General features: G+C 53.1%; 4 protein-coding genes and 2 long non-coding RNA genes across 22 annotated transcripts; 2 read left to right on the forward strand and 4 right to left on the reverse strand.

Moving 5' to 3' along the window:
* Positions 1–19,588: 19,588 nt before the first annotated feature.
* PLCG2 (phospholipase C gamma 2) lies at positions 19,589–172,069 on the reverse strand. Of its 8 annotated transcripts, XM_030297197.1 has the most exons (33): positions 172,001–172,069; positions 166,877–167,111; positions 113,668–113,811; positions 111,352–111,445; positions 110,308–110,355; positions 99,591–99,675; positions 97,817–97,900; positions 88,452–88,495; positions 85,778–85,850; positions 81,209–81,310; positions 79,827–79,945; positions 78,091–78,176; positions 75,865–75,985; positions 75,369–75,537; positions 72,168–72,272; positions 71,125–71,214; positions 70,372–70,547; positions 68,846–69,046; positions 67,751–67,870; positions 62,942–63,122; positions 61,501–61,572; positions 59,098–59,207; positions 55,123–55,219; positions 53,701–53,767; positions 52,446–52,603; positions 49,022–49,124; positions 47,496–47,705; positions 45,804–45,949; positions 45,108–45,222; positions 44,110–44,277; positions 40,505–40,593; positions 20,974–21,158; positions 19,589–19,923 (listed from the first exon to the last, which is right to left on the reverse strand). In XM_030297197.1, exons 2-33 carry the CDS (start codon positions 167,067–167,069, stop codon positions 19,881–19,883), a joined length of 3,798 nt encoding a protein of 1,265 aa, XP_030153057.1. In that variant the 5' UTR covers positions 167,070–167,111; positions 172,001–172,069; the 3' UTR covers positions 19,589–19,880. The 8 variants fall into 8 exon arrangements, with proteins under 8 accessions (XP_030153057.1, XP_030153058.1, XP_030153054.1 ...); XM_030297198.1 differs by lacking the exons at positions 19,589–19,923; positions 20,974–21,158 and adding an exon at positions 21,165–21,452; XM_030297194.1 differs by lacking the exons at positions 19,589–19,923; positions 20,974–21,158 and adding an exon at positions 34,753–35,627.
* LOC115502043 (40S ribosomal protein S12-like) lies at positions 74,132–87,736 on the forward strand. Its single transcript, XM_032591510.1, is given in 3 exon segments — positions 74,132–74,143; positions 87,233–87,342; positions 87,345–87,736. Coding segments are annotated over 2 exon segments (396 nt in total). The 5' UTR covers positions 74,132–74,143; positions 87,233–87,320; the 3' UTR covers positions 87,719–87,736.
* A 27,068-nt stretch (positions 172,070–199,137) lies between the features above and the next one.
* Positions 199,138–208,784, reverse strand: LOC115503511. 3 transcript variants are annotated; one of them, XR_004342975.1, is made up of 5 exons: positions 208,176–208,784; positions 207,710–207,932; positions 206,230–206,298; positions 202,991–203,154; positions 199,138–202,183 (listed from the first exon to the last, which is right to left on the reverse strand). It is a non-coding gene; the product is annotated as an uncharacterized LOC115503511 (long non-coding RNA). The 3 variants fall into 3 exon arrangements; XR_003965391.1 differs by having other exon boundaries at positions 199,138–200,253; positions 201,969–202,183; positions 207,710–208,784; XR_004342974.1 differs by having other exon boundaries at positions 207,710–208,784.
* Positions 208,785–212,745: 3,961 nt separating this feature from the next.
* LOC115503508 lies at positions 212,746–231,956 on the reverse strand. Of its 8 annotated transcripts, none has more exons than XM_030299765.2 (3): positions 231,944–231,956; positions 226,037–226,041; positions 212,746–216,908 (listed from the first exon to the last, which is right to left on the reverse strand). In XM_030299765.2, exon 3 carries the CDS (start codon positions 214,947–214,949, stop codon positions 213,822–213,824), a length of 1,128 nt encoding a protein of 375 aa, XP_030155625.1. In that variant the 5' UTR covers positions 214,950–216,908; positions 226,037–226,041; positions 231,944–231,956; the 3' UTR covers positions 212,746–213,821. The 8 variants fall into 8 exon arrangements, with proteins under 8 accessions (XP_030155625.1, XP_030155621.1, XP_030155628.1 ...); XM_030299761.2 differs by having other exon boundaries at positions 212,746–216,917; XM_030299768.2 differs by lacking the exon at positions 226,037–226,041 and adding an exon at positions 226,893–226,895.
* On the reverse strand, positions 216,943–449,963 carry LOC115503507 (c-Maf inducing protein). Its single transcript, XM_030299759.1, has 21 exons — positions 449,601–449,963; positions 307,897–308,022; positions 296,070–296,120; positions 269,627–269,788; positions 264,813–264,854; positions 257,552–257,614; positions 255,063–255,143; positions 249,889–249,992; positions 248,273–248,377; positions 241,638–241,991; positions 232,223–232,288; positions 230,967–230,993; positions 230,692–230,740; positions 228,039–228,146; positions 225,812–225,928; positions 224,172–224,312; positions 223,370–223,417; positions 222,154–222,300; positions 221,155–221,260; positions 219,743–219,813; positions 216,943–217,146 (listed from the first exon to the last, which is right to left on the reverse strand). Exons 1-21 carry the CDS (start codon positions 449,898–449,900, stop codon positions 217,093–217,095), a joined length of 2,322 nt encoding a protein of 773 aa, XP_030155619.1. The 5' UTR covers positions 449,901–449,963; the 3' UTR covers positions 216,943–217,092.
* Positions 449,964–451,673: 1,710 nt separating this feature from the next.
* On the forward strand, positions 451,674–455,072 carry LOC115503512. The gene is made up of 3 exons (XR_003965393.1): positions 451,674–452,936; positions 453,688–453,862; positions 454,560–455,072. It is a non-coding gene; the product is annotated as an uncharacterized LOC115503512 (long non-coding RNA).
* Positions 455,073–485,228: the final 30,156 nt, after the last annotated feature.

The raw sequence follows: 485,228 nt of genomic DNA on the forward strand, positions 1-485,228 counted from the left end.
GCCCCGATATGTAGGATTTTAATCCTGGCAAATATTCTAGATGTCTCTTCCTCCATTCTTCCAGGGGAGTCTTATTACAGACCTAAAAGTGAAATCTTTACTTACTAATACATATTTTTAAATTTTGTTCAGAGAATGAGTCATTGCCTGCCCTTAACCATCCCTTGCGTGCTGGTGTCCTGAGCAGCTAATAGAGGTTTAAAGTGCTGCTGAGCTTTGAAGAGGAGTTGTTAGCTGTGTTGCTGGGGCAGTTACAACACCCCCGCTGAGTTGTGGTCAAGTAACTTCCATAGGGGATTGTGCTTTTAGGTGTGTCCAACACTGGGGAAATGATGGATATTAACCTGCCACCCTTGTTAACTAAGTTACTCAAAGACAGTCATTCTTAATAGTTCATTGTGATTACTGTTGACCATTTACCTCCTGTAAGGCTCTCTGTATTTAACCTCATTTCGTTTTCTCAATGACTTTTGAAAGGAGGTGCATTTATTAGCTCCCATTCACACGTGGGGTAACGGAGGTTTAGAGAGATGGCGTCTCTCGCCCAAGATCATCCAAAGCCATTCATCCTGGAAGTGGCAAGGCTGGGATTTGAAACAGGTCCACTTGAATCTGGATACCAAAGTCTTGACTGCCATGTCTGCAGTGGCTTTATTTCAGCATGGCATGTATTCAGGGCTAAGCAGCACGCAGACACTATATGCAATTAAAATATGAATTTAGTTGTTGCAAAACCCACTTCACTGTACATAGGGATTTGTGCTGCACCAACTTGTAGTAAGTTACATCAACAAGCAAAGCATTATTTTACCCTATTAATGCAAGTGTGGTGGGGCTGGGTGTATATGTGTGTGGGAGGGTAAGTTAAGGAGGATGGCAAATTACAGCTGTAATAACTTTTATAGAACATCTTCCAAGGATAGTTGATTTGTTTTTGCACCTAATCGTATCCTGGCATGGGTACTCCTGCAATGTGCTAATCTCCTCCCCCCGAATCGATGTCTTGGGAGCAGAGCCCAAGTATTACCCTCTGCTGACGGACATTTGCCTCGCCTGCAGTCTCTTACATCATTCTGGGTACAGAGCAGGAGCCAAATAACAACCTGCCAAAGTTAGGAAAATGCAAAGTCCAACTTGTTGAGCTACCCTTTGGCGTTTAAATTCTCCCAAAGAAAGGTGAACTGTTTTCACAGCCCTTCGGAGTGGAGGTTTCTCTAAGCCCTGGGAAGATGTTAGACCGTTGGCCCAAGCGGAAAATAATTATCTGGTGGTGGATGTTCATGGTCCCTCAATGCTCAAGGGACCTGTGCGTTCATGTGCTCTGCCTTAGGCGGGATCAGCCTTTCATTCGCAGCGTGACTTCGAACCGATGTGCCGCTCCTCTGCAAAGCGGAGAGAAAGCCTTCCCTACTCACAGAGCAGCTTGTGTCCATGAAGTGGCACGGAGGCACTTGTGTAACCTGCAAAGCACTGTGCACATAGATGCTTAATTAATAGCTATTCTGCTGGGGGAGGCAGCTGGTGGTGTGCAGGAACAGATACAAAGTGCTGGTTGAGTCGGAGGCATTCACGAGGAATGCTCAGTAAGTAATTAGCCAGGCAGGACCGGGGTGTGAATGAAAGCTGCATGTTCAGATAAGGAAGGTAGGAGTGAAAATGTTTCATTGATTCCCGCCTAATTAACCTGTGCTAGTTTGTTTACTGTGGCTTTAAACGCCTCAATCCAGTGACCTTTTGAGCTCTAACGTTTGGAGGCTTTTTTTTTTTGAAGCTGGAGAGGAGTTTACACTATGCTAGAGAAAAAAATGGTAGTCTGTTGCCTGTCTGCTTTACATTTCGTTTTATTTATTTATTTATTTATTTATTTATTTATTTATTTATGTGTTCATTTATTTATTTCTCAAGTTAATTAACCTTTTGTTGTATTTAAACAGACACAATGGTGTCTGCAGGCCGAAAAGCCAACTCACAATGGGTATCGATCAACCTCTTTATACCCTCGGAATACATTCACTTTTTAGTTTTAAACGTAACTGTACAAATAATGCATCAATACATTTTTCTTGTAAAAATTCAAAACACTGCAGGTAAAGGCAAAGAACCCTTTTACCAACGTAGCCCAGATTCTGTATGTGTGTAGGTTGGTGTAGGAAATAGGGCTCTAGTATTCATTTTTCTCCGTACTGTGGTCTTGTAGCCGGATGGTCGCACAGAGAGTCCTGACACCGAGGCTTTTACTTCCAGGAAGTAACTTCATCTGTGCCGGCCCTGCTCAGTTGGGTTCGTACCCAAAGAACGGAGCCTTGAACACCATGTGGCATAGTTTTTTTTTATATATATATCTGTTTTCTATTTCTTTGTCTCCCATATATGGTAACACACAAACATGCAGTCTGATTAAGTGGTCTCATGTTGCAAGGTCGTGAGAGATGCCGTCATGTACAAGTATAGCCAGGCTGCCTTGAGGTGGGGTTTTCCCCCTCCCCCCCTCGTTAGGGAGGGGACCCTACCACAGTCTCATGCCCCAGATTTCCTTCGGTTATTTGTGTTTCTTATGAAACAGTATACATTCCTTATTTCCTGACACAGGTGTGCTGGCATATTATGTGATAACTACATGTCACAGTGTGGCCAGGACAGCTCCAAGTTTATGCCTGTAGTCTTAGCCTCATTTTTAATAGTGCCCTCTTTCACTTTCAAATACATCCCATTTTGTACAATAAATGAAAAGGTCACTCTGTATATGATATTAAAATCATAAAGGATTAAGTATTTCCCCCATAATATAGGTATTAGAAGTTATTATGAAGTGGTTTTAAAGGGAAAAAAATCATTTTGCACACATATAGTAGAATCTGGTCAGAAATCCTAAATTCTGAGTATGCAGCAATATTCTGCCAATCTTGAGAAATTCTAGTATAAAATTACCTGGCTGGAGGAAATTTTATGTATATGTGTTTGTCAGTGATCCTTTGATATAGCTAGCTGCAAAACACATATACTGGTGGAAGAGAAGGTAATCTGACATGTGGGAGTATAAAAGCGAACACCGGCACTGTATTTCACTGAGTACTGGGAATTTAAAAAGACAGCCATGATGTAAAGTCTATTTGAAGGAATTCCTCTACACTACAGGCAAAATAAAGCGCATCTCAGTAAAAATTGGTCAAGTCAGGGGGCGCCTGGGTGGCTCATTTGGTTGAGCGTCGAACTTTAGCTCAGGTCATGATCTCGCGGTTTGTGAGTTGGAGCCCCGCGTCGGGCTCTGTGCTGACAGCTCAGAGCCTAGAGCCTGCTTCGGATTCTGTGTCTCTCTTTCTCTCTCTGCCCCTTCCCCACTCTCTTTCTGTCTTTCTCTGTCTCAAAAATAAATAAACGTTAAAAATATTTTTAAAAATTGGTCATGTAGCAAACCATAATACGTTTGAAAAAATTCCTTTGCCAGTAGCCTTTGTGCATGTAGAAAAATAAGTATTTCAGTAAATATTGGTACAAATTATGCAGCCCAGTGATACACTTGAAAAAATTCCAGTATCAATCTTGGGAATGCAGTAAAACAAACTATTTTGCAAAATACTCTAGGATTCAAGCAACAAAGAAAACATTTCAGTGAATTCAACTGGAACTTGGTATTTCAGTAAATAGACCAACATGATTCCAAAAACGTTTGTGAAATGTATTGTTTTACTATTCATTTTCTCAAAACCTGAAAAGCCATCTGCACTGCCTGAGTATAGGTAATTCTCATTGTTGGCCCATCACTACATTAGTAGCAGGGGCAATAATACCTTCAAACGATGCATTGTCCTTCTTGATATGATGGTTATTACATCAGTGATTCCACCATCGCAGACTCGGGAAATAAGCCAAGTCCTGCTCGGGCCAGTGCCGTAGGGATGGAAGTGTTCAGAGCAGATGGAAAGGCTGCCCCAGCCTCTCCCCAGGTGTGGGAAGGGCTCTTGGTCTCTATCTCATCAGAACTTCACTCCCTACCTGTGCTTGTGCTATATCTACCTCTCCCACCTCCCTGCCGAAGTCGCAAGCATGACTCATAGGGAGAGGTATGGGAGCTGGGAGGTCAAACACCGAATTGCCTTTCTGCGCCCCACCCTGGGCACACACTTTGGGGTGTAAACAGGCTCCAAGGGAGAGGCTTCAGCATATCAGCTTGTCTTTGTTTTCCAGACCATTGACATCGATGTAGATTTCTGGATACCATGGTGGCATGGAATGGGTCTTATTTATGACCATCAAATGAAAACGCTATACCTGATTGTTTTTAGGACTGGCATAGCATTCATGGTGCACAAACACTACCCTGCTGCCATAGCCATGGCCTTAGTGATACTTACTCAGTTTTCCACGTGGCCAGTTTATCAAACCGCACAGCTGTGAATGCTCTTAGACACATCTCCAAATGAGTCTCGACGGTAGACACCCAGAAGTGCAACTGGTAATGTTAATACATTCTACTGTGTCAGACGTGCACTTAGCTGCTCATTTCAAAAATTACTTCAGGGGCACCTGGGTGGCTTAGTCAGTTGAATGTCCGACTTTGGCTCGGGTCATGGATCTCACGGTTCATGGGTTCAAGACTGCTTCGGATTCTCTGTCTTCCTCTGTCTCTGACCTTCCCCTGCTCCCCTCTGTGTGTCTCTTTCTCAAAAATAAACATAAAAAAATTTTTTTTAATTCAACTCTTCATTTAGGCTCAGGTCATGATCTTGGAGTTCATGAGTTCGAGCCCCAGGCTCCTGCACTGACAGCACGGAGTCTGCTTGGGATTCTCTGTCTTCCTCTGTCTCTGACCTTCCCCTGCTCCCCTCTGTGTGTCTCTTTCTCAAAAATAAACATAAAAAAATTTTTTTTAATTCAACTCTTCATTTAGGCTCAGGTCATGATCTTGGAGTTCATGAGTTCGAGCCCCAGGCTCCTGCACTGACAGCACGGAGCCTGCTTGGGATTCTCTGTCTTCCTCTGTCTCTGACCTTCCCCTGCTCCCCTCTGTGTGTCTCTTTCTCAAAAATAAACATAAAAAAATTTTTTTTAATTCAACTCTTCATTTAGGCTCAGGTCATGATCTTGGAGTTCATGAGTTCGAGCCCCAGGCTCCTGCACCGACAGCACGGAGCCTGCTTGGGATTCTCTCCTGCATGCGCTCGCTTTCTCTCTCTCTCTCTCTCTCTCTCTCTCTCTCTCTCTCTCTCTCTCTGCCTCTCCCCTACTCACATGTGCTCTCTCTCTTAAATAAATAATCTTAAAAACCTCAGAGTAGCTGAAAAAACGGGTTTGTTCTCCTGTTGCAGAGTCCAGAAGTCAGCAGGTCTAAGGCGTGACATCAGGGACCAGGTGCCATCTTTCCACGCTGTTAGGCCTTCGTTCTGACAATTCTTGCTGAGAAGGTGCAGTATTTCTAGGTGTCCTTACAGGCAAGAAGAGGGAAATAAGCGAGGTCAAAGGGAACGCCAGGTGCTTCCGTTCCTCAAAGCCTATGCTGTGGCTTCTTCTCACACCTGCCGGCCAGAACAGAGATCCGTAGCTACGCCTGGACTGACACTGGCAGGTGTGGGAGGCAGGGGGCGGGGATGGCCGGCCCTGAAGTTCATTTGTTTCCTGAAGTGGCTGCACAAATTAACCCTGCCACCAGAGTCCCTAGCTTCCTGACACCATTGCCAGAATTTTCTCACGTCTCAATTTTTGCCACTCTGAGGAGTAAAGAAAAATGGCTCATCACTTTTTTGATTTTACACTTCTGTGATGACTGTTAAAGATAGCATCTTGTCAGGGATTTGTTAGATGGTTGGGTTTTCCAGGGGAATTGCATGGTCCTAGTTTTTCCTCACTTCTCTGTCAGGTTGCTCATTGTTGTATGGATTTGTGGGATGCATTGGGGGATCTGTTTGACCAGATGAACACGGACAGGTTCTTGAACACTTGTCTTTTTCTTTCCTTTGTCTTCCTTTTGTCCATAGTATTTTTCTTTCTTTTTTAAAAAGTTTATTTATTTTGAGAGAGAGAGAGAACACAGGAGGGGCAGAGAGAGAGAGAGAAAGAGAGAGAGAGAGAGAAATCCCAAGCAGGCTCTGCACTGTCAGCATGGAGCCTGATGTAGGGCTCGAACTCATGAACTGTGTGAGGTTGAACTAGGGAAGAGGTGAACAACATTAGGGAGAGATCAGGAACTTTCAGGGAGGCAGCCTGCAGCTGCAAGTAGAGGCAGAAGAAGCTTTGAGGTTTGGAGGGAAAAAAAAAAAAAAAAAAAGGATAATCACATCCCACACCTGCCTGGGCTATGTTGCATGCATGGAGTCTCACAAACTTTGTGATAAGGTCCCAATAAAAAGTCAGGGACAAAATTCCTCAGTGGCTACCCAGTCAGGACGCCCCCTCACTCTTGAGAGCTTTATACTTTCCCTCAGTAAACTCTATGGCTGTACTCTCTGTTGTCCACAAGATTCATTCTTCGTCTCCGTGAAGGACCAGCGTCCTCCCACCTTCCTGTAACAAGATCATGACCTTAGCCAAAATCAGGAGTCAGACGCTTAATGGACTGCGTGACCCAGGCGTTCCAGTTACATAGTACTTTTAATTTTGATGTTAAAATAATCCATCTTTTTGGCTGGTTTTTTTTTTTTTTTTTGATAAGTGTTTGTGAAACTCCCAATGTGGAGGGAAAAAAAATTATTAAATTTTTTAAATGTTTATTTTTGAGAGAGAGAGCAAGGGGGGGGGCAGGAGAGAGGGAAACACAGAATCCATAGCAGGTTCCAGGCTCTGAGCTGTCAGCACAGAGCCCGACATGGGGCTCAAACTCATGAACCATGAGATCATGACCTGAGCTGAAGTCGGAGGCTTAACCGACTCAGCCACCCAGGCGCCCCTCCATGTGACTTTTGAAAGAAGCTTATGAAGTTCTGTGAAAATGCTCCCTTCAGCTTTGTCTTCTCCCACAAACATAGGTGCTCCACTTGGAGGCACCTGCAGCCCTGCCCCGACCCAGGGTCCTTAGGGGCTGCTGACATATATCCTCCCTTCCTGGGTACTCAGAGGGCAGCGGGTGTACCTTCCATTAGATCCGTGAAGACTGGAGTGGGCAGTTGTAAATAAATGCCTGTGGCTTTTGATGTGAACCCTTAAAAAAATCCCAAGTACAAGTGGACCCCTAGGGTTCAAACTCAGGTTGTTCAAGGGTCAACTGTAGTTCTCTGAACGTCCCCCCAGCCCCCGCTCCACCCCCCATGGCTTGGTCAATATTTGTAAATGTGCTTAAACAAAAGCTGTATTCTCTGGGTGCAAAGTTCAGAGTGTGTTTGTAGGAGCATATGTGTGCACTTGATCAACCCTGTGAACTTGTGTTCAGATCCTCTTTGTCCTTTGCTACCTTGAGCTATAGTTTTCTCAAGAGAGGACTTTTTCTCCCCAACGATAACTGTGAACTTGTTTTTCCTCCCCTAATCTGCTTTACACTTTTCAGAGCTATGTTGTGAGAAGCATCAAAGTTTTTGTCTATAGCAGTTTGTTGGGGTAGTATTGTTACCATATACAATGTTACTGTTAGTGGTCCCTACCTTGCCCTGTAATTTATCTGATACTAACAAGGCTACTCCAGCAGTGTTTTTTATGAGAATTTGCCTGGTACATCTTTTTATATAACCTTGTTTTTCTTTTCTTGTTTTTGAAAATAAAATTGAAAAGAAATGAGAGAATAATATATGTTGATGCACAATAAACAAACCTTTTAAAAATTTTTTTAAAGAGTGGGGAAGAGTTTTATTCGAGCCCAAGTTAGGACAGCTTCCTGGGATACACAGTCTTCACAAAGAGTATGCTCCAGGGAACATTTGGTGTAGGGTTCTATATGTTTTGTTTGGTTTTACACAAAGAGTTACAAATCATCATGAGGAAGGACATTTCCGAAAGTTACAGACTTTATCTTAGGTTTTCAGTATGTGAAAGGCTGTACCACTTTAATCTTATGGGAACCAGGGAGGTTCGTGTGGGTGGTTTTTTAGCTTTATATTTGGAATGCTTTATTTTTGTTTATTATTATTCTTTAAGGAAGCAGATCTACAACCTGTGCTCTGAGCAGAAATAGAGCCCATGCTTTGAGGTTTTGCTGAGTCATTTGGACTCTGGTAATAGAGCACAGCTTCCTTGGGCCCAGGAGCTGGGCTCACAAACGTTAAAAGTTGAAAATTTCCTTTTTCATATAATGGTGTTTTCCCACTACCCAGAATTATTAGCTGCTAACATTCTGTACTACTGCTTTTAGTTTTCATCTCCCTTGGTCTCCCTCCCTCCCTCCCTCCCTCCCTCGGATTCCTCTCCCCTCCCCCACCCCATCCTTTTCCTGGCTCTCTCCCTTATTTTTCATCATTAGTTATTCTTCTATTTAAGTGGTTAGCCATGTATCCAGTTTTGGTAGAGCAAGCGCACTTTTACATTTGTGCCAAACAGAGCAACACTTTCAGTGTTTCAAAGAGAAATAAAATATATAACAGAGCTAAAACTTTGCCTGTCGCTGTCCTATCACCTTTGCCTTCCCCACTAACTCCATCTTCATTTTGACTGAAAAAATTGTTTTAATTTAATGTTTATTTCGAGAGAGAGACAGAGCATGAGCAGGGGAGGCACAGAAAGAGAGAGGGAGACACAGAATCTGAAGCAGGCTCCAGCCTCTGGTAGGTCAGCACAGAGCCTCATGCGGGGCTCGAACTCATGAACCGTCAAATTATGACCTGAGCCAAAATCAGACACTCAAGTGACTGAGCCACCCAGGCACCCTGTGGTGGGATTCTCGCACAGACAGTCAGGACACGGAGGCTTTTCTTGCCAGAAAGCAACTTTATTCGTGCTGGCACTGCTCCTTGGCTTCGTACCCAAAGAACTGAGCTCCAAAGGCCACGTGGTGTAGGTTTTTTTTTTTTTTTTTTAAATATATTTTCTACTTCTTTGTCTCCCGTGTGTGCTAATACATACAAACATGCGGTCCGATTAAGTAGTCTCATGTTACAAGGTCGTGAAGGAAGTTGTCGCGTAGGCGCATAGCCAGTCAGAGGTTTGTTTTTTTTTTTCTTTTTCTTTCCTTGGGGAGGGGACCCTACCACAGCCCCTTGTCTTGACTTTAGATGTTCCTTTCAGTCCATTTTTGTGCTTTTACCTATCCATCTGTACGTCTGCTACAATCAGTGAAGAATCCTGTTCTGTGTGTAGTTTTAAAACTTCATTTAAATGGTATCAGTGGATGTGCTTTGCTCTGCATTCTGCTTTCTTCAAACAATAGTGTTCAAATGTGTCCATGTTCTGTTTGTGTGTTATACCCCATTCTGTTTCATCCGCTTATTCTAGCCCATCTTACAAATATCCTACGGTTTCCTGTGTGTCCTTCTACTAATTTCTGTTATTCCATTTTGTTCCTTGGCTACATTTGTGTTTCTAGCTTCTTTCACTCAACTTGTGGTTGTGTGATCCACCCGTGTTGCTACTCGTTGTCATAGCTCAGTCATTTGTCACCACTGTATGCGCTCCATGTGTAAACACACACAGCTCGCCAATTCTGCAGCAGATGGGCAGTGGGACTCATCTGTTTTTGACTCTTGGGACTGACAGCACTGTGGACGCTCTGGAACGTGTTTAGGAGTAGAGTTGCTGGGTCATCGGGTATGCGTGTGGTTAACGTGGCAGAGAGGGTCAGATGTCTTCATAATGTGATTTTGTCTCACGCAACAAGCACTGTACCATTTGCTCTATGTTCTTGCCAACAGTTGGTAGTGTTGGTAGCTTTTTAAATTTTTGCCACTCTAATAATTGTTCTATGGTGGTTTTAATTTATATGTTCTTATGAATAATGAGTGCGTGTCTTTTTATATACTTACCAGTCATTTGATTTTTTTTTTTAATGTTTATTTTTGAGGGGCAGGGGTGGAGAGAGAGAGAGAGGGAGCGCATAAGCGGGGAAAAGCAGAGGGACAGAGACACAGAATCTGAAGCAGGCTCCAGGCTGTCAGCACAGAGCCCAACGTAGGCCTCGAACTCACAGTTAGGAGCCGTGAGATCGTGACGTGAGCTGAAGTCAGACGCCTAATCCACTGAGCCACCCAGGCGCTCCTGCTTATCAGCCATTTCGTTATACTCTTGTAAGTTGCTCATTCATGAAACCTGCCAATTGTTTTTTTTCCTAATGAATTATCTTTTTCTTACTGGTTTGGAGGGATGGAATCCTCTTGTGACTGAGGTTCTTTGTCAGTTGTGTTATTGCAAATACCGTCTTCTGTCCTGTGGCTGCCCTTTCTGCTTTCCTGATTGCATCTCCGGATGAACACTGGTTGTCAACTTCAATGGAGACTAATTCAGTGGTCTTCCTTGAGGGTTGGTGCTTTGGCTGCTTTGCCAAAGCAGCTTTTCCCTCTCCAAGGCTGTGAATACCTTCTAGAAATGTTATTGTTTTATCTTGTACCTTTTTTTTTAAGTTTATTTACTTAGAGAGAGAGAGAGCACTCAAGCAGGGGAAGGGCAGAGAGAAGGAGAGAGAGAATCCCACGTAGGCCCTGCACTGTCAGTGCAGAGCCCGATTCGGGGCTCCATCCCATGAACTGTGAGATCAGGACCTGAGCTGAAATCGAGAGTCCGATGCTCAACCAAACAAGCCACCCGGGCTCCTCTTAAGCTTCACATTTTCATCTATCGTCTTAATTAGACTTGATTTTTGTGTGTGGTATAAGGTGGGCGGGTCAGGTTTCATGTCCAATGGTGGTGCTAAATAAACTTGCTTAATTGATACAAACCTGGAAAAACTGGTTGATATCCATAGGCAGTGAGCACTTGAATCTCCACTGGACGTAATTTGCACGGCTGTGGACAACATTCATCTGAGCTGCAGTGCAAAGTGTGGAGTCAGGTGACCTGGCCATCTGATAGCCTATGTCTGTATCGTTCTTTGAATTCTTAGAATCGGTAGCAACACTGGTTTCCTTGTTAATTTATGAGTTAGATAGATTTTTGTCATGTGTTCATTTTATATTTTTATGAGAGTTCTATCAACAAAAGATACGTTAGCAGTTTTTTGACTTTGCTTTTTGCTACTCCTTGTTCATCTTCTAAAGACTTTTTTTAATGTTTATTTATTTTTGAGACAATGCGAGACACAGAGTGCAAGCAGTGGAGGGGCAGACAGAGGGAGGCACAGAATCCAAAGCGGGCTCCGGGCTCTGAGCTGTTGGCACAGAGCCCGACGCGGGGCTCGAACTCACGCACTGTGAGATCATGACCTGAGCTGAAGTCGGACGCTTAACCAACCGAGCCACTCAGGCGCCCCTCCTTGTTCATCTTCTAAGTGCAGTGGAGGGGAGGAGTCATCACAGTGGAGAAGGAGGGGGCCTGAAGTTCCCTCGTCCCTCAAACACAGCAATATTGAGTATTAGAATTCCAGGAATCTGGGCTGCAGAGTGACAGAAACATCTCCAGGGGCCCACGGGGACAACTTGGTGGGCCATAGGTGTGGGATTGCAAACTGGGAGAGATAAAATGTGTGGCATAGGCTCTGGGGGGGGGGGGTCCTCTTCTGTGGAGAGACAAAAGGAAGAGAAAGAGAGGCTGTGGAAGTGTAGCACTGTTTTTGTACAAGAGAAAAACCTCTCTGGGCCACAGATCTGAGAACAGAAAAAATGGAGACAGAACCAATTTCTAGCTTGTTTAACGGCCTCAGGAGTGATGAATCAGGGTTGTGGGACTTACTCTGGACTGGGGCCCAGTAAAATCATGCCATCAAAGTCTTGCCATGCTGATGTTACCTTATCTACTTATTAGTTTGTTTGATGTCTTCCTCCACTAGAATTAAGATTCACGAGGGCAGAGACCTTGTCTGTCCTTATGGCCCCTTGTTTCTCAAGTGTGCCAATACCAGGAGGCACAGAGAACTCCCTTCACAGTCAACACAAACAGGCCAACACCATGACATATCATAGTGAAACTGGCAAAATACAAAGGTAAAGAGAGAATTGTGAAAGCAGCTAGGGACAAACGGGCCTTAACCTACAAGGGAGACACATAAGGGTAGTAGCAGACCTGTCCACTGAAAGTTGGCAGTCCAGAAGGGAGTGGCAAGAAATAGTCAATGTGCTGAACAGGAAAAATACGCAGCCAAGAATCCCTTATCCAGCAAGGCTGTCATTCAGAATAGAAGGAGAGAGAAGGGTTTTCCCAGACAAACAAAAAGTCAAGGAGTTCATGACCACTAAACCAGCCCTGCAGGAGATCCTAAGGGGGACTCTGTGAGTGGAACCCTGCAAGGGACCAGAGACATCACCATAAGCACGAGAAAGAATGAAACCTACAGATAACACAATGACCCTAAATCCGTATCGTTCAATAATCACTCTGAATGAAAATGGACTAAATGCTCCAACCAAAAGACACAGGGTATCAGAATGGATAGAAAACCAAGATCCATCTATATGCTGTCAACAAGAGACTCATGTTAGACCTGAGAACCCCTGCAGATTGAAAGTGAGGGGATGCAGAACCATCTACCATGCTACTAGATGTCAAAAGAAAGCTGGAGCAGCCATACTTATATCAAATGAGATTTTAAACCAAAGACTATAACAAGAGATGAAGAAGGGCATTATATCATAATTAAGGGGTCTATCTATCAAGAAGAAGTAACAGTTGTAAATGTTTATGCCCCGACTTGAAAGAACCCAAATATATAAATCAACTAATCACAAACATAAGCAATCTTACTGATAACAATACAGTAATTGTAGGAGAATTTAATACTCACAGCAATGGACAGATCATCTAGGCAGAAAATCAATAAAGAAACAATGGCCTTGAATGATACACCGGACCAGATGGACTTGACAGATATATTCAGAACTTTTCATCCAAAAGGAGCAGAATACACATTCTTCTCGAGTGCACATGGAACAATCTCAAAAATAGATCACATAACTGAGTTGCAAAACAGCCCTCAATAAATATAAAAGAATTAAGGTCATACCATGCATATTTTCAGATCACAATGCTGTGAAACTTGAAACCAACCAGAAATCAAGAAAAATTTTGTAAAGCCTCCAAATGCATGGAGGTTAAAGAACATCCTGCTAAAGAATGAATGGGTCAACCAGGCAATTAAAGAAGAAATTAAAAAACATATGGAAGCAAATGACAATGAAAACACAACAGCCTAAACCAGCATTTGATCCTGTCAATAGATGCAGAAAAAGCCCAAACCCTTTGGGACGCAACAAAAGAAAAACCAACAAATAATCCATTGAAGAAATGGGCAGAAGACATGAATAGACCCTTTTCCAAAGAAGACATCCAGATGGCCAACAGGCACATGAAATGATGCTCAACGTCACTCCTCATCGAGGAAATACAAATCAAAACCACACTGAGATACCACCTCACGCCGGTCAGAGTAGCTAAATCAGGAGACTGTAGATGTTGGAGAGGATGTGGAGAAACGGGAACCCTTTTGGACTGTGGGTGGGAATGCAAACTGGTGTAGCCGCTCTGGAAAACAGTATGGAGGTTCCTCAAAAAATTAAAAATAGTGCTCGTAGTGGGTCATAGGGTAATTCTAGGAAATTATCCAAAGGATACAGGAGTTCTGATTCCTAGGGGCACATGTACCCCAATGTTTCTAGCAGCACTTTCAACAATAGCCAAATTATGGGAAGAGCCCACATGTCCATCACCTGATGAATGGATGAAGAAGATGTGGTTTATATATACAATGGAATACTACTTGGCAATGAGAAAGAATGAAATCTTGCCATTTGCAACAATGTGGATGGAACTGGAGGGTATTATGCTAAGTGAAATAAGTCAGAGAAAGACAGATATTGTATGTGTCACTCATATGGAATCTGAGAAAGTTAACAGCAGACAGGGAAGGGAAAGGAAAAAAATAGTTTCAAACAGAGAGGGAAGCAAACCATAAGAGATTCTTTACACAGAACAAACAGGGTTGATGGGGGGCGGGGAGAGGGGGACATGGGTGATGGGCATTGAGGAGGGCCCTTGTTGGGATGAGCACTGGGTGTTGTCTGTAAGCAATGAATCATGGGAATCTAGTCCCCAAACCAAGAGCACATTGTATACATTGTACGTTAGCTAGCTTAGCAATAAATTATATTTTAAAAATAAATAAAGTAGGCCAAATCAAAAGTTCTTTTAAAAAGAAAAAAAATGCAGGGGTTTGTCATAGGCTGTTCTTAAGTTTTTGGATGAGTGTGACTAATGAAATCAATGGCTAAGGGTGGGGAGTAGGACAATCTTAGGATATACAACATGGTGTCCTATGCACCATGCATCCTTGGCAAGAAAATAGAATGACTGATAATTCTAACGTGCCCTGTCACTTAGTTTAGAAGTACAGGTGCTTATACAGGTGCTCATTGTCCCTTTAACACCAAATATTCTTCCAAAAATTGACAAATTAAAGACTGGTCATGTATTGTATAAACTTGGGTTTTTACATGGAGTGATTTTTTGCTGTAAGGAAGATAGATCAGTAACCTAGAGAAAAGTGTAACAGGTTAGAAAAACACATTTTAAAAAATGATCATTGTACCTATCTCATGGCTGAAGTGTTTGCTGTATTATAGGGGAGGAGAAAAGTGAATAGAATTAAGAAAAAAAAAAAAAAAGAAAAGGTCCTGAGCAGATTGCTGTATTCACTTAGACCAAATTTTTATTTTTTAAAAATGCAATATAGCCATTTAATTTTCACATTAACAATAGCCAGTATTTGCATGACTCATTCACATGATTTTTTATGTACACACAAGCACACCCTGTTTATATAAAAAATAAATTAAGCTTTAATAATGAAAAGCAAGTTTACAAATGTAGCTTTTAAAAGCCTACTGGAAAATAAGAAATGTGGAAATTTCTGAGAGACAGGGTCACTGAAGCAGGGTCTCTTTGAGCAGAAAATATTTCAGAAAGGAAAGGGCCTGAGACAAATCTTTAAATGTTTTTCAAATGCCAGTTTTGTCATTCTGCATATTTCTTAATCTATTTAACTTTCCGTTGGCCAGGGTGTGGCTTTTTAGGATTGTCTGAAAAAAGTTAGCGGTCACCCAAGTTGAAAGTTAACTTCATTCATTTAAAAGTTAAAAGTACTTAGGCCCCCTTTAGCCATCCTTCTTCGTTCTGAGTGCAATGTGTCATTTAGTGGCCTTAGATCAAGCATCTTAAAATTGATGGCTCAGAGACCTCTCCAGTGAATTTTGTCAATCTGAGTATCCCCCTGCACATTTCTACACTGTTGGCTAAAATTGTCCATCATAAATAGTTGGAAAGGATCTGAGTTGCCAATGGATTGTAGATACTGCATCTTTACATAAAATGGTTACATTCCTCTAAGTTTAGAGGCTCTAAATATAGTAGTTGATAGGTACTGTCGCCCGTTCAAAAAAATCACATGAATAAGGCAATTTTTAACGGTAGGAAACACCATACTTTTTCCTTTTACTCCTTGAATTTGCATTTTTATTCTATTTCCCTTCAACATTAAAAAAAATTTTTTTTTAATGTTTTTTTTTTTTGAACTTATTTTTGAGACAGACAGAGACAGAGTATGAACAGGGGAGGGGCAGAGAGAGAGGGAGACACAGAATGGGAAGCAGGCCCCAGGCTCTGAGCCATCAGCCCAGAGCCCGACACGGGGCTTGAACCCACGGACAGCGAGATGGTGACCTGAGCTGAAGTTGGATGCTTAAGTGACTGAGCCACCCAGGTGCCCCTCAACATTTTAGCCTAATGAGATATACACGTAAACATACGTATACTTTTTTTTAAAGTAGGCTTCATGCCCAGCACAGAACCTAATGCGGGCTTGAACTTGTGACCCTGATGATATCAAGACCTGAGCTGAGATCAAGAGTTGGATGCTTAACCGACTGAGCACCTGGGCTCCCCTAATGATTTCTGTCTTTTATGTTGGTTGTTTGCATATTTGTAACAAAGTTAGATAATATCCTATAGTCATAAGGCTCTGTGTATTTGAAACTTTCTTCTGGATTGAACTTGATCAATACACAACGTACAAATTTTAGTAAATTATTACACTTAGTAAAATTTCATTGGCAATGTATCACTTAATGTTGAAAGCTTTGCCCCCCACCCAAGTCATTTCGTTCCCGCATAGATGAGTGTTACCTTTGTTAGAATGGCCACAATATCCATTCTGTTCCCCCTTACCAATTTTATATATGGAAGTCGTGGCGATCCTTTTTTGCATAGATAAGGAGACAGGGAACAGAAGGGGATTTGTGGTAGCATGATAACTGAATTCTTCCAAGTCCTTTGGAATTACATGCGAAAATACCCAAGAAATCTTGGGTGTTCCTTTAAATTTATTGAAATTAAAGAATTGAGAGCCACCCGAATCACAGAAGGATTTGTACCCTATTGTTAACAGGCTTTCACTTTCCGAACACTCGTATTTTGAATTTTCTACCTTGAGTCATGCTCTACCGTTTAAGACTGTGGGGAAAGAGAGGTTTTCTTTTGTGAGGAGAGAAAAAGACATCTTCTGAGTCAGATGAGTCATAAGAAAGAGCAGAATAGGAAGGTAAGGATCTGAAAATTGATCCCCTAAAACTACTTGAGCCTGTGTATGTCTTGGAAAGCTTGGTAGACATTTGGGGGGTAAGGCCAGCCCAGTGTCAAGACCATTGGCCTTGGGAGCTTAAATTTCGATTTTATTTCACTAAGTCTTTAAAGTACATCAATTATTAGATTCTGTCGCTGGCTGCCTTCTAGATGGCCCTCAAATGTGTTGCACTGTGCACTAGCTCCCATGAGATATCCCTTCGCAAAAGGGCTCGGAGATCTAATTTGGGAAGTGTGATATTCTACACCCCTCTTAACTGTGCACGCTAGAATATCCAGGTTTCGCAGCAGAGAAGTGATTTAACTTCGTACCGCCTGAGCGTCCCCAGCTCTAATGATGTAGCCAGCATATCCCCCCTTTATCTTTCCATGCAACAGAACTGCCCCTCTAAGTAAACGATAAACCCAGAGACATGGTCAGACAGCCAGCACACGTGCGCACTCGTGGTTCGGGTCCGTCCTGCTGCCGCTGTCTCTCCGGATGCCCCTGTCGCTGCTCTGCTCAGCCTGCACTGGCTGTACTGACTCCATGACCGGCCAGCCCCAGTCTCGGCTGGATAATTTATACTTAGATTATGTGGCATCTGGGCAGACGAGGGGAAGAGCAGTGATGTCACCTGTGCCCTTCCCTTCTCTGTGTCTTTCCTGTGAGAATCCTAGTATCGCCTCTCTCAGTGAGATTTATGTGTTACTCTGTTAAGGAAGGAATGGGGAAGCCAAAGCAAATGCTCTCTAACGGTGCATCCAAGTCACGGTAGTGCCTAGGAGGAGACGGTTTGAGGGAAAGAGTTCTTCCCAGCATCGTTTATAGCATATCCCTCACTTCACGTGGCTGCTTTCTCTCTCTGGGTGTGGCTGGGTACGGATTTTACGCGGCAGCAGCTGAAAAGATGCTTTGTTTCTTCCTTCTGGGCCGCCCGGTCTTCATTTCTTTGACACTAGCAGAAAAGCCATTTTATTTTTTTTTTAAATTTTTTTTTTTCAACGTTTATTTATTTTTGGGACAGAGAGAGACAGAGCATGAACGGGGGAGGGGCAGAGAGAGAGGGAGACACAGAATCGGAAACAGGCTCCAGGCTCTGAGCCATCAGCCCAGAGCCCGACGCGGGGCTCGAACTCACGGACCGCGAGATCGTGACCTGGCTGAAGTCGGAGGCTTAACCGACTGCGCCACCCAGGCGCCCCAGAAAAGCCATTTTAAGCAGAAAGGGGATCTAGACTTTAAACTGGAGTGAAGTGGAAAGGTTTATGTCTTTTACTCACCCCCGGGCTACATGATGGAGGCACAAGGGACCTGGAGGTAGGGGTAGGGGTGCGATAATTAGGCTCCAGTGGCCACCTGGCCAATGGCTAACGGAGAAAGGTTACAGAGTCTGAAAATTCCTTCCCTGTAGCACTGAGCTCAGTGCCTTTGCAACTCACCTTTATTCAGCGTTGCTTGGACCATTTGCCACCATCAGGAATATTCTCCGCCCAGTTGCTGACTGCCAAATAATTCGGCAACTCCGGTTGGAGGAATCACAGGGTCATGTTGCAAGATAACCGCCCCACCCCTTCAGACTGCTGTCACCTATGCTCCTGGCTTCGGGGAAGGTACAACGTATGTCTTTGAGGAGCTCACGGAGATGTTCCATGCGAGCAGTCACCATGGCTTTCCCCCCACCTCTAGAAAATTTTTTTTTTACATTGTAGCCCTGACCTTGGGGACAGTGCCTGGTATACTGAAGTGCTGAAAAGCTTTCGTGGGATGAAGGCATAGGGTCTTTTGATGAGACAGAGCCTGGCTACTTTTTTTTTTTTTTATTTTTTTTTTATTTTTAAAAATTTTTTTTTTTTCAACGTTTATTTATTTTTGGGACAGAGAGAGACAGAGCATGAACGGGGGAGGGGCAGAGAGAGAGGGAGACACAGAATCGGAAGCAGGCTCCAGGCTCTGAGCCATCAGCCCAGAGCCTGACGCGGGGCTCGAACTCACGGACCGAGATCGTGACCTGGCTGAAGTCGGACGCTTAACCGACTGCGCCACCCAGGCGCCCCAGAGCCTGGCTACTTTTAATGTACTTCCCAGCAAGAATACGTGCCTGCTGAGCCTGAATGGGCTTCAAGGACCCAGCTCCAACCTGTAAATCCACCAGGCTCACTGCTTCTGTGTCCTCTCCTGACACATTATTCTTTCTTGCAATTACCTTTCGCCCCAGTCTGACCAAGTTGTGACTTGACTGAGTCATACTGTCCACCTCGACACTATCTTTGTCTTTAAAATGCCGTATTAAATCATCACACTGTACAAATCATTCGATTGTCTATCAAGATGTAGAGGAGTGTCCTTGTGTCCCAGGTGGGTCTGCCTCTTTGGGGATGACTGTAGGATTTTCTGTAGTTTCCTACAGCTTAAGATTTAGCTCGTGGCTCCACAAAGCGGAACAACACAGAGAGCTGAATTCTGATCACCTGTTAAAATCCGTAGCCCATGGAGAGCTGCAACCAGCTGGTGAGTGGGCAGAGCAGGGGTGAGTAAGAAGCCGGCCGAGCCTACAGTGGGTCTCTGGTCTCTCCATCAGACTTTCTAAATCAAAGGGGCCCCCACCCCGGTAACGCCAGTACCAAAGCAAGTTTCCACCACGGACTGGAGCTCGTTCTAACGAACAGAGACCGCACGCCCCAGCCACCTCTCCGGTACGGCAGCGGGCCTGTCGCGAGCACTGCGGCTTTGGTGCTGAGCTGACTCAGCTGACCTGGGGCAGAGAGGCCGGGCAGAGGTGCAGCGGGGCGAGGGCCACTTGTGGGGCCCAGGGGAAGGCCGAACAGTTTGCCTTTTAGTTACAATCCTTTTCCGAATCTAATGAATTCGTTCCTTACGTATCGGGCTCATCTTCCTCGGAAGTCAATTACTTGGGTCCTTAGAGGCTGGACAAGGGTCCTGCTCATTGTACACGTTGAGCACAGAAGGTCTAACGGATCAAGATTTTCACCGCTTTTATTCAAGGAGGTTGGGAACACGAGAGGCCAAAAAACGAGGAAACACGTTTTTAAGATCCTCTATAGAAAATATAAGTTAAGAAATTGTCCAAGATGAAGAAAGGAGCAGGAAGTCACCCCAGCTCATGCCAGGTGGGTCTTCAAAAGTGTCCTCTTGACTCCAGGCTTGACGAGACATCACAGATTAGCAAATCCCCGGGGTCTGAAGAGAGGACATTCTCCTACATGTGAGCACACGCGGGCACGACACCCTTACACGAGTGCCCCAGGGTCTATGAGTAAAACCTACTGTTGCTAACTCTCTTCTCTCTTAACCTGAAACAAAACAGATTTCACAGTCATCTGTTAGGCTCAGATACAGGCCACGTGTGGAACAGTGTAACCTTTGTCCATGCCCTGCAGGGCATCCGTGGCCTGATGGAACAGGGCTGAGAGGGGGAGTAGGGGGAGAGAGGGAGAGGGGGGAGAGGGGAGGGGGGACTGGGGGGAGAGAGGGAGAGGGGGCAGAGGGGGGACTGGGGGGAGACAGGGAGAGGGGAGAGAGGGAGGAGGGGGAGAGGGGCCTCCCGGCAAGACAGGAACGTCTCTGAAACTGGCCTTCCTCACTAGCATTGCGCTGGGGCCGCAGTGCTGGTGGAGTAACAAATATGGGGAAGGAGTCTGTGCGCTGGTTCCCCTTAGAGGCTGTTCCTGGCACTTGCTTCTGGATGGTTCTCTGTTGAGCAGGACTGTCAGGCACACTGCAGGACACTAGGCACACCTGGCTGCCTCCCAGCCCATCTGTAGCACAACCCGAAGCCTCCCCTGGGGATGGGGGTGGGATTCTGCCCCAGTGCAGAACCAGTGGACGGTGCGAACTTCATAAGGTTCTTTATTTAGAAGGTAGTGGTCATAGTTAATTTTCACTATTAGAGCGACGTCTCCTCCTAGTGGTGACAATTTGACTTAGGGAAGGTGCAGAGGCATAAGATAATTACTATAAGTGAATTTATATGGCAAAGATCCGGAGGGTCGAGGGACCAAAGGATTTCTTTCTTCCTTTCTTTCTTTTTTTGAATGTCTATTTATTTTATGAGAGCATGTGAGCGGGAGAGGGGCGGAGAGAGAGGGAGACACAGCATCTGAAGCAGGTTCCAGGATCCCCCGAGCTGTCAGCACAGAGCCCGACACGGGGCTCGAAGGAACCGTGAGATCATGATCTGAGCTGAAGTGGGACGCTTCACCACTTAACTGCTTAACCACTTAACTGACTGAGCCACCCAGGCACCCCCAAAGGGATTTCTAAAGGTGGGGGTGGGAGGGGGCTTTCCTGAAGCCTGACCCCCCCGCCCCGGGGATTTGCGGGTGGGGGAGCAGCTGGCCTACCTCCGGTTGCACTTCTCCTGGTACAGCTGGAGCTGGTTCTCGTTGACATTGAACTCTTTCACGAGGGCATCCCTGTTGGCATTGCGCAGATTCTGGTGTGTGTCGTACAGGAACAGCTGGTTGTTCAGCTCTTCCTGCCGCCTTCGCAGCTGGCGGCAGGAGGAGTAGAGTTCCTCTTCACTCTCCTGGAGGGAAGGAGCACACAGCGCTGGGGTGGGGCTCCGCATCTTAACCGAGGGCCAAGAGGGAGCAGGAGGCACAGAAGGTTTGCAGCTGGGATTATCCCAGAACCACACAGGGCCCATTTTCACCAAAGATAAAACTCACAATCATTTATTCCAGTGGAAGCAAGCAGTTTGAAAAACACTTGTTCACGATGAAGGGTGGCTTTGCTGTGAAACTCGGAGCAGTAACTTACACTGGCCTCCGATCCCAGGGCAGGTACGTCTGTGCATTCTGCATGGGCTCCTGGTCCCTACCTGAACGCAAAGGGTCTGAGTCGCTGCGTGCCTGACATGGAACACAGCAGGGAAGGGGGAGAGCCGCCTAAGGGAAGCGGGAGCCAGCACATCACTGAAGCCCTTAAAAAGCAAGGTCATGGGGCGCCTGGGTGGCGCAGTCGGTTGGGCGTCCGACTTCAGCCAGGTCACGATCTCGCGGTCCGGGAGTTCGAGCCCCGCGTCGGGCTCTGGGCTGATGGCTCGGAGCCTGGAGCCTGTTTCCGATTCTGTGTCTCCCTCTCTCTCTGCCCCTCCCCCGTTCATGCTCTGTCTCTCTCTGTCCCAAAAATAAATAAACGTTGAAAAAAAAAAAAAAAAAGCAAGGTCACACACTACAACACGGAGGAACCCTGAAAACGTTAAAGAAGCCGGTTCCAAAAGACCACAGCCCTTGATTCCATTTATATGAAGTGTCCAGAATGGGTAAATTCATAGAGACAGAAAAAGGGTGGTTGCCTGGGGTGGGGGTGGAGTCAGTGGAGATAGGTAATGAGCAGGAGTTTCTTTTTGGGGGTGATGACAGTGTTCTAAAGTTGATCGTGGTGATGGTTGCACAACTCTGTGAATATAGCAAAAATCAGGGAATTGTCCATCTTAAATGGGTGAATTATATGGTATATGAATCATACCTCAAAGCTGTTATCCTTGCCCCCCACCCCCAGAAAACCAAGATAGAACGTAGGTTATGCACCCCCCTCCCCCGCCCCGGGGATGGCATGTGACTCAGGTCTAGCCAGTAACAATGTCTCATTCCCTCTGCCCACCACCTGTGAGCATGTGACCCAAGCCAGGCCAATTAGAAGCATCCATGGGACTGTGGTTGGTGCTCTTGGTAAAAAACAAAACAAAAACATAAATAAATAAACCAAAAACCAAAACTTTCTCTTCTTGGGGATCAGCTGAAAGAGTGGTGAATGTTTCCAGTGGCTACTGACTCCTTTGCTATGACGTAGAGAAAGTTGGGAATGAAGTCAAAAGAGAGGGGAACAGAGCTATTGCATGAGCACCTGGATCCAGCCATGACTGAAGCAAGGTCTTCCCTTAAACTCTGCAGTTTTCTCACCCAAAACGTCCCCTCCATTATGCTAAGAAAAAAACTCGTAACAGGAAGGAGTTTGGATTTCAGCATGGGAGAAAGACGATGTTTTACTTCACTGATTTTTAATTTAAAATTTTAATTTAAGTATATATTTGACCTACAATATTATATTAGTTTCAGTTGTACAACATAGTGATTTGGCAAATATATGCATTAGGAAATGCTTACCACAGTAAGTGTAGTTACCATCTGTCACCATACAAAGTTAGTTCAATATTGACTACATTTACTATGCTGTTCTTTTCATCCCCATGACTTTTAACTGGAAACGCGTACTCTTAATCTTCCGCTGTTCTGCGCATTCTCCGACTCCCTCCCCACCCCCCACCTTCTGGCAGCTACCAGTTCTGTATACTCGAGTCTATTTCTATTCTGTTTGGTTGGTTTGGTTTTTTAGACTCTACATCTAAGTGACCTCACAAAGTATTTGCCATTCTCTAACTTATTTCATGTAACATGATACCCTCTAGGTCCAGCCATGTTGCTGCAAATGGCAAGATGTCATTCTTTTTTATGGCTCAATACTATTCCATTCTATATATACCATATTTTCTTTATCCATTCATCTATCCGTAGATGATACTTAGGCTGCATAGATCTTTTTCAATTAGTGTTTTCATTTTCTTTGGATGAATACCAAGAAGTGGGATTACTGGATTGTATGGTTTTTTTTTTTTTTTAATTTTTTGAGGAACGTCTATACTGTTTCCACAGTGGCTGCACCAGTTTGCATTCCTACCGACACGGCCTGAGGCTTTCTTCTTCTCCAAACTCTTGCCAACATGTGCTCCTTCTGTTTTTTGATACTAGTCATTCATTCTGACAGGTGTGAGGCGGTATCTCGTTACGGTGTTGACTTGCATTTCCCTGGTTAGCAATGTTGGGCATCTTTTCATGTGTCTGTTGGCCCTCTGCATGTCTTCTTCACAAAAGTGTCTGTACAGGTCCTCTGCCCATTTTTTAATCAGACTGTTTTTTGCCGTTGAGTTGTATGAATCCAGGGGTTGCCTTCCGAGTTTTTTAATTTCCTTGGCTGTGCAAAAGCTTTTTAGTTTGATGTAGTCCCGCTTGTTTATTTTTGCTTTTGTTTTCCTTGCCTGAGTAGACAGATCCAGAAAAAATAGCGCTAAGGCCCACGACCAAAGAGTTTACTGCCTGGAGTTTAGGGGTTTTACGGTTTCAAGTCTTATATTTAGGTCTTTAATTCATTTTCAGTTTATTTTTGTGTATCGTGTAAGGAAGTAGGCCAGTTTCATTCTTTTCCACGTAGCTGTCCAGTTTTAACACGTTTACTGAAAAGATTTTATCTTCCCCATTGTATATCATTGCCTACTGTGTCATAGGTTAATTGACCATAAAAGTGTGGTTTTATTTCTGGTTTCTCCATTCTGTTCTGTTGATCTTTGTGTCTGCTTTTGTGCCAGTATCATACTGTTTTGGTTATTGTAGCTTTGTGGTAGATCTTGAAATCTGGGATTGTGGTACCTTCACCTTCGTTCTTTCTCAGGACTGCTTTCGCTATTCAGGTCCTTTGTGGTTCCATACAACTTTCTAGTTTCTGTGAAAACTGTTGGCATTTTGATAGGGATTGCACTGAATATGTATATTGCCTTGGGTAGTATGGCCATTTTAACAACATTCTTCCAATCTGAGTGTGGTGTAACTGTCCATCTAATTGTGTCATCTTCAGTTTCTTTCATCATTGTCTTACTGTTTCAGCATAGAGGTCTTTCACCCCCTTGGTTACATTTATTTCTGGATATTTTATTCTTTATGATGTAATTGCAAATAGGATGTTTTCTTAATTTCCCTTTTTGTTAGTTTGCTATTGGTATATAGAAACACAACAGATTTCTATATATTAATTTTGTGTCTTACAACTTATTTATTCTGATGGGTTTTCTTTTGGTGGAGTTTCTAGGATTTTCTCTATATATAGTATCATGCCATCTGCAAAGCTGTACTCCCTTCGCAATCTGGATGCCTTTTCTTTTTTTTTTAAGAGAGAGCAAGAACAAGCAGGGGAGAGGGGTAGAGGGAGAAAGAGACAGAATCCCAAGCAGGCTCCATGCTCAGTGTGGAGCCTGATATGGGGCTTGATCCCCTGACCCCAGGGTCAGGACCCAGGACCCAGGCACCCCTAACATGGACGCCTTTTATTTTCTTGTCTCATTGCTGTGGCTAGGAATTCCAGTACTGTGTTGTGTAACAGTCAACACCCTTGTCTTATTCCTGATCTTAGAGGAAAAGCTTTTAGCTTTTCACTGTGGAGTATGATGTTAGTTGTGGGTTTGTATAGATGGGTTTTATTATGTTGAGGTATGTATGTTCCCTCTAGACCCACTTGGTTGAGAGTTTTTGTAATTAATGGGTGTTGAATTTTGTCAAATACTTTTTCTGTATCAAGATAATATGATTTTTATCCTTCATTTTATTAATGTGATGTATTACTTTGATTTGTGGATAATTTGTGAACTACCTTGCATCGCTGAAATAAATCCCACTTGGTGGTGAATGGTGCTTTTAATGTATTGTTGAATTCAGTTTTATAATATTTTGTTGAAGATTTTGCATCTATGTTCCTCAGGGATATTGGTGTGTAATTTCCTTTGTGTGTGTGTGTGTGTGTGTGTCTGGTTTTGGTATCAGGATAATTAATGCTGGCTTCCTAGAAGGAATTTTGAAGCATTACTTCCTCTTCTATTTTTGGAATAGTTTGAGAAGCATAGGTTACTACTCTTTTTTAAATGTTTGGTAGAATTCACCTATGAAGCCATCTGGTCCTGAGCTTTTGTTTGTTGTGAGTTTTTGGATTGTTGATTCAACTTCATTACAAGGAATCAGTCTATTGTCTATTGTTTTCTCATTCAGTCTCGGAAGATTGTATGTTTCTAGGAATTTATTCGTTTCTTCTAGGTTGTCCAATTTGTTGGTGTATAATTTTTGGTAGTAGCCTTTTATAATCCTTTATCTCTCTGTGGTGTCCATTAGAACATTCCGTCTCTGATTTTGAGTCTTCTTTTATTCTTGAGGTATCTGGCTAAAGGCTTATCAATTTTATCTTTTCAAAGAAACAGGCCTTAGTTTCACTGATCAATTTTTGTAGTCTTTATTTCTTACTCTGATCTTTATTATTTCTTTCTTTCTATCAACTTTGGGCTTTGTGTTTTGTTCTTTTTCTAGTTCCTTTAGGTATAAGTTTAGACTGAGATTTTTGTGTTTCATGAGGTAGAGGCTTGTATTGCCATAAACTTCCCTCTTAGAACTGCTTTTGCTAAATCCCAAAGATTTTGAACTGTTGTTGTTTCCGTCTTCATTTGTCTCAAGGTGTTGTCGGATTTCCTCTTTGATTTCTTTGTTGACCCATTGGTTAGTTTCCATGTGGTTGTGTTTATTCCAATTTTTTTTTCTTATAACTGATTTCTAGTTTCATACTATTGTGGTCAGAAAAGATGTTGGGGGGATGCATGGGTGGCTTAGTTGGTTGAGCATTCAACTTCAATAAATTACTTTTTTTTAAGAGTTTTTTTTTAGGTTTTTATTTTTGAGTCAGAGAGACACAGAGCATGAGCAGGGGAGGGGCAGAGATAGGGACACAGAATCTGAAGCGGGCTCCAGGCTTTCTGAGCTGTCAGCACAGAGCCCGACATGGGGCTCGAACTCACGGAGTGTGAGATCAGGACCTGAGCTGAAGTTGGACACTTAACCGACCACCCAGGCGCCCCGAGCATTCAACTTCAGCTCAGGTCCTGGTCTCACAGCTCATGGGTTCGAGCCCTGCATTGGGGATTCTGTATCTCCCTCCCTCTTCTCTGCCCCTCCCCTGCTCATGCTCTGTCTCCCAAAAATAAACCAAAAGAAAGAGAGAGAGAAAAGAACAAATGTTGGATATGATTTCAGTTTTCTTAAATTTATTGAGACTTGTTTTATGGCGCAAAATGTGATGTATCCTGAAGATTGTTCCATGCCCCTGAAATGAATGTGTATTCTGCTGGTTGTGGATGGAGTGTTCTGTATACGTCTGTTAAGTCCATCTGGTCTAATGTGTCACTCAAAGCCACTGTTTCCTCTCTCTTTTTATGTCTGGATAATCCGTTGATTTAGGTGGTGTTTTAAAGTTCTTTACTGTTATTTTATTGTTCATTTCTCCTTTTATGTCTTTTAATACCTGCTTTATGTATTGAGGTTGTCCAATGTTCGATGCATAGGTGTTTATAACTGTTATGTCCTCTTGTTGGATTGATCCCCTTATCATTATATAATGCCCTTCTTTGTCTTGTTAGTCTATTTTTTTTTTTAGAAGTATTGCTATTGCAGTTTTTTTTTTTTTTTCACTTCCATTTGCGTGGAATATCTTTTTCATTCCCTTAACTTTGTGTGTGTCAGTACATCTGAAGTGAGTCTTCTATAGGCAGCATAAAAGATGTATCTTTTTTGGGGGTGACTGGGTGGCTGGGTCGGTTAAGCATCTGACTTCAGCTCAGGTCATGACTTGATGGTTTATAAGTTCCAGCCCCAGGTCGAGCTCTGTGCTGACAGCTCAGAGCCTGGAGCCTGCTTCGGATTCTGTGGCTCCTCCTCTCTCTGCCCCTCCCATGCTCATGCTCTGTCTCTGAATAATAAATAAATGTTAAAAAAAATTTTTTAAGATCTTTTTTTTTAAATCAACTCATTCACCCTATATCTTTTTAAAAATTTTTTGTTTTTATTTTGGGAGAGAGAAAGAGACAGAGAATCCCAAGGAGGCTCCACTCTGTCAGCACAGAACCTGACATAGGGCTCAGTTTCATGAACTGTGAGATTATGACCTATAGGGCTCAATTTCATGAACTGTGAGATTATGACCTATAGGGCTCAATTTCATGAACTGTGAGATTATGACCTGAGCCAAAATCAAGAGTTGGAAGCCTAACAGACTTAGTCCCACAGGCACCCCTCCTATGTCTTTTGATTAGAACATTTAGTCCATTTACATTTAAAGTAATTATTGATAAGTACTTATTGCCATCTTGTTAATTGTTTTCTGATTGTTTTTAGAATTCTTCTCGTTTCTTCTTTTCTTGCTCTCTGTGTAATTTGATGACTTTCTTTAGTATTATGCTTGAATTCCTTTCTTTTTTGTGTATGTGATAGGTTTTTGATTTGTGATTACCATGAGGTTCACATATGCATCCTGTCTATATAGCAGTCTGTATTAAATTGGTGATCTGTTAAGTTCAAACCAAAGTTTGAACAGTCTAAAACTCCACATCTTATGTATATGACATCATATTTTACATTTTTTTTTAATGTTTATTTTGAGAGAGTGTGTGTGAGTAGGGGAGAGGACTACAGGGAGGGAGGGAAGGATGGCTGCGGGGGGCAGTGGCGGGGGGGAGAGAAAGAATCTTAAACAGGCTTCATGCTGTCAGCACAGAGCCCAACACAGGGTTCAATCTTACAAATGTGAGATTATGACCTATGCCAAAATCCAGAGTTGGATGCTTAACCAGCTGAGCCACCCAGGTGCCACCATTTTACATCTTTTTATTTTGTGTGTCCCTTAACTAATTTTTTTTTATATATAATTGATTTTCCTACTTTGTCTTTTAACCTCTGTACTAGCTTTATAAGTGACTGATCTCCTGTCTTTACTACAGGTTTGCTTTTACCAGTGAAGTTTTTCCTTGAATAATTTTCTTCTAGTTATGGGCTGGCTTTTCTTTTCCACGTAAAGAAGTCCCTTGAGGGGCACCTACATGGTTGAGTCAGTTGAGCGTCCTACTTCTGCTCAGGTCATGATTTCACAGTTTGTGAGATTGAGCCCTGCATCGGGCTCACTGTGTCAGCACAAAGCCTGCTTCAGATCCTCGGTCCCTCACTGTCTGCCCCTCCCCCGCTGGCTCTGTCTCTCTCAAAAGTGAATGTTAAAAAAAAAAAAAAAAGTCCCTTAAACGTTTCTTAGAAAGCTGATTTAGTGTTGATGAACTCCTTTAGCTTCTGTCTAGAAAACTCTGTCTCTCCTTCCATTCTGAATAACTTGCCAGGTAGAGTGTTCTTGGTTGTAGGGTTTTTTTCCTTTTAGCACTTTGAATATATCTCGGAACCACTCCCTCTGACCTACAGAGTTGCTGCTGAAAAACTCAGCTGACAGCCATATTATAGGGTTTCCCTTGATTGTAACTTGCTGCTTTTCTCGTGCTGATTTTAAAATTCTCTTTTTATCATTAACCTTTGACATTTTAATTACTGTATGTCTAGACATGGACTTCCTTGGGCTCATCTCATCTGGGGCTCTCTGTGCATCTTGCGCCTGGATGTGTTTCCTTCCGCACCTTAGCAAGGTTTTCAGCTGTTATTTCGTCAAGTTTTCTGCGCTTCTCTCTCTGGGACCCGTATCGTGTGGATGTTAGGGTACCTGATGTTTCCCAAAGGTCCCTTCACCTATCCTCGTTGTTTTCTATTCTTTTTTCTATGTAGCCTGGATGCTTTCCATTACCCTGCCTTCCACATCACCGATGTCTTGTACATCCTTCAGTCTGCGTTTGAGTCCTGCTAGTAGACTTTTCATTTCAGTTATTGTATTCTTCTATTTTGGTTGGTTTTTACATTTTCTGTCTTTGTTAAAATTCTCCTGGAGGTCGCCCAAACCTGATGAGCATCTTTATGACCATTACTTGAAACTCTTTACCAGGGAGACTGCTAATCTCCATTCCATTGAGTTCTTTTTCTAAGATTTTATCTTGTTCTCTCATTTGGAATATATTTCTCTGTCTCATTTTGTCTGACTCTCCGTGTTTGTTTCTATGTATTTACGTAAGTCAGCTACATCTCCTGGTCTTGAAAGCAGCGGCTTGACGTAGGTATATCGTGGGGCAATGGCCCCTGGTCACAAGAACCAGGAGCTCCAGGGGTGTCTCCTGTGTGGGTCTGCATACGCCTTCCTGTTGTGACTGGGCCTGCCTCCCCCTCCCCAGGAGTCAATTTGGAGGGCCTCTGCCCCCTGCATGTGGCAGGGTGGTACTTGCGGGGGGTCGGGGGCACCTGCTGGCGTGGGTGCGGTGGGTCTGCAGGGCAATGCCTAGGTGGGGTGAATGGTGTTAGCAAAGTAGATGGAGAGTGTCACAAGTGGCTCCCACCAGCATCCTGCCAGCTGGGCTGCAAGTAAACTGGCATCTACCGGCACTTTGATTCCTAGAGACAAGTCCAGATCCTTGGTCTTCCTGCACATGCCCTAAAATTAAGAACTCTCTCGTGTGTCACCCAGGTGCTTTCCAGCTGCTGCCTGCGTGCTGGGCCTCTGACAGTAATACGGCACCATGGCCCTGGAAGAACGGAGTCTGCTTCCTATAGCCCTCTGGCTCTCTTCAAGTTGAGCTGCACTGATGTTCCGAGCCAGGTGGGGGGTGGGGGGCTCATCTTCCCAGTGCCGGTCCCCAGGAGTTCCTGACGTGGGGCCCGATTCCCTTGCTCCTCAGGGATCACCTCTGTGCCTGTGATCTCCCCTCCTGCTTCTGGGCCGCTGCACTGGGGGTCTGGTTCCCAGCCTTGTCTCTGTCCCTCTCACCCTTCTTGCTGTGACATTTCCTTAAGTATTTGGCTGCGGACAATCCTCTCTGCCAGGCTTCGGGTCATTTTCCGAGTGTTTCATCGTATATAGTTGTTGTCCCAGTGTGTGCATGGGAGGGGGTGAGCTCACGATCCTCCTCCATCATCTTCTGACTGTTGTAAAAGCCTGGCTACTCAGGAGGTCAGGCTGTTGTTGGCTGCTACTACTGATGGAGTAGCTCAAGTGAGACCCTCTGGTGCTAGAAAAACATGCGTCAGTATGCACGAATGGGTTTTTCTTGTCATTTGTACAAAACACGGACTCAGGCCATACCTTGCTCTGCAGATAGTTTCCCCAGCCTAACAACCTAACAAAACATCACGGATATCCCCAAGGATAACAGGTACAAGTCTGACTTTGGAGAGTGGGGAGAGCAATGGCGAAGGTTATTCTGGCCCCCTGGGAAAGTACAGAGGAGAAAAACAGGACGGTCTTTCCACGGGGAGCGGAGGAGAGGAGGACAATGCTCGTGACTATCCGAGGCATCATGTGAGGCCCTGGGAAGAGTCACTAATGACCCTACTTAAATTTATGCCTTTCCCCAAGGAGACCTGCTTTCCTTCCTGTTAAGAATAAAGCAGAAAAGAAATTGCACTAAAGTCTTAACTGAGCTCTCTTCACCTTGTCTCTACCCAGAATAAAACAATTTCTCTTGCTTTCATGTATATAATGACTTTTGTTCAGGTGAAGTTCAAAATGCACGTTTTCTACTAATACTGCTATGCTCACAGACCCTGATCTCGTTTCCTGAATCCCAAAGCATTGATAGCTATGTTCTATCTATATACATATACATATATATGTACATATACATATATACATATATATACACACACGTATGTATATATGGAGCACTGGGCACTGAATTATACAACATTCAGAAAAGTATGTAAAACATCTATACTGTTTAATGAATAACTATAAACAGCTGTGGAGATGCCGAATAGGAAATAGAGCGTTGCCTGCCCCGTGTGCCCTTCCTGATAGAGAGTCCCTCCTTCCCTCTCAGAACTTTGGGGTTATTATTTCCTGGATTTATCTGAGTCTGAGTTTTCACACAAAAATTTAGTCTTTGAAGACTATATAGTTTTTTCTGTTTTCTAAGGTAGTTGACGGATTTCATGGGCCACTAATGCTTCTTGCTTTGTATTCCTTCTGGCTTAAGGACGTCGGTAGTTCTTTTAGCAAAGGTTTATTAGTACTCAGTTGGCTGTCTTGGTAGCTCTGAAAAATACCTTCATGTTGCCCTCACTCTTGAATGGTAATTATCAGGATACAGGACATCTAGAGCTGCAGCTGTGTGTTTTAAGCGTTTTCAAGAGATCCCTTAGTCTTTACGTTGCTGTTGCTATAGAGGGGAATGCTAGTATGGTCTGTCAATCCTTTACAGAATCCTTTATAGGGAACCTGTCTTTCCATTTTTATAATTTTCCCTTTACTCTGGTATTCTGCCTGTAAGAGTCTATATGTGCATCTCTATCTATACTGCTGTTTATTGCTGGAGGACCTTTGCCTCTTCAATGGTGGGAGATTTTCAATCATCAACATTTAAAAAAAATTTTTTTTAGTGTTTATTTTTGAGAGAGAGAGGATGATCAGGGGAGGGGCAGAGAGAGAGAGAGGGAGACGCAGCATCCAAAGCAAGCTCCAGGCTCCGAGCTGGTAGCAATGTGGGGCTTGAACCCACAAACCGCGAGATCATGACCTGAGCCGAAGTTGGACGCTTAACCAACTGAGCCACCCAGGCGCATCATCATTTCAGATATTTTATGCTGGAGCTTTTCATTTTGTATTTTTATTTTTCACCCTTTTTGTACTTTCATCTTGTCTTGCAGTTTGAAAGCAAATTCCCCAACACGGTCTTCATATCTGCAAATTCTTTCCCTAATGGTATCCATTCCAGAACTTCCCGCTTAATAAGCTTTAAAAATTTTTTCTCAAGATTTTTCCAACTGTATTTCCAGGATTTCTAATTGGCCCTCCCATTCCCACATGAGCTTAATTAATAGTGAAAAGGATAGTTCTTTTTTAAATGCATGTACCCATTGGGTTCTCGCTTTAAAAAATTTTTTTTTTCGAAGCTATTTTCAGATTCATTGGGTGAATCCTTTTGCTTTTACAATTGTCAGATTTTCCTCAAGTGCTCTAAAAAAATTTTTTTAAGTAGGCTCTGTGCCCAGTGTGGGGCTTGAACTCATGACCCTGTGATCAAGACCTGAGCTAGGAGGCGGACTCCTTGATTTCAGCTCAGGTCATGATCTCACAGTTCGTGGGTTCAAGCCATGTGTCATGCTCCACACTGTCAGCAGAGTCTGCCTGGGATTCTCACATTTATTTCTGTATTTACCTCTCTGTATATATTTTTAAAAGTGATTTTATATTGATAACTCTGGTTCCCATGAGACAATTTTGGAAGGGTCTGTGTATATTTCTACTTGGTCAAGTGGTGGTTATAAGCTGTACACCTTTCTTATTTAAATGTCATTAACGTGTTACAGTTTTTGTCGATACCATGAATGAGATTACCTATCTGTCCCCATCTCACACCACGCATTTCCAACTGTTCTTTCTAGAATAAAGTGGCTAGGTACTAAATACAAAACTCAGTGACCTAAATTGGAGTCTTTGTTTAGATGTACAGCCATATTTGTGAATGGAGATAATGAGTATAAATTGTGGTAAAGAGGTAAAATCATTTGGTGACATGTGGGGCATTTAGTGACTTACGCTTTTCTCACTAAATGTGTTGCCAAACCATCCTTGCATTATTGGGATAAACTATTCATTTGTAACATATTGTTCGTCCAGTAAATATCTGGAAATGACTTGCTAATTTTTTAAAGAATTTACCTATGACTCTGAGGGGAAGAGGAGGGAACGGTGTACCATCTTTCTCCAGTTTCTTCAGGAAATTAATTGGAGCATTTCTCTTTGTCTGTTGACCTCTGTGGATTAACATTAGAATTATGTTCTTGGGACACCTGGGTAGCTCGGTCAGTTAAGCTTCCGACTCTTGATTTGTGAGCTTGACCCCCACATCAGGCTCTGTGCTGACAGTGCAGAGCCTGCCTGGGATTCTCTCTCTGTCCCTCCCTAGCTCGTGCTCTCTTCCTCAAAAATAAGTATTTTTAGAAAATTTAAAAAAAATTATGGTCTTGAACTTCATGTAGAACTTGGCTTTAAAACCATCTGAATGTAATTCCTGTTTTACCTGAGAGCTGTTTCAGTGCTCTGGGACTTTGTGAATATTGTATTGCTTCTTGAAACAATTTTAGGCTGTTTACATTCTTCAAGGCAGTCACCCATTTGCCCTAGTTTACAAATGTATCTTCTCAGTTGGGGGGTCATTCTCCCTTTCAGTATTTTCTCTGGTATTGTCTTTGTTCTTACTTCCCTCCTTTATTAAGCAGGCCAGGAGTTTATGTACTTGATCTCTTCAGTGAATCAACATCTGTTTTTTCTTTTATATTTTGCTCAGTTGGCTTTTATCTTTATTTTGTTCCTATTTTGTTGGTATTCAAAACTTTTTTGAGACGAACAGTGCATGCATTTTCAGTCTTCCCTGTGGTTTGAGGGCAAGCGTGTTCCTTTTCAGAATATAGTTACGGCATAGTTTACTGCTGTTCTCACCAACTCATGAACTCGTTCTTTCTTTGTGACCAGGTATGAAATCAAGTTTGCAAAGCTTCTGAGAAACAGAAGGATAAACAGTGTCTGTTATCTGCTGCAGTAGGACAGAGTCGTGTATCTCTGAAATCAAGCTGGTTGGGGTTAGCTTGATCATCTGTCCTTGATTTTTTTGTTTTAATCAAGTAATCTGTGTAGGAGCCTTTGGTTGGTATGTGGAGGTACTGTCCCCGTTTCCTAATTAAACCCCCAGGACTCTCCCGTCCAGTTGTAAACCAACTATCATTCCACACCGCTCCTCTTAATGCTCGTTGATACTTCTGTGTATGTGCTGCCCCAGCAAGCACATCTTTGGCACTTTTGATTGTAAATTGTACTGTGAGATTAATTATTTCTTGCAGTAACTTTTCCATTCCTGGGGGGGGTAATTTTTGGGTAACCCTTCTTTCCTCATGCAATACCCTGTTGGTTTTAGGCTTATTTCCTGTAGACAAGCAGTTAGATTTTTTTTTTCTTTTATAATAGGATTGAGCCCATTCACTGAATCAAATATGTTCTACCCTTCCCTTTTGAATACTATACATTTTTACTCTTGGTCACGTTTCTGTTTTTCTAATGATCCTAATTAATTCTGATATTTCAAGGTAAAAAAAATTGAACGCCCCTCTTAAAAGATGTTTTATGTGCCTACTGAACCCCCAGGCATCAAAGTCAAAACTTTTCAGGACCCCTTTTTTTTTGGTTTCGTTTTAATGTTTGCTTATTTTTGAGAGAGAGAGAGAGTGTGAGCAGCAGAGGGGCAGAGAGAGGAGACACAGAATCCAAAGCAGGGTCCAAGCTGTCAGCACAGAGGCTGTGGGGCTCGAACTCACGAACCGTGAAATCATGACCTGAGCCGAAGCCGGACGCTCAACTGACTGAGCCACCCAGCCTCCCCAGGACACCTTGATTTTAACTCTCAGCTCCAGGGTTTTCATATGTTTATTATTTTCAATTCCAGACTGGCACAAAATTGTTCATAGTGTTATTTGATTCAGGGACCCTGGTACTTAAAGAGACTTACACTCTAAAGTGTAACTGTGTTGCGGAATTAATTCCTTTTCTTCATCTATCTATCTAGAACATCGATTCAGGTGCTCTCCTGAGGTTTCTAAGACCTTGCATATCCACAAATACATTTCTGTTGCCTTGACATGCTGGTGGCCGTTTGCCGAGTTCTTCAGTCCTCCTAGTGCCGAAGACAAGTCTGATGTTAGCTTTATTTGATTTTCTTAGTAGATAACTTGGTATGTTGGCAAATCTTTTTATTTTTCCTTGGAATTGACACGTTTTATAGGCAAACCTTGGATATCATGGGTGTGGCTCCAGGCCACCACAATGAAGCAAATATTGCACTAAAGCAAATCACATTATTTTTTTGGTTTCCCGGTACGTATAAAAGTTATGCTTGTAGTCTAGTAAGGGTGTGATAACGCGTATGCATCTTAATGGGGTTTTTTGGCAACAAAATTTTTAAATTATCTGAGATTTCAGTGACTCACAGTCTTCTGGCTGGTGGAGGGTCTTGCCCGGATGCCGGCAGCTGCTGGCCGAGGGGGGTGGTGGTGGCTGAGAGTCGGGGTGGCTGGGGCAGTTTCCGAAGACAGCGATGAAGTCTGCTGCACTGACGGACTCTGCGTTTCACTGGATCACGTGGAGGCCACTGTAGGGTCATCAGCTGGCTTGGTTTCAGTGTTGTTACTCCACCTGTCAGCCACCTTCTGTCTGTCTCCCTGAGACACAAGGACGCACGCAACCTTGCCGTCCTTCTAAGCTTGTGGTTCAGGCGGCTCCGAAACAACTAAAATAGTAACATCCATCAAAGAAGTTTGAAATATGAACCAAAACGTGGCAGAGACAGGAAGTGAGCAAATGCCTTTTGGAAAAAGGGTTCCACTAGCCTTGCCTGACACAGGGTTGCCACAAACCTTCGATTGGTTAAAAAAAACAAAAATGCGGTATCTGCAAAGCACAATAAAACAAGGTGTGCCTGTGCTAGAACCCAGCACAGTGTGCTTTCGATTTGTCCCTTTGGGAATCAAGGAAACCTTCTCAAGCAGCAAAGAAGAGAAAGTTCCGTCTGTTCACTTTCATTGATAGCTCCCTACCCATCTGTTCCGCTTTGTTCGTGGGGACATGCTTGCCTGTAGGTGTTTTGCATCCGTTCTCTGAGGCTGTCATGGTGGCATTGTTCTGGATTGCGAGACTTTTCTTTAAATTGTTTTTTTGTTTTTGAGACCGTGTGAGCGGGGGAGAGAGAATTTTATGCAGGAGCTCAGCATGGGGCCTGAGGCAGGGCTCGAACCCACAACCCTGGGATCATAACCTGAGCTGAAATCAAGAGTCGGACGCTCAACCGACTGAGCCCCCCAGGCGCACTTGGATTGTGAGGCATTTCCTCCGTGTTATGTCTCCAGTCACTAACGCAGATCTCTGTTATATGCTGAATATCTAAATTCAGGAAATGAGGTTTTAATTTCAAATTCCAGGAAGTCTTTTTCAGCGCTCTATGTAGATACCCTCGAAAGCTCTCAGGACTCGGATGTTGGGCTCCTCTTTGGATACTTCCGATGGCTCTACTTGAACTGCCAGCCACCTGTACCATGTGTCCACCTGGGTCCGTCTTCCTCTTACTGCCGGGCAGTGGCTTTGTCTTTTTCACTTCACACTCATGGTTTTGTCGTTCACATCGCATCCAGCTGTTGGGCCTTCCTGATAGGCACAGAAGTCTCTGCTCTTTGGGGTCAGACTGGCACACGTTAGCTGTTGAGGCCCAAGGAGGGCCTTCCCAAGTGTAAGGAAATCTTGCCCATCCTCAGACACCGTGACTGGCTTAGCTGCAGGGTGCAGCTCCCGGTCCGGGGTCTCTCGCGTGTGTGCTGAGCTCTTCCGCATATTCACACCTCTCTTCCTGCCGAGCCCTCGCTGGGAACCGTGGCCTCCTGGTCGTTCCAGCCCAACACCTGCACCCCTACCCAGCCCCATCCACCCCAGGATCAGTCATCAGAGACCCCAGGTCCTCCCAGCCTGCCCACCGATGGCGACTAGGAGCAATACTCAAGCTTTCATACTTCCTCCCGTCCTATTCGGAATCTCACGAGTTTAAATCATTTGAGTGGAAGCCCTTCTCAGTTAGTGGCACAATGGATAGGATACATCAACTGAAAAGAAACTACTTTGAGAGAACAATTCAACATGCATCCAAAATGTGGTTTTTTTCCCCTTTCTGATCTAGTATTCCATTATTAAATGTCTAGCCCCAGGAAATAATTGGTAATCAAAAAAGGTTATATGAAGACCTTCATTATTTATAACGTAAAAAGCTGCAAACCACCTCATTGTCCATCAGTGGGAGAATGGCTAAGCGAATGAGAAACCCATACCTGATCAAACAGGCATTAATGGCTTTGAAAATCCTAACAACATTGAAAAATGCTCCTGTGAAGTCGATAAAGGGCACGTGTTCATGCGTATTACATGAATGCAACGATGGCTATATCAAATCTGCCAAAATGCTACCTGTGGTTATGGACAGGTTGCTTAATGGAATTTTTCCAACCTCCCTTCCTTTGTTTTACTACTTTTCAAGTGTAATAAAATAGTGTTGAAAACACATCTTATAAACCATATATATAGCTAACAGGGCAAAGGACTGAGGATTGATCAAGCAATTGTGATGTGTAAATGGCTTCTTCAGAAGAAGCTTCAAGTGCTCACCGACTATTTTCTGGAGCTTTAAACTCCATCAAGCCCTCACCGGATCAATCACTGGCTCAGAGAAGTCTTCTGCAAAGCTATTTACCAGAGTCTCTCCCTGGCAGGACAGAGGATATGGTGATAAATAGAACAAGGTTTGACCTTGAACAACGAGAAAGCCCAGGTCTACCAAACAACCCAGCTCAGCTCCCCAGAGACTCCTCGTCACCGTGTGATTCCGCATCACCGAATGGCACCTGTGAGCGCCTCAGAACCAGGTGACAGATGTGGAATTCAATAAAAGCTCAAAAACCAGCAGCTAAAATGAGGTTTGCACATACTCTGACAACTTCTCTGCCAAAACTCCTTCAGAGAGCAGATCTCTGCAAGTTACCATTCCCCTTGGTGCCCCACTCCTCCGCCGCATCCCTAACAGCACCCACGTGGGAGGCTTCCCCCATAGAGAAAGTAAATCTAGAGGAGGGCATTGTCTTTTAAATGTACTAAGTTTCTCTGGTGTTGGTATTACCAAATGATTTATAATGTTTCCAAGTTGTTTATAACAGCTTTGCGGAGCATGGTCTAGACCAACGTGGCCCTACCATCATCTGAAACCCAGTTTATCACATCGTTTGTCCATGAAATGTCTGCAGATGGCCTTTTATGCACATGGGTTCCCGTTCCCCAGGCAACAGAATCCCAGATCCTTCTGTGGGCTGGGGAAGGTAAGCCTGACTAAGCCAGGGGTCTTCATGCTTATTTATTCCAGGTTTTATATTTCTACCATCCTGCTTCAATAAACTGATCCCATATCTGGCAATAAGTCCTAAGAAAATAACACTGAATTAAAGGAGGAAAAGTATAGGCACATAAAGAATTTCATGAAAGCCTCACTTGCAAGTGGACTCCATGTAAACGACCAATTTGGTAATCTATGGTCCATCCACTCAGTGGAAAAATGCTGTTAAAGATTAGGTAATAGTATGAAAAGTGTTTAGAATTTCGCTTAGAGCTGTTCTCAACAAGGACAGTTTTGCCAACCCGGGGACATGTTGGGTGGTTACACAAGGGGCAGGGATGCTGCTGAACTTTCTAAATACAGAGGACAATTTCCTCCACAAACCTCTGGCCCCAAAGTTAAGAAACCTGCTTTAAAAAAGAAATACACATGGACGCACGGATTTGTAGTAGTATCATTTACATAAAGGCGGCATTGACCCAGGAAGTGAAGGAGTCAAACAGACCAAATGCCAACATTATCTACTCCTCTTCCCCCAGATTATAAAACTACAGTTTCCACAATCTGGGCTCGGCTCTGTGTGTGTTTAGGTAAACAAAATCATGTATTCTGGTTGAGGTCTTTTAATGGACTTAAAGAACTCAGTCTTATTGGTGATAAATTGACAAATGCATAATTCATTCTAAAAGAAGAGCTATTAAATTAAGTCTTGGGTATTCTCAACAAGGACCTGACGACCGACTCAGGTGCCCTTTCGGGACCCAGCCTTGCAATCACAGTAACAATCATGAAAGGTGATTTTCTGATCCATAACCGAAGGGTCAAGTGAAAACGACAGTTCGTGTCAATGTTTACTTTGACAGAGTCTGAAGCACTGTCATTTAAACTTTGTTTGAAAATGGGAAACTTTGCACCATCCATCACCTTACCCTTTCCAGGCACAATTCTGTCATCGTGAGCTTATTTTACACCAACACAAGTGATGTCTTTGGCTGTCAGGGAGGTTCTCTGGCCCCCAACTACTGTGCCTGTTAAGTGTCCGCTTCCTGCTTTTAGTGCTTCCTGTCTGTCTTTCCTTATGTTTGCATCCTGTTCCATTTCCATGTTTATAAAATGCTCTGAAGTGGAAAACTATCAAGGTTGCAGAAACTGAACGTTAAGGCAGACAGCTATGCAGAAAAGCCTAACGTTCTCTCCTCTGAGTCGCATTCATGAATTTTTACTGCATGGACTATGGCTACAGCTGTTAAAAGGCATCTCCACCCCTGCCATCCTCCCTTCCCCATTGGATGGTTGGTTCTCAGCTTTATTCTGGAGGTTGCCTAATAAGCAACTTCCAAAACAACAAATTAGAGGCTGTGATTTCTGTACCCAGAGAACAACCAGGATGAGAAATCAAGATGAAAATCCTGGGGCGATGACCAAGTCCACGTCAGCCTGCTGGGGTCCAGAACCAGGGTTGTTCTAGGCTATCCGAAGAGGAGTGGGGTGACCACACACTCAACCCGTTCATGCTGGGTTTTGTGGTAGGGAGAGGGAAAGATCTTGTGAGATTGGGTTGGCCACATCGTGGGTTCTCACAAAAACACATGCCAAGTGGCTTTCATTCTGTGGGAGAGGCTGTCAAGACGATTTTAAAGCTCCAAAATCACACATCCAGATATTCTCTAACCATCGAGGGAGACATAAACTATCACACACTGGTGCTGCATCCGGTGAGGCCAAGCCCTTCCCACCAAACCTCCCTAAACTGGTTCATCAAAGGAGAGGCTAAGGATCTTCAAGGTCTTGGCAAAAGGACCAGGAAGGCAGGCTCCTCCAGCAGCAAAGAGAATGACAAAAGTAGTGCCTATCACTGTGAACTCCTCTCCCCAGCACTGGCCACGACAAGGCCTCGGTGGATGCCGTCAGACCTTCTGAAGGGACTCCCAAGGACCCAACAGGTGGGGAAAGGCCCCCAGAAAGGATGAGCTTCTCTAGAAGAGCATTGTCTTGCCTGACTCTACTGGCTGAAACATAACTATAAGGAACTTCCAACGAGCTTCACCCTTTCCAACTACAAGACCTACTCAAAGAACCGTACTGCATTCTCCAAGAGGGAAGGTTGGTGGAAGGAAAAACCTGGGGTGGCTGCGGGATTCTTGTGTGATGGGCGTGTCTGGCTGGATAATGCCCAACGGGTTTAAGTCCCCTCTGCCAGCCGTAGGCACAGGCCATTTCCACCCCACCCAGTGTTCACTCACCAGGACTGGCTGCATCTCACAGAACACCAGGAGGGAAGCCAGCTCGATATCTTCACTGTACCCGTTCTTCAGAGGAACAGATCTGAATCCTGCGGAAGGGAAAGATCATGCAAAGGGAGGCCATTCATATCAGACCTTGGCGTTCTCGGGCGTAGCCAGGGCTAGGGTGTCCAAGGAGCAGACAGGGGAGTGTCCCAAGCTGGGGGCTGACTTATGGAAACCAGAGGTCCCACCCTGATGGTTAGGGACGTGGGCTCTGGAACGCAGCCCTCACGGACAGGCCCACACAGAGAAGGGGGTTAAAGATTCATGCAGAAATGGAAATGAATCACTCAAGAGAAATCAAAACCTCCAGAACATCACACACTGAATGTAGAGTGACTGCACACTCCTGAGGCCAAAAGACTCAAAGGAGTAAAGCTTCCTTCACAACCCCTCCCTTCATGTCTGCTGCCAGGAGGGGGAGGGGGCAGTGTTTTATCTTTAAAGATTTCCAGTAGGAGGAAATCTGTCCCTTGGCCATCCCGAGCAGTATTGATCCTCTGAAAGCCTTTCTCTATTTATAATTAGGACAGTCATTTATTTTCAACGTTTTTATTTATTTTTGGGACAGAGAGAGACAGAGCATGAACGGGGGAGGGGCAGAGAGAGAGGGAGACACAGAATCGGAAACAGGCTCCAGGCTCCGAGCCATCAGCCCAGGGCCTGACGCGGGCCTCGAACTCACCGACCGCGAGATCGTGACCTGAACTGAAGTCGGACACTTTACCGACTGCGCCACCCAGGCGCCCCAGGACAGTCATTTAAACGTTTCTTAGTATTTAGGGGATGGTTGAGGTAGAGCTGACTTTTTCCCCTATTAGGTAATGTTTAAGACAACACATCTCAAAAAAAAAAAAAAAAAAAGACAACACATCTCAAAGGTTGATCTGTTGGCTTGTTTTAGTAAGAACAAATACATACTAAAAATTAAACTCTCATTCCTACCCCCCCGCATAACCCCTTATTCTAGAAGGCGCACTTTTTTAAGTAGGTTTCATGCCCCATGTGGAGCCCAACGTGGGGCTTGAACTCAACCCTAAGATCAAGACCTGAGCTGAGATCGAGTCAGACACTTAACCAACTGAGCCACCCAGCTGCCCCCGGAAGAAACCACTCTGAACGGTATCTTCCAGACAAAGTCTATGGTCTTGAGTTGCTTTAAAATCACTACTGATCATACCCTAACCTGAGCAGTTCTGAACCTTACAGTTTCCATTTACGCTACCTTGGAGGTTCACAATATGGTCCTGGTTTGCCTGGAAAGCTTTTATTTGCACTCTACCTGATTCTCCAGGACAAGCAATGCCTACATTGGGGCACTCCCTCTTCTTCCTCTTCCACCATTCAGGTTTTTGGCGTGTGTGATTATTATTATTTCTCTTGGAGAATGTTTAAAGGTACCATAGGATTCCTCTCTCTCTCGCTTCCCACTGTTGATGAGGTCATGCAAGCCTATACCTTCCCTCTCCTTCGTCCCCCCAATTTTATCATCTTTACAGGACAAGCGTCTAAATAATATAGATGACCCCTGAACAACGTGGGTTCGAGCTGCAAGGGTCCACTTATATGCAGGTTTTTTTCAAGATGTACAGTACTGTAAATGTATTTTCTTATAACTTTATTTTTTTTAATGTTTGTTTTTGAGAGAGAGACAGAGTTTAAAAAAAATAATAGGGGCGCCTGGGTGGCTCAGTTGGTTAAGCGGCCGACTTCGGCTCAGGTCACGATCTCGCGGTCCGTGAGTTCGAGCCCCGCGTCGGGCTCTGGGCTGATGGCTCAGAGCCTGGAGCCTGTTTCCGATTCTGTGTCTCCCTCTCTCTGACCCTCCCCCGTTCATGCACTGTCTCTGTCTCAAAAAGAAATAAACATTAAAAACAAAAAATTTAAACCTCCAGGCTAAGTCATAGAATTTTCTAGATTAATTGATACTATTTACTGGCTGGGAAGGGAAGGTTCACTAACTCTGACCTCTCTCCATGACATCACACCCCTGTCTGTGCAGGATGGGTCCAGGGGGAGGTGGGTTAGGAACAAGCAAACGGTTACTGTAAAAAGAAGTCCATCCTAACCCTTACGTAAAAGGGCACGTTACAAAATTGCACCTTCACTGCCGGGTTTAAAGTAGTTTACAGTGTGTTCTCGCTAAGCAAGAGGGGCTGTCGAATATCAGATGCTAGGGACCTAGAGGAAACTATGAAGATGTGGTTTCTAAGTTCGGATTTGATTACTCCTTTGCTTAGGAATTTGTTTCCTGGGTGATAAGATAGGCAGCCACGCTCAGTCCTTTCCAAGTGCCACCTGAGGAGCTGCCTGAACGTGCAACTTCGGGGCCCCACCCCAGGGGAGTCGGAGCACCCTGGGATGGGCCCGGGAACCTGCATTTTCCAACCATATGCCCAGCTGGGCAAGGGCGCCAAGCCAGAAATGATCCGATTTATGATGCTAAGAAAGGTAGAAACTGAGGGAATATCTGATATGTTTCAAGTTTGGAAACCTTGAAACCTTGGGATCCTTGGGGAACCGTGACCTCATGAGGACTCCAGAAGGATCTAGGGTCTTCTGTCTCATGCCTCAGAAATACTGAGGAAGGGGGAAAAGGGAATTCCACATGGAACGAGGGACTATTTGTCAAACATTACATATCAAGTCCAGCAGGAGAGGAGAGAAACTGTCTACAAGAATAGCCACCTTTACAGAGCAGCATGAAGCTCTGAACCCCCTCCCCAGGTTGGGGAGGGGGGGCTATATTGCTGCTTTGGGGGGGCAGTAATGGGACTCCATTTCCTAGGTCTTAAGAGCTGGTCACATGTCCCAGCTTGGCGTGGTCACAGGCAGACCCAATAAGACCCTTCAAGCAGCACGAAGGAGTTTGGCTCAGCATAGAAGAAAGTGGTAGCAGTGCAAGAAGTCTGTCTCCTGGGGACTCTCTAGGCCTCAGGAAGAGGCAGAGCTCAGATCGGAGCTCACAGCTGCTCAGGGGCTTTTTCTTCCCCCCAGAGTGCAGTGCGAGGCTGGGGGAGGGTCGGAGCTGCCCTCACCCTAAGCCCCTAGCCTTTCAGAATGAAATCAAACTATACTACCAGATGGGCAATTCCCTAATAATCCAACTTTGCACACATGCCTGACCGTGAAGGGGCCCAGCCTCCCCACCTTCCCTGGTCTCTGTGCCAAATGGAGGCTGTCCCCATGGTAACAGCCGCATGGTCAGCGGTCCGAGCCACCCAATCAGTTTTGCAACAATTTAATACAAACCAGGAGGCGTGCTTTTTGGTTCTTTCTAAAGCCAGCAGCACAGACCAAAAACGATGCTAGCCCAAACCGACCATCTCAACTAAAACATCTTCAGGGCGCCTGGGTGGCTCAGTCGGTTGAGCATCTGACTTTGGCTCAGGACATGATCTCACGGTTCATGGGTTCGAGCCCTGCGTTGGGCTCTATGTTCACAGCTCAGAGCCTGGAGCCTGCTTCGGATGCTGTGTCTCCCTCTCTCTCTGCCCCTCCCCGGCTCTTGCTCCCTCTCTCTCTCAAACATTAAAAAAAAAATTTTTTTTTAAACGTCTTACCTGATTTGATTCCTTTGATGGGGTAAGTGGCATGAGCCAGGAAGTTGGGATCACTGAACATATCTTCCTCGTAGACCACAAAGCGCAGAAACGCAAGGTTTGGGTCATAAATTTCAAAGGTCACCTTCTCCTGTGTCGGAGCCCAAACGGGGCTTAGGCCATTGTCATCTGGAAGGAGATCAAGGTTCAGCTGAGGCCCCATTCATCCTGCCCCCTCCTGGTAAAACTGACTATCTGTCAGCTCTGAATCTCCTTGGCACCCTGTAAACACATATCTATGCCAAGATCTAAGAAACACTTTCTTCCCGGAAGCAGTTCCGGTAAAGCTGCTCTCATAGGTCTGGTACTTGGAGAGCAGAGAGAAGAGACCACACCCCCTTGCTACAGCAACCATCTCCATTCCCCCGGGTATGGAAGGGGCAGGACAGCAGGAACAGGTGCATGTGGAAGAGATCACAGAGGGAAGAGTCACACTCCGCATCTGGTGAGGGAGGGGGGTCTGGAGTCGTGTGAACCAGCCTCCTGGCTGTCACCCCCTGAGAAATGCCAATGTCACGGGTACACACGTGAGTTCATCAGGCTTTTACCAGGGCCAGTGAGCCCAGGCCTTAGAAAATTGACAGTTCCTGGCTTCCACTGGAAGAGCAAGCAAGCATTTCTCTGGGCCTCCCTTCCCTCTGAAGGATAAAATCACCCATGTTAGGCTGCAGCCTCTGGGTTAGCCACACCCTCTGTGTCTCTGTCCCTTAGCCTTGGACACAAGCCTGACTGTGTAGATAAAGTGGGCGGGGGGGGGGTATTGCCCAAAGGGGAGCACCCCGGCATCATTGCATAGGGGGCTGGCCCAGGACTCCCAACACAAAGAAACACGGCACTGGGTGCCAGCCCACCTAGTTAATCACGGTGCCCTGTGTTTCCCCACCTCCCCGAGCTGAACTGTAGCGGGCACAGAGGGTGAAAGAGAAGATGTGGACAATAGGACACGTGATGCAACTTACTCACAACTGTGGTCTTAAACTTGTTGTTGTCATATTCAGCCCCGCAGATTTCCACCTCGACAAAGGGACATGCGATGCTTCGGCCAAGTTTGGGGAGATGGCGAGCCCCGAGAACCTAGGGCACCAAAGGTAAAAGCTGCAGTTCTCCCCGATCCATCTTGGGAAGCACGGACAAGTTTTATATGGGTGGCATCACACGGGGCTCAGTCTGGGTTCTACAGTCAGACCAGATGAGGTCCAAGCCAGCCGCAGTTTCTTCACTGAAGCCCTAACAAGCCTCTGCAGTGGTCGGGGAAATGGGGCTGGAGAACAGGTGTTAAGGAGAAGCCAGGATCGGAGCCCCCAGGCCATCATTCTCATGAACCTCCTGAGCACAGAAACACATCGTCCCTGTGCCCAGGGAGAATCTACGGAGACATCCCAGGAAAGGAGAGGGGTGAAAGTGGTATTCTTTAAAAAAAAAAAAAAAAAAAGACTTTTTCATTACATATACTTCATTTTTTTCTTTCTTATGAGACCACCTGCTGAGCCCAGTAAGAGATGGACCTCCTACCTCACCCCCAGGAGACCTGGGGTGGTGACCAAGTCCCCTCCCTACAACCCGTGGGTGTGCCGTAATTTAGATCCTGAAACAGTGACTGGGTGTTGGTGGTTTACACAAGATGACAGGTGTCACTGGGCAGAGGCCTGAGTTACCTTGACTGTCAGAGTCATCAGAATCTTCCGCTGGGATTCGGGCGGCATGGGGTCGTACTTCTCCGTCCTCATGCTCTCGGGCTGCAAGACGTAGCCTGTCCGCCCGTTGAGTGAGAACAAGGCTTGATTCATCTGCATGTACTTGTCTGGGAAAGCAAGGGAAGGGCAGCTGTGAGTGAGGCAGGACGAGGCCGCCTCTTGGGCCCGAGGAGCTGGGTGGGGCGTCATTTTAGCTGTCTCCAAAAATAATTTCAGGCAGTGGTTAAATTATGCGTTTCAAAAAAAGTCCCCACTGGTGAACACCATCCTAAGTATGACAGTAAAACCTACTCAACGCTGAAGATTTCTTAGAAAAGAATTGGGGTTAATTTTAAAATTTCACTTAAGGGGCGCCTGGGTGGCTCAGTCGGTTAAGCGTCTGACTTCGGCTCAGGTCATGATCTCACGGTCCATGAGTTCGAGCCCCGCGTCGGGCTCTGTGCTGACCGCCCAGAGCCTGGAGCCTGTTTCAGATTCTGTGTCTCCCTCTCTCTCTCTGACCTTCCCCCATTCATGCTCTGTCTCTGTCTCAAAAATAAATAAACGTTAAAAAAAATTAAAAAAAAAAAAATTTCACTTAAGACCTGTTGCAGAAAGAGAAATCGTTCTAACTCAAATGACAGGGGAAGATCCACACATGAAAGCGATCTGATAATGCGTACTATAAATACCCACGCCCTGTTCGAGAAACAGGGACAGTTCGCAAAAAGAAAACGCTTCGTAAAAACATGGTTCACGTTATGCCTAAGGGAAGCCCTAAGTACAACGTGACCATCGTACTGGCAAAGATTGACAAGTGGGATAAAACTGAGCTCAAGTTTCACTGAAAAGGTGTATTCAAACGTTTTCTCAATTTGCGATCCCACCCAGTCCCTCTGGAGGGCGGCCTGGTGAGGTGTCTGAGCTCAGGCGTTGCTGGACTTGGGTGTTCACTGGGTTTCCTCAGGAAAGGTTGGTCCACATGCCAATGCTGTAGGACCTAGCCTGTACTTCTGAGAATTCCGTGCCACCGAAGGGCTCCGCCATCTGGGAAGTGGTGCTCACGGAAGGTTACAGAAGTCAAGGCTGTCTGTAATAGCCAATGAGGGAGAGGACCTCAGTGCGCCTCCATGGGGGCACCAGTTGAGTAGATGAGGGATCCATTCAATGGAACGCCCCTACGCAGGCATAAAAACAACATAAAGGAGACTCCTGGTGAATAGCTCTGTCAATAAAAGAGCACAGCACTGTGATTTCTGCTACCATTTGTGGAAAAAAGTTGAGCATGTGGGTTTCTCTCAGCAGGGAGTATCTCTGTAAGAGTCTGAGCATGAAACGCTCAACGAAGGATGGGCCAGAGAAGAGTTCACTAAAGACAGCCACAGAGCACCTGTATGCAGCTGTGCCTGAAGCTGTCTCAACGCCTGGACCTTTTCATTACATGAGCTCAAGTATTTCCTTTCTCACTTAAGCCTCCCTGCTCAGCTTCTGTCTCTGCAATGGCAAGTGTCCACTGCCCCTGTCAAGGCTCCATTCAGCTGATGGGCCTCACGCTAGCGTGCTGGTTGAACCTTGACAGTTCCTGGGACCAGTCGTGCCTTCTAGGGTAGCATGTCACACTGGTGGCCCCAGCGGACCAAACCTGGAATGATGCGACCATCTCTGCTCCTTTACCTGGAGTCTGGAAATTGAGTGCCACCATCTGGGAGCCACACAGCCAGAGGCGAAAGGGGTCGTAGTTGGAGGAGTCCACCCTCTGTCCCTTCGGGTAAACACGGGTCAGGCCCTTCTGATTGTACTTGAGGAGGTCGACGGGTTTCTGTCTGACGACACTGTCAGCCTTCGTCTCCACGAAGGAGCGGATTTCTCGGAAGTCGGGGTTTTCTGCAGACAGAGAGGGAGTCCCCGTTTATTCTGTGCCTCGTGCATTTTCTTAACGTTTGGTACAACGGCTGGACACACAGGATGTAAACCAAAACCAGGAACCTCAAGGCCAAGACAGTCAAGTGGTTATGATGCGATTTCCATAACCAGTACTGCTATGGGTCCCAGCGCTCCCCCCTGCCTTCTAGTCTCGATTGGTGTAACTTACTTCTTGTTTAAAGCCACCAGCACCCTTGTACAAGAAAACACAAAGGTGGTATGGTTACAGAAAGGGGGGCAGTAGGGAGTGGCCGCAGTGATCAACGGTAGGACGACATCTGAGGATGTGGTCTCCTCAGCCAAGAGGTCGTGGACCCAAGACGAGTGAACCAGGCACCGTGGAGGAGGGAGAGTCAGCTGCCTGCAGGCAGGGAGGTGCTAGGAGGGGGTGCCCGGAAGGGGAGAAGGAACAGGACAGAAACGGGCAACTACGGTGGTGGCCAGCCCATCAACACGCGGAGTCTGGCCGAGTCTGGTTCTGAGCTCCGCTACCCTTCCCTGCAGGTGGAGGTGCCCAGGGACCCTCCTGGGGAGCAAGTTCTTAGACCAGTTAACTGGGGTTAGTGCTGTTCCTCTGGTCCTCGGTCCTGGACTCAGATTCTTGAGATCAAAGAAAGGGGGAAGATAAAATGAACAGGATTTTACTAGGTCAGAGAACTTGCTCCCTTGGCGACTGTGAGAAGATTGATACCTGAATCCTTCTGTGGCCAGCTGAATGGCCCCCAAAGGCATCCAGGTCCTTATCCCTGGGGCCTGTGACTTTGTAATTTATCTGGCAAAGGGACTTTGTGGGTGTGATTCAATTACAGAGCTTCAAAGTGGGGGGATCATCAGGCCCCTCAATATAGTCCATATAATAGGGAGATTGGGGGAGGTTTGGCCACAAGCCCAGGAATGCTAGCAGCCACCACAAGAGGCAATTCCCGAATTCTCCCCTTGAACTTCTGGACGAACAGGGCCCTGCTGGCACCGGGACTTCAGCCCAGTTGACACTGATGTTGGACCTCTGACCTCCAGGACTGTGAGTTAACAAACAGGTATTGCTTTTAACCACCAAGTCTGTCCTAACTTGTTAGACCAACAGTGGGAGACGAATCCACCCTCAGAGAGGGTTTTCCTCCTGAAGGTACCGGAAGGGCCTCTTTTGGCTGCATGCTCTGAGAGCACTTGAGAAGGAGCAACGAACCTCTCTCACTTTGTCTTCTGACAGCACCTGACTTAAAAAGGAAACCAGGGTGTTCAGCCAAGGGAGGAGGCAGGGTCAGAGGAGACGGTACCTAAATTGTCCTTGGTCTTGCTGGTCGGCTTGCAGTAGACTACCAGGTCCGAGAGCTCGATGGCGATGGACTGGTTCTTCTCCCAGTACTTCATGTTGTTCTCCTGTCGGAGCCAGCACCTGGCGTCAGCCCGGAAGCTTCCCCACTGCCCTGGGCCCCCTTGTCCTCCCGGGCGCCCCTCCACACTCAGATCTTTAGTACAGTTGGATGCTTTCCTTTGCCCTGCCCTCCAACGTTCCCAAGTTGTTTCCACCCAGGATTGGGGTCCAGCTCAGTCTCCGGGCACAGGACGGGGTGGGAGGGGGGCTCCCTTTTGTCGGCACTCTCCTCCACCCTCTGCTCTCAGGCTCCTGCCCCATCCATTCCCCTAAAGCCACCCCAGCAAAGCTCTCCAAGCCCGCGTTCGCATGGGCGCAGCACATCCTGGTTAGAACTTGCCGTCCTCACACCCTCGTCCCTGCGACGTGCCCCTCCCCGTGCCATTGTCCCCCTGGAGGCCACACCGTCCAGTCCGTCTCCACGTGCACAAGGATGAGTGCCTGCCTCCCCCCACACCAGCCAACTCTCTCCCGTCTCACCAAATTCTGACCCTTTCTTGCACTGACAAAGGGGGAGCCTTGGGAGAAAATTACATGCAGGTGAAAACTCGGGCTTCGCACACTAAGTGCAGGAGGGCAATTGCTGAGGGTAACCTCCATCTGCCCCAAGAGGGGGAGTGGTGTCCATTTTGCAAAGAAACCGAAGTATACAGAGGTTGAGTGGCCTCCACGGCAGGGCGGTGACAAGACCAGATGCTTATGCACCAGGCCTCACCGCGTCCCTTCTCTGTCATCTTTTTTAAAGGGCCCCAGAGTTCGCCTCCCCAGTCCCTCTGAACCATAGCACAGACCTCCTGCTCCTCACCCTGCACCTCCCCCCATCCTTCCTCTGTCACTCCATGAGATCTCTCCTTCCACACTCCACCTCAAGCATGCCTGCTCCGGGAAGTCTTCCTGGATAACTCCAGCCAGGATGAGGACAGGGATGGTGCCATTCACCAGCAGTGCCCACCCCTGTCCCCACAGACACATGTGTGGGTAGCAAGTATTCAGGTGACCGGGGGTGACGTGGTGAGAGAGGCTGAAAAGCACCTGGTGTAACAGCAGGAACTGGAACCAGACACTGGTTCAAAAGTTGGCCCTCCGTTGACTGGCTGTGGCCACTGAGCACATCGTATAGTCTCTCTGTGCCTCAGTCTCCACGACGATAAAAGGAGGCTAACCAGAGGAGTCCCCTTCTAGAGTACTGAGACTTAAGCAAAGAACCCTTTGCACCCCACCAGGGGCGTGGGAAACAACCAGTGGGGCCAGAGTGCCCCCCAACACCGCCTCCCCAGTGGCCACAGAATCGCATCAGACGGGTGGGTGAAGCATGCCACACGTGTCTCGAATTACAGAAACTGCCTCACAAAGCACAGAGCGATGACAAGCCATGGGTGTCACTTTTTCCCAGCCTCAGCAGAAAACGATGTCCATTCAAGACCAAAGACCCACTGCTGCATCAAAATTGTGTAACAATTACTCTCCAGACCTGTAGGCTGCACCCACTGGGCTCTCCCAGAACCTGAAGGCACAGCTTCCCGAGTCAGGCTTTGGAAACTCACTAACCAGACAGATCTTAGTGCCTGGTCTCTTGCCCTCCACCGTGAAATCGTGAAATCGCAGAACTCTGAGCAGGGTGTCAGGGACAGACATGACAGTAGGGCTGTGGCAAGGAGCCCCCCGCAGTGAGCTGAGCATTCATGTGTTGGTTTCCCCAGCGCCGCCGGGCAGCTGGGGAGAAGGGAGGGATGCAGTGGTTTCTGCTGACTGCTGTTTTCTTAACCTTCCCACATAATAATGAGAATTAGCAGACGTAAAAACCAATTAAGGAGGAATGTAGATCAAAGGCAGACAACAGGAGCCTTGAAGAGCCAGGCTTGATTTCAGAAACCTTCATGTGAGGACAGAAGCCTTCAAGTAACTCTGCATTTTTCTCCACTAAAAGCAGCAGAGAGTGCCAGGATGTACCCCACACTCCATCCATGTCGTAGGTGGCTCGGGGGCCTGAGGTCTGCAGGGCACAGCTGCTCACCGTCTCCCACTAGTGTTTTCTTCACTCCTGGCCAGGCTGGGGGTGGGGAGGGACCCAAATACTAGAAGATGCTCAGGACGCCAACATCACATACTAACGGTGCCATACGATCACGGTGACCACCATTTACCCAGGATGGGGGACAGCTGTACAAGATCGGAAGAACTCATCTTCCAAATGAACCCCAGGATCATGATGCCCCCCTGTGCCACATCAGAGGCACCGAAGGGCAGAAGGGATGCACCCCAGCACCAAGAGCAGGAGCAGCCGTGTTGGCCACAAGCTCGGGGCTCATCCCAAGTGCCTGGGGATGGAGTGACAAGCCTCTAGTCCCTGACTAGACTCGAGCACAAGGAAAGACCGGGCCACTAGGGGGGTGACGCTCCCAGTACACGGGAGAGGGAGACTCATCAACTGTAACCAGGCATCACAGGGACCCACAGAGTCCTGGCAAAGCTTAGAAATCGGTCCTTTGGGTCAATATCTGCCTTAGAAACAACTGGGCACGTGGGAAACCCTACAATTTCTTCCCAGGTCTGTGGCCACAAGAAAGGATGGATGGTACTTGCTCCATCCTCCAAGATACAGCAAGCGTCCCATGTCTTCGTGGTAGGACAGAGTGACGCTGAAGGACTGTTCCCTGAGGTCTGCCGTGTGTCAACCCCGGGACCCACTGCTCTTCATGCATCGTCTCATTTCATCCCTCCCTCATCTTGTGACTTAGGGACTGGGCTCATCTGACAGATAAGAAAACTAAGGCCTAGAGAAATGTGGGTCCAGCCCTGCCTAATTCTCAACCTCCTGTTCTCACTCAGAACATCGCCCTTCTGAAAACACCTCCAGCCTAACAAGAGGACTCCAGTTATGACAAACGCTGAAAGGTCCACTTCCATCTGGAGCCCAGGTTCCTCCACAAGAAAACAAACTTGCAGAGGGACAGAAGAGGGTCGTGTTGAGCACAAGGGGCCACTATGGGTCCAGGGGCCTGAGCTCAGGAAATGCCTCCTATGGGGGAGGATCCAGGCTGTGCCGAACGATATTGACAAACAAGAGAACATTCAAAGTGAGGAACACCGTACTTTCTCGTTGAGATAGGGCCAGCACGGCCCCAAATATCGAGTTATGGCTCCACACACGCCCAGCCTGCTGAGGGTTCGAACTAGACCCAGCTTTCCCGGAGACCACCAAAGGCCCTTTCCCCTCCATGATGGTGGGCACTCGTATGGCCCAAACCACACCCGGCAAGTCTTCCCTCAAAGGGAAGACCTGACCCCGCCTCCGCAGAGGGAGCCCAGATGAGCCAAGCACCTACCTTGGTGTCCATCTTCCAGGTGATCTCCCGGATACTCTGAAACCACTCAAAGAGCTCCTCGACCCTGTCTGTGGCAAACTCCACCGGAGGGTCACCTGGCTTCTTGGGCTCCAGGATGAACACGAACGCCTTCTGGTTTTTCCCCTGCGGGGCTTTCACTTTGGGAGAGAATAACGAAGTCTTGAGCAGCCTCCCGGAAGGCCAGACGGCACGCGGCCCAAGCCGCCTCTCTCACGAACCCAGCCAAAGTGCCACTGCCCCAGCCGTGGTCAGTGTGGACCGGGGCATCTGCCTTAGGGCGGGCGGGGTCTGGCCTCTTCACCTACATCATGGCCTGGGATACACAGCGGGCCGAGCGGCGTTCTCCCAGGAGTTCTGTCTGCACCCTAAGCCCCCGTACCTGCGAATGTGACCTGACTCGAAATAAAGGATCTTCGCAGATGTACTTAAGGATTCTGAGAGGAAATCACTCTGGAGTTAGGATTTCTAAATACAACAACTAACGTCCTTACCAGAGGAAGGAGAGGGAAATTTGAGACACAGACACAGGAAAGACGGCCCCTGAAGACAGAGGCAGACATTGGAATGGTGCAGCCACAAGCCAAGGGGCGCCAAAGATCTCCAGGAGCCACCAGAAGCTAGGAGACAGGCATGCGATAGACGCTCTCTGCAGAGAAAGTATTTTCTAGAAAGAAAATTAAGGCCATGAGAGGAGAAATTATCTGCTCAGTAACCTCACTGGCTGAGATGTCTGAGGTCTTCTGTGCCAGGTAACATCCTAAAGCACATTACATGTGCCGTCTCTTAATCCTCATCCCACCGTTTTGGGGTTATCACTCTTCTATGTATGTGGCAGGAGAGGACACAGAGGCATTGGTGGGGAAGTAATGCGTGGAGGGGCACAGAGCTGGTAACGGCAGAGCTGAGGCCCAAAGCAGACCCGGCTCCAAGCTCCCTCTGGATAACCCCGGGCCATCCCCCTGTGCTCTGCAAACGTAAGGCAGATGGCCTAACGGCAGTGTAGGTGAGGGCCCTGCCCCGCCTCATCTCTTAGCTGGCCACAGGACCTCAGCCGGGTCCCACGGTCGGTGATGGCCGTGGGCTCCTCCTCTGGGAGTAGGAACACGGACTCCGTGTCCTGTGCCCAGGCTAACGGCTGGATGGACTGCAGCCGCCTCCCCGCCTGGGGCGCTTCCGAGGCGGGGCCGTGGGGGACCTGGGTGGCGATCCACGCTGAGACCGTGTGTGCACCTACCGACGTTATAGGTGTTGAGATCCAGTATTCCTCTGCAAAGAGACCCTAAGGGATTGTCTTCAATAATCTGTGAGGAAACAAGACATAACTCAAGTTAGTCTTAACGGGAATAATAAAAAGACAACCATTTCCAAAGCGCACCGTTTAGCAGAGACACCGCCTGCAGAACTGTTTAAAATGCATTTTCATTACAGGATCCACCCGTGGGGAGAGCGCTAAATAATGAAGCATGCTGTTGACGGGGACCCAGCCGTGAGCGGGTGCCAGCAGGTCCGCCAGTTCATTTTCCAATCTGTAAAAACAAGCCGTCTGAATTCCGGAACGGGTCTGGAAGCGTCGCGCTGGGTCTGGTTCCAAGACAACGTCCTAGACGCGCATTCAGGCGTGGCTGTGAGAGGGGACCGTCCGGCCTCCCGGAGCCCAGCTCGAGAGCCTCCTGTAGCTTCTCAGGTCCTCGGGGAGCAATGGCCGCACTGTGAGATCTGCCTGAAGGGCCCCCGCCAGCCTTCCAGCTCCCCCTCCCACCACACGTTCGCTGCATCCCAGGGTCCACGGGCGACAGAGAACGTCTGGGTCTCAGGACAGCTAGCAGACCTGCGTCTGCCCCCTGCTTGTAAGGCCCGCCCCCACCTCACCAGGCCAAGGCCGACTGGGGGGTAAGGGCCACACGGGACAGACGCGGTGAGGGGTCACGTCCCTGCCACAGGCCCGGCGTGCCGGACACAGCCACGTTCCCACCACCACACCTTCCGTGAGGCTGTGCCTCCCACCTGGTTTCCCTTCTGCCAGTCCTGCTACTGGTCTCCAACGGGACTTCTAAGACTCGAACGCACATTACTCTGTGCAGCCCTCCCAGATTGCCCCAACTCCCTGAGGTAGTTCCTTGGGCTTGGAAAGGCCTTAAGGTGCTCATTACGACAAGTCTGTCCTCGGCCCAGTGTCGTCACCTGACAGCGGATGTTCTTTAGGCCTTCGGGGCAAGAGGAGGCTGGGGGACAGACACCAGGTTGGCAGTGTCACCACGAGGGCCTCAATTCACTGCCACTCAAGCCCACCTGCTTACTCACACCAAGCACGTCCCGAATGTCTGGCGGCCAAACTAAATGTGTTTCATTTGCAAGCTGCTTTAAGCAAAGGACAAATTCCCCGTTTGGCCATTTTCGCTCCGGAGGGACCTGTCCTGCATATGCAAAGCCTTCCAGCCCGGCACAACCTGATTAAAACATGACAGGCTTGTCACAGTGACTTTCACCCCCAACCACTCAGGGGACAATCCCGACTTCCCTGTCACCCCGTCGTCCCTGTTCCGGTGCTCCACAGGGACCACGCAGCAGCATGTGTGACGGGAACCCACGGAGCCGGCTCCCCGGATTGCTGAGAAGCCGGGTCCGCAGGGGTCCCCGTGTGACAGTCCACACTCACCTGCTTTTCCAGTTCTTCCACATCTACCGTTGAAATGTCCTCAACGTAGTTGGATGGGAAGTATTGCTGGATCCTGGTCCCATAGTCTCCTTTCCACCTGGGGAAAAACAGAGGGCATCAGAGGGCCTTCGTGGGGCAGAGTTAATAATCCATCACTGTTCGTCAGATCCCAGCTGCCGGCTGGGGAGAGGCAGCAGGTGGCGAAGCGACCAGAGGCCGTGGTCATTATCTGTGACAACAGAGCATTTCAAAGGGGTCATCGGCTTTTTTTAAATCAGCAGTGAGTGAGCACAGGGTCAGCGCCCTGCCTACAATAGAATTCTAACGTTTGGTCAAAGACACCAGAAGTTTCGGTGCTTTACGGGGACATCAGAGGCCATGTGGGACAAAAGCTCAAGTCTAGAGCATTCCCAACCCCACTTCAGGGAGGGCTGTGAACTTAGGGATAAGGACGGGGTAAGGAAGGTTCTGGAGCCCTACAGGCTGGCATCACATTCCGGCTCCACCGCCAACTACATAGGCGCTCTGTGCCCCAGACTCTCCATCTGTAAAATGGGGATAATCCAAGTGCCTCCCTCAGAGCATTTTTTTTTTAATGTTTATTTTTGAGAGACAGAGAGAGAGAACATGAGCAGGGGAGGGGGAGAGAGGGAGGGAGACACAGAATCCGCAGCAGGCTCCAGGGTCTGAGCTGTCAGCACAGAGCCCGACAAGGGTCTCGAACTCACAGACAGCGAGATCATGACCTGAGCCGAAGTCGGGCACTCAACCAACTGAGCCACACAGGCGCCCCTCATATATGTTTTTTAAAAGTTTATTTATTTTTTAGAGAGAGAGGGGAGGGGGAGACACAGAACCCGAAGCAGCTCCAGGCTCCGAGCTGACAGCACAGAGCCCGACGTGGGGCTCCAACTCACAAACCTTGAGATAGTGACCTGAGCCGAAGTCGGGGGCTTAACCCACTGAGCCACCCAGCCGCCCCCTCCCCTCAGAGGATTTTATTGGAACCACAGGGCCTAGCACATGCTGAGCAGTTTTAACAGCATCCAGTATACAGTAAGTGCTCAAATAACGTTCTTGTTACTCAGCTAAAATACCGCCCTCCCTCAACCTTCTTGCCTCCTCTGACGGCACTGATAACAAGGAACATAACCGATCTCTGTATGGGTCTCAACTCCACCAAACTGTGGTCACCTCCAAGATTCTCCCCCGAAGCACTGCCCAGGCACGCAGGGCTACTCCCTCCAAGTGTCCTCCTGTAGGCACACTCTGCAGCCAGGAGGCTCTTTCCAGAACCCATCTCTGACCTCACCACACCCACAGCTTCCAAAGTCTTCAGAATCAAGCCCAGACTCTTTCACCTGACCCCAGGCACTCTCGGACCTTAACTCCTGTCTGTGACTCAAACTTGACCCTCATCCCAGACCACCTGTCACCCCCACCCTTCTGTCCCTGCCATGCCGCCTAGCTTCCGTGCCTCAGTCCACGCCCTTCGTATCCAGCTTGTGCCTAATAACCATTTAAGACTCAGCTCAGGAATGCCTCTTCCAGGGAGCCTTCCCTGACTGCCACCTAGGCTGAGTGTTCTTCCTCTGTGCTCCGTGGCATCTGTCCCCACAGCTGTGGAGGCAGTGTGCACCTTTCGTATAACGTCTATCTCTGTCTTCCCCACTATGTGAGACCTTTCTCCATCTTACCAAATCAGTACTCGGGGGTGGTGGGAAGCATTTAGTAAATGCTGACCTGAATCCAAGCAGAGGGAGGACCGATCGTCCCATGGCCTGGTGGAAATACAGGTTTGCCAGCCACCCACCTCACCTCCATTTCTCCAGACCCATTTCAGGCAAACACTGGCTGTATTCAGGGTGACTATAAATACTGTTTGCCCCAAACTAGGCAGGTCATACCTGTGGTCGAGGTACAATTATTTAAAAAAAAAAAAAAAAAAAAAAAAAAAACTTTTTAAAAAATTATTTATTTATTTTAAGAGAGAGACCATCCCAAGCAGGCTCCACACTTCCGGCACAGAGCCCAACACGGGGCTTGATTTTGCAAACCGTGAGATCATGACCTGAGCTGAAATCAAGAGTGGGATGCTTAATCAACTGAGCCAGCCAGGCACCCCCAGGGGTCATTATTAACAATCCCATTCCCTTCATTCTCAAAGGCATCCCAGTTTGGACAAAACCCCCACCATTTTGGAACTAGGCTGGGAGGATGCACAGGAGAGTGGCACGGTGACAACACCCCACTAGGTGGTGCCATTGCCACCAGACAGAAAGGAGGGGACCTCTGCAGGGCAGTTGACCCCCAGCCCCTTGCCAACGCCACTTACACCAGCACCTCAGTTCACCTCAGGAGCCCTGGAAATGACAAGCACCCCACCTCGGACGTGTGCAAAGGCAGGAGGGCTGTGCCACGCATGGAAAAGTGTGTGATTTAAAGAGATCACCTGGGGTCTACCTGCTACTTGGTCCAAGTCACCCACACAAACGGAACGGGGAGCTCAACAGAGGCAGGGTGCAGAGAGGGGCATCGTGGGCCCAGGGGAGACCCGGGTTCTGGCTGTGCCCCTCAGGGAGAGGCGGGTACACAACATGGCTGGCAAGCTGCGGCTGGGAGCCTCACAGAGGAGCTCCAGGGTCTCCGTGGGGAGGCCACATGGGAGAGCTGAGCCCCAACCCCAGCTTCAGCAGATCGCTCTGTTGTTAACTTTTTTTTGACGCTGGGGATCCAGGGAAGATTTGGATTAGAAAGAGGGCATCTCGAGGCTCCTGGGTGGCTCAGTCGGTTAAGCGTCAGACTTTGGCTCAGGTCATGAGCATGCCGTTTGTGAATTTGAGCCCCGCGTTGGGCGGGTTCTGTTGCGACAGCTCAGAGCCTGGAGCCTGTTTCAGATTCTGTGTCTCCCTCTCTCAAAAATAAAAAAAAATTTAAAGGAGGGCATTCTCAAAAAGCAAAACAAAACAACAACACGAAACAACTTTGAAAACCCCTGAACTTAGTACATGAGTCAAGTCAGGAGTAGGGGCTCTGGAGTCAGAAGGCCTGGCTTCAGAGCTCAGCCTGCTGTGCGGCCCTGGACTAATTACTGTACTTATCTGTGCCTCACAGTTTCCTCACGTGTCCAATGCAGGTAACACCAGAACCTCTCAGGGCCACTGTGCGGGTTTATAGGAGTTACTTCAGATGAAGTGCTCACGATGGTTCCTGACGTAAAGAGGCACTCCTATCAAGCTGCTGTTCAGATTTCGCCGTCAGGTCCAGCTATCTCGCGGGACAAAAGGATGCTGCGCTTGTGAATTGAATCCCTGGGGGTGCTCATGGTTACCAACAAGTTCTTATCGCTTATAGGGAAAAATACTCCTGCAAAAACACCCATCTGGGGACTTATGGATGGGCAGCACAACTTTTTTCGATTTTTGCCCCAGGTGAAAAGAGAGAAAAGGTCACTGAGCCCCAGCATACCCAGGTATCTGTGACCTAAAAACGTCCCTGCTTCCGTCCGGGGTAGGGCCACTGCACAGGACTAGGCATCAGCGTAAGAATCTGAACTCAGAAGAATACACAGGCTCGTGTCGTGGGAAGGACCTGCACTATTTAATAGCTGTACAACCTTGGAAAGCCTCATTTGCCATCTCTGTAAAGTGGGGAGACCCACAGTCAACTCCGAGGGTTGTAATGAGAATCTGGTTAGACCACGTATGAAAGCAAGTGACACAGAGGAAGGGCTCGGTAAGTGGCCGCTGCTGTTATAACTAAAATAATATTTAATATGATGTGAAATATGGTGGTTTATCTGCTTTTCTGAATACAGCATGTATCAAACCACCTTCCCAGGGAGGGTACAAGAGTCAAAGCCAGCCCGGAACAGCAGAGAAAGGGCGTCAGAGCTCAGCCGGGACCCGAGTCTCACTGGCAAGAAGGGACAAGTCAAGTTCATCCAGCAAGCAGCCCAGCCCCCCTCAGCCTTACCAGCCCCAGGGCTCCTTGGAGACGTTGTGAATGAGGGCCCCACGGCAGAAACTCAGCTCATCGTTTCGCTTGGCTTTGTAGTCATACAGAGCTTTGACGGTCCTCTGAGGCTTTGAGGGAAAACAAGAAGGAGAAGGTCAGGCTGGGCGACACAAGCAGAGAGAGGGGTCTGCGTTGGTTCCTCTCTTTAGGGAACAGGGAGCTTCAGTCCAAGGTTACAGCACCATCTGCTGGCAAAGAGCTAGTAATGCATTGCCAAGGAGCTCCCAAAGTCACCAGGGAATGTGGATGAGGACCGGCCCCCTAAGGTCAACCAGCGGCTAAGTGGCTGAGCTCAGAAATAAATCAGTTACGGCCATAGTTCACGCTGGTCTTCTGTAAGAAGCAACGTGGGTTCTAGGCGGACGTAAGGACACATTTTCCCCCATCAACCTCCCAGGCCACTGCCAGGCTCCAAGGCTGTAAGGTGCAGCCAGTGGCAAAGGGAGGTGCCATAGAGTGGCTTCCACGAGGAGCGAGTCTCCAGCCTGACAGAGGGCAGGAGGAGGCCTCATGGCAGGCCCCCCACGAACGAGAGAAATGAGCTGTCCATCAGGTGACCAGGTTGGCAGACGGCACAACAAAATGACTAAGAGCAAATGCCCCCGAGCCAGACCGCCTGGGGCCACGTTCCAGCTCTGTACCTTGCTAGCTATGCCGAGGGCACAGAAACTGTACCCGATGCACGGGATTAATGGGCTGTCAAGTGCTTAGAACAAGGCTTGATATGTGGCCATCCAGCCAGACGCGTCCCCTGTTATGACTGATATAGTCTTTCCAGTTCCAAGAACTCCTCCCAAGGAAACGATGCAAAGAGATGCCCAAAGCCTCACAGGTGATGTTCCTTTTACTGTTAACTAGAAGGACAAAGACTAGAGATGACGTACACGGCCACTGACGGGGACATAGCTAAACCGGCACAGCCACCCAGAACATTCTGCAGCATTAAAAACCCATTCTTTTTTTTTTTTTTTTTTTTAAGTCAAAACCGCAAGCCATGTATTTTCCCTCAATTACCTGGCCTACCAGTTTGAGCCAGAATAGTCACGAGGCAAATCAGCAAAGGAGAAATCCACACAGGACAAGCAGCAAGTGAACAGAGCAGAATAGAAATGGCCAGTGTGGGTGGTGGGGATTGTAAAATACGTCTCCGTGAAGGCAGAGACCCAGGAATGCAGACAGCGACCGGGTTAGGAGGGTGAGACCAGGGCTAATTATTTTCCTCATCTTGAGAGTGGGTTTTTTTTTTAATTGTTCAACCGTTTTCCATCATAATAACAGCGGTAATTTTCTTTTGAGGCGCTCGCCATAGTCTGGCAGTCGGCGATCAAATGCAGCCACAGTCGTGTTTTACTTGCCTCACTTATAGGATGATTTTCTCTGCAACTTGGGTTAAAATTTAAAAATGGGGCAAATTCACATCAAGCACCTGGATGATTGGTGTGCCTTGACAAATCAGAAAAGCTGGCCTGCTCTCTGGAAAGGCAGCCATCAAGCGCCAACGGGCACAGCTGCCTTCGAGATGGGGTGTGAGTTCCTCAGTTTACCACAGTCTCCACCATCCCCTGACACCTGGCTGACACGAGGTCATGTCATTCTCATTACCAAAGCCTTCTTCCCAATAAAAGTCCTCTAATAATTTCACACACAGCCCACGTGTCCACATCCTTCCAAGCCTTCGTTTCTTGCTGAAAGGGATTTGCATTGGCCAAGGATTATAAATTTAAAAAAAAAAAGAAAGAAAGAAAAGAAGTTCGTCTCTGGATTTCTACAGAGCCCATCATCGGGGCCCTTTCCTTAGCAAGACATGAACTGCGTGCCGTATCCAACCCTGCCCCGAAAGAAAATTCGCCATCATTCTTCCTCTGCGGCTCAAACTCTATGTGAGATGGAACCAGAACGAGGAGGGGCTGGGGGCCAAGAGTAAAAACCCGCCCTCCCCTCCCCCCTACACCGAGTGAAATCACAAAGCAGCCAGGGTGGGAAGAGGAGATAACGTGCACGCTGCAAAGGGGTCGGTGAACCAAATGGAATTCATAAACACCACGGGCTCAGTCAGTGAGCAAGAAACATTTGAAAGATTTTTAATTAGAAGCTGTTTGGCCCAAAGGTGGTTCATCAAACCTCAGAATTTTAGCAAGGCGCGGTTGCGTTTGGGTAGAATTCTATTAACCTCTTCCCGGAAACCAGATTTCACATTGTCAATCATCATTTCTTCTCAAAAAAAAAAAAAAAAAAAAAAAAAGGGTGGGGAGGGGAAGCCAAGTTTGCCCAAATGTTCCCTTGCCCTGTTGTAGCTAGGAGGGGACCCCATGCCATTCCAGGGACCTGGTAATGGCGTGAATTGCAAGGCTGGCTCCATACCATGGACGGGTTGATTTCACTGGGATCCACATACATCCTGCTGACGTCATAGAGGGAGTTGATATCTCGTTCCTGGAAAAGAACAGAGCGGAATAAATGGAAGCATCCAAGTTCCTGGGGCAGCCCGACACAGAACATGGGTTCCAGGCAGCTCTCTGGCACAAGGGTTGAAACCTCACAGTTCAACTCCTGCCTCCTGGCAGAGATGGTGAGAAGCCCGAACTCGGAAACTTGCCCCCCACATGACAGAGGGCCCTAGGCCGGCCTACCGTGTGCCAGGCCCTACACTCCTTTGTGAAAACACAAACCCTGGGACCCGGAGGCGTGCTGCCACTACCTCATGGCCCACGAGAGCCCGGCGTCCACGTCTCCCTGACCCACGTTCCGAGTCGGCAGCTGTAGACCGGCCCCCGTGGAACCATTTAGACGATGGGAACTGGCAAATGCCATGAACCCAGACAGGTCACATTTACCAGCACACCAGACCCTGCCTGCCCTCTGATGTCGGTCACTGTCCCTCAGGGTCACCCCAGGGCTTGTGCCGTGGCTGCTCCCTCGACCTAGAACTGGCTTCCTCCGTAGCTCCCCATGGCCCAATCACTCCCTATCAGGTTTGGGCTCGTATATTAAGCCTCTCAAGGAGACCTTTTCTGAGCTCTCCGGCTCAACCCGAAGCAGCACCCAACCTCACTGTATCTGCGTCACTGCAATCCATGCTGCCGGGGACATTTTCTTCACGTGACTGCAGGCCTGTCCTGAACCTCAATCTCCCGAGGCAGACTTTTGTTCCTCACACTCCCAGTAGCTTGGACCAGTCCTGGCTCATGGTGGCTGTATCCTAAATCTCTCCTCAATACATTACTGAATCCATGTGACAAGAACAGAGACATGGTCATCTAATCAGGTCTGTTCTCCACTCAGAACAAAAGCCAATGTCTCACAGGGGCCAACCCAGCCCCGCACCACGCAGTCCCCCGTAAGCCCCATCCTTCCTTAATTCTCGTCCCACTCTCACTCACTCAATTCCGGCCACACTGGCTTGCCTCCAGTCACGCCCTCACCTCAGGACCTTTGCACTCGCACAGGTCCTTCCCATAGCTGCACGGCTCACTCCTTCACCAACTCTGGCGTCTGCTCAAATGACTCCTTCTCAATGACCTCTTTCCAGGGCACCCTTTTAGCACCGCAGCACCTTCCCCGTCACTCTGTATCCAATTCTCCACCTGCCCAGTTTTTCTCTACAGCACTGGTGGCCACCTGATACGTGATGCGTCTTCTTCATCTCACTTATTATCTGGTTCCCGCCCCACTAGACCGTACGCAGCATGCGGGCAGGGTCTCTGTCCCCAGGACCTAGAGCGGTTACTGGACACGTGAGAAACGCTCAGCAAGGGTCTGCTGAATGACACAGCGCCACATCACGGGGGAGTTGGGCGCCTACCATATTGTAGCGCTCCAGCAGCTCAGGCGTCACAGGATAGCGCAGCCGCATCTTCCGGTACAGCGCGTGCTTCTCGTAGTAACTGACCAGCTCGACGAGGCTCTCGAAGTAGGCAGAGGTCCCCAGCACAAAGTGCCGGCCGTCCCGATGGATGCGGCAATGCTTTACTTTGCCCCTGGCCCTGGAGAGGGAAGACGGCAGGGAGCTGAGGCGCCGAAATCCGCCACACCAGACAATTGTTACACAGCCCTGCTAACTAGCAACAACCTGCGTATCCGTCCTCAGGGAACCAGAGAAATAAACAGGGTACGGCAGTCCTGTGAAGCACACGGATCTTTTCAAGACAGAAACACAAGAAGAATCTGTGCCTTACAAGAGATACTGCTAGTTCCTCTCGTCTGCCCCCTCCTCCCCAATTACAGGACTTGACTTTGGGAAGGTACTGGTGTCTAGAGCAGGGTTAGCAAACAATGGCCCCAAGGCCAAATCTGGCCCACATACCACACCCACCTGCCCCACTGCTGCCCTCACTTTTGTAAATAAAGTTTTATTGAAACACGGCCCCCATTCATCCTGTTTACATACGGCCTGGAGCTGTTTTCACTCTACAGTGGCCGAGCTGACAGGAGCTGGGGTAGAGACGACAGGCTCACATGGCCTAAAATCCTCTCGTCCTTTACAGGAAATGTTTGCTGATCTCTACTCTAGAACTCTGGGATTTGAGGCCCAAATCCTTCAATCTTATCTTCAGTGCTCCAACTACTGGAACAATGAAGTGTTTTGTTTCGTTTTGTTTTTCCCCAAAAGGTAAACAAGTCTTTTATCGCCTCACCCAGTTGAAACATGAGGTCAGAAAAATCCAAAATGGAAAACAATCTTCGGTCTTAACCAGCTTTTATCAGCAAGAACAGAAGCCTTTAGGACAGTAAGTTCTGATCTCAACTTTACAACCCAAAGCACCTTGTTAAAACGGTTTAAAGGCATAACTACTATGGGCACGCTACTTATCCTTTAAGATTTTGCACCTTATATTTTTATTGTTTCAAAAAAACACATCCTGGGAAGCCACTTCTTCAGTAAGTCCTGTAAAAAAAAATGCTATAAGACTTCTGCCTCATTGGCAGAATAGTTGCAGGAATATTTTATTAAAAAGTTGCAAGATGAAGCTATACTATGACCCCATTTGTATTTTTTAAAAATGGAAGGGAATACGATGTATTTTCCATAGGTACTTGTTCATGGAGCAAATTTTTTTTTGAAGTCCACACATGACACCAGTTAAGAAAGTGTGTTTTCTTACAGGACAAGGACCCAGATGAGAAGGACCACAGGGGGTTTAGCCTTCACTGCAATGTCTTAATTTTTTATTATTTTTTTAATATTTATTTTTGAGAAAGAGTGCAAGTAGGGGAGGGGCGGAGCGAGAGAGGGACACAGAATCTGAAGCAGACTTCAGGCTCTGAGCTGTCAGCACAGGGCCCGATGTGGGGCTCAAACTTGTGAACTGCATGAGCATGACCTGAGCTGAAGTCAGACACTCAACCAACTGAGCCACCCAGGCACCCCTTAATTTTTTTTAAAGAATATATTTATACAGAGGCGCCTGGGTGGCTCAGTTGGTTGAGCATCCGACTTCAGCTCACGTCATGATCTCACAGTGTGTGAGTTTGAGCCCTGCAACGGGCTCTGTGCTGACAGCTCAGAGCCTGGAGCCTGCTTCCGATTCTGTCTCCCTGTCTCTCTGCCCCTCCCCCACTTGTTCGTTTCCTATCTCAAAAATAAAATGAAAACATAAATAAATAAATAAATAAGAATATATTTATTTAATAAAAAATTTTAAACTTTTGGGGTTGCCTGGGAGGGTCAGTCAGTTAAGCGTCTGACTTCGGCTCAGGTCATGATCTCACGGTGTGTGGGTTCGAGCCCCACGTTGGGCTTTAGGCTGACAGCTCAGAGCCTGGAGCCTGCCTCAGATTCTGTGTCCCTCTCTTACTCTGCCCCTCCCCTGCTTGTGCTCTTTCTCAAAAATAAGTATTAAGAGCAAATTTTTTTTTAACTTTTTACAAAAGCCCCCTAGGGCAGGAAGGCTCCAGGATGCTGAGGTTAAGAGTATGGGTCAGGTTCTGGTTCCTTCCTCAGGTAACCTGTCTGAACCTCAGTTTCATCCTCCACGGTGCTGGGGACCCACAGTTCCTGTGTCACGGCACGTGTCAGGACCACGTCTGACAGATAACCCAGGGTGAGCCCTTTGCAATGTGCCCAGCGCTCCGAGGGTACTCAATCAGTGAGCGGTTAGGAAAATATAACCAAAGTCAAGTCAAAATGAGCTTCTCCAGCAAGAGAAGAATCAAAAGGGGAGACAGGAACAGGGCTGAGTGTGAACTGCACTTTCCAGTCACCTGGTTGCTACAAACCAGGGGTCACCGTGGCCTGAGGTCTTAGCTCCGCCAAGAAGCCCCCGCTCCCATGTCCCACAGAGGTGCACCTGCCCCGATCACACCTAGACAGCAGTACCATCTCTCTGTGAGGACGCGCATCCTCTCCTGTAGAGATCTAGCCCCAAGTTCAGCCTGGGTTCTCAGAGCTCAGACCAGCACCAGACCCAGGAGAGGCATTCTGCAGATATTGGGCAGAGGGGAGAGGGAAGGAAATTTGCTCCAGCCCTCTGTTCTCCCTCTGCATGGAGCACATCCCCCTTTGGTCCTCCAAGAGCTCCTGCTTGCCCTGGGCCACCTGCCTGACCACCGTCTGTGACAGCACACAGTACGACAGCAACGCGTTTCTGTGCCCGATTCTCCTGCTGCAGGCGACACTTGCCAATGAGAAACAGTGACACCCACCCCGCAGCCTGACCAGAGTGAGTTTCGAAGAGTCTGGGTGGTGGGGGGAGGTCATTTTTGACTACTGCAGTGACGGAGCGTCCCCCACAGGCACGCGGTGGGTGGAGACCAGGGACGTTCACCATTCCAGCATGATGGAAACAGCCTTCCCTTCCTCTCCTCTTTGAGACACAAAGCCCTCATCACCGGCTCACTCAGCCGGCACGCACTGACCACCACTACTGGCAAGGCAATGCTAAATAAGAGGGAATCGCTCAAAAGAAAGAAACACTTGTGACCGACAGGAGGTCGCTCATTCGCCGCAGACCGCTAGGCTCATGAGAGCAAGGACCGTGCGGTTTTTATCACTTCTGTATTCTTGCAGCCCCGCACACAGCCTGGCACGTAGTAGGTGCTCACAGAACCTGTGCTAATCCCTAAAACTTCCAAACTCCAGCTTTCAGGGTACCGCCCTGGTACCACCAGCCCACCTTCATCCAATCAAGTGACTCCAACCTCACCCCTCCCCCCCCCCGGGCCAGCTTGAAGGTGCCCAATCAGAGAACCATGACACCCAGCTCAAGCAGGGGCCAGGGGGACTGTCTACATCACAGGACTCGTCTTTTCTGCTGGACACCATCCTGGCAACCAACGTGAAGCCAAGAGATAGTATCCCAAGAACTGCAGGGGAGACGTAGACCCAGGCCTGTTGGCAGCCAGCTTCGCCTCTCGAGCATCTCCACTAGTCGCCAATTAACCCCACTTCTTGTGTTGGCACAAAGCATAGGAGAGTCACTCTGGCCGGAGCAGGCACGCGGTACATCCTCGGCAAATGGCCACGATAATGACCCCCGCTACCACCGCCATCCGCTCACCCAAGAAGGCATCAGTGACGGGGGAGAAGGAGGCAGCTCCAAATACCCAGGGGGCAGCCTGGCAGGGCAACCGCGGCACAGGGCCCAGGGCAACAGGAATGGAAGGAACAGAAGCAGCCTGGCCACACCAGGGCCCCTCCGTGCAGCTGGAAACCAGCGTCGCCCCGTGGCAACAGCTACCACTGCCTCCCGCTTTTCCCACGAAGGAACCTAAATCTTCAAGTGAAATTTCTCAGTATTTCACGTAACCGTGTAGGCGGAGAAAAACATCCATAGGCCCAGTGTGGGCCACGAGCCTCTTGCTTCAGACCTCGCAGCGAAAACAGCAGGCCGTGGACACGGAGGGGCCCAAGTCTGAAATTCTGCCTCAGCCCAGGACTAGGCTGTGTGGCTCTAGACAGGTTGCTCAACCTCTCTGGGCCTCCCATTTTCTTATTTGAAGTCAGGGACCTACCCCTCATGGGCTACAGCGAAAGACTCAATCAGAGGAAGTGCTCATGGCAGCCCAGTGTCTGGAACGTTAGTTAGGCCCTACGCTGAGAATACATCGTGGCAGGGGAGATGGAAGGACGGTATGAAATGGGTCTGAAACCCTCCCAACGCTGTCACTGGTGGAAACTGGAGGAATCCGGCGTCTTGGGGTGGAATTCAAGCAGAGAACCACCGTCCTATGGATGCTTGGTCCCTAAGGTCTTTCCACCGGCAGCGCTGGGTGGCGAGTGCAGATGGGAGGAAATCCTGTCTACACCATCACCGATCTGAGCCTGCCAGGGCTGTCTGGGTTCAAATCCCAGCTCCACCACCCTTCCTGCCTGCACGTTTCTGCAAGTTACTTATTCACCTCTCTGTGCCTCAGCGTCCTCCCGTGAAAAATAACGACCATAGTCCTCAAACTGCCGGAAGATGAAGTGAGTTAACGTAACACGTGCTACTCTCAAGAACACAGACCTGTGCCAGCACGCTGCAAGCTCCTGTGAGCACAGGCCGCTTTTGCTATCACTGCTGTCCTCCCCGCTGACCCTCTGGGAGCAGACGCAGAGGTAAACCGCCAGCCGCAGCACCCCCTTCGCTCTCCGCTCCTGTCCCTCCCGGAAGGCTGCAGCCCGCCCACTCACCTGAAGGTGATGGCGTAGGAGTCGGTACCTTCCCGCCTCCGGATCAGGAAGGCCCCGTCCCGGGGAACTCTCATCAGCATGTCCTCTGCTTCCCCGCGGCTCAGGCCATCATAGTACCACCTGTGGCACAGGAAGGGGACCAAGTGAGAGGGCCACGCACAGCGGAGGACGCAATGAGCTGTGAGGAGGCCTGGGATACGGCCCCAGAAGTCACGGTGGAAATTACACAGTGGGCCTCCCCGCCCCAAAACATCACTCAAAACAGCAATTTTTTCAAAGACCACCAACGTGTAGCTTGGGTAAAACATTCATAACGTAGGTCTGCTTGGAGCATGAGAGAATAAATGAACTGTACCCCCTCGCCCCCCACCCCCCATCAGCCTGACTCAGTGCCAGCATCAGTCACAGCAGAGAATCTCAGAAAAGTGGAGGCGGAGAACACAGGGAATTGAGTTTTCAAAAGGTCTGTTTGGTTGGTTGGTCTTTGGATGCTTTTAAAGATAAGAAAAAGCCAATTTGAATAGGCAATCTATATGAATATAGACCAAAGAAAGCAAGCTGCTGTAAGTTACAAGGCTTCTCAGAAATGTACATTTTAGCAGCCTTCTGCTTAAAAATATTTTTCTGGTTTTCAAAATTGGTTAACCCTTCAGAAAGCATAACTCCTATTCATTTTACTAGATTAAGAAAAAAAATGAAGGGAAAATCTTTACAATTACTTTTTTCTTGTGCACTTTCACAATGAACGGGAATGAGCTTTGACAAGCAAAGATTATCACCGGGCCAAAATTCACCTCTGAAAATCCAAGTCCAAGAGCTCAGGACTGTGAAGATAGTGGTATGGAGGCAGGGAAAGAGGCAGAGGGACGGAGAGAACAGGGCAAAAGTAAGGTGGAGTGGGGGTCTGCAACTGTGGCCATCCCGGGGAGATCCCGGGCACCCTGGTGAGGGGCCTCGTGGGAATTTGGGCCCCCGGCACGCCCACGAGCCTGGCTAATCTGATTCGCGAACATAACCCACAAGGGTGTCTGCACCCACTAAACCTGTGGGTGGACGCCTGAGCTCTACTGTCCCGACAGCATTGAGCACACATACGGCTTTGACTCGTGGGGGTTGGGGTTGGGCACGGGGTCGGTGAGCCGGAGCTCGAACTCGGCACAGCGCAGGTGCGTCTCACGGTAGTGCTGGATGAGGTCATAGATGCTGGTGAACATGATGTTGTCAGTCAGGAAGTACTTCATGGTCCCGCCCTCCATGACGGAGCGGATCCGGCAGTGCTGGACCCGGCCGGACCGCCTGCAAGGAGAAGGACAACTTCAGGGCCGAGGCCAGACTGACTGGCCGTTCCAGCACCCCGGGCGGCAACGAACACGGGGGGTGGAGGGGGTAGGGCCAGAACTGCGGCCAGGGACACTGAGGGGTAGACCCTGCATGTGGCCACTCAGGTCTCCCTGTGCTCTTAGGACATGCTTGGGCTTTAGCGCAGACTGGTCTTTTAGCCTGGATTCCAGAACATTCTACCTACTTCCTCTACCACTTTTACCTATAAGACTCCCACTCTGGAGCCAGATGGCCTAGGTATAAACCCTGATGCTGTCACTTATGTGCTAAGTGACCTTGAACAAGAGCCTTGTCCTCTCTGGGCCTCCACATTCTCCTCCTTATATGCTCAGTCCTCACTGAGCCATCCCGAGGACTGAATAAGCTCACGGACAAAATGTGCCTGGAATGCCGCCTGGCGTGCAGGTGTTAGCTATTGCTATTGTCAATACATTGTAATCATCTGTCCCCTTTGGGTCTCCGTTTACACAGTCCTTCTTTCAGGAAGTCTTCCCTGATTGTTCCCATGCCCAACATTACATCAGGTCCCTCTTGTACAGACTGTGGTAACATCTTGCCTTTTTCTCATTGCAGTTATCACAGTTATAGACCATCGATTCCTTTTTCATCGTGCATCTCCCCAACCAGACTCTAATCTCCATCAGGACAGGGACCCCCCCCCCCCCGGTCTGTCTGATGGCTGCACCTAGCAGGAAGCAAGCACTCCAGTGAGTGAGTTAATGAATGAAGTGAGTGAGTGAATGAGAAAGCTCATGACGGCACCATAAACCGCCTTTCGGGTCTCTATTTTAGGGACAAGGCAACAGAGACTCCAGGAGGCTGAGTGATGTGCCTAAAGCCACCTGCTTTAGGACCGGGAGTGGGGTGGGTGGGGGTGGCGTGAGTGAGACCACATCGTCTTAAGTGTCTTAAAATGTTGACGATATTTTGTTCATCGCGGATTTTTCATTACTTCAGATTTTTAAAAAACATTGCATTGAAATACTACTAATCTTTTTAAAAAGATTTTATTCTTAAATCATCTCTACGCCCGATGTGGGGCTCGAACTCACAACCCTGGGATCAAGAGTCACATTCTCCACTGACTGAGCCAACCGGGTGCCCCGAAATACCACTAATCTTGATTGCTAAGTTTTTTGGGCCTCACCTGCCTTGGCCCACCCCTGCCCTGCACAGCTCCCTAAGAGACGTCTGGGCTTCCAGGCCCTGCCTGAGCTCACACAGCAACCCACATGGCCCCCCATCTGGCCAGCTGTGAGGGGAAGGCGGTATGCACCTACCAGAAGGACAGGGTGTAGTCGTTGGGGAAGGTCTTGCTCTCCCGCACCAAGAAGGTCCCATCTTTGCCCCCCGTCTCGGCACAGTATTCCTGCAGCAGCTTCTCGGCATTTGTTCTCTTCTCCACCTTCTTGTGGAACCACTCCTCCCCAAAATGCAGCTCCGTGGGGGGTATATCCTGGGCCACAAAGGGAGGAGGAGTTTCTGAAAACTTGGACCCGAAAGACCCCCGGCATGGCCAGACTGGTCCCTCTGCACATGCTGACTCAGGGGACTGGCGAGCAGACAGGCTGGCATCAGCTTGCCCACCGCCCAAGAGGTCTGGGGAAATGGCTCTCATTGCCTTCCCTCTCCTGTCACCACTGGTGGTGGCTGCCTGGAGTCCTGAGACATGGGCTAAGGGGACCCCAGTACAGGTTTCAACTCTATTGCACAAGAAATCTGAAAGCCATAATGCCCTGGGAGCACCAAGGATGGCCAGCAGCCCAAGGACAGAGGGCAGGGAAGCTAGGAACCAGGCTGGGGGTGGGGCTGGACAGAACATCCCAATATCCTCCTGCCAAGAACACAGACAGGCCAATCAGGCCCTTCTGAGAGCAGGAAAAACCCTTGAACCTCATTGGTTGAGAACCTGGGCCAGCCAGCCAATCAGAGAAGAGCCAGGCAGCCTTGGTACCCAAAGAGGAAGCTGGTTAGGCTGAGGATGTCCAGGCCTGTGGGCCAGGGGAGAAGACCAGTTGGGGGGTCTCCCCTACCTGGGGCAGCTCCTCCTCTGCAGTCTGCTCAATGTCATCGCTGAACGACAGCTTGGCATCAGCGATGGCACAGTAGTGCCGGGTCCATTTCTAGAAGGGAAAACCAGCATTAGCTCTCGCCCTCGTTCTTGGCCCCATCCACTCTGGGGCCCAGAGCCCCTGCCCTGGGATGCGCCGTTCCCACTTTCATAGACGTTTGTGGTGGTTTCATGGAATTTGATCCCCTTCGAGACATTTCTTTTAAAACATCTATTGATTTTGGGGTTCCGTTGGCACTTTCAGGACTTTTTTATTCAGTGCGTCTAAGGGTAAGTACAACTTGGCATCAGATTTCTAGTTCGTATTTAATTTGAAGGCCATTACGAATGATGGGATTGTCTTTTGGGTCTCATGACTGTTTTTTTCCATTACACCCACTTTTTACGACTTTCAGGATTTCTCAGCCAGTTTGTCTAGAGGCTCTTCCACATCTGTGACTTAATTATTTTAACGTTAACAATTTTTAATATTTCTAGGATGTGAGAAGAGACATATCAAAACATACTCAAGTGCATTCGCATGTTAGGTTATGGGATGTGGGAAGTGGCCTTACACTCAAAATGCATTACTCTCACCAAAATAAGGTTTCCAGTGGGAGTGTCCCAGACGGAAGGATACTAAGGAGTTAGGACAAGTAAATGCACTGTTGCATCCTGCACTGAACCCTGGACCACAGAAAGGATGTCAGTGGGCAAACCGGTAAAACTGGAATAAGGTCCATGAATTAATTATTATTGTACCAATGTCCATTTCCTGCTTCCAATAATTATCCTCTAAGTTATGGAGAATGTTAGTATTTGGGGAAGCTAAGTGAAGAGTATGTAAAACATCCTTGTATATGTGTGTGTGTAAATACCCAGTACGTTAGGTGGAATATAAAATTATTTTGAAGTAAACCATTAAAAAAATAGGTCAAAATGCAAATAAGACAGGAATACTCTCAGAGTTCTCTAGTAGACCTCAGATGCACTCAAGGCTCTGAGAAGGAGTGCAAGGACACCCACCTGGTCAATGGAATCCCACATGTACAGTTCACCCTGTTGCTTGTGCTCATCTTTCTTATCTTCCACGTTGACATCCACGTCGCCTCGGGGGCCCAGCTTCTTATGCTGAGGGGAAAAAATACACATAGCCTATCTGCCTCGAGACCCAGGTTTGGAATCTCTGAGCCAATGAGCGTTCATTCACATCAGCCGGCCAGGAAGCATCTAGCTGCAGCATGCGCCTCAGGGCCTTTGCACTGCCTGGTCTCTCTGCCTGGCTCGTCTCTCACTTTAGCTCTGAGCTCAGTGTCACCTCCTCAGGTGCGCTTTCCTGGACCGTGTGGTCTACGCAGAGCCCCCGCTCTCCTTCCCCTCCCTGTCACCATCTGACCACTGGGAATTATTTTCCATACTCTTGGCCCTTTGTGTATCTTTATGCCTATCTTTGTCTTCTGTCTTTCCTGCTAAAATACAGGTCCCGTGAGGGCGGGACTTGGTTTTGAATCTCCTGTGGTAGCTCAGCAGGTACTAAGTGCTGGATAAACATTCAGTAGATCGGCGACACCACGTGCACCCCCCACCTTCTCCGGCACACAGAAGGAAGGCAGCAACAGCCAGTCCAGGGCCCGGGCTGTGCAGGGCAGAGGAGTGCACACTGGAGATGCAGATTTAAGACCTAAGCGCACACAGCACTCCTGCTGCTTTATCAGCTGTGTGACCCTGGGCAGGTGGCTGCACTTCTCTGAGCCAGTGCTCTCTGAAGACAGTGACTACAACCACCTTCATCCAGGTAAGTACTGATGCCCACCCAGGCAGGTACTTGGAAATCCCAGATTCTGGAGGAAGCTCAGGGCTGGGAACCAGACAGGGGCTTGAATTCAGAGCCTTACTAGCTGCGTGACCTCGGCTGTGTGACAACCTGTCTCGGTCTCAGTAACGTCCCCTGTGAAATGGGGATAATGACAGCCCCTGCTGGGTCCTGTAAGCCAGTGGGTGCGAAAGATACTTCTAAAAAGGTGAAACTTTTCAAAGTACCATAATCTCAGCTAAGCCACCTTTTCAACCTCAGTGTCCCCATCTGGAAAGTGACCCTGGGGCCTGGGATCACAGGGCTGTAGGAGACTGAAGAGTATTTCATGCCATGCCTCGCCCAGTACGTGACATACCAGGAACGCCTCACAAATGCTATTCCTCCCTCTTTCCTGAAACAGAAAGGAGTGAGCCACCAAGTCCCACGGGTAGGCAATGTGTGCTCTGAAAGGGGCCTTCAGGGCTCCACATCAGAAAACAAGAGCCAGGAAATCCCTGGGGACACACAGAGAGTGGTCCCAAGAAAGTGAAGCTATATAGAAATGCAGACTCGCAGACGGAGGCCTGAGAAGCCGTGGACCCTTCCCAGCCGAGCTCCCTTGGCCTCTAGTCCTGCCTTCCCTATGCTGGAAGCTTCCTTAAGTATCTCAGTGAAAAGCGCCCCAGGTCTTAGCCAGATCCTCTCAGATGCTGCTGCTTTTACACCGAGGGCACGGACATCCCTTCCTCTGCACGAACCTCGGCGAAAGCCCCCTCACACTGTTTGGTACCCCTCTGTTAACGCTTCTGTCTTCCCACTAGACTGCGACCTCCTGGCACACAGGCATCGTTCCCAGTTCCCAGTACATCTTGGTGGTCCAGCGACGATCTAGGAAATGTGCCACGTGTTTATGGAGGTTACTCCCACAACCTGAGGGCACGGCCTTCTCTCCGCCTGGTGAACACCTGTCCATCCTTCCATACGAACCTGCTGCTTGTCAACAAAATCCATCCCCCTCCTTCTGCCAAGGGCCATCCAGGTAGAGACCTCACATCCAGCATCCTTGGCAGGAGGTGTGGACATGTGACTAAATCCTCACACAGAGGACAGAACAGGCCGGACATACCTAACGGACATTCTGCTTGTTTGGCCGGAGTCGCGGACCCTGGACGTGCTCACACTGCCCCTCGTATGAGCTGGAGCTCAGGTAGGCCTACAACCCAGCACCAACCACACACAAGGACAGCACCCCAGGGCATAGCCTTCACCATTTCTGTGCCAGGGACCTCCTTCGAAGCCCGGGAAAGACTCTGAATCCCTTTCTCAGAATAGACATTTATAATACGTACAATTGCAAGAGACACTATACTGAAATACAGTTAAGATACTGAATATTTGTAATATAAATAGATGTACTTCTTTATTAATATCTTAAGATCTAGAGTCAAATCTATTAACTACCACAATTTCAAAGTAGTGATGAGCACAGCATTATTTTCAGATGTTTGCGACAACAGTAAACACGATATGAAAACATCTGTGATTTCTGCTGGTGACAAAGCCCCAAGTGGCTTGTTGGCAATATTTGTAATGAAAGGAAACCTTCTGTTTTACTTACAGGTTAATAAAAATAAAGAGGCAACATTTTTCCCCGAAGTTCACATGCTACCCCAACCCTAATTCTAACTGCAGATTCGCTGGGGGTCGATAGAACCCCAGCTGAAAACCAGTTTTCCCTGGGAGACTGGAGAACAAAAAGAGAATGCTGGGTCCCTGGAAAGCCTTCTGGGCCAGAGCTCAACCTTCTAGGACACTCTCCCTCAGCTTAGGAAGAAATGGTCCCTCCCGTGCTTTAAGCCGCTGTGTATCTGGTTTCTTTGTCCGAGGAATACAGATCCCCAAACATCACCCCTCTCCCCGGCACCCCTGCACTCTCAGACAAGGCTGGTCCCTCGTCTCTCCCCACAGCACTTGGCAAACCACCCTCTTCATCCCGTTAGCGCACGCAGCCTTTTGGGGCAACTGTCCACCTCCAGTCCATCTCACATGCTGGAATGGGAGCTCCCGAAGTCAAGAAGGGAGTCTGGGTCACTGCAACACCCCCGGCACAGAGACCTGACTCCGCCACGGGCGCGGTGGAGGTGTGCCCCAAGAACGAACGAACCACAGTTAATACTTACGTGGCACCTGCTACGGCCCAGGGGGCCAGTCCTAAGGACTGTGCGCACGTTTTCTCAGAGGATGCTCACCGCCAGCGCGGTAGGTTCTCTTACGAACCTCCCGAGACTGGTGAGGACACAGTGGCATCGAGAGGTTAAATGGCTTTGCCCAGCGTCACTCACAGAGACAGTAAGGGGAGCTGGTGGGAGCAGGAGCCTGTGCTCTGAGCCACGGGCTCTCCTGAGTGCACGACAGCAGCCGAGGTCACCTGCCTTGATGATGATCTTCTCCCGCAGCTGGCTGGGCGAGGGCAGCTGGTCAGCACCGGCCTCCGTGGGCTTCGTCAACAGCAGGTCGCCAAACACCTCCTTGAACACCCTGGCCATGTGGCGCTGTTGCTCCACACAGCAGTGCTCTTCGATGGACAGGATCACCGGGAAGCTGCGGGAGGCAGGAGCCAGCTCAGCTCAACAGGCTGGCGGGGAGTGGGGGGGCAGCAGAGGTCACTGGAGTCCCGGCCCTAGCCTCCTCCAGGCGCTAGAACCAGGGAGGGACTTGCACTTTGGGCCCGCAGGGGGCGCCAACACCCAGGTGAAGACACTGGCAGCGACCAGCCAGGATGGAGACCGGGCTGGCGGATGTGTATCTGTGCGCGTGTGTCGGGTGTGGGAGGGCGGGGGGGGGGGGGGGGGGGGGGGGGAGGGCAGGAAGGGGCGTCTGTCCACCTGTCCCTTAAAGATGAACCACCGGCAAATCAAGCCCACAAACCTTGAGGTGACAAAGGCATGGTCTTTGATGGCCTGCACGACGTCATCAAACTTGATCTTGGTGGTCCGCGTCCAGCCGTGGTAGATGATGGGCTTCCCATCGGGCCCGTCCCAGCAGTCCACTGAGGGAACAGACAGGCAGCCTCAACACCTGCCCGTCACTCTCCGCCTCGAGAGTCCACTGACGGCAGGCACGCTGCGGGGGGGGGGGGCAGCTGTGAGGTTGGCCGCGGCCCCCACGTGGCTCAGATCCTACGACACGGGGGGCCACACCCAAAAATTCCCTTCGGGGACCGGCAACGTGAGGACCCATGTTACCTGTGTGCATGCATTACCCGTGCAGTTACAGGAAGATCTGGGTGCAGTTACAGGAAGATTAAGGGTCTCTTTGTAGGGGTTTTGGGGTGGTTCAGTTGGTTAAGCACCTGACCCTTGATTTAGGCCAGGTCATGATCTCACGGTACCTGAGTTCAAGCCCTGCATCAGGCTCTGCACTGACAGGGCAGACCCTGATTGGGATTCTCTCTCTCCCAATCTCTCTCTTTCTTTTTTTATTTTTTATTTAAAAAAAATTTTTTTAATGTTTTTATTTATTTTTGAAGGATAGAGAGACTGAGCATGAGCAGGGGAGGAGCAGAGAGAGAGGGAGACACAGAATTTGAAGCAGGCTCCAGGCTCCGAGCTGTCAGCCCAGAGCCCGACGCGGGGCTCGAACCCACGAACTGGGAGATCATGACCTGAGCCGAAGTCGGACGCTCAGCCGACTGAGCCACCCACCAGGCGTCCCTCTCTCTCTCTCTTTCAAAGTAAATAAACTTCACTGGGACGCCTGGGTGGATGAATCGATTAAGCACGAGACTCTTGCTTTCGGCCCAGGTCACGATCTCCCAGTTTGTGGGACTGGGACTGTTCAGGTTCTGTGCTGACAGTGCAGACCTGCTTGGGATTCTCTCTCTACCCGCCCCCCCCCCCCGCCCCTCCCCCAGTAACGCTGTGTGTTTGTTTCTCTCTCAAAATAAAGTTAAACAAATGAACTTAAAAAAATAAATAAAGGTCCCTTTGTAATGCGACACATTTGTCCAAAAGAAACTAGTTTAAATGTTTCTTTTTAAAGAAGATATTTATAACGTGGGATTTTTTTTTTCTTATTTCACTTGGCTTGCTTTTTCTGCTAGTGGAAGTAATACTGGAGGAGACATTTATTTTTTTAAAGTTCTGGTAAAACATCCCAACAGAAAAGGTGAACAGCCCCTCTATTTTCAACCCCCAGAGGAAGTAGGAGCTGATAGTTTTTTTCACATTTGCTTTTTCCTGGAAGGCAGGGTGGTGTACACTTAGGCAACTGTCTACAGGAACAACTGCCATTAAAGTCTGATGCCACGGTGAGCGTCTGTGATAAAATCGGAGCCTAAGTCAGTTCTCTGTGCCCTTTCTCAGCCCAATGCACCTGCGGCCCAGTGGTGGTACAGTCAGGCCAGGGGGGTGAGGACTGAGAAAGGAGAAGCGGCTGGACGTCTCTAAGGGCCTGGATCATCTATGTCGGGGTGTCTGTGAGCAGCTATGAAAAGAACATCCAGGGTGGTACCCATGGCTGGGCCAGCTGCGAAACACAGAGGGCTCTAGCCTTCCTCCAAAAGCAGCTCAGAAGAGGGGGCGGGGCACCTGGGTGGCTCAGTCAGTTGAGCGTTCAACTTGGGCTCAGGTCATGATCTCATGGTTCGTGGGTTCAAGCCCCGCGTCGGGCTCCATACTGACAGCTCAGAGCCTGGAGCCTGCTTCCGATTCGGTGTCTCCCTCTCTCTCTGCCCCTCCCCAGCTCTGTCTCTCTCTCTCAAAAATAAATAATTGTTATAAAAATGAATTAAATAAAAAATAAAACAGCCCAGAAGGAAGCTGGAGGAGGAGAGGAGCATTAACAAAGCTTAGGTCCTGGCCTCCCCCAGCCCTGCCGCTGCATCAGATGCCCAAATCTGTTGCCCGAGGGTTTCTGACTCCAACCCAGCCAGGCTCAACACCACCCCTTGCCCTGGGGGGAAACCCTCTGGGGAAAGGTCCCTCCCTGGCTGTTGGAGGCCACATCCCCCACCCAGATGCTACGAGCACCTGGGCTCTCCCTTGGCCCGCCCCACTCATCCCCACGACTCAGGCTTTTCGGACAAGAAAGGCGACGAGCAGCCCCACGGCAGTTCAGCAGCAGCATCACCTGCACCAGGAAAAGGGCACTCACGCTCGATGCAGCGACAGCCCATGCGCAGGCAGCGGATGTATGCCTCCGTGGACGACTCACTCCGCAGCTGGTCACCGGTGAGGTACCTGAGGGACGGGAGGCGGCGGCCGGGTGGGGGCAGGCCCGCACCTCGGGGAGTCCTGGGGAACTTCTCAGCCCAGGTGCCCAACATCCTCAACTCTGTCTAGAAAGATCGGCGGTCGGGATCCGGGCCGGACACACGCAATCGTGTGGCCACACCAGTCACGAGCCTTAGACTCAGGCCACAATAGCAGGATGTGGACAGCAGCCACCTTGGCGATCCAAGGGAGGGGGCGAGGCTGTGTGTTCTTTGGAGAAGCACTCGGTCAAAGTGCATCAGGAATGAATCGCACATATGGCCGTCGATTCATACCCGCCCCCGCTATGGTGTCCACTAGGCCCTCAGTCCAATGCTGGGCCACTGTTTTCGTTTCAGGGCTCCAGGCCAAGCACAGATCTTCAACAACCACTGCTAGAACTCAGTAGACTTTGAATTATGTCCACCAAAAATGCCTATTTTGGGGTGCCTGGGTGGCTCAGTTGGTTAAGTGTCCAACTCCAGCTCAGGGTATGATCTCGTGGTTTGTGGGTTCATGCCCCATGTTGGGCTCTGTGCTGACAGCTCAGAACCTGGAACCTGCTTTGGATTCTGTGTCTCCCTCTCTGTCTCTGCCCCTCCCCCACCCATTTTTTTCTCTCTCTCTCTCTCTCTCAAAAACAAAATAAACATTTAAAAAATTTTAATAAAAAGCAGAGTTTTACGCACTGTCCTTCTCACCACACATCCACCCCCCACCCTTTTAAGAGTTCACGTTCCTTAACTATCCTCTGGATTTGGTAGAATTCAACACTCTAAGCCAATGGACATGGTGGGAAAGAGAGAACCATGCAATCATTTTGCCCCTGAAAAAGACTTTACCTTCCCAAAATGCCTTCTCTCTGACTCCTGTCTGCCACGACCCTTGGAAAGGTACCAACCTGTAGCTCTCATGATGCCCAGGCCCCAAGACTTTCACCTTCTCACCTTACAAGGCAGATTAAATATTGGAACTTCGGTGCAACATCCATTTCTTTCTTCCAGTCTACCCTCTCTTGCAATCAGGATAATCTTGCAAACATTGGAACGTGTTGCTCTCTGGCAGATTCCACTCAAACACAACTGCTGTCCTGCTCTCTTATCATTCACCCTCCTGGATTCTAGAGTCTCGTCTTAACAAACCCCGCTCCGTTCCTCCTGCCCCTGGACCTTTGAACATGCTGTTCCTCCTTGCCTCACCACCTCTTCGTCTCTCACCAACTCCTGTACATCCTTAAATCAAAGGAGGCCTTTTCCCCCTCCAAGGACATGAGGAGAGGGCTCCCTCTCTCTTCACTGCTGTATCCCCAGTGCCCAGCACAGGGTATAGACCCAGTCAGGACCAGTTCAATAACTAATTCAGTTGCTCTGCTGTGGCTACTAGGAGATGTCCAAACCGTGAAAACCAGCTTTGCCAACCTGCTTCTTAGGGCCACAGAGAAAACACGATTATTGCAAATATCAACTGGGAAACGGGGGGTGTGTTCCCATGTCCCTTCCAGAAGCTTGTGTATATTCCAGTCTGAGCAATGTGGCCCTGCACCCTGCCCGCTCCCACGCACTTCCAAGAGCAGGGCACCGGCACCCCACCATGCTGCCTTTGGCTGCGGGCCCACCACAGGCTCACCAAGAAACTCACGTGTTATGTGAGGAGGAGATCCAGTAATGGGACAAGGGGTTGTTCATGTCCTGTATGTCCACGACGTCGTACTTCTCGTCCCAGATGCTGTTCTCCCGCGAAAACAGGTACGTGAGGAACTAGGAGAGTCACAGAGACAAGATCATCACCCCGATGAGGGGGACCAACGGTGCCTGGATCTTTCCCGTCTATGCCAACAACAGAGAAATGGCGGCTCTGATACATCAACTCAGAGAAGATGGTCTCCAGGCCTCAGGTACCCAAGTATTGTTTTGTTTTTTTTTGTTTTCTTTATTAACTTTGAGAGGGAGAGAGGAAAAGACAGAGAGCAGAGGAGGGGCACAGTGGGAGGGAGAGAAGCCCAAGCAGGCTTTGTGCTGTCAGTGCAGAGCCTGACGTGGGGCTCAAACTCACGAACGAGTTCATGACCTGAGCCAAAATCAAGAGTCGGGACACTTAACTGACTGAGTCACCCAGACGCCCCTACCCAAGTTTGTAACGCAGGACGCTCAGACTTCGGCAGGATATATGGACACAGGTTTTCACTGACCTGTGTGGTATTTTCCTTTTTAATGTGTATCCTAAAATAGTTGATACGAAAAGAGTATATAGGCTTCCCACACAGAAGTTTTAAGGCATAATAATACCATGAACTTTTGTGAACCCAGCACCCAACCAGAGCCAAAAAACATCACCAGTATCCTAACATCTAGCAGGCAGGAAGTTTCCTCACCCCTTAAAAAAAAATCAGACTGGGGGTTAGTCAGTTGAGCGTCTGACTTCGGCTCAGGTCATGATCTCACAGTCCGTCAGTTCGAGCTCCGCGTCGGGCTCTGTGCGGACAGCTCAGAGCCTGGGGCCTGTTTCAGATTCTGTGTCTCCCTCTCTCTCTGCCCCTCCCCCGTTCATGCTGTGTCTCTCTCTGTCTCAAAAAATAAATAAACGTTAAAAAATAATTACAAACAAAATCAGATTGAGGGACATGGGTGCTACACTGTGCTGCCTGGGCACAAGCTTACACGAGGCAGGAGCGCCCCCCCCCTCCCCGTCCCACCCTCCTCTCCGTCCATCCCCTGCTGCTTCACACGGGGCAGGGGGCCGGTGCAGAAGCCCCATCGACCTTCGAATCTCCTGGCCGTGCTTAGGTTGTTAGCCACAGGCCGGCGGCAGATGCCCTCTAGCGGAAGAAGCAAAGAACCCACCCAAGCTCCACAGCCAAATGGACGAGGATGAGCACAACAGAAGGCTAGAATTCAGAACCTAGAAGAAAAGCAGCTCTCACAGCCAAGCCCTTCAAGGGAAGAGAACCGGAAAAAAGGAACATCGGACGTCACAGACATCAATCGAAGAGGCCCAGCCACATTGACGGGAAGCCCACTCACCTCATCAACAAACAAGAAGGGCTCGGCGGTCTCCCTCAGGGTGTCATCGATAAACTTTGTCATCCGCTCGCGGACTTTGTTCAGATCCTGAGCCCAAACCTCCTTGGAATGAGAACGAGAGCAAGAAGTCGTCAGAAAGGGGAATGGCAAAATTCTTCATCTCTCAGGATCCAGTTTCCATCAGAGACCAAAACACCAACCTGTTCTGAACACGTATGCGATCAACGCCTGCATATCACACGTTACTCTGTGCCTGGCCAGCATTCTTTGTAAAGGACCAGAGGGTAAATTTTAGGCTTTGGGTCACAACCACTCAAGTCTGCTACTGTACTGAAAAAGGAGCCATAGACAATACATACATAAATGGCCATGGCTGCGTTCCAATAAAACTTTATTTACAAAAACGAGTGGTGGGCCAGATGTGGCCCATGGGCCATACTTTGCCGACTCCTGCCCTGTGCTAGCCCTTTACATTTATTAGCCTGAAGAGGCTGGGAGCATAGTTATGTCAGACTGCCAGGGTTGGTCACTTGGCTGACCCTGGCAAGTTACATGCCCCTTCCGTGTCTCATTTATTACATGAGAATAACACCTATGCACAGACTTTCTGTCAGAGACTGTAGGAAATAAGGCTATGTGCTTAACATAGCATCTGGTACATAGAAAGTGCTCTGATCTGGGGCACGAGGGTGGCTCAGTCGGTTAAGCATCCAACTTCAGCTCAGGTCATGATCTCATGGTTCGGGAGTTCGAGCCCCACTTCGGGCTCTGTGCTGACACCTCAGAGCCTGGAGTTTGCTTTGGATTCTGTGTCTCCCTCTCTCTCTGCCCCTCCGCTGCTCACGCTCTGTCTCTCTCAACAATAAACAAACATTAGAAGGTGCTCCGATCCTGGCAGCTTGTGCGAACAACTGTCTGCCTCCTGGGGTCACCTCAGTCCATGCAACTCCGCACCTCATTCGTTGCCACTGTCATTTAAAAGCCGAGGAAACAGAGGCTCAGGATGTCACGTGACAACCCCAAGTTCACATAGCTGGTAAGCCGCAGAGTGGAGGTTCCAAATCAACTGACCTAGAATATGTCCTCTTTTCAAAGAGTCCGCCAAGTAACGCTTCTCAGATGTTGATGATGTCTGAAATATACCTTCAGCTGTTCGAAAACAGCTTCTACCACTTAGAAATTCGGAAGCCCACGGGGCACCTGGGTAGCTCAGTCGGTTAAGTGTCCGACTTCGGCTTGGGTCGTGATCTCACAGTTTGTGAGTTCGAGCCCCACATCGGGCTCTGGGCTGACCACTTAGAGCCTGGAGCCTGCTTCAAATTCTATGTCTGCCTCTCTCTCTCTGCTCCTCCCCTGCTCATGCTCTCTCTCTCCTTCAAAAATAAATAAAAACATTAAAAAAAAGAAATTCAGAAGCCCATTAGAAAAAGAACACGTGGTATTAAGTAACTGTACTGTTTTCCTCTCTAATCCCTAGAAGCCCAGATACTCATAGGCAAAAAAGATGCACAAAAAGACAAAACATGACATAGTTTCAACTGTGACTAATGCTTTATGGCTTCTGAATATGCTAAAACCTCTACCTTTAAGGATAATAAAAGCAAATGCGCCACCAGATGTGTGTGTGGTTGGATGGGAAGGGTCAGACCGGGAAGTCTGAAAGAAGCAAAAGGCAAGGGCAGATGCAAATAAGGTGGTAAAGAGATGGCCCTGTTGGCACGTGGGTGGCTGACCAACAATGAACCTTACTGTGCATGTTTGCAAATCTACTTGGATAGGGACACAAAGTAGCTGGGAGGCTGGGAGCGGCCGGCTCATCCACACACGCGGCGCTACGATCTTTGAATACTGGAACATAAAACTCAAATCATAGGGATACTTAATGCAAACGCCTCACCAGACCTAGGTGCCCCCCCCCAAAGGCCAGGGGCTTCCTCGTTGCTTCTCCTACAAAGCTTTTGCATTTACTAAAAGGCACAGGGGCTGAGCCAGCTTAACGTGGAACTAGCCTGGCTGTGAATAACATCTTCAGCATAAAGGAGGATAAAATACCAACATTCCGCGAGTTAAAAATAAATAAAAATGTATCTATGTGGGGTGGGGTGGGGTGCTAGGCAGCTACGATCATGAAAACGAGAAGCACGACAGAGGAAATGGGGATGAGAGTCTCAGCACTGGGCACGGACTGTATGGCCAGGCTCTGCGTTAAACCTTTTTCACAGAGCGGCTCGTTTTAAACTCATGCAGCCCCAGAAGGTACATACATTTACTCTCCATGTTATGTGAGTGGAGAAGCTGAGGCTTTGAGTCATTAAATAACTTGCCCCCCAACAGTGAGCCCGAGACCGACCCAGGCACATCACTTCTGGAGTCTTCCTTTTGACCCCCTCCCCCTGCCCCCAACCTGTTCGACAGTGGCACCCATCCCCCACCCGACAGGGCTGGCCTGTGGCACATGTAACCAGTCCTCTGGTGGGAATTTAGGTTAGTTCCAGGCCTTCACTCCTATTAAGAACTCTGCCATTGCTTCTGTAGGGTGAGTTCCTAGGAGGGCAGTTATTTAACTGAGGTATATAAAACTTTTCTTCCAAGTTTTCATTTTAATCGCATATTGCCCAAGTGCTCCCTAAAAACCTTGCACGGATCTGCACACCCAACGGGGCCTCCGTGAGTATTCCGTGGGTGAGCACCCAGCACCCTAAACAAATGTCCCTGATGAGCAGCCCTGCTTCCTGCCAGCATCGCACAGAGCCAAGCACACGGGACTTAAGGGTCTGCAAGACTGACGGCTCAGTGTCCCCATTCTTGACATCAGGGGCCCCCTGGGTTCTAACTCCCCACTTGGGGAGAGAGATCTCCTGCGCTATGCTCCTGACCCACAGCCCTGATCTCCGAGGGGCCGGTGTGGGTGTCGTAAAATTAAGCAGCACAAGCTGGTGAATTCTAGGGGATCAGGCTACTCGTCCCCAGGGATCTGGCCTCAACGGCTTCCCACCAAACTGAGTAGTTAGGGCGAAAAAGAAAACCACGTGCCTCTCTCTGCTTTACGACGCTGGTGGCACAGACCCAGCATGTAAGGTGCCCAGAGAATGCACGTGCCCCTTCGCTGCACCCCACCGCACAGCTGCAGGCTCAGGTGCTCTCCTTGAACCTGCACGGGGAAGGGTGTCACCCTTTATCAGGCGCCACCACAGCTGCCCCCTTTGCCTGGGCTTCCGTGTGGCTGGCGTTGCCCCCGGTTGTGTGTCTCTGTCCATTGCTCTACATTCAGTGAAATCTGAACATGGGAGATACGCTGGGTGACATTAACGAGTTTAGTGTGGATTGTCGAACAGGATTGCTGTGGTCATGTTTTGTGGAAAAAAAAAAAGTCCGTATCTGTAAGAGAGATGCACTGAAGCATTTACAAAGGAAATAATACACAGCCTGGGGTTTGCTTTAGATTATTCCACTAAAGAAATGAAGAAGAAGGGGAGGAGAGGGGAGGCACGTGGGTGTGGAGGTGGAGGGCAGGAGAAATAAAATTGGGGAAACGTTCGTAACTTCTTAATCTGAGTGATGGATACGCGGTGGCTCGTGATGCCTATCTGTCTACTCTTGCACATGTCTGAGATGTTTTGGAGTAAAAAGTTTCTTGAGAAGCCAAGGAACTGGAATGCTATGAACCTGAAACGGCTCTAAAAAATAAAGTCGATTAAAATACCAAAACCAAAAAATTAAGGAGGAAGCAAAGACAACTCCAGGGACAGATGTAAAAAATCTTAAGTATCTACACAAAAATGCATGTATACGTACATACAAAGATCACTGCAATCTTCTCTGACCCCACGATTCTGGAAAGTAGGGCTCCCATCCCTACTTAGAGAGGAAACCGGGGAACAGAAAGGTCAAACCACCTGCCCAAGGTCACACAGCTAGTAAGAGGATCTCACGTTTCTCTCTGTCGAACTGTTTTTCCAACCACAGCACTACTGACATTTGGGGTTGGGTGACCTGTGCATTTCAGGATGTCAGGCAGTATCTCTGGCTTCTACCCACGAGGTACCAGCAGCCCTCCCACTTGTGGCAACCAAAACCGTCTCCAGACATGCCCGCAACCCCCCGTTTGGTGCAATGACTCTGGTGGAAAACTACTGCCCGACACAAAAGCCCTTCACTCTGCCACCAGCACTTCCCCATGTGTCATTTGTTTAAGGACGGCTGTGCTGTTTTATCCCCCAGAGGACCCGGCAGGCTCATCCGCCCGGTCAACATCTTCCCATCGCTCAGGGAAGGCTTCCAGGAAAAGGCCACGTGTGATGAGCTAGGAGAGGGAGCGGAAGCCCGCTAGGTGGGAACAGACGGGGCACCCACCTGCCTCGGACTACTCTCACTCCCCCCTTCTGGATTTGTGCCTTGGAAAGGGGCCAACATGAGGCGGTTCTCCTTCCAGAGTCTAAGACACCAGAGCGGCATCGGACGGGAGCACCAGTGTGTCACGACAACCGCCGGCCGGGTGGCAGGTGGTGAGAAGATGAGAACCCGGCCCAGGCAGCTCCTCCAGCTCCCCCAGCCCTGGCCTGCCCTCACCTGCTGTTCGTGTAGGAGAAACCGCTGGAAGTCGTGCAGGTAAACAGCGGAGGCATCCGGCCGGTCGGTGTTGCTGCCCTCGGGGAAAGGGAGGGTGTTTAGAGAGGACACGATCGACAGAGGCTGTGCACCGGGCAGCCTGCCACCAGGCACCCTGTGAGTCCCTCCAGGGAGCTGGGTGGCAGGCTGGCCAACGGGGAAACGAGGGGCCAGCGCACAGGGAGAGGCCCAAATCCAGACCCGGAGGACGCAACAGCTGACGGAGTCCCAGAGAAGGAGGAGGGGCTCGCCAGGACGTGCAAAGGGTCTCAGACAAGGGGAACCATATATCCCAAGTCCTAAGGAAAAAGAGAAGGGGGGCAAGGGGCAGGGGGTGGAGGGAGAGAGCAGTGGGGGAGGGGGGCAGACCTGAACCGCACAGCAAATGCTTGGGTCGGGCTGGATGTGGACAGCATTTGGGGCGGAGCTTATGCTGGAGAAGCGAACAGGGCCCCATCAAAGGGTCTCCTCGGAAGCCACAATCCAGTTTGCTGAGCCACTCAGGGCTCCCAAGCAGCAGTGGGGGTCAGCTGAAGCCCCCCAGGTTCTGGGAGGGTGGGGGGAATCAGCCTGAAGACCCAAGACACAGGCTTTGGAGCAGATGAAGGCCTACTGTTGGGAGAATTTTCCGTTTGAGAGGAGAGAACCTTTCGCCCTGCATACAGGGAGACCCCACCTCAGCCGGCAGCCTGCTGACAGATGGCCTCATGGAGAGGACGTTCGGGGCCACTGAAAAAGTGGGACCTCACTGGACTGGCAGAGCAACCCTGGCTTCTGTGGAAAGTGCATTCTGTAGAACAGAGCTTTAAGGGGAAATCTATACTTTACCCCTAGAATCTGCAAGGTGTCTATGTGGGGGGGGAGGGAAGCGGGGGTGTCTTTTAAAGCACAGGCGATAAAACACACTTTAAACTGTTGCCTTTACTGAACTCACTTAGAATCCAAAAGTCTATCGTCATTCTCTAATTGCGAATGTACTTCCAATCTTCTTTGCTAACGACCCTCATGGTCTAACCCTCATTTTTTCCTTAAAATACTACATGAACATCAGATTTGTTTTGGGGTGCCTGGGTGGCTCAGTCAGTTAAACATCTGTTTTGATTTCGGCTCAGGTCATGACCTCACGGTCCTGAGACTGAGCCACGAGTTGGGCTCTATGCTGAGTGTGGAATGTGCTGGGGATTCTCTCCCTCCCTCTCTCTCTCTCTGCCCCTCCCCCACTCATGCACATGCGCTCTCTCCAAATAAAAAATTAAACATTTTTTTAAAAACCAGGTTGATGGGGGGTGGGAGGGAGGGGAGGGGAGGTTATGGGCATTGAAGAGGGCATCTTTTGGGATGACCACTGGGTGTTGTATGGAAACTAATTTGACAATAAATTTCATATAATAAAAAAGAAAACAAACAAAAACCCAGACGTTGCCCTTTCCCTGCCGCCGCTGACTCTCGCGGAGGCGGAGGCTCGGGTGCGGTCAAGATTCCGCTCCATCCGTAACCCACCGCGATGGCCGAGGAAGGCATTGCTGCTGGGGTGTAACGGACGTTAATACTGCTTGACAAGAGGTGCTGAAGACCGCCCTCATCCCCGATGGCGTAGCACGTGGCATTCGCGAAGCTGCCAAAGCCCTAGACAAGCGCCAAGCCCATCTTTGTGTGCTGGCATCCAACTGTGATGAGCCTATGTATGTCAAGTTGGTGGAGGCCCTTTGTGCTGAGCACCAGATCAACCTAATTAAGGTTGATGACAACAAGAAACGAGGGGAATGGGTCGGCCTCTGTAAGACTGACAGCGAGGGAAAACCCCGTAAAGTGGTTGGTTGCAGTTGTGTGGTGGTTAAGGACTATGGCAAAGAGCCTCAGGCCAAGGATGTCATTGAGGAATGCTTCAAATGCGAGAAATGAACAAATGAACTTGACTCTTGTTCCCCCCAAAAAAACAAACAAAACAAAAAAAAAAAAAACCACAAAAAATAAATAAATAAAAACCAGATGTTTCATATATACTGTGCAGTCTTGAGGTTTCTGGTTTAGAAAGGAACAGGGGTCAGTTGCCAGAGTGTCCTCATCAGTGAGGGCTGGTTCTGAAAAGCAGTCCTAGATCAGCGTGCCACAAATCATTCTAGGTGCTGTTAACTCCGTGGCCAACATTTCATAATCAGAGAACATTTCATAAATCCCCACTTGGGGAATGAGGAAGAATGGTAAAGGTCCTGACAAGTCCTGCAGCACTTACATTTTAATAATACCATTATCACTATTTATGAGCCCTTGGCCATCCCACACACCACAGAAAGCACTTTATATGCTTCAACTCGTTTTAATTCACTTAAATCTGCTTAACCAGGCATTTCCAAAACTCATTTCTGGGAGAGCAGGTCCTAAAGCATACAGGGTTCTCGGCAGAACCTGCTGGCCCACCCTCCCACCACTCCACAGACCCTGCTGTTGTTCACGTTTATCCATGCCACGGGCTCAGGACAGCCAATTTCCCAATGACAGACTTTGCCCCTGTGGAGATCAGCGCGTGCCCACAGAGGTGCCCCCCCCACCTTGGAGCCAGCTGGGAGGACCCACACGGGCACCCAAGCCCAACACAGCCGCCCTGAACAACAATAACCCAGAAGAGGTGCCTCACCCCAAGATGAACACGGAAGAATCTTTTTTGAATTCATCAAGAATCTGAAAGAGAAAACAGAAGGAAAACACACAAAAAATAAGAACATGAGACAAGTCAAGCCACTTCATGCAAATGGACAGGGTTTTTTAATTAAACAATTATAACTGGCATGACTTGTAATATTTGAATATGACAGAAACTTAGGTAGAAGTCTTCTTCGCCCCCTTCTTAGTCTAATTCCTGAGAAGCAATCAATCTTAGTAATTTGGTAGGTTGCCTTCTAGAATCTGTTTAGTGGATATTCATTTTAATTATACCTCATCCTATCATATTACATCCATGTCTCCAAGCTTTTAGCTGTGTTTTAGGCTTTATTTATTATTCTGCTCCTCAATCATCCTGCATCATTACTATGAAAACCCACAATGTATTCCATAACACGTACATCACTGATGTTCTGATATTAGACCCAGCGTTACAAAGAGTGTCCGCGTATCTGTGTATTTTTGCCCGGCCGCACAAAATATTTCCATTGGGTACACAGGGAAGCACCTGGGTCCGGTGTGTGCCTGTTAACTTTGACAGATTCACCAAACTCTTCTCCCAACAACTGTCCCGACCAGTGCCCCCACCAGAGAATGCATAACCTTTTCTACACCCTCACTGCTGCATTTCCCATCGGTAATATTGCAGCGAGCTAATTTTTCATCTTCAGATTCGAGAGAAGCAAAGAAATATTGGGCAGCTTCGGTCCTGCCCTTCATGGCCACACACGCACCCCCCATACCGTGTGTGCTTCCGGTTAGGTAGCATTACCTTAATAATTTTTAATCAGGCTATGACTGGATAAGCATTTGAGAAATTCAGGGCACAAACGGACACGTAGCCACTGGCATGTTACAAACGCTAATGATAGAACTACAACTCCCAGTCTAGACTCCCCAGTCCTTTAGCCAAACTGCCTGGAGTCCAGGATGATACAAGGAAAATCAATGTTCTAGAGAAGGTATGGACAGGCCCCTGGGAAGCATCAGGAGGTCTGCGTTAGTCTGTGCACGTATGTGTTTTTATTTCTGGAAAGATGATCTACAGCTTTAATCAGCATCTCAAAGAAATGGGTCACCCAAAAAGGTTAAGAGCCGCTTTCAGAAGAGCTCACAAGTCTCCCTTTTATTTATGTGTAACTGACAGCATAGCTATTTCTTAAATTAAAAAAAAAAAAAAAAAGGGATTTGGGGCAGTGCGTGCTGTTATTTGGATGTTTGGCACTTAGATCGCTAGATCGACACGGCGCTTCAGGCCAGATCCCTTTTAAACCCAAACCCCGAGACTGGTTTCCTTCCACCTGGAGAAAGCCGGGTCTAGACTTATCCTCAATTATCTATGCTATGAGATCCTTAAAGCCAGTCTTTTCCTTTACTTCTTTTCAAGAAACACAAAAAAAGCTCCACCCCATTTCAGCCAGGCGGGCAGTGGGGCCAAAGGAGGGGGTGCCCCGACTTCAGAGAGGCCTCCAGAGCCAGAAAACACGGGGAAACACCCCAGCTTCCCCTCTTGCACGCCTGTACCCCCATCCCTATCCGCCCATTTGCTGAACCTGGTGGCAGAGCACCTGGGAATGAGTTTGTGGGAATGAGCCCCCCACAGGGCACGGAGTGGGACAGGGGGTAGACCGGAGGCAAAAAGGCAGACAGCACCAGCCTGAGGCTCACCTCTTGGGTCGCAGAAACAGAATTCACAGACCCAATGCAAGAGCGTAGGCCTGGGGGTAGGGGTGACGGGGAACCGAAGACAGAAGGCGCGAAGATTCCTGGGCGGGCGCATCCAGCAGCGTGGCCAGTCACGCATTCGCTGCAGTGAAGACTGGGGGAGGGGAGGAGTGTCACCAGGCCTCTCCCGAACATTCCAGCAGGAGATGCAAAGCAAGCTGGCAGTGAGATGGGCAAGTCCGGTGAGACACTGGCCCTGCCTGGGACGCACCAACCTTTGGACACGAAGAAATCAAAGACCCAGCCAAGAACGTGTGAGTGCAGAGACAGTGAGGTAAGAGGAGAATGAAGACAGCACAGTGTCTCAAAGCCAAGTGACGATATCCAGGAGAGAGTCACCAGTGATCTACGCCATGGAGCGGGCAAGATGAAGGCCACAGGACCGACCAGTGGCTCTGTTGATGTGGAGGTCACTGGTCTTAGGAAAACATCAACTGCCGTGGGGTGAGAAGCATGGAACATGGCTGGGGCAGGGAGGGAGGCAAGGGGGACAGCAAGGTCGATGGCGCTCCTGCAAGAGGTCACTCTACGGGGCAGAGAAATGAGGCAGCAGTCAGAGGACATGCGTCAAGGAGGGCATTCTATCGATGGAAGACGGTACAGCAGGTGTTACATGCGTCCCCTGAGAGATCTGTGCAAGCCCTAAGCCCCCCACACCTGTGAATGGGACCTTATTTGGAAATAGGGTCTTTGCAGATGTGATCGAGTTAAGGTGAGGTCCTGCTGGATTACGGTGGGCCCTAGTCCAATGACTGGAGTCCTTATAAAGAGGGACACCTGGAGGCCGGCACAGACCAGGGCAAGGCGGCCACGTGATGACGGAGGCAGAGACTGGAGCGATGCGTCTCCAAGGCCAGGAGCGCCCAGGACGGCCAGGTAACACCAGAAGTGGGGAGAGAGGCAAGGAGATTCTCCCCCCGAGACTTCAGTGGGAGCTGAGTGGTGTCAGCACCCTTACTGGGAGAGAACAGAGGTCTGTTCTCTTCGGCCACTTAGCTGGGGTCTGCTGCGGCAGCCCTGACAAACTAATGGCTTGTCAGGAGCTGACACGAGGCAGCCACGACCTCAGTTACCCCCGGCACCCATCCCACCCAGAAGACAGTAAAGCGAAGCCCACTTTGGCAACAAAAAACAGGCTCCAGGAGGATGAGCAGCTGTTTTCACATGACATACCCAGAATGTCAAGGGGCCAGAATTTCAGCCCCCATCCACCTTGGTTCATCTCCAGTGGCCTTCACAGTACGTGCAAATGCACACAAAGTGAATAATGACATCCTAGCAATGAGAGAAGAATATTCTAGATGCTGCAAGGCACACAGAGTGGAGAGACAGCAATTAGGTTATGTTACCATTACCGTGTAGGGTTATGTGGTCAAATTCTACTAAACCAGGATGTCGGGGGCCCCGTGTGACTCTGGGTGATGTCCTGACCCCTCTCACCCCAGCAAAGGATCAATGAGGTCAAGAGAGATGTCTGTTTTGTTTAACCACTGGGCCCTCTTGGCTCAAACATTTGTTGAATGAATGCTGAAAATAATGGGTCAATTAATTTTCTCTAGGAAAAATTTAAAGGCTACGAAAAAAGTCACCTCTGACTTTTGAGTCCCAGGAGAAGAGGCAGTTACAGCTAGACAAGGGAAGGGGCCGTGCCAAGGATGGGGACCACAGAAGCAAGAGCCCAGAGGAATCGAGGTCAAGGAGTTGAGTCTCCCCATATGGCAGGGGCACCCTCCAGGCTGTAACTCAGCCTACGCGTTCTGTGCTCATTTGAGCCATTTGGTTCCAGGAGGCCAAGGGGAAAGTGGCAGTGACAGAAAAAGCTAACCAGAGGGTCACTGCCGACGTGTGCACGGTGGGTCCTTCTCCCTCCTCGCTGCCAATTCGAATAATGTGCCACATTCCCTGTCCCTGGAAGCCTCAGCCAGCATACCGTCACAGAATGTGACTCCCTTGTCATACGCTCACACCCATGTAAAACCCAGAAGAATAAACATTAATCTTTCCACCAAAAGTATAATCCCAGGTATAATCGTAGAAGCTTTGCAGGCTTTTCAATTATCTTTTTCTTTGTACGTGCTTCTTACTTTTAAGTAATAGACAAAACGTTACTTTGCTTATAATACCATTTAGTCAAACATCAGAAATGAATTTCCTATCAAGTGCTGCCCGGTCATCTGCTTCAATACGGTGAGCGGTCAGAGGACACTCTGGGAAAGCCACCGATTCTGACCGAGATGGTCTTTCTGAAGCAGGACAGAGAGCGGGAGCACCAAAGGCCAGCGCTTCCTTCCCCCGTGTGGCATTCTGCCTCATGAAAGGCTGTTCTGGGGGCCAGCTGTGTGCAGGACACTCTGTGGGGTGACCGCTATCTCTGAGCCCTTTTAACCCTCTCACCGAGCCTGGAGGATGGGTGCTGTCACCCCCAAACAACAGACAAGACTGAGTGTGTGGACACTTAAGGCTGCTCTCAGCTACAAGCAACACTCAGGGAAGTGTTAGTAGGGAATCTTCCCCTAAGGGAAGATTACTGCCACCTTAAAAAAAATTACAGCTGTTTTCTAGAACAGGCAAACAAGCAAGAGAGGATGCCTGCATTCAGACCCCGTGGGGATGGTAATGGGCGGGAGGAGGCAGTGAGTGCTTGTTTTCTGGTACCCTGCACAGGTGGGAGGGTACTTGTTCTCTGACTGGCACGGGACACAGTTTGTGTGATTACTACTTGTGAGCCGCTGGAGAGCAACTTCAAATCTTGGGTTTATGGGAACCCTTGGTGGACAGGCTTTGAAGACGGCCTTAGGATGTCCTCCTCCCGGTGTTCACAGCCCTGCATTATCCCTGCCACTTGCAAAAGTCACGGGTGCACGCGATTACACGTCTATGACTACATGATGATGCCGTATACGAGTGAGCAACTGTCTTGCCAGCTTTGGGGAAGCCAGCAGCCATGTAGGCGAGCCCCATCCATCAGGGAGCTGCGGGTGGCTTCTGGACAACAAGGAACTGAACCCTCAATCCTCAATCCTACACCTGTAAGGAACTAAAGGTTCCACAACTTCATGGGCTTGGAAGCAGATCTTTTCCCACTTGAGTCTCAGATGAGACCACAGCCCCCGGCTAAAAGCCTGTGAGACCCCAGAGCAGAAAATCCAGCCAACGCGTGCCAGAACGCCTGAGCCCCAGAAACTGCATCATACGTGATATTGCTATCCGGCTAACGAGGAACCGTAGCACATTTCCGAAGGAATCTACTGGAGGGTCCAGAGGATGGATCGTCTGAAAGGGCAGGGCGTAAAAACAGACAGATAAACAGCAACCTGAACGCCACACCCCACCGAGGTGAAACTCAAGTCCCGGACCAACAGCAGGAAGGAAACCAGCCAGCCGTCCTCGCTGATGATGCCCGATGCCCCACCATCACTGACCAAGGGGGACTTGGCTTGTCTGGTGGGGAGGCAGCAAGGCAGCAGTTACAAAGCTGGGTATTAAAGCATTTAAGGAAGAAACAATACGACGCTGGGTTTGCTTCAACATCACCTGAGCAGAGGGAAGTGGGCAAGGGCAAGATGAAACCCGATGGCCATGAGCTGATCATCGCTAAAGCTGTGATGGTCCACGGAGGGTTCGCGTACCATTGCCTCTGCTTATACGTGTTTGACATTCCCTTTCGTGAGAACATTTTAAAAATTAAAGAAGTCGTGTCAGTGGCTGGGCACTGAAGTCGGGCAGAGGAGCGTTCAAATCCTAGCTGTATAACCTCCAGCAAGTAGCTTCCCTGAGCTTCAGTTTCTTCATCTGTAAAATGGGGCTAATAATGGTAGGTCTTGTACAGTTGGGAAGAGGATTAAGAGCCGTACAACACTTAGCACAGCACCCAGCGTGTAGTTCACACTTAGGAAAGGTTCGCTAAGGATCTTTTTTTATAATATTGTTAGTACAGCCTAGTTAGAGGCCCATCACCCGGGGAAACACATGGGATTAACTTTCTTCTCTTCCTGCTGCTACCCAAATTTTAGAAGCTTTGAGGCTTGACAGCAGCGATGTAAGCAGGTGGTTAGACACAAGTAGGAACTGGTTACCCCAAGCTGGAAACCTACAGGTACTGCTGAGCACGAACCCACTCCTGGGTCTAGGCTTGGGGGTTGTCCATCACCCTAAACAGCCCTCTCTCCCCAGAAGAGCCTAGGAAATCCAGCTGAGCCTGTAAGCATATATCTATTGCTTTTCTCTCCTCTGTGCAGCCAGCAAGGAGCCCAGGAAGTAAATTATATGATAACAGTAGGGGAGGGGCATTTACCTACACAAGAGTTAGTGAGGTTTCTCAAGCTGGCCACTAACTATCTATCAAGCTTGGGGTTTTGTTATTCAAATTCCAAGCCAGTTACACCCTCCAGTGGTGGAGATCAAGTGGTGGGGCCTGGTAGGCAAGGTAAATTAGCAGAGAGAAATGGGTGGTGGGTGAAAGCTGGGGCAAACCAGAGAATGCACGCTTCCTTTCTACTCATACATCCCCGTGGGGAACTCAGGAAGGACCCAGAGATAGCCAGATGTCCATTTTTTTTTAAAGCAGCAGAAAAATCTAGATATTAATATGAAACTTCTTGAGTTTTAAATGTAGGCAATTCATTTCAAGAAACACTTAAACCATTAGGCCAAGGACAACAGAATGCAGGCTGAAGGTGGCGTTCTGGCCAACAGAAGCCAGCCTCTGGTAACAGATGGGGCGTTTCCCCACCCAAAACCGGGCAATCAAAGACACCCCCAGAGGATTCAGGGATTCTGCAGAAATCAGACTCAACTTTCTTTCTCCTCCTTCTCCCTCTCAAACACACACGCATTAGCCTTAAAAAGGGACATTAATGACAGTGCAGGTTGAATTAAGTCTCAGGTGGAATTTTATCACAGTGGAAACAGACCGCCAGCAGGCTAACCTGTGCGGGCAGATTAAACGGCTTTTGTGCAAACCTTGTTCTCAAGCTTTGCCTGCCATCTGTCTGATGAGACAGCATCCTGAAATTTCAAGGCAACTGACTATAAAAACAATTGTTTGCAACTACTTATCTGGAGTGAATCAAGCTTCTTTTCAATCCCGGTCAACTGCAGACAATTGCTGTCTGCAACTGTCATTATGGATTTCACTTGTGCATTGTCATCAAAGATTTTCACTGTTCTCAAGAACTGATTATAAATCAAAGTTACAGATTTTGGCCTAAGAAGTGTTTTGATCAGCTTGTATGCAGTTTTTAAAAAATTTTTTGTAATGTTTATTTATTTTTGTGAGAGAGAGAGAGAGAGAGAGAGAGCGCGAGCGCACGAGTTGGGGAGGGGCAGAGAGAGAGGGAGACACAGAATCCGAAGCAGGCTCCAGGCTCTGAGCTGTCAGCATAGAGCCCGACGCAGGGCTCAACTCACAAACCGTGAGATCATGACCCGAGCCGAAGTCAGACGCTTAACCCACTAAGCCACCCAGGCGCCCCAGCTTTTTTTTTTTTAAGGTTTCGTATAAAAAAGGGGAACAGAGTGCCTGGGGGGACTCAGGCCATTGAGCATCTGACTCTTGACTTCAGCTCAGGTTATCATCTCGCAGGTTGTGAGTTCGAGCCCCACATCGGGCTCTGTGCTAGCAGTGTGAGGCCTACTTGGGATGCCGTCTCCCTCGCTCTCTGTCCCTCCCCTGCTTGCTCTCTATCGCTCTCTCAAATAAGAATAACAATATAAAAAAACTTAAAAAAATAGGAGGAGGAAAGTTACATAATTTTTAAAGTTTTATAAGCAACGGCTTGATGGAATACCTTTATTTTATAAACGTGGCTGAATGAAAGACAAAAAGGTGTCTTTCCTCAAAATCACCTGGTCAGCCAAGGCCAATTTAGGGGCCGACATCCGGGTCTTTCAATCCCCAAAGCTTATAGTCTTCCTACTCTCCTTGGCAAATCAAGAAGTAATATATGAAAACAACCCCAGTAAAGTAGATTTTTTTTACTCTATTAAGTAATGTATTTTTTCCCAATGTAGGCAGATGGCCAGCAGGCACCCATCAGAAAGCCTCACCCCGTGCCCACCTGCAGGCCTGCATGCAGAAGGCAATTAATAAGTGTCTTCTCATGATTTTCATGCTCATCACTTAAAAATGCCTGCACTCTTGACTGCCCCACCCCCAGCCCTCATGCAATGGTCCCTAGAGCCCGGTGGGAATCCCTGCCCCCATTACACAGATAAGAGACTGAGGCTGAGAATCACGCGTGGCCAGCCCCAGATCACACAGCTCATAGGAGAAAGCAGATCCTCTGGCTCCAAGTCCTATGTTCTCCCTGCTTTGGACCCACCCTTGCTACCTGCAAAGCCCTTTTCCCCAACAACCTCCTGTTTGTGGGATGAGTGCTGCCTGCCAGGCACTGTGCTCCATGCACTACACCGAACAATCCTTCTTTTTAAGCTCTACGCTTTATGGGATTTTTTAAAACGTATGTTTGAGAGAGAAAGAGAGAGAGAGAGAGAGAGAGAGAGAGCAGGGGAGGGGCAGAGAGAGACAATCTCAAGCAAGTTCTACCCTGCCAGCACAGAGCCTGATGCGGGGCTCGATCCCACGAACCTCGAGATCATGACCTGAGAAGAAACCAAGAGCTGGATGCTTAACCAACGGAGCCCCCCAGACGCCCCTATGGGACTCTCTTTTTATTCCAAAAGTAATGTACTCCTTGGAATGAGTCAGAGAAAACAGGGGTGTGCAAAGAAAAATTCAGTGATCTCTCCTGCCCATCCGCCTAAACCCCTTCAGCACATACACGAAATCAACATTAAACATAAAAACACACATAGACATATGGAGGGGGATTACTCTACGCAGGTTTTGGTTTTGTTTTTTATCACACCTGGCTCCTCACGTGAATCTGCTGCTGGTTTTGCTCACAAAACACCATGAACATCCCTCCAGATCGACACACACACAGATTCAGGCTTCGTAATCGGCCGCATGATGCTGTGTGCTATGGATGGACCACAGTTCACTCAGCCATTTCTCTCCTGAGACGCATGCAGAAGGCTCCCAGCTATTTTGCTGGCATAAATAATGCTGCAGTAAACACCCTACCACTCACTTCCTAGGTCCCAGTGCCCTCATTTGTCTAAAACAGAGTCCCCAAAATGCCACCGTCAGGTCAAAATGTATGCACATCTTATCTTAAAATGGCAATATTATCCGAATAAAAAATTATTCTCATTAAAAAATGAATAAAAGCATAAAAAGAAGGAACACACACATAACCCCTCTACCCAGAGATGGTTCACTCTTCATAATTTGATAAATTTCCTTTGCAGAATGAGATCATGCAGTGGAGTTAGCTGAACTTAACAGGCTCAGATTAAATTCCAATGAGACTTGTCACACTCCCACCAGGAAGGTATGAGAGAGCCATTTCCCCCCCGCTCCGATCTCCCCACAGCTCTCTCACGCCAACCTAACGGACACAAACAGTGTGTCGCAGCCACTCCCACGGTCTACTTCCTTGACTAGAAGGGACACTCAACACTTCTCGTGGGTTTCTTAGAAGCGTGCTGGACTTTGACACACAGGGGAAACGAAAACATCATTGATCATTTGCCCAAGAATCGTCTTACCGACTTTTGCTGCTCAAACATAAGATTTTTATAGAAAAGGTGGAACTGCTCAAAGCTGAGTTCATCTTTGTGAGCGCCGATTTCCTGTAAATTAAAAGAAAAAGTAACCACTCGGTCTCTGAGGTTCCGTACAAGAACACCGCTCCACTATTAACAGGCAGGACCGCCCTTCGACAGCACTGGCTGAAAGCAAACTCACAGTCTTCTGAAGTCAAACTGTTCACAGGTTTCCGAATTTATCTGCCTAGAGAACATAACCACCAGGAGTCCCACCAGGTAAGGCCCTGGCCTTGAAACCCAAAATAAAAGAGTCTCGGCCAGAATCCCAAGGGCAGTAATACTTTCTGGGGGCAGGAGACATTTCCAAATCTAGACCTAGAGCAGGGTCCGTACATACAGGTCATTCTAAAAGCCAGGGAAAACTAACCAGGCCTTTGGACTCAAGAGTTCAACTCCAGTCAAGGCTTGTCCCCTGAACTGCTTAATGGCTTTGGGTCATTTACTTGAACCTTTCAGACCCTCAGTTTCTTCATCTGTAAAATGGGAAAACTACCACTACCCTCCCTAGGACTTCCCTGAAACCAAATCAGTAAGGTCTACGTATCGCCTGCTCAGTAAAGGCTTGATAAAGAGCCAGGTTCCAGGGGGCTGCCTGGGTGGCTCAGTCGGCTGAGCGTCTGACTCTTGGTTTGGGCTCAGGTCATGATCTCATGGTTCATGGCCTCAGGCCTCATGTCGGGCTCCACGCTGACAACAGGGAGCCTGCTTGGGATTCTCTGTCTCCCTCTCTCTGTGCCCCTTCAGGGAGCGCATGCTCTCTATCTCAAAATAAATAAATGCATTTTTTAAAAATATAAAGATTCCTATGATGTGGTCATCAATGGTGAATGCTTCTCCCGCCTCTGTTTCTGCCTTCTTAGAATAGTTGGAATGTTTTAGGCAGGTCGAAAGATGGCTTGATAGCCATAAGGTGGGTTAACTCTTCCAAGAGCTCACTGGTACAGAAATGAATGCACATTCTTGGCTAAGGAAGCCTGTACCTGGGGCTGCCACTGACAAGGCTGTGTGAGTCCTGCAATTGGGACCAGCGGAATGGAGAGTCACTGGGCTCCGTGACAAGGGTCGGGACCTCTCAGAGCACCACATAGGGTGCCTACCTATCACCTCCGTTCTTATGCACTCAAGAAAGCCCCCCTGCCATACTCTACACCCCCACTCTTAGAGTCACCACCTGCCACAGATCTACCAAAAGCTCCATTATGCAAGAACATAAACAAACTAAGTGATGGCGGGGAGCAGGGGTGGGTGGGAAGTGGGGAGAAGTGGGGGGACGGGCAGAGAAGAGCTAACTCCAAGTATGTTGTGAGAACTTGCATACAAAATGCCACATCCCTGACAACCTACGTAAGGAACCTTCCATGATAGCTTCAAAACAAAACAAAACAAAACAAAACAAAACAAAACAAAACAAAACAAAACAAAACCCACGTGTTCAACGTTACTTGAAGGAAAGCAGGCTGTGCAATGGTGAGGGAAAGGGAAGGCTATACCGTGGGAACATCCCAAGTCAAGCAGCTCAGCAAACGTGGTCCTCAAGGAGGATGTTGTCAGCTAGGATTGCAAACATGGGCCTACGACCTCCAGGGGGTCCCTCTGTCTCAACTGAGACAGAGGAATCAGGAGGTGAAGGATTCTCCTGGGCACCATTCAGCGGGGCTCAAAGGCTACGCGACCCTAAATTCACAAAATCACCAGGCCAAGCCACGAAACTTACCACAAACTTATCTTTGAGGAACTTGGCACTGTTCACTTTGAAGTTGACCAGGGGCAAGATGGTCTTCAGCTCCCGGAGGCTGATGCTGCAAAAGAGGGAAACCCCAGCTCTATCCACCTCGAGGGGCTTCAACGGTAGGGGGAGCGGCTGTTCCCATCCACTCCACCCTCAGGAGCCCCGTGAGAAGATGGGCCGGACACAAGAGACCTTGGGCTCAAGGGGGCTGATGCCACGATGTGCAAGGCTGGTCTCCACACTTCAGGGATGGCCGTGGACTCAGGTCACTTAAGAGATTTGCAGGGTGAGCAGAACATGGTATCAGGTGACCAGAAAGCTTTGCAGATAGGAAATGTCCCAGGGGTTCAAACGAAGGGGAGATCGATGAAGGCCAGAGGGCGAGGGGGAAGGAGCTGACCTTATTCAAGCACCTGCGATGTGCCAGGCAATAACGTTACCTAACCCCTCACTACACTTGACCCCTCAACACAGTAAGCATCACCCACCCTCAGGGTTCAGAACAGGCCACGGGGTGGTGTTTGAGGGGGGAGGGCACACTGCTCGAGGTCAGAGCTGGGTGACGGCAGAGCTTGGGTTTGAATCAAATCCCAAAATGTACAGTCATCTGGACCACATCACAGAAATCTTCATGCATGTTTTTTGCTAGGCCAGGTGGCAAGTTCAGGTTCAGAGCCAAGAAAGGGAGAGCGCATTCCGAGCAAAGGAAATAACCATACTGGGGACACCTGAGTGGCTCAGGCGGCTGAACATCCGACTTCGGCTCTGTTCATGATCCTGTAATTCGCAGGTTCGAGCCCCACTTTAGACTCTATGCTAATAGCTCAGAGCCTGGAGCCTGCTTCGGATTCTGTGTCTCCCTCTCTCTGTGCCCCTTTCCTGCTTCCTGCTCACACTCTGTTTCCCTCTTTCTCAAAAATAAGTAAAACATTAAAAAAAATTGTTTTTTAAAAAAGAAATAACCATACTGGGGCACCTGGTGACTCAGTCGGTCAAGCGTCCAAGTCTTGATTTCAGCTCAGGTCATGATCTCAGGGTTCCTGAGTTCAAGCCCCGCATCAGGCTTTGTGCTTACAGTGCAAAGCCCACTTGAGGTCTTCTGTCCTCCTCTCTCTCTGCCCCTCCCCTGCTCGCGTGCTTTGTCTCTCAAAAATAAAACGTTTCAAAAGTAAAAAAGAAATAACCGTGCTAGCAATAATAACAGCAGTGACGGCTGAAACCGACATAGCGCATACTCAATGCTAGGCACCGCTCCAGGGGACAGGGACACACACACTCATTCGACGCCCTGCCACCTTACGAGGTGGACACCGTTAGCACCTCCATATTCCAGCTGAAGAAACAGGCTCAGAGAGGCTGGGCGCTGGGACGTGGAGGACGTGGACTCCAGGGCAGCTGCCTGTAACCACCGCGTGTTACTTCCCCTCTGGGAACAGCATGAACGGTGGGGAGGTATATGGGGTTAGGGTGGTGGGTCAAGGGCATGAGATCCAGACCCCTGCGGCCACAGAGCCGAGCGTCTGGCAGAGTGAGAGACGGTGGTCCGCGGGAGCTGTTGGTGGGCTCAACAAAAAGTGCTCTGTGTTCTGGAGACGTCAGGCTGGACAGGGCTGTGCCAAGGAAGGGAGCCTGCCCAGGATGCGGGCACAAAATGGCCCAGTTTCCCCAACGCTGCCAACTCGGCCTCTGCCGGTACATCCGGAAGGAAGCAGCATGTTCTGCTCAGGAGCTGCCCCTGGAGGCGACTACGTGGGACTCTGGCCATCTCAGTGTCCCCATGGCCAGCCGTTTCACCTCCAGTCTAACAGCCCCCCTAACATCAGACTCCTTTACCTGCAAGACGCTTCCCTACCCCCCACTATTCCAGGGCCTGCGCTGAGGGCTTTCCCAGAGACACTGAGAGCACCCATGTCAGGAGTGGCTGGCTGGGCACAGAATCAAGCAGGCTGCCTGAGACCCCCATCCTGACCCAGCCCCCGGGGGTGTCCAGGAAGAACCCGGCCAGGGCAGGATGAACAGAGAAGAGCAGCAGGGGCTGGCACCACGAGACGGGACAGGGAGGGGGTCTGGTCAAGCTGGTGTCCCTGCAGCGCTCATCTAGGACCAAGGAAGAGGTCAGAGTCCCCTTGGGGACCCAGAACCTCGAGGCAGAAACAGGGCCAAGAACCCTCCCCACATCAGGCACCAACACAGGGGGGCTGGGAGCCAATGGAGCAAATACAGGGTCTGGGGTAAGGAGACACTGAGCAACGGGGCATCTGAATCCACCGGCTGTGGAAGTCCCACCTTACCGCACAACAGCTGAGCCCCCAGGTAAAAGGTGGGGGGGGGGGGGCAAAGAGCTTCCTTGGGCTCCTGTGCCCGGACTTTGCCACCCCACTCCCCTCCCCACACTCCCACCCCCATCCCCGGGCCTGTGGCTGTGCAATGCAGGGCCTGACCCTGAGCAAGAACAAGCACGGAGACTCCCCAGCTGCTGGAGGGGAGGAACCCAGCAGCCCCAACTTCACCGCTCTCCCCGTCTGGGACTTGTCATGAGATGAAGAGAGTGCCTCGCCAGGGTCCCATCCAGCATCCAGTGACTAGTCGGTCAGAGTGAGCAGCTCTCTGATGACCTCAAGGGAGGACGGCTCTACAGGCCGTGCTTGTGACCATGGCAGCCCATCTCCTCCTACCCCCTTCACACCCACCGGTGTCCGTCCACCCCCACACCCAGCCCAGTAAGCTTCCCACACACAAACCCACGTTTTAGACTCTGCTTCCTACAGGCTCGGCCCGTGACAGCCGGTTGGGACCCAGGGCGATTCCTTTGGAGAGGGAAGACAAGACATGACCCCCGCCATGGGCCACAAAGGGCCCTCTGTCTTCCCTGGAAGACATCACTCTACCATGGTGGCATCTTCCCTTGTCGGCCTGGCACGGTCCCAGCTCCTACAGCACCGCATCCCAGCAGCCCTTACCATGCTGCCCGGGGTTTGCAGCCCCAGGAAACTTATCTGCCCCCCTGAGGCTGGATCAACATCTCCACCACCCTAGGCTTCTTAGAGCAAGAAGGACAATAATAAGCCTATGTCAGTGCCCAACCTAAGTCAGGCACCGCCTAAATGCTTTTCACATACTGACCCACTGAAACCTCACACCAGGAACTATTCTCTCTCTTCTACAGACACATTAGAGAGCTAAGGCACAGAGAAATTAAGTAATTTACCCAAACTCACACAACCAGTAAGTGTCCAAGCAGAGATTCAAACCTCACCACCGCCCAATAGAACTTTCTATGATGATGGAAACGTTCTAGATCTGCGTTGTGCAATGTAGCAGCCGCTGCCCACATGTGGCTGCTGACCATCTGAAATGTGGCTAGCGTGACCGAGGAACTAAAATTTTACTTTTATTTAATTTTAATTGATTTAAATAGCCACATGTAGCTAGGGGGCGCCATACCGGACAGAGCAGCTCTAGAAGCTTGGTTGTCCAGGCAGGGTCCCTAGACCAGCGGCACCAACGTCAGCTGGGAGTTTGTTCGAAATGCAAATTCTTGAGCCCCAGGCCAGACCCAGTGAAGGAGAATCTGTGCAGGGGAGACTGCACACCTAAGGCTAACGCCCCGCTCCCCCAGGAAGTCCCAATGTGCTGGGGCCACAACGTTAACTGCATGGTAGCTATGTGCATGCCTGCTGACGGACAGACCTGGACCCACACACCTGCCTCCCACCTGCAACCCCTGCCCCCTTCTGCCTCCTGAAGACCTAACACAGTCTGCCCTCTGTCCCCGCCAGCGTGAAGAATAAAGCGCAGCATTCAGCCTATGCAAATCCAACGTTATGTACCAAGGGGCAAAAGGCAAAGGAGGGAAAGAAATGTCCACAGGCGACAATCTGCTACCAGCCCTTGAGGCTGCTATCTGTCTGTGGGACTCAGAGCCTGTGACCCTCACACCTGGTAACACAATTCCAGGGGCCCTCAAAGAAGGCTCGGGGTTTTCTCAAGGTATATTTAAAAAAAAAATTTTTTTTAATGTTAATTTCTCTTTGAGAGAGACCGCGAGCAAGCATGCATGTGTGCACGCTGGGGAGGGGCAGAGAGAGAGGGAGACACAGAATGAGAAGCAGTCTCCGGGCTCCGAGCTGTCAGCACAGAGCCTGATGCAGGGTTCAAACCCACCAACTGTGAGATCATGACCTGAGCCGAAGTCGGTCACTTAACCGACTGAGGCACCCAGGCACCCCTCAAGGTATATTTTGACCACAGAAATTTCCCCCTTTTGCACCAACCTCAGAATTCCCAGGTAAGAGACAACTCAACTCTAAAGGCTCAAAGAGGGGTGCCTGGGTGGCGCAGTCGGTTAAGCGTCCGACTTCAGCCAGGTCACGATCTCGCGGTCCGGGAGTTCGAGCCCCGCGTCGGGCTCTGGGCTGATGGCTCAGAGCCTGGAGCCTGTTTCCGATTCTGTGTCTCCCTCTCTCTCTGCCCCTCCCCCATTCATGCTCTGTCTCTCTCTGTCCCAAAAATAAATAAACGTTGAAAAAAAAATTTTTTTTTAAATAAATAAATAAAAAAAATAAAGGCTCAAAGATGGAGTGGGGCTGGGTCTCTAAAAATCTAGCCAAGAGTTATGGTGAAAGCACTAACACCTTTGACTCAGTGTCCCCAGGCCTCGAAATGTCTTAAGGAACTCTTTCAAAGCTAGAACGTTCCATCTGCTCAATGTTATATGTAGGAATAAAAGGTAGAACTTTCATCCAACAAACACTAGGAAGACCAAACCAGTCAGACCTCTGACCTCAAGGAGCCCCCACCAACGTGAGCAGCAACTAGAAGGGAGGACTCAAGAAAAGCGGAGCACGTCCACCCAATGGGGACTAGGGAGCCATGGCACAAGGCTAAGAATCCTACAGAGACCCAAAAAATGCTTCTTTTAAGCGTCACGTCATAGGTTCACTCTGAAGACAACTGGGTGAAAATGTGAACCTAAGGAAGAACTGGACATAACTTAAATGACACACAAAAGACAACTTTTCAAACCAAATATCACCTTTCCATTGGTTGATTCCTAATATAGGCACTGACATCATGTTTCTGAAGAGGTGAAATGAAACATGTATGTTCTTACGGTTTAACACAAGGTGAAGTCAGTTTAACTCTCCCCTCCTTCAGGGTGGGCTGGACTCAAGAGCTTTAGTCCCCAAAACAGGGTTGGGGGTGACTTTACAAAGGAGAAATCTTCCGACACCACCTTGGCCAGGTGATTAAGCATTGCATCGCCGCGGATGAGCCGCACCGGGAGCACACGCTACGCGATGTGATAGAACGAACCAGACCTTCACCTCTGTGATACTCTTCCCCAACACCGGCAGCCGCAGCCTACCTGTCACTCCAGCCTAAACACGACGAAAAGGTCAGACCAACACGAACCAAGGGCTGTACTACAACATACCTGAGATGTGCTCCTCAGAAGTGTCAAGGTCAGGAAAGACTGAGAAATGGTCACGGACCAGAGGAGACCAAGGGACAGAACAACGAAGTGAAACGTTGGGCCCCTGGACTGGATCTTGAACCAGGAAAAGGACGTCAGTGGGAAAAGACTGAGCCCCAAATAAAGTCCAGGGCTCAGTTCTGAGTCACATACCAATGCTGGTTTCTCAGTTTTGACAAATACATCATGACGAGGCGTGATGTGAGCATTAGAGAAAGCGGGAGGAGGATTTGGGAACTCCCTGTAAGATCTTTGCAACTTTCCTCTAAATGTAAAATTATTCCAAAATTTAGAAATTACAGAAGAAAAGGATACAAGATCATGCGTGCAATTAGATTTTGATAAAGTAAAATAAGTAAGTAAAAAGCCGAAGATGAAAATCTACTGAAAAATTTTATAGCTGGAGTTAACAGTGCTTACCATTTAATATCCAATTTATACATTTTTTTTCTAGTTTTCAGTATTTATAAAGTTTCCTAGAACTAACAGGAGTTACTTTCATATTTTTTTGAAAATTCGCTTTTTCAAAGGTAATTATAAATAATTTTTTAAAAAATCACTTTTTCGGGGCCCCAGCATGGCTCAGTTATTTAAGCGTCCAACTTCAGCTCAGGTCATAATCCCACGGTTTGCGGGTTTGAGCCCCGTGTCAGGCTCTGTGCTGACAGCTCAGAGCCTGGAGCCTGCTTCAGATTCTGTGTCTCCCTCTCTCTCTCTCTGCCCCTCCCCTGCTCATGCTCTTTCTCTTTCTAAAGTAAATAAACATTAAAAAAATAATAATAAAATAAAAATAAAAAATTCACTTTTTCAAAAGGTAATATAAATAACAGCATAAACATGAAAAATAAAATGTTGTGTCTCAGGGTCAGTGCTTGAAAGCTGAAGAAGGACTAAAATCATGAGGTGAACTTTTGAAATGGGCAAAGGATCTGAACAGACATTTCTCCAGAGAAGATAGACAAAGCTAAAAAGCATGTGAAAAGATGCTCAACATCCCTAGTCATGAGGAAGATGCAAAGCAAAACCAAAATGAGCTACTATTTCACACCCACTAAAGTGGCTGTTATTTGAAAGAAAGGGAGGGAGGAAGGAAGGAAGGGAGGAAGGGAAGAAGGGAGGGACGGAGGGACGGAGGGAGGGAGGGAGGGAGGGAGGAAGAGGAAAGTAACTTGACAAGCAAGTGGCAAAGACTGCAGCCCTTGTGCCCTGCTGGTGGCTGTGTCAGTCTGCACCTGCTGTGGGAAACGGTAAAGCAGTTTGTCTAAGACTTGAACAGTATGGGGGGTGCCTGGGTGGCTCAGTTGGGTGAAGTGTCTGACTCTTGATTTCAACTCAAGTCACGACCTCACAGTTTCATGAGTTCGAGCCCAGCACTGGGCTCTGTGCTCTGTCTCTCTCAAAATAAATAAACTTAAGGGGTGCCTGGGTGGTACACTCAGTTAAGCACCCAACTTCGGCTCAGGTCATGATCTTGCTGTTTGTGGGTTCGAGCCCCACATGGGGCTCTGCTGTCAGCTGAGAGCCTGAAGCCAGCTTCGGATTCTGTGTCCCCTCTCGTTCGGCCCCTCCCCAACTCATGCACTGTCTGTCTCTCTCTCTCTTTCAAAAGTAAATAAGCATTAAAAATAATTTTAAAAATATAGAAACTTAATAAAAAAAGATTAGGGGCGCCTGGGTGGCTCAGTCGGTTGAGCGGCTGCCTTCGGCTCAGGTCATGATCTCGCGGTTTGTGAGTTCGAGCCCCGCGTCGAGCTCTGTGCTGGCAACTCAGAGCTTGGAGCCTGCTTCCGATTCTGTGTCTTCCTCACTCTCTGCCCCTCCCCTGCTTGCTCTCTGTCTCTGTCTCTGTCTCAAAAATAAACATTAAAAAAAAAAAAAAAGATTAGAACAGTACTACTATTTGATTCCACAAATCCACTTCTGGAAAACGTACACAGGAACTGAAAACAGGGGCATGAACATTCACGTTCAAAGGAACGATACTCACAACCAAAAGAGGAAGGCTATTAAAGTGTCCATCGACAGATGCACGGACAAACAAAACGTGGTCTGCACCCATGGCGGAATATTATGCAGCCTTAAAAAGGAAGGAAATTGTGACACCTGCTACAGGAACATGGATGAACCATGATGTCCTGAGTGGAACAAGCCAGAAAGACAAATACTGCCTAATTCCACATGTACGAGGTGCCCAGAGCAGTCAAACCCCATGGAGACAGACGGAGGAGAGGTGATCAGGGCAGGGGAGGAGGAGAGGGGCAGGTACCGTTCACGGGGACGGAGTTTCAGTCCCGTAAGGAGAAAAGAGCGCTGAAGCCGGATGGCGGTGGATGCACAACAGCACGAACGTACTTCATCTCACAGAGGCATACGCTTAAAATGGCAGATCTTACCACAATCAAATTAAACAGTTTATGGGGCACCTGGGTGGCTCAGTCAGTCAACTGTCCGACTTCAGCTCAGGTCATGACGTCCCAGTTCGTGGGTTCGAGCCCCGTGTCGGGCTCTGTGCTGACAGCTCGGAGCCTGGAGCCTGTTGCAGTTTCGGTATCTCCCTCTCTCTCTGCCCCTCCCTCCCTCCTGCTCTGTCTCTCTCTCTCTCTCAAAAACAAATAAAACATTAACATTTTTTTAAAAAAAAATAAGAAGTGGGGCCCCTGGGTGGCTCAGTCAGTTGAGCGTCCAACTTCGGCTCAGGTCATGATCTCACCGGTCTGTGAGTTCGAGGCCCGCGTCGGGCTCTGTGCTGACAGCTCTGAGCCCAGAGCCTGTTTCGGATTCTGTGTCTCTCCCTCTGACCCTCCCCCATTCGTGCTCTGTCTCTCTCTGTCTCAAAAATAAATAAACATTAAAAAAATAATAATAATAAAAAAAAATAAGAAGAAAAGCACCACCAAGCAGTGATGGGGGAGCCCCCATCCTGGTGGCACGCCCAGCAAGCTGGGTTGCTGCAGACGAGTCAGGTTACTCCTCTTGGCCTCAGCGTCCTCATGAAATGGACCACGAGGCACCCAGCTCAGCAGTCTGAACATTCCAGAAGCCCCTGCAACTCCAAGAGCACCCTGGCCGCTGCAAGCCCAGGTCTCCACAAATGCCAGCTGCTACCCCTTTTGCCTCTAGATGCGCTCGACGGTGAACGAGGGGGGCTGGCCGGGACGAGTGCCGGGGAGCTGGGCACTGCCTGGGCCCGGCGGCCTCGAGCCCGCCGCCCGCCCGGGGGTCTTTCCTTGGCTTCTGCTGCTCCTTTGTTTTCCTTCAGGAAACGCCATCGGTCGTGGGCGACAGGAAGGGAGGGGAAACTGGCAGAGCAGAAGTCAGTCGCCCTGCAGCTGGCACCTCGGTCGGAGTTCCTCTGGAAAAACTCCACCCGGGCCTCCCAGAACCACAGGAAAGGTGGCGTTTTCCACATGTTGACAGAGCGGCGGGGCTCTGCCCGAGGAGAGCAAAGTCGGGGAGCGTGAACGGTGAAGGCAGGAACAGGGTGTCAACTCCAGAAACTGACTTCCTCTCTGCTGAAGGTTCTGGTGGATGGAAAGACGTACCTCTGTGTCGGAATGCACAGCCAGAGAGAGGCTTCCGTTTCTTGACAAGATGGAGAGGCGGACTTCCACACCAAAGCAGCAACCCTGTACCCGGTGTGCACGGAGAGAGGGCCCGGGGGGGCTCCACCTGTCACCCCTGTGCCAAGCCCAACAATGAATCACCTCGAAGCCACACAGAAAGGAAACACGAGGGAGGCCCCACCTCGGAGGCTGAAAGAGACCAGTGTGAACAAAATCCTCTGACGCGGGGACCCCCCACCCCAGATCCACCTGCATTAACACCAGGGCACAGCCCGGGGTGTGGGACCACACGGTGACTGCTGGACAGGTGGACGAGGGAGGGGGGGCGCAGAACACGGAGCATGTTTCTGCAGACCTAACGACATGGCTGAACGTTTCACCACCATCGGTTACAGTTTCTCCATCGTCCCGTCGGACGGTGTACGTGGAACAAACCACGGAGGAGGCACGTCCGAACCCTGACATCACCAGGTGATGGAGGACAGCGGCCTGACCCCCAGGAGCCTGCGAGATGGAAAGGGGACACCCGGGGACAGTTGGAAAGGCTAGCTGCGACCTCGCATACCACACTGACGTAGCTTAGCAGAGAAAAGAAGGAAGGAAAATCACTTAAAACTTTAAGAAAAAGAGCCTCTTTTGTGAGGCTCAAATGATATATTAATTATAAGTGCCGAGCACAGTATCTAGTATGTGGGGGCTCAATAAATGGTGGTTTTTATCAGTTTATTATTAATAACAACTGGATCATAACCTAAAAAAACAGATGAGAGCATCTTCAACTTCACTCATAAATAAATACAAATTTAAGCAAAAATCTGCTGTTGCCTTTCACCCATAGGTCATCACGAGTCAGTCCGGTGATACAGGGCATAGGGAAAGGGGTGCCTTCCTGACCGCTGGGACAAATGCTAATTGCTACCACCTCCCTCAAAATGGTAGACCAGAAAACACTGCATGGATGGGACCCCTCCTCTAAGACTCTATCACACACGTTGACCCACAGGGAGACCCCAAGGTTGCCACGGCAACAGTCGTCACAATGATAACAAAGGACCAGGAACCACTCTGCCTCCATCAAGAAGGAAATGATTTCTCATGAGTAAGGAAATTACACTCCAGCCAAGGACAAAACCGTGTTTGTTACAGAAACGTCTGGCACACAGCATCATGTGTGCTGACAGGGAGGGAACTGCTCTGAGACGTACTGTTCAGTGAACAAGCACAACGAATTGCGTGTTATCCCGTTGCCCGGCTCACGTCCGCCCAGCCCGAGTAACCATCGCGAGTCAACACGGGTTACTTCGTTAACGGTGGACCTCTGTCCCACCACAAAATTGGGCAGGCGCCACGGCGATCTCGCTTCTCCCCGGGACCCGGAAGGTGCTGGAATACGAAGGCCTCAAGCACAAGGTCCAAGTGCTCCAGAGAAGTTGTCTGTGCAGACGGACTTGGGCATCCACGGAAGCAAGGCCCCAGACGGTCGTGTCTCCATCAACACCCAGCACCTGGCGCGGCGCCTGGTACCTCGAGGGTCCAATCCAACCTCACGAGGACCTTTCCACACCACAAAACATGCTCCGACTGCCTCGGGATGTTCAAGGAAAGAACACCAGAGGCCAAAATGATCTGGAAGAAAACCCACAAAAATATGAACGAATCTCACCTGTTTCTTCTGGTTTGATCCACTGAATAAATCTGCCTTCTCAGCCAACTAGGAAGAGAGTTGAGACAGAGGGAGAGACAGAGAATTAGTGCACAAACAAAACTAGTTCTATGCAATGGGGGCCAAGGAACCTGGAAACGAGAGGAGTTTTCCAATTTGCTAACTCGGGCAGCTTGGGAAGAAGCAGGTTTCTCCTTGGGGCTGACACGCCCTAGTTAGGAGCCAAGAGGCCCCTCCTAGTGGAGCCTAGAGGCCGGCATTCCTTAAACTGACGATCCTCTCTGATGACATTCATTAATCCCCCCAAAAAGCTGGTAAGAAAAATGGCGGGAATCCGAGGGCTTTAACCGAGGGGACGAGAATTCACACACAATCCCACGCAGACGTCTGTGACGCTGACTCCCGGGCAAGGCAGTCCTGAGCCTCCCCAATCCAGGAGGCAGTGGCAGTTGCGAAATGCGGTACCCTGCATCTGACTGCGGTTTGTTTGGTGAGCTGGTTTAATCCCTTCCTGATCCTGTAAGAAGGAGGCCCTCAGGGGCGCCTGGGTGGCGCAGTCGGTTAAGCGTCCGACTTCAGCCAGGTCACGATCTCGCGGTCCGTGAGTTCGAGCCCCGCGTCAGGCTCTGGGCGGATGGCTCGGAGCCTGGAGCCTGTTTCCGATTCTGTGTCTCCCTCTCTCTCTGCCCCTCCCCCGTTCATGATCTGTCTCTCTCTGTCCCAAAAATAAATAAACGTTGAAAAAAAAAAAAAATTAAAAAGGAGGCCCTCAATCCTCCCCTGGGACACAACGTCAACGTGTGTTTCTGGCTCGGCTTCAACGTACTCCTCACCCCACCAGGCCAAGCAAGGCTTAGCACCGAGAGAGGCTCTCCGACGAGAAGGTGGGGAGCCCACAGCGCCTACTGGGAGCTGCTGCACAGAGGACACTCACTGAGCCTCCAAGATGAAACGCCCCACTTTTCTTTTCTTCACTCACGTTGGCTCAAGGGAAAAGAATAAATTAATGTGCAAATACAGAGATAAACAAGCAAAAGTCAATACCTCTCAATAATGGTGGGTGTAGACGCACTCATCGCTTCCTGGTGTAAGATTTTCAAGCCAGAGAGCCACTTAGTCGCGTCTTCTTTAGAATCAGCTGGACCGGTGAACAGGAAGGCAAATGTTACTCGCTGGGAAAACCTCTACAGACAGACCGAGCCCCATACAGCCCACGGGGACAGGAGAAGCCAGTGCTGGTTTCTAGTTTTGCACGAGGGCACGGAAAAGGCATCTCCTTCACACCTTCGTGGCTCTACGACCTGCCTTCTGTCCAAGATGAGGCCACGTGCCAGCGATGACCCTTCTACAGCAGGGATGACAAGTGGGACACCTTTTCCCCCCACGAGTTTTAGCTTTTACTCCTATGCTAACGAATAAAGTGCAGGGTCTAGGATTATTCACACCCCAATCCAGAGCAGCCCTCAGCATTTCCCGTTTCCAGATAAGGTCAGGGAGAAGGCAAGGGCTTGGCATCACTGAGGGACCACAAGTCCCTCCGGCACCGCTTGAGGGCTGTGTGACATTCGGCTGGTTCCTCAGCCTCTCTGTGCCTCATTTCCTCATCAGTAAAATGGAGCTAGCAAGGCAAACGCCTCTGAGTTATGACACATGCCTTAAGGACCAGCTACCCTGTTCACGTGGACGAGGGCACGCTGAGGCGGCTGCTCTCACCCTTCCCGTGTGCAGGAAGAGAATATGAAGCTCAGAGGGCAGAGAGACCCGTCCCAGAGCCAGTAAGCGTGAAGCTGGGATCCAGGTGTCACTCCCTCTCTACTGGACTTGAACTGGAGAGCTCTGGAAGAGAGACCCCAGAGTGGAACAGACACCAAAGCGGCACCCTGGACTCCCGGTCTCCCTGCCCAGAACAACCAGACCTCAGCCTGCAGCAGAGCAAAGTGGACATGACACCGAAAGTTCACGGGCCCAGGCCCCTCTCTGCTGCGTCATCTCTGCACCAACCACACGCCAACCGTCAGACGTCCACCCCCCATCTCCCACATCCAGCTTGCTATTTCCCTCCTTCAGCTCCTCACACACGCACCACCCTCCCCCCCGGGCTGGCCTCCCTCTTTCCTCCCAACTCCTACGTATGCCTCAAGACCCAGTTTAAAAGGGCCCTCCTCCTAGGGGCGCCCAGGTGGCTCAGTCGGTTAAGTGTCCGACTTCGGCTCAGGTCATGATCTCACGGTCCGTGAGTTCGAGCCCCGCGTCGGGCTCTGGGCTGATGGCTCGGAGCCTGAAGCCTGCTTCCGATTCTGTGTCTCCCTCTCTCTCTGACCCTCCCCCGTTCATGCTCTGCCTCTCTCTGTCTCAAAAATAAATAAATGTAAAAAAAAAAAATAAATAAAATAAAATAAAATAAAATAAAAGGGCCCTCCTCTGCAAAGCCTTCCCTGGAAGTGGGCCCTCCGTGACGCTACAGCACACTGTATGGTGATTGGCCTCTAGCTCTCATCACAGTGCACTGTGAGCCCCCGTCCGCAAGGCAGCGACTGTGTCCCATTATCTCCACGGTCCCAGGGGCATTTAGGTCAGTCCAGCGCAGAGTGGACGCTCAGAGGTGCGTGACAGACAGAGCAAATCAACGAGAGCTGCTCTGCGCTCGTTTACATGTCCCCGACCATGCTCAGGTTTCGTCTTCTCCTCGCCTTGGTCTACCTTTAGTGGGATTTACTTTCTCTCTCATCAGTCGTGGTTGAACACACAGCTCTAAGTCAGTAAGTCCCGGGGCTGGGCCTGAAGGGGGGACAAGCTTCTGCCTCTGAGTGAAGTGCTGAGCTTTTCCACAGCTTATCTTCTGGCCTCACAGAGGCTCTTTCGGCTTTTTGGTGGATTCAGAGGGATGGCTGGAAATCTCACCTCCAGATCATGTGTGAGGGTACGTGTACATGCACGTGTGTGAGTGTATGTATGCATGCACGTGTGTGTATGTGTGTGTGCACACATATGTGTGAGATATAAGATTTCAGGATCCTTCCTCCAGATCAGCTAAGCTGAGTAAACAGTGTAGACCAGGCTCTGTTGGATGAAAACTAGAACCTGCCTTCAGCAATCTGCATGAGCCAAGCAGGCCCTTAACAGACGCTTACAACATCCCATTGGGGCAGACGCGATCATTCTCCCTGTTTCACAGCTGAGCAGACTGCAGCTCAGAGAGGTTGAGCAGCGTGCCCAAAGGCACACAGCTAGAAAGAGGCAGGGGAGAATTCAAAACCCCGATGTCCCTGGAATACACATGAGGGCATTCTGCTGCTAGAGGACGTCCCGGGGAGGAAGCCAGACACAGTCAGGGAGGAAAGCACACGGACGTGCACTCACCTGCCAAACTGAGAGTGCTCAGGACGAACTGGGTGCCGTACAAGATGGTGAAACAGCAGTCCTCCTTCTGGCGGGCTGCCTTCGCGCGCTCAAAATCCTTGGAGTTCTTCCCGGGGCGGATTTCCTTGATTTCCATGATATCCACTGGAAGACAATTGAGAGGAGCCCATGAGAAGCTGGAGTTCACTCCGCCTGGGGACGCAGACCGCGCCTGCACCCCCCTCACGCACAGCCCAGCCCCCTCATCCCTGGCCTGGAGACAGGCGGTCCCGGCCCCTCAGCCCTGCCTGGACGGCAGGATTACATGCAAGCAAGTAAAAACCTGGCTGGTTGAAGCTACTAAGTACTGGGACAGTTGTTGTAGACCAAGAGACGCAGAAATAAGAGGAAATCCATTCTCCCTATAATCCCTGCTACTGCTGGACTCCAACCCACTCCTGGACAAATTGGGCCAGGATGGCCACCTGGCCCAGGGGTGACCCCTCCCCCTCACGGATGGCCACCTGGCCCAGGGGCGACCCCTCCCCCTCACGGATGGCCACCTGGCCCAGGGGTGACCCTTCCCCTCACACACAGGATGGCTGCCTGGCCCAGGGGCGACCCCTCCCCCTCACGGATGGCCACCTGGCCCAGGGGTGACCCCTCCCCCTCACGGATGGCCACCTGGCCCAGGGGCGACCCCTCCCCCCAACAGATGGCTGCCTGGCCCAGGGGCGACTCCTCCCCCTCACGGATGGCCACCTGGTCCAGGGGCGACCCCTCCCCCTCACGGATGGCCACCTGGACCAGGGGTGACCCCTCCCCCTCACGGATGGCCACCTGGACCAGGGGTGACCCTTCCCCTCACACACAGGATGGCTGCCTGGCCCAGGGGCAACCCCTCCCCACCACGGATGGCCACCTGGCCCAGGGGCGACCCCTCCCCCTCACGGATGGCCACCTGGCCCAGGGGTGACCCCTCCCCCTCACGAATGGCCACCTGGCCCAGGGGTGACCCCTCCCCCCACACACAGGATGGTTTCCTGACCCAGAGGTGATCCCCTTCATCGATGGCCACCTGACCCACTGGGTGACTGCTTCCCCCACAGATGGCCACCTGACCCAAGGGAGACCTCCCTGCCTACCATAGGATGATCATGGACTGTCATAAGACAAACTCAACCGGTCCCTTCCTCCCCTTTTTTTCTGTCAAAAAAGCACCTTTCCTGGGATAGACCCATTCCTGCTTCAGATGATGCTGATCTGCCCTTCCTCGCCTCCTACCACGACAAGCCAAAGAGGGGGCCCAAGGGTCCTAGGAATGACCAAGGTGCCCCACCCCAGGGGACCACGACTGCTTCAGGTACGAGCACATGGCCCAAAGTGGGCCCCCTGCATCCTCCGGGGACTTTTTTGGCCAGAGATGTTTGCAAAATTTCTCTTGCTGCTGCCCCCTGGCCGATAAAACATGAGTCTGGGGGTAGCAGGGATGCTGCCCGCCACGTACTATCCATTCCCAGGGCCAACACCACGATCCAAGCCACTGGAATCTCTCGCTTGGTCCACCGAAGTAGCCCAAGTTACCAGTAGCCCGAGTCATTTTTATGAAATACAAACATACTCACGCTACTCCTGGGCTTCGAACCTTCTGATGGCATCCCGGTGCTCTTAGGACTAAGAGCCAAGGCCCGGTGTTGACCCTGCCAGCCCCTGCACCCTCACCCCCCATGCTCCAGCCACCTGGTGAGCGGCCGGCCACCCCCACCACAGGGCAACAGTACACGCTGTTGTTTCTGCTAGGAATGCCCTTTGCCTGGTTAGCTCCAACTTCCCCCTGGCCATCTCAGCTCAACCACCATCGGACGCATAGAACACCCTCCAATTCCTGCTCTCATACTTACCAGCCCCTCGCCCCACAGCTCAGAACAGAGGCAAGAGCCTAATGCTGTGACTCGTGGAGTCAGGAGTGCTCCCTTCCTCATCACTGTGTCCCCTGCCTCCACACCGCCCCCACCCCCAGCAGGGTGGTTGGTAAACAGTAGAGCCCAATAAATAGTTGCTGAACGAGGAAGGGGGCAGAGAGACCGGGGACAGAACCAGAGATGGGACAGAGGGAGCTCGACGCAGAGATGTGAGCAAACACACGTAGAGAAACCCAACAGGGGAAAGAGAGACAGAGACAGGAGCAGAGGACAAGCCACCCAGCCGAGGAGGGAGGGAGATACAGACATACACACACAGTCAGAGAGGCAAGAGCAGGAGAGATGGAGACGGAATGAAAAAGAAACAGGCATTCTGAGCAGGCAGGTGGTCCTGACCATCCACCACCTTCCACTTCAGCCCCAGGAAGCAACTCTGCTCTGTTCGGAGCCGGGCCCGTCCTGGACAGGCTACAGGCACCACCTCCCCCCGCAACCCCGCCACAGTGGGATGGCTCGCCTCCGTGATGTCCTCCCACCCACTTCCCTCTCCCCAGGCTTGTCCTCACTCCTCGCTCACCAGCTGACCAGATCTGGGCAGATCCCACTCAAGTGACTTAGCAATACCTGCCTTCTCCACCCCCGACTCATCCTCTTATTTCTAGATCTGTGCTGTACCGCTCCTCACTTGCACGAGTGTGTTTCCAGGTTCGTCTACCCGTGGATGTACATTTCCCCGTCCCCCCACCAAAGCCCCAGGAGAACAAGGATCGCGTCCATCCTGCTCACCCCCAACCGGAGCCTCACGGCCCCCCGCACCAGGGCCTGGCTCAGAGCAGGAACTCGGGTTCCCATGGAATGAAGGAATTAGGTTGTCAGGTGCCTTGGTTTGGCTTTCCCCAGAAGGGGACCCTCAGGGGAAGATTTGAGCACTGTGGTTTATTTCAGAGGTGATCCCAGGAACACCGCAGAGGACTGGGGATGTGAGACAGACAAGGAAAGCGGCCGAGCAGGAGGAGGATGCTAAGAATTGCACTGGCCGGCCATGGGCACCTGGAGCTGACCGCAAGGGGGCTGTGGTTGGCCTCACCCCACCAGGAAGCAAGACAGCCAGGGTATTTATCCCTAACCGCCATCCGCTGTGGGTCGAGGGCTGTTTCGGGGGCCTGACTCCCCAGTCCTCAAGCAGAGGGCTGCAGTGATCACACCAAGCTGGCTTCAATGTGCAGAAATGACTGCTACAGCCATCAGAGTCCGCCTGCGGGGGCCTTTGCCATATCAGGTAATTGATCCAGTAGCTTCTGTGCTATCCCCACAGGATGCAGGGATCGGTGTGTTGGAGGGGTCAAAGGCCCAGTATCTATTGCAGTCAGAAGAGCGATGGATGTGCACAAGTCCCAGCTACTGAAGAGAACAGCTTCTCGGGGCTCCCAGCCGAGGAAAGCCAAAACGTGGACACAGGACAAGAGGTCACTGCCTGTACGTGCTGTATCCCCAAAGGTGTCTTTGCTCAGCAGATGGATCTGGGATTAGAGACACCGCAATCTCTTTGAATGTAACGGCGTTATTAAGATTCCGTTCACATAAAATTCATCCATTTCAAACGTACGATTCACAGGCTTGTGGAAACCTCCAGCAAAGTCAATTTAAGAACGTCTTCACGACCACCAAGAGAAACCCACACCCTTGAGCTGTCACTTTCCATTCCCCATCCTGTCTGCACAGCAGCCCCTGGTAGCCACGAACCTACTTTCACTCTCTACAGAGCTGCCTTTTCTGGACATTTCACATACACGGAATCACAAGGCACGTGGTCTTTTGCGTCTGTCTTCTTTCATTTAGCATGAGATCTTCAACGGAAGCTGGGGCTAGTGCTTTATTCCTTTCTAGCGAGGGGTAATATTCCAGCGTGCAGATGGACGACGTTTTCTGTGTCCGTTCTTCTGGTGACAAGCGCTTGGATTGCCTCCACCTTTCGGCTACTGTGAATAATGCGGCAACGAACGTTCGCATACAGGTTTCTGTTTGAGCACTTGTTCTCAGTTCTCTTGGGTATCTCCTGGGAGTGGAAAGCCACCCTCCTGAGTCCACACTCTCAGGGTTGCCGGTTTAATTGTGAGGTAACACCTTCATGCCACGGGGTTGTCCAGCCACCAACCGGGCCCGGGAAGGCGCTTAAACGTCGATGTCAAGTCAGCCGTGGATGGGCCTGTGGCTGAGGCCTCTGTGCAAAGGCAGGGGTGGGGCCACCACTCAGCCCTTCACAGCTGTCACTGCTACTTCCCAGGCCTCCGAGCAAGCAGGGGCCAGCTCCAGAGGAACCGAGGGCTGCCCACTATCCACGACCCCCACCCTGGTTACCAGGAGCCCCAAGAAGGCAGACAGGAAATGCCTCAAGCAGCGGGTGGTGCGGGGGGGGGGGGGGGTTCTATTTGGTAATCGGCCAAGTCTGAGGGGCCTGTTGGTCATCCCTGATATGTATCTGATCTTGCATTACACAGGGGCACCCTGCTGAATGATGATCCCACTGCCCACGGGGTACAGGGCACAAAGTGGGGATCAGGCCTCCTGCGCTCAACTCGATCAATCCCCAGTCAGCTTTCTGACCTGCAGCTGGAAACAGAATCCTAGGGCCGGGGTTGCAAACTTGCCTCCCAAGTCACGCAAAGTTCACATGTGGTGCCTAGTGGGTGGACTCTGGAACCAGACTGCCTGCGTTTGAATCCCAGCTTCTAGGTGCTTCCAGCAGGAATTCACCTCTTTGGGCCCCCACTTCCTCATGTGGACAACAGGAGCAAGAATGGCCTCCTCACACGCTGCTCTTTAAGGACTCGAGGAGCCTGCGTGTGCACGTGCGGGTATTAAAGTAGCACCCGGTAGGGGCACCTGGGCGGCTCAGTCGGCTAAGTGGCCCACTTTGGCTCAGGTGATGATCTCGGGGTCTGCGACTTCGAGGCCTGTGTCGGACCCCGGTGCCTGCTGAGGATTCTGTGTCTCCCTCTCTCTCTCTGCCCCTTCCCCGCTCGTGGGCACACTGTTTCGCGCTCTCTCAAATAAATAAAAACATTAAAAAAAAAAATAAAAGAAAAAAATAGCGCCCAATAATTGTAACTAATAGAGATGTAGTAACTTCTAGGTGCTTGTTAGCGATGATTTTTTGAATTACTGATACAACTGAATAAAGTTGCTCTCCCGGAAGGTATAAGAAAAAAACACCGTCTCTCAATTTCTCTGTTGTGGACATTGAAGGGGCACGTCCAGAAATACTGATGTGGAAAAAAAATCCACCGCAGCTCACGTAAATAGGATCCTGGATGTTAAGTGCCTGTGTCTGCACTTGTACGTACGTATCCACATGTATGCACACACACATGTACGTACGTATTGTGCACAGATGTCTAACAACTCTATCTAAATACCCACTGTAACTTGCCAATCTTTTTTTTTTTTTTTTTTTTTTTTTTTTACACAAGATGCACTACCCAGATTACACCCACTGTAGATGTTTGTGTGCAGGGACTGATGAAAACACTGGTGTGTATCAGTCTGCAGTAGGACAGGACCGTATTCAGTAGTCCCAATGCTGAAAATCATCTGCCTCAAGCCGAGTGTCCTGCCCACCCAATTAAGTCCTGCTGGAGTCCTAGCGTTTACCTCTGACAAGCAAACTACCAAACTGAGTCCCGTTTAGATGACCTCTCTAGTATTTTCAACAGATTATTTCACGGTCATTTCTATTAAGTCACAAAGTAGAGGACAAGGGGAAAAAAAATTAAAATTCACAACCAACACCACATGGTATTCTACGTACTATTCGCAAGCATGTCCGGGAACGAGTTCATTAAAGCATCGAATAATTAGGTGGCTATCAAATGATATTTGTTGCCGTCAGTGCTCTGTATTCGTACAGAATACACAATGGGTTGGCTTTCAGATGTTTACAGGTATTAAGCAATACTGGAGAAATGGGTTTTTTCCAATCAGTTGGTGATTCATCACCATTTATATCCACGTTTAACAGGACATACTACATGGCTATCTAATAAAAAAAGATGTCGTTACTTCTGTTTCCAGGAACACATTAGACTCAGCTAAAGAGGGACGCCTGTATCTGTATACATATATATGTGTGTATGTAAAAGCAGGAGAAAAGGTAGAAAAAATAAGATTTCTCCAACTAGCTGACAATAAGGGTTACTGGTGCGGACGATGACGGGCTAACGGTGGGCTTGATCTGCCTGGGTTGGAACTTTTGCCAAGGGCACACACACATTCACTAAGATGACCGACTTTATTTTCAAAGTAGGCTCTGGTGGCCAGAGCTCAGACCATGCACGCTCATGTGGTGGGGCTCAGCAGCCGTGTTTCCTGCTTGAAGAAGTGAGATAACACGGCCACAGAAGTGAGGCCTCATCTCTGCACAAACTTGGCTTCCCAGCATCACCTAGGGCTTTCCCCAGGTCCGACCACGCTCCTGGCTGCCCTCCCCACCCATCACCTGCAGACACACACTTGGGGCTCCAACCTCCGCCCACTCCCCCGCCCTCTTTGTTGGCCGTCCCCATGACCCATTCTTCAAACTGTTTCCTTTCCGGGCCACTCTCAGGCTGCCCCCCACTCCTACAAACCCTCCTACCCTCACACCGGGCATGTGACTTTTTCTTTGATTCCCACACTTGCCCTCAAACGAGGGCAAACAGGCTTAAAGCATCGTCAGGGAAGCCCCAGTGGTATGCAAGGGGAAAAGGGACTGCTGAAGCTTGGCCACCTTCCCACACATACCCCCCCCCCCCCGCCCCCTGCCCACCTGCCAGCCATTCAATCGGCCAGGGGGTTACTAAGCATCATGCTGAGGATGTACTGGGAAGAGACACACGGACGTGGCCCCGCCCTCAGAAGCCTGGGGAGGAGAGACCCTCTCTGAACCAGCACACGAACACATAAGCCTGCAACCACACTGAACACCTCAAAGGACGGGAACAGAGTCTACATGGGGGCTCTCCCCACAAGGGGAAGAAAGGCTTCTCCGAGGGCATCTTGGTAGAGTTCTGAAGGCTGGAGGGAACCCCGGGAGGGGGGGATGTGGGGGCGGGAGAGCCCTGCGAGGCACCCCAGAGCTCGGGCAAATCACCTCCCATCTCGGTTCTTTCCTCATCTGCACAGTGATAGCAATACCTCCTTCACTGAGCAGCTCTGCAAACAAGGTGAAATTACACTAAATAGAAACCGCGTGGCCCCAGGAAGAGGTGTCAGTCAAGGTTAATTTAGCTATTGGGATGCGTGTCCTTTCGTACCACCTTCCAACACCACCTTCACCGCTGCCAGTGGTTTCACCTTGTCTCACGGGTGCTATGTCTCGATGAAAAACTCTGCTTTGCCAAACCAAGGGTGCCGGGCTGTTTCGCATACACGACAGCATGTAACCCTGAAGCTACATCAACAGCTGAGATGGACTTGGGAGACACGGTTAGAAAAAGTCAACGTGGGGCGCCTGGGTGGCTCAGTCGGTTAAGCGTCCGACTTCGGCTCAGGTCACGATCTCACTGTCCGTGGGTTCGAGCCCCATGTCGGGCTCTGTGCTGACTGCTCAGAGCCTGGAGCCTGTTTCAGATTCTGTGTCTCTCTCTCTCTCTGACCCTCCCCCGTTCATGCTCTGTCTCTCTCTGTCTCAAAAATAAATAAATGTTAAAAAAAAAATTAAAAAAAAAAAGAAAAGAAAAGAAAAAGGTCAACGTGAGGGGCACCCGGCTGGTTCAGTCGGTAGAGCATGTGGCCTTTGATCACAGCATCACGAGTTCAAGCCCCAGTTGCACATAGAGCCTGCTTTAAAAAATAAAAATAAAAAGGGTCTACATGGGAGACCTAAAAGAGCTCAACTTTAGAAGAATCTAGCAGCCAGGGGCACCTGGGTGGCTCAGTCACTTAACCTCTGACTTCAGCTCAGGTCATGATCTCGAGCCCCGCATCAGGCTCTGTGCTGATAGCTCGGAGCCTGGAGCCTGCTTCAGATTCTGTGTCTCCCTCTCTCTCTGCTCCTCCCCAGCTTGTGCTCTGTCTGCCTCTCAAAAATGAGTAAACGTCTTTAAAAAAAAAAAAAAAAAAAGAGAGAGAGAGAGAAGAATCTAGCAGACATGTGCTTCAAGTCTGACTCTACCCATCCAGGCTACGCAACCTGGGATGGGTTTCTTCATTCTGGCTTCGCCTTTACTTTCTCATCTGTAAAATGGGAACGAATATCCATCCCATACGTAGATACATCTGCAAGAACTTGGTAAAATGTAAACTGTTCCACGAGTTTCAGATATTAAAGTCCTTTGAAAGCCTAAGCGTTGGGGAGTGACAGGGGGCTGCCCTTGTCTTCTTTGTTAAAAAATACAGTTGCTGGAACTGTGCCATCTCCAGCGGGGAAGGTCCCAGCCTTGCGCTTCCACAGGAGAAGACCCTTCCAGGACAACAGCACTCAAGTGAGTAGGTCGTTGTGACCGTCATGCTTGGCATTCACACAGAAATGCTGGATGAACTGCTTTACAGACGCTTCAGAGTTTTAAGTGACACTGGAGGGAAGGATTGAGCTAGTCTCTCCAGGGACCCCTTCTCTCCAGAAGAGCAGCCAACAGTCTTCAACAGGAGTCCCTAAGAAGAAAGTAGGCATGCCCAGCTCAGTCTCCCTGTCTAGTTCTGGTCCGGTCTGTCCCCCAGGAACCATGTGCCCTGCTCTGCTCCCTGCCTCTCAGAGCGGGCTGCCTCCAAGTGGCCCCTGGGTGTCCACCAGGGCCAGAGACAGAGTCAGCGGCCCAGGCGCCAGAGACAGAATCCAAGCGAGACTCCCCAGGAGGCACACACCCAGAGCAGACCTTCTTTGTCGCTATTTGTCCTGACCTGTGTTTCTCAAGTGTCTCCAAACTCACGAGAAGATGAGAAAGAGGGGCTTCCTGAACCGGCCAGCTAACACCCCAAACACCAAGCATCAAAGAATTCTGTAAACACACACTCTTTCAGGGTCACTTGAATTTGAAGTTTTCCCTCTCCTGCTGGAGACTCAGTGCCAATAATCCTGTCGTGTGGTAGGTATGTGATACCCTAAATGGTGCCCACATCTTGTTATGTCGTGTGACATAGTTTAACATCAATTGGAAAAAATACACATCTAGCACCATCTGTAAATTTAAGTTAAAAAGAACGAGTCCATTTAAAAATACAGATCGCATATAAAACAGGTGGAGGGCAGGTATGACAAAAATCAGTAAGACCTAAGGAAGGGCTCACCACCTTATACAGGGCCTGTTGAAATTTTAATCTGCTTGGCTTTAAACCAGTCCCGTCTCCCACAGTTACACGGAAGGCCTTCACTGTACCAAGATTATAGATAGATCCTGCCCCACCCCACCACCCACTGGACCAGTTGTTGATTTGGGTTGTTTTCTTTTTTTCGGAGTCATGTTTGCTTCTGACACCATTTCTCAGATGTCCGTCATGTGATTATCACCTCTATGAAGTTTGCCATGTCTGTATCCTGCTGGCACTGTGTGACATTGGTCTTTTAAGTCAACTCACCTTTTCAACTGAAAAAAATATATGTATGTACAGATGTATTTCAATAACGAGTTGTCTCTGGTAAAAAGAGACAACCATGTATAACAGGAATCGTACAACACAAAGGCAGTGGCAACAGGATGTGATTAAATTCTGCCTAGAAACAGCTGATGCCACAGACCAAGCCCTCAGCGTGGTTCCGAGTTATAAAAGGTGAGAAAGCAGAGGGTAGAGGGTGTGAGGCCGACCAAGCCGTGTTAAGACTCACACACGAGACAGAAGTCAGAACGGTGGTGACCTCCTGGAGGCGGTAGGTCCTGGAGTTTGGGGAGTGAGCTAGATCCAATCTGGGCAGTGGCCGGAGAGCATGGTCACAGAGGGAACTTTATACATGCTTATACCCCCCACTTGTGCATTTTACCATATGCATACCTTACGCACAGAGTGAGCGTAGTTATTAAGAGACAGCACAAGGATCCTTGTCATGACGGACGGGGCTGTGGTGGCAGATACAGGAACACGCACACAGTACACGTCAAACGGAGGAAACCTGAAGACGGTCTGTAGTGGACCGAATCAATGCCAGTACCCTGTGCTATCACACCGTATATAATTTTGCAAGACATCACCATTGGGGGAAAGAGAGTAAGGTCTCCATGAGCTCTCTCTGTATTAGTTCTTACAACTTTATGTCAATCTACAATGATCTCAAACTTTTCAATTAAAAAAATATGAAGTATCAAGAAGGAAAGAAGGAAGGAAGGAAGGAAGGAAGAAAAGAAGGAAGGAAGAAAGAAAAAGAAAGAACGAACGAACATGCTAATACTCAACAGATGTTCCCCTTGACTCGATCAGAGACTGCAAAGGAACCACTCTCCCTCCCCGGGCAGGGTCTGCAAATCATGGCGCCCAAGACCAGGTTCCCCCAGGGACACTGTAGAGAGATTTCCCACCCCCTCCCCGTAGGCTACTTCTCCATCCTAGGAAGAGACTCTGTGTTTGCCTTGTGCCAGGATCCAAACTATTTCTAGCTGGGCCAGAAATAGACGCTCATGCAGCTCTCTGATAAGTCAGTCAGAAACCCAGAGGAAGTAGCCTGCAGGGGGCCTGAGGCAGGCCTGGCTCAGGGGCCCACTCACTCGCAAGGGCAAAGACAACAGCCAAGAACACAGTTTCTATGAACACCCGCCAGGAGTCTGTGCACAGTGCCCGAGGAAGGGCAAACGTGGACCCCTTTCAACGGCAACCTCTCATTTCATCGTGTCCTTCCCTAACCTCAGCCCGCCAAGCAGCCCTGCACATAAACATATGCTCACTCTTTCAGTCAGATGGTTTGCCCTTGTGTTTTTAGGAAAAGAAAGGTTCTGAGAACACAGACTATTAGCTCAACTCTGACCGGCTGGGGTAGAGAAAGTTCTAGAAGCTGATTGATGCCGAATGCTCCCATGGAAAATGCAGGTCCTCATCTTCCTGCCCACCCCTTGGCTTCAGAGGAAACCAGAGAAAAGTGAAGGGAAGCCACATTTACAGAAACATCTAGGATGGGATCCCAACACGTGTGTGCTCATGCGAGGTTGACCTCACCATCTGCATTCCAAAAATGGGGAAACTCAGGCAGATTCAGTGACTTTCCAAGGCTACACTAGTTGAGCCAGGACTTCACCCCCAGCAGTCTTACCTCCCAAGCCTACTTTTTTTTTTTAATTTGTTTATTTGAAAGAAGAGAGAATGAGTGGGGGAGGGGCAGAGAGAGAGGAGGACAGAGGTTCTGAAGCAGGCTCTATGCTGACAGCAGAGAGCCCAACATGGGGCTCGAACTCACAAACCGTGAGATCATGATCTAAGCTGAAGTTGGACACCCAACAACTGAGCCACCCAGCCTCCTCCCAAGCCTGTATTCTAAACCATAACACAGGGAAAGATGAGTTCTTTTCTGAGGAAGATCCCGCCCCCAACCCTCGGGGGCTCAGATCTCACCCTGAGTCCTTTGGGATTCTTCCTCTTAGAAGCGTCCCTGCAACGACCCCAGCCTTGAAACCCTTACAGGCAGGAGAGGCTCTGACAGCTCCTGGTCCGCCCAACACCAGGCAAGGGGCAGCTGGGTGGCTCAGTCAGTTAAGCGTCTGACTCTTGATTTCAGCCCAGGTCATGATCTCAAGGTTGTGAGACTGAGCCCCGCGTCAGGCTCCATGCTTAGCATGCAGCCTGCTTGGGATTCACAGTCTCTCCCTCTCTCTCTGCCCCTCCCCTGCTCATGGTGTCTGTGTGTCTGTCTCTCTCCCCCACCGCACACACACACACACACACACCAAAATAAATAAATACACATAAAAAACCCCCCAAAACCCAGTCCAGGGCTTGGCATCCGTTATCTCAGAGATGCCTCGTGCAGCCCTAGGAGGTAAGTGGTCACTGTTCCCAGCCCACCCATTTTTCAGAGGAGGAAACGGAGGCTCCAGCAGGTTGGGTGTGCTGGAGGTCTGAGCCAGGCCCCTCCAGCTCTGGAGCCAGGGTTCCCAAACACCACCCACAGCGGCTCCCACGCAGAGGCACTGGCACACAGTGACCTACCAACTCCACTCTGCCAGCAGAAAATGGAGCCCTGCCAAGGTCAATCCCAGGGTAGAAGCACCTGATTTGGAGGGAGAACAGACCAGAACCTCCTTACAAAGTATTTATTAGGTGCCAGAGATGACTTCACCGTCTCCTCTCTCTTCCTGCCAACCTTGGGAACAAACCCCCATTTTCCAGAGTTGGCTTAGGAAACTGAAGTCATTCCCTCGGCCACCTGCCTGGGCCTTGATGCCAAAGGCAGCAGGGCGGTGACGCACAGGCGTCTCACAGAGAGCCGAAAGCCGTGGGCAAGGTGGCCGGGCCCTTTCCCCTTCCTTTTTCCATTTTCGACAGAGCTGTTACCACAACGGCCTCTCGGAAAACCCTGGGATGACCGGGTTAGAATCCGGCTAAAGGTGGATCCTTTCTCTGTAACCAAGTCTCAGCAGGTAGACAGAGATGCCACAAGTATTGAGGGCTCCCGCTGCCAGAGTCAGTCGTTAGATAAGAGAGGCAGAAATACCTTTCCATCTTGTTAATGATCAACAGGACCGGCCGGGGGGGTTTCCAGACGCTGCCCCTCAGCGCGAGGCCCTGCCGCTTCACCAGCAGAGACTGGGTCATGTTGGCCAGCACACTGGCTCAGGACCCTCGCCACAGCCTGACAGGGCCGCAGTCAAGGGGAAGGGATTCAGAGGCACATGGACAGATGGCCAGAGAAGGCCCTGGTCTCCCAGAAGCCTCTCCAGATGGGTGCCCCAGGGTGAATGCCCCGCACACCCACACTGGCCCCTTTGGCCTAGAAAGCCTTCCTTGAAGACACAAAGCCCTCATTCTTTCAAGCGAGGATTTCATCCTGAGCCCGTGAGCCTTCATGGGGTCCCCGAACCCCAAACACGGGGCCTCCGTGCTGCATAATTTTGGCAGGATTCAGCAGGTTCTCCAAAGAATCCAACAGCAGGAGCAAAGGGCACTCATCTCGGCTCAAGGCTCCCCTCTCTGGGGAAGGCCTCCCTTCCTCTTCTCAACTTCCTCTTTCCTCTGGCTCTCATATCTACTGTAATTACTTGTCTCCCTGACTTGGTGCCACGGCCCCAGCACCATGCAAGCCGGGTATGCAAGGAGCCACGCAGTTACGGTCGGGGGTGTGCTGGTTCCTCCAGCAAGGCAACACCTTCCTACTCTCACCCTGCTCCCTGCGGGCTCAAGGGGCACCCGCGGTCCCCCCGTCAGACCCAAGGCAGGAGGGCTGGCCTATCTCACTCTTCGGCTTTGCAGGAACGGGTCTGGCCCTCGCCAGGCCTCCAGGCAACTCACATCAGACTGCTCTCAGAAGTTTAACTAAAATGCCAAATTGTGTTCGAGAAGGAACACAAGAGCAGGTGCTAAGAGATCTGCCTTTACTCCTCTGTGGTCTGACCTGAGGATTATTCCAAGAAAGGGGCTACCGTGCGGAGCGGAGGTCGAGAGAGGGATGCTGACTGTGTCCACGGCCACGATAATAATGGTTAATATCCCCCAAGCGTTCGCACCACCAGGCATGGGGAGAAAGCTTTACATCCCTTTCCTCACTTGGGCTCCCCATCACCACGATATTGTTATTATTACTCCCATTTCACAGAGAAGACTGAGGTCACAAGACTATCAGGCCTGCAGCTGCCACCAGGCTCCAAGCTCCCAGCCCCATGGTGGGGCCTGAGGGGCTCCAGCAAGAAGAGGCCCCACCGGAGTCGATCCCTTCTGCTGGGGAAGGGCCCTGCTGCCCCTGCTTCGCCTCTGCAAATGAGTCTTCACTGTGGTTAGCAAGCCAGCCCTTCATTTCCCCACTAGGCTCAGTTTTGCAAACCAAGGTCAGGGGTTGGGGTGGGGGGGCGGTGGCGGGTGGTGGCAGTTCCTGTTACAGCGAGCGAGAAGGTGACAGTCTTCCTTCCCTTTCAGAGAAGGCAGGATCGGGGCAAGAGGGCTCCCCCTCCCCGCCAGGCTGGTCTGCCCCAAGTCCCCTCGGTACAAGAATCCAAGTCCAGCCCAGGGGACACGAACACTAGTCTGACTCCACAACCTGACTTGCCCTTGACAAGAATTATTTGCCGGGGACTGGCCCTGGGCTCCAACCACGAGTCAGGCAGAGGGTCCGAATCCCAGCCCTACCATGTCACAGCCACAGAACCTCTGGCTTCCATTTATCCCCTGAAGATGGGCACCCGAGACATAGGGCCAGGCTCATGGGGCAGACGGGAGGATTTCCGGGGACAACGGCTCACATCAAGGAGCTCAGAGAGTGCATTACACAAAGCTGTGCTACATGCTTACTGCCATCACCCACAGACAATGGGGAACGCCCATCCACCCGTTCACCCAGCAAAGAGCTGCTGAGGGCCCATGTACCTGGGATACTCGTGGGAGATGGCCTTACCAGACAGACCAAACCCCTGCCCTCAAGGAAGTACATTCTAAGGGGGACAGATAAGCAAATCAAGATCTATTACAGCACTTAATGCTACCAGATATAAGAATTAAACCAAAGCAGAGTGAGGCACGGTGGGTGAGAGGGCAAGGGAGGAGTTCTGGTACCAGGTATGATCGGGGAGGCCTCCTCAGAAGAGGTGTTCTCTAAGCTGAGGCTTGAAGACAGTGAGGACAGATCCATAAGGGTGTCTGGGGAAGAATATTCCAAGTAGAACCAACAGCAAGTGCAAAGGCCCCAAGAGGGAAAAGTGCGTGGTATGTTCTAGAAAGAGCAGGAGGTCACTGGCTGGGACACACTGTGCATGTGCGCGTTCCCTGGAGCCTTTATGCTCCCCACTGCCTGCCCATCTCACCTCTCCTGCCTACACGTTCTAATCACGTCAGCTCTGCGTCTATACATTCGTCCGCGCCACCTGCCTGGAGCCCCATCCCCGATGCATCCCTGGGCAAGGGTCTTACCATTATTTAGTTCTACCTTCCTGCTCATTTCTGTAACCACAGAGTTCAGGGAAGTGCCTAGCACCAAGCAGGGAGTCAGTCAAGAGGCAGGACAAGGCCCCTGGACAGCGGTTTGGCAATCGTGGATTCTGGTGACAAGGCCCACTCCCTCCCGCCAGGCGATTCTACCTCTCAGCATAGACCCGCAAGAAACCCCCACCTGTGCCAAATGCAGCACCGCTTGTAAAGGAGGAAGGGAACCCAACGGGAATGTCCAGGATCGGAAGAGAGAGCACACTGGCTCCCGTCATCGGTGGATCGTGCTACGGTAATTAAGAAAACATCCATTTGTATTCGCATGGATAAGTCAAAACCCCTCAGTGCAACGGGGTATTCTGAATGGATTCTGGAACAGAAACAGAACGCTCTTGGAACAACTGGGAGAATCCAAATAACGTCTACAGGTGACAGGTGCGTTATCAACGTTAATTTCCTGGTTCAGACAAATTCATCAAGTACCATAGGATAGGGGAACGTGGAAGGAGAGAGGTGTGTGGGAACTCTGCTAGCCTTGTAGCTTCTCTGTAAATCCAAAATTATCCTAAAATTAAAAGTTTATCTTGAAAAAATACTGAGCAGGAAAAATTTATACAAATGATAACAATTTATTTAAAAGACACAAACCAACCACCAGGGGTACCGTGATTCCAGGTAGTCCAGTATATGAACAGTGTTAAACATCAAAGAGAAGGATGCCCGACCACTTCACAAAATGTTATTTCTGGGACAAATGACAGAGGCTTTATAGCTGTATCTCTGATGTTTAATTTAAAAAGGTCTCAGGGCCTCTGGGTGGCTCAGTCGGTTGAGCGTCAGACTTCGGCTCAGGTCACGACCTCGCAGTTAGTGGGTTCAAGCCCCACATGGGGCTCTGTGCTGAGGCTCAGAGCCTGGAGCCTGCTTTGGATTCTGTGTCTCCTCCTCTCTCTCTGCGCCCCCCACGCCCCCCCGCTCCCCCCCCCCGCCCCCAGCTCATGCTCTGTCTCTGTCTCTCAGCAATAAAATGAATGTTAAAAAAAATTTTTTTTAAAGGTCTCAAGCAAATAGGATGAAGAAAATGCTGAGCTAGTTAGAACTGGGTCACTGTGCATAGGCAGCATTTATATTATTTTCTATGCCCTGCTATCTATGTTTGAAATATTTCATAATTTAAAAATTCATGGGGCGCCTGGGTGGCTCAGTCGGCTGAGCGTCCGACTTCAGCTCAGGTCACGATCTCGCGGTCCGTGAGTTCGAGCCCCGCGTCGGGCTCTGGGCTGATGGCTCAGAGCCTGGAGACTGCTTCCGATTCTGTGTCTCCCTCTCTCTCTGCCCCTCCCCCGTTCATGCTCTGTCTCTGTCTCAAAAATAAATAAAACGTTAAAAAAAAAATTAAAAAAAAAAATTCAAACACCGGGGCGCCTGGGTGGCTCAGTCGGTTAAGCGTCTGACTTTGGCTCAGGTCACAATTTTGCTGTTCGTCGGTTCCAACCCCACACTGGGCTCTGTGCTGACAGCTCAGAGCCTGCTTGGGATTCTTTCTCTCTCCCCTCTCTCTTTGCCCCTTCCCGGACTCACACTTTCCCTCGTAAAATAAACAAACTTTAAAAGTAAAGAACTCAAACACCTATTAAAATAGTCAAAAGAAACAAAAACTCACAAATCGATGAATACCAGAGAAGCAGAAAAGGGCAGAGCTGAAGCACATCCCTCACCAACGTTAAAACCTGGATTCTAGAATTCCCTGTCAATTCCTGGTCTGGAAACATTTGAGAGATTCAATGTTCATGAGAGAATTCATTCAACGATCCCCCTAAAGCCAGGCTGTAGTTGTTGAGATACAGCCTCACCACGGGATGTCGGGACACCATGTATTAAAACGTGCCCTGTGCACACCCGGGAACTCCTCTTCCAGAGGCCCATCCTGCAGAAAGATCAGCACAGGTGCACAAAGAGCCAGGTACAGGGGGTTTCCATCCTGCCTGGCGGGCAGCCGCCCTCTGGAACCCCCTTCAGCCACGGAGAAAGCATGTAGCAGACCTGTGTGTCCGAACAAGGCGGCTGCCCAGAGGGGAAAAGGCAGGCTGCAGAACACACATCATGCGGTCCTGTTTGTGTTTAAAAATCCATACATGAGGTACCTAAGTGTGCATGTATACAGGTGGATAGACACATAGGAAAGATGTTTTGAAAGTACACTAAGGGTTGGGGCTCCTGTCTGGCTCAGGCGATGAGGCATGCAACTCTTGATCTCAGGGTAGTGGGTTCGAGCCCCACGATGGGTGTGGAGATTACTTTAAAACAAAACATTTAAATAATACATTCCTGGTTAATATCGGTTACCTCCAGGATTTGGGGGAAGGAAGGAAAAAACATTTTTCCAATTCTCATATTGCTTGAATTTGTTAAGCAGGTATTATTTATTAACAAAAGGGCAAGAACGAGGCCCATTTGTCTGTTTACAGTGACCAAAAAAAAAAACAAAACCAAAAACCAAAAACCAAACAAACAAACAAAAATCAAGAAACAAAAAACCTGGAAACATAGTGAAGATACAACAGCTGAATTGTGGTTCAGCCACACAACGTGGGTTATTACGAAATCAGTCAAGAGGATATATTAGACTATCTGCGTCAGGTGAATTGAAAGAAATTTCCTGAACGATTATTCAAGTGACAACAGCAAAATGCTGCAGAGATGGTCAAACCATAAAGAAAAGCAAAGAAGCCCCCTGAAGAGAGAAGGATGATTGGGAAGACAAACATGGGGCTTCTAGATTTGAGTGAAAGTTACATGGTAGTTCATCTTATAATTATTCATTATACTGAAAAACCTGTCACTTCAAAAAAGTAGCTGGAAAACACAAAATAATCCATACAGCACAGTCTCTATAGTGGCCACATGCCCACAGCTCATGGACCTCATCTCCAGCCACTCTGCTCCCAACATCCTCCCTGCCTTCCCCCCCACCCCAAACACAGCAAATGTGCTCTGGCCACAGGACCTTGGCACTTGCCATGATTCAGAACCCATTCTCTTGCAGCACTCACTCTTCCCTCTACATATGCCAAACTGCCCTGGTGCATCTCCAGACTCAAGCCAAGTGTGAAAAGAACCAACACAAACAAATAAGAAACCAAAACTGTGGGCTAGGTGGCAGGAGGCCTCTAGTGATGAACTCCTAGACTCTGGCTCTTCTCAGTTCCTTTTTTTTTTTTAATTTTTTTAATGTTTATTTTTTAGTTTTGAGAGAGATAGAGAGCAAGCGAGCGAGCTTCGGTGGGAGAGGCATCAGACAGAGAGGGAGACACAGAATCTGAAGCAGGCTCCAGGCTCCGAGCTGTCAGCACAGAGCCTGACGCGGGGCTCGAACCCATGAACCGTGAGATCATGACCTGAGCTGAAGTCGGACGCTCAACTGACTGAGCTGCCCAGGTGCCCCAAAATGTTCTTTTTCTAATTTTTAAAAAAAGTTTATTTTTGAGAGAGAGAGAGAGAGAGAGAGAGAGAGCGCGCGCGCACGCAAGTGGGGGAGGGGCAGAGAAAGAGGGAGACACAGAATTGGAAGCAGGCTCCAGGCTCTGAGCTGTCAGCACAGAGCCTGACAAGGGACTCAAACCCATGAAAAGCACGATCGTGACGTGAGCCGAAGTCATATGCTTAATTGACTGAGCCACTCAGGCGTCCCCATTCCCCCCTCCTTTTTTTCTTAAATCCAAGACTTGGCAAAGAGAAGGAATGCAAATTGAAAGGAAAGAACTTCACATTCATTGCAACCTTCCACATAACACACCCATCCCCAGGCAACGAGAAACGTCGCATCTATCCGTCTTCACGGCAGACTCTGGAAGGCCGGTGCTGCACAGCCAGCTTACACAAAGGAACAGGGTCCCAGGTGAGTTTTAGAACCTGCACAAGGTCATCCCAGGAGATCTTCCCAGGATCCTCTCCAGACCCCAAAGACCCACCGATCACAACTCTGGCTCATACAAACAAAGGAGGAAGCACCACGTGACAACTCAGTAATAAAAATCATGAAAATCCTCCCCAGTCCACACAGATTTTAGAAACCATTGGCTGGGGAACTGCATCTGGCAGCAGACTTGTGTTGTCAGGTCAAGATCATGTTGTTTATTTGTTCAACTGAGTCAGTCTTTAATAACAATGAAACTTTACAGGAACGACCTATGTTTTCAGCCTCACATCTGCTGACCCTGGGCCTGTAGAGTGGGGTACGATTTGCCCACCCTTTACCAGGCGTGCGTGGGCCCCCCACTGACCACAGTTCCCACCCATCCTGGCGTCTCACCCATCCTACAGCCTGTATGTTTTCTGAGACCCTGTCTTTCCACTTATTTGGGTCATTGGGCCTTGTATCCTACAGTAATGGAGTTTCTGATCCCTCGTCTGGAACAGAAGAAGTTGGATTTTTAAAGCAATAAATGGAAGTTTTTTTTTTAAGTTTTTTAAAATTTCTTTGGAGAGAGGGAGGGAGCACAGGAGCACGCAGGGGAGGGGCAAAGAGAGAGAGGGAGAGAGAGAATCCCAAGCAGACTCTGCACGGTCAGTGCACAACCGTGAGATCCTGACCTGAGCCGAAAGCAAGAGTTGGACGCTTAACCAACTGAGCCACCCAGGCGCTCCAATAAATGGAAGATTCTATTTTCGGCTCTGAAAACTTAATTGCAGCTATGCAGAAGCAGTCGGTGCTCTAAATGTCAATTGACATAGCAGACATTAATTGACGAGGCGCCTTCCCTTGCACACCGTGAAAAACACTGGTGAGTCTTCATTTCAGCATAAGGTCAGCAAGGAAGTGCATCCCTACGCCCCACAAGCACAGTGACAGAAAACCCGTGGAGCACGAGGCAATTCCTCATGGGAACTAAGGAGGCTGAGTGCAGAGACAAGTTCTGGGCCAAGTGTCCTGGCTTCAGTTATCACATGGGTTGTCTGCAGACTCCAACAGTAAAATCCAAGACTCCCAAAGGGATATGGGAAGAAATTTCCAAAAAAAAAAAAAAAAAACAAAACCCAACAACCCAAGAGTTGCTCAAAATGGTCTCAGGCTGCCTTGAAAGATGTACTGGAAAAATCATGGCAAAGCTCTTCCAGCCAAGTGGCTTCAGGAAAGTCAAGCTCCTTTTTGGGATTCCATTTCTTACTCTGGAACATGGGCATAGAAGGATTTATAACCAAGGACAGAGGTTAACAAGACCACTCAGAGGGCACAGTTAGTAAGTGGCTTCTCCATCCACCACCACCACCATTTACTGAGCCTGTTATCCTAAGTGCTTTTTTATAAATTAACATTTAATTCTGAAGCATCTCTATGGCATAGGTCTTACCGCTGTTCCCTTTCCATCAGTGAGACAGAGGTATGATGAAGACTTGACCTCAAGGTCACAATGGCACGTGCAAAGCGGGGATTTGAACCTATCAAGTCCGTCTTTGGGGTGCACCCTTTGGCCATGACGCTTACTGGCCCCTGCTACCTGTATGGACCCACAGGTTGTACTGACACCTTTATCTGTCCCCTCCGTGTGTGAGCTGGGATTCTAGAGCTCTGCCCCTAGCAGGGGGAAAACAGGTCTCCAAAAAGGGATGAAACCCACAGACCCCAGAGGTGAAACAGAGAGGGGGCAGGAGGACTCTGGGGCAGGTAGCTGAGTGGGGGATAGTGTACCTCTCACCGCGGTGGGGAAAACGGTGCAGGTTTTAGTGGGCAAGGCCTTGGGGTGCCTGGCTGGCTCAGTCAGTGCAGCATGTGACTCGATCGTGGGCATATGACTTTGATCCCCTGTTGGATGAAGAGATGACTTAAAAATAAAATCCTAAAGAAAAATAAAGGGGAAGGCCTTAATTTTTTTTTTTTTTTTTTTTGCAACACTTTCCAACATTCCATTTTAGACAGGTTGAGGGTGAAGGACTCACTAGATGCCCAAGGAGAGAGAACCTGGAGATGGCTGGACACTTCTGGAGCCCCTTCTCCAAGCTCAACGTTCCTCTCGTTCCATGACTTTTTCTGAGAACCCCGCTGTGGCCCCAGTCTGAATCCCATGCCCTTCCCTACGATCCCACAGCACCCTGCATGCACCGTGCTAGGATCTTCCCCTTGTCTCACTCTCTGCCCACTTCCACAATGAACCCTGACGGCCAGGGCCTCACTTCACTCAACTCGGGGACCGCGACACCAGCAGAATGTCCGGCACGTGGTAGGGGCTAGGTAAGAATTCACCCAGCAGACGAAGGAAAGGCACCTCAATGGAGACCCACATTTGGGGGGGATTCGTTTCCTGGGACTGCTCTAACAGATGTCCGGCAATGTACTGGCTTAAGACAACACAAACGTCTTGCCTTCCAGCCCTGCAGATCGGCCTTCCAAAATGGGTGTCCACAGACTAACATCGCTGTGCTCCTTCCGGAGGCTCCGGGGAGAATCTGTTTTCTTGCCTTTTCCAGCTTTCAAGAGGCCGCCTGCATCTCGTGGCGGTGGCCCCTCCTCGATCTTTAGGGCCAGAATCGTTCCATCTCTGACCCTGACCTTCTGCCTCCCTCTTCCAGGTTTAAAAACCGCTGTGAGAGGACGTGGGGCCCAAGCCCAACACCCAGGATCATCTCCCACCTGTGGCTCCTTAACTCAGTCACATCTGCCGTGTGAACTCACACATTCACAGGCTCCGGGCACTAGGACAGGAACACCTTTGGCGGCCACGGTATTCTGCCTACAGAGGGAGTCAGCGTCCAGTGAAAGGAGAGGTCATGGGGAAAGACAGAAGGAGCAGAGGTCACACAATGGGAGCCCACACGATGATCCCAGCCATGGGACAGGTTGCCCTTTCTCAGCATCGGAGTGGTTTCTTCATTTTAACAGGTATTCCTGGATTTGGATGCCCAACCTCCGACACGCCCCATCGCCTCACAAACACAGCACAGGAGGAACAGGGACGAGGGCCCCAGACTGATCCAAACAGGATCCCAGCAGAGGGTCAGGGAGCTGAGCCCGGGTTTGCTCCCCTGAGGAGGCTGGCCGTGGTCTCTGACCCTCACAGCTCCGGGGCTTGCTTGGTGCCGAACCACACTAAAGCAATCGTTTGCAAACCTTAAATACAAACCCACAGCAGGCAAGGAAGCGCGTGCCTCAGAGAAAGCAGGGGCAGCACAGCGCTCTGGCTGTGCTACGCCCGGACGCCAGCCTGGAGGCGGCTCACACACCCTCCAGCCTCCGCGGAGCAAGACAGAGGACGCCTCTGCAGCAGCCACCCCAGACACAGGGGCTCCCGGCCACCTGCCCACACAGACCCGAGCTCCAAGGCCCGGCCCCCGGGCGGCCCGAATGCCCCACGTCCCTAACTCCAATCAAACGTCTGAGTCAGAGGGTCAAAAACCTACACGTGAACAGAGGTCCTATCATGAACCACAGTAACAAAAGCCTAGCATGCCAGGCTTCCTTCGGGGGCTGTAACAAACTGCCACAAGCTTACTGGCTTACTCTCTTCCAGTTCCAAGGCCACAGTCACGCGGAGCTAAAACCAAGGTGTGAGCAGGGTTGGCCCCTCCTGGAGGCTCGAGGGAAGAGACTGGTTCCACCCGTCCGTGAGCAGCCTGGCTGGCTGCACTCCTTGGCTCGTGGCCCTTCCTCTACCGCTGCTTGTTTCCTCTGGCCCTCCTACCTCTTTCCTGTTAAGAGCCCTGGGAGGACACCAGGCCTGCCTGGGCCATCCAGGATGATCTCCCCACCCTCAACTTAATCCCATGTGCAGAGTCCTTTTGCCAATCAGGTAACACATCTTCAGGTTCCAGGGATTAGGACGCGCACATCTTTGGGGCCATGCTTCACGCCTACCATATACGCCTCTGCAGTGACCCGCAGGCAGGAGTGGATTATTTCAAAGATAGTTTTGGAAACACCTTCCCAGGAAAGCCAAAGCTTATCCGTCCCCACAAGTCTACCTAATGGAAACAGGCACGAGTTCTGGGACAAGGAAAGAGAAGAAGAAGAAGAAAAAACAAGACAATCCCTATTTGCAGCTTCCCTACCATGTTTCAAACGCAGTACAAGGTACTTTGCATACACACTGGCGAGTCTGAGCTCACCTTTGCCGGTTAACACGGGGGAAAACTGTGGCTCAGAGAGCTTAAGGAACTTGCCCAAGAGCACACAGCTCGCACATGCAAGATCTGGGATTTGAACTCAGGCTGGTCTAGCTCTCATTGTTCTGCTCTGAAAAAAAAAAAAAAAAAACAACAACAAATAAACAAACCTAAACTAAACTAAAAAACCAACTTGGATCTTCTGGAGGTATTTTTTTCTTTTGATCTCAAAAAGTTGTTCACAATAAAATCTTTCCTTCTGGGTAAGAAAGTATGCAAAGCATTTGCCGCAGCCCCCACTGGCCTGGGGCCTGAGCAGAGAAAGGTCTATTTTGGAGCCGTGTGCTCCAGTGATCTGCTCACTTGGCCGACGGCTCACTACCCGCTGCTCAGGTTTTTTTTTTTTTTTTTCTACAGAGGCCACTTCCTGAGGCTCAAATGAGGCAACGGGTACGTCTACCCAGAAAGACTAGAGCCAGACTCAGAGCAGGACACAGGGCTGAGCAGATCAGAGCCCGAGAACCCACCTCAAAACCAAACCTGCCCATCTCTGCAACGGCTGCCCGGTAGCCGGTCGCCAAGATGCACGGTACCCGAGCCCACGACGAAGGCAGAAGCCACGAAGGCTGTCCTTTTTGACTCTTTTGTTCACTCATCCACATTATCTGCAAGGGCCCAAGCTGGAAACTCCCATATCCGCCACTTACGTTTTGGATGCCGTTTGTCACAAAGAAACAGACAACCGAAACCATGGTTGTTACCAGCAACAACCACCACCGTTTTACGAAGCACCTGCTGTGTGCCAGGAATTCTTCTAAGTTCACTGAATCCTAACCATCCAATAATGTGGGTACAAGTTCCCCCTGTTTGACAGAAGGGGAAACTGACGTGCCCCGGGTCACCCATTAGGAGACTAGGGTAAAACGGAGGGCTACAAATGACTGCCACTCCACGCCAGAAAAGAAGGGACCACCCATACCCCCAACAGCACGATGAGTCCCAAGAAGGTTACGCTGAGCCCAAGAAGCCAAACACACAAAAACACATACCGTGTCATTCACGGATGTGAAATTCTAGAACCGAAGAATAAGCTGAGAGTTGTAGGAAGCAGGTCAGGATGCCTGGGGAGAGGGTACTAACTGGGACAGGACGGAATTTCTGGGTTGATGGATGTGTTGTCTTGATCAGGATGATGGGTATGCATGCATCAAAGTGTACTCAACTTCATACTTAAAATGCGTGCGTATCATTGTATGTAAATTATACCTCGATAAAGGTCATTGAAGTTTAAAAAAAAAAAATACCAGGTACGTCTTCCAGCTCCCAGAAGATCAAAACCCTCAAAGATGAAATTCAATAGCATATACATATATATATATATATGTATATATATATATATGTATATTTTTTATGTTTACTTACTTTTGAGAGAGAGAAAGAGAGAGAGAGAGAGAGATAGAGAGAGAGTGAGTGAGTGTGTGTAAGCGGGTGGGGGCAGACAGAGAAGGAGACACAGAATCTGAAGCAGGCACCAGGCTCTGAGCTGTCAGCACAGAGCCCGACGCGGGGCTCGAACTCACGGACCGCGAGATCATGACCCGAGCTGAAATCAGATGCTTTGCCGACTGAGCCACCCAGGTGCCCTGAAATTGAACATCTTTATAGAAAAGCAATCAAATTCCATTTTGGTTCCAGTGATCCCTGGATGGTAGACCATGGGAGAGATTTTTCTTTTATCTGTGTTTTTCTATATTTTTCCAAAGTTTCGACAATGAACGTGTATTCCTCTTGTACTGCAAAATAAAACCACAGCCCGAGGTACATGGCTGATTCAGTTGGTTGAGCGTCCAACTCTTGATTTCAGCTCAGGTCATGATCCCAGGGTCGTGGGATTTGGCTCCGTGCTGAGCTTAGAGCCTGTTTAAGATTCTCTCTCCATCCGCCCCTTTCCCCCACTTGCACGCACGCACAAGCGCACACACACACACACTCTCTCTCTCTCCCGAAAAGAGAAGGGGGAGGGGGAGGGAAGAAAAGACTGTAGCCCATGTAATTTTCAAAAACTAAAATAGCAGGGCATCCGACCGGCTCAGATCATGATCTCATGGTTCGTGGGTTTGAGCCCTGCATCAGGCGCTGTGTTGACATCTCAGAGCTTGGAGCCTGCTTGGGATTCTGTGTCTCCCTCTCTCTCTCTCTCTCTCTCTCTGCTCCTCCTTCGCTCACGCTCTCTCTCGGTCTCAAAAATAAACAAACATTAAAACTTTAAAAAAATAATAAATAAAAAACTACAATGGGACACAGTCCAGCCTTCCTGAGGTGGCCCAGGTGACTGTCAGGTGACTGTGCCCCCCAAAGAAGGGTAGAAGAGCACTGGACAAAGAGTCAGGAGATGCACCTGGCTGGGCCTCAGGCTTCCTGGGTGCTTGGGCCCAACCATTAGCTCCTCTGAGCCTGTCTGTAAAGGGGACTCATGAGTCCTCCTACCAACTCTGCCTTGTCATTTGGCTCTGGAAGGGACACAGAGCAGCCTCCCCCCACCCCATGCACCCCCTCAAAGCAGCCTTCAGCCCCACAGGGGATTAATGTCACATACCCAAGCCTTGTCATACCCCAGCAAATCCTAGAGGCCGGCAGACCAAGTTTTGGACCCCAACTCTGCCCCTCGCTGGCTGTGTGGCCTTGGGCGACTCACTGGGCCTTTCTGAGACTTGGCTTCCTCAACTGTCAATCAGGAGGTATATTATAACCCACTGTAATGGTAGGGGAGGGGAGGCTGGGAGAATGAAATGAAATGATGCTACTGGGAATGCCCCTAACTAGTATTAGTTTTTCCTTTTCCCTTCAAGAGTCCCCCACCAAAACTTTAAAAATACTAGGACTTCCCGCTAATTTATGGAAGAGGAAGAAAACCTTCCCCATTCATGTTCCATCTAAACACCAGCCCCCATGCCTTCCACCCTCCTCCCTGACATCAGGGTGATGGGCTAGGCACCCCTCGTCTTCTCTGGAAGTTCACAAGGGGCACGTCACAGAAGCTACTCCAACCATCCCCCACTGCCTGGGAGTGCCAACCAGGCCTGCCACGTGTGACGAAGGCTGTGCCCGGATGAACGGCTCCGGCTTGGCGGTCGCCCAGGCCCTGGGGGCCTCCAGAAACACAGCCCTCTCCAGACACATGGTTCCTGAAGCAGAGTTCCCCAGAGCTCTGTTTCACTGCAGCCCAAAGGGTATCCCTGGCCCAGGCAGGGGAAGAACGATGTTCGCCCCCTCAGACAAGTCTGCAGTACCCAGACAGGCACGGCCATGGCGTGGGGCACGATGGCACAGAGACTAACAGGGACATACACCTGATGCGGAGACGGGAGGGGCTGACTGGAGCCGTCGACAATCCAAGCCAGAAACGCCCTCACCAAGGAGGAAACCAAAGGCGACACAGAGGGTGGAAGTGACCTGAACAATTGTGAGAGCTCACACACCAGCTCACTGAATTCTCACAGCAACCCTATGAAGTCAGTACTAGTCTCCACACTTCACAGATCAGAACCCAGGCCACAAAGAGGAAGTGACTGAGCCCAGGTCACGTGGTCGGAAGCAACAGGGAGAGGACAGCCAGGTCCCTCTATCTTGCACCCTCCCTCCCAGACTCGGGACTTCTCCTTTGAGTTCTTGACCTCAACCCCAGCGGTTCACTTAACCCCTCTCCCTCCCCCCCAGTAATAAGAAACCAGACCAGACGCTCTATGACAACAGGGAGCGTGTCTGGATTTTGCACATCGCGGCCTGAGCCTGACACGTCGGGGTCCTCGATAAGTGTGTTAAGTCACAGAATCACCACTTATGCTCTGATATTCTGCACACATGTCTGACGTCTGAGCAGGTACACCGTGAGCACTTGTCTTTTACCAACAGCGTTTACTGGTGCTGTAGTCACATGAAACACAGTTGATAAAGGGAGCTCAAAACCACTCCAGTGCCCTGCATGCAGGAGTGGACGGTGCCCCTCGAGATGACGACGAAGAATGAAGAAGGCACTGTGGGACACTGACATGCACGGTCATCACCCCTCACAGCAAGAAGAGGGGTCTGCCTCCCTCTCCTCGGATCTGGGCTGGCCTCGTGACCTGCACCTCGACCAGTCAGATGAGGCAGAGGTGACAGCAGGTAAGTTCCGAAGCTCCCGTCTTCTGCCTCTTCGAAGGTTTCCCGGAGACCGCCACGTTAGCAAGCGGGGCCAGCCTCCCGGAGGAGGGGCCACGTGCCGAACAGAGGCCCCCCAGCCAACAGCCAAGTACCCGACCGCCAGCCCTGCGTAAGCCTGGGCGACTCGCGACTTCAGCCGGCCCGACGGGCACCCAGCGGGTATAAGGCCGGTGAGAACCCGCCCGTTGTGACCGAGCAGAACTAAGAGATGGCTGCAGTTCAAGCCACGAAGTTTGGGGGGCCGTTTGGTGACAAATGTCCAGTAAACACCTGATACACAAATCATCACTTGTCCACCGACCACTGTGCGTTCAAGCACTCACGCGGTGCCATTCTTCCGGTAACTCACGCTTTTAACTCCCTTTAATCCGACCCGCAGTTGATGACGTGGGCACTGTTTTCCCCTCTCTTCATTTAATCCACATGAGTTAACAGTAGTGTATATAATGATTTCCAGCAGAATTTAGGGACCCATCACTTACATACGACACCTGGGGCTCCATCACCAGAGTGCCCTCCTTCGGTGCTCCATCACCCATCTAGGGCCCCTCCCCCCACCCAATATCTCCCTCAGCATCCCTCGGTTTCGTTCTCGGTACAGTTTGCCTCCCTCTGTGTTTTTTATCTTAGTTTTCCTTCCCTTCCTCTGGGTACATCTGTTTTGTTTCTTAAATTCCCCATGAGTGAAATCAGAATATTGTCTTTCTTGGACTATTTTGCTTACCATAGTACACTCCAGTTCTATCCGCATTGTTGCAATGGTTAAGATTTCATTCTTTTTGATCCACGGGTAATACTCCATTTTGTGTGTGTGTGTGTGTGTGTGTTGTGGTGTCAAATCTTTATCCATTTGTCTGTCAATGGCATTTTATTCTCCCCTATTTCCGTGGTTTTTTTTAAGACACTATTCTCCCCTATTTCCATGGAGTTGTTTTTTTTTTTTTTGAGAGAGAGAGACAGACAGACAGACAGACAGACAGAATGCAAGCAGGGGAGGGGCAGGCAGAGAGGGGGGACACCGAATCCGAAGTAGGCTCGAGGCACTGAACTGTCAGCCACAGAGTCTGACACGGGGTTCGAACTCAAGAGCCACGAGATCATGAGCTGAGCCAAAGTCGGATGCTTAACCGACCTGAGCCACCTAGGTGCCCCTATTCTCCCCAATTTAAATTAAAGGGTAAACTAAGTGAAATGACTTACCCAAGGTCACCCACCAATGAGCATTTGAATGCAGGCTATCTAGCCCATGCCCATGATCTTAATCTCCTACAAATAATAGCTTACATTTATTCAGCTTTTTGTTGTTTTTTTTTTTTTTTTGGTTAGTAAAATTTTTAATACATTAGAGTCAATGAAATACATAAAATCATGATAAAATTAGTGTTGTGCTTTATTTTTTACAAAATATGAACACTTTCTTTTGAAAATGAATTTTCTTGATTCTTGCAGTATTAATCAAAATGAGAAAATAATTAAAATATATGTTAAATATTTTAATTTAGGCTATGAGTCAAAATTTTAATTAGCTATAGGGTATGCTAATAAAAGATTTTTTCAAGCCAGCTGACATATAAATTAAATGCTGCTTCAGTCTATCCCCAAATGACTTTCTCTAGAATTCTTGTGCTTCTTATAAAATTCTGTAATTTGTATGAAGGAGTAAATACCAAAATACACTATCAAATTGTTCTCAAATAAAATTTTTAAAAGAGCTGGGAGAGGGGAATTGCCCTACCATATATAAAAGTGTATGATACATCTTTATAAAATTAAATACTGTGATCTTGGTGTTAGGTTAAGTACGCAGATCAATGAGTACAAATGAAAATCCAAATATTGTATAAAAGGTGGTATCTTAAATCTGTACAGAAAGACTATATTATTCAGGAATCATCTTTCAAAACAAAACACTGTATTACTGAGGAAAAAAAAATCATGTCAGTAGCTCAGATAATTTTCAAAAAATTAACTTTCCAAACAAACAGAACCTTAAACAGATAAATAAATAAACCTGAAATTGTAGAAAATAAATACAGACATTTATTCAGCTTTTTGGATGCTAGGAATTGCACCATGTACTTCACACGAATTAACTCACTAAAAATTTGCCACAATCCGCAAGGCAGCTCTGATTATCCTCGTTCTGTGGATGAAGAAAAAAAAAAAAAGTCCAGAGACGTGAAGTCACTCGCCCAAGGTCACAGAGCCAGAGAGAGGGCACTTGAGGAGTGGGACAGGGCGGTTCCAGTGGGCTGGTTCTTAACCACTACTCTCTATGTGCCTCTTTCTGTAACAGCAAAATCCTTGGAGTCTCCCTAATGGGCACTTTCATTCTGCAGCCACACAGCTGTCTGCCTCCTCATCAACGCTGCCCACTTCTTTATCCAACACAGAGAACACACCAGGCACCCAACGTCCTACAGCTCACCTCCAAGCTTAATAAAGAGGCTAGGCACCATTCGTAGTGTTCGAGCACCCCAAGAACAGAATCCATGAACTGTAAATCTGGAGAAGGATTTCACGAAGAGTCCATGTGTTCTCAAACAGAGACAAGAAGATTGTGTTGATTTTTAAATGGATGTGATGTTCCAGTGTATGTGTGCATTTGTGTGTGTGTGTGTGTGTGCGCGCGTGTGCTCAAGTGTGCAAGCTCATGCCTGTGCAGAGGGGCATGAAGAACAGGTTACTATGGAGGCACCCACATGGCAGGGTCAGTGGCCCGGCATGGTGGGAGCGTGTCCCCAGAACCTCTGTCAAAGGGGTGAAGGGCACCCTTCCTTCCTACAGCCTCCGGGCAGCACTGACCTGGACAATGGAAGGAAACACACCCCCGACAGTCAGGGGGATGCATGTGCGGGCGTGTTTTCACACTCACACACACACGCACGCATGCACACGGAAAAGGAAGACTCCTCTCGAGCCGGCATAATAGTGAAACGATGACATTTTAAAACACCTTTTTGTTTTTAGGGGAGGACAGATGCTTTACAGACAGTAATTCATTCCATCTTGCTAATTGCCTAGTGACCTAGGTTTTACTATTGTTCCCATTTTATACACAGGGAGGACTGAGGCCTGAAAGTGCCCTCCTCAGAGAGGCCCTTGCTGAACATCCCTAAGGAGGGTTTCTCCCCATCCCCCTTGAGTGGTCTTCATCAGGCAGGACAGCCTCATCTTCCTCCTGGATCATCCCTCTCTCCCCACCAGCCTACAAGGTTCACAGAAAGGACTTTGTTGGGTCATTTGCCTCCGTTTATTAAGCACCCAACACATCCAGTGCCTGTTGCCTTCTAGGCCCTGACTGCGGAATTGTGAAATGGGTAGAGAAGCAAAGAAACCCGGCTCGAGAAGCCCCATCACCCATCCGCGGAAGTCACAACTGGAATGTGGCCCCGGGCATCCAAGGAACAGTGCCCCTCCCTCCCCCGTCATCTCCGGAGTAAGTCATCATTTCTAGCAAGGAACAAGGTCCCCGTCTCAGACTCGGGAGGTGGCCCCGTTCTTTTTTTTTTTTTTTTTTTTTTTCCAACGTTTATTTATTTTTGGGACAGAGAGAGACAGAGCATGAACCAGGAGGGGCAGAGAGAGAGGGAGACACAGAATCGGAAACAGGCTCCAGGCTCCGAGCCATCAGCCCAGAGCCCGACGCGGGGCTCAAACTCCCGGACCGCGAGATCGTGACCTGGCTGAAGTCGGACGCTTAACCGACTGCGCCACCCAGGCGCCCCAAGGTGGCCCCGTTCTTAACCCCAAACTGGGGTAACCTTCCCAGTGCCGTCTCTGAAGAGCAACTTGAACAGCACTACAAGACGGCGCACTGATGACCTACGAAGATTCCCACCAAGACAACCCAGAGAATCCAAGGAGACACGTCCACAGACGCTGGACACCAGGCATCAAAACCGGATCCCCCACAACGAGGTGGATCCTCAGTCTTCCAGACGGCTTTTGAGCCCCAATGGCCTTGAAAGAGCAAGACCCGCGAACAGGGTTAAGTGAAGAGGAGGCAGGCAGGGGTGGAGCCACCCGCTGTGGCTCTTCTCAAGATGCAAATTAGGAAGCCGTCCAGGGTGGTCTCGCAGCCCCCAAAGCTTCCCCCTGGAGGGACACACCACCCAAGGACTCGATCGTCTGCCCTGGCATTCAGAGCGCTCGGCCAAATGTAAGCACCTCGTTGTCCTGTGGGGCCCCCAACCCGCTCAGGCAGAGCCCCCCAGATGAGGGTCAGGAGGCTGGGAGGCCACACCCTAGCATGGGCCCACCAGAGAGAGGAGAGACCCCTCCCCACTCCCTGTCCAGAAGAAACAGAAACTGCTCCCCCTTCAACAACCTCCTTCAGCATTAATGGTCATCGCAGGGAGTGCTGCCACAGGCAGCTTATTCTAAGCCTTCTGAATTCCCGAACTGCTGACAATGACCACACATTCCTTTCCTAACTGGGAGGAGAGAAACACTTACAAATTAACCTCAGCAACCGGAAGGTTTCCGTCCTAGAAGGAGTTAGGTCAGGTTGAAATCATGACCGCAACAGCAGCCCGGGTCATAAAGGTAACCCCACGTGGGCATCGATTTCCCTGCCAAGGTAACCCCACGTGGGCACTATCCGGACAGGAAAGAAGGTAACACACTGTGAGCGTTATTTCGAGCAGCTGACATTTTCTGAGCACTTACTCCAGTCCAAAACCTGGGCTATAAACCCTGATGTGCATTAGCTCACCCCAACCGTAAGGGGTGAGACCATTATGATCCCCTCCGTAGAGACCAAGAGACGGAGGGTCAGAGGGGGCTACATCAACTGCCACGGTCACTGGAGCAAGGAGCAGTGGGCCAGGACAGGAGCCTGGATCTTTGCTCCCTCTCATCTCCCGCTGAGCATCTGGCAGGGCAATTCCTGCTACCACCCCCTTGTTGATCCGAAACAAGACTCTCACTCCTAAATGCTCTCCCTTGAAGACTATATCCCCATCCCCTGTCTCGCTAAAACAAGCAGGTCCCCTCAGAAGACTTGATTTTCCACTCAGGGGAACCAAAAGTGGACAGAAAACCAACAGCAGAGAAAACTTCCATCCCTGGATCTGACCCCATTCCTCCCACCACTTTGTGTTCCAGCCCCAAAGTTTGGCATAAGCACATAGACCCTGGCCTGGGTTCCCCATCCCCTTCCCTCTGTCTTTCTTTGTGGAGGGGACCCTCTACCAGAGCTGTTTTCTAGACCTCTGGATACATCCAAGCTCAAGACCCAGAGAGGCTGAGAGATGCCTCTGGCTACCATGGTCTCTATCACTGGTGGACCCAAGTTGGCCACTAATTCTTCCACCAATCCTTTGCCATTAGGGGATGGAATCTGCCTCCCCACCCTTGAGGCTGGGCTGGCCTTATGATGTGCTTGACCAAAAGAATGTACAAGTCACACTGTGCCAGTTTCAACCCCAAACTAGCCAGGTGGAGGGAGGCAGAAAGAGGCTGCCGGAAGGAGCACAAGGGGCAGGCAAGGGAGGAGAGCCTTGGTGGAAATTCCCGCCCAGCCATCAGCTGAACTGGCTGGACTCGAGGACTCGAGCCAACACCGCATAGGACCCATACCCTCACCTAGCTGAGCCTGCCCACCATTCCAGACCCACAGAATTACTGTTTCAAGCCCTGTGTTGTGACACGGTTTGTTTATACGGCAATAGGTAATTAAAGCACCATCCCAAACCGGCTTTCCAGGCATCCACTTCTCCGAAGGAGACTGACATCGGGAAAGCCTTCCTGTTCACAAGCCCTGGAACCCCCAGTCAGCAAAGCCATCCCCTAATGCTGATACCTCCCACAAAAGCACTCAATTAAGCCCGAGCTCAAGACTCACATACCAGTGTCTATGCTGCCCACCAACACACAAGGTAGGACCCCAACGCTGTGTCCGTTTTACAGATACAAATACTCAAACGGACGTCTGATACAGAGCAGCACAGCCGTCAGTCAAGCCCAGGCTCGTCCAAATCCAACCTGCTCTTACGTGCCATGTCACGTGACCTCCACAGCACATCAACCACCTCAGGATCACCCCCAGGAATGCAAACCCTTGCCCTCGGGGACACAGGTCAGATGCAGCTCTGAGCCCACAAAGCATGCCAGCAGTCTGCAAAGCCGACTGCTAGATCAGTCTGGTGGCCGTTTACTGGGCTCCCATCAGGTACAAAACCTCCCAGAGCACTCAGGGAGCAGGAAAACTCACCTTCGTTTTTGTTATAAATGCATTCACGTCCATATTTAACCTATGTTTGCCCCTCCCCAGCACCGTCCATGAAATTAAAGATCATGTCTATTTTCTCAACAACTGCCCTTGGTTTCTTCTCGATAAGGTTACTAACTGATATGAACGGGGGGGATGAATGAAGCAATGAAAATGAATGCAAAGAGGGTGACCAGTTAGTGGCCCCTGCGTGTGACCAGTCTGATAGGTACAGCCTGATGTGTCTCCTGACCACATCACCTCCAACACCAGCTCCCCCAAAAGCCTTTACTACTTTGCAGTAGAAGAGGCTAATGCTAAAGAAACAACCTTCTTCACTCTCAAACCTGAGGTCTGGCACTCCTGGGACTGTGGAAGTGTAGGTGGAAAGTTCTGGAAGCAGGGACTTTGAGTTGTGTGTTTCACCATGAGACTTCCAATATGTGGCTTTTGTGGCAGGAGACTGTCTCTCAAGCCTGAAGAGGAAGCCAGATGCACACTCTCCCACCTGTCTTCTGGCTAGATCTGATCTTGTTCTTCTAGAATTCACATCCCTGGTCCACGTGGTGGGCACCTCACAAAAGCAGAACCCGAGTCTCCCCCATGGATTGACATACAGTCTATCATTCACGGTGGTTATATTCTGTAAAGTCACCATCAACACTGAATTAGAAAATACTTGGGGCGCCTGGATGGCTCAGTGGTTGAACATCTGACTTTTGATATTGGCTCAGGCGTGATCTCACAGTAGTAAGATCGAGCCCTGCATCAGGCTCGTGCTGAGGGTGGAGTTTAAGATTCTCTCTCCACCACCCACTCTCGTGCACTCTCTCTCTCTCGAAAACAAACATTAAAAAGGAAAAAAAAAAAGAATTAGGAAACATCGAACCAGTGCTTTTGAGGAAATACGATCAAGCCTCTGGTCGTGATATTTTATCAAAATGTTCAATACGTAACCTTGTTTTTTGTGTGTTTTTGTTTAAAGGCACCTTATTTAATATATATCATTGAGGGGTGCCTGGGTGGCTCAGTGGGTTTAAGTGTCCAACTTCGGCTTGACGCATCATCTCATCGTTCATGAGTTTGAGCCCCGCACCGGGCTCTGTGCTGACAGCCTGGAGCCTGGAACGTGCTTTCAGATTCTGTGTCTCCCTCTCATGCTCCTTCTCTCTCAAAAATAATAAATATTTAAAAAAAATGTTTTTTAATATATATAGATCATTGATTCATTAACACTGAACTCACAACAGCGCTGTGTACAACTCATGCCTGAACAAAGCTTATCTAACACCTAGTAATTTCTCCATAAGTCGTATCACAGCCTTCTTGTGCTTGGGAACACCAGACTGCCCTTGGGGGGTATTGCAACAACAAAAACACCCCCAAAAGCCCCAAAACTGAGAATAAGATGGCACTCGGCTGTCTGAGAAAAGGACGATTATTACCAGTGTAAGAGCAGGACGCCTGGGTGGCCCAGTCAGTTAAGCATCCGACTCTGGTTTTGGCTCAGGTCATGATATCAGGGTGTCGTGCTGTTGCCAACAGCATGGAGCTGCTTGGGATTCTGTCTCCCCCTCTCCTCTGCCCCACCCCCTGCTCACTATCTCCAAAATAAAAATAACATTAAAAAAGTTTAAGAGTGGACACAAGAAGGAAGCCAACTAGGAACACGCATGCCGGGTGACTCAAAAATTTACCTCCACGTCTACAAAGTATTACCAAAGCGCAACAAGATTTTGGTTCAGGGGTTACAAATAAATTTTAGGGAGGTGTAGGCAAATTTGGGGACTATAGAATCCACAAACACAGAGGGCAACTGTGGATGCTGAGAGAAAGCAGCACCCGGGCCACACGATCTGCTCTACAGTGAGGTCTGTGCAAGGAGACAGGAAATTTGACGGGCCGAGGAAGATGACGCCAGAGGCGGTTCGTGCTCCTGCCTCCTCAAGGCCCCTGGCCCCTTGGATTCCGTGAGTTATAGAGCCTTCTTCTCAGCCACACATTCTAGGAAGGCAGCTTCTGACCCCACTTGTGCGCTGGGCAGTGGTAACTGGGCCGTCAGATACACTCTCTCCAGTGGGACAGGGGAGGGGACAGACGACTGGGAAATCAGCAGCCGGAGGGGAAAGGCTTGTGGCCTGCGTACTCCCCAGTCAGCAGGCTGATCAGCGCCACCCAGCACGCAGGCCACCCCCAGAGGAACGTTATACCGGGGCTACCCGGTAATTTGCGGAAGCCTCTGCCCCGCGACCAGGTTGTCACATCTAAATCTAGGACAGACGCCCAGGCAGACGGCCAAAACCAGCAGACACACGTGATCCCACATGTTCGGTGTCTGTGGGGAAGATGAAGCCACCTGTCCTCACGAAGCAAGATATGGATTTGCCATCACGACCACGATGGCAGCTGCCACATAGACAACACTTATGTTTCTCCGGGGAGAAGGAAGAGTGTGGGGATTATAAAGGAAGTGGGTAATGCAAAAAAGGAAGGAGGAGGTATATTCCAGAGCTATGCTGTCCGATATAGCAGCTACGGCCAGATGTGGCTATTGAGCACGCAAAAATGAACTGGTCCAAACTGAGATGTTCTGTAGGGATCAAATACACACTGGATTTTGAAAACTCAGGCCAAAAACAAAAATGTAATATATTACATGTAATAATTATATCATGCCCATGTTGAAATACTTTAGATACACACAGTTACATAAAATATAATAAAATTATTTTCACCTCTCTTTTTTCTCCATATCTTTTTTAATGTGGTGACTGGGAATTTAAAACTATAGGGGCACCTGGGTGGCTCAGTAGGTTAAGCTTCCGACTTGGGGCTCGAACCCACAAACCACGAGATCATGACCTGAGCCAATCAGGCTCTGCGCTGACAGCTCAGAGCGTGGAGCCTGCTTCGGATTCTGTGTCTCCCTCTCTCTCTCTGCCCCTTCCCTCTCGCATTCTGTCTCTCAAAAATAAACTTTTAATAATAATACTACTAAAAGCTATACACATAGGGTGGCATTGGCAGTTCACATTTTTCTTTTTGCCACAGCCATGGTCTAGAAGTAGCCCAGTTCAGCTACAGAATGGAGAGGTGGGTGGGATGGGGGGAGAGCAAATAAAATATCTGCTCAGATCTTTTGCTCACTTTTTAATTGGGTTTTGTTTTCTTACTGTTGTGGGTTTTTTTTTTTTTTTTAATGTTATATATTGCGAGCGAGCATGGAGAGGTATGGGGGAGGGCCAGAAAGGAAAATCCCAAGTCACCGCAGAGTCCAAACATGGGGCTCGATCTCACAAACATGAGATCAAGACCTGAGCCAAAATCAAGAGTCCAATGCTTAACCAACTGAACCATTCAGGCGTCCCCCTTATTGGGTTTGTGTTTTGAGAGTTCTTTGTATATTTTGGAAACAAGCCCTTTATCAGCCCATGTGTTTTGCAAACATTTTCTCCAGTCTGTGGCTTGTAAGTTTTTAGAGCACCTGGTGATGGGGAAACTGGCCTGATGTTGTCCCTCTAAAAAGCTTGATAACCTTGGGCCAGTCACCCAAGCTCACTTACTTCACCGGCACAAGGCATAAGTCACGGGCTTCGTGTGATGACTGCAGACTATACGTGAATATCCATACACATGATCACACAGACACACACGTGCTTACAGTGCTCAGCAAGGGCAGTAATTCCTATGCCAGTAGTGCCTCCCAATTCCATTTCCCCAGAGGGGGCGGCCGCTGGCCAAAACAGCAGGCCAAGAGGCTCAAGTGGCCAGTTGGGAAGTCAGAAGGAAAGTGGAACACCCTGAGCCAAGGCATTCAACCTTTAAATGAGGGAAAATCTATGCCACATCTCACCCACAGCACCCAGGTGATCTGAACGTTTACTAAGGAAACTTAGGCTAAAATGGTCCTTTTGTCCCCCAAAAGTCGATGTTTAAAATTTATAGTTCTGGACTCGAGCCAGGAATCACATCCCCAATGATGAGCACTCATACCTGTGTGCTCCGCGCTAACCTGAGTTTCCTTACTTGCTCCCCAGGGGAAGCACCCAGGTGTCAACGCCGGACCCAGGAGAGTGAAAGTACGACTGTATCTGCCACAGAAACTAAGGGTTGATGGAAAAACACTGCATCAACCAAAACCGTGTAAGGAGTTTTATTTAAAATAGAACAAGTAGGGGCGCCTGGGTGGCGCTAGTCGGTAAGCGTCGACTTCAGCCAGGTCACGATCTCGCGGTCCGTGAGTTCGAGCCCAGTGGCGGCTCTGGGCTGACAGCTCAGAGCCTGGAGCCTGTTTCCAGATTCTGTGTCTCCCTCTCTCTCTGCCCCTCGCCCGTTCATGCTCTGTCTCTCTCTGTCCCAAAAATAATAAACGTTGAAAACAAAATTAAAAAAAAAAAAAAATAGAACAAGATCCGTCAGGGAAATGCTAATCAGGACCACAAAGAGATAGGACTTCACCCCCACTAGGATGGCTATCGTCAAAAACTCAGACAGTAACAAGAGCTGGCGAGGGTGTGGACAAACTGGTGGGAATGTCGAATGGCTCAGCCACTGTGGCAAACAGCCTGGCAGGCCCTCAAACAAGTCAATACAGAGTTACAAGGGACCCAGCAAGTCCCCTCTTAGGTACATACACAAAGAAGGGCAACTTATTTCCACAAAAATCTGTCCACAAATGCTCACGGCAGCATTCCTCATCCAGCCCGAAAGTGGGAACATCTTGAAGGTCCATGGAGTAATGAAATGGATACACAAAATGTGGTCTCTCCTAACAACGAAACACTACTCAGCCATTAAAAAAGCAACTGATCACTCATAGACACTGCAATGTGGACGAGCCTTAACATATGTTAAGTGAAAGAAGTCAGATGTTGGGGCGACTGGACGGCTCAGTCGGTAAGCGTCCGACTTCAGCTCAGGTCTCGATCTCTCGGTTCTTGAGTTCAAGCCGCATGCCAGGCTCTGTGCTGACAGCTCAGGCCTGGAGCCTGCTTCAGATTCTGCGTCTCCCTCTCTCTCTCTGCGCCCTCCCCCACTTGCACTCTGTCTCTCGGTCTGTCTCTCTCTTAAAAAAAAAAAAAAAAACTTTAAAAAAAAAAAAGAAAGAAGTCAGACACAAAAAGCTACATATTAGGATTCCACTTCTATGAACGTCCAGAGAAGGCGAATATAGAAACAGAAAGCAGATTCCTCCTTTACGAGGAAAGAAAAGGTGGTGGCTCAGCAGCATACATTTATTGAGCGCCTACTGGAAATCCTGGCGTTACAAGGCGCAGAGACAGACAAGACGCTCCCTGCTCGGGGAACCAGAATCCAGCCCTTCCCTGCAGACAACTCTGGGGCAACCCTATGCAGTTACGCAGATTTTGGAAGCAATTACAAAATGAAAGGTCATTGCAAGGCCTTCCTCTCAAGAAAGGAAAAGGACACCCCAAATCCTCCCTGGAGACAGCCTGACACACAAATGAGCTGAGCCATCAGAATAACTGAAGTATATCAGGCTGCCAACCTTAGACGTTACTAGACTTTGCCTCGACATCAAACTTCTCATCCAGCAGATCAGGAAAATATCAACCTCATGGGGTTGCTGGGTGGGTTAAGTGGGGACCTATCAGAGGCCTTGGCCCACAGTATGGGTTCATACGTTTTCTACCACCATCCCAGTTGCTCAGGTTTTTTGTTTTTAATGTTTTTAATGTTTATTTCTGAGAGAGAGAGAGAAGAGGGGGAGAGAGAGTAGGGAGGATCCAAAGCGGGCTCTGCGCTGACAGCAGAGAGCCTGACATGGGGCTCAGATTCATGAACCGTGAAGATGAGGACCTGAGAACAAAATCGGACACTCAACCAACTGAGCCACCCAGGTGCCCCCCCCCCAGGTGCCCCCCAATCGGTCATGTTGATGCCACAGTGAGATCCACGGTCTTCAGCCAAAGAGGAGTCGTGCTTCTGGTTTCACATCCTGAGACAGAACAACTACCAACGAGGAAGAGGAACCACAATGCTCACAAGACCTTTCACTGCCTGTGAATTTAACATCTGTGAAGATATAAAAGCTGACAGGTGCCCAGATGCTAGCAACGGGGGGCGTACAAGTCGGCGCAGCCTGGGGACCACTGCACCCAGAGCCCAGGACACAGCCTTTCCTTCCTCCAGAAATTCTTCTAGCAATTCATCCTATGGAAATTACCAGGGATGTGCCCTAAGATTTAGCAATAAAATATTCCTAGGATCAATGTAGGACATAGCAAACTAATAAGCTACATGATACCCAAAAATATAAAACGGATTAAAAAATTAAAATAAAGATAAAGGGCAAAAGCTACAACCAGTTACAACAAAACAGAAGGCATATGCTCGGAAAGATTTCCACCATAGCAAATAACCTAAATTACCATCATCAAAAGAACAGGTGTCCTATCAGGGCCCTTCTGGAGTGAAACCTAAATGCAGTTAAAAGAAAGCCACAGATATCAATATGGATGCCTAACAAGAGACTGTATGCTAATTAAGATGCAAGTTTTCACTAGTGTTAGAAAATGCATGGGAGTAATTATCAAAGGGACATCCTGGCTTCCCTAGGGAGGAAGGCGTATAGGTGAGGACTTAGCTATATGCACTCTCTTCTTAAAAACCAAGATCCAAAGCAAATATTATGATTTGTCTAAGTTGGATAGGAGGGCTATAGTCATTTCCAGTGGCTGCTGTAACAAATTAACCACAAACTCAGGGAGTTAAGACAAACACATGATTCTTACTGCTTTGCAGGTGAGCAGAATGGGTCTCCCTGGGCTGAAACCAGGTGTCCGAAAGGATCCCTTCCTTCCGAGGGCTCTACGGGAGAATCTGCTCCTGTGCCTTTCAGCTTCTGGAGCGGCTTGCATCCCTTGGCTTGTGGACCCCTTCCAACTTCAAAGCCACTCATTTCACCTCTCTGCCCTCTGCTTTGTCATCACATCTCCTTCTCAGACTCTGACCCTCCTCCCTCTTTCACTGATAAGAAACCACTGTGATAACACCACTCCCCCATCCATAATCCAGAATAATCTACCCGTCTCAAGATCAAGTTAATCACATCTGTAGAGAGCCTTTTGCCATAAAGGAGAACCTCGTCACCAATTCTAGAGATTACGATGGGAACTTCTTGGGCCAGGGACTTTGTTCTGCTTACCAGAGTGCAACCGAAATAATAATCAACACCCCCCACCATCACCAGTGGATGGTGTTACTGAGTGCTCTGGGATACTTGTGAGGCACTATCCCCAAGTGTGCAACGTGTTCACCTAACCCCCATGAGAATCCCCTAAGGAAGGCACTACTGTGATCCACTCTATAGATGGGTACAACGGGAGGCTAACTTGTCCCTAGTCACCAACATTTTACGTGACAGGGCCAAGATTTGAACCCAGGCTGTCAGGCCTTAAGAGGACAGCTTATAACAAGAAGTGGTCCCCTGGGGTGCCCGGGTGGCTCAGTCGGTTAAGCATCCAACTTCCACTCAGGTCATGATCTCACAGTTTGTGAGTTTGAGCCCACATCGGGCTCTGTGCTGATAGCTCAGAGCCTGGAGCCTGTTTCAGATTCTCGGTCTCCCTCTCTCTCTGCCCCTCCCCTGCTCACTCCCTGTCTCTCTTTCTCTCTCTCTCTGAAAAATAAACATTAAAAAAAATTTTTTTTAAGTGGTCCCAATGTAGCACTAAATGGAAAAGGCACGGTGCTAGAATATTGCGTTTTTAAAAATCATTTATGTCTTGCAAAAACAAACGAACAAAAAAACAGAAGTGTGTAGACCAACTTTTAACACACATGCCTCTGGTCAGGGGTGAAGGGGCTGTTACCCTCACCCAGTTATCGTTAAAAATTTTTGCTGGGGGGCCTGTGGGCTCAGTCAGTTAAGCACCCGACGCTTGACTTCAGCTCAGGTCATGATCTCACTGCTGCGGGTTCGAGCTCCACATTGGGCTCTGCGCTGGCTGGAGCCTGCTTAGAATTCTCTTTCTCCCTCTCTCTCTGCCCCTCCCCCCCCAATAAATAAACTTTAAAAAACATGTTTCCGCTAATGAATACATGTTACTTCTTCAAGGAAAACGAAGTCAGAATTAATCAGGGCAAACGCAGGTCAGAGGAGATCAGCTCAGAGCTGTCTTCAATAGGGAAACTGGCCGTTCACGCTTAGCCACCCCGTCTGGTCCTTCTTAGCTCCCCAGGGACACAGGGCCCTCCTCCAGCAGGCCCCAGGCCTCACCCGCAGAGGCTGACATCACACCACGCCCCCACCATGAGCCCCACGGGCCTTCTCTTCCTGTCTCTATCCCGCTGCGCGGACACTAAACTTTGCCAGTCTCCCTTCTACAAATTACAAAAGTGCCATGTTTCCCTCCCCGAAACAGAATCCTTCAACACTAGACACCTCACCCCGGCCCCCAAGCCCACCCGCCCTTGGCTGTGAGTACAGCTTGGGTCAGATGAAAGCTTCTTCGGCCGTGCTGGAACTGGCATCACACTGTTGCTGTTTCCAAAACATCGCCACGGCCCTGTTGACACTCCTCTTCTCCAAGGGGCAGGCTACCCCAGCCTCAAGGACAGAGGCAAGGGGCGGACACGCTGGCTGACGAGGCTCAAACCAAGGGACCTTAACCCTAAAAAAGGCCGTTGCGTGTAGGGGCCACACACAGCCCCTCGAACACTTCCCGGAACACACAAATGCAGGCAATGACGAGCCATCAGGGCAGCATGAGACGAGGCACCACAGTAAAGACAGGACCGATACGTGCATTTACCAATTAATCCTTGCACAGAACCCGCCGGCAAACTTGCCATCATCCCAGCTCTCACTGAGAAGCCTGAGGCACAGGGGGCTGGGGTGCTCAGGGTCATGCTGCCATAAGTCAGGGCTGTGTGTGGGGTTCAAAAGGAAGTTGTCACGGAGATGCTTACCTTAACCCAAGATACGCCATCTGGGGGAGAAAAGGGGGCGAACAGACTGCAGGGGGGGGCATCGAGGTCCTTTCCCTCATGTGTCCACGGGTCAACCGGGCGAGGTGCGGGGGATCCCACAGGAAAGCTGAACGGACCTGCCCCTGCCTCCGGAGCCACATTCTGGGGTGAAGGAACGCGGAGGGCCTGGCTCCAAGTCAAGCATTGCCGGGCGGCAGAGGAAAAAGCCACCACCAGGATTTCTAGCTTCAAATGCAAACGGCACAGAACTTCAGTCTCTTCCAAGACAAAACAAGACCTGTCACTTTGCTACCTGCTATGGGACAATGCACGTTATCTCTAAGATCATGGGGGCAGGCGGTGGGGAGGAGTTCTTCTAAAATCAATCCATGAGGGATCATCTAAACCTCCCTCCCTAGACATCCACAAGACATCTGATTTGCACCAACATTCAGAAGACTCTAACGACACACAAAGTGGGGTACACACCCACCAGGGCTTACAGAGATGCAAGGAACAGGACGCTCCCTGCACGGCTCCTGGCTTCTCCCAGGGGGATGGTCCACACCAGCTGCCTTCTGTCCACCAACAGCCCAGATGGAGCTCTGAGTGGGAACCAAGTTTCCCAAGAGCCGGATGAAAAAGGACCCATGTCCCACACCCCACAGCTTGGGAGCACAAAGGGACCAACCACAACTAAACTCGACAGGCACAGCGTCCTTCAAAGGGAGGCTGGGTTGCGGGAGGAGAGAATTCAGGGTTATACTTGCAAGAGACAGGGAGAAGCCTGAGCGGTAGTAACAAGAGCAAACCTTCCCAGGTACCTAAGTGGTTTCCTACAGGAGCACATCTGACCCTCCTAACAACTCTTTAAGGCAGGCACTACCATTCTTCCCATTTTACAGATGAGGAAACAGAAGCACAGACAGTTAAGCCTCTTGCCCAAGGCCACACAGCTAAAAAGCCATGGACTCTGGATTCAAACCTAAGCAGGCTGGTGCCACAGTACACACACTTAACCAAGACCAATGGCCAAGACGAATGTAGCCAGGAAGGAAGAGGACGGTTGAAGGAAAGCCAGGGCCCCTCAAGTCCTTCACGGCCAACTGCACCTTGCCCAGAATACCTGCGGCCAGATGGACACCTCAGTGGCCGTGCTCACCCCACTGCCGTTCAGTCCCCTTTTAAAGGGGAGTGTATTTGTGGGGCGCCTGGGTGGCTCAGTCAGTTAAGCGCCCGGCTTCGGCTCAGGTCATATCTCACAGTTCTTGAGTTCGAGCCCCGTGCCGGTCTCTGTGCTGACAGCTCAGAGCCTGGAGCCTGCTGCGGATTCTGTGTCTCCCTCTCTCTCTGCCCCTCCCCGGCTCACGCTCTGTCTCTATCTCTCAAGAAATAGACTTAAAAAAAAAAATTTAAAGGGGAGTGTATTCGTTTGCTAGGGCTGCCGTAACAAAGGACCACAGACCGGGTGGCCTAAACAGAAATGTACTGCCTCACAGTTGTGGAGGCTGGAAACCCAGACCACGGGGCGGGCGGGTTGGTACCTGAGGGCTGGGGGAGATGATCTGTTCCATGCCTCTCCCCCATCTTCCGGCACTGCCGGCCACCTTGGTGGTCCCCTACTTGTCAAGGCCGCACTCCCACCCCTGCACTCCTCATCGCGGGACCTTCTCTCCTTGTGTGTCTCCTCCAGAACACGGTTATATTGGATGAGGGCCCCACCGGACACCAGCATGACCTCACCTTAATACGTCTACAAAGATCCAATTTCCAAATAAGCTCACGGTCTGAGGTACAGGGGGTTAGGGCTTTGATACAGGAAACTGGGGGGAGGTCACAACTCAACCCATTACAGGGACCCACCCCTGCCCGTAAGTCCTGAAGCTTCCAGACTATGCCCGCCACCAGGAGAGGCCAACTACCAAACCAAAGAGGGGACGCTGGCTTCGAAATAGCCAATCCCCATGCACTGGCTCAAGAAGACCCAGCCAATCACAGGCCTCCCTCAGGAGTCCACTCTTGGGAGGCTGGGAAACCACAGGCTTCACGGAGGAGGCCGCCCAGGGAGTGAGGATGGAGAACGGCTTTGCTGGGGAGGACCCAGCCATGGCTGCGGGGAAGCTTAACAGGGGCGAGGAGGCCCGACCATAGAGAGAAGCCACTGCGTGCGGCTCTTGTCAGACAGATGGCAGAGTCCTCAGTGCCACCATCTCCCCTTCCCATGAGGCCCACTTACCGGGTAAAGTTGTCTATTTTCTTAGATTCCTACAAGAACTCCACCAGCCCCCCCCCCCAAAGTCCCTACAATCATTCTGTTCTAGCCATCAGTTGGGTTCCTACAGCCGCCTCTGCCCCCTCCACAATTAGGGGCCACGAAAGCCTGGAAGATGCCTACCAAACCCACTTCTCATTCTGAACGGCACACAGGCTGGTCACATTTCCCAGCAACCTTTGCAGCACGTCACAGGCCAATTCCTTGTCAGTGGAAGTTGGGAACCTTCCACCTCGCAGGCCCAGGCCATAAACACCTCTTAAGGCATCCTCCACTCTCCCTCTTCCCCCACATGCTGGCTGGACACAGAGGATCCTGAGGCAGCCTCAGATGTCTTGGAGGGTACCTAACCACCCCACAGCAGAGCCCCACCCCCCAATCCCACTGTTTCGGGACTCGGTGAGAAACTTGTATGAAGACATCTTTTGTCACTGCACTTCGCCCCTGACGAACACAGAAGCTTTGCTGCGGTGTCCTCTGCCCGGACTGCTCTCCCCACAGAGCCTCCCATGGCTCCCTCCTGCTTACCCATCAAGTCCAGGCCAAGTATCACCTCCACAGAGAGGCTTCCCCGAGATCTACTCTACTAAAATAGTGTTCTTCCCTGGCTACTCTGTCACAGTGCCTGGATTCTTACCTTCCTAGCATCCATCACAATCCCAAATGCTTGAATGATTAGTTTGGCCTTTTCTGTCCTAGGAAACTGTAAGTTGCTTTATGGATCTCTGTGGCCCTATTCGACACTTTATTCCCAGTGACAAGTCTAACACCAAACACACACTCAGTCCTTTGAGTATTTGCTAAAATCAACAAAGGAACAAATCCTAAGAACAACAAGTAATCGTTATCCAGGACAGAAAACAACGCATGAACAACCACAGAAATCAATTCCTCAACCGTCCAGCAGCCAAGCAGGTCTGAATCAAGGTCAAGAATAAAAAGGTCAGTTCTGTTTTTCCTACCAGGGGTCTCTGTCATGGAGAATTATACGCCAGAAGGCGATCAGGAAGGAAAATCACTGTATAAATGGAAGTTCGAATATTTATCTCATCCTTTCTCCAGTATCATTTCCCTTTATGTTTGATGAGGACAATGACAAGGACCATGACAAGGATGCCAAGAGCAGCCAATACTTGAGAGCCTGCCTCTGCTGTGCTCAGCAGTGTCGAGAGCACTGCCCCTGTATTACTTCAGTTAAGGCTCCCAGAAGTCTGATGCAAGACATTCTTTCATTACTGTTTTTACAGGTGAGGAAACGGAGGCACAAAGAGGTGACAAGTGGCCCAAGATCACACCCCAATGAGGTGGCAGGGCTGGGAGGAGATCCAGGCACTCAGACTCTCAAGTCCCTGCTATCGTGAACCATAACCACACATCTAAACCAACAAATAAATAAGTTTACAGACACGGAGGGCACTGGCTGAATCTCCTTTCTGATGGGATGTTTGACTGAAGGAGTGTGGGGGCTGCTTTCAGACAATGCATTTCTTTGCAGGCGGGGGAGGATGCCGGTACAAAAACAACCACTTCTCCACTGTTTCAAAAACATTTCGATAACAACTTTTTCAAAATAATCATTTTTTTAACGGCTTCGAAGCCCCAAGATGGATTTCAGAACTAGCGGGGATAAGAACCACGCTGTTTCAATGGCCCTGGCTCTGTCAGCAGCTGTCCACACTGTATGGTCTCCTGGCACGCCTGTCTCCCTGCTAACCAGGGCACTTCAAGAGGCCTCTTCCTCCTGGCATCTCCAGCACCCAGCCAAGCGTGTCCTCTGCACACATAAGGAATGGACACATTTCCCTCCCATTGTAAAAATGAAAACTTGAGTGGAACTGCTGTTCTTGGGTCCCCAACAACGTGCTTCTCCATCACACACAGAACTGAAACATCAGAGATCACCCAGGAAGAGAAAGGAACACGCAGCAGAGAGATATGAGACTCCCAAGGCAGACAGCATGAATACAAATTATAGCTCTGCCCGTTCGTGGCTGTGTGGCCTTGGGCACGTCACCTAGTCTCCACAGGACTCCGTGCCCTCATAAACAGAGCTTCCGGGGTCACTGTGAAGAATTAACGAGCTGTTGTACGTGATGTGCTTACACAGGCACCAGTACACAGACAGCACTCGTTACAGGCGGCTCCCGTCATCGACAACGTCAACGTCATCGTCATCGCCAGGCGGCCACGCCAAGGACCCAAACCAGGGAAACAGAACAGCTCCTATTTTTGAGAATCCCTCATTCACCGGCAGCCGTAACTTGCCAAAAATAAGCAGATGGAGAAGACATGTGTGCAAACTTCAGGATAGGAGCCTATTCAGTAGAGACGGCCATGGTCCACACCCTCCAAGGCGGCCCATCGCCCCACCAACCCTATCCAGACTCCACAAACAGGTGGCCCTGCGTCAGCTCCCGAGGCACATTCCAGGCCCCCCAAATGCAGAAGATGTAGCAGGGCCCTAAAGGGTGAACTCAGAAAGGCCCCCGAGTGGGTTCCTTTCTAGCTGGAGACTCAGCTGATGCCCCTGGAAGCGAGGAAAACGCACACACAGCATCTCCCAGCTGGCCCATGGGCTCCCTCCCTATATTCCAAGGCTCTCCAGGAGGCCAGGGTTGGAAGGAAGCCCGGTCAGCATCTTACCATCACCCTTGGAAAGTAAAAGGGAAACTGACAGCCAAGAGGTGAGTGGCTTAAGATCTAGTCTTCTTTAGAAGCCAGGGCTTGGGGGCATTGGCGGGGGAGGCATGCCTGGGTGGCTCAGTGTGTTAAGCATCTGACTTTAGCTCAAGTCATGATCTCGCGGTTTGTGGTTCAAGCCCCGTGTCGGACTCTGTGCTGCCAGCTCAGAGCCTGGAGTCTGCTTTGGATTCTGTGTCTCCCTCCCTTTGCCTCTCCCCCCACTCATGCTCTGTCTCTTTCTCTCTCTCAAAAATAAACATCAAAAATTTTTTAAAAATACTTATTAAAAAAAAAAAAAAAAAAGAAGCCAGTGCTTGGGACTCCCCACCAGTTTCTTTTTTCTTTTATTGTGTTCCATTTCAATTATGCAATATTTCCCACGTATTAAAAAAAGCACACTGGGGCACCTGGGTGGCTCAGTCGGTTAAGCATCCAACTTCAGCTCAGCTCACGATCTCACAGTTTGTGAATTCGAGCCCCGCATCAGGCTCTCTGCTGCCAGCACAGAGCCTGCTTTGGATCCTCTCTCTCCCTCTCTCTCTGTACCTCCCCCACTCACCACTTTCTCTCTCTCAAAATATAAACATTAAAATCTAGTTTTTTTAAAGTACATTAAATAAAGTCGCTAATCCTTGCCTATCTTACAATTCACGTAACTCCTATAGATAGGATCTATCACCTCATTTGACCGACAGGTAAACTGAGCCAGAGTGGCTCAGATCACATACTTAGCAGGTGGCAGAGCAGGGACTTGAGCTACAGGTCTGGATCCGGAGTCCAGATGCACCTCACGGTGGCCTGGCTCCAAGGTGGACAGCCACTACCAGCTCCTTTCCACCTGGACATGCATGCCACCACTCCTCAAGAGGGGAGTCCCATTTCCTTGAACCGGAGTTGGCCTTGGTGACCTGAACTGGTGCGAGTGACGCTCTGGGACTCCTGACGCTAAGCAGCTTCTGCCTGGGCCTCTTGGAACACACCCTCCGGGGGGATGCCAAGGCACCATGTAAGCCCAAGTGGCTTCTGGGTCCAGTAGCAATAGGCACTCATTTATCCCAACTATGCCTCATCTTCCAGCCATCACCACCAAGGCCCCAGACATTGGAGTGAAGATTCTGGAAACTTCCAGACCAAGTGACATACCAGTTGAGTATCACCAATGACCTCAGTCCGGGTCACAAAGAACAGCATCACCCAGCTGAGCCCTGCCCAAACTCTGACCCACAAACCTACTCGCTCATATTCAATGCCACCTGCTGATCTGCTTCAGGACAGCCATCCTGCAGGCCCCCAGCAATTCTCTCCTCTAAGTCACCACCCAAGAAGCTCCTCCGGGAGAGGCCTCCACCTTTCCCCCCTCCTCTACACCCAGACCAGTAAGAACCCTCCTTCCTCACAGGGTACGCAGCCTAGACCCTCACTGTGATACGCATCACACGATCCTGCACTGGCCGGTTGCTAAGTCTGCTCCCCCCAGGGCAGGGGGTCCATCCTTCCTCCTCTCCCCCCGCAGCCCAGAACCCAAGAGGACAGCAGACACAGGCTGAACACATGGAAACCGCCCCATCATGACAGGGTCCGAAGAGAAACCCTATTCCGGCTCTAAGCAAAACCAACGCGTGACGGGAGACCAGGGTTTCTCTACCTCAGCACCAATGACACTTTGTACGGGATTATTATTTGTGGTACGGGCTATCCTGGGCATTGTAAGATGTTTATTTAGCAGTATCCCTGGCCTCGATCCACGAGGTGCCAGGAGTACAACACTCCAGTTACGATGGCTAAAAGTATCACCCAGGGATTGCCACATGCTCCCAGTGGGCCAGGGGAGGAGTGCCCTGCTGTAGACAGCAGGACCCATGTGTACCTACTGTCACCCAGGCCGGGGGGCCAGGGGGGGACTGTGTGATTCATGTCCAGAAGTCACACAACCACTCACCAAGTACTCCCAAACCACATGCCTGAGCTCCCCCGTGCTGGCCGGCAGACCTCACAGTCACCTGCAGGTTCATGCTGACCAGAAGCCCAGAAGGAACGCTGTGGCTTGGAGATCCCCCTCAGGAGGTCACCCTTCTGACAGCACACCAGAGCCACGGCCCTGAGAGTCTCCCATCAGGGACTGAAGGCTTGCTTCTGAGCAGTCAGGGAGCGCCATTCCTGAGCTCTCTATCCCAGAACGGGCTTTTTCTGTCCCTTTACCACGAACACATCAATCTCACACAGGACTGCCGAGCAGGTTCCAAATGCAAATGGGATCACCTCATCCCTCTTCTGGAAAGCCATCAGTGGATTCCCGCTGACCTCCAGAAAAAGTCCAAGCACCCAGCAAGACTTTGCCACCCAGACAAGCTGGACGCCACTCATCAGCAACAGCAGTTGCAAAAATGCAGCAGCAATTCCCACTGGTTGTGGGCTAATCCCCTGTTAGTGACCATGTTGACCCCCCCTCTGATGTATTAACTCATTATTCACTCCTAACCATGATTCTGCAGGGTTATGGACACCAATATCATTCCCTTTCTAGACCTAAGAGAATTTAATTTTGGAAAGCAGATGTAACTTGCCCATGGTCACGCAGCAAAGCCTCTCAAACGGTGCTGGAAGTCAAAGGCCCATGCTGCTTGTTCCTAATGAAACACCGTTAGCTCCATGAGGATTAGAATCTAGTTACAGTCATGTCTTCAGTACCCAGGACAGTGCCTGGCAGAGAAGACACTGAAATACGGAACAAAGGAAGGTTAGGTGGTGGTCTCTGGAACAGCATACACCAAACCCGGCTAGTTACCAGGACCACCTGTGGTGGGGTTTCTTTAATGTTTATGTATTTGGAGAGAGAGAAAGAGAGCAGGAGCAGGGGAGAGGCAGCGAGAATATCCCAAGCAGGCTCCACACAGCGCAGAGCCCAATGCGGGGCCTGATCCACAAACTGTGAGATCATGACCTGAGCCAAGACCAAGAGTTAGACAGCTCAACCGACTGAGCCACCCAGGTGCCCCTGGGGAGCTTATTAAAATACTGAGCCCCAACCTACCTAGTGAATGACAGTCATCCTCAGCCTCTCCAGGGTAGAGGGCAGAACAGCGTTTAGTTAACAGAAGGAAAACCTACAGATGTGGATTTCAGGTGCCAAAATCTGGTCTCGTGCCCCTTAGAATGAGCTTCCCAAGAATGTTCCAGTAGGTTGTACTTTAAAGCCTCCCACGCTCAGTCAGTTGAACGTCCAACTTCGGCTCAGATCATGATCTCATGGTTTGTGGGTTCGAGCCCCACCAAAGGGCTCTGTGCTGACACCTCGGAGCCTGGAGCCTGCTTCAGATTCTGTGCCTCGCTCTCTCTGCCTCTTCACCCACTGCACTCTCTCTCAAAAATAATAACATTAAAAAAAAACATTTTAAAAAAAGCCCCCCTGTGGATTTCTAAAGATCAGCCGGGCTTGGGACCCACTGTGCACTCTCAGTATGGCACCCTGCATTTACCATCAGTGCCCGTTGCACACTCCCCAGGTCCCCACCTCCACCCCAGCTGCAACAGGTTTCTGGGCCCTTGGGAGGTGGAGTGTGGCCAAATGCAAGGAAAACTGGGGGGAAAGTCAGCTGCTTAAACACACGGGGTGTTTCAAAACAGGGCTCAGGTTCTGTGCCACCGGAGACATTACCTGGCTACAAAGCCAGGAGAAAATTTTGGAAAGCTGTTTAATCGAACTCACGGTAAGAGCCATCGAATGAAGAGCTACGCCAAGCTCAGCAGAGGTGACCTGTGAACGGCCAAGTTCAGAACCCCACTGCAGTACAGATCAAGGCTTAGGAACAGGTACCGTCCTACCTCATGGGCTTTGTGGGGTGCTGCCAAACTCCCCCCGAAGGAAGTCATCCTTCAGATACACCCTCTAAGAATAAAAGGAGCAAAGACAGCCCCCACACCACCGCTGGTGGGAATGTAACAGGCTGCAGCCACCTTGCAAACAGTCTGGCAGCTCCTAAAATGGCTACACAGAGTCACCAAAACAGGACCCAACAACTATGCTCCTAGGCACAGACCAAGAGGAATGAAGACACACACCCTCACAAGAACTTGTACACGAACGCTCCTGACACGATTCACTGCAGCCACGAAGTGGGGACGGCCCAAAGGTCCATCAATTGAGTGAACAAATTGTGGAAAATCCACACGAGGGATTATTATTCAACCGGACATAGCAATGAAGCGCAGACACGCTACAAGTGGATGAACCTCAGGGTCGTCATGCTAAGGGAATGAAGCCAGACACAGAAGGCTTCACATTCTAGATATTCCACTTACAGGAAAGCGCCCCCAACAGGGAAATCAACGGAGACGGGAAGGAGACTCGCAGTCGCTTACGGCAGGGGAAGAGGGTGAGGGCGACACGGAACAGGTTTTTCCTTTCGAGGTGACTGCAAAGGTTCGACACATGGTTGGTTGTGCAGATGCATGAATACACTAAAAACCACTTCACTGTTCATTTTGAATGGGTGAATTGTACGGTATGTGAGTTATCTCAATAGAGTTTTTGCATAAAAAGGAAAAAGAAAAAAAGAAAAAGAAAAAAAGAAAAGAAAAAGAAAACAAGAAAATTTGCAGCAGCTGATAACAAAAACTTGAAATCGCCCAACTGTCCATCTGGGGTGGGCGGGGGGCGGGGGCGGGGAGGGTCAGACCATTTCACGCAGCCAGATGTTACGAGGCTGTGAAAGCAGCAGGTAGACCAGTGGGAGGATCAGAACCCACCTCCAAATGATCTTTAAATTAAAAAAAGAAATCTGAGGGTGCTTGGGTGGCTCAGTTAGTTAAGTATCCAACTTCCACTGAGGTCACGATCTCGCGGTTCATGGGTTCCAGTCCCGCGTCGGCTGTGTGCTGACAGCTCGGAGCCTGGAGCCTGCTTTAGATTCTGTCTTTCTCTCTCTCTGCCCCTCCCTCACTTGCGCATTCTCTCTCTCTCTCAAAATAAACTTTAAAACATAAAAAAAAAATTAAATTAAAAAAAAAAAAAGAAAGAAATCAAAGTGCAGAAGTTTAAGTAGTAAGGACCCATTCCTGGAAAAAAACATGACCCACGCATTTCACAAGCATAGAATACTCTAGAAGACAAAAGAACTTGGTAATGAGCTTGACCACCCCGGGGGCACAGAGTGGGACTGGGGAGGAGAGACATTTATTTATGAATTGTTTGATTTTTCCAAGCATATTTGAATTTTTCAATTGACATTTAAAAAAAAAATATCTTTTTTTTTTTAAATGTCAATTGAAAAAAGAGCCCATAACAAAAAAATGCCAATTGAAGCAAGTCTCTGCAACTGAAAATTGCTTAAGTCTCCTCACTCCGTTTGTTGACAACAGCCTTAGAAGCTTTAGAAACTGAGCCAATTGCCCCTGAGGCGGGTGGGGAACGAAGACACCACCTCCCAGGACTGGAGCTTCATTTAAAAGCTCCAGAATATTCTGACACGCTCTGTCCCCGCGGAGCGAAGAGCGAAGGCCTCTCGTTCTGTGGTTCATAGCAAAACAAAACAGGCCTATCTGCCTACCAAGCCAGGATTCCTGCAGTTCTGTCACTTGGTCCTTACGAGGGCAGAGCAGGGCAGGGCGCTTGACCGGCAACAGAAACCAAAAGGTCCCCGATGCGGTCAGGCAGGGAGCACACCCCCGCCAGCCCAGGTGAGCCATCTGAATGTCATTTCCAAGTTGGCCCCTGGGGCCTCCGTTCCTCCCCTCCCCCCCACCACGATTCTCTGGCTCAACCTCCCCCACCTACTCTAAACCCCAACAGAGACCCAGTCAGAACGGCCACGCTTCCATTTCCAGAAGAATAAGACACCAAACCAACAAGCACAAGAGTAAGTGAAGGCAGGAGGGGGTACTCACAGAAGCCTTCAATCTTGTCAGCCGTCTTGCTCCAGGCCACCTGCCGCGTCTCCATGATCACCTGCACAGTCCTCCGCTCGGGGGTAGACTTGCGAAAGCTGAACACGGTCATCACCGTGCCCAGCTCCAGGGTTCTCTTGATCTGACTCTTCTCATATTCAGGAAGGGTGTCCATGTTGACCATGGCGGTCATTTTTGGCAGAGGAGGCGGTGGGAGGCGTGAGGGAACAGGACGCTGGAAAGGCAGAATGAAGGATGTGAATTGGGTTTGGGGAGGAGGAATTCGTTAACTAACGGCCAAAATCCTGTCTCACGCCCGACAGGAGGGGTTTTGGAAGATTCTCCAGGCGGGGAATCGTGGACCACTCAGCGCAGACAGGACGCACAGAGGTTGAAATACACGTGCAGGTGTGGGAGGAGCCCCTCTGACCTCAATGACTCAGCTGTCATCCAGCTCTGAATAACCAAATCGCTCCAGCCTGGCAGGGAACCCGGCCCTCCCACACTCTTCCAGGCTGGTAGAGTATTTGAATAGCCAAAGCAGTCCAGGCTGGCTCCACTCCCCACCCCCTCTCCCTCCCCATCTAAGTGAACTTGAGAAGAGAAAAAAATACTATTAACTAAACCACTTCAAGAACGCGTCTGTGGAGACCTGTGCACGGAAACGGAGCCACAAAGACAGAAAACATCGGGGCCCAGCAGCCTCAAGTTCAAAGTTCAAGTCCTGGTGGGGCTTTCGGCCGACCGTGTGGCTGGGCAGGCTGCACGACCTCTGAAAGCCTCGGTCGCATCCCTTCTAAAATGGGGTCGTGGGGCAGTGAGGAAAGCCTTCACTGCGATGCCACCAGCAGGACACTGGCCCTTCTGCTCAGCACGCGGGTGTCTCGAAACAGCACTGATGCCCCCGCCACAGAGAGGTGCTGGGCCCCAAATCCTGGAACCAGCCGGGTCTGGTTGGCATTCACACCTGTGTCCAATCCATCAGCAGAACAATTCATCTTCCCCAGTCACGGGCTCCTCCCAGGATCTCACACCTGGATTATTCTAATCGCCCACCTGGTCTCCCCCTTCTGCCCAGCCCCCTCCAGTCCAGTCCAGTCCAGACCAGTAGCTAGAGGCCCTGTTTCCAACAACATGAAATCACGTCACCCCCTCTGAGCAGCCGGCTGCAGTCACGCCCTGACCCCTCACTCTGCAGAGGGGAGTCAGATAGAAGGCTCTTAGGGGCAGACCCTCCCCAAGCCTGTGCTGTACTTCCACACTTGTGAAGGGGGAGACGTAACAGAATCTCGGAGGAAGTTCTTGGATTTCAACCAGGTAGAGAGATCTTGGAGCCCTTACAACAATGACACAAGTCAATGCTCCCCAGATGTTGCTACTGCTACGACCCGCCATCAATTTTTCCGTGCATCTTCATTATTCCACCACCCACCCCCCCTCCACCCCCGCCCCAAATCCCACAGGATCAGGAGCCACAGCTGTTACTCTGTAGAGAGGCAGGTGTCCAGCCAGGGCATGCGGGCCTTCCGGAGGCCTCCTGCCAAGCCACTCAAAATCAGGGCCTCTGTTCCCTCATCTTAAAATGGAGGTAATACCAGCCTCAAGGGGCACTGGAAGGACTGGAAGCTACGATGTATGTACAACCCCCAGCATTAGCAGGGCCTCATAATATTCACCAGTCAGCTGTTCAACACGTGGAGTGTCAACTCTATGCCAGGAACTGAGCGGGGACTGGCATGCAAAAGAGGCGAGGGGAGTGGGGAGAGGCCCAGGCCTTGCCCTCTGCCCCCTTCTTCCCTCCAGCTCACGCCATAGCCAAAGGCAGCTCCACAGGTATCTGGCCGCTGGAGATCAACTCATGAATACACCTGCTCTCTGCCCACTTAGAAGCAGACCTGTCAGCTCAGCCCCTACTTAGGACAGGAGAAAGCTTCTGGGAGAGGAAGGGATCTGAAAACCAATCTTTTCAAAGGTAAAGCAGAAGGGAATAGTGTTCTCATCAGAGGAACAGCCTTAAGCAAAGGCCCAGCAGCAAGACAAGTAGGCCACAAACTCCGCCCAAAATGAGCCTCCTGCCCCATCACCCTGTAAGCCATGAGGGGGGACAGGGAGACCAGGTGCCTGGGGCCAGTCTCGTCCTGGTAAACCAGCTGTTATTGGCTTTTTCCCAGGTCCCAGCACCTGCTATACCTGGCTTATCTCGTTTATCTCAATAAGAAATACCAGAGGTGAAAACACAAGTCCTGAGAGGGGAAATTACATAATCAAGGTCACACACAAATGTGGCAGCACCAAGGGCAGAACCCTGGTCTGAATCCCACACCCTGACTCTGTTAGTACCCGTCTTGTGGAACTCAGAATCCCGTGGCAGAATCTGGCTAGAAACAAGCTGATTTGGTAGCCCCTCATCCCTCTCAAGTTAAAGGACTTGTCCAAGGTCACACAGCTAGAAAGTGGCAAAAGCAGGATTTGCACCTGATCCCAGCTCTCACCATGCTGACCACCCTCAGCCATGAGCTCTGGAGCTCCCTCCAGGGCTCAGGTCACCATGCGGCGAAGCATAATAGGAAACACACCCCTTCACACCTCCACCTCGGATTACACCTGCCGGCCAGAGCCACCAGGGCCCTCAGTTTTTTCTGACTCAGGCTCTGAGAAGGGCTTGGACTTAAACATTCCCGGATTCTGGTCACTTCCAGCTCGGAAGCCCAGTGGACTGGCACAACTGTAAACATCAAGTCTCCCCTGTTGCCTCTCGCCAGGAACTGGAAAAGGCCCTCATGGCCACAACATCCTTGGACTAACCAACAAGATCCAGCCAGCTCCCGACTCAGGCTCCCAGAGTTTGATGCTTCAGCAGCTAAGGCAAGGGGGTCTCCCAGGCCTTCTCCCCAAAGGAAGGCACCAGGCAGCAAGGACAATTCCCATTTTTCTTCTGCTTTCAAGAAAAAAAAAAAAAAAAAGAAATAGCCTTGAAATCCCTTTTTCCTGTTTCTCATCCTCCCCGGGTAACTTTGCAAAAGGACTTACGGTGTCTGAGATTTAATAAGAGGTTTTGCCATTTCTACTTTCCACGTCCTTTCCATGCTTGAAATAAACTTCCGGGAGACAAGGACCCAGGACTAGGAAGCAGGGAAGTTTTCTTCTCTTCCCTGAGTTCAGAAGAAACGTTAGGCCCATAAAGGATGTCGTATAAAATCCCACAGGGCAATTCTGTTGAGCTCTGCACACATTCCTGAGAGGTAGCTGCCCCTCTCCTGCAGCTGAAAGGAAGGAAGGTGATGCCGCATCTCACACCCACCCTGCAGAAACTCATTTTCACTGGAGGGGCGGCCACTGCACCTAAGTGTGAATGAGCTCAACTCTCTTTTTTTGAGGAGACAACCTGTGAGCATCTATTAAAACATAAAACATGCATACACTTTGAGGAGCAGTCACCTGTGTGCAGAAGGAAACACAAAGATATTCGCAGAAGCATTATTTGTAACAGAAAAGAAAAAGAACACAACTGGGAAGGAGGTCCCTTAAAGAAATAAGGGGACATGCACACCAACGATTACTCAGTAACTATCAGAAACCATGGGGAAAATTTATAATCAATTGGATCCAGAAAGATTCATGAAATAGATGGGGGGGGGGGTTGCAAACCAGTAAGCATCATAGAATTATTTTTTTTAAAAGCTGTCTGCTTATAAATCCAAGGAAAGTGGTTACTTTGCCGGGAGGGGGGTTCCCTGACTTTTTATTAACCTAAGTGGTAACATAAGGATGAGCTTCTTCTTGTGTTTTGCTGTTTTCCAATTAATAAGTGTTTTCAAATTTTCTTACCGGCCATTTTCCACCAACTGCACCCAGCCAAAGGGCTATTCGTGGGGTGCCCGTTTTGCCTTTGGTAGAGAAGCCTCAAGGGCTCAAGGTGGGGGGAGGGGAAGGTGTGTAGGAGGGGGAGACAGAGGTGGGGTGGGGGGACGGGTTGGGGGGGCGGCAGCAGCGGCACTAGGCAATTTCGGCATCAACGAAATCCTCAGGGAAGTACCGTCCCGGCGCTGGTACACACCTTGGTAGCAGGCTAACTGCTGGGCCTGGCACGGGCTCCAAAATTGGTAAAGCCCTCTCTGTAGAAGCGTGGCTAAGGATAATGGCCAAGCCCCAGGCAGGGCCCTTAGCCAGAGGGTCAACCACCGAGCCAGGCACCCTTTTCATAGACAGGCCTCAATTTTCCACAGCCCTGGAATGTACGTTTGGGCAGCCCCAGTATCCAGGGTAAGGAAGTTCAGAGAGGTTCTTTAACGTGCCCAGGGTCACACAGCTGGAACTGCAATTCAAATTAAGGTGATTAGCAAGGCCACCTGTTTCCTTGCGCCACGTCACCCCCCTCAGCCCACCAGACTCCTTCCGCGTAGTTTGAGATCGGGGTGCTAGGAGAGCCCCTCCCCGTTCTCCGCAAAAATCCAGGCGCCAACCCCCCAGTCTAAATGAGACGCGGTGGCCCCTCGAATTCTTCCGCTATGGCGGTGATGACCTCGCTGGGATTCCAAAACGTAACCATGAAACGCACAGACGAGCACACATAATTATGCACACACGCAGTTGTGGGGTGGACAGGGAATCACGGATCCCCCCCAAACTCTCCGGTTTCTCCTGGGTGAGGGCCGCGCCCTTCCGTGGTATCGCGCCGCCAGCCACCCACCCACAGTCACCTGTGCAATACGGGGAAGTGCCTGGGGCCCGCCCGGCCGCCCGGACTCAGCGAGCCGCGGCCACAGACGCGGCGGGAAGGGGCGCACGACCCCACGGCAACGGGAGCCTTGAACTGCCAACGCCGGCGCGACCCTCCCGACGCCAGCCGCGCCGCATCCTCCGGGTTCCCATCCAAAGCCGGGGCGGTCCCCGGGCACCGACCGGCGATGGGCGGCGCCGCGTTCCCGGTGAGGAAGTGGCCGGCGGCCGGGCCCCGACCCCCGCCCGCACTGCCCGGGCCCCGGGCACCGCGGGCTGGGGGGCCCCCCGACGGCACGCCCCGCTCCTGCCCGCCCGGCGCCGGACTGTCGGGCGCGCGCGACCCCCCCCCCTCCCCGCCTACCCGGGCGCCCCGCGCGCGCTCCCGCCCGGCCCGGCACTCACCTGGCCGAGCCCCGGCCGCGGGTCCCGGCTCCGGGCACTCCCTGCGGCGCGCGCCCTCCAACGCGGGCGCTGCTACCTTCTGTCGGCCGCGGCCGCGCGCCACGTGACTTCTGGGGGCCGCCCCCCGCGCCCCGGCCCGCCCCCCGCGGCCTCCAGGCGGCCCTGCCCCGCCCGCCCCGCCGCGCACCCGGACACCGACTCGGCGCCGGGGACCGTGCCTCCGCGGCCGGGGGAGAGGGAGCGAGCCGCCCCAGGCCCCCGGCGAGCCGGAGAGAGGGAGCTTGCAGGCGGCGGCCGTAGCATTTATGGAGCGCCTGCTGCATTCAGGTGTTCTCCGTGCGTTTAACAAACTCCTCTTAATTACCTGGAGTGGGCTGTTCCCGGCCGAATTTGAAATCGTCACCGAGGCGGCGCTGGTGTCACAGCACCTCTTACTACCTGGGCAAACCACTTAAATACGGTCGGCCTCAGTCTCCCCATCTGTCAGATAGGATCAAAACAGTTTAAGAAACGTAGAACCGGAAATTGATCTCCCAATTCCCAATGAGAAGATTTTTTTTTTTTAATGTTTATTTTTGAAAGACAGACAGTGAGCAGGGGAAGGGCAGAGAGAGGGGGAACAGAATCCGAAGCAGGCTTCAGGCTCCGAGCTGTCAGCACACAGCCCGACACGTGGGGCTCGAACCCACAAACTGTGGGATCATGACCTGAGCCGAAGTCAACTGACTGAGCCACCCAGGTGCATCGAGAGTTTTTTTGTTTTTTTGTTTTTTTAATGGCTCACTTTGTAAACTAAGTGTATGGAAGACGTAGTCAAATGCCTAATTACTGTATTTAGTTGATTAATTTAGCTGCACATGCCTATTTGCAGTCACAAACCGTATGATGTAACTTTTTTTTTTTTTTTTTTAGAAATATAACTTTTCCATTCTTGGGTTTCGTGAATCCATGTTATTCAAACTTTTCACGTGCATCTTTGACACAAGTGTCTTCTTGGCGATTCCAGCCAGCTTTAGGGTCACCTACAGCCCTGTCAGAGCACATCAGTTTTGCTCCTAAACTGTTGAGTTAGAGCATTTTGTGAACTTATGGATGTTGCCCCGAGGGAACATGGTGTATCTGAAATCACGGGTCACATTTACCAACTTCAAAAATCCATAGATTCATTTCCTTCCCTGCCCCATCTCAGGAATGTACCAATTACTGTTCACGGACAACTTAGTGCAGTTTTCTAAAGAGATCTTTGAAAGACTTGTTATGACGTCAGCCACTTGGAATCATGGGGCCAATTTCCAAAAAATAATGGCTAACTCTAGGTTAAATTTCTTTGCCTTTTTTTTTAAGTACTTCACCTTATATTTATTTCCATCAATCTTTTTGGCACTTGTATTTTGGTACCTGTTATATAATGTGCATGAGCTATCAGTACAACTGCACATATGTGCAATTTATTCTTACAAAATCCGCCTGTTATAGGGAAGCGTGTTCAAGCTCCTGCTGATGAAATGACACTGTGTGCAAGCAGCAGTTTTGGGGGCCACTCCTGGAGCCCTTGCTCCTAACCTCTGTCCAAACAGATGCTAATCCTGGCTGGAGCTTTCTCTGGTCCCCTGGGGTCAAGCAATGAAAGAACATGTAGTACATGCTTAAAGTCAAAGAACTCTCTTTTAACCTGATTTGTGCGCCTACGGTATCTTTGGGGTTCAAATACCCATGGTGTGTGAGATGATGGTCATAGTAGATGGCAGGTTGCTTTTTCATATTTTTAATTGTCTGTCTTCTTCGTCTTATTGTTTACCTTCAGGCGAACAGGAATCCAGTGCAGGGGCGCCTGGGTGGCTCAGTCGGTTAAGCGTCTGACTTCATTCAGCTCAGGTCATGATTTCACGGTTTGTGCGTTTGAAACATTAAAACAAATTTTTAAAGGAATCCAGTGCAATGAATGGGAATCTCTGGAGCTTCTCACCTCTTTTTCTTAAACCTCAGCTTGTTTGTTCAAAATAATTGACACATGAGCCCCTCCCTGCTTCCTTCTGGGAGGACTCAAATACAAAATGACATTTCTTTTCCAAAGCACAGTAGGTAGGCGGAGAATCCACCCGGTCAAAAACAAACAAACAAACAGTGTCCCATGTAGGACTCATAAGTGTTCAGTTGCGGGGGGGGGGGGGGGGGGGGAGGATTTAAACCCAGAACCCAGGTCTGCCTGGTGCCAGTGCCCATGAACACATAGGCCCACTGCCCACTCAAAGCATTAACAGGAGGCATTCAGGCAGGGAGAAGTGAGTTTGCAACCACCCCACACAGATTCTCAAATGGGTCAGGAAGTGACCTCAAAGGGTGGAGGGAACTTTCTTTTCCTTTTCATATAAAAAGAAAGAAGAAGGGGCGGTGAGGGTGGAGGGGGCATAACCCAAAAGAAAATGGTCTTTTCATCAGAATTGTCTCAACTTTTTATCCTGTGCTCCTCACCCGGCCTCAATATGCACTTGTTTGTTGTTGTTGTTGTTGTTTTTCCCATAACCCTCTTCCATTTACTAGCAGCCATGGTGCACTGAACCATTAGGCCCTCGGTGTTTCTGTTTGCCTCTCTGCAAAATGGGCATAATTGTACTTGTCTCCCTGGAGAGATGGCAAGGATTAAATACAACCTAAAACAGGTATCCTGGGTTCCACCAGCAGAGCTGACCATTCTTAATATTGTGATGGGAAAGAAGAAAAGCCCCGTGGTGCAGTGGGAAGGTGTGGCCTTGAAGAATAGGGAGACCCGGGTTCAAGTCCCAAGTCTGCCCCTTCCTTAGCTGTGTGACCTTAAGCTGGTCAGGCACCCTCTCTGAGCCTCCAGCTTCCCCATCACACCATCCTTTGAGATGTCCAGAAGAGGCAAATCTGTAGAGACAGAAAGCAGATCCGTGGTTGCTTGACCTCAGGACTGAGGTCATGCGGGGTCCTGGAAGGTCCAGGGTTTCTCTCTGGAGTGATAAAAAAAGTTCTAAAATTTTGTGAAGACAGTAGAAAAGTTCCGTGAATACACCAAAAGCCATTGAACTGCATATTTTTAAAGGGTCAACTGTATGGTATGTGACTTATATCTCAATAAAGCTGTTAAAAAAAAAAAAACAAACCCTACCTTAGAAGGTTGTTTAAAGAATTCAAGGTAATGGGCAGCGGAGGTTATCACAACACAGCTTCAATCAGTAACACCTCTTGTTCTAATAATCATTGGTGTACAACGGGCCTTCCCGACCTAGGCCTCTTCCTTACCCCAGCCACCAGTAAAGCCCCTCACCCCACCCCAGGGAGCACGCCGACCTACCCGTCCACCCCCAGCGCCAAAAAACGATCAGAAAGTCCCTGAGAGCCTTTGGTTTGGTTTCCTTTCCTGACATTGTTCAGAGAAATGCATGTCCCCTGGGGACAAGCCCAGTCCCAGCTGCAGGCTGGCAGGCCTCTGTGAGAGGAAGTACCACCCAGAAAAGCCCCCAGACCTCGGCAGGGTTAAGCGGGCCCAGCAGATTGGGGGTGGGGGTGGGGGAGGGGCAGGAGGGGGAGGGGGCAGCTCTTTTGCTCTTCAGCTTGAGGCATAACTGTTATACAAAAAGTTGTGCTTAATTAATAGATACAATATTTATTTATTTATTTATTTATTTATTTATTTAATATATGAAATTATTGTCCAAACTGGTTTCCATACAACACCCAGTGTAATAGATACAATTTGATAAGTTCGGACCTACGCATATACCCATGTTACCATCAAAGGTTCCCCCCCCCCTTGTCGCTTTGTCATTCTGTTTCTTTTTGGGTTACATTTTGGGTGTGTATGTGTGGTAAGAACACTTAACACGATGTCTGCCCTCTTAACACATTTTTTGATGTGCGATACTGTCTTGTCAACTGTAGACACAATGTTGTGTAGCAGAGCTCTTAGAATTTGCTCATCTTGTGTGGCAGAGACTCTGTAACCATGGAACATCTCCCCGTTTCCCTCTTCTCCCAGCTCCTGGCAACCACCATTTCTGTTCTTTGCCTCTAGAAGTTTGCCTTTTTTTTTTTTTAATGTTTATTTATTTTTGAGAGAGAGAGAGAGAGAGACAGAGAGAGAGAGTGGGGAAAGGGCAGAAAGAGAGGAAGACACAGAATCCGAAGCAGGCTCCAGGCTCTGAGCTGTCAGCACAGAGCCCGATGTGGGGCTTGAACTCACGAACCAGAGATCGTGACCTGAGCCAAAGCCGGATGCTTACCTGACTGAGCCCCCCAGGCGCCCCTAGAAGTCTGCCCCCTTGAGATGTGTCCCAGGAGTGGAACCATGCAACAGGTGCCCCGTGTGACTGGCTTACTTCGCTTAGCATAATGTCCTCCAGAGCCATCCACGTGGCTGCAGACGGTCAGCTTTCCTTCCTTTTAAAGGCTGAATATCCATTGTATGTACATATGACATTGTCTTTATCCGTTTACCTATCGATGGACATTTAGGTTGTTTCCATGTCTTGGCCGTTAGGAATGACGCTGCCATGAATATGGAGTGCAGATATCTCTTCATGGTCCTGTCTTCGATTTTTTTTTTTTTTTTTTGAGAAATATATACCCAGAAGTGGAATTGCTGGATCATGTGGCAGTGCTGGTTTTAATATTGTGAGGAACCTCCTTGCTGATTTCCAGACAAAAGTGGCTGCACCAGTTTGCATTCCGACCAACAGTGCAACCGGGTCTGCTTCTCTCCACATCCTCACCAACACTTGTTACCTCTTTTTTTTTTCTATACTGGCTACTCTAACAGGTGTGACGGGGTTTTCATTTGCATTTCCCTGGTGATTAGTCATGTTGGGTGTCTTTTCATATACCTTGTTGGCTTTTTTTTTTTTGTTTCCAATTTTTTAAATGTTTATTTATTTATTTTGAGGGAGAGCGAGTGGGGGAGGGGCAGAGAGAGACAGAGAAAGAGCCTCCCAAGCAGGCTTCATGCTGTCAGCCAGAGCCTGAAGTGGGGCTCAATCCCCCCCAACCTTGAGATCACGACCTGAGCCGAAACCAAGAGTTGGATGCTTAACCGACTGAGCCGCCCAAGGGCTCCCCTACCTTGTTGGCTTTGGAGAAATGTGTCTTCTTTGGAGAAATGTCCGTTCAAGTCCTTTGGCCACTTTTAAATCAGGTTATTTGTTTCTTTGCTATTGAGCTGGAGGAGTCTGCTGTCTAAACTGAGGCCTGCTTGGAAAAGTTTCTGGTCCCATGGCATTTCTTTCAGCTTCTCAAACCTCAAGTTCCTGCTGGGGCTCATTTATTCATTCATCAAACGCTCGCTGGGTGCCTTCGCGGAGCCAGGAGCGGCTGGGCTCCAGGGAGACGGCAATAATCAACGAAGTCCCACCCGGTGAGAGTATATTATAGGTGGGGCCTCCAGAGTGAGACTGAGAGAGTTCGAAACCCTGTTCTGCCCCTGGCTGTCTGTGCGGCTCTGCACGGAACTGCCATCCCCTGTGAGGCTCAGTTTCTTCATCAGTGTTAGGGTTGCTGGGCAGGAGTGAATCAGCTAATGTGTGTCCAAGTCCTGGGCACCACTCCCGGTTAAGTGGGACCCCGGAGCCGACAGGGCCGTCATGCAGTCATCGCTTTGTTACGGACACACAACACACTGTCTCTGCTGTGCCGAGAACTGGCTGCAGGTGGGCCTCTCCCAGGCCCTAGGCCTCGTGTAAAATCAAGAGGGACAGTTTAAATCCAAGAGCAACTGTGGAGCAGCTGCTGAGAACGCAGGACATGGAGACAGACAGGCCGCGGCGTGAATCCTGCCTCTGCCACGTTCCTACCTTGTGTCCCCAGTGCAGTGACTTAGTCTCTCTGAGTCTCAGTTTCCCGATCCTCCCTCTCATGGCTGGAGCGTAAGTTGGGATGTGCCCAGCTGCCACAAAAAGGCCATCTGGAATCTCATGCCGCTGGAAGCCCGGGAAGGATTGCGGGGGAGGGGGGCAGTCAGCAAGCAGTCAGAAGTTCAAGTACATCAGCAGGACCAAGATCCTTTCCATATCTGCCTCTCCCGGCAGCCAGACCCGAAAGGGGAAAAGCCAGAAAGAAGAACATTTCCCCCCAAAGCCCCCAGCATGCCTTCTCTTCCGTGTCATTGATTAGAAGTGGGTCACAGCCCATTCTGCCTCAGTCATCCTCCAAGGAATGGGATTCCACATCTGGCTGGATGCAAGGGGACAGGGTCAGCTTCCCTAACTCACGTGAGGCTGCCTTGAGGTGTGTAGCAAAACAGGGGAACTGGTGGTGGTGGTGGTGAGCGTCAGAGAAAGCTCAATCTGAGGATGGGGCTTCCCTTTTGTCCCCACTACAGGCCAGCAAGCCCCCAACCTGGTTCTTGCTCAGTCCAGGGGCGGTGCTACAAAGTCCCATAGACTGGATGGCTTCAAGCAACGGAAATGTATTCTCCTACAGTTCTGGAGGCCCAAAGTCTGGAGTCCCAGTATCGGCAGGGGTGGTTCCCTCTGGAGGCTCTGGGGGAGAACACACCCAGGCCTCTGTCTTTGCTGCCAGCGGCTGCCCCCCCCCCCCCCCCCCCCCCCCCCCCCCCCCCGCATTCCTTGGGCTGGGACTCCACCCCTCCCACCTCTGCTTCGCCTTCAATGATGGTCTTCCCTGCATCTGTGTCTCAAATCTCTCTCTCCTTTCTCTGGTGAGGACACTATTACTGGATATAGAGTGGGCTCTAAATTGAGATCCTTCATTACGTCCTCAAAGACCCTATTGCCAGCTTCACAGGTACAAGGGGTTAGGACTTAGATCTTTTGGGGGGGAGGGTCACGATTCAACCCACTATACCCTGTGTTATATAAGGCAGGGAGAGACATTTACTACTCTCTCCAGGGAGAGACAGCAGGAAGAGGCATTTACTACTAAAGAATGACGAGAGCTGGGTTAGAGGGATAAACTGAGGGGCTGGGAAGACTTCTTGGAGGAGATGACCTCAGAACTGGGTCTCGAAGGATGCAAGAGAGCTTTCCAAGAGCACCACAGAGAGACAGAGAGCAGCTTTGTTATACTCCAAGCTGGTTAGGCAAAGCTGATCAATGCCCTTAAAGTCAGAATAGTGTTTCTTTTGGGGAGGGGGCAGAAGGAAGGGTCTTGGCGGCTGTGACATTCTCAGTTTTGATCCTGTAGTTACAAGGGCTGGTCACTTGATGAAAATGAACCTTACACTTACAACTTGTGCAACTCTATGTATATCTCAATAAAAAAAATAAAGATTTAATTTTTTAAACTTAATAAAGTTTATTTTGAGAGAGAGTGTGTTTGGGAGTGGAGGAGGGGCAGGGAGGGGGGGGAGAGAGAGAGAGAGAGAGAGAGAGAGAGAGAGAGAGAGGATCCCAAGCAGGCTCTGTGCTGTCATCTCTTGAGACTGTGAGATCATGACCTGAGCCGAAATCAAGAGTCAGATGCTTAGGGCACCTGGGTGGCTCAGTCAGTTGGGCGTCCGGCTTCAGCTCAGGTCATGATCTCACAGCTCATGAGTTCCAGCCCCGTATCGGGCTCTGTGCTAGCAGCTCAGAGCCTGGAGCCTGCTTTGGATTCTGTGTCTCCCTCTCTCTCTGCCCCTAACCCACTCATATTCTGTCTCTGACTCTCTCAAAAATAAATAAACATTTTTTAAAAATTTAAAAAAAAAGAGTCAGAAGCTTAAGTGACTGAGACACCCAGGCACCCCCCAAAATAAATATTTTAAAAAGGCTGCTCAATATGTTAACAGGTCATCTCTGACTTGTGGTTTCAATGTTTTCCAAATATTCTTTACTGAACACAGTTTAGTTATACTGGAAAACAAAAACTATGTTAGCTAACTTGACTTTGTGTGTGTGTGTGTGTGTGTGTGTGTGTGTGTGTGTGTGTGTATAAACTGTTTGAAAATTAAGGCTGTCATTCAGCAGAATGGTCACTTTAGAAGATGGTGATGTAGGCACCTAGGTGGCTCAGTCAGTTGAGCATCTGACTTCGACTCAGGTGATGATCTCGTAGTTTGTGAGTTCGAGCCCCGCGTCGGGTTCTGTGCTGACAGCTCGGAGCCCCAAGCCTGCTTGGGATTCTGTATCTCCCTCTTTCTCTCTGCCCCTCCCCTGCTTGCACTCTCTCCCTCTCAAAAATAAATAAACATTTTAAAAAGTAAAAAAAAAAAAAAAAAAAGATGATGATGAGAGGTAAGCTGAGGGGGGTCCCAGGGGTGTGCCACATTCTGTCTATGTGACACTGGTCACACCAATGTGTTCCATGTGTGAAAACTAATTGAACTGTGCACTTATATTAAGTGCACTTTTCCACATTATGTTATGCATCAATAAAAACATTAAAATACGAGGTAGTTAGCTGAGGAGTGGAAAAAAAACATTTAAAATCTTTGCGGTTTACCAAAATCAGTAAAAATTTATTTAATGCCTACCTTGCGCCAGGACCTTACATTCAGTAAATGCATTTAGTCGTCACAACAAAGCTGGGAAGCTCGATTATTTCCGTGTTTATTTTACAGATGAGGAAACTGAGGTTCAGAGGCATTAAATGACCTGTAGAGTTGGCCTCTGAAGGCACTGGGCTTATTTCCACTGGAGTTATTTCCACGCCTACAGAGGACTTGTGTCTCCCCTGGGGAGTTCTCAGGGAGGTCTGAGATGCACCCAGATATGCTGCGCCTCATGAATCAGAACCCTGGGGTGGAGCCTAGGGAATGCATTCTAAACACCCCCACCCCCACCCCATGATTCTTTTGTACTCTCTAGTATGGGTACCAGTAGCTCCCACTGAAACAACAGTGAAAGAGACAACATGATGAGCCTTTTCAGAGATGGAAAGCAGTCTGGGCACTTTGGGCAGATATAGAGAGGTGTGAGCCATAAAGATAAGGAGGTTTTGCTGGCAGATTCCAGAAAGACCACCTCATAATGAATTCCCTCAGGAGAGGGAACATTGATTAGCCTTCCATCCATGGAATCTGAGACAAATTCTCCTTAGACACCAATTCAGTAGATCACCCATTCAGCTCACAAGCATTTACGAAGTACCTACTATGTGTCAGGCACTATCCTAGGCTCTGAGGACAAGGAAAGATTCATTCTCTATCAGGAGGTCACAGCCGGGTAGGTAAAAAGAAAAAAAAGGTTACAAAACTGTTAAAATGGCGACACTAAAAACAATCGACAATTCCCTGCGCCCGAGAGCATGTGGAGTGGCTGGTGGGAAGCCAAACCGGGCAGCCTCCGCGGAAAACAGCTGGGCAGTTTCTTAAAAACGTCCACCGTATGACCCGGGAAACCCACATCTAAGTATTCACCCAAGGGTGATGAAAACAAATGTCCGTGTGAAAACCTGGATGCCAAGGTTTACAGCAGCAGTGCTCATAATCACTGAAAGTAAGAAACAACCCAGATAAATGCCTTTCACAAGTGAAAGAATAAACAAAGTATCCAGACGCTGAAAGGGCACTCATAGCCAGAGGGAACAAACTGGCAACACCAAGGAGGAACCTCCAATGCACAAGGCTAAGTGAAAGGCCAGAATCAGAAAGCCACAACAGTAAGATTCCACTGATCCGACGTTCTGGAAGAGGCAAAACCACAGAGAAAATTGATCACCCAGGCGCCTGAGTGGCTCAGTCTGTTGAGTGTCAGACTTCGGCTCAGGTCATGATCTTGCAGCTCAGGTCATGACCTCATGGTTCGTGAGTTTTGTGAGTTCGAGTCCCGTAGGGGCTCACTGCTGTCAGCGCTGAGCCTGCATTGGATCCTCTGTCCCTCTCTCTCTCTCTCTTCCTGTCCCCTGCTCCCTATCTCTGTCAAAAATAAATAAACATTTGAAAAAAAAAAAAATAGATCCCTGATCACCAGGGGCTAGGAGCTGACTACAAAAAGCACAAAGCAACGGGGAGAAGTGATGAAATTGTTTTCTAGTTTGACTGTCATGAGATGACACACCTATATGTATTTGCCAAAACTCATATATTATATACCAAAAAGAGTGAATTTTACTGGGTGTAAATCATATTTTACTTAAAAAAAAAAGGATACAATACAGATAAGGGCTAGGTGGGGTTTGAGGGAGAAGGAATAATTAAATTCAGGTTTGGGAAAACAGGGTCAGCAAGGCTTCCTGAAAGTAGTGAGTTTCCCTCTGAGGCCAGTGACAGGCGAGAGCAGTCAGCTGAGTGGGGACAGGGGGAGGGAGGGCGGGTCTCTGCAGACAAGCATGGGCGATACACTCTGGTCAGGGACTCAGTTCTGCCTGAGTGAAGGGTGTATGTGCCCGGAAGGAAGGCAGGGCTTGAGACAAGCTGAGTCTTGCTAACACATTTGGACTTCACCTGGGGGCAATGGGGAGCTACTAAAGGTCTTAGAGCAGAAGAGTGACCTGGATGATTTCTGGCTTGGAAAATCTACCGTGTGAGCAGGGGAGGGTGGGAGGAGGGAGCCAGGCTGAAGGCAGGAAGACTGGTCAAGACGTTCTCTCCGCGCGGTTGTGCATTCTAGGCACAGACATTTTTGCACCAGGCACTGTTACAGGAGCTGGGGGTGGACCGAAGAATTCCTGTGGCTCTTACTTTCTAATGGGGAAGACAGACCGTAAACCAGGAAACAGATTACCAAGGTCATTCATTCCAGATGGCAGGGACAAAGTGCAAGGGCTGTGACAAAGCAGATGGGTATAACGAGGGAAGTGAAAGGGAATTTAGATATGGCAGTCACAAAGTCCTCCTGGAGAAGAGGTCATCTGAGCAGGACCTGAGGAGGAGGAGAGGCCGGCTAAGTGAGCATCTAGAGAAGGAACTTCTCAGGCACATGCCAAGTCCCCAAGAGGGGTGCTGCTTGCTTTTGAGGGGCACACAGTGGGTGCATCCCTGAAAGCCATGAAGGGGGGAGCAACTTCCCCCTCCCAGGAGTCTCCCTTCTAGCAAAAGATGCACAGAGCCTTCCTCCATGAGTGGCTCTGTTTCACACCCCTGCCCCACATCCTCCGTATTTTGGGGGAATGAGAGTTTATGGTCCCAAGTGTGGACAGGACAGCCTGAATCCATGAGGGAAATTTTCCTCTTGGTTCTAAAGGTCACAGCTGCTGCCACTATAAACAGTGCCCATGTGGACAGAATCACACCAGCTCTGGAGACATGGAACTCAGGACGCACCTGGAAAGGCCATTCTGGATTTTCAAACTTGAAAAAAAATTCTAAAAAGCCCCGAGCAAGAAACACACTTCGGCGTCTGGTGACTCATCTGTTGCTGAATCCTCGCAGGTCAGCTGGGCCCTGTCCAGCACCTCCTGGCACGCCACCTCCCTCAGCCGCCCAGCAGAGGTGTCCACAGGGGACCTTCTGTCACAGACTGAACCTCTGCATCAGGTCTGAATTAAGCTGCCAACCAGCCAGCAGACTATGGACTTGAAAGAGACCGAAGTATCACTGATAAGGTAACTGCTTAAAACCACAGAAATTGATTCTGTAGCTTTCAGGAGGCCAGAAGTCACAAACCAAAGTGTCAGGGAGGTTGGGTCCCCCTGGAGGCTCTGAGAGAACCTCTCCATGCCTCTCTCCTAGCTCCTGGTGGCTGCCAGCGGCCCTTGGTGTCCCTTGAGGAGGAGACGCATCCTTCCGATCTGTGTCTCTCTTGCCACACGGCGTTCTCCCTGTGTGCCTGTGTCCTCTCGTCTTTTTATAAGGACATCAGTCACTGGACTTAGGGCTCACTACAACCCAATATGAATATCTTACCTTGATGACATCGGCAAAAACTCTATATCCAAATGTGACATTTTGAGGCTCCTGGTGGACGTGAATCGGGGGAGGACACTATTCAACCCAGGACACCAGGCAAAAAACGAGATGGAGAAAACTGGGCTTGCCACAGGCCTCTTAGAGAACTGGCATTATCCGAGAGTTCAGCTTGTGGCTGGAAAGGTAACTGCCAGGGGTGATGATGAGACCCCCCCAGGACCCCACGTGCCTGGGTAATGACAGGTGGTGGCTCAATGGCCTTCTGAGGAGGGGGAATCCATCCGAAAGCCCGCTGTGAGAGACTGTATTCTCCAAAGACACATCTGCTCTACGTCTCCATTCCATCTGCTCTATCATGTGACACGGATGTTCCTCCACGGAACTGGCCGATCTTTGTAACTTTGCGTAACTGCTCAACAGAACGCGGCAGAAGAGATGGCGTGTGACAGCTTGTGCTGGCTCGGGACATATGCCTTAGGAGCCCCAGGCTGACTTAAGAAGGCCAGCTACCCTGAAGCCACCATGCTGGAGGGACTGCACAGAGACATCATGCAGAGACAGAGTCCCAGGGAGCCTCATCTGCTCTGGTCCCAGCCCAGGCAGCAGACACAGGAGTGAAGAAGTTTTTCAGACAACCCCAACCCAAGTCAGCATCTGCCTGCAACTGTACGGGAGACTCTGGGCCACAACTGCCCCCCGCGCCCTAATTCCTAACGCATAGAAACCATGATAGATCATCAATGCTGTTTTAAGCCAGTAGGTTTTGGAATGATGCATTCCACAGCAATAGATAATGGATACAATTGATATAATTGTCAAGTGGGCTTGCAAGTTTGGGGCAGAGCAGAATTGCCCAGGACAGTGGAAGAGAGTCATATCTGAACGAGTATTTTATTTTTTTATTTTATTTATTTATTTATTTTTTAAATGTTATTTATTTTGAGATAGAGACAGAGCATGAACAGGGGAGGGGCAGAGAGAGAGGGAGACACAGAATCTGAAACAGGCTCCAGGCTCTGAGATGTCAGCACAGAGCCCGACGCGGAGCTCGAACTCACAGACTGTGAGATCATGACCTGAGCCGAAGTCAGACACTTAACCGACCAAGCCACCCAGGCGCCCCTAAACGAGTATTTTAAATGTCCATTTGAAGGGACACTGTATGATCAGCCTGTCGGGGTGGGGGGCGTATTCCAGTGTGGCTGTTCCCACTGTCAGGAAACCCCTGCTCTCCCTCTCACTATTCCCTCTACCTAACAAATTCTGTCTCACCAAACAGGACTCAGGCCATTGTCTTATGGGGAAGGACAAGACAAACTACACACACATATTATTTAAGGTAACAGTTGAGACTTGCTTTAAAAAGATAATAGCAAGGGGCGCCTGGGTGGTGCCCTCAGTTGGTTAAGGGTCTGACTCTTGATTTCGGCTCAGGTTGTGATCTTGTGGTTTGTGAGTTCAAGCCCCGCATTGGGCTCTGTGCTGACAGTGCACAGCCTGCTTGGGATTCTCTCTCTCTGCCCCTCCCCCACTCATGTGCATGTGCTCTCTCTCTCTCTCTCTCTCTCAAAATAAATAAACATTAAAAGAAGGTAATAGTGACATATATACACATTTGCCATTACTCTCACACACATTAAAATTAAGATGTGTGAACGACTGGAAAGGAACACAGATGGATATGTGTGATAAAACAAACACAGCAGAATGCTCATGGTGGAATCCTAGGTGGCATGGGTGGGATAGATGCTTGCTGTACAATTTGTTAAACTTTTCTGTGTGCTCTAACACACTCATAATAAAACACCGGGAAAACAGAAAGAGCAAACAACTATATAGCAAATACGGTGGGCCAGGTACGGTCCTGAACTTTAACATCTGATGACTTGTTCCATCCTCAGCCCAACCTCCTGACGGAGGTTTGATTATTATCCCCGTTTTACTGACAAGGAGGCTGGTCATGCACAAGTTCAAATCACGCATAAGGTGAGAAGGCAGCTAAGAGACAGAGGTAAGAATGGACCCAGCCAGACAACCCCAGCACTGTCCACACCTGGCCCTTACAACATATCACCTCTCACTCATGCAATGCTTTTACAATCCAAGGAATTATAATTTTATAATTAAAATACACTTACCTTCAAGTCTGATGCCGATCTTTTTGGCTGCCCAGTGAAACCCGCCCTCCTATGTCTGGGGACGTCCCCACTGATGAGGCCACACCGTTCCAACGTGCAAGTCAGAACTTTGCTTTCCCCGACTCCCTAGCAGCTAGGATGCAGATATTCCCAGCTGCCCCGTCAGTCAGGTGCACCAGCACCAGACTCGTGTTCAGAAGCTGGCGACAGGAGAAGCAGGTGTCAGAGGGCACATACCTGGCAAAAGCAGTGACATGGGCACCCAGTGTCCAGCAGCAGCAAGACCAGAGGCTGCAGCCTCTGAACCCAGAAGAATCAGCTGGGCTGTCTCCACTGGAGCCATCCAGTGCCTGATTTTGCTTTGCTTCAGGCAGTGTAGACGCCAGACTTGGGTCTCTGCCCTTCTGGAGAATATACAAGGCACCCAATATGCTTCAATAAATTCCTTGTGTTTGCTAACACCACGATGGGTTCCTGGGCTACCTCCTACAACTGCTGGACAGGGGTCTTCAGGGTGATTCCTAACTGTGTAAAGAAAATTGTGTTGACTCGAAAGCCTGTCAAGAGGCTGTGCTGAGTGCAATGGCTAATGTCCTACAACTTAAGGGGAAACTGATTTGTATACGTATGTGTGTATAAGCTATCACCGAAAAATCCGCAAGAAAGCGATACCAGTGGCTATCCCTAGCAAAGAGTCTGAGTGGCTGAGGCTGAGGGCAGGAAACTCATATTAAACCTTTAAAATTCTGGGGGTGCCTGGCTGGCTGGGTCAGTGGAGCGTGCAACTCTTGGTCTTAGGGTGGTGAGTTCAAGCCCCACGTTGGGTGTAGAGCTTACTTAAAAAAACAAAAGTCAGTAGTCACTAATAGTCAAAGCCAATGTTTACAGTTCTCTACTTGTGCAAATAATTGCCTGTTAGAAAATACATAATTGAATTGATTAAAAGGACAACAAAAGGAAATATGATTAAATATGAATCATGGCCTCTGGGAAGTTATTTTTCTACCTCTTTATACATTTCTGCATTTTTAAAAATATCTTAATAGTAATAAAAAAAGGGGGGGGGGGCGCCTGGGTGGCTCAGTCAGTTGAGCGTCTGACTTCGGCTGAGGTCATGATGTCACAGTTTGTGAGTTCAAGCCCCGTGTCGGGCTCTGTGCAGACAGCTCAGAGCCTGGAGCCTGCTTCGGATTCTGTGTCTTTCTGTCTCTCAGCCCCTCCCCTGCTCATGCTCTGTCTCTCAAACATAAATAAATGTTAAAAAACAGTGAAATAAAAATAAATAAATAAATGAAAATATGTTTCCCTTAGGGGCGCCTGGGGGGCTCAGTCGGTTAAGCGTCCGACTTCGACTCAGGTCATGATCTCACGGTTCATGGGTTCGAGCCCCGCATCAGGCTCTGTGTTGATGGCTTGGAGCCTGGAGCCTGCTTCAGATTCTGTGTCTCCTTCTCTCTCTGCCACTCCCCAACTGTGCTCTGTCTCTGTCTCTTAAAAATAAATAAATGTTAAAAGAAATTTTTTTAAACAACAATAGTAATAATAATAATAAAGTCACACTGAAAAGGAACTGGAGCCCACAGAATGGGAGAAGACACTTGAAAATCATGTATCTTGGGGTGCCTGGGTGGCGCAGTCGGTTAAGCGTCCGACTTCAGCCAGGTCACAATCTCGCGGTGCGTGAGTTCGAGCCCCGCGTCGGGCTCTGGGCTGATAGCTCAGAGCCTGGAGCCTGTTTCCCATTCTGTGTCTCCCTCTCTCTCTGCCCCTCCCCCGTTCATGCTCTGTCTCTCTCTGTCCCAAAAAAATAAATAAACGTTGAAAAAAAAAAATTTAAAAAAAAAAAAGAAAATCATGTATCTTAGAAGAGACTTCTATCTTGTATCTAAGAACATACAAAGGAGTCTTATGACTCAAAAAGACACATAAACCAGTTAAAAATGGGCAAAAAATCCAAGCAGACATTTTTTCCAAACATACGAACAGCCAATAAAACATGAAAAGATGCTCAACATCACTAGCCATCTAGGAAATGCAAAATGAAATCACATGAGACACCACTTCACACAGGGCGGCAAAAATAAAAAAAGATAGTGACAGGGATGCCTGGCTGGCTCCGTCATTAGAGGATACGACTCTTGATCTCAGGGTCGTGAATTCGAGCCCCATATTGGGGATAGAACTTACTTAAAAAAAAAAAAAGGCAGGGGCTTCTGGGTGGCTCAGTCAGTTAAGTGTCCAACTCTTGATTTTTGCTCAGGTCATGGGTTCAAGCACAGTTGGTGGGTTCAAGCCCCAAGTCAGGCTCTGTGCTGACAGTGCGGAACCTGCTGAGGTTTCTCTCTGCCATTCCCCTGCTCGTGTCTTTTGTCTGTCTCTCTCTCAAAATAAATAAACTTAAAAAAAAAAAAACAAAACAGACAGTAACTGTTGACCAAGATGAGGGGAAAATTAGAACCCTCATACACTGCTGGTGGGAATGTAAAATGGGGCACCTGCTTTGGAAAATAGTATGGCAGTTCCTCAAAAAGTTAAACACAGGGTTATGATATGACTCAGTCATTCCACTCCCAGGTGTTAGACTCAAGAGAGCTGAATACACACATCCATACAAAAACTTACACACGAATGTTAACATCGGCATTACTCATAACAGCCAAATGGTGGAAACCCAAGGCAGGTGTCCACCAACTTATGAGTGAGTAAACAAAACGTGGTCTGCTTCTACAATGGAATGTATTCAGGAACACAATGAGACACTGAGGCACACTACAACATGGATGAACCTTGAAAACATCACGTTGTGTCAAAGAAGCCAGTCACAAAGAGCACACGGCTTATGATTCCATTTACATGAAATGTCCGGAATAAGCAAATCTATAGAGACAGAGTAAGTTTGTAATTGAAGGTGGTTGCAGAAAAGGGGAAATGGGGAGTGACCGCTTAAAGGAGCAGGGGTTTCGGGTGATAAAAACATTCTAGAAGTGATTGTGGTGATGGCTTCATGACTCCATGACCAAAACCTATTGAATTGTATACTTTAAGTGAGAGAACAGTGTGGTATGTGAATTGTATCTCAGTGAAGTTGCTTAAAAATGTAGAAAATGAGAGGAAATGTCCAACAATGGCTTTCTTGTATGAGGCTTCCTCTTTTCTGTTGGTTTTGGGTTGGGTTTGGGGGTGTATGTGTGTTGTGTCCAGGGCCTGGCACAAGCTGGAGCCCAGCAAATGTTTATTGATTGAATGAATGGACAGATGACAAAAGGATTGATGGATAGATGGATGGATGGATGATGGCGGCCTGCCTCCAAAATGGCCCCCAATGAGCCTCATCTCCTGGGATTTATGCCCTTGTGTTGCTTCATCCAACACTAAACAAGAGCTGACTCTATGACTGGCAGAATTCTGGGGAAGGGACAATGTCTGACGTGTGAGGCTAGGAAATAAAAGGCATCGCAGCTTCCACTTTGGTCCCTTGGGCTGCTGTCTTGGGAGGAAGCCAGCCACCATGCTGTGAGGACACTCAAGCAGCTCTCTGGAGAGGTTAAGGTGGAAAGGGACTGAGACCTCCTACCAATAGCTAGCACTAACTAGCCAAATATTCCCGAAATTCCTGACCCTCAGAAACCATGATAATAAATTACTATTGTTGTTTAAACCACAAAGTTTTGGGGGTGAGGGAGCAACATATTACTAATAGAGATTTATAAAGGGATGGATGGATGGATGGATGGATGGATGGATGGATGGATGGATCAGTGGATGGATATGTGGGTACACAGGTGGATGGATGGATGGATGGATGGATGGATGGATGGATGGATGGAAAGATCAGTGGATGGATATGTGGGTGCACAGGTGGATGGATGGATGAGTGGATGGATGAGTGGATGCATAGGTGGATGGATGGATGGATGGATGGATGGATGGACAGATCAATGGAGGGATGAGTGGATGGATGGATGGATGGGTGGGTGGGTGGGGGGGTGAATGGATGGGTGGATGGATGGATGGATAGATGGATGGATGAGTGGATGGATGGGTGGGTGGATGGATAGATGGATGGATAGATGGAAGGAAGGGAGGTAGGGAGAAATTTTCAATTTGGGTCTTTCCTAGAGCTTTCCTTTTCCTTTAACTCCCCCAAAGTAAAGGAGATACACCTGCTCCAACATGATTCTCTTTTCCAAACTCTCCATCTCAGCAGGGTTCAGGCTCAGCAAACATCCACTCACAAAAGATGCGAGGTCACTACACCTCCTACCACACTTCCTCTCCCTCGCCCAAAGTAGCAGCAAGTGGAAACAACTGGGATCTCTTACGTTATTTCAGAAAACATGTATAGAGGTCTGGTATGTCTGTTCCAGGCCTGGGCTCCAGGTCCCAAGGTTCCCAAGACAGATCAGACTTGGAACAAACTGGGAAAGAAACAAGATAAGGTGGTGGGGTCACTGAAACAGCAATGCTCTGCAGTGTAGACACATCTGGTTCAAAGTGCAGTCCCCTTGCTTGGGCAACTCAACCCCTCTGTGTTTCCATTCTTCACCGCTAAAATAGAGCCAGTGACACCCTTCTAGTGACGTCTGTCACTATTCAGCACCAATCTCAGTGAAAGGTTCACGTGGGACCTGGGACCTAGGGATTACCTTCCTTCTTTCCCCTACTCAGCTCTCTGCTTGTCCTTCCCTGGCCCGTGACGGTGGATGGCTCTGGCTTCAGATGCCCTGGGCTGGACTCCAGGCTTGGCTCCTTCACTGTGTGACCTTGAGCAAAATACTGAACCTCTCTGTACCACAGCCTCTTCACCTGTAAAATGGGGATGATAGTGGCAGCCGCCCTATAAATTTGTTTGGGGATTACAGGAGGTAACCTTCTCAGTGGCACAGAATAAGTACCCCGTGAACATTGGCAAAACAATACAGACCGGCAGCAAATTCCTCCCATTCCATTAAGCCTTGCCTGGAAGGCGTCAGGGACAATGGCAAGTCAGCCAGTTGGCCTCCAGGGGAAACTCTGCCCATCCACCCAGCCTCCCTGACTGCTCCACGGCTGGGCAAACCTGCTCTTTATAACCACGGCTCTACCACTCAGCTTCAGCACCAACCTCGGAAATCCCACTGCGCCCCTGGACAAGCCCATCTTTCCTCCCAGAAATGCTGTCACCTTCCCCAGTCTCCCTGGAAACACACCACATCAACTGGCCTGCAGTCAGGGCATGGGACAGATGAAAGTGTGGCATGGCCACAAGGGGGTCACCAGAGGAATGACCACCTTTGGGTGGACTTGTAGAACATTCTTTTCCTAACGGGCCCTGGAGAAGAGCACAGTTCTAGTGTCCCTGAGGGGTGTTCCCCAAGCCTGCAGAGACGGCTTTCAGGAGCTGAGAGCGGGGAATTCAGTTAAAGGTGTAGGTAAGGGCTTGTCGCCCACTGAGAGCTGCCAGTCTGCCCCGCTGGGCAGCACTTCCCTGGTTGCCAAGACTGGCACAGGCTTTACCTCCTCTGACCCCTGACTCCAGTAGAAGGGGAAGGGAGGATTTCCAGCCTCTCTTTACAGGTCAGGAAATAGGCTCAGAGAGGTGAGGCAGTTTGCCTAAGGACACACGGCTGGTCCTTCCCCTCCCTATACTTCCTTCACTTTGTATTGTTGCTGGGATGGTGACCTTTGTGGGTGTCACTGCTTCTGATGTAGGCCACGAAAGTCAGCTTGACTCCCAGGGCAGGATTCCAACATTTCAGTATCCGGGACATAGTAGGTGTTCAATAAATATTATCTTCCCTTTTAATATAATAATTATTTTTAAAAATAAAAAATGGTAACTATTTTTCCTGATAACTATAATGTGCCAGGAATTTTCCACATGTTATCCTACTTAACCTTCACAGCACATTTTATTTAATGCCCCAGAACAGATATCAGCGCCCTTTGGGGATGTCTGCAAATAGCGAAGACAGGACTGGTTTTGACAATGCTAGGGAGCATGTCAGGAGTAGGGGTCCCCATTAGTGAGCTCTGCCAGAGGGCCACGGAAAAAAGCCCTTCACTAAAGCCCACTTGAGAGAAACTGAGTGCTGGCTCCTCCCCAGGTTCTGGGTATTGATAAACGGTGAAGAGAAGTGCACGGCTTTGTGAATTTCCAAGTCACGTACCAGTTGGTACGAGGTGAAAGGAACAGAGAAGACAAAACAGGAAAGGAAAGGTGATGGGACAGCAAGAGAATGGGGAGGGGTGTGGGGGGCATCCCGGAGGTTTCTCTGTCCCCTCTTGTCACAGGTGGAGGTGACACAGCTGGGCCAACCTCCAGGTGTGATCGCCCAGGACCAAAGCCCTCAGCCTGCCAGGTCTTGCCTTGACCTTCCTCCAGGAATCATCCGCGGTCAGCAGAAGTAGTTTCCCGGGAGCAAGGGTGGGGGTTGGGGTGGCTGGGGACGCAGACCAGGCAAGCTGGCCAGACACAGCCGCACACCAGCTTGGCCTCAACCAGAGGTGGGACTGTGCCGGCCTCGGCCCGGGAGCCCTAGCTGCTGGCCCAGCAAGGGGGGTAATCTCATCTCCACAGCCACCCCTCACTGACCGGAACCCTCCGGCTGACTCCCCTAGAGTTGAAAGTGCCAAACCACCGCTCCTTTCATCTCAGTCCAGAGTGCCTCGTCCCCGTCCCTGTAATCGTGCCTGTGGGCGGTCCTCAGTGACCCTCCCAGCTCTCCTCACCCTCCCCAAAACACGGGGCCTAGACCGGACCCAGTCATCGAGAATGGCATGACCAAGGTCAAAGGAAAGAAGAAAGGGGTCCTCTTCGCCTGTGCCCATGCTGACCTGTTGGTCAGTGTCCTTGGTTTCCCCTCTGGTCCTGGCTCAGGCTCTCGCAGGGTTAGCCTGAGGCATTGCTTTCTGGCTTTTGTTTTCAAGAGCATAAGCCACAGATGGACAGGGAAAGAGAAACTCCCTCAATGAAGAGAGATTCCCAGGGACCTGCAAAAGGGGGAAAGAAGTTGGAGTCCTGGGGAAGAAGCAGGGCCGGCTCCAAAGGCATGTTCCATGGAGGGGCCAGGCTGGCGTGGGACCACAGAAGCGGTGAGGCTGCAGGATCAGATCTCTGGAGGAGTCCAGATGCACCACGAGGCGCAGCTAACATCACTAGGGCTCCCTGTGCGCCAGGCACCATCCAAAGTATGCGCTCTGAACACCACCACAGCCCCAGGAGGCGCTGCTCTCATTCCTCATCACAGCTGAGACAATGAAGTGAGTCGCCCAAGGTCACAGCACTGGGAAGTGGCAGGACCAGGATTTGAACCTATGATGTCTTGCTCCTCATTTCCTATCTCCCTGTACACAGTATGGCCAGAGGGGCTCCCCAGTGCCTTTGGGCATTGGGCATTTCCTCAAAAAAAAAAAAATAATCAAACATAATTACCATATGATCTAGAAATTCCACTTCTAGGTATGCGCCCCCAAGAACCGAAAGCAGGGACTCAAACAGGTATTTGCACACCCCCGTGCGGAGCAACATTATTCACAGCAGCCAGGACGCGGAAGCAACCCAAGTGTCCACCGATGGATATGTGGACGAGCAAAATGGGGTCTAGACATAGGTTGGAATATTATTCAAACATAAATAAAAAGGATGGAGATTCTGTCCCGTGCCCCCACACGGGTGAACCTTGAGGACGCCGTGCTAATCGAAAACAAACCAGTCACGCAGACAATTACTGCATGATTCCACTTATAAGAGGCAGGGAGGGCAGTCTGATTCTAGAGACAGAAAGTGGAACAAGGGTTGCAGCAGGTGGGGGCAGGCATGGGGAGCCATGGTTTACCGGGGACACGGTTTCAGTTTGGGAAGACGAGAAAGTTCTGGAGATGGGTGGTGGTGACGTTTCTACAGCAGTGTGAATATACTTCATGCCACGGAACCGTACCCTTAAAAATCGTTACAGGTGGCTCAATTCATGTTCTGCGTATTTCACCACAATAAAAAGAAACGATGACCCAAGGCTTTGGCAGGACACTCGGCTGGGCACATCCCAACAATGACTGACGTCGATGTTTTACCAACCTGGCTAGACGGGGTGGGGAGGCTACAGGCTACAGAGGAAAGGTGATGGTCCTGTCCACCTGAACTTGAGGGCTGTACCTGCTACAAGTGGGAAGCTGGGGGCTACTGGGGCAGAAAGGAGTGGAGACAGGGTGGAGGCAGGAAACAGGGTTGGGGAGCTGTGACCTGTGACCGGCCTTCCTCTGCAGGGGCTGGGGGGAGGGGGAGTGCATCCTGGATGGCTCAGGGCAGCTGCAGTTTCTGCCCAGTAACACGCAAGACACTAAATCCTGGCCGTGTACCAGGCTCTCTGCTTAGCACGATACATGTAGCACTGCATTCGTTTCTTCAACCTTTTGAAGTGTTATTTATGTCCAGTGAATGGATGAGGAAACTGAGGCCCAAGAAGAAAAGCAACCTGGTAAGCACAGCAGCCGACAAGCGGCAGAGCCAGGCCTGGAACCCACATTTCTCAGTGCCCATCTTCTTCCCAGGCCACAGCTCCCCTGCCCACATGGGGCACTCATGGTTGAGGTGCTAGGCTGGGCCTTCTACCCAGAACTGGGGTCCTCACCTCCCTGCGCATCCTGAGGGGTGTGGCTGTCCAGGCAGGGTTCCTGAACTTGGGCCACGTCCTCCATGGAAATTGCTGGAAGCAGATTCAGCCCAGGTGGAGCCTGAATGGAGGGTGTGCAGCCGTCTGGCTGAGGGAGAGCTCAGGGAGCCCCCCACCCTCTGCTCTCCGGGTGGGACTCAGGGGAGGGTCTTGGCGGCAGCGGGGAGGGGATGGAAGCCCAGGCGAAGTGCCCTCAGCCCAGCCAAGCAAGCCCTTCCAGGAGAGACTGAGAGGCCTCCTCGGCCACTGGGTCACTGCTGGGATGCCTGCCATTAGTGCAGCCACAGCCTGCCTCCGCCCCAGGGAAAAGAGGAAGTGGTCAGAAGCAGCAAGAGAGAACCTTAAAAGAGGACGTGTCCCAACTCACACCACACCCTCCCCTCAGGAAAAAGGGGCCGAGCTTGCCCTGGGCTTCTGGGAACCTCCCACCCCGGGAAGTTAAGACCGCAACCTGCTTTAACCCCCCCAGTGATGTCCTGAAAACACTCTAGAATTCAGAGGGCCTCCGGGCCTCCAGCCTTGGGGGCCCCCGAGGTCCAGGGGACAGTGGGAACCCCCAACCTAGCGGCCAGCACTCAGCAGGCTCGTGGTCCTTGAAAATAGAGGAGCAGGGCATCGTGGTGAAGAACGTGCCTCTAGAGTTGGGAGTTCAAATCCCTACTCTGCTGCTTTTTAGCTCTGTGGTCAGGGACAGGTTGCTAGCCCTCTCTGGGCCCTTGTTTCCTCATCTGCAGCATGGGGATAACACAGTCCTTACCTCTAAAGGTTGTGATATGAACTCAAGAGGCGTGAGCTGCAGAATGCCAAAATGCAGTGCCCCGGGTGCAGGAAAGATTGAGAAGCTGCAGCTTCTGTGAGGTCAAGGCAATCTCTGAGGCCCCGGGGCCCTCGGGGGACCTCCTTCTCTAGGAGCCCAGACCTGCGGCCGGTAGCAGGTGGAGGCTGGGCACCAGGGTAGGTGCAGAGAAAACCCTTAGCCACGCAGCTCCACACACGGAGAGAGAATCAGAAAGAACTCAAGGACAAGAACGGTTGAGTCCCATCTGTCCAGACGTCTGCCCTCCATGGCGTCGTCTAATCCTTCAACACGCAACACAGCACAGCACGAGGGGTCTGGGGCACTGCCTGGGGAGCCGAGCCCTGACTCTGCTGCCTTGGCCCCCGTGGCGGCCTCGGTCTGCCAACATCATCTTGAGTCTAGCTCTGAAGAAACATCCGCCACCCACCAGTGATGACTAGCCCACCAGCGCAAGGGCTGTTACAGATTTTCTGTTCTGTCATCAAGAAGCAGTCAACAGGGCTGGGACCCGAGTGGGACGTCTGGAGTGAGGGCCTCCTTAAACCTTGTGCCTCCGGAACCTTTCCTTTTAGGGTGTCCCCTGGGCACCTCACCCTCTCCAGACCTTGGCGGTCCATCTCTGCTCCCCACTCCCCCCCCTTTTCAAACATTATAAGTACCTCCACCTTCACACCGTCCACGTCCACCGAGAGCCAAAGAGTACGCTTTGCAAGATCCTAGAATCGAAAGAAAGGAAGACATTGCAACCGTGCTTTGGGCAGGAAACGCCTTCACTTCTCAGAGCCCTTTATCCCACAGGACACCTCATTACACGAAGACTGAGAATGAACGTCCTCTGCCTCAAGTTCAGCAACCTCATTTCCAAAATACCCACCTACAGGAAGCACTGGCAATGTAAATAGAAACTCTTAGGAGACGTGGTGCCCGAAGCTTTTACACCCAGTTGGCGTGACAGAAGACCAAGGGACAGTAATATTTTAGCAATTCCCACAAGAGGAAACACAAGTGGCCAACTTAAAAAAAAAAAAGTCAACCTCATTATCCCTCAAAAAATGAAAATTACATGCTCTTTTTACATTCAAATCAAATAATTCGCACTTTTTATAAATGCTTTTCTACATTTGTTCAAACATGTAGATCTCTATGTGTATATATGCTTATAACTTGGTTTTTTTTTCCTCGAAATGGGACCTTTCTTTAACAATATACCGTGGACATCTTTTCAGGTCAGTAAATCCAGCAACCCGCACTGTCTTTGTTTTTATTCAATGTGGATGGAGCCCACTTGAATTAAGCAATGGCTCTGCTGGTGGGTTGTTCACAGTTCTGTGTCTTTGTTTTTCTTGTAAGCAATGCATTCTTCCATACGTATCTTTGAACACTTGGGTGGGTATATTCACAGAAAAAAATTAGTTTGCATTGTAAACACTGGATCACATATCAAAGCATATATACATGTTTTAAGTTTCGACAGAAATGCCAAATTGCCATTAAGTACTTTACTGTTTGACTTGGTAACAATATCCATCTACTATTTTCATTATTTTTTTTATTAAAAAGACCACTTTGTTTAAGATCACAGAGATGCGGGGGGAGGGGGGGCGGGGGAGGGGGGCCCTGGGTGGCTCAGTTCAATTAAGCATCTGACTCCATTTTGGCTCAGGTCACGACCTCACAGTTCATGGGATCGAAGACTACACTGCATCGGGCTCTAAGCTGACAGTGCAGAGCCTGCTTGGCATTCTCTCTCCCCCTCTCTCTGCCCCTCCCCTGCTTGGGCAGGCTCGCTCTCACTCTCTCTTAAAGTAAATAAACTTAAAAAAAAAAAAAAAAGATACACAGATGGTAAAGAGCAGCCCAGATGGGCTCAGGGAAGAGGCTCTTTGGCTGAGTTAGCTCTTGGTCCCCAAAATAAAGTCTCAAACCAGTTGCCCATGAACATGTAAATCAAGCCTATGCTTTGGGTGCCCAGGGTTGACTTCTGCTTCCTGCCTGGACAGCCCCGTGTAAAAGCAACAGTGGGAAGGCAACTGGGCTGAGCTTCAGTGAGCACCCAGAGCCTGGAAGTCAACCCCACCCTTGCCCTCCTACCCTGGGCTCTCTCTTGCTACATCCAACCCTTAGAGCTTGGAGCGGTCACCTGCAGGAGGGAAGGAGCCAGTCTGGGTCACTGGGAAGGACTCAGTTTCCATCTCAGCTCTAATAGTGTCTCACTGCATGACTTCAGACAAGTTGCTAAGACTCTCTGGTCCTCAGTTTTCCTAATCTATAAAATGGGTCAAATAAAACCTGTCTGACTCACTGGGTTGTGATGAGAATCAGATGTGGGAAAGGATGTGAAAGTAACTGGTTTTCCTTCCTTCTGTTTTGGGTTTCCCAACAGGTCTACAGCTGTGGAGCAGGGGAGCCTAGTCTGGGGTTTCCTGACCACAAGTGCTTTCCCAGTAACAGCCTTCTTCGAAGTTATTATTACTTTTTTATCTGAATGGACATGATACAAAATTCAAAAGGTCTAAAAGGGCACTTGCGAGAGGCAAGTCTTCCCACTTCTGACCCCACTCCCCCCACCCCCACCCCCACCCCAGATACCCTTCCAAGAGGCAACCTTTGTCATCTCCTTTTTGTGTCCTCAATCCCTGGGTGTTTTGTGCATTTCCACCTCTGCACCTTGCTTAAAAAAAAAAAAAAAATCTTACCCATTTCTTGAAGCTTCCCCCCATCAGTGCATATGGAGCTTTCTCGTTGTTTTTGCTGCCTACTGTTTACTTTGAAAGTTTCAACACTATAAAAAAAGTTGCAAGAAGAGGAACATGAAAAACCATATATTTAAAGTTGGATTCAACAACTGTTAATACACACCACATTTGCTTTACCTGTTTCTCTTTTTTCTAAACTATCCAAGAGCCAAGGGTTAATATTTCAATGCTACATACTTCAGCAGATAGCTACTAAGGACATTATCCTACACAACCACAATACAACGATCACGTTCAGGAAAGTCAACATTGATACGTTGCTATTATCAAACATATGGTCCACAATCAAATTTCCCAAGGTGTCTGATTAAAATGTCCTTTTTAAGAATCCAGGTTCCAATGAAGGATTGCCCAGTGCACTTAATTGCCAGGTCTGTTTAACCTCTTTCAATCTCCCAGTCTATTTGGTCTTTCACGACATCAACATTTTTGAGGGTCTAGGCCAGTTTTGCAAAATATCCCACAATTTGGATTTCTCTGAGACTTTCTTCACAATATACTTAGGATAAACATTTTTGTGCAGGAATGTTACATAGGTGATATCACACCTCATTAATGTTAACGGCAACATAGCATCCCCGTGCACGGATGTACCATCATTTTTGTAACTTGACAACTGCCCATAGAGGCCTGGACGATTTCCAGGCATGTTTCATAAACAACGCTACAATGAATATTCTTAAACTTCTGTCATTTCGAAACAGTCTAGTGTGTCTATAGGATAAATTCCTACAACTGGAAACTTTGCACCCGCATAAATTGCCCTTTATAAAGGATGAGCCCATTAATATTTCCACTGATAACATGCGAGGACACTCTGCCCCAGAAGTTTGTCTCATTTTTTTAAAGTTTCTTTATTTTGAGTGAGCGAGAAAGTACGAGTAGGGGAGGGGCAGAAAGAGAGAGAGAGAGAGAGAGAGAGAGAGAGAGAGAGAGAGAGAGAGAGAAGGGGGTGGGGAGGGAGGGAGGGAGAGAAAATCCCAAGCAGGCTCCCCACTGTCAGCACGGAGCCCAATGCGGGGCTGGAACTCACCAACCATGAGACCACGACCTGAGCCAAGTCAGACGCTTAACCATCTAGGCCACCCAGGCACCCGTCTCATTTTTTAACTTACATCTTACTGTGTGTTGGCTAGTAAGGTCACACGTCCTTGCTGAGTCTCTGGGTGACAAGATTTCCTTATATTTCCCCCCCTATGAGTTTTGGCTGCAATTTGCAGCAACTCCTACTTTGCAAAGAAAACGTCCCAAGTGCTCCGCTGAAGCACAATTTTTGCTCCTGGTTGCGAAACACATCCATTTGCTCTTCACGCTCAGCTTCAAAGGGAAGAGGGGTTTGTCAAGCAAGGAAGGTGTGTTAAGCACCTTGCTAGTTACTTGATTGAGTTATCAAGGCTGCCAAGTGAGAATGATTAATCTGCCCGTTTTACAGATACGGAAACAAAGGTTCCGGGAGGTTACGCAGCTGATTTACTCGTTCGAGGGCGGAATAACTCAGGCCTGCTTGCCACCACTGAAGCGTGGATAGGTCCTATTCTCCGCTTCCGTGGGTGTTGGTGGTTGGGAGAGACAAAACCAAATTCTACGTATTCACTCTAAGTCCCCAAACTGTTAACCCCCGCCACGGCGTGGGGTTTAGGTGAACCACTCCAGCTCACGCCGCCGGCTCTCAGACCACTAGAGGACTACCTTCCCCCAAACGCACGGCTCTCACGGACTCTTCCGGCCTCTGTGGACTACACTTCCCAGAATGCAGCACGCACGCACCCGCGCTTCCGCTTCCGGCCCGGGCGTTTCTTGGGAGTTGGGGCTTTTCTGCGGGGAGCCAGACCGCGAGCAGCTCGGGGCCGTCACCCCCTCCACGTGGCCTCATGGCATCTGGGGGAGTAAGGGCCACACTTATCCGCCAGGAGACACTGGGCAGGCCTGAAAGCGCTTTCTACCTTCTTTTGGCCAGCAGGCTGGCTCCGTTGGTGGCCGCACGGTCCTGGGGAGTCATCGGTGGAGACTTTCTCTGACTCACTTAGGGTTAGTAGGGGTTCATTTAGGGTCCTGGCATTCTCTTTACTGTTGAGTTTTCGAGCGCCCATGAGGTCCTGTCCTTTATCTTGTGACATCATGTTGCGCCAGAATCGCCCCCATGTTTTTCTTCCTTGAGACGCCTCCCTTCCAAGCAGTAAAGAAAGGAAAAAACAAAAAACAAAGGAGTTAGCACCTTTTAACATACTATCTTGCTCCTGCCCACTCTTGCCCCCAACAGCGAGTTAGGCTCACGGCAGCCAGGGCAATCTTTGAAAGTTAAATCACTCAGTCGCTGTATTGCATTCCATGGCTCCCCATTGCTCCCAGGATCCCATCCAGACTCCATGCCATGTAAGAGCTGACCTGTCCAGTTTCATCTTATTCTACTTGCCACCCCATTAATCCCCTCCAGCTCCACTGGTCCTGACTCCTGCAATGTGCCTCGCTCCCTCCAGCCTCCTAGCCTCTGGCCACGCCATGCAGGTGCCTCTGCCTGGACTGGGCTACCTTCTCCTCTTTCCTCAGCTTGCAGCAGTTCGTTCTGTGTCATTCAGAGTCCTACCAAGGGATAGAAAGCACTCTGGTTCTTTCAACAGAGACAATGTAAAGAACGGTCAACTAAAAAGGTATTGTGGGTTAATAATGACACAGAGCAGCTACCATGCCCAGGGCTAGAGGAACAAAGGGAGCAGCCTGGTTATGAAAATTTAGAAGGTTGGGGGAGGCCAGTGCTAGGCTCCAGGCCTCTGAGGAGCTGGCCAGCCTAACCATCACCTCCTGGGAGCGGGTGTCCTGATTCTGGTAACGCCCCTGCAGACCACGCCACCCTTCCCTTCAGGACACTGTCCACAGGCAGTAATGCGGGGTTTATGTGTGCTGGTGTCTATCTGCCCTCGGTCTCTTCCCCGGACCCCCAACAGCAGCGATTAGGCCACGTTGTACATCACTGTGCTAAGTGCCCCTCGGACACCTTGTTGACAGAATCATTTCTCAGGGACGGTGCCTTGGCAGTTTCTGCTCTGGCTGGGGTGAGACTCCATCACTCATCTAAATTCTACTTGACCCTGAACCTGCTCTTTGCCCAGGACTTTGCTGGGACTAGAGTGACCAAGAGGGGCCCAGATAGACTCCCGGGCACAGGAATGAAGGTGGCGCTCCCTCTTGAGGCTGTGCAGGTGCGGGGTGAACCCCGAGAAGAAGCTCCCTCCAAGCTCCTCACTGTTTCACGTCAAACACTGGGCCCTGCCTTGAACATTGCCAGTCACTTAGTAGGGCTTGAGGGAATGAACGGGACCTAGCCTCCTATTTTCCAGGGCACCAGGCCACTTGGAGTAATTGATTCTCTAGGTCATCTTCTGGCTGAGAAGGGCGGTGCTGACTTAAACTGCTCCCCCTCCCCATGGTAAATTTTATGTTTTTACAATCAAAATGTTCAATGGAACAGAAAATCCCCCCTGCAGGTAATAAGCCATGTGGTGCATTGGGAAGCGTGCCTGCTTTGGAGTCAGACTACCTGGGTTCACACTGAAGTGATTCCACTTCTAGGCTGTGTGGCCTTGGGGAATTCTTATTACAAAGCCCCAGCGCTATACGTGGCACATCAAGGTACTTTATACGAGTTTGATTCCTGTTGCTCTGAGCTCCAGCCACAGCTCAAACGGAGAATCTCCCTCTGACTCCCTGAGAGTGGGTGATTGGTCTTGTGTGGGGCTGGATCAAAACCAAGGCTGAGAGGCTTGTCCATGGGAGAAGGGGGCTGCCTTGGGGGAACCTCTCTTGCTCTATGAAGCAAAAAGGGTATATGGGTCAGAACTCCCCTTCAAACTTGCCTAAGTGAAATGGGGAATTTATTGTCTCACATATTGGGAGCTAGCTTCAGGTCAGGCTGGATCCAGGAACTCAATAGCCCTTCTTCAGGGTTGTCTCACTCATCAACCCAGTGACTGGGCGACAGGGTGCAGTGGCTGCTCCTTGCTTGACTCCAGTGTCTGGCAGGGCAGGGCAGGGTTGGTGACTATGATTGACAGCCCACTGAACCAGCTTCCGAAGGAGAAGGTTTGATGTCACCAGAAGTCTAGAGGGAAGTAAGATAAATGGTAAACCTTACTACCTGCCACTTACTGTTCTAAGCATTCCTCCTTGTTAATTCATCAAATCCTAATAACCCTACAAAGTAGGTATCATTTTTATCATTCCCAGTTTACAGATGAAAAAACTGAGGCACAGATTGCCTCAGGTCAGAGCTAGTGAGGGGCAGTGCCACTATTCAGCCCCAGACAGTCTGGCTCCAAGCCCAAGCATTGTTCCATTTCTCCATGTCGCCTCTCCCTATCAGTCAGTATCAAGAGATGGACATGACAGGGACAGCCCGAGAAGGGGTCCCAGCACTCCCTTGGAGTAGTATGGAGAACAGCTGGGGACCACAGCCTCGGGTGGTCCGGCCTCAGGGTGAAGTCTGGCTTCAGTACCTCTGCATCTGGAAAATTCTGGGAACTCTCAGAGGACTCACCACAAGTTGAGAACATACCCAGGCTCCACCCCAGGGGCACAAGTCCTGGCTTGAGGAGCCTGATCCCACCTTGGGGCCACAAGCTGGCTTTGTGGCTTGGGGACAGTCACTGCCCCTCTCTGGGCCTGTTTCTTCCTCTTGCAAATGAGCAAGTTGGGCCTGACTCCCCACCACTGGGGGTTCTCTCTGGGGAGAAGCTGGGGGTGAACCTCTCTGACTTGTGGTCGGCCACAAACTGCCCTGTCCCCAGGTGCTGGGGAAACAAGGTGTCCCCTGTCCCTGCACATCAGTGGCTCTGAGCCCCCAGAGGGACTTGGCCTGACTGTGAGCCCAGCTTCCTCTCCCACGGCCACCCTTCTCCCCAAGCCTCACCTCACTCATCATTGCCGGGCCTGCCCGCAGACAGCACCCCTCCCCGGCCAGGCTGGGCCAGTGCGTTCCTGCTGCCTCTTCTCCATCTGGTATCTTAGCCTCCTACCCAAGTATCAGGCACTCACAGCGCAGCGGCTCTCAACTGAGGTGGTTTTGCAGGGTTTCTGGATTTAGCAAGTAAAAATGCAATCTTTAGGGCAGAATTCTACCAAAAAGCTGTGAGTCGCTTCTCTGAAATTCAAATCTAACTGGGAAACCTGCATTTTGTCTGGCAACCCTCCCCCCAGGGGACGTTTCTTCATGTCTGGAAACAGTGTTGATCGGCTAAACTGGAGGGTTTCATTGGCATCTAGTGGGTTGAGGCCAGGGATGCTGTTTAATACCCTACGATACACAGGATGGCCCCACCATGAGGAATAATCCTACCCAATTGTCAATGGAGCCAAAGCTAAGAAATTCTAGGTTCTCCCCAAAGCTAACACACATACTCAACTGTGATCTCAGGGACTTGACGGGGCGGGGGGGGGGGGGGGGAGGAGAGCAGTGGTCACGTCCCTGAAACAAGTAAATGGCTTGTTCAAGGTCATATAACTGGCAAGGACCGAAGCGGAGTCCCCCGCCTGTCTGTGCCTTCTCCTAATAGGCTCATCTGAAACCAGGAAGTACAGTGGGGGAGGATAGGCAGGGAGAGCCCCACAGGTTCCCCAGACCCCCCAAGGAATGGCTCTGGGGACTGGCTCTTTTGGGCTCCTTAAGGGGCCGGCAAGCCAGTGCTGCAGACGATCCCAGGTGCTGCCACCAGGGGGCAGCAGAGACCTGGAAATGAGTCTTCACACCCTGGCCTTCTGGAAGTAACTGCAGATTCTTGCAGACTCCGGGGTCCCCCTCCAGAGAATCCAATTCAGCTGGTCTGCAGGTCTGTGATGCTCACCAGGCATTGGCTTGTTTTTTAAAAAGCTACCAGGTGATTTGGATGCTCAGCCAGGCTTAAGAACCACTGGTCTAAGACCTCAATTTTCATCCCTGATGGGTCATGAGTATCACTCCGGAGCCTTAAAAATACCAGCGTGAGGGGCGCCTGGGTGGCGCAGTCGGTTAAGCGTCCGACTTCAGCCAGGTCACGATCTCGCGGTCCGTGAGTTCGAGCCCCGCATCAGGCTCTGGGCTGATGGCTCAGAGCCTGGAGCCTGTTTCCCATTCTGTGTCTCCCTCTCTCTCTGGCCCTCCCCCGTTCATGCTCTGTCTCTCTCTGTCCCAAAAATAAATAAACGTTGAAAAAAAAATTAAAAAAAAAAAAATACCAGCGTGAAAACCAGCCCAATGTCCACCGCCGAACGACGGATAAACACAGTGTGGTCCGTACAATGAAACGGTATTCGGCCATGAGGGTAATGCCACCCTGAGACGCGTACCGCGTGCATGAGCTCTGGAAGTCACTGTGCTGGGTCAAGCCAGACACAAGGGAGCCCTCTGAGGTCTCGAGTAGTTGAATTCATAAAGACAGAAAGCGGGGGCCGCTATGGGCTGGAGGCGGGAGGGTGGGGAGTCAGCGTTTAAGGGGTACAGTTTCAGTTCGGGAAGGTGAACATTTCTGGAGGTGACGGTTGCACCACAACGTGAATGTACTTCTTGCCACCGAAGTGCACACTCAGAAACGGCTAAAATGGTCCGTTTTACGTCATGCACATTTTACCACAATAAAAAAATAATGCAGCGGAAACATAAACGTCACGCTTAAAGTTTAAGAGCATTCCACACAACAGGGGCGCCTGGGTGGTTCAGCCAGTTAAGCATCCAACTTCCGCTCGGTCACGACCTCGCGGCTCATGAGTTTGAATCCCGCGTCGGGCTCTGTGCTGGCAGCACAGATCCTCTGTCCCCTTCTCTCCCTGCCCCTTCCCTGCGTGCACATTCTCTCTCTGAAATAAACAAACATTTAAATAAAAATTATTCCACACAACAAAACCACACATGTCCAAGTCCCGGCTCAGACCAGCTCAGTAAGAGGGGCCGGGGTTTGGACAGCTACAAGTGTCCCAGGGGGATTTCACCAACAGCTGTGGTCGGAGAGTATTCTAAGATTCCAGCATCAGGGAAGAAGAGCGGGTGCACCATCCATTTTCCTGTTGTCATGGTTTTAAACTCCGCCCACAAATTCTTTGATGCTCTTCCTTCAAGACGTGGACCCTAATCTCCCTCCCCTGAGCGTGGGCTGGTCTTAGTGCCTTGCTGCTAACAAACGAGCCCAAAGCAGAAGTGACGGTGGGGGATATCAGAGACCCGGTGGTCACAGTCACCCTAGTTTCTACTTTGGTCTTTCTCTCCGATGACTCACCCTAGGGGGAGCTGCATAAAACAACACTCAAGGAGCCTTCTGGACAACCGTGTGAGGAGACACTGAGGCCTCCCGCCAGAAGCGGTGTGGGGCACTGTCACACAAGGGGGGTCCTCCAGCCCAGCAGAGCTTTCAAACAAGGCCACGGCCTCGGCTGACATCTCGATGGCCGCCATATGGGACCGAGCCGTGAGCCGGAACGACCCAGCTGAGTCACTCCGGAGTTCCTGAGCCGCAGAAACAAACACGCCCGTTTCCAGTCGCTGCATTTGGGATGATTTGTTACGCAGCGGTAGGTAATTAATGCATCCATTCAGGAGTCACAGAATCATCTGCTCGGCCCTTTCCACAGCCACCTCCCCACCCACCCATCACAGGACACAGGGCCCAGCACAAAGGAGACCCCTGTCAGATGAATGATCAAACATTTTCTCAGCATCAAGCCCATGGCACTTGCTGAGACAGGCCAGGGGACTTGGCGAGTTGGCCAGGAGGGTGGCCACCTCCCTCAAAGTAGCTTCCCCACCTGAGTCCATCCAGCCTCATTTTTTTCCTCCTCATTTCCTCCCACAAACCCTTCAGGCCTGCCTGATAGAAAAACCTGGTTCCGTCTCTCCAGGTCTCTCCAGCTCCACCGACCCTCGCCCCCATCCCCCACCCCCGAGGGCAAATGCTAAAGCTGCTGGCTGTGACTCAGAGGGCCGTCAGCTTGGGGCTCGGAAGTCTGGGGACAGCAGCGCCTCCTGCCCCTGGGGCTGGTTGTGACAGGAAGATTTGGGCTTTTCTGGAGGCCAAGTGGGGCAGCCACAGAAAGGCCGGTTTCCTTCTGTGTGGCAGAGGCCTCGCTGTCTCCTCCCTGAGACCATCATCAGACAGCCTTGGGCCCTCCCCACCCCACACATACCTTTTTCCAGATGAATCTCTTCTTATCCCTCAGGGTTTACCTGACATGCTAGCGCCTCTGTTTTCTCATCTACAAAATGGGGATAATGACTGTATTTTGAGACTGGATGTCATGGTGCACAGGAGGACCCTCAGCAAAGCGCCAGGGGCAGCAGGTACTGACGCATGTCTGCTGAGCTGCCATGACAAGAGGGAAGAGTGCCAGGAAAACCCACATCCTCCAAGCAGCCGGCAGGGCCCGCAGGTGACTCTCCGCCCTCTCCTCTCCTCCCTGCTTTGCTCACTCTGCTCTGACTGCACCATCGTCCCCCGTTCCTCTCACACTCCATGCCTGCTCCCACCTCAGGGCCTTTGCACTGGCTTTTCTTGCTGCCTGGAATGCTCTTCCCCCCAGATATCCCTTGGCTCCTCCCTCCCCTCCTTCAGGGCTGTGCCCAGATGTCCCCTTCCTTCTCAGTGAGGCCTTCCCTAGCCACCTTCCCTCCACTCTCTCCATCCTCCTTTTTGGATTCAACTTTTTCCCCATCACATCTCTCCTTTTAAGACACTACATCTTGGGGCGCCTGGGTGGCTCAGTCGGTTGTGCGCCAGACTTCAGCTCAGGTCATGATCTCAAGAACACTCCATGAGTTGGAGCCCCGCGTCGGGCTCTGTGCTGACAGCTCGGAGCCTGGAGCCTGCTTCGGATTCTGTGTCTCCCTCTCTCTCTGCCCCTCCCCTGCTCATGATCTGTGTCTTTCTGTCTCAAAAATAAATAAAAACATTAAAAAAAAAAAAAAAGACACTACATCTTTTTCTTATTTTGTTGCTTGACTCCTCTCAGACATAGGCTCCACAGAAGAGGCTTTGGTCTTTATTCACTGCTAGACCCCCACACTTAGCTGAGTGACCAGCATGCAGTAGGTCTTTAAGGTGGATGGATGGATGAATGATTAAGAGGGTATTAAGTGGGACTTCTCCAGCAGCCTTGAAATCATCCTCCAGGTCTAAGTCCCCTAGATTCTAGAGAAAGTCAGAAAACTGGAGACCAGACCTCAGGGCTTATTTACCAAGCGGCTGCGAAGGTCCTGCTTTGCCTTATATCATCCCAGCACCAACAGAAGACTGGGGTGGGAAGAAAAGAAGAGAGACGCTCCCCTCCCCGGGTCTCAAGTTCACCCCTGCCCTGCACGGAGTCAGGGAAAAGAGAAGTGGTAAGAAGGGCCAGGGTGGGGAGGGGTGACCAGGGCGTGTCAGGAAGGTGTGAGGTTCTGGAAGTCACATGGACACCAGGGAGGAAGGAACGCCAAGAGCGATTTCCAGCATCCCAACCAAAAAGGTTGGCTCCAGGGTGAGGAGCCCCCAGCAGGAAGCAGCTGGGGGGCGGGGTGTGTGTGTGTGTGTGTGTGACCAGCAGCTGGGAGAGGGAGCTGTGGGGGTGGGGGGGAACCCGTCCTGGGGACCCTCACCCCACTCCACACAGTCCTCCCAAGTGCACACACCTAGGCCACAACAGGGAAACAGCAGCGGGCAAACAAGGACAAGGGCAAGACCCGCGAAGCGCAGGACGGGCGTCCCTTCCTTTCACTCCCGCGGAGGAGGAAGGAGCTCGGAAAAGAGAAGAGGCACGAAGAGCAGGTGGAGGCGAGGCTGAAGTCAGCCAGCCTGGCCAGTCTGTTCCTGAAGGCGTCTTTAAGAACCTGGAGAGATTCGACTGAACGAGGTCTAGAGACAAAGAAAACACCGTTTCCTACGTGAGCTCCAGGGAGGGCGGCGCCAGCAGGCGGGCGGCGGTGTTAGGACGCCCCTTCTCCCTCGCTGGGTCCGCGCCGAGGACGGCAAGCGCTGGGGACCGAGGGGGGGCGCCCTACATGCTCCTCGAAGGAAGGAAGGGGCAGGGCGCCCAACACAGTGGGGCTGGGAGTGGGAGGCGCGGGCGGAGGGACGTGCCCCCCTTGGGTGTGTTACCGTGGGGAGGGCCATGCAGGACCCTGGGCTGATTTCTGGCCGAGGCAGCTCCCGGACTGTCGCTCCCAGTCCGGGCGACGGGGGTGGGGGCAGGCTGGAGGGCAGCGGGGAGCCCCTCGGGGGGTCTCGGTCCCCCGCCCTCTCGCTGGGCGGTGCTCTGGGGCGCAGCGGCGGGACCCAGGCCCGCACTTTCTGCTCCCCTCAACCCTGCAGAGCCTTCCCAGCCCCGGGGTCTGCGGCAGCTGCGACGCGCGCCGAGGGAAGCGGGGGTCTCCATGGCAACGTTGACGTCAGGGACCCGGGGCCCGGCACGCCGCCTCCCGCCCCCGCCCGCCGGCCTGGCGCAGCCCCAGCCCCGTTCTGCGGCAGCTGGGACGCCAGAGGCGTTGGAGCCGCCCCCCCGCCTCCAGACCTGTCCCGTCCTGGCCACCGGAGGCGGACAGGTGTGAGCCAGGCCCGCCAGGTCTCACCTGCCTGCCAGCTTCCCCGCGACCCTTTGTCCTCCCATGGCCTTCTGCCGGCCAAACCGACCTTCCTTCCTGCTTCGTCAACAGGCAGCCCCTTCCTAGGGAGAATGGCATGTGAATCGGATGCGGGAGGTGACGAGCCCCGACCCCCTCCTCCACCCTCCCAGACTTCCGTCTGCCTCCCTCCGCTCCGCTCCACAACACAGGGGGGCGGTTTGTAGTTGAACAACTCCCAAACCGTCATATATCCCTCCCCCGCCACTCTGCCTCCGCCCCTTGCCTCTCTCTCCTGCTGCTCCTGCCCCCCACTTCGTCTTCCTCCCTTCTGCTGGTCCGTTCCTCCCCGGTGCCAGCCTCTGCCTCAGGGCCTCCGCACCGGCTCTTCCCACCGCTTGGAAGGCGCTTCCCTGCTCCACCTGCCCCAGGAGTTGGTCATTTCCGGCTCTTGCAGGTGGAGACACGTGAGCTCGGTGCCGCCCCCTCTTGGAGGCGCTCATTCCAGCCGCCTGCACCTCGTAGCTCTCTCTGCCGCCGCGATGAAAAATGGTTTGTGGGGTTATCTGGCTAATGGCTGCCTCCTCCCTCAGACTGAATGTGGTGGAGGATGGCGTTTGCTTTATTTACTCCTGAGTCGCCAGCGTGCCTGGCGCACAGTTGGTGCTCAGTACATTTAAAAAAAAGAAGAAGAAAAAAAAAAGCCTTGTTGAGATACAATTCGCCAGCCCCACAATCCACCCAAGTGCACAGTTCCACGGTTTTTAGCATAGAGTTGTGCAGTCAGTTTAGAACATTGTCATCACCGCCAAAATGAACCCCTGCCCATGCCTGTCCCCCATCCCCTCAGCCCTAAGCAACTGGTAATGAACTTTCTCCATAGATTTCCCTATTCTGGGCTTTCCTATGATCATGGCATAGGATCCCACTTTTGTGACTGGCTTCTTCCACTTGGCACAGTGTTTTCAAGGTTCAGAGCGATACGCTTTTGCTCAGTAAATGGACGAAAGGCTACGGAACCAACTCCCTCTCCTGGCCGGCTGACAGCCAGCAGGAGGAAGGACACTGGATCCCTTGTGGGACCCGCCTCAACATGAGGGGCAGAGCTCTGACAGAGACTGCGCGTGGCTTGGCCGCCTGGGTACACCCTTGACTGTCTTCAGCTCAAGGCCAACACCGACTCTGCTTGCCCAAACCCTGGTGTCGACATAGGTCAGATGTCAGATGTCTCATTTCATCAGGAGCCACTTTGCTTACTTTCCTTTGGGTTTACCTTACTTCCATCCATCCATCTTCCCAAAACACATGGTTATGATCTCCTAAGCTTTCTCTTGTAAATGATATACTACCCTTCCTTTTTAAAAAAAATTCTTTTAAAATTCATTCATTCTGAGAGAGAGAGAGAGAGAGAGAGAGAGAGAGAGAGAGAGAGAAAGAACCCCAAGCAGGCTCTGCACTGTCAGCACAGAGCCCCATGCGGGGCCCAAACCCATGAATCATGAGATCACGACCTGAGCCGAAGTTGGATGCTTAACCGACTGAGTCGCCCAGGCGCCCCTAAGTTTGCCTTTTTCTCTAAAAAATGTGGATACTAGAACAATTTACGTTATATAAATGACTTGCATCCTGTTTCTATAAGGCAGGACTTATCCTGAACAGCCACCACCAGGGGAAAGAACCCCCAACCCCGTGTGCATAACGGATGCCTCTGTAACTCCAGGGCCGGGAGGGGCTTATGATGCATTACTGCTCTCCATTAAACCCCCCAGGAGGGAATCACTGACCCACCTCCACTTCAGCACACCCCTGTGGCCACTGCTGGGGGGAGCCCCAAAGAGGAGCTGAGATAGTGGGTGTATCCAGCGCCCCGTTCCCTGAGCCTCCTTCCCACTGGATGCAACGGCCTCTTCTCCTACCTGGCAAATCCGAGAGGAGACAAAGCCTGGTGTTTTCGAGGAACAGCTTGTCGTTCCCACCATTACATTGAGAGGAAACACAAACAGCCAAGAGGTCTGTTGCCAGGACTTTGGTGGAGAACTTCTAGCCAGTGCTCAGCCTTCTCCTGCCGTGGGGATGACCAGATGTGCTCCGGGCAAGGTTTCCTTTCTGGAGGTGTGTCCGGAGGGCAGGTCTCCATGCACCGATGCGTGGACTTCATCTCCCCCGCCGAATCTGAGAGGGGCTAGCCCAGGCTAGCCTTAGCCAGCATTAGAAAGGGCATGGGAGGGAAGGCCAGCCCTGAGGTTTTCAAGGCCCCACCCCAACCTGAATAGAGGACACTGAAAAATAAAGCAAAGTCCGATATCCCACCACATACAGCTGTGCACATTGTGCACTGTACGAGGATGCCACATTTAAGGGAGTGTGTGGATTTTACTATGCAAACTGGTATAGTGACAACTGTCCAGCAGATGGCAGTAGAGCGTTTTTGAGGCGGGGACAAACGTTCACAAGGACGGGCCAGCACTGCGCTGAAGAAGTCATGGTGGCCAGGGCACCACTCACCCTCCCAGACCCAGACACAGCAGAGAGGAGCAGCGGCCATCTCTTCGTTAAGAAAACTCTTTTTCGATGCCGTTTTAACAAATTGAGGTGACAGTCGCGTAACATAAAAGAAACCATTTTAAAGAGGCATTTAGAGCGTTTACAGTATGGTGCAATCAGTACCTCTATCTAGTTCCCAAGCATTTTCCTCAGCCCCAAATAAAACCCCATATCCATGAGGCAGTCACTCCCCAGCCCCTCGTAAACACCAGTCTGCTTTCTTTCTTTCTGCTGTGCAGATTTGCCTATTTTAGATTACTGCCTATAAGTGGAATCCACCAATATGTGGTCTGTTGTGTCTGGCTTAGGTGACTCAGCATGATGTCTTCGAGGTTCATCCACGAGGGACCGTGTGTCCGTGCTTCATCCTTTCTTACGGACGGATAATAGCCCATCGTCTGTAAATACACATCTATTACCTGTTGGTGGATGTTTGGGGTGCGTCGACCTGATGCCACTTTTAAAAAGGGGGTGTGTAACACAGAAAATAAACGACACAAATCTGAAAAATGTGGAGCTCCAGGGGTGTTTAAACACCCGTGTGGCTGCAGATCGAGCTGTACAGCATCTTCATCACCCCAGAAGCTTCCCTCTTAACCTTCCCAGTCGATGACACCTCCCGCCCCCTGCACTGTCAGTAACCACGGTTATCACCTCTGTAGTCACAGATGCCTCGTGCCCGTCCGTGCACTTCACATAAATGGGATCCTCCGGCAAGCCCTCCTGGCTCCTTCCACACAGGTAACGTGTGTCCAATTAATTCACGCCACTGTGGGTATCAGAAGTTGGCCCTTTTGGCCTTTTTCTGCAGAATTCCATCACACGACTAAGTCGCTGTTTTATTGATTCTCCTGTTGAAGGGGAGGGGGGCGGGCGCTCAAGCTCTTCCACTGCGAGACCACCCTGGTTTGTTTATTCTCCTCTTAGTGGACATTTGGGTTGCTTCCGCTTTTTGGCTCTTACGAATAATGCTGCTATAAACACCCTTGTCTGTGTCTTCTGGTGGACACGTGCGCTCGGTTCTCCCGGGTCTATATACCCAGGAGTGGGGTTGTGGGGTCACAGGGTGGGCTGAATGGTTAGCTTTTAGTCGATACGCTTTCCAAACCCACCGAACCAATTTCTGTGCCTGCCAGCAATGTGTGAGAGCATCTGGCAGCTTCCACCGCCACCTCTGAAAACAGGTGCAAGCTGATTCTTGGGTCCCCAGTTGCACGGTCCTTCTGGCTTGGCTGAGGCTGAGGCAGATGTGCCCGGCGACCGTGCAGTCTCCTTAGGAGGGCTTTCTCAGCCTGTGGGGGAGGGGGCTCCCCCTGTAACCTGTCCCTCTGTCGCCTAGCATGGTTAGCCACCGTCTTTGTTTGGGCTTCCCCAGAAGCAAGCTCTGGGATGAAGATTCCAGCATAGGTGGCTTATTTGGGAAGTGGTCCCAGGATGGGATGGAGGGAAAGTGAGGGCGAGAGCAGAAGGAAGTGTTGACAGGCTGGTGAGCCCTGGGGACAGCAGACTGTCCCCAGGGGAAGCACATGGGAGTCTCCACCTCCACGAGGAGGGAGAACGCAGGGGCACTGACACACCAGCCCTGCAGGCCACTGAGAAAGCTGCTGCCAGGCAGAGGTGCTAATTCTAGGCCCACGAAGCCCCCAGTGAGAAGAAGCCAAGGAACGTGAACGTTACCCTTGACTCCTTGCTGGCCTTCCCTCCATACCAGGCAGCGTGTTCCGCACTTTCACTCCCAAGCTCCTCTTGAATCTTTCTTTCCAAGGTCCCTGCCCTGGTCCCAGCCCCATCCATTCACCAGCCAGCAGCGGAGAGATCTTCCCAAAATGCCTGGCTTCTAAGGTTGGCTGCGTCCCCCGCTCCCCGTGTGGCCTTGACCAAGAGACCCACCCTCTCCTGGCCTCCACTTCCCCATCGGTCAAGAGGGGTCCTATCTGCACCCACCCCTTAGGCGTATCAGGTGTAAATGAGTTCAGACCTACAAGCCTTACCCTTGCTACTGTGCCTGGCACACAGGAGGGGCGGTGTAAGCATTTCGTTAGAAAATGAGTCCGATCATTGCAATCTCCCTATCATTCATAGCCTTCAAGATGAACCCCAGTCATCAAAGGAGGATTAATGAAACGTCGAATCCAGAAGACACATTCACCTGGAACGGGGGCTTGTGACCTTATTTGGAAAAAGAGTCTTTGCGGGTGTGATCATGTTAAGGATCTGTCCACGCACGGGGTCATCCTGGGTCATCCAGGTGGGTCCTAAATCCAATGGCAGATGTCCTGATAAGAGAAAGCAGAGGGAGATTCGCTGGAGAAGGGGTGGGGGGTTGGCGTGTGGGACACAGCCGAGGCTGGAGGGGCAAAGCCACAACCGGGAACACCAGGACCCCCCCGGGAGCTGGAAGAGAGAGGGAAAGTTTTCTCCTCTAGAGTTTTCAGACAGTGCGGGGCCCTGCTGACGTCCTGGTCTTTAGAACCTCAAGAGAGTAAGTTTCTGTTGTTTCAAGCCACTGGGTTAAAAGTAAAGACACACCGTGGCTCGGCTGTGCCGGGGGAGGGCACTGGCTGGACTCTGGGCATTCCGGGGGGCAGGCGGGGGCAAAGGATGTGAGGTTCCCCAGCGGGAGCGGGCAGGTCCCGCCAGACTAAGACCCGGAGAGGGGAGAGGTGTTCCTCCGAGAGCCAGAGCTGTGGAGGGAACTACTGTGAAGCTGGGACGCCCAGGGGAACCCCTGGCCGGGCAGCCTCACTCTCCAGGCTCCCCCAGAAGCCAGTGGGCGGAGGAGCCCCAGGTGACGCAGGACAGAGCGAGGAGGAGGACTGAGGACGGGACGGCCGGCAGGGACCCCCCCCTTCCATCTGGTATCGGGCGCACCTGCTGTGAGCCGCCCCCCTCTCCCGGGTGGGAAGGATCGGGGATGGAGCAGGCGTTCGCGCCTCGTACCCGCACGTCTCCACCTGCAGGTGGCCCACCCGCCACGCCTGAAGTCTGGGGCCCTCCTGATCCTCGCCCACGGCTCCTGCTTTCCCTGTGTGGCCGGAGGCCTCTGGAAGTGAGGAGGGCCAGGAGCGGGCAGCAGGGATGTGGAGAGGCAGGGCAGGTAGTGAGGGTAGGAAGGTGGTGTAGGATGGACCAGGGAGGCAGCGAGGCGGCTGCTGGGTCCCCTGGACAGGGATGAGGGGCCCGGCCCAGGGTGAGGGCGGTGGAGATACTGATGGAGGAGGAGGAGGAGGAGACTCAGGAACATTCTCAAGCGGCTTCTGAAGGCAGGCAACGTGCTGGATGTGGGGCGTGAGCGACGGGCCACTGGGCTGGGGTAACACCGGGCAAAGAAACCCTGCAAAGCGAATGACTTAGGAGAGGAGTGGAAACAAAGTCTCTCCTTGGACTCCTCCAACTGCCTCCTGGGGACATGTGGGTGAGCGGGCAGCCGGGTGGATGGTTCTAGGCTGCTGAACTCAGAGAGGCTTCCAAAAACCAGCAGCATCTGGGTTTCCCAGAGGTCCCGGAAAGCAGAGTCTCGGGCCCCGCCCAGACCTTGGAAATCGTAACTCGCATTTTCCCAAGACCCCCAGGTGACGAACAGGCCCATCGGTCCTAGAAGTTCTGGACGAGAGCTGCCGTAAGGGCCCTGATGCAGAGACTGGCAGCCTGGGTTTCCCCCAGGGAGTGATTTTGTCCCTGGTGGACATTTTTGGTTGTTAGTCTGGGGGCGGGGGGACTGGGTACTATTGGCATCTAGCAGGCCGAGGCCAGGGACAACGCAGGACATTCTCGGATGCACAGAACAGCCTCGTGACAAAGGAGGGTCTGGCCCCCAATGTCAACGGTGCCGAGGGTGAGCAGCTCGGGACGTTCAGAGGAGTCCTGACCTCGGCCCAGGTCTTGTCCCCTTCCCGTCCCCGCCGAAAGGCTCCCTCGAAGCCACACAGAAAGGCCAGATGTCAATGAGTCACTTACAGTTTATTTTTGCCTGAAAGTATTTCACATCTCTGAACACAGCTAACGTGACAGTAGTATTAACCATCAGGAAAAGCAACAGTGCGAAGGGAAAAGATGGCATGTCTCGGCTCTTTTTTTTTCTTTTTTAGAGTTTTTTTTTTGTTGTTGTTTTTTTGTTTTTTTTGTTTTTTTGTTTTTTTGTTTTTGCTTCTGCTTCTTCCTGCACCAGAGTGCTATGAAGTTTGGGACCGGAGGGGAGAGAATAAAACCAAACAACAGAAAACAACAACAACAGAAGAAAACAAAACACGAAACAGAACACACTCACACGCACACACAAAATAAAACCTGGCACGTAAAATGAATTAAGACTGAAACCCAATTTCTTTTTTTTTTTCCTTTTTTAAAAAAATGAGGGCATAGTCGGGGGGGGGGTAATAAAGTCTACCTAGCAAAGTATAAAACGACAAAAGCATGGTTTCCATTGAATAAGATTAAATATATATAAAACAATTACATTGACTGAGGGGTCAGGGCTGGGGGTGCCGGAGAGGGACGGTATTTGTGCTAAACCAACAGAAGAGGGGGCTTGGGGGGAGAGGGGACCCCAAGTAAACCATAAAAGGGCTGTTCTGTACAGGGAGGGCTTGTTAAGAAAAAGCCGACTGTTTACAAAAGAAACGGAGGTTGGTTTGTCTTCGGGGCAGGTGTGGGGACAGAAAGGGTGTCTGTGCTGTAGCGGTCACATTCATAGGGGTGGGGTGGGCAGTCAGGCTGGTGGAGGCGACGTCTCTCTCTTCTCCCAAGAGACCATGCAGAGAAGCAGGCATGCGTGAGGAGACCACGTGAAGCACACATGGCGGGGAGGCCACAGGCCGCAGTCTCAGTGGGGACAGGGATGGCAGAGGCCACCGGAGATGGGAGCTCTCCGGGGGACGGGGCCGGGGCAGCTCTTCCAGGGGATGGACCAGGGAGGACAGGTTAGCACCCCCCAAACGGCGTAAGAGGGGGCTGAGAGAAAGCCGGGGCCTGGCAGGAACAGGACTACAACGTGGGGACCCCACTTCTGCCCCCCAGCCTGACCCTCACCCGGGGGCAAGTTGGAGACATCTGGGAATTGGAAACGCACAGTGGGGGCGGGCGGACAGACGGCCGAGCATTAGCATACAGAATCCATTACGAAAAAGCAATTAATTTTCCAAGGAGGTTTTTTTTTTTTTTGTCTGTTTCCTTTAAAAAAATAACAATAATACTACCACTACCCCAACAGCTGACTGGTTTATACAGTACTACAGGCCAGGGGAGGGCGGGGTGGGAGGGCAGGAGGGAGGGAGGGAGGGTCAAAGACTTCATAAATAAGAGGCAGGTCCCAGACCCGCAATTTGTCAACATTTCTTAAATAGGCGCATTATTTAAATCTTATGTACAACAAGAATCACTTTGCATAGCAATGGCGAGGACACAGGACGGTGCAATGACATGTCTGGGTTTTCTTGTCCCAATGGTGGGGGGCGGGGGCGAGTTCTCGGTGGAGACTGTGAGGAAGAAAGCACCCTTCCTCGGCCCTCGAGGCCCATCAGGGTCGTGTGATGGTGGCATCGGAGTTGACTTTTCCCACACGGCATTGAACACAAAGGCAAAGAAAATCCACAAAGGGTCCCCCCTCCCCAAGGCCCCCGCCCCTCCCCCACCCTCTCCCCCGACCCGCTGATGCTCCTCTGGTTGCTACAAAGTCCTTTTTGGATCAGGTCAAGGTTTCCAATTATGAAGCTAAAAGAATTAGGCGGGGCTGGGCGTGCTTACGGCCCCCCTCCCCACCCCCCTCCCCCCTCCGCCCTCTGCCCCCAGAAAGACTCCCCCATCTATCTCACAGCCGGGACGCTGGGGGTGGGACCCCAGGACCGGCGCTCTACGGCTATTAGTCAAAAGTCGTGTGTTGCGGCTGCAAACTCCTTCCTGCCGAGCCGGGAGCTTCACCAGGCTTCCGTGTAGCGGACGTCCACTTCCTTCAAGTTGGGAAGCTTGGCCTGCGGGGCAGCAAGTAGGACAGTCCTTTCCCGAACCTGGCCCGGCGGTGCCTGGCTCTCCCGCAGCCACGGCCGGGGTTCCCACTGTGCCCTCCCCACCTTGCCGTCGGGGCTCCCTGGAGCTCAGAGCTGGGTAACCTCGGGGAGCACAGGGCAGCAGCCCCGGGATCGGGGGTCGCAGGTGGGCGGACAGCTGCAGGGGATTCCGTGCCCCGTGCCTCTGCGAGGCCGTGGATGCCTGGCTCTGAAGGCGGAAAGCCCCGGTGGGAGCCCCAGCTCTGCCACTTGCTGGCTGCACGACCCCGGGGGCAGAGCCCCCGGCCTCCTCCTCTGTGGAGCCAGCGTGATCCGGCCACGGCTCACAGGACGGTGCTAAGGGTGGAACCGCCTGACGCACAGCTCGCCCTGAACAACACAAGGCCGTGTGCCCTACAGGCGGGAACCATCCGCACCGTCACCACCGCCTACAGGCCATCATTACGGGAAATCGGGCAGGCGAATGCGGCGGGATCGCCAGAAATGCAGGCACCTGGGGGGCAGCGAGCCTTCCCCTGCAGGACGCCCCCGCGCTGGAACCGTCTAGACTGCAAGCTTCCACCTGCTGTTGTTCACACCTGCTTCCCGCTCTCCATCCCTGCCACCCAGACACATCGCCTCTCTTCCTTCTTTTATAAACAGCTGGCCTTCCCTCCACAAGCCTTCACTGCACAGACAGGGCTAATGGCTCTCCTCCCTTTGCTCCCTCTTCCAGACTCTCCGTGGGGGCACCGGCCAGTGTCACCTTCTACCGTGCGTGCGCACGGCTCCTCCGCGCTTCTCCCCTGCGCTCTGGCTCGTGGGCCCCCAGCCCCGCTGCTCAGGCAGAGGCTACAGACTGGGGGCTGCCTTCCCCTGTGCAGCACTGTAAAAACTTCTTTAAGCCAACCTCTCCGATCAGGAGATGGCAAACTGGCACGGAGGTTTCCAGGTTCTCCTGAGAGACGGGGCCGTGAGCTGGAGGGCCCTGCCTGCCTGATGTGGGGTGCAGGCCGCCTGCCCCCCGGCAGGCAGACAGCCTCTGGGCCATCCGATGCCCGCAGCACAGAGGTTGGGCGTCACTGGCCGGTATGCTCAAGTTGGCACCATGGGGTCTCTCGGATGCGCGAAAGCGGCTTTTCTCCACAAGGGGCTGACCACACCCCTTTGCTGCTTGGCTAGGGCACCCGGATCTGTGCTCCTTCGCCTTCAGGGGGCACAGTAATCCTCAACGGTGCAGAAACGCCCACTTGGGCCCGGCAGGTCGGGGAGGCCCTGGAGGGTGCACTCAGGCTGGTTCTGCGCCGGCCGCACCCCTGCCCCGCTTCACATGCTCCTCAGGACCCTCTGACGGCTCTCCTGGCCTGCTCGGCAGATTCCCTTCTCAAGACCTTTTGTGAAGGCTCTTCTGCCCTAGTGAGCAGGGCTGGCTGTCCCCTGTCCCCTCCGTGCTGGTCCCTGAGCCCTGTCCTGGCCTGGCTACTGCATGTATCTGTCTGCCAGGACGGAGCTTCCTCCTGGGCAGTGGTGAACCACATGCACCTTGGTCCTGTCCCTGTCCCCAGCCTGGGCTTGGCACATAGTAGGTGCTCTAAAGCTGGCCGCAGGTCTGGCTGAGCTGGAGAGCTGAGGGTGGGGCGGGGAAGGGGTGGTCCCTGCTTGTGGGGATTCCTTCCAAGTGGCTTCCAGCGTGTGAAGGTGCTGGCATCTCATGGTGGGTCTGGCTGCCTGGCCCAGCCCTTCTGTCCTCAGCGCTGGCTTATCTGCAGCCCCACTCACTCCTCCCGGGGCAGTTGGTACTGGGCCCAGAGTGATGGGGGCAGCAGACTTCTGAAGGCCAAGCTCCACCAGTCCCCCAGGAAACGTGCCCACCTTTCCCTACTCGGATCCTCTTTCTTGCCCCAACTTTAAATACTGCCAATCTAGCCCAGGCTATAGGATCAGGAGCTTAACCCGTGACTGCATCAGCCCTGTCGATGTTCTCCCTGTTTCTACTCTTGCTTGGACCACCCCCGGCTCCAGCAAAAAAAAATCAGTTTTCCTGGTAACGGCCACAACAAGCCTTTACAAGCATAACTCACAACATTGCTTAGAGTCCCTGAAAGCTTTCTACTGAACTTGGATGGAATCCAGAACCCTTCTGTGACCTATGAGGGCTTATTCAGTCTGGCCCAAGTCTGTTCTCTCTTACTTTCTAGTCACATTTGCTACAAAGTCAGTTCATACCAACCCTTTCTGCCTCAGGACCTTTGCCCTTGCTTTTCCTGTCATCCTTTGCATCCACGGCTTCTTATCTTATAGGTCTCAGCTTATGTGACTTCAAAGGGACCATCCCTGATGATCACATGCCAAACAGGCCCTCCCTATTTCTAAGCTACCAATTCCCTGCTGGCTTCCTCCCTACCACTCCTTTCCACCTGCCATTATTTTATTTACTGACTTATCTGCCGGTGTACTAGCCTTTCTTGCTGGAGAATAAGCTCCACGAGGGCAAAGCACTGGTGTCTAGATGCTGACAGATGGAAGAAAAGAAGGAGGGAAGGGGGGAAGGGAGGGAGAAAGGGAGGAAGGGAAGAATTACCTTCAGATCTTCATAGGTGTCAGCCGAGAGCTTGGTGCTGTTCATGTTTAAGCTGCAAAGACTCTTCATGGCTGTGCAAGGACAGACAGACACAGGCATTAGGTCAGTGAGAACCCCACAAAGGCAGCTGCAGGTATGGGACAGTCAAGCTGGGGGGCTGACTATTGTAGTCAAGGCCCCTGTCTAGGAGATGGGGCGGGAGGGTTTCAGGGTCACTGCTAGGGCACCACCAGGACAGAAAGTCTGTTTCAGGCAGGAGCTGGTCTGAATTGGGCTTATGTTCTCTCCCTGCTCTCTGAGCCTCCCTTCCTTCTGGTCTGTCAGGTCCCTGCACTGCTGTCCCCTGAAGTTCCCCAGAGTGTGCCTGCCACATCCCAGGTCAGCCCCAGTGGGCCAGGCTGGGCCCTTCCCCGAGGGGAGCTCTGGGAGCTCTCCCCGTAGGGCTGACCCAGGAACCCCCTTCTTGAAAGCACGCCTCGAACTTTGGTTTGGTCAGGAGCCACCCATCAGAGGTGTGGTGTTCCATCCCGTTCCTGGGGGCACCGAGCCAGGGGCTATGTGACTCCAATGACAGTGTCCAAAGAGCACATTTGCAGAAAAGTGTCCCCAAACCTCATCCTCCCTGCCCTCCATCACCCCTGTCTCCTGTCCCCACCCCTCCCAAGCCATCTGGAATTTGCCAGCAACCTTGTAGGAGCCATGGCCCCTGCCCAGCGTATCAACCCCCTCAGCCAATTCCTACGTATGTCCTGTACACCCAGATCCGGTCACTTCCCCGGGGAAGCCCTCCATGATTCCTCCCAGCTGAGGCATGGGGCCTGTCATCTGAACCAGTGGGTGGGACATGGGCAGTGCAGCTTCCCAGGCTCAGCACCCAAGACTCTGCTCTGGTAGATTAGGGTTGGGGTGCAGGAATCGGCATTTCTGGGTTCCTTGGGTGTTTTGTGGCTCCTTCTATTAGAGCAATGCTTCTCAAACTTCAACCACACTTGGGAATCACCTGGGCATTTTGTTAAACTGCAGTTTCTGAGTTAGCAGGTCTGGGGCAGGACCTGAGAATCTGCGCATCTAACCCCGGCTGATGGCTGCTACTGGGCAGGAGAGCAGGGCAAGCCTGTCCTAGGGCACTTTTCCCAAACTTTATCTCTCAGACAAGTATCTGGAGGATAAGGGCACTCATGGTTTCGTTTTCTTCCAGAATATAAGTTCCATGAGGGCAGGGATATGTCCCCTATTGTGTTCCCAGCACCTAAAATGGTGCCTGGCACACAGCAGGTGCTCATGAGCACTTGCTGAATGAATGGATGCACGCACGCATGAATGGGTGGATGGGTGAGTGGATGAATGGATGCACGTGTGCACGCATGCACGAAGCAGGCCCTGCCCACCCTGACCACCCCCGCAGGACTCACAGCTGAGGGCCAGCAGGCCGGCGTCGGTCACAGGCGTCTCACACAGGTTCAGCACCTGGAGCATGGTGAGGTGTTCCGACAGGAGCCGCAGGCCGGCGTCTCCAAACTGTGGAGCACAGAACCTCTCAGCCCTGGGGATCGACCCGTGTCCCCACGGCACTCAGGGAAATGACTCCGAGGCTGGAGGCAGCGGTGGAGGAAGGTGACGGGGACAGAGCCACCGCCTTTCAAGCCGGGGGATCTGGGCTGCCCTCGCTTCTCTCCAAAGACTCAAATGCTTCCCCTGACCGGGGTTCGAGTCCAGCTTCTGCTGGTGGGATGCGGGCCAGCCAAGGGCCCTTCCCAGGAGTCGGTCTTGCTGTCTGTCAAGGGGGGCTCTGAACTCAGGGGCTCTGGCTACCAGTGAGGGCCAAGGCCGCCTTTCCCTGGGCGGGACGGTAGGATGGGGCAGGGCGGGCCTTGGAGGGCAGACTGCCGGGAACACCTGGTTCCTCTTCTATAAAAGGAGGGCTCTGGCGGGGCCTCCACGTCACAGGTGGGGAGTGGAGACCACGTGTGCTGATCCGCGCAAGGCGCTTCGCAGCGCAAACGACACCGAGCGTGGGCGGCAAGCATCGGTGTGCTGTGGTTGTTACCACAACAGGAAGACTCCCGAGCTGCCCGTGTGCTACCCAGGTGGGTGCGGGAGACCGGCGTCACGTCTCGGCCCCGCCTCTCAGGGCTTCTAAGGCTTTGCCGGGCACGCCCCTGCCCTGGGCCTCAGCAGCTCCGACCGTGAAACGGCCACTGGCCTTCACGAGGTCCTAAGTGTCCTCTGGCCTATGGAGGGGGTGCTGAGCTGGGGAGGGGCGTGGTAATCAGGAGACTGGGCCCCGGGCTCCAGGCAGGAAGGCCAGTCCCAGAGGAGGGCGCAGAGCAGGGGCGCACAGGGGCACGGAGGAGGGGGCAGGATGCGGGGGCGGGCGGGGGCAGAGCAGGGTGCAGGCAGACGGTGTGCACCTGAGTGGACCACAGGTTCAGCTGCTTGAGAGAAGGCAGTTTGATGAGGTGCTCAGCGCAGGCGCTGGTCACGTTGGTGAAGGCCAGACTGAGGTTCTCCAGGTTTCCGAAAGAGCCGGAGCTCAGCAGACGAGCCAAGTCGGCATCCTGCAAACAGACAGGCGGTGGGCTCTCGGGGAAGGCCCGGGGCTGCCAGGCGCTCTGGAGACCCCTCCGCACCCCTGTCCCCACCTCCCTTCCCTTGCCCCGTAGACAGTTGCAGCAGGGGTGACGATGTGGCTTGGAGTTGGGGGGGGGGGTAGGACCGAGGGGGGTGCTGGGAGCGGCTGCCCCCACGTCCCCGTGGGTGGGGGAGAAAGCCTCCAGTGCCGTGACTCACACCCTGAGTCACCGACTGGGGTGCTCCGAGGCACGTCCCTCCCACAGGCGTGTGTGCGTGCACACGGACATGTGTACCTGGCCAGCTCCCCTTCCCAGGCAGCAGCTTGGGCCCTTTGCCCGCCTGAGAACACTGAGGTCCCCCCACCTCTAAGGCCTTTGGAGGGCAAGACACGCGTGAGCACTAGACTACCTGGCGGCTGCGGGGAATGTCCGCTCTCCCTTTCATCTTAATGATCGAATCCTTGGATTCTAGCTGCCACACGGCCACACCGAATTAAGGCTAATCTCCCAGTTAGATGTGGCCGTGTGCCGAGTCTGGACAATGGTATACAGGGAGATGTGTCCAGGAGAACTTTCGGAAAGCCCTTAAAGGGAAGGGGCATGTTCTTCTCTGCTCTTCCTCCTTCTGCTGGCGTGAATGGAGACCTGATGGCCAGGGCTGGAGCAGCCTTTTTGGACCACGAGGTGGAAACCTCATGTCAAGGATGGTGGCACAGGATAGGAGGAACTAAGATCCCCGAAGACCTTGTCAGTGGGGCTGGAGAGAGGCACCAACCTCACAGTGTTGTCGTGGTGATAAAATGAACAGCCCAGTACCCGGTGCGTAAATGCTCAATGTATATTAGCTATTACTACTATTATTAACTGGTAACATATTAACATTAATACCAGCGACATGGTTTCCCGGAACCTGGTTCCCTCCTAGAAAAGCTGGCCTGTCAAGTGCCACAGGGTCCTTGGTCAGTTCCACGGGCGAAAGTTCCTCATCAGGGAGGTCTAATCTAACTGCCTTCTTCCCTCTACCCAGCCCCACAGGAGAATAAAACCAACTCACCGTGGACTTGGAGGGCAGTGTTAGCCTGGTGGGCCCGCCTTTCCTTTGCTGCAACAGAAACCGGACTGATGACGACCCGTTCTTTCCCCTGGACCGCCAGCCTGCACACCCCCCTCCCCGTTGACATCACGCACAGCGCCATTTTATTTCTCGGCGGCAGAAGGCCACGTGGCGGTCTCGGTCTCGGGGGCAGACCCCGAGACAAGGTGCGAACACAGCCGGTTTATCAGAGAGGGAATCCCCAGAAACGCCAGCAGGGGAGTGGGCGAGTGAGGCGGCAAAGGCCCCCCAGGAAGGGAGCGTTATGGTACCGCTACCGCTGGGGGTCCTCTGGGAAACGGTGGAGAAGTCATGTCTCAGAGGTGTCCCACCTGTGCGGAGAGGGAGCTGGAGTATTTATACACCGTCTCCTATCGGCCGCCGGGTGAGAGCTGCTCCAGGAGACCAGGGAGGTGTGGGCTCACCACCCCTCTGAAGCCCAGCCCTGGTGCACTTAAAGAAGGGCCTGTGGGATATGGGGAGGGAGGCAGTGGCTGCCGTGCAGGGCTCTGGGGTGAGGCAGGATGCGACTCCTGGCCAGGCCCCGTAGGAGATCCGGGACTTTGGGGCACCGACCTGACACGTCTGTGATCACCTGGAAAGTGGCAGGTGGTAGCCCCGACCTCTCCGGGTCTGGAGGAGGACTCGCGGAGACAGAGGCCCGCACAGGTGCGGGCGGGGGACCCGGGCTCCGTCCCCCTGCACCCCAGCTGTGCTCTGGCGGGCCCGGCACGTGCGCCCCAGAGCCGGGCCGGGGACTCACCAGCTCCTTCAGCTCTCGCTGCCGGTCGCACAGCTGCTCGTACATGCGCTTGCCCACGCCCGTGCTCTCCAGGGTTGAGATGATCTGCAGCTGGGTGTCGTTGTTGTCGATGATGTTGTACTCCAGCATGAGGCACAAGATCTGCCCGAGAGCAGCGGAGGTGCGTTACAGCAGGGCTGGTCCTTGAAGGCACGGAGGGCTGGACCTCAGCCGTGCCAACAGCCCCGCGCGCCACAGGGAGGGGTCTCGGATAAGCTCCGCGTGCTCCACGTGCCCTGAGATCTCATCCTGCAAACGAGCAACCACGCTCCCCCCTCTGTCCTTCTGGCTGGGTGACCCGGGCAAATCACGAATCGCAGCTTCCTGTCTGTACAACGGGAACATTCGTGCACAGCCAGCTGAGCACGGAGCAGGCTCTCGGCAAATGCGGGAAGAAATGATGCATGCTAGGACCTCAAGGGTTGGGACAGAGCCCAAACGACAGGGCACCTCTTTCCATCCCTCGTTATCCCCCTGTGCCTGGCACATGGTTGGTGCGCAAGACAGGCTCAGAATGAAACTGGAGCCCCGGAGGACACCTGCAACACACTGCCTCCCAGAGCCTTGGGGAGCCGACGCGATCTCTGTTCTCCGGCCCTCTCGCCCAGGATTAGCATGTGGGCAGCCCTTTCCGGCGACTTCTCACTTGCCAAGCAAAGCCTGCCCGGCCCAGGCCCTCACAGCACGGCTCACCTGCCTCCTGGCTCCCTGCTCACCCCCGTCCTGCAAGTTCCCTGCGCAAGCATCTCAGTGAACCTCCGAGATGCCCACAGGGGCCTTTGGGCACTTAGGCTCTTTGGGCCCATCCACTAAAATACTCAGCCATCCTGACCTCCTCTGTTCTTCCTCACCCTGCTGTGGGACCTCTTGTTGACTCCTTGGCCCCCAAGTCTCACTGGCAGGGACGCTCTGGGGCTCAAGTTCTCTGATGCTCTGCCCACCGAGAGGTGTTCTAATCCCCGTCACCGTGGCTACCGGCAAGCACTTCTCGTGGGTAGGACGTGGCAAAGTGCTGCTGCCTGACTCTGGGGCTGCACCGGGAAGAGCAACATGGCTTCTGCCATCCTGTCTGTGGACAGCGGCTCTGGGGGCCCCAGGCTTCTGGGGACTTTAGGATGAGGCAGGGGGGACCTGGGCCAGGCGTGTGTTCCCCGGGGAACAGGAATACTTCTGCCCAGGCTGCTTCATAGACAGAGGCCTGGAGTCCCAGCTGGCCCGGTCTCCTCATGAGAGACCCAGGGTGAGAACCTGTCAGCTGAGCCCAGTCACCCCCAGATCCGTGAGCCAAATAAATGAGTACCATTGTTTTGAGCCCCCCCACCAGGGTGGCCTGCTCTATAGCAATAGACAAATGGGCAGAAACCTCCCCTGATCATAAGTGAAAGGGACCAACTGTGACAGGCGGGGGGGGGGGGGGCTCCCGCTCCCGCTCCCGCTCCCGCTCCCGCTCGACTCGGGAGAGGCCGGGCCACACCTACCTCCTCTAATGCTGTGTTCCCAGCTGCCCTAACAGCTCTGGGCTCCTGTAAGGTGCCCAGTGAACAAAGACGAAGGACCGGGCAAGACAGCAGCCTTGCCAGGGACCCGGGCCAGCTCCTTACCTCCACCATGGTCTGGTTCCCCCTCAGCGCCAGGAGCATGCAGGGTCCCAGCTTGTTTTCCGCCAGGGAGAGCAGGAATTTTTTGGTCTTGTAACAGGAGCCCATGAGGATGTGCACCTATGACGGGAGACAGCCCACGTGAAGGGCAGTGACCACAGTGGGGCTGTGGCCCGAGATGCCTGCCGGTGGCATGCCAGAAGGATTCCCCACACCCTCTCTGGACACCAGATCTGAAAAGACCATCAGACCCCCCTCTTCCCACCGACAGGTGCTCCGGCGTGGATGAACCACGGGGATGTGGTGCTCAGTAAGCCGATCACAAGGGACAGATCCTGTAGGATTCCGCACACGGAAGGGGCCTGGGGTGTCAGATTCGGGAAGTGGAGTGGTTGCCAGGGCAGGGGTGGGACGGGGAGTAAGTGTTCGGGGGTACGGTGCCACCACACGTGGGACAGAGACCTGTAGGGAGCCCTGCCTCCCCTTCCCAAGCGCCCTATGAGCTCCACAGGTGCTCAGTGATCACCTGCCCCAGAAACCCAGGAACTGGCAAATTCCGCTCCACCTGGGCTACACGCGGGGCAGACGCTAAGGCGACGGTGTTTCTTTCCGCTGTCTCTGGAGGTGGGTCCCGAGGGCAGGGGACCCCAAGCAACAGGGCCGGGGCCCCAAATGCCTAGTGTGCTCTCCCCCTTTGTGCAATGGCAAATGCCCTTCCACAGTTGGAAACGGCAGCCTCATCAAGGGGACCGCTCCTGCCCCCTGTGTCTCCATGGAAACGCCGCGTTGCTCTCTCAGGGGCTGCCTGCCTCCTTTTCCGCGTGTATCTTTTCCGCTCCATCGTTAACTCCGGCACAGACGCAATCTCTCAGGTGGGGAAGATGCCAGCCCCCCGGGTTCTTCCGCACACCGAGTCCCCGCCACACAGGGTGGGGGACCGCCGGCTGTTGCCATGGTGAAGCTGTGACATCACAGGAGCCCTCGTGAGTGGGGAGGTGGGGTGCACTTCCAGGATGCACAGGGCACTCAAGAGGGACTTGTCAGGCAGTGGGTGAGGAGTGGAGAGCCAGTGCGTAAGGAAAACGATCTAAAAATAAGTCCCTTTCAAGAAAGCTCCCAGAGGCAGCGCCGGATCTGTCGTCACTGCGGAGAGCTTCGCGAGCTGGCCCTGTTGGACGGGCGGCCCAGCAGAGAGAAGACCAACCACAGCTGTCACTTCTGGGCGGGCCGTGCGCTAGGCCCTGGCTGGGCGCCCTGCCTCCGTCACTGCAGGCGATCGCCTGGTGATCCGAGAGGCCCGGCGCTCCACTCCCTGTTTTACAGACGAGGGGGCAAAGCAGGGTGCAGCAGAGAGGCCCCCTGAATCCTGTTTTCTCGCCGCTGGGAACACGCTCGGTCACAGAACCCAGCTGGTGTTGCGAGCAGGAGGGACAGCTGAGGTCACTGGCCACCCGGAGGACAGTCTGTGCCCCCCGTCAGGAGACGGTCACGCTGCCCCTGGAAGGGCAGGCTCTGGACAGCGTGGGCCCCATCAAGGGAGGGACCTGGAGGCTGAAAGCCTGTGTGACCTCAGGTAAGCCACGGCACCTGTCCGGAGCTGCCTCAGCACAGGCGTGTTTATGGGATGAAGTTGAAGACCGAGAAGAAACAGGGCACGTGAGGTGCCCAACACAGTGTCCGGCATGAAGAAAGTACTGGAAATCGCGGCGGGTGTCCAGTTGTGGGTCTGGTGACATCAGACCTCTCGTCTCCTGGAGGAGATGGTCATCCTGACCTTGACTTCTCATCGCAAAGGTCGGGCGAGCTGGTGGGTCTGCAGTGCCTTCTAGAATCTCTGAGCACTCTGAGCCCTCAGCAGCTCGACCTGATCTCAGCAGCTTGATCTGAACGTTGCCACTACGGTGAGCTGCGTGAGCTCGGGCAGTGAGCGCCGCGGGCTTCTGCTGCCTGCCTGGAAAGTGGGGTGACACTACGTGTCACCTCCCGACGGAGCCGAGTGAGATGGGGCGAGAACAGGACTTTCGTGCCTTCGGTTTGGTGCCTGCTCGGGTGAGAGGCAGAAAGCGACACTCCTGGTCACCGTCTTCATCACCATCTTTCTCTTTGGCTCCGATGCCATCCAGAAATTCCCAGGCTGGCCACTGCCGGACCGGGACAGTGCTGGCGCTCATCAGGCGGGGCAAACCCGGTCCCCGCCCGCAGTGCCCACTGACGGTCCCGTCCCACGTACCATGCTGGCGAACAGCTCCCCGTCATCATCACAGGCCACCCCTCCGGGGCTGTACAGCTGAAACCAGCCGTCTTTGCCGGCCCGCACGCTCAGCAGGCATGAGTGTACCTGCAGCAGAGAAGGGGCACAGCAGTCAGTCCCATCACACAGACGAGACCAGCTCCCACAAGTCCCGCACTTAAGAAATCCGTTTAACATCTACTCGGGCGACTCCGACCTCCTACTGAATTCCACAGAAGGCCTGTTGGGAAAAACCGTGGCATCTGTAAACTGGGGAACACTAGCCGTTCCCCATCAGCTCCGCGGGACGAAGGGCCAGGCCTGGCTTGGTTAGCTGCTCTGAATAGAAGCAAGTCTGTGGACAGATCAGGGGGAGACAGGCTCAAAGCTACTGCTTCAACTCAGTCCCCTTTTCTACGCCTTTTTCCGGGCACAGCACAGGGGGCAGCTCTTTTTCGTCTCTTCTCTCTCTGCACCTCTAAGTCCTGACTCCTGCTTTCTGCCCTCAGCTCTCTGACCCTCCTCTGTCCTGCTCTCTCAGGACATCTGCCCCCTCCACCACGGGGGGTCTGCCTGCTGCCCTCGCTGTGTGTCCTCTGAGCCACCTTCTGAGTCTTTGCCTCTCCCTGGAAGGCGCTCTGTCCAGAGTGGGGCGGTTTCATGCACATGCACCGCTCTCTCTGGGTCTCAACTGCTTTCCCAGAGTTCCGCGTGTGGGTGGGTGGGTGGGCGTGTGCAAACACGTATGTGTGTTTGGGAGAAATTCCATCCACATCCACCCTACTATAGCTGCAGAAAGACAGAGAAAGAGAGAGAGAGGGAGAGGGAGGGAAACCAAGGCCTTTGTTTCTTACCTCCTCTCTGTCCTCAGAAGAAACCTGATAGAAGTGGCCAATCGTTTCCTTCAGGAGTGAAGGAAGGACAATTTGCTGCCAAAAGCCACTTACTTACAGACATTCAATTGATCACAACCCACACACAAGTGAACAGAAAACAGAGGCGGGGGGGGGGCGGCTTTGACTTCTTTTCCTCTGAGTCGGAAAAATATCAAATGTTAATTTGTCTACTTCAAAAAATAGCCAATCAAGAGTATGCAACTCTATTCCGCAAATGTATCAAACGGTTTAGAAGTCCGGCTTCTTTAGGAGGCAGAAGGTGGGAGGGGAGAGAGGGGACGAGAAACAGAATCAAAGGAAGAGGTTCAGAGGAGCCCGGAGCAGGGCCTGGCGGGGGGGGGGGGGGCAGTGCTGGGCCTCTGCACCCCACCCCTCCGCAAGACCAGCCTGGCCCCTCGCTCACCAGTCCCCCGGGCCTTGCGTACGGTGCGGAGCTCAGAAAGTCTCCTCCCAGCACTTGGCTCTGCTTCTCCGCTCTGGGAAGCAGCTGGGACCACTTTTATTCTTCAACTTCAAAGTTGGTGTTTGAAATAAAGGCTCACTTTCCAGGGGAATTCTGGGAATCTGTCTTCACATGCAGCGAAGAATGGCTTAGCGCAGCCCAGACCTGCCTAGCTAGCATTTCCGCTTTTCCCATTGCAGCCAGGGAACCACTTTTGGAATCAGGGCTTAGAATCAAGGTGTTCTAGAGCTATGTTTCACCGTGGGGCCGGAAGAGAATATATTCTGGCTCTGTGAAGAAGAAGTAATCCCTTCGTCCTCTGCCCATCCTTAACCCTCCGCTCTGCTGGGGGTCTGTCCCCACCTAGAAGCCAGATCCCCTCATCACACCCCAGGATCCACGCAGCTGGAGAAGGGGGCTGTGAGCTCCTCGGGGCAGGGCCAGTGGGAGTCCCCCTCATGTCTGCAGCCCCGCCTGGCCCCACCTACCGCACAGGCTCTGGAGGCAGACTCCCTGGGTTTGAACCCTGCCCTGGCCAGGTACCAGCTGCGTGGCCAAGGAGATGTCACTCAGCTCCAAAAGGAGGGTAATTCTGGTGTTAATGGGGTTGACGACAGACCCCACTCGTGGTTGTGGCAAGGACTCCAGGAGAAAACGCAGGTGCCCGACACAGGGTGAGCGCCTGACCAAGGCCAGGTGTCTCTGATGTCCCTGATGCAGTGGATGGAGGAACCCAGGCCACCCGAGTCCTTGCTCACGAAGCCTCAGGGGGAAAGCTGACCTCTCCCTGAAGCCCAGATACAGGGGCCAGCAGGTGGGGGGGGGGGGGCGGGCAGAGCGGCCCTGCAGAGGCCCTCAGCCACCATGCCCAGGAAATGAACCCCGGCTCAGATGTCTTCCCAGCTCAGATGTCTTTGCTGGCCTGCGGATGTCAGAACGGCAGGGCTAAAGAGGGACCAGCACTACCCTGGAGCTGGCTGGGAGCCCCTGTGCCAGCCCGCCCCTAACAAGGCCTGTGCTCCAAGAAGAAACCGCCAGCTGGTGGCAAACCACCTCTGGTTAGCCTGAGTTTACAGTAAAAGGCTGACATCATGGGCCAGGCACCCCCACCCCCCCGATCACAGCGGTGGGGGGGGGTGGGGGGGGAGTGGCGGTTGTGTTCATGCTCCAGGGCAAGGAGCCTTTGTACAGTGTTCTGAGTGCCTGTAGGAGACAGAGAGGCCCCGACAGAGCCACAGGAGGGCTCAGGGTGGCCCACAGGCATCACGCCGTAGCCCTGACAAGGTGCCTTCGAGAGGCAGAGTGGGAGGCTCACCTCTTGTCGCGGGTCTTCGGCAAACCTCTGAATCACGTACTTCAGCTCCCTGAAAGAGACAGGGTGGGGGCGGAGTCATTGCCAGGGTCCTGGCTTGTGTGGATGGTGATGGGGGCTGAGGGGAGGGCCGGGGCGGGGGAGCTGGCGGGGTCAGGAAATCCCTCGGGCAGGCCTGGCTATGCACGCGACCGAGAACGGGCTGGCCGCCGAGCACGGCCGCGGCAGAGGACATTCGCACCGGAAGGAGGTGATGAGGGAGGTGGCCAAATACTCACTTGGTGAACTTCTCGTGTGCGAGGGCTCTGTAACAAAAACAAAGGGAAACTGCAGTTAGCGGGGGGCTTTCGAAACCCTCAGTGATCCAAAGATCTTCCTCTGGGGACGGTGCGGCTCTATGTCTGATCCGAAGAAGGAGGAGGTTGAGAGTGAGACAGGGACATTCTGTCCCTCTTGGAAACTGTGAAGCAAAGGCCTCCTTGGACGAGGCCAGGATCCTGGGGACGGGAGCATACGGAGCCCCCCACGGCCCGGGTCCCACACCTGTGGGTGCTGAGCAGGTGTCTGTGAGCACGTGCACGCGGGCACCGGAGACCCAGGTGTGTGCACTAATTGTTCCACCATTAAGGTGCGGCTGTGCTAATTATCGCCGTGCATCAGAGGGGCATCTGGGGACCGTTTTCCAAGCGAATTGCATCATGGGCCCACTGTCACATGTGTCCCCGGGGCTATGGGGACAGCGAGCACAGTCAGTGACGCTACTGCTCTTTGGAGACAGCCGTGGCTCTCAGGAGTCGGATTTCTCCGGTCTTGAGTCCTGGGGGCCCCAGGGACGGGCCAGGCCAGCAAATGGGGCAATTACCAGGTATAATGTCCCCCTCGGAGAGCCGCATTTCATAAACACAGGCTCGTTAATCGGCTCCTGAGAGAGCCCTGAGCTGCCTCCTGAGGCCTGGCTTCTCCACATCTGTCAAAACAGAGACCTGGAGGCATTTTAGGGCCTGGTTATTCAGGCAAAGCCTTCTCCGCAGGCCATTATCCACTAGACCGTTTTCTCCCTATTTTCCTGTGATAAATTCAATATTGGCATAAGGGCTGGCAAGAGAGAGACGGGGAGGGTCCATTTCTGGCCCAACTCACTGTGGAACACAAGCTAATAATCGTAATGGGCGCAATAAGAGAGCTTTCAGCATATGGCGGCATGGCACAGAGAGCAATTCCACGTGCATTATCTTCCGATTTTCGCTGTGGCCACCGGAGAGAGCACAGACAGGTATTCCCATTCCCACCTGAAGCAGAACAGAAGTTGCTAACTTCCCTGCACGGACGCTCGGTGGGGAGGGCTTTGTTTGCCTGCTTGGCTCAGCGAATCCTCGTGTCGCTGCCATGAGGTAATCTCCCCATGTTCCGGAGGTGGGGGGCCGCCCCAGGGGCCTCACAGCTGAGGACCAACGTCTCCATCTCCCACTACCGCCCGCGGTGTTCCCGGGGTGACCGGTGGACCACTGAGGTCAGAGACCGGTGTGGGACTTACTCTTTGGGGAATGGAATGGGTTGAAGCAAGCTGGCCAGAGACGGTCTCCAGTCATCGTAGTCCGACCTAGAGAGAGAAGGGGAGACAGTCAGGTTCGGCCTGTGGCCAAGGACGGGGCGGGGGTCTGGCGGGGACTCGCCAACCGTGCTCCAGCCACCTCCCGCCTCCAGGGAGCTGGGAAGATGAGCGGCCGGTGTCTGCCAGCCTGACAGACAGAACCCGTCCAGAGAGTTCCTTCAGGCAACCGAAGGGGCCAGCCATCTGGCTCCCTGGGGCCTCATCCCACCTCACCTCTGCACCCAGGTTACCAGATCATTGTTCCTTCTGACTTTTGAGTTATCAGGTTGAAATCCCAACCCTGGCACCTTAGAACGTGTCTGTGTTTGGCAACACAGATGCAGTGAAGGTGCGACGAGGCAGTGAGGGTGGGCCCTGACCCAGTGCGACCAGCGTCCTCACGAGAAGAGACCGGGACAGATACGCACATGGAGGCAAGACTGTGTGAGGACACGGGAAGAAGGAAGGTGACTGCAGGCCCAGCAGAGGCCTCAGATGAAACCCATCCCGCCCACGCCATCATCTCAGAGTCCTGGCCTCCAGAACTGCGAGAAAACAGGTTTCTGTTGTCAAAACCACGCGGTCTGTGTAATTTTGCTGCGGCCGCCCAAGCGGTCTGGCCCGGGGGGCTTATGAGGGGAACGCAGAGGTGTTCTCATCTTTGTCCAGAACCCGGTGGCAAATTTGTAGACTTACTCATATAAAACATAAAAATGGTACGCTATTCGTTTGCAGTTTGGGGCAACCCTCCTGATTTATCAGCTACTTCTACTCCTCTGTCCAGATGACAGCTTTTTTCTCCTGAACAGTCACTGTTAGGGGCGCCTGGTGGCTCAGTCGGTCGAGCGTCTGACTTCAGCTCGGGTCATGACCTCACTGTGCGTGAGCGTGAGCCCCACATCGGGCTCTGTGTTGACAGTGTGGAGCCTTCTTGGGATTCTCTCTCTCCTGCTCTCTCTACCCCTCCCCTGCTCACACACATTCTCTCTCAAAATAGATAAACTAAAAAAAAAGGTCCCTGCCAATGACGGTGATGATGACGGTAATGGAACAAATACCAGCAGCTGCAACCTCGCCGGCACGTTGGGCACATACTCCTTCACGCGGAGAACTTCGCCTGTTTCTTCTTCACGGTGAAGATCAGCCTCACTCAACAGAGGGGAAACTGAGGCTCAGAGAAGTTAACTGTGCACGCTAACACAGCTGTGGTGGATGGGAGATCAGATCCAGGCCTGGCTCTCGCCAGCTCTGACAGACGGCAGCTGAGGCTTTGGCTGAGGCCTCAGGTGAGACCAGGCACTGGAGGGTCCCCCCCCCCCCCCCCACCTAGGGGCCGACTGTGCCAGAACAGGGACATTTGGCATGAATGAGCATGACAGCTGCAATGTGCTGAGAGAGCACTCACTGCTCAGACCACGGAAACGGCCCCACGACCACCACCCACCGCGAATCTGTATTACAGGCAGGGAGTGGCTAAGGAGCTGGCAGGGTGACCGCAGAGAGAGGTCCCCAGAAAGGAAGCAAGAGCTTCTGGAGGCCGCTGTGGAGTCGGCAGGGGTGCCCCACACACAGTACCAGCACAGCCGGCCCTCCGGGAGCCAGCCGGGTCAGGGGCAGGGGAAGGAACGTGTGGGACACGGCGGTGCCTCAGCCTGAGGACAGACGGGCCTTTACCAGGAGCCATAGCATTCACACGGGTCCCGGTTAACGCTCACAGACGCCCCGCGAGACCCCAATTACGACAACCCATATTGCAGGAGGAAAACAAAGCCCAGAGATGCCTCATATTTGCACAAGTCACCAACTGGGGGTTTGGGTTTGACCTCAGGTGCCTCTGGGGCTGTGACCTCTGTCCCTGTCCCGGGTCCCCCTACTTCTCTGGTTTGGGGGACTCTGCCAGAAAGCAAACCCAGGGGTAGCCAGTTCTCGCCGACTGTGCTAAGCCGGGCGGGCACCTCCGAGGTCCCAGTGCTTTACCCCTCACACAAGAACCGAGGCCACTGGAGCGGCCCCGCCTGAGCTGCAGACGGTCGGGGCGCCCAGGTGCCCGCACCCTGGGAGGGGCTGCGTCTTATCTCTGCACCTGCCATGCCGGGCACCAGGCCAGGCGGACGGCTGGTGCCCAGAGGAGGACTGCTGAGCTGCGGCCCCGGTACACACAAGAGAGACGCGGCCAGGGTGTGGGGTTCACTCCCAGGTGGAAGGAAATGTTGTCAAGTGGGGTGCGTGTCCCCAGCTGCAAGCTTAAGTGTGCAGTCTGGCCCGGATCCTAGCAGGAGGGGGCGCTACACTTGGACCCCTACTGACGCCTGGCGGTGCCCCCGGGAGGCGCCGACGGTGCTCGGACCAGCCCGGGCAGAGGAAAGGACCCAGACCGGAACCGTGGTCCTACGGCCCTGGGACTCGTTTCCATTTAGTTCTCATCATCATCCGGTGCTCCTCTGCCCCCCACCACCCCGAGGAGCTTTCTCGACATTTGTCCCTAATCGTTCTCCCGATACACCGTGTGTCTGTGTATATGCTGTGTGTCTGCACTTCACCCCAAACGACAGTACGGTCTTCTCACCCCCAGGAGCCGGCACCGGCCCCCACCACCGACACACGGTTTACAGGAGTCCTGGGCACGAGCCTTTCCGGCCCCGCCTTCCTGCAAACAAGCCAGGGATAAAGCGGCAGCCTTCAGGACCCAGCTCGCACCCCGGGGGGCTCTGAGGAAGGACTCAACACGCGCACAGAAAAGAATCCCCAGAAGTGCCTGGTGGCCTCAGGTGAGTTCTAACAGCGCCGCTTTGTGGGGCTTTGTTAAGCACTTACGAGGCTGCGCACCGGGCACAAACTTGCTCCCTGGCTCCTCGGGACGGGCCCTCGAGGGTGAAAGAGCTATCACGCCCGCCTCACAGGTGAGACAGTGAGGCCCACCTGAGCTCACACGGCGAGGAAGTGTGGAGCGGGGATTCACAGCGGGGTCCTTGGACTCCAGTGCCCAGGGCTGGGCGCGAGCTCTGCGTGCCAGGTGGCTGGGCACAGGGAGCCCAGAGGCCCGTCAGATGCGCATCAGGACGTGGAGACCCCTTCTGACCCCATCCATACCTGTGTGCTGCTCTTTGGGGGGACTCGGTGACCTTCACGTCTGGCTTGTCTTCGCTCTGAACCCCTCCCCGCCCCCCTCCCCCACCGGATTCGTGGTTTCCAGAAACTCTAAAACAGGAGCAAACGCTGTAACGGTGCCTGTCGTGGGCACAGGCTATTCTAAGTGCACATGGATTGGCCCACGTGTGCCCCAGACACCTGCTGAGCTGGATGCACCCGCCACCCCCATTCTATAGATGAGAACGCTCAGTGAGGGCCAGCGCCGGCCGTCACACAGCTGGTAGGAGCTGGGACTTGAACCCAGGAGCCGGGCTCCCACATCCGTGCTCCATCAACCGAACGACACGACACCCCGTCTCCCGCTTACATCTCTGCAGGAAGGCCACTTCCCTCTAGGGAGAAAGGCACTCCTGGTTATTCTTTTGCTTAAAAAAAAATATATATATTCTACGCAGAAATACCATTAAACAGGGGCGCCTGGGTGGCGCAGTCGGTTAAGCGTCCGACTTCAGCCAGGTCACGATCTCGCGGTCCGTGAGTTCGAGCCCCGCGTCGGGCTCTGGGCTGATGGCTCGGAGCCCGGAGCCTGCTTCCGATTCTGTGTCTCCCTCTCTCTCTGCCCCTCCCCCGTTCATGCTCTGTCTCTCTCTGTCCCAAAAATAAATAAACGTTGAAAGAAAAAAAAAAAAGTCTCTCCCACTTCAAAAAAAAAAAAAAAAAAAAAAAAAAAAAAAGAAATACCATTAAACAGAGAAAACTCCCAGGAGGCTTCAAACCGCTCATAATCAGTGGGTGTCAGAGGCCACGGAGCTGGGGCTGTGCCGGGCGTGAGGTGCACGCTGGGCTTCAGGGCAACACAGCCCGGCCCGGGGTCGCTCCTGGACAGAAGGGGGCATCTGTCCAGGATGGACAGGATGGACAGGCCCGTTCCGTGGGGCACTGTGCGTCACCTGTGTTCCCAGGCCCGCAGCTCGGCCTCCTGCCGGCTGCACCGTGGCAGCTCACACCGGGCTGAGTGTGGGGGCCTCGGGCACGAGGAGGGAGAGGGCAGCAGATTTCCTCCCTCGCCTCGGCCAAGCCAGTCGCAAGTCTGTGGTCGGCGCCTGGCCCTGCTCCAAACGCCCAGGTCTACAACTTTGGGGGTACGTGGCAGGTGTGTCGGGCAAAGGCTGGGTGCCCAGAAGCTGGCCAGGCCCGAGGGGTGGGCTGTGGGCCCCCCGGGGCCAGCAGAGCACCTGCCGTGGGCTTCCGGAGAGCAGGGCCAGCCTGGCCTAGGATCGAAGGGGGATCAGCAAACCCCCAAGAAGGCAGCCAGGCCCGCCTGGGGCTCAGGGAGGAAAGGGACACGAGGGGGCATAAGTGTCCTGCAGGCCTCCAATGAGCCCCAGGTGTCCTGGCATTAATGGGGCCGGGCTGGCTCTAGAACTCTCCATGCTCCCAAAGAGGTCGGACAGCCGCTGAAGGCCGTGGAGCTCACAGGGGGAGAAGCTGGAGTCGGTGCGCGGGAGGCCCAGGTCTCCCGCCTCACGCCGCACCGCACGGATGGTCTGAGGCCAGACGGCTGAGAGGTTCCCTTCTCTCGCTGTGCTGGGGGTGGGCGACACCAGGGACAAGGGGGGCAGGTGAAGGGGCGGACACAGGAAACGGGGACAGGGTAGTTCCCAGGACCTGGGGCAGCCGCTTTGGCCTGGCGGAGACGTGACCTACGCCCCGTGAAGCCGCAGGCCGACTTGACAGCTGCCGCCCGAAGCAGGGCTCTGAGCTGCCCCGCAGACGAGACGCTTCCTCCCAGCACACCCTTTCCTCCCGATTCACAGCGCTTGTCCGCGGCACGGGGAGAACGCGGCCCCGACCGCACAACGGGAGCTGACGCGCCAGCCTGAGCCCTGAGAAGCCGCAAGGCCCGGGCACACTGGCCCGGACGGCGCCCAACCCGAACCCCGACTCTCGCGGGCCCCAACCCCGGGGTGGGGGTGTCAGACTCCAGCAACGCTCACGGACTCGGTCCTGGCCCCACCGTCACGTCCCGCCTCCCTGCCATCCCTCAGCCTGTGGGAAGCCATTTCAGCCATTCCTGGTGTGACAGGGCTTGCAAGCCCCCGACCGGTCCCCTCCGCGCACCTCGCGCCTGGCGCGCACAGTGGAGCTGCGGCCTCTGGCTGGGGCAGCTCCTTCCAAGGCAGGACCACCCTGGGCGATGTCCGACGTTCCCGTGTCCCCTCCCCAGCGCCTGCCTTCTACGTTCTAGTGACGCCGCCCAGTCATCACCACGTCTGTCTGCATTTTCCCTTAAGGCCCCTGAGGATAAGGCATCTTCCGCTTACCTCCAGCCCACCAGGGCCTCTTCCAAACCCCGGGTTTTTGCAAAAGAACAAACAGCCAGATTCGAGCTGGTCAGAGAGGGTGGATGTGCCCACCTCTCCCTCAGGACGTCTGCTCTCTTCTCTTCCCGGACGGAAGAGCGGCCCCTTGCCTGTGGCCCCCCACCGGGGGTGCAGCAGTTCTCCACGCCCCCCCCCCCCCCCCCCCAGGCAGGCAACGTCACCACTGCCAGTAGTTGGCGCCACTCAGATCCAGAGGGACTGAGGGCAGGAGAGGAGTTGGGAGCCCTGGCGTTTAGCGTAGAGCCTGGCCCGGTGGACGCGCGCGGGGGGCACTTGGTAACGGGGTGCCCGAACAGATGCGTGAGTTGGACACAGTTGCCCAGCAGGTTAAGAGGTGGACTGCAAACTACCATAGACCCGAATCTGCTCGGATTTCCCTCCCGAGTCCACATTCTTTCCATCGTGCCACCGGCCCGGGCCTCAAAAGGGTAAGGCTGGCCTGCGCTGGGAATAGTTTTCCTTTTTAAGGGTCTCCAGGGAACTCCTCGTGGTTTATGTTACTTTCCAAAGGTGTCAGATTCCAACAACGCACACGCCTTCCTCTGGGAACACGAGTAATCCGGGGCTGTGGGCTGGGCTGGGCTGGGCTGGGCTGGGCTGGGCTGCCGTCACTCTCCGGGAAGAGCAGTGCCTGCTCAGGTGGATGGGCCAGGCCGGGCCCCGGCTCCAAGTACGGCTCCCGTGGCCCCGACAATGCCCTGCTCAGAAGCCCCGCTCCACATTAGATCGTCTACACTTCCCCTCCCTCACGTATCTCTGACTGAGGAGTGTGCTAGTTGGGAACAGCAGTGCACTTTCACCAAGAACCAGAGCCGGGCCGGCAGGAGAAAGGCCCGACGTCACGACACGCACCGGACGGACAAGAAAACCGAGGCCCAGAGGAGCCAAGAACGCGGCCTGCAGCGCACGGCAGGCTAAGTCAGAAGGCCACGGGTCCTCAGTTCTCAGACCACACATGCTTCTTGCGATCTGTGTGCTGAATGCCTCACTGGGGCTTTCTTCCCCTCAAAGCGCTATACAATCGGGAACGCACCTCACTCCCAACGGTGTCTTAAAACAGAGGAAACCCCGTTATACCCAGAAAGTGCGGTAACTCCCACTGGCCTAGCGTCTGTGCCTGTAAGGTGCCCAGAGAACGTCCCGGAGGCAGGCGTAGCTCGGAGAGGACACGTTAACTCGTCCAAGGCCACAAGCCCTCCTGGCATCCACAGCCCTGGACTCAGCAGTCTGGCTCTGAATCTGCGTCATTTCCAACGTGTCACCCCGTGGAGCTGCAGGGGTTTGTGGGTCCGGTGGGTCTGAGGGCCTTGGGTGGGCCAGAGACGCAAGCAGGCAGCAGGGTCAGAGAAGGGAAAGGGCCAGGAAGAGTTTAGCAGGTGCAAATTGTGTTCTGAGGCGCTGTCCCACCCCAGGGTGAAAAGGCTTCTGGAAACATAAACCAGCTTCGTGGAGACCCTCAGGCAGGGGTGAGGTGCTATTCCGGGCAGTGGTCAGGACCGCCTCCCGGTGGGCAGCGCCCGACACCTGACACCACCCCCCCATGCCCTGATGGCTACACAACCACGGCGGACAGGAGGCCTAGAAGCAGACCAGGCAGAACAGAGTCCGCATTCGTGAGCATGTGTGTGAAGAAGGAAAAAAAACCGCGTGTCAGCTGCATGATGAAACACAAACCCTTGATGCTTAATGAGAAATCGGAGTCAGGGACGGGGCCAGAAGGCCTGGGGTTCCAGGTGCTTGTGGAAAACAGCCAGAAGAAGTAAGGGGCTGAGGAGAGTGCGGGGCGTCTCTGGCCCGGGGGACCCTGCCTCCACCAGGGCGAGGAGGAGACGTGGGCCACGGCTGACCTATCCCCCGGAAGGCTGACTTCTGCTCTTGGGAGCAAGTGGGGACTGCCCCTGCCTTAGAGAGACGGACGTGTGTTCTCAGCAATGCCCTCCGAGCAGAACCTGGAATTTCCTTCGGTTGGTGTGGGAGTGTGAGGAGGTCGCTAAAAGTGGCTGCGCCCTCAGCTGGCCTCTGCTGCTAGATGCTGAGGCTGGCGCTGACCCTGGGGACCCGGGGAGGCCTCGCCCTCCCCTCTCAGGGGCCAAAGGAAGGACAGAGGAAGTGCCTTCAGCTGGCCTCTGCCGCACCCGAATTTCTCTTCTTCTCTCAAGCCACGAGAAGCCACTGTATAACATACGCGTGTGTACGTGTGTGTGTGCACGTGCATGCATAGGTATGTGTGCACACAGATACCACAGGCCTTGGTTGTGCAGCATGGGGGACACCCCCAGGCACCTCCCAGTCCAACTCTCTGGCTCTCCAGGCGACCGAGTGGCTGTCCTGCACTGTCCAGCCCAGGAGCGTGCTCAGGGCAGCAATACGTCCGTGAGAGAGACACAGCACGCCGTGCGGAGTCGTGTAGGCACAGGGACGCGGTGAAACCCCGGCAGCACCGACCAGGCCCAGGAGCCAGGCGTCCCCCGGGATTGAGGGGCCCCGGTGCCCGGTCATTAGACAGGCACCACGCACTGTTCGGGGGTAACCACACAGTCGTACCCATACCGTGATCCCTCTGAAAAGCCTCCCACCCCCCAGTGGTTGTGCCTGGAAATGCCGGGTCTGGGACCCGGTCCTGAGAGCGGGGCCAAGCTCTGTCTGAAGAACAGGCCTTATGGGAGCCACACGGGGAGGCATCTGCTGGGGTCTCCGGACCAAGGGGGGCCCCTTCCTTCACCTGCGGATGCAGGAAGCAGGTGCACGACACTGAGGTGGGTCTGGGTGGTTCACGTGTGAATGGCAGAAGTGGAAAGACCCTCAAGGGTCAAATATTAAGACCCCCTCGCTGTAGAGCCGCACAACCGAGGCTCAGGGAGCGGCAGGACTGGGCCCGAAGCACCCAGCTCAGAAGCAGCACCGACCGCAGCAGAACCGGGTCTCCTGTCTGCTTCCCACTAGCCAGGCCTGCACGGAGCTGATCGGCAGGCCACACTCCATCACCACCCACCGGGCCAGGCCGGGTGAGGGGCCGGGACTTGCCAAGAAATACACACAGGCACACAGAGCATGCACAGATCACACGATACAGAAACACGGTCATAGGCTAGCTCACGGGCATGTCTACACACACACACACACACACACACACACATACACTCCAGCCTCTGTGCACAAATGGTCATACTCACATGTGTGCACTCACAGCCCCTCATCCCTGTGCACTTACAGGCACTCAGGCACTGTGCATTTACACACATAAGCACGCTCAACACACATATCGGCCCCTATAGAATGATCCATGTACATCCCACATCCACTTCTATGTGCAGACACACACACACACACACACACTCAGGCGACCCCCCTCCCACTCACACGCTCATAGACACATTTGGGCACCCACGTGCTCATGGACATCCTGGCAGCTCTACGCAGAGGCTTACACACACGTTCTCAAGCTCATGCACACAGCCTGCACACGTGCCCAGATACTCAAGCATACACGAGCCCACACACCCTACGTACACCCCCCGCATACGCACACACTCTCACGCACACAGCATGTGTTCAAGACGCACACATACCCGAAATCTGCACCCGGGGCGCCCAGTCACGTTTACACACACCTCAGTACACACGCACGCACACACACACACACACACACTCAGCACGCTCACCCTGTGCCCAGTCACGTTTACACACACCTCAGTACACACACACACACACGTGTGCGTACACGCGCACGCGCGCGCACACACACACACACACACACACACACACACACACTCAGCACGCTCACCCTGAAGGCCTCGGACCAGCAGGCGCGGCTGCACCCGGCCGCGCAGCCAAGTTCCCCTCTCCCACCCTGGCGGTGACAGGCGCGCGGCAGGGACACTCACAGCAGCTTGAGGATTTCCACATAGCAGCCGAGCGTGCGGTCAGCCTGGGGACCCAGTTCGATGCTCATGGTGCTGCAGGCAGGGCTGACCATGAGGCAGTCGATGAGGTTGGGCTCGCTGTCATTGCCCGCGCTGGCTGTCAGTGCCGGCTTGGCAGTGCTGGTGTGTTCCACCTCCACGTGGATCTCGCTGGAGGCCACGACCACGGACTTGAGCCGCGCCTCGGACAGCGTGGCTTCCTGAGACACCAGGTCCGGGCTGGGGTGCAGAAGGCGCAGAGGTAAGGTGGGCTTCCGGTCACAGGGCTGCTGGCAGCCGTTCCGGATCTCCTTCAGGCTGGGGGAGTTGTCACGGCTGCGGGGAGAGGCGGAGAGGGTGTGTGAGCACCGTGCAAGCGACAGTCCCCCGAGTGCCCCGGGCTCCACCCCAGGAGCCCCCGGGGGCAGTGCTGTGAGCTAGTGCTGTCACGTCCCAGCCTGCGAGTGAGGAAACTGAGGCTCCGCCTGTGGTTTGCTCAAGGTCTCAAGGCAGGGAGGGGTAGAGACGGCATCCGCGCTTAATTAAGCGTCTGTCTCGAAGGCTCCTGCGGCAGTCCCAGCTCGAGGGGGGCATTCAACACACACGTGATGGATGAATGAGTAAACGTCAGAGTCTACGGATACCACAAGGCCTTGGCGTTCACCTCCACCGCAGGCCTCCCCTGGCCACCCGTGAGATCCACTAAGTGCCTGTGCTTCTAGCTGCATCCTGGGGGCCAGCTGCCCCCCTCTCTCCTGGGGGCAGGCCCACGCCCCACTTCTCTTGCCCGTCCCTGCTCAGGTGACAAGGCTCAGCATCCAGCTCCCCTGGGAGCCCACTTCCCAGGTGGATCCCAAACCCCAGAATTCTAGTCGCCTGCAGTCTGCGGGTACCTCCAGCCCACGGCATCAGCCTTGCCCTTGGCTGAACCCGCAGCTAAAGCATCTCCACCGGCCTGGAGGGATGATGCTTGTTAACAGGGGTTCACTGAGAAAAGGCCTCGATGGCATCACTGATGTCGTATTTGTGTGGGAAACGCTGGGCCAAACACAATGAAATTAGGCCTCTATGCAGCAGGACTTGTCAGAACCTTGAGGCTGGTTAAAGCACCTCCACACTGGGTGCTTCCAAACATTACTGGGAGGCTCATTAGAGTGAAGGCAATTCCAGCAATGGGCTTCCTTTGTGGGCGCCACTGCGCTAAGTGCTATCACAGACCACCTTCTCAGATACGTCTGAATGGCCGGCATTACCATCTCCTAGTTCCAGGTGACGAAAGACACTTCTAGAGGTCAAATGATCTACCCCTGATCCCATGGCTTGTAAGTGGAGGGGGCTGGAAATTGAAGCCACGTCTCTGACTATAAATCCCTGGCTCCTCACCACCACGTGGCTTCTGAGATCCCATGTGGTCCTGTGCAGATCCCCCTCCTCCAAAAAGTCTTCCCTGATTTCTCCCCGGTGCCATCTTCACCCTTCTGCCCCCAGAGCCCGAGCTTTCCACCCCTGGCTGGATACAACATCCCCTGGGGGCACTTCTGAACATCCTGAAGCCCAATTCGATCAGAACCTCTGGGGTGGGGCCCAGACACCAGTAACTTTCCGGTTTCCCCATGTGTGCGGTCAAGGTTAAGTCCACTGCTCCGAGGCACTCAGAGAATGACGGCATAATTGCCAACGGTCACTCATCCAGGCCCTCCCTACATGTGCCACACACACGTGTCCCGTGCTTGCAAAGAGAGCACACGTTCCTTGTGCATAAGCCCTGGGCTGAGCATAGACCTCATACCCAATGCACCTGGAGGGCCTAAATTTACCCAGCATGGGCCACAACCAGGCCTGAGCCGAGCCCACCAAGGATGTTTGATAAATACACTTTAAACTTTGCTAGGGAAGAACAAAACCCATTAGCAAAAGTCCGAGAATTCAACAGTTGATGGAAAATTGTGTGTGGTCTGGGGTGGGGGCGGGCGGGGGGGCGGGCAGTGTAACTGTCTCCATGGGCTCAGAGCTAATTTGCTACCCAAATACTCAACACTCCATTTCCCTGTGTTTGCCTTTGCTGGGATTTAGGAGTGGATTTTCAAGGCTGTTTGGCTCAGAGCGGGTGATTTTCCAGCAAGCTATGCTAACCTGGGTCAAGTTGTCTGTTCTTCAGTGAGTACATCATGTACCCACCAAGAGCGCTGTGGACAGACCCACAGGGCTTTATCTTCCAGGGACTGACCGCCAAGGGTGGGATGGACCTGAGCCCGGGAAAGACCTCGCAGCACCGCAGGCCTTGTGGTGACTTCCTGGAGGGACTAACAGGAAACTACTCCAGGCTCCAAGGGGGCTGGGCCGCTGTGAGCTGGGGGCTGGGACCCACCTCGCCCTCGCCTGGCCTCCACCCTGGGCCCCTGGTTGTGATCCGCCTACGGTCAAGCTTGCCCCCTCCGGTCCATCCTCTGTGCAGCAGCCAGGGGGAGCCTGGGAAACTGACATCTAGTCAAGTCCCTTCTCTACTTAAATCCTATTGGAGACCCCAGGGCTCTGAGAAAGAACACTCCACAACCCAAACACAGGGCCAGCTCTGCCACTCCAAGTGTGGTCCCCGAGTAGCAGCCTCAGCCTTACTACGAGGCTGTTAGGCAAGCAGTCTCAGGCCCCGCCTGGGACCTGCTGAATCTGAATGTGCATTTTATCACGACCCCCGGGAGCAGCTCGGCCTGGCCTGGCCGTTCTCTCCAATTTCCCCTTTGCTTCTCTTTTCCTCTCTGCTCGTCACACCGTTTCCCTCCCTTCCTCCCCTGCAGTGGCCTTCATCAAGGAGCGAATCACCTACGGACTCTGCCAAGAATGCAAATTCCTGGGCCCAACTTGAAAATGCTGTGTCCAGGAGTCTGCATTTTCAGGAAGAAGCCTGGGGATTCTGAGGCAGGTGTTTAAGGACCACAGATGGAAAAGGTGACTAATGCCAACCCTACCTGCACCACCAGGCCTCTCTTTGCACATGCTGTTTTCTCTGCCTGGATCAGCTTGTCCTGCCTCCTGCCTTGATGGCAGCCAGGAGCTCTCCACTTAAAGATCACCTCTCCGAGGGATCCCTCCCTCACCTGCCCCCAGAGCAGGGGTTCTCTGCTCTGGCCACACACTCGACTTGCCTGCGAAGTTTAAAATTAAAAAAACAAGAAGAAATAAACAACGCCAGGGCCATCCCAATTAAATCAAAATTACAGCGGATGGGACCCAGGCAACACCCCCCTTTTTTTTCTTTTTTATGACCCATATGCTTGTAAACGTGCAACAACAACTTGCCAGGGAAAGGGAGCCCTGATTGTGGCATCTGCCAGTGTGAATGCTCCCATCAGGACTAACTCCAAACCACCAAGGTGCCACCACTGAGTACGGGGCTGGGAAGCGATGTGCTTCCAAACGCAGCAGGGCTCCGGCACACCCCGGGCGTAACCGAAATACGGTACGGTCAAGTACGTAAACCTCAGGTGCAGGGCTTCGTGAACTTCTACACGTTCCCACCGGCCACCAGATCGGGACTCCTCCCCCTTGGTACCGCTGACACTCGGGGCCAGATTGTTTCCCGGGGCGGGGGGAGGAGGGGCATCCTTCACGTGGGAGTATGCTGAGCAGCATTCCTGACTTCTACCCGCCGGATACACCCAGCACCCCAACTCCGGCCCAAGTCATGGGAGCCCCAAATGTCTCCAGACACTGCCAGATACCCCTGGGGCGTCAAGACGGCTCCCGGTCTCAACTGGTTCTCAAACCACTGACCTAGAGCAAGATGTGAAACACTTCCACGAACCCAGAGGTTTCTCTCATGCCCTTCCTCTAACTCCCCACCCCAAAGGTGGCCGTTCTCCTGGCCTCTATCACCACAGATTCCTTTTGCCTATTCTTGAAGTTCCAGGAAAAAGAATCGCACTGTATGTATCTTTCGGATCTGGTCTCTTTCGGCGAGTTTTGCATTTGTGCGATTCATTCACAGTTTGCTCGTTCTGGTTCATCCATTCTTGCCACTCTCTAGCGTTCCTCTGTGTGAACACACCCCAAGCGTCCAACCATCCTACTGCTGAAGGACACTGGAGAGGAGGGTGAGGCAGATTTGAGTGAGGAGCAGTTACCAATAATGCCGCCAGAACATTCTCGTACGTGTCTTCTGGTGGATGTGCCAAAAGCTATACGGAGTTGGGTCACAGGGTATATGCGTGCTACGTTTATGTTCTGATTGTGTAAACCTTCCCCAGCCGACTGATAGCAGCCAGGGTTCAGATTCCCCGTCACAGACCATGTTAATTATGCCTCTGGCTTCCATCATCGCAGCCCTGACCAAGGCGTACCGGGACTGCTCCCTCCCTCCCTCCTCCTCCGTCTCCCGCTACACTGTCTGCTCTGAAAGGGCAAGGGCTCCGTCTAGCTGGTTCACCTAGGTGCCTGTGGCACCTGGCGCGTGATGAGCGGTCACTAAACGAGGGCTGAGTGGGCAAGAGAGACGAAGGCTGAGGCACCCGAGCAGAGCTTCGGGGACACAGAGGGAAAATTCTGGGAGGTGCTGTTTCCTGCTCCTGCTCCTGCCTCCTCCCAATTCCAGGCCAGGCATCTGCCGCGTGGGCTCAGGGAGGCCGAGATGAGTCACAGGCCTTTGGAGGAAAAGGATCCTGGGAGTGTGTGACCCTCCTAGTACTCTCTTCCTGCTTCCTAGGGTGGCCCGAGTTGGCAATGCACTCAGATCGGCTCCAGAACTACAGTGTGGAGGTCAAGGGTGAGAGACCGTCCATGTGCACAAGGATGCTTTGGATAGTTGTCCATTGTCCAAGCCATGCACTACCCTTTGATCTCCCGTGTGTGTGTGTGTGCGTGTGTGTGTGTGTGTGTGTCTTTTGCTTCTAACGTAACACGCTGTAGGCACAGAACAAGCACTTGGGACTGACCGGCATGACATCTTCCTGTTCTGGCCCCAGGGACACTATCACCTCCTGAACAGGAAAATGAGTCAAGATTGGACAGGTCCCCTTTGAATATCAGGACCTAGGGCTAAGGACATGAAAAATAGAAATCCTCCCTTCTTAGGCCCTGTCATAAGAAAATATACCCTTATTAAGGGTTTGTGGCCCCTTCCCCAGGAGCTCAAAGTACATTGGTTGTTTTACAAGCCTCACTTGTCCAGATTTTCAGTGTCTCAGAATGCCCCACCTTCTTCTCTTTAAACTTTTTAAAATGTTTATTTGTATATTTTGAAAGAGAGAGAGAGAGAGAGGGAGAGAGAGAGAGAGGGAGAGAGAGAGAGAGGGAGAGGGAGAGAGAGGGAGAGGGAGAGAGAGAGAGAGGGAGAGGGAGAGAGGGAGAGAGAGAGAAAGAGAGAGAGAGAGAGAGAGAGAGAGAATCCAAAGCAGACTCCACGCTCACTGTGGAGCCGATGCAGGGCTCGATTCCACGACTGCGAGGTCATGACCTGAGCCGCACTCGAGTCAGACACTTAACCGACTGAGCCACCCAGGTGTCCCTCCACTGTCTTCTCTTTAGGGGCTGAAATACATTCCTGCTATGTCCCCAGCTCTAGCTAGGCCTAGTTTGGTGTCCTTGGAATCGTGCAGTGTACCACCTGAACAACTGGACAGGGGAGCTACAACAGATGCCACCTGGTCCCGCACATCATATCCTCTCCAACGACCGGAGAGGTCACTGTATAAAGCTCTATACAAACTCATGGCATCTGCGTCACTGTGCATCCCAAGAGCGAGCCTCCACCAGGAAAGAATGGAAGCGGTAAGTAACCACCACAGCACCATCATCTCTCAGGGGAATGACTGTGAGACGTGTTCCACGCAGTCTCCTGGGAAGTCCCAGTGGGGAACGCACGGGTGTCCGCAATGGTCATCAGACTCCACCGCTGTCCTCGGGTCCCCTCCCTGAGCTCCTAGGGCTGCCTCCCTCATAAGCTGCTCCACCCAAGCCCTGGAGGACCCGAGGCAGTGCCCTATCATGCCTTTTTCCAGTCCTTCTCTACCACATGGGCTCTGTTTTCGCGTTCTCACAGCCTGACTCCATCCGGCTCGATCCTGACCACTGCACGTTATCCCCCCAGCAGCATCTGACACTGTCTCACACGCACAGACGCTCGGGAAACACACGCAGACCCTGGGCAAAATGAAATCCCGCGTTTACAAAGTGAAAGGGAGAAAACTACTGCCAGCCCTTGTGCACACACATGCACACACTCACGTGCACATGTGCACACACCCGACACGGCCCCTCACGCACACCGCACCTGTGTGCACACACTCTCTCTCTCACACAGTGAGAGCCTCAGCGTGCCAGATGTGCCAGGCGGTGAGAAACCTTCAGAATAAAACACTTGTTCCTAAGGCCAAGTCAACACAACAGCCTTGCAGTTGCCAATGTTGATTCACAGTGTTTGCGTTTCTGGTAACATCCCCAGGTCCTGGTGGGTTCTGGGCCTGGCAAACGACGGGAGGCAGTCCCAGCGAACGCCACCCCACATCCCCGGCCGGGTCAGGTACAGACCGCCCTCCCTGGCGACCAGGCCCTTCAGTGTCCCCATCCGAGGGTGGAAGCGTGCCCCCCCACCCCTGCAGGCTCTCCTGGTGGTGGCGACTGACCTGTTGATGAACTCTTCATAGCAGGAGTAGATGGCAGCCAGGCACACGGCCACCAGGTTGGGTAGGACCCGGGGGTGGGGGCAGTGCCCCGTGGGGCCGTGCATGCTGGAAGAGAGCAGGGGGCAGGGTGAGCTGGCGGCTGCAGCGGGGATGCCCACGCAGGGAGGCGGGGGAGGGGGAGGGCGAGGGGGAGGGGGTGGCCCAAGCCCTGTGCCGGGTCCTGGCTCTGCCAGGCACAGGCAGCAGAGAGCCAAGCTCCAGGCCACAGGCTCGAGACCCAGGGTGCCTGGGTTCAAGTCCAGCTAAGCAGCCTTGGCAAATCACTCGCGCTTTCCACTCTCCATGTGCTTAGCTATAAAACGGGGACGTGGCCTCCTCTTCAGTGGGTTACAAGGACCCAGTTTTTCTAACCCACGGGAAGACTCAGCATATGGCAGTCCTACGTCCCGAGACAGTCATGTCTGTGCCTGGGGGTTCTGGAATAATCATTCGTGATACTGCATTTCACTCCCAAAAGTGGCCTGCTTTGAAAGAAAAATTATTACAGTCACCCTGGCCCAGCATGGCATCTGGGACACATTTGCTAAGTCCTCCCTGGATGCTAGCTATAGGTATTTATCATGGCTATCCCTGTGCCTCAGTTTTCTTATCTGTAAAATGAGGCTAATACCCCTCTCCCAGGGCTGTTCGGTATCTGGGAATAACACCCATAGCATTCCTGGAAAATCACTGCGGCCCCCGGAGGTAAGAGAGGCCTAACCTGAAAAAATTTCACAAACCATAACTGGGTCCTGATAAAGGGACCCTGAAGCCACCAGGGCTCCTCCAGAAGGACACCTCATTTGGGTTTAGAAATTCTTCGTGAATTCTAGGTGAGTCTATTTAGGAAACGCATAGTTTCAAAACCAGCTTAAATAGGCTGCTTTGATTTTCGTAAATGATGAGAGGAGTGAGGACAACTATCGCGAACATTTTCGTCACATCCGCACAGTTCTTGGCGTTTACGTGGATTAGCTCACAGGGTCTGCACATGAACTGGGCGAAGCGCCCACTCTGGTTCTCAGTTTGCAGAGGAGGAAACCAAGGCACAGAGAGAAAATTTAAAAGTCAAAGAAAAAGCAACCCCACTCCTCCGAAACACTGGAAGGGAGTAAGAACCAGCATCTCCGGCTTCCTCTTGCCCGAGTTGAGGAGGTGGCCGTGCAAGTCCCCAGTGATGGCTCTGCAGGGCCTCAGGGGTATTGTCTCCTTACACACTCAGTACTTCTAGACCCAAGGTGGACCCATGGAAATAATCCTATTATTTAGGACGACTGCCGTTTCCTGACTTCCTACCGAGCGCCAGGTACTGCGCTAGGGGCTTCCTCACATATTACATCATCTTTAATTACGCAACAACTCCTACGGGTCGCGGCGTGAACGGGACCAGAGCGGTACGGCAACTGGCTCAATGTCACGGAGCTAGTAAGTGCCGGAGACCGCCAGAGAACACGGATGCTCAGGGCCCAGATACACCCCCGGCTTCCCTCGGGGCGTCAGAGGACGCGCAGCTCTGGGGTGGAGAGGAAGGCCGGCTGGCAGGCACGGCAGGGTGGGGGTCCCGCTGGGAGACCCACCTCTGGATGAACTTCTTCACCACCTCCATCCCCGCGTTGAGCTCGTTCAAGGCAAGGATGTACTCCTGAGTAAACAGCCTCAGTCGTGGGCACTTCCCGAAGTCCTGCGGAGAGAGCGGAAGGAGAAGCTGGGCACGCTGCGGAGGGGGCCGGGGGCCCAGAAGGGGCCGGGGGACCCTGCTCGGCCCACAACCGCTGGTGTCGAAGGCAACGGCGAGACACCAGCCCACTCCTCTTCCCAGCACACGGTTTTTACTTCAGGAGGCTGGCCTCGTCACCCTCTCGCGCACCCCCTTTGATGGCCGCCCATGGAGGTGAGCAAATGTCCTGACACTGAAGGCTCTTCTGGGACTTGTGGCGAACTCATGGGCACGGCAGCGGCCCAGCCCGTGCTAGGGCAGGGGTCGGCGTGCCGCACAGATGTGCTCAGAAGACAGTCCAGCCGGGGCTTCCCTTCTGCTCCCCTGGGAGGGGGCCTGCGGGTGTTGGGCTGGGCCCCCTGCAACCCTTGGGGGAGCCAGAGACTCGTCCCCAGCAGCCCCCTCTCGTTGTTTCTGGGACCCCTGCTTTCTGTGAGCTGTTAGCTCACTCAACACAGCAAAGTCAGAGGATACCCAATCTAGGGCCATCAGTTTCGGGGGAGGGCTTTGGGACTTCGCGGGGCACACAGGAGGTAAAGGAAGCACTGGAGAGATGCAACTCCGCGTGTCCCCAGACATCAGCAACAAAAAGACACCTGTTCCTTCCCCTGAGCAAGAGGGTAGGAAGGAGGTCCAAGAACCAGACGTGGCCCCGGGGGGGAAGAGGGCCCCCAGTCCTGGGCTGCTCTAGGCTGACCCCAGCTGCCCACTGGGCTCCAGGAAATACTTAGGGAGCATTTGATGATCTTGTCATTTTGGCTGTAGAAAAAGCCGCTCTCAAATGGCACACGGAATCACAAAGGCCGATGAAAGTAGAGGGACAAGCTCGGAGAAAGGCTGGCTGGACAGGTAATGGCGTGTATGTGTGAGAGACACACGGGGTGTAAGAGGAGGTGTGTTTGTGTGTGTGAAATGTGGGATGGGGAGGAGGTATGTGTGTGATAGGAGGTGTGGGAGGAGCTGTGTGTGAGAAAGACGTGGGGTGTGGGGGTGGGTGTAAGTGAGACGTGGGGTGTGGGAAGAGGTGTGTGTGTGTGTGTGTGAGAGATGGGTGTGGGAGGAGGAGGGGTGTGTGTGTGTGTGCGCGCGCGGCATGAGACGTGGGGCGCGTGAGGACGTGTGTGGGAGACGTGCGGTGTACGTGTGTCAGGGTCGTGGCCCGGGCGGGAGGTGTGTGCCCTGGACGGTGAGCGGGTGGGGCAACAGGGGGCTGGCGCGTGGGCGGGGGGGGGGGGGTCCGTGCGAAAGGGGCGCGGGTGGGGGGAGGGGGAGGGGAGGTAAAGCCGCTCGACGTCAGGACGAGGCCCCGGGGTGACGTCTCCGTCCGCGGCCCGGCCTGGGCCCCGGCATCTCCGCTCAGCGGCCGCCTAATTGCGGGGCGCCGAGCGATACGAGGGCTCCCCTCTGCTCCGGAGCGCGGCTCCAGCCGACGCCTGGGCCCGCTAGGCTTCCCCGACACGGCACCCCCACGGGGCGGGTGACCCAGTGCAGCTGAGAGCTGGGGGGGGGGGGGGGGGCGGTCATCTCCTCGGTGGCGCTGGCTCAGGGACTTGTCAGAGAGGGGAAACGTCCGCCGGGAGAGGGCGCTGCCTCCACTCCCAGGGTCACGGGCAGGGGTCTGGGTGGTGGTGGAATGGGGGGGGGGGGGGGCGGCGCTCCCGCCCGCAGCTTTGTTCGTGGACTTCTAAACCCGTGGGCTGGGTTTTGAACAGTCCGGGAGGGGGGGGGGGGCAAGTCGATGTGGTGACGAGGGTGACCGGGAAGACATCCGAGGGAAGAGTCACATCTCCAAACTCCTCCGCCCTCCTCCTGCCCCCGCTCGGTGGAACCCGTTCAATAAGACGTCACCGGATCAGCGTCTAATTTCAGGTAAAACAGCGAGACTGTCTTCACAGATCCAACTGATCCCGCCGGCCCTCCTGAAAGCTCCGAGTAGAACACGTCCCTCCCACGCCCTCCCACGCCCTCCCGCCAGCCCACACGAGGAAGCTTCTAGAGCTGCGTCTTCACCTGGAGTAAAGAGGCTGAATTAGGGTCCTCAGGACAATGAGGGGGTTCGTCTTCTGCCATTCTCCTACCACGAGTGTGCCCTTACACGAGGAGGGCAGAAGGAACCACGGGGAAAGATCCGAAGGAACATACACACTCGTGTGCAAACACACACACAGGCACACACACACACACACACACACACACACACACAGTCCCAGGCACACACACAGGGCATCGGGCTAGATGAGGGCCCTGAGCAAAGAGAAGCCTGGAGCTTAACCGTGCTTCCAAATTGAGGAAGACGTCTAAAGTCCCCTGACGCCCTGGAAAAGGGTGACAGGAAAGCTGTGTGGCCTTGGGCTGACTGACCCACCCCTCTCAGGACGTGATCGTCTCTGAGGGTTGCAATAACCCATCTCTATGCCCACTTCCACTTCTGAGGGCTTATGAGTCTAGAACACTGCTTCAACCCAACCCTGCTAAAGGTAACTGTCCTTATCTTCGAGAGTAGATGTCAAGGTCATTTTCTTGGAAATAAACCTTACAGAAGGGTCTGATGGCCTTTCGACATATGGGTGAGCGACATTTTACCTCTACGGAAAAGCCAAAAATGTTCCTCTTGGAATCTGGTCTGGTCACTCAGTGGTCCACTAGGGACCACAGCCACATCTTGCTTCCCTTGCCACAAGAACACTCCAACGAATGGCATGTGGGCACAGGGACCACCTTCATTCTTGAGGATACAGTTTAACAGGTTTAGAATCTCTAGGAGAACATTCTAGAGGACTGCTTCCATTTGTATCTAATTTTTATCTCAGTCCAGTGAGTAACACTCTAAAACTCTTCTCTAAGGTTCAATTTACGCATCCATGAAACGGGGCGCGTGATATATCTGCAGAAGACGCGCTCTGAGGATAAGGGAAGCCCCGAGATCCCAGAACACCTCTGTGGTGTATGGTTTTCTCCATTTCCCCAGTGTTCAAATGCCTCCTTGATGGGGTGAAGAGAAGTCACTGCTCATGCTATGCTGACAGACACGTGGCTGGTGGCAGGCCAGCGACGAGACGCCCCACACCAGCCGAGAGCCCCAGCTCCAGCCGAGCATCTGGCCCATGGCTAGTAAATCAGCTTCCGGGAGCATTAAAGGGGCCTGAAAGGCCCACCATACTTCCCATGCCTAGCATTAGCCACGATCACTGTTCACCACACATCTGTTCTTCTGCAGAAAGAGAACCCCCCTCTGTCCTGTCTATAGTTCTCTTCTGACAGAGTTCAGAGCGTGTAATTAGTAGATACCGAGAGCAGAGCGGGCCTGCAAAGCTTTATGGCATCCCCAGACGCGAGGATCCCTTGGGGAGTTTGTAAAAACTGAAGTGAGGATTCATGCCCGAAGGTCCCTGATCTCTGCCAGGCCACAACAGATGCTATAAATTCTGGATTTGCCCTGGAGCTATTCTGAATCTTATCCAGAAAATCATTACATGGTCAACACTCTAAGCCCATAACTAACCAAATACAAGGGAGACGTTGTATGGTTAAGCTGTGGGAGGCTGCCTGAATTTTGACTTTTTCCCCTTGGAAGTCGGATGTCCCATAAGAACTCTTATTAAACAGACTACTGACTACCGTGGAACACGCAGAAATGTTTACGTCCCGAGAAGGCATGGGCCCAGACAAGTATGCCCTGGGGGTTTGGCTGTCACTGACAAGTTGTGAAAGAGAGGTCCTTCGCAAAGGAAACCCCAGAACCTCTGCTCTGGATTCTGAAGGGGTGCAACCCTCACCTCACGCCACATGCACGGTGATTTTAAAGTTAACAATCAGAAATCCTTTCCTCTCAGAAGCTTGAAGTTAGAGAGAGTGCCCTTGAAACCATAAAAGCCCCAATCAGGGCAGAAACCCATGCTCCCCCCGGCCCCCCACCACCATGGAGATTTCTCTGTTGGTCCTGGAGAAAGAACTGGACGGAGTATCTCTCTCCCCTGGGTTCAGAAAACTAGAAGTGCATTTATCTCAAATCAAGGAGGATCTCAGAAATAAGCAACAATTCAATTATGGTATGTGATTGCTCAGGGCAGAAAATGGTGAACAGAATTCACACCGTGCCAGCACAGTTCAGTTGCCAGTGTCTGCCTGGAATGTTGTATTGGGATAGATTCTGAAGCTACCTCTGGGCTCTGCGGGAAGAGTGCTGTAATCGATTAATGATGTCTGCCGCGGGTGCGGGATGACGAACCGCACCTGTGCCCTACGCTGCCATCCGGGTTGGGGTTAGGGACACAGTGTGGAGACAGGAAGGCTACCTGTGAACTGTGGGTTGCCCCTTTCCACAGTTGTTTTCACATGCTAAGTCTTGACAGGCCAGGGGGCAGGAGTCATGGGTACCCTGCAGCTGATTTAGTGCCACAGCACACAGATGCCTCCACGTCACCCAGGGGACCTGAGTCCAGGCTGGGGGCTGGCTCGGTAAGGCACACTGGACACTGGCCCTCGTTTTTCACTGCTGCTCTTCAGCAGCACGGTGCCCCTCCCCTCACATCACAGCCAGGGTGCACGCCCTCACATGACTTGTCACTGCTGCTGATGACCCTGACTGCCTGGCCATGGCTGTGACTGTCCGCTTTCTCCATCACAAAATCACTCCTTCTCCCCCTTCCACACTGTGCATCAGGAAGGACACCATTATGGACAGCCCAGCCCCCACTGAGGAAGTGAGGGGTTCCACTTCCCCTTCTTGAGGGCCGAGCATCTGTAGACCTTATTTCTGATTCTACACACGGAAACTTCTCTCTTCTCCCCCAGACGCACTATTTTTGTTATTTTTACTGTGAAAAGATCCTTCTTGTTGCCTTACGAGAAAAAAAAAAACATGGCCGAGGAGGACAGGCTGCGTTAACACCCCAACTTAGACAGCATCCCAACCCCAGTCCCTGGCGGTCAGGCCAGGACAGCCAACCCCCTTCCCCAAATCTTTGGCGAAAAGGGAAAGAAAAGACTGGCTTTGCAGTCTGGGGCCGGCGGGGGGTGGTCAGGGGAACTCACCATGTTATGCTTGAGGATTCTCTGGACCACGGGCGTGAACACTTCGATGACCACCATGGACCGGGGCCGCTCTCTGCAGTGCTGGGGAGACAGAAGGACACGGTCAGTGCCGAGCTGGCAGGGCCCAGCCAGGGCTGATCGGGCCTGGTCTGTGGCTCCTAGCAGGGCTCAGGGGCAGGGAACCCAGCACTGATGCCTGTATTCCCTTGATCAATATTGGTGCACGGCTTTTGCTCTTTTTTTTTTCTTTTTGCCGTAAGAAAAGTGAGGAAGGGATCTTTTGTTTGCTTTTTGTTTTGATTTTAAAATCCGAGGCTGTTTTAGATAGTATAGACAGGCGTCAGCTCTGGACACAATCCTTATTTAATACAGTGCCGCTTTCACAGCACCAAGATTCAGAGTGCATGGTGTGACAGAGGAGTGTCTTGAAACCCGGGTGCAAGAACACCAGGGGTCTCAGTGTTTGGACACCAGAATCTTGAAAGCTCTGTGGCTTTTCGGTTGTTGGCTTTAATAAGCTGGCAGCAGTGTGAGGCCAAATGCACCTCTCAGATGTGTTTTAATTTCGTCACGGTGGTGTTTTGTGTTTCAAATGAAAACTGAAGACCTTCAGGTGGAACAGACCAGGCCCTATCCCTCCCGACACATTTATAACCTGCCCAGGCCTGTAGGTGCTGAGTTTGGGATATGAGAAATCAGGGCTTTCCTGGGAAACCCAAGATAAGTAAACTTTCCTCAGATCGTGGGGTCCTGACTTCAAAGTCTGGTAGGTGAGGCTGCCCGGGCAAGTCCAGTGAGCTGGCCCAGAGTGGACCCAGTGGGGGTGGCTTTGTTCCCCTCAGGTTCCCCTCTCTGGGAAGGCTTCCTGGTGGGAGAGGCACTGAGGCTGGACCGCCCCCCCAGAGGGAAAATAGCCTGAAGGCTCACAGGCCCCAGGGGCTGGGAGCCCTCGCTCCAAAGGGCAGGCTGCCTTCTGTATAGGACCAGTAGGAGTTCTGTCAGGAAATGCCAGAAAGAATGGTTTCTTCCACCTCACTAGTTTTCAAACTGTGCTACCCGGGAACCCTCAGGTATGATTTGCTTTGAACAGAGGTCCAGTGTTCTAGAACCACCGTGGTTTGAAAACCATGAACTCTGGGAGAAGCTGTACAGCCTGAGAGCAGAATAAAGAGATTTGGATTAAATCAGACAAACTACTGAGAGAGATGATCGGCTGAGACAGGTAAGGGAGCAGCTGACCATCCTCTCGGGGGCCCACACACTGGGTCAGCTGACCCCACCCTGCTTGGGGCGCGTCACCCTCAAGCACTGGGGGGCAGAGAAGGCCTGATAGTTGTCTCCAGCCTCACCATGGCCCCCGGGGAGGAGGGGGCCTCCATTTTGCACAGGAGCCCGATGCCCGTGTGGCACACGCTTGTGTGCACACACGCACAGGTGCTCACCCTCTGGGCCCGGAGGGCACACCCTGCCACATGCCCACACACGCGCATTGAGAACGCACCCCGGGCACTGCGGGCCAGCAGGCTGGGTCCACCCCCTGCTCTGTGGGTTGCTGGAAAAGGTCTCCTGACGGAGAGATGAGGCCAGAGAGGATAAGGCAATCCTGTCTCTCTCAAGCACACAGAGAGAGTGTGTTTTCCATCCCCTTCCCTCCAGAAACCACTGAGCCTCCCAGGTGCCCGCTTGGCCATGCCGCGTGCTCGGCTCACTGGTGGACACAGTCCACGCCCCCTGAGGACACCATGCGGCTGTGGAAGAAGCAAGGGAGGGAGGGAGCACGAGGAGGGTGAGTCAGCAGGTGCAAGACTGGGGAGCGCCGGGGAAGCAGCAAACCTAGGCCCTGCATCTCTCCAAAGACATCAACTCGTTACATAAAAAAAAAAATCATACAGCAAAGAACAAAACAGGATTGCATGCTGGTTCAGTCCCCGGACTACTGAAGCGTGCTTTCAGAGTGATGGATGATTGGTCCCCGACATGCCCTGGGCGTGTTCCCTGTAAATCCCACTGCGAGCCCGGCACTGGGTCCGCGGGAGTGGATGTCCCGCTCTGTGGCTCCCCCCAGCTAACCTGGCGTTCCCCTGCCTGCTTTCCCTGTTCAGGAAAAGCCCCGTGGCCGTGCCCCACTGTGGGCCAGCCGGTGCTCAGAGGAGCCGGGGCTAATAATAAACCAGCTCTGACGTCAGGAACCCAGAAAACCTGCTACACATTTCTCCCAAGACAGCTACAAAGATAGTCCAGAGAAAAGCCGGACGCTCCTCCCCGACCCACCGGTTTGGACTCTGGGCCTTCCTGATCACCTGTGTGGCAGAGACAGAGAGCTGTAACTCTGAGAGAAGGTTGCCTGGCTCGCCTTCTGGGTCCATGTGGGGCCCTGACCCAGGTCGGGGAAGCCTGGGTTTTCAGCAAATTGCACCAAGCCGACCCCAGCACGCACTCGGAGGCAGGCTGCCTCCTGCAAACGCAGCCCTCCTTCAGTGACGCCATACCTTGCAAAAGAATTCACAGAGATCTGGCGGTGGATGGTTGTTTTCCAGCAAAGGAGCAATCGCCTGGAAGACAACGAACAAATGTCAGTTGGAATCTCTAGGAGGAACTCCTACCTGGCGGGGGGGCGCGGGGGGGGGCTCACGGCACCCACTGAGAAACTGATAAAAGCTCTGGGCTGACCCCCCGCCTCGGAAAAATACACACCTACGATGACGCAGGTAGCTTTAGGGGCTTGGTGACCTGCTGACGTCCATGCACGTCCCCCTCAGATCAACAGTCCCCGCCTACGGGGCAGGACCGTTGAGCGGTTAAGAGCCCAGGCCCTGGGGGTAGAGTCCTGGGTGCAGTTCTAGTTGTGGCACTTGTGGCTCTATAACTGTTTGAACAAGCTATTTTGTCTCTTTTAACGCCCGAGTTCCCGCCTGGAAAGCGGAGCAGAGAGAGTCACTGGAAAAGCGGGCGGGAGGTGCTGATAACTGTCATCTGGGGCTGGTCGTCCCCGCCCTTTGCAGGACATTCTGCAGCATCCTTGTGCTCAACCCGCTAGATGCCAGGAGCAACCCTCAGCCAGCTGTGACGGTAAAAGTCTCCGGGCACAGTTCGGTTTTATATTAAGGGAGTTTGAATATCTCATGCCCCTTGAGTTCATTTCCCACCAAGTCTTAAAAAAAATTTTTTTTTTTTTTTAACATTTATTCATTTTTGAGAGAGAGAGACAGAGCACGAGAAGGGGAGGGGCAGAGAGGAGGGAGACACTGAATCTGAAGCAGGCTCCAGGCTCTGAGCCATCAGCACAGAGGCCGATGCGGGGCTCTAACCCATGAACCATGAGATCATGACTGGAGCCGAACTGAACTCGGACACTTAACCGATTGACCCACCCAGGCGCACCCCTCCCCCAGGCCTTCTTAGGCAGGCTGTCCAATTCTTACCGGTTCCCACTGCCATTCCTGGACAAGGTTCCCATGGCCTGAATGGTGTGTGATTCGTGATTTTTCTTCCCCTTTCATAATTTGTTTTTTTAATTTTTATTCTTTATTTTTATTTTTTTCATAATTTCTGTTTTAATGATTTTGCTAAACCTCAAATAAGATATTTGAACCACGGGAAGAAATGTGTCCAGACACTGCCAAATGCCCTACAGGAGACAAAAGAGTCCCCAGTTAAGGAGCCCCTGTTATAATACCTCTCACGGAGTCTGAAATAAGGCCAGGTCTCCATAAATGTTAGTTACTGGAAGGTTAACGTCTATATGAGGTCCACTCATTTTCTTATTTGCCACAATGGGCACAAGATTAGGAAACAGGAGACCCAGGACCCAGCACCAAGACTGCGAGGCCGTGTGACCCTGAGTGGGCAACTCGACCTCTTCGGGCATTTGCCTTCGGGCCTGTAAATGGGGAGAATTAGAGTTACCTATTCACTGGGTTGTTGGGCGGATCTGATGAGAAAAAACTCTAGAAGCTTTGGAGTCTCGGCCTCAGGATAAACCCAATGGCCTGGAACGCAGCAGGCCATGGCCACCATCACTGGGGGGCTGTCTTGGGCTGCATTGGACACAGCGGCAAGGGGGGGCGGAGCGATCCGGCCCGACTCCCAGGAGGGCTCTGTGAGGACACGCTCTCCCCGTCACCGACTCCCACAGCTCCGACCCCGCCTGCTTGGGTTCACAGGGTCTCCTTGATCTGCTCCCTGCAGCAGCGCCTCTGGACATGCGGAGGGACCTCTCAGCAAGGTCTTCCGCTTGGCCTGGGACCATCAGGGAGAGGCAGTGTAACTGGAGGCCAATAAAAGATGGCAGTTACTCGGCCAGCTACGTGAACGCGCCTCTGTGAACGGGTAAGTCACTGACACTGAGGTTCTCCTTGGTGGCACCACGAGCCAGGTTGGCAAACAGCTGGTGATTAGGCCCCGGGTCTTATCTGCCTAGGGCCGCACGGTCTAACACAGTAGCCACTAGCCACATGTGACCACTCAGACTTTAACTGACATAAAATTAATGATTTTAAGTGAAATAAAATAAAAAATGTAGGTCCCCAGTTGCGTGAACCACGTTTCAAGGGCTCAGTAGTCACACGAAGCCAGTGAATACCTCCACCAGGGCAGAAAGTTCTCCCGGGCAGTGTGGGGCAGGGTAGGTGGGCCCCTCACTGACCGCGAGGCCGAGCCCGCCATCCTGTCACGGTCTCCCCCACCCCAGCCACACGGACCACCAACCACCGACCGACAACGGTCGCAGACCAACAGTAACACCCACGGCAGCAGGTGCCGTTCTGGGTACCCCCCGTGCCGGGCTCTGTGCTGACCGTGCCACATAGCGATCTTCACCGTGTGCTGGGAGGTGGGTGTGGGTCTTGCCTTTTTCCCCAGAGATTGAGTCTGTTGCCCGAGGTGGCACAGTCAGAACACGGTGCAGCCAGAGTATGAACCCATGCTGGTGACTCAGGAGGCTAAGCTATTCGCCACGCGACTTCTCAGTCCCGGCCCTCCACGCGACCGGGAAATAAACAGCCCTGTCTGGTGACAGGAATCACACGGAAGGAGAAACGGGGCAGCGAAAGACAACGAAACCACCAGCGTGATCTCAGCCCACGGTTCTGGCTCTGCTCTCATTTCCAGAAGCTCAGTGCTCAGCCTGCTGTGTGGGGGCTCTCCTGTGCCTGCCCCCACGCCCCCTGGATGCCCCTGCTCCCCACACCCCCCTCTTGGACCAGCTCCGGGAGGAGGTACCACAGGCAAGGCTGAAGCTCTTCAATCGTGCCGGGCCCCTCTTTCTCGGGAACGAGTCAAGGAATAAAGGAGAGGAAAGGATTTAAGTGCCCAGAGTGGGCGTGAGGTGTGGGCTCTGTGCCTCCACGGCTATTACCTCATTCGATCCTCATGACAACTCTGTGAGGTCAAGTGGGAGTTATTTCCTTTTGTACAGATGAAGAGACAGAGGGTCAGGGAGGCTACAAGGCCTGCCCTGGTCACAGAGTTATGATCATTTCAAAAGGTATGATTAATCAAAAGCGCTTAGATTTCTGTGGACTCTTTCTATAAGCCTAGTCCTCTGCTGAGCATGTCAGGAACATTAGCTCACTGACTCTTCCCAGCAGCCCTGTAAGAAAGGCATTGTTGCCATACCCATTTCACAGATGAGGAGACTGAGGCTTACTATGTCAAGTTAGCTGAAAGTGATCTGAATGGCCATCTGGTTAAATAAAAATATTCTAGAGCCAGTAGAAAGAAAGGACTGGGTGGGCCAGTGGTTCTCAACCAGGGTTGACTCTGCCTCCCAAGGGATGCTGGCATGTCCGGAGACACATTTTTGATCATCACGACCGGGAAGGGCTACGGGCATCTAGTGGGTTGAGGCCACGGAGGACAGGCACCTCACAAGGAAAGATCCGTCCCCAACTTTCACTAATGCTGAGGCCAGAAACCTTGTGGCAGATAAGCATGAAAGGACTCAAAAGCATCTCTGAGACAACATGTGTAGCATCACATCATTAATGCTGAACGCACAAAACCACAACCCTGTCTGTCTGTGTGGGTTTGCTGCCACCCGAAAGTCCCGGGTGCCGTCTCTGAAGAGGACACTGGGATGGAGTGAAATCCTTTCCTTTCTTCTTTTTTAATGAAATTTTACTCATGGAATATTTGCAAAAGTATTTTTAAATAATATTTTAGGGGCGCCTGGGTGGCTCAGCTGGTGAAGCGTCCGACTTTGGCTCCAGTCATGATCTCACAGTTTATGGGTTCGAGCCCTGCATCGGGCTCTGGGCTGACAGCTCAGAGCCTGGAGCCTGCTTCGGATTCCGTGTCTCCCTCTCTCTCTCCGCCCCTCCCCCACTCATGCTCTGTCTCTGTCTCTCAAAAATGAATAAATGTTAAAGAAAAATAAAAAAATAACAATATTTAAAATAAAATAAGTTTTTTAATGTTTATTTTTGAGAGAGAGAGAGACAGAGTGTGAGCAGGAGAGGGTCAGAGAGAGAGAGAGAGAGAGAGAGAGAGAGAGGGAAACAGAATCTGAAGCAGGCTCCAGGCTCCGACCTGTCAGCCCAGAGCCCGACGCGGGGCTTGAACTCACGAACTGTGAGATCATGCACTGAGCCAAAGTCAGATGCTTCACCGACTGAGCCACCCAGGCTCCCCATAAAATAAAATAAAATCAAAATAAAATAAAATAAAATAAAATAAAATAAAATAAAATAAAATAAAATAAAAGTAGAAGTCCTCCCATTACTTGCCCAAGGTCACAGCTCGTATGGGGCGGGCCCAGGGTCGGCACCGGCTCTGAGCGTGAGCTCACATTCAGCTCCAAGCCTAGCACGTGGGACCCCAGTTGCGGTTCGGACTGTGGGGTCGACACGTGTCCAGTGACGTGCCAGCTCTAGTCAACACCTACCTACTGCACAGATGCCTGACCCCAGATGGACTGAGTAAGACCAACTCAAGTTACTCGTGAGAGTGTTTATGAAAACGATCACATAAAAAAATACCAAGCCCCAGTGGGAGAAAACTAATTGCCCACGGGTCAAATCAGATAATGTAATCTCTGGAACGAAAGGAGACTTCCCAATAATGATAAGGGCGCTGGTGACAAAGAACACTGCGAGGCAGGCTGTAAAACGCAGGGCTGGGGGTCAGACCGCAGATCACATTCTCCTCTGTTCTCAGGCATGCCTGCTGAGCAGGGGAGCTTAGCCCAGCCCAATTAAGGGGTCAGCCCAGCCAAATTAGCTGGGTAAAAGCAGCCTGCATCTCTCAGATCAAAATTCTTTTCCCAGGCTCATCCCCAGTCCAAAGCCCTCACCCTTCTTCCAGGGCTGAAGTACGTAGTGGGACCCATAGTTATCGCCAGCAGGGAGAGGAAGACACCGGCTCCTTCCCCGGCGCCCAGGTCCCTGCCTGCTTCTCCTCCAGCCAGCGCCTCGCTGCTCTGCCTTTCTCACGCTGGGCCCTCTGCCTGGACTGCCTACCCATCCTTTAATATCCGGTTTGCTCACCTCCTCCTAGAAGCCCTCCGTCATCCTCCTCCCGGTACCCTCACTGGCAGAGGATGTCAGGTGCCTGCCCTCTGTACCCCACTAACACTCCAAACAAATCTCAACCCCCGACCGTGTTATTTCTTTTCTTTTTTTTTTTTTTAATTTTTTTTTCAACGTTTTTTTATTTATTTTTGGGACAGAAAGAGACAGAGCATGAACGGGGGAGGGGCAGAGAGAGAGGGAGACACAGAATTGGAAACAGGCTCCAGGCTCCGAGCCATCAGCCCAGAGCCTGACGCGGGGCTCGAACTCACGGACCGCGAGATCGTGACCTGGCTGAAGTCGGACGCTTAACCGACTGCGCCACCCAGGCGCCCCTCTTTTTCTTTTTTTTTCTTTTTTAATTTTTTTTTTTTTCAACGTTGTTTACTCATTTTTGGGACAGAAAGAGACAGAGCATGAACGGGGGAGGGGCAGAGAGAGAGGGAGACACAGAATCGGAAACACCGACCGTGTTATTTCTTGATTGTCTGTTGACCTGCCGGGTTCTCCCAGCACACAATAAATCCCTCAATGGTGGCACTGAGCCTGTGGCACAGAGTTTTCGGCACATACTTGCACTTACATGTTGACAAGTGTTTTTTCAACGAGTTTATTAGTTAATAATATGCCAGAGAAAGGTGGTGGTAGGGGACGGGGGGTGCCCAGGTCGACATCCCCCCTGTTCTGGCGAGAGAAGGCAATGAGTGGTCAGGGTGGAGCACAGGAAAATAAAAAAAAAAACAAAAAAAACAACTCTACATTTTTAGCAAATACCCACTGAGTGTGCCAGATACTAGCTGGGGCTGCACAGAAGCTGCTGCCTTTATTCTCCACAATAAACAGTCTAGGCCTCACCTCTTCGGGTGCCCACAAGACCCAGCTGGAGTGAGGAAGGGGATTCTCCAGGCTGGGCCTGCCAGCGCCAAGGGGGAGGGCCCAAGAAACCATAATTCAGAGGGGCACGGAGTCTGGCATGCTGTCCTTGTTTCAGAGGCTGCAGCCACAGGACCTCGGGCCCAGGCGAATGTCCTTTCTGTGCACACCAAGCTTGGCCTCCCCCTTCCGTTTCAAGTTCTGCTTCCCTACTTCCTTATGCTGTATGCTCCAGCAATGCTGATGTTTCCAGAATAGAGCATGTTGTTTTACGTCTCTGTGCACATTTTATTTTCTCTCTCGGGAAGGCCTTTACTCTGTCTTGCCATCTGGCAAACTCCTTTTTTTTTTAACGTATTATTACTAAGTTTACTTATTTTGACAGAGGCTGAGTGGACGGTCATCACACATGTGAGCAGGGGAGGGGCAGAGAGAGAGGGAGAGAGAGAATCTGAAGCAGGCTTCACGCTCAGCACAGAGCCTGATGTGGGGCCCGGTCCCACAACTGTGACATCATGACCGGAGCCGAAATCAAGAGTCAGACGCTTAACCGAACGAGCCACCCAGGAGCCCCTCATCTGGCAAGCTCCTACTGATCCCTCAAAACCCAACTCAGACATCGCTGTCTCCAAGAAGCACAGTGGCTTCTCTCCCGGGTGAGTTTATCACTCCACTGTCTATACTACAAGCCTCTATTTGTGCAGTGATCTACGTGTCTTCCTACAACAGACGATGAACGTCTCGGGAACAGGAACGGTCTTAGTTATGCACAGATTCAAATACACAGATCGGTGCTTGGCATCCGGCAGGTGCAACCTCATTTCTCTCTTCTCTCTAGTGAGAGTCACACTTCATAGCTTAAAATCACCCAGGAAGAGATTTTACACCAAAGATGCTTACATCACAGTCAAGTCCCAGAAAATATTACCCCACTTTGCGTATCAGAGGGAATTAAATCCAGGTTCTATTTGTGGATTAATTAGGAGATCTGTCCTGGGGCAAGAAAGAGAATGCTTACCTTTCAGCTAATAGGGTTATGGCTCTGAATACATTATACACTGTCTGCCATCTCCTGCCTTCAACTCCCTGCGGCACACTCGGGAAGGAGGAGGCGATTAAGACACATTTGCTACAAACCTCAACGACTGATAATTACATCCCCCTTCCCAATCAATTGGGGCTCTGAAACGTGCAAAGGCAGGAAGCAGACTCGTCTGGCTTGATAGAAAAGACAAAACTGAGTAAGGTCGCCATGCTGGTGGATCACACGTGCTTCCGAGAATGCACTCAGATCGGGGGGGGGGGGGGGGGGGGAAGGACTGTGGGCCCCAAGAGGTGGACAGAGGGAGAAGGGTCCGGAGAGACTTACCACAATGATGTTCTCATGCTCCTGGGTAGTCAAGTTTGTGTTCTGAGGGATTGAATGGAGAGCGCAGGAGGGAGACAAAACAAAACAGAAACACTGACATTAATAAAACGGAACATTTACATCTCAAAGGTCCAACCGGTGAAAAACGCTTTCAGCATCTCAGCGAGCAATGGTCACTTTGCTTAATTAAACAGATCAGAAGCCCCTCACAGGATTGGTCGGGAAGGGAGGAAAGCGCGGCTTTGGGGCGGGGGGACTGCGTTTCCAGTCCTGGTTTCACCCCTCTGAGTTATGCGACCTTGGCTCCTCGGTGAGACTCGGTTTCTTCTCCCATAAATAGGGATCCTCTGTGGGCTTCAGTGAGAGGGTATACAGACAGACCTAACCGCACGCTTGGTGCTGCTCATGTAGACGCCACTGGGGAGCCAGGAGGCAGGTTCACAGTAAACACATAAAGAAACAGATTTTGGAATCTTGACTGTGCACCAGGCATAAGAGCGGCACCAGCTAGGTTCCCAGGGAAGAATGGTCTTCCATGAGCTGGCCAAACGTGGTTTAGCTAAATTCAAATGCCAGCGATTAACTTGCAAAAATAATATTAAGTGGAATGCGTTAAGCTTGTTTAAATTTTAGGGTTTTTTCCCTCCCCAATGCGGGATCTTCTTACCCAGCTGGTACCTGTTACCACCATCCTGTGCGTATGTGAATGAGGGAAGGAATGATCACATGATAAATGAGAAATCATGGGAGAAACCAGAAACGGTCTAACTACCGTCTCCTTTTCTAGCTTCGTGTTGTGTTCGGTTTCATCTGTTTGTTCTTGGTGGAATGGGTTCTCCCTGGTGTCGGTTCAGATTTCCTAATAGGGCCGCATTTGGCCCCTGGTAACATGCCGTCTCACCGGACAGTGAACTGGCAAGATGGATGGCTGTTGGGTTCTAGAAACAGCCCCACCATGCGCACCACCTGGCATCACGTTTAAGGAGCATCAGGGTATCTGGCATTTACAAGCAGCTGAAACAAAAGAAAAGCCATTGGGCCGTGGATTTGCCCAAAGGGTGAAGATAGCCTTGGAACCCGGCCGGGGCCGATGTCTGCCTCCTCAAGTCCCCGGGTTCCCATGGAGACAGCAAGGCCCTCGGGCTTAGAATCCAGGAACACACGGAAGGTGGAAGGATGTCTTTTGGAATCCAAAGGCTTTTTCTTTTTTGGACATTGGTGGAGTCTAAGCAGCCCATTTATGGCAGATGATTAAACATCAATAATTTTTCCGCCCAGGGTAGATGGAAACGTGGCTTTGGTCTTTCCTTCTGACTGACAATGACAGCTCACTATGCCTCAGGCAGTGCGAGTGCACTCTGTAACCCTCATCCCACATCCCTCTTCTTTCTTACGATGCTTTTCCTGCTTTCCTGTCCACAGATGAGCTACCGGAGTCTCACGCGGTGCGGCAGCTGACTCAGGAGCACAGGTAAGAGACGGTGGGGTGTGGGTTTCACCCTCTCTGTCCTGATGCCAAAACCTGCATCTCTCTCTTCATTTATAAAACAATTTTTTTTTAAATCTTTATTTATTTTTGAGAGAGAGAGACAGTATGTGAGCAGGGGAGGGGCAGAGAGAGAGGGAGACACAGAATCTGAAGCAGACTCCAGGCTGAGCTGTCAGCACAGAGCCCAACATGGGGCTTGAACTCATGAGCTGTGAGATCATGACCTGAGCAAAGTTGGATGCTTAACTGACTGAACCACCCAGGCGCCCCAGCATCTCTCTCTTCAAAAAAAAAAAAATTTTTTTTTAATGTTTCTTTATTTTTGAGAGACACAGCACGAGTGGGGGAGGGACAGAGAGAGAGGGAGATACAGAATCTGAAGCAGGCTCCAGGCTCTGAGCTGTCAGCACAGAGCCCGACGCGGGGCTCTAAGTCACGGACCGCGAGATCATGACCTGAGCTGAAGCTGGACTCCCAATCGACTGAGCCACCCAGGTGCCCCTCTCTTTTTATAAAAGTTTACTTTGAGAGAGAGCGAGAAAGACAGAGAGAGAGAGGGAGAGGAGAAAGCGCACGCATGTGCAGGGAAGGGCACAGACAGAGACAAAGAGGGAGAAAAAGAATCCCAAGCAGGCTCTGCATCGTCAGCAAGGAGCCCAATGCCGGGGCTCAATCTCACAAACTGTGAGATCATGACCTCAGCTGAAATCCAGAGTCAGATGCTTAAGAGACTAAGCCACCCAGGTGCCCCCCTAAAACCTGCATCTCTAACCACTGAGCTATGGTGCTCAGCCCAAGCAAGGGCCAGTCCCATCCTTCGGGCCGTGGTGGACAGCTCCGAAGGGCTCAGTCCGTTCCTCACTGCACCTGTGCACCTTCCCAGGAAGAGCCTTCGGTAAATACAGATGCTGATTTCTTTGTCCCGGTCACTGGTGGTGGCCTGTGCTGTTCCGCAGGGACACTTCTCTCTCCCAAGGCCATTTTCAACCCTGGGTGGAGAGCACTCACTGAAAACGGCTACTGAATCATAGGGGACACCTGAACCCCAAACTGAGCGGCCTCTCCACACACTGAAGTCAACAAAGGCCCGGGAGGTCAGGGATGCGGCTCTGTCTGGCCAGCGGATGGGCAGTCCTTTCGCAGAACTAACAGCCCCTCCACCCCCTCCTTGGGGATCCTGCCCACCTCCTGGTTGGCTTGGTGACACCTGGAGCCTCGTAGAAGGAGACCCCGGAGACAGCTTGAGTAAAGAGAACAGGCAAATAAGCTAGCCCATATAATCTACACAAGAAAGGACAAGGAGGAGGAAGAATTTGTTTGTCTTTCCACCCATCCTCCTAGACCCTTAAGCTGAGAGTGGTTAAGGTCAAGGTCATGACTACCGCCCATGGCAATAAAAATGGCACTTATCCAAGTGACCCTGGGCAGGTGACAACCTCTTGGAGCCTCTGTTTACTCGTCTGTACCTTTTAGTACTTACCCTGCAGGGTCCCTGGAGAAATGCTAAGTATCAGCACTAAATGCCTGCCGAAGTGGTCATCACAGAGCCTGAGTGTCACTCAGGGAGGCGTCAAGCCTTACTCGAGGGGATGCTGCCCGGACACAGCTCTGTCCAGCTCTGTCCCTTACCAAACAACAGCTCTTACCAGTCAGACACGGTGAGTCATACTGACCCCTTGCCCGACACACAGTAGGTATACAGCAAATGCAAGCTTCTTCCCTTTTTTCCTCTTTAAATGCTTTTATCTTTTCCTACCCCAGCGCTTGGGGATCAGGTGCCTGAGAAGCGATGCAAAGGCCCACGGGTGCGCGGTGACATGTGACATAAACGCCGCCAGAGGTTGGCGACAGTGCCCGCCGGCCGCCTTCCCCATCGTCCTGACAGCGAACCTGATGTCAACGACGGTGTGGTGGCGGCCAGGACTGGCGGGGCAGGAGGGGCGGGCAGGTGGTGTTGCAGGGAGAGCGAGCGAGCCCCAAGGTGGGATTTGCAGCCCCACCACTTGCTCAGGTGTTCCAGTGTCTCTGGACCTGAGTTTCTCCATCTGTACAACGGAGACAGCAAGGCCCACGTCTCAGGGGAGACCGTACGACACGAGATGCCGTGCTGCACGGCACCTGACACCGGCCGCCACACAGCAGGTGCGTACTCGTGGTGAGCGGCCAGCCTCGGGCCTGCTTGCTGGGGCCCTTCCCCTGCTCAGGCGGGAAGCCGGGATTTCAGGTCGCACATACAGCACCCGGCCTGGCCTCCAATTCCAGGCCTTGACTGTGATGCATTTCAGAGCGTGAGTCTCTGCTCTTCTGCGAAATGAAGCTGTCGCACGCCCGAGGGCACGTCTTCTGTTCCTCTACCTGCCGTCGTCTTTGCAGCCCACCCTCTACCTCTTGCCGTACTTCCTTCCAGGGAAAGGGGTCCTCTGCTCAAAGAGCAGACATGGAAGAAGGCCCGGGCCAGTTTCCTGGACTGATGGGCGGCAACCAGCTTGGGTCTGCGGGGGAAGGGGTGGCTCCAGGCAGCAAGGGGCTTGTGCTTCTAGAAGGAACCAGGGGCCACTCCCAGGGAAGGGGGACGGAGGCATTGCCCTGGGGCCGTGGAAAGTTCAAACCGGGAGTCATCAACGCCAGCGTCCCCAGGGGCCCAGGCAGGCAAACAAACGAGACAGCTTTAGTACTTGTGGAGCGCGGAGAAGAGTGCCCGGGCCGGAGTCACAGCGTGTCCCCAAGTAGCCCTCGCCTACACATGAATGGCGCGGCTGGCTCTGGCTGAGCCCCCACGCTCCTGTCTGTCTCCCTGCTGGAACGTGAGCTCCAGGGGGCTGGGGGCTTGTCTTTGTTCCAATGCCCAGGACAGTGCCCGGCACGGCACGCACCCTACCGGGGGGCTGCCTGGCACAGCAGAGTGGGTTTTCTGAGGCTCTGGGGGGTCGTGGAGGCAGAAAGCGACAGCCGCTTGGACCCCTGCAGCTGACGCAGGCCAGGGCAGGGCAAGGTGGAGACGGGTGGCGGGGGGCGGGCAGGAAGGCAGGGCAGTCTGGGGGCTTCACCGATGTGCTCTGGCTCGGGAAAAACTGGAAGCTCCTGAAATCTGCTGCCATCATCACCACCAGCCTGTCGTCAGGCCCGAGGCTAGTCCCCCCAGCTTCGGTCGTGGGGCATGGCAGGGTGGTCACCACTGCCCCTTCCCCCTGCCACACCCCCGGGACGGCCCGCAACGGGCAGACGACACAAACTCAAGTCCGATTCCGTTGCCCGGCACAGCGTTGGTGCTCGGCAGAGGGGGTGGGGGTGGGGTGTGCACAGTCAAGCTGGGGGCACGTCTTACCTCTGAGAGCAGTTTTGAGACGATTTCCAGTGGGGCTTGGTTGATGGAGTCATCCTGCAGGGGGGATGTCAGGGCCATGTCCACCAGAGTTCGGATCTCCTTCAAGACAACTTCCCAACGGCTTGGGTTACTCAGCACTTTCTTATATTTGTAAATCTTTTTCTGGTCGGGAGGGAGAAAGAGACACAAACATGTTATTGATATTCTGATGGCGGAAGAGGACACCAGATGATCAGAGAAACAGATGCCCTAGCGGGTACAAGGCCCCGAGAAACTGCCCGTGTGGACCAACCCTCCCGTGGGAAACTGACTCGCAGAGAAAGGAGAAGTCCCTGCCCAGGGTCACAGGCGATGTTTGCAGACAGGCCTTCCGAACACTAGCTGAGAAATCTCCACACTGTTTCCGATGACTTAAAAAAACAACAAAGCGATGTCTCTTTCAAATCACGTCTTCTCCCAAACGTATTCCCTAAGTTTTCACACGCAGGGAGGGTGGAAGGAAGCATTCAGGGGTCCAGAGAGAGGCTTTCTTTGCGTTGGAGGTACTGTTTCTACTCATCCCGACCCTAAGAGGTCCCTCTGGAGAGTGGAGTCCAGCTAAGAAAAAGGACAGACAGGCTTGTGGCCAGGTACTCAACCCCGGCCAGGTGGTGACAAGCCCAGTAGGCCCCCGAGAACCGCAAAGTGGACCTCAGTTTCCACCTGGTGAGTGGGACGGAGCATATCCTCACCTTTGCTCGGGGCTGCGTCCAAAGCGGAGAAGAACTGGGGCACGGGCTGCTGTCTCCCTCGATGTGAGGCGGAGTGAGTTCCGCCTCTCTGACATCATGGAAACAGCAGCCCTCGGAAGGCGGAGGTCCCAGCCAAAGTGCCTCCCGGCCCCGGCAGCTGCCGGCCCCACTGTTGCCCTGGCTTGGGACTCTCCCACTGGATGAACTCCTTCATTAAGTGCTCTGCTCCCTGGGGAAAACCTAAGTTTAGTGTCACTGCACCAAGCAGCCATCTGGGGTGACGAGTCACAGTCTCTGAGCCAGAGTCTGAATGAAGGAGTGAGTAGGGAGGAGGTCAGGGTCCCCCACTGAGGCCTCCGGGGGTCTCCCTGACCCTTTTGTTTCTGAGTTATAAATTACAAAGTGATCTTGGAACCCAGCACTTTCAAGGAAGTATCTGGGGATGTGCTCCCTACCAACCTGAGTTAACTGTGCTGGGTGAGGCCTCGCCATGGCACAGGAGGCAGACTTTGGACTCAGGTAGGCCCGGTTCTATGAAGCATGTCACCTACTGAGCCTCAGTTCCTCTTCCATAAATCAGGCAGGAAAATACTTTGCAGCCTCTTTCAGGGTGTGACTTTGACAAATTCTGGACCCACGATGGTCCGCCCTCTGTACGCAGTTACATTCACAGGCAGAGTCCAAACAGAATTAGCCACTGGCAACAAAAAGGGAACCCGGGTACATAACTCGTCTCTTTGGAAAAAGAGGACGAAATGCACAACCTCCAGCAGTACAAATAGTATCTTTACTTTCTTCCCCCCATTTGTTCCCAAACTCCACGATTCTCTGGTCTCTTACTTGCTCATCAGGCCCCATCACCACCACCATCACCCACAAAGCGAACTCACACCAAAGTCTGTTTCCCTCGTCAGCCCGGATCTTTCTTAAGCAAATCAGTATGGCTGGTCCCCGTACCCCGTCTTCCACCTGCCTGCCCTTTACTCTCCCTCCTGGTCTGGCTGTGGTCTGGCAGTCACCACGCCTCATCAAGAACCAGAGAGCGATGATGCCCCTCCGAGGGGCGGCAGGCAGAGGAACCACCTGAAACACGGACTTGTCAATCACTGCAGATGCTCTAAGGACCGGAAGACGCCGCGGCGAGCTGTCAGGGGCGGATGTTCAGTGAACACGGGCGGCCGGTGGGGGTGACGGTGACAGTGAGGACTTAGTGAATCCCAGGACTTTAATGACGAGACACAGCCGGTTCCCGGAGGCCTCCCTGGGCCGGTAACCAGCCTCGGGCCTAGTTACCGTCAGCTAGGCACCACCTCCGCACCGCCTGGTCCGTGCAGAGCCAAAGTTCCCCAAGTCTAAAGCCGTGGAGACGCTTCCCAAGGCAAGAACCCGATCCGCCCCCGAAGACGAAGGCCCCTCCGAGTCCTGGACGCTGTGGGTTTGCTCCGTACCCAGAGAATTGCTTGCTTTTTAAGCGACCGTGAAATGGTCACGGAAACTCGCCGTGTATTAAGCCCCAAAGAAAACCACACGATGCACACCCATGTGTTCCCACAGCAGATCCTAGATGTGAATATGGTCTGGGCTGTAAGGGCCCTATCTTCGGATCAGCTGCAAGCTATTTACCTTTGAAAGAATAATGACTTCATTCTTTTCGTGAAAACGATGCCTGCTCGTTGTAAGCAATTTAAACCATGCTGAAACGCACAAAGAAGGGGATAAGTGAAAAGAGGCCTCCAAAATCCCACAACCTAGAAATAGCTATCATTAATCTTTGGTGAGCATTGTTCCACCCCACCCGCTGGAACTTTGCCAGATACAGCCAGCGTGTGGGGGTGGGTGGCCGTGAGGACCGCCGTGGCTCTCCACACTCAGACATCACTGAGACCCCGAGGTAGCAAGGTCTGGGCAAGAGGGCCCACGGGGTAGCACCAGCCCAGGGACCGCCGACACACCCCCTCCATAGCGGGGAAGGGTGACACTCTCTTGTGAGTCCCCAGGCACCAGAGCCCTTGCTCAGTGGGCGTCCCCAGCACCTATGGTCACAGAGGCTGAAGCTGCATTCAAAACCAGAGGGTCCCAGGGATTGTGACAAGGGCCAAAGTGTAATGAGCTCACGCTACCCACCAGGCGCTAGGCATTCCTGGGCATCAATCAGCTCTCTCCATCCTCACCGTGACCCGGGGAGCCGGGGACCTGCCACAGGCTAAGCAGCCCCCAGAGCAGACCCTAAGACAAGAACCCAAGTGCAGATGGCTTCTTGACTTGAGCGGCGGTGCGGGGCACATCAGTGCAGGGTGTGGAGGAAGAAGCAGTTACTAACGGGGCACCACCAAGCATTACGACTGGGCCGCTGTGGGACCCACTGTGAATCGCGTGGGAGCTTGAGGAGACAGTGCTCCCCGCTCCCCTCCCCCAGGGAGCGAGGACGCTGCATTTGCCCGCCTACTCTCTGGACACCTCTTGTCCAGGGCCCCGCACCGTGGACAAACTGCTCTCGCAGCCATAGAGGAACGTGCCCCCAGGCAGAGCCACGTGCGGTCCCGGTGAGCAGCCTTCAGAGTGCGGTGGCTCAGAGGGGCACCCGCAACCTTGTGCTGTAGCCTCCAGTGTCCTGCTCACACGTACGACTCTCAAGGCCAGAGAGGCATGAGTTCAGGACCCAAGGTCACACTGCTAGAAAGGGTCAGTTCAGGAGTCAAAATCGACTCTGGTTAATTCAAGAGGTCTCTCTCTTTCTATCATGTCCATCAGGGCCAGTGCAGACAGTGGAGAGGAGAGAGAGATTCACCGAGAGACACGATGAGTGGAGGGGGTTCAAGAATGCTTGGTGGCATTCAGTGACAAGAGGCTTGGAGAACCCAAGGCCAGGCGGCCAGGGCGGTGGGGGAGGAGCTGCGGGAAGGCGGTGGGTGGGGGCAGCAGGTGGACAGTGGGGCTGTGAAATCACGGTCATGGGGGTTAGACAGGCCGCTGGCTCTAGGACAGGGCAGCTCCAGGGCAGAGGGAAGCCTACCCAGGACCCACAGGGACCCATTCATTCCGCTGTGGTGATAAATTAGCAGGTTTCATCCCCAAAAACTCCAATGAGCTCATCTGGTCATGAATCACAGTGTGGTTGGGACAGGGACACCTCTGGAGCCCTGACTCCCAGGCTCCCAGGAGCCTGGCCCTTGGCTTTGCGGTATGATCCTCCCACTGAGCCCCTTCACCAGGACGGGTGGGTGACATCTTGCCATGTCCAGTGTGGCCACCGGATTCTTTGGTCACGGGCCCCAGAGCTCTCTGGGAGGGGCTTAAAGCAGGGGTTAGCAAAGTGCAGCGGGGGGCCCAAACCGAGCCCCCGGCTTCTTTCTGTGCAAGGAAGCCAAGAATGGTCTTCAGGGTTGCGAAAGAAAAAACCCCAAAGAACTTGGGACAGAAATCCAACGTGCCCTGCAAAGCCCCAAATATTTGCTATCTGGCCCTTTAGAGAAAAGGCTTGCCAACCCATGGCTGAAAAGGTCAAGTGCAGTCTAGAAGGAAGTGTGCAGAAAACGGCTCAGCGTCTTGAGCCACCGGGGAGACACAGGTCCGAACGGCAAAGAGACGTCACTTCACTCCCGCCAGGCTGGCTGTAACCAGAAGGACGACACCCGGTGCTGGTGAGGATGTGGAGGAACTGGGACCCATGCACACTGCCGATGGCACTGCACTGAGGACAGCACCACTGGAAAGCAGTCTGATAGTTACTTAAAGCATGAAGCATACATTTGTCATATGACCCAGCAATTCTATTGCTAGAAATCTACCCAAGAGAAATTAAAACAGACTCGACGGAAAGACACGTACATGCGTGTCCCTAGCATTATTCATAATCACCTCAGACTGGAAACGACCCGGATGCCCATCGACTGATGAACAGATAAGCAAAAAGGTGGTCTATCCAGACAATGGAGCAGTGTTTGCAATAAGAGAAGGATGGATCAGGGAGCCTGGGTGGCTCTTTCGGCTCAGGTCATGATCTCACGGTTCGTGAGTGCGAGCCCCGCGTCGGGCTCTGTGCTGAGAGCTCGGAGCCTGGAGCCTGCTTCGGATTCTGTGACTCCCTCTCTCTGACCCTCCCCCGCTCGCACTCTATCTCCGTCTCTCTCCAAAGTAAATAAAACGTTAAAAAAGTTAAAAAAAAAAAAAAAGAAGGATGGATCTACTCAGATGTGCTACGATACGGGCAAACCTTACAAACATGATGCTAAGTCAAAGAAGCCAGGAGCAAGACACATTCTGTGTGATTCCTTTTATATGAAATGTCTAGAAAAGGCAAATTCATAGAGACAGAAAGTGGAAGAGTCACTGCGTGGGGCAACAGGGATTAGACTGCATACAGACACCAGGGAATCTTTTGGGATGATGCGAATATTCTGAAACTGGACTGTGGTGATGGTCGCGCTACTCTATAAATTAACTAAAATCACCGAATCATGCACTTCTGATTGGTGAATCTTAAGCTGTGTAAGTTACACTTCAATTACACTGTTTAAGAAGAAATCTCAACCTAGGCAGGCAGAGGAGGGCAGCAGACAAAGCCGGAGACAGCACTGCTTAGTGGTTAAGAGCGCAGGTGTTTCAACAGCAGACTTAGTAGAAATCTAAGCTCTACTTCACCCATTCACCTGGCCACCCGTGTACCCAAGCCATCCACCTTTGTCACCGTCCATCCACCCACTCATCCGTCCTTCCCGGCATCCATCCACCATCTGTCCAATCATTCATCAAAAATTCCCATGATGGGCCAAGCGCTGTGTTCGGTACTAAGGATCCCCACGGTGAGCGAAGCAGACAGGTCCCAGTGCGCACGGAACTCACAGTATGTTACTCGTACCCTAGCTGCCTCAACCGCAACGCGGGGGGTCAGGCTAACTGCTGCCAAAGGCTCCCGTGGCTCTCCTGTGAGATAACATATACAAGGCACCTAGCCCCGCTGCTGGCTAAACAGCTACCTTCTTATCACCTACCAAGGGACAGGAGTGAGTGGCCTGGGGCAGGTGGAACTTAGGAGGATTCCTGGCATCCGTGACTCAGCCCCGCCAGCTCCCGAAACAACAGAGCCAGCAGGAAAAGCTTCCTGCCTCCCGGGTGGCACAGTCAGTCACTCCATTGCCGTCCTCGCCCTCTGCTTGTCAGGGAGGGGACGTTACCTGGGCAACACCCGCCATCTCTCCGGCAACTGCTCCCACGGCAGAGGCGACCGCAGACGCCCGGGGTTCTCCGGCCTGGGAAAGCAGAGCCTGTCGGCAACTCCACGGGAGACAAGCTGTCACCGGGAGTGTGCCCCTCACCGGGAGAGGCGTGACTCAGAACGTGCTGGAAGCACGCCTCCCGGTGATGGGGCTGCTCTGCTGGTTGCCGCAGCCTCCCAGGCTCAGGCTCGCGACAGCACGCATGCTCCCCACCACCTGTCATTAAAGGAAGGGAGGCACGGGAGCTCCTCGGAGCTGCCGAGAAAAACGAGAAAAACGAGCCAGGGAGGAACCGACTGGCTTTTAGAAGTGCCCCCCGGTGGACGGCCCAAAGCTGTGCCGCCCAGGCCCCACGTCCCTAGCCCCACGTGGCTACTTACATTCAACTTAATGAAAATGAAACAGGATTAAAAATCCAGTGCCTCGGTCTACTGGCCACGCTGTGGCTGCTGGAAAGCCACAAGTGGCCAGCGGCTACCATGCCGGACGGCACAGAGAAAGACCGTCGTCACCACTGCAGAAAGTTCTATTGGGCAGTGCCGTCCTACGGTCTCGGGGTCCCCCCGCGTCCCCATGCCCCCAGAGGACCAGCGGCATGCTCACTGCCTCTCCCCATCCTCAGCCAGCACTTTGGGGCCTACCCACCTGCCCCGCTCCTCCGACTTTCCCTCCCAGGTCTGAGGCTGGTGTTCCCAAACGTCCCCTGCACACCCAGGAAGAATGGATGCTTGGGCAACTTCTCTCATTCCTAGACAGGGGCCTTTGACCTCCTCATTCCTTCGCGACTCAGTATGGGCTGTGCAGGCAAGTCGCCATCCCTGCCAGGCCGCGTGCTTCCGGGGGCCCCAACACTCGGGCCGCGGGTCCTCCAGAATGGGTGCCACTTCTTCAATCCTTTTAGCCTTAGGGACCATCACCCTGCCTTCAGACACAAGCCAGGCCTGTGGTCGGCCCCTGCGTGCCACCCCCACACTGCCCACTTGGCCCTGGTCTTCACCATCAACCTGAGTCAGCTCATCACCTCTCAGCACCCCCCGTGCACGTGCACAGAGATGCTAATTTAGCCAATCCAGTTACTGAGCTGTTCCCTGCTGGTCCAATTAATTAACAGATGGATTCATCAGTGATTCCCTTCCAGGAACTCGGGATTTTCACGAGGAGCAAGGGTAGGGACACCTGCTCTGGGCACTGGCTCCACGGGGGCGCTGGGAGTAGGGGAAAGGACACAAAACGAGACACAGGCCCAGCCCTGGTCCCCCTGTCGGCTGGCACGTAAACCAGGCCCCGACTCACGCTAACAAAGCTACGAAACACAAACCGCGGCTACCGCTTACCCGGTGCTTACCATGTTCCAGGAAAAACCACCCTGCCTGATGACACAAGAGCCTAATGGTTATCACGCCTGGAGCGCTCTCCGCGGCCCAGGCCCTGTGTGAAGCTCTTCGTGGAAAATAACTGCTTTGAAGCCTTGCAGCCACTCAACTAGATGTGTGATAGAACCAGGCCCATTTGATGGATGAGTAAACAGAGGCCGGGAGCGGTTAAGTCAGGTGGCAAGCAAGAGCCAGGGCTGGAACTGACAGCGGCCTAGCTGTGGACCCTCAGGGCCCGACCACCAAGCCGCTCTGAGAGGCACGCACCCGAGAGTTCCTCTGCCTTGATGGATGCTGCCTGCTGCCAGGAAGCTGAGAAGTCCTTGCAACTGGAGACTTGAGGCCGCCCAGGGGCGGTTCCAGACTGAGTGCAGCTGGGTGCCCAGCTGGCATCTGCCTGGAAAGCCGGGTCCTGGGGAGACGGACAACCTGCTTGAAAGAGGGGAGAGAGCATGGGCACTCAGCCCCCCGCGCCCCTGCTGGGCAGTCTCTCAGCAGTCATAACTGCTTCCAAGGAAACAGCAGGAACTCGGGCACGGTGTCCTACTCGTGGTCTCGGGGGCATCGGCCGGTTGCCTGGGCAACCACGCATCTGGCCGGCGAGGAGAGGAACGGGCCTTGGAGCCAGGCTCCCCGCCGGGTACTACAACCCACCTGGCATTTTGGGGCCCGCCAGACTCTTGGTAAAATCCAAACATCACACGGATCCGTTTGATCACATTTAAAAATTGCATGTGGCCGTTCTTCTCACTGAGCTCGGGGCTCCTTGGGGGAGGGATTGTGCCTGGTGTGTTTCTTCACGGTTCCGTGTGGTCACTGGACCTTCTCAGGGGCCCATGGAAAGTGCTCTGAGTGTTTGTAAAAGGGAGGAAAACAGAAACCGGAAATAATGGCTGACGCGTACCAAGTGCTTCTGCCGTGCCAACACCGAACCCAGCCTTTTCAAACCCGCCAGGTGCTCCTCAAACCCGTGTGGGGAGTCTTGTTAAAAGGCAGATTCCAACTCTGTAGAGCCAGGTGAGGCCCGGGAGTCTGGATTTCTAAGAAGCTTCCGGGTAAGACCGATGTCCCCGATGTCCCCTACGAGGCGGACAGGCGCACCCAGTCCCCATCATACACGGGAGAAAGGGGATGAGGGATTAACAGCTTGCCTGGGGTCACACAGCTGGTGTTGTGGGTTCTGTCCCCCAAATGATACGTCCAAGTCCTAACCGCTGGCATCTGTGACTGTGACCTTATCTGGAGTTAGGGGTCTTTGCAGGGCAATCAAGTGAAGGTGAGGTCAGGCTGCATCGCAGGTGGGCCCTATGTCCAGCGACTGGGGTCCTTACGAAAAGGCCACGTGAAGTCACACATACACAAGGGAGAAACGGCCACGTGAAAACAGAGGCCGAGGGTGCAACGAAGTGTCCGCAAGCCAAGCAGCTCCGAAGAAGCAAGGAAAAGGATGTCCCTTAGGGTGTCTGGATGGGGGCTCAGCTTTGTGGAGGGGACACGTTTGTCTTGGATGTCTGGCCCCACTACTCTGAGAGGATGAGTGTCTGTTGTTTTAAGCCCCCTGGTTGGTGGCGCTTTGCCACAGCTGCCCCAGGAAACCCACAGCTGGTACGCGGGAAGCAAGGACGGACCCCGGGAATCCTGGCTCCTGATGGTTCCCTCCGTCCGCCGCAGTCACTCAAGCCGACCCCTCCAACCCTTTTATTTTACAAAGCTGGAGCCGGGGCCTGTCTGCTGGGTATGTGGAGGTGTGGGAGGGGGCACGACACCCAAGGTGCGTCAGCAGCCTCTCCCAACTTTGCCTTGTTGTGGAATTTGTAGGGTTCTCTCTTCCTGGGGGACACGTGACCCTGGCGTCTTTCTCGCTCCCTCGGAGGGTGGAAATGCTAGTGCTCATGCTCGACACCCGTCCAGCCTGTTACCCCAGGGCATGAGCCTGGCCCTGCGTTGGCTGCACACCTGGGTACCCGCAACATGAGCCGTGTCTCAAGGAGCCACCTGCACACCCAGGGAAGCGGCAGGGAGAGCTCCCAGACTCAGCCAGGACGCTAGCACAAGGCCACCTCAGGTCCTTGGCAGAGAGGAGTCATGAGTCAAAACGGAACTCCTTTTCCTTTTATGAGGGTCACACGTGAGCCAAGGGAACCCCATCACACCGGCTGACGGCCCAGGGCTTCCTGTGGCGGGCACCGTGCTAAGTGTCGTCCCGAGACAATCACTTCAGGGTTCTCAATCCTGGTCACACGTCAGAGTCACTTAGGGGGTTTAACAATATTCCAATGACAGAGTCCGATCATGGGAAAAGTTCATCAGGAGGGTGTTGGGGGCGAGGTGGAGCCTGGCACCCATATTTTGGGGGTCACTGGTAAATTTTAAAGTATATTTAGGGGCATCTGGGTGGCTCCATCGGTCGAGCATCCGACTCTTGATTTCGGCTCAGGTCATGATCCCAGGGTCGTGGGATCGAGCCCCACATCGGGCTCTGATGGTGAACATGCAGTGTGCTTAAGATTCTCTCTCTCTCTCTCTCTCTCTCTCTCTCTCTCTCTCTCCTCTCTCTCTCTCTCTCTCTCTCTCTCCCCCCCGCCCCACTCATGTTCTCTCTAAAAATAAAAAGTGAATCTTAAAAAAATAATAAAGTATATTTAAACACCAATGTGCACAGAAGCATCATTCACAGCAGTGAAAGGGTGGGAACAACTCAAGTGTCCACGGATGGGTGGATGGACAGACAAATGCAGTGCATACAATATGGTACGTATAAGGAAGGAACTATAGGTACTAAAAGGAAGGAAATTCAGACACACACGAAAACACAGATGAACCTTGAAGACATTATGCTGAATGAAACAAGCCAGTCACAAGAAGGCAAATACCGTATGATTCTATTTACGAGAGGGATCCTGAGGGGTCAGTACTGCTGGTGCAGTCTAAGGGGGCAAGCGCGACCCCACGGTACAGACAAGGAGACCACAACATGGGGGAGGGGTGGCTGCCCACTTGGGGTGAAAGCCAGCTGTCTGAACCAGGACCCCTCCTCAGGTCTCCTGCTTTCCTTAGTCATGGTCAAGGGAGACTGGGAGAACACACACAGGTATGGCCCGGGACCTGCCCACAGCATTCTGGGAACACACCCCTGTCTCCACCTGGCCGTAACCCCAGGGAAGGCCGCTTCCCCCAGCAGCCCCCTGCTGTGGAATACCATCGAAGATAGCCGGGAAGGGGCCGTACGTGCCTTCCGGAGTGATCACAGCACCCTAGGGAGGCCGGCAGGGAGCCCCAGTTTCATACTCAGCCACACCCTCCCCACCCTTCACTGGCTTGCCTCCCCCCCCACCCCCCCGGCCAGTCAGCTCCTGGGAACTCAGAGGCTCAGACAAGGCCCCTGTTTTGACTCTCGGGAACACGCAGTACAATGAACCGAGCGCGGGGCATATCTGATTTTGGACTTCTGTCGTGTGCGGCCTCAGGCCAGTTCTATCACTTCTCCGAACCCTACTTTCCTCATCTGCAAAATGGAGATAATAGCAGCTCCCGCCTCTTGCAGGCCTTGACGGGACTGAATGTGCTATTTCGGGCTGAATGCCCAGCACTTTGCAGGTGCTCAGTAAGTGGTACTGTTGAGTCCAGGAGGACATCGACTGAAGACTGTCAACCTCTGAGGAAAAATACGGGAGACGAGAAACCCCCATCGGGGGAGACGAGAAACCCCCATCGGTGGAGACGTGCTTGAGCCAACCGTGGCCCCCACGCACAGCGGTCACAAGAACGGAGGACACTAGGTCTGCCATGGGCTCCACGTCCGCGACAACACTAAACGTGGCAGCAAACACGCACACACACGCACACGTGTGCATGTATATTTACACACACGCACTCCACAAACAGGATCCAACTCGTAGTGGCGGGGGGAGAGGGGGCCACAGTGTCAGGCTGATGACAGCTGTCTCCCTGCAGAGGGAAGTGGCTTGAGGGAAAACCAAGGGGGGAGGATGGGCTTCAGCTTTACCCGTAAATTTTCAAATTGTCTCAGGAAGCCTTATCCGTGTATCGTGCATTTATTTCATTCAAAAGAAACTTAAAAAAAAACAAAAAACCCCAAAGGTTTCAGAAACTGGAATCATGGAGGCGGTGGTGTCCTTTCCACAGAATTTTCAAAGCGGTCAGAATCCCACATTCTTAGAACTGGGAGGGATCTGAGCTCCTATGTTTTTGACTTTTCCGTGTTCCTGTAGATTACCTGGTTTTTGAAATAATATGTTCACTGGGAAAGGGAATCATACAGACCGTGTTAAGGGCGGAGAGTAAAGAGCACCAGAATTCCATCGTGGGGCTCACGGGCGGCACGTTTGTGTGCTGGTGCCCGTGATGTAACGGGTTCCCTTTCTGTGTGTACGTGTGCACACACACACACGCACGCACGCACACACCAGCATAAAAGTTTGCATAAATTTAGCCCACGCCATATACGTTGGCGTTTTGTTAACCTCACCTGTCTCCCGTGCCGCCTCTCCCACCCCTGTGGCCCTGAACCCGTGCTAACACCACAACGGATACTGGGGTTCGGCAAACGTTTTCTGTAAAGATAACAACATTCCAGGCTTTTCTGGCCACACTCTGCTGGGGCAGCGTGAATGGGTGGGGCTGTGTCCCCCCAAAGCCCCTTTCTTCATAAAAACGGGCGGTAGGCTGGGCAGTGTGCTGCCCCTGGCATGTATTCATTCAGATCTTTCCCCACGGCCACACATGCAAATACAGAGCTTTATTTTGGTCCTCAGCTTTTGCTGTTTTGTCCCCCGATTCATTGCACAAAAGGAGCATCACGTTATACACAGATTCTGTGTCTTGCTTCTCCTCTCCTAACCCCCGGAGGAAGGCGCTCAAAATCAGTACAGATCTCCCCACGCTGTGTGTTTTTGTAAAGCCACCTCGAGTTTCACTGGGCAAAGGTAGCATTTACATTTAGAAAATTAAAATGAAGCAAAGGGCAGTCCTCCCGTCTGATCTCAGCCCTCTGGGCAAATCCTCCTGAAGGTCTTTCTGGCCATGGCCGTCGGTGGCCGTGACCGCCACACCTGAGCGCCCGCCCTTCCTGGCCAGGCAGCTTTATCGAAGAGCCCCTCCCTGGGGGCCACACCACCAGGGTCTCCAAGAAGGCAACCCACCCATCCTCCCCAGCTCTCCAACATCCGGACCCCCGTCCCCACCCGTCCGAATGATAAACGCCACACAGTCACTGCACATCCCAGGCATGGCTGAGACCCCACTTCTAAAACTTGCCGCTTAAGAAGATCCTATTACTTTGCAATGGCTTTTCCAGGGGAGTTCCTGTGCCCGGAGAGCGCATTCAACCCTGAACACGGACTAAAAACAGCAGTGGGGGCCTCTCGCTAACCCTGAATCGGAGATGCCGTTTTCTGAGAAAACACCCCTGGTTAATAGCAACCCACCAAATAAATTTAAATGTACAAATACTGTACCAGAAGCTGCTCTCTTTCTCTGCCATGTGGGAGGGGCCGGGCCCTAGTGAGGTTTGCTCCCTGATATGCAGGGACAGCACGGGGCCCTGTTTCCTCAGGGCCTGATAAAGGGAAGTCTCTATCCCAAATAAGGACTTCCCTTGCTCGGCCTCAAGCTGGTAGCATCTCAACCCGGGGTGGGGAGAGGGCTCCGGTGTTTGTCTCAGAAGTTTATCTAGTGCTCGCATGACTTCAAAGGGCATCGGATCTGTTCATCCCTTTGTTTGGGAACCCCTCCATTCCTAGTGGGCCTCCTCCTCTGGGCTGGAGCCACAGCTCCTTCTACCAAGGGCCCTAGTTCACAGGCTGGAAAAGAGTTCCCTAACTCACTGCTGCTCTCCAGTGTGCATGTGCAGACAGGTAGCGATGGTGAGAGGTCTACCCCGCCTTCCTGAGTAGGGATCTTCTGGAGGGGTGGCACTTACGTGGGGGCTGTCCTTGCCCTGAAGAGGAGGGCCCTGCAGACAGGCACACGGAGAGCTCTCCCTGCCTGGGGGAAGCTCAAGATGGAGGCAGGAGAGGGGCTTGGGGGGTTGGGCGGGGGTTCATCATGGTGACTCTCAGTTATCCGCACACGCGGAGGAGATGCTGGGAGAGTGATCCAAAAGTTACGGATACGTTCAGCTGTTTACGCTTGATTTTGGGCCAAGAGGAACCCAGCAACAGGGTGCAGAGGTCACAGAAGGAGGCTCAGACCTGGGTCTGAATTCCGGCTTGGACACACGGGGAAGTTATTTCAACTGACGGGCAGCTTTCTTGTCCGTGAAAGGGGGATATAATCCCCACCCCTCTGCGACACTGTATGGCCTCAACAGGACAACACAGGTGAAGCAGAGGGAAAACAGTAGGCACTCAATAGATGTCTGTTGCTCTTCCCCCTTTCTTTAAGCTACTGTAGCAGGTCTTGAGCCTCGGTGGGCATCAGAGTCACCTGGAGGACATTCAGGATTATGGGACAGGTCTGCACGTCTCCTAAATTTCCAGGGGAAGCTGATGCTGCTGGTCTGGGAACCCCACTTTGAGAGCCACCGGTTCAGAACCCCTCTGTCCGTGGCTGGGAGAAGATAAAGAGCATTCTAGTTCCGAGCGGATGGTGACAAAGGCTTCAGAGCCAACGGACGCGGATGGGCCGCTTGGTCAATGCTGACTTGGCCCCCGACTTCCCGGGTGTGCTTTTCAGGGTCCACGCGTTCCTGAACATCTGCTCCAACCGGAAATCAGATTCCATCCACGCTGCCAAAGGGTCTTATCCAAACATCTGCCTGGCGCCCCGTGTTTCTCTGACCGCCCCCCGCCCCCCGCCCCACCAAACAAACCACCTTGGCCTTCTGCCAACTGTCAGGGTGGCTTCCGCTGCCCCCCAAGGGGCTTTCCGTCCACTTCAGCGTCTTCTGTGAAACCGTGTCTGGCTCTGAGAAGGCACCAGGATTCTCGAGGGAGGGGGGCAGGGGTGATGGCCACCAAGGCTGCGGGGGGGGGGGGGGGGGGGGGGGGGGGGGCTCTGTCCTCGTCTCCTGGTCAGTTAGCCTCTCTCCACAACACCGTTCCATCCAGAAAGTTGAGCTGGCTGTCCCGCTGGGTATTTTATGATCATCAGGTGAGGCGAGGCCCTAATTCCTCTGTGGGGACAGGTGCTGCTCTTTTTGGAGTCTGTTTGGCCTGGTCTCCGAGCCAACAGAGCTAACAGTCGGGTAGGAGCCTTGGAGGCAAACAGAACAGAAGGCCACCTTCCCCTTGAGGCCAGACCACCCGCCGCGGCCCCAGCGGAGAGCGAATCGGCGTCCGCCTCTCCGGGGCTCCCTGCCCACCAACCCCACCACGAAAGGGTGCAGACTCCCGCGGAACAGAAGGTCTTGCTAGCCAACATACTGCCTCCCGTTTGTTTTAAAGGCTCTTCTTTAAAGAGACAGAAAGAGAAAAAAACCCAAAAAACTCTGCCTTAAAGGGCAGAAAACAAGTTCACCCGCAAACCATTTACGTGAAAAAACTTCCTTGTATGGTGACTCACCGGCCCCCATCAAAGCGAGCGTGGGATGGCACGCCAAGGCTCTGGTCCCCCCTTCCGTGTCTGGGGGGGGGAACAAACCCAAAAACAAAGAAAAAAAACCAACAGCCCACAAATGCACTTCTTTCTTGGCCATGTGGAGAGCCGGCTGTCATGTGCCATTCCCGAGGCCCAGGAAGACCTTCACACACAAGGAGGTGGGGGTGTCTTGGATGGCCAAAGCCCAAGGCCAGCCCTCTGGAGGGGGCTGGGAAAGCCCTGGCTGGGGCAGGAGGGCGCAGGGAAAGGCCTGCTGCCCAGGAGATGCCGGTTTCCTGCTCTGTGGCCCGGGGCAGGTCATTCCACCCGGGGGGTGGGGGGCCCCCAACTCCAGGTTCTTGACCTATCAAAGGGGATGGCTGAGGGGGGCAGGGGGGGCGTCTGAAGGGGTGGGGATTACACAGCAGGCTGCTCTCACTGCCTCTGGCCTGTAGATGGTAGGTGCCCAACAACTGTTATCCTACTGCCATCCTTTCTCTTAGGAACTCGGTTTCCCCGCGTACACAACAGTGTTTTCCCTTTTACCGGAAGATACAAAGTCCCACCCAATTTGACCCTTGTCTGAACGGAGTACTACAAAACCATAAAAAGGATCCGTGTGGGCTAACACACAGATCGCCGTGATACGTAATTCAGGGTAAAGGAGAGAGGAATCAAACAGTGTGGGTGAAACGATCTGCGTGGTGCCTGAAGAGGGACATTCAGAGAAACTTCTGGAAGGCCCCGGGAGACTGCTCACAGGCCTGCCTTCGGGAAATAGGGCGTGGGGAAGAGACCCCCGCCGTGTGCCGTTCAGAATCGCCACACACTCCCACGGCCCGCATTTTCCTCGAGTGTCCACGGAGGGTGCCTGGGGGAGTCGGGGGCTGACTGGAAAGGGGCATGAGGGAAACTTCTGGGGTGACAGAAATTCCGGTGGTGGTTATTCAGGTGAATACAATAGTCAAAACGCACCACACCCCGCAATCGAAATGCAAGCATTTTGTTAACATGTAAATAAATTATTGCTTGTTTTTTTTTTAACTTAAGATGTGTTAATGGATTTATGGGCAGTGGGAAATTTTTTAGTTCTTTTTGTCCTTTTTAGTATCAAAAAAGCCTTCATAAATAGGATTTTTTTAAAAAAATTAACATTTATTTATTTTTGAGAGACAGAGTGCAAGCAGGGGAGGGGCAGAGAGAGAGGGAGACACAGAATCCGAAACAGGCTCCAGGCTCCGAGCTGTCAGCACACAGCCAGACGCGGAGCTCGAACCCGTGAACTGTGAGATCACAACCTGGGCCGAAGTCAGACGCTTAACCAACTGAGCCACCCAGGCGCCCCCATAAATATGATTTTTAAATGTCCTCTGCCGGCGGGTGTATAACTTGGGATGACCACTTTGGAAATCTCTGGGCAGTGTCCACAAAAGGGGACCCTAGGCCTGCCCTATGGCCTGTGCTCAACAGGACGTGCACGTATGTTCACCAAAAGACAGGTCTGTAAGGGTCCTATTTGCAGTAGCCCCAAACTAGAAATACCTTTGCACAACAGGACAAATTAACAGAGCCCCTTCATTCAACAAGAATGCCACCCAGCAGAGCAAATGGACACAGTAACACTGCCCAACACAACAGCAGAGAGAAATCTTCTAATTTTGAGTCAAAGGAACCGGTCACAAAAGAGTTCAACACATGTGATTCCATTTATACCAAGTTCGCATACATGCAACACGAATCTGTGCTAATAGAAGGTAGGACAGGGGTCTTCTCAACGTTTATTTATTTTTGGGACAGAGAGAGACAGAGCATGATCGGGGGAGGGGCAGAGAGAGAGGGAGACACAGAATCGGAAGCAGGCTCCAGGCTCCGAGCCATCAGCCCAGAGCCTGACGCGGGGCTCGAACTCACGGACCGCGAGATCGTGACCTGGCTGAAGTCGGACGCTTAACCGACTGCGCCACCCAGGCGCAGGACAGGGGTCTTCTGAAGGGGGAAGTGGGGGGCGGGGAGCCGAGGAGACACCTGGGAGGCAGTCGCTCTGTTTTTCAATCTGGGTGATGGTTCATCGGGTCAATTCTGTGAGAATTTGGGAGAAATTCATCCAGCAGTAACTCTTTTGATGCGTGCACTTTTCTGAATGCCACGCCTTACTGAAAAGTTTACTTAACAAACACACTAACACGCCCCATGTCTGTGCCTGAGAGAGCTCTGGTCAGGGAACGTGGGCCCTCCTCTGCCTGGCTGGGCTCAGAGACCGAGCACTCCGGCTCAGATCCCAGCTCTGCCTGGTTCTAGCTGTGCAACCGTGGACAAGCCCTGCACCCTTCCGGCAACTCCTTCTCGAAGGGCCTGATCAGACTCGGGGAAGATTTCAAGACAGCACACACAGGAAAGCCCTCAGCACAGCTCCTGACATTAGTAGGTACCTAACCATCGTTCTCTCTACCGTAAAGAAAGCCCACGAGGGCATGTGATCTCCTCCCTGGGGTCACCCAGCCCTCTGCCACTTGTTAGCCTCAATCCCTGATGCTGCCCTCACTATTAGTTACAGGGCCCTGATGGCCCCTCATCGCTATTAGTTACAGGGCCCCGATGGCCCACTGAGGGCCCCAGCGGCCTCCCCTCAGTTCCACTGCACACAAGTGCCGGAGAAGCGGCCTGGTAGGACCTGTGCCCCGCCACGCTGTCCTGGCTGGGACAGCCCCGCCTCCTGGGAAAGGTGCCCTTTTCACCAGTCTCCCCGAGTCCCTGTGACCCCTCTTAGGAAGGCACAGAGCCCTCTCTGACCAAGCGCCACAAATTAATCTGGATGGAATTCTGGCCTTCCCGACCTGAATGAAGCCAACCTGTGGCCAGGCCCATAAAAGGTCCGAGGCTGACTTCTGCCCATCCTTCTCCGGCTGCCCTGTTTTACCTCCCTTCACAGAGGCAGACAGGTGACAACCCGTGACTTTCTCAGGCAGGGGAGAACCAGACCCAGCGTCTGTCTGGAAGCTTGACAACTTCTCCCACAAACAAGCCCCAAGAAGCAGAGGTCAGAGCCACCAGGCTAGACGTGGGTCACAGCCACGCTCCACACACCATGCTCTAGGGGGTCATGAAGCAGGGCGGGCGGACGCTTTCACTCCCTCCTTCAACTCAAGTCTGGCAGCAGGGGCTCTGTTGGCAAGAGTTCTGCCTCAAGGGAAAAGAGCAGAGTGATTGATTAGTGATGCCTGTCACGGGCTCCCTGGGGGCTGGTGGCATGAGTGGCTTGCATGGGCCTTCCTTCTTCTGGAACTGTCTGCTAGGACCCTTCTACGCAGAGGGAAACAGGGTCTTTGGTCATTAAAGCAGAGTAAGAATAATCAATGTCGATCTAACACTTTGTCACACGGCAGATGCCCTTCTTTCACATTAAAATTTTTTTTAATGTTTATTTATTTTTGAGAGAGAGAAAGAGAGTGAGACAGAGTGCAAGTGGGGGAGGGGCAGAGAGAGAAGGAGACACAGAATCGGAAGCAGGCTCCAGGCTCCAAGCCGTCGGCGCAGAGCCTGACGTGGGGCTTGAACTCACAAACCGTGAGATCATGACCTGAGCTGAAGTCGGACGCTCAACCGACTGAGCCACCCGGGCGCCCCTGGCCAGTGCCCTTCTAAGTTCTTTGTTGCTATGGACGCATTTAATCCTACAAGAACCTAGTGAGCTTGGTCTTACTGTGAGCCCCACCTCGTTTAGGAAGAAAAGGAGGCCGAGAGAGGAAAGGAACTGGTCCAGGGCCACATCACCAGTAAGTGTGAGAGCTGGGATTTGAACCCACGCAGCTTGGCTGCAAGCTCTCACCTTTGGGCACGCAGAAATTATTCTTTTGGGAGCAAACTGGCAAATGTGGTAAAAGCCACAAAATATACCCCTACTCTTCCCAGGAACCACTGTTCTGGAAATCTGCCTTAGAAAAGCGTTCCAGGGGTGGTTTAGTTGGCTGGGCATCCGACTCTTGATCTCGGCTCAGGTCATGATCTCATGGTTTTGTGGGTTTGAGCCCCACATCGGGCTTTGTGCTGACAGCATGGAGCCTGCCTGGGATTCTCTCCGCCCACCCCCCACCCCACCCCCCGCCGCCTCTCCCTCGCTCATGCTGTCTCTTTTTCAAATAAACAAACATTAAAAAAAAAAAAAAAAGTTCCAAGGAAGTAGGAGCTTAGATTCGGGAGAAACGCACGGCTGCATTATCCATAATTGAGGAAATGGGGAATGGCCTGAAAGCCCGACCACAGTGAGTCGTTTGGTAAATCAGGCCAAAGTCTCTTCACAGATGTTATGCAGCCATTGCATGCACGTGGGCCTGGATGCAACGAAACGCTTCAGCTGCAACGCTGTGCCGAAGCTGGCCGGACGGTCGGTGCTGTGCACCTGGCCACAGCCGCCACAGCATCTGCGCAGAGGCAGATGAGGCCTGGAAGGGTATTTGCGAGAGTGACATCAGTCACTGGGTGGGGCCGGCAGCAGCAGAGTGCTCTGCCCTCGGTGTGGCCGCAAAGGCGTTTTCAAGGTGGCTATACAAAGGATGGGGAAAGCGAGAGGAAGCAAGACAGGGAGGAGGGCGAGGGGGACGAGGGGGGAGCGGGGGTCACCGTCTTCCCTCCAGGCCAAGGGGCGTCCTGGCTGGAGCAGGCCAGCCCACCAGGAGCCACACGGGAGGGGGGGTGGCCCAGGGCAAAGGGGAGTCAGGAGCAAGGCTGGGTGTGGGCACGTAGAGCCAGGATGCTGGCATCTGGGGACGCTGGGGACACAGTGTGTCTGGGACAGGTGTGGAGGCGGGGTGGTCCTGAGCTTGACCTTCCGGGCCCAGCACAGGTGGTCGGACAGTGTATCCTGGGGCACGCGGGACAGGGTGGGGCCATCAGCCCCGACCTGTGAGAAGCGGGACTCCCAGGCCAGAGCTTAATTCATGGAATCCTTGTGGATTCTATGAATCCACACATGTGGATCCCACAATGTGGGAGACTGAGAGAAAAATGAAAAGCTCTCATGACATGGTGTGTCAGACTGAAAACAGAGACCCTACGTGTGCGACACAGCAGAAGAGAAAGGAGGCAAGTCAGGCAGCGCCAGCTCACAGGTGTGAGGAACTGTCCAGCGTGTGTGTGTGTGTGTGTGTGTGTGTGTGTGTGTGTGTGTACAGGCACGCAGACACGTGTGCAGCTGGGAGCCGCATTCTCAGGGGTTAAGTTCCCAGGTTCTGGACTCAGAGTTGTGTCTCAGCCCCAGCTCCGCGATTTAATAGTTTTTTGCCCCCAAGCAAGTTGTTTAACCTCAGCCTCAGTCTCCACATCAGGGAACTAGGGAAATTCGAGGCCCAGGCTCCTCCGCAGATTTGTGAGGGTTCAATGGGATGACAATGGCCACCTGCTGCTTTGGCTGAGGGGGGAGCTGGATGAAGACTCGGGACACACGTGCTGGGGGACGCCAGCTCGGGGAGGTTTGCGGTCGCGAACAGAGGTGTCAAGGGGCCACAGACGCAGGACTAGAAGTGGCTCTTCCCCCGGAGGAAAGGCCCACGAGGGAAGAGGGAGGGAGGTCTGGAAGGAAGGTCATAGTTGGGGGCGATGGCACCCGCTGTAGGGTCCACCCTCCCCCCGGGGGCTTCCCTCTAGGGGAGGGGCATCAGCTCTAGGGCCCTCTGTCCCTCTGACCTGGTTGCCCGGGAATCTTGGCACCAGCTGGGGCTCCCCACCCCATGTGGAAATGGGGCGATGGGTCCAGCCTGCCCAAGTGGGGCGGCCAGAAGGGAGAGGTGACCTAGGCTCCCGGCTGCAGTTTTCACCTCTGTGCACCAGGGACCCGGATGGTGGCTGTGCCTTGGCGGGGGCTCCAAGCACAGGACCGGCTCACCTCCACGTCAGGCTCAGTGGCGGCCTGACGTGGACGCTGACTGGCTGTCCTTGGCGGCGTCCTTGGCCCGCTCATCCATGAGACGGGGTGGTAAAGACCTGGAGGGCCGCGAGAAGATTCAGGAAGCGAATGCGCGTGAAGTGGCGGGCACGGCAGGGCTCAGAAACCCTCGGGAACGGCCAGCCACCCCCTACAGGTAGGGCCCTCCTGAGGACACTTCCCACCCCGCCCCAATTCTAAAACATGCCTCACGGGGGGCAGTGCCACGGCTGGGGGGCGCTAAGCCGCGCTGATGGGGTGCCTGCGATGCTGTCACAGCGGCCACGCCTGCCGGCCCCCTTCCAACTGCTTCACGCACAGCAGAGCGTCCTGCCTACGACGACCCAGTGAGCAAGGTGCTGGATTACCCCCATTTGACAGAGGAGAAGACTGAGGCCCAAATGAACACACTCCATACCCGACGCACTCCTAACGTGGTCACCCCCTCACGTGCAATGGTCTCTCTCTGACTGACATACCCGCCCCCTCACACATTCACTCACTCCCACACTCGTACATTCTCTCACACACATTCACTCCCACACGCTTGCCCACACATTCACTCATACGTTCACTCCCACATACTCACACATATTCACTTACTCGCACACACACTCACAATACTTACACACTTGCACACACATTCATTCACACGCTCACGCACACTCACTCCCACACTCACTCCCACGTTCACTCTCACACACTCACATGCACGGGCATGTGCACTCCACATTCCTTCCCACCCTCCTGCTCTGTACAGAAGAGGGACAGAGCCCAGGACGGGGTGCCCACGAGGCCGTGGCCACCCCGGGGGTTCAGGGGAACCTGCCTGGGGAGAGGAGGCAGCGCGGTCAGGGCGGACGCCAGAGAGGACACAAGCTGGGCCGGGACCTCCCCAGAGCCCGGTGCTTTCCTCTGCCCCGTAGCTTCGGGACGGGAAGATAGGCCAGCTTCTTGCCTCCCCCAGAGTCCACGCCTCCGCCCCTGGCACTTGGGATAGGCCTCGGGGACTGTTCTTGGGACCCCGGTTTCCCCAGGGGATAAAATCATCTTGGTTTTCAAGGCTTGTGCACAACAGCCTATGCGAGAACCCCTCTGGGGAAGTGCAAAGGCCGTTTTCCCGCGCTGGAGGGACCAGAAGTGTCAGCCATGCCAAGTGGGTGTATCTGACTTCTTGGGGCTCCTTTATGGGCCTGGTGCGTGTCTCGGCCCGGCCAGGTGCTCACCCACCCCAACAAGCTGTGTACACCCAGGCCTCTTGCCTCGAAACCTGGACACAGAAACAGGCCAGTCTTCACAGCCTGTAAACACACAGCGTGCCCTCACGCGCCTGGCACACAGGGACGGGCTGTCCCCTCATGGCCGTGCACACATAGGCAGGCCTGTCCCCTCATGGCCTTGCACACACAGACAGGCCTGTCTCTACAGGACCTGGCCTCCAAGGTGCATCTGTGAGTCAGAGATGAGGCCTCATTAACTCAGTACAACTGTTTATGCTTCCACACCCCCAGGAATTGGCCTCATGGGCTAAACCACCCAAACCAAACAGGGCTGGCCTCTCCAGGGAGCCCTCAGGACAGTTGCCCCGCCGCAGAGGATCCTGGGAGATCCCACTGCCCAGAGTAAGCCCAACCCACCCTCCTTCCTGGGCCTGGAGATGCTGGTTGTTCTCCTGTGGGAAGAGTCTCCCTGAACAGTGCCGGTCAAAGGGAGGAGGCCGGAGAGGAACAGCAGAGCTGCTGGGGGGCAGGGGGGGCAGGGAAGGGGATTCTGGGAGTTGGGACGCTGCGGGTCAAACCTCACTTCCATTCTGGGTTGCCTTGGGAACTTGGGCCAGTGACTCGAGATTTCAACACATGCATGACAGCAACAAGCGACTATTCAGCGAGATAAGATGATGCTTCAAACACGGGGCCCGGGCTGAGGAAATTCCCCAAGTGGACCGTGACTGCACGAGAACAAAGTCTGACACTGAGGCCACCGAACCACGGGATTCCCAGGACGGAGCAGAGGCTGGCAAGAACATCACACAGGTAGTGTATTTACACTGCCTTGTCCCACAGCACGACTCGAGGTACATTCCACGGGAGCATTTCTCAATCTTTTCCTAATTATTCTTCCCCCAGGAGCCTTTAAACATTTCTCCCCCATTTCCCTTCTTCTCTTTGAAATTAAATGCTAAAAAATAAGATTTTAGGGGCACCTGGGTGGCTCAGTCAGTTGAACGTTCGACTTGGGCTCAGGTCATGATCTCATGGTTTGTGGGTTCAAGCCCCGCGTCTGGCTCCGTGCTGACAGCTCAGAGCCTGGAGCCTGCTTCGAGTTCTGTGTCTCCCTCTCTCTCTGCCCCTCCCCTGTTCACACACACACACTCTCTCTCTCTCTCTCTCAAAAATGAGTAAACATTAAAAAAATAAAATAAAAGATTTTGTTGAGTGGGGCTGAACTTTGGAGTGCCACATGCTATTGTAATAACTTAAGGTTTTTTTAAGCCCCAGAGAACCAATTGTGGCCCCTCTGGGAACAATTCTCTGTTGAGAATGCCCTAGAGATACCAGAACAACTCCATAAAAACTAAACCAATGGGAATGTAGTATTTAATAGGCAACATTCTTCACCAGTAAAAGAATGGGTTTTCTATGTGCCCTGTGGCTACAATATGCATATACGTGTTAGTATAGGTGAAAACCAACAAAAACAGTACTTAGAAAATTAAAAAAAAAAAAAAATCAAGCCGAGGCTGCAGGATTTCTCAAGTTCTTAGTTTTGACTTGTTAAAAAGATATTGAAAAGAAAATAAAAGGAAAAACCCAAGAAGGTTAGTTGTAAGTGCAGGGAAAAGAGAGGCTGTCACAGGAGAGGCAGAAGGTCACATCCTTCTTTGGACCCTTTAGTCCAAAGCTTCAGAATCAGGCAGAGCTGGATCAAGCAGCCCTACAAATGTGTACTAAAATCCTTTGTGTGGCTATGGATAAGTCACTACACCTCTCCGAGCCTTGGTTCCCCCATGTCCTGAAGGACAATGAGCAGAAAAGTGCACAGCCATGCCTGGCACATCATAACTGCATCTGAGTTCATGAACACTTGCTAGAATCAATGCATACCATAAAACGAGTAAGCTATAGAACCAGAATTCGAATCCAAGTCTCTCGGCTCAATTTTGCTAGCCCAGAGTGCCTCCAAACACCTTAAATTTCTTTGCCACTTTGAAAAGGAAGGGGAGCATGCCTCCCTCCTCCAGTCTCATCAAAACTGAAACCAAGTTGCTCACGCTAAGATACCACTGCCACCTGGTGGCAGCATACCTAAATTATTGGAGTGGGGGCAACTGTCAAAGGAGGAAAACTGCCAGGGTCTTATACACACCTAAGTCACAAGCGAATACTTATACAGGTAGAACAAACGTCCCCATCAACCACTTCACGACCGGGCTGCACACTGCCCGGCATTTACCAGTTCCTTGAAACTCTGACTTGGGTTTCCTGGACGCTTTTGGGGTTTGTTTGTTTTTGTTTTTGTTTTTAATTTAACAACCACAAAGAAACCAAACACCACTAACATTGAGTGCGGACATCCAGGTTTTCCTGGAAACTGCTAGAAGCTCAGGGGTCCCCACTTTTGTACTTGTTCAATCAATCGCCTAAATCCCACATGTGATCCTTCATGTTTAAATTTCACGTTTCAAGATTGTCACTTTCCGATCATCTTTCTAAGCCAGTCAGTGTCCCAAAATTCAGCTTTCTATGCCCACCTTCTTAGTTAGCCCTCGTAGCTGCACACTACTCACGAATTCCCCGAGCGCTGCCTCTCAGGTGTTCCCGTAGGCCGCAGACGACAGTTAAAGAAAATGCAGACTGGGACAAGGCAGGAAGCAGAGCTCTGTGGACTACCACTAAAAACAGCCAGCCGCTCCCTTGACATTGATCTTGGCCACCTTTGCAATGAGGCATTTTCCCAACCTGTCCAGGGGGCAGTTTGTCTCCAAGTGCTTCCTGCCCCTTCCTGAGCTAGGACAAAACAAGGCAATCACCTACTGAGTTTTCCGCTCACATGGAAAACACATACAGAGAACAGAACGGGGCAGAGGCGAGGCAGCCGTTGTGTGTGGCAATGAAATGGCCTCTTCCTTCAGGTAGGCCCCCTGACCACACTACCCCTGTTATCTTCCCTGCCCCTGGAATGCTCTGGCATTCAACTCCCAGATGGCCCCCTGCAGGTCCTGACGTAAGCCCTGCCTGTCTTGGGACACGCAGGGCCGCAGAGAGCCAGGCCCCAGGGATGCGGGATAATCTCGCTGGGGAAACGGAGGTCTCAGCAGCACCTGCTGACTCTGTGAGCAGGAATGTGCCACTCTGCCTTCCTAGCTGCAGTCTGCTGCCTTCTGCCTATGTTCGCCAAGCTGTGGACATGAGAGAGACCTAGGGGAGAACCCCGCCTCTAGCCCTGACCAGCTATGGGAGTGGGGCCAGCCTGGCCTCACCTTCCCCATCCATAAAATGGGAGCAGCGATGGGAATCAGCCTTATAAGGCTGTGGCAAGGGTGAAATGGTCATGAGGAGCCTAGCACACAGTAGGTGCTCAATAAATTCTCGTCCCTTCCCTCCCCTGGAGACTTGCATTGAGTTTCCAAGACTGTCACACAGCACAAAGCAAGTGGCCCTGCAGCTGTCAGCGGGGAGAGGAGGGGAGTGACCCTCTTTAGGGCCAGGAATGTAATTCTGCAGGGTGGTATTTCCGTCCTTGGTCCGGCTGTGATGAGCGTCCCTCTAGAGGCACGGGAGGAATTCCGAGTGTCCCCTCGGTCATCCCAACATGGCACGAGGCCTTAAACTCTGCACAGGGCCGGCCACTCATCCTCAGCGGCTCCCCGGCTCACTGTGAAGACGACAGCTCAGGACGTGCCCCGGTCATCGCGGCCCTACCCTGCTGGCTCTGTGAGGCCACAGGACTGTCACGGCTTGTTCTAAACTAAAATTATCAGAAGGCGCGAGAGCCAGGGAGGCGGGGTGTTAAGTAAGGCGCTGACTGCATGTTCCACACGGGGGAGCACAACGGGGACTCCCCGGGGGGCTGGGAGGTCCCTTCTCAGCAGATCTGGCCCCTGGGTCTCGAAAGTGACGAGCAGAGGACTGATTTCCTTATGTGCTAAAAGGCTCTGGACCATCCATCCTATGGAGAGCTCGAACCGGAAAACTGGGCCAAAGAACCAGGTAACGGACAGGAAGTGAAGAGCGGGGAGAATGGCTGGGCGGTGGACTCCCTGGAAAACTTACGTTTGGAGCAACCTTCCGAAGTTACTTTGAACCCAGAGCCCTGAGACCCTGAGCCTGCCTCACCCAGCCCCTCAGGCGGGCCCCTGTTCTGAAAGCAAGCCCTTCTATGGTCCTTTTGGAAGCAGGCCCAACGCTCTAAAGCTCCTGAGCAAAGTCAACGGCCAACGGGGCAGGAATGCCTTTTCGGCACTGCAGGGAGAAAGCCACCGGACGTCAGAGGAGAAGGGGGAGAGGCTTTCGTGCACTGGAGGGATGCTCCCGGGCTGAGCTGTCTGGAAGGCAGGAGGCGTCTGCCCTCACGCCTCCGGGTAACAGACGAGCTTTGATTTGAGCCGGCAGGAGGCTGCCCGAGACGAGGCGGCCGCCCGAAAGCAGCCGCCGAGTCAGGACTTACCTTCCACTGCAGCGAATGGAACCACTGGTCTCTCAGGTAGCTGTTGGCAGCCTGCAACGACAAGAACAGGACAGCAAGGTCCGGTCACCGGCTTGCAGCATGTCAGGGCACTACTGCGCGGGCCCCAGGCTGCCCCGTCCAGCAGGGTCTGCCCTGCGGCCCGAGCACAGGGACCCACCCAGCTGAACCTTTCGGGCGCAAAAACCGAAACAGAAGTGGCAACCGGGGGGACTTTTCTGAAATGAGTCATCACTGCCGCTGCGTGCTTACAATTTGCTGGGTAGAAGTGACTCCAGACACCGGCTGCTTGAAGAGCTTTCACTGCACACGTATCTTGACTTCATTAGGATCACGGGAGGGGCCGGGGCGAGCGGAGAGAGGCACGGTGGTAGGAGCAGATCGGGTGCCTCCCTTCCACCAGGCACTGCTCCAGGCACCTGGCGCCTGTTATTCACGTGTTCTGTCATCAGCCCTCACAACAGCCCTGTGAGGTGGCTACGCCCATTTCACAGGGGGAGAAACTGAGTCTCTGATGTCTCACATCAACTAAGTACATTCAAACCCAGGCAGGCTGGCTTCAGAGCCTGTGGGTTTATGAACCTCTTGCCAACCGCAGAAAGTCATGGGAGAGAGCGCCTGGCCTTGAACTCAGGTGGACTCGAGTTAAAAATCACTGTGCAGGGAGCAAAATCTTCCCAGAGGTGCACCACCCTAGTTCGCAGACCTTGGCAACTGGGCCTGGATTTTCTTCTCCGTAAAACGGGGCCACTAACCCTATCTTGCAGGAATGCTGTGAGGGTTGGGAAGGATTCCCGTAAGGTGCACAGAATCGGGCCTAGCACATAGTACGTGCTCACACAGAAACACAGCCTCTGCCGTTACCGTCATCACTAATCCCTCTCAAGTGAATCGTGGCCCGAGGAAGGCACTGCAATTGTCACGCTGCTGTGGCTCTCACCCCCGGTTCCAGCACGGCTCTGGGTGATAACAGCAATATTTATGGCTCATTTAATGTGCACCAGACACAGTGCTAAGGTCTATGCGTGGACTGGCTTGTTTGGTCCTGGCCAGTCTACCCTGGGAAGTCGGGACCGTCAGCATCGTCACCCCTACGGTACAAACGAGGAAACTGAGGCTCAGGGAGGTTAAGAACGTTCCCACAGGCTCACAGGGAGTAGGTGTGGGACCAGGACTTGAACCCAGGCAGTCTGACTCATGCTGTAAACCACAAAGTTTCTGGCATTCCAAGTTTTCCAGTCACCATCCCTAAGGGCAGAAATGCAGTGTCTGTTCTCGCCTGACCCCGCAGCCCTCTGTTCTAAGTTGACCCTGACTTTCATGGTCCCGGGACTCTCACAAAGGCTGGAGCTTCTTTCCAAGTATGAAAGTCCAACTTCTGTTCCCAGCCTGCATGGACACACACACACACACACACACACACACACACACACACACATGCACAAGCGGGTACAACTTCGGGTCACCCTCTGTCAAGGGGATCCAGGTGCCCTACCCAGATCCTCGATGGGGCATCAGCTGCTCTCCCAGGGCACAGTTTGGGGAAATCTCTGGGCTTGAATAAACGAACCTGTTCCGTGGCCAGTGCGGGAGGGTAAGGGTACCAGGTCCCCGTGAGCAAACTCAGAGACTGGCAGACTGATACCAGCCTGTGGACACAAGGCAAGTTGGCCTCTCTGCCCTGAGTGGGAGTGGGCCGGGGGACACCTTCCGTGTGATTCAGGGACCTCTGCGGTGGCCGAGTCTCCAAGAGACCTGGGTTCAAGTTCCCTGAAGACACAGAGCCTTTGTCACCTGACTGGGGAGGTGGTGGCCGAAGGGGAGTCTCACGGGACCAGCAGCACCCCGGAGGGTCTGTGGCTGACTCACCTCCCATCCGTGCTGACCTAGCTCTGTGGTCTTGTGACACTTCTTGTTCATTAGGATGAAAAAACACACCCCATGCTCAGGGAGAGCGACGCGAAGATCCCCAACAATGAGATAATCCACGCAAAACGCTTGCTTAGCTCAGCGCCTGGCACGTGTAGACACTTTACAAACAGGATCCGTGCGGCCACGGCCTGTGGGGTGCTGATAAACGTGGAACAACAGGCTTGCAGAATAGAAAAGCCCTGATCACAGCGTGTGCCACCTTCTGTGCTGTAAACGATCCCACTGTGGCTGCTTCCACGCCACAAGGAGGGAAATGCCTGGACCACAGTTGGGAAGAGATGCGTTGGATCTGCTCTCAGGGGCTGGTCCCGGCCGGTGTGAGCCTACCCGGCACACGCCCAGCCCACAACCATCTCTGGGCTTTTTAACACACCCAAGTTGGCCAGAGAGAGGGGCAGGTGCGGGAGGCCAAATACAGGACCCCCAGAGATGGTCCACATGCTTGTCCTTGCAAAGGCCTCACCTTAGGTGGCAAATGGGCTTTGCTAAGATTTGAGGAAGTTAAGGACCTTGAAATGGGGAGGTCATTCTGCGTTCTCTGGGTGAGTCAATGTCATCAGAAAGGTCCTTACAAGAGGGAGGCTGGAGGTCAGAGAGAAGAGACAGAAACAGAGGTTGGAGGGATGCGGCCACAAGCTAAGGGACACAGACAGCCTCTGAAGCTGGAAAAGGCACGGAAAGCTATTCTCCCAAGAGCTTCCGCAAGGCTCTAGCCCTGCTGACATCTTGATTTTGGCCCAGTGGGCCCCGTGCTGGACTTCTGGCCTCCAGAACTAGAAACAAACAAGTACTAAATTTGTGTTGTCTGAACCGCTAAAGGTGTGGTAATGTGTGACAGCAGCAGTAGAAAACCGGTGTGGGAGGTATGGATAGTTAGTGCTCAGAGGGGCTGCTCTGTTGGTCCTGGGGGTGCACAGTGGGACCGGGCAATGCCCATAAGGTGTGTGTGTGGGGGGGGAGAGAGAGAGAGAGAGTCTCTGAGAAAGAGAATCTCAAGCAGACTCCACACTGAGCACAGGGCCCGACTTAGGGCTCCATCCCACGACCCTGCGATCATGACCTGGGCCAAAATCGAGAGCCAGATGCTCAACCAACTGAGCCACACAGGTGCCCGGAGGGCAGAGCCTTATGCCCAAATCCCCCGTGCTGATTAGCAGGACCGGGTACCGCTGTGGGGCTGGCTGCACAAGAATGAATGAACACGCACACAAAGCAGGAGGTGAGAAAGCAGAGCAGTGGTAGGAGGCACTAGACAGTGACTCCCTTTCTGTGCCTCGGCCGCCGAATCGAACACAGACCTGGCCTCCCCGTGACCAGGCCCAGCCCTTCCCATTCTGGGAGCCACCCCAGCACGCAAGCTCCTGTTGGGGATTTTTAAGGCGGGGGGGGGGTGGGGCGCCCCTCCCTTGGTTGACTGTGAGGAGCAGGTGATCCAGGCCGCGTCGGTCGCGTCAGTCAGAAGCCCCTGCCCAGGACTCTGGGTCATGAGCCAAGCAATGTGGGGATGAAGGGGTTAAGAATTCATCATGAGGCAGAGGGGTGTCTTCCGCTAAAGGGAAACCCTAGGCTGGGTGGGGCACGGTGCTACCACCTGCCTCAGCCTGTTCTCCAGGCTCCCGTCAATCCTTCCGGTATATTCCTTTTCTGCTGGAGACGGCCTGAGTCCATCTTGCCTGCTTACGTCCAAGAGCCCTGACTGACCCACAAGGCACCACTGGACACTTGTTCCTTCTCAAAAACGCACGTTCCAAAGCATTTTCTCTCCAGCTGTTCCTCCAGAAGGCGCTGGCCAGCCCCGGAGCGGCAGCTTCCCCTGCTTCCACCACGAGCCCTCCTCCCACCCCCCAGGTGGTCTGGCTCTGCCCGACCTCGACCTCCACCTCGACGTGCCCGGCCTGCTGCTAAGGAGAGATGGCTGTGCACGTTTCCTCCCCTGCCCTGGTGCCTGGGGCCGCGTCCCCAGGTCTCCGTTGGGTCTGCTGTGTCCTGTTTGACAGCAGCCTTGCGGTCTAGAAGGGGAAGAAGGTTCCTTCAGCGACACAACCCCATGTCACCTGCCCTGCTCACCTCCCCTCTCGGCCTGACCTTTCCGGCAGAACCCCCTGCATGTTCCAAGTCCCTCCTCACGTGGGAGAGCCCCCGCGCCTGCCCACACCCAGCTTCCCAGCTGCCTCCATCATCCCGTGAGCATCTCAACTGGAGGAGGTCAGAGTCACGTTCTGGAAAGAACGCAGGTGTGGGCTCAGTGGAGCAGTTGGTGGATCCCAGCTGAAAACAGCTGTGTGACCCTGGACCACCCCGCCTGTACCGTGGACCCGGGGAGCCTGCCTCCCCAAGGCACGGGGCTGAACTGAGACGCGCAGGGCAGGAACCACGGCTGATGTCACCTACCAGGCACCGAGCAAACTGCTCTGCACACCTCACTCTGAGGCGAGGCACAGAAGCTCTGAGCAGGTGCGAGGGCCCTGCCACCTGCCTGGGAGCTGACCCTCCCACACCACTGCCCTCGCTGCTACAGCTTGTCTGGCACGCGCCCCTTCTCTGTCCTCCGCACCCCTCGCCCCCTCCAGCACTTTGGCTGGGACCACGCTCCTTCCCGCCACTCTCAGAGCCCCATCCCACCCACGGGACTGGGAAAGGAGACAGAGTCCCGTCGGATTAACTGCTACCTCCCCGGTGAAGCCGGGGTCACCAAGTTCGCCGAGTGGACTCATGACACGGGGGCAAATGCTGGAGGTGCCATCCGGTTCCGTGCCTCCGCTCCAGGGAGGCAGAGACAGCAGACGTCCCCCCACCCCACCCGCTGGGCTCATCATTGCCCAGCGCGACCGGGAGGAGAGGTGGCCACAGCCCTCGCTGTGCCCTCCGGGCTGGCTGCACTTTGGAGGAAGACAGAGGCCGTGGCTACGTTCGTCCATCGTAACAAATGAGGCTCTTTGAACTGGAGGCTCAAAGGGATTTCAAGGATCACCCATTCCGGAGTTCTTGGTTTTTGGGGGGATTTATGGGAATCTGAATCCCTCTGAGAACCTGAAACAAGCTGCAGAATCACACCCAACTACAGTGCACATGTGTCCACTGCACAGACATGCAGGTGCACGCAAAGACACCCACAGACACACACACACACACACACGCACACAGAGGCAGTTTTGGAAGACACCATGGGCCGTAGGTTAGGGACCCAATTCTAGCCCAGCCCATCCCTTCCTGCCACGCTTCTGATGAGCAACCTGAGGCCCAGCCTTGCTGTGGTCTTATCAGCATCCTCCCGCAAAGTGTCCAGCTCTCCTCCCAGCACGTGGCAGGTACTCGGAGCCACGGGGCTGGCCGTGGCCAACCAAGTGTGAGTGGATGTGACCTGCGTCGCTTCCAGGGGAGCCTCTACGAGCCAGCACGCTACTTAGCAGGGTAAAACCAGGAACACGCCAGACGGCACCGGCTCCATGAGCAGTACTCCCCGCTGACCCACAACGGACACGTGGCCCGAGTGAGAAAAAATCCTTTGGTGTTTTGAGCCACTGAGAAGCTGGGGCTGCTTTGCCACGGCAGCATAACCGAGCATGAGCCGGCTTGCTTCGCTTCTCATGTAGCTTTCACACCGGACACACATCCTACCGGGAACACTCTGCCTTCCTCCTCCCTCAGGGCCCGCTGCGCTACGCACCCTTCAGTTCTGCCCCGAATTCCTTTCCCCCCTTTCCCTTTCCCTCGCCATCCCGGACCACCTCAGGCGGTGGAAAGCTCATCTAACTGCCCTACCCTGCCCTGCAAGTGCTGATCTCATCGTTGTTCTCTCTCTCCAGGCCGTGAGCTCCATGAGGTCAGCAACCATGTCTGATTTACTCACTACTGCGTCCGCAAAACCCAGAGAAACGTCTGTTAAATGAAAGATTGGCTGGGATGTTGAATGGATGACTGGATGGACACGTGGATGCATGGCTGACGGATGGGCAGACGGGTGGACGGACAGATACATAAACGGACTGGGTGGGTGGAGAGTTAGATGGATGGGTGAAGCATGACCCATCCTGCTCGTCGGAAGAAAACCTCATGTGCAGTCAGGCTTCAAAAGAACTACTCAGTCTTGATCCCGTCTCTTCCCCAAGGTGTATCTGATTGGGACTAAAAAAAGAGTCACGGCGGTCTTTCCCCGAAAACCTCCTATGACCAGGCACAGTGCTAAGTATTTTACGTGCAGTAACGCGGGTCCTCACAGCAGCCAAGGAGGCAGGTCCTACAACTCCAGCTCACAGACAAGATCAGTGCCCTGGAGAGGTTACTGCTGCTCGTCCAAGGCCGCACAGGCTGCCCGCCCCCAACACGAGAGCCATGTGTCTGGGCTCCAGCAGGCTAGCAGGAACTGGGCTGGGGAATCAGAAGGCATTACGCCTGGTGAAAGGGGGCGGGGAGGAAGGACTCGGCTCGGGTTCCAACCCCCACATCGCAAACAGAGAAGGGGCCAGAACTTTCCTCCCGAAGAGGGGCGGCGCATCTCTCACTGATGGAGCCAGAGAGCGTGGGCCACGAGCTGCTCCTTCTTCTGGTTTGTCTGGTTTCGAAGAAGGACGGATGCTGCTCGGGGCGCGGGGCGGGGGGATGTCCGGGATCCCGACATACTACCTCTAAGTGCCTCCCAATGGAAAGGAGAGGTCCACTCCGGACTGGGCTGTACGTGGCCCGGAGGAAAGGGTGAGTTTCTGCACAGGGTTTCTATACTGCTGTATGGGCAGCTGAGCCAGGACGACTTGGCCCCGTGGGACGCAGGGTGCAGCTCAGAGTCCTGGGGGGGGGGGGGGCACGGGATTCAAGCATGGGAAAGAGCCCCTGGAGGCAGGCAGGCCTGCTCAGGCCAGTGCTAATTTCTCCTAGCGATAAATCTTTCTAATACTGGAAGGGCCTCGTTCCAGGCAAATTCTGCCTAATTTCCTCTTCGAAAGTTGCCAAGTTCTCTCTCATTGTTGTATTGTCTCGAGAGGTGAGAAAAACAGCCAAGGGTGCACTGTGGGTGACTGTTCCCAAGTTCTCCTTCCTGGCCCAACTTCTTAGGGAAAAAACAGCACGTGCTTTTCAGACCGGAAAGCTCTTTCTCACTGGCTTCCAGTAAGAAGGGAACCCACCCTGTCCCTGCCCCTGACGCCTGGCCTCTGGAGATCCTCTTGGGAGAAGAGCCGGTCTCTGAGACCATCGGGAGACGAGAGTCTCTTTGTTCTGGTTCCGCCTGGACCCTGTTTTAGGAGCAGGGGGCTCCTGTCTACTTCTCACGGATGGGCAGAAACCCAACTGCAAGGCAGAAATCCCCAGATGATGGGCGCCACGGGGCTCTTTAATGCTGGCTACCCCACCCCACAGGCCGGCAAGGAGCCCCCCTGCCCTGGACGCTTTCATTGCACCGTTTATGTTCTTATGTAGTTACTTCCTCACAATGAAACATCAGCACAAAGGGCATTAAGGGGGGAAAGAAGATAAATAGGCCCTTTCTGCACCCGGGGATTCTAATAACATGGCATTAGGGAGCTCATGCTGAAAAACACAAAGCTTCCAGAAAGACACCAACTGGACAAGGCTGGGAGGCTGGTGCCTTTGTCTGGGGATTCGACCTGCTGGCACATCGCTCGGGCTCTCTGCGCTGGGAGAAGGCACGGTTGCCAGAGATCGTCTCTTAACCTTCCCTGAACTCGGATAGGTCAGCTCCCAGAGGTCTGAGTGAGGCACCGATTCAAATTCTAACAAAGCAGCTTTGTCAGGAGGTCCCTGGGAGAGAGACGGAGGTTGGAGAGGGAGGAACAGAGGGAGGAGGAGACACAGAGGCAGTTAAGTCAAGACGCACGGAGAGAAGGGCCTGGGGTGGAGAGAGGCTTGGGATGGAGAAAGACATCAGAAAAAAAAAACAACCAAAAACTGTAAGAGAGGCAGAGAGTGAAATACAGCGAGAGAGAGGGAGACACGGGGAGAAGAGAAAGTGTCAGAGAGAGACAGAGGAAAACAGATTCACGTGGGTACGAGAACCCGAAAGAGAGACCGAGAGCGAGAGCCTGGCAGGCGAGGGTGGGGACCCCTGCAACCCCAACATCACCCCACGGGAGGGAACAGCCGTGCACATGAAGCAGGACGTGACCCTCTTCAGAGCTGCTGGAACAGGCCAGACCCTCCAGCCTTGTGAGGTTACTTCCTCTGGCATGGAGGCGGTGCGTGGAGCACGGGGCCGCGACGAGAAGTTCCAGGGTCCAGCCCCGTGCAGCACTTCCATCATTCTGCGATGACGGAAACGGTCTTTATCTGCACCGTCCAAGCAGCGGCCGCTAGGTCCGTGTGCTATCGAGCACTCGAAATGCGGCCAGCGGACCGTGGATCTGCATTCTCAACTTGATTCAGTAAATTAAAATGCAGACAACCCAGTGTGGCTAGTGGCTGCCGGCGGAAGGCACCACTGGGGGGGGGGGGGGCATTTCACCCTGTGCCTGCCCTGCGGCCAGGGGCGCCCAGACCCAGACGGAGCTGCTCCAGGCGGCCTTGCCCCCTGAGCACAGCGGGGCCGCGTCCTGGTCCTTCCTGCACGCACGGCAGGGAGGACTGCTCAGTCATGCCACAGCTCCGGGTCCCATCACACAAACCGGGACAAACCCAAAGAAGGCTCCTGCGGACCGCGGCGACAGCACGCGAGGAGCGCCGCCCTGGGGCTTCAGGTACCTTCCAGCCCAAAGCCCATCTCCAAGATGACTCGGAACCCGCTTATGTAACAAGGCGGTCACACACCACCCGTGAATCTGGGGGGGGGGGGGGGGAGGGAGGAGGGCGATGATGAGGAGGAAGCAAGGTGGAAGCTGATGGAAATGGCAGAGGGAGAGGCTGAGGTGGGGGGGGGGTTGCACCCACCTGGGCTCCCCGAGTAATGGGGTGGAGGGCACGTGTGAGTCCTGCTCTCCTGCTCCAGCCTCTGTCCACCGGAGCTGGGGGGGGCAGCGAGCAAGGGGGGTGCTGGCGCAGGCCCGCCTGTCGGCTCGGCAGGGGGAGCTCTGACGCGAGGCCACGGCCGGACGCAGCCCCAGCCAGGCGAGTCATAACCGCCGGCCCGCAGCCACGGCCTGGGTTAAAGGGACATTCCACTGCCCAGCAACCCACATCCCTCTAAGCCTCCCTGCCCCTCCACCCCTGGGTGAGCGGCATTCGGGCCTTCCTTGGGGGGGACGCCGGCCCCTCCAGCCCCCGGAACAATGCGACCCTCCTGCCGGTCAAGCAGCAGCCACTATACAGCCCAGGAGATTGGGGCTCAGGGCCCTCCCCACTCTAGCTGGACTACTTCAAGGTTTCCCTCCCTCCTGCCTCCCTCTGGTGCTCCCTCCCTCTCTGTCCTGCAACTAGACTGATCCCTCTACTGTCCCTTCCAACCTGTAAGAGCTTTCCATGGCTCCCCATTGCCCTCGGAACATAGCCTCGGCTTCTTCACTCGGCTAATAAGACCCGTAGAGTCTGGCTGTGACCCAAGAGCTCTGGACATCATCCACAGGGCCCTGAACCTACCTCCCCCTCTCTTCCAGGGCAGCAAACACCCCCTCTCTCACATTCATGCTTTGCACCCGCATTCCCTCTGCCCCGAGTGTGTGCCCCCCATCCTGGCACACTCCTACTCATCCCTCTATGCCCCACTATAATGTCGCCACCCCTGGGGAGCCTTCTCTGGCCCCCCCAGGCCGAGTGAGTCAGTCCCTGCCCTCCGGGATGTGCCTCTATTTTAGCTGTTATCTCTGTAGTCATGTGTTTAGAGCTCGGTCTCCCCAGAGAGCCCCACAACTCTTTGAGCATGGGGCCAAGGGGCTCATTTACCTTCCTCCCCCAGCACAGGGGGCAGGCCGGCTCGGTGCTCTGTGAGTCAGTAGGATTTTCTCTGTACCCCTCTTCTCCAGCTTTCCACAGGATGCTATTACTGTCCCCACCCGCCGAATGTCCCGCCGCTGCTCAGGTCCCAGCCCAAGGGGGCCGGAAGTGGCTGCCCCCACAGACTCCAGATGGCAGCTGTCAGAGGGGCCGGAAGGACAGACAGGAGAGTTCTGCTGGCTGGGCTGGGGGGTGGGGAGGAGGGAAAAGGTGAGGGCAGGTAGAAGAAAGACAGCCAAGTGCAGAGGGCACCAGAACTGAGAAGAAAACAGACGGGCGGCCATGGTGTTGGTGTCCTCCAAGGGATGACAGTATAGAAGAGGATTTTTCTAAAGAATTAGCTGTTAGAGTCAGCTTGTTGAGCTCAGCATTCCTCAGAGGCCAGACCATGTGCCTCTCGCCTTCAATGTTGTTACACAATCTAGTGGCCGCTTTGGAAATGCGTTTTAGGGAACATCTCTTCAGGCTCAGGGCAGATCTCCCTGGAGTGACAGAGTTAGAAAGAATACGTTCCTAAAAGAAGGGCCTGTTCTCCCAAAGACAAGAGAATGAATTCTCTCTAGATGAGCACTTTCTGACTTGGGGTCCCTGCCGGAGGCTGGGACAGCTCTGCCCGAAACGACACAGGACACATCGCATGTGTACACTGCTGCAAATTTTTCAGCCACGATTCCTTGCCTGGTGGACCCACCTCTCCCGGACCACAAGGTCCTGGAAGGGCCATGAGAGGACACAGCCCCCTATGGTCAAGGCTGGGTATGTAACCTAGGGTGGGGCCATCCCTGGGATGTAGGGGACTACAGCAGGGCCAGTCAGAATCTTCTATGAGATTTTACCGAAGGGTACTGGAAGGAAAATGGGCTCTCACATTTTTAAGGATAGAAGTCCCTCTTTCCCGGGGTGCCTGGGGGGCTCAGTCGGTTAAGCAACCGACTCTTGATTTTGGCTCAGGTCGTGATCTCACGGTTCATGAGTTGCAGCCCTGAGGCGGGCTCTCTGCTGGCAGTGAGGAGCCTGCTTGGGATCCTCTCTTCTTCCCTCTCTGCCCTTCCCCTGCTCATGCACCCACGTGTATGCTCTCTCTCAAATAAATAAATAAACTTAAAAAAAAAAAAGTCCATTTTTCTCGCGCATGGAGAAACCGTCCCTGACAATGAAGCCAATGCACAGAAAGAGAGCCAGGAAATGGAGACAGAGAGAGTCCCTGAATACTATTATCACTTGGCTCCTGGATCAAGCTATGCCTGAAGGCCTCTCTTAGACTTCCCAGTTACTTGAACACAATTACAGCATCAAATTCTTTTCGCTTCAGAGAGTTTGAATGTTTGTATCATTTCCAAACAACAGCCCTGACCGATACGCACAAAACGCACCCTTTTCCAAGGAGACAGCTCTGGGGGGCTCAGTCGGTTGACCTTTGATTTCGGCTCAGGTCATGATCCCGGGGCCGTGGGAGGGAGTCCCGCATCAGGCTCTGGGCTGAGCGGGGAGCCTGATTAAGACTCTCTCCCTCTGCCCCTGTCTACTGCTCGTGGTGTGCACGCTCCCAATCTCTCTCTCTCTCTCTCTCTCTCAAAGGACAAAAAAAAGACTGAGACCGACGAGAAGAACCTCCTCCTCACTCGAAGTAGAGCAAAAGGTGGCATGTGTTGCTTACTATGGCCTTCTAAGGCCTAAAAACATGTCTTTGTGCCTCAGTTACCTCATCTGTAAAATGGAGATCAAAAGACCCATTTCTCAGGTTTGTGGCGAGAAAGAAAAGCGTAAGACGTAAGGTTCCTGGGCTGCAAAGGGCAGGCGGTAGGAGCTCAGTCTGTGCACATTCCCTGCTCGTCTCCCAGAGAGGGCCCCACGGTTTATACCTTTCTTATGCTGGAGAAGAATGTGCCCGAAGCTAAATAACCTTCCCTCCTGGGAGCTGGCCGTCTCCTCTGAGGGAAAGCGGAGTGCGAGAGCGCGGAGGGGGCAGAGGAAACTGCGTGTTCATGTTTGTCTCTCCTACCTGCAGTAAGACTGTTCCCCCAGGGATTGTGAGCTGTAAACAGTACTTCGGGGCATTCTCCCAGGACAGCAGCTGAACGTCTTCAATAGCGCTGTAGGAGACCGAGTTTTCCATGTACCCAGTTGGCTGCAGCAAAAAGAAAAAAAGAAAAAGAGAGAGAGAAGACACACATTGGTTACAAGATCAGGCACAGTATCCATGCCTCAAAGAAGGTTCCAGAAAACATCCTCCCACCCAGCCCCCCCCCCCCCAATTCTGGCAACAGGCAAACCGAATTGGTACAGACACGGGGCGACTCTGGAGACCAAAGGAACTCCGTCTTTCCTAGCATCCGAGCTGGCAGGAGGGGCTGCAGTGGAAACTCGCCCCCGTGTTTGGAGCTGTAGAGTCGGGACCAGACTGGGGGCACCTTAAGGGCAAAGCCTGTACCCTGTTCCTCTGGGCGTTCGCGGGGCCCAGCACAGGGCAGAGCCTGGATCCCTCCAGCCCTCACTGTGTCCAAGCCACTGCCTTCTCCTGCCCAGAATGCAGTCATAGACCCCCTTCGATTTCCCGGTCTCGTCTCCCCACCCAGATATGCACTCTCCACTCGAGACCCAGGGCCACATTCCAAGTCGACGAACCGTATCCCCCTATTCCCTGTTCAGTGTCCTTCCACAGCTCCTGGTGGCCCAAGCACGAATCCCACGTGCCCCTCCACCCCTGCCAGGCTCCTTCCTCCAGCCGCACCCACTTTCTCTTCTCCGTCGGCCCTCCCCAATGGCCCACCCGGTGGCACCACACAGTTAGCCTGCCCTTTGTCCCCAAACGGTTGTGGCCCAATCCCTGGCATCTCCTCCTCCACTGTCCAGGCCTCAGCTCCACAGGTCTTCTGGGGGGCCTGCTACCCCCCAGACCCTAAAGCCCACCTGGCCACATCCTTCCCTGTGCCCTCGGCGCTCCGCGCACCCCCTTTAATCACTGTGGACGCCTACCATATGTCATCTACTGATGCCTGCCTCCTGGCCAGGCTGCAGCTCCGTAAGGTCAGCCCCATGTCTGTCTTGCTCCCTGCCCTCTCTCCACAGAGCCTGGCACGTGGCAAGGGCTCAACAATTTGTGTCGAAAGGAAGAACTGGAACAGCTTTCGTCGGTCAATGCGGGGGTGAGGGCAGGGAGAGAGAAACTCACAGCCGCTCACTACTCTCTGAGGGAGCTCCCCTGTCACGGAGAGAAGGCACCAGGAGCCAAGGGGATGCACTGGTCACCAGGTATCAGCAGCGTCCTTATCGCCCTGACCCCAGGAAGCCATACTTTAGCAGAGCCAGAGGCAAGCGTAGCTTAGCCGAGAAGGCAGAATGTGACGGCTGACACGTCCCCAGCCGTGACACGCGCCAAGCGAGGTCTCCTTCCATCCCCACAACGGAGCAGGTGCCAGGGCCATCCCACCGCACGATGAGGAACCTGAGGTGTCACATGACTTGCCCAAGGTAGGCCAGCTGGGACGGGGGCTGGCCAGGGCCGAACCGAGCTGGTGACTCAGGAATCGGTGCCCTAACCACTCCCCACTGAGCTGCACACAGGAGGGGGCGCAATGTAAAATCCATGGCCTGATGAGTTCATTCTACCATCAGGATGTAGGACCGCCACCAGGTTTTAAATTTCCATTTCTGTCTGCCTAAGTTGAGATGCAGTGGTGGTGGTGGAGAGGGCTGAGGGCACAGGCTGCGACAAATTTCCCTGATATGATCGGTCACCGGGCTCAGGAAGGGAGAGAGGTTGATCAATACATTCGTTCTTTCATTCATTCATTTACTCATTCACTCATCTGACGTATTCGTTGGGCATCTATCACGTTACAGGCCCATACGCCGGGTGCTGGAGATACAGCAGTGGATGAGACAGGAGCCCAGGGGGGCAAGGAGATAACAAACCAAATACACAGATAAACAGCAGGTGCTGCACCAAGAATCCAAGAGGGTGCGCTCACAGGGGCTAAGAGCTGCGGTGCCCGGTGCCCCGGAGAGGTGGAGGAGAAGTACGCCCCGGAGCTCGGAGCTCGTGGCCAGTGCAAAGGCCCAGGCGTGGGAACAAGCTGGGCGTGCTCAGTGAGGAGACTGCCCAAAGGAGGAAGGCCACTCCCAGAGGGTCCTGTGGGCCCAGCCAGGGGTCTGGGGTGGAGTGTTGTTTGGGGAAGAGACTCAGGAGGAGGGGACAGAAGCAGGAACAGCCTGGAGGCTCCAGAGCAGGTCCCTAGCAAACAGAGGCGGTGGGAGGGGGGAGGGGGGAGGGGAGGCAGCGGGGGAGGGGCAGTCAGATCCCTTCTGCCCTTCCCCAAAGGCACAGAGCCCACCCCTCAGCACCAATCCCAGGAGCCTCTGTGTCTGACCAGGACAGTTGCCGTGGTGCATCCCAGAGGCAGATGTGTGGGCTCCCCTCACCTTGCAGCCTCTGCCTGCGCCCCATGCACTGTTCCGTTCTCGGTATTCCGCCATCAATGACTCAGCTCTGACTGCACATCTTGTCCCGAGAATATCCGTGCAACCAGGGGCTCGGGGGATTGGTTAGACACTTATTATCTGAACCCACGTTCAAGTATTTATTGTGTGCTGTCTCCCCTGCTAGTGTTCCAGCACAAGAGCAGAAATCTCCACCTGTTCTGTTCCAAGTGCCCAAACAGACCCTGGCACTGAGACGGGGGTAGTCATTTTCTTCTAAATGAAGGAATTATTTTCCTAAATAACACAGTGTTCATCCATATTACTTCTAATCATGACACAGAACATACTTGGGGAAGATGCTTTCTGGGGATCATTTTAAAAATTAAATTTTAAAATTAAAACTTAATTGACAAATGAAAAAAAAAAATCTCCTCTCGGAAGCAATGGCACCCGGGTACCAGATGCGCCAAAGGCCTTTCTGTAGTGGCCCAAGTCCACCTCCCTCCCTTTACGAGGTCTGGTCGGCCTCCAAACTCCATGCCGTTGACCCCTTGAGACATACAGAGGCCAGAGGACACGGGTTGAGCCATGGCCACTAACACATCTGGAAAACCGCCAGACCACACCAAACAAGAGAAAGATAGCAACGCCCATTCTGTAAATATCTGGACTCGATGATCCAAACCGAGCCAACGGCCAGCCTCGTTTCTTTAGAAGCGCACCTATGGGCCTCGAAGCTTCTGCCTCCCACCGGCCTCCCCGGGGACCCTGGGACACGGCGAGGCTCCGCACTGCCCCGTGTGGCACCAAGCCCGTGGCGACCACACGCTCGGGGCGGGGTGACCACTCCCGACATGTGCGATGTCCAGGAGGCGGGGCTTGCCCGTGTCTGCCTTTCTCACGACCCTGCTCCAGCTGCTTCAATGTGGCCTTGATTAGAAGTTACAACACAGGCTTTTTGGGGAAAGGTTGGGTATAAATAAATACATACTGGTTTTTAATAGCAGACGTTCTGCTTTCCCACTGTTCGAAACAGTACTGGCTAAAAGCAAAATGTGTACAGAGAGACCCGTGTTTGAGTCTCTTAACTGTGTGGCTTCATGCAAGTTACTGTACCTCTCTGAGTCCATTTCAGCCAATGGCAAAACGAGAATTTATTAGACAGGATTATTTTCTAATAATCCTTAAAGGAGACCCAGTCTGTCAAGGCTTAGCACCGCATCTGGAACATTCTAAAAAGCGCAGTAAAATGAGGTACTGCGAGAAACAATAAACTCTACCTCTAGGCTCTTTCTCCCCCAGACCCATACCTCTGGTCTTAACCGTGACAAAAGGATCAGATAAACCCCAACTGAAGGACGTTCCTCACAACACCTGACCAGTACTCATCAAAACCAAGGAAAGTCCAAGCAACTGTCCCAAACATGAGAATTCTCTGTCTATGGAGGAGGACCACTCCTTGCACTGTGGGATCCCCAGTGGGATCCTGGGAAAGAAGACGGACATTAGGTAAAAACGAAGGGAATCAAATAAAGCATGGGCTTTAATAACAGCATATCACTACTGGTTCATTAGTTGTGACAAATGTATCATGTTTCTGGGAGATGTTCACAACTGGGGTAGCGGGCTTAGGGGTCCACGGAAACTCTGTGCTGCCTTTGTAACTTTTCTGTACATCTCAAACTGTCCTAAGATAAAATGTTCACAGACAGAAATTAACTGCTGCCATGTTATTACTAGCATCGTCTTCGACGACAGAGCCTAGGCAGGAGCCCAGGGGGCTTACAAGGGAAAGGGGACGGATCGGGACTGAGAGTCCCTGAATGCTCTCTTGGGATTCAGGTGTGAGCCAGTGCTGACCACGGGCCTCCTTCGTCCGGGTACTTTCACACGGCTGGGGCGATTTCACAGATAACTGATAATTCCTTGGTAATCTGAACACGATGATCTGAGTTACAGTGCAGGAGATTCCTACATGGGGTAAAGGCTGAGTCAGATAAAAAAGAAAAATTTAATTCCCCTCCACTTGAGGGAAGCTGGGAAATCCAGCTCTGAAAGGTACATGTAAGAGAACAACAAGCAGACTCGGTTGCTTCTACATGTAAAACAGTGCGAGGCCATACTGCACGATTCTGTGTACGTGACGTCTCGGAAGGAGCACAACTACGGAACTTGAACTCAGACTAGCGGTCTCCAGCGGCCAGGGTGCGGGTGGGAACCAGTTACCAAGGGGCACGGGGAGCTGTGTGGGGTGATGGAAATATTTAAAAAAAAAATTTTTTTTAAGTTTATTTATTTTTGAGAGAGCGAGCGAGAGAGCATTGTGAGTGGAGGAGGGGCACAAGAAGAGAGAGAATCCCAACCAGGCTCTGCACTGTCTGCACAGAACCCAACTCGGGGCTGGAACTCATGAAGTGTGAGATCATGACCTGAGTTGAAATCGAGAGATGGGACGCTTAACCGACTGAGCCACCCAGGGGCCCCTGGAAATAGTCTGTATCTCGATGGTGGTGGTGGTGGTTACCTGACTGTGTATCTTTGTCAAAACTCACAAATCTACACCCTTAAAGGATGAATTTTACTGAAAGTAAATTAGAGGTCAAACCTAAGAAAGGCAATGTGTGAATACTATAGATGATTTGGAAGCCGATGAATAGAATGAAATCTTTCAGATAAAATCACGTCAAGACCACTCATTAGCACTTTGGTATATTACCTTTATATTATCCTCCTGATTATTTTTTATACATGATTTTTTTTCTTTTTTTTTACAGAGCCCAAGTCATACAATACATATAATCTTGTGACTTGCCTGTTTTTTTTTTTTTCTTTTTAACACAATGTTCCATCACATGCACATCGTATATTCTGGACAATAATTTCCAGAACTATTATTTAGTGGCTATAAAGCATATGGCCACTGTTTTATCACTGCTTCCCACCTCCCCCCCACCACCATGGACAGTGTGGTTGTTTCATTTTATGCCACTATAAACAACTCCACAATGAACATCCTTGTGAAACGTGTTTTTCTACCCTATATTTAGGATTATTTCCTTAGGCCAGATTCCCAGAAATGGAATTACTGGGACAAAGGGTAAAAGCATATTTTACGTCATTGCCAAATTGCTCTCATTAAAGAGATATTAAAGAGAACCGGGGAGCCCTGGCTAAGGCTGGGGCGGCCTTCGTCCTGAGCCCCGAGCCTGGCTGGGTCCTGGAAAAGCCAGGCTCTGGTCCCGGTGAGCTCCGAGGGACCACATGGCGGCCAAGTGCCCACAGCCCGACTGCGCCGCACAGGGGCTGGGATCACAGAAGTCTGCACACAGGGGTCCAGGCGCGTGGGGACGCTGCTCTCCCGTGGGAGTTGAGGTGCCTCTGTCCTTTTGCCCTTGGGGACTGATGAGGGGCTAGCTTGGGGGTCTTGGTGTCCGCCAGACCAGGAAGAGAGCGCTCCCCTTCTGCTTCTGTTTCTGAGATGAGCTGCTTCTCTAGCATCCCCTCGATGCCTGGATCTGGGCTCAGGAGAGCAGAGCCTGGAGGGGCTTCGTGAGGGCCCGTAGTCAACAAAGACCCTCGGAGCTGACATTCCACACTGGGAGCCCCCTCGGACCTCCCACGTCAGAGTAGGCAAGGAGTGGGGTGACCAAACTCCCCTGAAGCAGCCCCTCCCCCAGAGGCCCCCAGGCTGCACCTCCCCCTGCTTCCCAGGGAGCCAGCTCCTTCCCACCCAAACCTGCCTGGTTTCCATGGGGATTCCTCTAAAAGCGAATGTGAATCATGATGTCTGCGACCCCCAAGACGAGGCTCAGGCTGACTCAAGGCATATGTTGGGAAGGTGTCCAGCACCAATCCCAGGAAGGGGAGCAGGGAAGAGGCTCCCAGACCCCAAGAGGAGAAGCCGGTCTGGAAACACCCTCCATGAGCTCACTCCCGAGGCAGGTGGACGTGGGAGGCTGGGAAACCTTGCCCCCCGGGGGACCCGGGCTGAGAACAGCAGGCTGTTTGCCATGGGTGGGGGTGGGGGTGGGGGTGGGGTCGGCGCCCTGGCACCCTGCTGGGTGAGCCACGCTATAGACAGGTCCCCCTCTCCCTGCATGGAAGCTGCCTGAGTCATCGTGGAGGGAGACCCCTCTCTGCACGGCCCGACCCCACATGGCACTGTCCCACTGGGATGAGGACGGGTTTGCTGCTGCCCGCTGCCCCCTGGACACACACCCTGGACTCAAAGGACAGATGTCAGGTCAGAGGATAGGGAAGCCTCTTCCAGCCCGTTTGGAGAGTCAACAACAACGACAACAGTAATAATGACGGCACTGTTACCTCTGGTATTAAGTACCACAGAACGGCTCGGATCGGAGGAGTGGGTTTTAGCTCACCTCCCCCTGCTGCTTTCTAGAACTGAGATAAAATTCATATAAAATCAAACGCTAACCACTTTAAAACGGACAACGCAATGGCCGCTGGCACATTCACAGTGTCGTGCAACTTCATGGCACTTAGTTCAGTGCTAAGGCATTCTCAGCGCTCCGGAAGGAGACTCCGTACCCACGAAGCGGTCACTCCCCCGCGGGGCTGCTGGCCGCTGGTCTGCTACCTGTCCCCGCGGCTTGGCCTCTTGTGGACATTTCCCGTCAGTGCAATCACGCAGGACGTGGCCCTTCTCGCTGGCTCTTTTCCCTGGAGGTTCCGGAGGTTCAACCATGTCGCAGCATGTATTGGTTATGGCTGCATAACGTCCCGCTGAAGGGACAGGCCACGTTTGGCTTACTCCTTCGCAGCCGAGGGACATCTGGGTGGTTTCCCCCTTTGGGGGAGGGGGGACGGTCTGCTGCATATTTTTCCGGTGATAAGGAAGGACGTGTGCCCCGCAAACACAGCCCTGGCGGAGCCCCTCGCGCACGGAAAGGCACAGGTGCCCCTGGTTAACACGCCTCGAGCGGGTAGCACGTGGCCAGCACCACGCCGAGGACACGTCTTCTCCCACTTGACCAGGCCGCAGCCCTGGAGGGGGGCCGTGTTTACCCCTGTTTATCCGTATGCTACAGACGAGGCAGGTCCAGAGAGGTGCTGACGTGTCACGGACCCCTGCTTTTAAGAGACACACCCAGGACTCAATCCCACAACCGCCGGGGACGGTGGCCTCCACCCCGCACTCTGCCAGCTCCTCCAGCCGGAGCCACACTCCGGTGTGCACGCCGAAGGGCTCGCGCACACTGCGAACGCACGCCGTGCCCAAAGGAGCCAGGACCGGAACCTGGCGCCACCAGGGTCTCGGAATCTGCCCGCCAGCTGCCACCCCGCCCTGCGGGCCCCCAGGCCACCTACGGCCCCACTGGGCGTCGAGGGCAGAAATCCACACGGGCTCATTTGGGAAAGGCCTGTCAAAATATTTTGATGTTCTCTTTAATCCCACAAAGGGAAAGCTGTACCGCAAAAGCAAAGCGGCGGTAACAATTCGCTGCTACGTGGGTCAGTCTGGGCCCCAGGCCCGGAGCAAATCTCCTCCAGTGCCTTTCACACCCCCCACCTCCCTGTGTTTCCATAAACCAGGGATAGCTGACGTGACTTAAGCTTTTCCGGTTGCCCCAGGGCCACTGTCCCTGCCGCCATCCCCTGGCGCGCTGCACCCCCCGCCCAGCACCACTCTTGGTCCCGCGAATGCGTCCACACAGCGGCCCGCCGCTCCCCTTCCTGGCCCCCCACTCGGAGACGCTGTGTCAGGCTGCACGGCTTCTCCAACTGTCGTCTTAAGGCCAAATGCTGCCCATGTACCCTCCCCACCCCCTACCTCACCAGGTTACCGCTTTTCTGCAGGAGCCTGTGAAACCACAACGCCAGGCTTATTTTATTAGCACAGGCGACTCAGTTTTGAGCAAGAACATCTCTCAGGAGCAAAACACACCCTTCTTGTGTCTTATGGCCTTTTGTTTGATCGTCTCTTCTTGGTGGTAGGGGACTTAATGAAGGGCCGTGTGGCTCAAGTGGCTCTTAGATCCCCACTGTCACACAGAACTTTCCGTGATGGGGGATGTGCTCTGCACCTGCGTGGTAGCCTCCTGTGGGCTACTGAGCACATGCAATGTGGCCAGTGCAACGGTCACCTCGGGACTCAATCTGTGCCGTCACTCAACACGTGGGACCCCTCGCATGTGCGAGCCAGTGCCCAGTGTCTGGGGGTGCGACCCTACAGTCGTGCAGCTTTGGAGGCAGGGAAGAGACAGATGACCCAAGAAAATGGGGGACTCTGATGGATGGAAATTTGTGTTCTCAGGGCCTGGCACTTCTCACGTGTGCCCCTGGGTACCCCTGACAGCTGAGCAACTGACCAAGCGAGTCTGGAAGGGAGGCTGGATGGAGGGACCAGCCCTGGCTCCCACTGAGGCCCGGAGGGGCTGGCACGGATGCCCTTCCTCTGTCCTACTGTCAGGACCTCCCAGCCTGGGAGCAACCCTGCTGGCTCCCCTTGCCCACCCCGCACCTCTGCACGGCCCTCCCCACCTCCAGCAGCCCCGGGGAACCCACACGGCCCTCCCGGGAGGCAGGTCTTGCCCCGTGACACATCAAATGAAGGTCCCGAGCAGGTACACGTCTTCACCAACCACACACAGCTATTCAGGCAGAGCTGGAAGGAGAACTGAGGCCTTCAGAGTACACGTCCTGGCCTCTGTCTGTAGCAGCTGGTGATTAGAAGTCAGGTCAACCACCCCGTGACACCACCCCGTCCTCCAGCCAGCCAGCAGGACGGCTCGAACGGGAAAGGCAGTGACCAGCGTCGGCATAGAGACAGGGCATCTGGAATGCTCCTCGACTTCTAAACCGCTGTGGAAACCCGTGCACGGCTATCGGCTAAAGCTGGAAGCCCGGGTCCCCTGCGACCAGCGGTCCTATTCCCACGAAGAAGGGCTGACATACTTCTTCGCGGAGAGCTGGACACACATGCTGCCTGAGCACGACCCAACCCTGGACCGGAACAAACTGGAAGCCACCCAGGTGTCCATCAGCGGAAGAAGGGGGGAAGAAAGTGTGCCGCGTCAGCCGGTGGAGTGCGACTCAACGGTGAGAAAGAAAGATCGGCAACGACACGTGGCATGCAGATGAACTAACTGCACGGACCAAAGGCTGAGGAAAGGACACTAGACACAGAAGCACAGATTATACGCTTCCGTTTATATAAAGTTCACAAGTGCGCAAAACATACTCCATGCTGAGAGAAGTCAGGGTACTGGTTATGAGGGTGACCGGCTGTCTGGTTTGCCCGAGCCTGAGGGGCGTGCGTTCTTGAGATCCTGGGTGTTCCGCACTAAAGCCGGGGCAGTTCCGGGAAAACCAGGATGGGCGGGCACACCACTGCTTACCCCTGAGTGGGGACAGAACCCTGAAGGGCCAAGAGGGAGTTTCTGGAGCTTCGGCGCCGTTGCAGGTCTTGATTCGGGTTGAGGGCAGCACAATGTTAAGAGACATCAAGCAGGACACAATATATACTTCTCTGCATGTGTGTTACGTCTCAGTGAAAGAATGTTTGAAAGACCACAATTTTGAGAGTCGAATCCAGGCTCCACCACTTGCTGGCTGTGCGGCCTTAGGCAAGTCACCGGGCCTCTCTGAGCCTCAATTCTCTGCCTTGCAAAAGTGACATAGGATCCACACCCACTAGGACGGCTATTTTAAAAAAGGGAATAACAAGTGTTGAAGGAGATACGGGGAAACTGGAACCGTAGTCATCCACGGCTGGCAGGAACGGGACACGGTACAGCCACTTGAAAAGTCGGGCGGATGTTGGGAGGGAGAGCTAAACGGTTTCCACGTGACCCACAGGGGGAGTTTAATGGTGTGGGAATTACGCTGCAATAAAGAAGGTAACAGTGTACCTATCTTCAGGGTGCTGCTGAGAGCAACTAAGCGTGTGGCCTGCGAGCTCGGCACCTGTGAGAACTTGCCAATAGGTCACTGCAAGGGGGTTACACAGGGCGGCCCGAGAAAGGCAGCAGGAGGGGCTGCAGGCAGGGACATGACCAAGCGAGGGTTTAGCTGTTTGAGCTCCATGAGTTAGACTCCCAACACGGTGCCAGGTGCTAAGCAGGAGCTCATCATACCAAGGTGATCATTCTTCAAGCCTCAACAAGAAGGAAGAAGGGGTTTTGTGCAAACCATCTCCAACTCCTCCACAGACGACTGCAAAAAGGGGGGACAGAGAGGGGTGTTCCGGCCTGGAGTCGGCCCTGGCCACGGGGTGATCTGCCAGCTGCGGAAGACCAAAGACAAGTAGGACCCCATCGCTTAGATACTGCCTCCCTCAGAGAGACCCGCCCCACACCCTCTTGCCCCAACTCAACCAAGCCCCACCTTGGGGGCCTGGGAGGGGCCACCGGGCAGAGGCGCTGCTGGACCCTTTTCCTGCCGCCCAGACCTTGGCCGAGCGCCGCCTGGAGGCTGGGCTGCGAGGGCAGGGCCGGTCGGGGCAGGCCAAGGCTGTTCTCCACGGACCGCACTCCTTGGAGACAGTCAGGAGGCATGTTCTGGCTCATTAATCATGAGTCCAGCCATGGCAGCTGCCCCCTTTTATGGGCAAATGGCTCAAGAGGTTTAATGACAGAGGAAGAAGAAGTGATATTGCCATGTTCGGACTCTACAACCTCAGTCACCACCGTGGGATGGAAATCCGAGTCCCCCGGGGTGTGGCACTCTTCCTCTGTACCACGGGGCCCCTCTGCCATCCCGGGAGCTGATCGAAGCTCTCGAGGGCCGTGACGCACAGTCAGCACATTTCCAACCACCGAGTCAGCAGCTACTTTTAGGGAGCAAGAGCCCGGGAGCAAAGCCCAGATGCCCGGCCCTCGGGAAGTCCACAGGCACCATCTGGCTGATTCTTCACAAGGTTCCCGCGGGGAGCCCCATCCTGGAGAGGAAGCAGGGAAGGTTCGGAGCGGTTAGATGCTGGGCCCCAGGTCACAACTGGTAGGTGGAAAGGCCACGTCCTTATCCCCGGTTCCACGTTGCCTGCCCACTCTGCCAGATGCTGGCCTGGGGGGTCCCACGATGAGCAGGGTGTGCCAGAGTGGGCCTTTTTTTTTTTTTTTTTTTAAAGTTTATTCATTTTGAGGGGGGAGGGGCAGAGAGAGAGGGAGAGAGAATCCCAAGCAGGCTCCATGCTGTCAGCATGGAGCCACGAGATCGTGACCTCAACCGAAATCAAGAGTCGGACTCTCAACCGACTGAGCCACCCAGGCACCCCCAGAGCGGGCCTCTCGATGGGAGGTGGGGGCAGAGGCGTACGAAGGTAACGACAATGCGACATGACAAGCAGGGTAACTGCGAGGTGTCGGCTACAAAGGACAAGGAGCGGGGGTGGGGACAAACGCTGGGGAAGGCCTCCCAGAGTGACCTTTGAGCTGGGCCTTCAGGTGGGTCGGGGAGTGCCGGGCACTCCCAGAGGAGGGAATGGAAAGTACAGGGGGCCCAAAGTGAGGGACCCTGGCCTGGAAACAGGAAGTCGTGGGATGAGCGGGCAGGTTCAAGGATTCCTAAAGGGGCCTGAGATAGGACCCAGGGCAGGGCACTGCCCCTGGCAGCCCAACCTTCCCAAACTCGGATTTCCTCTCTCTCCTCTCCCTTCTTTTTTTTTTTTTTTTTTTTTAAATTAAGGTAGACATGTAAACGGTCAAGTGCGGAAGTGTGAAAGTGCACAGGTTTTATGTGCTCGGCGGGACATATCTTTGCGCAGGCTCAGCCCTGCACAACCACCACCCGGGTCAAGACAATGGAGGTCTCGAGCCCTCCAGCAGGCTCCCCGGTGCCCTTCCCGTCCGCACCACCTGGGGGTGTCGCTGCCTGGCCTCTGTCACCATAGGTCCGTTCTTGAACCTATGGAATCACGAATGGAATCCCACAGCGGACAGGCTCCTGTGTCCAGCTCCTGTTCACCGCGTCTGCAGACACGCACGTCTGTGGCTCATTCTTAACTGCAGAGCGGTGTTCCTTCCAATGCACCGCCAATGACAGTGAATCTTTGCTTGTTTCCAGTTTGGGCCCCCGTGTAGAAAGCTGCTGTGAACATTTCTGTACATATTTGGGGTGGGCGAAGCAGAGACAAAAGTATGTGGGTAAATACCCAGGAGTGGGATTCTTGGGTGGCCCACAGGCTAAAATGCTTGTATCTAAGCGCAAGAGACACACATTTGCAGGGAATCACAAGGAAGTTTGACGTGACACCAAGCTCCTGTGTCAAGCCTCTGTCACAGGTAGTTAAACCCGTCTGGTAGTTTGGAAGACAGAATCAGGCTAGCAATGGAGCTCCATTTTCTGAAAAGGTGGAGCGTATCTACCACAGAGAGGACCTCTGAGCCCCGCTGGAGAGACAGCACCCTTCTCAAAACTAGACTCAGGGCCACAGAGGAAGTGGCGGCAGAACCGAAACTTTGTGGCTACAGTGGCAGAGACAGCCAGCTCTCCTCCCCTGCACGTCCAGCAGGCTCCCCACGCTCCCCACAGATGCTTTTGCAAAAGGAGAAGATACGTTTGCTCCAGATCAGAGAGCTCGGAGTGCAAGGCTGGGAACAGGAACGGTATTTCTCTTTGTTAATATTGGGAGTAATTTAACCCTAAGATCACACACCAAGGTCAGGCGGGCCTGTCTGTATCCACTTGGTGTTCCCGACGTAAGGAGACCAGCAGGGATCAGACAGTGAATTTTTAGGTCTTCAAAAACACAAATTAGTTGATGGTGGAATTCTGCCAGGGAAACCCGTGGCCTCTGACAGCCTGGAAACGGGGGCACCTGCCTCTGTGTCCTCCTCAGCTGGGCACGCCCCAACCTGGGTGACTTCCCGAGAACAGGGATCCTGCGCTTCGATGGGCCACATTAGTCGGTTGCCCAGAGCAACGGTCTCCATCAAGGACCGTCTATGTGCTTCCTATGTGGGTCAACTACTGGGAGGCACTTTCCCACTGAGTTTTCAGAACGAACGACTCATGAGATTGGTGCCACTGGGATCCCACTTTACAGCTGAGAAAAATGAGGCCCAGGGAAGAGAAATTACTTGCTCAAAAGCCATGCACCCACTTATTAACGAAGCCAGGACTGGAACGCTAGCCCTTTGACCTAATCCAAAGGTCAGCAACCATTTTCTGTAAAAGGCCAGATAGTAAATTCTTTAGGCTCTGTGAGTCACAATAATTCGACAGCGCTGTTGTGGTGTGAAAGCAGCCACAGACGAAATACAAATAATTGTGGCTATGTTCCAATAAAACTTTACTTACAAAAGCAGGCCAGGGCCAGGTTTGGCCTGGGGCCATAGCTTGCCAACTGCTAATTTAAACCATTCCAGAGCGTAAACATATGATGGGTGGCTGGCAGGATGCATGGATGGGCAAACATGAGTGGAACATTTTCTCTCTTTTTCTTTCTAAGGTGACTTTAGTGGACGGGTACGTGAGCAGGTGAACTTGCTACTTACTGTATCTTGCACGGCTGGGTCCTACCGAGATGTTCTCCAGCAATGTCCTCTGAGCACTGGCCTCAGCCCTCCCCCTAAAATCTGTAGATGCATCAATCAGCCGCATTCTGCAGAAATTTCCAGGAGACGTATTTGGGGGGAATGTCCCTTGGACCTATCTCTAAATGAAAGCAAAAGTCCCAGAAGCCAGAGCTACCCATGTCCTGGGGACATAAGACTGCTGGAGATGACCCAGAAGTGAGCTGTCAGGCCCTACGTGGGGTGACCCACATCTCACTCTTGTTTCCAAAACAATGAAAATGAGCCAGCGTGACTGAAGTCTCCTTCAAAGAACCTCTGATAGCGCAAAGAAAGCTGGGCACACATCAACAGAGCCTTCTAGAAAATACCCAGAGGAAAGAGGGAGGGAGGGAGGAACGGGGGAGGGAGAAAAACACTGAGAATGATGCTTTGGTCCAACATGCACACGAAATGGGCCCAGAGAGGTATGGGAACTCCCCAGGGTCACCCAGCTGGGAGGGGCAGTGCTGAGACGGGCCCCCAGAGCTCTCCCAAGATAAAGTCTGCTTGTCATGAGCCCGGCTGGTATCCTTCCCGAGACCCCGGAGCTAGAGCTCAGGGTGGCTGAGCATCGCCAGTGGTGAGCAGACGAGAGTTTTGGAGTCGCTCACCGTGCACTATGCTCCAAGGGGGCTCCTCACAACCATTCCCTCGGCATCCGGCCTCGGGACCCCCCACCCCCCCCCCCCCTTCACGGACTCACGCCTCCCTGACAGGATCCGACACCTCTTCTCTGAGATCGCAGGAGACGCTGGGCAGACGCCAACGCCTGTGTGCCATCACAGGTGCAAACTGTCTGCTCTCCACGACAACCTGAGAGAGGGAGGCAGTGACTCTTTATGAAGCCTGACTATGTGAAGGGCTTTTCGAGCACCAGTTTATCTTCCCAGGAACACCCTGAGGCGTGGAGCGTTGGTCCTTCCCATTTTACAGATGAGTCAATGAGGCACCGAGCAGAAAAGTCACAAAGAAGCAGTGGGGCCAAGACTTCAATCCTGCCTCGCCCAACTCTCGGAATCGCTGTCAAGCCCTATGATGATGACGACGACGACGCTGGCATCCACGAATAGCCCAGAGCAGTCACCCAGCTGCAGAAAAGGGAGGAAGAAGGGGAGAAAGGAAAAAGGGGGAAGGAAGAGGCCCTTGGGGATACAGAGCATATGGCAGCACTGGCTTTTCCTGTTCTGGAAATCGGCCTAGGGCACTGGAGAGCCCGGCCCAGGGCCCACTCAGAAATCTGCTGAAGCCGCCCAAAGTCTGTGTCCGTCAGCACAATGAACAAGTGGGCCGAGGAAGAAAACTCTGTAATTAAAAACAAAAATGGCACACAATAAAAACGTATGGCTGGCTGCTGGCCTCAACACACTACCAGACCAAAGTGGCCGCAGACGGTGCCTGGCTCGGGTATCAAGCGCCATCTGGGCGCAGGCCTGCCCGAGAGACCAGCGCAGGTCCCACGATGTTGAGCCCACGTGGATTCATTATTTCCAGAAGGTGCCACCCTGCACGGATTACACCCAAATGGACGTGGCCATATTTGGTCAGAGCTTCAAGGCCAGTCTTTCATAGGCCACTTAGGAGGGTGTGATGTCATTTGAAGGCTCCTGGGAGGCCACGCGGAGGTCACAGCAGGCAGCTGCTGCTGCTGTGAACAATTTTCAGGCGACGCCAGCTCTTCTGTTCCATAGGACGCTGCATTTGGGGTGTGATCAGATGCTGGCATAAGAACTGGGGAAGGGAACAGGTCATTTCTTGCAAAGAAGACACATACTGGGATCCCTGCAGGCATGGGGCCGCACCGGGTCAGCCTCTGCTCAGGCAAGTGTAGACATCTACCGTCCAAGGATGTCTTTGTGGTCTCGCCTCTGGAATGCCAGTACCCAGCTGTCACTCTCACCAGTAACTTCGTTCAGCTCAACAGGCATATATTGAACTCCTGCTGTGTACCAGCACCATCGAAATAACGAGGAATCACACCGATGGCAATCTAGCATCACCTACAACAGCCTAGAATATAACAACCAATACTCAAGGCAGACATCCAGACAAATTCATTACAACCTCATTCTTCTGAGCGCAAATTAAAACCACCATGTAATCACTAGGCACCTAACAGAATGGCTTTAGGGAAAAAAAAAAAAAAGACACTGTCAACCTCTCACGCACATTGGGATGGCCACTACCCAAAACAAAAACCAAAAACAAGAAAATAGCAAGCATCAGGGAGGGTGTGGAGAAACTAGAACCTTGTGCACCTGCTGGTGAGAGCACATAATGTTGCAGTAATGTTGTGTAAAACAGTACGAGGGTCCTCAAACAATTACGTACAGAATCGCCATATGATCCAGCAATTCCACGTCTGGGTACATACATGCCCCAAAACGAAACGCAGGGGACTAGAATGGATATTTGTACCCCCATGTTCAGAGCATCATGATTCACAGTTGCCGGAAGGCAGAAGCAATCCAAGGGCCCATCAGCAGGTGAAGGAGTAAACAAAATGCAGCATACACCCATGGTGGGATATCACTCAGCCGTGAAAAGGAAGGGGATTCTGGGACACGCTACAGCCCCCACAAGCCCCGAGGGCATTATGCTGACGGAAATAAGCCCACCACAAAAATACCAATATGATATGCTTATGCTTACATGAGGGACCCAGAGCAGTCAGGGGTCACAGAAACAGAAAGTAAATGGCGGTCGCCATAGTCTGGAGGCTGGGGTGGGGGTGGGGGGTTAGTGTGTAAAGGGGACAGAGGTTCAGCTCTGCAAGAAGAAAACAGTCCTGGAGATGGATAGCGGTGACGGCCAGGAACAAGGTGAATGTGCTACAGTGACACGGAACCGCAACGTTTTTAAAAACAGAGGAAGGGATACATTTCATGTGTATTTCACCATAATGTGTAAAATGGGGGGGGGGGGCGGGGAGGCTACAGTACCCAGCGATGGCCAGGACGCGGAGAAGCCCGGATGCTCCCACGCTGCTGGCGGGGCCGTGAACTGGCGGAGCACTCTGCGAAGTGACTTGGCAACATCTGCTAAAGCTGAGCCGATCCCTCCCCTCCGCCCCAGGAGCCCCACGGCAAGACACCCCCCGACAGGGATGTGTGCACGGATCACACACCCCAACACTCACAGCAGCACTTTGCAGACGCCCCCGGTAATAACACGTGTGGAGCCGTCACGGCGCATTCACCAACGGAGAACCACCTGCCGGTGAGAACGAGCGAACTACACGTCTGTTCAGCAGCAACGTGACAAGTTTCACCCAAAAAGAGTACGTGCCACACAAGGCCTTTTATTTAAGGATGGACACTGGCAAAGGTCAGGGCAGTGGTCACCTTTGGGGCCGTGGTGGCTGGAAGGGACCCCTGGAAGGAGGGTCTCAGGGGGTGGTGACACCATGTGTCTTCATCTGGGTACAGGTTACCAGGACATGTTGCCTCTGCACGTTCACCAATGTGTATACTTATTATTTGTGTGCTTTTCTGTAGGCATTTTATACAGGTCAACAAAAAATTTCCTTTGAAAAGACTACATTCCTCTGGGTCACCGGTTGCCCATCTATGGACAAAGACCACAGTGGGGGCTTGGGAATCACTCTGATTTTTCTCATCATGCATGCCTACATCATTCAACAAAGAGAACCCGCGTGTGCCAGGCCCATGCCAGGCTGTGGGGATGCCATGGTGAGTGACACCCATCCCTGCCCACGAGCATGGTGTGTAGACTGAAAAACATTGGCCCGTCTGCATAAACAGGTACATTGTATCTCAAACGTAGGTACGTGCTCTTGTTACGGATAACTGTGTTCAGAATATCTTTATGGCATTTTATGTATCACTCAAATCGTAATGGTGAAGAACCCAGGCGTGGGAGTCAGAAACCCTGGTTTCACACATCAGCTCTGCCTCGACAGGCTCTGGGCCCCGGGGTGCAGAGCAAGTTAGTCTTCTGGAACCCGTTTCCTCGTCTGTGACACGGGGGTAACAGAGCCCAGCTGATGGGGTCACTATGACAGCCGGATGACGGGGTGCACGGAATTCACTGAGCTCAGTGTCCAGCACACAAATGTCAGCATGTGCAGCACTGAGGACCCACGGTGAGCCATGAATGAACAAGGCTCTGGCTCTCATTGGATCTCCCCTGTAGTGGGGAGACGGGCAGAAAACAAGTAAGCAAAATAGTCAGAATGTCAAATAAGTTCAAGTAAAATAAATAAAGCGGATACCGCCAAAGCGGATGCTGGGCTTTGGCACAGCCGAATAATTTCACAGGAAAGTACAGTATAATTTAACCATCACACAGAGATAATTCTAGAGAAGTATGGGGAACCACTGCTTGAGGTTTCCCAAGGTAGACCATCCCCCGACTGATATGAGACAATCCCCCCCCCACCCCACCCCGAAGGTGACACAACAAGACTGCGCTAATAAGCCCCTTGCGGCAAGGGTCAGAATTTCACCATCAGACACTTTCTCCCTTTACAGACAGGTCCTTCTAGAATCTCTTAGAGAGGTTTCATCTGTGAGTGGGGAGCCAAGAAGAAAGGCAGGGAAGGGAAGGAACGTATTCCACGAGAAGGGTTTGTGTGATTTTTCTGGTCAGAAAACAAAACCAATGTAAACTGTATCTCCCTCGTGCCGCCTGAACAGAAGGCTCCAAGCTTTCAAACAAGGCCTGGGATAATCGGGGCCCATCCCTGGGGATCCGGAGGGGCTCGTTCTGTGAGATCCTAATTGCCTCATTTCACATGGTGTCTTGAGAAGCCGCAGCCTTCTTGGAGGCAGGCAGGGCATAATCTTAGACAAATAAACACAAAAGTTCTGGGGGAAGCGAGTGCTGGCAGCCATTGCTGGTGCTTTCAAATAAGAAGCGGGAAATCCCTGCTTGTTCTCGGCTCAGGCCTTGCCTGGGGGGCTCAGGCCTTGCCTGGCTTCCATCCAAGGGCTCCAGGATGTGTGACAAGGGAATTTTTACAGCTGGCTACTCAGGCACAAACCCAGTGATCATTCTCCAAGGAAGCTGGGCTGCAGGGCCAGAACCACCTCTAAGGTGGGATCTCTAGAACCAATAAAAATCTTCTCCTGAAAAATGAGGTCTACACAAAAACCTGCGTACGGATATTTATAGCAGCTTTGGTGGTAATCGCCCAAACCTGGCCAACCAAGATGTCCTTCAGTAGAGGAGTGGATAAATAAACTGTTACAGATGCACCATGGGATATTATTCCGTGCTAGAGAGATACGAGCTATGGGGTGCCTGGGTGGCTCAGTCGGTTGAGCGTCCGACTTCGGATCAGGTCACGATGTCACAGTTTGTGAGTTCGAGTCCCACGTCGGGCTCTGTGCTGACAGTTCAGAGCCTGGAGCCTGCTTCGGATTCTGTGTCTCCCTCTCTCTCTGCCCCTCCCTCACTAGTACTCTGTCTCTCTCTCTCAAAAATAAATAAAAACATTTTAAAAAATTAAAAAAAAAAGATACGAGCTATGAAACCATGAAAAGACACGAAGAACTTTAAACGCCTATTACTAAGGGGAAAGTCCGTGTGAAAAGGCTATGTGCTGTAGGATTCCAACTCTAGGACATTCTGGAAGAGACAAAACCTTGGAGACCATAAGAGATCAGTGGTTGCCAGGGGCCAGGGGAGGGGGACGAACAGGCAGAGCACTGGGGATTTTTAGGGCAGCGAAACTACTCTCTGTAGCACTATAGTGGTGGATGAACCAAGCCCATCACGGACCCAGAGGTGAACTATGGGCTCTGGGTGATGATGAGTCAGTGTGGGTGCATCAGCTGTACCAAATGTACCATCCACTCTGGTGGGGACGCTGCTGTGGGGAACGCTATGCATGTGGGGGGGGGCAGGAGAGCTCTGTGCCTTCCCCTCAGTTTTTGCTGTGAACTGAAAACTGCTCTAAAAAGAGTACATCTAAAAAAAAGAAAAAAAAAATCTACTCCCCCAAGGCAGACTGGAGGGAGACAGGCTCAGTCATGTCAGGAAGAAGCCAGGTGGCAAGAGGAAAGTTCTGGAACGCGGACTCAGAAAGCCTGGGTGCCTGCTGCACTCTGCAGCCCCTTCACCCCGGGTGCCTCGGCTTCGCCGCTAGTTTAAACAAGACGACAGTTGGAAGATGGCTACGATGGCCTGGGCGGAAGGCTGGAAGGCCAAGGACTTTCTAAGTGATGGTTCTGGGCGCAGAGGGGAAGCCAGGGTCCAGGTCCCCGTGTGTGCATACGAGACACAGATAAACCACCTCATCGGTCCTACTCACAGGCATTCCGCCTTTTAAAACTCCGCCTAGGACGGAGGAACAACTTCCTTATGACATAATAAGCCGAGGTAATAGCAAAAACATTTAACATCTGATCTGGTGTAGGAACGGACAGACAGGAAGGAATGGAGCTGTAAACGGCTGCTTCCACCGTCCAGGTGCATTCTGCAGGGCCCCTGCTCATGGCAAGGAGTCACACGTGTCCCCTTTTTTCACAAACAGAAGACCCTGTCTGTATTCCTGTCCACCAGCATTCCAGATCATGCCATTCCAGATCAATGCTGGCAACTCAAACCGAACACACTGTAATGAAAAACAAAATCCAACACCCGACCCAAAGATTTTGCCTCCGGCTGCCTCTTCTTTACCCTTTTCAAAATTGACAGATCAGCTCTTGGGTCCCAACAGATTGATGTGAACCCCTAGAATCCTGGAAACCCCCAGATCTGACTCCAAACATCTCTCAAGTTTTCCACCTCCTCTCTCTCTCTGCCCAGCGTCACAGACCCACACAGATACGTACCTCCTCATTTGCTTGGCAAGCATTTGCTCCAAGAAAAAAAACACAGTCCAGAATCCCTTCCCTTAAGAACCTCTCAGCCGAGTGGGGGAGTCAGACATGCGTACAGATGATCAGAACTCTGTGTGTAGAGTACCTGCAGAGGTGGACGCACAGGGAGCCCTAACTCAGCCACGGGATCATTCAAGAAGCCTTGGGACAGTTACGTGATTTCTGAATTGGGATTGGAAGGGTGAATAAATAGGAGTTTGTCAGGCAGGCAGGCAGACAGACAGACAAAGGGTGAGGGAGATGAGAAACCGGTTAGATCCAGATTATGGAGAGGCTTGGACACCAGAATGTAATGTCTGGATTTCCACTGGATGACAGAGGAATGCTGGGGCTCACAGGGATTGGATCCCCCCCATCCACGAGGCCGAGGGCTCTCAAGTGCAAGGAGTGACTCACGGGACTGCCACCAAGGACCGTGGTTGCCGTGTGTCTTTGCAACTAGGTGAGCCCTGAGCAACCAGGTCTTTCCAACCACTGCCGCTGCCACCATGGCCATCACAAGGAGCCATCCCGTGAACGAAGGAAGAGCCGTGCCACGCTCCATTCGATGTCTCCTCTGGGAGACGCAGGCCACGGTGTGATTTCCCTACGTCTGTGAGAAGCGCTGCCGAACGTGTGTTATCAAACGGCGGCGTAAAAGCACTTGCTCCATTTCAGCCTCCATCTACTCAAGACGTCCCCAAATCCCGTCTCCGAACGAGCCTGGATGAGTTAGGCCCTGAAGTCGGGAGGCTGGGTGTGGGGGGGATGCCGTTCACAGAGACCCAGGCAAACCCCCAAATCCCCTCTGGAGAGACGGGAGTACGAATACACGACAACGCGACAACTCGCAGAAGCTAGCGAGAGAAAGCAACGAAGTCTGAGCAGGAGAGCGTGGCCTGTTTTCTCAGTGGGTCACTCACTCACTCTACAGACATCCACTGACGGTGCTCTGTGCTCTGTGCTCAGGCGCTCGGGGGGGGAAGGGGGGGCACGGTGAGCACAGGGGGAGACACAGGGCTATGAGAGGGTTACACACTCTCCCGGGGGATGGAGACAACCACCGACTGCACTCAAAGGTGACTCTTGAGGAACGAGCTGGGGTTTGAGGGGAAGGGGATGGAGGGACACCGTCTTTGGAGGCAGGAGGAAAGCCGTTTGGGGGGGATGGTGGGAGGTGGGCCTGGCTGCAGCTGGGTGCACACGCGGGAGAGGGCTGGGTGATGAGGTCAGAGGGCTAGGCCGGCTTGGGAAGGGCTGGGAGGGCCAAGCTGCGGGTGTGGGCTGTGTGCTGTGGCTGTGGCCAGGCCGAGGGGCGGGCTGGAGGCCGGGACCCAGGAGGACAGGGCGGGAGCGGGGGTGGGGGTGGGGGGGTCCTCTCCCAGCCAGAGCCATGCCAAAGGGCCTGCTGAGGTCCAGGGAAGAGGGCTGAGGGGCGCTGCCTCACGGAGCACCCGCAAACCCTAACGTTTGGCATGAACTTCTCTGCAAAACGGAACGAGTTCCTACCGAGGCACAGCACGGCGTGCACGGACCTCGAGAACGCGACGCCAGACGCAAAAGACCTCACGGCGTGTGACTCCACTTCCCCCGCACCGTCCAGAAGATGCAAATCCGCGGAGACAGAGAGAAGGTGAGTGGCTGTCACAGGCTGGGGGAGGGGACAAGAGCAACAGTGGCCTCCGGCGGTGATGTGAGCGCCCCAGCTGTGGTACTCGTGAAGGACGCAAAGGCCACCGAATTGTATACTTCACGCTGGCTACTTTTACGTTACAGGAGTCTCACCTCAATGAAAAGAAAGTCTAAAATACGTGCAATGAATTCTAAGAATCTTACAGACCCAAGGAGGATGCTGGAGCCGCTGGCTTGCAGCCTCTGCTCTTTCTTAAGCAGGGCCTGGGCCACGCGGGAAGACTCCCAGGGGCGGGTGGTGTGGGCCCTGGAGAACCCCACCCCCCCAAGCCAGCGGCCAGCGGGCGTCCCTTCCCGGGCAGGGAGGGGAAGAGCTGGGTCTCAGGGGGCTCCTTCAGAGGCCCTTTCAAGAGCAGAAATCCTCTCCTGGTTTCTAGTCATGTGTCAATAATTCAGATGATGGACAACACCAGGCTGGTCCGCATAGGATCAACAGAGCTCATGTCCAAGAGCATCGGCCTCCGGCGTAGAAGGAGCCAAGCCCTCGGTGTATCGTGATCAATCGGTGTCCACACAGTCCTCACACCAGATCCATGGCCTCAGCAATTTCCAAGGAAGCCCTGTGACCACTTTAGGTAAAAACACAGTCATTCTTGCACAGAGAAAGACGATTTTATACACACACACGCACACCCAGACTTGTACTCAGCTTGAAATAAATAATCTACAAACTGGATTAAGAGTCTGCTTCCTGAGCTTCAGACTCACAGTTTATTCATTTATCAAATATTTATTGAGTGCTTCCTGTGTGCCACAAAAGTGCTTCCAGCATGTTCCGGGCGTTGGGGACACGTCATCAAACAAAACAAAACAAAACTCCACGCCTTCGTGGAGGGCTTACAGTCTAGTGACTGCCTGCCGGGCACCACCGCCTGGATGACTGCCAGGCTCTTCTTCCAGATCACCCGCTAAGCTGAACCCGCCCTGTGGGCTCTCCCTGCTGTCCCCCCAAGCCTGGTGTGGGGCAACCACGTCTACCAGCTGGCCACGTGCAAAACCCCACGGCTCTATCATACGCAACAGCCTGGACCCTGACCTCCTCCGTCAGTCCCCAGGGTCAAATCCAGCTGCTACCTGCCCCTCTGGGTCACCCACACGTTCCCGTATCCTCTGTTCCGGCCCTGTCTCCCCTCGTCTTTCTTCTGGAATACCCTGCAAAGGTTTCCTGTCTGGACCTCGTGCTTCCAGTCTTGCTGCCTTCAAAACCCTGCCAAAGTTTCCCGCCTGAAACACCTGCCTGTCTGGCTCGTCACCCCGCCCAGTGACTCTGGACGGCCCTACTCCACCTGGAGAGAAGACCCAGCCCCTTTGGCCAGGTACTCAGGGGTTTTCAGTAGGAGCTGAGCTGCTTCCCGATCGTCAAAAATGCTGTGAGGTGACCAATGTTTGCTGTGTTCAAGTCACTTACAAGAAAAAGGTCAGGTGCTCTTTCTCAGAACCCACGAGGGAAGGGTGTCCCTGGAAGTCACGGTGCTCAGACAGACCCGACGGGAAGCGTGGGTGCAAATTAAAGTATCGCCAATAGGCCCCAGTGTGAAAGAACAGCGAAAGGAACGACTCACTACTCCCTCCGCATCCTTGCCCTGACTGTAGGAAGCTCTATGCTGGCAACGTCCATCGAGGGCTGGTCCCCCCTCTCTGCCCAGGGACAAATGTTGCCACTGATGTATTTTCACAAAGTGAAACTGGGCGCTGGTTGAGAAAAGAACTCAGGGTTAGCCCAGGACGGTGGCACAAGAAATGGCGAGAGTAGACGGGGTGGCCGCTCGCAGTCAGGGTCAAAGAACAGAACTTCCTCTGCGGCTGTGCGGGGCCCCCGGCCCCGACCTCGGGGGCAGGGCTCGTGACAACAGGGGGAGACGTTCACACAGACATGGGGCTCAGGACCTTCCCAGCGCTGCCCGCCGTCAGCGGGGAGACAAAGGCGCCGGGCAGCCCAGATGTTGGCAGGGTCCCATTTGCAGCCCCAGGAACAATTCCCCCTTTCACTGCCCCACCAGGCAGCCAAGGTCAGAGGCAACGCCAGCCAGACCTTACCCTCCGAGTGCCAAGGCCCTTTAGAAAAATTTTAAGAATTCCAGATACAGATGTGTCCTCTCTCCTAGCTTTAACAGACCACGTGGAATGTCCTCTGCCCTTTTCTTGATGACACGGTTGTCATGTGGAGCATCCCTAACTGCACACTGCCACCGTCAGGAGCTCCCGAAGCCGTGAGTGAGCGGCCGGCCTCTGCACTGACTGTCCCCAACTGCTGTGCATGCTGTACCCTTACTTTCTTCCTGTCACTTCCCCCTCCTCCCCAGACTCTGGGCTGTCAGGTATCTCAGCTCTCCGAGGACAGCATGTCAGCGCATCAAAGCCCCCCTTCCTCCTCCTAATCCATTAGCTGCCTCTCCTTCCAAAGTCCCAGAAACCCAAGCAATACACCTGTCGGCCGCGCCCAGGGTGCAGATGAACGAAGGCTGTGAGCTCAGTGTATGTCGGCTGCCACTTCTGGGGATGCTTCTTCCTGGGCTTCTGGGCCGTGTTTGCGATCAGTGTGCCTGTGGGAGAGCGGTGGTCTCAGAGCAGATGAGGGGCTCCTCTGTGTACGGGCACCAAGGCCCACCGTTAGCTCAAACAGTGGAATTTTCTTGCAGCTGAAAAACGCTCCCGTGGAACACCAGGAAGTAATCAAAGGCCACTCACCACCTTTGAGGGCAGGGCTTTGACTCCAAGAGGAGCCCTTCCTGGTCCCCGTCCCCAACCCTAACCCCACCTGTCCTTCTCAAACTCAGTCTAAGTGATTTTTAAAAACGGTGCCTTGGCCTCATCCGGCTCAGAGAAACGGGGGCTGAGCTGGCACGTTAGCAAACACACGCTCCAGGGAGGAACCCGGGGGGCACTGCGCTGAGCGGTGCAGCATTCCTGTACGTGGGGGGCGGCCCTTTGGTTTCAGGCCCGATGTGGCAGAGACAGAGAGCAGCAGCTCCAGGCCCTGGGCTCCGGGGATCCCACTCCCTGAACTCAAAGCCCGACTCTGCCACTTGGGAGCTGTCCGGCGTGACGGCAGGTGGTTCCAACACCGTGCCTCAGTGCCCCCATCTGTACCTACTTCCGGGAGTTTTGTGAGGATTAAAGAAGACGCCATTCCTACGAATGCTGAGTTCAGCATTCCCCTCCGAGGCAACAACCAAAAGAACTGAGAGCAGGGAATCACACAAAAAAGGTGGAGGCAACCCGACTGTCCATCAGCGGATGAACGGCTACACCCAATGCGGTCCGTCCGGACGGTGGAATGTAAATCAGCCATAAAAAAGATGCCACAGTGCAGATGAACTTTGGAAACGTCATCCCGCGTGAAGGAAGCCGCTCACAAAAGACCGCGGATTGTACGAGTCAAATTATTTGAAGTTTCCAGAAAAACCACAGGACAAAACACCGATGGGTGGTTGCCAGGGGCTGGAGGAAGTGAGGAGGGACTTCTAATGGGCACGGAGTTTAGTGGCGGTGAGAATGTTCTGGAACCGGACAGAGGAGGTGGTTGCACAACACTATTCACTTTAGAACGGTTTATGTCACGGTGTGCGAATTTTTGATCTGAGTTTTTTAAGTCCTCAGCTCAGTGCCCAGCACAAAGCTCACCGTGTCAAAGGTTCTGGCGCTGGGAGACCCAGGCTCCTGTGTGACCAGGAAACGGGTCTGGTCGCAGCCGTGCCCTCACGGCATTGCGAAGGTAAGGAAATGAGAAAAGACGATGGACGCCAGTGCTCAACACAGCAAACACTCAGTTCACGATGGCGAGGACGTCCGGAGGGGTGGGAGGAGGGGGGAGCGGCGGGGTAGCTGGTAAGGCAGGTGCGGCTGAAGGCAGGTGTGGAGGCGCCCCCTGCCCCTACCCGTCCTTGCTTGCAAGGACCCTAAGAGAAGGAACTCTATGGACCTGAACATCCTGACTGGTTGTGCTCTATCAGAAACACCTGTTCCTTAGACGACCGGGGACGTATCCAGCCCAGCTTAGTACTCTGCGAACCTGTCCTATCGTTTTACTTTTTTCGAGTAGCAGGACACTTCCTTCAACTGAACGAGAGTCCTGACAGGTAAAGCATAAGGCAGGTGCCCCTCAGGCGGACGGGGTGCTCAGGAGGGCCTGGGACCCTCTCTCCTACTCTGCTCTGGTTCGGAAACACTCTCCAAGCCCACGTCTCCTCCCATCGTCCCAGAGAGACACCCAAAAACAGGCCCAGCGGGTTTCTGCTGATTCCTTCAGGAAGGAGACTCAAGGCGAACCCTTTTCCCTAATGGACAGAATGGCTTTCAAGGCAGAGATTGCCTTTCAAAGTCCAGAGGGCTGTCCTGGGTGAGAAGAAGGTACTAGATTTGTGGGTGGCTCAAGTGAGTAAGTGAGGGCCAAAGGGGGCAAGGCAGAGGGGTGGACAGGAAGGCCTTGAACCCCCGAGAGGCGCCCAGGAGGCCCAGCTGCAGCCATCCGTCTCAGCTGACCTCCACCAGCCCTTCATCCCCCATCTTCCCTCCTGCCGTTATGAGATGACCCCTGAGCACCCCCGCAACAGCCCTATGACGTAGGTGGTGGCATCCCCATTTCCCTGCAGGGGAAACTGAGGCACAGAGAGGGCAAGGTGCTTGCCCCAAGGTCAAATGGAATTCTCACCTGAACCCACAGAGGCTCAGGAGAGGGATGTTGATTTCCTGAGCTGCAGAAACTGAGCAAAATCTGGAACACCTGTCTCCCGACTCTTCGCCAATGCTCCTTCTCCCCGATCCCACCGGCCAGCACCGAGGAGAGAGAAAGACACAGCTGGACAGGTCAGCTGATGTCAAATGATGTTGGACCTCACAGGAGTGGATGGTTCCGGGGCAGCAGGTGGCTTGGGCTCGCCTCTGTCATGGTCCTTCCCTGAGGACCAGTGTGGACAGAGGTCTGGCTTATCTGCAATGGCACCGGCCAGTGCCCCGAGAGAGGCCACCGTGCTGTCCTGTGCACAGCCTTTCGTGACGTCTCCCACGTGGAAAGGCCCAAGCTGTCCCCATCTAACTGGTCAGGAAAAACACCCTACATATCAGCCCATCCATGAAGATTTCATACTTTCTGGGCTAAAGGGACCAGGAAAATCACAGAGTCAACTCTAATGTGGGTTCCAAGAGGAGATCGTTTTTGGATGAAAGGGGAAGGGAGGGAGGAAGGGAGAGGTCCCACAGACAAATATATGTGAAGAACTGACTCTAATACTCCCCTTACTGACGTTTACAATTCACAGTGACATATTAAAGGCACTGAGAAGTCCTGCAGCCAAGAAACCTGCCTTTACTGTTTGTATACCCATGTCACAGAATCTTTGCTCGTGTTTGTTCTGTTGCAGTGGTGGTGGTTGTCATTCTTACTTTTTGCTAGCACCCCTCTTAACATCATATAACAAAACTCATTTTAGGAAATGCTAGGCTAAGACATTCCTGGAAACAGCAGGAAGGCAGGGGTTGGGGATGAGGGTGGCAGTTTGTTCATTTGGGAAGAAGTCCTTCTCAACCGCACGAAAACACCAATGCCCTTCTTAACAAACTCTGGTGGCACCGCCTTAGCTCTCGGAAAAAGTCCAAATCCCTCCAGGTGGTGTTCGGGGCCCTGGACAATGTGGTACCAGTCTCCCCGTCAGTCTCACCTCCTGCTAAGCTCCTCTCCCTCCCTACACAGGTGAAGATCTGACCTGGCATTCCGCGCTCAGGATCCACTGTGCCTCTAACAACATCCCTTCAGAAAATGCCTTTGTAAGCATCCTCTAAGCTGCCTAAGCAGGAGACAATTTTCAGAGATAAGAAAAAGCACGCAATTATTTCCCAAAAGGTGGCATAAGAAAGAGGAAGTATGGTGAGGGAAGAGAAGAGGCATGGGGCTTGCAGTGAACGCAGCGTTACAGTGCCCATTTCACAGATGAGGAAACAGAGGCTAATACCTCATCTCACTCTCCATATGTCCTGGACCCTGAGGCGGGACAGATGGGAACCCTGGGCTTGTTCCCAGGATCAAAGAACTCACACCGTGTCCCATCTTGGTGCTCCAGAAAGAATTCATCAAGTGATTTCTCCTACTCCTTCATTATACGCATATTAGCTCCAAAACGTTCTCGTTTTCCAACTCAAATTTGATGGCCTGTTATTCTCAGGATAGGGGTTAAGCACTTAAAATGCCCCCGTCTCTCCTTTCCGAAGACACACGTGACCTGCACCTCGTACAGATGGCCCGCAGGTTAACTCTAGGAGAGACCCAGTACTCACGGGACTCAGGGCTGGGATTGCCGCTGACCGGGTGAGACACTGCATCCAGCGTGCCGAAGCCCCCGGGGACAGCAGGGAAGAGACTTGTATGCAGCCTCTTTCACTTTGAATGAACTGGTGGTGGTGGTGACGATGGGATGACGCTGATGGTGATGATGGTGACTGCCCTGGCGGTCAAATCCTCAGCAGAGAACAGCCTCCACTGGGGCCAAGCGCTCCTAACACTTCCACTTGGAGCTGAGAACACCAAGGCTTAGAGGCACTGGGACAACTTAAAGCCACCCAGTAATTCCCAGGAGCGGGACCCCCAACTGCATCTGACTCTACACCCTGTGCTCTTACTCCCTGTTCTACGCTAGTTCTCGTAATTGCGCAGCACCCCACAGTGGCTATGGCACCAGGGTCTGGTAAGAGGCCCCCAGCGTTTGAGTCCTGGCTCTGCCTCTCGCTAGCTATGCGCGGAGAAGTTAGGCACTTCTCGGTGCCTTGATTTCCTCATGTAGAACGGACACAGCAGTATCGTACTTTGTCAGTTCAAACACAGTTGAACCTCCTTTAAAGTTGGCCGGGTAATAAGGCTCTGCTACATTCTTTTCTCTCTCCGAGGTCCGGAAGAGAAGAGGGTATCTTACCAGCAATGGGGTCTCAGATCTGAAGAAAGATTGGTAGCACCCGTCCCAGAGAGTTGTTATGGGGACTAGGTGAGATAATAGAGAGAGAGCGCATAGAACAGCACCAGGCACAAAATGAGCGTTTATAAACATCTGTTCTCGTTTCACAACGGTTTAGAGTTCAGCCAGCCTGCAAAGTTTATTCCGGTGTTCGTTACGGGATCAAACCCTGGTCAGACCCCGAGCCAGACGCTTTGCCAGAAACACATTCCTCCCCGAGAGACGCAGACCCCTCCTCACGCACGCGCAGTTCACACAGCTGGGATGGTCCAGGGGCAGGACCTGAACTCAGAACTCCTAAGCGCCCACACGCAGCTCAAAGCTCTCTGGCTGGGTCTCCCCGGTGGTCACGGTGGCAGGAATTCAGGCACCCCTGGAGGCACCAGGCGAGTAAAGGAGGGGAGCAGGGCGGTGTGTCCCTGGGCCCCAGCTGCGGCCTCTAGGGCCCCTCATCCTGGTGTTTATTCGACGCTCACGGATGAAGTCAGCCTCCGTGTGGGACCTTCCTTCCTGGGGCCCTGATCATCACTCAGGAGACCCACAAGCCTACCTTGAGAAAAAGTTTTCTGTTCCCCGAAGCCCACATCGCCCGTGCTCCAAGCCTCCTGGAGAAACTGGACTCGCGACAGCTCTGCCACCGTCTCCACGGGCAGCGTGGAGGCCGAGGGCGAGGGAGTCAGTGCCGGGGTCGATTCGGTCCGAATCAGCATCTCAGGAGTGCTCTGAGCCCGGAAAAGCTGGAGGGGAGGCTGGGGGATCCCTGTCCCACCGGTGTGCCACACAACGTGGGCTGAACCGCCCAGCTCTTCCTGTGCTTCAGTTTCCTCCTCTGTCCCCCATCCATACATAATTTGTTGGGCAGATTAAAAAGACAATCAGGGCAAAGTGTTTAGCACGTGCTCAGTTAACCTTAGTTACATTATAAGGCAACTCTCCTTGAGTACATTCCAGAAGAGGGCGTGCCCCTCTGCACGCTATAGAAATGAATGTTCCCCTCTCAGAGGAAGAAACGAGAGAGGGACGAGAGACAACTCAGTAGATGGCGATGACACCTTATACAAACGTTTCTCCAGCAAGCACTTAATGAGCACCTACTGTGCATGGAGCCCTGGGGACGCCCAGGGGACAATATGGTCCTTGCCCCCACTGTCTTCCATTTGGTCCATTCTAATACTCAGGATCAGTGGCGTAAGCACCAAGTGAGTTGCAAAGTGACTATTTACTCATGCGTCTGTGTCTCCCCAGTGTCTGCGAACCCCTGAGAGTAGGGATGGTGACCTGCCCCCAGGGGTCACCTATGCGTCCCCAGCACGGAGCACAGCGTCGAGCACAGCAAACCTGCTCCCGGATGGGTAAGAAAATGAGCCAAGTTGAGGGACTATTTCAGGTTAAAGTCAACGACTCTTCTAGAACCTTCCACTATCTTCCCCGCCCCCCCACCTCACTTCTTCAGTGACTGACAGTTTCCCAATCTGTCCAGTAGGAAAGCCTCCAGCAGCCTCTCAGTTTCCGCTGAAGCATCGCCTTTTCCTTATGGAGCATACACACACCACAAGCCCCGGTTAGGGCCTGCCCTGTGGAGCTGAGCCAACGGTGCCCACTGCCAAACTTAGCACCCCGTCCACGTCCCCCTGCTGGCCAGCGGGAGGACTCCCAGGGCTGGGAAGGGCCTTGTGGCCGGGCAATGGTCAGCCTGGGATGGGCCAAGAAGTAGCAGGTGGGGGGCAGGGCGGACGGGGCGGGGCGCCTCAGGGGAATGGCGGTCAGTCTGGACAAAGGGGCTGTGGGGCGACGAGGAGACCCAGAGATGAAGGCTCCAGCAGGATGCTGAGTGCGGGGAAGTAAGACGGGGGGCTCCCTGGGCTCTCGGCTGGGCAGCCCTGGCAGGGCTAACCCTCTAGACCAGCACCCTTCCGTGATGATGGAAACGTTCTCTACCTCCGCCATCCAGTATGGTGGCCATGGGGCTGCTGAGCGTGTGAAACATGAACAAACGTGGATGTGAGGCAGGGGGGCCGAAATGCTGGTCTGCCTGGGACTGAGGGGTTTCCAGAAAGAGGGATTCTTCCTGCCAAAACGGGGAAGTCTCGGCTGGTCACCGACCTTGACTATGTCACTTTCCACGAGAGGCATCAGGTCGATTTCACATCCGTCACTAGGGACCTTGGGCACCTCTGACTGTGGGGCCGCTAGCCATCAGGCAAGTGGGGGCCATGAAGAAGGGAGCCCGGATCCGAAATCAGACTGAATGGATTCTGAGATCCCGATCCCGGCTCAACCCCTGTGAGCGTCTCGGAACCTCAGGTGCTCATCTGTAAATAAGGACAGTAAGACTCTCTTTCCCAGAGCGTTGTGGGGGGAACGAAGAAATAAAAAGTGCCTGCACGCAGGAGGTGCTCAAAGAACACTGGCTCCTCCCCCCTCTTTGTGGCCACTATTAAAGGCCAAGAAGCAGAACGAGTAACAACTCTGAATAATTCCAAGAAAGAATGCAAAAGAACTCATTCACCTAGCATACCCCACCCCCACCCCACCCCACGAAATTTGCCAGGGAGGAGGGGGGGCCCTTTCCAAGACTGACCCCCCCCCCCAGAGTCCTGCCCGTGAATAGGAGGGCTCCCCGCACGGTTCTCTTGTCCACAGAAAGAGCTCACGGGGGCTGCACGCTGCCCTGAGCAGGTTCAGAGTGGACACCACAGCCAAGCGGGAGGCTGATGTGATGGGCAGAAATGGGGAAGCGGAGTCTGAGGCGGCTGCCAGAAACCACCATTCTGGAGACCCAGGAAAGAGACGGCTACTTCAGATGGGGAGCTCAAGGTCTCTGGAGCCTTGAGAAGAACGTGCAAAAATCCCTGGGCAAAGGAGGGGAATTGGATGGAGGACCAGTCAGAACACCACATCAAAGTGTCCTGGGCTGGTGCCCGGGGTCGGGGCCAAGGGCTTCCTGGTGAGCGAGTTCACCAAGGGTCTCATGGTGGAGGTCCACTCACCGCCCTTCCTCCTGCCAGACGAAGGCTGAGGGGGCTGGAGTCGAGGAGAACAAGAGAGGAGGTCTGCCAGCACAGGTCAGCGAGCGCAAGGAGAGGCTGGGATTCGTCCTGGGCGTCAGGGAACAGGCTCCCGGCGTGGGAGGCAGGGCCACCGTGCACACTCGCTGGCCAGGGCAGGGTGTGACCAACCAAGGCAATGCACGGGGCACACGTCAGCCCACACTGCCACTAAGCTCCACACTGAGGTTCACCAGGGAGGGGGCCATGTGAGTCCACACCTCTCTGGAACGCCTTCCCCCCCCCCCCAACCTTAATACACTTTTTAGGACAACTACAGGTTTCCAGAAAAATGGGAAAGATAGCACAGAGTTCCCACAGGTACCACATTCTGGTTCCCCTACTAGGTGAATGTGGTGCACCTGTTAACAACTAGTGAAATAATACTATAGTGAAAGTTCGTGCCTGATTCGGATTTCCACGGTTTTAATTTCACATTCCTTTTCAGTTCCAGGATCCCATCACCCCACTACACTTTGTTGTCTCGTCATCTCAGGCTCCTCTGGGCTGTGACAGTTGCTTAGACTTTTCTTGTTCTTGATGACCTGGGCAGTTGTGAGGGGTGCCAGTCAGGTATTTTGCAGAATGTCCCTCAGGGGGGGTTGGTCTGATGTTTTTCTCATGATTAGACCAGGCTTGTGGGCTGGAGGGAGGAGGTCCCCAGAGGTACAGTGCCCCTCTCCTCACATCATAGCCAGGGTGCATATGCCCTCACGTGACTCACCATGGCTGCTGACGACCGTGACCGGCAGGCCAAGGGATGCTGACAGGTTTCTCCACTGTCAGGCTATTCCTTTCTTCCCCTTTTCCGTAATCTGCTCCTTGGAAGGAAGCCCCTACCAGAAGCCTCTTAAGGTATGGCCAATGCTATTCCTCCCTCTTTACTAAGGCTGTTAAGGGGGGGGGGGGGGCTGATGACTGAAGACCCGAAGGTGGTGTGGGAAGGAGACCAGGAACCAGGGGCCTCCAGAACTGGATAGTGGGTATCTGCTTCAAACAGGTGTTTTCAGCCCCTCGCCCCCCCCCCCCCCCCACGTCTCCTCCCCAGGCCCTGCTGGGGCCTAAAGGAAGAAGGGGCTCAGCCTGTAGATGCTCAGAGTCCCCTGGCCAGGGCCCAGGGCCCAGGGCCCAGCCAGCCCAGGCCTGACACAACAGCGTGGCTCGCTCACTGAAGACGCGACAAGCCCCGTGAAAGGGCCTTTCGGCCTCGGCCACTTCGAACCCAACCCCCCACCCCCACCTTCAAGGAAGCTGTTGTCAGAACATTCTGTAGAGGAGGAAACCGAGGCTCGGAATAAGGCATCACCGGGAAATGGCCGTGTCAGGTTCAAGCCCGGGTTCTCACCGCACAGCAGCACGGGTCTCACCCACCAGGACGCGCGGCAGCGGTCATGGCGTGTGACGGGTCTGGCCCTTCCTGGTTCCCGGAGGCCAGCTGTGTGCGCCTCTTCCCTCGTCTGCATTCAGCAGTCTTGTTTTGGCCACAGCGGGAGTATTTACACTGTGGAAACAGCTCAACCCTCCAAATCCAGGCTCCCCCACCCCCCGCCCAGAAAAGCCACCACTCTGCAGAAAGCAGACTCCAACCCGGGTAGTCTGAACCCTCATCCACGTTCTCCACTACCAGGCCACACCGCCCTCTCGAGGGCAGGCAAGACGGGGGTGTGTGCGCGTGTGTGCACACGTGTGTGTGTGTGTGTGTGTGTGTGTGTGTGTGATGCTCTGCCCTTCAGCGCTCCCAGGTTTCATGAGAAAACCACACTCCCACACTGAGTTCAGGGTTCAGATTCTCATGGGATAATTTGCCCCAGTAAAGCAAAAGCACCGAACAGCACCTGGCCAAGACAGGGACGTGCCTCTGTAACCCGCTGGCCTCCGTGGCAGGACTGATCCTGTCTGAGGAGCTCCTGCAGGCCGTGGCTTCTGAAAAGTCAGACTGAAGACCAGAGATGCCGGGACAGCCTGGACCCCTGCCAGTGTCCTCTCCGAGAGAGAGCCAGGGCCCCAATGCTGGCCAGAAGGGAAGGAGAAAGGAGAGCATGGCCTTGAGGGCCAGCTATCTCTGGATTCAAATTCTGGCTCCACTAGCCAATGTGAGATGTCACCTAAGTCCCTTCGTGCTGAGCCTCAGTTTCCTCATCTGCAAAATGGGGCGGTAGGCCATGCCGCATGGGTTGTCCAGAAGGAGACGGCATGTGTGGGATGCCTGGCATACAGTAGGTGCTCACGAGTGGCAGCTACTGACATTCTCAGTGCAAGAGGCGGCCAAAAAGTAACCGATTCAGAGGGAGGGGGTTACAGACCCGGGATGGGGAGGACCCACAAAAGTGTGAGACGCACCTCTCCTCCTTGGAAAATGCATTATCATATTTAAATCTTTGCCAGTTTTCCAGGTGAAAACCTGCTTCGTAGTTTCTTTTTAGTTCCTATTTCTCTCATTACTGAGAGGCGTTTCCTCACAGTTGTTGGCCACTGCATTTCTCCTTTTACTCTCTGTACATTTCCCCCCCAGAGGTGGTCAGTTTCTTATCGATTCATGCGTACTTTCTGCGTATTAAGGTTATTTAACTCTTTATTTGTCAAATATGCTGGAACTCCATTTTCCCAGCTCATCATTTGCCTTTCACATCGGTTTACAGTAAGGCTAATTTGTCGGTCTGTTTTTCCATGCTCAAGGGTGCCTTTTTTTTTTTTTTTTAATGTAGCCAAATCCAGTTCTCCTTTCCTTTGTGGTTTCTCAAATAGAAAGAGCCAAGGTTTAGGGCTGTTGTTGATCTGTGAGGTTGATCCTCACCAACTGGCTTGAAAGTAAGAAACAAATGTCAAAGTTTCCACTCTCCTCCCTCGTCCCCCAGCAAGCTGAGGGCCATGCCTGGGCCTCCCCCCACGTGGCCTGCACCCTGTGGGGTCACTCCCCTGTCCCCTGGAGCTCCCGCCTGGCATGGAGAGAGAGTGACTCACTCCCAAGGCCTGGTGCCCTTGCTCTGGGCCCCTGCCAAGCCGAGACGGGAGACATGCGGCCCACAGACTGCAGGGTTTTCATCGAGCAGCCAGCCTTGCACCTGAGGATGGGAGCAGAGCTCCCTCCTGACGTCCCCGCTTCCAGGGGGCAGAGGGCAGGCATGTGGCCGGAGCACTGGAGGAGAACAAGCTGGAAGTCAGAGGGGCAGGCGGTCTCGATCCACCGCGCCACGGTCCACAGTCAACGCCAAGGGGAAGGCACGGAGGTCCCCTCGCCCTCCTTCACTATCAAAGCTGCGCTAGAAGGCAGGTGCCCTGCACCTTTCTGGGCCTCAGTTTCCACCTCTGCAAAGTGGGCCTTTCCTCTGTCAGTGACTTCCGGCTTTAAAAAAAGTTGAATCTTACACTGAACAACTCGGCATACAGCTCCCACCATCCCTGGGTGAGTGTATTGAAGTTCTCTGGACTCCATTCTACCCCAAAGAAAGCCCTGGGCATGAAAAGATTGAGAACCTTCTAACGGCCACTAACAGGTCCGTGCCAAGCCAACAACAATTTATGAAGTGCCTACTATGTGCCAAGGGCTGGGGATACAGCAGTGAACAAAACAGACAAAAGTCCCTGCCTTCGGGAAGCTGCCAAGGAAGCAATGAGTGAATAAATGAACTTTACGCTGTGATCAAGTCTGCAGAGGAAACCAAGCAGAGAAGGGCCAGGGCGCAGAGAGGCCGAGAAGGTGGGTCCTGTGGAGAAGGGGCACTGGGGCAAGAAAGGGCTGGCACATCGCACAGGCTGTCTCTCGGGTAGCATCATGCTTGCAGAAGTGGAAACTGAGGCCCACAGAGGTGCAGCCAGGGGATTTCCAGGGCAAGTCTGTCTGTCTGTCTGTCTGTCTCCTCCAACCACGGGGCTAGGACTTCAGGGTTAAGTAAATGCTCCCAGGGCCACAGTGTTTTCTCACAGTCCAAATGTGCCAGACATAGGCAAAACCAAAGGGGGTCCCGGCCCGCAGCAACTGTGCCCCCACACCAGGCACGGCGCACTCTGAGGACGATGAGGGCCCGCGAGGACCCGCGAGGACCCGCAAGGCCCAGCGGCCACAGCAAGCACAACATGGCTGCTGCGGACCCTTCGTCAGTAGGTTCTCACACCAGGCAGCAAAGACCCGGGGGTGTGCCCTGGGACTCCTTCCAATGAGCATCTACAGAACAGTTATGGCTGCAGGGCCCTTCCCTCTGGGGGACAGGAGGGTCTGAGGTGTCCTTCCATCCGGTCCCGTGCACTGATGGCGTGCACGAGCCTGATGAACATTCAGGTATGAACACACTCATGGGATCATGACCCCACACCCAGAAGGCTCCCTCGTGCCCCTTCCTGGTCAGCGTCCCCCAGAAGTCATCGCTCTTATGACCTCTATTGCTACAGGCCAGTTTTATCTGCCCTTGAACGTCATATAAACGGAATCGTGCAGTATGGACCCCTCTGTGTCTGGTTTATTTTGTGCAACACAACATCTGTGATATTCATCTGTAGTATTCGTCATTTTCATTGCTGTATACTATTCCCTCGTGTGATCATGCTATAATTTGTTTATCATTCTACCACTGATGGATACTTGGCTTGTTTCCAATTTTAGGCTATTGCTGAGGCTGCTTTGAACATTCTTGCTCATGTCTTCTGGTGGACAGAGCACTCGGGAATATAACTGAGCGTAGGATTGCTGGGTCCTAGAGAAGCAGGTACAAATGCATTAGAACCTTGCCAAGACCTGGTAGGCAAGCAAGATGAGTCTCACTGTGTAGACGAGGAAACAGAGAGGTCAAGTAACATGTCCAGGGTCACACAGCTAAAGGGTAGCACAGCTAGGATGCAAACCCAAGAGCTATGTGTGGCTCCAGCGCCATGCCCCCTCCAAGCTTCACAGGGGTGGGCGCCCTGAGCAGTACCTACTGCAGAAAGAGAGCACAGGGGAGGACAATGCTCCTTAACTCCCTGGAAGAACAGCAAGGCCCCAATCTGTCCCCAGGAGGCTGGGAGACCAGGTCCGGGGGCCTGGCAGGCTGAGCAAACAGACATGCATGAATGAGGCCTAAGTCCACTCAAACCCCAAGCACATAATTTCATCTGGAAGCAAACGCATCCAGCCGCCCCGGCGCGCCCTCCTTCTTGGGGAGAGGGCAGCTTCCCATCAGAAGCGCCTTTGTCTCCCCCAGAGTGGCCGAGACAGAGTGGCAGAAGCCTCGCTTGTCCAAACAAATGACAGTCAACGGTCCTCCACGTCTCCCGCTGCCCGATTTCAGCCTCAAAGGACCGACTATGCCTCCGTCTCCCTCGTTTCTCTCCTGAAGCCTCCTGCTGTCTGGGAGGGCCCGGAGACACGCTCTGGTCCCAGTCCCGAATGGCGGAGGAGGGGGCGAGGTGGCACATCCACCCGTGGGACACGTGTGCCCACTCACCGTGCACCGGCCCCGACACAGGACTGGGGAAAGGCGGACGAGGCCGGCACGGCCTGAAGGAGCTCCCGGTCTCCAAGGGAGATGAACATAATGGCAGAAGCGTGTGCTGAACGCTGCCTTCCCACTGGGAGCGTGAATCAGAGGGGAGGAGGCAAGTGAGGTCTTCCTGGGTGTGGCGTGCAGGCCGGGCCGCTCCGTGTTGCTGTCCCTCCCTACCCTTTGGAAAGCTCTCCATCTCCCCTGCGAATGACCCTGCCCCCACTGGCGGTGGGGTCACCATGGTTACCAGAGGATGCCGCCTGGTAGCCACGGTGACTGGTCCGGAGGTCGGCCCCTGCCCTAGGCCTGGCCATATGGGGAGCTTCTTTGGGAGCCTGGAGACAAGAGCGAGAAACAGGGGAGTCTCCTTTCCAGCGAGACGCCACAGAAGAAGGCGGAGCCGCAGACAGAGACTGAGACGAAGGGGCCACGGGTTTCTAGCCCCTGCCCCGATCGCTTTCCCGCAGCACCCTGAGCCGGGCTGCGGTGGTCCGCACCTAGAACGGGGAAGGTCACGCGCAGGCAGCGCTCCTCGGTGGGTCTTGCAGGATGCCCAGGGGTTTCCGCAGTGAAGGCGAGGGAGAGAGGCTCCCGTCCTCAGAGTAAACCCAACGGCACCCAAAAGAACAAACTTCCCTGTGGAAGGTCGGCTGTGGAGTCAAAGGCATCTCTCTAGGCCCAGACGGGGCCCAGACTCTGGGTTAAGGTTCACACTGCTGCCCTGACCCTGGTCCCCACAGGGACTTTATATAAGATTCCACAATAACGGTCCCCTTTCTACCCCGCTCCCAGAACCCAGCCTATCCTCGGGGAGAACGCCTCGAGCTCCCGCTTGGAACATTCGGGCCCTCGCCAGACACACCAGAGCACCGCCCTTCACTTAACCCACTCGGGAGGTCCTGCCCCTCCCCCACTGTCCTGGAACCCCAACCTCATCCACGCGCCCGGCCACACGTGCGTTCCCTCCTTCTCAGACACCCTCCTTCGGCATACTGTCATTCGCAAACTGTTCTGCACATTCGTCCATGAGCTCTTGTATGTTTTATTCATTCCTACACACAGACCTACAACTCATCAAGTGTTGACTGAGCACCTATTATGTGTCCGACTTGCTGATTCTTACCCCAATGCCCAATTTCTGCAAGTGTGATCTGCAGAGTCACCGACATCAGAATTACCAGGGTTGGCTTATTTTTTTTAATATTTATTTATTTTTGAGAGAGAGAGACGAGCACGAGAAGGGGAGGGACAGAGAGAGCGGGAGACAGAATCCAAAGCAGGCTCCAGACTCTGAGCTGTCAGCACAGAGCCTGACACGGGGCTCGAACCGACAAATTGTGACATTATGACCTGAGGCTGATGTCGGACGCTCAACCGACTGAGTCACCCAGGCGTCCCTTAAGTGTTTTTGAAGTTTGTTTCTCGTTATAGTTTGACAGAGAGAGAGCGCGAGCACGGGAGGGGCAGCGAGAGAAGAGAGAGAATCCCAAGCACGCTCTGTGCTGTCAGCACAGAGCCCAATACGGGGCTTGAACTCGCGAACTGTGAGATCATGACCTGAGCCAAAACCAAGAGTCGGATGCTTCGCCAACTGTACCCCCTGGGCGCCCAGGGTTTGCTTACGTAGAATACTGAGCAGCCCAACCACTGCTGCTCCTACCCAGGAACCACGCTCCTGGAACAGATGCCCGTGCTGCCGGCTACACTGACGGTCAAGAGCGGCTGGTCTCAGCGGGCTCTGCTCCTTTTCCTCGTCTTCGTCATGCCTGGCCCCCGTGAGCCCCTGGGGTTGCCAGCAAGGGGCTCAGAACCGCAGTCCATGGGGATGAGACTCTTCTCTAACAGCGGGGTGGTGTTACCTCTGCTCCAAGAGCATCAGATGTATAACACGCACATGCAAAGATACACACGCGCACTTTTAAAAGGCTTGCCCTGTGGAAGTCTTCATGAACGTGTCTTAGGAGAGCTCTCCCAAGGAAGGTGACTTAAGGGGCGGCGGGGGGGGGGGGGTGTGCAGAGGGCAACACTGACGAAGGCCCACTGCAAACACATCTGTACTCGCGGCCCCTCTCGAGCCACCCTGCACCCTCGCCTGTGTGAGCTCTGTGTTCTTTCCTCCCCGGGGAGATTTATTCAGCCAATCGAAACCTGGGCTCCAGCGAGATGTGAGAGCTGCCTGCTTCTCTACCCCTCAGCCCGGGGCTCCTTCAAACCGTGTATCGATCTGCCCTAAAACTGCAAGGAGAGGCGAGGCTGGCCCTCGGGACATGGGCTCGGGGGTATGCAGTTCTTCCAGTGCAGGACGTGGAGCTCCGCCCTCAAGGCAGGGCGGCAGCACCCTTCCCCAGCTTGTGGTCTGCCCTGGAAGCCTGGCTCTTCAAGGTGCAGTAAACGGTCAGATAGCATCGACTCACCTGGAAGCTTTTCCAGGCATCCATCTGTTTTCCAGGGCGCCTCATCTGTGCACCACCAAGCACTGTGATAACGAGAGTTCAGAGTACGTGGCCGGCAGCTCAAGACTACACAGCTACCAAGGAGACAGAAGGTGCCCGCCCAGAGGAGCGTACTACCTGTGCTCGCCGGTGCCTGAATCACCTTGTTCAGTCCACACCACGGCCTCTCGCGTTGAATGTGCCGACGGGCTGCCTGGAGAGTTTTGTCAAAATCCAGACTATAGTGCAGGAGGGTAGGGTCTGAGAGTCTGAATCTCCAAAAAACTTGCAGTGGGGCAGATGCAGCCGGTCGCACGGAAAGGGGCTGCCCTACCAGATGGAGGATGTTATTATTACCAACATTCCCTTTATAACAACACAAAGGAAACTGCAGCTTATAGAAATTCACGAGCTGCGTGAGTCACAAAGGCAAAAGAGGCCATGCCGAGATTTGAACCCAGCACTGTGGGCTCCAAGACACAAACTCATGACCACTGAGCCAAGATGCCTCCCCAGCCAGCCCTCCAGGCTTCACCGTGTTCTCACTGGTTCCTTGTGTCCCCCATGCAGGGGGGCCAGCCAGGCTGTGGGAATTAGAAAAGGAGCCCCACCTCTTAGACCATTCAGGCCACGGCCTGGCGAGGTGGGGAATCTTTGTGCAAAGAACGAGAAGCCCTTTTCTCCGGAGGGGTCAGCGCCTTGCCAGGGCACATGCAATTCCAGCCCACTCAACCCATGGCCGTGACAAGGTCTGAAATGACAACCGCGTGACTCTCCACGGAGGCCCTGCCCGCCAGTGCTTCCCCCTGAGGCCGCAGATCCTAGTGACAAAGAGCAAGGACTTTCTAAGTTCAAATTCCACCCCTCCTACATCACGGCTGTGTGACTTCGAGCAAGTGACTGCACCTCTCTGAGCCTGTTTCCACATTTGGAAAATGGGGGAAATGCCCACCTCCCTCACAGAACTGTTGTGAGATATGAACTTGGGAGCCCTTTGGCACTCGCAGAGTTGGCCCCGGACTGAGGAGTGAGCCACGCAGGGTTCCCAGAAGGCCAGCTGGGCTAGTCTGCCCGAGACCCGGGCAGGGCGTCGCTGGGAAGGGGCGGACATCCCAGCAGCCCTGCTTCGCCACGTGACCCACTCTCACGGGGCCACCGCCCGGGCCCAAGAGCCGAGAATGGCCAGCACTACAGGCTGGTCCCTGATGAATTCACTTGGGGGCGGGAGGGTCTGGCACCTCATGGATGGCTTCCGAGAGAAGTGCCATGAGGCGTGCCCTGTGAACAGAGCGAGAAGACCGGGGTTGGAATCCTGGTGCTTGGACCCTGAGCAGGCTGGCCTTGCAGCTCACACCCCTCCGCGGGGGCCCCACTGGCTCTGCTGTAACACGGGACTGGTATGGGGGTTCCAGGAGGCCCGGGCGGCGCTCGACCTGTGCCTGGCGCACATCATGTGCTCAGTCAGGTGAGTTACGAGGTGACGGCCTCTCCAGCCAGCAATCACCCAGCTGCCCTTGGCTTTTTGCCCACTCTGCACTCTTACGTCCGATCCACGGGCAAGTCCTGGCCGCTTCGCCTCCAGATCAGCGCCGAGACTGACCACCGTCACAGCCTCTGCCCGTGAGACCAAGCGGTCGAGTGTCAGCCTCACCTCTTGCCTGGACTGTCGGGCACACTGGCCTCCCTCAGACGGCACCACCCGAGAGGACTTACTGGGATGGCAGAAATGCTCGCTATCCGCACCGGCTAGCGAGTGCCTGAAAGGTGGCAACCGTGACTGAGGAACTCAGTTTGCAACTTTACAGGTGCCCAATTAAATTTAAATGGCCACACACGGCTAACAATCGTCGGATCAGAGTTTTAGACTATTCTCCATCTAGCAGCTGAGGGATGCATTTTTAAAAAAATTTTTTAATGTCTTTCTTTGAGAGAGAGAGAGAGAGAGAGAGAGAGGGAGAGAGAGAGAGAAGAGAGCACAAGCACGGGTGGGGTGGAGAGAGAGGGAGACACAGAACCCGAAGCAGGCTCCAGGCTCCGGGCTGTTAGCACAGAGCCTGACGCGGGGCCCGAACTCACAAACCGTGAGATCACGACCTGAGCTGAAGTCAGACGCTTAACCAATTGAGCCACCCAGGCGGCCCTGAGGGATGCTTTGTAAAGCCAAAGTCAGATTGTGTCCCTCCTCCTCTCAAAACCCTCCAACGACTGACTCCTTTCTCACCCAGAAGAAAACCCAAAGCCCTGGTAATTGCCTGCAAGACCCTCCGTGACCTGCCCACCCCCACTCTCTCTGGTCTTGGCTCTCACCACCTTCTTTCTCACCCATTCTGTTCCAACCCCACTGGCTTCCTTGCAGTTGCTTAAACCTGCCACTCCTGCTCCTGCCACAGGGCCTTTACCCATGCTGTACCCGCCCATTGCACACACACACTTTCCCCTAAATGTCTTCACAACTGGGTCCCCTAATTCAAGGCTCTGTTCCAATATTCTCCCTGACCCCAGGAAGTGACACCCTGAGTCTACTGTGCCTCACCTCCCCCTGCCACGTTTCTTCAAAAATACCTATGACTACTTAAAATGCTATGTATTTGTTCACATATTTATTCTCTCTTCTTACCAGAATACAGGATCTGTGGAAGCAAAGACTTTGCCTGTCACACTCACTGCTGTATCTCCTGTGCCCGGAATAGCCCTGGCCAGGCGCACAGCAGGCCCTCTATACAGATGAACAAAAGAATCATGAGCGAGATACCCAGCACATAGCAGGTACTCAATAAACAACCACGACTGCTACGGTAATAATAAATTGTCGTCATTCTTTCCCCAAACCCAGTCAATCGTGTTCAGGGCCAGGCCTGGTGTCTCTTTGATTATGGAACAACAAAGGAACAACACCCTCTCCTCTGCCCAGCATGCCCTGCCTTGGGTGCCAAGAAGCCGGGAACCCCACACAGAAGGAAGTCTCCTGGCGGCCGGGGTGGGGGTGCTGGCGGTGGGCCTGGTTGCCAGGTAACTCCACCCCGTCGCTCACAACCACGGGCCACACAAGTTCCGCCGGGAGGGGCTGTGTGTGTTCGGCTGCCTTATCTGCTGGCCTGACCACCGGTGTTGGTGCCTCGCTTACGGAAGGACAAAGTACACGGGGGAGCAGGGTCCCAGTCTCCAGGCCGTGAGTCCGTAATGGGCAAGGAAAGCGAGCTCGGGCTCCTGAGGACCCGCTGTGGGCGGCCCACTTTCAACACATCCTCGGCCACCCTCACGGCGGTGCGGGTTTAAATAAGATAATGCAAGAAAGGCACTTCCCGTGGGTACCTTCCTGGGGTCCCTTCCGCCGCTGCAACGATTGTGTTTCTTCTTCTAGGACATGCTCCTCACGATGTTCACGGCAGCACGCCTGGACGGGCCCGGCTCCGCCCCTGCAAACTCAGTCTGGGTCTCCCTCCACCCCTCTCTCGCTCGCGTCCAGCGTTCTCCACCTTAGCGCTGCTGACATTTGGGGCCAGATCGCTCCTTGTGGTGGGGGGCGGGCCTGGGCCTCGGGTGGTGTTGAGAGGGATCCCCGGCCTCTCCCCGCGGCTCGTGGGAAGGTAAAAGAACGCAGCCGCTTTGGAAAACGGTATGGAGATCCCTCAAGAAATTAAAAAATAGAACTACCATATGATCCAGCCATCCCACTTCCGGGTGGAGACCCGCAAGAACTGAAAGATCTCAGAGAGACATTCGCACATCCCTGTTCACATAAGCATTATTCGCAACGGCCAGAAGGCGGAAGCAGCCCAAGGGTCTGCGGGGAGGTGACCGGACAAAGAAGGTGGGCTGGATGCACACAGCTCTACGTGCGCTGAGCCAGTCACAAAAACACAGACACCCTTCCGCTCCACCTTTGTGACACACCTGAAGTGGTCAGGTTCCCAGGGACAGAAAGCAGAGGAGGAGTGACCAGGGGGCGCTGCCCTCAGCAGGTGGGCTGGGTGCCTCTGCCCCTGTTCACCTCCCCCACCCCCCGCCCCCCGTAAGGTTGGCCTCAGTCCACCATCAAGCCCTGACGCAGAAGCAGCGTTCTGTGGGGCCCTTCCCTGACCTCCCCCACTCAGACCAGACGCTTACCCCTCTTCTTTCAAACTTTTTTACTTTCAGATTGTTTTAGAATTTTTTTTTTTTTAAGCCGCAAAGACAGCACAGGGACTTCTGGCGACTTCTGCTACACTGTCACCCCATTTCCCCTCACGTTGACATCTTCACGACCCTGGAGCACCGGTCACAACCAAGAGACCGGCATTGGTACCGAGTACCGGCTGACCTGGACGCGTCGTTTGGACGTCACTGCGTCCCCCACCCGGGGCCCCTCTCCCGTCCCAGGGTCCCAGCCAGGATGCCACATCACACGTGTCCTCGTATCGCCCTGGCATCCTCTAGTCTGGAGCAGTTTCCCACCTTCTTTGCCCTTGAAGTTCTTGACAGTTTTCAGGAACACTGCTCAGGGGTTTTACAGAACACCCTTCAAATTGGGTTCCTCCTTTTTTTAAAAAATCGTGGTGGGGCACCTGGGTGCCTTAGTGGGTTAAGCATCCGACTCGATTCTGGCCAGGTCATGATCTCACGGTTCGCGGATGTGAGCCTCACATCGGGCTCCGTGCTGAAAGCGCACAGCCTGCTTGGGATTCTGTCTCCCTCTCTCTCCGCCCCTCCCCTGCTCATGCTCTCTCTTGCTCTCTCAAAATGAATAAATAAACATTAAAAAATTGTGGTCAAACATACGTAATATAAAGTTTACGGTTTTAACCATCTTTAAGCGTACCGCACAGCAGCATTAAATCCTTCCCCACTGTTGTGCCAAAGCCACCACTGTCCATCTCTGGAACCTTCTCACCCTCCCAACCTGAAACCCCGTCCCCGTTACACACGAGCTCCCCATTCGCCAGCCCTGGCCCCGGGGTAACCACGAATCAAAACCCACAAGGAGAGGACGCTCCACACCCATCGAGGTGGCTACTAGGAGAAGACCAGAAAATAACAAGCCGAGGGGGTGCGGAGGCCCCGGAGTCTTGCGCGCTGCTGGTGGGAATGCAAAACGGGGCAGCCGCTGCGGGAAACCGCTTAGGAGATTCCCCCCCAAATTCAACAACAGAATTACCACCTGAGCCAGCAGCTCCACCCCAGGCGCCTGCCCAGGAGAGTCGACAGCAGGGACCCGAGGGGGTAGCCGCGCCCCCACGTTCACCGCAGCATTATCCATCAAAGGGTAGGAGCCAAAGGGCACCAAAGGGTATCCGGCCAAAGGGTAGGAGCAACCGAAGGCCACAGACAGCTTCTAGAGCAGACGTCCCCTTCTAACACATTCAACGCCTGTGTCCCTAGCCAGCCGCTGGCCCTTCCGTACTGAGCCGCATTTGCCTTGCTCCCCGAGGCATCCCAGCCCCCGGGGGGCGGGGGGTCCAGCAGGTAGAATGGGCCTCTGACGGCACACTAAGGTGAGCTGTGGCCAGGTAAGGGGCCGGCTTCGCTCTTCGGGTCCCTGGCCCGGGCTGTATCGGAAGGCAGGGCCATAGCGGAGACGCCACAGCGGGATCTTCCCAGCCCCCAGGCAGCCCCTGCCTCCTTGAAAGGGCTGTGCCCCAGTGGTGGGCAGCACCAGGCCGGACCCACACCTTCCTGACCCTCCAGATGACGCCGCCTGGTGGCTCTGGCAAAGCGGGGGCTCTTGGAGCAAGGGCGGGAAGAGCGTGACTCCCTTCCCAGAGAAGGGCTCTGACAGGCAGCCCCCCCCTCCCCGACCCAAACGCACACGTGGACACACACATACGCACTCCACACACACGAGACTGGCAGCAACGACATCCACCAAGATATCCGCAACGTCCTGCCAAGAAGAGTCCTCACTGGGCACCCACGGCGTGCCGGACGCTGGGCCGCGGCACCTGACGAGGTTTTGGTGAGACGGTGAAAGAGACCACAGGGGCGGTAGCAAAATGACCCCCCGTCCTCCAGCCGCGGAAACCGAGGCCAAGACCAGAGATGTGGCTTGCCAAAGGTCACAGACGTGCAGATGTGTGTGGCCGGTGTGACTCCGGAGCCCAAGTTCCGACCCCAACGAGATGCCTCCCCAGCTGGATTCCCGGGTCCTCGCTGGGTCTGCGTTTTTCAGGGAAACAAAGACTGAAGGCAGAGGAGACGGTGCTTCTATGTGGCAGGGACTGTACTCAAGTCGTAAGAGAAATAAAGGACAGCCAGTAAGAAGCTCCTATTTATTAAGCACTTACTGCGTGACAAGGTTTACCTCCTGGCTGTTACCTTCGTGGTTCCCAGCTGTAGACATTTATTTTACTGCTGAACCGCGTCAGAGGTGAGGAAAACAAGGTCCAGGAGGAACAATCAATCACTTGGCAGGAATCAGGCCCCCGCTTCAGGACAGCCCCAGTGGCAATAATTGCCCCCCAGCGGTTTCACCGGCTCTAGCGTGCATGGTCACGGATGGATCAGGGCAGGAGGGGGGTTCTGGGACCCCTGCAGGACAGGGGCAGAGGGTCGGTGAGGCAGAGACAGCTGTTCTAAGGCCATGGGGCTGCAGGGAAGGGCCAGGAAGGCAGTCCTTCTCTCAACAATGACCCACGTCAAATCTACCTCCCAGATTTCATACTGCTGGCCTCTTAATTTTTGAGTTTCTTCCCTACCGCTGGTTTTATTTATTCATCCAGGCAAAGTTCTGGCAAAGGTCCAATGTGTGTCGTGAGGAGGCCACACGGCCCCACTGCACATGCACCAGAATCGGAGGACTGGGGGCACATTCCGGCTCTGCCACTTAGGAGCTGTGTGACCTCAGGCCAGTGGCTTCAGCCCTCTGAGAGCCAGTCTAGCAACGCAGGGTTGGTAGATACGTGCACTGCCAGGGTGGCCGGGCTCCTGACACGAAATCGTGGCTATGGGAGCTCCTGAAGCAACGTCGGGCACGTGGAGTTCTGGAGAAGGCAGAGGGATCTGAACCCAGGGACAAACAGGGACCGGCAGGGGCAAGGAAGACGAAACACACCTGCCCAGGTAACGCCCCTGACCAGCTGCCTGTAACAGCAGCAGGCGCCACAGAGGGGCCCCGGGCCTTCTCAGCCAGGTGCCCTCTCCACCTACTTCCTGCCTGGCAGGCCCTTTCCATTCAGGTGACCTGGGGCCTGCAGGGTCCCGCTCGGATCTGCCGGAGGACCCCCCCCTCACCTGGCCTGGGGAGGCCTGGCAGCGATGTTCGCAAGTCCGTACGGTCACCAGGTCTGTGTGTCCCCCACTGGGGTGTAGTTCTGTGCCCTCAAGCTAAGTCAGAAAGGAGAAAACTGTTCCCACCTAAGCCCAGGGGAACCCTGATTTCTCCAGAGCCACAGAGACCACTCCGGAGATAAAGGAACCAAGGGTATTTTTTTCCGCACTGCTCCGTCACGTTTCCCCTCCCTGGATGATGCCTGCTGCTTATTATAACTATGACAACATTGGAAATACTTCTTGTGGATGTCTGCAAGAGGGGAAATGACGGGCTCTCTTCTCGCTCTGGCTTTTTGCTGGATGCGGCAGACCTGAGACGAGGCCCCCTGGGGTGGACCCCTGGGACTGTGAATGCAGGGGTGAGGCACCAGGGCAAGAGAGGGTGGCCCTCCCGTTGCAGGACTTTGCTGAGGAGGGCTTGCCAGAGGCTGGGGAACGCTTACTGCCTCTGGGAAGGGCTGGGCACCCCTGGGCACTTCCAGCCCAGCACCACCTGCGGCCAGGGGCTCAATCTGTCCCCCCCCCCAACCCCAGATGGGGGACAAAGGTATTTTAAGGCTGTGGTCGTTTCTTGAGCGCCACTAGGTGCTAGCGGGCACTGTGCTAAGCGTTCTGTGCTTTGCTTGGGTCTCACGGAGTCTTGCCAGGTGTACGATTCCCTCCAATCTACAGACAAGGGCCTGAGCGCCACGGAAGAATGAAGTGGCCTGACCACGGTTATTCGGCCCGTAAAGCGGCTGCAGGAGGACAGACACTTGTTGATGCGAGGGAATGAAGAAAACGAGAAAGTACGGCGACTGTCCTGAGTCAGAGTAGAAATCCGGGTAGAAGGTATGAGATGCATTAGATTACGTGGACCTATCTGCCAATTCGGGATTTTGCAGACCTCTCAGATGCCTGGAGGTGGCTTCCTGGAAGTGAGTTGGGAAGGATTCTGCAGCCGCATCGGGGCTCAAGTGGAAAGAGTGGTGATTGATTACTGATGTCTGCCCCGGGCACAGCTGTGGAAAGCAGTGGAACAGATGCCCCACTTACCACCGCTAGTCTGCTGTACATCCGGCTGATGCAGGAGATTCCTCTGAATCCCCCTGCTCCTTCGCTTCTCTTTGCATTAAATGAGCTCAGTTACAGAACAGTAGGTAGAAATACCTTTGGAAGAGAAGGGTATTTCCTCTGAGGTTAAACTACACACCTAGAACTGGTTAATTCGGAGGTAAAACTCAATTCTTACAGCGAAGGTAGGTTCCACTCAACGTACACACTTACTGGGTGCCGATTACGTCCTAGGGTCTCTGCCCTCGCTGAGCTCAGCAAGGAAGACAATTAACTTAGCAACTATTTACTTCGGTTCCCAAGTGGCACGCTCAGGGGGCCGCGTCACACCCACGAGCTGGGGAGGCAGCCTCCGCCTCCCGGCCCGGGACCGAGTATGACGTGGCAACCCACCTTGCTGCTCACAGCCCACCGGACGCCCTTGCCCACTGCGTCCAGAGCCCAGAGGGTGCTGGAAGGCCAAGGAGTGCGGGCATGTGACAGCAAGGGGACCTGGGGAGGCTGCAGCACAGGGACTCCCCCGCCAGTGATTTTTCTGTCTCTGCTAATCAGAAGCTTGTACTTCATTCTCTGATTTTTTCCACCCCAGAGAAGAACGTTGGCCGTGCGACCTACAGCTTCTGGCGAGAGGCGAGGGCGCGGGAAAGACAAGACACAATGGCATCTCGGGGGCGGGGAGGGGAGGTGTGTCCGCAGCCGGCGGAGCGTGCCCGGCTTTTATCTCAAGGCTGGACTTGAGGTCCTGCTCCCCACCCCCCACCCCCACCCCCACCCCCACCGCTGGCCTGAGCAACCTCACCCACCGCCGTGAAGGGGCGGCCCGGCGTGTCACAGTCGCCTTCCCTGTTCCAGGCTGGCACCGGACGGGCAGCAGGGTTTGTTTGGAATAGATGCTCCTCATCAGAGAGTCTGAAACAACCTCCCTTTCTGGCCGGAGGAGGAAGAAGGCATCTCTGAGGCCAGCGCTTCCCCCAGTGCAAACAGCTGAACCCAGCCTGCCCGCCCAGCTTTCAACTCTGTTGCTTTTGCAAATATGGTCCTGGGTCCTATTTCCCACATCGCTGCAGCCACGTCCAGGCAGCCTCCTGGAGGCACGGCCACTGGGCCAGAGACCAGGGCAGGGAGGGAGCCGACCCCTCCCACCTTCCAGAAGACCAGCGGGCGGAGGGTCCGAGGACGGAGCAGGCGCCACCACGGCGGACAAAAACGAGGAGGGATTTCCAGCAACAGGGAGTTCAGGCCCCGGGTGCCGAGACCCATCTGCAGGTCTGTGCTCCCAGCTGACTTCGCTCACCCTCCTCCTCCCTCAGACCACAGCTGACGAGTCGCTTCCCGCAGCCCTGGAGGAGGAGACCGGGTCACCCGATAAAACTCGCCTGCCCGTGGAAACTCCCGTTCACGTCGGCCTCCCCTCTGGGACGGACTGGAAACTCTGTGAGGGCAGGGACCTAGTCACCCCGGCCCCGGCACAGTGTCTGGCGGAAATGGGGGGCCACGTGGGGGCGGGAGGGATCTGGGTCTCTCGTGCCAGGGCTGGCCCGCTGTGGTCAGCAGAACCACGCCCCCCCAGGCCCCCCAAGGTGTCCACATCTGAATCCCCAGAACCTGTGAATACAGGGCCTGCCACAGCAGGCGGGGCTCTGCCGAGATGGGGGTGATGCTGGGCCACCCCGTGGGCCCCGTGGCCTCAGAAGGTCCCTGTAAGAGGGAGGGAGGAGGGGCAGAGGCGGAGAGCGGGAGCAGTGCCATCGTGAGCCTGGGGACGCGGGCAGCCTGTGGACGCTGGGAAAGTTGAAGGGACACGGCTCCGTTGACGCCTTGGTTTTAGTCCAGGGGACCCATGTCGGACTTCTGGTCTCCAGAACTGTGAGACAGTAAACTGGAGTGGTTCTAAGCCTCCAAGTTCGTGGGAACTTGTCATACCAGCCACAGGAAACTACAGTGCCCTGCAGGGCACTCTCGGGCTCCCCGGCCGGCGACAATCAGCCCCACGGAACCTACATTCATGAGACAACGGCCGCTGAGTTGCCTCCTCCTTCCCAGTAGGTGAGGGATGGAGATTCCTGCCCCCTTGAAGCCAAGCCATGGTGACAGGACGGGCTGTGGCCGAACAAACATGAGAGGAGGTGACATGAGACAACTCCGTGAGGCCTCCAAGGCCAAAGGACGGCACTTCAACGCTGAGCACCCTGGGAATCCCGGGGCTTCGCGGGGCAGGGGGGCTGCATGTCCTGCTGGGACAACCGCCACCCAGCCCCCCGTGTGCCGCCCATGTGGAGCGGGTCCCCGCGGACCCTCCACGGACACGTCAACAGAGCTGCCAGAGAGCATCTTCTGCCCGATGTCGCGGCACCACCTCAGCCGTCCTGAGAAGGCGTGGGGGGACCCGGCTACGGAAGCAGCGGCTGCCGCCCACACACACACCCGCCCCCACACACACTGTCCACCTGAGGGGTCTCAGCTGCCTTGCCAGAGACCCCGACACAGTCCCCAGGGTCCCCTTGACAACTTCCACACCGGATGGGGGACGTCCACCTGTGTCCCTGGATGATGGTGACGGGAAACCACTTCTCCCAGACAGTGTGTGTGTGTGTGGGGGGGGGGGAGTTTCCCGCACCCCCCGCACATGTCCCAGGCGTGTCTCTCAGGCCCACCTGCAGCCACCTTCCTGACATGCCCAGAGCGCCTCGGACCTCTGTGCCTCCCTCCCACAGATGTCTTCCCCCCTCTCTGCTTTGTGCCAGGCCCTCTGCCATGTCTGTGGCTGCGATTCTAGGATGTCGATGGATATTTTCAGAGCTTTATTGTCCCATTTGTCACTTGCTAATTAGTTAGGAGTGACTAATCGGAAAACAGTGGCAAGGCAGAGAAAATACTCCTATTTTCTTCGCTTTCCGTTGTCCGTGGTTACTGAGAACCCTCTGGATTTATCTGATGGAGCTGGGGGGAGGGAGCACGCAGTGTGCACAAAATGGGAGTGGGATTCTTTGTCCTCTCCTGGAAAAATAGGGAGAATGCCGGGGGCTGTCACCACAGAAAAGGGCGGCAGCTTCATGTAAGAATGACAGTGTGGTGGTCACCAGTGAGCAAAACCAGGGTCTCTGGAGCCCCTGACCTTGGCCTTCTACTAATTTCTAACTCTGACCAGGCAAGCCATAGGAGCACAAAATCCCCACTGAGTTCAGGCCTCCCCTGGCACCAGAAGCTATGTGACTAACCACACCAAGAACACAGAAGGTAGGATGAGACCAGCCTATGCAGTCCTACCCGATGCCGCCAAGCTTTCAGGGTCAAGAGCAGCAAGCAGCCAAAGCCCCCACTGTTCTCCTGAGCCCCCCCGTGGGCAAGGCCACGCCTCCCCAAGCTGGGGGACAAGCCATCTATGGCCTGCCCTCTCCCAGCCCGGCCCCCAGCCAAGTGCACCCCGGTCACCCGTGGACCTCACTGCAACCTCCGGCAGCTGCCTTAACTCTCCCCTTTCACAGAGGAGAACACTGAGACTCCGCGCACATGCTGGCCTCAGGTCACAGCGAGGAACAGGCAAAGCTGTGCGTCCAACCCAGCTGTGTATCCGCTGCGTATGAAAAGGAGAGGCGAAGGAGAAGGGCCAACATCGGCACGTGCCAGGTGCCTGGAGGCCCTACAACCACGGCGCGGGTGGGTCACATCACACACCACAACACTCACACACGCACACGCACAGACAGCTACACACACATGTGTGTGTGCGCATGCACACAGAGCTCACGCAGGCACGTGTTAAATATGAGCGTGCACGCACATGTGTGTGTACATGCACGGTTTCTCGACATAGAGGGGACGAGGGAGCCGGTCGGCACCCCGTGCCCTGCTCCAGGCCCACAGTGCCAGGTTTGGCAAAGGCCAGTCCTTGCCACCTCTGCCCTCTGGGGATGATTGCATCACTGATGGTGGTTTCCAAAGACAGTAAACAAACAAGGAGGCCTCAGGCCTGCCTCTCGGGGCTGCTTCCCCAACACCCCCACCACACTCTCGCTCGCTCTCTCTCTCACACACACACAGCCCAGCCCGAGCAGGGAAGACAGGGAGAAATCTACTCGGGCACGATTTCGCGGCGGCCCTCTGCGTGGCTCCCGACCCGGTGGGCCGTCCAGCCCGAGGGAGGAAGTGCAGATGGGAAACAACGGCCCGCGTCGGCCAGGCTGGCATTTTCCAGGGGAAAGTTCTGTCCTTCGGATGATTTACCAGCCGGGCGAGGTTAATCGTGGCCTGTCAAGTACAAACGGCTCCCTCCGCCCTCAAGCAGGCCGTGGTGTGCCAGCAAGTAAGGTAAGTCAGGGCCAGGCTGGGGGTCGGGCCCCGCCCTCCCCACCCTGCGCTGCCAGCTTCCAGCACAAAGGGTCTGGCTTTCTGACTGAATGAACCAGCGCTCCGTCCTGGGAAGAGGCCTCACCGACCACCTACTGTGCGCCTGGCCCTGGGCCGCGCTCCTTCCGCCCAGGCCAAAGGTAAAATGGAGTTCATGGCTGAGTGCCCAAGCCCAGGCACACAGACCTGAGTTTGAAGCCTGATGCCCACGGTTCGGCTCGGACGGCAGCCGGCTCCGTCTGTAAAATGGGGCTCTCAGCCGTGGGCATCTGGCGATGTCTAGAGACGCTGCTGGGTGTCACGCTGGGGCAGGTGCTACTGGCATCTAGCAGGTCACACCCTCCACAAACAGGGTATCCCCCCCCCAGCCCCCCACAGAGAACGAGCCACCTCACGGGTCAGGAGGGTCTCTGGTAAGAGATCCTAGTGTGAAGGATGCAACACAATGCCTGGCTCAAGGTAAGCCCTCCACGAACGCCAGTGGCTCTGATTATCTCAAAACTGTCCCAGCAGCCCTACAGGATGACATTACTGTCACCAGACTGCAGGGAAGGAAGCTGGGACCTGTGGCTGTGAGCTGCTCCAGTGACAGGACAGAGCGGAGCTGAACGGGCTGCCTGACTCTCCCAGTGTCCCCTCTTCCCCGGGGCACGACCCAGTCCCAGGCGGGTGGAGACGTCGAATCCCCTCTGGCTGCCCCAGAATCACAGCCGCTGCCTCTGCCTTCCTTCTGCGGTCCCACAAGGGGAGCAGGGGCTGCTTCCCAAGTTGTTTTCTTGGACACTGAGAGGACAGACACCCATGGCTGGACCCTGCAGACAGCTCGAAGCAGGCACTTCCTCCCCCCTCCTCCTTCCTCTCTCCATCCCCCATCTGCCACCCTCAGCTGTTGCCTGACGGGGCAGTCTGTCCCCAGGGCTCAGCCTGAGCAAGATGTACACCCCTGGCCCCTCGAACCAGACCTTCCTTCCAAGAGTCTGGCCGATGTGGTTACAGGACCCTCTGCCCACACGCCCAGGGAAGGGTCGGCCTCAGGGGTGGCAGAAAGTCTCAGGAGAGCCTGTGTGGCCTGGTCTCTTCTGCCTTCAGCTGGTCCCTCGCGCATGGCCCAGTCAACACACGTGGGGCCCACAACCAGCCACGCGGTCTCTCCGGCCTCCTTCTAATGGCCAGGCCTGGACACATGCTCCTCCCTCCCGGGACGCTGGGCCCTGCCCCTTTTGCCCCCCACCCTCTTCACGTGACTCAGACTTCACTGAAACATCCCTCCCTCTAGGCCAGGCTCGGCCCAGATGCCCTGCTTCCGTGCGGCCCCATCTGTGCACCTACCACCCCGTCTGCTAAGGAACACACACCGGTCTGTATCCAAAGCCGCTAGATCTGGAACCCGAGGGCAGAGAGCTTTTCCAAGCGCCTCACCTTTGCAGCCCGCCCAACACAACTTTCCGCAACGATGGAAATGGTCTGTGTCCATCCTGGCCGGTACAGGAGCTACTACCCACATGTGGCCATAGAGTCTCTGAAATCTGAAGAACCGAACTTTTTTTTTTTTTTTTTCAACGTTTATTTATTTTTGGGACAGAGAGAGACAGAGCATGAACGGGGGAGGGGCAGAGAGAGAGGGAGACACAGAATCGGAAACAGGCTCCAGGCTCTGAGCCATCAGCCCAGAGCCTGACGCGGGGCTCGAACTCACAGACCGCGAGATCGTGACCTGGCTGAAGTCGGACGCTTAACCGACTGCGCCACCCAGGCGCCCCAGAACCGAACTTTTAATTTCGTTTAATTTTAGTTAACTCTCAACAGCCGTATGTGGCTAGTGGCTACCATATTGGGCAGCGCTGGTCTAGAACAATGCCCAGAGCATAGTAGGTGCTCGGCACCCGCGGGTTGGTTGAATGAATGAATGAACGAATGATGTTCATTACCCTACTTTATTAGCCCACATTATAAGCATCTGACATCAGTCTTCTCCAGCAGGCTGAGAGCGTCGCGAGGGTAGGACACAGCCTTTGCTCATCACTATATCCCCAGCGTTTTGCGTGCTTCCTGGGACACAGACCCTCAATAAACATTAATGAAACAGATGAACGAATGCATGGCCTGCCGCTCGGAGCCTCGTTCCCTTTGCCGCCAAGCCCACGGAGAAAAGATGGAAGAGAAAGCAGTCCGCTGGACTGGCTCCTGAACGGATTTCCAGCCCGGTTCTTCCTTCCCACCTCAGAGACCGTCTGGGCCCCGCATCCTGGGCTCCGTCTCACCGGGTGTCCACAGTGAGCGGCCGCCACCAGAGTGAGACGTCCTTTCTCGGGTGTCCTTCCCTCTCCCCCCGACGCCAGGGAAGAAACGGGGGAAGTCTGCTCGCTCTGGACTCAGTTGAAGAGCAGGACTCCTCCTTCCCCTGGGGCCGCCGTTCCCTCCCCTCCCTGCTCAGGCAGCGGGGTCCCCTCAGGAGGTCTCAGAAAAATTATTAACTTATAACAATGAGGATGAGTGTGAGCTTCTATTATCAATCGATGCCTTTCATCCCCGACCGGTGGCTGTGATGTTCTGCAACACTGCTATTCACGGCGAGCGAGCGTCATCTGTGTTTCTCCCCCCGACTGGCTGCCCCACTTCCTTCTGATGTAGGTCACGATGGGTTCTCCCTGCAGTCACTAGGTATGCCTCCGGTGGGGGGGGGGGGTGATACCGCTTGGAGCAAATGTAGGAATTCTCTTACAGGCATGTGGGGGACCCTGTGCTCTGTCATTCAGCTGAGACCCAGACTTGCAACCGCACGTGGAAATCTCGTGCAAAGATCCTAGGGCACGTGGGAGGGCAGGCAGGCAGGCAGGGCGGTTCCTATGCCCAGGAAAGCAGGGCAAGAGGAGCTGGAAAGCCGCTGTCACGTGGAAGAAGTGCCAAGGAGAGGCTGGTTTCCAGAACAGAAGCAGGGTGGTAGGTAACTGGTTACCCTCCTTCACGGTGAGCATCCTGGACCCACCGCGTATAACCGAGCGACCCGGAGTAAACTTTCTCTTCCTTCCTGAGCCTCCCGTTCCCAGCTGAAAACAGGGGATAATTCCAGCACCTGCCTGCCAGGGTGGTTTGAATTAAACGCGTTCACTGAGGTAAAGTGCTCAGCACGGGGCCCAGCACCGAACACTCAATAAACACATACTATTATCGGTGTCGATACTGTTTGCCAAGCAGCTCTTCTAGCCTCGCCACACGAACGTCCGCTCCTTCGCTCTGACCAGCACCAAGCGTGGGCGCCCCGCCAGGCACTGTGTGTGCTGCGTGTGGTGATGGATCAGACTGTGTACCTGTTCTCAGGTAGCGGGACGTCTGCTGGGATGACGGACACATTAAATCAAATACAACAGTGCACGCAGTGAGCATGTCTTGCGAGGACACGGAAGGCTAAGTAGCCCAGAGGAGGGAGGACGAGGCCTGGGCAGGCCTCAGAGGTTTCACAGCATGTGAGCTGGGCCAGGAAAGAGGACAGAATGGGGAGCCCTGGCACGCTCGAAGGCCTAGAAGTACCCACGATCACGGGCCCTTTGGGCAATAAGAAAAGGCTGTCTGTCTGCGGCTGGGGCACAGGGTGCCTGGTAAGGAACTGGCAGGAGATGAAAATAAAGATTGATTTGGGGCCAAATTCAGCGTTCTCTGCCTGGAAAACAAGGAGGTGAACTTTGCCCTGTGGGTGATGGGGAGTTTTAAGTGCCACTCAAGTTACTCGACTCTGGAGACACCCCCTGCACACACACGTGTATACACACACAACGCTCCACATACACGTACAAACACACACACACACAAAACATACACAAACACCCCCCACAGGTACAAACACACATACGCGCACGTACAAACACATCCACACACACACAAAACATGTAAACACGCACGCACGTAAACCCCCCTACGCACACGTGTGCAGACGCAACACTCCACACGTATACAAACACACGCGCACGCACGCACACACTCATGGGCCTGGCTCCACTGCATTGGGCCCAGGGTAGAAACGGGAGCCTCTAGACTCCAAGCAGAGAGGGTGTGTTCTGAAAGCTGAGGCCTGAGGGCCAGTTCCAGGCTGGCTGGAGGAGGAAATGTTGATAAACAGGAGGTTACCTCCCGGCCCACCTGCACGCACGCGCACACTAACTCACACCTTGAGAACAAGATAGCTCAATGGGTAATCAGAAGAGCGCCTTGGCAGGTTAGGTGTACCACACGCAGCACCAGAGACTGCAATAAACCCACTCTCTTTCACCTGCATGACGTTGCAGCCTGGGCCCTGTTTTAGAAGGAAACTTCCTCCCACATTTAAAAGGGAAGTGCGGGTCTGTCTCCGCAAATTCAGAACCGCGGTGCAGCAAGGGGAGGCGATCAGGGAACCCCACGAAGGGTAGAATGATGGGGGGCGACCTCACCACGCAGGGCCTGCACCTGGTACGCTCTACCCCTCCCCCTTTCTCCTGAGCGGAGGGTCTGATCTCCAAGGAGAACGGTTACCCCAAGGAGGCTCGTTCACAATGGAGATTTCTTGCAGCAGGTGGATGCAAATAAAAATGTGCTAAAGGTTCCTTAAAATAGCTGCATTCTCCTAAGCAGGATAAACCTTTTTCCCTGCAATATGGTTCATACCAGCAATTAGCTCAGTATACTCTTTTCTTTACAGAGAGAGGGTAAGTTCTGAAACAGAAGGGACTTCAGGGGTCACAGCTGGATTGGAAGGAGTCAATTTTTGAACAATGAACTCAAACTTAGTTACTTCCTTGGAAAGAGAGACTTCCAGGGCCAAAGGATTTCTCTTCGTCGCCGGGAACTGAACTCCACCTTTGTCAGGCCTGGCACTGTTCTAAGACGGTAGTCAGTTTTATCCATGTGTGGAAACTGAGGCACCGAGGGGGAAAGTAACATGCCTGAAATCACAGAGCTAAAGGCTGAATTTGAACCCAGGCCTTCTTCCTTCAAGGTTCAGACTCTCGTTCTCCCGACTGACCTCCTTCTCATCACATTCAGACCCACTGCTCACTGGGCCAAGGCAGGGCCACAGACAGGTGCAGCAGGGCCCAGGAGGGCAACGGCAGAGTCCCAGCAGCCCTGGACCTTAACGTGGGAATGGCTGGCCGATAAAATGCCTTCGCAGTAAGCAGCCATCTATGGGGGTGAACGTGATTGCTCTCGAACGTTCTCATGGTGCCAACCAAGAAGGCTCTGGGGCTGTCGTGCAGCCTTGGCTGTGATGTGAGGAGAGGGACGGGCATCATTCTGCCCAAGGCGAAGACAGCCACAAACTCTGTGCCATCTCAGGACCATTCTGTCTTCAGCCCAAGCCCGACCCAGCCCACCTATCAGATGTGTACACTGAGGCCCAGAGAGGTGAAGCAATCTCTTCGAGGCCACAGAGCAAGCACTGGGCAGAACCAGGAGGGACACAGGGGTCCCACGATGCCAGACCTTTGCCCTCCCCCACCTCACACATTCCTAGTCAGCAGGGGGTCAGACGAACACTCTTTGGAATGGACCCCTGAACTTGCCTTTCGCTACGCCTAGAACAGAAAATTCACAACCCCCTCAAGAGCAAAGCTACAAGTCAATCTTATACATTCTGCCCCCTGTAAAATGCTCCCCTCTCTGCTCTCCCATGATGGGGATGGTACAGACTGGATGTTTGTGTCTCCAATACCCACCCCCCAAATCCACACGCTGAGGCCCTAACCCCCATTGTGATGAGATTGGGAAGCGAGGCCTTCGGGGAATAATTGGGGTTAGAGGAGGACATGAGAGTGGGAACCCCTTGCAAGAAGAGGGAGCCCAGAGCCCTCGGTCTCGGCCATGTGGGGACACAGGGGGAAGCCCGGGAAGAGGGCTCTCGCGAGGCACCGATTAGGCTGGCACCCTGGCCTTAGACTTCCAGCCTCAGAGCTGTGACAAATGTCTGTTGCTCAAGCCCCCCACGTCGGTGGTATTGTGTTAAGGTGGTCCGAGGTGACCAGGACAGATGGAGAGCATTCCGCTCAGACGAAGGTCCAGAGACTCAGGCAGTCTGTTCTTCCACATATAGAATAATGTGGCCTGCTTTGCGAGGCCAGGCACCCCATGCTGGGGATCTCCTAACCCCCAAGGCCCACTGCAGCCCCCGGCACACCAAGTGAGGCGCGAGAAACGCCTGCTAAGTAAAGAGACCCAAGCGCTGGTTGAATACGTGCACGTTTAACATACGGCCCCTGTGCAACCCTCCTTCCCAGGTAAAAACCCGTCCTGGGTCACGGAGCTCCAGCTTCCCTGCCGACCAAGTGAGCCCACACCCAGCAATTCTGCGCCTCAGCATGTACCCACAACTGATCTGTGCACACAATCTCAGAAGAGCTGTTTGCTCCTGCACTGTGTTTAAACGTGAACGGTGAGAAATGACCTTCACATCCACTGACAGGGCCGGAGGTGGAGGGACAACCATTTCATGGAATGTGAACAGAGAACGGTGGGTCTCCAGCTACCAGGACCAGTGACTGGTGATGAGCCCAAAAGAAGTCAATCGTTATTACGAAATGAAACAGGTATGTTATTTTTACTGGAAACACGCAAAATGTGTATTTGTTCCCCATCTTTCATGGTAGGGACAATGCCTCTTCCTTGAGGACGGCCCCGCCTCTGGCGTCCCCACTATCTTGCTCACATAAACCCCAAGCGATTTGCAACAGACAACATCCAATTCCTGTTTCCTTAAAGACCTCCACGAGGCCGGTGGTAGGATGGCTTTCCCCGCTGTCTCACCCACAACAGCCTGGTTTTCAGCAACTTTCTACTGAGACTTTCGGAAGCATTCCGTTTGGCTTTCATATAAACGACCACTCTCTTTTTGCACTGGTGTTCCAGAAGTTTATATAATCTTCAAGTAAATTGTGTAATTACAGTAACACCTACAATCAGCCTGATCAGGTCTGGGGACAGGCACAACTGGCCCTTGGTAACATGCAACAGAACTTGCCAGAAGAGAAGCGCAGCCTTCCCAGAGTGCCCTACCAGCTTGTACTCCAGCCAGTGCCGAGGGAGTAGATGGCAGGGTGTTGGGAATCCCAGCCCATCTGTTAAATCTTCTGCCATTTACAGTTAGAGGAGTAAGTCAAGTTAGCACAATTTATATGGTTCCATTGAACTAACATGGATATATCTCCACAAAGTCGACTTACCCTCTTTTTCTCTCTTTCAGACAGAGAGGGGGACAGAGAGAGAGAGAGAGAGAAAGAGAGAGAGAGAGGAAGAATATATTAAGCAGGCTCCATGCTCAGGGCTCGATCCCACCACCCTGGGATCTTGACTTGAGCCGAAACCAAGAGCCAGACACTCAACCAACTGGGCCACTCAGGTGCCTCCCTCCACAAAGTCTTTTATTAAGTGAAAAGGCAAACTGCAGGATGGTACCTACAACACGATTCCTCTTACGTGTAAATAAACTCTTATATAAAATTGTACCATACACTTCCTGTAAAACAATATGGTTGAGCATGAACATACAGAAACATAGAGAAAGACTGGAAAAGCGGGATGTGGGACAGGAATGGGACTGGTAGTGGAGGAAGGGGTACTTCATATTTTTCTGTAAGACATCGTTTTCCATGAAAAGAATATAAGTATATAATTGAGGGGGTGCCTGGGTGGCTCAGTGAGTTAAGCGTCCGACTTCGGCTCAGGTCATGATCTCACAGTTTGTGAGTTCGAGCCCCGCGTTGGGGTCTGTGCTGACAGCTCAGAGCTTGGAGCCTGCTTTGGATTCTGTCTCCTTCCCTCTCTACCCCTCCCCACTTGTACTCTTTCTGTCTCTCAAAAATAAATAAATGAAAAAACATTTTTTTAAGTACATAACTGAGTTTTATTTTTTAATTTTTTTAATGCTTATTTTTCAGAGAGAGAGAGAGAGACAGACAGACAGACAGACAGAGTGTGAGTGTGGGAGGGGCAGAGAGAGAGACACACACACAGAATCCAAAGCAGGCTCCAGGTCTGAGCTGTCAGCACAGAGCCCGACACAGGGCTAGAACCCACGAACCTTGAGATCGTGACCTGAGCTGAAGTCGGGCGCTTAACCGACTGAGCCACCCAGGTGCCCCGAGGTTTTTTTTTTTTTTTTTTTTAACATTTATTTATTTATTTTTTTGAGACAGAGAGAGACAGAGCATGAATGGGGGGAGGGCCAGAGAGAGAGGGAAACACAGAATCTGAAGCAGGCTCCAGGCTCTAAGCTGTCAGCACAGAGCCTGATGCGGGGCTCGAACTCACGGACCGTGAGATCGTGACCTGAGTGAAGTCGGACGCTCAACCGACTGTTTTTTTTTAATCAATAAAAATTTAACAGAAGAGTTCAGCACTTAAAACAAATAAGCCCAGGGGCGCCTGGGTGGCGCAGTCGGTTGAGCGTCCGACTTCAGCCAGGTCACGATCTCACGGTCCGTGAGTTTGAGCCCCGCGTCGGGCTCTGGGCTAATGGCTCAGAGCCTGGAGCCTGTTTCCGATTCTGTGTCTCCCTCTCTCTCTGCCCCTCCCCCGTTCATGCTCTGTCTCTCTCTGTCCCAAAAATAAATAAATGTTGAAAAAAAAATTTATAAAAAAAAAAAACAAAAAAAAAATAAGCCCAGAGCCCAATAAGTGTGCAGCTTAAAAAAAAAAAGAAAAAAAGAAATCAAAATAACATTCAAAATAAGAAACATTTTCGTGGCTTCAAAGGAGCGGCTGTCTGCCTCTTGGCTGGGAGAGCAGTGAATGGCATGGTCAAACCATCCCTGGCTGGACATCTTCAATGGGCAGGACCAGAAACAGTCAGTGGAGTCATCAAACCAGCATGTTCTGACCAGACTCCAAGGTCAATGTATGCACGAAGCTGCCACAGCAACCAACCGCTCAACAACCCTTGAGATTTTCTCCATTTAACCCGACATGCCGTGTGTCTCACAATTCACCCAGAAGTGGCACTCGGAGGGTACTTCCAAGGTGGTGGAGATTATTCTGCAGTGAGACAAGTCCTGCCAATCCCCATTCGCTACAGAAGTTTGTTTTGTCTTCATCTCCCAGTGGACCCCCCATCACTGGATGCTGGTACATGCTCCGCGTGGCATGGGAAGGAGGGGGCAGCGATACGAACGTGGTGGAGAAGGACACAAAACCACCAATGGATGAGTCATTATTTCATGTGAATTGTGCTTGCGCTGGTAAAGCCCACAAAGAGAATTACCGACCTATCCTGTCCCAGGCTGGGGAGGTCAGGGAGGACCACAAAAGGTCCCCTGTGGCAGGGGTCCCCTATGACAGTGGCCTTGAGGCTGAGAACAAGAGGGGAATTAGCGGGGAAAGAGTGGAGGTGGGAGGGAAGATCGGTCTTTGCAAAGAGGACAGTGAGCACTTGGAGGTGGTCGGCGTGGCCTGGCCGAACAAAGGGAACAGACCCTTTGGCTGGAGCCAGGTAAGTGAACTCCACGGAACAGGAGAAGGTGGGAGAAACAGGTCCAAATGGAACCATCCCCCGTCCCCAGACCCCAGGTCGAGAATCCTGAAGGTTTCCCAAAAGCAGTGAGAGCTAGCACAGGATTCCTGAGCAAAAGAGTGCAGTTCCGTATGCACGTTGCCCTTTCCTTTGCACCTGAAAACACCGATCTTGCAGCCTGTGCTTCCAAAAGGGCCCTCGATTCTTTGCATCACTGTGGGCCCCGCAAACATCTGTGTCAGGTCCCCGGGACAGCCAGATACTTGGCAGTGTCCCCGTCCATCACTATCAACCCCCAAGGATGCCCTGGTTAGAGCCCTTTCAACGTTGTGCACAAAACCCTCGGACTGCTGGGCTCGTGGAAACATTGTCAAGATGTTTTTCTGTGCAGTTGAGGCGCCTGCTTGGAAAATCCCTGCTGCGAGCGTTTCTTTCTCCCAGGCGGCTACACCCAACTGTTTTGCTGCAAGATCCTGCGTCACAAAAGGGATATCCCCAGCTAATATGACATTCAGGAGGACCGGAGAATCTGGGCTGCCTGAGTTCACGGTAATCACGCCCCGTCAGTATGTGTTCTTCCTCTGTGCTATCTAATCGAATGTCCTGTGTGTATGAATATAAATACTGTTGTTCTGACCCATGATGAACTTATAGACAGACCGATCGTATCAGCTTTAAGAGATCAAGGTTTCCAAAACCAGATGAACACCATTACTTTTATTTTAATTCAAAATGAACACAATTTCCCCCTGGATGTGGATGAAATTAATGACCTCAGAAGGAATCAACCTGCCTGTGTGGGGGGGGGGGGGGGGGGAATCAGATAATCACATCCTTGCCTGAGATCACAACACAGTCTCAGTTTGAGATGTTCCATGCCACTTCACCTAATGCCTTTTTCTATCTTCTTGGAACAAGGCTGTTCTAGTATGTTCTTTGGGTGCACCGAATGCCAGTGTCACTTGGCTTAAATGACAGGGGATAGATCACCACCCAGAAATTACTGTAACCAAGAGAAATCCACAGGATCAAGACCAGACCGAGAAAATCTTATAAAATGGTAATTGAATCAACTTCCTACCAAAACCAGGCTCTTCTTAAATTGCAGATATCAACTTACTCCGCTTATGAAGTAAGAATACGGAGGTACCCGCCAGCTTCAAGAAAATCCACTGAGAAAACTCCAGCTAACCCACAGCACACTTAACGAATGATGATGAAACCAGTTTTGACCGTGTTTCCACTGTTCCAACAAACCCCGGGAAGGCAGATACGGAATCTTTCTCCCACAAACAGGAGACCCCACTGCTGGCTCGCTATTTCTTGGGCATCGTTAACCCACGAGTGTCTGTGGGCAGCCCATACAATGTGGTGGCCGTGGGTGACATTCTGAGAACAATACTGCCCCAATCCCGCCCCTCCTCCTCACTGGATACTTAACCTAGGGCAAGGCATTTCACCCACCCGAGACTCGGTTCTCCCATCTAAAAGCGGGTACAATGGTATTACCTACCTCACGGGCAGGTGGCGGGCATGGGGGGCAGTAAGATGTGTCATGTGCATGGCACAGTGTCCAGCACATTAGCCCTTGGCAAATATCAGTTATTACGGGTCTCTCCCCGACTCCCACATTCGCCCTGTAGCCCCACTTGCCCAAGATTCTGCACCCAGGGTTTTGCTCCTCCCCCTGAGAACTCTCAGCAGCTCTTTTGGCTGACCTTTGCCCTGTACTCCATCCCTCAGCACCCAGACTCCCTGTCCCTCCACTGCTCAACAGGAGTGGCTCCTGGAACACCTACGTCTAATTCCACCACTGAACATTCGCAAAACCCCCGATCTGTCCATTTCTATCCAACTTTACTCTCGGGAGCCCTACCGAGATGTCCCCTAAAAGGCAGAGCAGGTGGGGCAGACCCAAGTCGGCATCCCAGGTCTGCACCCGACTGGTTCTAAGGTCCGTGGCAAGTTACCTTGTTTGTAGAAGTCATGCAAAAGTTGGCAAAAATGCACTCGGCTGAACAGTATCTGCACCTTTCCAGATTTATGTTAGGTTTCAATAACATTTATCCCCCCATACATCAAAAAGCAACGACAACCGCACCTCTGTTTCATCAACTATACAATGGGGGGTCCCAGGGAGGTAATCACCCCTACTGCGGAGACCCTGCTGTGTGTGCTGTTCCTCCCTCGCCTCCTGCCCTAAACTCTATCCACCTCCTCTAAAGGTCAGGAACTATGGGGCTCCTGGGTGGCTCCGTCGGTTAAGCGTCCAACTCTTGATCTCAGCTCAGGTCTTGATCTCAGGGTTGTGAGTTCGAGCCCTGCACTGGGCTCTATTTTAGGCTCTAAAAATAAAAATAAAGGTCAGGAATAGGTGCCCATCCCAAGGGGCTGCAGGACTTCAGACTAACTATATAAATTCACACAGACTGGTTGCACTACAATTTGAACATACTTAGTGCTACTTAACTATTCAGTTAAGGATCGTTAAAAGAGGGGCGCCTGGGTGGCTCAGTTGTTAAACATCTGACTTCAGCTTAGGTCATGATCTCACAGTTCGTGAGTTCGAGCCCACTACAGATCCTCTGTCCTCTCCCTGCCCTACCCCACTTGTGTGCACGTGCACACACACACACACACACACACACACTCTCAAATAACAAAAACAAACGTCAAAACTTAAACTCTTAAAAAAATGGTAAAGACAGTAAATTCTATGTGTATTTTACCACAACTAAAAAAAGAATGAACTGTTAAGTGAGAATTTTATCCCTGAAGGTCAATTTATAACGCCCCACAGTAAATGACTGGGGAGAAAGGCACCAAGCTGTACCCTCGGGCTTACGTTTTTTTCAAGATCTTGCCTTAAGGCATGCAAAGATGAACAAAGAGTGATAGCTGTTAAAAGAGAAAAGAGGATAAAAAATGCTACCCTTTTGGAAAACTGTGTTAAAACAAGCACACGGATCTAGCCGAGGACTAGGAAATGCAGCCACAAATAACCACAATTATTACTCTGATGAGCGGAATTCCTGATGATTTTCTGGTTCTCCTCTTCTACTCTTTGAATATTTTACATTCATGCTTCTTTTTTTTTTTTATTTTTTTGAACGTTTATTTTTGAAAGAGACAGAGCATGAACGGGGAAGGGGCAGAGAGAGAGAGAGAGGGAGACCCAGAATCTGAAGCAGGCTTCAGGCTCCGAGCTGTCAGCACAGAGCCCGACATGGGGCTCGAACCCACAAGCAACCAGATCAAGACCTGGGCCAAAGTCTTAACTGACTGAGCCACCCGGGAGCCCCTATCTTCATATTTCTTAATCATAAAACTAAACAAAAATAAACAACTTGTATCTGTGCTTCGTGGTCTCCCTCCCCCGCTTTGTAAAGCCTCTTTTTGGCCCCCAGTTCTGTTTTGTGTCTCTATAGATTCCTTTATCTCTCAGGCACCACTGCCCCGTCCTCCTCATGGAAACAGAGTCCAGCTCTTCCCTGCTGAGCTCAAAAGCAGCCTCAGAATCCTTCCCAACACAATGCTCCAGGCGGTCCCATCCCTGAAACGCATCTGCCATCCCCAATTACACTTGCTCTCCCGCCTTGTTCTCTGTTTCCTGGGTGCGTCCTCATCCCCTGGTCCAAGTGAGCAACCCTGCGGGACAGGGGTGGCCATTTATCCTTGTTCTCCCCATCTTGGTTCCAGGCAGAGGTGACAAGAGGGTCAGTAATCCCACTCGAGACGGACCCCACTCTTGGATAACACCCTTCCACTTCAGCTGAAAGCTCACTCCTGACTGAATTCCAAAGCAAGACCACCTATTTTCCAAGTCGAGGAGCCACCAGGCATAGGTAATTACCGCAGAGCATGATGAAGGATGGTGTCAGCCTGTTAATGTGGACACAAACCCAGGCTCACCGCCACCCCCCATCACACCCACATGCCCAAGACAAGGTGGTGACGTCTGATTTCCTCAGCGGGGCGGGGGGAGGGGGGGTAAGGGGTCACTTCCCAGCATCCTTGCTTGTCACCCTCTAAATGGATTCAAGGAACCAATTATTAGCTTTCACAGCAAACAGGTCTCTTCTTGGTCTCTCCTCATGTGATTCTAAAGCAATTAACACCTCATTTCAAAGTTTTTACAGGGAAATTCTTTATGTTGCCCGGTCTGCGTTACAGACCCTGGGGTGGGGTGCTTTCTGTCTCCACCTAGGAATTTATGCTGCAGACTGGGATCATGCTGACCCACAGGTGCACACTCCAGTGCACGCACAAGACACTGCAGACTTGGGGTCCCACATCACTGAGGTTCTCTCGGCCCGTGGGCGACACAACTCCCTGGGGAGAGATCCAAGATGCACTTACCTTGAAGTTAGTTAGAGTCGACAGTTTTCTCCAGCAGCCCAAGACACATGAATTGACCCAGAGTCCTTGTAGCTCATAAGAATGTTCAGGTGTATAACCTTTTATTACTGTAATCGTTTTCAGCCCTTTTAGAGTGTGGGGCTGTCTCAATAATTTATTGGGTGGAGGGAGGCGTGGGCAATCGAGTCAAATACTTGCCACTGGGAATATTTGGAAAATTCAAGGACATGGGACTACAGAGTATTTACTATGAATTCTGCTCAAAGGTGAAAGGTATGAAGTGAAGAGACACCTTACAGAAAATCACTAACATCGACAAGTAATAAGTTATGTTATTATTAACAGACGAAAAGTTTTTATGTACCAGGTATAGTACTATCAAATTCACGTATCTAATCTCACTCGTGATGATAACTCTTACGTGGCAGATACTTATAAGTGGGTCCACCCAGACAGAGACAGAACTGATCCCGGCTGCTTAAAAAGAAAAAAGGCATCTCAGTGATATGCCACGAGCAAGCATGATACGTATGTAGGATGTACAGAAAGGCACACTGAGACACAACCTATGAGAAAGGTCAAATGCGCTGGAAGCTACATGCATATGAGATCTGGAGCCCCCATCTAGCCGTGGGACTGGGCCAAGTACTTGACCTCTCTGTGCCTCTGTTCCTTCATCTACAAAATGAAGGGTTCAACTTTCAAACACTATGAATCTAGAATAAATAACTAGAACAGTATGGGGCTAGAGCAAGGACAGAAAATCAGCAGTAACTAACAGAAAGCCTAGAAGAGGCTTTGACACGTATTTGAAAGCTTTAGTACATGGTAATAGTGCCATTTACAAAATTTTTTAATGTTCATTTATTTTTGAGAGAGAAACACAGAGAGTGAGTGGGGAAGGGGCAGAGAGAGAGGGAGGGAGACACAGAATTTGAAGCAGGCTCCAGGCTCGGAGCTGTCAGCACAGAGGCCAACACGGGGCTCAAACTCGTGAACTATGAGATCATGACCTGAACCGAAGTCAGACGCTTAACCGATTGAGCCACCCAGGCGCCCTTTTTTCTTTCAATGTTTTTAATGTTTATTTTCATGATAATAGTGACATTTTATTTTTTTTTTATTTTTTTTTCAACGTTTATTTATTTTTGGGACAGAGAGAGACAGAGCATGAACGGGGGAGGGGCAGAGACAGAGGGAGACACAGAATCGGAAACAGGCTCCAGGCTCTGAGCCATCAGCCCAGAGCCTGACGCGGGGCTCGAACTCACGGACCGCGAGATCGTGACCTGGCTGAAGTCGGACGCTTAACCGACTGCGCCACCCAGGCGCCCCATTATAGTGACATTTTAAAGCAGTGGGGGAAGGGAACACTGGTGAATACTACTAGACAATTTTGTTAACTATTTGGAGGGAAAGAACAGCACCATGCCTTGCCTTACACTTTATACCAAAAAATTAATTCTAGACTAATTTTACAGTTATGTCTTAAAAAAAAAAAAAAAGAAAGAAAGAAAGAAAAAGAAACAATGGGGAATTTTTGCCCAGTCTTGAAATTTGGAAGAACTTTTTAAACCACCAACTAAGGCAATTCATTAAGAAGCCACTAATTAAGACACTAAGATCTGACCGCAGGAAAAAGTAAAACTTCTCTATGTCAAATAAATTCCCCGCACAAAATCCAGAGGCTGGACAAGAGAAGTGGGAAGGGGTGACAATCACTGACCTGAGGTTTTAAAAAAGATTAACAATGTTTCTATCTCGAAGATGAAACCCTCACAAACTCCTTTTTCTAAAAAAATAAAAGATTCTAGACATACCCCAATTAAAAATGAAACACAAAGACCTCGACAACGAGCGAAAGAAATGCAAATAGTAAATGAATCCATAAAGCAAGGGGCGTGAAAGCGATTTAAGGTAACAAGTCCTTACTGAGGGCACTGTGTGAGGCTCACACTCCTTTAAAGAGTTCAGAGTTCACTACAATCAGGCATGTGTGGCCTCGCTTGTGTGGTCAAGAGGGTGCATTCCTGAAAGTCCTGGCCACGAGACGCAGCCTGACCGCAGGCTGCCCGGGACGTGCCCGGGTACAGGAACCCCGACAGAGACCAGCCCGGGCCCTGGCCTGGTGGAGACACGCGGACCCACACGGGGTGGCAGTGGGGCCGTGAGCAGGGCTCCCAAGGCACCCCTCTCCTGTCCTGCCTGGAATCAGACGGCAGGAAAAAGAAAACACTAGTCTCCAGGATCTTCCTTCCCCGTCCGGGGACTCCTCGGCCGCCCAGAGGATGCCCACGGGTGATGGGCAGGGGAGGGGCCAGAGGGGGTCTGCCTGCCACCTCCTCCAGACTGGTGCCTCCGGGCGCCCTGCACGTGCTCGGCCTCTGCCCGCGCTCTGGGGAACTTTCGGAGGCGGTGCCTCGACTTTCAAGATGAAGCACGAAATAGTAATAATACCAACAATAAGGGAGGCCCTCGCTCGGTGAGTGTCTACCACTTAGTGACCGTTCCCTGCACACGCTCGGTAGGCACACTGTGTCCTCCAGCGAGCAAAGCGAAGCCCTGCAAAGCTAACCCGATTCACTTATCCATCCGTTCGCTCACTCAGAAGAGTACCAAACACGCACAAGGACCAGGCCCTGTTCCAAATGCCCGGGATACGGGAGCAGGAGGGCCAGAAAACAAACAGAGATCTCTGCCTTTCTAACAGGAGGAGACAATAAACAAAATAAATGAGACATACGTAGTCTGTCAGATTCTGGTAAAGTGCTAAGAAGGAAAATTAAGGCAGAGAAATGAGACATAAAATAAAATACCAGGGGGAGTGTTAGCACTTTCAGTGGGACAGCCGAAGAAACCCAGTTAAGTGACTTCTGAGTAAAGACCCAACATCAGTGCAGAGCAGGCAGTGTGGATTTCTGGGCAGAGACACCCCATGTGGAGGGACCGGCCGGGGCAAAGACCTCCAGGTGCATCGCCGGGCGTGTCACAGGAAGAGGCCCATGAGTGGGGCTCCCAGGAGGCCACACTGAGCCCAAGGTCGAGCGGTTAATCATTGAAAGACCAGCCGGGCATCAATCACACCGGGAAAAGGGCGCAGACCCACACCGGTGCCACGCCTCTGCCCTCCTTCGGGGGCTGTTGGAGAAAAGGCGGGGGTCCTGCCAACCCACCGCACAGCACGAGGTCCACAACATCACCTCCCGCTTTCCTCTGGTCCCAGGGAAGCTTTTCCTGACCCAGGCACCGGACAAGCTGAGGGTGCTTCCTGCGGCCTGGCCTGTGGGACCCACCTGAGTGCAGCTCCCCTCCCTGGGGAGGCCCAGGGCTGTGTGCAGGATTTAAAACGTTCTTAAAGAGACTCGCAATAAGCCAGGCGATTTCCCTGTGGAGCTCGATTTATGGGCCTGGCACGAAAGGTCACTTAGGACATTTTTCAACATTAGTGATGGTTACCGTTCTGGAAGACGATGATACATAGACACAGGCCTGCACAAGCATGTGCACAGTTCTAGCAAACACACAGCTAAATGGGAACGCTGTATTTGTTCTTCTCCGCCATCTGATCATGAACTTGCTGGCAGTTAAGCTCAAAGACAGGCAGGGCAGGAGAGAATCTGGAGTCTGAAGAATGAGGTGTGAAAGCCAGCTTGCACACACATGAGCGGACTTTCTCAGCTATCCTCTGCCTCAGTTTCCTCATCTGTAAAACGGAGCTTCCCAGATTACTGCGTAAACTACAGACAATGTAAGCAAAGCACCCGGCTCCATGCCTGAGGGTTGGAGCTCCGTGAAGGGGAAACTGTGGAACCAGAGGACGGTTTTGGAGCTCTTTGCAGTGCAATTGTTTTATTTTAGAGGACAAACCAGACCCACGTAAGCAAATTTATGAGCCATTTCTAAATACAAACGGCAAGAGAGGTGAGATAATCAACAACTAGCCCCAACTAGTAATTTGCAACAGGAATGAATGTTTCTTAGTCAATAATCTCTTTTTCTCCCCCTTTCCTGGCTGTGGCAATAGTTTGAATCAGCCAGTCTGGGAAAAGCCACAACACAGTTTGACCTCCTGAAATCAGCTAACTTGGAAGGAAAGGAATGATCTTGAACCCAATGAACCCACTTCTCCAAGCAAAGGTCGGACTGGATTACACTGATGAAATGTGCAGAGACCCTAGTCCAAGTAAGGTCACATTCCTGCCTACTGGAGGTTTGGACTTGAACATATGTTGGGGGGGGGGGGCACATTTCAACCCACGGCAGCGACCATCCGAGACAGTATTAGAACAAGTTAATGGCGGGAGAAGGAAAGTGGCAGTGAGGGGGCAAATGTGCCGGGTGCTACATTTAGCTTTTCCAATGATCGGCCCCGGGATGTTAGGAGAGAAAAAAATTTTAATGCAGGGGCTGTAACGATCAAACAAGGTAATATATGTAGAAGAAGAGAGCACAGCACCCGCGTGTCAGTGATGCTCAGCGATGCCGCCCCGGGTAGTATCTGGAGGAGGCTCCCGGTCCCATCGCTTGGTGATATTTCCATTCCCGGTGACACAGAAGTCTCGGAGGTAGCAGTCACACGGGCCCCCCCGCCGGGGGAGAGAGTGGGAGGGGGGCGGGAGAGGCTCTGCTCTGCTTCTGGGGAGCGAGGGGGGCTGAGTGACAAGCAGGCTTTGTGAGCAGGAGGCAGGAGAGTCAAGTGAACCGTCAGGAGCGTCAGCTGCGGAGGGTAATGGGTGAGTCGCTGAGTCAGACGGGCTGCGCGGATCCCACAAAGGAGGAATACTCCCACCAAGAGAAATCTGTTTGACTTTAGAAAAGTACAGGTTACAGTGATACTCACTAAACACCCCACCTTCCCGCCCAACAGTCGGGAGAAGTGAGTAACGGGAAATCCATCAAGGGCTCTGAGGGATCCCCCACTTTTACTAGGATTTCCCCCCCCAAAGCGGGGCCCTATTCACATCCTATATGCCTGGGGTGATCAGGATCCCCTAGGAAGAAGGTTCAAACATCCTAACACGCAGGGACCTGGATCAGAACAGATCAGGCCCGGAGAGCCTAATTTTCCCCTGGCCTTAACGGTCACAACCATTTATCTATGGAGAAAGCCATTTTCTAGCTGCCTGGCTGGAACACGAACTCTCTCAGCGGTTTTTCACATGATGGGGACGGTCTAACCATCCGTGTCCCAAAAGTCCTTCACACACCCCCACCCTTAACCCCGACCCCGGCACACAGGTTTTCAGATGACCCCACGCTTAACCGATGAATCAGGCCCCGATGGCTGCTGTAACAAGTCACTAGAACTTAGTGCCTAAAATGACACACACACATTTACTGTCTTACAGTCCTGGGGGTCAGAAGTCCACCCCACCTACCGCGTCCACCAGCATAAAACCAGCTTCTAAATGGCAAAGCTCACAGCCCCGTGAGCTCACTCCTGGGAGCCCAGGCAGACTCGAGACACATCTACGGCCGTTCTAGAAACAGAGAAGACTCTGGTGATTACGAAATGGAACTTCTCTTCTTATTCTGGGGAGGGGGATAGGTTGAAAAGCATGGAAGATTCCAGACACTCGACCACTCCTCCAAAGAAACCCGGACTCTCCTGGGAGGAGCTGGCTGGAAACGATGACGTAAACCGACTCTGGAGGCTGGTTCTGAATCTGAAGGAGTTCAGGGAGCCTGTGTGCACTCCCGGGGGTAGGGGTGGGGAGTTGACACGGTCCCCTCAACCTTTTGTGCGTCTTGGAGCCCTTGGTTGAGTGGTGAAGAATCTGGACGCTTTCTCAGGGTAAGCTTTTTTTTTTTTCTTTTTAAGTATTCTCTACACCCAACATGGGTCTCGAACTCATGACCCTGACTGAGGTCAGGAGTCCCAAGCTCCACCAACTGAGCCAGCCAGGCGCCCCCAGAGTAAGCTTTTTAAAACGTATAAAATAAATCCATAGGATTACAAAGGAAGCCCAGCACACCGCAATACAATTATCAAAATATTTCTTAAAACGTGTGACAGAGCAAAAGATAGCTTCTTTCCTGCATTAAATAACGAGATCGAGAGCAGGCCCGACAACTACCGGGACTTGGGAGCAGTAATGACCATAAAGAGATTCGAGATGCCCATAACAGAGGGAAAAGGACCTGAAAACATCTGTGATTTCTGCTGGTGCCTGAGTCACAGTTCCTGCCCATGAAGACGACGGCAGCACCGACTATTGTCATCACTGGAAGAAATGCGGCATTTTAGTTACAGGGTCGTGACCAGAAAGTGCCATTTTTTTCACATCCAATTCCCAGGTCCCCTGAATTCTACCCATGGCCCCAAGGATGAGAACTCCTGGAAGTCAGTAGCTTTCTTTTCATTCCCTTTATTTTATTCCTCATGAGAACACGCTCCCTGCAGCCAGGCACCGACCCCGACGAGGTGAAAACAGGGGTTCAAACAGATTCTGCACATCAGTGTGCACAGCAGCGCGAGTCACGTTAGCTACGAGGTGCAAACAACCCAAACGTCCTCTGACACATGAGCAGAGGAGCAAAATGCGGGATGTGTAAACACACACACACACACACACACACACACACACACACACACACACACACGAATGTTATTCAGCCCTGGAAAGGAAGGAAATGTGGACACGTTACAATAGGAATGAACCTTGAGGATACTGTGCTAAGTGAAATAAGCCAGACACGAAAACACACAAACTCTAGGATTCCACTTCTCTCAAGAACCTCGAGGGGCAGGATTCCTAGAGACAGAAAGGCAACCGGTGGCCGCAGGGGCTGGGGGGAGTCAGCATTTAACGGGGACGGACAGCGCTTCAGTTTGGGAAGCTGAAAAAGTTCTGGAGACGGACAGTGGCGATGAGTGTAGAAAGCATGAACGTACTTTAACACCACAGAACTGTGCACCGCGAAACGGCTAGAATGGTGAACTTCGTGTTATGTATATCTGAGGGAATAAAAAATAAAAATAAAAAAAAAACAGACCCTGCAGAACACAGAAGGCCATGACCTTTAAGAAGAACGGCCTCTCTCGTGGCCGGAGGCAGGGGCAGTCTCCTGGTGGCCCTGAGCCAGGCTGGGCCGCCCCACAGACCTGGGCTTGTGAGCCGATGTGCCACCATGAGCAGGCCACTCCACCTCTCTGGCCTCAGTTTCCACCTCTGTAAAAAAGGCCACCTGCCCAGCACAGGGAAGAGAGAGCCTATCGTCTTGCCTGAGACTTTCTGATAACCCCGTGAGGTGGGACAACACTTTACCGACGACTTAGTTAACCCACCCAGAGTCACCCACCCGGCAAGGACATGCAGGCCGGCCTCACCGAGGAACCCCAACGCACAGGTCTGTGTGTATTTGCCTGCTACTTTTTTCCTGTCTCTCCCACTAAGCTGCAGGCTTCCGTGGGACAGACCCAGATAGGCCTGTTTCATCAGCCACACCGTCCCCAGAGCTGGTGAGCTGGAGGCTCAAGAACCACGTTCTGTGTGATCCCCCCCACCAAAAGTGGTTTCCCTTACAAGCAGGGGATGGTGGCATTGACGGGGCCCGGTCTTTCAGGTCTCCAAGTGGATGTCGGGATAACCCCAGCATGTCACAGGTCAGTGTTCTCCACGGAGCCAGTGATGGAGGTGGGGCCGGAGGGAGCCACGGCTGAAGGGACAGAAAAATCACCTACGCCGTGGTGGATGGACGCCTACGCACCGTCACATGCACACACACGCACACCTGGCGAACACACCGATGACTCAGGCGCTGGCAGCTGTGAGCTTCTGCCAGTGTGCGAGGGGTTCACCTTTGGTTCAAGAGGCCCGGACGCTGGGAGAGAGCCGAGGGATGAGATCAGCCTCACCTCCCCGCTCCCGGGGCAAGGAGGCTGTGCCCAAGCAGAAGTTCAGGGCTGCTTGGGGGTGACTCAGCTCAGGAGACGACTCAGGGTGCTCAGCTGGACGGCTGGCAAGGTTCCAAGCAGGCGCCTAGGGCAGTCAGGGAAATGGGCACAGCGCTACCCGAACCACAGTGTCGTCGGCACGTTTCCTTTTCACACAGCATTCTAGGCCACGATGCCCTCTGCAGGGAGGAGGGGTTGCCAGTGACCTAAATCAGGCAAACATGGCCGGGCTGGGTGGCTCGGGAGCCTGGATCCGACAGACCGGATTAGTCAGCTGCTTGGCCGGGGACCAGGCAGGCTTGACGTGCCGCGAGGGACGCCCTGCCTCTGAAGTCCCACCAAAATGGGGGCGGGGTGGGAGGTGGCTATGAAGCCCGCCATGCAGCCGAGGGACTGTGGGCTCCGGGTGCCCATCTATAAGATGGGGTGACGCTGTCCCCCATCCGGGGCTGCCCCCCAAACAAACAGGAGGGCAGACACAGAGGCACTCTGCAGCAGGGGAAAGAATAGGCCAGATCTGTGCAAATCAACAGAGGCAGGTCTCAGACACAGGAACAAACAATGCTGGGTGGAAAAGCCAAGTTGTGAGCGCATTTAAAAAACACGCCCAAAGCAACGCTACGTATTGTTTACGGTACGTGTGTGTGGTGTGTGTGTGTGCGTGTAAAAGTATTTAAGTCTAATGGAAAGATCCACACCAAATCTATAGCGAAGGGTACCTGGAGGCAGGTGGTGAGCTACAGGTGAATGTCAAGGTAATCCTAACTCCTCTGGCCATGTTTCGTTCCTTTATTTAAAAAGGCAAAGCAAAGGGAACAAAATGTTACCAGTGGTCAGTTCTCGGTGGTAGGAATGTGGCTTTCTGAGATTAGTCTTTGTTGCTATTTGTATGTTGTCCGACCCGAAAGTCACCTCGACACCTGTACATGGTCAGGTAATGAATTCTACTGACGGTATATGTACTCTAAATTGTGAATTTTTTTTTTTTTTTTATTCCCAAGATTCAAAAAGAAAGAGTCTCTCGGAGCATGCAGCGTGTGCTCAGAGTGCTTACTAAACTGCATTCCTCCCTCAAAGTATCCAGGGTCCTGGTGCCCCACGCCTCTGCTAGAAGGCAGTCTCCCACCTCTGGCTGTTTCAGGGGAACGAGAGGTCTGCTTGGCCCAGGGCCCTGCCACTGCTCCACTTCCCTGGCTAGGACAGGCACTGGAGGAGGGCTGGGTGTCCTGCCGTGGAAGACCGGCACTGAGTGCCCAGGGAACTATCCGTCCCTCCTGCTTCAATCCAGGTATGGCCACCTGGCACTGAGCTCTCATGGCAGGCTCCAATCCACCAATCACAATCCAGGAAACCCAGTGACATCACTGATCACCAATCGGAGCGCCCGACCCACATGAGTGACTCGTGTTGCCACACCAGGCCGACAGGATTTCAGCAAGAGGCAGAGACACTTGACATTTCTTTTCTCTTGGGAAACCTTATCAAGTGTAAATGTTGGGCGTTGTCCAACACGGACACCAGCAGGCAGCCCCCACGTCCACCCACGCTCGGCTCCTCAATTCCAGATTTACTCTTGAATTGTAACAGTGCCCCTCGAATGCTGCTTACACACTTTCCCTCCCTCATTTCCAGATAAAGAAGAAACAACATTCTGGATGCCACATTTCACTGGATCACAGACCCACCTTTCCAGGGAGAAATTCTATCTGTCAGACTCTGGATGCCAGGAAGGAAGAGAAACAGTCAGGAGACTTTTTCCTTTCTCTGAGCTCATCAACCCCCAACTGAAGAGCGATATCACATGCTCGAAACCCAAAGTGACCCCCCTCCCCCAAACCGTGACCGTTTGGGGATGTGAATGCAAGGCATGGCAAGACTCGAAAACCATCTGGTTTCTCTCGTCCGTCCGCCATCACCGTCCCACACCTGCCCGCTAACAAAGGTGGCGCGGATGGGAAAAGAAGCGCGGGAGAGGGGCTTTTTGGAGAAGCTCCCCACAGACCCCCGCCTGCTGCACTCGGGGTCCTCACAGAGTCTCCTCCCCGGCTGAGGTGCCCCTGGAACGACCCGGGCCCCTCATCATCTGGAAGCAGAAGCGGCCGGACCCGTCTAAGAAGCAGCAGGCGGCATTTCGGGGGGGCAGCAGGCTCACGGTCACCAGTCTGCAGGGCAGAGCGGAGTGGGGGCCGCCCGTGTTGTGCTGTTCAGGGGGCGGCAAACGTGGCGCCACCAGATAACTGAAACCTCTGCTGTCTTCCTGCCACTGCCGACCATCACCATAGGAACCACATCCTGCTGCTACCATGGCAACCGCGCAGTACCATCCGCTCGGTAAGCAGTGATGCAGAGGCCACTCGGGAAGGCCACGGGGCTGACAGGGTCCTGCGGTCCGCAGCCGCAGGGACGAGGAAGTGACAGAGAGAAGGCTTCCAAAGCGATCGTGTTTCTGTTTTGTTTTATTTTGTTTTGTTTTGTTTGCTGGGCTTAAAAGCCCATCTCCTGCTCCTCAAGAATTCATTTACCCCAAAAGTAAATCCTTTTGAAAGTGCATTCCTGCTCTGGGGATGCAAAAATCTCCAGGGCTGAACGTATCAGGTAAGAGCCCCATGGGGACCTCTTTCAACACATGGCCAGGGCTCTAGTGGGGCCGGCAGACTGGGACACCAGGGCTCCCAGAGTAGAACCGCAGGCTATACGGCAGTCCCCGGGGCACACCAGGCACTGGGCTGAGGCCCTTCCAGACGTGGCATCTGATTCTACCCTCACGACCCTATTTGTAAATCGAATTCCTTCCTTCCTGCCCACATCTTACAGAGGAATGAGGTTCAGGGAGGGTAAGTGAGCTGTCCAATGTCAAAGGCCCTGATTAATTCTGGTCACCTCTATTACCCCCAGTGCAGCGTTCCATGCATCAGGCCCTGCGTATTCATAATAGCTAACGTTAATTTTTAATAACCATTATTTTAAGAAACATTCATAGCTACTTCATAGATATTGCCTACTTTGTGCTGGGCACTGCGTTAGATACGTTATACGAAGCATCTTATTCGTGTCTCGCAGGGTCAATGAGGTAGCAACGATTGCAGATGAGGAAACTGAGGTGCAGAGAGGTGAAGTAATTTGTCTGATGGCACACAGCAGGTAAGAGGCAGACCTGGGGTTCACTCGTGGCCAGCCGGACTCCGCAGCCCGGGCTCTCAGTCACCCACTACACTGCTTCTTAACGACAAGGGCAGCTGAAGCACAAACGTTAGACCCTGGTGACCCAGCACAGCCTCCCAAGGATCCCGCCCCTTGGGTGTGGGGTGTGCCTGGACGCCACAGAACAGTGCCAAGAACCCACATACAGTACACATAAATTTACTCCCCCAAAACAGTCTGGGCCGTGCCTGTCAGCACATGACACATCTGAAATGACCCTGGTTGGCCACAGAGAAGCATCTAGGTGAGCTCTCATGCCTGCGTCCCTGCAGCCCCCCAACAAATCTGGCAGAATGACAGCTTTGGTCAATGGCCCCCTTCAGGGCAGACAGGACCTTCCAGGGAGTCACGACTTCTCTGCTCCCTGTTCATCCTGAGGCAGGCATTTCAGAACCTACTTCCCATTCACTACAGTTCAGGAAGACAGAGCCCCCAACGCCGAGGGCCTTAGGGGAGGAAACAAGACGCCGGCACATCCCAGCACCTCACAAAGGCATCTTCGTTGTGTACAGATACGTAGAGCCACGTGCAACCGCCATTTTGCAGGTTACAAGTGGTCAAACTCTGGCAACCACACATGGTTTATTCTAACGTCTAACCCTCCTAACAACTCCACTGTACTGATGAGGCTCAGAGAGGTTAAGTGACTGCCCACGGTCACAGAGACGGGAAGCGGGACGCACAGGACTGTAGCCAGACCCGACTGTCTTCAAAGTCCTTCCTGTCCACCATGCAACACTGTTTTCCCGGCTGCCCTGGGGGCCGGGAAGCCCAGCGAGGGTATGACACAGTGGGAAAACAGACCAGAGAAACCACTTCCTGTGCTGTATGAGTTGAGGGAGCCAGGAGGCTAGGACTTTTCCTGGGGGCCCAAGCTTGGCTCTCAAAGAGAAACAGGTGTGGTGTAGTGGTAAGACCAGTAATCACAGGGGTTTTGTTTTATATTTTTAAATCAATACCAAGAGGCAAAGAACACAGGAAGCAGGTAGACAGTTAATCGGTTTGAGCTCACTTGGCTAGTGCGTAAGGTAGGATGCTTACGTCTACTGCACACGGCTGGTTGAGAAATAAACACAGTCATGTGAGCCAAGAGCCCAGCACCATGCCTGGTTCACACGCAGGGCACAGCAGACATCACTTCCCTTGTCCGTGGCTGGTCTCTGAACCTCTCACCAAGCTGGAGGGGTGCAGCCCAGCCTGGTCACTTTGGGGACGTCAGGAGAAAGGCTCTCCCGTGCCTGTCCCCTCCTTTCCCAGATAGGTCTGGGCATTTCCTGTATCTCATTCGCCATGATAAGGCCATTGTTTCTCTCCATGACCCTGACATCTCTCTCCACTTCCCAACTCCATGGCGTCAACAATCCCAGAGGATAAGCCAGTGGGGCTGGGTGAGCTGACCCTGTAGCAGATGGCAGGTCAAAGTTTCAGAATTGTGACAAATTTTCTGCACTCAGCTATCTTTTGACCAAAGAAAGAGCCAAATAGGAAATGGAGGGATGAGATCATCCACAGGCTTTAGCCACAGGAGTTTCAAAGGGGACTTGGGAAATAGCATCCTATTGACTGAAGCCTTGGAAAGAATGACTAGTCCTCAAATAGCTGCATTACCCACTTTCTCCTCCGACCCAAACACACACACACACACACACACACACACGCATGCATGCACACACACACACACACACACACACACACACACACACACAATTAATCAAGGTGGAGTTGGGAGACTGGTGCTCAAAGAGACTCCTTTCATTGAATTTTGCCTGCGAAGAAATTCCACAAATCTAATGGTGTCCGATTTCCTAGAAAATCCAAGAACTATGAAAGGTTCCCATTGTTGTGGCGGGAGGTCAGAAGTAAAATAGATGTTTCAAGCCACTGCCAACTTTGTGCCGTGGCTGAATCTTCCAGGTCTCCAGGAAATACCCAAGTCCAAAAATGGCAGTCCAACGGGTGGGACTGTTTCTGACATGTTCCCAAGGGCGTCGCCACTGCTATCCTGCAGGAAAGGTTTCCAGCCTCCCTGGTGTCTTGAGGGGAGATTCCTAGGACACGCTGCCTCAAACAGGGGGGTGGGGGAGAGGAGCTGTACCCCTTGAGAGCCCGTTATTTATTTTACAATCATGCAGGTGACGCATGAATACAGTGTGGTCATAAAAATTCGAACAATACAGAAATGTGAAGAGCAAAAAGCAGCAAAGTCTCTTTCACCTGGATTCAATCCCACTCACCTTCCCCAGAGATAACCCCTTGGGTAGCCAACTTGAGGTGTTTCCCTGAAGTCATTTTTCTAGGCACTTACGTACATGTAAGAAGGGTTTTTCTTTCATGCTTTTGTGTAACAACGAGCCTTAAACGAGGGCATGTTTTGGACATCTTTTCGTAGCAATGCATTTTACATTTACCTTTCTTTTTCACCATTCCATCGTATTCCACAGAATAAATACACTAAAATTGATTAACCGAGTCCTTCACCGATGAGCTTGGATGTCGTCTCTAGCTTTTCAGTCTGCTCCCTTACGCATCCTTGGGCATGTCTCTAGGTGCGCGAAGGACAACTGCTTTAAGACAGACACGTTGGTGCTTTAGTACTCTCCGCTAGGCCCCTGATCTCAGCAGCGCACAGCCAGACCAGGTCCCAGCTTCAGGGAGCCACGAGCCCTGGCTGCCTGGCCATCGATGAGACACTCACGCTGGGGAGGCGAGGTCAGCTTCCTCTGGTGGGAACATGGTCTAGTGGGAGCTGGGTCCTGCGTGGACTTGGCCAAGACAGAGGGACAGATGTTAGAGTGTCCCGGGGGGAGCGCTGGGTGGAGATTCCAAGCCTACTGAGAGCACATGCCTCGAACAGCAGGCGGTGAGCCAGATGTGCGCTTTAGGGAGAGGAAGCAGTGTGGCATGGCTGAGATCCTATAGGAGGCCAGTGGGGAGCAAGCAGCAGACTCAATGCAGAGGAGAAGCATGATTGGACGTGTACTGCAGCAAGTGCCCAGGGGCCCCGGGAAAGACGAGGGGCTGACGTGACAACGCAGGCTGCCATCGGGCAGCGGCAGGCTGGAGCGCAAGGGGCAGGGCGTTCCGTGCACGGAAAACCGCAAAGGGAACAAGAACTATGGCCCAGACCTGTGGCTGGGTGATGGGACCAGAAATCACTCAGAAGCTAGAACCGTGGCGTCTTCACCTGCCAGATCTGTCAGGGTCTCACCAAAGACAGGAACCCCTGCGGTGTTTGAACTGAGGGGCTTTAATGCAGGAAAACGGGCACACAGGCATGGAAGAGCCAAGAAGTCAAATGGGGGACGATGAGGTGGCCCAGAGGTCAGCACCGGCTGGAAGCTGCCACCACTCCTTGATGTGAGGGACAGAGGGAGAGAGGGGTGGTCCTGAAGCCCAGGGGCTGGGGACAGAACCACAGGGGGAGTCGCAGCTGCCGTCAGAGAGCCTCGCGGGGACAGAGACAGGGAGAGACCCCCCCCCCCCAGCCTCTCGCCTGTTCCTCCCGGTGGCTGAACCCAGAGACATGCAGCCTGCAGGGTCCCCCCTTTCCCCCACAGCCCCCAGAGCAGAGGAAGGGCGAGGAATCAACCACCCAGGGGAGACCCGGCTCAGACGCGCCGAGGCGAACCTCCGGTCCCTGGAATAGCGCCTGGTACAGGAGACACGCTCGCTAAAAGAATAAACAGAGCCAAGGATGGTTTCAGAGCCCCGCCAGGCCTACAATTGATTTTCTGATAGCTATCGAAGCTGCTTTCAGACTGACGAAACACGCCTCTCATTATCCCCAATCCTGGCCTTGCACTCTCAAGCACTCAATAGAAAATCGATAGTGTGTTCTCTGAAACAGCAGCCAAGTGGTGCCCGCCTGCCCGGCCCTCAAAGCCAGACCGGACACGCCCCGCCCCTCACATCCCCACACACGTCCGCACCACCCAGCAGAGATCCATTTCCACATGTGAAAGCAGGAGGGAGCCCGGAGGTTCAAGGACAGGAACCAGGAGGCCAAGATGCTCCGTTGTGCTGCGGCTCACTTTGAAGCCTCCGAGCACAGACGGGGAGGATTCGGCCTCACCTGCCCAGTTGATCCCGAGATGCTGGGCAGGTTCTTTGGCACATCCTGGCACGGAATGAAGGCCGGTTGCCAGGATGTTTCTCGCTGCTCGAGTCGTGCTTCGGTCCAGCTGGGAAGGCACCGGGAAAAGGCTGAGGGCTGAGGGGCAACCCAGCTCTGCCAGCGACTGGCCGTGTGGCCACAGGTAGCCTCCAGCCTCGGACCCCAGCTCTGGGAAATGGGAAGGATGCGACCTCCTCCCAGGACTGTTGCGAGATTTACCAAGATAGCGTCTGATTCTCCAATTACACCACTCCGGTGAGCCATTCACGGCACCTTCTGTCACTGGAGGAAAGGGCCCCGTTCCGGGTCGACGGTAGCCTTACGTGACAGCTATTTGTATTAATCCTAACTGGAGTGATGTAGCACACACACGTGCTGGGCACTACCCCCAGGATTTCATATCTATCCAGCCACTTAACCTTCACAGTCACTTACCTTTTCACAGGAAACGTGATTATACCCATTTTATAGATGAGGAGACCGAGGCACAGAGAAGTTGGGAAATTAATCCCTGGGCTCACCGTTAGTTTAGGAGCGGTGGAGCCAAGCTTACTCCCGGGCACTCGGGCTCCACAGCCCGTATGGGTTAACGGTGAGTAACTATTTATACTAGTGCTCTCTATTAAGGCGTACCCACAGGGCTTTCCCATGTTATCCTCCAAATAGCCCCGTTTTGTGGATGAGGAAATGGGAGGTTCAGTGAGGTCAAGCCATTTGTCCAAGGTCACAGACTTAACAAGTGGCCACGTGACTTGGAATTTAGGTGCTCTCGTTCCAGAACCACCCTCCTGACCCCTTGAGGGCCAAATGTGCTGTCAAGGTCAAGTCTGGCTCCCCTTCCTCCCTCCTTGTGCCATTTTGAGAAACTTCCCTCACCCTGATCCCCCAGGGGTGGTCACGCCCCCGCCAAAGGGGAAGCTTTCTTGGTCCCTCTCCTCCTCCCTGCTCGCCCCACCCCCCAACCACATGGGCTGGAACACCTGCCCTCCTCACCACAAATCCAGACACGAACCCACCCCTCAAATAGACCGGGAGTGTCACCGGATGCTGGCCTCTTCTGTAGTAAATACATGAAATCATCTTCCACAAACAAACACAGTATTTTGGGGATGAAGATTCTCTGGGCTTCGACAAAGCTGGCAGGGTTTTTTTGTTTTGTGTTGTTTTTTTCAACTAGCAGCAGCAGCCAGAACAGAAGCCCTGTGGTCCATTTTGGGGCCAAATCACAAAGCCTTCCTTCAAGAGCCCCTGACTGGGCTGGGCTGCGGGGACCAGAGCGTCCGGCCAGGGACAAGAGGAGCAAAGCCAACATTGTGGCAGCAAGCGTCACTGGAGTGAAAACCAAACCCGGAGGTTCCGAGGGCCAGAATTTTAAAAATTCACACCAGCACAGAGTTCTGCTGCTGAGTCCGGGGCCGACCCAAGCTATGCCTGTGTCCCCTGCAGAACGGCTCGGCCTGGGAACAGGCAGCTCCACTCTGGGAAGGGTCCAGATCCAACGCTCACCCCACCACCTGCACCCGGAGGCCGGGCGGCCGCCACGTCAGCACCCTTGACGTGACCCTGGAGGCTTGATCCCAGTTCTGTGCACGCTCAGCCCTGGAAAGGTGTCCCCGACGCGCAGAGAATCAAAGGCCAGCTCTATTTGCCAGTCGGCCTCCCCGGAGAATCCCAGGGTGGAAAGGAACCCAATCCAGCCAGGTGGTGCGACGGATCAGATTTCAGTCCCTTCATTCACTGGACAGCCGTTTCCGGAACACCTACTATGCGTGGGGCCCAAGCCAGCCCCGCTGGCCTGGCTCCTCCACTCCAGCCTCTGGCTGGGACCTTGGCAACGAGGCCAAAGAGGAAGGTGGCATCTATGAATAGCCTGTTGGCAGGCAGCCCCCACACCCTGGGCCTGGTGAGCAGCGACGGCTGTAGGCCTGCCCCTGCTACGAGCTTCCATCCAGAGAGGGAACCTTCCGAGCAGCTCAACAGACAAAAGGACTCAAGAGATTTGCAGAGGGCTTAGTTGGGCAAAGAATCGAAATCAAAGTAGAGCAGAATGCTCCCACCGGCCAAAGATGGGACTATGTGAACATCAGAAAGAGGAGTAACCGCCCTGGGTTTTGATTAAAACCCATCAGATAGAAATGTAAGTCCGTGGATTCATGGGAGAGAAAACAACTAAAAAAATAAAGCTTTGGGAGATTCTAAAAAATCAGCTCATTACCGGAAAACTTGGTATAAAGGGGAAGAAGGAGGCTTTTTTCCTGCCTTTCTTATACATCCTGAACATCAGGACGACCAAGTATTAGATGAAGTGAAGCCCCTTTTGGAATAATTCTATCTAATGAATGAGGACAGAAAGGCAGACTCAAAAAACACCTGCACTTTGCGTCCCTGATGGATAATGGATCTCAACGATGATGGCTCGATGACGACTAAGCCGATAGATGGGTCAGGCGGCCAGCATCTGAACCTGATCTCAAATCACACCCAGAGACCCGGCCCCAAGCGGCACAAGAAGTGCGGGTCGCCACCTACAAAGGGGGCACTTTACCTATTAACCCACTGTGTCCGACAGGTGATCTCTTCAACGTGCGATCCATATATAACACATCATCAGCGGGCTATTTTATACTCTTCCTTTCAAGCTAAGTCTTCAAAATCTGGTGTGTGCGTCACACAGCACATTTCAACTCAGATCGGTCATTTCAAGTGCTTGGCGGCCATGTGGCCGGTGGCTGTTGTCCTGGACGGCACGGGTCTAGAACGAACTAGAAAGCCACAGGGTGTATGGAGAATGTGCAGGAAAGACAAGGCACGGAGGAAGGCGTTCAAAGACACCACGCGGAAGCGGTCGGCAGAACTGGGAATATGGAAGATCGCGGAATACCGGTGACCCGACTCCAAAGGCTTTCAAAACCCTTAAGAGACATCCTAAGCAGACACGATGTACAGACTGTGTTTGGATTCTTACTTGAACATTTCAACAAAAATCATTTATGAGACAGCTGGGGAAATGTGAACACTGACTGGACATTTGATATCAAGGAACTGTTAGTTTCTCAGGCATTGAGAATGGTAATCCATTTATATTTCTTTTTTCAATGATAGCTCATTTTTTAGGGAAACCTACAGAAGTAATCTCTAATGAAATGACAGGATGTCAAGGATCTGCTTTCAGGAAATTCAGTGGTTTGGGGGGGCAGGGGAGGGGAGCGGGTGAGGGCAGTTAGGTGGCAAGACTGGCCAAGAGCTGGTAACTGTTGAAGGTGGTGACAGGCACAGAGGGGTTCATGTTACTCTTCTCTGTTGTCAAATACGTCTTCTCAAATTTCCCAAAATGAAGGTCTGACTTTTTTTTTAAATGTTTCTTTATTTTTGAGGCGGGGGGCAGGGAGAGACTGCAAGTAGGGGAGGTGCAGAGAGAGAGGGAGACAGAGGATCTGAAGCAGGCTCCGAGCTGTCAGCAAAGAGCCTTGATGTGGGGCTTGTACTCACGAACCGTGAGATCATGACCCGAGCCGAAGGCTCTACCGACTGAGCCACCCAGGTGCCCCAGGTCTGATTTTTTTTTTTTTTTTAACAAAAGAAAGGGCTGTCGGTCTCAGGCTGGACGGATGTGGCACCACAAAAGGGGGTTGGTGGAGTGCAGTTTGGCAGAGGGAGCTCCGGAGCCACCCCTCCAGGATCTGAATCCCCATGTCGTCGCCAGCTGGTCATGTGACCCGCCTGTCCCTTTGGCTGCTAGCGCTCAGTTTACTCTGCTGCTCACAACAGTGCTTCCTCACAAGACTGTTGTAAGGATTACATAAAATAACCCAAACTAAGTGCTTAGCCAAGGACCAGTGATAACATCCGGTGAGAACACAACCATCCCTACTGGTTTCGTCCCCGTTATCCTGGGAAGGCACACTGGAGTCAGGGTGTCCATCGTGGGCACATTTCCAAGCTAAGGTCTGGTGTGGTCACTCGGGGAAACAAAGGCCCCAGTACCTGGGCTGTGCAGCTCCGGGAAGCTCTGAGGGGCAGATGCCTCCCAGTCTTTGCAGGGGCCCCGAGAGGTACAGATGACAGCAGGAAGGAGAAGGCAGTGTGGTAGGACGCTGATGACCGTCCTCCATGCCTTGACAGGGTGCTCACAGGGCAAGAAGCCAAAGCCAACAGCGCTTTTGCCAAATGCCCCATCAGAGATACAAGAAACGCATCCTCATCCGAAAGTGTAATGTAAATTGATCAGAAAATGAGGTTCCATTTGCCAACCAGATCCAATTTAGGCACAGTTCCCCTGGGGCAGGACTTCTAGGTGGAAAGAAGGACACCTGGAGTTCCAGACAAAGGGCCCTCATCCCAGAGAGGTAGGGGAGGCCCATCCATGCCATGCCATCCATCACGGGGTCATGCTCCGGCCACCAGTGGATATTGTTCCAGCCCATCCCCCAACCAGGGAGCTAGGAAGACAATAGTCTGGAAGTCCTGGGTCCCAGGGAAGACCCAGCCACAGAGATATAGCTGTGGCAGGGCACCCAAGAGACAGCGGGTCAGGCCATGCCCTTGGGTGCCCCAGGATGTATTCCGGAGCCTTCCTGAAATTTGCCCCCACCCCAATTCAAGGGAAGAGTTCTGTGTTGGGGCCACACTGGCCCGACCTACTCAGGATGACTGGAAGGAGATGGACAAATGGGGCAGGAGGGAAAGACAGCCAGACCAGGACTCCAAGAGCACCCAGCCTATCACGAAGCTCACTCCCATTCTTAGCGCTGAAAAACCTCAGGTTCAGAGAGGTGCCGGAGGCGACATAGCCAGGAAGCAGAGGAGCCTCTATTTCAAACCCAGTGACTATCTCTGAAGCCACGCTCCCTCCACGGCAGGCTGCAGGGCAGCTGGGTGACAGGGACGAGGGTGGTCCTGCCCGCTGCTCCTCTCTGAGCCACACTTGCTCCTCTGTAGGACGCAGCCAACAAGAGCTGACAAGAGTAGTGAGGATGACGACCGGGATCAGGGAAGAGGGCTTGCCACGCAGGGGGCCTGCACCACCTTCGGAGACCTGTGTGAACCTGCTCTTCATGGGGACCTGCTGCCTTTTCTCCCGGGAGAGTGGTCTTTATGTGAAAAACAGTAAATAAATGATTCCCTTCACATCATGAAAGCTGCTGCTCTTTAATTTTATTAAAGAGTTAAATTCCGGGAAGTGGGGGCCGTCCCACTAAGCAAGAAGGGGGCTTTGCATTCCAAATATCCAAACTCCACGTCTCCCCAATGAAGACATCACAGGCTTAATTCTGCAAGCGACCGGCCAGCAAGGCCAAGGGCGGCTGGCCCCAGGCAGTGACGCTTGTTCTCCTAAGCGTTTCCCACCCCAAGCTGCACGGCTGCCGAAGCACACGGTGCAGGAGACCCGGGGACACGATGGCAATCCCCATTCCGCATACCATCCCAGGCCTCCACGAGCTCTCCCGAGACCCTGCTCAGGGGGCACCTTCTCAGGGCAACGCACTTTGGAAAGATCTATCAATATTCCCAAGGCACACAACCTTCGACCCAGCTATTCCACTTCTGGGAATTCATGCCAGAGACACCCCCTGCACATCTCAGAGACCTTGGCACCTCACGGATCAGCACAGCATTACCCGAAAGGGCTACAGTCTACAGACACACATACCCTGAGGGGATGGCTGTGTGGTCCCATACAGTGGAATACTCTGCAGCCACAAAGAGAGAAGAGGAAGCTGTACTGACCCGTGACGATGTCGTATTACTGGTCAGCGCAAAAATGATACAGGAACATGTGTGCGGGGTTCTGTCGTTCTTCTAAACAAACAAAGAAGGAAACGAAAACATGCATGCATTTGCTTGTGTTCACCTAGACTATCTGGAGCCACGAGGCTGGCCTGGTGTCCCGTGCGGCAACAGGACACACGGGCACAGCGATATCGGCACTATGACTGCAAACCCTCCCGAGAACCCAGGAGGGTTCTTACTTTCTGCAAGAACCCCGCAGGACAGAAGGCAAACACTCAGTGACCCACACCTACCGCATCAGGAAATTTTGCTCAAGTCATGTGCTTAGTCTTAACAAGCCTTGAGAATTTTCTATTCCACTCCACATCTGTCCTTGCTCTAATAGCAAAATAGTACTTTAAATGACTCCCTAGTTAGATTGTTTAACCTTTCCCCCCTCACCAAATCTTCTAAAATGGAGACTTCCAGAAAGGGGCGCCGTGTTATCAATTATGCCCCAGTTAAATTACTTAACCTTTCCACTCCTCAAGTAAAATGCTCATTCCGAGAGAACGGAGCCATGTTTTAAATTACCTTATCAGTTAAATGACTCAACCTTTTTCCCTCTGAATCGGCAAGTCAAATGGTTATGTGGAGAAGATACGGGGGGGTAAGCCTGCACTTTCTGGAGCTCCTGACACCCCCGAGGCGAGGATTCTGTGGCAAGTGCCCAAGACCCCAGAGAGCAGAGCCCGGGCCGGCAAGTGACCTCATCTCAGGGTACGTGTGGGAAAAAAGCTGCAAGTCATTTGCACTTCAAAGACACGCTTTATTTTCTTCCCACTTCATTATCTTTATATTTGGAAAACACGTCCCCACCCCAAACTAGCGTTCCTACGCGATTACTAATTTTTATTTCCATTTTCACTTCCAATGTTATTTCCGTAACATACGGACGGTTTTTAAAAAGCAGTAAATATCAATAAGAGGAAGGATCAGGTTTCCCTGTGTAATCAAATGGCTGAACTTAGCCAGGGCCCATGCCTCAAGAAGAAACGCCAAGATTTCCCCGGGCTTTTTGAAGGGCTGGACGCTTCTCTGGGGACCCTTCCTTGCTACTGTCTCCGCAGACCCCGACTCAGTAAACACCACCAAAGCAGTTCAGAACACAAACTCAGAACCACATAGGCCAGGATCCAACCCTAACTCAACCAGTGAGCTGCGTGACCTGGAGGAACTTCCTTAACTTCTCTGAGCCTTGGTTTCTTCGCCCATAAAATGAGGCTAAGAAGGAAGAGGAATGGAGTCAGCTGCTCAGCGTGGTGCCAGCATACCTTCAGCGCCCAGGAGAACAGCAGGTAGTTTGTATTATCCGTGATTTAAAGGAGCCACAACCTCACACCCGGGAGAGACCTCCTGTCCGGGGGGGGGGGGGGGGGGGGGGGGGGTGGCGGCAAAACTTTCGGGGTAGTTTCCCGACACGGTTCATAATCTCTTCCCTCACACAGCCTGACGGAAGCAGACAAGACTTCCAGCTCCCAAACCAACGAAACTCTAAAGCCACCCTTCAGGAGAGACCAGAAACCCAGTCCGGAGGATCCGACCTGATGCTCTGGGGTCCACGGGCTCTGCTCCCTTCGAAAAGTGCGATATAAATGGTGGGACCAAATCAGCAGCCCTGAGGCGGCAGGAGTCGTCCTGACCCAGGGGACTGGTCACACCTGGGAGCGAGAACGGGCACGAGTGTGGCAGAACAGCTGTCCCCGGGCAGGCACAGCCGCCTCCTTTATCTGGGCACACGGTAAGATGCCTCCCCTCCACACTCACCGCCTAAGTCCCAGGTGTGCCTGTGTGGCCCTTCGGCCATGAGACGTGAAGTGACGTGCGCCACCTGGAGACCCGCGTTCAAGCACCACGTCTCTCAGCCTCGCCTTCGAGACAGCGGAAGCACGGGCGGAGGTGGGACCTCGGTGAGTCTGGGTCCTGGGGGGCTCTGGAGAGGAGCGAGGCCCCTGCTGAGAAATACACTTGGACTGTGCAGAGCTGCTGGCGGACGGGCTCCGTGTTACCACAGCAGAGCCCGGCCCACGTGGCCACGGCGAGGGGTCAAAGAGCACACACAGCTCACGACGGCACTTCTCGACCCGTCTGAGGCCAGAGACCAGAATTCTACTTTTATCTGTAACTTCTACTCCATCGCACACCAACGATTTGGAAAATACAAGAAAAGTATCACCGTAACGTCAAATGAGAAGAAAAGCGTCTGGACCTTCCACTCCTCTGGACTTGCCTCTTCAGCCCCTCCCCAGATGGGCCCGGATCCCCGGGCCACGCCTGCGGTGCCACAGTCAGTGCAGACAGACAAAGGCGGGCTCCAGCCCCAGGGCCGCGTTTTCTAACACCGGAGAAATAATTTAACCTTTCCAAGCCTCCACTCTCTGTCTGTAACGTGAGAATGTTCAGGTGAAGATTTATACAGAAAGCACACGGAACACGACGCCAGCTGTGAGGAAGGCGCTCGATAAACGTCAGCCACTCGTCCACATCCTGTCCTACTCCCGGGCGACAGCGACTCTGGCACAGACAGGCCCAGTGGCTGGCTGGGGGGATCTGGAGTGGGGCCGTAGGCCTCAAGCAACCTCAGAGACGGAGGCACGGGGTCGAAGTTCAGAATTGACTTCCGACACCCACCGTGAGGTATGGTGAGCAGACGGGCGGCTAAAGAAGGACTTGGCAGACGGCCTGGTGGTCCACTGAGACCGGAGCACAACATCCAATGCCTTAAGATGATTTATAACCATTATGAAACCGATGCTTACCGCCATCTGCGAGCGCCTCTGTGCCCAACGGTTCTCAAAACTTACTGGCGCTTCACAATGACCCTGGGAGCTGGGGACGGTTAAGACTGTTTGGCAGGAGAGGAAACTGAGGCTCGGTGTGGTTAAGTAACGGACCCGCAATCCCACAGCAGAGCTAGGTGTGGTGACTGAGGGCTGGCTTCACTCCAGAGTAGGGTGACCAACTGTCTAGTTTTACTGGGACTTGGGACTTTCGGTTTTAAAATGGGGATAGTCCTGGGGCGCCTCGGTGGCTCAGGCAGTTAAGCATCCGACTTCGGCTCAGGTCACGGTCGCACTGTTCGCGAGTTCAAGCCCCACATCAGGCTCTGTGCTGACAGCTCGGAGCCTGGAGCCTGCTTCAGATTCTGTCTCTGTCTCATTGCACCTCCCCTGCTTGCTCTCTCTCTCTCTCTCTCTCAAATATAAAATAAAATACAAAAAAAAAAATTAAAAAAAAATTAAACGGGGACAGTCCTGGGACGCCTGGGTGGCTCAGTTGGTTAAACGTCCGACTTCATTCGGCTCAGGCCGTGATCTCGCAGTTCGTGAAAATTAAAATAAATAAACATTTAGTTACAAAAAATTAAATAGTTTTCTTAAGAATGGGGATAGTCCTGGGCAAACTGGAACAAACAGTCACCTACTCTAGAGCCTGGGTTCTGCAGTCACTGTATTTAGCATGTACTGAACTAGGGCAGGTCTTTAATCAACCATCTACCAGGAGGCCGGAGCAGATCGGGGGCTGCTTACCAGTCTGTCTGGGAAAGCCACAGCCCACGACATCCTGCAAACATATCTAAGGCCAGAGAGACAGGGCGTGATGCATGTACACCAGAGATAAAGCAATTACCTGGCATCAGAGGGACAAGACAGGGCTCCACACAGCCTGGGCGCTGGCCCTGCCCTGAGGTCTGTTCAAGAATGGAAACTTCTAAATACCATTCCACTACCAGAAGCCTTTTCCTGACTTTTTTTTTTTTTTTTTATAATTCAAACAATAGGTAATCAGAATGTGCTCAGTTGGTGACATACTGTCATAATTTGCCAAACAAAGCAATGGGAATAGCATCCTAACGGTAATACTTTGCATTTCTGAGAAGGGCGGGTCTTGGGTGTGACTTCATTTCCCAGCGCTCCTGGCTGGGTCTCTTGTCTCCCTCCTCAGCACCAACCCCGCACGACGCCCCAACGCCTGGCATGTGAGAGGTGCCCAGGGTGCGGTCGGTGAGTGAAGTGACGCAGGAGGACATCTCAATTCTGCAGAAACTAAGGCACCCCCAGGCTACACCAGCTGGATCTGCTGTGGCTGTGTCACCTCCCCCCCCCAAGAATCCAGTGCCCACAGTGTTCATGGGACTGTCCTCAATGCCCTATACGTGAGCTGACCACATAGTCCATCCTCCACCAGGACACTCTGGAGAATGAAATGAAATGGTGGTCATTACACCAGGACTGAAAGTGACACCGCGACTGTCCCAAGCAAAACGCGCTAAACGGTCACCCGGCTGACGTGCGGCATCTCGTCTGAGCCCATCGAGGGCAGCGGTGCAGCTCGGTGGGGACAAAGCCTGGACTCTGGGGCCGGACTCCCTGGTCGAAAGCCCGGGCCTCCTGCCGACCAGCTGGGCTACAGTTCCCTCACCTGCACAGCGGGCTCGGTCGTTTGTGCCTGCCTCTGCGGGCTGCCCAGCCTCAGCACCGGGCCCAGCATGTGGTGGGTGCATTACGTGTGTTTACTGAATAAAAAGCCCTCCCGCCACCCCCAGGGGAGTAGTAGAATCATTGTTTTACGAATAAGGAACTAAGGCATGGAGAGAGGGGTTATGTAACTTGCTAGTTAGTGGCCAAGCTAAATTCCAACCGAAGGCTCAGGGCCCGTGTCTTAACCGCCCCGTAGTCCTGCCCCCCACCTTCAGGACGGCAGACCACTGTTTTCTCCCCATCTAGAAATTCAGGACAAGGTCAAGAAAAAAGTGTAAAGAGCCCTGAATCCACACGTGGCACGGCACACTTCCAGAGCTGGCCCGGGGCCCAAAGAGGTGGCTGACGCAGGGGAGGGGGTCCGGGTTCCCGTCTGCAAAACCAAGAGGCACCAGCCGCATGGCAAGGGCACTGCCTGCGCACCACACGCCAAAGCTCCCCTTTTCCTCTCGCCAAATTACTCGATCTCAGCCGTTCCTTTGCGAGACAAGACTGAAATGCAATCTCCAACCCCACGGGGCCCAGTGGGATTTCACCAACACAAACTGCGGAGTTCTCCAGGAAAACGGAGGAAGCTTGCCTGAAGTTTCAGATTCTTGGTAGGTCTTAGAAAGCGGCTCCTGGAAGCGGCAGGAAGTGGTTTGCCTTTGCTTATTTTCCAAAGGATAACCACCAGATTTGCTCATAAAAACTTTTCAACCGATTGGCAGAAGGCACCTGCATAATCAGGTGATTTCTCATCTCCTTGGGGTTTTCTTCTCTTGTTAGTTCAATTCGTGGGGTTTCAAAGAAGTGGGTACTCAAGGCTTGGCACAGTGCTCGGCACACAGAGAGAAAGAAGGGAGAAAAGAGGGAAGGAAGGAAGGAAGGGAAGGAAGGGGGGAAGGAGGGAGGCAGGGAGGGAGGGAGAGAGGGAAGGAGGGAGGGAGGCAGGGAGGAAGAAAGGGAGAGAGGGAGAGAGAGAGGGAAGAAAGGTGTCTTGCTCAAGAGTCAAAATTCACCGAAAGAAAAGTTACTAAGGTTCACTCAAAGCCCATGGTTCCATATCCAGCAGGGCTCAGACAGCACCGACCACCAGCTCTAACAAAGGTCAGGGGCTCGAGCTGGTAGAACACACCAGAAGGAGGAGCAGAGACCAGGAACGGCCGCAGGTGGCCGAATCCAAAGGGGGGGCTTGGCTCCTCACCGGAGGCTGGGTATGTTTTGGAGAAGGAAAGAAGGGGCTCCTCCGGAGGGGAGAGTCAAGCAAGGCGCAGACACACATAAAGGCAAAAACACGCTGGGGAGCCTGGCAGGGGAGGGCCGAGGACACTGGGGTCATGGCTGAGAAGTCTGGATGCTTCTGAAGAGGCCAAAATAGGAGAGTCTCGCCCAGGCCAACAAGCCCAGACCCGACTCTGACAGCAGAGGCAGCAACTGGGGGCCCCAGACAGGATAGGACAGGACCAGGCAGCCGCTGCAGGCGCGGTTCAGAACCAGAAGGCCCTGCCAGGGTGGGGGTGGGGTGGGGCACAGAGCGCGGGCAGGAAATGAAGGACCAGAAGGAAATGTGGGTTTCCTGCCACGGACTCCTGGGAAGCCACTGGACCAGTCACTTCTCCCTGGATGTGGCCATGTCCTAAGCCCAGTCCAGGGAGGAGGTTCCCAGATTCTGGGGCATTTAGGGGCTGGGGTCCCGCATCAGCTGAGAAGATGGACGGGAAGAAAGTCAAGCGGGGGCCTGGCAGAAGGAAGAGGGGCGCTAAAGAGGCCACAAGCCAGGGGGAGGGTGGCCGGGGGGGGGGGGGGGTGGCCAAACCTAGGCCTGCAGAGTCACCGGGCAGGTTAAGCGAGGGCAGGGTAAGCGCGAGGGCTCTCCGAAAGGGAGCTGGAGATGGGGAAGTGCAGGCTGTGTGTGACTGGGATGCGCGTGAGGACCCAAGCGTGTTCTCAAGCACGTGTGCTGGGTCCTTCTAGCACTTGTGTGAGGCGTGTGCATCCACACCCTTGCGAACGAGTGCTCAGTGGTCACGTGCGTGCACTGCAAGGGGTGTGTGCCGAGCTCACACACACACACACACACACACACACACACACACACACACATTCATGAGGAAACAGCATCAGGGCAGGGTTCAAAGCCGGGACCGGAGCCAGGCCGGGACCGAATCTTGGCCCAGCCCTGTACTAGCGTATGACCCTGAGCAACTGACACGACTTCTCTACATTGCAGCTTCCCTACTGTCACGACTTCATGGTGTTGTTAGGGGGACTCAATGAATTCCTATTCGTAAAGCACTTAAGAGATGGCCCTACAAATGCTACATGTGTACTAAAAAAAATAAACGTGTGCATAGGTGGGTGGTTACACAGCTGGGTACAGAGGCCTGTGCACGTCCAGAGAGATGTGCACAGCAGAGAATAAAGGGGGACGTGCACACATGCAGAGTCAGGGAACCGTGGGCTGAGTGTCCACAGATGTGCGAGAGTGAGGTCTGTCCAGCCATTCACGTGTGGCCGTGATGCCTGGAGGAGGCAGGACATGCAAGGGCCTAAGACACGTGTTGCTTCCAGGCCAGTGTGACATGTGAACACGTGCGTGTGCGTGTGCGGGGTGTGCAAAGGTGTGTAGGCATGTTCTGAGAGCACGTGTGCGTGTGGTCGGAACCACTAGGAGCAAACCAAGGGGAGCACGAGCCTAGTAACGGTGGTGGGTGGTGAGCGGCCAGAGGCCCAGGGGGACCCCTCAGAGCTGCTGGGAGCCTGCAGCAGACTGGTCGTGGAGAAAGGTCGGGGAGACAACCCAGACCAGCCAGGCTGGGGACACAGGCCACATCTAACTCAACCCTGTGCCTCAGCAAGTTTTACAGGAAGGAAGGAAGGAAGGAAGGAAGGAAGGAAGGAAGGAAGGAAGGAAGAGGGGGAAGGGGGGGAGGGAAGGGGGGAAGGGAGGAGGGAGGGAAGGGGGAGGGGGAGGATCACAGACTCGTGACATCACCAGGGCCCTGTGCTGGACACACCTGTGCCAGGGGCTCCACACTCATGTTCCGTTTCGGGCTCTCAACAGGCCTAGGAAGAACACCAGCCCCACTGCTTCAGACAAGGCAACGGAGGAAGCAGTGTGTCCACAGACCCACGGCCGGGGGGGGGGGGGGGGGGGGTCCCGCGCCAGCTCTGTGTGACTCCGCGACGGACAGCCCTCTCCACGATGCCGCTATCCCGAGAGGGAATGGGTGAGTGCGGATGACGGGCGAATGAACGCGAGCACGCACAAACGAACGAACCAACAGACGAACAACGATGAAAAGGAAACCGAAACTTAGGGCCCAGAGGAGGAACTGAGCAAAGGAAGTGCTGCTGTACCGGGCCCGTGCCCGTGCCACGTTCGGGACAGGGCCGACTCAGAGAGGCACGAGCAGTGGTAACCGTGGCGTGAAAAGGACCCGGGGCCCCACACTGCAAAGGCAGAAAGCAAGAGCCTTCTCCACAGGCCCCGAGGCTGCCTGGGCAGAGGAGGAGGCCGGGCGCGCGCGGAGGCTTTCAGGCTGGCCTCTGGCAGCACAGTCAGAATGCAGGCCGGGCGGCCCCACGGCGGAGCCTACGGTGTCAGCTCTGAGAACTAGCATTCGGAGCTCTACTCAAGTCCTGTGGGATTTGAGATCGGCCGGATCCCAGCTGCCAAGGCCTGGACACTCGCAGAGGGCCAGGCCGCCGAGGCTGGACGTCACTGGTGGGATGACCTATCGCTGCGACTTCTCCAAGCAGGCCGTGTCGTAAGGCCCCACGGGTCTCGAGCTAATGACAGTGAGGGAAAGTCCCCTCCCTATGCCACCCCCTCGCCAAGACCCTTCTAGAAGCTGCCAGCAGGGTCCAGAGGCTCTTTAGAGCTAAGCCTGACACGCTTAACAATCCCGAGCTCCCCCTGGGCAACTCTGGGCGGCCTCGGACAAGCGGCTCAACCTGGCCAAGCGCCGTGCTCTTCCTCTGGGGTAGGGAGCCATCACCCACTGGGCGTTACAGAGGGAGAGGAGGGCCCTGCAAAGGCAGAAGGCCGTAAGACACACAGCAGGCCCTCCCACATGACGGCTGTTCTTATAAATGGCGGTCATCGGGGGCCCAGAGATACCTGGGCAGACGGGAGCCCCAAGATGCTGGACCCCACAGCTACTCGAAGCGGCCAGGCAGGGCTGGAAGGGACCTCCGCGTGGGTGCTATGGGCTCCATTCACCCCCAGCCCCAGGCTGGATCTAAGGCCCGTGTCCTCCCCTCCCTCTACAACGAGACCCTCCCACAGCCCCAGACACCCTTAAGGGGCCCAGCACCCGGCACATCTCTGCAAATCCACCTTCATGGCCTCTTCCAACACCTGAGCTCACCTGCCACCACAGGGTGAGCCGACGGCCCCACTGCCTGGGCGCACGTGGGCATCCCCAGGGCTGCCTTCCAGTCGTGCCAGTTTCTCCCACTTAGACCTGCCCTTTGCCCCACCCCCCACTCCTGCCCCACCATTCTGGTTAACGGAATGTTCTTCTTAAACTTGGATTATTTAATTGGGCAGAAACCCAGGATACGGAGCGTCAGTTTTCCGACTGTGTTCCCCGGGGCCCCCAGATGGGTTCCAGGGGTACCTGTGGGGGCTGACCTCCACCTCAACCCAGATGTCATGCCTTTAGGAACCTTCTCTTCATGATGCTGCCTGATGGTCGTTGTGACACCAAAATCACAAAAGCCATGTGCACAAGAGTTCATCCAACTTGACGCTGAAAAACCCTTCCCTGCTGTACATACACCCTGCCCCCATGTGGTGCTTAACGTTTCACGTATGTATCCATTTCCTGTCCCTCTCTCCCAACTGGTGAACACCCACGATGGCGGGGGATTGTTTTTGTTCACTACTGTATCCTCAGCACAACAGGAGGCATAAAGACTGACTTAATGTTTACTTCTTAGCTGATTAAATGCAATAATCAGTAACAATAACCATAATGCTTACAATGGGCCAGACCCCATTTATACGTGTTACGTGTGTGAACTCACCCACTACTCACATCAACCCTTTGAGGTGCCCTTATCCCCATTTTACAGATAAGAAAACTGAGGCACAGCTCGGCTCATGACCCCAGATTTATAACATCTTCAAGCCCCCCCACCCTTGGTCACTAGCTCACCTGCTCCCTTGTACCTGGAACAAGGACCCTGCTCCTTCCGTTCCTCCTCATGCGGTCACTCTGTCCCAGAGAGGGTGGGGATTATCTCACAAACATGCACAATTCAGACGTGAGACCGAGGACTAAAAACCTCCTGTCTAGGTGGGGAAATAAGGTGGAAAGAAAATAACTGTGAAGTAGTTGAGTGGAGGTAACCCATGAAGGATGGGCGCCTGCCACTGATTATCAGGGAGGGCCTCCAGGAGGAGGTGACAGGTCTCACAGATCCCAGGTTGGGGCTGCTTCTCTACCAAGGTAGCTCCCTGTCTCAAGGCTTCCAAACAACAGCAGCCCATAGCTCTGAGGTCTCAGTCCCTTCTTCCACAAAAAAGCAAAGCAGGAGGGAGCCAGGATATCTCGGATTAGGGGACACACCTGCCTGCCCTCCTCCGATGAGCGGGTCTGAGACTTCAACCAGCTCTGGATCCAGTCCCCGAGCTGAGCAGAGCCACGCCCGCATGGCGAGTGTGGGACACTTCCCCACGGCCCTCCCCTAAGTGGACCGCACCCGAGCCCTCGGTCCCATCCTTCCCCAGACGCCAGGGCGGAAATCCGCAACTTCCCTCCTTGCGGGAAATGGAGCAACAGACGGGCTGCGCTGGTCCGTCCTCCTGAAGGTCCCTCCGGTGCCCACTGTGGCAGGCAAAGGAGCCCCACTCCTTTGGGTCTGCCCGGCTCCCACTTATCATCGTGCCCAACCTGCCCGGGGTCTCACCCGCTGGGGGGTTCCCCTCTGCTTCGCCCAGGCCAGGAAGCTGCAGCCTGGGCGGCCGTGTCTGCCCCTCAGGAGACTCTGTGTTGTGGTAATAACAATGACAACGATGATGACAGCTGACAACGTGCCAGGCACTTCACAGTCATTCCTTCACACTAATCCAAGTCCTCCCCATACGGGGCATAATGAGGTCCATGTATAGAAGGAGAAACTGAGGCTCAGAGAGGTCACCTAATTTCCCCAAGGCTTACAGGCACCAGGTATAAGGCTTCAGTCACCCGAACTGGGTGGGAGTCCCAACTCTGACATCAACCCTGCAGCCTACAGCTAGTTATGTAACTACTCTGTGCCTCGGTTTCCTCATCTGTAAAGCAGAGATATGGTGCCTGTGTCCCGGGCTTCCTTAGCGGGCTAACCAAGATAGTGCAGGAAAGTACACGGCACCTAGAGGCTCTCAGTAGACGGCAATTACTGTTACTCATCCTTATTAAGGACGCTCATGACGAAAACACATTCTGTGTTGTCCGGGGACAAGAGTAGCAGGTACCCAGAGGCCCTCGGGCAGCTTTAGCGAGTCAAAGGGGCCCAGGATGTGGACTCGGCTGAAGGAGTCTGCATCCCAGCCACACCGCTTCTGACCCTATGGCCCTGGGCGACACGGACGACCCCTCTGGGCACACCACGACCCCCGGAGGCGTGCAGAGGAACGCACGCGGCACTTGGCACGAGAAGCCGCTTGAACACCAGTCCCGGGAAAGGAACCCGCCAGAGCTTCTCTCCAAACCTCTCTTTTGGTGCTGGCTTCCAGTGGGGAGCATGTCCGGCTCCATTTCCTGCCCGAGGTGGAAAGAGGGTTGTTTGGCCTTCCCCTGGAAAGTTCCCGAGAAGGCCCAGCCCAGGGGCTGGTGCCGAGCGTCAATAAAGGCCGCTTCTGGGGAACCTTCACCCCCGCGTCTGCTCCGTTCCCAGAACACGCCCGGAAACGCCCTCCACAGACTCAGACCTGCTCCGGGTGCCCCCGGCCGCGGCGTCGGACAAAAGAGGAGCCAGGCTGTGGTTAGCAGTCAGGTGCCTAGATTGTCTCTTGCACTTAGCTATGAAACTCTGGTGAGTTATTTCACCTCTGAGCTCCAGCTTCTCCACTTGTAAACTGGAGATGATAATACTTACCAAGTCCAGGGCGGCATGGCACCGCCCCGAGGAGAGGCGAGTAGAAAATCGGGGTCCGCCGTGGGCGAGAGACCCAGGAAGAGGCGGCTCCGCGAGCCCCATGCCGACCGAACGCTGCCCCGCCTCCCCAGGTGACTGGTCCGCATGTGGGGGTGGCGCTTGGAGGCAAGCTTCTGGAACATGCCTCACCCAGGTGGACGCGGCTGTGACCCCTGAGCCAGGACTCTGGCTTCGACCACGCAGATCACGTATGGACTCACATTTCCACAAACTTATGCGGAAGAAATGAATGGAGAGGCAAAAAAGATTAAAAACCAGCTAATAAGTAAATCACCTTTCCTAAGCCTTGTGAGAAGCTCACCGGCGGGGCCTGAGAAACGAAACGGATGGTGCCCGGAGCTGGGCTCTGGCACGGGGCGGACGCGCGCCCAAGCTGGCCCCTGGCCCCGCGCAGCGGCTGCTCCCCTCCCAGCTTCCCCGCTCCCCTGCCAGGCCCAGGGCCTGGAGGCTCGCAGACATGCGCCTTGTGCCCAGGGGGGCCACGGAGGCGGTTTGCTGCCGCCGCCACTCCTACGTCTGTTACACCAACTCTCTGAACCCCAGTTTCCCCACCTGCGAAATGGGAACAATCGGACCGAACACGGCCGGGGACCGAACGGGGCAAGGCGCTGGGTCAGGGCTCACACCGTGTCCTCACCGCCAAAGGCAGCCCCGCGGGCCACACGGTAACCTGGCCCGCGTGCCGGGCCCACTCCCGGGGCTTCACCTCGCGAACCTCACCTAATTCTCCGTCCAGCCAGGAAGCGGGCAGTGGTACTCCCATCCGTGCCAGGATGACTTTCGCAGGTGCAGGAGGAGCTAATACTCGCCAGCATCTCCCAGCCTGCCCACTCCCAGCCCCACGGACGGTGCACCCCGGCACCCCCAGCCCCATCACCCCGGCGCCTGACGCGGGCGGGGCACTCGGGAGGGCAGGGCAGACAGCTTCGTCGCTCTGCGGGGGCGTCCCACTGCATGCCAGGACCGTGCCCTCACTCGCTCGGGGAGGTACGGCCAGGCCCCCACAGCCACTGCTCGCCCTGGTCCAGCCAGGCTCAGGGGCCCTTCCAACAGCAGAGAAAGTAATGACCTTACACAGACTGAGGATTTATGAACCTCCCCACTCACCACCCTCCTCCCGTCTCATTCCCTTCTCGTTCTCCCCTTCTTTCCCTTTTCCTCTCTTCGTCCCCGTTGTCTGTCTCTGCCTCTCTCCGTGCCTGTCTCTCTATCTCTCAGTCTCTGCCTCTCTTCTCTCACCACCCCAACCCAGACACCTGCTCCTCCCCTGGCTGCCCCTTTTCGCTTTATGCACCCTCTCCCCTCCCACCCATCCCTGCGACACCTCCCGTCCCCTCTCCCACATCCACACCCTGTCTTCCACCTTATCCCCACTGCTGTTTCCAGGGTCTATTTTTGCCAGCCTTGTCTCTGTTCCTCCGGGTTTTTCTCCAGCACCCCCATTTCCCTTCTCCCCCCTGCCCCACTCTCCCCAGGTGCCCGTCCCCAAGCCTTCTCCCATATGCCACCCACATGACCTGTGGGAGTCCCTCTCTGCCACTCGCTGCCCACCCCCCTGCCCTGGCTGGAGGGGACTCTGTGGAGTCTTTGTTGCTAACAGCGGTGCTAAGGGCTACGACGAGGGACAGGAGGAAAAGGGCAGCACAAGTGGAGACACTGGGGCGTGTGTCCCAACGTCAATCATTGACTAACACTCAACACTGCACCATTTTCAACCCACAAAGTTAATTTAAGAAAAAAAAAAACAAAAAACAGAAGAGGAAAAACAGCGCCCGCTATGCACGAGGCACCCAAAGCTGACTGGGCTGTGTGGACCAGGGCGTTCCCATGTCGCGATGGCATCATAGACGGGTTCAACTTTTTTGGAAGGCAAGACAACCTCATCAGTATCCAAAGCCAGCAAAATGTTCATACCCTTGACCAAATAACCCCCCCCCCCCCCCGCCAGGGATTCTTCCAAACAATCATCCATCATTGGAAGGAAAGGGTGAAAGGAAGCCACGAGCACTCTGATTTTGCTGCGGCGTGCTCTACGGAAGGAGACGGGCTGAGAACGGCTTCGGTGTCTAACCGACCGGAGACATACCCATGAAACGCGGTGCAGGGACTTATCACGCAGCCACTGACAGTACTGCTTGCAAAGACTACACAAAACGTAATCTATGCAGATGACAGAGGAGCAAAAGCAGAAACAGAACCCGTAAAAATATAAAAGCTATCTGCATCTACGGACAAAAACCGAGGGACAATTCGAAAACCAACACAAGTAAGTCCGAACGGCCAACCCCACTCAGCGCCCGAGGTCAGACAGCAAAGGCCAACGAGCGGTCCAAGCCCCTGACCAAGTTCGGAGTTTGGGTGGCACATAGCCTGCGTTTCAGAAAGCACGGAATTTATCTGGAAATGGGTTCAAATCCATTCAGCCGGTGTGTATTTGGGTAGGATGGGACACCCGTGGCTATGTTATGCTGGCAAAATTGTAAGTACAGGATTTTTCTCTCCTTTACCTTTTAAACTCTCTTCAACGTGCCTTTGATGCTGTTTTTGCAATTAAATAAAAGGAAATCAGGATTCAAGTGTACAGGGCTTAGAGCTGACAAAAGCCTACCTCCTATATAATCTTACTTGATCCTCCAGAAGCTCCGGAAGGGAGGTGGGGCAGGGAGCTTTACTGACCCCATTCTCACCAAGATGAAAACTAGGAACCCGAAAGGGGGTGACTTGCTCGGTGTCACACGGCCGCGTGGCAGCAGAGGCGGGACCCCAACCGGGCCCTTTGGGGAGGAAATTCCAGGCCGCGCACCCGGCCCCCGAGGCTTGTCCTCACTGGGCTCTTGTGAGCTCCAACCCCCTCGACGTCTGGCCACAGCCGCCTGCCCCCGGGACACACGACACAGATCAGGGCCACATCACACGTTGGCCGCCAGAGCCGACAACTAAGAGCCCCCGAACGGGAGTGCCCCCCACCTGCTCACTGCCACCCTCCGCTCACCGTGCAGGAACAGGGAGCCCCACAAACGAAAACCTCCGCTGCTGGTCCCTCATCCAAGGCCTGCGGCCAAACGAGGGTGGAGATGACACAAACGCACGAGCTGAGGCTGCGCGGCCCGCTGTGCACGGAGTCACCCCAAGCCTCAACGTGGCCAATCAGTAAAGTGGGGATGGTCACAGGAGTCATTGGGTGAGAGGGGACAGCGTGTGCCCTGCACCCAGCTCAATGCCTGACCCCAGCACGTGCTCCTCCGAGCCCACCACGCTCTCCCTCCGGGCCTCTGCACTTGCTCCCTCTGTCTAGAACATTCTACCGCAGACACCTGTGGCTCACCTGCTCACTTCCTTCAGGCCTCAGCTTAAGTGTTTCCCTGGCGAAGCCCACCCTGTTCACATCATGGACATGCCTACCCCCTCACCCTGCTTTGGTCTCCTTCACGGTCCTTACTCACACCCGACATGCGATGTATTTATCAGGTTAGGGGCAGGTCCCCTCAGCCATGAGAAAAGGGGCTTTGTTCGCTGCAGGGCCACTTTCCTAGCATGTAGTAGGAGCTCAGTAAATGTGGAACTAATTAATTAATAAGCAGAGATGATTTTGCCAGAGGAATTGGAACCTTCGGCAGCACTTAACCAAAGGTCCACACAACCTTTTACAGCCCCCGAGGGGCGTCAGACTCCCCGGGAAACTGCGGGCCTCTGGCCACGTCACCAGGGTGTCCATAAGCTCCACACCCTCTCTGCTTCCCTGCCTGCTCCCCAGGGACCAAAAGGCTGGCACTGAGAAGACACCAGAATCCTGCTGGCCAGAAACATGATGGATTGCCTTGCCGAAGCGGGAACTAAGACTTCAGTACATCTACTGGATTCCGGAGCCCCTGGAGGAAGCAAAGCCAAATTCCTAGCACTGGACCGCTGGGGAATTTCCCAGGGTCTCTCCTTCCCCCTGAAGATTCCTCCTGCCAGGAGGTCGCCTCCTCAGCCTCCGCCCCAGCCCCAGCCAGGCCAGGACGGGGACCTTGGATGCCTGCAGGAAGGAGCTGCCATGTGCAGAAACCTCTCCTGTGCTGGGCACTCTGCACACACACAGCTCGGCTCTCCCCACCCCTCACCCTGAGCTAGGCTGGGCAGGGCCTTCACAGAGAGGATGGGGCTCCAAAGCCTAGAGGTGTAAGCGTAGGCCCCCTAGGGGCTGGGTCCCGGGGGAATGGCGGCCGCGTGGGTCAGTTTGCTGACAACTTATGCTGGGTCCCTCCCTGCCTGTTGCAAAGGGCTCCCAGACCTTCAAGTACCACGGCACTTATGGAAGAGGGGCCCCACGAACAAGACCCGTACTGCTGGTCTACCGTCTAAGCTCTGCATCTGAACGACGCGTCTCACTGTGAGGGAGAAGAAGGTATCACCCTCCCAGAGGTCTGGAAGCCCGCCCCTTGCCTCAGCAACCCTGAGCCTCTGCAGGTAAGGTACCCTGGACAGGAAACAAGCACCATGTCCCCTTTTCACACAGCTAACTCCAGCTCCTCCCCCAAATGCCCACTTTGATGTCACCTCCTCCGGGAAGCTTGCCCTGGCCCCTCAAGTCGGCCTCTGAGAGCCCAGTCAGCATCTGTACAGACTTTGTGCGTGGCTGTGTCTCCCATGCCTATGAGGCTGGGACACACCAGACGCCGCGTAAACTGAAGGATGAATGATCAAAGAATAAATGAGAGCGAGACGAGTGGGAACAGACCGAGTGGAAACACTGAATGAATGAATGAATGAATGAGCTGTGAGTGGAGCAAGATGACCGCCCAGCACCGGGCAGCACCTGACTTTGCAGTCGCAGCTCTACCCACGCCGGCCGCCACTCCCCACCCCGTCCAGATCACACGGGGCTGCAAGACAGCAGAGTGAGTCAAGGGCCGGACAAGGGCCGTCAAGGCCCGGAAGTGGGGCTTGGAGGCTCCGGGGTCCTGGAGACCCAGGAGCGGGGCTGGTGCTGGGGTATAGTGAGGCAAGCTGGTGACCCCGGGGGGGGGGGGGGCGCCAGAAGCCCCAGGAGCCCAGTGTTTCCCCAGGTTCTCCTGGAGAGAACCGGACACATAATCAAGACTTGTCGAAGAATCAAAGCACCATCACAGAGATAACAGAAAACACAAGCCCTGCCCTGCGCACCGAGCCCTGTCCCAAGCACTTACCACATACTGCCTCATTTAATCCTTTCAGCCACCCTGGGAGGCACACAGTATCATCTCCACTTTAGAGACTGAGAAACTGAGGCACAGAAACTCTCAGAAAGTGGCCGGAGGTCACACAGCTAGTAAGCAGAGGAAGGGGATTCAAAACCCACGCAGACGGACTCTCGAATCTGAACGCTGAACTACCAAGGAATGTCTCCCAGTGTTAGTGGGCTCTGATCATGGAGCCGGTAATTAGTTAATTCATCAGTTAATTAACACTCTCAGTCTGCGTGTGCGCGGACCATACGGCCGAAAACGGTAATGGTAACGAACAGGACACCCCGTGGCCTTTCCAGAACTTGTGCCGCGGAGGAGCTGGGGGCGGTAATCCAGCACACAAGGGTACCGGCAGATTCTCTAATAACTGTTGGCAGAACGCGGCACATCGTTTTTGCCTGGGTGGTGGGTCACCGGGGGTGGCCCCGAGATGGTGACGGAGCTGAGCCCTCCCGAAGCTACTGCTTGGTACAACTTGGGTGCAGACACCCCGCTAATCACTTCACGGAGGTCTCCTCTGATCCTCGCACAGACCCTCTCCTTGGAAGGTGGCACAAGGGTGCCTCCGGTGTGCGGAGAAAACAAGCTGAGGCTCAGAGAGCTTAAGTGACTTGCCCAAGGGCACACAGCTAGGAAGCGGCATCTGATCTCAGCCTCTCCCTGACCCCCAAGGCCAGCCCCTTGCCCTCTGGGGCCCTGGCTTTCCTTTTGCCTTTGGAGAGGAGGAGCTGCCCGGAAGCCAAGTGGGACAAGCCGGCCTGGCCTGCCCGTTCCCGCCAAGTTGGCTCCCTCGGCCTGCCACAGGCCCCGGAACCCCATCACTTCAAAGCGATTCACCCTCGCGGGCTGTGCGGTTTGGTCTGGACCTGGGGGGGCGGAGGAGTCAGCACCACGCTTGCCCTTGACCACCCAGCTTTGAATCGGGTTCCCCACGACCTCAGGAATCCAGGTGTGGCCCTCACAAGGGTCCCCGGCACTCGGCACACGGGAAGTTGGGCCGGCATTCTCCAGCCGGGCAGACATGCGGTGGGGACAGAAGGGTCCCCAAACCAGGCCCCGCCCCAGCTGCTGAGTCAGTTTTGCCTCTCTGCTTGGACCCCCTCGGGCTGGCCCAGCAGGCGCGCCCCCTCCGCTTCTCCGAGGCCTGGTGGCCGCTGGGGTGCGGTAGCTTCGGCTGCCCTCACCCCTGCAGCCCACACCCCATCCAGAATGCCTCCCCTGTCCTGCCCCACGCCCCCCTCCCCACAATGTGCTCACCTCCTGCCACGGGCCCTGGAACCCCAGGAGGCTGGGGGAACACTGGAATGTGCGATGCCTGAGGTCAGAGACCGAGTCTGATTTGAGTTGGGTTGAGAGGAGGGGCAAACGGCCAAGAACAACTCGCTCAGTTACTTCATTTCCAGACTTGGCGGCTGCCGGGGCTGGGCTTCCAACCAAGCGGGCTGTGGCCAGGACATCTGCAGCAGCACCGGCCACAAGGCGCATCTGGATCCGCTTAGGCAGTTAAGAGCCATACGGTTCTCTTCGGAGATTAGTTCCTGGGGAGCCCGGCTCTCTCTGGGGACTGGGTGAGGGGCCCGTTGGGCTAAGGACACCCGGAAACTGTGTGAGTGGGGACGGGGACTTCTAGGTCTACTTAGAGAGTCACCTAGCACGCTCAGGTGCAAAATGTCCCTGGCACTTCTGACTGTGTGGCCACGGGCACCTCTGCTGCTCTCTCTGGGCCACCGGGCAAATCGTTTCCCCTTCGCTGGAAGAGGGGAAGAGCCAGTAAGGGCCCAAAGTGCAGTTTCCCGATTTGTCACGGTGCCTTGGGGCCTGGTGCGTATTCAGCCCACGTGAGGCGAGTGAGTGAAGGAACCCAGGAATGAATGAATGAACCTCGGCTGCCTCATTGGTCAAACGAGGATACCAGCATCTCCCTCCCAGGGTGGCTCTGAGGACCAGCCGGGACCACAGAGCGACGGCCATGGCACAGAGCGTGTGCACTCTCCTCCCTGAATTTTTACATCCACCAACTGCAGACCTCACAGCCCGGAGGGCTGGGAACGTGAAGAGCTCCAGGAGGGCCCAGAACTGCCTCCTCTTCCTCCTGTAGACACACCCTTGCGAAGTCTGACACGTAGCCTCGCTCGGACCAAGCAGGCAGTGAATGCGCAAACCAACGCGCAAAGAACACGGGGTGGCGACCTTGTGGGTGGGGGCGACCTTGGGTGGACTTCGCTGAGCCCCTTCTCGGCCTGCCAGGCATGGCGCCAGGCTCACACCCAAGACCTTGCCACCTGGCCGCGGGTCTGGGGGCTCAGGGTCATTAGCCCCACGACACAGACTCAGAGCAGCTAAGTGACACAGTGAAGAAAGAAAGGAAGAGGCAGGGTCCGGGCAAGAGCCCAGGGCGCCCGATCGGTGGGGTGCCACATGCTGGCCACGTGGGTCCAGCCCCAGGTCTGTCGCTAGTTACCCATGTTATCTCCGGCAACTTCTTTTGCCCTGACTTCCCCATCTGCCCTGGGGAATACTAAGAGGGTCCATTCCATCAGGTTGTTTTCTGTCTGTGTAAAACACCACTCACGTCACTAAACACCAGAAACTCTCGAAAAAGTGTCCGAAGTACTCGGTATGTGTTTACACACACTGCTCAATAAGCCGTCGGTTCCCACGGGTCCAGAGGGATGACAAGAGACTGGTTACAAATCTCCTCCAATCTTCTAAGTCGAGACCTTCACCTCACTGCGTGTCAGAACCACCCAGGGCATCTTTACAAACTGTGGGGTCCAGCAGCAATCACCCGTGTTCTGCGGGCACAGCCAGTTGGCATTTCTAGTGGCCAAAAATCATTTACGTTACTATCGGCTTTCTATCGTGACGGTAAAACAGCTCAAAGACCGCAAACGACAGAAACCGCTCAGACAGGTGAGCTAGACGAGACGCACGGCAATCTTTCCCCACCCGTCTCAGAAGCACTTACAATATCTCCTGACAGGATCTCACAAGAAGATGGGTACAGAATGCAGCGTGGCAAGAAAATTCAGAAACGACTCAAGTGCCTGTCACAGGAGCGTGGTGCACACGTGCGCCGGAATTCTCCGCAGCGATGACAATAGATGGTGTCGTGATCAAAAAAGATGCCTGGTCCCCACCCCCCACCCAATGAATCCCGATCCCCGGTGGAGCCCGGGCACCGGCACATCGGTGTTTAGGCTCCCAGGTGACTCTGATATGCAGCCCAAGATGGGACCTGCCACCTGAAACCCACAGAGACAGAAAAGAGGTCTTCAGGGGCTGCCTGAAGGCAAGGGACAGGTTATCATTACTGAAGGAGTAGGGCACGGCCGGGCAACGCACATTCCCAGCAGGGGACAGAGGAACAAGGAAGTCACCAGTTAACCGAGACGGCCCAAGTCTGGCCGACGGTCCTGACCGACGGATGGTCCTGACTGAGCCGGGTCTGGGCACACTCCCTGCGGCCGCACTCCTGCCTCGAGCCCCACCCCCCTCTCCCCCGGGACCAAGGGCTTCAAGGGCAGAGGGCTTTCACTGCAGGGCTTTTTGTAACCAGGCAATCTGTGTCCATCCATCAGAGTCAGCACGCATTTGCACCCCTCCTCGGGGAGGGAGGTGGCCATGGCAATGATGCCCCAAAACCCGGGCCCAGGCCAGGGCTTACTGAGTGCCAGCAGGCCGTCTGTCATTCTTGCAACCTCCCAGAACCCTTCCTTGTGCCGGCAAGTGCAACTCCTCCCGGTCTTTTCACCAAAACCAACCTCGCCAGGATCAAGTGGGGCCAGCGGGACCCACGAGGGAAGGACGGCATCTACCAGGTGGTCCTCCAACCTGACCCGGGGGAATCTGTGGGAAAGGGTGACATCAGACAAGTCTGCCTTACTTTCTGGCTTTCTGTAAAGCTAGAGGGAAGGTAGAAAAGGCACCTGCTTTGTTCACCACCAAATCTGACTGACGTCCCACCGAAAACCCCGCACGTGGTAGCTGTTCAACAAATGTTAACTAATTCAGTGACCACGGAATGCTCCCTTTCCCAAGATTCCAGTGGGACTCAAACATTCAAAGGAAAATGTAATGGGTGGAAAACTTGAAATGTGGACAATTCTATCTACAGCCTTAATTTCTGTCCTTTGATTTGGATAAAGAAAGATCACCGTTACTTGCCTGGACAGATAATGCTCTGCAGGAGAGATCATGAAATTCTAGAAGCAGCGTTTGTAAACCACTGTGTTGTATAAATAGCGAAAGTTATATCTGACCCGCACTCAGGCTGGCTGGAGGAGGGGACAGCTAGGTTGAGTCCCCAGTCAGACTGCAGGTGAGGCCGAACCCTGGGCCTTAACGCGCCAGCCATTCCCACAACACAGAGCGAGTGGCGAAGGAAGGGACAGGGAGGGGGAGAGCAAGAGGGAGAGAAAGAGGCATTTAGGGCTTTGGAGCTGCCATTTTCATGAACGGCGTGCTAACACAGCTCTCTTCTCCCTCAGAGTCAAAGCCAAAGATCCTACAAGACTCTAACCATTTGGCCCCTCACTGACTCACTGACCTCAACTCCTACCACCCCCTTCTCAAGTTGACTCACTCTGCTTTGACTACATTCATCTCCTTGCATTCCCTAGAAAACACCAAACTCCTGCCCCAGGGCCTTTGCACGTGCTAAAATAACTGCATGGCTTGTTTCCTTACCTCCTTCAAGTCTCTACTCAAATGTCACTTTCTCATCCAGATCTTCCCTGATCACCTTGAAGTGCCACCACACACACTGAGCCCCTCCCCACTCATACCAGCACTCCTGCCCTCCTTATCCTGCTGTATGTTTCTCTCCACAGCATTTATCAGCAGCTGACAAGATCCTCTATTTCCTTATCCAGGTCCTTTCTGCATGGGGCCTCCAGGAGGGCCAGGACCTGCTCTGCTCTGCTCTGTGCCTGAACAATGCCTGGCACACAGCACATGATCCAGCAACACCTGCCGAATGAGCGAGTGAACGGGCCCTCTCTGTGCCACACACATCCCGTGATTAGCCTCAAGAATAGGCTCCACTTGGAAAGTGTGGAGCCTAGGGGCCCCTGGGTGGCTCAGTCGGTTAAGCGTCCGACTTCGGCTCAGGTCACGATCTCACGGTACGTGGGTTCGAGCCCCGCGTCAGGCTGTGTGCTGACAGCTCGGAGTCTGGAGCCCGCTTCGGATTCTGTGTCTCCCTCTCTCTCTGCCCCTCCCCCGCTTGCTCGCTCACACGCGCGCGCTCGCTCTCTCTCTCTCCCTCAAAAATAAATGAACATTAAAAAAAAAAAAAAAGAATGTGTGGAGCCTGGATCTACTCAGCTCTAGTGACTCGAAAGCCCAGGTAGGTCACCTCCCCAGAAGCGGACAGATGCAGTATGTGGGGCCTGCCTGACTCCACGGAGCCCAGCTCCCTCCCGTCTCAGAGCCGGATGGATCCTGAGAGACGCTAATGCTCCCAGCATTCTGTCTTCCCGCCCCAAGGTCTCTCCTGCGGGGGTGGGGCAGGGGCCTCCCCGCCAGGTTCCATCCTCCCGAGACACACAGCCCTCACAGCCCAGAAAGGAGCGGAGGTACTGTCTTCAGAAGTCACTTAGCGAGCGCCTAACTCCCAGTCTGGACAGCGGCTCATTGCCCCTCAGAAGAGGGAGGCAGGAGGGGCGGAGTCACGACACACAGGGTGGAGTGATGTCACTACAAGCCAAGGAACCTGGGCGGCCTCCAGAAACTGGAATTCTTCCCTGGAGCTTCCAGGAGCGCAACACCTTGATTTTAGCACCATGAGACCCAATTTTGGGCTTCCGGCCCCCAGAAGTATCAGATGATCAATGTGTTTTGTCGGAAGCCGCCACATTCGTGGTAATTTGCTACAGCAGCCAGAGGAAACTAACGACCGCCTGCGCCCTCAGCTGGAGAGGGGGCCTGCCCCCGGGGCCCAGTGTGGTCTGGGCCCGCGCAGATGCTCCCGCGACTTCCTCTTTTGTAATGATGTCAGTGACTAGGAGCTTGCACTCTGAAGCCAGACGGCCCTGTTCAACTTCAGCCTCCACCTCTCATGAGCTGTGCAACCCTGGAAATGTTTCCTACCCCTCCTGTGTCACCTTTTCCTCATCTCTTACGCAGAGCCTCCCAAAAGGCCTACGTGGTACAGCTGCCATGAGGCTGGCACCAGAGAGCGCCCACAGAGGAGGGATGGAATCCGGCACACCCAAGTCAGCGTTCACCACTACGATGTGCATCCTGTGCGAGACCGCGGGCCACGGAGAACAGAGACGGTGCCTGTCTTAGCCATCGCGTTTCTGCAGAACACAGAGCCAGGCAATCACATCAGAGTAACACTGGTTAACTGAGTGAATAAACGAATGAGTCCTATGGCATCAAAAGATCTCAAACACAGGTACGAGGGACAATCTGTGGGGTGTAATGTTCCTGAAAGAAGACAGACAGCCAAGCCAAAGCTCTGAAGGATGCACGGCTTCTCCTGGGCCGACACCAGTGGCCCCCAGATATTTCGAACCCAATGGAAGAAGAACTGACCATTGCCAAGGCCTTCCCGTGAAAACCCTGTGTCCAGCTTCAGGTCGGGCCCTCTGACCAACACCACATTGGCCAACCTTCCCTGTCTCCTCTTCCTTGGTTGAGCCCCCCCCCCCCCCACCACAGTGGCAGAGGGGAGACCCCTTTGTGACGGGTGACGAAGCCCCACCCACCTCCCCAGTAATGTCTTTCCCCGGTCATCACATCCCCTTCAGTGCCTTCATGAGGAAACGTATGTCACTCATTACGATAGTCCCCTGCATGGGGTTCCTGCAGAAGTAAAACGAGAAAAGGCGAATGAAGCATATAGTGCCTGGCATATAGTTAGTTAGCACTCCATAAACACCAGTGAGATCATTTTTAGTCGATCCCATAGTGTACATGTGAGTTGTTATAAGCCCCCTTCTGAAATCACATACAACAGAAATGACCAGAGAAGCAAGAGAAAGGATCAGGTCAGAGCTCTGGACTCAAAGATCTGGAGGCTGTGTGAACCTGGGTAAGTTACTTAACCTCTCTGAACGTGCTTCCTTATCTATGAAATGCAGATACTATTACCTGCCCCAAAGGAGTGCTATAGCTCAATAAAATAATGCGTATCAGCCGTTCGCACACTGGAAGCTCTTCGGGAGCTATCTGGAAAAGGTTCATGCCCAGGCCTCCCTTAGACCAATGCAATCAGTATGTCCAGACTGGGGTCTGGAGTCAGCGGTTACGTAGATCACCTGGGGCGACCACTCCACGGTACAAACCGGGGCAGAGAGACACAGATGCTTATACACAACACACCTGGCACCCAGTATGTGCTCAGGAAATCAAAGTTTTCGTTATGATTTCATCAACTGGCAATGATTTTCTTTCATTCATTCAACACGTATTTGCAGGGAGCTTGATGTATATAAGTTCACAAGTTTCGAACCATGTGCTAGTTGCCAAGGGCCAAGGGTAGGGGGGATGGGGAATAACCGGTAATGGGGACGGGGTTTCCTTTTGGGGTGATGAAATATTTTGGCACTGGATACAGGTGGTGATTACACAACACTGTTAACGTGCTAACTGCCACTTAAAATGCTCACTTTAAAATGATTGATTGTATGCTGGAGAGTCTGGGTGGCTCAGTCAGTTAAGTGTCTGACTTCAGCTCAGGTCATGATCTCACGGTTCGTGGGTTCGAGCCCCGCGTCGGGCTCTGTGCTGATGGCTCGGAGCCTGGAGCCTGTTTCTGATTCTGTGTCTCCCTCTGTCTCTGCCCCTCCCCTGCTCGCACTCTGTCTCTCTCTCTCAAAAATAATAAAAATTAAAAAAATTTTTTAAATGATTGATTTTATGTTAAATGAACCTCACCTCAATTAAAAGAAAACAATCATAATCCAGACACAAAAGGAGAAATACTGTATGATTCCACTTTTGTGAGGTGCCTAAAGCAGTCAGATTCGGAGGGACGGAAGGCGGAACGGAGGCCGCCAGGGGTGGGCTGTGAGGAGGAAGAACAGGGGGTCAATGTCTCATGGGGGCACGGTTTCGATGGGGGAAGATAAGAAAGTTCTGGAGATGAACGATGCCGACAGTTGCACAACTGAATGTATTTAGAAATGGCTAAAATGGTAAAAATGTTACATTCTGTGTATGTTACCACAATTTAAAAAGTCCTACGCTGACGGTCCAAACATATCCTTGCCCCCTGGGAGCTGTCCCCCCCGACGCACACCTCGTTTGGGTCAGAGACGACATCTTGCCAGTTTTTCCAGGCGAGCAACTTGGAGCAACTGAACGCCCTCTTTACAAACAGGATGGAGATGGCCGTTTGTTTTCTCTGTGGGGCAAGGCCAGATTAAGTCAAGAAAACACGGCGGATCCCTGCCCCTCCCCCCCAGGAAAAACCCTGTGGGTCAATAGCAGAACTAAAAGGGCAGGCGCGCACTTTCACTTCCTGCCCGACTCCCCCAACTCCTGGGGGTCCGGCGGGGCCCAGACTTGGGGTGGGTGGCGGGTGTCTCCTGGCCGGCCTGCCCCGAGGACTTGCCTGCACAGAGCTGCAGGAAACAAGGCAGGGCCACGCTGCTTCCAGGAGGCGAAAGGGCTCGCAGGAGGGGCACTGATGCGGCTGGAAGGGACCTGAGTCTCAGAGCCCCGGGTCCCCTGCCGGCCCTCGCGGTGCACCTCTGGGGACATCACCTGCCCGTCCGACCAGCATAAATGAGAGAACCGGCTTCACGCAGGAAAAGTAAATGGGTTTATCTCGCAAGCCAACTTCTGTCAATAGAGAGGCTCTGGGGAGGGTTCTCAGGTGGCAATTGATGTGGGAAACAAAGGCAGAAGGAAATGGCAGAGAAAATTAAATTTCCTTGTAACCTGCAGCCCACGGACAAATAGAGGCAGGCGGTCCACGGTTTCTCCAGGAACTCCCTGCTGTCTTAGTGCTAATGCTTCGCTAGAGGGAAACACAACCCTAGCCTGACAACAGCTAGGCCTCCGCCACCCTCGGGAGTCTTCTTTAGCATACGGAAATCCCTTTGGAAACTTCCCCTGGACTTTACCTCCAACTCCCAAGTATACAATCAGTCTGTCCTCACGACCGGGGGGCACTTCTTTCTGCCCACAGTCGGTCCCTGTGCTTTAATAAAATCACCTTTTTGCACCAAAGAGGTCTTAAGAATTCTTTCTTGGCCATCGGCCCTGGACCCCCACCAGCACTCCAAACCCGCATCAGCAACGGGGTTCAGCAGGACACAGGGAAGGACCAGTGGTGTCTGCCGTCAGCAGGGTGGGGAGAGACCCACCAGTTCACGGTCTGTGTCATCCCTGGATGAGATTCCTTAGAGAGTCATTCCCTGATGAAGTCCCGTGAAGTTCTTTCCAGATTTGGAATACACTCCGTGGCCACCCTGACACATGTCCATTCAAATCTCTGCTCGCACACTTGCTTTTTCGGAGAGCTCACTACCTCCGCTGGCAGCCTAGTCCTCCACGTACAGGAAACCAAAATCTCTGCCCTCAACACTTTCCCAGGGACCGTGGTTCCAATCTCTGGCACCATAAAGAGTACGATGGTTCTTTGCCCTTTCTCCTGGCTCCTGTTAAAAGACTTCCTTCCTTCCACCATTCCAGGTTTGCAAAGGATGGCCTGTGCTAGAAACAGGAGGGTCTACCTGTGCCCTGGTCACACTGTTTGTCCCTGACCACATTCCCCAGACTCCCTTGCAGCTACGAGCTGCCTTGTGACTTGGTCTGGCCAATAAGATGAAAGCAGAGGTCCTTCTCCACTCTGCTCCACCACTCCCACTTGCTGCTATCTGGTTGTGATGGCCAAGAGCCCACCTCCCTCTAACTGGAATATAGATGAAATGGTAGGAATCTGAGCTGCTACCTGGACCATGAGACAAAGTGCTAAGAACAGTGGAGCAACAAGACAGAAGCAGCTTGGGTCCTTGAAAAACACAGACCAACCATACTCGCCCTGATAGGACAGCCTATAGCCTACCTAGACTTCTTTTATTTTTTTTAATTTTTTAAGACGTTTCTATTTATTTTTGAAGGAAACAGAGAGACAGAGCATGAGCCAGGGAGGAACAGAGAGAGAGGGAGACACAGGATGCGAAGCAGACTCCAGGCTCTGAGCCGTCAGCACAGAGCCCAATGAGGGGCTTGAACCCACGAACTGTGAGATCATGACCTGAGCCGAAGTCGGACGCTTAACCGACTGAGCCATCCGGGCCCCCCTAGACTTCTTTTAGATGAGAGAAAAAAACTTCTCTTTTGTTTAAGCTGCTGGGTTTGGTTGTTTTGGGTTTTTTTTTTAATATTATATGAACCCTGAACCCAAACGCAGGATACACGACGTGTGATTGCAAACGATGAGAGCCTGGTTGTCTTCCCACGAGGCACGGGTAGGCATGAACAGAACCCCGGGGGCTAGGCCGTGGTGATGTCAGCATACAGCCCACACTATGACCTAACACCTGCCCCTTAAGGTTCAGGGCCAACATTTCCAAGGTTGACAGTTTCTGCAAAATCAGTGGATGGATTACTTCTACCAGTGGATGATAATACAACTAGCTACCATTTATCAAGCACTTCCTATAGGCCCCAGGGGCTCCGCTCAATTCTGCACGAATTATCTCAGCCCCACAAGAGAGAAACAGCCCTACTCCAGATGACCCCCAGCACGACGGCTCGAAGACTCAGGACTCCAGCCCGTGGTCCCCTCCCTTCTTCTCCACTGTCTCCTGAAGACAGGATGAATGTGGCTGCCCGTGGGAAGTGAGGACCAGAGGAAGGGGAAGGGTGAGGGAAGGTGAGAAGAGGAAAAAAAAGAAGGGGAGAAGCAGGGGAAACTCTCACGCTCCAGCAAAGGGAGAGTCTGTAAAGAATTTGGGGCCAAGAGAAAGGCAGGGGTTGACAGTGGAGAGAAGCACGCATGGAAACATCAGGACTTGCAGCTGCAATGGTCTTACACTGGGTGGTTTTATTTACGTATTATTTTATTTGTTGCTTTGGATGGCTGAAATCATTCAGCATTTTAAAAGGAAAAGGAGAATGTAGTTTGTCGTGTCAATTACACCTCAATAAACAGGGATTTTGTTTTGTTTTTAAATGTTTACTGACTTATTTTGAAAGAGGGAGAGAGAGAGAGAGAGAGAGAGAGAGAGAGAGAGAATTCCAAGCAAGCCCCGCACAGTCAGCACAGAGCCCGATGTGGGGTTCGAACTTGCCTACTGTGAGATCATGACCTAAACCAAAGTTCGATGTTTAACTGACTGAGCCACCGAGGGGCCCCAACAGAGTTTTTGTAAATGCACCCAGAAACGGGAAGGGGGGGGGCACGGAGAGAGAGAGAGGAAGGAGGAAGGGAAGGGTTAGGCCTCCAAACATAGTGGCTTCTCATCATGGCCCACGCTCCTCTCTGCCACAGAGAAGGCCAGCCACGCTGACCACGGCAGCCCCATCCACGAAGCCACAAGCCCTCTGTGAAAAGGGCCACTTCACCTCCACGCTGCTGAAGCCTCCCTAGGTGAAATGCCATCTCAAAGCTTCCAAAGTGAGTCACCCTCAAGCCTGGCCACCCCAGAACCACGTTCCACGCACCAGCAATTTTGACAAAGACAAGCAGTAGCTGTTCGCCCCTCAACAGTCCCCCCACAGTGGGAGCAGTGAGCCAGGCTGGCAGGGCCTCAGCACAGACACCATCCTGGCCCTGCTCCCCAGCACAGGGTGGGACTGGAGGCGGGGGGAGCGGGGGAGAGGGGGAAGTCCCCCAGGGTGGGAGGCGAGCTCCGCAGGTGGTGTCTCTGATTCCAGCACTGCTCCCCTTCCACAAAAGTGACGCTGACACGGGACGGGAGGCTGGGATCTCTCGTCTCCTGTGGCCTGACTCATTTCGTCCCTGGGATCCTCATGTAGCACCTCCCACTGGAGGTCTGGACTGAAACCAGGGAGCTGGCACGAACCCACACGCAGAGCAGAGATCGGATCTGCCTGGCCCCGGGGCGCCTGGGTGAACGGGAACCACACAGGAGGGACGGAGGGAGGCATAGATCAGTGATGGGTGACTCAACCCAAAGGAGAGCAGCTTTACTCCCACCACCCATCTTGACTTCTCCCAGCTCAAGAAAGTACCGCGTCCAACGCCCCCGGCCCCGGGCAGGTGCCGAACCTGAGTACGTGCCCAGCCTGAAAGGGGCAGCCGCCAGCAGCCCTGGCCCACGGCCACCACACGGGGGTGCGGGCACAGCCAGGAGCAAACTGGTTCACAGCTGGCCTCAGTGTTCCCAGCCATAGAGTGGGGACAGTAATAGAGACACCTGCATCACGGAACTGCATCACAGAGGAGCAAACGGAGAGAAGTCATTTAGAACCACACAGGCACGCAGTAAGTGACACAGAAGTGTTTGCTTTTGTTGTTATTATTAGAAAATGGAAATCCAGATTTTTTTTTTTTTTTTTTTTTTTTTTAGGGAAGCTCTCCCAATTTTTAAATGCGGACAACTCACTAAAGCATTTTTTTCAAAAACACTGTGTGGGCCAAGGAAAATATATTGGCAGACTGGACTTGGCCCGTGGGTCACCGCCTGCACCCTCTGCTCAGCGTGTTCCCTGGCTCCCCGTGAGGCAGGCCCGACTCCTACAGGCATCGCAAATCACCAGTCGGGACTTGAGATCACCCCACTTCTAACGCCAGCTTCCAAGACCACGAATCTCTTAATGGGAAATAAATGTTTAAATCAACCCCCACTGACTCCCACACCAAAGGGACAGGAACTACTAATTCTTACCCACCACATCCAAGCCGCCAGTTTTTATTCCATGGGAAGGAAAAAAAAAAGGCTTATTTAAAAAACACGATTGGGAAGATGGAGAAGACGACGGGGAAGGAGGAGGAGGAGAAGGAGAAAGAAGAAAGAAAACCAACAAAGGCGATCTCGAGAGCACCCCGCTGTTGACTTGGGCAACAGCCGCTGCCGGTCAGAGGAAAACAGCTCAGCTCTGAAACCCGTCCCAGACACGAAAATTACAGAGCAGCGTCGCTGACATACCCCTGCCCTTTCTGTGTCATTCACTCAGGAGGAATGCAATTAAATACCCTTCCCCCACAACAAACAAGAAGGGAAACGTCAGCCGCTGGTGCTCTCAGAGCTGAAAGGAACTGACCTCGGAGAAGGACACGAGGAGGCAGGGCCACCACGCAGGGCAGTGCGGGGATGAGAGGCCCTATACTTGGGCCCATTGTACAGATCAGGTCGCTGAGGGCACACGCAGGAGACAGGACATAAGCAGACACCCACTGGGGACAGCCACTACGTGGCTAAGCCTGAGGCGTGCTCCAAGGGATAAGAGAAGAACAGGACACATAGTCTCCCCCTGACCCCTCTCCCACCAGCCTTTGCAAAAAGTCATGCCCCTGTTTCCCAAGGCACTTGGAAAGAAATCCAAACCCCATGCTGAGGCTGCCACGGCAGTCATGTCTGGCCCCTGCCTGTCCCTCCAGCCTTCTACCTCAGGGCCTTTGCACTTGCTCTACCGACTCCTGAAATGTTCCTCCCTAGATCCCCACAAGACTGGTCCCTTCAGCAGTATCACCCACTCGGAGAGGCCCCCCTTGACCGTGCTGCCAGAAATGTGCCCCCACCCCATCTGTCTCCACCACCTCTCCCTGTCTGATCTCCGTCCCAGCACCTGCCACCCCTGAAGGGCCTTGTGAATGCTGACTTGTTTGATGTCACCTCCCTGGCCCCAAGAACTCCAAGCTTCCTGAGAGCAGAGGCCCTAACGGAATGCCCTAGAACAGTGCACAGCACAGAGCAAACGTTCAGCGGTGTTGAACGGGTCACAGGGGTCACTACCTGCTCCTAAGCCGTAGAACCAAGGGCCAGATAGAGCAAATCTTCAATCCCCGGGCCGACCTAGTGCCATGGGAACGCCAAGGATAAGGCACCCTAAAGAACACCAAAAGTAAGAGCAGCGTGTCTTCATTAAGCATCTCTGGAGTCCTGGGCCTTGCCCCGGGCTTGGTTCATGCCCCCTTTCGCTGCTTCCTGACCACGATCCCAGGTCACAAATATTACCACTGATTTCATCTTAGAGATGAGGGAACAGAGACAAGTTGTATGACTCGCCCCAGGTCACACATACACCTAGTAAACTGGAATGCAAGGAGCAAAGTGCCGCAGTGAAGTGCCACCTTTGGACACGTGTGTGTGTATACCCATAAACGCATACTAACCTTTATGCCCCCTCCTCCTCGAGAGAGAGAGAGGGAGGTTTCCCTTTGCTGATCTTAGGAGCCTCGGGGCCACAGCAAAGACAGGACACCAGGCGCTCGGGAATCGCGTTTACTTACAAACGAGTAGTTGCGACTCGATGAAATCAATATTTGATCTCTTCTGACTTACAAAAATCACACTTGCCCCCGGTTGCCCCAAATCCAACCCAAGAGTCCACCTTTGTGTGGCTCCCCGACGCTCCCGCTCCCGGCGCCTTCCTGCCTTCCTCCGTTGGCTTCAGGTCACGCCCGGCCTCGCCTTTAGCACTTTCTCCAGACGTGTTTCTCCGGAGGGGGAAAGAAAGCAGCTCTGAGGTCAAACTTCTCAAACATCTGGCTCTGCGACCTGGCCCGTGTGCACGTGCCCCCCGCGCCACGACGCACAGGGCAGGAAGCGGCAGGCAGAGGCCTGGGGCCTCGCGGCCAGCAGCCCGCGTGCACAAGGAAAGCTCCCACGCGGGGCCGCCTCTGGCACCCACACCCGCTGGCCTCACCAAGCACCCCAGAGGTCCCAGACGTGCCTGGTCCCAGCCAGGGAAGCAGCAGAGGGCGGAGGCGTGAGGCCACTTTGTTTATCTAATGCTTCTCAGCATCTTTTATTTTTTTTTTTAATTCTCTTCAAACTGAAACTGTCAAAAGTGGTGCCTGATAAATCTGAAGGCTGCAGAGGAAGTGGTTTGTCCTTCCTCCGGCTCATGACTTTTGCAAAAGATAACACGGGGCTGTGGGTAAAGCGTCAGGCCGGGCAGGGCTCCCAGCAGGGCCCAAGGAAAGGCTCTTTACCTGCAGACGGCTGCCGGCCTCCTGACAAGGTCACGGGTGCAGGCCCTCCGGGCTCACTGGCTGCACCCATCTGAGGGGGCTTCACGGGAAAGGAGGAGCCAAAAGAAAAGCCCTCCCCACATCATCTCCTAAATACTTGCAGGAAACTTGATCCTGGCAGGAGCCCTGGCCTGGCAGCTCGTACGTCCCCACAGCAGCCTAGGAGTTGAGCGTTACTATCCCATTTGCCAGGGGGACAAGTAAGACAGGATGAAATCACGTACTCAGTTGAACCTCAACAATGTGCCCAGTGTCACGCAGAGCCAGAGACTGGCAGAGCCTGAACTTAGTAACGTGTGACTCCAAAGTTCCTTGCCACCTGCCCCGGGAAGCCCTTTCCGGCCGCTCCTTCCCCTGGACTTGGTCAGACCCTTCCTCTGCAGTCTTGGGAATACCGTAGTAACAATACTAATCACAGGAACTCTATCTTTCTCGTGCACCTTCTCCATGCTGCGCAGCACTAATGCTGGACGTGCATTTTACCCACTGAATCCTCTCAGAAGCCCAGGGGATTGGTACCACTATCCACCTCATCGTACCGATGAGAAACAAAAGCTCAGAGAGGTTAAGCCACTTGCCCAAGGTCACACAGCCTGTGAGCAGGAGAGCCGAGGGTGGAACCCCCAGCTCAACACTCTGATCACTGGCCTAGGGGCTCCTTTTGCCGTGGAAGACTGATCCCTCCATTTCCAACAGCAGTCAGTCCTCGCCATTATGTCGGGTTTAGATGCTTCCAGCTCAAAATGATGTCAGGGGCCGGCCCCTCTCAGCCTCTCTCCCAACGCCAAAGATTGAGGGAGAGGCCGTTTCCTCACTGACAATGAACTGAGCCCCACCCTCGTCCCCAGTTGGGCCTTTCCTAGGTTCTCAAACGTGACGATCACCACGTCAGGGCAAAGAACGAGGCTTTCTTTTTCAAGGCTGAGCAGGAAGGAACAAGGTGTTCAGGGGCATTCCAGGGACCTGGCTTCCGTGTTCAAGTCCAAAGTCCCGAGCCCAGCACGCAGGACAGCTCACCTGGGCCCACTCCACTCAACACACTCCTGGCCCAAGGGGCACTTCCCTCCTGCAGATGCGTGGCCCTGCGGCTCTCGACCTGGAATGCCAGTCCCTGCGTTCCAGCCCGAGCCGAACCCTAGGTGCTCAGCAGCTGTCTCCTAGGGAAGCCTGGCACTGCCACAGCTCCCCCATCACCCTTACATACGTCAGAGTCTCTGCATCCCCGTATTCCCAGCCCTTGGCACGACACCCGGCACCCAGCAGGTGTTCCATAAGTGCACGTTTCAGGCACAGATGCCCAGACACTGCATATGCCATGGAGGACGCCAGCGCCCGGTACGTCTCCTCACTCCCCTCCTGCCCTACCTTCTGGGGAGGCTCCACCGCATAAGGAACCAAGAGGAGCGGAACAGGAAGCCAGGCCCTTCACGGTGCGGACTCCTCACTTCTAGGAGCCACGCGTGGCCTGAGTGTGTGAGTGGGTGGGAGGGCTGGGGGAATGCGCGCACTCTGGCTGATTCTGGAGGCAGAGCCGAGCCGGCCCCTGGAGGCGGAGGAACTGCGGGCTCCCCTCCGTCCCCAGCCAGCCACCTTCCGGCTGTCTCCTGGCCACCTCCGCCTCCCGAGGGCCACGGAGTGCCCCCAGTTGCGCACGTTACAGTCTTGTTCACTGGAACCCAGGCCCACAGGAGTAAAAGAGGGATGCCTAAGAAAGGTGGAACACTAAATTTCGCTTCTTCCCAGACCCGAACTTGGGTAGAAGTGGCACTTTTGAGGGGACAGCATTCAAATCCTCCCACCTTCTCACTGGGGGAGGAAAGGCAGTGGAGGGCCACCCCAGGGGAGAGGTGGAGGGGCAGCCCTACTGGGGCTGCTCTGTGACATGCCCCAGCCTCGCCTGCTGTCCCTACCCTGACACCAATGGCCGAGTCACCATGCACCTCATTTGCAGGTGGGGCCCAAGGCCGGACGCTCCGAGATGCTGAAGGACTCACCCGGTCCCCACGGCGAGTGGCAAGGACGGGCGGGAAACACAGGTCCAGTCATCCACCCATGCTCGGGCTGGGCCCATACGGGCCAGACAGCACCGCCAAGCCCTCTGCCTGACAAACTGGAAATGTGCTCGATGAAAAAGCCCCTCTGCGCCCCAGAGGAGCCTGCAAGGACAAGGGCCCTTCGAAGGGTAGTTTGAGGGTTTCTGTCTGTTTGTTCATTTTCCTGCACGTTCTGGCCATCCCAATCTTCCAACCAGAAGGCTCTGGCACCAAATGAGGCCCAGGAGAAAGGAAGAGTCTGGCCCGGCCGCCGAACTCCTGGAACCGTCTGCAGAAACGTGCCTTTGCCCTTCCCGGACTTGGTGAAGAAACAAGGGCCTCTTTCAGAGCTGGGCCCTTTTGTTCCTGTTCCCAGGGAGGAGACAATCTCATGCAGGGAAGGGGTACTGAACAAACTGGGTTCAGCCCAAGCATCCAGGGAAGTGAGGCTGTGCCGAGCGCACCAAACTCAGTGCCGTACCAGCCCCTTTGCAGCTGACCAATCCACTGGACAGCGCCGGTCTCGGCCTTTGAAAACCACGCAGCCAGCAGCCTCGTCCCCCGATGGCGGCCTGGTCATGGTGACAAGCGCGGCAAGCCTTGAGAACCCGAGACCTGCCGGGCCCTGTGCTAAGTGCCCCGGGAGCGTGTCACCATCAAGCCCGACCATAGCCCTAGGGGCAGGCACCACGAGCCTGCTTCACACAGACAAGGAAACTGGGGTCACTAGCAAGTGGCAGAGCCGGGACCCGAACCCAGTAAATGCACATACATCCCTGGCTGCCAATCAACCAAGAAGCAGCCAAGCGAATTATTTTTTTTTTTAAAAGATAGAAATGAAGAGAAGGGAAGGGAAAAAGAAAGAACAAGAGAGAAAAAAGATGTATTTTCTTCATCACATCTATCACCATCTGAAATCAGCATGCGCTTTTGCGCAAGCGTGTGCCCCCTCGGGAAAGTAAGGGCCTTGAGTGGGGGCCCTGCTCGGGTCACCCAGAGCCCAGCCCCCAGCCAAGTCCCTGGCACACGGGAGACCCTAAGCGAACAACTGCCCGGTGCCCCCCGCTGTGGACCCAGCTTCGCAGGGACAGGGACAGCGATGTGCGAGGACTCAGAAGAGGGAGGCCTGCTGTGCTCACGCTGCTCTGTCCAATGAGCCGGCTGCAGGGCTGCTGGGGGAGGGCCCAGCCCGAGAGGACCCCTCACCACTCAGGTACCTCAAGCCGCAGGGAGGCTTGCTGGTTAGTTTCACTCGTCCATTCTTTCAGTCGCGTCTCAGTCCCCTCATCTGACAAATATCCATCAGGGCCCACCGTCACCAGGGGCGGTGCTGGACGTCCCTCCCGGGACTCAGACTGCACCCACAGGCGTACTTCCTGGAGGTGGTGAGCCTTCAGCAGGGCTGCAAAGCCTGACTGGCACCTCTCCCCTCAGCCCCAGTGCCTTACACGAAGGTTTCTGGATTTCGAAATGAAGGTCCCTCTCACACTACCAAAGACTGCTTGTGCAGCATAACCCTGGGCGGACAGAAAAAAAAGCACACACAAACGACCATCCTACAAAAACATTAGGTGTACATTTTATTTTCCACCTCTGGTTATCTTGTATTGTCCAATTCTTCTACGATGAACCTGAGTTCTCCGTGTAATGGGGGAGACGGAGATGAACACCTTGAACAGAGCAACGTCCGCTCCCAGGAATACGTCCGAAAGAAGTGAAAGCAAGAAAGCTAATAGCGGTTTGTCCCCACGTCCATGGTAGCATTAATCACAGAGCCAGTGCCCATCAACAGAGGAAAGGGTAAACAAAATGTGGTCTATCCCTACAAGGGAATACTACTCAGCCATAAAAAGGAATAACATTTGGATATATGCTGCCACATGGGTGGACCGTGAAATCATTATGCTAAGTAACGTAAGCCAGACCCAGAAGGACAAGCATTATAGGATTACTCTTCCAGGAGGTACCTAGAACAGGCAAATTCACACAGACAGAGGGTAGAAGAGAGACTGTCAGGGCTGCGGGAAGCAGCAGAGGGGGAGCCAGTATTTAATACAGAGTTTATGTTGCAGACCCGTGAAAAGTTTTGGACACAGGCAACGATGGTGGTAACACAACACTGTGAATGTATTTAATGCCACTGAAATGTACATCTACGAATGATTAAAATGCTAACTGCTATGTATATTTCACCCCAATTACAAAAAACACACACATTCAGAAGCTGAGATACCGAGATAAATGAGACCGTGGTAGTACACAGCAGACAGAGTGAGAGAACCAGAAGCTATACTTGGGGATGGATGTGGCCTGGCAGTGTCTGTCCTCGGCCTTGGTCTGCTCAACTGTGAAAATGACAGCAGTGGCCTCGATGATGTCAAGAGGCCCCACCAGACCAGATGTGGACCCAGTGACCTGCTCTCCCGCTTCCTGACGTGGAGCGAATTCTAAGAAGACGCTGGCAGGTGCACCCCTCCAGGCCGTGATCCAACTCCCGAGATGCAGCTCCTCCAGGTAAAGGGGCAGTAAACACCTACTCAGAACAACCCAGGCTCAGCCCAGCCACCTCTCTCATCGCATCTGAGCGGCCACGTTCAAGCCACCCGCCCCTCGGTTTCCTCATCTGAGAAGTAGAGACACGGATGAGAAAGCTACTTTCTCTGCACTCCCCCTTGCTGCACATATGGCCAGGACCGCCCTCGAATGTCACACAGGCGAGGCAGATGGAGCCTTAGCTTTGCCCCAGAGCTGGCCACCCTGGCCGCTGACCGGGAGGACCGGGCCAATCTTGGCTGCACCTGAGCTCTGCAGCCAGGCTGCTGGGCTAGAGAAGCAGAGCTCTCTCAGGGCCTTTCCTCGGTGGCCACCCAAGGCCTACTCATTTCTCCTTAAGTGGGATCTTACAAGGGTGGGGACATAAAGAACACCCAGGAAGTCCCTTGAGGTCACAGGAGAAGCATGGGCCGCAGGAAAAAGCACAAGGGTCCGGGTCAGCCTGATCTGGGTGTGAATTGCAGCTCTGAGACCTGTGTGTCCCTGGAGGCCAGGGGCTGTCCACAGTCCTGAAACACGGCCATGACCCACCCCAGGGCACGGCTGCGAGGACGAGACGCACAAGCACCCGATACCCAATAGGTGCTCAAGAAATGGTGGATTCCATTATTTCGCCCAGCCTCGCCCATGGCAACCTGTACCCAGCTGGACGGAGAGCTGGCTCAGATCGCCCTGCAAAATCTTCCTCCGTGCACACAGCACACTTTTAAAAAAGAATTTGAGAGTCATAAAAAAACACAACCGCATCCCGCCAAACTGCCAAATGTGGTGGGAGTAATGAAGCAAACAAAAGGGAAAGTTCAATTCCTTTTCTTGGCTTAAGAACATGCAAATGCAAAATTCAGTGGCAAAGAAATCATCCCGGCAGAATTCCGTCTCTGCATTTGAAATGGCCCCATGGAACGAACTCTCTCTCGCCACTTAAACCACGTTTCACCCCAGGACACGGCTAAAGACGGGTGCCCGGCTCACGTCGGAAGAGTCAAAGACCACGAGGGAACTCATGTATTGGGGTCTTTTTCCACACTACCAACCAAGAAAGACCCTTCGTTTCTCTGAACCATGCCAGCCAGCCTCTCTGCCATTCTCTGAGAGCCGTGTGCCTCCAGCCCCTCGCAAAGGGACCGGGCTCATTTCAGCTCAGTTTGCCAGGCGGCCTCCATAACTCACTCAATAAAAACACCAGCCCTTCACAGCACAGAGGATCCACACTTCTGAGTCAAGTTCAAGGCGATCAAATACAAAATCCACCACGGCCTACTTGGACACTCTCTGGGCCTATTTTGTATGCTTACTGTTCTTTAATCCTTAACCACAGGGGCTTTGTGGCCAGACTGTCCCCTAGGTTTACAGGTCAGAGAGGTGAGGCGGCCCGAGGTCACTCTGTGTGCCAAACGGGGCTGAGCACCGAGCCACATGTGCGATGCCAGCGGAATCCCTCTGTGCTGACCACGGCATGGCTTCAGCGATGTGCTCGGCCTTATCGAAGAGTAAAGAACTGTTCTAAATCTGAAAATAAACATTTTAGGGGCAAGAAGCACCAACCTTGAAACTCCAGACTAGGATAAAAGAAAAAATAGTTCACCATAACCAAGAAGACTAAACACAGCTCTACAAGCACAGAAAATGCTGTGTGGACAAGCCCACTTCCCCAGCCAAAGGATGAAACTTTCTTTTTTTTTTTTATCATTTCCATGTTAATTTCTGGACAAATTTCCATTTCTTGCTAGGGACATGCCACAGACCTCCCAGACCGGTTTATAACCTGGGGTAGGGGGAGGGAGGGGGGAGGGGCGGCAGGTCCAGGAAGGAACCCCTAAGAAAGCCTATATGACAGATGCTAAATCCCACGAGACTGTCGTCTTACCACTTTCCCAGAGGGGTGCCTAGCTTTCATCGAATTTTCCAAAAGAGTGTGTTGCCCAAAGAAGTCCAAGGCCCATTGTCCTTGGACACATTCATTCAGTAGGGAAGCCTCCGTCATTTCAATTGCCTCTGAACTCACTATCCACTCCAACATGAGGACAGAAACCAGACCAGGCATGAAAGAAAAAACAAGTCACTCTCCAAAGCAAGTCTTGCAGAGGACAAACAGGCCAAAATTTAAGAGGACGTGACACAGGAGCTGGTAAAAATTAATAACAGTAATACAAATTTCACAGGTCTCCAAAAAGGAAAGGGGAAGGAAACCAGCATCACTTAAATCAGGCCTCGTCTTTCTAAGGCAGCCGAGCGGCTGCGGGGTGGAGCGTTGTCCACGCGGCAGACTGCCACACGTCATGCCTGAGCAGTGCCCCGCACACACTAGGTCCCCCGTCAGTATCTGCATGAGCCGAAGGAACATTCCACGCCATTTATTTCTCACAACCTTGGGATGCAGGGATTGTAACTTCCAGTTTCACAGACCAGGCTCAGGGAAGTCATGTGACTCACGCAAAGTTCCAACCAGAAAGAGGCAGAACCGGGATGCAGACCCAGATCCACGCACTGCTGTACAAAACCCAGGTCCTTCCTCCTACACCACACCTTGCTTAGACGTCAGAGTCACTTCTCAACAGAGAGCCCCCTGGTGTGGAGCAGACTCCACACTCCCGGTGGCTCCCTTGTGGGTCATTTTCCGTCCCTAGGTCTCAGGTTCCCAATCCACACAGGGGGAGACGGGCTGCATGCCAACAACAACTGATTAGCAGTGGCTGTCTGGGCTCACCGGGAAGGATTGATTATGTCAGGATTGATTAGCAATGTCTACCAGGGGAGAGGAATTTATTTGCCATCCCAGAACTAGGTGGCCTGCAGGTTCTCTCTGCCTCTGATTCTAATTATGAAAATTTTAATGGGGGGGGGGGAGGGGGGAGGTGATGGAAAAGGAAAGAACAGACCAACATTTTCCAACACTGGCCACGGCTAAATCCAGCAGAGCCCGAAGTGGCCGACCAGCCAGTTGTGCACGCTTTGTGCACACAGCCCTGCCACAGGGGAGGAAGTGGAAAACATCGGATCTGGTGCCTGCACACCCAGTGAGACGCCCCGTCCAAGCCCGCAGCAGCACAAGTGTGGGTTTGGTCTGGCTGGGCCTGGTTGTAAAACACCTAGGCAATCAGAAAGCACAGCAGCCTCGCAGATGGCTCCACTGGGGTTCATACCCTGGCCTGACCTGAGCCCTGGGCAAAGTACTTCACCTCACTCAGCCTCGGCCTCCTCATCCCGGAACGTCCTCACAGGACTGTCACGGTGATTCAACACGGGGGTGCCTCAACGCACAGCCAGCCCACAGCCAAATAGGCAAATAAGGGGCCACCGCCACCGTCATGAACGCCACTGTTCTTTGAAGGCAGCGTATTTTCAGATACGAGTCCGTGCCCAAGAGACAAATCGCATTTCCCCATGTTCAGAGCATGGCCCATTTGGTTACTGTGAGCTCTCAAAGGCGAGGGCTCTGAAAACCAGTCCATCCTTCTGAAGCTCCTGGTGTGTCAGCCGGGGCCCTGCGAAGAAACAGATGGCAGACACAAAACGGTATAATTTGGAGAAACCGTTCACAAAAGGACAACATACCAAGGTGTGGGCAGAGCACAGGGGAAAGCACGAGAGAGGGTTTTTCTCCCTCGGGTGACCAGCTGTCCCGGGTCTGCCTGGACCGCGGGGTTTCCTGGGACATAGGACTCAAGTGCCAACACAACTTTCCTGGGACAGCTTCCGGCAAGCCGGGCCAGTCGGTCACCCCCATTGCTACCACATGTTCCCACCCCTGGGACAGAGTGGGGGGGGGGGTGACAGGACAGGAGCTGTGATTGAGGGACCCTGCCCGCCCACAGCAACCTTAAATTGAAGCCACTGGCCTCCATCGCCTCCGGGGTCCCCACTGGCCAAACCCGCCCTGGAGGCCAAAGGGCACAGAAGCCACAGGGCCAGGCCCTGGGCCCAGAGAAAGGTGAAGAAGAAACAGAGTGTTATCCTGGGATCTCAAGGGGCCCAGGACCCATTCCCTAGAAGGCTCCTCAGGGCGGCCCAGGGGGACTCAGAGCTCCAAGACCTCATCCAACAGGAAGGACGGGGACCCCCCTCCCGTCTGGGACGGGGACATCAGGGTGGAACACGCTCAAGACTCAAGCTCCGGGGACCCACGTGTGTACACATTTACTACTCCACATTCAAACAGAGGCACAGCAGGGCTCCGAGAAGAAGCCCCATCCCCTGGCGGCAAGGTCACCCCAAAAGTAAGGCCAAGAGGACACAGCTAGCTACCACAAGAGAAAGGGGGTTTCGTGAGCTCTGTCATCATAGACCTAAGTGGAGAGCAGACAGAAGGCTCAGGAAGGGGGCAGGGGGCAGAGGCCGGGCATCCACACAGGTGTGCCTGAGGCAGGGCTGTGTGGGATCTCCCACGGACATGCTCACACCCGACTCCACTAGGCAGGCCCTGGGCATGTGTCAGGGGCAATATCGTTGAGGAAACAAAAGCGACTTTCAATTCTGTTTTTAAATCATATTTTCCAAGATCGAAATCTTATTTGCCAAGCACGGCTGGAGAAAGCTAAGGTGAAAACCACCAACAATGCCTCAATCCTCCCAGCTGCACGTCTCTAGCTCCCTTGAGTTGGGGACGTGGTGGCTGGTGCTAGGGCCAGGGCTGAGGGTCCATTCCAGGTCCTGGTGACTGAGGTCTCAGGACAGGATCAGGGGCAAACCCTGAGGTTCTCCAGGACAGGTCCAAAGTCCCCAGCCAGGGCCAGGGTTTCCAAGAAAACTTGAGATGCTTTTCTGTCCCTTCACAGCCCGTGGCACTGGGGCCCCAGACGCCCCGCTGAGCAACTACATTCAGCCAAACACCTGCACTGACATCACACGTCCCTGGATCGAAAGGACCCTGCCTTCAAGAAGTTGATAGCTGAGCAGGAACAGGAACGCAGGCAGGTGGAAGCCGCGGCCACGAGAAAGCCGGTGGTGACGACGGAGCGGGCATTTACCGAGTACTCGCTACACGCTGGCACTCTTCTGAGCCCTACGTGTACTATCTCCCTTACCCTCAGGATAGCCTGGGAGGTGGCTACCGTTGTCCCCACCTTGCAGATGCAGAAACTGAGAACTGGGTCACACCACCACTGGTCACACGGCCTAATATCAAGTGTCTGGATCCAACAACGCTGGCCGGCGCTTGTAACCACATTGCCTGACGACAATGAGGGCGCCTGTTAGGAATGGACTGACCTGGGGTGGGGGGGGGCTGTCTTTGGCGTCTCCGCCTCCACCATGGGTTTCAAAGTGGGTGTCGCGGGGGGTGCCACCCCCAATCCTCAACACAGACTCCTTCAAGCAGAGCTGCCCACAATGCTGAGAAGGGCCTGCGGCGGCCGGGTGGAGTCTGAGATCCAGCCAGGGCTTGGCTCTCCTGGCCCAGAGGGGACCCTGCTTACCACCGGGGCATGAGAAGGGCCCCAAGACCTCTGCTCTTGGCAATGCTCTCTAACCTAAGCCCCTGGCTCCTGAAGGTCACCTGCTGACAGGACCCAGACATACTCCAGAAACATCCCTTTTATACCTGGTGCCATGGTTCAACTAGATCCAAAAAGCAAGGGTACACAATGCATGGCCTTGGGTGGGGCTTGAGTCAAGCAAATGAAGGCCTTCTTGGAAGAGCCACCAGGCCGGTGGCTCACCCACCAGCCCACTCCCTCTCCTCTCCACACCCCTGCCCCCCCCCCCCCCGAAAACACTTTACTTCACAAAGGTTGCTTCAAAGTCATTTTCCTCACACCAAAACTTTCTAACGCTAATTTCTCTCTCTTTCTTTTATTGGCGTGAGGCAACTCTCCTTTCAACAACCCAGATCTCTGAAGTCCTGAGTCATTCAGGCAGGCACAGCAGGGGGGCGATCCTGGGATCAAAGGTGTGGGGAGCTTGCTAAGCTCCGGCCAGCGGGATTTCCTTCCAGAGGCCCTGCGGGAGAGCCCCGCCACTTGGCCAGGCATCTGGGCGCCTGCAGCCCCCACAAAGTTCTTCCTCACCATCTCCGTGGCAGGTTCTGAAGAAGCAAGGGGACTGGGGGACGAACACAGGCTCCCAGCTCTGCCACAGGCCAGCCCAGAGCCAGGGGCCACTCTGTCACACAGAAACTCGCAGGGGTAGATGGGATGTTAAATGAGCTACCCCGGGGTCTCACCCAGGAGACACGGGGCACTGTAGGCGGGCATTTGGGGCCATGAGAACTGTGGGGAGCATCTAGCGGGCTGAGACCAGAGATGCTGTGCATCCTACAATGCCCAGGATGGCCCCCACCGCAAAGAAAGATACAGGCCCCAACATTCATAGGGACGAAGAGGAAACACCGTTGAGATAATGTATGAAAATGGCTTAGTGTTTATGAATAAGACCTAATCCCCTGCTCGCTGTGCAAAGGATCCCACAGGTGACATACGCACTCATCTAGAAAAAGCAAAGATGGCTGCACCCCAAAACGTTCATATGCATGACTTCTGGGAGGTTGGGATCATAGGAGAACTTTTTGCTTATTTTATAAGATCATCATCCCTGTGTGATTATTTTTGTTTCACTTCACAAGGGCAGAGGTGAAGAGCCAGTAGAGAAGACTGATAGGCAAAGAAGCAAATGGCAGCCGGCTGTGGAAGAGCGAGCCCTCACTGCAACTGGGGGTCAGAAAAGACTCCAGGGGCTGGTGGCCACCACCGAGGCAGAGGGGAGGAGGTGCTGCGCCAGAGCACCAAGGCGCAGGGCAGTCAAGCCAGAAGGCGGGCAGGGCAGGGCAGGGCAGGGCAGGGCGTGCGCTCCCAGTGGACCCTGGACTTCACGATCGCCGTAGGCACGTCGTCACAGCCAGCTCTGACGGGCAGCTCCTCGAGGCCAGGCCATGTCAGGCGAGGAAGGCGAGGCGCTGAGAGGCTGAGTCCACTATCCCCAGATGAACATAGGGCAGGTAAGAAGCAAGAGTCCGCCACGGCCCTTCTAGAGACAGGTCCACAGGGAGAGGGCTGAAACCCCCCCTCCCCCGCCCCCAGGGTGACACAATGTGCTTTGTCCACACACAACCTCCCCGCTTCTGCAAGGCCCTCCAGGGCCTCCAAGAATGGAGCCAGCCTGGCCATTTTGGGTCTCTCTGACCCTCTGCTCTCGAGCCCTGCTCACGGGACACGCGCAGTCACGCCCTGGAACCACACGGCCTGGGTTCAAACCCCAGCTCCACCATTACTAGCTGGGTAAGTAGCGATCTCATCTTTCTGGGCCTCAGTCTGCTCCTCTGGAAAATGGGGACAATAATAGCAACACCTCCTGGGGACATCGTGAGGATTAAATAAGCTCCCGTACACAAAGGGCTCAGAACATAAGCGCTGAATAAGCACCGGCTGTTGTTATCACTGCCTTGCTGACAGTGAGTCCCCACTGCCCAGCAAGGAGGCATCGTGGCAGGAGGAGAAGGTCTTTGGCTCTGGACCCAGGCCGTCTGGGTTCCAGATGTACAACCTGATCCTCACAGGGCCTCCATTTCCATCTATAAACTGGAACCCCAGGGGCTGGAGTGAGGATAAATGCACAAACACATCGAAGCGACTCAGCATGTGGGAGGAAATGATCGCTGCTGTCCTGCAGTCCCCCCACCCTGTCCTGATCCGTCTGGTGCCACAGGCTGACCCTGCTGGGCTCCCCAAGCCCGGGAGCCACCAGAGCGCTGGGACAGTTCAAGCACTTTCATTTTCCCCACCCCCCCCCCACTTCCTTCCAGGAAGGAAGGTTCCAGAAGGGGAGCCTTGGGAGCCAAAGCTGACAGGGGAAGTTTCAGGTCGAAGGTTTGGAAAGTACCAAAGGCCTCTGATGGGAGCCCATCAGGAGCTCCAGGCCGGCGGGCTGAGCCCCGCAGCCTCACGGGCGAGGCAGCAGGCCAGGAACGCTCGGGCCTGTGTCCACCCCTGAGGCCAGCCGTGCACACCGCATGCCAAACGGGTCGGCTGCACATGCCATCTCGTTTAGCCTGGGCGGCCCTGGAGGAGAGAGCGGCGCAAGCGCGGCATGAGAGCGGGAGGTCCGAACACATCTCTTCTCTCTCCCCTCCCTCTCCACGGGAGGGCCCTGCCCACAACTGGCGGCAGCCTCACTGGCTCATTTCTTCACTCACTCATCCATCCGTTCAGGCAAAGAATGTCTGCCGACACGCCGGGCCCCAGCGTCCCCACCTATAAACCGGAGAGAGGAACAGTATGTCGCCGGGCTGTTACGGGGATCACGGATGTAACCACCTGGCAAAAGAACGCTCAAGAGTGGCTGCCACCATGGTCCCTGCTGTGACGGACCCCTGGCCCTGGTGACTCAGATCCCCGCAATCCTGAAGCTTCCACCTGGGGGGATGGATCCTAGGCGCCCACCTGGCAGCTGGTGCCTCTCTCTCTGCATCGCGACCAGGGCCTTCTTGGCCTGAACGAGCGCTGGGGAACCCAGCACCAACTTCACCCCGACTCCTGGCCCCCGCCCGCGGCCCCCACTCTGGGAAGTGGTCCCGCCTCCACCTTCCTCTCCTGCACTCTTCTGTGGTGCCCACCACTCGGGGAGAATGGCCCAGACCGCCCAGAATGTGCCCCGGCGGCTCCGGCCCCTCTCTCCTGGCTTTCTTCTCCCTCTGCCCCTTCCCAGCCCTGGCCCCCCTCTCCATCACTGCCAGTCCCAATCCTGGGCCTATCTATCTAGATGTGTCTCTCCTACAAAGTCCTTCCTGAAACCACGTGCTCTTCTTCCTCCCTCCAAACAGCAGGACAAGGCATAAACCCCCTGAGGAAATGTGCTGCGTTCGACACTACATCACAGTTTCTACCGTACCCCGATCTGAGGGAGGCTTACGGGGCAAAGATGATGTCTGACCCTGCAGGCACAGTACCAGGGAGCACTCACTTTGGGAGCACATTATCAGGGAGCAGCCGTTGGCAAACGGAGGACCCGGGAAGCCCCATCTGCACACACCGTGTCGGGTACTCAGCTCGCAAACTTAGTACCTGGTGCTTACTCTTGACAAACACTTGGCATTCGCTTTCCAACACCAGTTCCCTGAACTCACTTGACAAATTCACGAAGGAATGTCTGCCGAACACCGGCAAACGCTAAGTTTGCCTGGCAAACACTGCCTGGCATTCTCTCCCTCTCCCCATCTCCCACTCAGTGAGGCCCTGGGGGGAGGTGAAGGGAGAGGATGGCCAGTGACACAATATGGAGAAGCCAGGTGCCCACGTGGTCCACGTCCAGTAGGGCAGAATCCCCACTGGACTGGTGAGAGTAAGGAGTAAGCCATGTTGCGTGAAGCCACCCAGATCTGGGGGCAAGTTGTTCAGCTGTCAGCCCAGCCCGACTGACGCCTGGCGCTGTCCACACGGATGGCTGAGCCTCTCACTGGCGCATGCTGGTGATCACATTCACCCGGACAGTGAGCCAAACGGGGGGCGAAGGGGCCCGGCCTGGGTTTCTCCACATCGTGCACTCCTGTCTGCAGCTTTTCCAGGCCTTTAAGAGCCTGGGCTGGACTCAAGACACCCAGGAAGCGACTACAAGTTCCGGTGTTACCTTCCCTCTCCTGATGACCCCACCTGAGCTGCACCCAGGCAGCCCGGCCCCAGGAAAACATCTGCCACCCTGCCTGAGTCCTGGACATCCACCTGCCCAGGGGCTGGAGAGTCCAGCTCTTCTGCTTGCCTCCAGAGTGAGTTTACTCAGCCTAATCTGCTCATGTGCTTTCTCGATCATATCATTTCTCATAACGGCTTGAAAGCAGAAGGTCCAAGGAAAAATGAAGATGGAAGGCACTGGAAGGTTCTGGAAGGCACCGGAAGGTGCTGGGAGGCAGGAGCTCTGGGTGTGAATCCCAGCCTTGGTGCTGAGTCATTTGTAAGGGTCTTTGGGCGACATACTTCTCTTCACCACTAACCCCCACCCTCACCAGCAAGACGCTGGAGGCAAATTCAACGATTAGTGCGTCCTAGGTGCTAGGACCCTTGTAACTCAGTATGACAAAGACAGCTGGTTTTGACGTTTTGCTGGGCTTTGTGATTTAAGAGTCTCTTAAAGCACTGCTCCAAACCTATTCACTATCTATTGAGAGGGAGCCAGGCTTAAATACACACACAGAGACACCAGAATGAAAGCTCCATGGGGCTGGGAGCTCTCTGTATGCCCAACACCCAGCAGATTCTGGGTGTTCGTAAGTATCTTTTAATAGATGATAACAGCTCCTAGGAGGTGCGGGTAATAACAACTGTACAGCATTTACTAAACGCCAGCCACCTTACTAAGTGTTTTCTAAGTACTATCCAGCCTCAGGGCCTTTGCACTTGCCAATCTCTCTGCCTGGAATGCTCTTACCCCTTCCCTGACTGCCATGTGCAAAGCAGCAAGGCTGCCAGTCCCCAAGCTCTAAACGCCACACCTCCCTGGCTGCTCTGTTTTCTCTAGGACCCCTGTCACCACCACACAGATTTTACATCTCCTTGCTTGGTGGTTTATTGTCTTCGCCCACCCCACCGACAGCGAGACTCCAGGCAGGCAGGGTCTTGTTTTCTTTAAAGTGCCTAGAGCAGCGATATTTACCTGTTGGATAAACACGTGAACAAACTGCCAGGCCTTACCTCACTTAACCTCAAGGACATCGACACTGAAAGGAAATCCCCATAATCCAAATTTTATAGGTAAATACAGACTGTTAGGTGACCTGCCCAAGGTCAGCCACCAGTTGGGAAGTTGCAGGGGGGCGGATTCCAGCTCACCTGTGCGACCACCGCACAGGGTCTGGCTGGTCTCCTCCAGGCACCTCGCTACACACCGCAACGCGGATACAAACGCTTCGCATGTGGCAGGTATGAAGAAATGGCTACTGAGCCCAGGCACCAATTTCTGCACCAGAAATGTTTCTGTTTTCTCCTTTGCCTCAGTTCACAGGGACACCACACACACACACACACACACACACACACACACACACACACACGCCTCACCACCCTTTGGTTACGGCTCTGCTGATGTCAGCAAAGCTTCCTTTCGAATGTGCACCGCCTCCCTTGGCGCCCTGCTGAACTCACTGGGTGCTTTGTCACCAGAGCCAGGAGTGGGGAAGAGACATTCTCACTTCCTCCCTTTCTCTACCACGGGGCTGGGCGGCCTGGCTCCCATCCTGGGGAAGCAGGAAGTCTGGGGACAAAAAAAAACGATGCTCTCAGGTGGAGCAGGAAACAGCCAGCCAGGGCCAAGCTGACTCTTGTCCTCAGGGCACAGGTCAGCGTGACAGCTCAGAGCCCCCCGCTCACCTGTGTTCAGCTCCCGGTGGGGGCCCTGGGGGCCGGACTCTCCTGCGGTGGTGACCGTGAGCCAGATGGAAGTGTGCCTGCGGGCAGCAGTGACCCCAGGCAACACTGCCTTCCTTCCCCTCTCTGAGGGAAGGGCAGCTCTTTCCCGCAAAGCACTCTGGGACTGAATATTTTAACACCCACCGAAGAAGCAAAAAACATTCAAATTATCAAAGCGGGAACAACTCCACTGAACAAAAATGGCAAGCGTCTTGTTTCCGACAGCAAAAGATCGGGTCTAACCCAAACATCCAGCAACGGGAGGCGGTCGCCTAGCCTCACGCGGCGCTTCTTCCAAATACACTGTCCGATGACCAGTCACGGCCCAGGATGGTATGTAAATGGCCGAATGGTCAGCAAGGATCTGTAAGAAATCAGTAACAGGCCTCGCCTACTAAGAGGAGAACTGGGGCCACAGGGACATGAAGTAACATAGAAGCTGTATTTTTCCTGATACGCCTTGTACCATCTGAATTTATTGGATGGGCGCATTACTGTTTCGATTAAATAAAAAAAAAAAAAAAAAAAAAAAGGAGCGGGGCATCTAGGTGGCTCAGTGGGTTAAGCCTCCGACTTCGGCTCAGGTCATGATCTCGCAGTTTGGGGGTTTGAGCCCCGTGTTGGGCTCTGTGCTGATAGCTCGGAGCCTGCTTCGGATTCTGTGTCTCCCTCTCTCTCTGCCCCTCCCCCACTCTGACTTTGTCTCACTCTCCCTCTCAAAAATAAATGTAAAAAAAAAAATAAAAAAATAAAGAGCTTTGTGGGTATTGTTTTTGCGTTTTGTTTTTTTTAAAGAAACCAAACTGTGCTCCTGAGTTTTTCTGAAACTACTTTCACCAATGTTGTTGCCTTCGTACACATCGGATCTGCTCACTACCCCTAACTTTCCCAAACGCACTGCTCACCTCAGAAGACTTTTCTCTGGAGACTGCCCACTTTCAAATCGCAACAGTCCCTTCCATTTGCACAGGATTTCACGAAGCTCTCTCAGGGAGATTAAGAAAATGTGAATCGGAAGACCAGCCCCTGGTCACATCCCTACCTGGCATGGCCGTCCTACCAGGTGTGACTGTGAATTATCTGGAATCCTTACAGCAACCCTACAAATCAGGCAGGTTCATACCACCCTCCAGATGGAGACAAAGCAAGGCCACCAAGAGGAAGGAACGTGCTAAGTCACGCAGCTGGAAAACTGTAACAGAATTCGGCCCCAGTTCCATGTGACAAGACCCAGGTTGGTTCTGTCCCACGGTGGGGATGCCCTAAACCCTATCGCACTGCCTCACTAGAGCTCATTTAATCTTTTAATCGAAAGCATAAATGAACCACTTCAAATGTCCATTCCACCAGAACACCGAGAGGGTACCATCCACATGGGGTCAAGCCTGGCTGGCCACCCTGTTGCCCCAAGGCTGGCAGTCAGAAGGAAACCCGAGACAGCTTGGGTCCTGAGGACGAACCCTGAAGCCTCACCAGACACAGTACCCCAGAAATGCCCTCTCCCACCGCCAGGCGAGTCAGTGGGGGCGGTAGCAGGCGATGCCAAGCAGAAGCCACGTGTAGGCCGTGGAGCTCAAGCCCGTGGCACACGCCTGTCGCCATTGCCGACCCCACAGCAGAGCCCAGCCACACGCAGTTTAACAGCATCCACCTGGACCGGCACGATTCTTCCCGTAGCCGGAAAGAGCACCCCCGGGTGCACCAGGCAAATGGCAGCATGAAAAACCGTTCCCTCCTTGAAATGCATTTATTTATTACAGCCCGGGAAACACAGAACAAGTTTGCTGTTTATGGAGAATTTAGATTTTTTTCTCCTCTTCTGTCTCTGGCCCCCGCCCCTAGACCCCTCCAATCAGACATGTTACCTGGGAAACAAACTTGATATACTCCAAAATCTTACGACAAATGCCACCAAAAAAACAGAATTGTCTGTGTCTACTCCCTGCCGCAGAAAACCTCAAATGGAAGGCGGGAAGGACGGGCACAGAAGAGCGGGACAAGGAACAAAGACGGAAACAATGAACACGTGCGCACACACACACACACACACGCAGACACGTCTCCACGGGACCTGCGGCTACCCTGGGGGACACGGACTTCAATTCCCAGGCGGAAACCACACCGTGGGGATGAGCCCTCCACTCGGCACCAGACACCCAGTAGGTGCTTAGGTTAACAAATTCCAACTTCAGGAGGTTGCTGCCGCAGAGAGAACACCAGAGTCAAGAGACCGACAAGGATTCAGGTGACTTCTCTTTTCCTTTCGGTGACAAATGTTTCCCAGAAACATTTCAATGGGGGCAGCAGAGTGGAGAACGTTCAAAAAAAAAAAAAAAAAAAGTCACTGATAAATGAAGGCTTGAAAATAAAGAAGGCCACCGTCACCTGTGCTCCGACCCCCATCGTGTTTGGTCAGTGAATAAATGACTTTCCGGACTGGACCCACTCTGAGATGCCATGTGCTGCAAGCAATAAAATCAGGTGAGAGAAAAGGTAGGCAGCCTTATTTGTGCCTCTTCGGAGCAGAGGAAACAAAGCCCACAGACAAAAGCCCTCTTCCAGCGGACAAACATGTCTAGCAGGTGATCAAATTCAACCCACACACGAGAACAGCAAAATGGATTCTGGTCTTGTGGACCCGGCTGCTTCTGCAGGACTCCCGGCCGTTGGCTACAACCCACACGACGGTCAGCAGCCACGAAAGGCCCAAGGAGGCCGGGGGAGTGAGAAGCCCAGGTGCAAAAGGGGAATGAGGCACCACGTCTAGGCCACAGTCTGAGCAGGCCCCCAGGTGTGGTCATGTGCACCCCAGGGAGGGGGCGGACACATCCCAATCACCCCTCACGCGTCAGCCAGGTCGCGGTCGCCTCTGCGTTTCCTTCTTTGTTTATGAGCGTTGGGGACCCAAAGTCTGGAGCGCAGAGTGCATCAGGCCCTTGCGCTGTCACAGGCCGCGTCAGGCACACCGCTGGCTCGACAAGGACTTAATCAGTAACTGGCCCGGGAGACTGGCACAGGGGCCAGCTCCAACCTGACCCCACAGAAGGCAAAGTTTACAGCCGGGCCAGGGGGTGACGCTGAGCCCATCTCCCCGACAGGGAATCAAGACAGGTCCGCCTGAGGGGTGCACCCGGCTGGAGCTGCCTACCAGGCGGGCTGGGAGCCCCCGTGTGCTTCCAACCCCAGCTTGATGCAGCTGTGGTTGCCGGAAGCCTTTATCTCTGACGACGAGCCAGTTAATTGGATCAGTGTAGACAGACTCCAAAGACGTTTGGGCAGCAGTGTATTTGGTTTGTTTATCGGTTTGAATCCAGATCAATCACTCTGAGTCTTGTTCCTGAAGCCCACACAATTAACCAGATAACTGCCAGATGGATCTGAGCTGGGCCGTGCAGACGGCTTAATATACGGATGATGTACATTTCATGGAAGGTATGACCTGATAGGGAACAGACTTGGCCTGTCGGCAGCTGGGGGCCGGGGCCTGGGGACTCTGCAGAGCCACAGGGCTGCACAGGGCTTGCTGCTGTAGAGAACTACACTCAAATTCACCTTTGTTTCATTTGGGCTAATATTTCTCAATAGCGTGCTTGGGCCACACCAGAAAATGCAGACAGATTACATAACGCCCAGGCCTCAGGGAAACCCCTCAGGGGCTGCTTTGCTTCCCGAGGGCCCGGACACCAAATAGGTGTCTCATGGCGGGACAAGGTCCCTGGTGCAGTTGCAACCCCACCTCTACCCTGGAGGCCGCCCCCACAGCCGGCCTGCCCTCGGCGGCGCCCTCCACGCTCACAGGCCGCGGCACGGACAGCCCTACACCCCACTGGAGCCCACCATGGCAGAATTTAAGGACACCCTCCGCCCAGAGGGCTTGGTGGCCACAGGCGGAGGAAGGGGGACTTGCCAGCCCACTAGACGCCAGCTCATAGTTCCTCCTTCCACATTTCCAATGCCAGAGTGGGGCTCTGCTCAGGCAAATCTTGTTCTGTGGTCGGTCCTCAGTCCCCCGTCCTGAAAAATCACAGCTCCTCTCCAGAGAGGCCCAAGCTACGAAGGTACCGTCCACCTCGGCTGGCCAAGGTGGTGCTGGGGAAGGTGGTGCCGGGGCCTCCGGTTGCTTAAGAAACCAGTGCCCAGCCTCAGCCTTTGTTCCCTTCCTCTCTCTGCTACATACCTCTTGAGCAATCAGAGTAAGGGGGGTGGCGGCCCAGCGCCTCCAAAGCTGACTTCCCCCAGACCATGGCCAGCAGCCGCTGAGCACGCGCTCCTGGCCTCTCCCACGGAGGGTCACTGTGCCTCTCAACCACTTCCTCCCCACCCCCCCAACTCCCCTTCTTTTTGAAGAGTGGTAGAAAAACAACAATGCCTCCCCTGAAGCAGGGGGAAATTCTGAAGCCAGATTTGGGGGCTCCTGATGCCAGGCAGGGAACCACTGGAGGGCACCGGTTCCTCCCCTGAACCTGAGAGGCTGCGTGCCGGGGAATTTTCTGAGGCTCTCCCTCCATCAAATGAAAAGCCAAATGCCGAGGCCTGTGGCTCCGGACGGGTTTGGGAACATGCATGAGCCTGAAACCGGGCCTGAACCGCTTCACGGCAACCAGCGATCCTATGTGAGGAAGCTGTCTCTGCAGGTACTGCACCAACCTGCCCACAGGAAAGAAAAAAATAGGTGTTCCAGGCACGTCGGACCCAAAATTCAGAATAAGAGTCCTCATGTGCTTCAGGGCTTTCGGGAGGGGGGAGTGGTTTCGAGGAGTAGGGCTTCTTCTGCTAACTTTTCCCCCTCCCCATTCCTTGGAGCATGTGTCACGGCCTGTGACACACTGCCAAGGGAACATGGATGCCGGGGAAATGTCTACACACGCTACACGTTTGTGACATGCCATGTAAGCGACACCCTGTTTCCTGGCTGGGTTTTCTTGGCACAGGTGTGGGCAGGCATTGAATTCTGCCACCAGCGCCACAGCCACCACGGCCCCCCCCCCCCCCCCCACTGTGCTTAGTAAACAGGATCGAGGCTGCCCCAGGGGGAGTGTGCGTTCTGGGGAAGACCTGCCACCTCTCCACACAGGACGGGATCCCCTCAGCAAGGCTCAGGCCCAAGCAGAGCTGGGGCTTTAAACTGCCCTTGTTTGAAAACACAAAGCATCCTGTTCAGGCTCCTGCCTGCCGCCCCCACCCCCTGCGACCCCACCACCACCACCGATGTCTTTCTCCACCTTGCAGATTTGATTTCAGAAACAGATCCATGACTTCCCTGCCTCTCATCCAGCTGACCCAGTCCTAGCCATATATTTAAAACAATAACAATAACAAAATAAAGCCAGCAACAAAGAACACGTATACACACACACTTCGCAGACAATGCAAGACCAGGGCCCCCACAGGCCAGCTTCCACTCTAGAACTTGACCTCCCCTCGTAGGGAGGAGGCAGTCCGGGACCCCTATCCCCTCCCCCTCCACTTCCAACCTCCCAACGTGCGAATGAGATTTTTCAGAAAGGGAAGCACCCGGTTTTGCCTACCAGCCTGGGCAGGAAAAAAGACAGTAGAGCCCAGAGAGGCACTGCTTGTGGAAATTCTTTGGGTTTTGGGGTTTCGAGGTTGTTAGGTTTCCTTTCTTTCTTTTTCTTTTTCTTTTTTTTTTTTTTTTTGGTTGTTTTGTTTTCCCTTCCAGGGCAGATCCAGATGGGCCGCGGGTTTTCAGAAAGGGAACCCCCACCACCACCGGGGCCCAGCCCGGATCTATCCCACGGTCCCATCCGGGAGGTCCCCAGACGCCCAGGATGGGGTGGGCCACATCCTGTGCAGAATTCAGAGGGTCTCCGCGAGCCCGCCCGCTGGGCACCGGCCAGCCCCTAAGACAGGCCAGCAAAGGGGGAGGGGGGGGCCACCGGGCTCCCCCCCGCCCCCCGGGCCGGCCCGACACCCCCGGCGCCCCGCAGGCCCCGGGCTCCAGGTGCAGCGGCGGGCAGGGGGCGGCGGCGGGAGGGGGCGCCTCCCGGCCCCGAGGCGAGGCGCGGGGGTGCCGGCGCGCCGCCGCCGCGCAGAGCGACTCACCGTGGCGGACGCCAGGCTGTTGTCGGCCAGCGTTAGGTGGTGCGGCTCCCAGCGCCTCAGGAATTTCGAGGTGAGGATCTTGCTGAGAAAGGTCCGCGGGTGCCGGATGACACAGACCTGGATGTCGCCCTCCTGCAGCAGTTTGTACCTCATCCCGTTGCACAGCAGAAGGGCCCGGCGGCAGGGCACGGCGCCCATCTTCGTGCCCTCGGGGGCCGGCACGTCGCCCCCCAGCAGCGGCTTGGTCTCCTCGATCTGCCGGGGGTCGCCGCCGCCGCCCGAGCTGCTGGTCAGATCCATGGCCGGCCGGGCCGGGGCGGGGGCCGGGGGCGGGGAAAGGGGGCTGTCCCGGGCTGCCGGGGCGGCGGGGCCCCCGAGCGGCGGCCCGCACCCCCCCCACCGCCCAGGAAGGTGGGGGGGCGTGGGGCTGGGGGGGCGCCCGGCAGGGGAGGGGCCGGCGGGCGGCGGGCGGCCGGCGGGCTGGCGGGCGGCCGGCGCTCGGCGCTTCCTCGCGGCTCCGCTTCCTCCTAGCTCGTCGGGTGCATGCTCGCGGCGGCCGGAGCGGCGCGGCGGCGGGCGGCGGGCGGCGGGCGGGGACGCGGGGCAGCGGCGGGGGCGCGGGGCCGCGCGGGCGGGCGTGTCTCGGCCCCGCCGCCCGCTCGTGTGTACAGTACGTGTGTCTGGGCGGCCGTCCGCGGGCGAGTGTGCGGCGGGGGCCGCGGGGGCCGGCTCAGTTGAGAGATTGCAGAAGCCGCTCGGCGCCCGCGCGATTGGTCCCCGCGGGGTCATGTGCCCGCCCCTCTGACGTCAATGGCGGCAACGGCGGCCGCCGCCGCGGCTTCGGCCTCTCGCAGGCGGAGTCGGCCGCCGGGCGGGGACGCGAGGGGCAGAGGCGCGGCCCGACCGGAGGGGGCGGCCCCTGGGGAGGGGGCCGCGGCGGGCGAGCCCCGGCAGGCCCGGGTCCGGCCCCGCCCGGAACGTGGGGGTGGGCGGGGGCCGCGGGGGCGGGGCGCGTGACGTCACGCCCAGCCGCGCCCCCGCCGGTGCCCAGGCCGGTGCGGAGCGGCGCGGCCCGCCGGCCCCCACACGGCCCACCCCCCACCCGCCCCAGCCGACCCCGATCGGACCGGCCAGCGCCGCGGGACGTGTCGACGCGGGCGGCCGAGGTGCGGCCAGGTGCAAACCCAGGAACCGGGGCTGGGCTGAGCTGGGCTGGGCTGGGCTGGGCTGGGCTGGGCTGGGCCGGGCTGGAGGGGCCGGGGCTGGGCCGCTTGACCTCTGACACCCCCTCCACAGCTCAAGCTGTCTACCTGGCTGGCTAGATGGGGTCGTAGAACAGGATGGTTCCTCGAATTGAAAATGCCCCTCAGTTAACCGGATAATGAACCCACACTGCCCTGTCTCAGCCTGGCGGATTCTGCAAGCCCCCTGGTCTTTTACACATGTCTGCCGGGCTTCAAGCCGTCTGGGGGGAGGGGACAGACTCCCCAGCCCCCCTCCTTCTGCCCCTCCAGTCTGACCCCTCCCAGGCACCTAGACAACAAAGTCCCTCCCCAAGTTACCGGGCCACTCTGTCTTCTGCCTGCACCCCAGCAGTGCCTGCTTCTTTGCCTCTGCGCTCAGGCCAGGCCGTTCATCCCTGCATCCGCAGGCCCAGCACAAGGCTGGGAGGGAATCATATTGGAAGCACCCCTGTGGAGTGAACCACAGTGTCGCTCAGGAACTCTAACTCTGAGGCAAAACGTCCCCTTTCTGCCATTAAGGGCGCACACGCAGCCACCCAGACTCAGCTCCTCAGCCGGGCTTTCTCACGGCCACACGCTTCTGCAGCTAATGCCATTTAAACCCCCAGATTTTTTGCCTTTTTTGTTAAGTGAAGATACCGCTGTAGTGAATATGTGAGTGTGTGCTGAATTACATCGTGAATGCTGGCACTTTGCCCACAGCATCCCTGTGATGGGGATTATCCCCTCCCCACTCTTCCCCAAGAACAGACACGATGTAGGAGCTCCTGGAAGGATCCTATCCCTGAGCCTGGCCAGGGCTGGGGGGGGTGGGGGGGTGGGGGCAGGGCTGGGGGGCCCAGCATATGGTATGTGTCAGGAGAGGGACAGAGCTGTTCTCTCCTCCTGGGCCCTGGAGGAGGCAGTTAGGTGAGAAAACAGGGAATTAGTCAATTCCTCACAATTTGCTGGCAAATTCTGTTCTAAACTTCACTATGGCCTTGAGAAAATCATTGGGCAAGAAAGGGTCAAGCCCACCCCCACCCCCTACCATGTGGTACACATGTGGATTCAGGGCGTGGTTGTGACCAGGACTCCCAGGCCATTAAGGGGTGGGGTGAGGTCAGTTGTTCAACCCTTTATTGAGCTCCTCCTGTATGCTGAGTGCTGTGCATGCATACAACTGTTCCTTCCCATAGCAACCCTATAATAGAGGTGCCATCACCATCCCCTCTGGCAGATGAGGGTGCAGAGAGGCCGAGTAACATGCCAGGCTCACTTAGCTCATCAGGCTCTGAGCTTAGAGCCTGGGACAATGTAAAGGCAATGACCACGCGGTGCTTGGGCTGCAGGAACAGAGGAGGGACACCTAATCCAGCCAGACTGTGGCCCTGGGGTTCACATCCTGACTCCGCGAGGTCTTCAGGAATCAGGTAAAGAAGGGAAACGGTGCTCCTGGAAGAGGGGATGGCACGGAGAAAAGAGGCGAGGGGAGAATACTAGGCCTGTCTGGGAAACTACATGCATTTGCCAAGGCCTGCAAAATATCCCAGGGTTGCAGGGCAGAGGCCTAAGAGGTGAGCAGGGGCCAAGCAGGTTGTGCCGGGACCAGACTTTCCTCCGAGAGTAGTGGAGAGCCACCGCATGGACTACGCATGAGAGTGGCTCATAGACGTCACCTTTATAAGGTCACTGGCCACAGCATGACATGGACGGGGTTAGCAAAGGAGCGGCCTGGAGATAGGGAGACCAGTGCAGAGGCTGTCGGGAGTTCCCAGGAGGGAGGTGATGGGGGCCAGCATGAAGTCACGGAGTAGGACAGCTCAGAGCAGCTGCTGTCCACTTCAGTGACCGCCATGGACACTCCTCTCCCTGGTCAAGGGTGCAAAACTCCAGTGGAATGTACCAGAGTGCAAGGAATTCCTTATTTCTTCCGGGACTATTCCAGACATCCTCAGCTCCTGCTTTGGTAAAAGTTAAATCGGAATATTATGATAAAAATGAGCAGCACACCAAGTGCTGCAGGTACTATGCCGGGGCTTTCCTGTTTATTCTCCTTCCTTCCTCCCAATGAGCCCAGAAGGCAAGAATTGTTATCATCCCCGTCTTAAAGGTGAGGAAGTTAAGGCTCAGAGATGGTCAGACAACTGTGGGAATCCAGCCAAGATGTGAACCCAAAATTTGGCTTGACCTGAAATTCCACATTTTTCCCACTCCTTCTTTGTAATGTTTTCCTGCGAGGGTACCCGGGGGGGGGGGGGGAACAAAAATGCAGCGACTGATCAATTGAGAGTCAACACTCACCTATTCCCTGGTGCTTAGGGAAGTGCCGGCAACAGGACCGGTCTGTACAATGGGCCGTGCTGGTACTCAGCGAGTGAGATGCCGAGCTCTTTGCCTCCCACCGTCCCTGGTTCCTGACCTAAAACCGAATGAGTCCGGCCGCCGGATTCCATCAGAAGCTCCCTCCCTGCACCCTCCTCCCACCCCCAGTCTCTGTAGGAGACCCAGGCCTGTCTAGTTTCCATGGATGGATCACACACCCAAGTCACCCTGGATATCAGGACCCAGACTCTACAAAGAACAAGCCAGGCCCCTGAGAGTTCGCCCTCCCGGCACTGAACGGGAGAGGTTTACAGAGCAGCACAAAGGCTGCAGAAGTTCACAGACCCTTCACTCTGCTTGGGTTCCCACAGGCCAGTCCACTCACCACAGGTCACGGGCCAAACCTATCATTTCCTGCCTTCTCTGCTGGCAATCTCTCCTTGTTTGAGCCAGTCCCGAAGGACAACCTTCTGCTCTCAGCCTGCTCGCTGAAACTGCCTCTCTCCCTTCAGTTCAGCCCCCTCTGGGTTCACCCCTAGGTCGCCCGGGTGGAGAGCCCGCTCCGTGTCAGGCGAGCACGGTGCTAGGAGCGGGCGTTGCCGTGGAAAGGGAGTAAACCGCTCTCGTGGGCTCATGTCTCAGCTCCCAGGGACGTGAAGTCTCCCCTTGAGCTAGGGGGGTGAAGACAGAGCGGGCTGCCCACAGAAGAATGCGGTAAAGTGGCAAAGTCCCTGGTGGGGGGAGGAGAGTTAGGGGCTGATGGCCAGCCCCAGGAGAGGTTCACCTCAGCACCCCCTTCCTGCCCCTCTGGCAGACAAGACTGCAGCTGGGTGTTGTCTTTTTTAGGGTGGTCGGCAGTGGGGAGCCTGACCCGCCTTCACCCGGCCCCCCTCCGGCCCCACCCCACCATGAAGTGGTGCACAGACCCAACACACTGTACCCTCCAAGAGGGCAGGGCTCGTGCCACTTTTGCCCATCGCCTTGCCCGGTGGTTTACTGGTAAATGTTTAACGGCCAGCTCCTGGAAAGAAGAGAACCTGAGTTAGAGCATTTGACACCTTCCGTGGTGTCACTGTCCCCACCATAGCAGTTTTCCAAGCTAGCAGAGTGCATCGCTGAACAAGGAGTTGGAAGATGACGCATCCCGCTAGAGGGCATGTCCACCTATGGATACGACATGCCAGGGGCCACACCAGCAAACAACGGCTTAGGGGCCAGATTCGGCCCGGGGCTGGCAAAGCATAAAATACTGCCCATCTGGCCCTTTCACAGAAAAGGTCTGGTGACCACTGCAAGACATCTAACCTTCAGAACTGAGGTCCTCATGAAATGCAGTTGAAAAATCAGGAAGGGATACGTTTGATTAACCTTTTTAAAACTATAATTTAATTGTAATTTTATATAATTTAAGCGTGCTCGCTGGCTGTCTGACAGTCACCTCGGAAGATTTCTGAAGAAGTAACAACCAGCTCTCAAGAGCCAGGATCGGATAGCTCCAGCCTGCCCGTGTCTCCAGGGCCTGGCCCAGAGGGGTCCACGGTGCCTATCGAATGGCTGGAAATCAATGCCAGCATTCTAACGACGAAGCCACTTTTCCATGCTTCCTTCATTGTTTCATTCAGTTCCGTGAAACACCAGTCTGTTTCCACCTCCTGGGCGCCAAGGACTTTGTTAGGCAAACTGGTTCTCCCTTATCCGCGGGGGGATACGTTCCAAGACCCCCAGTGGACATCTGAGACCACGGGTAGTACCGAACCCCATAGAGACCGTTTTTTCCTGTATATACACACCGACGATAAAGTTGAATTTATCAGGCCCTGTAAGAGATTAACAACAATGACAAATTATAACCCAGAACAATTACAACAATACACTGTAATAAAAGTTATGTGAGGGGCACCTGGGTGACTCTGTCGGTTAAGCGTCCGACTTTGGCTTAGGCTGTGATCTCACGGTTGGTGAGTTCGAGGCCCGCGTCGGGCTCTGGCTGACGGCTCTGAGCCTGGAGCCTGCTTCGGACTCTGTGTCTCCCTCTCTCTCTGCCCCTGCCCCATTTGCACTCTGTCTCTCTGTCTCTCAAAAGTAAATAAACATTAAAAATTTACGAAAAAAACAAAAAAAACTTATAAAAATAAAGCTATGTGAATGTGGTCTCTCTGTCTCAAAGTCTCTTACTGTATCGTGCTCACCCTTCCTGTGATGATGGGAGTTGATAAAATGCCTACATGATAAGATGAAGTGAGGTGAATGGCGTAAGCATTGTGACAGAGCATTAGGCTACCGCTGAGAATCATCTGCTTCTGGACAGGGGGTGACCGGGGGTAACTGAAACTTGGGACAAGGATTCCGTTCTATGCTGCAAACGCAGGTCACACGAGATTCTGCCCTCACAGAGCTCATAGTTGAGGTGGGGGAACCAGACACCCCTCCCTTCTGACCATCCCTCTCCCCTTATTTTTTAAAAAAATTTTTCATGTTTATTTTTGAGAGGGGGGAGGGGCAGAGGGAGAACAGAGGGAGACCCAGAATCCGAAGCAGGCTCCAGGCTCCAAGCTGTCAGCACAGAGCCCAACGTGGGGCTCGAACCCACAAACCGTGAGATCATGACCCGAGCCAGAGTCAGACGCTTAATCAACTGAGCCACCCAGGCGCCCCCACCTCCTCTTAAAAAAATGTATGCCAGGAAGAGAAATTCCTTGTCATTCCCTTTCCCGGCTGTATGTATCTCGTCGATATACTATAGAGTGGGGTCATAACAGAACCTTTTTCCAGGTCATAGAAATGAGATCATGCCACAGCCTGGCACAGAGTTGGCACCTTGAAACCGTGAGTGAGCGGTAGCTATTTGACATGGTTACTGTCAGAACCCGTGTTTACACGGCCCTGATCACCACCAGCTCTCTGTCTATACAACTTGTCCAGACCGATCCCATTTGCCCACAAACTGGCGTACAGGCACTCTCGATACAGCGTCCGTGCAGGGTTTCCAGCCCTGGCCGCTGTCAACATTTGGAGCTGGGTAGTTCTTCACGGCCGGCCAGCTGTCGTGTCGCGTGCACCGTGAGGTGTTAGCAGCGGCCGTGGCCTCTGCCCGCAGACACCGGTAGCATCCGTAATCCGTGACGACGTAATCAGAATGTCTCCGGACCCCACCACGTGTCACCTGGAAGGCTACCTCGCCCCTAGTCGGGAGCCCCCGGTTTAAAGGGAGATGTTTTCCCGCCCTCTCGGCTGGTGCACGCTGCTCCCCAGGCGTCCTGCGGGTGGCCGTCCGGGGGCCATTGTATTGTCCACACTCACGCAATGGCACGTTCCTCCTCACATGCCACTTCCCGGGGGCTGGAGCAAACACAGCTGGTTTTATCAGACTGTCAAGGGACACAGGGACTCACAGGAAGGAGTAGGTCGCAAGCTGTTTTAACTCGATTTCTGGAGCCTATTTCGCGGCATGAGGCCGTGCCTGTAACCAAATGCCGAACACCAAAAGCGGGCAACGAAACTGGTCTTAAGTGGTCCCAATTCCATACCTATCCGTGGCGCTTTTGGGGCCACTCTCCCGAAGCTTGCTGTGAACACTCTGTCTCAAAATTGTATTAGCCAGGAGAGCATTCCCGAACCTCATTTTTAACAGGCATGAGACACCAACATAATGGAGTACACATTCCGTCCCGATGGCGTTTAACATACTGATCAAATAATAAAATGTGCTTTTTGTCCTGCTGTGAGGAGAGAAGTCATGTTTTCATCGTGAAGTCGGGGAACATCCTCCTCCCTCTTCAGAGCTGATGTGAAGTCAGCTCATTTTCTAGGCTCATGGGCGGGGGTGGGGGGTGGGGAACAGGTTTCCTATTCAGCAGCCTGTGATTCTGGGTAGCTCAACGATTATGCACCCCCACCCCACACTTCCCCGGTTTCGGAGGGCAAAGCTGGGAACCAAAAGAGCACAAGATACCGTCCTCTCCCTTCCTTTCTTCACATCCACCAAATAAGTCTGAGGTTAAGGAAAAGTATCGCAGAGGACCAAGTGTTTATCTGGAACTTCTATTTCAAACATGGAATCAGCTGTTTGATTAAGATTGAGTTACCTGCACACAACCGAGCCTTAACAGCGGTTATCTCTGGGGTGACGGGACTATAGGTCATTTCTCCCCCCTTCTTAATGCTATTGAAGTATAGTTTACGTGAAATAAAACACACCCTCTTCCAAAGAACAGGTTGAGGGGTGCCTGGGTGGCACGGTGGGTTAAGCATCCGACTTTGACTGAGGTCATGATCTCGTGGTTCGGGAGTTCAAGCTGCACATCTGACTCTGCTGTCAGTACAGAGCCTGCCTTGGATCCTCCATCCCTCTCTCTCTCTCTGCCCCTCCCCTGCTCGCGCTCTCTCTCTCAAATCTCTCTCTCAAAAATAAGCATTGAAAAATTTTTTTTAACATTTATTTTTGATACAGAGACAGAGCGCAAGCAGGGGAGGGGCAGAGAGAGAGGGAGACACAGAATCAGAAGCAGCCTCCAGGCTCCAAGCTGTCAGCACAGAGCCCGACGCGAGGCTCGAACTCACGGACCGGGGGCTCGTGACCTGAGCTGAAGTCGGACGATCAACCGACTGAGCCCCCACCGGGTGCCCCTCAAAAATAAGCATTAAAAAAAAAATAACAATAAATAAAGCAAACCAGTCAATAAAACATTAAAAATCAACAAATGAACGAACAGGGTGATATGTGTTGATGAATGTACACACCCGTGTTAACCACCATGTCCACCAACATAGCAACATAGAACATTCCCACAGCCCCAGAAGAGTTTCTTTGTTGCTCCTCGACAGCTGACCCCAGCCACCCACTTCCGGCCCCAGGCAGCCCCCGCTCTGCCTTCTGTCACTATAGATAGTTTTACCCTTTCTTGAACTTCGTATAAATAGAATCAAAAGATACATACGCCTTTGGGTCTGACGTCTGTGGCTCAGCATGACAGTCTCTCAGACTCGTTCACGCTGGCGTGTCTGTCACGGTTTCTTTCGTAGTCGACTTAATACATCCATCACAAGGATAGAGAACACGGGTAAGTGTTTTCTTCCTTATGTTCCCTCCCCCAACATTTCTACAACAAGCATGTGTTGATTTAACTTTTTAAAAAGAAGATAAGTGCCGTCCGTTCTTTAAAAACTCACAGGGACTTTATGAAGAGCCCAAATCCAGGCCGCTGTTGACGCGGGGAAATGGAAGCCACGCACGGCCACGCGGAGGACTGAAGGCCGCGGATCATGTTTTTTAAAAGTAAAAACCACTGTGTTTTTCAGATTAATTGCATCCCTCTCCCACACCGGCCTTTGCCGTGAGTCGCTCAAATCGACCGGTTTCAATGTGACCTCACTTCGTGCCCCTTCACGCTGGGCCTTCGGGACAACACAGAGACGGGCAAGGGGGGTGGTGTCACCCCATTTGCACATGAGGAAGTTGAGGCAGGACCAGGGGTTTGTCTCCGACCCTACAGCAGGAGAGTAAGGGAATGCCATCCAGGGGTTCCGGGGAGGATGGCAAGGAGCGCGACAGCACAGTATTCGGATTTGGATCCCAGCTGTCCACCCTACTTAGCTGAGTGGTGATAACCCAATCTCGTCAACTCTCTGACCCTCACTCTCTTCATCTGAGAAACAGAGACCCAGTAGCGATACTGGATCGAGGTAACGCGAGAATGTGTATAAAGTGCTCCAAACCAGGCTTGGGAAGAAGTCGGTGTGCGTGATGAACAGCAGAGAAAAATGGCTTCTTACCCCAGGTATATTCTTCCTTCGATCACAGCACCAAACTAGAACTGATTCCAGCCTGCCTGGGCCAAAGGGAAAGGAGTGGACATTTCTTGAAGCTCCAGCAGGGAAATGAGAAGGCGGCACCCAGGGGTGCCTGGGTGGCTCAGTCGGTTAAGCATCTGACTTTGGCTTGGGTCATGATCTCACGGTTCGCGAGTGCAAACTCCACGTAGGGCTCTCTGCTGTGAGCATGGAGCCCGCTTTGGATTCTCTGTCCCCCTCGCTCTCTGCCCCTCCCCCACTTGTGCTCTCTGTCTCTCTCAAAACAAATAAACTTAAAAAAAAAAGAAAAAAAGGCAGCATCCAGGTGTCGCCAAGACAGAAATCAGTAGCTTCAAAAAGAGTGCAAATGGGTTATACAGAATCAAGGGTGTCTCACGGAATCCCAACGGCATAAAAGTAGCCAGGTCTCAGAAAAGACCAGAAACCAGGGCCCGGGGCCTTCTTTCTGCTTTGTGCATCTGCTTTTCCCCACGTCATCCTTCCCCCCACCCTGGCCTTCTCTACTGTGTCACTGCAGCAGGACAGAAGGTGGCCATTTGAGAGGCCATCTGGGATCAAACTAGGAGCTCTTTGGCCCGGTTCCAAGGGAAGGACTTGGTTAGCTCAGCTTGGGCCAGATGCCCACCCCAGCCGGTGTTGGAACCAAGTTGTACAAATGTGGTTGCCGGCGACCAGTCCCCGAAGGTGAGAGGGATGGTCGTACAGGTAGGTCATTGTGAGCCAGACAGCACCCACCCACCAGAAATGTCTGATTGCAAGTGACATGCATTTCTTTCACTGTGTTCCCCAACCTCATGCATTTCTTTATTAATAATCATAGCAAATAACCATGTAGGGTTTACCGTGTGCCAGCCGCTGGGCTAAGCGCTTTGCGTAGGTTGGCTCCTTAATCCTCACAAAAGTGCAATGAGGTTTATTTTGTGCATTGCACAGGTGAGGACACCGAGGTACGGAGAGGTTAAGCAACTGGCCCAAGGTCACGCCTGCACTCGGCCACTCTGGTACCAGACCCACTCTCTTACCTGCTTGTGCTGTGTTTTCCATTTTAGCCCCAATCGTGCTTTTTGCAACTCCTCTGTTAGCCCAAGTCTCTCAAAATGAGAAAAAGAAAAAAGAAGATGAGGAAGGAGAAGGACGTAATATCTGTCATTTCACAAAAGCATTTAACGGTCGACAATGGAAAACACTGGGACTTCACTGGCTTTCTCTTTCTCTCTGTCCCGTTCTGAGTTAGAGTTGGGGGACAGGCATGGGTAGCATTGCTGTTGCCTCTCTGTGCAGCCCTGTGACACCTCCCTGGCCTGGAACACCGGGGACGGGGTCGGCCGCTTCTTTATGCCCTACCCTGTACCTACGCACAGCTGAGAAAACGTGTGCCCCGCTTTACGGTTTTCAAAACGCTTCCGAAAACAGGCAAAGAGATCAGTGCCGATGCCGTCCCTGTGACACCACAGGGAAAGGGGGTCTGTGGAAAGAATGTACACGTGAGAACCCAGCCGACGATGAACAGCCAGGCCTTGGGAGGGACGGGAGTCACGGCAGGGTCTGCACAGAACCTCCTGTCTCCCCTCTTTCTCCCTCATCTCTGTGGGAATCTGTTCCAGTGCCCCCTGCCTGTGTGCCTGGCACGGGGCCCCAAAAGGCCACCTCACCCCAGTCCCCCAGGGCCTCCCGGTTTCCCACTCCCAAACGTCCATGTAAAGAATCTGATGATCTGGCTACCCTTTATCCAGCCGGGCCCCCCTGAGCCTCAGGTTCCAGGCCCCGGGCTCAAGAAGGAAAGCAGCTTGCCAGAAGTCTCCCAGAGAAGGCGCCAAGCCAGGACCCTGGTCCGTCAGCACCTGGGTCAGTCTCATGGGGCTGCTGTGACAAAGCCCCACAAACTGGGCAGCTTGGACAACAGAAATGTATCCTCTCCAGCTCTGGAGGCTTGGAGCCCAAAATCAAGGTGTCAGCAGGTGCCCTCTGAGGTCTAAGGAAAGGAGCCACGTTCACGCAGCTTCCCGTGGCTTGCTGGCAGTCTCTGGTGTTCCCTGGCTTATGAGCACATCCCCCCCCCCCATCCCTGCCTTCACGTTCAAGGCGTTCTCCCCGTGCGTGCCTGTGTCCAAAATTCCTTTTTTTTATAAGGACACAGTCATATTGGATTCAGGGCCCGCCCTGCTCCCGTATGACCTCATCGTAACTTACTACATTTGTGACAGCGCTATTTCCAAACCCGGACCCAGTCGGAGGTCAGGGGGTTAGGACTTTGCAGGGATGCCCCCCACCCCCAGCTAGTTCGCCCCACAACACACCTCACTGCCCAGCCCCGGAGGGCGTGGCTCTTCCTGTTTCCTCTGGGACAGGCAGGGACACCCAGGTCTGCCCTACTGTCCTGGAGTACACACCAGGGCATTCAGAGGGAGCCCCTCCGGGTGGCCCGGGTGGGGCATGACTCAACTCTGGTGAGGCACTCGGGCAGTTTTAGAGGTATTAAACCTGAACAGCACACAAGGGGCTCATGAACCCCATTCAGCATGGACAACAATGACCCCCAAGATCAAAGCTGGACGGTGCGACCTCTGACCACGTAGCTTCAACATGACAGGTGGCTGTGTCCTGAGCCACTCATTCAGGTAAAGGGGTTATTTCTGTATTTATCTCCCCCCCATTTTTTGGTGGGGCGGCTAAAAATCTTAAGCAGATTTTGAGAGGTTAACTAGCCAAATCTACCCCGAGGATTTGTTGCATTTCAGAAGCCCTGGATCTGGGTTCAGGGTGGGAAAGCTGGCTGGCCCTGCCCATTTCTCTGGCCATGACAGACATTGCCAATCTGCCGTGGAGACCTACCTAAGATTGCAGATCAGGGAGACTGGGGTTCAGAGAAGGGAAGGAGCCTTACCCAAGCCCAGACAGGTGGATAAAACCAGGCTCAGAGCTCCTGACCCCTCACCACAGAGCTCCCTCCCACCGACCCGCTTCTCCGCTCCAGCGGCTGACGGACACAGAGCATTCCTCATCTGTCTGCTTGTCGTCTGAGTTTATGATGTCAAATCCCTGCGGAGCCTCCTTCTTCTTGTTCCACCTGCCCCAGCCCCTGAAAAGCAGGCTGTGTGATCCCTCTCTCCGTCCCTAATGATGTATGCCTTTGTTTTCACCCTCTCCTGGGATTTCTACAGCTTCCCACACCTCCCTGTCTTCGGGGCCTCTCTCCTGGTATGGCATCCCTCAGCCCCAGGGAAGGAGCCCATCCTGGTGCCTGCCCTCCCCCGTTGCCGCTGAGCCCCTCTGGCTCTGTTCCCCACCACCGGCCCCACTGTTGTGCCACCTCCCACTGCCCACGGGGTCCTTCCTGGGGGCCTAAAGGATGGGCCGGCCCAGCATCAAGGTGAGCACACTGTGTGGCCACAAACCAGTGGCACTGTGACAAGTCCTCACAGTCTCAGAACATCTTGAAACCCATTACTTTCCTTTTTACAAAAATGATACCTTTTCACTTGGAAAAATAAAAAGATACACTAAGTATAAAAACCATGGGGTGCCTGGGTGGCTCCATTGGTCGAGCATCCAACTCTTGATTTTGGCTGGGGTCGTGATCCCAGGGTCACAGGATCAAGCCCTGCATCAGGCTTCTAACCCTGAGTGTGGAGCCTGCTTGAGATTCTCTCTCTCCCTCCCTTGGCCTCCCCCTCTAAAAATTAAAATATAATAATAAAAATAAATTAAAAAGCAAATCATAATGACTATTACTTAGGTACCTGCTCTAGTCTGAGCACAATGTACATATTAGCTCATTTAATCCTCAAATGAGAAATTCCACAGGACAAATGAAACAGTTTCATCAGCAAATAAATGGCAAGGCAAAAACATGGGAGAGGGGATAGTATTTAGATTTTAAAAGACTTTAAAAAAGTGTTATCAACTGGAGGGAGGCAGGCAGATGGGTAGGCGTGTGACAAAGCACGGCAACGGGTTAGTGGTGGAGTCTGGGGGATTGTGCCAGAGCCCGCGGTAAAATTCCTCCACTTTCGCTGGACGTTTGGAAATTGTCTTAATAAATTGCTGGGGAAAAGGATATAATGTGTGGACCTTGCGGATCTCGATTCAAGCAAATCAAATTAAAAAGGCATTTATGGGACAGCCAAGGACGATTAACTACTGATGAGATATTAGATGATCTTCAGAAATTGTTGAAAAAAATTTTTAGGCATGACCATGGTATTGTAGTGATTCTCTTTTAAAGAGTCTGTTTGAGGGGCGCCTGGGTGGCGCAGTTGGTTAAGCGTCCGACTTCAGCTCGGGTCACGATCTCGCGGTCCGTGAGTTCGAGCCCCACGTCGGGCTCTGGGCTGATGGCTCGGAGCCTGGAGCCTGTTTCTGATTCTGTGTCTCCCTCTCTCTCTGCCCCTCCCCCGTTCATGCTCTGTCTCTCTCTGTCCAAAAAAAAATAAATGTTGAAAAAAAAAATTTTTTTAAAGAGTCTGTTTGGGATTTGCTTTAAAATAGCGAGCAGGAGGAAGGACGGATGAAACACCATCGACGATTACATCGCCAGTTGTTGAAGTTGGTTAATGGAGGTCCATTGGACGGTTCCTTCCTTTGTGGGGGGTTGAAATGCCCATAATCAAGAATTAAAAAAAAACCCTCTATAGGGGGACGCCTGGGTAGCTCCGTCGGTTAAGCGTCAGGCTCTTGATTTTGGCTCAGATCATGATCTCACGGGTCTTGGGTTCAAGCCCTGAGTCGGGTTCTGCACTAGCAATGCAGAGCTGTTTGGGATTCTCTCTCTCTCTCTCTCTCTCTCTCTCTCTCTCTTTCTCTCAAAATAAATAAATAGACTTAAAAAAAAAGCCCAATAAACAAAAAACCAAAACGCTCTATAGGTGGGTATTATTATTTTACAGTTGAGGAAACTGAACTGAGGTTAAAAGACGTCAGGTTATTTGCCTGAGATCATCCAGCCAGAAAATCCCTTAATACGATTAAAAAAAAATGTCCTACCTGACATCCTATCTCCCATTCCCCACACCCTGGTGAATATCCACCTAGAACCTCTATGTGTATAAAAGGATTTTGCATACCTTCAAAATATATACACTGCCTGTCTGCATCCCCATGGAACACAAATTATGTTGGTGCGTCCTGAAGCATAGATTTCTGATTCTGAACTATGAGAAAGGAACTCAGCCATATAGAGCAGCCCCTAAGCCGAGCACTCTTTGCCTGGGCCATTTAGAGGACATTCACTGGCCTTCCGGCGTCATTATCAGGGCATATGATTGTCCCCATTTTCACAGAGAAGGAAACAAATTCAGAAAGCTGAAGTGGATCGTCCAAGGTCACAGAGCTAGTAACTGATAGGAAATTCATGCACATATTTGATGATGTGATTTGAGTAAGGTCTGCCTGTCCCTATCGCCTGGACCCCCAGGAGGGCAGCAATCCTGTCTGCTTCCCTCACCACCTCCCCTGACAGAGAAATAAAGATTTGCTGAATAGACAAAGGAGCTCTCAATGACAGGCAGCTCTCTGCCAATGAGCTAGATGTCCTTTGTAAAAAAAAAAAAAAAAAAAATTATGGGGGCGCCTGTGTGGCTCAGTCGGCTAAGCGTCTGACTTCGGCTCAGGTGATGATCTCACAGTCCATGAGTTCGAGCCCTGGGTCGGGCTCTGTGCTGACAGCTCAGAGCCTGGAGCCTGCTTCAGATTCTGTATCTCCCTCTCTGTCTGTCTGTCTGTCTCTCTCTCTCTCTCCCCTCTCTCTCAAAAAATAAACATTAAAACTTTGTTTAAAAATAAAATAAAAATTTAAAAAATCATGGTAAAATACACACAACCTAACATTTGCCACCTTACCCATTTTTTTTTAATTTTTTTTTCAACGTTTTTTATTTATTTTTGGGACAGAGAGAGACAGAGCATGAACGGGGGAGGGGCAGAGAGAGAGGGAGACACAGAATCGGAAACAGGCTCCAGGCTCCGAGCCATCAGCCCAGAGCCTGACGCGGGGCTCGAACTCACGGACCGTGAGATCGTGACCTGGCTGAAGTCGGACGCTTAACCGACTGCGCCACCCAGGCGCCCCAACCACCTTACCCATTTTTAACTGCACAGTTCTGTTAAGTTCAGTACATCCACACCATCCACCTCCAGAACTCTTTAATCTCCCCGAACTGAAACTCTGTCCCCAGTAAACACTAATTCCCCATCCCTGGGGCCTCGTAGCTGCCATCTGACTGCTCTCGCGCCTCATGTGAGGGGACCCATACAGTGTTTGTCCTTTTATGACTAGCTTATTTCACTAAGCAGAATGTCTCCGAGATTCATCCAGTTGTAACATACGCCACAATTTCATTTTGAGGCAAATGAATAACATGCCATCGTATGTATACGCTACATGTCAGTTATCCACTTATCCACCAATGGACATTTGGGTTGTCGCCACCTTTTGACTATTGTGAGTAATGCCGCTTCGAACATAGATGTTCACATGTCTCTTTGAATCCCCGTTTTCTGTTTGTTTGTTTCTTTCTTTCTTTTGTTTTTCATATGGGTAGATGTCCAGAGGTGGGATTGCTGGGTCATAGGGCAATTTTTATTTTCCAGCCACCCTTGTGAATCCACTTTTATGCTGTATTTTTCACTGAGTCACGAGCCATTCCATGTTGCCATGTTTTGGGGACTTGGGTGGCCAGTCATGGGTCCCAGGGACGTGAAGCCCTTCCTGCCATTTTGGTGCAAGCTGCTTCCTCCTGCACGCTCCTTCCTGTCTCTTCCTGGTCCGCCAGAGTCAACTTAGCACTCACGACTCAGCTTCAGAGACTCAGGCTAGCGTAGGGTCCCCGTCCTAATTTACATTATGTGATCTTTCCGGTCATCACGTGGGAATGTTCCCTCCTCACTCTGGGGGTAGCAATAGCCATCATCTTGTTCTCTGCCCTCTCTCTCCCATGTTTACCGCTAAACCATCAGTAAATTTGCATGATCAAATATTACTGAAGTAATTAAGTAGTTACCTCCTCTCCTGGGGGCTGTTTCCACCCTCTCAATATTAGTAACAAAGCAATGACAAAGAGAGGATTTTTTTTTTTTTTTTAATGCTGTTGAACCAGTTCCTTAAGATATATTTCCAGGGGTGGGATAGCGCATCACCGGATTTGGGAGTGGAAGGAGGAAATGAAAGAAAATGGCGGACTCGGTGCCATTCACCGAACAAGGGAGCCAGAAGGAAGCGTATGTTGGTGAGGGAGACAGGTGTTGGTCTGTTCCTTTCCCACACCCTGTCGGAAAAACTCTTCTCCCCACTTAGTGGGGTTGAATGTGTCCAAAAGAGGTGTCTACCCAGAATCTGCAAATGTGACCTTATTTGGGAAAAGGGTTTTGGTAAATGTAATTAACTTCTGGAACTCAAGATGAGATCATCCTGGATTAGGGCGGGCCCTAAATCTAATGACAATCCTTAGAAGAGAAGAGGAGGGGACACAGACACAGAGAGAGCAGAAAGACAGGCAAAGACTGGAGGGATGAGTCTCCAGGCTCAGGACAAGAATTGCTGATGGCCACAAGGCGTGGAATAGGTCCTCCCTTGCGGCCCCAGAAGGAAACAATCCTGATGATACCTCGACTTCAAACTTCCAACCCCCTGAACTGTGAGAGAATGCATTTCTGTTACTTTAAGGCCCCGTGTTTGCGGCAATATGTTATGGCGGACCCAGGAGACTAATACAGAGCCCGTCCCTGCAGCCCCTTCCAGAAGGATGCACCCAGCGTTCGGGCTCCAGCTGGGCTCATCCTTGGGGACAGGCACAGGTGTCACTGTGTTGGGTGCTCTGCCCTGTCAGAGGGTGGTCCCCAGGTATGCCACGGATGCTGATGTCGGGGAACTGGATGCGGGGCCTGGGTCCACCAGGGATCCCAGAGTGTGGAATGGGGAGGGGACAGCCACTGACAATCCGTCTGGGAAAACAGAATTAGACTCTTCTCACACATTACACACACAGACAAATTCCAGGTGGACTGAGGCCAGGACTTGAGAAACAAAACTTGGAATGATTTAGTAGAAAATATAGGGCATTATTTCTATGACCTTGGTGTAGGGAAGGATTTCTTAACAAGATAAACCTTGGTGCTTGCAGCATTTGACTACATTAAAATTAAAAACCTCTGCACATCAAAGAATAAACAAGTATAAAGATGAGCTAAAGACCAGCAGAAATGTCTTGCAGTGTAGGCTGGGATCCAGGATTTACAAAGAATTCCTACAATGTGACATGAGAGGTAACACTTTCTTTGTTTTCTTTCTTTTAGAGACAGAGAGTGGGGGGAGGGCAGAGGAAGAGGGACAGGGAGAGAGAGAATCTTAAGCAGGCTCTATGCCCAATGCAGAGCCAGACGCAGGGCTCGACCTCACAAACCATGAGATCATGACCTGAGCTGAAATCCAGAGTTGGATGCTTAACCGACTGAGCCACCCAGGTGACCTCCAAATTCACACGTTGAGGCCCTAATCCCCAGTGCCTCTGAATGTAACTTTATTTGGGGACAGTTCTTCAAAAAGTTAATTGAGTTCAAATGAGGTCATATAAGTGGGCCCTAATCCAACAAGACTGGTGTCCTTATGAAAACGGTAACATTTGGCCACAGAGACAGAAATGCACAGAGAGAAAGCATTCTCTCCGGGCGGGGAGAATGGCGTTTGGGAGCCCAGAAACGCCCGAGGCCACCAGGCCTGGAGTAGATTGTCCCCTCCTGACCTCCAGAAGGAACTCATCCTGACAACACCTTCATTTTGGACCTCCAGCCTCCAGAACTGTGAGAGAATAAATTTCTGTTGTTTAAGCCACTCAGTCTGTGATACTTTACCGTGGTGGCCCTAGAAAGCCAATACAGCCATCGACCAAAGAGTGGCTCATTAACTGTGGTCCATGCACCCAGTGGGGAACTACATAAGAGCATAAGCAGCGGGCAAAGCAAGCCACAGAGCCGTGCAGACGGCTTAGTACCGTTGACGTAGATGTGGACACACAAAAACGCTGGTTTTCACAGGCGTACGTGAACGGCGGTCACACCAAAACACGCGTGGGAAGAGACGCGCAGGAGAGGGGTGATGTATCCCTGCAGAGAGAAGGAAAACCTGGATCCAAAACAGCCCCCCTGAACTCAGGGCCTTTAGCTCTGTCTAGAATGTTATGCTTCTTAAAAAGAATTGAGGGAAATACGGCAAAATTCATGCGTCCAACAAACATTGCCCGCTAGGTGAGGGGCGGGGTGGGCCCGAAGCAAAATTGCACACGAGAGTCTGGGTACATGCTCCTTAATTCGTGACGCTTTTCCAGGTACACTGCACCCCTTCTCCCGGCAGACATCACAAAGGTTTGTCTGTATACAAGACGAGAAGTATGTCAGAAAGAAGTATTTTACCCGTATTTCTGAGTACACACACACACACACACACACACACATGCATGCGCACGCACATGCACACACACACATGCACACACATGCCCACATGCACGCACACAGACTTGAAAAGGAGCAGCACAAGATAGCAATTTTCTCTCCCTATTTTTTCTTTTATAAAGAGACAGAAAAATCCAGATATACCTTTCACATCGTGTTAACAGGAAAGAGAAGAACAAAAATATGCCAAAGGAGAAGCTGCTGGCAAGACAAAATGAACCCAGTTTCCAGCAAAAAAGGCATGCAAATCCCAGAGCCTGTAAACCTACAAGGGCCCAGGAGGAGATGCAAAGAATAAACAAATACATGGAAAATGTTCAAACTCAGGTGTGGCCAGAATCCTACCTCCCATCCCCACCCGCTCATGTCAGGAGGCTCTGGGGGCGGGTGGGGTCCGAGAGTTCCCGCCTGAGCTGGCCAACTGGGAAAACAGAGGGAGGGAAGCCCCACATCTTCTTTCAGATCCGAGCAGTTAGAGTTAGCCATCGATGCCGGGTCGGGGCTGGCAAGTGAGGCAGGCCCAGCCACCTGGGGTCTCGTGTCAGGACCAGGCAGACGGGCTCCTTGGGGAAGCAATCTGGCAGCTTGTGGCTAACACTGCGAAGTTGTTCCTACCCTTTGACTGAATAATATTAGGCTTGGAAAACTATTCTAAGGAAATTATCCTTTTTTAAAAAAATTAAAAAGCTACTGGAAAGAAACGGTTCCCCGCAGAGTTTTCTGGAAGAGAAAATAAACCCGAAGAGTCCACACAGGGCAATGGCTTCGTATGTCACGACCCGTCTGGCCAGGGACACTGTCACACAGCCACAAAAAATGTAACTTTGATGACTGCGGATGACACGGAAAACCCGTACGACATCAAGGGGTATCTTATGGAACAGAATAAAAATGATACGCCTGTAACTTTGCAAAATGCTTCCGGTTGAGGACCAGGCTGGCAGGGAAGATGCAGAGAGCGGTAAGTGTGGTGGGGACAAGGGAAGATTTTTTTTTTTTTAATTAAAGATTGGTTTTAATCCCCCTACGCTGTCTTTCATAAACCAAAGAAGCGAAGCTGGGGATTTTCTGCACAGATAGGCTCATGCACGTTGTCAAAGCCACCGCTTGCCAAGACGGTCTTGGGTGCACTGGTGGGAATGGCAGATGATTGGAAGCAACCCGAATATTCAGAATATTCATCGAGAGGAGAATGGCTAAATAAGGCGGGTGCACCCACCCAAGGACGACTATACAGCTGTTAGCAGGAGTAAGTCAGCTGTGTGGTCATGGGATGATTACTAAGATGCATTAAGAAAGGCCAAGTACAGAAGTGCGTAGAGAATGCAGTTTGTGGAAAAATCTCACACACACACACACACACACACACACACACACACACACACCACACCTCTTACACAGGCAGGGACTGGCTCTGGAAGGACACGTTGGAACTCTGTGGAAGACAAGGACGGGAAGGCAGTCACCTCCACTCTGCATTTGGTGACTGCGGTGAATTAAATGGTGAATCCAAGGGCGCCTGGGTGGTTCGGCCAGTTAAGCGTCTGGCTTAGGCTCAGGTCATGATCTCACGGTCCGTGAGTTCGAGCCCCGCATCAGGCTCTGTGCTGACAGCTCAGAGCCTGGAGCCTGCTTCCGATTCTGTGTCTCCCTCTCTCTGCCCCTCCCCTGCTCATACTCTGTCTCTTGGTCTCTCTCTCTCTCTCAAACAATAAACATTAAAAAAAAAACTTTTCATGGTGAATCCAAAAGGATATGTTCACGTCCTAACCCCCAGAACCTGTGACTGTGACCTTATTGGAAAAAGAGTCTCTTAAGAATCTCCAATTGAGGGGCGCCTGGGTGGCTCAGTCGGTTAAGCGTCCGACTTCGGCTCAGGTCATGATCTTGCGGTCCGGGAGTTCGAGCCCCGCGTCGGGCTCTGGGCTGATGTCTCAGAGCCTGGAGCCTGCTTCCAGTTCTGTGTCTCCCTCTCTCTCTGCCCCTCCCCGTTCATGCTCTGTCTCTCTCTCTCAAAAATAAATAAACGTTAAAAAAAAATTTAAAAAAAAAAAAAAAAAAAAAAAGAATCTCCAATTGAGGTCAACCTGGATTACCTGGGTGGGCCCCAAGTCCAATAACAAATGTCCTTATAAAAGACACACAGAGAAGATGGCAGCCATGTGAGGATAAGGGCAGAGGTGGGAGGCATGTGGTCACAAGCCCAGGAGCACCTGGAGCACCACCAGAAGCTGGAAGAGATGAGGAGGACCCCTCCCCGCCCCCCCCCCCCAGCCCAACCCATAGCCTTCGGAGGGAGCCTGGCCCTGCCCACGCCTTGATTTCAGACTCTTGCCTCCAGACTGTAAGAGGGCAGTTTCTGTTGTATTAAGCCCCTCACCACGTGGTCACTTTTTAGGGTAACCCTGGAAAACGTGCTGGCCCGCCTGGTGGACGGCCTGCTGCATGGGTCAGAATGGGGGTTACCTTGGGGGTTACTGACTGGGAGGGGAGATGGGCGGCCTGGGGGTCGAGTTTTACATGTTGATCTCAGTGGTAGTTTCTCAGAGCAGACATATATAAAAAATCACGGAGCGGTACGCTTAAGGTGTGTTCATTTTACAGTATGTAACTACACCCTAACTTGTAAAAATTAAGAAGTTTAAAAATTAAAAAAATTTAATGAAAAAATTAACCATTAAAAAGGAACGATGGGTCAGGAGATCCCCTGCAGACAGCTAGACACTTCATTTTGAAGAGGTTTCAGGTGGAGTGACCAAAAAAAAAAAAAAAAAAAAAATAGTGCTCAGTACAAAGAGTCGGTACACCGGGATTCCCAGGAACCTTCCAGCAGCAGATGGGAGTCTGGCAGCCATGGGCACGCCTTCGCCCAGCAGGTTGTCCACCAAGTGCTGGTGGCTGGCCAGCCCGCCCCCCTGCCTGCCTGCCAGGGGGCTGTGTTGTCCGTGCCCGCCATGGGCACCCGGCACCCGCCTCGACCTTGCTCTGCTCTTGGTCTCCCATCCACCTGGAAGGCAGAACGTCCGAGGGCTGAGCCGGTGAGACCCTGGGCACAGCCCTGCCCTCCAGGAGCTCCCAGCCTGGTGGGCAGAGAGCAGGCGTCTACTTGGTCATTTACACGCATGCTGTGCCGGGATGGGCCGGTGTCCAGGACGCTGCAAGGAGGTCAGAGTTAAGGCGCTCATTCCACAGAGCCCAAAAGAAGAGCAGGGATGTGCCTGGCAGGGAGGGAGGGGCTGGGGAAGGGTTTCCCCAGGCGCAGGGAACCGCAGGTACAAAGGCACAGAGTATGAAAATAAAAGATCCACAACACCCAGGAAGCTGCTCACCGTGCCGGGAGGGTTCGGCTGGTAGCAGCTGAGGAACGTGCCCACAATCCCGGAGACCGGTTGCTTGCGGTCTGGGAACAGATTGCCTTCTCTGGAAGGCAGCGCTAACCTGGCCTCCTACACAACCTCTTGCAGGGTTGAGGAGGCGCAAAAGAGGGAACAGGAATATCGTGAGGATCACAGGTCACTCTAAAAAGATGGTCTTCACTGCGTGTCCTCGTGAGTTCGTACTCGAGATGCCACACAGAGCATCTAATGCAGGCGGAGAGTCGGGGGCGGGGGTGGTGGGGGAGGACAGCGGATCCGAAGCAGGCTCTGCGCGGACAGCAGAGAGCCCGACATGGGGCTCGAACTCACAAACCATGAGACCACGGCCTGAGCCGAAATCAGACGCTTACCGACTGAGCCACCCAGGCGCCCCTCAGTGTGTATCTATCGAGTGCCTACTACGTGCTGACCCTGCTCCAGTTGCCGCGGACAGAGACACGTGGCAAAGGAGACACCCGCGTGAAATCAAACGTATCTCAGGTGCTGTTAAAAGCTAAGGAAAAATCAAGTGGGCTGGAGGGAGGCCAGGGAGTGGGGAGGGTTTGACCTTAGGTAGGATGGGCCCTTTAATTTTGTTCTGGGACGCATCGCACTCTGCGGGTACTTAGTAGGTGCTCCAAAATTGTTGTTGGACGAATCCTACAACATAAAAGGCACAAGAGACCTTGAAGATCATCTGCTCCCAAACTCTCAGGTACAGGTGACGAAACGGAGGAACAGAGAGGAGAAATCAGCAGCCACGTGTCGCTGTAGCTATGGAATAGACCCCGCAAGGAAGACGGCCGGGCCGTTTGCCGGGTGACGCCGTGGCTCCACAAACGGTCCTCCCTGCCCCTCACCCACCACAACCAGTACAGGGCAACCCCTCATCCATTTGCGGCTGAAAGCTCGTCGAAGCCTGTGGAGCCGACCCTGTTCGGGGGGCAGGGGGCACTGACACTTAGACGCTGAGCCTTGCCTGCCTCCCGGGCCAGCCGGATGTCAGCATCCTTCTCCGCAATTGCAATTTCGGGGAAGGTTCCAGACGCCCCTGCCTGCCCCTCTGCCCCCTCCACTGCCTGGCGTGCGTTCGTAGTTATTAGGCTGACCCGGAGCCCGGCCAGCTGTGGGGACCCCCACGTGACTGGTCACCCCTGGGCCACAGGCGCGGCCCTGTGCCGGCCCCCCCTTGGGGCTGGGCCCTGGGGGTGAGCAAGGCCTGGGCCCCACCCTCCAGGCGCTGCCCTCCAGCAGGACGGGTGAGCTGGGTGTGGGCTGGGCGGGTGCCGGACACCCCAGCAGGGCAGGGTCACCCCTGGGGCTGGTGGCGTCCCGGCGAATGTGTCTGGGGTGGAGAAGCCGCTGGGTGTGCTGAGCAGGGCGGCAGGGGAGACCCACGGGAAGACGCCTCTCTAGGGGACCTGACACTCCAGACTCGCGTCCCGGTTTACTGTGTGACCTGGGGCCTGCCACCTGACCTCTCTGAGCCTCGTTCCCTCGTCCGAAACAGGAATAAGAATACTTCCTGGGCTGTTAGGAGGATCGAGTGAGCGCAGCACAGAGGCAGGAACCACTACCAGGATCCCGTCTTGGACGAGAATTTACGGAGCACCTCTCGTCTGCCAGGCACTCAGGCTGACCTGGGGGGCAGAGGTGAAGGCCAAAGGCTCCTGGCCTCCCAGGGGCACCGAGAAGGGCGGTCACCCAGCCTGGCAGTCAGGGTGGGCTTCCCGGAGGAATGACAACTACGCGAAACCTGCAGAAAGAGTAACCCCTCGGTGAAAAGGCGAGGGAGCTGGTGGATGGTCTGCCCCCCTCCCCCGCTGTTGTTTTCCTGGGGGCACGATTGCCCCTCCGAAGGCTGGAAATTCGTCCCAACGACACGTGTGTGGGAGCCCAGGCATTCGGTGGCAGCAGTGGGCAGGAAGGCTACCTGTGCTGCCCCGTGCTGGCCAGGCCTCCCTGACGAAGAACGGGTCCGAGTCCCGCAGGACGGGGCGGCGCTCGTGTAGGTGAGTCCCTGCCAGAGGTTACCTGGGTCTAGAATCCAACTTCGTTTTACATATAAATGCAAATTTCTCTTCCCTGCCCAGTTTTATAGTCGCCGACTTTTCCGGGACTGCAACCACCGTGTCAGCGGAGGGAAGGTTGTTCTTTGTTTCTTTTGGACGTTAACCAAGAGCTGGTCGCCATTTCCAAAAACCACGTCACCCACGGCCTCACCCACACGTACACCTGTGACCGTCTGCTTCTGTGGTCGCGGCCTTCCTGGGGATCCTGGAACGGGGCCAGGCTTCCGATTCCTTCTTTGTATCTTTGAGGGGGTCCAGCATCCTCACATACGATTTGACGGTCAGTTAGTTTCCTTTTAATCCTTCCCCTTGAGATCATAAGCAGGGCATCGTGTCGTTTTGGAAACCACACATACAGGTGAATTACACACCTATAAATTCAACTTCGGGACGGAAAGTCACATGACCAAGTATCAGTTGTATAAGCGAGGCGGCAGGTCTGAATGTTTGCGAGCCCCGGAGTCAGGAGACGGGGAGGTGGTTTCGCGAGGGCGGGCCAGGGACGAATGGACGCGGCGGCCAGCCCTCGGGGCACCCACCAAGAAGCCCGCGTGCCTCGGGAATGAATCAGTCATGTGGCAGTGACTCAGGCCAGGGGGATCAGAAGGTCACACGGGCCCCTCTGAAACGGTGCCCTCAGGTGGGCGTGGCAAGGGCACCTCTGCCTGGTGTTGACCCACTTGTGTTCTCACGTACGCATCTCGGGTGAGGACGCAGCTCTGAGACCGGCTGCGTGTTCAGGTCGGGAAGGCAGAGGCCCTCTACGGTGGAAAAGACTTTGACACAGAATCTACCCAAGACGCAGTGTGTCAGGAGTGAGGATGACTGCATCATTCACCAATGCGGGCAGGAAATGCCGAATGAAAGACCCTTCCGGGTCAGTCGTCAGGCCACCCGGATTGAGTCCACACTCTTGTATTCACCCGGAGAGAGAGAGAGGTCCTTTCTGTTAACAAAAAATGGAGGGTCCTCTGGGACCAAAGTGCACATATTTAACAACTATCAAGAGGAGTGTCCTATTTCCAACCTGCCTGGGACCCCCATGGTCATGCCCTGTCACTTAGAGGGATGAGCCGGACATTGGCCAGATGACCAAGGGGGTCACAACAAGGAGCTGCACCTTCATGCCCAATTTCATGGGAGGCCCTTGGTGGGTGTTGAGCAAGAAGTGATGTGACCAAATTTGCATATGAGAAAAGCCATTCTGGGGGCCGCTGGGCGGCTCAGTCGGTTAGGTGTGCGACACTTGATTTTGGTTCAAGTCATGATTTCAGGGTGGTGGGATCGAGCCCCAAGTCAGGCTCCGTGCTGCTTAAGATTCTCTCTCTCTCTCTCTCTCTCTCAAAAATAAATAAATACTGGGGCACCTGGGTGGCTCCGTCAGTTAAGCGTCCGACTTTGGCTCAGGTCACCATCTCGTAGCTCGTGGGTTCGAGCCCCGCATCGGGCTCTGTGCCGACAGCTCGGAGCCTGGAGCCTGCTTGGGATCCTGTGTCTCCCTCTCTCTCTGCTCCTCCCCTGCTCACCCTCTGTCTCTTTCTCAAAAAAAAGTAAACGTTAAACAATTTAAAAAAATAAATAAATAAGAGAACAGTCATTTTGGCTACAGGGTGGACAGTGGATGGGGGTGGGGGCTGAGCCTAGAGGCGGGGAGGTCATTCAGGAGCCCGGGGGGGGGGGGGTCGAGCAGGGGGAGAAGATGGTGGCCTAGATCGTCTAGGGGCAACAGATGACAGCAGGGGCTGTGGGGGTGGACGAAGGTGGCCTGAGTTGTCTGGAGGGTGGGGGTGGGGGACAGAGGTGGCCTGTCGTGTCCTGTCTGGGTGGGGGCAGAGGAGAGTGGCCTGGATTGGCAAGTGGGCGTCGAGGAGAGTGGTCAAGTGCAAGCCTTCCGTAGCCCACGGTCCCTGCAGCAAACCTCTCTGGCAGGTCCATCGGGATGACGGTCGCCGTTTTTACAGACAAAGGAAACGGACGACTCAAGCCCTTGCCGTGGGCACCAGGGTGACCAGGGTGACCACTGTGGCCACAAGGCACCTGCCTCTCAGAGAGATTCTAGAGCTCCTTCGGGGGCATTGTTGACAGGTCCCAGATCGGACGTGTGCTAAGGGAGAACGCATGGACCATCCGGGGTCTGCCTGACCACACACAGGGACAAAGGACTGTGGTTCTTCTGTTGGGCCTGGAGCCTCTAAGTCAGATGCTCCAGCCGCAAACCCGGTGCTCAAACCTCCCGAGAGTCAGGGGCAGCCTCGACGGGGACCACCCCGCCCTTCGTGCCTCCACCATCACCAGCAAGAATCACCCAGTCTTGTCCAGAGTCCCGTGGTCCCCTTGGGGAAACCTGGCTGATAGGTGAGAGAGCGAAACCAGAGACCTTGCTCCTCCCCTGGACCCCAGCCGGGGTAGGGACCCAGAGGACTCCCCCGCCCTGCCGGTAGGAGCCCCTGGCCCTGTGGGTTTGGGGCGCCCTCTGCTGGCCGCTTCCACCGTTCACGGGCTGAGACTGGCCACGCCTCGGGAATTGATTTTTAGGGTCTATGGCAGGGAGGGGGCAGGCTGGGAAGAGGGTCTCCTTTCTCCGCAGGTGGGGAGGGGCAGACAGTCACAGGGAGAAGGCGGCCGGTCCCCCAGCGATGAGAAAGGATGCGGCAGATAAGCCTATGGTTTCCAGTTCAGATGCTGTGTCCCCCTGTGTCTGCCCTGTGGGCACCCCCCGACTCTGTCCCTCCCACACGCCATCTTTTATGGCATCTCTCAGGATTCACAATAGCCCGCAGTGATTACAGGATTACGATTATTTCAATGGATATGACTGCTGCCACTACCTGTTTATTGGATGTTGGGTATTGTCTACCGGATATCGGATTCATAGTAGCCCACGGTAATAATGGTATTAAAATTATTTTAATGGGTATAACTATTACTCCAACACACTTATTGGATATTCTTCGAAGGGATACAACCACTCCTCCTACTTATTATGGATATTTTATTCAGTATTATTTGTTAGACATTGGATGTTATTTATTGGCTATTGGCTATTATCAGATAGCATATTATTTACTGGCTACTGGATTCACAGAAGCCCATGATAATCATTGTATAAAAGTTATTTTATTTTATATTTACTAAGTTTTTATTTATTTATTTTGAGAGAGAGAGAGAAATCGCAAGCAGGGGAAAACAGAGAGAGAGAGAGAGAATCCCGGGCAGGCCCTGCACTGTCAGTACAGAGCCTGACTCAGGGCTCAAACTCACAAATCCTAAGATCATGATCTGAGCTCAAGTCGGATGCTTAACTGGCTGAGCCACCCAGGTGCCCCAAAAGTTATTTTAATGACTAGAATTACTCCTTCTATTTTTGGATATGTATTTGAGTGATAAATAGGGCTATAGCTATCACTGATGGACCAGCCATGATGTGCCCCACGTTCATGACTTAGCTTCATCCTCATTTCTATTATCCAGCCCATTTTTCAGATGTGAAACCTGAGGTTCCCACAGTCTAAGCGCCATGCCCAAAGCCACACAGCTCGGCAGGTGCAGACTCTGGTCAAACCCTGGGCTGGACCCCGAGGTCAACGTGCTCTCCTTTCCCGTGCTGGCCCCCTCAGCTGAGCCAGAACACAGGCCCTGTCTATTACATTGAGGACCCCTCATTCACCCCGGAGGCAGTGGGCTCGTGTGCTTTCCAAAGCTGCTTACCTTCTGCTCTCCCCCGGCGCTGCTCTGTCTGGTAGCTCCTTGTTTGAGAGGCGGCTGAGGAGGGCTCAGTGCAAATGACGTCGGGCCTGGTACGTGTGTACCCCGAGTTCCTGCAGGGCCCTTAGCACTACTGATCCCCAGGCATCCTGGATCCCATCACTCCCGAGAGTGACAGGACTGCCTGGAAGTGAGGAGGGCTTTGGGCGAATCTGTCTCTGTGATCGGCAAGGTCATTTCCTGGGTGGGGATGAAGAGCTTCTTCTCACAGCATCTTTTCAAAGCCGACCCACGTCAGCTCTGTGGGGTGAGCCCCAGGCTGGCAGCACTTTATGGAGACCCAGTAGGTCAAAAAGACCCCCTTCGGGTTTTCTCTCTGGGGAACGGCAGGAGAGACATGTGGAGGTGGGAGGAGAAAGGCAGAGGCAGAATTACTCCTTACTGAGCGGCCTCCATGTTACCGGCCAAGCTCGGTGTCAGGTGTTTTCCGTTTGCTATCTCACCAGCTCTGTATGGGGGAATAAGCACTCATTCTCCCACGGGGAGACTGAGGCATGCAAAGGCTAATTTCCTTGCTCAGGGGTCGAGCAGCTGGGGAGTGACAGGTGAAGGATTTCCGCGCTCCAAAACACCCTTGCTTTTCCCATTAAAGGGACATTCGTATTTGGCCTGTGGCCCACTTTGACTTCTAGATCTTTCTCTTGTCTGGGTTTACAGAGGCCTGTCCTTTCCCATCTGGCAGCAGTGTGTGATGTTTACGTGTGCAGGCTCAGTGATCAGCTTGTCTGGGACTTAATCCTGGGCCTGCCACTCGCTGGCACTGGATAAATGACTTCACCACTCTGTGCCTCAGTTTCCTCATCTGTAAAATAGGGATAAGGGTAACAGTACCTCCGAGGGGTCATGCGAAGAGCAAATGAAATAATATTTACAAATATAAAATTCTGAGGGCAAGGCACAAGATAAATGCTCAACGAATGTGGGTTTTTATTCACCCGGGTGATAGCTCTCGGCCCTGGTTGCAAATCAACCCGGGAGCTTTAGAAAAATGCCAACGTGTGGGTCCCACGCCAGAGGTTCTGACTTAATTGGTCTCGGGTGGAGCCCAAGTGTGGGTGTCACAGCTCCCCAGGTGATTCCAATGCTTAAGCAGAAGCGAGATGCACCAGGCCAGAGTTTCCACGGCAGGGGTGGCGTCCGGGGCACCAGGGACAGTGGGTGGCACCCAGCAGGTGTCAGGAAACGCTGGAGGGCTGCTCGGATGCCCTTTGGGTCTATGTCACTCTTCATCCGGCATCAGGATCCCGGTGAGTTTGGATCTCACCTCCCATCAGGTAGGAGGGAGGTCACCCACTCAGACCGAGGTCATCGGTCTGAAATAAAGACGAGCTTTGTCCCATCCTGAAAGTGTCTAATGCAAACATGAAGTCATCCCAGGCCTGCCTCCGCCGGGGGCTGTGGGAGATCCGCCCGGGGCTGAGCCAAGTTCCTGAGAATCCCCGAGAAGGGACCCACCCTGTTTCCTTCTAAGTCACATGCTGCTGGCCCCTGGTTTCCCTGGGATGTGCCAGGAGGAGAAATTCAGGTTCAGCGAGGAGGTGGGGGTGGGCAGACGCCTCTGAGCTCCGGCCTGTGGCCCTGGTCTGGGTCCACCCCTTCCAAGTCACTCAAATCCCTGTCCCGTGACACACGCTGGCTCCTTCCATTTCACACATGACTTCAACTCTCTAGGTCTTTGTTTTCTCGTCTGAAAATACCCCACAGGTTTTTGTGAGGATCAGCGACGGAAGAGAGGACGTGTTAAGGGGTGGCCGCAACTCAGTAGTCAGGCTGGCCGCTGTGACGGGGGTGGTCCAGGAGGTGACTGGAAGTGTCCTTCTGGAGGTGGCCTGTGGCCGAGTCACCGAGGAGGGGGGGGTGTAGCTGGCAAGGCTCAAGGCCTGCGGCCCCTGAGGGGAGGGGCTGGGGGCTGACAGAGAGGAAACGTAGCCGGCACCACAACCAGACCCGTCCCTTGCTAGGATGCGAGCATCTCCTCCAAAGACACGAAGGGACCTGGATTTCCCATGCCCCTGAGCGGGCCAGGTGGGGGACGGGGTATGCGGGCACCACAGGCATCTCGGGTGAGCCTCCGGGCAGCCTTTCAGGTGGATGTTAGCCTCTGTCCCCATTTATTTTTTTTTTTTAATTTTTTTTTCAACGTTTATTTATTTTCGGGACAGAGAGAGACAGAGCATGAACGGGGGAGGGGCAGAGAGAGAGGGAGACACAGAATCGGAAACGGGCTCCAGGCTCCGAGCCATCAGCCCAGAGCCCGACGCGGGGCTCGAACTCACGGACCGCGAGATCGTGACCTGGCTGAAGTCGGACGCTTAACCGACTGCGCCACCCAGGCGCCCCCCTCTGTCCCCATTTAAAGACAACACGACGGAGGGGCGAGCCCTGCAGGATGCGTGTCCAACCGCCCAGGCATGCAGCCTTACCTCCTGTGCTTGGTTTGCTCGCCCGATGGGATGCGGCTGAAACGGCAGCCAGGGGTCTAAGGGACCTCCCTAAATTATCTGTTTAAAATAAGAAAATCAGGGCTGCCCGGCAGGTTCATTCAGTAGACCATGCGACTCTTGATCTCGGTGTCTTGAGTGCAAGCCCTGCTTAAATTAATAGATGGGCACCTGGGTGGCTCCATTGGGTTGAGTGTCTGACTTCTGATTTGGGCTCAGGTCAGGATCTCATGGTTCGTGGGTCTCAGTCCCACATAGGGACAGCACAGAGCCCGCATGAGACTCTCTTCCTCTCTCTCTCTGCCCCTCCCCCTAGTTTGTGCTCTGTCTCTCTTCCTCTCTCAAAATAAATAAATAAAACTTTATTTTTATAAATGTTTATTCATTTTTGAGAGTGAGAGAGAGCACATGAGCGGGAATGGCACAGAAAGAGAAGGGGACAGAGACTGTGAAGCAGGCTCTGCACTGACAGCAGTAAGCCTGATGTGGGGCTCGAACGCACAAACCATGAGATCATGACCTGAGCCGAGATCATGACCTGAGCTGAAATCAAGAGTCGGACACTCAACCGACTGAATCTCCCAGCACCCCAAATACATAAAACTTAAAAAAAATGAATATAAACTAAAAGAAGAGGATATAACGGAAAATGAGCCACAAGTCTAGGAAGCTACGAGGTCCCTCTGCAGCTACCGGGTCACCTCTCATCTCCAGCTTGGTGTCGTGTGACGCAGGGTGGGCATTACAAATGTTTGCTGACCTAAACATTTACTTATTCATTTTTCCAGTGAGTATTTATTGAGCACCCACTGGGCGTTATAGGAGGCACTGGGAACCCAACAGGGAACAAGAAAGACAAGGTCTGGGGGTTAATGGAGCCCACATCCAGGGAGTATGTGGGGAGTGGGATGCACAGGACAGAGAGACAAAACAGAAGCAAAGGTGGCCAAAGGCTGTGATAAGGGCTATGTGTCAGTTATCTGCTGCTGCATAACAAGCATTCCCAAAACACACGGCCCCAAAGAACCACCATTCATTTCCTCACAGTTCTGCAACTTGGGCTGGGCTCAGCGGGGAGGTTCCTTTTGCAGATCTTGTCGGAGGTCACCTGTAGCCTCAGCAGGCATCGGGCGGCTTGACCGGCGGCTGGAGGGCTTCAGAGGGGCTCACGGCATCTCCTCCTGCCACCCGTTAATCTGACAGTCTAGCCTGAGGGCTTCCCCACATGATGGCTGGAACGTTTCTGGGCCCGGCTCTGGAACTAGCTCATGGTCACTTCAGGCTCTGCTGAGTGAGTCACTGACCGGCCCAGATTCAGGACGCAGCAAAATGAACTCCCGTTTTCTGGTGGCAGCAGCCGCAAAATCACGTGGCCATGTTTTTTAATTTATCCCAGGCTAGGAAAGACATAAACCGGGGGACGAAATAGGGAAGAAGCCAAAACCAGGCCCATAGACATATCTGCTTGGTCAGAATGGTGCTATACTTCTTTGAAAAATGGAATTAACTTTAAATGCAGAAGCTTGGGGCGCCTGGGTGGCTCAGTCGGTTAAGCGTCTGACTTCGGCTCAGGTCATGATCTCGCGGGTTCGAGCCTCACGTTGGGCTCTGTGCTGACAGCTCGGAGCCTGGAGCCTGCTTTGGATTCTGTCACTCTTTCTCTCTTTCTCTCTCTCTCTGCCCCTCCCCTGCTCGCATTCTGTCTCTCTAAGGTAAAATAAACATTAAAAATAATAATAATAAATGCAGAAACCAGAGCCTTTCCTCCAGGTTTCCCAGCTTCTTTGGAAAAGTCAGAATGCATGGCAACACTGGACCCCATTTCCACAAGGCAGCACAGTGACCGGTGGCCGCCTCCACTAGCTGGCTCTCCCTACTGATTGCTTACCCTGGGGCTGGGCGTCTGTTCCCACTCAGGACTCGTCAGCTATTGTTGCCCTGACAGGAGAGCTGAAGAGGACAGCGCAACATCGCCCCTACCTGAAAGGTGAACCGAGAAGAGCCCGCCTTTGGCTGTTTGTGTGTTATTTGTATTTGTAAAGAGTCAGCAGGTGACTCTCTATACCTCTTGCTTCGCTTTGGAATCCCTTAGGCCTTTTCGGCATCTTGGGTCCTCCTGATACAGAGCGGGGGGAGAAGAACAGAGAAGCTCTCCATAAAGCGGTGCCATTGATGCCACACCCTGAAGGATGAGGGGCCAGCAAGACTGGTAGGTGAAGGTGCACAGCACGTGCCAATGCCCTGTGGTCACAGAGGGCTCCCGTGGCCGGACGGAGGGCGTGTCAAGTGGCATAAAATGAGGCTGGAGCAGTGGGTAAGGGACACCTTGCAGTGCTTCAGAGCCTAGAGCATGAAGGTCAGGTTTCCTTCTCAAGGTGGGGGACAACAGCAAAGGGTTTTTAAGCTGAGGGGCGGGGGGAACATGGTGGGATTTCCAAAGACTGAGAAAGCAGACTGCAAAGGGGGGGAGCTAGGATTTGGGGGGGATGGGTTTTTTACAGAAGTTGAGCGGCATGGGCAGAGATCAACGATGAAGACAGGAGGGGCTGCCTGTCGAGATTCCTGGTCCTCGATGCTGTCTGAAGGAAGCCTGGGTAAGGAGAGGCCTCCGGGAACTCAGGTGGGCCCAGGGACTTGTAGTAGAGCCTCGGTAGAGTAGAAAGTGTGAGTGGCTCAGGTCTAGGGAGTAGGACCAGCGAGCTCTGGCCAGTGAAAGTCTTGGCCGCATCTGGCCAGCAGTGGAAGCAGGTGCATCATCTCCAAGATGTCTAAAGATGGATGGTTCGTGGCTCTGGCTGCACGTTAGGGTCCCCCGGGGCCCATTCCTGGGCCGCTCCGGACTAATCAAATCTGAACTTCTAGAAGTTGGGGTAACGGGAGTTCCCATGGCTGCCGTAACAAAGGACACAAGCCAAGCGGTTTGAAACAACACACATTTATTATCTTGCAGTTCTGGAGGTGGAAAGTCCAACAAGGAGCTCACTGGGCTGAAACCAAGGGGTCGCACGGCTGTCTGTCTGTGGCAGGCTGCTGGGGGGTGGGGGATGGGGGAGAATCCGCCTCCTGGCCTTTTCCAGCTTTGGGGAGGCTGCTCGTACTCCTTGGCCTGGAGCCCGGGGTCACTCCAACCTCTGCTGCTTCGCTTGCACCGTCTTCTGTCTGCCCCTTTGGCCTCCCTGTTACAAGGGCCCTTGTGATGGCATGAGGCCCGCCTGGATGATCCAGAATAATCTCCCCATCTCAGAACTTTTAACTCATCTATCACATCTGCGGAGTCTCTCTTGGCCATGTTAGCTCACTGGTCTGGGGATCAGGACGTGAATGTACTTGGGGTACGGCCGGCATCTTCCCATCTGCCATGGGGGTTAAGGTACCCCGAGGCTTTTGTGCAGAGCGAGCCTGCTGAAGTTGGGGGGGGGGGTGCCCTGAGCACAGCCGCCTCTTCTGGCCACGTCTTGGGGCCAGGTGCTGGGGGGGGGGGACTGGAGGGGACACTTTGTGAGCGCCAGTCCCACGGTATTGTGTCTGATGACAAAAAGAGATGGGATCAGAGCAAAAGGACAGTTGTCGAAAAAACACAGGCCGCGGTATCAGACAGACCTGGGTCCAAACCCCAGCTCTGCCTCGGACCAAGGGACTCAAATGGCTTGTGACCTTCCCATCTGTTAAGAGAGAATGTTGTGAGGGGAACCAGCCGCACAGGACCCGGCACTGGGATGGTAGGTGTTAGGTGGCCGTTGGCCACCAAGTCTCTGGGTAGTTTCGAGGGCGCAGGGGGAGACCGGCCAGGGGAGCCGACTCCCCAGGCAGGTGATGTCTCTTCTTCGTCCTCCCTCCCTGCCTCAGGGCTGCACTGGGTTCACGGAGAATCTGGAGAATCTGGCCAGGCTGGAATTGTCAGTGGGTTTCCCCTCTCCTGGCCCTAGCTGACAAGTACATCCTGCCGGATAAAAACACACCTACCCTGCGGTAGGACTCCCGGGCCGGGGGTTCTCCAGCCTCAGGGAGCGGGCATCGCGTTCCAGGCTAGCTGTGGTTCGATCCAGCTGAGGTTCCCGGGCAGTGGCGAATGGGTGCCAGGTCTTGCCGCCACCCTGCCATGTTCTGGGACCGAGCGGGGGCTGTTGCTGCCCCTGGGGAAGAGGTGGGCCGGGCTGGGCAGTGCGACAAGGTACAGACCATGGCTTCTTTTCAAGCCTGTCTGTTAGTGGTCGCGCCCACTGAGCTGAGAGACAGAAGCCCAGCAGCCAGCACGGGGTCTTACCGAGTGCTCTCGGCCACAGCCGCAGACTAGCTCAGCTCTCCCCGTGACCCTGTGGCCACAGGTCCTGTCACTGTCCCCTGGAGACCTGAGGCACAGCGTGGGGGGCGGTGTGTGTGGAAGGCTCTAGCCAAAGCCTGAGTTGGTGGCAGAGGCTGGATTTGAACCCGGCAGTCCGGTGCTTAACTGGTAGGCCGGTTCCTCTTGAATCTAATTCAGAAATGCAGTTCGAAAGGCTCCTTTCACTTTCCTGATGGCACGCATCACCCCAGGCACTGCAGGCCCGTGCGTGTGCCAGCTCCGAGTGGCCTCCCCAGGGCCCCACGGTGGCCCTCTCTATCCAGGGTCTGGCTAGGTCAGGGCCCTGGGCAACACCCACCACTGTGCATGCAAAACCCGACTCCCTACTTCCTCAATCTTCCCAGCAGTATTGGGGTTGATCTGTTTTCTTAACTGCTCTATTCCATCCCTCGTTATTTTTTTAAAGTTTGTTTATTGATTGATTGATTGATTGATTGTGTGTGTGTGTGTGAGAGAGAGAGAGAGAGAGAGAGAGAGAGAGAGAGAGAATCCTAAGCAGGCTCCATGCAGTCAGTGCAGAGCCTGATGCAGGACTTGATCCTGTGACCGTGAGATCATGCCCCGAGCCGAAATCAAGAGTCGTATGCTTAACCGCCTGAGCCACCCGAGGCGCCCCCATCCCTCACTACTTTTTATTGAGGTGAACTTTACATAACGCAGACCACTGAAAAGTGCACAATTCGGTAGTATTTCATACAGTCACAATGGTGTGCAAGCGTCATTTCTACCCAGTTCCAGAACATTCTCGTCACCCCGTGCCCGTTAGCGCTCGCTCCCCACTCCTCCCTGCCCCCGGGCCCTGGCAACCTCGAGTCTACTTTGTGTGTCTAGGGATTTGCCTTTTCTGGACAT

Source organism: Lynx canadensis, chromosome E2 (genome assembly GCF_007474595.2).
Source record: "Lynx canadensis isolate LIC74 chromosome E2, mLynCan4.pri.v2, whole genome shotgun sequence".
NCBI classification, from domain to species: domain Eukaryota; kingdom Metazoa; phylum Chordata; class Mammalia; order Carnivora; family Felidae; genus Lynx; species Lynx canadensis.

Coding starts and splice junctions, on each gene's coding strand:
- LOC115503508 (XM_030299767.2), bottom strand. CDS start 214,949: ATGTCCTGCGTTGTCCCTGGCCTCGGCCTGCTAGATGCCAATAGTACC.
- LOC115503507 (XM_030299759.1), bottom strand. CDS start 449,900: ATGGATCTGACCAGCAGCTCGGGCGGCGGCGGCGACCCCCGGCAGATC. Junction 249,993..255,062: donor GAATCCTCAAGCATAACATG/GTGAGTTCCCCT, acceptor CTCTCTCCGCAG/GACTTCGGGAAGTGCCCACG. Junction 222,301..223,369: donor CACTGCCCTCCAAGTCCACG/GTGAGTTGGTTT, acceptor GTCTGTTTGCAG/GATGCCGACTTGGCTCGTCT.
- PLCG2 (XM_030297194.1), bottom strand. CDS start 167,069: ATGACCGCCATGGTCAACATGGACACCCTTCCTGAATATGAGAAGAGT. Junction 70,548..71,124: donor CAGAGGAGGAGCTGCCCCAG/GTAGGGGAGACC, acceptor TTTGTGGCCCAG/GATATACCCCCCACGGAGCT. Junction 61,573..62,941: donor TGCTGGAGCGCTACAATATG/GTAGGCGCCCAA, acceptor GTTCTTTTCCAG/GAACGAGATATCAACTCCCT.